General features: G+C 46.0%; 5 protein-coding genes, 1 long non-coding RNA gene and 1 other non-coding gene across 8 annotated transcripts; 4 read left to right on the top strand and 3 right to left on the bottom strand.

Annotated features, from left to right (window-relative positions):
* Positions 1-42,778: 42,778 nt before the first annotated feature.
* On the top strand, positions 42,779-69,457 carry Rnf149 (ring finger protein 149). Its single transcript, XM_032900987.1, is given in 8 exon segments — positions 42,779-43,464; positions 55,978-56,228; positions 57,216-57,284; positions 60,479-60,521; positions 60,524-60,560; positions 62,848-62,944; positions 65,324-65,516; positions 68,501-69,457. Coding segments are annotated over 8 exon segments (1,182 nt in total). The 5' UTR covers positions 42,779-43,016; the 3' UTR covers positions 68,545-69,457.
* A 458-nt stretch (positions 69,458-69,915) lies between these two features.
* Positions 69,916-73,401, top strand: LOC116899319. Its single transcript, XR_004387703.1, has 2 exons — positions 69,916-71,750; positions 73,326-73,401. It is a non-coding gene; the product is annotated as an uncharacterized LOC116899319 (long non-coding RNA).
* Positions 71,822-71,936, top strand: LOC116899906. Its single transcript, XR_004387878.1, has one exon. It is a non-coding gene; the product is annotated as a small nucleolar RNA SNORD89 (small nucleolar RNA).
* A 2,300-nt stretch (positions 73,402-75,701) lies between the features above and the next one.
* On the bottom strand, positions 75,702-85,645 carry Cnot11 (CCR4-NOT transcription complex subunit 11). Its single transcript, XM_032900986.1, has 7 exons — positions 85,022-85,645; positions 83,893-84,057; positions 83,085-83,237; positions 80,316-80,518; positions 78,130-78,332; positions 76,108-76,204; positions 75,702-76,029 (listed from the first exon to the last, which is right to left on the bottom strand). The coding sequence occupies exons 1-7, from the start codon at positions 85,512-85,514 to the stop codon at positions 75,832-75,834; spliced, it is 1,512 nt and encodes a 503-aa protein (XP_032756877.1). The 5' UTR covers positions 85,515-85,645; the 3' UTR covers positions 75,702-75,831.
* Positions 85,646-141,119: 55,474 nt separating this feature from the next.
* On the top strand, positions 141,120-248,721 carry Tbc1d8 (TBC1 domain family member 8). 2 transcript variants are annotated; one of them, XM_032900985.1, is made up of 20 exons: positions 141,120-141,426; positions 195,740-195,850; positions 213,777-213,895; positions 215,130-215,358; positions 216,229-216,469; positions 225,456-225,663; positions 227,571-227,768; positions 228,679-228,852; positions 230,232-230,382; positions 233,824-234,038; positions 234,750-234,867; positions 238,357-238,642; positions 239,492-239,621; positions 239,759-239,857; positions 240,399-240,467; positions 244,020-244,260; positions 244,535-244,600; positions 246,703-246,792; positions 246,940-247,037; positions 247,781-248,721. In XM_032900985.1, the coding sequence occupies exons 1-20, from the start codon at positions 141,300-141,302 to the stop codon at positions 248,216-248,218; spliced, it is 3,408 nt and encodes a 1,135-aa protein (XP_032756876.1). In that variant the 5' UTR covers positions 141,120-141,299; the 3' UTR covers positions 248,219-248,721. The 2 variants fall into 2 exon arrangements, with proteins under 2 accessions (XP_032756876.1, XP_032756875.1); XM_032900984.1 differs by having other exon boundaries at positions 195,740-195,895.
* Positions 248,722-248,946: 225 nt separating this feature from the next.
* On the bottom strand, positions 248,947-252,986 carry Rpl31 (ribosomal protein L31). The gene is made up of 5 exons (XM_032900983.1): positions 252,881-252,986; positions 252,596-252,702; positions 250,459-250,584; positions 249,512-249,624; positions 248,947-249,308 (listed from the first exon to the last, which is right to left on the bottom strand). The coding sequence occupies exons 2-5, from the start codon at positions 252,700-252,702 to the stop codon at positions 249,277-249,279; spliced, it is 378 nt and encodes a 125-aa protein (XP_032756874.1). The 5' UTR covers positions 252,881-252,986; the 3' UTR covers positions 248,947-249,276.
* Positions 252,987-257,919: 4,933 nt separating this feature from the next.
* Npas2 (neuronal PAS domain protein 2) lies at positions 257,920-443,485 on the bottom strand. The gene is made up of 21 exons (XM_032900982.1): positions 443,209-443,485; positions 368,315-368,368; positions 335,188-335,336; positions 330,033-330,124; positions 321,443-321,532; positions 309,176-309,296; positions 308,076-308,189; positions 298,108-298,226; positions 297,298-297,380; positions 296,487-296,593; positions 294,252-294,399; positions 291,800-291,884; positions 289,112-289,253; positions 288,425-288,534; positions 287,056-287,157; positions 284,876-285,022; positions 277,322-277,522; positions 274,729-274,919; positions 274,004-274,096; positions 261,116-261,290; positions 257,920-259,340 (listed from the first exon to the last, which is right to left on the bottom strand). Exons 2-21 carry the CDS (start codon positions 368,344-368,346, stop codon positions 259,188-259,190), a joined length of 2,454 nt encoding a protein of 817 aa, XP_032756873.1. The 5' UTR covers positions 368,347-368,368; positions 443,209-443,485; the 3' UTR covers positions 257,920-259,187.
* Between the last annotated feature and the right edge of the window lie 133,231 nt (positions 443,486-576,716).

Below are 576,716 nucleotides of genomic sequence, written 5' to 3'. Positions count from 1 at the left end.
TTATCAGAATTACAAGAAATGAAATCTGAACTGCCTGGACAGCAACAACAGTGTTGAAAGTTAATGGGCTTGAATCAGATGCTCCGTCTTCAGGAAAATTTGTTTCAGCAAATCTCCAGGAATTTACAATGAATTAAAATGTGTAGTTTTAGACATAAAATTAGAAGCTTTAGACATAGCAATAAGTCAAGAAAAAGAAATTAAAAGCATACAGATTGGAAAGAAAGGAATAAAAGTCTCCTTATTTACAATGACATGATTAACTACATAGAAAATTGCACACAATCTACATTTTTAAAGCCAGCAGAAGCTGGAGAGACAGTTCAGCTGTTAACAGCTCTGGTTGTTCTTCCAAATGATCCAGGTTCAATTCCCAGCACCCACATGGCAACTCACAACTGGCTGTAACTCCAGTTCCAGGGGATCTGGAACCTTTGCACAGACACCCATGCAGACAAAACACTAATACACATAAAATTAATAAATAAATAATATTTTTTAAAAGGAGAGACCCTGCCTCACACACACACACACACACACACACACACACACACACACACACACACAAGTCAGGAACAGCCTTTAGCAAATGTGATTGAACGTGTGGACACTCGTCGTGAACCCTGGGCTAACCTCAGACTTTACATAAAAACTAAGAAGAGCTCACACTTGTAAACATAAGAAAGTGAAACTATAAGGCTGTAAAAAGAACTAGAAAACTTTTGGAGCAAGGGCCTGGCAGAGTGTTTCTTGTACTTTATAAAACACCAAAGCATAACCTATAAAAGGAAATTTTGATTAAGTTATAACTCATTAAATTTTAAAGGGTTGGCTATGCAAAGGACTTTCCTAAGAGGACAAAAGACAGGTGATGGTGACAGAAGATCTGCAGACAAGTACTAATGTTAAGAGTATACACAAATTGGAGCAAAGGTATGAAGGAAGCAGATAGTGATACACTGCTGCGGGGAACATCAAATAGAACTAGAAAACCATTTGACTGTTTCCTAAAACACTAAATAATGCACCTGCCTACCAACCAGAAATAAGAAACTGGTCCCAGAGAAATGAAAACTTACCACTCACACGAAGACTTACATATGATGGGGTCAGCAAGACGGTCACTCTTGGAATCCACTGGATGTCCTTTAATCCTTTGATCTGGTGTCTAGCAATACAAACTGTGGCATTATCTATACCATAGAATAGCGCTCAGCAATATAAAGGAGCTAATTACTGACACAAGCAGCTTTGGTGACTCTGTGGAAGATTATGCAAGCCATAGAAGTGTTCATATCATATAGTTCCATCCATGGAACATTCCCAATGGGATCTTTAAGAATGAAGACTTTTCAGAAAGGAGGTCACAGAGTGTGAGTGAACCTTACCGTGAGTGGATAATGATGGATCCTTATGGTGATGGAGGTACCCATACCTTGACCTAAATCATTATTAAACTGGAAACTGGGTAAGACGAATACAGGATCTCTTTGTGTTGTTCTTAAAACTGCATCTGCATCTTTAATTACCTACAGCATCTACAGTTACCTCAGAGGGAAGTATTTAATGGGAAGACTCAAGTAAGACATTGCATGCATCTCGCCTGTGAGACCCTAACTGAGATGAACTGTTCCATATCAAAATGTAGCAGAGAAGATACAAGATGAACTGTTACGAAAGTGTAGCAGAGAGGAGACAAGATGAACTGTTCCATATCAAAATGTAGCAGAGAGGAGACATGTCCCTTGTTAATCACTAATATTTGCAGGAGCCTTGTAACTCTTCTTTTCAAAGTTTTCTAAATGTATTCAAGTTAATGCTGAACACAAATGACTAAGAACCTGGCAGGACTTGGAGTACAGCTCAGCCGAGCCTTTGCTTAGCATGAAGCATGGGCGTAACCCCAGCACCATGAAAATGAAAATTGCATAGATGTGCCTGCATGTGCCGTACAAATTTTCTATAAGAGAGTTTCTTCAAGTTTCTGGCATACACATGTTGAGTATATATAAGCAATCAAGTCTGAAAATAAGGTTTTCTCGTTGTATTCCCAGTAATCATCCTCTAATTCGGGCAGAGGATAGCCTTCGCTAATGTATTTGCTGTGACTTGCCACAACCATGAAGCTAACACATAGAGTGAGATTCTGCTGCTCCTGGTGCCCACATACCTTCGTGCATATTGACTCTTGGTGACCATGTTCTTTTAGGATTGAAATGTGTTCTGAAGTTGTCCCCAAAAGTCTTGTATTTCACTGTTAATAACATAACTGTCACTAGTGAAGTATTTCTTGATGGCAGACTTCTCTAGGATAACCTATTGATGTTCATTCGATTGTGGTCGCGAGTCACTTATGGGAAACTTACTTGTGGTTTGTCTGTCTTGAGTAAGGCATGTGGAGCACAAAGTCCATCTTCACACCAGCTTTGTCTGTTTCATCAAAGACCAATTCATTCCTAGTACAGCTTCTGTGCTTGACTATGCTATCCTAACTATACTGTGTGGTTTACATAGTCTTTTTTACGTACTATTATAAAGCATTGTTAGGTTCTTAAAAAGAGCAGAGGCTACTGCAGTACCTCTGCTGGAAACCTATCCAACAGAAAGAAAAGACTGTGCAGGCGACTCCACTTGTACTTCTCTGCTGAGACTGATCTTGCTGCCTTGCCCAGGCTGGTCCCGAAACCCTAGGCTCAAGCAATCCTCCAGCATCGCCAGAACTCAAGTGCTTTGCCATCGATCATGGCTGCTGTGACTTTATGAGGCTCTGCATTGTGGGAACTTTATTTGCTGACCTAGAAATCCTGTTGTAAATTCCAGCCCGACTGTGGCAGGACTGCAAGGGGCCCTGTTCCTGAGGAGATGCTGTTGACAACTGGGGAGGGAGAATCATTCTTCAGGCGTGTGGCTGCTGGCTGCACCCACGGTCTGGCATATATGGGCAGCATAAATGGGCTTAGTGGGGTTTTCTTTTAACTAAAAGGCATAAAATTGAAAGGTAGACTTGGAAGTCGAAATCCCAGGGGAGCTGAGGGGGAAATTGGGGTGGTGGGGTATGATGATATTCCTTTGTAAACGCATACTAAATTGTCAAAGAATAAAAATATATAAATAAAAAGAAATGCTGTTGTAGCCACACTTTAGGTTTCCCAGTCTTAAAGTAGTTACCAGTTGTGTTGGTTTAATATTGTGTGTACATATACTATATATAGACATGTTTGTATATGAACATGTTTATATATGTACATGTGCATATAAGTGTGCATGCATGTGTGTGCATTTACAGGCCTGAAGACAATGCTTGCCACCTCAATTTTTTTTAAAGATTTATTTATTATATATAAGTACACTGTAGCTGTCTTCAGACACACCAGAAGAGGGCATCAGATCTCATTACAGATGGCTATGAGCCACCATGTGGTTACTGGGAATTGAACTCAGGACCTCTGGAAGAGCAGTCAGTGCTCTTAACCACTGAGCCATCTCTCCAGTCCACCACCTTAATTTTTAAAGGGTGTATGTGTGTGTGTGTTTACATGTGTTTGTGTTTGTGTGTATGTGTGTGTATGGGTGTGTGTGTGACTGTATGTATGTGTGACTATGTGTGTATGTATGTGTGTGAGTGTGTGTGTATATGTATGTGTGCATGTATGGGTATGTGTGTGTATGTGTATGTGTGTGTATGTATGTGTATATATGTGACTGTATATGTATGTGTGCATATATATGTGCATGTGTGTTTATGTGTATATGTGTGTGTGTGGGTGCACACATACACAGATCGAAGGAGGACATCGTGTGTCCCACTCTATTCCTCTTTACCTTATTCCCCTGAGACAGGGTCTCTCACTGAACCACAGCTTGACTGGCAGCTAAGTGACCCTCCTACCTTTACTTTCTACAGAATGAAGTTACAGGTATGCTGAGTATGGCCATGCCTGGATTTTTACATGGGTGCTGGGGATTTAAACTCAGGTCATGTGTGTGCCTAACAGGCACTTACACTGGCTGAGCCACTACCTCAGCTTCCTCCACTTTGTTTTTAAGACAAGGTCTCTCATTAACCCTAGTGCTTACTGAGTTGGCTGGACTGGTTGTTACCCAGAGAACTCCAGGATCTGCCTGTCTTCCTTCTTCCAGTACTGGGCTTATAGGAACTCAGATTCTCATGTTTGTGTGCTAGGCACTCTCCAGACTGGGCCGACTCCCTAGACCCTGCATTTGCTAAATTGTTTGCTTTTGTTTGCCTTTTGTCTTTTTGACACACTGTTTCCCTGACTGTCCTGAAACTCACTCTGTAGACCAGGCTGGCCTCAAACTCATAGAGATCCACCGGCCCCTCCTTCCAAGTGCTGGGATTAAAGTTATGTGCTACCATCTTCTAGCATATTTACTGTTTTTAATACGGTTGTTATCCCTACAGACCAGAACTAGGAAAAGGTCTTTTTTTTTTTAGATATATTTATTTATTTTATTTTATTAGTGAGTACACTGTAGCTTCAGACACACCAGAAGAGGGCATCAGATCTCATTACAGATGGTTGTGAGCCACCATGTGGTTGCTGGGGATTGAACTCAGGACCTCTGGAAGAGCAGTCAGTGCTCTTAACCACTGAGCCATTTCTCCAGTCCGGAAAAGGTCTTATATATAGGTTTTATACATGGAAAAAAAAGACAGCAAAATTCCTACAAGAACGTGGAGCGCCCATGAGAATGCTCTATCTTGGGAGCTTCACCTGAGGCTTTCAGTAACTCTCCTTAGGCTAACAAACTCCAACTCACCCCAGAGTGGAACGTGGGTCTTCCTGCAACGAGGTTGGGAAATGCTACACCCCCACCACAGTCCTCAATCCCTCGCCCACATCTTGGACTGTAAGTTGATGTCATTATGCAGGTGAAGGCAGGTACAGGATAGAACGAGACCTGTCCTTGGATGAGAAGGAAGGATGGGCAAGAGAAAAGTTTTAGAGAGGAGGAGACCAGATCAAGAGGAGAGAGAGAAGCTGAGAGAACATGGAAGCAGATGTTAAGATTTCTCTCTACACATTTACAGCTTGTTATGACTATTCTTAAGGGATGGATGTGTACAGGATTTTGTATGTCTAGATGAACAAATTATATCTTATCTAGGTGGGAGGTTTATATCCTTATCAATTTGTTGTAAGTTAACTGTGTGGATCTATTGTACATTGAGCATCTAACATATAAATCTGGTTGTTGGGTCCCGGTTTGTTGAGTCATGACTTAACTGGGTTGTTGAGAGTGTGAGCAGAGTCTGTGACTGGAAGCCGGGCTAGGCTATAGAATGCTTGGAGCTGCTAGGCTATCGAATACTTCAGGCTGGCATGGCATGGGGCCATACTAGCCCACAGAAGGCAATGTGTGTATCAGGTGTGGTAACAACCATAGGGAACAGCCAAGGGAACAGTCCGTGAAACGGGCTGACAAAGAAGCAATAGCACTTGGATCCACGCTGAACAGGAACTCGAGGGAATGATAATGTGCTTTTTTAATTATACTGCAACATTGGAGCAGGCTATCTCCCTCTGACTGTAAGCCCAGACTCTTCCTCTTCCTACTCAAGCAGCCCTTGCTTTCCTGCTGCCTGAGCAAAGAGGCTCTTCACGATACTTGCCCAATACAACTATTCAGAAGGGTTCGGGGAGCAGAACAGGTCTACCATGGAGAACAAGTCAATGACCCTACCCTCGAGACACTGCATTTTATAAACCCGAAGTAAGTCTGGGACATCAAACTCCATCAATTCAGCCAGCATCCTCAGCCTCTGCTGTTGCCAGACTAACCCCAAAACACACTGCCATCCTCAGACAACGTCTGTATTTATCTCTGTGCTGACTCTCTGTGTGTTTACCCATTACAAGGACTGGCTCTGTGTGTAGGCAAAGCAAAGGTCGTTATATGACAGGTGGGAGCAGGGATAGGAGCTAAAGGGTAGATGGGGCGGGGGGAGTTATGGGAGACTTCTGGCTGCCCCTATGGTTGACCTTGAACTCACGGTGCAGAAGAAGATCACTTTGAATATCTGACCCTTCCACCTTTGAGCATCCTTCCACCTAGACATGAGATTTATAGGCACGATCAACCACATCCAGGTTTGTGCCCTGCTAGTGTCTGAACCTAGGGCTTCATGCATGCAACATAAATATTCTACCAACCAACATAAATATTCTACAGCCTAGCTACGTCTCCTGACCCAAGAATATTAATTTTTAAAGAACAAAAAAACCTACCAGGACCTATTATTTTGAACTGAGTTCCTATATTGAGCCCCAAAAGACCAGGGTAAAAATTAAGATGGAGTCACAATTACTAGAGTTTTACACCACCATGCCAAAACCAGGCCACTAATACAACCTTCCAAGGAGTCAGGCTTAAGGGATATTCTGGTTTTAAAGGAACCGTAACCCATGGGTTCATGGTCTGAACACTTGGTCCGAAGCCATTGATGCAATTTACAGAGGTAAAACGTTTGGGGTGGGTGTTGATATTCTGGCTAAGCTCCACCCCCACAGCTACCTGGGAACAGCCAGCTATGCTATGCTCCACCCCACGGTTGCCTGGCAACAGGCAGCTGTGCCTGACACTATGAAAGGGGCCGATTGCCCCCTCTTCTCTCTCTTACTCCTCTCTTGCTCTTCTCTGCCCTTCCTTGTCCCTTCACTCCCCATCTCCCCCCACCTCCCTCTGCGTGCCCATGGGCGGCCTCCTTTACTCCTCCCCTCTTCTACTCTTTTCCCATTAAACCTCTCTATGTGGAACCGTGTTGGCTTGGTGTGGTCTGTCGGGACGCAAGCGGAGATTTTAACCCTAACAGTGGGGCCTAGCTGCAGAAGTCCCAATTGCTAGGGGTGACCTCTGAAGGTCATTGCTGCCCCTCACTCCTGCCTGGTTCTCTGCTTCTTGTTCTGCTGTAAGGAGAACGGCTTGGACACCGCACCCTACCTTGAACTGACTACTCCGCCTTGCCTTCACCACCACTCTGATCTGAAACTGTGAACTACAATCAGTTTTTCTTCCTGTAAGGTATCCTCACCAGATCTTTCGGTCACAGCTGCACAAACGTGACCAAGCAGAGGAGAGATCAGAAAGACTGGTTTCAATGGATGGGATACGGTGACAAAAATAACCTGGTGTGTAACAGTCATATCTTTTGTCATTAGTGTTATCCTGACTCTGCAAGCTGGAAACACTATTTAGCATCTTGCTTCCCCCCACCCCCACCCCGGAGCTGAGAACCAAACCCAGGGCCACTGAACTAAATCCCTGACTCCAGCATCTTGCTTCTTGTTTGTGCTTCCCTGGGTGCTGTTATCTGAAAAACCCTCCTCTTCCTCCTTCCTCCTCCTCCTCCTCTTCCTCCTCCTCCTCTTCTTATTCCTCCTCCTCCTCCTCTCCTTTCTCCTCCTCTCCTTCCTCCCCCTCCTCCTCCTCTCAGCCCACTAGGACACCTACTCTGGTCAATAGTATCTTCCCCCATTCTAGAATCTTAAAATTGGCTTGGAGATGGAGTTGACTTCGATTCCTTGCTTCTCCTCCTTACAAGTGTGAGCGGTTAGTTTTTACCTCAGTTTCTCCCCACTTAGAATGATATTATTCCCAAGCCTACTTGCCTCATCATAAGGGCTATAGTGTGCTGGCTGTGCCCCGACATCCCCAGTTTTTCCGCATCCCACCGAAGCCATTTGTCTACTGTCGGATCCCCCTGGCAAGAACCGGAGGTATCTGAGAAGGAATGATTTCACCTCTTGCTCTGACCTTCCTTACCTGCTCCACGTCTCACGGTAGTCTCTTCATCTCCTGGACATTTCTAGATAAGCAGGACCTCTGGGAGTTTCTAACAAACTTGAAGTTTCCAAACTTGGGAATTTTGTAGGACCAGAGAGGCAAAGAATTAGTGCGCCCCCTGGTGACTGACCAGGGGAACTTTACTTTCAGTCTTTCGTCCTTGGAGCAAATATTAAACCCCATCTTTACTTCCCCCATGCTTTGGGGAGTCCAATAAGGATGGAGGTGGGTCCTGCTCCCCCCTCCTGGAATTGCTCTCCTCTCTTCTTCAATATCCTCATCGCAGCTACGGAAGCCCCCGCCTGGCCGTCCAAGGTCCAAATGCAGGCTGTAGGAACAGCTACTTCTAGAAGATGAGGCCCAGCAGAACAGAGAAGCCTTGATGAGCTGTGCTTACTCGGGCCTTGTGTGTACCGGAGGCCAGCATTACACCGACTGACTGATCGTTAGGTCGTTAGGATTGCTACAGTCTAGAGAATATCTGAGACCAGGCTCTACAGAAGCAGGTTGTCCTTTAATCAGAACAAGGAAGGACAGAGGCCACTCCTGGGGAGTGGAGATGGTGTTCTAAGAAGTCCGGTGAGGGGTCTTGGAGTTTTATAGGACAGAAAAAGGGAACTTCTGTGGTTGGAGATTGCATCTGTAGCTCTGTTCCCCTGCAGTCTCTAGGTTGTAAATGAGGATGACTTTGCTCTTCTTATCAAGAGCTCACTGGGTCCTAACTTCCTGCAGAAGATGCTATTTTTGTGTTAACTTACCTGTCCTGGAGTTTCTCAGCTCACCAGAGGCTTTTGGGTTGTTAGGCCTTTAGCTGCATCAGCACCAGATGTTTTTAACACCTGGAAGAAGTTGCGCAGCTCTTTGCATTGGCTTCCAAATGTATGGCCCCAGACACAACTGTGTCCAACAATGTAGCCATTGCCACCCGAGTCAGAGAGCGTTTCTCTCGGTGGCCCTGCAGAGAGACTGCAGTGACTTCCACAAATGGGCAAGGCCAGCTCACTGGCCACAGCTCCCTTCAGTAAGGCAAAACGGAGCTTTTCTCCATTTTCCCGAGAAACCAGTAAAGAGAGTTAATGACCAAATTTCCCAAACCAGTTTCAGCTGTTGTGATACTTCCCTTCTGCCTCCTGCCTTAGACCTTACGCTCCTACAAAGGAACCAGAGGTAACCTGGTCTTACCCTGTTGGACCATCTCCAGGTCCCAGCCTTCCAAAAGGAACAGCGCTGAGCCCCGCCAAACCACTTCTTGTTTCTGTTTTCTTCAGCACTTTGCAGTCTATAAAGTAAGCCTCCAGTACCTGGTTCACCGGAAACTGACTGCATTTGATAGAATTGAGAGTTGTCAGATTCTAGAAACACAAACGAGGGATGAAGATGGAGATCTTTAAACTAAAAGTAGTGTCGTCTTTTGGCAACCTTTGAGGCCAAAATTCTAGACTTTTAAAAACTTTTATTTTTAGAACTTATTCTTTTTTTTTTTTAAGATTTATTTATTTTATGTATACAAGTACACTGTAGCTGTCTTCAGACCAGAAGAGGGCATCGGATCCCTTTACAGATGGTTGTGAGCCACCATGTGGTTGCTGGGAATTGAACTCAGGACCTCTGGAAGAGCAGTCGGTGCTCTTAACCACTGAGCCATCTCTCCAGCCCTAGAACTTATTCTTAAATTGTTTGTGTGTGCGTGTGTGTATTAATCCTTTTTATTGCTTGCCCTATAGTGCCCTATATTTTGCAAAGTACCTGGTGGATATCCCTTATAAAGGCTCTCTCTCTCCAGACACTTTTATTGAAAGAGGAATAATTAGCTCTGAGTAAGAAGGAGTCTTCCCTGTCATGAATCAGGCCAGCATAAAAGCAACAGGCAGCTCCAGCTGTGAGAGTGACTGGAAATCATAATCCTCTCAAGGTCACTGTGCAGCTGCTTGAGGTCACACAAAAGCCATTTGGAGCCATTTCGCTTTCTGAAGATGGGGGAAACTTCCTCCTCACATTCTAATGCGTCAGAAACGTCTCCAACCAACTTGGCAAGAATGAAATGCTTCACCTATGCCTGGGGGTTCTGAGTCTTTGATCCGGAAGTTTTCCCACACAGGATGAGCTCCAGATGAGCTCCTACACAACCCTAACAGTCGTCCTGCTTCTCAGGCCCAGGCACAGTCTTACATCTGGCTTGTAGGTGAGACTCTCACAGGAGGCCTGTTTACCTTAAGGCAGTGGTTCTCAGTCTTCCTCAAGGGGCCTGAGACACCTTTGGAAAACTTCTATTTCCAAAAATACTTATATTATAACCCATATAAGTAGCAAAATTACTGTTAGGAAGTGGAAACGGAATAACTTTATGGCTGGGGCGGGGGAGTCACTACAACAACACGAAGGTTGCAGCATTAGGAAAGTTAAGAGCCACCGCCTTAAGGGCATCGAACGTAGCCCAGTTTAATTTTTACCCACATGCCTCTTTTCCCCAAAGAACATCCTAACCTATTTCTGGTAGCCTGCCCAGTAGTTCCACTGATCCATGCTCTCCTGATTTAAAGTGCCCTGTGGCATTTCGCTATGTCAGCACAGTGACCCCACAAGTCCAACACCATAGCCGGGGCAAATCCACCCTGCTCCCTAGTCCCCAGAGGAGCTAATGACCCACACAGCTGTGATGAGAACGCACATGGATCTTAAAAGCAGAGCGAATGGCTGGGGCAGCCGTGCCTTTAATCTCAGCAATGGGGAAGCAGGTGCAGGTGGATATCTGGGAGTTTAAGACCAGCCTGGGATACATAGTGAGACCCTGTCTCAAAAAAGGAAAACAGGAAGTGGGAGGAAGAGGAGGAGGAAGAGGAAGAAGAAGAGGAGGAGATCTAGAAGAGGTTGTTTACCTAAATTCGAAAACAGACAAATAGACCGAGTCTTTATTTTCCAACAGGGAATGCAGCCAAATGACCCATAATCCAGACCCGGTGGTCTATTCCTCCTCAGGAGACCGTGATAGCTAAATGCTTTACATCACTGATGGAGCTAACGTTCCAGGCCTTCTTGCGTGGCCATGAGACAGTCTTTAGTGATTGATTTAATACCATCAAAAGTTTGGGAATGCCCCACAATGACAATTTCCGATTTCTCTGCTTAGGTAATAGACTGGATTCCATTGCTTTAGTTATCTGCTGCCCTGATCCAGATTACCTACACACACACCCCAAATTAGGTACTTAAAACAACACACATAAGCCCGGCATGGCAGTATATGCCTGTAGTCCTAGCTCTCAGAAGGCAGAGGCAGGAGGATGGCAGGTTGAGGCAAGTATAATGAAAGACTGTCTCAAATGACCAGGAACAAGCAAAAGTCCACCACTATCTCACTTAACTTCAGAGACTGGGAACGTTACCTGTGTGGATGGCACTGGCTTTGGACAGCTCACTCCTGCTCCTCAAGATCCGACGCCCTCTCTTGCCTCCTCATGTGCACCAACACACACACATTAACACATTTGAAAAGTAGAACCAGATACAATATCACATGCCTGTAGTATCAGCTCCTGGGAGGCAGGGAAATCACATGAGCCCGGGAGTCTGAGATCAGTCTAGGCAGCATAGTGTGACTTAGCTCTTAAAAATAGACGAAGAGGGATTTTGAGCGTAAATCAATGGAAGAGCATGGGAAGAATAAATAGTGTATACATATCTGCCTACCCATGGGATGAATAAATATTGTTTAAGTGTTCATCTAACCAAGCAATCTACAGAGTCAATGCAGTCCCTGTGACAATATCAAAAGCCGAGCTATTTTTAAAAAATGTGAAAATTATTGTAGAGACACCTATAATAGAAACCACTCGCTGTTATTGTAACCAAAGGAAAACTGTCACCAAGGAAAACTGTATTTGTATTCATGTGTGACAGACGTTCGGAAGACCTCCCTCAGAGTCAAAATAGGATCCACTGTGCCAAGGGTGGCGGCAGCGAAAAAGACACGAGGAGACATGAGGGAGGGTTTGTTCACATGAGCTGCCGAGAGTAGCCATCTGGAGAGGCTGGGCCAGAAGCACCTCTGAACAGAGGACACCGCAGCCTCCTACAAGGCCCTGTGCACACGAACGGGCCAACCTTAGACTGACACCACGCCACGAATCCAAGCATTCAAGACACCCGATGTAATCCTTCCTGTCTTTTAAAACTTCCCTTTGCCTTAGCCTTGGAACACACAAGGGCTCACGTGGCACAGACCCGTGCACGTGCGCTTGCACACACACACACACACACACACACACTCACGCCACGCAGCACGACATGCACACACACACATGCTGCTTGTCTCTCTTTTTTTTTTTTTTTTTTTTTTTTTTTTTTTGCCCATAATTTAGTTACCTTATTCCAAATTTGTAGTAACACATAACATTTGTACATTAACCTTCGCTCCAATCTCTCTTAATCTTAAGTGTGTACTCACATATTTTAAAGTGCTCGACATCAGCTAGTGACATTTCCGGTCTCTTCTTCAGAGGGCAATTAGTTACTGGTCTCTGTGATGAACCTGACAAAACAGAAAAAGGGAAGGAAGAGGGAGGGAGGGAAGAAGGAGAGCAAGGAAGGAGGAAGAAAGGGAGGGAGGGAGGGAGGGAGGGAGGGAGGGAGGGTTTATTTCAGTTGTAGGTCCAGAGGACATGATCCCTCATGTGGTGGTAAGAGAATGTGGCTGGTTATATTAACTCCACAGTCAAGAGGCTGGGAAAGATGGCCACTGATGCTCCCCTAGCTCTCTCCCTTTTATACTAAGAGGGACCCAGCCCATGAGTGGCACTGCTGATTTTTATGGTGGAGTCTTCCAACCTCAGTTAGCTTAACCCAGACACTTGTTTCCTTGAGGATTCTCGATCCTGTGAGATTGATAATCAAGAGTGATTACCACAAGGAGAGATACTAATCTCCCCTTAGCGGACGCCTCTGGTTGACGGCAGAGTTGGATAAAGTATTGCAGGCTGAAAGTATGTCCTGCAGGGCATGCTATAAAGTCATGTGTTTAGAAAAAGATAGAGGCTATGTCCCCGGTTTCGGCACAAATGTTGTGTTGATAAAAGGATAAAGAGGTGGGGGGGGTTCCTATGGAGGTCTGAGGAAAGGGGGAGCCTCAGCGGGCCCATGCAGAGACATCCCTTCCCCATGAGGGACCAGTCACAGATGTATAGAATAGAATAGAGTTTATTCAGGACATGGGGAGGGGCGTTAAGAGAATAGTAGGGCAGAGAAAGGCAGAGAGAAAGAGAGAAGCGGAGTAGAAGAGTAGAGGCCCGCCATGAGCACGTAAGAGAAGGGGGAGGGGAATGGGGAGAGAAGGAACAAAGAGGAAAGAGGGCGAGAGCAAGAAGGAAAGAGGGAACAAGAGGGAACAAGAGAGGGAAGAGGGAGCAAGCAGCCCCTTTTATAGTGTCAGGCACGCTTGACTGTTGCCAGGTAACTGGGGGGGGGGAGCTTAGATCGCGCTTTCCTTCATTGTTTTTGGAAATGACGACTCTTGTTACTTTGCTGGTATCCTGTTTATATTTCCTGTAGCTGTGGTTAAATATCATAATTTATTGGAGAGGGGCTTTATTTTAGCTCACAGCTCCTGGTCACAGTCCACCATGGCAGGGACGTAAAGGTGGCTTGAGCCGGAAGCAGCGGATCACACCCACAGTCAAGAACAGAAAGAGAATAAATGCGCGTGTGCTTGCCTGTGTTGGTTCTCTCTTTCCTCTTCACTCATTTTAGGGTCCAGCCCACGGCTTGCTACTATCAACATTCAGAGTGCGCCTTCCCACCTCAGCTAAGAAAGGAAATCCTTCACAGGTGCCCACGGGCCAACAAAACCTAGACAATTCCCCATAGAGGCTTTTCCCAGGCAACTCGAAATCGTACCAAGTAACCAAACAAAAGTCACTACCATAGTTGGTTTTTGGTTTGGTTTGGTTTTTAAGACTATTTGACATTTTTACCTGTAGGGAACTTTGAAGGGTTTTCTTTTTCTCTTTGGCTACTAAACCTAATAGTTTTCTTTTTTCTTTTTTTAAAAAGATTTATTCATTTATTATATATAAGTACACTGTAGCTGTCTTCAGATACACCAGAAGAGGGCATCGGATCTCTTTACAGATGGCTGTGAGCCACCATGTGGTTTCTGGGAATTGAACTCAGGACCTCTGGAAGAGAACTCAGGACCTCTGGAAGAGTAGTCGGTGCCCTTAACCACTGAGCCATCTCTCCAGCCCCCTAATAGTTTTCTTAACTTATGTCACAGAGTTGATGTTTTTGTAGGTCAATTTTTCCAGTACTTGGTGTAGCCATTGCTTTTCCATCGACACAACCACAGTACTATGGGAAACAACTTAAGAGAGAAAAAGAAAAAAATTGTTTTTTGGTCCGAGGTGTCCTAACAGCTCAGTTCACTGAAGTGCGTGAAGGCTGTCCACATCTTGGTAGACCGGTAAACAGACAGTGGGGGCAGGAATGGGAGAAAAAAAATCTTCAAAAGCCCACCCTCGGGGTTGGGGATTTAGCTCAGTGGTAGAGTGCTTGCCTAGGAAGCGCAAGGCCCTGGGTTCGGTCCCCAGCTCTGACAAAAGAACAAAAAAAAAAAAAAAAAAAGCCCACCCTCAATGACCTACTTCTACTTGCCAGACATCACTTGTTAAAGATTCCAGAGCCTTCTAAATTAGCGCTGTCATCAGCTGGAGGCCAAGCATCGAAATATACACCTGTGGGAGCATTTCAGCATCAAACCATTACACCCCGGTGTCGTTCACCCCTGAGATGGGTTTGGGGGCATTTCAGTGTCACACCACAACACCCGGAGTGTCCTTCACCCCTGAGATTTGTTTTCCTGTCTTCCTGTTCTTCCTGTCAGTCATCAGGTTAATGTGCAAATTCTGTGACTAAGCAGTTGCCCTTCCTGAACCAATAAACATGAAGTCTTTGGACTGAGTTATCAAACTGAATGCTAAATGCTAAAAATAGCAAATTCAAACAAGCTTCTGTTCATCCTCCACTATGTTTTATAATTCTTTTTGAAAAACGGTTACAATAATAATGTGTAATAGTCACATATGTTTTGCAATATATTTTCAGTAATAAATTATAACAGTAATGTCAGGTTGGCGTTAGCTTAAATTATCCAAGATCGTTTGATTAATCGGTTGACTAATTCTATCTTACTTTTTTTTTTTTCTTTTTTTCGGAGTTGGGGACCGAGAGTAAACAGATGTAAACGATTGCGGACATCCCTCCTGATCACTCAGGGAGAGGAACAGAGAGGAGGGCGGGCCATATGTTAGGGTTTAGCCTCTGTGTTGGTTGATTGACAATCTGCTAGGCTCCTTCTGGGGACCAAGGCTTGCAGGGCAGGAGGTGGGCAGGTAGAGCTCCATACCCCAGTCCCCCTTCTCCCCACCCCATCTCTCTTTCTTCCTCCCTCCCTCTCTCTCTCTCCCCCTCCCTCCTCCCCTCTCTCTAATACACTTAAGACCTAAGCATATTTATGTCAAGTGTTCAAGAAGACCCTAGTCTGGACCTAAGACTCCCCACATCCACCCACCTGTCTGTCACTCATCCCTCCATCTTTAACTCTGGGACAAGTAGAAGAGAGTAACAAAACAGCCTGTCTGAAAACCCTGTGCCCTTGAGAGCAGTGGAAGGTGACACAGTGCCAACAGACATCATATTATTTCTTACAATGTGATATTTTATATCTCATGGTGTAAAAATAACTACCGTGATGTAGAGAGGCCTGAAGCTTTGCCATGGGGAGCTCAGCCAGACAGAGAAAGCTCCGTGTGGAATGCCCCTGTCTGCCTCAGCTTCCTCAGTCAGTTTCAGTGCTGTGAACCCTAGATTTGATGATGTCATCTCTGTTGAAATTTGTTTCGTTTTGTTCTTTGGAAGTTTTAGCTGAGGAGACACTCTGCTTGGCATGAGACTCACAATTGGGGGCTCCAACCCGCTGCCTTGGCGGGGGGGGGTGTGTGTGTGAGGGGGTGGGGAGGTGATTTCCACAATGTCCTCAAGTTGTTTGGGACACATGGATTTGATGATGTTACCCTATCTAGCTACCTTCTTACCTACCAAACTCTTATTATTTATTCTTATACTTTGGCCTGCTCTATAATCAATAACCTCACTCATTCTAAACTACAAATAGGGTTAGGGTTATTGTAGATAAGTCCCCACACCATACAGGTCATCTGGCTTCAAGAATAGACAGCTATGAGCCAAAAAACGTGGGCCCCTTCTCAGAGCTGGACAAAGAGAATTCTCTTCTGAAGCTCCTATGAAAACCTCACGGTTATGTTCAGACCTCAACTTTAACTCGTGGAGAATTTATTTACCGTTCTGACACTGCCACCCCTACATCTTCAAGATAATATATGTGTGAGGTCTTAGGTCATTGAGCTCCGGGTATTTTCATACAGGAAGAGGAAGCTAGTACAATACATAATGATGATACATTTGTTCACAGGGCAAACAAGAGAAGGCTAAAAGTTACTGTTACAAATCTGATCCCCTCTGAGTTCTTTTTGTTGAAGGCTCACTCCTGAGCTGACAGAGCTACTGGGAGCTGCTGGAGGTCAGAACCTAATTGAGTCAGTCATTAGGGTATGTGATGAGCTCTCTCTCCCCCCTCTCCCCTCTCCCCTCTCTCCCTCTCTCCCTCTCCCCTCTCCCCCTCTCTCCCTCTCCCCCCCTCCCCCTCCCCCCTCTCCCCTCCCCTCCCCTCCCTTTCTCACTTCTCATCTTCTCTCTTCTCTCCTTTCCGGCCACTGTGAGGTGGGTGACTTTGCTCTCACACATGTTCACCCCATCCATGCCTTGAAGTCAAGAGGTCACAGGCCCAAACCTTGAGCCAAATGAAACTTTCCTCCTCCTCAGTTACCCAGGGGGTTTCTCACAGTAACTGGAAGCTGACTAAGGCAGAACCCAATCTAAAACAAACCTCAGTTTACATGAATTAGAAACACTTTGCTCCACTCAATCAAATCAGGTGGCTCTGGGAGATTTTTTTTTTTAAAGCAAGTGTAATTGAACAATACGTGTTCGTTCTTTATGGCAAAGACCTAAGTACTGAAAATGGGTTGAAAAGGAATGAAGACAGAAAGGTGCCCCCTTACCAACATACAACTTTTCTCACCAAAATTCACTATTAAGGAAATAAGACTTTGGACTTTAAGAAAATTAGGATATTTGAAACTTTAGATTGAGACTAGAGCTAAGCTATACTAAACAGAAGATATATTCTGCCAGTGCACATCCAGTCCAATGTCCAAACAAACGTAAAAATGGTTGTCTTCATACCTATAAGCATTAGAAGATGCTCACCAACAGGCCAGGGGGGTCGGTCGTAGTTGAGTGAGAGGCCTTGCTTGGAATGTGCATGGCCCTGAGTCCAAACCCCAGCTCTGTAAACAAACAACATTTGTAATTCCAGAAAATATATTTTAAAGTTTGTAGTGCATTATTTATTTACGGGGGGTGGGGTGGCGTGTGCATGCCACCATGCTCGTGGAAGTCAAAAGGCAACTTGCTGGAGGTGTGGGTCCAGTAATCAAATTCAGGTTATCAAGCTCTGCGGCAAGTCCTTTACCCACTAAGCCTTCTCGCCATCCCCGAAAAATCCTGGACGCCGGGCCTGCGTCTTCTGATTCTGAACGGAGAACAAATGTGATTCACACAGACACAAACATCATGGGAAAATTCACACCGGGCAGGACTCAGATCTGTTTGTATTCACACTGCACGGTCTCATTATAATTCCCTTTAATCAATCACCGCCCGCGAGCGGCTCCATGAAAGCCATGAAAATTTTGAAGTTAGTCCCTTTTTCTTAAGTTCTCATAAGGAAGTATCTTGAGACGTCCGTGCCTTTTTTTTTTTAATAGTTGGGCGTTTTCAGTCTTTTGATGTAGTTAATAGCTAGTAGGAGTCGCCCCCGGCTTGTTATACGATTAAAATTCATGAACTTCACTGAGGATAAAAACTGCCTAAGATCTGAGAAGTCTTTTTAACTGGCTCTCAGCAGAAAGATAAGCTGAAACAGACAGTGAGCTCTCTCGTAGATACCCTTGAATCAAGGTGAAATCATGGCCTCCTGCTCCGGCAAAATGCACCTCACCTCACAGGAAATAAGGGATAGTTGACGCTGAAGCCTAACAGACGTGGCCATAACCTGGAAGCTCAGATTAATTCAGGTTGCCCCAGATACCTTGTTCCAACATGCAAATGGTTTTTATAGTCACAGAACAAAAGAAAGTCATGAATGAAAGTGCTTCTAAATACACAGCGTGTGGGCGGTCACAGCGAGCTTAGCTGTAAATTTCAGATGCTGTCCCTGGGTTGTCAGTCTTAGCATCGGTATTGGGGGAACTCATGGATGGGGTCTGTTCATACATTTTAAAAGCGTTTCCCTGAGAGTCAGGGGGTGTTAGGTAAGATGGAGGTGGGCATCAAATAACCAGTGAGGGAGCTAAAGGAAGTCTAAAATAATTTAGCTCTGGATCTACAACATTCCAACTCTTTACAGTTCCAAAGTTCTAATCTGCCCCTTCATCCTTCTAGAATCTTTAGCACAGCTTTTCTTTTCTTTTCTCTTCTTTTCTTTTCTTTTCTTTTCTTCTAGGAACTTCAGTTCACACAAAATATTCATTGTAAAACAAGGATGCTTGATTTTTTTTTAAAAATTAAAGCAAAATCCTCCAAAACAGAGATTTAACCAGGTTAAATCACATATTCAACCATACCATATAGCTAAACGATCTCTCTTTTTTTTTTAATTTCATCTTCACAGATGTTTAAGCATAGTATAGTGACCAAATATTAATAATACATGAACCTATAAAGACTGCAATTGTTCTAGTTAAGAGGCCCAAATATCAAACACTATCCGTCCCAACTCTTTGTCTTTTCTGATGCCAACAGAGACTTCCAAATCCTGTCAGTGGAAGTCAGCAAAGATCAAAGGGCCTTAATGCTGCCTCCGAGGAAAGAGCAGACTCTTTGCACATTTTAATAAACCTGGAATGTGCGGTGACCTGCAGGGCGGATCATGTTCCCCAGGCTCTCTCCGAGACACTGCAGTCAAAACACCCAGACTACCTCTGATAGGCAAGGATGTCGCTCACCGGTCGCACTGATGACACACTGGCTTGTGTTTTTCCGGTGCCATGCAATTTAATCTGGTTATGTTCTCAATCAATTAGCGACATCAAATATCAGACTCTGGTATCTGGAAAGGCTCTAGACTTAGTTTATCGTCTTCTCTTCTCCTCTAGGGTCTGGCTCACCACCAGCCCCTCTTTGGATCTTGCTCTGTAGGCCAGGCTGGCTTCTCTCACAGACATCCACCTGTCTCTGCCTCCAGGGTGCTGGGATTAAAGGCATGAGCCACCACTGCCCAGCACCACCGTCTGGGAACCAGTGCCTCTCACTAGCAAAAGTTAGCAGGAGGAGGTCAGATGGCAAAAGGTAGTGACCTCCTCGCTCTCACACTGAAGGGGGCTCTCAAGTTTAGTCTTACAGTACCACACGGAGCAGAGGTACTGTGCATTAGAGAGACAGCTGGCCTCTAATTGGTCCAGTCCACCCCTTGATTGTTCAGCACCCATCCCTTTTAATAACGTCTAAATATCCCTTCCCCAGCAAGGCTCATTGCTGCTCCTCTTACAATGCAATTATGCTTTTTGCAAGTGGCCAAACCTTCACTCCGTAAAGCCTCATTCCTTGACGGTCTCTCTTTTTTTTTTTTTTTCTTGATTCCTATAATCTTTCACTGTGTTTCACTAAGAGATAGCCAAACTCCCTTTGCGCAGTATAAGACCCTTTCTTCTAGGTCATCAGGCACCCCCCAGTCTTTTGGTTTCAAAGACCTGAAGACCCTGACTGTCAAATGATAGGTCTCCTGTAATAAAACTGTCTATCAGGTGAAGGGTCAGCCCTTCTGGGAATAGCACTGTCTTTGGAACTAATCATCGGCGTCTGGTTTTGGGACTTCTAAGCCACAGTAGTTGCAGTAGCTAATACTGTGTGTGTCTGTGTGTCTGTATACATGTGTCTGTGTGTGTCTATATGTCTGTGTGTGTCTGTGTCTGTGTGTGTGTGTCTGTGTCTTTGTGTGTCTATATGTCTGTGTGTGTCTGTGTCTGTGTGTGTGTGTGTCTGTGTCTTTGTGTGTCTGTGTGTCTCTGTGTGTCTATGTCTGTGTGTCTATGTCTGTGTGTCTGTGTCTGTGTATGTTTATGTGTCTGTGTGTCTATATGTCTGTGTGTGTCTGTGTGTGTGTCTGTGTCTGTATGTGTCTCTGTGTGTCTGTGTGTCTCTGTGTGTCTGCCTATGTGTGTTTCTATGTGTCTGTGTCTGTGTGTGTGTCTGTGTGTCTCTGTGTGTCTACCTATGTGTGTTTCTATGTGTCTGTGTCTGTTTGTGTGTCTGTGTGTGTGTGTGTGTGTGTGTGTGTGTACATGCACACGTGTGTGGAGGAAGTGCTGTGAACTCCACATCTCACCTGCATCCTCCATCCATTGTGCAAAGACAGGGAGCATCAGCCCACAGCACAGGACATCCTGTCCAGTCTCGGTGTGGTCCTCGTCTGCTGAAGTTCCTCTCTGGTGACTATTTATAGAAGCAACATATCTCCACCACAAATGTTATCTGACCAGGAGAACCACCCACACATTACTTCCTGGGACTCTGCATTGTACGTTCCAGACCCCTGACTGGGTAGCCAACCTTTCAGTCCTGCCTACAGACAGCACAAATGGTCTCCTCATCTGTCTCCCCATCTAAGAGGTTAGGCCCAGGGTGACCTTTCCGGTTGCCTTTCAGACATGCTCTGCAACTGTGTCTTCGGTGCGGTGCCAGTGTATAACAGATTCAGTTGCCCTCTTTCCCCCAAGGACCAGTTGTGGAAAACTCCTGGTGGATCTAAGATACACAAGCTGCAGCAAACCATCTCACGAGCTCAAGACTCGGCTTCACCTGAATCCTGAGAAGATAAATGACACTTGGTTGTCACACAAGCACTTTTGCATAATTTTTGGTACCATAAGAAAGAGGAAACAGAAAAAATGTGACAGATTGAGAAATGCTGTGTTTATATCAGCTGGGCAAAAATTAAATAAATAGCTAGCTCAGGAATGTAGTTAAGATACCGACAGACTACCTGGGAAGCGACAGGAACACAGGCGGGCACAAAGAAATGCAGAAGATACCCGTCTAGACCGGGAGAGATACGGAGTTGCTGTTCCTCATACCACTCTGAACACACCATGAACCCCTTAGTTCCCTCATCTGTTCTGGTATTAGCTTGCCCACTTGATACCAGGCAGAATGTAAATTCAACAATAAACAGATCTCCATGGCTTCCTGGGGACTCTGTCATTTGCTGTCCATGAGACCTCGACTAAACCACTCATGTCTTTAGCCTATAAGTTCCTCACCTGGGAGAGGGAACAACAGAGCGTTTACTTCACCAGGATGATTGGAAGCTAAGTGAATGAATATACACACATACAGACACACATACACACAGACACACACAGACCCACACACAAACACACATAAATACACACACAGGCACACATAGACACACACCCCCAGAGACACACAGAGATACACATACAGACACACATATAGATACACACAAACACACAGACATACAGACACACACACAGACACACAGAGATACACACACATAACAGATACACACAAACACATACAGATACACACACGGAAACACACAGATACTCACAGAGACACAAAAACACACATACACAGGTATACACAGATACACACAGAAACACACACAGGCACACACAGATACACACAAACACATACAGACACACACAGATATACACACAGAAACATACAGACACACACAGATACACACAGAGACACACAGAAACACAGAAACATACACAAGGACATACACACACACACACACACACACACACACACACTTAGAATAGGCTCTGACACATACAAAACACAGAGGAAAAAGTTCTTTTCTTCCTTTCTTCCTTTCCTTTTGATAGCACCATATTCTGTAGCCCGGGCTGACCTGGTACTTACTATGTAGCCCAGACAGGAACCAAACTTGCCTCACTTTCCCATCTTGGAGATTATAGATATGAGTCGCCATGCCCAGCTGAGGAAATGCTATTCTTACATTCTATTTCCTACCTACATCTCAGAGAGAAAGAGAGGGACAGAGAGAGACAGAGACAGAGACAGAGACAGAGACATGGAGAGAGAGACATGTGTGAGACAGAGTTTGTGTGTGTGAGTGTATGCGAGAGAGAATATGTGTGTGTGAGAGAGACAAAGTGTGTTTGTATGTGAGAGTGTATGTGTATATGTGTGTGTGAGAGTTTGTGTGTGTGTGTGTGTGTGTGTGAAAGAGAGAGAGAGAGAGAGAGAGAGAGAGAGAGAGAGAGAGATTGGTTTTAAGGGGCAAGCAGCAGCTGCAGACACCCAGCGGACCACTGGCATCATTGTTGCCAGTACAGAACCTGAGCCCGGGAAGTGCCCAGGCCCCACACATCACAAGGTGTAAGGGAAAAAGCCAGAGGCTTAATCTAAGGATAAGATCAGCCCTTGAGGAGGGTGTTTGGAGATCCCCGCATGGCGCTGCTGAGTCAGACAAAGCTGACTCTGTGTCTCAACCCTGCTACTTCCTAATTGTGAAACCCTGGGCAAGAGATCTTTACTCACAAAGAGGAGGACCATGGTGACCATGAGACACCCAGTCTAGACACACAAACATAAGGTCCATGAGATGTGATCAATGGCCCATGGTCTCCTGGGCCCTGAAAGGGATGCTCTGTGCAAAAGTATTGATTTTTAAAGGCATATGCCCATCAACTGCGAGTGTTCCCATAATACCTAAAATCGCAGTCATTTTCTCTTCTCCATTTCTCTGCTTCCCAGCTTCAGGTGCACTGTGCTCAGCTGCCTCATACCCCCACCGTACCGCAACCACACAAGAAGTTCGCCATGGTGTTACACACTCGAAAGTGGAAGTGGGAGGATCCCTGGAGCTTGCCTAGCCTAACCAAAAACTCCTCGGACCCAGTAAGAGAGCCCACATCAAAAGACAAGGGGGGTGATACCAGAGAAGCAAATCCTGACCACTGGCTGCCATGGGCACACCATGGCAGGATGTATGCGTGTAAACCTACACTGCCACCTACATGAAAACACACCCAAGTACATACCATGGTGGGTCTTGGAAATAGAATAATGAATGCTGTCTGAACCAATTCTTCACTTTCACTAATAATGTAAAACACACAGGTGACTGCTTGCATTGACTCCCCTCTATTCTCTATTTGGCCCTGTGTCTCACTTTGGCAGTCTGCCAACTGATTTCACCACACACTCTTGGGTTTTTGATTCACAAAGGCCTTTGGTAGGCTTCAGAAATGTGCTTGCCCACTTCTAGCAGACTCTTCAGTTCATTCCTAACAAGTGTGCCAACCTTTTCCTTTATTTCCAACTCTGCCCCCTCCCTGTTTCTCATGACTGTTTCCTACCCTCTTGAGAAGGGCAGAACACCTGCCAAGAATGTATCTAGCTTCTTGCCATTGCTACAAAACTCCTTACATTTGTATCCTTCCCCTGAATAATGGAAGGTGTCTTCCTCCGAAGATCCCTTCTCTACACTGATCTTAACTTCTCAACTTGTTTTTGCAGACTTGCTGCCTCAACTACATCCTCTAGCCTGCAGCTCCTGTCTTCCCTTGTTCCCCTGTTTCCTTGGGGTCGGCCCATGATCAGTCCCTGCTCCAAGAAAGAATGTTTCCTTCAATCCTATAGTTTAGAATTTCCCATCAAGGGTCTTCTCAAATAACCTGGGTGACTAAAGCTTAGTGGTCCTAATGTCCTAGCCAGCAGCTACGTATGACAAGGTTCGCCATTGTCTTCCATACCTATCCCTCTGTGGGTGTCATGATCTTTGGGGGGTCTTCATCCCTAAATCTCTGTCAATCATTTTAACTGGGTCCTTCTCCATTCTCTGATCTCCACTCCATCCCCACCATACCTCCAGGGTTCTCCCTGATGAACAGCTTTTTCTTTCTCCAGTAGCTTGTTTCTGAGCTCCCTAGCCATCTCCACATGGTTGGCTGCCCAGAGCCCGTGTCTCTCTAGAGCGTTGACCTACTTTATCTATGCTCATTTTTACTTGGATGTCTTGCCAAGTACCTCAAGCATGAGCCAAGCCAAAATCATTATCTTCCCATCCAACTGGTTCTTCGCGCTGACTTTCCCCGCTTGGCTTTGTACCGTCATCCTTCCAAACACCCTTTCTTTCCCTTGTTCATGCGTGAGCAGTTTTCAAATCCTACACACGCTCCCCCTATGGAGGCTTTGCATGTTGCATTGTTTTCAGATCCACCTCAGTCCCTCCCAACAGCGAGCATCTCACTCAGGTTCCTTCTCTTCAGATGGCTTCTTAGTGATACAAAGTTACTTTAAAATCACAGTTGACACATGCCATCCTCTGGTCCATTGATGTCAGTACATTCCTGTTGTCCTCCAGTTGAAGACGAGCTTCATGTATAGAATCTAAGTTCAATCTAGTCTGCCCTCAAACCCTTCATTGACTTCTCTCTGCTATGTTTTAACCTGTATGTCGTATCTCCATTTAAACCTGTTTCCTGGTCTCCAACTACAACCTCTATTCTCACACCTTTGCTTAGGTTGTGTTTACCTCAAATACCATTCCTGTTTGCCCGTACACATCATCAAAACACCAAACAGCAGCATTTCCAGCTTTGTTCACCTTCACAGCTTCCGGGAAGCAGCACCTGCTTTCCCTTTGGGAAGTTTCCTCTGTGTGGTGCTTCTTACTGTCCTGTCCTGAGCTCAGCTTACCCAGAAACAAGAGAAACATGAACGTCTTATCTTTGTCACCACAGCCTGCAAGCAGGCCTATGCCAGACTTCTCTCTGTGTCTCCTGAGTCAATGCTTCCTAAAGACAAAGGCCAGAGCACGCACGCACAACCTCCTACTCACAGCTGAGCCTGCGGGTCTTCTCCTGGCAATACTTTATGAGCACAGGAAATGACAGGTTGATTGACGTCTTTAGGTTGATTGACATCTAGGACAAGTTGCTTATCTCACAGCAGAACAGTAACAAGCAGGTCACTGAACAGCACCCTGAGCACAGGCCACGTTTTTAAGCAGATTGACTCAGCACACAATAGCTTTCAGTAGATTTTTCTGGACACTGGAGTTTTTTTGTTTTTGTTGTTGTTGTTGTTGTTGTTGTTTTTGTTGTTGTTTTGTTTTGTTTTAGAGCATTTTTAGGCTCACAGTAAGCAGACAGTACAGAGAGTTCCTAGCTGCCCTGCCCTGGCATATGAACAGCCTCTCCCACTAATAAATTCCCCCATCAGTGTGGTACATGTTCTACAGGCCCTGCACTTGGCTTTCCCTACTGAGACATCTTTTATTTACCCAAAGTCAATAGTTTATGTTTGAGGAGAAAGCAGATGACTGGATCAGTAAAATGCCTGCCACGAAGGCACTAGAACCTGAATTCAGATCCCAAGAACCCACACAAAAGGTTTGGCATAGTAGAGCATGCGTGTAACCCCAGTCTTGGGCTGATGGACAGAGGCTGGTGGCAGAGGTGTGGAGAGAGATGGATGAGGCGGGCTGGTCCCGGAAGATCCCGGTGATGAGCTTCTCAGTGAGACACCCTGTTTCAAAAGAGTTGGAGGGCAATGTAAGAAAGCCACCTGATGCTCACCTCAGACCTCCACATGCACATACACAAATGAACACGCATATCCCATACACACACATGGACATACCATACACATATACAATGCAACAAAAACATGGAGATACACACACACACACACACACACACACACAAAAAGTAGTTTGGGAAATTTATAAATGAGACAACTCATTCCTAATTAATCAATGTATCAAGTAAAACTTTTTAAAGGAAAATTAGAAAATACCTAACAGGGAGAGGGGGAGGGGCTATGGGAGAGGAGGAAAGGGGGATAATATTTGAAATGTCAATACATAAAATATCCAAGAAAAATAAAATTATTTTTTAAAAAAAGAAAGAAAGGAAGGAAGGAAGGAAGGAAGGAAGGAAGGAAGGAAGAAAATACCTAGCAATGAACAGGGTATGGTGGCAGGTGTCTGTCATCCCAACCCTTGGGAGGTAGAGTCAGGAAGATCCTGATTCAATAGCATCCACTCCTATGTATCAAGTTCAAGGCTAGCCTGGGTACATAACTTGTTGTGTCAAAAAAAAAACAAAAACAAAAACAAAAAACAAAAAAACAAACCAGCAGAAAGAAAATACAATGAATCAAATGGTGAGAGGAAATTGTTACAATGAAAGCAGTACTTAATGAGAAACAACTTTTATCTTTAAGAATATGGAAGATCTGGGTGCGGTGGTACAGACTTTTGATCCCAGCACTTAAGATGCAGAGGTAGGCACATCCAGTTAGTCCCAGGACTTGGCAGGCAGAGGCAAGCGGACCTCTGAGTTAGAGGCGAGACTGGTCTACAGAAGGAGTTCCAGGACAACCAGGGAGCTACACAGAGAAACTTGTCTTGAAAAAAATTAAAAAGGAAAATCACCTACAATAAAAATAAGTGAGTTAGAGGAGAGAAAACCCATGAAAACAGGAGATAAACCAACCTTTGCCTACCCTGACAGAATGAGGAGATTCAAATCATTAAATCATCACTGAAAGGGTTGTCATTACCAAGCCTATAGGACTAAAAAAGGGTTTTAAGGGGGCTAGGGATTTAGCTCAGTGGTAGAGCGCTTACCTAGGAAGCGCAAGGCCCTGGGTTCGGTCCCCAGCTCCGAAAAAAAAAAAAAACCAAAAAAAAAAAAAAAAGGGGGTTTTAAGGGACAGCAAGAGTAATTATGTGGCAATAAATGATATATCCAAGTGGAACAAAGTCTTAGAAGTACAATTTTAACAGATTTACACAATGGCGATATATGTATCTGCCTGGTCTTAGACATGTGTTCCCAAGAGTGTAAGTGAAGATGTGTTAGGTGGGCTAGAGAGATGGCTCAGTGGTTAAGAGCACTGCCTGCTCTTCCAGAGGTCCTGAGTTCAATTCCCAGCAACCACATGGTGGCTCACAACCATCTGTAATGAGATCTGAAGCCCTTTCCTGGTGTGTCTGAAGACAGCTACAGTTAAAAAAAAAAAAAAAAAAAAAGCGTGGGGTTTTCAATAGTGACTGGTGACAGGTGATGGTGGCTCTGCTTATCCTCCACGTGACTGCTCACTGACTTCCGTTGCTAAAGATGGCACTCTAGCACCACGCTGTCTCTTCCCCTCTGTCTCCCTCCTGGCTGTTGTGGAGGTTACAGCTTGCTCATTCTGCTGTGTTACTCAGACTCACGAAACTATCCTTGGACTTAAGACAACATTTTTTAAAAAGTTATTAAGTTGAATAAAAGAACTTTGCCTTTCGTTGGACAGTGGCCCGTGGTATGAGAACGATCGGATGCGTCTCTTATTCCAGGTCAGCCGTGCGGCTCGCAGACTTGAAGAGAAGCAAGTCTCCCACCACGGTGAGCATTGCACAAGGCTTTGCTACGCCAACCTATCATCAGTAAGTGACCTAGAGTGAGGAGCTGAAGAGTTTAACAGATTACAGCCCCTGTTTATGAGCTTCTAGCAACCCTTTCCAAACCTGCACCTTGACGGGTTACGTGGGATGCTACAACTTTGTCTCACCAGGATAAGGCAGTCTTTATTTACATCAGCGTCTCATTAAATACCCAGCCACAAAATTGACAAAATGTTCATGGGTCCACTTTGGGCCATTTGCTAGAGAATCTTATTTTCATGAGTAGAAGGTATTAGACGAATAAAAACCATAGAAACTAGGATGATTGGCTTCTGAATTCAAAGCTTGTGTCTCCAGCACACGTCAGAGTAGGTCTTGTAAGACCTGGTGCATGTGGGACATCAAGGTATAGCCTGAGTCTAACGACAAGTGATATGCTCTTGTTAGACCCAGCAGCAATGTCTTAAGAGAGCCCCTTCTGTTTGGCTGGTCCTGGACTGTTCGCTGTGGCTGCTGGAAATAGAGGAGGTGAAACTCATCCTAACAGAGGTATGCGGTGTGTGCAAAACACATCTTAATTCCAAAGTTGTTACAAAGAAGAAATCGTGATGACCTCAAAATTTGTACATCGCCCACCTGTTGATATGTTTGGAATATGTTGGGCCGAATAAACTGCGTTGCTAAGAACGAATTTCATCTACATTTTGTGTTTTCACGTAGCCACTAAAAACGTGTTACACATGCAGCCGTCCTGGACACCTGTGGTCTGGTCTTATCACAGACAGCACGGCCAGGCAAAGGAAAGACTTAGCGATATGGAGCCTCATGAAGAACTTATGCAGAGTGGGATCAGGGTTGATCACAATTTCCTTTTTCTTTCTCTTTTGTTTTTTTCTCCCTTTCCTTCTTTTGAGAGGATCTTTCTTTACCAATAGATAACCTTAAACTCTCTACATACCAGACTGGCCTTGAACTCACAGAGATCCTCCGACCTCTTCCTCCTGAGTGCTAGAACTAGAAGCAAACACCAGCACACCCAATTCTACATCATCTATCCTTTCCTTCCTTCTTTCCTTCCTTTTTTCTTTTTTTCTTCTTTCTTTTTGGTTTTTGTTTTGCTTTTCAAGTCAGGGTTTTTCTATGTAGCCCTGGCTGTACTGGATCTTGCTCTGTAAATGAGGCTGGCCTCAGTGTGTGTGAGTGTGCGTGTGTGTGAGTGTGTGTGTGTGTGTGTGTGTGTGTGTGTGTTATTATGAAAATAGTTGACCAGGCTTGGACCTGTGTAATTATAGTTTGATTCAGTTCCCTTAAAAGGATGTTTGAGGACGTCCCATTTCATGGCCTAATGACCAACATCGCCGAATTACCCCTTTCTGTGACTCAGTGCCACATTTATAAACTCTTTTATTAGCATTTATTCTAAACAGAGGCAGGAGCACTGAGGGCCTTTACTTACCTTACCCTATATTAAAGTGTAGGCTGGAACTACCATGGAGCTGGACTCCAGTCTCAGAGTGAGTCCTCTCAATTCTCGGGGCCAGCCTAGACTGTCTGGTTTGTGTATAACTCTGTGGAAGTTCAGCATTCTCTCCTAACAGTGCCACAGAAGTCGGAGGGTCAGAATCTTTGACCAGTTCACTGTGTGACAGCCTAAAACACGGGACTTTTGGACTCACAGGTGCCCTTTGCTCCCTCTTCTGCCCTCCCCCCAATACACATTTACACAGCCTGAACAGAGCTGGAGAGATTTCTAGCACTACCAATCTAGATTCAATTAGGTTCGTTATATTCTGTTGGGGGTGGGGAGAATTAAATGTTTCTAAAAATGAAACTAAGCTCGGAGAAATTTTATTCAGAGTAGAACTGGCATCCCAAACACTTAACAGTTAACAATTACATGATGGGGGCTGGAGAGGTGGCTCAGTGGTTAAGAGCACTGACTGCTCTTCCAGAGGTCCTGAGTTCAATTCCCAGCAACCACATGGTGGCTCACAACCATCTGTAAAGGGATCTGGTGCCCTCTTCTAGTGTTGTCTGAAGACCATGACAGTGTACTCACATGCATAAAACAAACAAAAAACAATTACATCACTGAAGTCCCTTTTCGTAATGGGCTGAGGAGGGTGATTGTGGTTTTCTGTTGTAATAAGTACCCATTCATTTATCACTGTTTCTTGGAGCATACAAATCATCCTCATTTTCTCAAATCATACTCACCCTTTTCTTCCTCAAAAAAATTGTTTTCTTAATAGATATAAAGTCTACATATAAATGTGATGGGGCATTTTATTAGTAGGACCCAAGTTTGTAATTCTAAACTGTTGATATGAACTCTGAAATACAAGCTTGCTCTCCCTGAGCCCATATCTTCCTACAAGCAGTCCAACCAGCTCTGGGGTGAGGCGTCATTTTGCCTGAGGAACTTTTGTAGAGCAGACAGCACAGACTCCTTTGGAAGGAGGAGGGCAGAGTGGCAGATCCTCCCAGGAACAGGGAGTTAATGAGCCCTGCCCCCACTTAGAACTCACAGGAGGAGATCTCAGAGCCTTCTAACAAGTTCTTCAAGTAAGGCATGTGCACAGTGAGGTGTGGAGCTACGGGACTAGAAGAAAGGCTCCGGAGAGCTGAGCCTTGGAAAAAAGAAAGGGGAGAAATCAGCCCACGGGACTTGCAAAGCTCAGGGCCACTTTGTGAGGAGAGACGATGGGCCTTGTGGGATGCCTAGCCTAGCGATCTACCACCTAATTGCATCCCTAACCAGAAACATATTCAAATCAATGCGTAATATAGAGAGTGAGGGGTACTGGGATTCCTGGTCCATCAAAATCATTCCCTGTCCCTATCCCCAAAGCTAACTAGGAGACCCTTCTCAGACCCCATCCTGGTCTCTAGACCCCATCATACCCAATCATCTTTCTGGGGCTTGGGGCTACCTGAGACATCCACTGTAGCATGCAGCCACAAGCCAGTTCGTTTTCATTTAAAACACCATCGCCGCTTGAAGACAAAAAGAATCAGAAGGTATTTGCGTACCCGATACTATAGACTAAAATTCTTCCTCCAGCACACAGAGGATAAAGACAACAAAGGCTGTTGAGATGGCTAGGCATGGGGGCCGAGGAGAAGAAGACACATCCCCAAAGCCTGACAACCTGAGTTGTCAGTAAGAAAGAAGTAAACTATTCCTTGTACCTTTGATAGCGATGACCATCTTCCATTCCTATGGAAGCGGCTGGATTCCCTACCATAACATCCTTTCCCACCTACAGCTAGAATGAAGTTCTCATCCAGCTACATCCAGCTTGGCTTGGAATTTAAAGTAAACCCACTCTGAAATCCTTCCAGAACCTGCTGATTCATCTTTACTGTACCCTGAATTCCGTGGCATCTCAAGAAGAAGGAAGCAGGGAGAAGGTGGGGAGGGGCTATTTTGGCACTATAATTAAAGTCTCTGGTGGGCATAAAATAATGTTTCTGCCTGGAGCTGTAGTTTGGTGGTCTAGAACTTCCATAGAAGGCACGAGGCCCAGGGGTCAATCCCCGATACAGGGGAAAACAATATTAAAAGTGAACTAAGGGGGCTGGAGAGATGGCTGTTCCAGAGGACCCAGGTTCAATTCCCAGCACCCACACGCCAGCTCGCCTGTCTGTAATTCCAGTTCCAGGGTATCTGACACCCTCACACAAATATACATGCACACCCTCACAAAACACAAAAGCACATGAAATAAAAATAAATAACTTTTTAAAAGTGAGTTAAATTTCTAGTCACAGCTTTAACAACTGGCACTCTCAGAGGAGGGATAATAAATCCCAGCTAATATAGGTGATCTTCCTGCCTCAGTCTCCCAAGCAGGTGGGCTGAATGAAAGTCAGTGTAAAAACTATGATGACTGTGTTCATGTCTTTCACAGGTCTGTATCATTTTTATTATTATTATTTATTTTATGCATGTGAGTATGCTATCTGTGGTCTTCAGACACAACCAGAAAAAGGCATCAACTCCCACAACAGATGGTTGTGAGCCACCACTATTTTACTGAGTTACTGTTTTCTTCGCTCTGACAAAAATGCCTGACAAAGACGGCTTAAGGGAGAAACGTTTGTTTTGACTCACACTTTGAAAGGACAGTCCATCATGGTGAGGTGACCGACTTGAAGAAGATGGCCACATCACATCTGCAGACAGGAAGGAGAACATAAGGGGAATGTTGATCCTCAGCTCGCTTTCCCCTTTTTTTTCAGTCCAGAATCCTAGCTCATGGGGGTGCGGCCCACATCCAGGGTGAGCCTTTTCTCTTCAATTAAACTTCTCTAGAAAACCCTCATGGACACAGCTAGAAGTGTGTCCATGGTGATCCTGAGTCCAGCAAACTTGACAAAGCAGATTAGCCATTGCAAGTTCCACACAATGTCAACTTGGAATCCGAATACTTCACTGAAAATCACAACATTCTATCCCCATGTAGGCTCCTGGTCATCTCGTAACTCATAGTATACCCACCCTACCGTCAGGAGTTCACAGAATCTGCAATTTCATCAACAATATTCAAGAGCCTAAAGTCAAGATAGGGAAGGACGTTACATACTCATTAAAGGGAAATCCACCAAGAGAAGTTTCAATTCGATGTATAAACTAAACATAAGGTCACCCAAGTCTATAAGAGAAACATTGCTACAGCTAAGATCACAGATTGACTTTAATACACTAATAAGGCTTGTCTTCAGACAGAGAAAGACTGAAGTTAAACAACATCAAACAGACACAACATATAGCTATACAACATTATTAAATATTAAAAAATGAACTTTCTTCTCAACAGCCCGTGGAACTTTCTCCAAAATTGAGCACACATTATGGAACAAAGCTAGACTCAACAGACGTTAAGACAAAGTAATATCCTCCGTTCTGTCTGATCACTGTGGACTAAAGCTGGATACAAACAGCAGTATACACAGCAGAAACTACACACTCGTGAAAGCTGGTCAATTTCACAGTGAAAATTGGATCAAGAAGGAAATGTTTTTAAAAAAAATGAAAAAGTCTTAGCATTGAATGAAAGCAAAAACAAGACTTACCCGAACCTATTGAACAAGATGAACAAAGGCAGTTCTAAGACAGACACAAGTCTAAAGCAAGTAACACTAAGTGCTTACATCAGAAAACTGGAGAGAGGTCTGAAGAGATGGCTCAGCCTTTAAGAGCACTGACTGCTCTTCCAGAGGTCCTGAGTTCAATTCCCAGCAACCACATGGTGGCTCACAACCATCTGTAATGAGATCCGATGCCCTCTTCTGGTGTGTCTGAAGACAGCTACAGTGTACTTATATACATAAAATAAGTAAATCTTTTTTAAAAAAGAAAGAAGACTGAAGGGACCTTGTTTTAATAACTAAATGACACACTTGAAAGTGCTAGAAAATGGGGGTGAAATACACCCCCCAAAAAAGATTAAATTGAAATAAATAACCAAACTCAGGGCTGAAATCAATGAAATAGAAACAAACAAACAAAAAAAATCAGTGAAACAAAAAGTTATTGGGCTTGTTTGTCGGTTGTTTGTTTTCAGAAAATTAATAAGATTGGCAAAACTTTAGCCAAATTAACTAAAAGCAAAGAGAGAAAACCCAAATTAATAAAATTAGAGATGAGAAAGGAGACATCACAACAGATACTGCGGAGATGCAGAGAATTATAAAAATGTACTTCTGCATTTTACCAAGCTGGAAACCAAAAACAACTTGGGTGGATTTCTTTTTTTTTCTTTTTCTTTTTCTTTTTCTTTTTTCTTTTTTTCGGAGCTGGGGACCGAACCCAGGGCCTTGCGCTTGCTAGGCAAGCGCTCTACCACTGAGCTAAATCCCCAACCCCTGGATTTCTTGACGTATACAACCTACCAAAGTTAAATCAAAATAAACTGTCCAAACCAATGTTTCTCAACCGGTGGGCCAAGATCCTTTTGTGGTTACATATCACATATACTGCATATCAGGTGTTTACATTATAATTAATAATGGTAGCAAAATTGTAGTTATGAAGTAGCAATAAAATAATTTTGGGGGTGGGAGATGACCATAATATAGGCTGTATTAAAGGAAAAGTTAAGTTAAGAACTACTGATTTAGGGGTTGGGGATTTGGCTCAGTGGTAGAGTGCTTGCCTAGGAAGCGCAAGGCCCTGGGTTCGGTCCCCAGCTCTGAAAAAAAAAATTAAAAAAAAAAAAAGAACTACTGATTTAAATAAACCTATTCCCGCAATGAAATAGAAGTACTATCTAAAACTCTACTCCTCCTCCCCTCAAAAAAGCTGAAGACCAGATGGATCTAACACAGAATGGATTCTGTCTGACTTTCAAAGATGTTTGTCAATATTCCTCAAATTATTCTACAAAATAGAAATTGAAGAACATTTCCTAATACTTACTGTGCTGTGTGTGTGTGTGTGTGTGTGTGTGTTTTCAAAACAGAGTTTCTCTGCATAGCCCTAGCTGCTCAGAAACTCATTCTGTAGACCAAGCTTACCTCAAACTCACAGAGATATGCCTGCCTCTCCCTGTGTGCCACGACCACCTGGCTTCCTGATTCTTTTTATAAAGCCACCAGTACTCTGTTACCAAAACTACACAAAGATGACCCCAAGAGAAAACTCTATATCAATATCCCTTACGAACAGAGAAATAAACATTATCAATAAAATGCTCTCAAACCAAATTCAAGAACACATAAAAAGATTATCCATCTAAACAGGGATGGCTTTCATTCCAGAGGTAAGGGGATGGCTCAATAAAGCTCATCTACCACAGAAACAGTGAGGGAGACCAGGAGGTTACAAATAGGAAAGGAAGAAGTCAATGTATGCTTGTTTGCAGAGGATAGAATTTTATACATTTAAGTCTCCACCCAAAAACTTCTACAGCTGACAAACACTTTCAGCAAAATAGAAGGATATAAAACAAACACACGGAAACTGAGAAAGAAATCAGGGAAACAGTACCTTTTAAAATTTTCTTTTCTTTTTTTTCGGAGCTGGGGACGGAACCCAGGCCTTGCACTTGCTACCACTGAGCTAAATCCCCAACCCTGAAACAGTACCTTTTACAACGGCCTCAAACAATTGTCTTGGGATAACTTGAACCAAGCAAATAAAAGACTTGTGGGGCAGAACTTTACACATCGAGGGAAGAAATTGAAGAGGACACCAGAATATGGAAAGACCCCATACTCGTGGATCAGTCCTATCTACAGATCCAATCTCGATGCCCATAAAAATTCCACCAACACAATTCTTTTGAAAATTGAAAAAAAAAAAACCTTCAACAATATAAAAACAGACAAAAAAAAAAAAACCAGTAGGGTTAAAATAATCAGGAATAAAGAGACTTCTGAATAGATCACCAGGTTACAAGTTGTATTATAGAGTTAGTAATAACAACGACATGGTGTGGGCATAAAGACAGATGTGTTGACTAATGGAAGAGAATTGAAGACCCGGGCATCATTCCATACACCTCCACAGACCTGATTTTTGACAGAGAAGCCAAAAATACCCATTGTAGAAAAGGTAGCATCTTTAACAAATGGTTCTAGTTAGACTAAAGGCTTCATGTAGAAGAACGTAAATAGATCCATATTTATCACATTGCACAACACTCAAGTCCAAATGGATCAAGGACCCCAACGTAAGGACAACCTAAATCCCATAGAAGAGAAAGCGGGAATGGGCTTGACCTCATCCTCACAAGAAATGACTTTCTGAATAGGAAGTCGCACGGGCACCCAGAGCAACAGTTAATAAATGGGACCTCATCTACAGACTTCTGTACAGCGAAGGACACCAACGTTCAAACGAAGAGCAGTGTACGGAATGGGGGAAAAACTTTACCAGTTTCATGTCTGACAGAGGGTTGGTGTCCAGAATACACAAAGAAACCAAAAACGAACAGCAAGAAAACCAGTAACCCAGTTTAAAACCTGTTTTAAAGAGAGGCTTAGAACGGAAACAGAGTTCTCGAAAGAAGAAACCCACTTTGGGTGAGAAGCACTTTTAAAATGCTCTACATCCTTAGCCAGCAGGAAAATGCAAACTAAGACTACATCTCGAGTTCCTCTTACTCCACTCTGAAGGGCCAAAGTCGGTAAAAGCAAATGAGGGCAAACGTTGAATAGGATTCCGGGGGTGGGGGGAGGGGTAGGGGGTATGACACGGGTCGGTTTCTGCCAGATGTGCAAGCTGGCACAGCCACTGAGGAATTAGTGCGGACATTCCTCAGGAAACTGTAAAAATGTCTACCTCATTAGGCATGTGCACAAAGGCCATCGGGCCTTAATATACACACTTGTCTAGCCGTGTACACTACTGCTCTGTTCATAATAGCCAGAAATTGGAAACAGTTTAAAGGTGTTCAATTGTTTAATGGATAGCAAGAATGGGGTACGTTTACATGATGGGATAATATTCCGCTTTTAAGAAAAATGAAAAAAAAAAAGAAAAAAAAAGAAAAATGAAATTTGGAAGTAAAGGAATCTACCTAGGAACACTTATTCTGGGTCAGGTAACCGAAACCCAAGAGACAAACATTGTATGTTTTCTTTTATAGGTGAGTGTTAGCGTTTGAGCTTTAGATGTGTGTGTTTCGATCTTGGTAACCACAGAGGTTAGGTGTAGTGGCTTGGCCTAATGCTGCTGTATTCTAATGCTAACCCGGGTCCCCCAAGACTGTTTGCCTCAAAGATGAGAGATCCACAACCTCAGACACTGAGGGACCCTAGACCTAGTTAATTCTGATTGGTGAATAAAGATGCCAGCAGCCAATAGCTGGGAAGAAGAGACAGGTGGGTTTGAGCTTTCAAGGGCTAGGTGAGAGGAGAGCAGAGCGAAACTGCCATGGAAGAGGGGAAGAACCTGCAGAGGGAGGAGAACCGAAATGGGATAGCTGAGTCATAAAAATGGGGCCATGTGGGCTGGCCAATTGGAGCTAAGAGCATCACAGATAAACGTAGTAAGAAATAATGAGGTTATCTGTAGGAACATGGATTCTAACAGCATAGAGGGTAGGCAGCTGCCCTGTTATTATGTTGCCAAAGGTATATTAAAATATAAAGGCTGTGTGTCTGTCCGTCGTCTTTCACCTCAGAATATAAATACTCAAAGGTGGGAAGAAACCTGGCACTGAGATTTTTTTTAAAAATATTGTTTTACTACAAGTAGCTGTCTGATTAGGGACAGGGAGAAGGGAATCTTCCAAGGAAGAGGAACTAGAATATAGTGTTATAAAGAGACAAAAGGAAACTAAAGTAGGAGGAGCAATTGGGGCAGGAGATGGAACAGTACAGTAGCAGGATCATGGAGAGAGAAAACCAACACTGAGAGCCTTTTGAATAGCCACACGGAAACCCACTACTGTGTAAGTATCCAGATACACACACACACACACACACACACACACACACACACACACACACACACACACACACGAAAGAAAATTAAATGAAGTCACCATATAATAGGGGAAGACACTGCCCCAACTGGAAATTATTTTTTTCTTTTCTTTTTTCTTTTTTCTTTTTTTTTGGAGCTGGGGACGGAACCCAGGGCCTTGCGCATGCGAGGCAAGCGCTCTACCACTGAGCTAAATCCCCAACCCCGGAAATTATTTTTAAGATATATTTATTTACTTTATGTACATGAGTACACTGTAACTGTCTTCAGACACATCAGAAGAGGGCCTCAGATCGTATTACAGATGGTTATATACCACCATGTGGTTGCTGGGATTTGAACTCAGGACCTCTAGAAAAGTAGTCAGTGCTCTTAACCGCTGAGCCATCTCTCCTGCACAGCTTCAAATCATCTTAACCCCTCCAGTTCTGTGCTTCATGTAGCACCCACAGCCTCTCTCTTAGTGCACCCCACTTAGGTCCTATAGACTTTTTTTTTTCACCCGACATCCACGTTCTTGACATTCCCAGCACCTCAGAATTCTGTTGCAGCTTGGACTCCATCTTCCTGCCTTAAGCCTATCAGGACATCCTTGCCGGAACCATTCCAGCACATAGCACATGGTCTTGTCCCATTGGCCTTCTGAACCTTGGTGTAAGCAACTATAACCCTCTTCCTTTGTATGTTGCTTGCCTACGAAACAAATACAACAGAGATAACATTGCCCAGATGTGCTACCAGCTTGACATGTAACCCGCCCTACCCCTTGGATCACGACTGCTGTGCCTCCCTGGCTTGCCCTGGGGAAACACATTACTAGGTAAACATTTCGGAGCAGGGGAGTGCTATGGTGACTACCTAGATACAGACTCTCCGATAAGTCATTTCTCTGCCGGTGAGGTGAGCCAATTCAAGCCAAATAAAAGTACATAGACGCAGGTTTATTGGGAACTGCTCTCGGGCAGGTTCTCTGGTCCCAAGGAACAAGGCCAGAGAAGTTGCTTTGGGGAGGGAGACAAAGGGGGGTAGGAAAAGAAAGAGTGTGTGCGCAAAAGGAAGAGAAGCAGAGGTAGGGGGCGGAGGGACCAAAGTGTCTGGATTATACAGAAAAAAAGCCTCTTGGGGAGGGCAAGTCCAGGCCCTGGGGTGGGAAGTTCAGAGTAGAGAACGTGCATGCCAAGTAGGGACTGAGGGATGCTGGGAGAACCTGGAGGCCGGTCCACTTCCGTCTGTTAAATATGCACCTCCGCTGTTTGTCCTGGGTCTGAATCCCAACACTCTTCTTTCTACTAATCTACATGTTCTCAAGTTGGAGCCTTTGATGATGGATGGGAGAATTCCATCCCAAGGGAGAATGTGGGTTTCTTTTGAATATTGCTAATCTCATTACCAAGTACGGTAATGTCTGCAACCTCCTGGTCCACCCCTTCTAATCTCTCACGAGCTTTTCCTCACCAAACTGCATACTTTTTATATCGCTCTGCGCTCACCGTAGAACTGAATAAAAACAGCGAGTAGCGACGTGGCACCACGGCGTGACTGCTTCACCTTCTTGGAAACTTCTTCCACCAAACATTAGTCTGTTGCTTTTGAGTCCGGCATAAATATAAACTTAAAGGGATGGAAAGAAGGAAGCCAAACTGTTTGTTGGGGTAGAACACAAACGGCCTCTAGCCCAGGTCCTGAGAGCCTTTGTTCCCCCAGAAGGTGACTTTTCTCTGAAGTCCCACAAGCCTGGCCGGTGAAGCTCAGCTTACAGAATTCCAGAGATTCTGTTTTTTTGTTTTGTTTTCTTTTTTGTTGTTTTTTGGTTTTTTTGTTTGTTTGTTTGTTTGTTTTCCAAACTCTTCCACATTCCTCTCTCAAAAGTTTCAAAGACTGTCAGTCCACAAGGTCAGGTTAATCACGATAACCACACTTCTGGTACCACTTTTCTTTTTTTTTTTTTTTTTTTTTTTTTTTTTTTTTTCGGAGCTGGGGACCGAACCCAGGGCCTTGCGCTTCCTAGGCAAGCGCTCTACCCCCCAGCTAAATCCCCAACCCCACCACTTTTCTGTAACATATTCTTTCCTTGTTGCTGTGACAAAAGGCCCAAGCCTATGAAATATAATGTGGTGGCTGGTGGGGTGTGGGGAGGGGACTTGGCGGGCCCATGTCAAGGTGCTCCCCTGAGAAAATCAGGCTGTGCCACAGACCTGTATGAAGGAGGCTTATTTAGAGGAAGGGGAGGAGGGTAGAGGCAGAGGTGAGCAGAGCCATGAGGGCAACGAATGAGGGAACAGAGAACAGAAAGAGGAACATATAGGAAAAGAGAGAGAGAGGTGGGGAAGGAGGGAAGGAGAACGAGGGTACAGAGGGGGAGGGAGATGGAAGGGGGAGGAGGAGGGGAGGGAGAGGAAGAAGAGGGTGGGAGAGAGAGAAAGGGAGAAGAGGGAGAGGAGAGAGAGAGGGAAGAGAGGGGGAGGCGGAGAGGGATGAGGGAAAGAGGAAGAGAGAGAGAGACTGATGGGGAGCAGTCTTTTTATATGATGCCACCACACTTGGTGGCAGCAGGTGCTGGTGACAGGCAATGACATAAGCTATTGCTAGGTCCCTGGGAGAAGCCTAGAGGAATCTCTGTAAGGGCTTACTTCTGCTCACAATTTGAGGGTACAGTTTGTTTTATATATATGGGAAGTAATAATGTTAGTTGTATGGGGCAGCTAGTCACACCGCACCTGCAGACAGGAAGCTGAGAAAGAGTCATTTTATTTTTCCGCTTGCTTTCTCTCTTTTTAATTCATTTTAGGATCCTAGTCCATGGGGTGGTACCACTCACATTCAGTTAAACCACTACCTTCAGTTAAACCTTTCTGGAAACACGTCATAGACCTACCCAGAGGTGTGTCTGCACGGTGACTCCAAAACCAATCAACTTAACAAAACGTAACAATCATTGAGTACGTATTAAAAGTTTTATAAAAATTATATAACGTTTGTCATGTCCTTCAGGGTGATGTAACAGAAGAGAGAGGAAGTAGGTGTCAACCTAGAGTTGACAGCCATGAGCTGGGGGTCATTCTTGAATCTAAGTTAGGAGCGTGGAGAGATTCATTCTGTCTGAGATTCATTCTACTCTGAGAACTATTTGAGTATTCCCATACTAAGAAAGATTTAAAGGCAATGATCTCTCTGTTCTTTCTCTTCAAAAAACAATTGTTGAGGTTAAGTCCTGTCAGCTCTTCTGTAGAAGGGGACTTGAAGTGGTGTGTGAAGTTGGGATACAAGAAGGTCTCAGAAGTTCGAGCCAGTGGTAGCATATAACAGCAGGGAAGCCAGCTGGGCTTGGTTAATGATCAAAAAAAAAATCCGGGGTTGGGGATTTAGCTCAGTGGTAGAGCGCTTGCCTAGGAAGCGCAAGGCCCTGGGTTCGGTCCCCAGCTCCGAAAAAAAAGAACCAAAAAAAAAAAAAAAAAAAGTAAAAATCCAACAGGAGGTTGTGATGCATGTCTCTAATCCCTGCACTTAAGGCAGAGGCAGAGGCAGAGGCAGGCAGATCTTTCCGAGTTCAAGGCCAACTTGGTCTAAAAAGTGTGTTCCAGGACAGCCTGAGTTACACTGGGAAACCCTGCTGGGGGTTCAGGAGTTGGCAGGGGGAAAAAAAAGAAAAGGAGAGGAAGGGAGAAGGAAGAAAGAAGACAAACAGTAAAAACCAAGAAGTTGTGCAGGGCCCAAGAACTCAATAGCATCACGGGCTGCCTCATTAGTCTGTTGGACTACTCTGAGCAAGTGTTTAATTAATCATGAGTTCTGTGCTGCCGGATAGTAAAAAACCACTTTATTCATATAACAAGCTCAACACACTGCTAGCTGAAGTAGGCATGTGAAAAAAGCAACCAAGAAATCCTGGCGCTCATGAAGGCCCCAAACCCTATTTGGAAATCAGTATTGGCGGCATGAAATTAATGTGTGTAGGTATTGTGCACAAGTGACATGGGAGACAGAGCTTCTGTTAGCCTATGCTCAGCCAAGATAGGTTTTACAGAAGAAATAGCTGAGGGGTTAAATTTTTAAGACCAATGTGTTTGCCAGGACAAGAGGCAGAAGGAAGAGATCATTTCAGGAAGAAGGAAATAATGTGTCAGACAGCAAGAAACCACAGAGATATGTTCTGGGAACTCTGAGTATATGCATTGCTGAAGCGGCATGCCAGGGCTTCTAGGGATGGTTCCTCAGGCCAAAACACACCATCTTATTCTGGGTCTAAAGCGTGGGAAAGGCCTTAATGTGGAAGTCCTATTGGCCTTTAAAAGCTTAATACTGAGGCTGGGAGGATGGTCAGTGGTTAAGAACCTAGGATCAATTCTAGCCACCCATATGATATGGTAGCTTGCAATGTTCTGTAACTCTAGTTTCAGGGATATTCAAGGGGCACCAAACATACATGGTGCACAGGCATACATGCAGGCAAAACACTCATATACATGCATATATATGTATATAATAAAAATAAATCAATTATTTTAGTAATAGGAGTGGGAGAAGAGGTTTGACTTGAAAGCCACTCCTAGGAACTCGGGCTGCGTCTCACACCACAGATGCAATCCAAAAAAAAAAAAAGAGAGAGAGAAATAGGTCCAACCTAAAGCATATAAACAGCAACAACCTACTTCCTGTAATGATAGACCCTTGTGCAAAGAAGGAAGACTAGTGAGTCAGTCAGAAATCAAAACCCTAAACTCCATTTCTAGCTCCTTCACGGTTTGCTTGGCGGGAATAAAGAGACAAATGAAATATGATTTCACGAATCACACAGCTTATTGTCATACAAAGGGAACTTTTGCCTTCTGCTCACACTGATTAAAGAGGGGAAACAACATGAACGGACTTCACAGGGAACATGGTCCGTAGATGTGGCACGACCACACAGTGAGTAGGTTTTGAAATCATGAGTTCAGTTGCTCCATTGGGATAGAAGCGGGCCTCTGCTGAAAAGTCCAGTGTAATTAAAGACTTTGGTGTACCTTTATAGAAGTGGTTCTCGGGAGAAACTGGTTTGACCAATACAGTAGAGATCTGTAAGGTGACCTGAGGCCTCTCAGATGTAGAGGATAACGTAAGTCAGGCTTAGGGATGAGTTTAAGGTGTGTCACAGCATATGCCTGTGTGTGTATGTCTTCAGAATAGTGCCTAACAATGTACAGCTATGCTATTAGCTCTTAAGTGTCCACTTCTTAGGTTTAAATATATTTTGATACTCGGTGGCTCATATATGAATTAGTATTTTAAATGTATTTCGATCTTTGGTAACTCATGTGTGTGATGTCTCCTCAGCGCTAAGGAGAGATCTCCTATGTTTATTGGGGTCTAGTAAGACTTCATATTCTTCAAAGGAAATACCTTTCAAGATCTACCAGAGCATCTCAAACCTCAGTTCTATCCAAGTTTTAACCGGAGCAAAGAGTTATACATGCATTTAACTATGTTTAGTGTGTTCAGGATCTTTTAATGGTAGACAGCAAGTATCCACCCACTATGTTATCGTACGAATATCTATCTGCCGGCATTTATTTCCAAACAAGTCCTTTTCCCTTTTTCTCTTTTGGTTAACGTAGCACCTTGGTCTTCGTCCAAACAGAGGCCTACACCTTATACATAAACTAAGGAAAAGGATCGAAGCGAACCATTGAGAAAAGAGCAAAGAAGTATCAAATCTATTTCAAAGTTGGTAACAAAAGACATCCGGACAACTTGACTTTTTTTTTTATTTAAGTGGTTTAGGCAGCTAGGCCTTTCCCCCGTGCCTTGCACAGCGAACTCCACCCTCTGAGAGCTTTTACACAACCGCAGTCCCACGCTTGCCGGCCCGGAGCGCACAAACTTCCCCAGACTTGGGGACTCGGAGTGGGGTTGCACAACACACAGCTGCATCTGCAAGCTTCAGCTCTGCCGCCCACATCCCTGAGGCACAGACCCTCGCGCACGCGCACTCCTCAAGCCCGCGGGCAGGTCCCCACCCCTTCCGTTGCCACGCCCCAACCACGCCCCTCCAGGTACGCGTGCGCCGCGGGCCCGCCCCCGCCGCGCTCGGCGGTGCTCGGCGGTCTCTCGCGAGCTGCGGTCGCCTCTTCAGAGCAGCAGGCCGGCTGGAGCGAGCGGTCTCTCTCTCTTCCTCGCGCTCTTCCTCAGCGGCCCGGCCGGGCGGCCATGGCGGCGCGGCGGCGGCCCGCGGCTGGCGTGGGAGCCCGGGACGCGCTCGCGGTGCTTGCGCTGGCCTTGTGTGCTCCCGGGGTGGGCGGCGGGGCACTCGAGTGGTACTCGGCCACGGTGAGCATTGAGTACGTGGACCCGCAGTCGAACCTGACGGTGTGGAGCGTGACCGAGAGCGGCCGCTTCGGCGACAGCTCGCTCAGGGAGGAGAGGCAGGGCCTGGTGGGCGTCCCGCGCGCTCCCGCGGATGCGGAGGGCTGCGCGCCCGACACGCGCTTCGTGGCGCCCGGCGCCCTCGGCAACGCGCCCTGGGTGGCGCTGGTGGCGCGAGGCGGCTGCACCTTCAAGGACAAGGTGCTGGCGGCGGCGCGGAGGAACGCCTCGGCCGTGGTGGTCTACAACCAGGAGCGCTACGGGAACGCCACCGAGCCCATGTCCCACGCGGGTGAGCAGGCCGGGCTCTGGGCCGCCGTCCGCGGCCGGGGCGAGCCCGGTGGTTTTCCGGGTGGTGTGGAGAGGGAAGTGCGTGCACACGCTGGGTCGGAGCTTCACCTCGGGTGGGTGCGAAAGCACGGAAGGGCCCTCGGCTGGGGAGGAGCAGACACACCGGAGGAAAGTCCTACCGAGTGCTGTAAGTCTCCGGATTGCGGATCACGGGTCGCTTAGAAAGGTCGGCTCACCGTCTCCCAAAGTTGGTTGAGTGGTGAGTGTGTAGGAGCGGACCGCTAGCGCACGCCAGGCTCGCATTGTCTCCTCACCAACCTAAAGCGATGGTTTCGTGGCTCCTCGTTGTGGTGTCTTCTCTCGACCAGGCGTACCTGAGTGTTTTCCAAACCCTGGATCGGAAAACCTGGGTTCTTTTTGCTGTAGTTTCTCTCACGACTCATGTAGGGTGATCGCGCTCGCTAATTGTTTGGACAGTTCTGCGTTCAGATGAAATCTTGTTACTGTTTTCATTGAAGGAAAGTAAGGCCTTGCTACCTCTTTCAGGAGGCCGCTCCTAAACACGCTGTTCCGGGGACAGACAGGGATGAGTTGGCAAAATGTCATCCTTGGGACAGAGTTCTCTCCGGGGACCCAGGATTTGATTCTTTCTTTTGTGCCTTCTAAGATCACATTAGCTTTAAGGCATCACACGGTTGACTCATTCTGAATTTCCTGTGATTACGGTTTTTAAGTTTCTGCTGCTAGCTAAAACATCCTTTTTCCTGACCTGCATTTTTGTTGTCGTTCTGTTTTGGTGTGTATGCAACACAGTTTATGAAGACAGAAAAGTGACATTGGATTTGACTGTTTTTATACACGGTTGGGAATGATGGTCCTTTGATGGCAAGGAAGTGAGCTACACTTACAGACCAACTCATTTTTTCAAGGTCGCCTCCAGATTAGGAGAGAAATGGGTATGCGTTGCAGCAGCATAGTAGGGTGGAGTAGAAGGTAAGGAGCATTTGAAATAGCGTGAAAGTAATCTGCTAGAATGGAGAGATGCCCAAAGAAGTTGGGTATCTTTGAAAACACAAGAGTTGGTTGGCTGTGGACCACAGTGCTGGATGAGAATGCTACAGTCCCTGAGGTGGTGTTGAGTCAGGCAGTTAGTCCTGTGATTGCCAATCAGTCTAATTGTCACTGTCCACACACCCTCTTTCCACAAGGCTCACGAGGGATCCTAGAATTCCAGGTACATGTTCCCGAGTTCAGTTCTGTCAGGGAAGAGAAGGCCTGTGTGCTGCAGCTGACTCCTTGACGTTGAGTGTGTACATGTAGATGTAGTGTAGATGTGTGTACACACATAGCTAATGTAGACGGTTTTCTTTTCAATGACAGGCTCATCATCCTACAATTTTCTAACTCTACTCTTCTGCATTTTTTGATAATGACCTTGACATCCTCCCAAGCAGACACCTCTTGTTCTAAACGTGCCTCAGCAATCTTTTCCTGTTTACATTGTTGACATATAATTTATCTGGGCCCAGGAAAACACCTCAATCATGTTAATTAGACTCTTCCTGTAGAAGAGGGACACTTCTTTCCCCATTATCTGCCTCCTTCCTAGCTTTTTTAGCATTATAATAATTCTGTGGGTTTTTGTTTTTTTTTTTTTTTGAGGATTATCACCTTTTGGATAATGTGTGAAAGCACTCATGCAAGTAACTGAATCTTCCTGAGGGCCTTTTAAGTTAGATTCCTAAGGAAACATACTCAAAGGTGTTCTAAAACTTGGTCAAGTTTACTTGGTGACCTATAGGATGTTTAGTTACATTCCTGTCTTCCCACGTTCTGGAAGTTTTCCCCACAGTTGTAACAACCAGAAATGCTGTGAGATTTAACCAGAACTTAACGCAGCAACAAAATTATCTAGCATTTTGAACCACTGACCCACAAGAAAATGAATTTGGTAGCAGTGTGATTGATAAGCAGGAAAAGCTGGAAATAAAGTTAGACTCTTGGTCTTCAGCTGTAGACACTGCAGAGATGGAAAAGTTAGCTCTCATAAAACTTAGTCCATTTGGGTATTAGGTATTGATAATCCGGCACTTTGAGAAGAATTAAGAAGATGTGAGAAGCCTGCCTTGACAGACCTTATTTAAATTTGGATGAAGGGTTTTTTTTTTTAATTTTATTTTTTTTTTAATTTTTTTAGAGCCACTGAGGCTGTTCAGACTTAGGTTGGTTTCCTCTGTTTAGTCAGAATCTAGCTGAAGCCATGAAAACCCACTGATTGAGCTGTTCTTAGTGCTGATGTGTAACACTGGTTTTCTATAAAACAGGTAGAAGTGTGCTTCTGAAATTGAATACTGATAACCTTCCTAAGTTGTGGGGAGAAGTTTTCCAGTTCTTCAGAAACTCATTGCTTTTCTCATTGGAATCTAGCGCTAGATAGCTTTTAAATTTTAAATCATTACTGAAATTGAGGATTTTAAAGAATCAGTACCTTAAGATCATACTATCAAACCAGCAGTAAGGACTACAGTTATACCTTACATTCTAACTTTAGCAGACTTAGGTTTAAAAACATTGTACCTGCTTGTTGGAAATGCCTAAGACAAGTGTCTGCCTGTCATGGTTTATGGTCTGTCAGTAGTGATAAATATAGATAGCTTGACAGGCCAGAAAAGTTTATACTGAACTGATACAGGCACGGGTGATTAGAAGGCCTATGGAGTGGCTGGGTGTTGGTGCTGAAGATAAGTTGTAGAAATTATCTTGAGCAAGATAGGTGAAAGAAGATAAAAGCCAAGTCTTTAAAGTCTTAGAGTTGGCCTTACTGTAATTCTTTTAGGTTAGTAAGTACGGCGCTCCTCCAGCTGAAATTTTGGCATGACTTTTTAGGAATGACATTTTACGTCCTTGAATGTTATTTGATAAGTGCTAAAATAATTGGCAGAATGGTGGAGAAAGGGCTTGAATTGCAATAAGTCAAGGGTGTTTCAGAGATATAGAAGAATATGCAACTTAGCCAGCCCATGAGTGGTCCTGCAGACATTCAGAAAAAGCTGGTAATGGTAAGGTCACATTACAAACCTTAAAGACCACTCAGGTCTCTTAACACCACTGAAAATGGCCCCAGTATTGCAGTGATGAGAAGAAGAAGACTTTTAATTAAAATTTCACTGTGACTAGTTCCAAGATCTTAGCTTTAGAAAAAAGAAAAAGAAACAACCAACCTTAGAGAAGCCATATATTAAAGAGATAATCATTTGTACCAGAAGTGCATATTAAATGGTTTTTCATGCATAGATAATCAGTTATTGATTATGTGTAATACTGTGCTCTCAAATGATCTACAACTTAACATTCAAATTTAAAATGTGTCTGGGTAAATGTTCGGAATACTAGGAAGTTATGTGTATGTGTGGTGGGTGGGCTTAGGACTTGTGTGTAGCAGAAGTAGTGTTGCAAAAGGCTAAAAGGTCTGAAACAAACTCACGTGGAAAGCTGCAAGAGTTCACTCAGTAAAGAGTGTTCTGCACTATTTACAAGAAATCCATTTTGTGGGAGGAGGTGGAGGTAAAGTGTTTGTTGTTTTGTGTTGTTTACTTGTGATGGGGTCTGGATAAATAGTTCACCAGGCTTCCTGCCAAAGAGCAAGTGCCCTTAACCACAGAGCCATCTCTACAAATCTGTTTCCCTCCCAAACCCCCAAGTTTTTGACAAAACCAAACTATTTATAATTATGTAGTGTCCTGTTGTGAATGTGTCCTCCTCATTCTCCTGGCCCAACCATCCAAAATTTTCTATTTTGTATAACAAGACACTTAATTCCAGATTATTCCCTCTTCCGTAATTCCTCTTGCTAGGTTGTTTCAGTTGTAGTCCTGGAAGATAAACCAGTTTCTCAAATCCACTCATTCATAAAGAAACCTTCCATGGGCCATCCCTGCAGGATGCCTCAAAAACCTGACTAATTGAACAGGTAAGTACTTGTCGAGTGAGGAGAGACCTATAAAGAAATTAGCCAAGGTGTGTGGAAGGAGGCCTGTCTGAAGCTGGGGAGACAGGTGACTAACAGTGAGTATTGCTTTTGCAGAGGTCCCCAGTCCAGTTCCCAGCTCTATATCAGATGACTCACAGTGCCTGTAATTCCAGCTCCAGGGAATCTGAGTCCTTCCTCTGGCCTCCTTGGGTACCTCACTTGAATGCATGTGTGTTTACTCAACACACAATTTTAAAAATTGATGACAGTGTCTACAGGTAGAGCAGGAGTCACTGTAGAGGTTAAACTGAGTTTGTGTGACAGACACCTTGGTTTTGTTGAGGATTCTCCAGGGGAATAGAAGTTGCTAGAATGTGGCAGTTTATAAAAAAGAAAACCTGAAAGTTTAGGAGATTCTTTTACTGGAACCTTAAGGTCAATTATTGCTGCTAAATTAGTTTTCTCCACCAGAAATTTAACCTACTACTTTAAATATTTCAGTAGTTCTTATCTTCTTCAAGACAATACTGAAGTAGACTTTAGTTTCCTTGGGAAGAAAAATGTTACATTCCTATGTCTTGATAGTAAAATTTAAAGTTATTGTACAAGTGCAAATCCTATACCGGTGTGTTTGTTTAGTTTGTGACAAGGTAGCAAGGGGAGCTTAAAAATTTGAGAAGGAAACGGTTACATTTTATTTTCAGCATAGGAAAACTTGAAATTCTGTTATTACTAATTTGGCCTGCTAAAAATGCTGTTCTATATCTGTTACTCAACAAGGTTTATGATGACCAGGTGTTCAGTCAGCATAAGACAGAAATAAAACAGAACCTCCCCCCCCCCAACCGGGGGTGGGGTGGTGTGTCTGCCTCAGGTAAGGTGTAGAGATTACTTTGTGGTTGAGATTGTGCAAGATGACCTTTTTAGGTCAAGCAAGAATGATAACAATAAGCCCTGGGGAAGAAAAAGAATTCCAAAGGCTTGTTTCTTCTGTTTCAGGTCTCTGTGCCTTCTGTGAAGAAATTCACCTGTTTAACTGAGATTTTTCTCTCTTGTACCATTGTAGGCACAATTGTACAAAAATTACCTGAGCAGATTAGTTCTTTGGGATTGGACCAGAGAGCCAGTGTGTGAGGAGAGGAAGTAGAGTTTTAGTCATCTGGTAGATGTGCTTGGTGTCCCTTAGCTTATGCCTGAACTCCCTCCAGAGCTAGCACTTTCCTACCCTTCTGCCTTGCTGCTCGTTCAGCTGCCTGCCCCACTTTGAGAATTTTTCTGGGTATATCGATCATGCTGGCTTTGAGAACTCCACTGCCTCAGCTTCCTGAGCATCTGTGATTACAGCTGCTGGGGCACCAAAATGTTTGTGAAAGGGGAGTCCATCACAGAGTAGAAAAGGTCGCCATGACTTTTACCAATTTACAGTGGGTCCTGGAAGCAGCCTTGCTGTCGGAACTGTTTCACAAGGAGCCAGCCCCAGTCCTAATTACTGCCTCTACAGGCCACAGCTTTAAAAAATACTATATTTTTTCACTCAGTGAGCTAAATGTGCTGTTTTCTCATCTTGGTTAACTTTTCTTCTTCCTTCAACAAGATGGCCTTTTAAAATTTTTTTTTAAATATTTATTTATTATGTATGCATCATACAGCTTTCTGTCTGCATGTGTGCCTGCAGGCCAGAAGAGGGCATCAGATCCCAGTACAGTTGTGAGCCACCATGTGGTTGCTGGGAATTGAACTCATGACATCTGGAAGAGCAGTCAATGCTCTTAACCTCTGAGCCATCTCTCCAGCTCTGGCCTGTTTTTCTAGTAACTGGCTGTCTCAAATATAATTTTTTTTAAGGATCTATTTTCTCTTATTTGGGTTCCTTTTCTGCATGCTGTATTGTGACACTATGTATGCAGTACCCACAGAAGCTGGAAGAGGGCATTGAATCTCCTGAAACCATAGTTATATGGATGGCTGTGCGTTCCATGTGGGTGCTAAGATTTGAACCTGGGTCCTCTGAAACAAGAGCCAGTGTTCTTAACGACTGATTCACCTCTGTAGTCCCTCAAATATAATTCTAAAATGTTTTTCCTTTCCTTCGGTTGGTAAAACTTTTTCTATTCTTGAAGATAAAATGTAAATGTGCCTCTCTCAAAATGTAAGATTTCCCTCTACTCTGAACAAGATTATCCCTCATATCTTTAGTTCTTTGTGTTCTGATTGCTTGGTAATAATAAGTGGTAATCCAAAGAAGAATGATCATCAAACTAATTTCAAACAAACAAACAAACAAACTGGTAAACACTCTCAGAGAAGAGTTTGTCCAGGAATGCATACCGTCCTTCTGTCAGTGCACGAGATGAAATTTGAACACAAGTTTGGCTCTGCAGCTTCACACCCTGTGGTGAAGATTCAGGGAATGAATGCTGACTTGGACTTGAGTTTCCTGACCCTGAGAACCAGCATTTCCAGGTGGTGTGTAACACTGAATAACTCCCTGAAGGTTTCTGAGGAGGCCTAGCTGTAGATTGCCAACGTAGCAGCTTTCTCCTTTAAGTGAAATGTTCAGTAATAGAGGTTGTTCACACTCACACACACTCACACTCACCCCTCCACCCACATCGTCACAATATGAATGTGATGACATTGGTATCACTTAGTAATTATAGAATAGAAGCCATTTGGGGTTCTATATGAAAGTTTTAAACGAGATTGCAGCATTGTGCCATTGTTTCTGTTGAAATGTTCTACAAGCTTCTTTTTTATTAAAAAGGGTTTTAGCAGCCTAGGTCATGGTGGTGATGGCATGCACTGGTCTACAGGGCAGCCAATACTGTTAACACAGAGAAACCCTGTCTTCAAAAACAACAAAAAAGGCTTCTTGTACCCTGTAGTAGCTTGTACCCTGTAGTAATTTTAGGTGTGTTACAGCCATATCCTAGTTGCTGTACAAGTTTCTGGAGTGCGGAACACTCATTTTCCTAGAGATAGTACTTGCTTCCAGGTATGTCTTCCCAATGACAACAGGGACATTAACGCTGAGGAAACTAGAATTTCCTTTCATTAGGCTCAGACTGGTTCTAGTATCAGCTTGCAGACAGAGGCCACCTTAGAAGGTACCTTTCTGGCATTTCAGTAACAAAGCTCCTGCGTGCAGCTAAGATCACAGTGGAAATGCTGTGGACTATATGTCTCACTGAGATCACATAGTCTGTGCTCTGTTTTCACCAGATGAATGAAAAAGAGAGAGAACATGATGCTCAAGGTGTGGTTGAGGAAAAGGTTTATTGTAGATGTGAGGGAGAGCACAGCCTGACTGAATTGGGTGATGAGAGAGATGGGAGAGTGAGAGCAAAGAGGGCAGAGGAAGCCCCGGAGCGAACCAGGAGACTAAGAGGACCAAGAAGACCTGAACTACAGTGCTAGGCTTTATAAGAAGAGGAGCTAGGGGAAGGGGAGCAAGCCTCAGGCTAGAGAGGTCCTGGGTAGGGATGGGGTATGCCAGCCCAGGTGACAGAACAGGTACTGATGAGTAGGGGAGACTACTTTGATATGTTAAATAGCCACTTCAGCCATTTGTCCCAAGTTTCTTTGAGGCCAAACACAGTACACTATTTATCATAGGACTTTCTGCTCTGCAGAGTGAGACTGCCCCATCCAGAAGCTTCTAACTCATCTTAGAGCTACAGCCTTCGACTATTCAGTAACCTTCTGTGGGTCCTCTGTGGTATAATTAAGGAAGTCCTTGGAGATTTTAAAGTCTAGCATGCCATCCACACTTTACCTGTTGCTTTTTCTCCTGAGCATTGTCAGAGCTACTGCTTCACCCTGTGCACATATGTACTCTGTACAGCCCTGTCATTTTGATGGACACTTAGATTGTTACAGCAGGCCCTTGGTGGGGGGGAGGGGAAATTGGCAGATCAAGGAGAGACAAGTCAAGGGAAAAAAATTGGCAAATCAAAGATTTGTTTCATATGTGCAGCAACTGAACAATTCCCCTCATTTACATATGTCCATCGGGCTGGAGAGATGGCTCAGCGGTTAAGAGCACTGACTGCTCTTCCAGAGGTCCTGAGTTCAAATCCCAGCAACCACATGGTGGCTCACGACCATCTGTAATGAGATCTGATACCCTTTTCTGGTGTCTGAAGACAGTGACAGTGTACTTACATACATAAAGTAAATAAATAAAATATTAAAAAAAAAAAAACATATGTCCATCAGTGTTAGCATGTTTCTCCCAGGAAAGATCGGATTTTTTTTTCAGATTTATTTACTTGTTTTATGTAAGTACACTGACTTCAGACACACCAGGAGAGGGCTTCAGATCTCATTACGGATGGTTGTGAGCCACCATGTGGTTGTTGGGAATTGAACTTAGGACCTCTGGAAGAGCAGTCAGTGCTCTTAACACCACTGAGGCATCTCTCTAGCCCAGATCTGATTTTTTAAAAAGAACTATTTTTTATTTTTATGTGTGTATATTTGTGCTTGCTCCAGTTTGGGCACCATGTGTGTACAAGTGCCCACAGAGGCCAGAGGGCATCAGATTCCCTAGAAGTAGAGTTGCAGTAACTCGGATGAGTACAAAGCAGTGAGTGCGCTTTTCTGCTGAGTCATCTCACCTAGTCCCCAAGGTGGATTGTCTGAAACCTGTTAAACCGAGGATAGAGCTAGAGGAAGATTTTCGAGAAGCATTACTGCAAGTATGGACGAAAAAGCTTTTTGTAATACTGAAAGTTGTACCTCCAAGTGGTCTCAGGAGTGATATTTGGGGAGTCCAGTTAAATATTTTTGCACCATTTAACCTACACCACAGCTCTGTTGCTGCTTACCAGGGAAATGATGTTTATGCTGTCCCCAAACCTAGGCTTCTGAATTCTTTTATCCCTATCAGTATGACCATTAGAAAAGCACAGCCTTGTGCTGGTGTTGTCTGCAGCACAGTCAGGGAGGGAGCCTAAGTGTATTGAAATGTGGGCACAGTTAACAGCCAGACTTGGCAGGGCTCTGTTGGCCCAAGCTGGAGACATCCAGTGACATCCAAAAGACCTGATGGCTTGCTTTAGATCTCTTTGTCTTACCCAACTTTTGTTACTGGGGATGGAAACTGGGGTCTCAGGCATGCTGAGGAGTTCATCCCATTCACACAGCATGAAATAAACACATTTTTAGGAAGGTGCTTGGGTTTAAATTCTGCCTCTCCCAGGCACACATGTACCATTGAGGTATCCCTAGCCCCTTAGACACTAGTCCTGTCTGTCCTTTTCACTTAGGTTGGTTTAACATCAGCTCGTTCAAAACTATCTGAAGGAGACAGTTCAGTAGACTCGTTGGTATGGACAAGTGGGTGTAAATTCTTGTCCTGGTCTTGAAGGTAGAAGTCAGCCTTCTGCCTATAAGTGAGCACTCAGGCTCAACCATCCCCCCAATCCCCATCCGACCCTAAACTTTAGGATTGATAGTGGTAAGTACAGTTATACTCCACAATTCGTGTCACCTTATTGTGCTTTTTCTATGCTTGAAACTTTGAGGAAGGGATAGTGAAAAATTCACAGGGAGCTTTTTTTTTGGGGGGGGGAGACATAATTCATATTTAATTCTAGCATTTTCAGGAGTCAGACAGGAGAAATTCCAGGCCCACTATGAAAAAAGAAAAAAAAAGAGGAGCCTCATGCCTTTATGTAACACATTATCTTAAAGGGGGAAGGGATAAAAAGGCTGCCTTTGTATTTGTCCTCTCTGCATGTCCAGTCACTATCCTGAACACTCTCAAATACCTGATTTTATTCGTGTTGGATTGTCTTACTGACGCAGGGGCTGATCTCATTGAAAGATTCTGGAGTCTGAAATTATCAGGACATCTGTGAAGGTACCTTGTTTTGACAATAAGAATCCTTTGTCTCTTAACAAATTTTTTTTTTTTTAATTGCTGAAGGAGCTGTAGAGACAGCTTCAGGACATTTGGCTACTCTTTCAGAGGACCCGTATTTGGTTATCTTTGATTCCCAGCACTCTTGTGGCAACTTACAATTGTTTGTAACCCCAGTTATAGGGCATCTGACACCCTGCTTGGCCTCCATAATCACCAGGCATACATGTGGTATACGAACTTGCATGCAGACAAAACACTAAGGTAGTTCATACCTACCCCGCCACCTCCCCACCTCCCTCCCTACCCCATCTTTCTAATCCCCCTTGCACACACACAGGGTATACAAACATGCTGACTTGTGCATCTTGGCAGTAGAATATCTGAAACTTAGATTTTTGCTGGCTTACAGATAGCTGAAGCATGTTTTCATATATTTAAAACTCACTTACCAGGAGTTGACTGCTGATGGATGGACCCAGGATTCCTTCAGGTGATGAAATGGAATGGAATTATATTGTGGTACTTACCAGTCTTTAAGCCACTGAATTGTGCTGTAAAGCTGGTGGGTTGTTTGTTTGTTTGGTGTAGTGTCTGAATTATTTTCTCAGTAAAACAACCATTTTTAAAACTTAGCCTTTTTTGAGAATTAACACAAAGTTCTTTCTGTTATTAAAAATTACTTTGTTGTACGTAATATCTATTCTTCTCAAGTTGGCCATTTGTTACTTTAACCTTGACTTTGAAAAAATATTTTTTTTCCTACCGTCAGCTATTCCTCCCCTCTCCCATGCCCATCACAGATATTTCAGAACCTCTAGATAGATTTTTTTTTAAAAAAAATATTTATTATGTATTCATTATACAGCTTTCTGCCTGCCTATATGCCTGCAGGCTAGAAGAGGGCATTAGATCCCATTACAGATGGTTGCGAGCCACCATGTGGTTGCTGGGAATTGAACTCAGGACCTCTAGAAGAGCAGTCAGTACTCTTTAACCTCTAAGCCATCTCTCCAGCCTCTCTAGATAGATTTTTATAAATGATTTTTTTCTTTAATAGCATATATCGTAATTCTCTTCTTCTAGTCTATATATTTCTTTTTAAAACACATTGCATTTTTTTTTAAAGCTTTATTTATTCCATGTATGTGATTACACTGTCCCTGTCTTTGGACAGACCATAAGAGGGCATCGGATCCCATTACAGATGGTTGTGAGCAACCATGTGGTTGCTGGGAATTTAACTCAGGTCCTTTGGAAGAACAGTCAGTGCTATTAACCACTGAGCCATCTCTCCAGCCCCACATCTGCATTTTTGATTTAGCAATTTATTTTGATATGCATTGTGAGAAAAACATGCAGATTTTCCCCCAATATAATATCCATTTGCCTTCATCTGGTTTTTAAAAATAGTCCATTTTCCTTATTGATCTGTTATCACTTTTTATGTGCTTTTTTGTGTATTTGTGTTTGTTTCTGGGCCTTCTGTCCTATCCCATTCTGTGGGCATCTTTATCTGCTACCATCATGCTGTTTTAATGCTTCCCCTGAAAAGACTCATCCAGGGTGCATTGTTTAAAAAGTATCTCTGATCCCTTCTTAGCCCCTATGTGACTTTAGAGGAAGGTTTTGGGTTTTTTTTGTTTTTTTGTTTTTTTTAATTTATTTGTTGATACATTGTGGTTGCTGTGTTTATAGCTAGAGTCACAATAAACTAAAGACTTCTGCTTCTTTTCTCTCGGGTCAGCTCTTGTCTGCAAAGGAGTGTTAAGTAGTAGTGAGCACAAGTTAGGTGGGGTAGTGCACACCTTTAATCCCAACTCTTGGGACAGAGGCAGGTGGATTTCCATGAGTTCTAGGCCAGCCTGGCTTACAGAGTAAGTTCTGGGCCAGCCTGGTCTATATAGAGTGAGTTCCAGGTCAGCCTGGTCTACATAGTGAGCCACTGGCCCCGGGAAAAAATGGTAGTGATCACAGAAGAGTCCTCACAGTCATCGTCACCCCCCCCCCACCCCCCCACCCCACCCCTACCCCCACCCCCCCCGCCTTCCCCTGTGCAGCCCTGGCTGTCCTAGATCTCACTCTATATAGACATATTCCCTAAGTCTGATGGGCATGTTTGCAACAATTTTCATTCATGTTCGTAAGTAAAATTAATCCACGTGATTCTTTTGCTCCTTATTACTGTGTTTGATTTTATAATCTTTAGGTGTCTTTCTAGTTCTGGAGTTCAGCAAGTACTCTACCGTTTGGGCCGGGGTCTCGCCGTGTAGTCGGGCTGGCTGGCCTTCACTGACTGTGTGGTCCAGGCTTAGCTTTAAAGCTGAGAGTCTTCTGTTTTCACCCCTGGATTAGACTTTGACCACATTCCTGGAAGTGTCCTTTTCTTATTTTTCATTAGCTGTGGAACAGTTTAAACACAACTATACTCTGTGCTTCTTAAAGGTCTGATGATAGACCCATCTGTAAATCTTCACGGCGTCATGGGTTTGGGGAGAACAACTAACCCATAGTGACTTCCTCACTTCAGTCAGCCTGGGTTCTCTTTTGGGGTCAGTTGTGGCACTTGATGTGTTTCTGAAGACTGTTTGTTTTTCTTAATGATTTCAAATGTGTGCGTTGACGAGCGTGCCCTTGTCTTTACCTAACTCTCTTCTCTGTTCATTTCTTCTGTGCAGGAACAGGCAGCATAGTCGTCATCATGATTAGCTACCCAAAAGGACGGGAGATTTCTGATCTGGTGCAAAAAGGAATTCCAGTGAAAATGAGCATAGAGATTGGTAGTCGTCATATGCAGGAGTTCATCAGCGGTCAGTCTGTGGTGTTTGTGGCCATTGCCTTCATCACGATGATGATTATCTCATTAGCATGGCTAATATTCTATTATATACAGCGTTTCCTATATACTGGCTCACAGTTTGGAAGTCAGGTAGCTATGGATAACTTCATTTTGATTTCTAAATGATAACTCATAAATACAGTCTATATACTACTTGAAGTGACATTTAACCACACTAATTTCAGTTTACTTATTGAAGTCCTATGACTTTGATAAAACTTTGAATTGGGTTACTTTTTGAACATTGGGTTTCTGTGGGTACTTGTACCCTCTGTCTTTATGTAGACAGAGGGGACTAGCAAAAGGGCATGTGACAGCATGAACAGGTATGGCCCTATTTTCTGCTCGGCATAGGGCTGAGGGCTGCTTTGTGTTCACTGCAGGGGCCTACAGGCAGCCTATGTGAAGGCGGGCCGTTTCTCTGTAACAGCACAAAGAGCCAGAGGGTTCTGGTGGCACACTAGGCACAACATGGTTCCTGGCCTAATAACTAGGCAGAACTCTTTCCTCTTGGGCACCATTGGTGGGAATGGATGGTACCTTCTTTCTGGGCATTGGTACCTTCTCGCCAATATTTAAGTGTAGGAATTGTTTCCTGGAACTTGAAAAAGTGTGGCTAAATTCATGATTAGAGTGCTAGAGTCCCCTACTATTTCAGTGTCACAAATACACAAAGGCAAGGATGCTCTTTTTCAGATAAGGAATTAAAGCAACTATTCGTGGGCCGGGGTACAGCCCTGTGGTAGGGTACTTGCTTAGCATTTGTGAGGCCCTAGATGTAATCTTACTATCGCACATTAGCTAGTAAATAAATAAATATATTCTTAGCTGGGCCTGGTAGCTTAGGCCTATAATCCTGGGTTGCTTCGAGATCAAGGTCAGTCAGAGCTTTAAAGTGAAGCATAATAATAATAATAATAATAATAATAATAATAATAATAATAATAAAGTAGCTTATAAGTTTATATGGCTCTTTTATGTGTTAAAAGTTAATTTTTTTTCTAAGCTATTTTCATGTGTTGTAGTGTGTAGGTTACTTTAAAAGGACTATTTAATAATACTGTTTTCCTCCCCAAGAATCATAGAAAGGAAACTAAGAAGGTTATTGGCCAGCTTCCACTACACACTGTGAAGCATGGAGAGAAGGTAATCAATCTTTGCCTGTGCTTGTCTGTTCAGACTGGAGGATGATCATGTGTTTGAGAAGTATTTTCTCCTCAGGCTGCTGTTCAGCAGTAACACGCTGTGCTTTTCAGACCTCCTTCCTGTATGTGTCTCACATCTTAAGGAGAGTTGACAGAGTGTAATGAGTGAAGGGCTGTTGTGGCAGCCCTGAGTTACATGTAGTGAAAGTCCTGTAGACCAAGGCGAAGACTGTAAAGATGCTATGCATTTAAAAAGTTTGCACCGGAGTCCTGTAAACACATTCTGTTCAATCTGAATCTGTGTGCAGTATTTCCAAGCCCCTCAGTTCCTGCGAGGACATACTGAACATCTCTAAAGGAGAGAAAGGAGATTTTTAAAACTACACCTTTGGGGTTGGGGATTTGGCTCAGTGGTAGAGCGCTTGCCTAGCAAGCACAAGGCCCTGGGTTCGGTCCCCAGCTCCGAAAAAAAAAAAAAAAAAAAACTACACCTTTAAAAAGGAGCCATTCTGACCTGCTCAGTTAGAGACTGAAGCAGTTAGGGAGCGGCAGAGCCTGGTCCCTGAGGACAGACCCATAGCAGAAACTTAGGGTCTCCTGCAGTGCCATGCTGCCGTGTATGTGGGCTGCCTCAGGTGCTCCCATACTACTCATTGCTCTCAGTCTATTCACCCTCCAGTCTTCACTTCCCTTCATGAAAGGAAGACTAGGGGAAGAAACTACTTCATCTCTTCCTCTGCTTACATAAAGGATTTTTCTTAAAAGACATTACATTTTAGACCTTTTGAGTTTAAGAAAATTGAAATCTGTTATTAATGGCTTCTGTGGTATATTTAGGATTAAGATATGCTTTGGGTTATTCCTTCCCCAATATCGTCGTTTTTTTGAGATAGGATTTCTCTGTGTATCCTGCCTGTCCTGGAAGTCGATCTATAGACCAGGCTGGCCCGATCTCATACAGATCTGCCTGCCTCTGCCTCCCAAGTGCTGGGAGTAAAAACGTGCGCTTCCACACCCAGCCCCCAATAACTTTTACATTGTAACATAATGAAGTTTTAATAGTTGATGCAAAGTACTGATTTTTTTCTCTGCAAATCAGCAAGTGAGTTTCCAGTTAATAATGCAGAATATGTGTAGAATAATTTTTCATAGGAACTAATAGAAAAGACTCTTCTAGTAATTTATAAATTAGATGCTGATCTTAGGCTATGAGAATTGAGTTCTAAAAATTTACTTGTTCTTCAATTCATTTGCAGGAAGAAAATCAGTACTTTGTACAAACTCTTAAAAGTACTGTACTGGCTGCTGTTTTCTCACCACCTTAGCAGGAACTCTCATACCTTAACATGTGAAAAGACAGATTCATATGTGTAACTAACTGAGCCAAGCCCTTGAACATACAAGTAGATTGATACTATACCCAAAATTGGGAGCATTTCTATACTGTGAACTGACATAGGATTATTGTTTGCAGTCAGCATCTTACCCAGTCCTGAAGACAAGTGATTATTTTTTAATTTTTTTGTAGATTTACTTAAAATGTATAAGCTTGTAAATTATTAAAGAATTTTAAAATGGCTTCTTGTATAATATATGATATATAAGTGAAAGTATTTTGTCACAACATATATTTTTTAAAGAAAGATTTCTTTATTTTATTTATGTGTGGAAGTATACTGTCACTCTCTTCAGACACACCAAAAGAGGGCATTGGATCCCTTTACAGATAGTTGTGAGTTACCATGTGATTGCTGGGAATTGAACTCAGGATCTATGAAAGAGCCTGCAACATAATTTAAGGGGCTGGAGAGATGGTTCAGTGGTCCAGAGTGCTGACTGCTCTTGCAGAGGGCCTGGCTTTTGGGATAGGATTTCTCTGTGTATCCTGCCTGTTCTGGAAGTCGATCCGTAGACCAGGCTGGCCTGATCTCATACAGATCTGCCTGCCTCTGCTCCCCTAACTGCCTGGGCCTCTGAAGAGCTCCTGCTTCTGGCCTGTAAGGTGTCATACATGCACATGTGTGCATAAACTCATGCAGGGGTACCATATATAAAAATAATAACTAAATGTTTTTATAAAATGACACAAGTTTCAAATGCTGTTATAAAGTTAATTTTAATGGTCGCTGATAATGGTATATACATACAAAATCTGGTTTTTACTGCTTCCTCATTAATTGTTACAGGTGGCTAAGGGTATGTTTAAATAATAACTCAGGGGTAGTGGGGCTGTGTTTTATAATATGAGTTGACAAACATTGCAGCCTCAGAAGTACATGATGTTTGAGGTTCTGAGTCCCTGTCACAGAACCTCAGCTTGTCCCAGCTCCACTGACCGTGCTGACTCACAGAAAGCCTAAGGCCTGTAGAAGTGTTACCAACTCTCCCACCCTACTGCCAGCAATGTCTGTTTCTTTGTTCATTTTTTAGGCAAAGGTGTTAACTCATTCTAACTGGGGATGAGGTGTTAACAATAATGAAGTAAAATTTCAGATGTGTAGCTATTGTACTTTCCCCAGGTTGTAACTGTTCTTCAGGGATACAATTTCTTTTTAAATAACTTCAGAAGCCAAATAAACAGCTAATATGAACATTCATTCTCATTATGTTTTAGACTTGATAATGTTTCTTTTTTCCCATCATAGCAGGTGTGGCTAGAATGTAGTCAGCTTGGTAGAGCGTTATCTAGAATGTAGTCAGCTTGGTAGAGTGTTATCTAGAATGTAGTTCGCTTGGTAGAGTGTTATCTAGCATTGATGAGGCCCTAAATCCAGTGTCCGGCTCCATAGAAACTGGATCTGGTGACTCCTGAGTGTAACCCAGATTTCTGGAAAATGGAGGCAAAAGATCAAGGTCACTGTTGGCTACACCATGAGCCTGAGGCCAGCCTGGGAACAAGACCTCTAAAAACAGTGATGTGCATTTCTGTAGCCCTAAATCATCTAATATTTCTTCAGACACCTACTATAGAAAACGCTATTAATGCCCGGATTAAGCAGACAGTGGTTTTCTTTCCCCTTTTTCATTCAGGTTCTTCAAATAACTGCTTGATAGTTGGTAAGGAGAAAATATGTTTTAGGTTCATGTTGTTCCCAGATAGAGTAGGATCTGTTGTTTTAGTCAGTTTCATTTTTTTCTAACTTTTGTTGCTCTATGTGTAATGTGTGTGTACATGTGACTCTCCCTCTCTCTCCAGGAATCGATGTTGATGCTGAGAATTGTGCAGTGTGTATTGAAACTGTAAAGTCAAAGATGTTATCAGAATCCTGCCATGCAAGTATGAATAACTTTTTCCCACTAAAATATTGAAAATCACTTGACAAGTTTCACTGTTCTAACAGAGTTAGTTCCATGTTCTTGGACAGGAAGTTCTTGTGATCTTGGATTACTTCATCTTTCATACTGTCTTCAGAGGCTTGTTGGTGACCACTAAGAGCTGCTGTGCGTCTTTGTCTTGCACTGGCTTTTAGTCTTACCAAGGCTTGCTTAGACCCCTTTACACACCCAGTAATGCAGAGCACATGCTAGCTGGAGAGAAGCAAGAACATTTGTCTGAGAGCCTTCAAGTGACTGACCCAGAAGCGGGCTCAGACCACAACAGTTTGCCCTTGCTTATACACTGGGTGTGGGTTCCTTTCAAAGCTGTATGAGTATCCTCCCTTTACTGAGGTTTCAGTAGCACAGGTGCACTTAAAACTGGGAAGTAGCCATTTTGTTTTTAATAATCCACTACTTCAATTGACTTAAATTTTGTTTTAAAAAAATTGTTGATTAGCCAGGAGGTGGTACACTCACCTTTAATCCCAACACTTGGGAGACAGATGCAGGAGAATCTCTGAATTAGAGGCTACTCTGATCTACAGAGTGAGTTCCAGATAGCCAAGGCTGCATGGAGAAACCCTGTCTCAAAAACACATCCCCCATCAAAGAATTGCTAATTAGCAAAAAGGGCCTGTTTTATGTATAGAAATTAGATTTTTTTTAACAGAGGTCTAATAAACGTCAATTATACTTTATGTATTTTAGAATCAAGTTAAAAAGTACTCGTATTAGCTTTTTTTAAAAAAATATTTTACTTTTTAGTAGATTGAATTCTTGATACCTCTGTTAAGGAAATAAAATGAGTACCACAATAATAACAGATCCCTGAGGGGTGTGTGGCTAAAGTCTGTCGTATTTATACATGATCAGCACAGTAATGAATGAGGTCATATAGGCTGATCGTGTAATGCACACGAGTGAGCATTGAAAGTAGAGCTTTAGGCTGGCTTTAAAACAGGCCTTTCCCACTTCAGAGTGATGCTCAGGATTGCATAGAAGAGAGGCGGGGCTACACGCTGACTGCGCACTGAGCTTGCAGGTGACCTTTGCAGATGTGTTCGGGGTGCACACTCCTTGCTCTCCTTATTGGGGATTTTATTTTGTTTACTTCTCTCCATCCCCCAACAAAACTGAACTTTCTTTCTTGGTTTTGGACAATTTCTTCTGGGTCAGTGAATTTTAATTTGTGGTTGAGTGACAAACTGGACTAAGGTTTTCACAAGTAAGGATTACTATTTTTAGTGGTGCTGGCAGCTTTTTGTTTAAAGAAAGTCTTCAGAGAGTAATAGTAACGATAGCATATGTCGACACTGAACAGCTCATGGTGTAGGTGTAGAGACTGGGAAACACATAGCTCCTTGTGGTCCTGCTGTCTAGTCACCCAGCTGGTGTTAGAGCCCTGCCTGTCTGGTTTCAAAGCCTGGAGTTCACACATTATGTGGGAGGGGCAGGAAATCAAGATAAACCAACAAGAAAAGAAAGTGCCTTTCTGGTAGCACAGAGATTTATTCAAGAGGAGGCTTATAAAATGTGTAAGTGGAAATAACCGAATTTTTTGCCACTCAGATGGTTAGTATGTATTACCACTTGAGTCACTTAGACTTGAAGAAGATACTGTCAGTTTGGGATTAGATTATTACTGATACCTTATTATGGGCTTTACTAGCCTAAATGGTTTATAAATACTCTACTAAGGCACATAAAAATGATTGGGCATTGTAGTACATAACAGAATCCTAGCACTTGGGAAGCAGAGATAGAGGATTCTGAGTTCAAGGCAATCCTGAACTACTAGTACATTCGAGGCAAGCTTGAGTAACATAGCAAGACCCTAATCTTAAAACCATAGACACTGGCGCACATACACACACACACACACACGTCTTAGTATGTGGTGGAAATGGATCCAACATATTTTTGTTTAATAAAGAGCTTTCAATTTACACACACACACATACACACATACACACACACACACGTACACACGTCTTAGTATGTGGTGGAAATGGACCCAACATATTTTTGTTTAATAAAGAGCTTTCAATTTTTAAAAAAATTCACTACTAAGTCCAAAATTTAAGTGGAACATATACTAGAAAATAACTTAGTCAAGAGGGTAGACTTCAATGTTGATGTACGGTTGGCTCACTTTAATAGAGGGTATGTTGGTAAAATGCGTTATTTCCTTTATAAGATATGCAACCATTTATTTTAAGACATTAACACATACTTAATTTTTTTAGGCATATTTTTCATAGAATATGCATTGACCCATGGCTTTTGGATCACCGAACGTGTCCAATGTGTAAACTTGATGTCATCAAAGCCCTGGGATATTGGGTTTGTTACGTTTTTGTTTATATTCAATCTCTACCCCAGTTCTTCCGAGTATCTCACTTTTATTACTGACCAGAGGCAAGGCAAACAGATGAAATGTTCCTTCTGATATCCTTACTGTTATTTAGAGACGTTTTCAGTATTAAAAATGAATTTGTAGAGTAGTCCATATAAATCAGTTAATTGATTAGTTTATGACAGAATAATAGAACATATGAATGTGTTCACCAATTTGTAACTACAAGTATAGTTCTGTATACTCTAGTATCATCTGTGTGTGTGTGTTTGCTTGGGTATGCATGAGTTTATGCATGTGTGCAGACGCTTGTGTGTTTGCTTTTATGTAAAGTGAACCATAGATTGTATGAAATAGAGGTGTCTCCTGTACCTTCTGGCTTCAGAGACACATTTTAGATATACCCAATCATTTCTGAAATCTGCTTTCACTGTTTCTGGGCTCCACAGTTTTTTGTTTGTTTTTTAGACTCGAATAGACTCTATTACGCCTTAAAATACCAGTAATAAAATCATAGTGTATTTTAACTAACAATGAAGGACTAGGAATGTAGCCCAGGGTGCTTGAAGACCTTGTCTCTTGTTACCTAGCTGTGGCCCCCTGGGGAGAAAATGTTTCACCCAAGGACTACAGCCTCATCCTGCTTTGTCCTGAAATGTGTCTTCCTTATAGAACTCCTAAACTTCTTTTATTGGCAACTTTAATCCACTGTCCCTTTAGCCTGGGGTGGCATACCTCCCTCATTGCCTTATTAGTTCTTGTCCTTCTACTGTAGAAACTGTAGTTCTACAAGAGGCTGAGCCTTTGTGGTTCAGAATTTTAAATGAGAAAATACAGAGCTTCATGAATTGTTTTCTTACATTCCCTTCCTTAGATACACTGTAAGCTTATGCTAAGTTGTCTCTGTCAGTGATTCTAAACCAGCCTTTCCGCCCTTGACATTTGTGTGAGACCAATCAATCTCTGTTCTCAGCTGAGCAAAGACTCACATTCTCATACATTTTGTTCAGAGAATGTAGGCCCAGGTTGAATTATTTTCTTACTAGAATACAGAGAATGAGTATGTGCCATACTTTGTGAAGAAGGGCACTTTGCAACTTCAGCGCTAAGGGTGTGTCTCAGTTTTAGAGGGTCCATTTCTCTATCACCCATAGAGTCCCCAGTGACCCTTACACAGACTTTAAGGCAGTTTAAGGTTTGCAACCATGTCTACTACATTCACTGGGGAAAACCCGATCAGACAAATGCTGTCTAGGATGTTAAGTTGAGCTTGGCTCAGTGATAAATAAGCTAGAGCAAGGATGCTTGGGGCTTTCACCTTCAGATCACTGGGGCCAGTACATATCCGGAGATGCAGCATAGCAAGGGAACATGGTAGATGCCATCCGGGTTAGAAAAAAAGATTTTATACTGCCTGTTAGACATGGAGAAATGGAGGCATGTATTCTAGTGGGGCTGCTGAGGGACTGTCACCTCAGTACATAGGAGGTGGGTAGTGCGTGCTCAGGGATGTGAACTCGGTGGGGCTTAGTGGAGAATTAGGTTTGGTAACTTTGTTAGAAACAACTTGGGATGAGGCTAAACAGGAGTTGGCATTGTGACATTACAACAGGAAGTTTTGCTTGATGTGTCTAGGATGTCTAGTTACTGGTGAGGAGGAGGGGGTGGTTTCAAAATGCTCCTAGAACAGAGCAGAGACTTCTGAGTGCCTGTGAACCCCACGCTCACAGCCTACAAGCCCTTAGTCACTTTCCAGCAGTTTCTTCCACCCACGTGCATCTGTGGCTCTTAGGTTAACCATAAAGAATGTCTGAGACACCCACCCACTGGTGTTGAGGCTTACTGGAGTGTGACTAAAGGAGTCTCTGGCCATGCTTTCATTATCTTCCTTCAGTGCAACAAAGAGTGGGGGAGTTGGAGACAAACCACAGTCGAGAAACTACATAAGGAAGGATGCAGAACAGGCTTTTAAAACAAAGATCTGAAGCCTTCAGCCGCTCAGAGCCCGATTGTCTCTGACACCCCAGTGCTGTGCTATAAAATACCCAGGGCTGTCACTGGGGCTGAGGGAGCAGCAGTGAGGCTGTACAGGTTCACAAACTCCACAAGAAGATAGTTTCAGGTAGTAGCAACTTTGTTTAAATAATTTAAAAGGTGAGATACAACTTCCACCAAGTAGGGAAACTCTTTAGAGGAAAACAAAAACCAAGCTTTATAGATTGTAGGAAGCTGCCTGGCTGGACACAGGGGTGCTCCCACCAGGTTCCCTGTAGAGAGTCAAGGATATCTCACATGAATTTACCAGCAAAATGACCCCTCACTGTTCATGTCACTGAGAAAGCCATTGCCTTTTTCTGCCTCTCAAGGGGGACCCTGAAGATGCACAGGACCTACCCATCCCAGAAGCTGCCCCAGGAAGTGTTTCTGTTGGGAATCTGAGTGTGACAGTCCAAGATGAGGAGAGGAGTGAAAGCAACCTTCCATCATCTTCCTCAAGCGAGTTTGGGCCACACCGCCCTTGTCTTAAAGAAGATGCAGAGGAGGACACAGCATTGCTAGGTATGTGACTGCAGGTGTGAAGCTGTGATGCTACCAGTAATGGAGTGAGATGGAAAGCAGGGAATATTAAAGCATGAGTGAAAACCACAGTCCCACACTTAGAGATGCCGTTTAAACCCTTTGGTGCATATATTCTCAGGAATGGGGGAATACCCCACACATGCTGTTTGGTACACTGTTCTATTTTTTCCCCCACTCCCTAGACTGTTCTTTTAATGTATCATTTGATAGATAAATTTTTATGACCATGTTGTGTTTAAGTTTTTAAATTTTTTTTTTTTAGTTGCTCAATTCATGTTTCTGGTGGTCTCTGTAGTCTCATTGTATTGTGTAGCATGTGTGGGGCATAGTCTGCTTGCTGCTGCTTCTCAGCTCAACAGCTTTTTCTTACTAATTCTTAGTTCAAGCTCGTTACTTTTCTGATGCCATGACAAAACGCCATGACCAAGGCACCTTAGAAGGAAACATTTACTGGAGCTCACTGCTCCAGAAGGCTAGAGTCCATGCTCTTCACTGTGGGGAGTGTGGCAGCAGGAAGGCATGACTGGAGCAGTAGCTAAGAGCTCACAGCTTATCTACAGTGAGAAGGAAGGACGGACAGACAGATAAGCAGACTGGGCCTGCTGTATAGTCTTGAAACCGCAACCCCTCGTCCCCAGTGTCGTCCCTCCAGTAAGGCCACACCACTAGTCCTTCCCAAACACACAGTCCCAAAGGCAGGGGACTAAGGGAGGGAGTAGGTGAGCCTGTGGGGCCATTCTTATTCAGACACTAGACTCTCGTAGAAATGCTTTTTTTTTAATTGTAGTGGGCCCAAGTGAAGCCTAGGGCTTTGGGCTTGCCTGACAAGATGTACCTCTAGCCCTTTCTTAGAACCTTTAAAATTTAATGTGGAAAGTACAAGACCTTTGCCATATATTTTGTTTCCGCTCCCTCACTTTCTTTATTTCTTCTTTGTGTTGATTTTCTTGGCTGTATTTCCAGGGCCTAACTTCTGTATCCTTAGTCTCTCTGTACTTATTCTGTCTTCTAGTCTCTTCTGGCTTTTATGGCATACTAAATAGGAAAGTCTTTTTCTTGGTTGGTTATGGTTCATTAGAGAATTATTGACCTATGTTTTGGTAATATTTGTGCCCCCCCCCCCAATTCCTTCTTGAAACTGTGTCTTATGTATACCAGGCTAGCCTCAAATTCCCTGGATAGCTGAAGATGACCTTGAACTTTTTGATCCTCTGATCCTACTTCCCAAATTCGAGGTTACAGGCATGCATTATCACATTGGTTTCATGCAGTGCTTGAGATCAAACTCAGGGCCATGTGCATACTAAGCAGGCACTCTACCAACTGAGCTATATTCCCATATCAACCCCTTTTTAATTAATTTATTCACTCACTTATTTATTTATTGAAATGCCCATGTATGTCATCATGTAAGTCAGAGGATAATTTTGAGTAGGTCCCAGGGATAAAACTCGGGTCGTCAGAATTGGCAGCAAGAAACTTTACCCTCTGAACCATCTTGCTGCTGGCCCCCTCTTCTGTATTCTTTAAAGATTAATTATGAAGCTATTTTGAGCCTGGTGTGATAGTGCATGCCTTTAATCCCGGCACTTTAGAGGCAGAGGCAGGAAGATCTTTTGAGTTTGAAGCTAGCCTGGTCTATATAGGGAGTCCAGACTAGCCAGGGCTACATAGTAAGACCATCTCTCTAAACAAAAGAGAGGATGCAGAGATGGCTCTGTGGTTAAGAGCACTAGGTGCTCTTCCAGAGGGCCTGAGATCCATTCCATTACTAGCACTTACATGGTGATTCACAACTATCTGTAACTCTAGTTCCTGGGAATTTGATAGCCTCTTGGCCTCTACAGGTGACAGGCATACATATGGTATACATACCTGTATACATAAAATAAAAATTAGAAGAAGAAATTCCCACCAGCATTTTTATTAGAATTAAAATAATCTGTAGATAAATTTATAGATAAAATAATCTATAGATTATTTTAATTGAGAGTAACTGATGCTTCTAATTTTGAATTTGGCTATCCTGAAAAAAGTTTCCAAAACAGTAAGATTAAAATTGAGTCAGATTGTCTTTTAAAATGTTTTGGAAAACTTACAGGAATGGTTAGAATTTTGGGTTTTATTGTGTATGTCAGGAGGCTGGGCTGCACGTGTGTGTGCAGGTGCAAGTGCAGTGTGCACATGTGTGTGCAAGTCAGAGGTCAAACTCAAGCTTCAGTCTTCAAGGCATTGTCCACTCTATTTTTTGAGACAAAATCTCCGACTAGCCTGGGGCTTGCCTAGTAAAGCTAGGTTGACTGGCTGGGGAGTCTCCCGGATCCATCCTGCTCCACTTTGTTAGCTCTGGGATCATGAGCACACACTATTACACCCAGCTTTTCTTATGAGTGTTCTGGAGATGGAGCTGAGGTAGAAGACACATTATGAGCTTCCTGGAACTTAAGTTTTAAACCAATACTAGAGGAAAGGGAGTGTGTTATGGTGGCTCTAGGGAATGAATTGCACAGATCATAAAGCTGGGGCTTGATCTCACCCGTCTCTGGCTGGCCAACCACATTACAGAACAACATAGTCAGCATAGCAAGGAATGTTGCATTTATGAATCCTTTTAAGTCAAAGTGCACATATACTACTGTGATTTAAGTCCAGAAAGAAACTAAATTTCTTTTCTCAAGAACATGACCCCACTTGAGAAGTATGAACAGAGAGGTCCTTTGAAGGCAGTCACCAGATGAATGTTGGCTCAGATAACACTAGAAAAGCCTGTCTGTTATACTTACTGAATGAAAGGATATCTCTGTATTTCTCTTACTAGCTGTGTTTGAAATGGGTTATCATCTTTACATGTAGGTTTTATTTAAATGTTTCTATAATTTGTTTCTTGAGTCATTTTTTCCACATGTGTAACAGGCTGGACAGACAACTGACTGACCTAGGGTGCTTTTGATGCTTTGTTGTAGGAGCCGGCAGGAGTGACCCTCAGCATGGAGGATCCATCTGCTAGTGCCGTCTTCACTGACAGCCTCACCGACAGAGCCTTGGCTTGAATACAGGACACTCAGTTTTCACTCTAGGGCATAGTTTGTACACTTGAAAACAGTGGATTCTATTTTACTTTACCTTTCAGATTCAGGTTTGATATACAAAGGGCTGAGATATTTTATTCCTAAAAGACTTTAATTAGCCTTCATCTATTTATCTACTAAAGTATGACGTCTATCATAAATTTTGTTGTATCAAATTGTCACAGAGGTATGTGGAGGGGTTGTTTCTGAGAACTAGACTAGCTTCTGTGGTACTATAAAACAAGATTCCTTTTCTCGGGCCTTTTAGACAAAGCTCACTCAGTTGAATTGTGAAATGTAGTTCCTTATTGATCACATGAACTTTCCATGAAGCAGACTCTAGAACCTGAAAAGTGAGAAATCTTGCCATGGGCAGTGGTACACACCTGCAAACTCAGGAGGCCGAGGCAAGAGGATCTTGACTTCAAGCCTACCCTGGGCTACGTAGCAAGACTGCTACGTAAGGGGAGAGAGAAATCAGCTGTCTTGTACTATATTGTCTATAGAGACTTTAGAACCATGCATACCTTTTTATTATGTGGGATTGTGAAAAGAACACTAGATGATTTTATGATTTGCATTTTTACCTTTATTGCCTAATTTCTTTTCACACTTGGAAAGAGAAGGGAATTTATCCATGTTTTTCTAACTGGCAAAAATGCCATATTGCATGTTAAAAAGCATTAAAATAGTGATTCATTAAGAAAATCAAGTAGGCATACTGTAATGTCTCTAAATGATTAGTATATTTTGGTGGATTTAATCTTTACAATTAAAAATATGTAATTAAAAGTTTGATCTTGTTGTTAAACTAAAATAACATTTTCCTAATGAGATTTTAAGCCGATTCAATACTGTGACCTTTTGTCCTTCTTTCCCGTTTGATGTTCCCACAGGTGACGTCTTTGAGGACTGTTGTCTGAGTTCTATATAGCGCTTAGATACACACTTCATAAACTAGGAGTCTTTTGTTATTGATTCTAAACTTGTGTTGTATGTCTACTTTGTAGACAAAAATAAATGCTTACTGACAAAAATTTTTCTATGTAACAAATTTTATTTAGCATAGTCAGCCCCAACATTCAGCACAAAAATTTTACAGAGGATAGAAAGTGCATTAATAAAAGCTAGTCTTGGGCCAGAGAGATGGCTCAGTGGTTAAGAGCACTGAATGTTCTTCCAGAGGTTCAGAGTTCAATTCCCAGCAACCACGTGGTGGCTCACAACCATCTGTAATGGGATCTGATACCCTCTTCTGGTGTGTCTGAAGACTGCTACAGCGATATATATATATATATATATAAATCTTAAAAAGAAAAAAATCTAGTCTTTACGCAAAGGAAAATATGTTCTTGATCGAAATATTTTACACTTCAGTGATAAACTGAGAATGCTTTTTCTTTAAGTTTATTTTACGTATATGGGCACTTTGTCTGTGTGTACATTTGTGAGTCATCTAAATACCATTAAATGCCATTAGCCAGGGGTGGCCAGAAGAGGGTATGTATCAGATCTGCTGGCACTGGAGTTACGGAGGTTTGTGAACTGCCTTGTGGGTACTAGGTATTGAACCTGAATTCTCTAGGCTAGCCACTGAACTATCTCTCCAGCCCAAAAGAGAATGCTTTAAGAAGTTGGTTTCTGGCTGACAGCAGAAGTCAGTAGAGGTCACTGACCCATGGTCTGTCTTGCCCTTTGCATTAATGCCCTCAGCTAGAACTGCCTCCAGGACAGGAGACAGACATGAGTCAGGAACACAGGTCTGTCACTCTGCCTGTGAAAGCTTCTGCCAAGTAAAAGATGTGTGCCATGGAGTTAGGAAGAACTTCATAATCATTCTCAGATCTATTTTCCATCTTCTCCAGGGCAAAACTTAGTCCTTTGTCTTTCTTCACAAGTTCTGTTTCTATGTCAGCTACTTTTTGGTTTAAATGGGACCATTCCTTGTAGTTTCCAGTACTCTGTTCTGGTGGTTCTTTGTTTCAAGGCATTGAGCCTTGACTAGCTGTGATCCATTTTTTCCATCTGCCATCTTTTTGTCACTGACTACTTAGGGCTGCTCAGATTGTGTCCTCACTGATTGTTCCGTCTCCTCTGGGACCAATAGTAGTTACGGGAGCCTTGAAAGGGTACTGAGAACTTGAGGCAGTATATGGAGCACCTGGTGTAAGGATAACCAGTGTAACTACTGGGGTTTGAGAGGGAGGTATCCAGACACATATAAAGAGGTTCCATTCTGCACACATAGCATATGGGAGGTCTTTAGTGGGTTGGTTCCCTGGAACAGCCATCATTAAAAAAGCAGGTCCAGTACAACTTTGAGGTTTTTGTGTAGAGTAATAAGGGCAGTTTCATGGTGTGTGTCTCTATTTGTGTGGACAGCATCTCTTAGAGCTGGTTCTGAGACATCACCATGGTACCCATATACAGTCTTCACAGGCAGAGAAAGCATCAGCATCAAGGGCTTGTCTCCAGGAAATTGCAGAAGGTATCCCAACTGGAAGCCAGCACCAAGAAAATACTACTTTAAAGGCTAAGTTTATCCTTAGAGCCCTTCTTAAGACATAATATTTGATAAAGTGTCTTACCAAGCTGTTTTTCTCCAGTTTGATTTTTAGCTGCTCCATAGTAAAATACATTGTGAGTTTTACTGAAAGAAATGTACAACCAGATGACTATAATCAGCTGTTGATGTAGAAAATCATACTTTGAGCACTTTTTGGAGAGTCTCAAAGTTGGCTTTATATAAGTTAGCACCAAACCTGTGTTCAGTGCAAGTAGGAAAGCATGAATTTGGCATGTTAGTGCTTTGTATTTTTAAGACATAACAGGGAAAATGCTGTAACCATTCTAACAGCCGATGAAGCTTGCTTTTACAAAGGATCTTGTGATAGAGCAAGGTAAGATGGTTTTAATCATTTAGTCATTACAGAAAAAAAATTTTTTAAGGCAGGATCTGTTTAATCTGAGTTTGAACTCACCATCCTTGTGCCTCAGCCTTCCCAGTGGTGAGATCACTTCTGACTAAATGGTGATGTGAAGATTGGAGGTTGTTTGCTGTGGTTCCCGCTTTCTTGGCTTTCGCCCAGCAGTACTGACTTTAGTTCTCCCAGCAGAGAACTGGAACAGTCACCACACTCTACAGGTAATTGTCTGTCACATGCTTGATTAACTGGGATCTTGAACCTTTCTTCCCACTGACTGCTTCCCAAGGCTGCTGAGGAATGATGACAATAAAAGGCCGAATTGCAGTGTCTCCATCAACAGTTTGCTCTCCGTGTGGGCACACGATGACAAAACCTCCTGAAGCGAGTCACTGTCTGACCTCAGTAGTGCCAGTGTGGAAGCTTCCTGCCTGTGCTGAACTTCCCAAGTGTGGGGTGGGGGTGGGGTGGGGGTGGCAGGAAAGCCTTCCTATGCTAAGAAAAACAATCAGGGTCTTAGATTAGCTACGCTGACCAAGCAGTGTCAGTGTAACTTTAGAACACTTATCAAATCAAGGACTGCTAGAATTGTAAACGCAACAGTAGCCCTTCTAGAACAAGATATCTAAATTTGGCAGCAATTTCCTTGGAGAAAGTTGATGTTGTTTGCGCAAGAAAGGACGAAGTTTAATCAGTGTGTATCTATTATTATCGAGAACTTGAGGACATTTAGACAAAAGCAGTTTTACAGATCAGGAAAACACTGTTTCACTATGTCTGTCCTAAGCACCAGATGTGGGCCTGAAGTAAAATCAATGCAGTAGGTCTGGAGAGATGGCTCAGAGGATAAGAGCACTGTCTGCTCTTCCAGAGGTCCTGAGTTCAATCCCCAGCAACCACATGGTGGCTCACAACCATCTGTAATGGGATTCTGGTATGTCAGTGACAGGATGTTCATATACATTAAATAAATAAATCTTTAAAAAAAAAAATCAATGCAGTAAAATACAATGTTGTGCTTTTATGATTCAACACATTAGAAAAGCTACCTTTGCCTTTTCCAGCTCAGTCTTGCCTCTAAAACCAGAAACATTGGTCAACATTTCATTTCCAAAAATAGTATTTGCATCACTCATTATAGTGAGGTCTCTGCCATGAACCCACTTGCCTCCTCCTATAGCAAAGTGTAGAACAAAACCATGAGTTGAAGTTATGAGGAACAGAGAAGTCCATTTTCTGTGGGCCCATTTTAGTTACAAATCTCAAGCTTTAGTAAATCTTGGATTATGCCTAATATAGACGATAGTAACAAGAAAAAAAACAGAATGAAATCAGCAGTAAGCAGTTGCTAAGATTTGATGAACATGGTAAATGTTTTTCTTAATTACTAATTTCTCAGATACCCTTTGTTACCAAGAGCTATTCAAAATGTTACATAGATTGTAAGACTCAGAAACACAACTAATTACTATAGAAATGTTACCTAAAATATATAAAGCTTGCTACCTAAAGTGTAAGTAGAACATACCCTATAGACTAAGTGGTCTTCTGTACATTGCTTTATTAAGTCAGTAATAAGTGCTGTTGAGAATTATTTAAGTGGTTGTATTTTTGGTATTTTAAAAAGTTGTACTCTTTTGGGGTTGGGGATTTAGCTCAGTGGTAGAGCGCTTGCTAGCAAACGAAGGCCCTGGTTGTCCCCAGCTCCGAAAAAAAAGAAAAGAAAAAAAAAAAAGAATAATAAAAAAAAGTTGTACTCTTAAAATGTTACTGATTAGTGTTCTTTCCTTGAACAGGTGATTTGAAGACAAGTTGGATTAAAAACTTTGAAGTTACCTAACCTATATTAAACTCATTCAATTATACTTAAAAGTTGATTGTAGTTATTCAGTCTCAAGAATACATAACTCATTGCCCAGGTTGCTTCTAACTTCCTGGATCCAAACAGTCGGACTGTAGCTGGGACGACTACAGGACCGCACCAGTGTGCAGTGTACATACCTTTGTCTTTTACACATGCTAAACCAGCAGCCATCTGGTGGCATTATAAACTTGATTTATGTACGTAATGTTCACCAAGCACAGCTTCTCTTCATTTTCCTAGTGAACAAGACTGTGATCTTGTCCTTCCTCATTATTTGAGACATTTGTTTGGGATTTTTTTTTTTTTTTTTTGGTTCTTTTTTTCGGAGCTGGGGACCGAACCCAGGGCCTTGCGCTTCCTAGGCAAGCGCCTACCACTGAGCTAAATCCCCAACCCCTGTTTGGGATTTCAAAATCAAGAGAGGACTTGCAATTTTCCCCTCTGCGCCACAGCAGCTTGTTTTTCGATACACAGAAGTCTGAAAGCTTGAGTTGCTTGTGCCTTTTGCTGTAGCTTTCACTGCAAGGATCCCTTCCCAGCTCATGCCTGGGGTGGGGAGCTGGCAATTGCATTTTCTAAACTGAGCAAACATAATGAATTACCATCTCCTAGTTGTAAACTTAATGAGGTGACAGGCTTTATGGACAAATACATGTTAAAGCTTTAGGGGTTTTTGTTCATGGATCCCAGTTGTGTCCTTGTTGGCTGCAGGGTAAAGGTATTTTACTATACTCACAGACATCTTGACCGGATACTTGTCATCTACGAAATAGACACTCAAGAGCCATACAACCAAGTTCTACAAATAAATGCACACATAGACCCTTCCCCTAAATAAGAAACCGTCATTTTTTTTCCTTTTTCCTTTATTTACATTCCAGCCATTGCCCCTCCCAAGCCCCCCTCCCACAGTTCCTCATCCCATTCCTCCCCAAGAGGTTCCACCCCTGAGTCCCGGCCAGGCCTCCCCACTCCCTGGAGTCTCAGGTTTCTCAAGGTTAGGTACATCTACTACTGAGGCCAGACCAGGCAGTCCAATGCTGTGTATGTGCTGCCTGGTTAGTGGCTCAGTCTCTGGGATCTCCCTGGGGTCTGGGTTAGTTGAGAGTCCTGGTCTTCCTATGAGTTTATCCTCCCCTTCAGCTCCTTCAATCCTTCCCGATTCAACCATAGGTGTCCCCAATTGCAATCCAATGGTTGGGAGTAATTATCTGCATCTGTCTACTATCATTTTAATTAGGTTTTCGATTTGTGCTGGGCTGCAGCCATACCTAACCTGTGCTATAGGACAGACATGCCTATCTGCTGTAGAGCTGTTGCCTACAGTGAGTCTTTGAAACTTGTCATTCTAAAACAGTGGTTTGGTCATGGGCTGTTTTACACCCAGTGCCATCTGCAAAATCATGGTGGCCACTTTGGGGCATTGAGAGAAGTCAGCTGTTTAGTTCAGAGGGGGGCTCAAGGCTCATTTCTACCTGTTCCTTCTCCACTGTTGTAATTGTACAATAAAACAAAATCAAAGCTTGGCTTCCTTTAACTCTTGACAGATGTAGGACGAATTATGTACCCATAAATCAGTTCTAGAGATACCTCCCGAAAACTAATTTTTCATAATTTCTTTAAATAAAAAGATATGTCAGGCAACATATAAAAATAAAAAGGCTGGATTTGGTGGTAAACACCTTTAATCACAGCATGCAAAGGCAGAAGGATCTGATTTCCAGGCCAGCCTGTTCTACACAGTGAGCTCCAGGATTACACAGAGGACCCTGTCTTAATTAAGGCACCACTGTCCCAAGTACTGACTGAACTCTACCTCCTCACCAAATAGCATCTGAGGTACACACTTCTGGTGTGACAGCTCCTATTTGTCTTTAAGACCACAAAAACCACGCCCATCTCAGACTGGTTAAGAAAGGAGAACAAATGCCAGCCATCAGCCTGGGAGAAGGTCCCGCCTGAGATGCCCATGTGGTCACTGGGGCAAGAATCCTGTTGTCAGGAAGTGTGCGCCCTCCTTTGTCACCCTGCTTCACCGTAAATTCCCAGCATCTTCGCTCTTACGAGCATGCTTCACACTAGAAGCTACAAAAGCAAATTCCTGGTTTTTCAGAAACCTACAGTGTTTTCTAAAAGAAACAGGTACTGTGTTTGAAATTCAAGAGAAACATCTGCACCTCCTTTCTTGCAGTAACTATTATAGAGTAACTATTCTTCATGTGGATTGTCATCAGCAAGACAGCCAAAAGATACATTTCACCAAGTTCTTACCAAAATCATCCATGGGAAACATCTAGGAAAAAGGAAATTTTGCTTTAAGTAAATAAAGTGTCATTTATATTTCTTAGATAAAGCAAGCAATCCACTCAAGAATTACAACAGTTTAAAAACCAATCCAAATACAGTTGAGCGATAGAAGGGGCAGTTCTGCTGAGGTATTATTTTGATACTTTGGTCTCAGAAGGGGTTTCCCCAGTGTCCAGTGTCTTAAGCAGCCGGAATAGGCCTGCAGCTTCCCGTATCCTGCTGAATTCAATGCAGAAGGCCTGCACTTCTATAAACAAGTCCTGCACGTTAATAATTTTGTTACGGATCAAAGACTGGAGAAATACACACACAAGACGCACCAAGCGATTCTGGAAAAGAAAAAGGAATGAGTTTAGAAACTTGTATTCTTGGCAGATGATAATGTTATAAACATTTATACTACTCACCTGCATATATTTATCCTTAATTTGTTCACAAGTAGAAATGCAATTGGATATGTATAGGTGAATAAATTCAGGAGGTAGGTCCACAGCTGTAGTTAATCTGTTTCACAAAAGAAAAGTTGAGCTGTTAACTGTTTGCTAATATGGAGAAACTGTAATCATGAAGCCCACATTTCCCTGTGGTCATCTAATAATTTATCTGACCCAGTTCTCTAGTTTTAAACCTAAGAGCCATGGCCATTTAAATGTCTGATGCTTCTATGAAGTCTGTATCATGAATTACACTCTGTAATGGTCCTTTAAGCAATGAGTATCCTATCCCTGAGTACGCCTGGCTGAATCACTGTCAGTCACGGTCTCTCCCTTCTAAGCCTCAAATCACCTCAGCAGTACAAGCACTATGAGAGGCAGTGTGTGTCTGAGGTGAAGTATAGACTAAACAGAACAACCTATAATCAGACTAACATGGGGCTTTGGAGCAGTAACAGGAGCCTGGCAAAGCCTTGAGAGGTTACTTAGCTGATAATGGAACAAAAGGCCTTCCTGAGAGCTGAGCAAGGCAAGCAGGCTTGGAGCTGCCATTACACAGAAACAGCAGCTACGTGACAAGACAAGCTTAGTCCATAAAGCCAAGAGAGGTCTTCCCAAATGAGAAGTGAAGCATAAGAAATGGAGTCAGGCTTGCCTAGCAAGCACAAGGCCCTGGGTTCGGTCCCCAGCTCCAAAAAAAAAAAAAAAAAAAAAAAAAAAAAACGAGTCAGGTTCAGCCCAAGAAACATCACAACTCTTCTAAATTCTAAATCTATACATCCTTAAGCCTAAGGCACTGAAGTACTTTAAGAAAGCTACAACCAGCCGCTACGTCCACAGAGATTAGTGTTGTGCATCAGCAAGGCTGCTTGATCCTTGGACTTAATAAATATGAAGGAGCTAGGAAACAAGCAAAGATGGGACTTGACTGACAGGTAGAGGCAGTAGCACAGGAATGCCGGGAGGGAGAATCCATGAACTCTGATTGCTCCATCTAACGGCAGAACCTAGCCAAATGCAAACATAGCAACTGCATCTATAGTAGAGGAGGGCCCAGCAAGGAGAGGTGGAAGCAAGCAGCAAGCTCTGCACAAGTAGCCAGGCAGTCTGCCAGTGATGGTCTTACCAAGCTTCCCTTCCTCTCCCAGCCCTCTCCTGTGCAGAGCTATCAGCCCAGCTACTGTCACCAGGTGACCAGCACATTCCTTAGTTCAAGGTTGAAACAACTGCCAACTTATATATGGATGCTCAAAATGTAATCTGATTCACACCCATGATTCCAGCATTCAGAGAATGAGGCAGACGAACTGCTATGAACTTGAAGCTACCAGGATACTATAAGATCCTATCTCCAAAAAAAAGAAAAAAGAAAAAAACTACCTCAGAAAATTAATACCCCATCCACTTCACTGCATTTAGTTCACAATTTACCTAAACTAATTATATCTATAAGGAAAATAAAAGACAAAAACTATACAGAACACACCAACAGGGAAGGGACTGTATTCTTTCCTTGATGTTCATTGAGCAAAATCAAGAAAGAACTGGGAAACTGGGTATGCCAGTCCAGATCTTTGATTCCAGCGCTTGGGGGTTGGAGGCAAGTGGATCTCCATGAATCTGAGGCCAGCCTGGCCTACAAATTGAGTTCTAGGACAGTCAGGGTTATACAGAGACTGTCTCAAACAACAAAGCTGGGAGAATACTAGTAACCACATGACAGCATGCCTAGAGGTCCAGTTCTAAGACCCACACATGCATGCCGCCACTGCTGGCTGTCAAGGAACATAAAACCTGAATCTCTAAGACAGTAAAGTAAATTCAACAACTGAGTTCTTACAAATTGAGATTAAATTAAATGCAGTGAACACTAAGGACTAGCTCAGGGTAACAGAATCAGAAAAGGAAAGAGACACTACTACAGCTTTTCAAACCTCTGGGTAATCTGACGAGGTACTGTATACCTACCAGCTCCGGCGGAACATGAGCACTTACCGATTCACAACTTCCATTGAATGTAAGGACATGTCCATATTGACCAGGACCGAGAAATACTCGGTGATCTGGCTTGACTGCATTAGTTTCAGCAGCATTTCTATAGCGACTAATGGGTTGTTTTCCACTAGGTCTGGAAGTTTTGCTGGAGTAAGGCCAATGTGATAAACAAGTTTGGGATCTTTTTCCAACTCACCCAGGAGCTAAAAACAAAACGAAACAAAAAAACACAAGTTGAAAGGTTCTTGGGTCATATTAGACAACTTTCCTGCATACAAACAGAAGTGTTTATACATAAATTACAACTATCTTTGTATTTGTTAAATTTCTTCCCTCAAAGCCAATGTTTACTATGTCTCCATATATTTTCAGTGATACTTATCTATCTATATTTTTTTTCAGTGATTTGCAATGATACAAAAATAAAGGACAATTAAAAAATCCATAGTCCTCCTTCCTCTAGACATTGACAACTTGGTTTTGTCTGGTAGTATACAATTTTTTTTTTCTTTTCTTTTTTTCAGAGCTGGGGACCGAACCCAGGGCCTTGTGCTTGGTAGCAAGCGCTCTACCACTGAGCCAAATCCCCAACCCTGGTAGTATACAATTTAACAATAGTGTCATTCTTAGAAATTTTAATTATCAACTTCTCCCAAAACACACACACCAAGTTGAGTGTACTGGCACACAGTAATACAAGCACGGAGACAGGAGGCAGGTAGCCTGGGATACAATAAGTTCAAGGATATCTGAGGTATATAGGCAGACCTTTTCTCCATTTAAAAAAAAAAAAAAAAAGCTGGAATAATTGAGAACAAGAGCCATGCCCTGTCTTACCGAAACGCCCCAGAGAGGGACAGAACAGGCAACACTTCTGTCTTCCACCTGCAGTACTTCACAGCTCAAAACACACCCATGCTTTGCAAATCCAAGAGATGGGAAAACATTTTTTTCTCTGTCCAAATATGTACTTTTTCTCTTTTAAAAATCCATTTACTTTGAGGCTGGCTTTGAGCTCCTCGTCCCGTGGAGCCTGGCCTGTAAGTGCTGAGTCTCAGTCTCTGCCTCCCACGTGCTGGGGTTGCAGGCACGCATCACACCCATCCCTTCTAACTCTCTATCTCCTTTTACCTACTTGTGTATTCAACACTGGACCGTTTCATGATCACCTAAGAGCAACAGACTACAACTGTTATCAGATCACTTAAAAATATTTGGGGGGAGGCCAGGACATAGTTCAGTGGTCAGGAGCACTGCTACTCCCTAGAGGACCAGGGTTTGGTTCCCAGCACTCACATGGAGGCTCACAGTATCCCTAAGTCCGGTTCCAGAGGATGGTGCCCTCTTCTGGCATCTGTGGACACTGCATGCACATGGTACACAGATATACATGCAGACAAAGCACCCATACATATAAAACAAAGTTTTTTAAAAATCTGTACTTTAGGGGCTGGGGAGTGGCTCAGTGGTTGAGAGCACCGACTGCTCTTCCAGAGGTCTTGAGTTCAATTCCCAGCAACCACATGGTGGCTCACAACCATCTGTAATGGGATCTAATGCCCTCTTCTCGTGTCTGAAGACAGCAAGTACTCATGTATAAAAAATAAATAAATCTTTAAAAAAAAAAATCTGTACTTTAAATAAAAAACTAGCTTGGAGGTAAGTGTGTCTTCCTACCAGTTCTAACTTGAAAGTGTGAAAATCTAACAAAGTCTACAACCACCTGGTGTCTTTGCTCTGCTTCCTCAGGGGATCCATCTAGTTGTAACTTGGGTAGCAGGAAAGATAACCTCAGTCTACCATTAAACACTGTAGCTAACGTCTAGAGCATTCCCTGAACCTCCTTTTTTATAAAACACTAGTAACCCCATACACCATCCAGAGTCACTGTCCAGCCTGATGCAGTAATGCAGATGATGTGCCCGACTGAACAGTGTCCGACTGACACTCGCCCTCTCCTACCTCTCTCTGAGACAAAATGGAAGAGTCTAGACATTTTTAGTCATTAGACCTCTTGTCTCAGCGGAGCAAAACTGCCAAACAAGGAAAGGTCAAAACACAGCGGCTGGGATTGTGAAGACCTCTGATGCTCCTGCTGGTTCACATCAACAACTGACTGCCCACTTACTACTTCCTGGGAAGAAAACTGTGATGAGCACAGATGGGACAGTGTAATCCATACATACCTGTGTTTGTTGGGGAGAGGACAGAGGGCTTTTGAAGGCTTTCGCCATGATCCTCTTGATCTCCACACCAGTGCTATTCTTCACACACATTGACCTGTCCCATTGAATGGCATGCTCGGGTTCTGTAGGATTGAGCCAGGCCAGTTCATCCTCACATATGTGGAGAGGTGGTGGTGGGCGGATGAACTCTGGCCGAAAATGACCTATAATGAGAGTAATACAAGACTATCAGCAAGCTAACATTTACACACACCCTATATGCATTTAATCAAGTATAAGAATGCCTTTAACAAGGACACATTATAAAACATGCTTCAAATAGTAATAACATAAGATCAGAGTTCTGCTCAAATTATAACCAACACACACACACACACACACCAGCATGATGCCAGATACCAAATCTGTTTTTTAGAAAGAAGAAACCATAAGCATGAATTAAGTTTTGTTTTTTTTTTTTTTTTTTTTGGAGCTGGGGACCAACCCAGAGCCTTGCGCTTGCTAGGCAAGTGCTCTACCACTGAGCTAAATCCCCAACCCCATGAATTAAGTTTTAATGCAAGCATATCCACTTAGGCTGAGGACGCAGATGTCAACTTGGCTGATGATTTTGATTGTTATCTTAAAGTCTCATTATGTCCCTGTCTGTCCTGGGATTCACTATGTAGACCAGGCTACCCTCAAACTCACAGAGATCTGCCTGCCTCTGCTTCCCAAGTGCTGGGACTAAAGGTATTGTCACCATACCTAACATAAAATTAAAATTTTATGAGCCCCCCCAACCCCCTTTCTTTCTTTTTTTGGCCCCTAGGGTCTCAGAATGCTATACATCGTGCTTGGGGCTATCCCCACAACTCAAGGTTGATGTGTAACTCATCAGTACTTCTGAACTAACATTGTCCTTCACTCAGTAGCTACACAATGAGAAGCCAGAAGGAAAAGCTAACGCCTCATCCGACAACACCTGAACACACAGCTTGCCCCGGTGGTGTATTATGTTCTTATATATTAACACCTGCAGCCTAACTCCAGTGACCCACAGTGCTATACACAAACAACCACGTACAATAAGACAACTTTACTATAAATCTCAGTATTTAACACGATAGACACCCAGTCCTCTATCCAGCTGTGCATCCTGCCTGCCTGCTAAGCCCCACAAAAGGCCCAGGAGATAAGAACTTCGTAATTTCCACTACACTGGGGTACAAGAACTCCCTCTCCCTGTTTGATTTTACCCAGTCCCATCACAGCCTTCCAGAGAGCATTTTCCACATAGGACAGAAGGTAGTTCATTGTATTATGGATCCCACTATCAGCCAAAGTGGAGATCTGGCTTGTTCCTGGCAAAGGATCACCAAGCCAATTATCTCCAGGGTCCCCTCACCAGCATCACCAGAGTGAATTCCTGTTACCTCTCCTCACAAAGAGCCTTCAGCACAAGGAAGTACTTCTCCTGAGAGGTAGGGATGCTGAGGTGCAGCTATGCTCAGTTATGCACATAGCTGACCAATGGTCCATGCAATCAAACCCAGAGGCAGGTGGATCTCTGAGCTCCAGGCCAGAGTAAGTTATAGGATAGCCAGGGCTACTTAGAGAAATCCTGTACAAACCAAACCACCACGTAACTGGAGACAGGCTTGTAATGAGCTGAAACTGCAAACAGTAAACCCTCTTATGCCACAGAGATTACACCGAATGGAAGTCACATTTGACGTAAGCTTCAAAATCCTGGACGTCCTGTGACCAGGGGATGATGCTCTACCCCCTGTGCAGAATGTCTTCATCACTCAAACCACCCAGATGGTACCCATGGGTTTCTGTTTGGTTTGGTTGGTTTCCAGGGAAAGCAGAGTAAGGACTGTCAGCTATGGTCAGACAGACAGACGGAGATGGTAAGACTACTAGGTATAAAAGGACCTCCACTGGACACACGTAAGGGAGACTCATCTCGGGGGCTGGAGACATGGCTGACCTGTGGTGTCCTTTCCTTTTACACAAACGCTCCTGGGTTTGAACCCAAACACTGTAAACAAACAAAGCCAGACTTGGCCATCTCAGTCACCATAGCACTTGGGAGACAGAAGTATGAGGACCAGGACTTTAAGGTCACCCTCAGGGGGTTGGGGATTTGGCTCAGTGGTAGAGCACTTGCCTAGGAAGCGCAAGGTCCTGGGTTTGGTCCCCAGCCCCGGAAAAAAAAAAAAAAAAAAAAAAGAGTAAAGGTCATCCTCAGCTACATAGAAATTTTTAAGGCTACTCTACAGTACATAAGAAAGACTATTTCGAGGTTGGGGATTTAGCTCAGTGGTAGAGCGCTTGCCTAGGAAGCGCAAGGCCCTGGGTTCGGTCCCCAGCTGTGAAAAAAATAAAAAAAAAAAAAGAACCAAAAAAAAAAAAAAGACTATTTCATTAAAACAAGAACATTCACTTTTGTAAAATCTGAACTTCTATCTGCAGGCAGGCATATATGTATACACGTATGTATGTATACAGGTGTATATGTGTGTGTATGTATGCATATATGTATGTGTACACACACACATATATGTATATCAAACAAGTAATAAACATCCTAGTGTAGAACTAGTGGCTGGTGTTTGCTATACTCTAGATGGCAAGGCAGGAAGTCTGTTATCAGTGAGCACAGATACTACAAAACCCTCAGAACTCCAGAACGCTGCTAGCCTGTAAACCTGAGAACATAAAGCCGGCTCACACACACACACACACACCTACTTTCAGTAGGTGGTCTGGACAGACACCTACTTTCGATGGGCGGCTTGGGTCCGCTGACTAAAGACTCTGTGATCCGAGAGGCAACTGAGCTGTCAAACGCAGAGTTAGAGGAGTCCGGGTCCGGGTCACTGAGGATGCTTGGGAAGCTAGCTTTGCTCTGGGTTGGCAGCTCAGACTGACGCTCTGGAACAGATTCAGACAAGGAGCATTTAAAGCACTTAAGCTACACCTGTGATCCATACCGGGAAGGTAGACACAAAGATCAAGCATCCAAGGCCAGCCCTGGCATTTGAAACTGGGGGCAGGGAGAGGGGAGAGAGAACATTTTAAAACTGAGAACACCATGAACAGAATGGGTACAAAGTAAATATCTTTAACTCCTATAAACCAAACAATAATAATAGTAAAATAACCCCAAAAGAAAAGATGGAGGGAGGTGGATGGACGGCAGGGAGGTGTGAGGCTGAGGCCGGGTTGGGGTCAGATGCACACAGAATAAGGAAACGGAAAGGAGAGTGAAGGAGGGTACTAGGATACAAAGGTGTAATCAGGGCAGGAGCCGTCAGCCAGCAAGAGCTCAGTTAGAGGCCAGCATGGGCTGCACAGCACATTTCAGGACAGCCAAGGCTACACAAAGAAACCCACCAGGTCTCAAAACAAACAAACAAAGGGGGGGGGGGGTTGACAAGGCAGGGAGGCCAGGGCAGGATGGGAGAGGATCAAACAAAAACAAGCAAAAGTGTAAATTATATATATATTAAAAAAAATCTTAATTTTCTTTTTAAGTAGAGAATCTCAAGGACCAATAAGAATGTCCCAGTCGCTGGCCCTTCCTTACCTGCCAGGGCTAACTGAAGGCCACTAATATCCACAGACTGCCCCATGTTTCCGACATCCATGAGCGCAATCTGGCGAGGTGTCTTTTTGAACAGCTCCCTCGGGGGTGCCAGCATGAGCTGGGAAAGAAAGAACTTTTCTGGCGGAGTTATAGGAGGCAGAAACCCTGCAAACAAAAATACATGCCGATTTCTCCACAAAGGCTACTTTTAAATTTTCAAAACTTAACTTTAACAGTTAACTTGACACTTAGCTGTTTCCTGTTCGCCACACTGTGAGCCATTTCTATGAACTAAATGTAACTGAGTTCCAGCTAATCGAATATGTACATTTAGTATACTCATATTAGTCCATAAACAAATATATCACTTGAGACAATGTGGATCTATGGAAACGTCAGTGAAACTTGTGGTTATCAAATACTTTGAGTCCTGCAAAGGCTAAAAACTACAATATGGTAGCATTCTGAAATGCTTTCTGAAATGCAGCCTGTGACCAGAGTCCTGGGCTAGGCTCGTAGTATAGAGGAAGTGACCCTGGGTTCCATCCTCGGTACATAAGTTAGGGGAGCATCCTCAGATGTAAACCTGTGCCCGATCTTTGCAATGCTGCAATAGTAAACATTCCACAGTATTGCCCGGGACACATACTTGCATCTTGGAACGGTTAATTAGAAACAACTTCATCCTCTGCTCCCATGACATTACAGCAGACAAAGGAAGAAGGGAGGCGGCTGCAAAGACTTTAGATGTTGTATAATGCGGATCTCAACCTGCCACTTCTTCAGGTTCTTAATATCGACTTCTTTACTCAGAGGCTTTAAAGAGGGGGTGGACTCTGCCATTGGCTGTAACTCCGCATACCTCAGGACCTTACCTGAATGAACCGTATCTGATATACTTAAAATAAGTCCAGACCATCGGTGGGCTTGTACGATGCGTTGGCTTTTTCGATTGGGAGGGATCATCTGGGGTGCAGTGAGTTTGAAAAGAAGCTTGCAACTTCTGACTACCCACCCCCATTTTAGTGGAACAAAGTATGGAAAGGGAGGGAGGATCGATCCTCTCTGAGGAAGCCGAATATGTTCCCAGCCGACGAGCTCCCACAGAACAGCTGGCTGCGGGTCGTACCTGAGAGCGGGGGCCGATCGGGCTCCTGTCCGCCCCGGGCTGGCGGCGCCGGGTTGAGCAGGTGCGCGAAGCTGGCCGCGAACGGGTTGGCGGCGAGCGGCTCGGTGCGGTACATCTCCCAGAGAAGGTAGAGCGCCGTGAGGCGCTGCGCGGCGCTGGGCAGCAGGTCCGGCTGCTGCAGCAGCATCACCAGCACCGAGCCCAGGCGGAAGTGGTCGGCCTTGCTAAAGTAGTGGTGGAAGGCGGTGGACAGGCCCTCGAAGGTGCTGCCGCCGCCTGCCTCTTCCGAGATGATGCTCAGCAGGCTCGAGAGCTCCTTCGGGGTCAGGCTCATCCTGCCCGCGGGGCCTCCACTCCCTGACCCGGGGCCACCTGCTCCGCCTCGGCCTCCGCTCGAGCCCGCCGGGCCGCTCCGGAACGCCGCCTCCCGCGCCCCTCTGGGATCCGCTGAGAGAAGCCGGCCAGACGCCGTGCTCGCCCCGCCACCGGGCATCAACCTCGCCCGCCTATCCTGCTTCCCGGCCGAAAGGCCCTGGCGCCGGCTCGCTGCGTCCCCCGCGGCCGTAAAGCGCACCCTTCTGCGACAGCGTCGCAAACAAAACAGCGCGTAAGTAAGGCGAGCGGAACGGAGAAACAGCGCAGAGCCCGGCCAAGCCGAGGTTCCGGGGACGCGAGTGGGCGGGGCAATGTGCCCGGAAGTGGGCGGGGCGCCGCGGAGGGCGGGGCCGCGTGGACTCAGTAATGTAAACTGTGGTAAACTGTGGTTAAAGCCCCATGGGAGCGATCCTAGAGTGGCGGGTGGCGCCAAGCCATCCCAGTCGATCGTGCCTAAGTTATAATTTGAAAAATAGGTCTATCTTGTCCGATATAACATCCTTGATGGCTCATGGTGAGATTACCGGCACCAAGAAGGTAGAGGCAGACGAACCCCTGTGAGTTTGAGGCCAGCTTGGTGGTCTACACTGACAGACCCTGTCTCAATCAATAAGAAAGAAACAAAAATCCGAGAAAGTGTCTCAAGAAATACTCGTTTTCAAAGTCGTTTGTAGTACTTCATTTTCCTTAGCCTGCCCTAGGGCTCTTTTTCTGGCCACCTTGGCTGAATACTGGAAAACCCTGGAAACTTACATTACAGATGGCTGTGAGCCCCTATGTGGTTGCTGGGATTTAAACTCAGAACCCCTGGAAGAGCAGTCAATGATCTTAACCGCTGAGCCATCTCTCTAGCCCCGGGAAACTTCTTTATGTACCAACCTCTTGGTCCAGGTCCCAGACACCACTGCCTGCTCCCCACTCCCATGCTCCGGGTGGTGACTAGTACCCACTCTAGAATTACAGAAACCAATAGAATGTCATCAGCATCACCTGCTAGCTACCCTGTGCTAAAAATGGCAAACAGTTCAAGAATTTTCTATTTACCGGCTAAAATCCTCAAGGAAATTTTGAGGAACGGGTGTTGAGTATGGCGAATTGTTTAGTTTGCCGTTAAACCTGTGGAGGGATTCTGCCAATGAACGTTGCAATCAGCAGAAAATATAACTTGGCAAATGATTCAAAATACCTCTATTATTATTATTAATCAACTACGTTCTCTTTGAGCCCTTTTACATTGTATGCTCTATGACAACTACTCTACAATACTAAAACCCACTCAAGCTAGTTATTGTTGTAACTTATTATTAATTAGTAACTTAAATGTTGGTATAGTATGGGTGCTTCAAGATGTTTGGAGGTATTTGAGCACAGCAATACTAGCCCCAAATAGAGCTGATTTTCATCAAGGTTAACACGGTACCAAGAGCTTCTTTATGTTTCCAATCAGTTTGTTTCTAGGACTTCTATGCTATCCCCACAAACAGAGCACATTTTCACAGTAGAAGCTGACTTCCTCTCCCTTCCTGAGGCTGCAAGTCTGGAGTTATCAGCTCTGCAGTTCACCTCTGAAGCCTCAAGGGGAGAATCCTTCCTAGTCTTGTTCTAGCTTCTGGCATTTATCCAAAGCCCCTGATCCCCCTTAGGTTAAAGCGTCTTTTGTCAGGTGCCCTTAATTGTTATTAAGTTTCAAACCAACTGCAGGTTAACATATCAAAGCTGACCTGGCTGCTGGCTTTCCCCAGCATCCCTCGGTTCCTCCCTAACTGGACATGGCTGGCATACCCCCTCTCTACCGTGAACTCCCCTTCCAGCAGGCTCTTCCCTATAGGATCCAGACATTTTGATTACCAGTTCCTTTGTCCCTTTAGACTCCTGACTGCTGCACATGGTCTCCCCCTCTCCCCACAAGGTCCAGCTCAGTCTAGTCATGTCCACTCTGGACGTCCCTGCCTCTACCTGCACTCTACCTTTTATCTACAATAAACTTTCTCCCCACAATACCTGGGAGCAGTCATGTCCTCTCCTTTTTATTTCTTTCCTTCAGTCATGTCTCCTCTAAGTTTCTCTGTGGCCTTCTGCTATGGAAGACTGTGCTGTCAGCACCATGTGGTTGTTGCTGTTGGAGCAGCTGGAATTACCCTTGCAAGGGGGCCGGGTAGGCTGATGAGCTCATCCAGCTTAAGGATAACCTTTGCTCATGAGTCTCCACTACAGCACATTGCAGTGACGGCCAACTGAGCCACAGACCCTAACTCCTCCTTTCTGACTGCAACTGGTATTTTATTGTTGTCCTTACTACTTCCTTATTACTTTATTTGTTATGTGTGTGGTGCTTTGCCTTCATGCACGGCTGGATACCACATACATGCAGCACCAATGGAGACCAGAAGAGGGCGTCAAATCCCCTAGAATTAGAGTTAGACAGTTGTATGCCTCCATGTGGGTGCTGGGGATTGAACTGGGGTCCTAGGAAGAGCAGCCAGTGCTCTTAGCCTGTAAGCCATCTCTTTGGAAAAGATGCCTATTCATCTTTTTTTTGGGGGGGGGCGGGGGGGTCCTACTGGAGAGCCCACACCAGTATGGAAGACACCTAACTCTGCTGGAAAACAAAAAAGAAACAAAACAAAACAAAACAAAACAAAACAAAAAACAAAACAAAACAAAACAAAAAAAAAACCCATTTATTCCTCCAAGAAAAGATGTCTTCTTAGTACATTTTCTATTGAATGCCACAGACTGGAATTTGATTATAAACTTCCCACACACACCCCACACACACCCAAAAATGGGTTGTGTTTTAAAAGGTTGGTACCGAGCTGATGGCAGTGTTTGGGCAATTCTGACATCTTTAGCTTTAGGGGGAGCCTAGCTAGAAGAAGCAAACCAGCAGTGGTAAGAATATTCATCCTTGACTCTTTCCTGTCTGCTCTTCTGCCTCCTGCCCGCCATGATGCCAAGGGCTCTGCTCTATCCAGCCCTCCTTGCCCTGATGGAATGGCGCATGTGAAACCATGAGTCTTTGCTCCCCTAAGTTGTTCTCTCAGGTGCTTTGATCTGTGAAGGTCACTGATATCGTGAGTAATGTTTTTTTTTTTTTTTTTTGGTCAATGTTGTTAATTTAATTTTCTAAAGCAATTAACTTTATGTGTATTAATTTTATATGTATTCTGTAGGTTGATGTCTATATGCAGGTGAGGGCTGGCACCAGTTAGGTCAAAGCCATGATTGGAAAAAAAAAAAAAAAAAATTAAATGGGGGGACAAAGTTTTTGTAAGGCAGAAGAGAAGGAGAGGGAGGAGGAGAGACAAGATGGAGACGGAGAAGGATGTCCCAGATCCAGATGGTAGCTGGGATGGATTTCTGTAGGCAAATTTATCTTCTCTAGGTGGGTGGTTTATATCCTTATAATTGGTTGTGAGTTTATCGTGTGGATGTATTGTGGATTGAGAATTTAACATAGAAATTTGATTGTTGGGTTGCAGTTTGTTGAGCCTTGATTTTAATGGGTCGTTGGGAGTTTATAACATAACTGTGTAAGGGACAGATGTTGGGAATGTGAACAGAGCAGCGGCAGAGGGTGAGAGGGTAGCTGCCACTAGGACCGGGGTGTGGATGCTAGAAATGTGAACAGAGCCCACAGTAAGAGAGCTGCGAGATAGGCGGTCTCTGTATGAAACTGTTGTGGCAGCCACCTGCCTGGGTCAGAGAGTACTTGGGGACAGCATGGAACCACTGAAATAAATCAGTGCTCGTTCCAATGACCTGCTGGAGCCAGAACTAGTGAGAGCGCAACCGCAAGGGTACGCGTGGGAACTGGTTCCGCCATGTTTTATTTTTACCACAACAGTATTCTGTCTACATGTATATCTGCATACTAAGTGCATGTCTGATGCCTGAAGAGGGCAGAAGCAGGTGTCCGATCTACATGGAAGAAGAGTACAAATTCTTAAAATATTTCCTCTGACACACCATAGCACCCATGTGCCCACAAACGTACACACACACACACACACACACACACACACACACACACAAAATAAAACTTAAAGAAATAGATCCCCACTCTATATGGCAATGCTATATTAAAGAATAGCTATTAGTGTTGTTGGCCCAGGAGTGGTCCTGGTTCAATCAGAAAAGTTTTGGTCTCCTGTTTTTGCAGCTTGAGTTTGGTAGTGTTCTTCTCTTTCTGTTGCATGGAACAGTCGGGGAAGCATTTGTATTAACTGGCTACCTGAAAGAGAGCCATCTACTCCAAGAGAGGTCTGGCTAGGAGGCTGGAATTTAATCCTGAACGAGGGCCAAACTCTCACCCATTGATCCACAGAGCAAACATGGCAACCAAAAGGAATGAGGAACTTTCATCTCAATCAATCTTTCACAGGCGTCTAAAGGGAGAAGTGGGTTCTGGTGTTGCTAACACAGAACAGCACACAGAGCTCAGTCAGATCTTCCCTACACCCACAAGTTGCTGCCAACATAGTGGGGGATGGGGGAGGCAGGAGAGTTGTTGCTCTCAACACATTGCTACAGCTTATAGCAAATGGTCTTAGACCTGATTACACACCAGAGCGGGGGAGGAGGGAGGGAGGAAGGGAGAAAGACAGGGAGGAAAGGAGGGAGGGAGGGAGAGACCCACTGCTTTTGTAACCATTTGCAACAGTCAGTATAGTCTAATTAGCTTTCCAAGCAGCGTGAGGCTAAGAAGCGGCGTCAGGATCCACAGCGCCCCCTTGTGGGCGACACTCATACCAAGTCCTGAAAGCAGTGTGCGCTCAGACATCGGTAGCCGGCCTGGCACACCATGCTCCTTGAGTGGCAGCCCGAATCGGGATCATAGTGTTCCTGTATACTGCTTTGATGGGAGAAGTAAGACTTTAGCATCCCCATCTCTAGACCTACTTTGGCTTGCACTCTCAGGTCAGGGTGACATCATGGGACACTGTCAGGGCAGCTGAGGGACCAGAGGGTCTTCTGTCACCCTGTCAGCAGCAGGTACATGCTTTCAGAGGACAACCTCCCAGGGTGACACCTTCCACGTCCCTCCGTGGGCAGCAGCAACTATAGCCTACAGTACAGAACAGCAGTGAGTTTATCGGAGTAACTATGCTGGACAAGTTGGGTTTTCAGGACAACTGTAGCGTTTGCTGGGACTCACGCTCCTTAGGGGAAGACACCTTAGCACCTTAGCCCTGGCTGGATGGGGAGAGCGCTCAGAGATCTCTCTCTGGATCTTACACAACAGCCACTCCGTTTAAAATGCAAAAGGGTTGGGGATTTAGCTCAGTGGTAGAGCGCTTGCCTAGCAAGTGCAAGGTCCTCAGCTCCGAAAAAAAAAAGAAAAAAAAAATGTGGCAATACCCTTGCTCGTTTGCTGGCGTCTTGTGAGAGGGGATTGTGGAGGCCTTCCTAACTTTGAATTCACCTCGTAGCCAAGATTCGCCTTGAACATTCTCTCTTCTTACCTCTAGTTTCTAAGAGCTGAGACTCACAGGCGTGCTACCCTACACCAATTTTAGGCAGTGCTGAGAACCCAGGGCTTTGTGTGTTAGACAAGAACTCTGCCAACTGAGCTACCTCCCTAGCCCTGTTCCTTCTTTGTTTTCCAGAGGGCTCGGCCCCTGCAGCCATCTTGAAAGTCCCCTACTTCACACTGAAATAGTATCTCCCTAAAGGTCTGAGGTAGAAGATAGTTGAGTTGGAGATGCTGGAGGTAGAGCGAGAGATAGGTCTGACCAACCCTAAAGACTTCACATAAGGGAGCATCTTGGTGACAGCAAATCTGTGCCCTGGCTTCCGGGTTGTAGCCACACATGTGATAAGTTCTCAGGCAATTATGCACACTCATTGTGGCTTTGCGGGTTTCCTAGTTGTCACTCTATGGTGCGCTTCTAGAAGATGTTACCATTGAGAAGAGTGGGAGAAGTGTAGTCTACACATTATCCCCTAACTTCCATTAAATTTGGGATTATTTGAAAATAAACACTAAAACAATCTGGAAACATTACTCCTCCTCCCTAGAAACAATCAAATAAGTACATATATTAGTATTATGTGACTGCGCCTGTGTGTTTGTTGTCAAGGAAGACAAAATGAAGTGGCCATGCTGTGGGGCACTTGAATCCAGGCTGGAGGCCATTGTTAGTCAGGACTGACACATCCACAGCTGAACTTTTAAACTGGGCCAAACCACAGTTTCCTGAAACATTGTTTCCCAGCCTCTGCTGACTTTCTGAATTACAGGGCTCTTCCCCAAACCACCCAGAGACTACACACACCCATCCCCTTACTTACCAATGGCTTAACTGTTGCCACTCGGATTATGATCTCTACAGTAAGTGAATTAGGTAATTAGCAACCCCACCCCATGGGGTTTAATACGGCTCCCATTGTATAAAACCACAGAGAACACTCTCTCTCTCTCTCTCTCTCTCTCTCTTGCTCTGTATATGTTTTCTGCCTATATGCCTGCCCGTGCCCCATGTGTCTACTCCCTGCAGAGGCCAGAAGGGGGTGTGGATCCCCTGGAACTGCAGTTACGGATGTCAGTAAATGTTAAACCACTAAATGGGTGCCGGGAATCAAACTCAGATCCTCGGCAGTGCTCTTTTTTTTTTTTTTTTTTTTTGGTTCTTTTTTTTTCCAGAGCTGGGGACCCGAACCCAGGGCCTTGCGCTTCCCTAGGTAAGCGCTCTACCACTGAGCTAAATCCCCAGCCCCTCGGGAGTGCTCTTAACCTCTGAGCCACCTTTCCAGTGCTAAGATGTGCATCCTGGTGCGTGCGCAGTTGGAGATCATAATCCGAGCAAGAAAGCAGATAGGGATGTTTCTGTGCACGCTTGGCTTCTTTTCCCAAGAAACATTGTTTAGTTGCAGCCGGAAGAGAGAACACTTCAAAGGTGCACTGGTAAAAGACTTTCTCTATGGGCTCCAGCCCCACTCAGCAGTTAGGGCATCGGCTCCAGTGTGAACTGCATTTTCCTGGAAGAGTCACATCTGTGTTGAAGATTCTACAGACTGATTAGAACCTCGCGGCCATATGGGACTGTTGTAGGCAGTCAAGATTATCTCAGGCTATCTTTTGCTCCTAAAATAGCTATTTATTACCCGCTTCTGTGTCTGATCTAACATCCTCCTCACTTTTAGATAACACACCCGCAATGTCCTGCTAAGCTCAATGTGCCTCCCGGAAGCAAAGACTAGGGGTGGTACCAGACAGCGCCTGCAACTTAGCTCCAGGGCTTCTCCACTTTGCCTTAAACTGCCTACGTGAAATGCATACCGAAGTGTTTCCTTTTGATTCGGTTTTGAAGTTTTAGGGATTGAATCCAGGGCCTTGAGCATGCTAGGTAATGCTCTACCCCTGAGCCACACATGAAGCACTGTATTGGTCAATGTGTTGCCTGTGTCTGCCTTCTGTTCTGAGACTATAACTGTATCAGAACATAACATTCAGGCCCGTCTAAATCCATATTCTTAGAACGCTCAAGTTTAGCTTGAAATAGACTACTGTTTGTTTGTTTTTGTTTTTTGAGACGGGGGTCTCATTCTGTAGCCCAGGCTAGCCTCTTGCATGCTATGTTCCACCATACCCAGCTTTAAAGGATCTCTTATTTCGCTTTGGAGCAAGAGCTGTGTTTGTTTTAATGCCAGCATATCTGGCTGTTTTCTTGGTAAAACTGTTCTGACTGGGGGTGAGATGGAGTTTTACTGTGGCTTAGATTTCTCTGGTAGCTGAAGATATTGAATGTTTCCATGTGTTTCATGTGATGACCATTTGCGTTCTTTTAAAAATCATTTAATTTATTTTCTCAGGTAGTGATTGATTGGGCTATTTGTTCTTGGGATGTTTCATTTTTTTCATCTGTTACACTTTCTGGCTACAATCCCCCACTGGATGAATAGCTGACACATTCTGTGGGGTCTCCTCCCTCTGCTCTTGCTCCCTTTGATGTGAGGAGCCTTTTCTTTCCCTCAGACCCATTTATCAGCCATTGCTGTTGTTCCTCCAGCTGTTGGAAGGCCGGACAAAAGATTGTCTCTGCTTCCATCAGGAAATGTTTTGCCCTGGCCTTTGACGGATTCGAACTTGTCTCCATACAAGGGTAAATTAGGGTAATTTATCCCCATTCCTGCTCAGGTGGGCATTGGTCCTCGCATCATTTCTTCACGTGTTCCGAGCACTGTTGCTGAGAATCTGATGATTCTCTCTGTTTTCAGACCTTCTACTCTAGTCCATGGATCTGTATGATCAATACATTCCCAAGACTGCCTTACAATCAATACATTTCCAAGACTGCTTCCGTCCAAACCTGTCACCAAATAAGGCCTGTTTTTCATCCACTCCCCCACCACCGGCCTGCTAATCCCACAAACTTCAAGTTTTACAGAAGGAAAACTCATCCAGAACACTCCATTCCTTAGGAGGTGGGAGCTGGGAACCTTAAATCTGCCCCCAGAGGGATAAATTTTGGGGGTTTCTGGGATAAAGAAACAGGGTGTTTCCATAAAACCAAATATTAAAAAAATACACTTCTGAAAAATTCTAAAAATATTATCTTATAAAGCAGTGTTTACTAGACTTTTACAAAGGTGTATCATGTCAGAGCCAGGCGGTGATGGCACACACCTTTAGGAGCACTTGGGAGACAGAGACAGGCAGAGGCAGAGGCAGAGGCAGAGGCAGAGGCAGAGGCAGAGGCAGAGGCAGAGGCAGATGGATCTCCGAGGGTAACCTGGTCTGTATAGCAAGTTCTGGGGCTACGCAGAGAAACCCTGTATCAACAAACAAGCAAACAAGGAATGACCTGAGGAGCTTTTTGGAGAAAACACCCCAAGATTATTATATCAGAGTGGAGGGGGCCCAGGGTTGGTTAGGTTGGTGTTTCCAAGGTCTATATGCGTGTTCTCACCACTAGATGGCAGTAGAAAATGGTCCAATGTCGCCAACCTATTAAGGCCAACGACAAATTCATTATTTCTCTTTTATTTTGAAATTGGGCAAAATTATCAACTGCCACTGATGGCTGTATGGCCACTGCCAACACGCAAAGCTGACCCCACAACCACTCCCAACACCCACGCCCTTTCCTGGTGGCCCAGAACACAAATCGAGGAGATGCTTTTGAATAAAGTTTAGTCCTTCCCAACCCCTTTCCTTAAACTTTAAGGGATACAAAACGTAACGATGGACAATGGTAAGTGTCTCCAGGTGAGAACCAGGAGCTTACTACGCACTGTGCTCGCGTGGGCATGCCCCCTCGGGCTTCTCTTCCTTCCTAACTCCCTTCCTTCTGAGAATCATCAAACTCCGGCTTCCCTTAGGAGCCTGAGCTGACAGCACAGATGGCCAAAAACGCCATGGCTTGGGAGACTTAGCCACACCGGTCTCTCTGGTACTAACTAGTCCCTATTCAAAATAATAAATATGTGAATTGTAAAATGGAAACCTATGCCAGGCGCGGTGGGGCACACCTTTAATCCCAGCACTCTAGGGGTAGAGCTCTGTGAATTCGAGGCCATCCTGGTCTATGTAGCAAGTTATAGGCTTATAGGCTAGCCAGGGCTACACAGTGAGACCCTGTATTAAAAAAAAAAAGTCTGGTGGGAGAGGCTGGCTAAATCTCCTTTCCTGATTAATGCTGGAGGACCTGAAGTGGAAACCCGGGGACTCAAGTCAGCATGGCCACTTGAGTGCCACTGTTCAGGATAAAGCTAATTTAATTATTACAGCTCCTCAGATAATAGAGCTTGGAGTTAACAGTTCAGTAGAGAAGCCTGCTTCACAACCTAGCATGCTCAAGTTACATAAAGCTCAATAACGTTGCCTTCGGAAAAATATTGGAGGAATTCCGTTAACCTTAACTATTCTCCTGAAACTGAGGAAGGTCATGAGCATTTCTGTGTTCCTTCCCACAAGTGTTGGCATCTCAAATTCCCTTCTTAAGAAATGTCAACTTCGGGGTTGGGGATTTAGCTCAGTGGTAGAGCGCTTGCCTAGGAAGCGCAAGGCCTTGGGTTCGATCCCCAGCTCCGAAAAAAAAAAGGAAAAAAAAAAAAAAAAAAAGAAATGTCAACTTCCCAAATGTCTTAGTTAGGGTTTTGCTGCTGTGAACAGACACCATGACCAAGGCAACTCTTTTTTTGTTTTGTTTTTTTAAGATTTATTTATTTCACGTATGTGGGTACACTGTCGCTGTCTCCAGACACACCAGAAGAGGGCATCGGATGCCCACTACAGATGGTTGTGAGCCACCATGTGGTTGCTGGGAATTGTACTCAGGACCTCTGGAAGAGCAGACAGTGCTCTTAACCGATGAGCCATCTCTCCAGCCAGAAGACAACTCTTATAAGGACAGCATTTAATTGGGGCTGGCTTACAGGTTCAGAGGTTCAGTCCATTATCAAGGAAGGAGCATGGCAGCATCCAGGCAGGTATGGAGCAGGAGGAGTTGAGAATTCTACATCTTCATCTGAAGGCTGCTAGGAGAAGACTAACTTCAGGCAGCTACTGTGAGGGTCTTAAACCCACACCCACAGTGACACACCTACTCCAACAAGGCCACACCCACTCCAACAAGGCCACACCTCCTGATAGTGCCATCCCTGGGCCAAGCCATGACACCAAATATGTTCCCACGCCCATGTCACAAATCCATATGCTCACATAGCCTTAATTAAAACTCCAACAATCTGGATTATAAAACACCATCTTTTCTCTTAAAACAACAACAACAGCAAAACACCCCAAATGCCCAGCTTAATTTTAGCCCCCAGGAGGCTGAGGCAGGAAAGTAGGCAGTTTGAGGCCAAGCTAGCTACACAGTATAAAGTTTTGCCTCAGTAAACAAACAAAGGGTTTAATTAGATCCCTTGATCCTGTGGCTTGGGAGCCAACTCTATTCTAGGGCCCGAGGACAAGAGGCCAGGCTAACTCAGCCTCTGTTAACTGCCTACTTGTGCACACCTCCCCTTGGAGCTGCCAAGTGAAATACTTGGCAGATGTAGTGTTTTGCTTTTAAAAACTCTTTAGCCTAAATGGTCAGGGCTACACTTGGGTCTCAAATAACTGAGTGTAGGCCCAGCCAGATAAAATAAAGACTTGATTGGCTATAAACTGTGTCAGACTGGCCATATCTGGTGGGCTCCCTATAACAAAAGAGAAGTATGAATCCCACTGTGTGGTGTGCCTATTCACACAGGCTTCTATGTTTCATATATGCCCCTCCCCGTTGCCATAATTTTATGAAATGTTCTCAGACCCCCCCTGTCCCATGTTTTGAGGACCACCTGTCACATAAGTGGGGTGCGGAGTTGTCCACCTGAAGAGTCATGTCAATCCTTGAAACTGCTAGGTTCTGAAGCATTTTGAATTTCAGATTTTTGGACTGGGGCTGTTTCACAGGTAAGACGGAGCAGGATAATATCAAGTGCCTGGTAGTCGCCTCGGAGGGCAGGCACAGAAGTGCTGTAGCCTCTCTGGCTTTGCCTCTAGGGAAGCCTTCGTTCCTTCCCACAGGAATGTGTGGCGCTCTGGCTGCTCCATTAGGAGGGAGGAGAGCCTGGAGAATGGTGCTCCGCTTTGATGCTTGTTTCCCTGGAGAGATCTGTGATGGGTCTGAGGCATCCAGATGAATCCTGGTCAGAGGGAGGGTACCGGATCACAGATGAGAGACGCCTGATTAACCGGTCTCAACCCCAGCAGCAACCAGAGGAGCAGGAGCATTTGGGTCCCAGTATGCAGAGGGTAGGCAACACTGGCAATGTAGTGCACCCCAGTTCAAATTTGGGGAGCACACATCGCTCATGCTGAGCACTAGGCTTGCCTCACACCTGCCCTGGAGGAACAGGATGCACACACAGCTCAGCATCCATTTCTTCTGATCTTACTGTACCACAATTCCCAGAACAGAAAGCAGAGACCTGCCTCACAGTGCACCCCAGTTGCTAAGCAGAAACCCTCCATCAGTGTCTGTGAACCTCGTGAGGTGTAAATCGAATGGGGTCTTTCCCAGGATGTACCACACGTAAAATTCTATTTTCTTATGTGGCAGTTATGTTTGATGTGAAGTCAAAAGTGGATGTCTCTTTGGGGTTAAACCTTCCTGGGATATTTCATGTGGGCTGAGAATTTATCAGGGAAAGACAGAATTAAATTGCATTATCCTACCAAAGCAGGGGGCTTTACTCCTTTCTTCTTTGCTACCAGAAAGAAGAAATTCTTCAGATATACCATAACAACTATGAAAGATGAATTTAAGTGAGCAGGATGGCATGGACTGCAATCCCAGCTACTCGAAAGGCCAAGTCAGGAGTATGAGTTTGAGTTTGAGTTTGAGATGGATTAATTATATTTGTGTGTGACTAAGAAAATCCGACCTCTGGGGTCAGTTTCTCCTCTTCTGCTCTCTTGGGCTGTAGTCTGAGGTGGAAGTTTGTTTTTCTGAGCAATATTGTCAGAGTGATGAGGATGTTTGGTGAGGTCAACATGCAAGGCTCAGAGTTCCTGGAGCTGAAAGCTCCTTCTTGGCTCTCTATGTTGTCTTTCCATCTACCTTGAATAGCCCCAGGCTTCTCTGGAATGAAGGCTTCATAACCTACTGTCGCACGAGGTGGATCAGGGTGGTGTCTTTATTTGTGGCTGGTGTCTCAGTTAGGGTTACTATTGCTGTGATGAAATACCACAATCAAAGTAATGGGGAGGAAAGGGTTTATTTGGCTCATACCTCCTGGAGGCAGGAGCTGATGCAGATTCCATGAAGGGCTGCTGCTTACTGGCTTGTTCAGCCTGCATTCATAGAACCCAGGACTAGGGGTGGCCCCACCCACAATGGACTTGGCCCTTCCCCACCAATCACTAATTAAGAAAATGCTCTACAGTCTTGTGCACAGCCCATTTTATGGATGCCTTTCCTCAGTTGAGGCTTCCTCCTCTCAGATGACTCTAGCTTGTGTCCAGTTGACATAAACCAGCCAGCAAAATGGGATAGTGAGCTCCTACAGAGAAAGGTGAGGTGGGGGTGGTGTTTCCGGGTTTTATAACTGCCTTGGAATCCTCAGTGAGTGGGGAGCAAGGGAGAACTGGACAGATCTTGGTTCTGAATCCTCTTTGGCTTCTCTCAAAAAATGCTCAGCACATTAAAGCTGCACATACTGAAAGCTATGCCTAGAATGGGGAGCAATTTGTGAACTTTCTGTGAGAGAAGAGAGAAGCATATGGAAGGTCTTCACCCCATCTCCCCAGGCAGAGTGTTTCTTCTGTAGAAATCAAGTGCCTCCCACAGATCAGAACCCCAGTGTGTTCCCAACCCTCCTCCCCCTCTTCTCTTAGGAGATGAAGCACATGGTACCCCACCCCTACCCCCCACTGTCCCTGTCATCATCTTTGAAATTTTCTCCTGCATTAGCTGGATCACCACTTATATAATGATCACGTAGCAAAAATACAATTTTTTTTCTGAAAATCTTTGAGACTTAAATACCTTGCACCTGAGTTCTTCAGAGCAGCTCAGCGATTGAAAGCCAGAACTGCACTTTTAGTTACAGCTCCAGTTGGCTTGGGCTATGGTTTGCATGTGTGGTGCTATCAAGAAACAGAGATGGAGCCCACTGAGAACACGTTCCCTGGATGAAAGCAGTTCCGGGACCCTGATTAAGTTCTGTAGAGATGGGTTATAAAGGATCAAGCCCAGACCAGTGGATTTTCTCACCTGTGTTCCCATGACTTCAGCTTCCTGGTGCCTCAATGAATGCCAAGGGCTGCTTACTAGGAATGGGTGGTACATTCTAGAAGAGACCAACAGGAAGCCTTCAAGTCATTAGGAGTGTGCCGTGAAGGGACTGTGAGACCCTGGTTTCCTCATATTCTCCTTCTTGCTTCTCAGCCATGGAGAGGGGATGGTAGTGTACATTGGTATGTTCCTACAGCGCCAGGCTATCCTGAACAAACCTGTAAACAAGAAGGCCAACTGAGCACAGATTAGAATCTTTTTTTTTTTCTTTTTCTTTTTTTTTTTTTTTTTTTTTTTTTTCGGGGCTGGGGACCAAACCCAGGGCCTTGCCCTTGCTAGGCAAGCGCTTTACCCCTGAGCTAAATCCCCAACCCTAGAATCTTAAAAAATATGAATCAAAGCAATCCCTTCTCTCTCTCTCTCTCTCTCTCTCTCTCTCTCTCTCTCTCTCTCTCTCTTATTTTATGTACATGATTGTCTTAGGGTTTCATTGCTGTGGAAGGAGACCATGACCAAGGTATCTCTCATAAAAGCAAACATTTAATCGGGGTTGGCTTAGAGTGTCAAAGGTTTAGTCCATTATCATCATGGCGGGAAGCATGGCAACATCCAGGCAGACATGGTGCTGGAAAAGGAGCTGAGAGTTCAACATCTTGATCCGAAGCCAGCCGTGAGGAGATTGTTTGCTGCAGGAAGCCGGGAGAAGCTCCACTAGGTGGAGCTTGAACATAGGACCTTAAAGCCCACCTACCAGGTGGCACACTTCCTCCAACAAGGCCACATCTATTCCAACAAGGCCACACCTCCTAAAAGTGCCACCTCTCATGGGCCAAGCATATTCAAACCACCACAGTGAGTGTTTTACCTATGTGTATGTCCATGTGCATGCACAGCCTATGGAGACTAGAAGAGGGTGTTTGGATCCCCTGGAACTGGAGTTACAGATGGTTGTGAGCTGCCATGTAGGTTCTCTTAACAACTGCCAGCCATCTATCTCTCCAACCTCCTTTTTTCTTCTTTATGAGTTGGTTGTCATAGGTTTTTGTTATGGTGACAGAAAGCTAACTACCTTAGGTGGTCACCAACACGAAGCCACTTCTAATGCCATGATCTTGAGTCTCCAGAACTAGGGACAAATACACCTCCCTTTCAATAACATAGTCCTCTCTCTGTCTCTGTCTTTCTGTGTGTGTGTGTGTGTGTGTGTGTGTGTGTGTGTGTGTGCGCGCGCGCGCGCGCACACACGCACGTGCGTGCATGCGCACTTGTGTGTCTATCTGTCTGTGTCTACATATGTGTCTGTGTCTGTCTTGGTCTGTCTGTATGATTAACAGGTTGTAGCAACCTCCACTGTGTAAAAGACAGAAAGTTCCAGGAGCTTATGGGAGAACAGTAGGGCTTGTATAACGAGAACAGAGACAATGGAAAGAGTAATAATGATTGATGAATATCAAATTACTTCAGGTTTTTTTTTTTTTTAAGGGTAAAGCAAAGGACTTCCATATTAGGCTGACTTGGGTAAACAGGAATCTCCAGTTTTCTGGAAAACTGATTATTTTTTTTCTTTTATTGAAAATAGTTTTTTTTATACAATATATTCTGATTATGGTTTCTCCCCTCCCCCAACTCCTGCTAGCCCCCCACCCCCCACCCCATCCTTATCCAGATCCACACCTTTTCTGTCTCTCCTCAGGAAACAAACAGGGATCAAAGAATAATAACATAATAAAATGAGACAAAGAAAAAAGCAAAAAAAAGAAAAAAGAAAGAAAAGAAAATCAAAATATGGAAAACAAAAACAAAAACAACCAAACAAGAAAAAGAAAAGAACCAAAGAAAAATCACAGGAAACGCACACAGACACAGGGACACACATATTCACATGGTCAGGGACACAGAGACACACATGTTCAGATGGTCAGGAATCCTATAAACATTCAAGCCAGAAGCTATAATGGGTACAAAAGTATCTGTACAACAACAACAATATACTCTGACTTAATGAGACAAAAAACAAAGTCACCAAAGGTGTCACTGAGTTTGCTTTCTGTTGGCATGCAGCCTACTCCGAAGCATAGTGTGTTTCCCCAGTGAGATTCCTTTGGAGAAAACACATTTTTTCTCGTGCAGATGGCTGTCAATTTGAAATTGCTTCTGGGTTAAAGATGGGGGAATCTGTCCACTTCTTTCAACTCCAGGATCCAGTCTGGTGCAGACCCATGCAGGTTCTGTGCGTCCTGCCTCTGTCTGTGAGTTCCTGTGTGTCAGCCCTGTTGTGTCTAGAAAGCCTTGACTCCCTGGTATCCTCCATCCCCTCTGGCTCCTACACTCTTTCTGCCTCTTCTTCTGCAGTTTCCTGACCCCTGAGGGGAGGGACTTGATGGTGACATCCATTTAAGGCTGAGTGTTCCAAGGTCACTCGATCTGAGTATTGTCTGTCTGTGGGTCTCTGTATTTATTTCCATCTGCTGCAGGAGGGCGCTTCTCTGGTGATGGCTGGGCACCGTGTAATCTATGAATGTAGCAGAATGTTACTAGGAGTCATTTTATTACTATGTTTCTTTAGCAGAGTAATGGTATTTGGATTTCCCCTGTGTCCCCTGACCTATCTAGTCTCCCATGCTTGGTCGCCCAAGCAGCATTGGGTATGAATTTCTATCTCATGGAGTAAGCTTTAAATCTAATCATAGAGTGGTTAGTCACTTTCACAAGCTTTGTGACACAATTGCACCAGCACATCTTGCAGGCAGGTCACTCTTGTATAGTAAAGGGTTTGTACCTGGTAAGCCTGCTGCTTATCTTTTTTCCTTTTGGTAGCATTCAGAGTACTTGCCCACGAACATTCATCCTTAGAGGCAAAGGCTCTAGGTAGGCCCAGCTCAACTTCTTTGTGTTCAATGAACTGTGTTAAGTGTTGCTTTATTGCCAGTTTATGGGGAGTCTTGGCCACAGCCTGGGTTGTTTGGAGGTTCCCACAGGACCCCTTTGGCCAATAACTCGATTAGATATAACCCATTCCCAGGACTGGATGCTTCATTTGGTGACAAGGGATGTCCAATTGGGGCTCCTTATCCCCCATTACTTGACAATTGCATTTGGATCTCCTTCATGTTGTATACATTATAGGAAGCTTCCACTGTTTTAGGGTTCCATATCTCAAATGACCCTTAGTCTTAGAGCTGTCCCTCCCCACATTCCCTTCCCTGTCCCTCTCTTGTCTCCCTGTCCCTGTCTGATCCTCTCATCTCAGTACCCCACTCTTTTATCCCCGTCCCATCCCACCCCACCCCAGTCCCATTCTGCACCCTCCTACTACTTTGTCTAAATAATGGTGTCCTTTTCTGCATAGAAACTATTTGGGAAAACCAATCTATTTGGGGATCTGCTTCCTTGACAGTTCAACTCGATGGGGTGGAAGTTAGCACAAGCAGCTCCATGTTGGCTTGGTCTGACATGATGGGGCTCAGCACAAGGGCTCGGTCTACAACAATGGCTTCCCCTAGCTTCTGATGTTCATCTCCTGGGTAACAAGAAATCGGGTGCTGAAAATACTGGCAGCCAGCCAGCAGGGAACAGCTCCTATCCTGGATCATGCTCTCTTCTGGAGGATCTTGAAAGTGATGTTAGCGTAGCTCCTGGAGGAAGGGGGTTGGGGGTGGGGGGCATGACTTATGCAGGGTTAAGTGCCTTCATGCCTGCCTAGATGCTATGATCTGGCCCTACATTGGGGCAGCTCTGTTGACAGCCACCTTTGGCAGGCAGAACCCAGGTCACCTGCAGCTACAGCTTAGTTGGCAGGAGCCTATTGGAGAGGCATATGGGCCTCAGGCAAGCAGGCTGAACTTGTGCCTGGCTGGCCCAGGCTCATTTCAGACTGGCAGACCTTTCCAAGTCCTCTGGTTCCAGGCACACACATGGTCCTTTCTATTTTTATCTCTTCATTCCCCTCCTCTCTCTTTTTGCCACACCATGCCCAATAGCAGGCGCCACGTTAGCTAATCCCACTTGATGCGCAAAGGCTTTAAATACACTATAATGAAACATAGTAGCAATCAGGTGCTCCCAGTGGGTATAATGAAACATAATAGCAATCAGGTGCTCTCAGCCCAGAGCGATCGATTTTCCTGTGTAAAATATTAACATCTTTCAGTGCTATTTGCAGATGTCATTAGAGCACAGATCACTTGCCATCTCCTGAGTTACCAACCGCATAAAGATCTATGTATCTTTCTGGGAAAACATCAAGATTTACCACTAGCATTACCTTTCCCTCTGTATTTTTACTACATGTCCAGACAGTGAACGATAGTAATATATTCAGACTGGACCCGTGACTACATCGGCTGTTTCCATTTTTCTGGGTTCTGATTGGCCCCTGGGTGCACAAAGTCCCACTTTTACATTCCTGTCTCACTGACCCGATTTTCAGTGGTCAGTTAGAGTCATGCCCTCTCGCTCCCCTCTGATTCTGTCTTGGTTGAGACTGTGTCCATGTTGCCTCCTGAGTTGTTTCAGGCCCTTGCTAGCAAGGCAAGCACAATGTTGGCAAAAGTGATGTTCTTCTTGGTATCACTGAGATTTCCAGCTTCAATGGACTGTTCTAACTTTTCCATGTGACTTCTGTGGATGTGTATGCCAGTCCTGGAGCCATCTAAACATCTACCCAATTGTGCATCTCAACCCCTTTCCTGCTGAAAGACCACAGTGCATCCAGAAAGAGGGCCCACTAATCCATCCTAGGCAGGTAGCTTAGTTAGAGTCTTAGTTATGGTCTCTGTTGCTGTGTTGAAACACCATAACCAAGAACAGCTCAGGGAGGAAAGGGTTTATTTGAGCTTATACATCCTCATCAGAGTCTATCATTGAAGGAAGTCAGGTCAGGAACTCAAACAGGGGAGGAGCTGACACAGAAGCCATGGAGGGGTGCTGCTCACTTGCCTTGCTTCTCACAGCTTACTCAACCGTTTTTTTTTTTTTTTCTTTTTCTTTTTTTCGGAGCTGGGGACCGAACCCAGGGCCTTGCGTTTGCCAGGCAAGCGCTCTACCACTGAGCTAAATCCCCAACCCCTGTTTTTCTATTTTTAATAAAAAAATGAAATTCATGACCAAGTCCTCAGGGGTGTCCCAACCCTCAAGGGCTGGTTTATCCTCCATCAATCAATATAATTAGGAAAATGTCCTACAGGCCTGCCTATAGCCCGATCTTATTCTTTGTAGAGAATTTTAAATCCAGCAACATGGCTGCTCTGGCAAGGGATCATATCCAAAGAACTTCTAGGTCTGTGTGATCTGGCTGGAATATAGACATGCCCCAGGACACATCTTTAATCCATATAATGAAGGTAAAGTTGTAGAAGGAAGCAGCCATGTTTGAAAGTGATGTCTAATTGAGGGACAGACAAAGTGATGAATCAGATAAAGACTTGATAGAATGAGTCAGATATAGAATATGCCCAACTCTCATGAAAACAGCACCTAATGAGAGGTTACTCTAGAGCGGCATAGGAGAAAAAGGTGGTGTGGTATTTGTGAGGCAGTTTTACCAGGACAGTTTTACAGAGACAGGGTGCAAAGAGAGCAAACTAGACACAGATAAACTAACTTGGCATATATGTTTGTAGATTTTAGGCTTAAAAATGATGTAGGATCAGAAGCTAGACAGAACGAACCAAAGAATAAGAAGAAGCCAGAAGATTAGAACAAATCGCCAAAGTTAGTATGAAGCCAGGCACAGCAATTTAGTCAGACGCTGAGAGGAGTCAGATTGAATCAGTCACTTGGAAGATTAGATTGTATGGAGGCTAGAAGCTCCCAGGCCTGGGGATAGTTAGAACAGAGAAGGAAATGCTCTAGTCTCAGCCCAAACTATGCATCTGCACAACCTGCTAGGACCTAGGTAAACATTAAGGCCTAGATGGAATGTTAAGGCCTAGGTAACGTGTTAAGGCCTAGGTGACTGTTACCTGGCTAGCCTGCCATTAAAAGGAAACCTTTTTATATGTTTCTGCTGTTACTAGGAAGCTTTCTAGTGCCAGGATTGATTACATAGTCTGTTATGGTCTGTGTCCTTGGAAACCAGTCCCAATAGAAGTCAGTTAGAGGCCCACAGTAAGCTTGGACCCACACCAACCACCCAGCAGCACATCCTGTGTTTGTTTGTGTATGGACTTTTATGGTATAAGGTACCCCTGGGGTGGACCCCAACAAAAGAGACACCTGCACCCATATAAGAAGCTACTTTGAGTAGTGGTCAAGTAAAGTTTAAGTTCCCAAGACCTCCCTGGAAACTGACGTCCTACTTGGCAGAAAGAGACATGCATGTAGGTAACTGACATCCTGGTTGACATGTTAAGACATGAACATTAGACAAGGCAAGTCCTCTGTCACAGTTGAATATCCCAACCAATGGGAGCAAGATAAGTGTACAACAAAGACACGTTCCTAAGGAAATCCCCTATCCCTAAGGAAATCCCCTATCCCTATATCCTGATTGGTGGACTAACTTGGCATATATGTTTGTAGACTTTAGGCTTAAAAATCCTGTAGGATCTCAGAGTCATGGTTCAGTTCCCGAATCTGGACCATGGCCCTGGTCAACCAGTCCTGGGGCGTATGCTCAATAAGCCATCCTTGTCTGACTGAAGTCAGTGCTCCTGTGGTTTGTGAGGCAACTCCTGGACCCTACCACTGTATCTTTGGCTGTCCTGGAACTCACAGAGATCCCCTGCCTCTGCCTCTCAAGTTCTGAGACAAAAGGTATTTGTCACCATGCCCAGCATTTAGGCTTCTTAACTGAGATTCCCCTCCACTCAGGTGACTCAGCTCTTGTCAAGTTGACATAAAAACTATGCATTGCAGCAGGAAATATCACCAATTGGAATGTTATCAAGTCCAGTTACCAAGCACCCCAGCTTAGTACCAAAGATTATGATAATGTCTGTCACCTTTCCTGTGTGGTGGCAAGATTGGAAGCTGCCAGTGCCAAGCCAAGTTGCTAGCTGAGGGCAAGGTCCCAGTTCAGGATTTGAAGTATGGTTCCTGTTGAATTAATATCTCCTTTGCGCCATACAGAAGAAGAAAATCAAATGCGGAAACACTGCAATTTGGGGACAATCCCAGCAGAATAGTGTGTGGGGGGGAGGTCTGGTTGTAGAGGCAAATACAGCTGCCACCTTAAAGGGAGTGAGACTAAGCTAGCCTCCAGCCCCCTGCCATGACTCTGTCTGGGAAACGTGTTTTCCGGTTGCCCTAAATAGCATGCTCGGTGTGAAAACAGTTCCATGAAGTTTTCATAGTTATGAAACAAACAGGAGTTGTAAGTCAAAGCATTGTCTTTCAAATACATTGGCAGGGGTGGGATTGGGGTGGGGGTAATGGGGCCAGTGGTATGCAGCAAACAGAAAACCTGTAACAGGTCTCAGAGGCTAGAAATGAAATTCTTTGGGTTGTTTGTTTGTTTGTTTGTTTGATGGATGGACGGATGCATGGATGGAAACTATTACTCTACTGAGTTGACACTTTCTAAAAGGTGTCACTTCACAGACACAAAGATGTCAGATCACACAGAGCTGGCAAGGAACAGCTAGTAACAGACCAGAGACAGCCCAGGATAATTTGGCTTTGGATCTGCAGCATTCCAACTCTCCACAATCACAATATTCTAATCAGTTGATTGACCTCATAGACTCTTTAACAAAAGCATAGACTTCTTTTCCTCTGGAAACTTTGATTCATATGGTCTAGCCCCAAAGCCCTCCCCATCTGAGATCCTTCATTCTTTCTCTCCCTTACTGGTCTACTGAGAGTGTACATGGACTGGGGGAATAGTCATATGAGGGGGAAAGGCCCACAAACTCACTGGATCCTAAAGAGGATGTGGAAGGACTGGGCTCTTGTGCTGTAACATAGTCTGTGCTTCCTAACCAATCCCGCAATCAGTCACACTAATACCTCCCCAACCTAATCAAGCACACGCTGATTCAGAAGTTGTAAGCTCCTCTTTTGCAATAATGTACTGACGGAATCATGTGTGAAACTTGGTTTACATTTATTTGTTTGTTTGTTTGTTCATTTGAGACAGAAAACCTGGATTCATAATTCAAGCTGATCCGTGTGTGGTGACACGCACCCTTAGTCCCAGCAATCAGAAGGCAGAGGCAGGAGGATCTCTGAGTTGGAGGCCAGCCTGGCCTACAGAGCGAGTTCCAGTACAGCCAGGGCTACACAGAGAAACCCTGTAAACCACCACAGTGTCTCTAGGGGATCGGCAGGGCTGGGCCGTGCTGAGCTGAACCCAACGTTCACGGGAAAGGCACAGTGAAGTTCCGCCGTCTTCTGAAGTCTCTCTGACCTTTTGTGCTCCCCCGAAGGGCTGACCCTGATCTCCAAGGTTCTTCTTCCCCTCATGACTAAGCTCATACATCTGTCCAGCCTTCCAGCGGGAAGGTTCCAAATCAGCGGTCTACCTGCCCCTGGGAACTTTTCTCCTTTCATTTGCCTCGGGCATTGCTCAGGCATGGGCAGTTTCACTCTTGCAACAGCCAGAATAAACCACTTTCTTCACTGCCGGCCCCTCGGCCCAGAAAGGCACATTGTAAATCCTTTACTTTGAACATGAGGAGCTGTATCTTTTTTTATTATAGATAGGCTCTTTATAGTCCTGTGGAATAGGATCTTTATGCTCTACCAAGGAAGTCCAAAGGGCCAGGGAGGTGACTGAACACTTGGAGCATCTGTTTCTCCTGTAGAGGGCTCAGATTTGGTTCACAGCATCCACATGGTGGCTCACACATGGTGGCTCACACATGGTTGTAACTCTAGTCCCAGGGGATTCGGTGCCCTCTTCTGACCTCTGCAGGTGCCAGTCATGCATGTGCTTCATGTACATGTAGGGAAAAAAATAACATGCATACACCTAAAATAAACACTAAGGGTGGGAGAGATGGCTCAGCGGTCAAGAGCACTGGCTGCTCTTCCACAGGTCCTGAGTTCAATTCCCAGCAACCACATGGTGGCTCACAACCATCTGTTATGGGATCTGGTGCCCTCTTCTGGTGTGTCTGAAGATAGTTACAGTGTGCTCCTATACACAAAATAAATAAATAAATATTTTTTAAAATGTTAAAAAAAAAAAAGAGCTGAAAAATAGCCAAATGTGGCTGTGTAAGTCTAGAATCCCAGCTCTTGGGAGGTCAAGGCAAGAGTATCATTCTTGGCTACACAGTGAATTCAAAACCAGTCTGGGTTAACTCAAGATCAGTCTGGGTTACATGAAACCCTGCCTCTTAAAAACAAACAACCAAACAGGAGGGAAAAAAGGCCACCACCAACAAAAACAATGTTAAAGTTTTAGCCACTTATGTCTCTTGCCCATACTATAAACTTGAGAAGCTGAGGCAGGAGAGTCACTGTGGTTTAGAGGTTGACCTGGGCTATAGAACAAACTCTGAGATAGTTTGAGCTACAGAGTGAGTTTCATCTCGGGGAAAAATTGCAAAAGAAAAAAAAATCAATCATTTAAAAAGTGTCAAACGATTAGTCCAGAGTTGCCTACATCAGCTGTCTCGAAGTCAGTGTAGAAGTAGACTTTGAAGAGAAGCATTAATCCCCTGTGGGGAGAAACCAAGGAAGTTTGGCTTGTTTGCTCCGGGCAAACCTTTCCCACAGGACTGTCGTTTAACTTCTAGGGTAATGGCCCTTGTTCACGGGACAGAGTTGTGTTTCTCCCTTCCCAGAGGCCTCTGAAGCAGGACTGGAGAGAAGGCTCAGCACATGAAAGTCAATGCTGCACTTCCGGATTTCAGTTCCCAACACCCATGCCAGCTCACAACCACCTATGGCCTCCCCAGTCTCCATGGACATGCGTCCTTTCACATATATATTGTTTCAGTCAGGGTTTCTTATTCCTGCACAAACATCATGAACAAGAAGCAAGTTGGGTAGAAAAGGGTTTATTCAGCTTACACTTCCATGTTGCTGTTCCTCACCAAAGGAAGTCAGGACTGGAACTCAAGCAGGTCAGGAAGCAGGAGCTGATGCAGAGGCCATGAAGGGATGTTTCTTACTGGCTTGCTTCCCCTGGCTTGCTCAGCCTGCTCTTTTATAGAACCCAAGACCACCAGCCCAGGGAAGGCACCACCCACAATGGGCTGGGTCCTCCCACCTTGACCACTAGTTGAGAAAATGCCTTACAGCTGGATCTCATGGAGGCATTTCCTCAACCGAGGCTTCTTTTAATGTGATAACTCCAGCTTGTGTCAAGTTGACACACAGAACCAACCAGTATACATATATACATAAATACAAATAATAATAGATTTTTAAAAAAATGTTAGGGGATATATACGTTTTAGTTAGGGTTTTACCGCTGTGAACAGACACCATGACCAAGGTAACTCTTATAAGGACAACATTTAATTGGGGCTGGCTTACAGGTTCAGAGGTTCAGTCCATTATCATCATGGTGGGAACATGACAGCATCCAGGCAGACATGGTGCAGGAGGAGCTGAGAGTTCTACATCTTCCTCTGAGGGCTGCTAGCAGAATACTGACTTCCAGGCAACTAGGATGAGGGTCTTAAAGCCCCTGTCCCCAATGACACACCCACTCTAACAAGGTCACATCTCCTAATAGTGCTACTCCCTGGACCAACCATATACAAACCATCACAATAAATATTACATACCAGACTGTGAGACTTCGTTTTCTACTGTCACGTGTGACTTCTAGCTTATTTAATGCCACAGCACCGTCTGCTTGTCTCGTGTTTCATCAGAGTAGAAATCACAGATGGAAATAACCTGAGACGTTCAGTATCCAATAGTGCACCATCTTCTCAGCGAGGACGCTGAGCAGCTCCAGGCCCTAGTCCATTAATGAGCTGCTCTGAGGCTGCCTTCAGCCCTCCCTACCCCTCTCCCCGTCATCCCCACCTCCCAGCTCCTCAGTGGCTTGGCCATCAGATTGCCAGGGATGGTTTTGATTTCCGCCATGCTGGACCGTGGAGGTTTTAAGAGTACTACAGTGTTGCCTGCACAAGGCAGACCCAGTTTTAGCCCGGAGCGAAGTGTTGGTTGCTTCATCCAACAAGCTACTGACTAGATCTAGACGATACTCAGGAGCTGGAGTTCCAAACTTGGATTCTCAGGCTTCTGTGGTAAACTGTCAGAGACATCCACTCGGCCCCGGGATGACTTACAGCTTCAGGTGTGTTGTGGTTTGTTTGTTTTGGCTTTTTGAAACAAACTCTTATCTCGGTCTCTCGATTACTGAGATTACAGGCATGTACCACAAAGGCTGGCTGCTTTCTGCAGCCAATTAACAGACCAGCCAGCTGTCGAAGGAAGAAGAGGACCAAGAGGCCGGGATTCCTGTCTTAACACAAGTAACAAATCCTATTCAACCAGGATTAAGCGGAAGGGGAGAATACAAGAGCTTGATGTGCCTTAGAATTTGGAGCTGGACAAAGACAGATGTCAGAGTATACCGTTGAAGAAGACACCCCAGGTTTGTATGAAGGCAGAGCTACAGTACATGGGGGGCCAAGACTAGATACATGGTCTGTCCTGGCAGAGTCTGAAGGATGGAGGGACGGCAGACCTGAATACTTTTGTGTAGGTCTGGGTCTCTCTCCGCCACATTGTGAGGTCCGAGTTGAACCTCTTCCAGGATCTCTTGAATGAGACTCACTGAGGCAGTGATTGATGCAATAGCAAGAGGAGTTTAATTCCGACATGTCAGGGTCCTCCCACTTCAAGGGGAGACGACCCCAAGAAGACTCTGACAGGGAATTATATACCTTACAAACAATTGGAGCAGAATTCAAACAATTGGTAACTACGCAGGGTATTATTTATGGGGCAAAGTGACCTCCAAGTTGACTCGTGATCAGTGGGCCGTTTTAGACTTTCCAGGGGGGATGGTTGGGGGTCAGGAGAAGGTCAGTTGGGAGTCACAGGTAGCTTTGTTTGACATTTTGGTTTGCAGTTGCTCTGGGAACTAACTACTCCCTGGAAGGGAGGGGTGTTTGTGCTTGGAGGTTTTCGGTGGAACTTTCCCACTGGCCTTAGATTGACTCCAACTCTGGCTCTTTCAACATGACACAAGGTACTGTCAAGCAGTTGACAACCCACACAGAACGCCATTTTGCAATTTTTTTTTTTTTTAATTCTTTTTTTCGGAGCTGGGGACCGAACCCAGGGCCTTGCGCTTCCTAGGCAAGCACTCTACCACTGAGCCAAATCCCCAACCCCCATTTTGCAATTTTAAAGAGTGCCAAAGATGCTATAATCTGCTATCAGAGTAACTATAACGACTATTAATTGAGTTGTCGATGTATACCTCAGTGGTAGATCGCTTGCCTAGAAGAAATGGGGTCCCTGGGTTCCATCCTCCCTTAACAGAAATGAAATTACTAAGATTTTATTTTTGCCATTCTTCTATTTATATTTTTAAAAAAATTAATGTGCGTGGCTAATGAGTGGAACATTGTAGGGGTCAGAGGGCAGCTTTCAGAAGGTTTTTATCTACTACATGGGTCACGGGAATCAAACACGTCATCAGTCTTGGTGGCAAGCATCCTTACTCACTAATCTGACTTCCTAGCCCTCCCCTCCATATTTTGAGACCAATAAAAACTTCTTTTCAGCCATGCAAATACTTTTGAGAATCTGTATAAGATCCAGGATTGCTCTCAGTTCTGTCCTGGGACCCAGGGCTCCTGAAACCTCAGCTTCTCCATTGTGCCAGTTTCCCCCGTCAAAGAGCCAGTTGAGCCCAGTCCAGGGATGACATCTGATGAGCAGCTCTGATAGAGGGTCAGGTAGGAACTCGAGCCGCCTTGGGGACAGCCTGCGAATCTCTAAGCAGACACACATTCTCCATTAGAGGACCCGGAGGAGGCCGACTTCAGCAAAAATCATTACAAGACGCTGATTCTGCGCTTGTCTCTAGTCTGCTGTGCAGGGTTGGTGGGGGAAGCAGGCCAGTATAGTTTTCCTCTAAAACAGAACGGAGCAGTAGGCATGGGGCAGTAAGACAACCCCATGCTTAACCTTGAGCTGGCCGTGAAACTCAACATCTAAGACTTTCAAGAGACAGGAGGGAGAAGAGTCCTGGTGACCGCAGCTGTCTCAAGGTTATCAAGTGGGATAGGAGTTCAGGGGCCCTTAGGAGTAAATCAGAGTGCAGGGGCTGGAAGCTGAGCATTAGAGTCTCCCCAGAAGATTTAACCAATCTCCCTGTGTGGGTTCGATATGTCTGTCTGTCTGTCTGTCCCTCTGTGGGTTGGTGTGCATTTGCTCATGTGTACATACATCTCTGTGTGTATGTACCTGGTATACTTGTTCATGTGTATGTAAGTAGGTAGGTGCACATATGTGTGTATGAGTCTGTACTTGTTCCTTTGTATGTAAATAGGTGTGTGTGTGTGTGTGTGTGTGTGTGTGTGTGTGTGTGTGTGTGTGTGTGTGTGTTTAGGACAGAAGTCCAAGGCAAGTATCTTCCTCACTCTCTGCCTTATTTTTTCTTTAACTTTTACTATAGTAAAAGTTTAACTTTTTTTTACTATAGTAAAAGTAGGGGTATCTTGCCAGCACATGTGTGTACCATGTATGCACTTGGTACCCAAAGAAGTCAGAAGAAGGCACCATATCCCTTTGAATTGGAGTTAGAACCAGTTGTGAGCTGCCATGTGGGTTCTGGGAACTGAACCCAGGTCCAGTGCTCTTAACTGCTGAGCCGTCTCCTTAGCCTTCCCACCTTTTTGTTTTGTTTTGTTTTGTTTTTTGGAGACAGCATTTCTGACCTCCCCTGAGGCTCATCTATTTGGCTAGACCATCTCTCCAAGGAACTCCAGGGCTCTCCTATCTCAGCTTCCCCAGTGCTGAGATTACAGCTGCCTGATGCCCTATTTGGCTAGGGTGCTCCTGCTCTGAACTCAGGCCCTCATGCTGGAAAAGTTGATATCTGTCTGAGCTCCACCCCCACAGCTACCTGGCAACAGGCAGGTATGCTCCACCCCACAGTTGCCTGGCAACAGCCAGCTGTGCCTGACACTGTATAAGGGACTGCTTGCCCCCTCCTCATTCTCTTTTTGCTCTTCCCTTCTCTGTTCTCTTGCCTTTTTCCCTCTTTGTCCCTGTCCCTTCTCTCCCCACCCCATCCCCTTTCCCTCCACGTACCCTTGGCCAGCCTTTCCTCTCTCCTTCTACTCTTCTCTCATTAAACCTTTCCACGTGGAACCATGTTGGTTTGACGTGCTTTGTCCGGGAAGTGAGCTGGGATTTAAACCCCAACAGGAACAAGAGTTTACCATAAGCCACCTCTCCAGCCCTCCGGTTTGAGAATTTTAACACACTTGACAGCACTGTGTAGCTAGGCATCTCCCTATGTCTAGTCCCAAGTGGGCTGGGTTTGAACATCTCCTGTAAGGAGGCCCCAGCTGCCATGAGGAGAAATATAGGCTGTGGAGTTGCCAAGGGGTTGAGACACACATACAGTGAAAGAACAGATGGGAAGACTGAGAGAGTGTTTTGAAGCCTGGTTTAGGGGTTGAACAGGAGTTCCCCCCCCTCGCCCCGCCCCCTGCCGGTCTGGAACAGCAGCAGTTACCTTCCGGCTTTCCCTGGCTACCAAACAGCATTTTAAAATTCCGAGTAACGTTCACTTTAAAAATATTTCCATATTAATGACAGGTTATTTATTTTCATTTTAATTATTTAATTTAAATATTTATTTTATTTATAAATTTATTTTATCGATATATAAATATAATTTAGTTTATTTAATTAGTTACATTATTAATTAAAATTAATTTTATGCGTGTGGATGTTTTACCTTCATGGATGTCTGTGTGCCATGTGCCTCCATGTGCCTGGGTGCCTGCTGCAGGCCAGAAGAGGGCGTCAGACATCCTCTTAATGGGAGTCCTCTGGAAGAGCAGAGAATGCTCTTAACCACTGGCCTACCTCTCTAGCCCTTCACGTTTATTTTCCAATTGTCATAGGATCATTGTACATATTTGGACTAGGGAGATAGTTCAGCACAGAGGGCTTCCCTAATATGTACAAAGTACCACAAAATAGTGAAAAGAAAATCATACTACTTTTGTGGTTCTCTGGGATAACTTGACATATGTATACAATATTTAAAGATGTATTTATTTATTTCATGTATATGAGTAGACTGTTGCTGTCTTCAGACACATCAAAAGAGGACAGCATCCAATCCCATTACAAATGGTTGTGAGTCACCATGTGGTTGCTGGGAATTGAACTTAGGACCTCTGGAAGAGCAGTCAGTGCTCTTAGCCGCTGAGCCATCTCTCCAACCCAATGTATACAATATTTAATGATCAAATAATTTCTGTGTCCCAAAGAAGCATTCAGTAGTTCTGTGTACTGGGAGTCTCTACATTCTTCTTAGCTTGACATTCAAAGTAACATTTCTATTCTGTCACTGTTGGCTATCCAGTAACTCGATAGGCAGACCAGGCTGACCCTTCAAGAGTCACAGAGATCTTCCTGCCTTGGTCTCCTGAGTATTGGGCATAACTACATGCGTTTGCCATCACACCTGGCCTGGGTATCATTTCTAAACGATGTGCTAACACTGGTAGCTTTGAACATGTGTTTTCCCTCCACAGTGGTGGAACTCAGGCTTGCAGAGTTGAGCTGCTCTTTTTCTGGGTATTTCTGGGTATTTGGGTATTTTGGGCAGTTGAAGCACCAGGTTTGGGAGGAGGGGTGGCCTAAGGGCAGTTTCACATCACAAACGATTCTCAATTCTCGATATTATTAAGCAGAAATGGGGGGGGGAGTGGGGGAGGCAGAAAGGGGAGAGGGAGACCAGAAAGGACCCTTCAGGTAATGGGAAAACTGTCCGCTTGTCACAACAAGCTGTCCGCTCTGTTTGTTCTTCTCCAGATCCTTGCCAGTAAGCCTTTGCTACGGTAAAGTAAAGCACCAGAAACCAGAGCAAGCCCCAGGCAGGATGGCTCACAACATCTCCCCTTTTATGTAGAAAGAGAGACAACAGGTCTCAGTTCCCCTCAGTCACCACAGAACTGCCGAGTGACTTTGGCAAGTCAATAGCTCATGACACTGTGCTACTCTGAGGATGTGGGAATGTGAGCTGAGAAAAAAATCTCAGCTGCCATATCCAGCCTGTTCAGTGCCAGACACGGAGTGTGAGGGCAGGCTTGACAGCGGATGCTCCCAAGAGTGGGAGGTAACGTCTTGCTAGGAAAGCCCCCATCTGGGAAACAACCCATGTTTCCAAGCTTCCCTGAGATCAGAGTGCCCTTTTTTCTCTATTTCTCAGAGTATACAAGGACCTGAGGGAACTGAGGCCAGAGAGAGGAAGTAAAGTCACCCCATACAGGAACTGGGACCCAGGGCTCCTTAGTTCCCACACGGAGTTCTCCTCTTTGTATGTCCTTTGTCCCTTGAATTATTGTGCACTTGAGCTGACAGAAGAGACGTCAGCACTGAAGGAAACACAGAGCTGGGCCAGAGCCAGAACTTTCAAGGTTTTCAGACGGCGTCAGATGGGAAAGGCAAGAGGTCAAGGAAGCCAAGGTCATGGTTGTTCCGTTGATGATTCTCGGTGAAACCCCTGGCCTGGCAGTCAGGAGCAGTAACCAGAACACAGGCCTATCTCCAGCACCTGCATGGCTGTGCAGCCAGATGGCACAGCTATAGGACATTGAGGAAAGCAGTTTTCCAGTCGCATAAATCCTGGGACGAGTAGGACTCTGGAAGGTATAGGGACGGTAAAGGGCTGAGGCTGGCACAAGTGTACGTAGCAAGAGGAACAGATATATGAAGGTAACGAAGCAGGGGCCTGGGAAGGCGTGTGCAAGGCTCTGCCTCCCAGTGTGATTTGAACACAGAACGTGGATCCCAGAAAGTTGTGGGGGTGGGCAGAGCCAGGCAAGGGGTAGCCTCCTTGCTATGCAGGTGAGAGATCCAGGCTCTGCCATCTAGGTAGGTGGTTCAGGTAAAACATGGTGAGAGTCTTGAGCCACATGGTAAGTGATGGTTGAAAGAGAAGGCTGAGATATTGAGCAGGAGAGAGGGACTGGGAAGATGGCACAGTGGTTTAAACCATGTACTCGCCATGCAGAGGACCCAAGTTCGGTTCCTAGCACCCACACAACTGCCTGCAACTCCAGGGGATCCCATACCCTCCTCTGGAATTCAGAGGCTCCTGCACTTACACAGGCCCAGCCCCAAATACGTACACGCAGAATTAAAAATAAAATAAATCTTTCAAAAAAGAAATACGGGGTAAGCAAGTCGGAGGTTAACTGGGTGTCAGTGACTTGATGGAGCGTGAACCTTGGTGGCGTAAAGTGAGGTGCTGCTTCTATGAGGGCCTTGGGGGGATCACACAAAAGAGGGTGGGGAGCAACACTGCCAACAGCCCTACCAGAATGCCATTTATGAGATAGTCAGGAAGAAAAGTCCCCCAGATGATGCTAACTGACTTCAGACAGAATTCAGAATGCCGGTCACAGGAGAGTTGGAAATGTCCTTGGCTCTCGATCCACTGACTCACAGGATGATGCTAGGGAAAGTCCTGAATCTAACCTAGAGTATTCTGTGGGGTGGAGGAAGTTTTGTTTTCCCTTATTTTTTGGCCTTTCCTAATGATAGGGTTTGGGGATCTATTTGGGTGACAAAAAATGACATTTAGTGACAACCATGGGATACATCTAGATGTTACATGGTTTACATGTAACATGGGTTACATCTAGATGTTGTTGCATGATTTACATGTAACGTGTGTTACATCTAGTTGTTACAGGGTTCACGTGCAACATGGGTTACATCTAGATGTTGTTACATGGTTTACATACAACATGAGTTACATCTAGATATTGTTGCCAATCACACATTATCCTGAGGGTGGGTGACACCTGACAGTTTGGTCTGACATGATTAAGAAGTGGCTTAAGTTTGCCAGGTGTGGGGGCTCACTCCTGTGATCTCAGCACCTGCAAGGCAGATGCAGGCAACCAGGAAGGAGTTCAAGGTCAGCCACAGGTATGTACCATGTCTGAGGGTGGTCCCAGTTACAGTGTGAGATACCTCTCATTTATAGTAACACCTAAAACTGGGCCTAAAGCAAAATAAAACCCTTAAAAGAGTTGGCCTTCGTTGGGGATTTAGCTCAGTGGTAGAGCGCGTGCCTAGCAAGCACAAGGGCCTGGGTTCGGTCCCCAGCTCCGAAAAAAAAAAAAAAAAGAGTTGGCCTTCATGTATCCAGTGGGTTGGAGGGGTAACTATTTTTCTTCTTTCTCTTTGTTAGGGCGTTTTGTTATTTCTGTGTTCTTGATGTATACAGGGACCAGGAAAAGCAAGGTTGGAGAAAGTCAGTTCTGGATACAAGTGTACACTGGCAACGAAAAAATGGGAATGAAATCTGGATAAGACTTTCCCATGCTCTTCTACCTGCAAACTGCTCTGACCTTTGGGTTACCATCAGAGCAGGTGTCTGTGTGCCGTATCTGGTTCCCTGTAACCCCCTCTCTTCCTCATCAGATACTCTCAACCCTTTTCTCTAGGAGCTAATAATGTAGAAATCAGAGCAGAGAGGCATATAGTCCGGGCTGAAAAGATCCTAAGGTTTTCTAACCTCACACCAAAGGTAACTACTACTTAACACTAATGCCTTAAGCAAAATGAATCCACCTCCCTTTCCAGACCTTGGCCATCTTAGACAGCAAGCTCTTTCACTTAGGGCTGTAAATGCCTGAGGAGAGATGTCTTCAAGAGACAGACATGGAGGTGTGCCATGTGGCTGGCCCTTTCTCTGCCTCTGCAGAGATCACTTTTGCTCATAATTAAAAAGCATCAGGAAAATCTAATTTGGATGCAAATCCCAGAATACCCTTGAGCTCAGCCCGTTTGTTTCCCTATTTAGGCAATTTTCTATGTTTTTATTCTTTCTTTCAAAGAACATGCGTAGGCTATCCCATGCTGGATATGAGACACACGGTAGTATGTCTCTTCTGGCAGCCATGAAGCCGACAGCAGCAACAGTTGCCCTAGCCTTTGTATTCCATTTCCCTGCTCCGTGTTCACCTTAGAGAGGCTGGCTAGAGCGCGCTTCGCCGTGTCATGCATATCTGTATGGAAGCCAGCAGCCGCTGCCCAATCACCTGATCTAGCCTTTATTTGACCAGTTTAAAATGGGGAGAGAAGGTTCACATGAAAATGAAAATCACCTGAGTATGTGATCCACTCCTAGTTGGGGCAGCCCCTCTGGAGAAAGCAGAATTAACATCAGAATACAAACAGCATCAGGGCAACCCACAACAAATTTCTTTTGAAACAATGTTCCCATAAACACACAGCAAACAGTGTGGTTCCATTCCGAAGGGCTGGAGAGCTGGCTCCGATGTTAAGAGCGTGTAATACTGTAGGGCTCGTGAGAGGTGGAGGGCCAGGAGGATCATGAGTTGTGGCCAGCATGGATATATGGGGAGACCTGGCCTCAAAAGGCTTTTTAACTAAAAATTAAAAGCACCTGTGCTTCAAAAGCCACCACCGAGAAACTGGTAGGAAAGAAGGAAGGTGGTGGGCAGAGAGAAGAAAGCATAGCTCACAGCCCATCAGAGAAGGTTCTTTTTGCAGCAGATGGGAGCCACTGTGGAGACCCATGCAGTATCCAATGCAGAAAATAAGCAGCTCTGAGAACCCAGATGTTTCCCACTGGGACAGCATCGGAAGAGAGGGGCAGAGAGATTGTAAGAGCCAGGATGCTTGCTGTGGGGTGGTCTCTTCTAGACGTGACGAGGGTGCTGTACCCGTCAAACCTCAACAATGCGGTTGCCCGAGTGAAACCTGCACAGTGACCATTCCAGCACGGATGGGGGAAATCCCGCCCCTAGGTGAAGACTTAGAGCCCATCAGTTAATGCATGCTAAGGGAGGGAGAATCAGTTTTCTCCAGGGATGAGCCCCCCGATAAGTTACCTAATCCCAAGGAGCCAGCTCTAAACACAGATGCACAGGAGCCAGACTGAGTGGATACGGCAGGTTAATGAAAAGATAAGTAATTGTAGAGAGAATGGGAGGGAACAGGTTGGGCAAAGTGAAGCAGAAATGGGAGTGAGGTAGATGCAGTGCGTTCATGAATGACGGGGGTGGGGCATTGTAAATTAAAATGAGAAAGTAAAAATAAAAAGAGAAAGAGACTCGGGAGGAAAGAACCTTCAGCGGGAGATGACTTTGGGGCATTGGACGTCTGATACGGGACTTAGACAGTGCTACAGTCTAGATATTTGTCCCTCCCTCACTCGTGTTGAAAATTTGATCCTGTTATTGACATGTTACTCTGGGGAAGTCCGGGATTATATGAGGTCATCGGCGTAGGGCCCCTGATGGCATTAGTAACTTTATACAAAGAGAAGGAATCTGATATACTTATCCGGTCCTGGCATGTGACGTCCTCTGCCGTGTTCTGATTTGGAATGAGGTCATCATCAGAGGCCGAGCAGAGCTGACCAGAGCTGGGGCAGTGCTGGGGCAGTGCTGGGGCAGAGCTGGGGCAGTGCTGGGGCAGTGCTGGGGCAGTGCTGGGGCAGTGCTGGGGCAGAGCTGGGGCAGTGCTGGGGCAGTGCTGGGGCAGAGCTGGGGCAGTGCTGGGGCAGTGCTGGGGCAGTGCTGGGGCAGTGCTGGGGCAGAGCTGGGGCTGGGGCAGTGCTGGGGCAGTGCTGGGGCAGTGCTGGGCAGTTCTGGGACAGTGCTGGGGCAGTGCTGGGGCAGTGCTGGGGCAGTGCTGGGGCAGTGCTGGGGCAGAGCTGGGGCAGTGCTGGGGCAGAGCTGGGGCAGTGCTGGGGCAGAGCTGGGGCAGTGCTGGGGGGCAGTGCTGGGGCAGTGCTGGGCAGTTCTGGGACAGTGCTGGGGCAGTGCTGGGCAGTTCTGGGACAGTGCTGGGGCAGTGCTGCTGGGACAGTGCTGGGGCAGTGCTGGGAAAGTGCTGGGACAGTGCTGGGGCAGAGCTGGGCAGTGCTGGGACAGTGCTGGGGCAGTGCTGGGGCAGTACTGGGGGACAGTGCTGGGGCAGTGCTGGGGCAGTGCTGGGGCAGTGCTGGGGCAGTGCTGGGGCAGAGCTGGGGCAGTGCTGGGGCAGTGCTGGGGCAGAGCTGCTGGGACAGTGCTGGGGCAGTGCTGGGGCAGTGCTGGGACAGTGCTGGGGCAGAACTGGGCAGTGCTGGGACAGTGCTGGGGCAGAGCTGGGGCAGTGCTGGGACAGTTCTGGGGCAGTGCTGGGGCAGAGCTGGGACAGTGCTGGGACAGTGCTGGGGCAGAGCTGGGGCAGAGCTGGGGCAGAGCTGGGGCAGTGCTGGGACAGTGCTGGGGCAGTGCTGGGACAGTGCTGGGACAGTTCTGGGGCAGTGCTGGGGCAGAGTTGGGACAGTGCTGGGGCAGTGCTGGGGCAGGCCTCCTGAACTGTACAACTCCTAGCTGTGTGTGTCAAGTGAGTTTATGCTCTTGACAAGTTACCTGGCCTTATGCTCTGTCACAGCTACAGAAACAGACCGAGGCAGAACTACGCTGTCTTCAGGTTTGTAAGATAAAGCCTTCAGATCCAAAGAAAGCTATAGCTGGAGACAGGGCCTTTTCAAAACGTAGTTAAGGGGAGGCTTTTTGCCTAGAATAGGGCCCCTGGTAGGTTGACCATGATGCAGTGGATGGCCTCACACAAATAGGACTCCATGGGTTGAGGGGGGAGGAAGAGAAGGAGAGAAGGTAAGAGAGAGAGAGAGAGAGAGAGAGAGAGAGAGAGAGAGAGAGAGAGAGAGAACATAATGTTGGGGTGGGGTGATAGGGGTGGATTTGAGAGGAATTAGAGGGGAGATTGAGAAGTAAATATAATAAAATACATTGTATGCATGTATCCTCAAAGGATCAACTATTATATTAAACACATTAGGAAGGTCATTAGGTTAAATGGAACCCCAAAGGTGGGCTCGAGTGGAGAGAATTGGTGCCCTTGTAAGAAGAGGAAGAGATACCAAGGACATGTATGAGGGAAGGTCATGTGAGACAGAACCTGTGTGACATGTGCTAGCCTAGGAGAGAGGACTCAGGGGAAATGATTCCTACCAGTCCTTGATTGTGTACTCCAACCCAGGACTGTGAGGAATCTGATGTCCATTGTCTTCTGCGCCCTTTCCTTTGTGTTTTGTTGAAGTAGCTTGAGCAGAGTGACTTAGACTTGCACCCAGGATGTGTAGGAAATGACTGCAACTCAATAATAAGGTGGCAGGGCTGGGAGATGGTTCAGGCAATGACCGTCTCAAAAAAAAAAAAAAAGTAGCTGGAAGAAGACATCCAATATTGACCTCTGCATTCTACAGTGGACACACACATGTGCATGCACAGTCACAACACACACATAACACACAGAACATCTGCATGTGCATACACACAGACCAATGTCGTCTTTTTTTTTTTAATGAGAATATTTTCAGTGTGTCAATACGGTGAGCCACCTTTTATCTTGTCCATTAGGTTACAATACTTTAGAAAAATCTCAGGTGGCTGAAATTGTTTGTTAGATTTTCTTTCCTGGTCTTTCTTCCACCTCCTTGTATAATGTGTTCTGATGATGTCCATCCCCACCATCCTTGCCAGCAGGAGGCGCTCTTCCCCGATAGTCTGCCTTCCACAAGCCAGGGGTCAAGAGAAGTGCTGGCCTCTGGGGTCCCCGTCCATTGCTCATTTCCCGTGGTTGTAAGCAAGGCTGCCACGCCTTTCTGCAGGGATTATACCACGCCATATTGACCTTGAGAGAACCCCCATTCAGAAGCACGGAAAACATGCAAGATAATGTGCGTTTGAGACGGGCCACAGACATGCGAGCATTTCACTGTGCTGAGCGGAGCACTTTCTGAGGTTTCACCACCTGGGATTGTGTTCCCTTTAGGTTCAGGGTTGAAGTCCCAGTGTACCCCAGCAGGTGGCTGACTTTGGAGAAAGAACTTTTGAAAGGTAATTAAAGTTGTGGTGGCTTGAACTAGAAAACTCTGTCATAGGCTTACGTATTTGAATACCTGGTACCCAGTTCTTTTTGGAACCATAAGCCCCAAATTCTTCCTTCTGTAAACTGCCTTGGCCATGGTGTTTCATCATAGCTGTCGAAATGTAACAGATGCAGAGGTCCAATGAAGAAAGCGTTGGTCGCAACACTGAGATAAGAGGATCCATTCTCCTCTTTGTAATGCCCTAAAATGTGTTTTCAATATCCCTCTAGATCCTGTATGGTCTTTTAAAAAAGTTGCATCTAGCAAAGCAATACTCAATTTTATAAGACACATTGTTGTTTCTCGTATTTTATCTTTCTTTACACATATGTGGGGGGGGCATATCTGTCTGTCATGCATGTGTGTGTATCTGTGTGCGCACGTATGTGCAGAAGCCAGAAGAGGGCAGGGGATTCTTGGGAGCTGGAGTTATGAGTGGCCGTGCGTGAGCTGTCTGATGTAGATGCTGGGAGCCCAGCCCCAGTCCTTCTGCAAGGCCAACGAGCGCCCTTAGCCATAGAGCCATCTCTTCTAATTCTAACATCCAGGTTTTAAAAACACCTTTGGCCTTGCTATGCAGCCAAAGCTGGCTTCAAACTTGTGATTCTCCTGCCTCAGCACACCATGTTGGTATCACAGATGCGAGCCACCATTGCTTGCTCTTTGTTCTTCAGACTTTTGACACAAAGTAAGAGCTGCTCGTCCAGAGGCAAGCTGTCTTACTTCCTTGTCCTTTTGCCTTTTCTACTTTTCTCCTCGATCTTAGCTCAGAGGCAGAGAGGTCGTCCTCTGTTCTCACATGTTATGCTCTTGTTACTGATTCCAAGCTTTCGGGGATCCGGGGTATGATGCTGCTGACTTTTTGTTACTCTCCGTGAAGATCTACTTTATATTATTTTCCTGATGCTAAGGATTGAACTCAGGGCTGTGGTCTGAGCCGCATGCTCTACCCCCGAGCAACACGCAGCTCCAAGACTTAGCTTGTCTTGTCTCCTTTCCTAACTACACAGCGATGCCTCCATTCCTCTACTAACAGATGTCATGATGCTTAGGCAAAAACTAACATTGGGGCTGGAGAGATGGCTCAGTGGTTAAGAGCACTGACTGCTCTTCTAGAGGTCCTGAGTTCAATTCCCAGCAACCACATGGTGGCTCACAACCATCTGTAATGGGATCCGATGCACTCTTCTGGCTTGTAGTCACATGTACAGGCAGAACACTGTACACTGTATACATAATAAACAAATAAATCTTAAAAAAAAAAAACAAAACCCTAACTTTCAATGACTCAGGGTTTTTGTTTGAATTACTACTGTTCTTAGACAAGCCATGTTTGCCTTTAAGGACTTCAGTTCTTTCCCTGTAGAGCTTTGTTTTTGACATTCAAATCTTGCCATCTAAAGTTTTGCTTCATCTGTGCTGTCGACATAAATCCTTCCCCCAGTTCTGTTTCAAGCTATCAAGTTCCTCCAGCCTCATCCCTGACAATCTGAAAACCTCTGTTGTGTCTGGAAGATACCGTTTCCTTAGAGTCACCCATCCCCTCTGGCTCTGACAGTCTTTCCAACTCCTCTTACATACAGTTTCCTGAATCCTGAGGGGAGGAGTTTGATGAAGATATCCTAGTTAGGACCGAGCAGTCCAAAATCTCTCACTGTCTGTGAACTGTTCAGTTGTGGAGTCTGTGTTATTTCCATCTATTTCCAGAAGAAGTCTCTCTGATGAGGACTGAGGGAGGCACTGTCTAAGGGTGTAGCAGTTTATCATTAGGACTCATGTGACTGCTATGTTCCTTTAGTGGAATAATGGAATTAGGTTCTTCTCTAGGCCAGCGACATATCTAGTCTTAGGTTATTAGGTCAATGACCTATCTAGTCTTAGGTTATTAGGTCAATGACCTATCTAGTCTTAGGTTATTAGGTCAATGACCTATCTAGTCTAGGTTATTAGGCACAGGACCTATCTAGTCTTAGGTTATTAGGTTAATGACCTATCCAGTCTTAGGTAATTAGTCTCATGACCTAGATAGTCTCAGGTTATTGGCTACTTTTTTAGTGTCAGATGTGAGTTATACCCATGGAGTGGGCCTTAAGTCTAACCATGCAGTGGTTGGTTACTCCATAATATTCGTGCCACTGTTGCATGATTATTGTATCTTGCAGGCTAGCTTCTGTTGTGTGTTGCCGGGTTAATCCATAATTTGGTGAGACCGATGATTGCTTTTCTTCAGAAGCAGCCTGCAGAGGAACGTTTAGTACCATGAATGATAGTCAGTAGGGGTGAAGTTTCAGATTAGGCACCAGGTCAACTTAGTGTTTAATGACATATGTAAGTGTTGTCTCCAGCAATAAGGATTTACCATCAGGTTATAGTAGTAGCCTAGGATGTTTGAGGGTTCCTATGAGGCCCTCTATGGGAATGTTTACTCTACTTACTGCGTGTTGGAAGTATGTAGCATGTATTTTTTATTTCCAAGGGAGGGTCTCACAACTAAGAGGTTGTCTTGAGTCTCAGAAGAGACTTTTGATTTTGGAACAGTTATTGTGACTGTTAAAAACCATAGGGGGCTGGGAAGCCGGCACAGAAGTTAAGAGTACTGGCTGTTCTTCCAAAGGACCCAGATTCAATTTCCAGCACCTGCATGGTGGCTTATAACCGTCTATAGCTCCATTTCCAGGGGGTCTAATACCTTCTGGTCTCCATGGGTATTATACACATGTAGTGCGTGCATGTGCACACACGCACGCACGCGCGCGCACACACACACACACACACACACACTCACATATAGGCAAAACATCATATATAAAAGTAATAAAATTAAATAGTAATCACAATGAACTACAAGTACTTTTGAAGTTGGAGCAAACATATCTTTCATTATGAGACAGCTGTGAGGCTATGAGTGCCAGGGGCAGAGTGTTATAGTTTGATTGGGAAATGGGCCTCATGGCTCATGTATTTGAATGCTTGGTTGCCAGCTGGAAACAGGCTTTGAGGTGGAAGTGGAACCCTGGGGCACTTGGAGGCAGACATTGAGGTTTCTTAGTGTGGTTCAGTTCTTGTTCTCTCTGATTTCTGACTGGGTGCAATGTGGCCAGAAGTCTGACTCTACTGTGCCTTCCCACACTGATGGGCTTGTATCCTTTCTAATTGTAAGCCCAAGCAAATTCCTTTCAGTTGCTTCTCATGCATTCTGTCACAGTATCGAGGAAAAGTGCTACCTCAGTTAGGTATAGAATTTTTTAAATTAAAATTATTTTGGCATTTACCCCAAGAGTACACAACTGAATGTAGTGCCAGTCTTAGTCATCACTTGGATACAACTGTGAATCACGTGGAAGAGAGTCTCAATGGGGGACTGCCTAGGCCATGCCGGTCTGTGGGCATTCCTGTACAGAATATTTCTTCTTTATGTTAATCGAGGCGGTGTTTTTTTTAAAGATTTATTTATTTGTTTTATGTATATGAGCACACTACCACTGTCTTCAGACACCTCAGAACGGGGCATCAGATCCTGTCACAGATGGTTGTGAGCCACTATGTGGGTTCTGGGAATTGAACTCAGGACCTCTGGAAGAGCAGCCAGTGCTCTTAACCACTGAGCCATCTCTCCAGCCCTGGGCATTCTTCTGATGCTTCATCTTTGTCTGTAACCTTTTTGTTCTCTCAGAATCACATTTCTAGCATGGGTTTTGTTAACTCCTGTGATGATGTCTCTTGGCCTGGGTCTATTTTTATTCAAGAGGGTATGCATTTCAGACTGAGTCTGTAAGTCTGTCATTCCAATTGGGACCTTGCAATGTGCAGAGACTCCTGTCCCCCAGTTCTGGGTAAGTATTTGTTTTGTGTTTTTAGATTTTTCTCTGTTTTTTTTTTCTTTACAAATTCTAATTTGTTAGACAGCCAGCTCTTTAGTCGGATACTCTGTCTTTTCTGTGTTATCTGTATTTGCTTTTCTAGTGTTTGTTTGGTTCTTTCTGCCTCCTGGGAAGATAACCTCAACTTCAACCCGAACTTTTCACTGTTGCATTTTCTTTTTACACTTCAGCGTCTTCCTTATTTTCTTTCCCCATTTTTAAAAATAGCTCATGCTCTCGTGTGGTGGTGCAATGTTTTATTCTCTGAACACTTTCTATATGGATTTTTTTTTTTTAAAGTTTCGATTTTGTTTTCTTGAAATGGAGTCTACCAGGCCTGTCTTATTCCTCTGCCTCAGCCTCCTGATTACCTGGAGCCATGGCCCTGTGTCACCACCCTCAGATTTCATTATAGATTTTTTTTTAAACTTGTCACCTGCTTCCTGTCTTATATCTGGCTTTATTTTTTTATGGTGTTTGTAAGAGTCTCTTGTGTCCTGTGGCATTTTCCCAAGTGTGCTGAAATACTCTGTGGTCCACTCATATTTTAGAATGGCAGTAGATCCGGGCAGCCTATGCTCGAAGTGGGGACAAGAAGCTGAGCTGTCCTGTTCAGAGGAGCTCTGTATGTCGATATGTTTGGGTGGGTTTTCACCACCAAGGCATTTTCTCGCCTTTCCTAATTATGGGTGTGGGGAAAGCCCCTTCGCCTGTCCCCTAAAGCTTCTGATAATGTTCCTAATTTCCATTTTTGTCCCCACCCCGGCCTGAGAGGAAAGTGGAGGCTTTCAGAGCTGACAGTGGAGACTGCTTAGCTCCATGACCTTCTGAACCTTTCCTTCTCCGTTTGCGATATTCCTTTCTTTTTTTTTTTCCATTAATTTATTTATTCACTTTACGTCCCCATCGCAGCCCCCTCCCTCCTCTCCTCCTAGTCTCGCCCTCCCACCCACTTCCCTGCTGGGGGAAAGGCATCCAAAGGCAGGCGCACAGAGTCTGAGTCAGAGCCAGCCCCCACTCCAATGGTTTGGGGAACCCACATAAACAGCAGGCTGCACATCTGTTACATATGTGTAGGTGGCCTAGGCCCAGTCCACACACGCTCTTGGGTTGGTGGTTCAGTCTCTGTGAGCTGCCATGGGCCCGGTTAGTTGGCGCCGTGGGTCTCCTTGTGGTGCCCTTGACCTGTCTGGCTCCCTCAATTCTCCCCCCACCTCTTCCAGAAGACTCCCCAAGCTCTGCCCGGCGTTCGGCTGTGGGTCTCTGCGTCTGTTTCCACCCACTGCTGGATGAAGTCTCTCAGGTAACAGTTGTGTTAGACTCCTGTCTGTAAGCCTAGCAGAGTATCATTAATAGCGTCAGGAATTGGCTTTTTCCCATGGGATAGGTTTTAGACTGGGGCAGGCATTGGTTGGCCATTCCCTCCACCTCTGCTCCACCTTTACTCCCCGCACATCTTGTAGGCAGGGCAAATTTTGGGTAGAAGGTTTTGCGGGTGGGTCGATGTCCCCCTTTCTCTACTAGAAGTCCTGCCTGGCTATAGGAGTAGCCACTTCAGGCTCCATAACCCCTCCCCCAGCTGTTATCTCCGTCTTGTCCCAGAGATGCCCCCCCATTTCCCTTCTCTCTCCTGGCCCTCTCACTCTGACCCCAAACCCCCTGCTCTCCCTACATCCGATCCCACCCACCTCTATTCCCTTCCCCACCTCCTCTCCCACCCAGTTCCCTCTGTCCCTCCACTTCTGATGTCTATTTTAATTCCTTTCTGAGTGAGATCCAAGCGCCCTTCCTTGGACCCTCCTTGTTATTTAGCTTCTTTGGGTTTGTGGGTTGTAGCACGGATATGAATTACTTCATGGTTAATATCCACTTATAAGTGAGCACATGCCACTTACGTACTTTCTAAAATAAAATGTACTCTCTAGGTCTGGGTTACTTTCCATATTCTAGTTCTCAACCTATGGGTCTCAACCCCTCTGGGGGTCAGCTGATCTTCTCCCAGGGGTCACATATCAGACATTTTCCTTATAATTCACAACAGTAGCAGAGTCACAGTTATGAAATAGCAATGAAAATAATCCTTTGGCTGCAGGTCGCCACAACGTGAGGAACTGTGCTAAAGGGTCACGGCATTAGGAAGGTCGAGGACCACTGCCAAGTGATCAAGAGATTCAGGAGACAGGCCGTGGACAGGACGTATGAAGCGTATAGTGTTGTACGGCCATCTTTTCCCTACAGGTAGGGGGAGCGTGCACTAAGCTGTACAGTATGGCAATAGTAACCAGCAGATTATCACCACACACGGTGAATCCTCCACAGGTGATGCTTTTAGAGGCCCAGAGCATAGTAGGTCTATTCATGCTGGCAACACCAGTCATGTGACTGATGCAGTATGCCAACACCTGGTCTGTATCATGGGTAAGAGGGATGCTCCCACTCTTTATTACCTTGCAAGCCACTACCATACATGCAGTCTGTGTTCACTGAGGTGCCACTGTGTAGACATGACTAATTTACACTGACATCTAGGGCTGAGGATGGAGTGGAACATCCATCTAAGCACAGCAGACCCACGTGTCAGATGACCGCAGAGACAAGAAGCCCCAGAGTCCATAGACATCTTTCTTTTTCTTTCTTTCTTTCTTTCTTTCTTTCTTTCTTTCTTTCGAGGTAGGGGGTTTCTCTGTGTAGTCCTTTCTGGAGCTCACTTTGTGACCAGTCAAGCCTCAAACCCAGAGATCCTCCTGCTTCTGTCTCCCAAGTGTTGGGGTTAATGGTGCGCACCATGATGCCTGACTGGACTTATTTTTAATTTAAAGAAGTTTGGCATGGTGCTGGGCCAGGTAAGTGCTCGCCCACAGGACTCGATCTGCAGTCCTGTGAGGATCTTCTGTTTTATTTTGTTTTTGAAGACAGATTTTGTAATCCAGCCCTGGCTGGTCTCAAACTTGTGGCGATATTCTTGCCTCAGCCTCTTGAGTGAGTGTGTGTGTGTGTGTGTGTGTGTGTGTCTCCATGTGTGTGGAGGTATGCATGCATGTGGATGTATGTTCATGTGGAAGACATTGATTACTCTACCATTTTATTCAATGGAGAGGGTCTTTCTTTTTTTAATTTATTCATTTATTATAATAAGTACACTATAGCTGTCTTCAGATACACCAGAAGAGGGAATTGGATCTCTTTACAGATGGTTGTGAGCCACCATGTGGTTGCTGGGAATTGAACTCAGGACCTCTGGAAGAGTAGTCGGGTGCTCTTAACCGCTGAGCCATCTCTCCAGCCCCGGAGAGGGTCTTTCAATCAAACCCACTGCTCACTGCCACTGTGTCTGGTCCCGTGCTCACTGCCAGCTTGCTAGGCAGCTTGCTCTGGGAATCCTGTCCCCGTCTTCTGAGGCTGGGATTGCAGGTGCGCTGCCACACACACCTGGCATCTCTGTGGGTTCTAGGGGATCCGACCTCAGTCCTCACGCTTGCACGGCAAGTTGTTTAAACATTGAGCCATCCCCACAGTTTCTTGAAGATCTTTTTAATTGATTAGAATTGTTCTCTTTGTAGAACCAGTCCTGGCACTGTAATCCAGGACTTGGGAGGTAGAGGTAGAGCTGAAGGTCGCTCTTGGTCACCGTGTGGGTTCGAGATCAGCCTGGATGCTGCGGTGTGAAGGATCTCATCTCCTGCCACAGAGACCGTTGCTTAGCTGATGTTTATTCTCCATTTGCCTGATGGCGAGGGATGGAACCAGCCTAGATGTCAACAGTATCTACAAGATATCAACAAGGAGGCGGAGGCAGGCAGATCTTGGAGAGTTTGAGAGCTCAGAGTCTGGTCTGAGTGAGTTCAGGACAGCCAGGGCTACAGAGAAAAACCTGTCTAGAGAAACCAGAAACTCAAACAAACAAAACAAAGAAGGAGGGGGAGGAGGAGGAGGAGGAGGAGGAGGAGGAGAGAAAGAAAGAAGCAAACAAAAGAAAAACCCCAAACCAAAAAACTGAGAGTGAGAGGACTGGGCATGGCGGCGGAGCTTATATTTAATCTCAGCACTTGGGAGGCCAAAGCAAGTAGCTAGCTATAAGTTCAAGGCCAGCCTGGTCTACCTAGAAAACTTCAGATCAGGGGTTGGAGATTTAGCTCAGTGGTAGAGCGCTTGCCTAGAAAGCACAAGGCCCTGGGTTAGGTCCTCAGCTCCGGGGAAAAAAAGAAAGAAAAACAAAACAAAACAAAACTTCAGATCAGCCAAGGATACACAGTGATACATTGTCTCAAAACAAGACAAATGATAAATAATACTTTGTATGTTAAATTTCAAAATTAGAAATTAAAAACAAAAAAACCAGAAAAACCGCTCTCAGTCTGCTTAAGAAGATTTACCTAGCCCTCTGGGCTGAGGGCGGGCTCTGCAGATGAGCACTCCACCGTCGTGCTCTAAGTTCCAGCTTCAGTCCCATCACAAGCCCCAATTTAACTCTCCAGAGAACCAGAATGCAGATTTGTATCTTCTGTACATCAATAGCCAATGAGAGCCTGTCCAAGGTGTTGTTCTTTGGCCTAGTGCTCTTGTGTGAATATGAGGGTCCTCTCTTTCATTTTATTTATTTTTTAATTTTATTTTTACTGGATATTTTATGTATTTACATTTCAAATGTTATCCCTTTCCCCCCTTTCCCATCCCCCACTCCCACCTCAATGCCCTGGGGTTCCCATACACTGGGGAAACGAGCCTTCACAGGACTGCGATCTGGTTCTGTTGTCCACACCGAGTGAGAACATTTAGGGCCCGCAGAACGAGATGTGTGTGTGTGTGTGTGTGTGTGTGTGTGTGTGTGTGTGTGTGTGTGTGTGAGGCGTGGTAACTACCATCTAGGGGACTTCTCCTCCTATTGATACCTCTTTCATTTTATAAGAAAATGAAACCAACTGGTTTTACAATGAGGAAATCGTTTGGTAGAGGATGCGGCTCGCCTGCTCCTAGAACTGTGCTTTTCTCTCACATGTGTACAGATTCAGTTTACACGTACAATTCCTGAGACAGGGTCTCACTATCGAGCCCCGGCTGGCCCCGGCCTCAACCTCCCCAGTGTGTGGGATCGAAGATTTTACTATACCCCAGATTTTAATTATTTATTGATTGATTGACTGATTGATTGATTTGGTAAGTATGGGGATGCCAAGAGCTATTCCCCCCTGCTCTCCTTTCTTTGGTGCCTTTCTCCTAAACCTTATCTCTCACAGTGGAGCTGCATAGCTAGGAAAGAGACCCAGCGTGTACCTTGTTGGACGCATGTAACCTGGCAACGCTTCTCAGGCGAGCACAGAGATGGGAAAAGGCAAGCACGTTGTGGTAAACATTAAAAAGGGACGCTTTCTATCAGTTCCTGTGAGCCAGACCCGCTCACTCAGGCTGCTACTTTGCCGCAAGCTACCCTCTCCTATCTGTCTCCCTTTTAGCAGCCCTCACCATGAGGTCCCCTAGGTGGTAGTTACGATGACACACACACACACACACACACACACACACACACACACACACACACACACACATATCTTGTTCTGTAGGCCCTGAATGTTCTCACTCCGTGCGGGCAACAAAACCAGATCCGCAAGCTCCAACTGCCTTTCAGCTGTTTCTTTCTTTTCTTTTTCTTTTTTTTTTTTTAAAGATTTATTTCTTATATATAAGTACACTGTAGCTGTCTTCAGACACACCAGAAGAGGGCATCAGATCTCATTACAGATGGTTGTGAGCTACCATGTGGTTGCTGGGATTTGAACTCAGCACTTCTGGAAGAGCAGTCAGTGCTCTTAACCACTGAGCCATCTCTCCAGCCCTCAGCCATTTCTTTCACACTCTGTCCTCTTTAGCCCGATAGAATCAAAGTCCCAGAAACTTGTAATTTAGAAATTAGATTTATATATTAAATACTCAATCCACAACTCATCCACACAATAAATTCACTGCCAATCGATAACGATATAAACTGCTCACCTAGACAAGACAAAATGGATCTAGCTCACCTAAATCTGAACCATCCTCCTCCATAGACTCCATCTTGAGCTCTTGGTTCTCCTCCTCCCTCCTTCTTAGATGTTTTCTCCGCCTACCCTTCCTTCTCATCCAATGATAGGCTTCGCCTTATCCTGGCCCCGCCTTGCTGCATAACGACATCATCCTACACAGCAGAGGAAGATAAGCTCCCATTCATCCCAGAGTCATCAGATCACGGTCCCTGCAAAGGGATGGTAGGGACCATCTCTCTCCCTGCACCAGATGAGGTCCTTTTCAGTGACGGGCTTCACCAGCCCCGAAGCACTAAAGCCAAATTTACCTTAACGTTCCGTATGTGACATATACGTGAGCTACATGGTTTTAATCTGCATCCTTGAGACAGTGCAGAGAACCCCACCTGGGATTATGTATATGCACACTCCAGGCCTGGTTAGGGAATAGACATTGGGGCCCTGCTCTTGGTGGTGACTTGGTGTAGATGGGTCATTATTTATGAGCTGCCAACCTCTTTTCCTGGATGCTGACCTCTACCTATTCTTGGACGAATGCTAGGGGCATTGCAGTCCTCTTCAGCATAGAGGGTAGAGGTGAGCCATGCCATGCCAGACTAGGGCGCTGAGAACAGGAGCTCATTACAACAGCTCCTTTCAGTAGGAGTGCACAGGACAAGCCTGTAGTGAGTGAGTGACCTTGGCCACCTTGTTTCAGCCACAGGACACTGCGGTAAGAGTCTCATTTACCCAGATGGAGAAACTGAAATTATCCGAGGGTAAAGCACTTGCCTGTGGTTACACAGTGGGGACTAGAGGAAGCAGCTGTTTGGATCCAGAGCTGGCCTCTTCAAGGCTATGCTGATAACATGTTAGGAATGTTTTGGGTTCCAAAGAAAGAGACCACCATTTCAGGGGAAGTGTCTGGACAAGACAAACTTTACTCTTGACCCAGTTAAAAGGATGTGCTAGGAAGGGCAAGTTCCTGAGGTTACAAGAAGCATGGTTGGTTTTCATGTGAACTTAGGTGGGCCCTTTCCCTTTTCCCTATTGTCTGGGGTCCCCGCTCAGCTCATAGTTTTAATTTAACTGGCCAGTCTGAAAAGAACTGGTACACAGGACAAGAAAGAAGGGAGAAAGGGTCCCAGCTCCAGGCCATCAAATTCCTAGAATTCAGCAGTGGGCCTTTGTATATAAATAAAGGTTTTACAAGGTGGTGGGGTTAAGACATTTATATAGAAGTCTTACAAGGTGTGTGTGTGTGTGTGTGTGTGTGTGTGTGTGTGTGTGTGTGTGAACATGAATATTTAAATTCATTGTCTGAAACACAAATTTTATAGTATTTGATAGGAAAGACTCTAATTTGATGTTTCTTATAATGGTGATGGTGGTGGCGGCAGCTTTTTCGTTTACTGGGAGTTTCTCTGAGGGAAAAAAACCATAACACTGTCCTGTCTGGTGAATTCTGAACCCATGGTCAAATGCATATTAATAAAAAGGTGCGGATCTGGGACCCAGCCACACCGGGGAGTATGTTCTGCCTGTCTGCTGTGGAACGAAGCCATGTCCTAAGCTTTGATGTGCTCATCTGTAAACTGGGCCTCACTTCCTTTCCCTTTGAATTTCATCACAAGAAGTTAAGGAGATACAGTGTTGGTCGGAGTTCTCAAGAGCCTCGAGAGGAGCAGAGCTGCTAGAATGAGTGGCTCACAGGCTGTGGTCCAGCTAATGAAAGGAGGAACATGAAGAAAAGTCCAACTCGACAAAAAGAACTCGAAAGCAGTTCTCTGGATTTAATGGTTTCAGGGTATCGGAAATTACATATCACAGTAAAGCTAAAAGCTCAGTGTCCCACTCCAAACAACCAGATTTAGTAACTAATTAGCAACAAATGCAAGTGTGCAGATAACGTAAGTGGCAGGTCTAGCAAGGACTGACAGGTGTTAATTATGGGGTCTGAGATGGCTCGGGTGGCAAAGTGGCTGATGCACAGGATGAGGCCTGAACTTGGTCCCAGGCACCCAGGTAGAAGTTAGGTTTGATGGGACTCTTCTCAAGTCCTAGCTCTTGGGAAGAGCAGAGGCAGATGACCCTGAAGTTTGCTGGCCTATCAGCAGTAGGCAGTCTCTGGGTTCAGTGAGAGACTCTGCTACAAAACGCAAGGGGAGGTATGCTGTTCCGTGCCTTTTATCCAGGCCCTAGGGAGGCAGAGGCAGATGGCTCTATAATCTACATAGTGAAATCCAGGACAGGCAGGGCTACATAGAGAGACCGCCTCTCTCTCTCAGATTTTTTTTTTTTTTTTTTTTTTTCGAGCTGGGGGACCAACCCAGGGCCTTATGCTTGCTAGGCAAGTGCTCTACCACTGAGCTAAATCCCCAACCCCTCAGATTTATTTCTTATATATAGGTACACTGTCACTGTCTTCAGACACACCAAAAGAGATCCCATTACAGATGATTGTGAGCCACCATGTGGTTGCTGGGAATTGAACTCAGGACCTCTGGAAGAGCAGTCAGTGCTCTTAAGCACTGAGCCATCTCTCTAGCCCGAGAGACTGTTTCTCAATAAACAAAATAAACAAATGAAGAACAGTTGAGGAAGTCATTTAACATTGATCTCTGGCTTCCATATAGGATACACACATACACTCATACATACATACATACATACATACATACATACACACACACATACGCACACACATACACACATGCACACACATACACACATGCACACACACACTCACATACATTCACACACACATGCTCTTTCACACACATACACATGCACACACACATACATTCACACACACAACACATACTCTCATACATTCACATACACATACACACGCTTTCTCTCACATACACACATGCATATACACATGCACACATACACTTCTTTTAAGTTAATTGTGAATGGAAACTAGAAATGTCTTAATTTGCGGCGGGGGCTTGGCCTAACATTCCCAGAATTTTTGTTTTTGACTTGTGTCTCTTCATTTTCCTCCTCTGTGTGTGTAAAGGGAAGGACCTGGGGCAAGAGAGGATGTTCAGAGACAGCTGGCAGGAGGTTGGGCCCCTCTGACAGAGACCTGAACCAGGAATGTGACCTAGGACAGAGAGCAACGGCCCAGAGCCTTTAATCAGAGGGATGGGCTTGGAGCGTCATTTCCTCTCTGTCCTTGAGAAGAGATTAGGGTTTTCTGTCATTGTTACAGTTAGTACTTAAAAACTCAATGTGTATACATGTGAGTGTATGTGCATGTATATATGTGTGTGTGCATGCCTGTGTGCGTGTGTGAGCATGAGTGTGAGTGCATGTATGTGTACATGCATGTGAGCATGTGTATGTGCATATCTGTGTATGTATGTGAGTGAGTGTGAGTGTGCATATTTGTGTGTTAATGCATGTGTGTGCATGTGTGTGATGTGTGTGATGCATGTATGCATGTATATGGAGTGTGTGTTTGTGCATATGTATGTGCATGTGTGTGTGTGAGTGAGTGTGAGTGTATGTCACATGCACATGATTACCCACAAAGTCAGAATTGACTGTCAGATCCCTCCCAGCTCCAGTCAACAGGCGGCTGTGAGGCAGATGATATAGGACCTTCAGAAGGACCACAGGGACTCTTAACTGCCGTCCCATCTTTCCATCTCCCCACTCTTCCTTTTAAAGTAAGTAGCTTAATTGTACAGATGTGTGGGGCCCAGTGTGTTATTTTCATGTGTACAGTGTGCAATGGACAGGTCAGGGAAAGTAACAAGTCCCCTCCATACACTCCTTTTCAAAACTCCTTTTCAAAACATTTTTTAAAAATTATTTTGCTTGTGTGCTTAAATACATGTATGTGTGAGTATTTGCACATGGATATGGAAGCTGGACCCTGATGTCAGGTGTCTTCCTTAATTGCCCGATAGCTTTTAAAATGGTTAATTCTTTTTCTTAAAGGGTTATTTATCTTTCCAGCCCCTCTGCTTTAGGTTTTTTGACACAAGGTCTCTTGCTGAGCTTGGAGCTCTCTAAGTTGGTTAGACTGGCAGCCCGCATGTCCTAGAGCCCTTCCCATGCCTGTCTCCCCAGGGCTGTAGTTATAAGTATGTGCCATTGGATTTTCTTCTTTTTTTAAAAAAAATATATTTTTATATAAGCACACTGTAGCTGTTTTCAGACACACCAGAAGAGGGCATCAGATCTCATTACAGATGGTTGTGAGCCACCATGTGGTTGCTGGGGTTTGAACTCAGGACCTCTGGAAGGGCAGTCAGTGCTCTTAACTGCTGAGCCATCTCTCCAGCCCACCACTAGGAGATCAAGCTCAGCTCTCATGCTTATACAGTAAATAGTTGACTGACTCTCCCAAGTGTTTTAAGCTCTTGGTTCTAAAGAGATTTCGGCATGTGCATGCATATTCATATACATTTCCCCAAACTCTTTCATTGCTTTGATAGATCATATATATATCAACATAATAATCATGAGTATGGGGGTTGGGGATTTAGCTCAGTGGTAGAGCGCTTGCCTAGGAAGCGCAAGGCCCTGGGTTCGGTCCCCAGCTCCGAAAAAAAGAACCAAAAAAAAAAAAAAATAATCATGAGTATGTAAATATTTATAAATATTGCTGACTCCAATTTTGTAATTCATCCTTGGTCTAACACTCTACTCATACATGACTTTCAACTTCTTCCCAATACATATGGGGAGGGTTTTCCAACTCTGAGGTATACTGTGTAATTCTGCTTCCATTCTCAAACTGACCTTGGCTTCTTCTCCCGGGGAGACTCTCCTTTGAGATCCTGGAGTCAACATACCTACGTGGGGGTAGGTTCTAAGCAAAAGCTGCAGTGACTCTCAGGTTTCCCTGTAATTGGAAGCTGGGACAGGAGACTTGGCTCTGAGGAATTGGCTTTGTCTTTGTCAGTCCAAATGTTTCCAAAATATATCAATTGCCTTATACCTTCCCGATCAGTGTCCTGTTCTTAGCAAAGGAACTTGCTGAGGTTAAATGGGAACCTCTGTCCCTGTTCTGTAACCCACACAGTTATATTTAGGATCATAGCAAGAGTCGGCCTATCCTGTGGCCACACAGATAAAAGCTTCTTTGAATTTTACTAAATTTGTACCTTGAGATGGGAAATTAATACTTCATGCTTGTTCTTTTCTCTTTCTCTCTCTCTCTCTTTCTTTCTTACTTTTTTCTTTGTTTCTTTCTTTGTTTGTTTCTTTTTTTCTCTTTTGCTCTTCAGAGCAGTCAGAACAGCCATCTCATTGTACAATCTTTGTAATCACCATTGTTGCCATAGCAACCACCTTTAGCAGCAAGAGCCCCCAAGCCTTGTCTTTACCCACCTCTCACACCACCACCAGGGCTACTTGGAGTAATCCTACTGCTGGTGAACGGCATGGGTTACTAACATTCTTGTATCCCCTGTGCACAGTTAGAAGAGTAACTCAGTCAGACTTCTTTGTCAATAAATTGTTTCCCAAGGTCATTCCTGGTATCAGGCTGGGTCCTGTGCAGAACCAGAATCTATCTTAGAGTGGTTGGAAGCAATTTGATGCTACACAGATGTGGTCAAGATCAAAAAAGCAACCAGTCTTTTGCGGGGATGAGGCTTACAAAGGACCACAAACCAGACTGTTTAAGTAGAAGACTCACTGTCTCTCAGTTCTGTGTGTGGAAGCCTAGAATCAAGTGTCACTGGGGTTGGTAGCTTCTTAGGATGCTGCAGGCTCTCTCTGAGCTCCTGCATACTGCAACGACATTTCTCTATCAGCACATGCTATTCTCTGCTTGTCTGCCCCAACTTCCTCCTTTCATCAGGATCCTACTCACTCTACTAACATCTACCTTAATAACCTTTAATAACCTCATCTGACGAATTACATCTGCATGGATTCTATTTCCAAGTAAGTCACAGTCTGGGGTTCTGGGGGATGGTTAAAGTTCCAACCTAGACATTTCGAGGGGTACAATCCAACCCATGATAACACCATGAAGGGTTGATTAGCACCCAGAGGTGGCTGACAGGACGATATTGTGTGAGCCTGTGCTGTGTCTTCTTCACCATTCCCCCTGGATCTTCTCTCTTGTTCTGGGTCTGGAAGGCCAAGCTTCACAGAGTGTCCCTTGAGTGTTTCTGCCTTCTATTGGCTCCTCTCTGACAAAGGCGGTGGTGAAAGGCAAAGGCAGGAGCCTCAGAGATGGGAGGAGAGATAAGCCAGAGGAGCTTCTCTGTGCTCCCTTCGAGTAAAGTAAAAAATATTTTAAATCACGTGTGGCTCTGTGGGTTTGATCATGTGAGTGCAGGCCAGTAGAGGCTGTTGGATCTCTAGAGCTGTCTGAGTGCTGGGAACCAGACTGCAGGAATAGTAGTCCTGCTTCTAACCACCGAGCCAACTTTCCAGCCCCCACTTCTCTCGCTCTTAACATGTGATGGGGAAACACTTAATAGTTACGACATAAGTGACTATAGATGGGTCTGGAAATTTTAGATCCACCAAGAACCGGTGATATTCACTGGATGTGTGTAGCAGGTCTGGTCTGTTTTTGCTGCTATCACAGAATATCACAGAGTGAATAATTTATAAAGAATAGAAATGTACCTCACAGTTCTGGAGGCCAAGGTATCCAGGAGCCTGTAGGCTTGACTTTGTGGCAAGCCCATGTGTATTTTTTTTTTTTAAGCTCTAGTCTAGTAAAAGGTGTTCTCTAGAGCTTTCTCAGCCCATTTCTCCAGCACCTGAACATTCAATTTGTGCATCCCCGTGTCCTCAGCCCACTTCAATTTTCCCATCTGTGAATCTTTAGGGCAGGTGTATAACAGTTTGCACCATGGTTAAAATATCCCTTCCTACAGGGAAGCTCCTTAAGCAGGAAGGTAAACAAATAGCTTCAGGAAGTCCCTGAAACTGTCTAGAGTCACTAGCTGCTCCCCCACTGCCCCCCACCTCTTCCTGCTAGAGTAACAATAAAAGCCAAGAGTCCCTTTTAGATGCAATAGAGCAAGGCTGCAAAGAAAACTCTTAAGACAGAACCCATGCCCGGAAGAAATAGAAACCAGCCCATCTGCCTGGAAGAGGGTTAGACCAACTGAGGTCCCTAGAAAGGATACTCTCCTGCCCTCAGGCTGTGTACTGTGCTTCTGGTTCCCTATACTGTCACCTATACTGGGGTGATGTCTTTGAGTCATTTCTGGTCTTGTAAGTAACCCCAAGAAAACTCATTGGTTCACCAAGTTGGACTTTGGTGGCGTCCACACTTTGATCTGTCATGGGATTGGTATCTGGGATGAATGGACGGGTGTGTTGTATCTTCCCAGGAAAAGTCTTGTTACACAAAAGCACTAATTTCCAATCTACCTCTGTGGTTCTAGCCTGCAGTGTTTCTGAGACCGAAGGGCGCCTGTGAATGTTTTGTGAAGGAATCTTTTCCAGCCATCCATCCCCTGACTCTGGTGTGGCTCTGTGCCTTCGATGGCTTAGAGACTTCCTCTGTTTTCTTCAGAAGATGGTTATCTGTGGCTGGCTAGTATACCATTCTCTCTCTCTCTCTCTCTCTCTCTCTCTCTCTCACACACACACACACACACACACACACACACACACACACACACACACACACACACACACACTTTCTCTTTTGGTCTGCAGAGAAATGGGTTTGTTCCATGGTGACATTAGTATAGAACGTAGCTCTAAAACTTGCTTGTCTTCCCCACCACTGTCCTCCCTCTCCCCCCTCCCCTCTGACTAACTTTGCTTTTTACAGGGCTCCTGTCTGGGATCTGACCAGAGTTCCTGGTCCTCCCTGGGGACAGCTTCTACTAGTCCTGTCCTACTTAACAACCACATTTTGTCCTTTTGTCAAAACCCAGGGACTAAGGAAACCTTTCCCCTCCCTTTGGCTAAGATATTGGATCTAACTGCCTCCCCACAGAGAACACTTGGATCCCTTTCCCTCGTCCTTTTCAAGGTCTACTAACACAGCTAACACATATCTCTGTCTCTACAGCCTAGAAGGAATATTTATTTAAAACCCCGAGTCCACATGCCCCACAGCTTCTTCTCGTTACTATTACCTGATCCCCATGTTCTAGTGTTTTTTTTTTTTTTATTTTTTTATTTCTGTGGAGATGACCCACAGGGGTGAGTCTCACAGTGGTACCTGCTAGCTCCTATGCCTCTGAGGGACATTCAGTGTTCAGTGTGGTCTGCTGCTTGCCTCAGGTTCCTATGTCTCTACCTCTCCTATAGCTCAGTTGGATCCTTACGAAAGCGTGGGGAAATATCCTGTAAGAGAAATAGTAAGTGGGGGCTGTCAAAATGATTGCTGCCAAGCCTAATGACCTGAGTTTGGATCCCCCAGGGTCCGCATAAATGGAGGCCAAGAACTGACTCCCGAAAGTTGTCTTCTGACGTCCGCGTGCCAAAACTGTCTCTCTTGACCACCCCTCCCCCACAAAAAATGTAATAAAGAATAAATGTAAATGCTTGAATCGACAGAAAGCAATTTATCTGACCCTGTCCTCACTGTATACATGGACTACAATATGTAGCATTCCGTATGCACGGTTATTATATGTTCATTAAAGAAACAAAAAGAGCGCAGTATTTTTAAAAAACCCAGATACAATGGTCTCCAATTTTCAGCGTTAGCTTTTGGTTATTTGAAACTCGAACACACTCGAATTTACTAGCTTTTGGTTATTTGAAACTCGAGTTTACTAGCGTGCATTGTGCTCTCCAAGGTTAACATTCTGGGTTGGGCAACCTACAGTTTGGATAACAAGAGGTCTTTTCCCCCTAGATCCTTCCTCTAGCTATTAAACCAGGAGCGTGGAGACGACTCGCGCAGTTACTCGCTTCCTCCCGGGAAGGAGGGGATTCGAGACTCGGCGCGTCCCGGAACGGAGGGAGGAGACCTGGCAGGGGCTTCGATTTCCTCCCGCCACTCCGGAACCCTGGCGGGGAGCCGCAGGGACTAGGAAACCAGGGAGGCGCCAAGGGAGCCTCGGGGAGGGCGGAGGGCGTGGTTTCAGGGGTAGGCGGGACCGCGGCGGGTGGGCGGGGCCTAGCCGGGGCGGGGCCACGGCGGGCAGCGCGGGGTGATCCCGGCGAGCTGTGGTCTCGGCGCTCCGGGGCTAGGCAGGCGCTCCCGCTGCTGTCTCTGCGCGCAGCCCCCGTCTCCTCCTTCCAAGTGGGCTCGGCCCGGTGCGGCCGGCGGCTGGGGCGATGTGAACCGGGTCCCGCGGGCGCGGCAGGCTCGCCGCGATGTGGCTCAAGCCCGAGGAGGTGCTGCTCAAGAACGCGCTGAAGCTCTGGGTGACCCAGAAGAGCAGCTGCTACTTCGTCTTGCAGCGGCGCCGCGGGCACGGCGAGGGGGGCGGCCGCCTCACCGGTAAGGGGCGCGCGCGGCGGCCCAGCCCGGCCTCTGTCCCTACCGCCGGGCTGTGTCGCAGGTGGTGTCTCGGTGGCAGCCGACGAGGCCAGGACCGGCCCTGCCTATGGCTTGTTTTCCTTTCTTCTGCGTTTCTCACGAGAGCTCCGGTCGGGCTTGGAGCTCAGGGACCCACGGGCCGGGAGAGGCAGGTGCATCTGTGTGACCTGGCTCGCGAACGCTGAAGACACAGCTTCTAGAGCTTGTCCCAAGGCAGCGAGATCGAGGCGCCCTAGGGCCCCGCCAGGTGACAGAAGGGTGCGCCCAGGCAGGCCCGGACTTGGCCATCTGGACGCAGCTGTGGCTCCAGGTGGTGTTGCAGCTGCGGACTTAAGGCCAGATCGTGGTGAGGCTCTAGAGATCCAGGACTTTCTGGCTGAGGAGGCGGGGGCTGTCTTTCCGAGGGGAAACTGAGGCACTGCAATTGAGTAGCGAAGTTAAGCATGCTGGTTTTGCTTCTCCATTCAATGTCTCCTGAGGAACGATAGGACAAAAATACGATAGGCTTTGAAGTTGCCCCCAAACAAGGCATTTTCCCCTTCTAAAAGTTAAAGCTGTTAGAGATTGGGATCAGTTTGCGATGTTAGCTAGAGCACCTGCTCAGTCAGGGAAGGGGAATTGTGTTGTTTTTGCCTGGGGGGGGGGTCGGAATGATTTCTTTGGATAAGGAGCTCTGGTAAAAGGGACCTTAGATGATGGTCCTTTCATAACTTTCTACTGAACGGCGCTGAGGGGTCAAAGGACCTAAACTGTACGCTCAGGTTAACTGAAGGCGACTATCTGCACCTGGGCTAGTCTGGAGAAGGTCCTTTGGGAGTAGTCTGATTGGAGAAATGAGGAATATGCTCCTACCTGAAATCATGTATTTTAGCTTCAGGGAAAACTAGTAGGTGTGGGATGGGTTCGGGGTCCATGATGACAACTAAGACTTTCCTGAGACCTCAGGAGTGGGTAGGAGATGGCAGGGTTCTGGTTGACAAGGTTAGTAGACAGTGGGGGTGGGGTGGGTGGGTGGGTTCTGGGCAGCTGGGTGGCCATGAGCCCCCTCCCCGCCCCAAACAGCAGGGACAACTTGCACAACAGGTGGGCTTCATAGTTGGAAGTTACGGTAGTAGGAAGGAGGCTGACGAACCTTTTGTGAGACCCTGGGCAGCACCGTGGAGTTTAATGTTGGACTGGAGAACAAGAACTTGGGTAGCAGAGGCCAAGAGGCTGGAGAGGGCTGTGTCCGTACAACACTGGGGACAGTGGTTAATTTATGGTGGATTAAGTAGAATATCTGGTGTATTAGTCCTCTGTTGCAGAGGGTGATTGTAGGACAGGAGACTTGTAAACTGGGAAGTAGGGAAACAATTTGTTCCCCAGACACTTTCGCTGCCACCCACCCGCTCCATTTACTGACCCTCTGGGGTGTTTGATGAGCTTACTGCCTTGGGGAGGAATCAGTGGGGCAGGTGAGTAAGGGCCTGCAGTCTTCAGACTACTCTCCATCTAGCAGGATCCAGGTGCCAGTCAGCAGAGGGCAGAGCTGCCAATCAGCTTTGCGTGACCTTTGGAGAGTTTATGACTCAGATGTACAGAGTTCATTTGTAATGAGTTCAGAGCGATGTGGACTCCATCCTCCTGTAGGTCTTGTGTTGTGATACCCAGGGCTTTGGACTTCTCAGGCGTTTCCTTTGTCTCTATCTTGTGAATATGTGGAGACGTCTCTCTTCTCTTGGAGACACAGGTTACAATGTATAACCCAGGCTGGCCTCAAATTCCTGTTCCTGCTGCCATAGCTTCTGGAGGACTGGGATTACAAGCACATGCCACCAGGCATAAAGAGAAATGGAAATAAAGAGAAAGTCTACTGAGAGAAGATACTTTGTTTTTTAGAGATCTAGAATCTCTTGCTGATTGTGCCGGGGTGAGATGCCCTTTGCAGTGTGACTCTTGACCTTTGAGCATTTATCGAGCAACCCAGACCTAGTGTATTCCTTTGAGCTTGTCTTCACTCAGCCTCCCAGGAATGCTGGACAATCAGGAGTGATGTACCACCCAGCAGCTCTGGTCTGGCAGTTGTTGAGAAACATAGAATTGCAATGGGCAGATTTTAGCAATGTGAGGGCCTGTGGGCTCTATTTAAAGGGAATAATGAGGCTAAAATGATGAGAGTTGAAGCTGGTTCTACAGTTCTTTTTGCAGAGAAGCCAGGAGATTGACTAACAGGTCTGAGATAAAGGAGAGAGCACAGTAATCTTTTCCTCATATTGTTATGCTAAATTTGTTATTAGATAGTAGGAGTTTAGGCATACAAAAGTCCAAAGGTTAAAATAATTTGGATTGCCCATTTTCACAAACACAAACTTTTGTCTGAGGGTTATAATTTACCCTTCTGCATGCTTGTGCACACTCACTCTCACTGTCTCTCTCTCTCTCTCTCTCTCTCTCTCTCTCTCTCCCTCTCCCTCCCTCTCCCTCTCCCTCTCCTCCCCCCCTCCCCTCTTCCCTCCCCTCCCTCTTCCTCTTTCCCCATGGCTCCATTTTTTCTCCCTAAATTTCTGATTCTCTGACTTGGTTTTCACTTTTCTACTGCTGTGACAAAACACCAGCTGATCAAGAAACCATTTATTAAGGGCTTGTTGTTTCAGAGGCTGAATCTATGACCATCATGGTGGGGGAGCAGGCAGGCAAACATGAGGCAGGCATGGTGCTGGAGCAGTGGCTGAGAGCTCTCACCATGAGCTAACTACCAGAGGTCCAGAGGTGGAGAGAGAGAGAGAGAGAGAGAGAGAGAGAGAGAGAGAGAGAGAGAGAGAGAGAGAAAGAGAGAGAGATAGAGACAGACAGAGAGAGAGATAGAGACAGAGACAGACAGAGACAGAGAGACAGAGAGAGACAGAGACAGAAAGACAGAGACAGAGAGACAGAGACAGAAAGACAGAGAGAGACAGAGAGAGAGAAAGAAAACTGGGAATGGCTTAAGCTTTTGAAACCTCAAAGCCCACCTCCAGTTAGACGCCTTTTCACCACCTAATCCTTCCCAAACAGTTCCACCAACTGGCGACCAAGTATTCAGATATGAGACTGTGGGGGCCATTTTCATTCAAACCACATTTTTCTCATGTAATACTCATGTTTTTCCTTTCTTAAATTTTTTTTTTATTTTATATGCATTGATGTTTGACCAGCATGTATGCCTGTGTGAGGGTGTTGGGTCCCCTGGAACTGGAGTTACTGACTGCTGTAAACCGCTGTGTGGGTGCTGGGAATTGAACCTGGGTCTTCAGGAAGAATAGCTCCTCACCACTGAGCTTTCTCTCCAGCCCCTGAGATGTTTTTCTCAATTAAATTGCCTGTTTATAAGGGTAGGCATTTGACCTTTGATGGTGCTTGGTTCACGATGTAGTCTCAGTGAACATTGTAAGAGGAATAGGTGGAAGAAAACATGTATGTATGAGGCTTCTCTTTGGGGTGCAAGTTGAGTTCAGCCAGCGTCGTGACCAAGGCTATTGGACAGAAGCATCCCCTGCCTCTTCTGGGCTTCCTGTTTACCTGTCAGCTGACCACTGTGGGACGCTGCGATTGGTGGATAGACCGACATTGTACTCCTCCTCTTTATCCTCTTCTGCCTCCTTTATTTTTGGAGCCCCTGCTTTGGGGGACAGGGGGAGGGACCACGGCACTGACTTCTCAGGTAGTCAGCAAGTGTGGGTACCTTTACCACCTCTTGGGACCCATTTTTCTTTGAGAGGAGAGGTGGCTGGAGTATGAAATCCTGGCTCTGGGAACTTCTGGGTGGCTGCCACCCACGTCAGGGTCAGGTTAGAACACGGTGAGATATTTCCAAAGCTGTGCAGGCAGAAGCAGTTTTGCCGCCCTGGGAAGGACGTCAATGTAGGCAGTGTTCACTTGGATACAGTCTACAGCCCATGAGAATATTGCGTATGAAAGTTCAGTTCAGCCTAGGAGAACAAAGAGCCAGCAAGGGAGCACGTGGGAGAGGCAGTGGACAGAGAGAGCATCCAGCATCTCCACAGCCTCCCCCCCCCCGGTTTCTCCGAAACACTTAAAGCCGTAGGGATGAATGTAACTCTAAAGCTCAGGCATCCTAGACAAGATCTCCTTGCCTCAAAGACTTGACTTCTCAGCGTTTAGTTCTGTGCATTCCTCTATACCCTTACAGCTGTTTTCTTTTTTTTTTTTTTTTTTTTTTTTCGGAACTGGGGACCGAACCCAGGGCCTTGCGCTTCCTAGGCAAGCGCTCTACCACTGAGCTAAATCCCCAACCACGTACAGCTGTTTTTTTTTTTTTTTTTTTTTTTTTTTTTTGGAGCTGGGGACCAACCCAGGGCCTTATGCTTTGCTAGGCAAGCGCTCTACCACTGAGCTAAATCCCCAACCCCTACAGCTGTTTTCTTAAAGAGCCTGGTTGTTATAAACACACGACTTGACTAAGGTATTGATGTTTTCTGATTTGCAGAGTGCTGACCGTAGCCCCTGTCCACGTTACTGCATCTGTGATTATCTAAAGAGGATCAGGGAAGGGAGTAGGGAAGAGTGGAAAATAATGGATGATATCGGCTTTGGGGTCGGAATTAAGTCAGCTGGGTACCAGTGTGGGGCAGGAGGCCTGAGCTTTGTGCAGTCTTTGGAGCCAGAGTTGTAACTGTGTTACAAGGGTTAAAGCTGGATGCTGTTGAAGTTGCTTTGGAAGATTAGAAGTGGTTCGGTGCCATCCGCACAAGGATCCCCAGGAAAGTATTAGAATTAAGCTGGATAATTAATTACTCTTCCTCATGCTCTGCTCCTAGTAGGTTGGAAGGGGGGGGGGAAGAAGTAACATTAAAAGAAAGGAATGATGTGAGTGAAGGCTTCTGAGAATAAATGTGCGAAGAAGTTTGTCTGTTATGAGATATGGGCCTGGCCTGGGACTGTAGCCCAAGCTGGTCCAGATCTAGAAACAGTCTTCCCGCCTCGGCCTCCCAAGGGCTAGAATTACCAGCCTGAGCCATCACGCCTGGCTTCCTAAATGCCATTTAAGAATCAACACATTAAAATCAATGCTGGGAAGCATATTGCCCACTGCCAATGGAAAGGCTTTTTGCAGCCTGTGGGATTATACACGTTAATCCCCATGCCAGAGGGAGTGAGGCATCCTGCCATCATTAGGATGTTGGAGGATAGTCTGAAGATACCCCTGGCTAAGTTGTGAATTGTATGCAACCTTGACTAGAGTAAAACCTTGCCTCAAAAATAAATAAATAAAACAAAAGCAAAAACAAAACCCAAATCAAACCAACAACAGTAAAGAAGGAAAAAGATCACATACGAAGAACTATGCCCTAGATCCTTCTGTGGATTGTGTTGGCAATTCGGATATGAATGAAGTCAGAGTATGCTGTTGTGGGGTTTTTTTGTTTGTTTGTTTGTTTTGTTTTGCTTTGTTTTGCTTTGTTGGCTACTATCATGGCTAGTTTTAATTCTCAACTTAAAATTACTGAGCTTAATTCACAACTGAAAATTACCTGGGAAAGAGTCTTTTTTTTTTTTTTAAGATCTATTTTATTATTTTTCGTGTAACGAATGTTTTACCTGTATGTATGTCCACATACCACATATTTGCTTGGTACCAGAAAAGATGGTAAGCCTCCACGTGGGTGCTGGGAGTCAAGTCTGAGTCCTTTATAAGTACTAGTGCTCTTAACTGCTGAACCAACTCTTTAGCCTCTGGAAGAAGGTCTTACTGAGGGATTGCTTAGATCAGGCCTATGGGCTGCATGTGAGGGCTGTTGTTGTTTGTTTGTTTGTAATACTTGGTTAATTGAGGTTGGAAGGACCACCCTGAATGTGAGTGACATTGTTTTTTTTTTTTTTTTTTCTTTTTTTTTTTTCTGGAGCTGGAGACTGAATCCAGGGCCTTGTGCTTGCTAGGCAAGCACTCTACCACTGAGCTAAATCCCCAACCCCGAGTGACATTGTTTTGAGGGTGGGACTCTTTTTTTTTTTTTTTAAAACTTATTCACTTCACATTCTGCTCATTGCTCCCCTTCCAGTCACCCCCTCCTACAGTCCTTCCCCTCCACCCTCCCTTCTTCTCTGAGCCACCCCCCCCCCACACACACCTCACCACCCTGGTACACCAAGTCTCCACTAGGCTAGGCACATCATCTCGCAGCTGATAGGGCCAGGTGAGGCAACTCAGCTGGAAAGAACATATCCCACATATAGGCTTTTGGGATAGCCCCCACTCCAGCTGTTTGGGACCCACATGAAGACCAAGCTGCATATCTGCTACATGTGTGTGGGAGGCCAGCCCATGTTTGTTCCTTGGTTGGTGATTCAGGCTCTGAGAGCCCTAAGGATCCAGGTTAGTTGACTCTGTTGCTCTTCCTGTGGAGTTCCTATTCCCTTCAGGGCTGCAATCCTTCCTCCTGTTCTTCTATAAGAGTCCCCAAGCTCCATCCACTGTTTGGCTGTGGATGTCTGTGTCTGTCTGAGTCAGCTGCTGGGTGTAACCTCTCAGAGGACAGCCATGCTAGACTCCTATCTGCAGATATAACAGAGTATCATTAATAGACATTGGTGCTTGCCCTTGGGATGGATGGGTCTCAAGTTGGGCCGAGTAATGGTTGGTCTTTCCCTCAGTCTCTGCTCCATCCCCAATCCCTGCATTTCTTGTGGACAGGATAAATTTTGGGTTGAAAGTTTTATGGGTGGATTGGTGTCCCTATAGCTCTACTGGGGTTCCTGCATGGCTACAGGAGGTAGCCTCTTCAGGTTCCATATCCCCAATGCTGTGAAGCATAGTTAAGGTCACCCCCATTGATTCTTGGGAGCCTCCCTTATCCCAGGTCTCTGTTTCCTACTGGAAATGCTCACCACCTCCTCACCCCTAATCAGTTGGAGATTCTCATTTATTTTCATGGCCATCTGGCCATCTCTTCTTCCCTACATCTGATCCTGAACACCCCCCCCATTCCCCTTCCTATCCCCTCTCCCTCCTAGTTCCCTCCCCCCATCTGCCTCTTATGACTTTTATTCCCCCCTTTTAAGTGAGATTCAAGCATCTTCTTTAGTTTCTTTGGGTCTGTGGAGTAAGCATGGGTATCCTGTATTTTTGGCTACTATCCAATTATAAATGAGTTCATACCATGCATGCCCTTTTGGGACTGGGTTACATCACTCAGGATGATATTCTCAAGTTCCATCCATTTGGAGGGCAAGACCTTTACTGGTAGAAGTCTGCAAAAGAGAGAACTAAGAATAAATGAACATTCATGCATTTATTTTTCTCTCCGCTCTTAATTGTGGATGTGGATGTGGATGCAGTGGCCCTAATGTGTCTATGGTGATGGACTATAACCTACAACTGTGAAGCCAGGGAAACCTTCCCAAGCTGTTTTTTGTCAGTCTGTTTTATCAAAGCACAGAAATGAAACTCGGGTAGCAGGCATGTCTGGTATTGCCTGGGCACCCATTCAGGTAACTTGATTTGTTGGTGATTTTTGTTTCCACCAACAAGGAGGAGGATCTTCTGAGCAGGGCAGTCTGCTGCACTGTGTCGGGGTCTCCACATTGCTTTGGAGTCTGACTGCTTTGGTCTTGTTTCCCCAAAATACCATTAAGAAAGAAAGCATAAATAGAGTAGTTTGAATTGGGTGTACAAATCTGGAAAATGACAGGAACAAAATAATGGGTATAATCCCTGGGGCTAATAAACCATTAACAGAAAACTTGGTGGTTTCCAAGAATTGCCCTTAGTGAGTGCACAGTAAGAGCAGAGATGATCAAAGTCATTCTTGGTATCCGCCCTCAGAGCATAGAAGGGGAACAGTGCAGCCTGTGGTTTGGGCAGTGAGAATCCAGGCACTGGAAACTCCCAAGGACCAGCAAGTGTGAGCTGAATACCTCTTAGCTTTGAGAGGATGAATTTCACAGTGGGGAAGGACTAGGATTGTATGTTCTTGACCTTGCGTTTTAAGATCATTGAGGAAGGGAGGAAAGTACTGAAAATTAAAGTAGCAAATACCACAGATAACAGTTTACTGACTCAGGTTTCCCCCACTTGTGTACACTGTTCATCAAATGTATCCAAATGTAACCTGAGTAGGTATTCCTTGTTCTGTGTTGTGGGCGGTTCCCCTTTGCTAAGTCCTGGGCCATCTCCACCTCCTGCTGTTTCATACAAGACCCAGGCAGTATTCTCTGCCTCTGTCTTTCCTGACTGTCCCCACTGGCTCACGCAGCGGGCCACACGCATCTCCTCTTCCCTTCTTAGTGACTCTTCTTGTCACCCTGAATTCCATTTCCTGGAAGTGTAGGGCACACTGCCCCTTGCCTGCTGAGAAGTTGGGCCCTCTGCACTTCTTGAACATTTGTTTTTCCCCTGTGTTACTTCTCAGCTCCTGGTGGCTTTATCTGCTGCCTACAGTCAACTAGAGCATGACTGGTAGCAGGGGATGGGGGTGGGGTGGGGTGGGGGAGTCCTGTCCCTCTGCAGTACTCTCTATCTGGCCGGAGTGGTTCTTGCCATTGGAACATGTTTAGCAGATATTTGTTGAGTGAATGAACATCCAGGTGGATCCGAGATGGGAGCCTGTGAGCTTCACCTTGGAAGTGGAAATTCTGCGTGTTTTGAACATTGGAATGAGTAGCAGAACATTGTTTCTCACGTCTCATGCGAGTGTGGGGGGCTGGAGGGCAGGGCTGTTGAGTGTTGGTGGTGCAGGCTGTTGGTCTCCCATAGGTAACCTTACAGAAGTGATTCCACTCTGGGCCAGACAAAGCTTCCAGCTTGGTAGCAGCCGGTTAACTGAGCCCTGTGACCCTGTGACCTCCAGCTGTTAACTCAGTGCTGTGACCCCCCCCACTCCACCCCCCCACCCCCCCCTGTCACTTGTTTTTCTGACTGCTTCGGGGTCCTATCAGACTACTGGATTTTTATCTCTTTTCTTAAGAGATCTGCTTTTCACAAAGGAGAGAAAAATTAACAAAAGAAACATCCTTACCATCCTTAAGAAGACGAGTGTCATGCATCTTTCTGAGTGTGGGATCAGTGCAAGGTCCCGAGTGCGATGCCAGCATAGAGAATAAGCCACAGAGCCAACCCTGAGTGCTGACTTCTGGTTAGCAAAAGTCTGTTGCTTCCCTCGCCCTCTCCTGAGTTAACCATTGTCCTGAATTCTTGCTTTCCTTTATCGTTTTACTCTTTTTTTTTTTTTTTGAAGCTGGGAACCGAACCCAGGGCCTTGTGCTCGCTAGGCAAGTGCTCTACCACTGAGCTAAATCCCCAACCCCTCCTTTATCGTTTTAGCAGGCTTAGGTCTGTCCCTATGCAATGCATGTTTCATTCTGTATAATTTTGTAAGCGTGTAATGGGAATTGTGCTTTATCCAAGGCTTATATTGTTTTCAGCAGCTTGGTTACCCATTTCCCTCAACAAGACATCCAATCATGGTGTGTACAGCAAGAGTACTCTCATTTTCACGCATTCGAGGCCGCCCATTGGATGACTATTTCTATCTCCCTCCCTGCTGGTTGCTATTTGAATTAGTTGTTGTTTTTACTATTGTACATATTATTGCTGTGAACATTTATTCCTCTAAAGGATTATTTTGTTCCGAGACTGTGAGTGTTTTGCCTGAATGTGCGTGTGCGTGTGTGTGTGTGTGTGTGTGTGTGTGTGTGTGTGTGTGTGTGTGTGAGTGTAATCCATGTGTGCAGTGGCCTAGGGAGGTCAGAAGTGGGTATCAGATCCCTGGGAACTGAAAGCAGATAGTTGTGAGCCGCCATGTGGGTGCTGGGAACAGAACCCTGGTCCTTAACCACTGAGGCACCTCTTCAGCCCCCTGCGATCTTTGTACAGTGTTCCTACGTGTGAGAGTTCACATAGAGACTATATCTGTGAGTGGGGAAACAACTTGATAAATGTCATATTGGCTGCTAAAGGTTCTGTCCAAAGTAAAACATGTTCCTTTTACTTTGTGCTCTTGGTCATGTGATATGCTGAAATTATTGTGTGGTTGGGATGTGCCGGGCAGGTGGCCTGTGGCCAGTGAGAGGCAGCTGAATCCTCCCTGGCTAAGAGCTGACAGCTAGCATCTACACTAAGAATTAGAGAGGCTCAGTGAGGTGCGACAGGTTGGTAATCAAGGATGAGGGAGGCAGAGATAGGATGATTGAGAGGTCAGGGCTAGCCTGGGCTACTTGGTGAGATTCCATTAGCAACAAGAACATCCCAAACTGCCATGGATCTGGTGTAGCAGGAGAGCCCTTGAATACTGTGTACAAAGTCCTGGGTTTGATTCCTGACACTAAAAATAAGAAAAAAGAAAGTTCACGTAGTACTGTGGGCATGGTCTTGGAGAGACAAAGGGGAGTACAAAGGAGGAATCAGAAGAGGTTGTTCTCTGGGGAAGGAAGGGGGGATAAGGTAGCAGGGGAGTAAGGGAGAGTAGGGGAGGGGAGGAGTGTCAGGTGAGAGTGAGATGACTTTTGTGTCATCCACATGAGCTTCTCCAGGGTTAGTGCTTCTTTATGTACACTCATAGCTTTCATTAAACTGAGCAGAAGCTAAAACTTGGGAGAGCTTGGTAAGTTTCTGCCTGGCACCTCTGTGTGGGTGTGGGGGGATCAAGAAACTGATGGGACAGTGTCCTGCCCTTGCCTCAGAAGGCCTTGTGGTCGGTTCCGTGTCCCTTCAATGGGCTGTGTTTAGCTTCCCAATGTCTAGCATGTACGGGGTGGGTTCCACACAGGCTTACACCTGTGCTCAGAAATGAGCTAACCTCGTCAGATATTTTCATTTAAACTTAAAAAGATAATCCACTCTAGATTTTATTTTTCTCCCTCTAGAGAGGAAAGTGGTTTAGATTTACGCTCTCTGTGCCTCCTCCAGTCTCTGAGAGGTGACTCTGTCACATGACTTGCTTCTTCTAGGGTCTCAGGTTCTTGTAAAGCAATAGTAGCAGTTACTATAAAACAACCCAAACAATGTTTGCACTGCAGAAGATTCAATGTATGAAACCATTTTGTTTTCCATATATGCTGGCAAAGTCAGGCTAATTACTCACAATCAGAGAAGAAGAAATTTCCAGACATTAAATCACAAGGCTACAGATGCTGGCAGACACAGGGGTACAGGAGATGAAATCAACAAAGTACTGCGGGTCGGAGCCCGGTGGACTGGGGCTCAGTACCTGTGATCTCAGCTGAGACCTGCAGGCTGTGTGAGATGGGGTCAAAGGTCGAAGAAAGTACCCAGGAGACATGGGAACAGTATGTGCAAAGGGCCTGAGGCCATGTGGAGTCTGTTAAACTCGAGATTCCTGGGAGCTGCTCAGTCAGCCCTTGTAGTAGAGAAAACAGTTAAGAACCAAGGAGTAGCCAGAGGCATAGAAGAAAGTCAGCAAATGTATTTTCCTTGAAACTGAAGGGGAAGTCTTTGTGAGCAGGGAGGAGGGAATCCAGTCTGCTCACAGTAGGGAGAAGGCTGGCAAGACATGGGCAGGGGGCTCTGTCATGTGGTTTGGAACAGACTGAAGCCCACTAGTCTTTGGGAAACAGGGAGGGCACTGAGGGTAGTTAATGAGTGTGTCTGAAATACTTATTTTTCTTTTCTGATTAAAGTTTATTATTTGTGGATACACAGTATCTGTGGAATGCCAAGTCTCTGGGTGTGGTGAACCAGGGAAAGAGATGCCAGGCCTTAGATGGGCTAGGGCAAGATTTGAGTAGTCAGGGGGCAGGTGAGACATCCACACCAGGGGCCTTAGGTACCGTTTCTCAAGGAAGTCTTGCTTTTGAAATCAAGCCAAGAGTTCTGTACAGAGGAGATTCAGACCCTGTGAGCAACTTCCTATACGCAATAAACACACTGGTATCTCTCCTTGGCCCGAGCTCCTAACACGCCTATAATTTCGTGTGACTGGGAGTCAGGAGCATGTTTTGTTCCAATGATTGCCCTCTGACCCGGGGTTCCCGGCTCAGGATCTTAATCCTTTGAGATTTCCTAGTGATGGGGGGCATCCTTTGTTCTAATGAAGCAACTGGACCAACCGCGATCAGAAGCTTAGAATTCTTGGCTCTTGCCCCATGCTCCTGGGAAGGGAAGAGGGATCAAACCAACAACTGATCCTACTCGATGAGACTTTCGTAAACATGCCTAAATTATAGTTCCAGGAGTCGGAGCTGGGGAGCAGACCATGTTGCCAGCAAGAAGAGTGCGCCCCAACCTCACAGAGAGTACAGCTTTGTGGGCTTGGAATCTTCTGGACCTCATCCTAGGACGCTCCTTTATCTGTTTACTTACCAGTATCCTCTATCATAATGAGTTCCGGAGTGCTGCAGGCTGTTCAAATGACTGATCAAAGTCGAGGAGGGAGCCACGGTGATTCCTGGCTTATAGCTGATTGGTCAGAAGAGGTCCAGGTGACAACCTGGCCGTTGACATCTGAGGTGGGTCAGTCCTAGAGGATGGCACCGTTAACTGCTGGGAGGTGCCTGAGTTCTGGTGTAATGTTGGGCATCCAGTTGGTCGGTAGGGAGCTGGAGAATCAGCTCACCTAGGAAGAATCCACGCTTACTTGGTGTGGGAGCCGTTATGGACAGGAGAACTCAAAGAATTAACCCGTCAAAATGGGACCCAAGGATATTGGCTTAGCACTAGACAGACACTGCATCACCGGGAGTGAGGGATGCTTTGAGAAGAGCTTAAAACTTGGGGAACATGGGTTGAGGTTATAACTCGGTGGCGAAGTGTACCAGAGGCTCTGGATGCCTTTTTGGCTGCCTCGTCTGGGATAGGTAGGTTGAGGGTAGCCATCTTCCCTGGCCTTCCTGTGCACTCAGGTTTTATGTCTCAGCATCACAGATGTAGTTTTTAAATTAATAATAATAATAATAATAATAATAATAATAATAATAATATAACCAGGACTTAAGCAATGCAATTTATTTTTGTAAGGAAACTATAGGTTGGTTATCAAGTCTGTGACTCACACGAACTGACCTGGCGGCTTGGTTCTCTTGAAATGCTTGGGCCCTGTGATGAAACACATGACACGTGCCTCCCAGCAGGAAGAGACTTACTTGCTTTTGGCTGATGATTTCTGCGTTTTCAATCCACATCTGCTGGCCCTACTGCTTCTGGGCCTCACATGAGGATTCACACCAAGGCTGGGAACATGTGATGGGACAGGCAATTTGCCTCACATGGCCAGAAAGGAAGAGAGGAGCCCAGGAAAAGGGCAGCCATTAGGGGTACTCTCGAAGGGCCCTATTTTATCCACCTCTTAAGATTTCCAGAACCCATTGACAGACCATCAGCAGCTGAGGACCAAGGGACACTTCATAACTGCCTTATAACAATTATTGGGTATTTCAGAGGCTTTTGAATATGTCTGTGGTTTGTTGGCCAGGCAGGGATGCAGAGAACTTTGTCTATAGAATGCTGGGTATTCTTCTGACCGGGTTTGCCTCGTGAGGAGTAGTTTAGAGAAGGTCTCCTGGACCTTTTCCACAAGAAGTGGTATTTGAACGACAGGAACACTTCAACTGTGAACACAGTTCAACCTCAGAGAGAAGTCGTGGGAGGCACCAAACTGAAGTGGCCTCCGGGCTATGCTGATGTTTTGTTGTTAGAGTTACGTGTAAAACCTGACTGAGTGTAAAACCTTGCTCTCTGAATCTGTAGCTTGAGATTGATCTCCCCCGTGCAGGATCCAGCGGCAACAATATCTGGCCGGCGGGAAGGGTCAGGTTAGGCGTTAGTAAATATAGCGTCTCCAGACTCTGCCTGTGGACCACACCTTCAATCTGCAGCCTCTCTCCTTAAGAAAAGGACATTTGAACAGGTTTCAGAACAGATAAGGCTTAATGCCTACGGGTTAAAGGCCGGCTCGTGTGGGATTACGTTGCCTAATCAACCTTCGAGATGAAGGTTGCTTGAGGTGAAGACAGCCATTAGAAACAGCCGACCACCTGTGCCGTGGGGAGTCCTTGGTGATGGCGCCTTGCTCTCTCCCTGTGACAGACAGGTCATGCTAACTGTGTTGTTGTTGGTCCGTGTGTGGTGGCCCACACAGATTGCTGAATCTGATAAGTCAAATTCGAGATGCTAAGTCAGCTTCACGGCCAGAGGCCAGCGTGTTACCTGTGGTTTGCTGTATTGACCGGGGAAGGGTCGTTAGGCAGGGACCGCGGTATATTGACGGCGGTGTATGTTACTGAAGCAACGGTGCTGATTTCTGCCCTTTGGAAGGGCTTGTAACCACAGGTCTGTACGACGTGGATGCTGTTTCCCCTTGAGCCTTTTGCCCATCTTCATTTATCCAAACAAAACATTGAGATTCAGGGAAGAAAAGAGCTGGGAAGCCTCTGCAGTGGTCGTGCATCTCGTGGCACAAGTCCATTTCCTAGTTTGAATCTTAACTTCTCTATAACACGGAGAGCCAGGTGTGAGCATTTTCTACGAAAACCAGAAGCTAAGTTAAACTCTGCTAGGTGAATGTAATTCACTGAGGGTAAGTAGGGACTCAGTCTGGGCACCTGCAGTGGGCTGAACAGGCCAAGCCAATGTGTTGTTTAATTGCAATAACAGCATTCCATGCAGGAGAACCTGCTGTTCCTTAACCGCGAGGCAGCCAGTTGACTAGCTGATTGACTAAACGGTAGCTGATCCAGGAACTTTCTGTGCCTGGCTTCTGTTTCTCGGAGCCTGATCTTGTTCTAGAAACCGTAGCTGTCTAGTTTGAGCATTGTTTGATTGGTCTAAGGCACTCATAGCTTTGGCATAGTGGGTGAGCTATGAAGCAGCAATCCTGTTCTTCGCGCCCCCACCCCGAACCCCCACCCTGGGAACCAGATCATCAGCATAGGTGCCTCACAGGGCATTGCACTGATGCTTGTAGGTCTAGGCAAGTTCTTCCCGGCTCAGTGGATTTATGGTTTGAACTCTGTGAGTTTGATACATGCTTCAGTCTGGCCTGGAGTTAGAAGGTGTGACAGAAATCAGACAGAATCCAAGGTGTCTAAGTCAGACAGAAATGGAACTGGGCTCAGTAGGACAGAGTTGGGTCATAGAAGCCCTTACTGGTCTGACTGGTTATCCCTCCATAACACCCCCCCTTCCCAAACCCCAACCCAAACTGAAGTGAGTTCTGCTAATGGGTTAGGCTCCTGGGAGGCAAGGGGTTGGGGTCCTCTAGACCCTGGGAGTCTGGGACTCTGCCTTTCCTTGTTCTGTCAGAGTTAGTCCATACTGCTGAGAGCTCGCACTGTGGGAGTGCTAGGGAGGGCATATGACCCTTTTGGGGTTTGTGATGCTTGGGTTAGAAAGAAACTGGACTTGGCCTAGGGTCTGGCGTATCTCCATCTGGAACTATAGCCATGTTTTATGTCTAAGAATTCCCAGAGCCTATAGCTCTATCTTGAGGAAATAATAAACTTTACCAGAAATCACAGTGACCACAGTTACGGGGTTCTGCTTTGGATAAAATCATCTTATTTATAGAGTACATTAGAGAAGGAAGACTTGGAATCCACAAGACAATGATGGAATGTGTTAATACCACCCTTGAGACAGAATCTGTCTCAAGGACAGAACGGCCTCTAACTGGTCCTTTCCAGTTCTGGGATGTATGGAGCTTTAAACTTGCACTTCCATTGAGTGGGGTGTGAGGTGCGAGGGAGCCAGAGTATGGAGGTCGGAGACAACTTTCCGGACTCCGCTATTTACTTCCAGTATGTGAGTGCTGCGTTATAGAACTCAGACTGTGAAGCTGCAGCTAAGTGGAGGGCGTTCGTAGATGTGGAGTCCTTAGATCAGCGGGATCTGCTGCCTTGAACAGTTTTATGCCGTAGCCCAGATCTTTGGCCTAGAGTCGTAAAGGATCCTGGTTGGAAGGTGTGCTGTCTCCCTTGGATTCAGTTACAAGAGCAGAGGCAGCGGAGACCCTGCCGGCTTCTGTAGTTTTCACACCAGTACTCCCTCTGCACCAGCAGCCCAGGGAAGATGGAGTCAATGAAAGGTTTTATATCGGACGCAAGGACAGCTCTCTGCAGCCTCACGGTTGACTGTTTTTGTCTTCGCTTCCTCCTGAAGGCTTCTCTCAGGGAGTGGTGTTAGGTCTGAGATCTGATCTACAACAATCCCCAGGCAGCTCAGTCAACGGAAGGGCAAGGAGAGAGTGAGGCAGAGCTCCTTCACTGAAGGCTGAGTGGGCAGGAGGGTTTGTAAGGTGGGCTGCCTGGTTGTGGTGGTTTGTATATGCTCTATACTAACAGTGGAGTGGCACTGTTAGGAGGTGTGGCCCTGTTGGAGTAGGTGTGTCACTGAGTGTATGGGTTATAAGACCCTCACCCTAGGGCTGGAGAGATGGCTCAGCGGTTGAGAGCACTGACTGCTCTTTCAGACGTCCTGAGTTCAATTCGCAGCAATGGTGGCTCATGACCATTGCAATGGAATCCGATGCCCTCTTCTAGGGTGTGTCTGAAGACAGCTGCAGTGTACTCATATAAATAGAAATAAATAAGTCTTCAAAGTCCGTAAACAACAGCAAAAAAGACCCTCTCATCCTAGCTGCCTGGAAGTCAGTATTCTGCTAGCAGCTTTCAGATGAAGATGTAGAACTCTCAGCTCCTCCCGCACCATGCCTGCCTGGATGCTGCCATGTTCCCACCTTGATGATATTGGACTGAACCTCTGAACCCTTAAGCCAGCCCCAATTAAATGTTGTCCTTATAAGAGTTGCCTTGGTCATGGGGTCTGTTCACAGCAGTAAAACCCTAACTATGACACTGGTCTAGGTGAAGTGTCTGCTGAGACAAGACTTAGTCCTTGGATCACTTGGAGGGTCACTCCCAGCTAAGTCTTTGTCGGATCTGCCTCTTGTTGGAGCGGACTTCTCCTGGCAGTTTGTTGTTTTTTAGTACTCTGAATTTTTAATCAGTATAGATACCCCAAAAGAATATATTTCGGGGTGGTAGTTTTGAACAGCTCACTTTAAGCACCTCAAGCATGTTTAAGATGAATGTAAATTTGTCGTGCTTGTCACAGCTTTGGGAATATTGCGCTTGTGGTATGTCTGGCAGTGTGGTGTAATGTTCAGAGACAAGTATCTGTGAAATGCCTGAGTCTTTTTGAAGGAAGTTAAACCACCAAAGCTTATGACAGATTTCAACAGGATCTGACTGGTGAGAGCCCCAGTGCCTTTAATGATTGGCCTGGACTGCCAGAGGCTGCTCTGAAAAAGAGCCCTTTGCTGCTTCAGTGGGAAATGTGGGCTCTAACTGGGAAGCATCAGCATTGAGCAGATGCTCAGCCATCTATGTAACACCGTGTACAGCGGCACTGGGAAATCATGACAGGGTGGATGTATGTAGCTCCTCCCCTCAGGGGAGCCATAGGAGAAACAAATGCAGGCACTGCCACCCATGCACACCTGCAAGAAAGTGACGGCTTGAGCTGGGCGTCCCTTGTCGGGATTGTTGTTCTGCTTAATGCAGACTGGCGAGCTGCTCCCTGTTGGGTCTGACTGCTCACCTTGGTTGTGCAAAGTGTGGGAAAGGAAGGTGCACCTGGGTCTGTGGGTAGACAGGAGGAAAACTGTTTGCTGAGGAAACGTTTCCAAGGATCTCCGGAAGTGATTGGTGTTCATTTGCCTCCCGATGTTGTGAAACCACTCAAAATAACTTCCTTAGGCCTCTAGAGGTTAAGGTTCCTAGGAATTGACTTTTGACAAACAGCTAAGGGTTAAAACTGGAAACTGTTCCTGCATGGCGTTCCCTTGGTGGCTGAGGCTGCAAGATAAAACTATGCGAAATTAGAATTTGGCTGCTTTTGTTGAAGCCTGACTTGCTGGCCTGTTGCTCTGGTCACAATGGGACTCTGGTTTGTTTCTTATCATCTGTTAAAGAGGGGAGACTTTTACTTTGTTTCCTGTTGAAATCTTGTTGCAATCCTTTTTTTTTTTTCCTTTTTTTCCCGGAGCTGGGGACCGAACCCAGGGCCTTGCCTTGCGCGCTAGGCAAGCGCTCTACCGCTGAGCTAAATCCCCAACCTTTCTTTTTTAATTTAACTTTTCAATTCACTTTAGGCGGGATCGCTGCCCCACCCCTCCTGCTCGCCCCTCCCACAATCCCTTCTGTCTCCCTCTCCCCTTTTCCTCTGAGAAGGTGGAATTCTTGAATGACAGAGGCTTCGAGTGCCCCGAGTGCCCCAAGTGCCCGTAGTCTTATTTGATCAAGGATTTCCCCCTTTCTTTCTTTCTTTCTTTCTTTCTTTCTTTCTTTCTTTCTTTCTTTCTTTCTTTCTTTCTTTCTTTCTTTTTCTTTCTGTAATCCAGTCTCATCTCGACCAGGGTGACCTTGAGGTCCTGAGCCTCTTGACAGACATCTCCCAAGTGCTGACTACAGGAGCAGGGAGCTGTCACTTGCCATGCCTGACTTGATGCCTTTTTGTTGGGAGACCATGCTTGTGGCCTGGATCCCTGCGTTGGCCGAGCTGACTGAGTCTGGTCTTAGCGACAGCAATGGACCTTTGTTGGTATGGAGTTTAACTAGGTTGGAACTGATGGCCTGACTGATTAAGCTGTACCAGTCAAGTAGTTTTCCATGCTTTACTTCATTTTTCTGTCCGTATGGTCCATATTGTTGGTCGGAGTTCTCAGAGCTTGTTGTAGTCTGATAAGCGCCTTCCCCCACCATTTGCAAATTGTTTTTGCCTTGCCTTGCTCAGCACTCTTCAAGCAAGTGGTCCCTCTGAGGGGTTTTTCCTTTAGCAATTTACATAATAGTATACTTGCTTTCTTTGAATTAGACTGTACAGGAGCTCTGGACTTTTATTTATAGTCTTTACAAAGCAAAGCTTGTGTTGATGCCTGAATCTTCTCTTTTTATTTTTAATTTAATTTATTGTTTTTTACTTAATTACTTTATGTCATTTCATATTTCACTGCTGCCCCACCCCTCTCCTGGTCACAATCCCACAATCCTTTGCCCCCATACCCTCCTCTTCTGAACAGGTAGGGCTCCCCCTGGGTACCCCTCCCACCCTGGCATTTCTTTTTTTTTTTTTTTTTCTTTTCTTTTTTTTTTTTTCGGAGCTGGGGCCCGAACCCAGGGCCTTGCAAGCGCTCTACCACTGAGCTAAATCCCCAACCCCAACCCTGGCACTTCAAGTCTCTGTGAGGCTAGGCTCATCCTCTCCCACTGAGGCCAGACAGGGCAGCCCAGCTAGAAGAACGTATCCACGTACAGGCAACAGCTTCCGGGACAGCTCCTGCTCCAGTTGTTCAGGATTCACATGAAGACCAAGCTGCACATCTGCAACATATGTGTGGGGAGGCCTACGTCCAGCCCATGTATGTTCTTTGGTTGGTGGTTCAGACTCTGAAACCCCAAGAGTCCAGATGCCTGAGTCTTCTAAGACTCCAGACCAAAGTCCCTATAAAAAAGTGTCTATTTATACCAGAGAAACTGAGAAGGCACTTGTGTTGAAGGGTAATCCGGTTGCCAGAGGCTGATAGGCTCACTCAGAGAGGTCATCACCCAGGAACTGTTTGCAACACACGTGCCAACATTCTGTAGGCACACGTGCACCTCCCTGGAGATCTTTATTTAGAATCGGAACTGAGCAAGTTAGAAGCCCTCTTGTCGTAAACTTCAGAGAGGTTGCTTTTTTAAAGTCTGGAACATCTTACTAAAATTTATCTTCTCCAGGTAAAACGTGAAAGGATTTAATGTGGACCTGGAAGTCTTCATCTATTCATATAGTTTCTTTAAGTAGATCAAAACTTGAATCATAGTGTCTTTGACTGATAAAAAGACGGGGGTGGGGGACATCTTGGAAGTGCCAAAGTCATAAAAGACAAAGGGGCCTAGGGTCATGGTGTACATGTGGTTAATCAACCTTAGAATGGATACTGTAGGAGAGGGGAGTGTTATGAAGGGAACGACCGCCTGTTCAGCTGGATGAGAACAGAATATGAACTACAGGTGGGCACCCTGTAGTTCCAGCCTTCAGGGGGCAGATGCAGGAGAACTTTGAATCTGAGTCCAGAGTGAGACCATCTTAAAGACAAAACAGAAGATGGGGGTATTTATTTTTTCCGCTTGGATTGAAATGGTTTTGTATGTGTGTGTGTGTGTTTGCTTGTTTGTTTTTGGTTTTGCCTCAGAAAATATGTTTATTAAAACCTTCCTTTCCTTAGGAAGATTTTTCACCAGAAAAGTGACTTTGAGACTGAACCTGCTGTTATCGAAACACTGAGCCTTGTCACATGGGAGCTGTGATTTCAAGGGTTCTAGGGGTCCTGGGTGGGTGGCCCATTTTGTGTATGTTCCTGTGACGATTCCCTGCTCAGTCATGTGACTTCAGTGTAGGGACGTCTTATTACCATCTGTGTCTATATGGAGTGGCATTAGTAAGATGTTGTCATTGCAAAAGCAGGAAGACCTTAGAATAGGCTGTTTGGCTGGTACTTACTACTGGGCCCCTGTGTACCTGGCTCTTTTCCATGCAGTTAGGTGTCGAGTAGGTGAAACCTGCTCTCTTCTAGGGCAGCCCTCAGGTGGGGCTTGCATAGTGGGCTTGAATGTCTTTTTATTTAGGTACGTTTAACTAAAATATCTGGTGTCTTTATCCTATATCAAGATATTGGCTATTTGAAATACTTTCTGTTGAGAACACAAACTATATAACAAATTTAGTCGGAGGCACCTGGACCTCTGCCCTTTGACTTTCTGGCTCTCTTCTACCTTAGGTGTTTGGCTTCTGGCCTGTGGCAAAGCACTCGGAACTGGAAAGAGCAGCTCTGCCCCCTGGAAGGCTTGCTCAGCAGAGACCGAGGACTGTGGAGCATGTGTGTCCATAGCTGGAGTGTGGTTCAGATGCCTGCCCCATGACCTCAGCCCTCCTAAGCCTGGTAGAGCTTTGGCACAGCTACTCCAGTGGATGGATGCCTACCCTCTTCCCCTGTTCCCCCTACTCGTGTTCAGCAGCTCAGCGGCCTCCTTGAGGAACCATGGATAAAAGGAACTCATATTCCTGTTCAAAAATAGCCCTGACAGCTGCGGGTTCCAGTCTCCGGATTACGAGGACAGCACCTGTCCCTTGTTGCCGCAGCTCCAGGTCGCCATGCTCCACAAGAGTCAGGGCGAGTCCTCCCTAGAGCTGGGGGTGGAGGTTCTGCTTCATGTAGATCAGAGAATGTGGAAGAAGATTAGCAACCTATCTGGGGCAGAGATGGGCTCCCTGGGTTGTTACTTACCTGAGGCTAGCTATTTCCAACAAAAAAAGGGAAGCGTGTTAACGGCAGGTTCCCATGGTGGTCACATGTCTGAGTGAGTTAGAGATGTGGTTGTAATGTGTTTTCTGTTTTACTTTTTGGACAGAACACAAGGCATTGTCCTGTTCCCCTAAGATGCCTTAAATCCACTCGGTAGCCTTGAACTTGTGATTCTCCTGCTTCAGTTCCCTAAGTGCTGTCATTAAAGATCTGTACCACTGCACCGGCTTGTAATGGTTCAATGCATATAAAATATATTACTGCCAAAAACAAAACCAAACAAACAAACCCACCGGTCATTTGGTTTACTCTCTAAACCGTTAGAGTGAGAAGTTGAATGGCACTTAGTACACTCATGATGGACAGCCATGCCTGCTATCTGCCTCAGAACTCCCATCTCCACATGGAAATACCACCCATTCCCACTCGCTCCCCGCCACCGCCAGCTCACACAGCCACCAGTCCCCTTCCTGCCTCTGTGGATCTGAGTATCCTGGGTCTTCTCCTCGAGTGGAATCATACAGCACGTATTCCTTTGTATCCATCTCATGACATTTAGCACGCTATCTTCAAGTGTCCCAAGGACTGTATGCGTAAGGCTGATCCTCCAGTGTGAGCACACAACCACCTTTTATCTGTCATCGAGGGACCTTGAGTTGCTTTCCCCTCCTGACTACTTAGAAGTAGACTTCTGGGGAGGTGAGTTTCTAGACGGTACAAGCATCTGTAGGTCCCTGTTCCCAACTTTTTCTAGTGATGTCCTAAAAGTGGAATTGCTGCCCATGTGTCACTTAAATTCCAAGACGCCTTTGACTTTCCCTACTGACGTCATTGAGGGAATAAAGAAATGGCTTAGTGTTTGCAGTTTATTAGTCTTGTGGTGGGGTTTTCTGTGCTTCGTTCTGAGTGGGATGCTGCAAGTTAATTTGACTTTGGAGTCTATTCCCCCACGCATCCTCAGCTCTAGCTATCTGTATGTAAAAGACTGCCATTAGGAGAAAGAGTAGGATTTTCAGGAGGCAGGGAGAGGGATCTTGTTTCTGTTATCTGGATGTCCTCAGGCCTCAGTTTTCTCTCCTGTGAAATGGAACCAATGACACAGAACCAGCAATCAGTGTGAGTAATTGGGAGAGTGGATCTGAGCTACATGGGGCAGTGCCTAACAGCCTGGTGCTTAGTCATTAGCGTGCTGGATCCTGTCACTAGGGAGTGTTGGGGGTGGTATGTTGTCCTCACCTCGCCTGGTATAAGTCTTGGGGCAAGGATGACTTTGTACTTCTGAAGTGGGCTTGGGGGGGGAGGGTAGAACTCAACTGGATTTGGGTTCTCCAGTAAGCACTTCCCTTCCACCCCATTTCTTGAGACTCGGGTCCTTACCTGTGAGAGGCTGGGGCTCTCATCTCCCTGGCTCCCCAATTCCTTCATCTACTAGGAGCTCTATTCCTCTCTGTAGGTGGCAGATAGGTCCCACAGGGATGTGAAAGAGGTGGGAGAAGGAATCTCTGACATTCCAACATGCCCTTCCTCCAGGTCATGATTTCCTGTTAGCAGTTTAGTGCCAAGTCTCTGTAGCCTAGGATTCCAGTGTCTACCTCTTGGGCTTCAACTCCCAAGGCCCTGTATCCACACCAAGCTGGGCATGAGCCCAGACTACAGAAGAAGGCAGAAAAAGGCTTTAGCCACCGCCGACTATTGAACTCGCTTTTTCCTTGTGGTTCTTGGGATTGATCCTAGGGTCTAACCCATGCTAGGCTAGTGCTCTAAGGCGGAGCCTACACTCTCTACATAGCTTTGGCTACCAAGCCGGCTATGGAGACCAGGTTGGTCTCTGCCCTTCTTTGTCCTGGGACTACAGGTGTGTGTTACAGCTCCCAGCTTAGCCCTAGCTTTTTGAGACAAAAGTCTCACTATGTAGCAATGGCTGGCCTGGAATTTGGCTGTGTAGCTCGGTTGGACTTAAACTCATGGTTATCTTCCCATCTCAGCCTCAGGTCACCAAAGTGACAGTGCATTTAGGTGCTCCCAGCCTGTAGGCTGTACATGTTATTAGTATGCAATCATGAGAAGCATCTCAGCTCTTCTAGGCTATTCCATGCTATTGTTAAGTATTAAAAAAAAAGACAGGAAGCCGTGTAACATATGTTATCGCTGATCTCGTGGTTTAGGGGCTGGCCAACTTTCTTTAGAACAAAAATAAAGGTTTTAGAAATCGGCAGTACTGTAATGGGACCGTCCGTACTGTGCTGTGTGGAACTTGCTCCGCAAGAGGCTTCTGACCATGTGCGTGTGAATGTCTTTGTGTATTTTCTCAAGTTCTTGACTGTGCAAGGGCTTCATAAATCTGTCAGACTGGTATTCAGAGTGGTGCAGAAGTCATGGAAAATGTGATTTTTCCACGGTTTCTCCTTACAGGCTCATCTTGTGTCCTTTTGGGAGGGAGGGGCTGTGGGGAGCGGCTTCAGGAATGTGGGGCTGTGTTGCCACAATCTGAATTTTGGATGCAGTGTGCAGTGGATTCTGTAGGTGCTGCTTCTGCTGGGTAACCCTTGTTGGCCAGAGGGACGAGACGCTGTCTAGAGGAGAGGCCGGAAGGCCGCCCGATTGTCTGCATAGCTGCATTTGTCATGGGAGACTACTTTTTATTTTTATTCTTATTTTTATAAGCATAAAAATTTCAGTTTGCTCAGAGGTTTGCTTCTGAGTATCCTGAACCTTGGTGCTCTTGGGTTGTCTGTGAGATAGTTGGTCTCAGGGAGACTTCCTTCTGGGCCTCTGACCCCCTCTTCTGGGAATGCATGCTTCCAGCACTGAGCTGTCCTTAACTGGTGGCAGCATTTCCCCAGCTTCACAAGTAACAACCGAGTTAGTGCCTCCCGTGCCACACCAGCCCTGGGCTATGGCTCAAAACAGGGATTCAGTGTCCTCAGCATGGGAAGGGGGAAGCCAACTTGAGTCTGATCCCCAAGCCAGGCCGGTCCTCTGCTGATGGAGGGAACTAGCCTCAGTTACATCCTTTAACCCCCTTGTCAAGTCACATCTCTTCCTTCAGCCACTGACCATACGCTGAATGACCATGAAATGTTTCCTTACATTGAAAGGGTTTACAGCAATAGTCTGGGTTGGGGGGACCTGCCAAAAAGAGGAGCAGTGGTGCTCCTCTTGTTCAGCTTCATCACATAGTTTCTGTGGGTATGTTCACGTGTGCATAGGCGTGAGTTTGTATTTATGACTTCAGTGTGCAAACATGTGAAAGAAGGGGAAGGAGGGAGGGGAGGGGGGAGAGTATGTGTGTGCATATGTGCCTATATGTAATGTGTATATGTATGTGTGTATATGTGTGTGTCTATGTGTATGTATCTGTGTGCATATGTGGTCTGTGTATGTGTGTATATATGTGTGTATGTATGCATGTGTGCCTATGTATACATGTGTATATTGCATGTATATATATGTATGTATGTATGTGTGTGTATCTGTATGTGTATATGTGTCTGTTGTGCATGTATGTGTATATGTATCTGTGTGTCTGTGCATGTATGTATGTAGGTGTAAGTGTGTGTGTGTGTGTGTGTGTGTGTGTGTGTGTGTGTGTGTGTCAGAATCAATTTGGATGTTACTTCTCAGGAGCTGTCCGCCTTGTGTTTGAGGTAGGGTTTCTCCCTGGAACATGGGACTTCCTGATTAGGCCAGCCAGGATGCCCATGGAAGTCTTGTTTTTATCGCCCCAACACTGGGATTATAAGCACACTTTGCGTTGCCTGGCCTTTTATGTGAGATTTGAGGTCCTCAGGTTTATGTAGCAAGAACTTTACTGATGTGAGTCATGTTTCAAGCCCCAAGAGAAGCTTCTAGGAAGATTTTTCTCTTACAGACTGAGGTGTCAAATGGACTTGAGACACTTTTTGGTGAACTAGACAAACATTGATGTTACAATTATGTCAAGATTGCAAGTGCCTCACAGTGCAACTGCTGCTTGCTTGTGAAGTAGTGCTTTTGCCTCTGGAACTTGTCCTGTAAACCAAGCTGGCCTCAGACTTAGAGATCTGTGTGTGTATGTGTGTGTTTATGTGTGTGTGTATGTATGTGTATGTGAATGTGTATGAATATGCATATATTCTGCACACCAGTGTCATGTGGCTGCCCCACCTGCTGCCATCCAGTATTACATGCAGCAGATAGCAACATACATGTAAATATCTCTGCTATGGCGAACCACATTTTAAATGTTGACCAAGACTCAGAACCATAGTGACAGACCTTGCAGTTTTCTGGGGAATACAAGTGTGTCTGCAGGGAGGGGGAAGGGGAGGGCCTACTGCTTTAAAGTTAAGTCTTGTAACAGTTAAAATCCTGACTAGTCCAGGAGTGTTTGTGGTTACAGTATTTATGGCTCTGGTTTATGGCAATGGCTGCTGTCTTTGGGAGGGAGCCATGACAGTTGCCAAGATGGGATTACATAGATACATTGTTCTCAGTCCTGCCTGCATGTTGCTCTTTATTTATTCCCCTCCCTCTTTCCTTCCCCTTACTTCTTGACATAGTTACAATGTCTCCCTGGCTGCTCTGGAACTTGTCCTGTAAACCAATCTGGCCTCAGACTTAGAGATCTGCTTACCTCTCGCTCTTAGGTGTGTACCACCATGATGCCTGGCTACTCAATACTTTTTATCTTTTATTTATTTGTTGATGTATGGATGTGTGTGTTTATGTGTGTATATTTATATATGTGAGTGTGTGTATATATGAGTATGTGTGTATGTATGTGAGGGTATATATGTGCATATGTGTGTATATGTGTATGTGAGTGTTTGTATGTATGTGTTTATGTGTGTGTGGATATATGTGTATGTGAATGTGTATGAATATGCATATATGTGTGTATGTGTGTGTATGTGGTATATACATGTGTATATATGTGGTATGTGTGTACATGTATGTGTATGTGTGTTTATGTGTATATATGTGAATGTTTGTATGTTTATGTGTGTATATGTGTATATGAGTGTGTGTGTTATATCATCCCTACTCTACACTTCAATATTTTCTAACACATCTCATTCCCACACTTCATGTTCAGTTAGTGTCTCTTCCTGCAGCATTGGTCTCCTTAGCTTGATCCTGACGAGGTGACCATAGCTGTAAGTGTGTGAGTGCAGTGGCCACACCATGTCAACAATCAGTGTTGCACAGTTCCCCTTCTTGTCCTCTGGCCCCCACCCCGTCTTCCATAGTGTCCCTGAGCCTGGCACTGGGTGGGCTGGTTGATCTCGGTCTCCCAGTTAAAGGCAAAGACACGGTAGTCACTTACTCCCAGCTCCTTGAGTGTCTCGAATCTCTGTATTAACTGTGGTCTGTTTCAGAGAGACGCTTCTCTGGCCGAGGTTGACAGCCTTGCTAATCTGTGGGTGTAAAAATACGTAGACGGTGTTGCCACCTAAATGGAAACAATATATCCACATAGAAAACCAGCAAAACAGTTAGTATTAGGTCCCTCTAGGACCCATGACCTCCTGGACCATGGGCTTTTGACCAGGCTTACAACACAAGGCCTGGCTCTCTCTTTGTAGAGGAGGCATCAAATCTACCCAGAATACAGTTGGTTTCTCCCATAACCTTCATCCATTCTTGACCAGTGGTCAGGTCAGAATTACGACTCTCAGGGTTGGTTGGTAGTTCTTTGAGACAAGATCTTACTGTAAAGCCCAATCTGGCCTTAAAGTGAGGTGATCCTTGTGCCCCACCTGTAAGCATCAGGATTGGCATAATTTAATTCTTAAATTGGAAGATAAGAGCCAGGGCTGTCAGTCTTCCCTCTCCCCGAGGATTTCAGTGGAGTTAATACGTGCTGCGTCACAGCAGAGGGAGACACATTTTCTTCCGTGGTGGAGCAACTGGTAAGGTCATCTACATCCATGTGGACTGCCCTGTGAAACTTATTGATTCATTAAAAAAAGCAAAACCAGACATGAGAGTAGATGAGGACTAGTTGGTAAGAAAAAGAGAATCAGAGGAAGTGGGGGTGAAGAGTCTACAGAAGGTTATAGGGCAGAGGTGAGTGAGGGGGGACTAGAGAAGGTTACAGGGTAGGGGTGAGTGAGGGGGGACTAGAGAAGGTTACAGGGCAGAGGTGAGTGAGGGGGGACTAGAGAAGGTTACAGGGTAGGGGTGAGTGAGGGGGGACTAGAGAAGGTTACAGGGCAGGGATAGACTAGAAGGTTACAGGGCAGGGATGAGTCGGGGGGGACTAGAGAAGGGTACAGAGCAGGGGTGAATATGATCAAAATAATATTAAATACATGTAGGAAAATGTCATAAAATCTATTATGTATAATTGGTATAAATTAATAAAAACATCAACAAACACAAGCCAGGCAGTGGCACATACCGTGGTGCTCTGAAGTGGAGGCAGGTGATTGATTACCCATGAGTTCAAGGCCAGCCTGGTTTATGTGCTCAACTCCAGGCCAGTCAGAGATACACAGTGATATTTTTGTGTACTGATACTTACTTGACCGATTTCATAAATGAATGGCAAGTACAGGTGGCCAGAAAAATATAGCAGAAAGATCTTAACTCTAGAGTTCATGTTCTTTTTCTTAAAAATGACATCTTGTGTCTCCCAGGCTGGTCTTAACTTGCCGTGTAGCTGATGGTGACCTTGAACTTCTGATCCTTCTATATCTACCTTCTAAGTTCTTGAGTTATGCCTGTCTAGCACCACACCCATTTCATGTGGGGCTAGGCATGGAACCCAGGGCTTTGTGCACACTGGGCCAGCATTCCAGCTGAACTATATCGGTTGCTTGAGCTCATGTTTTTACACGGAATTTGACAACTGTGCCCATGTAATTTCATGGGACTAAGGAGTATGGAGGTCTTCTGGGGACATCCGACCCCTTGCCTTAGGTGACTGGCGTAATCTCTGGGGAATGTGAATTGACCCCTTAGAAGCTGCCCGTCTAAGTGCTGTGGTTAAGGGGCTGCTTTGGGGGTAGTTTTTCTGGACCAGCCAGCTCCTACTCGGTTTGTACTGTATGACCTTGCTTACAGAACCTTCCTGAACTTTGGAGATTGAGCCTGGCCCACTTCAGAGCAGAGGCGGTGGTGTGTGGAGGAGCTTGTAGCCTATGTGGTATGTGACGGGTGTTAGCTAATGATGGAGTGGAAGGAGTGTGGCTTACATCCAGGTGGGCATGGCAGGTGACAGTGTCAGAAAGGCTGGAGGAAGACCTTGCTCTTTTTTCTCTGTTCAAGGCCCCTTGAAATTCTTTTTTCCCCTCCAAAGTTCTGTGGGTAACCTTGAATACATTCCACTAGGCAGGTTGGAGACTTTCTCTGTGGTCTTTTAGGTTGTTCAGTGTCCTGGTGTAAGTCAGCTCTGGTATTAATGTGCTACTGGACTTCAAAAGGGTCAGGGAAAAAACAGACTAGAATTGGGTCAGAAGGCAGTTGCTGGGAACGCTCACTAAGCCTGCCCCAACTTCGCAAGTCCTAACTCAGAAAGCCTGACTATTCCTTTTCCTGCCCTCCATCTCTTTTTTGGATACCCATTGGCATCCTAAGCGTGTTTCCCTTGATACCTGGACTTTCCACCATTTCCTCCCCACATTATCCCCCCCTCCCCCCTCCCTCACAGCTGCTCACAGCCCTCTGTGGATGCTGACACTGCCCGCTTTCTTGCTTTCCCATCTCCCTGCTCCCCCTCTGCGTCCCTCCCCCTAGCAGCCGTGGGGATTACAGCTCTCCTGCCCTGTTCCCCCCAGCCTCCTCCCTTTCAAAACGTTCCTCAAGCTTGAAGGAAGGAAATGAAAAAAAGAAAGAAGGAAAAAGAAGTCGTGGAAAACTCAGGTTCTGCAACGGTTCCTGAGCATTTCAGCATGAGTTAGGGTTAAAGTGTGATTGTCTCATTCCTGTGTCCTTCCAGGCTTGCGAGTGTGCATAAACCTTCCTGTGTGCCCTCTTTCTCAAGGTCCCCGTGACTGTGAGGGAGCTGTTGTTAGCCTTGGCTTAACATGTATGGTCAGCCTCATGTATGGTCAGCTTCATGTATGGTTAGCCTCATGTATGGTCCTTGGCCTTTCTGACCTACTGTGTGAGTCTGTTCCCCCCTCGTTCTTACTGAGGCCAGCTGTCCTGCATTTCTTGAGGGCGAGGATTAGGCTTTCCATCCTTTCTAATCCTGGATGTAGTTGGCTTACCTGGTTCCTATGTTCTCTGAGGCAGACTTTTTTGCAGATAGTTTTGACTGATCCCCAAGGTCCCCTCTTGGTTGTAGGGAACAATAGGGTACAGGGTAGTAGACCTAGTGTTTCTCAGTCTCACCCATACAGGCCACCTCCTGCTGTCAGGAACTGTTCTAGGCCACACCCCACACCAGGCCATACCCATTTCCAGAGCCCTCCTGAGGTGGCCTGAGGTGTGAGGGGCTCCCAGGGAGGCTGAGCAGCAAGGTACCCCATCCCCAGTGTGCTCGACAGAGAGGAGAGGTTTGTCACACTGGTGCCTTCACCCTAAATACTCAGCTCCTCTTTGCCCCCATCCCACACTGATGTTCCCTCCTATCCCTGACATCCAGGGGTTGAGCAAAGGAAGCCAACTCAACTGAGGGATAGGGAGGCCTGAGTCCGCAGCTGTCTCTAGCTCAGTTGCTTCTCTGCCTGCAATATGGGAACGAGGCACCTTCCAGTCCATCATCCTGTCTTATCTGCTTCTCACATGACCAGCGAGAAGGACTGCTGTTTTCCTAAGGCAGATAAAATCGTGTTCGGAGGCCAGGTGCAGATCTGCCTCACTTCTGAGGTGTGAGTACCAGAGGGATGAGCCCTGGTGTCCAGGGAAACACAGCAACAGGTCAATAGCCTCAGGGACAAGAGGGCAGGTCCTAGGACAGTGGTACTGGGTCTTGACTGCAGGGCAAATCCCCAGTGCCTTGGGATATTTCCCATGACAGAACAGTAGGCAGAAGTCAAGAACCTCCCCAGTGGAGGGACCAGGGGTCATCGAAAGATCCAGGAGCCTGGCCAAAGGCTTCATGAGGCTTCATGTGGGGTGTGTACAGAGGTAGCGTTGAATGATCTAGGGATGGATGCTGAGGACGCGTACCAGCAGTCACTCCTCACTCTCTGCAAAGAACTAGCTGAGAAGACAGCTGGCCAGGGCCCTAGACCAGAGGTGCTGGGGCTGGTGTATTGCCAGGTACCAGTGAGAGCCTCACATGTTGAACCCCATGCTCACTAGTTCTGGCCTGAAGGATGGTGGTGGTGATGGGCCTGGTGTTGGCTCTTCTGGGAATTTGAGGACATCAGCTGGTATGTGAGGGCAGTGACAAAAAGCAACCTGCCCAATCCAGAAAGAGAAGCTTCCTTAAAACCTACCACGGCCTTAGAATGTGGCTTTCTCCCTGAATGAGTCCTTTATTGCCTTGTAGATTATAAAGTCAAGAAGACAGATACAGAGTAATGTAAATGGCTACTCTATAGAAACAGCTTTTGAAATCCTCCTCGACTCCAGACAGATGGGCTAATAAGCGAGGTGGTTAATCTAGTCTTTTTCCTTTTTCTTCTTTGCTTCTAGTGGCGCTAGAAGTGCGTGCTGTGAAGTATTTCCCCACCAAGCTCCAACCGGATCATAGAAGGTTTAGAGACAGAGGTGCTCCAGCACTTAAAACTCACTGTCTACATGGAGCTTGGCCCTGCACTGAGCAGTTTGTCTATTTCTGTGGACTGCCCTAACACAGGACCACAAACTGGGTGGCTTGGGACAATAGGGCTGAGGCTCTAGAGGGTTGGTCTAGATGTGTAAAACTGGGAAGCAGGTAAGACTATACACCATATAAACCAAGAGAGATATCCCCCTCAGTTCTTCTTGCCTCTGGCGGCTGCTGACAGCACCTGGAAGTCCTCACACTGACATAGTTCCTGTTCTCATCCCCATGCGGCATTCTTTCTGGGTGTCTGTCTTCCCATGAGGACACCAGTCATATGGGACTAAAGGACCACCTTATTCCAACATGTCCTCAAATAGCATTGAGTCCTTTTCTCCCATTTATTATGCTAAGGATGGAACCTAAGGGCCTCATTCACACTAGGCAAGCTTCCTAACACTCAAGCATAGCCCCACCTCTCACGATGTTTTCTTTCTTTTAACACTGACTCACATTGCTTCTATGTAACAAGTTTTAAATGCACATCGGTAGGTATAGGGCTACAATGTATCTTGGGGTGGGGGAGGGAACACAACTTAACCTGCAGCAGATGGGAGATGAGCCAGGCAGATCTCTATGCTGGCGTGGCCTCCACTGGATACACAGGATGGAAGGAGGTGAGTGTGCATATCAAAGCCACACAGCTAGACACGGACAGGATCTGATTTTGAACCCAAGACTTTGTAGCTCAAGAACAATACATGTCTCAAGACTGACAGGGGTCCTTTTGGGGGAATCTTTGGGACGGAATCCATAGATCTCAGTCCTTTTCAGAGTCCTGGAGTTATAACGCACACCTCTGCAAGAAACCATTCTACTCAGGAACCACTTTGCTATGTCCTGCTTTTCTTGAAATAAATATCACCCATGATGAAAAGGGAGTGTGGAAAATACCCAGTTAGTTTAATTGGTTGAAGGCGTTAGATGGGACGGACGTCTCTCTTCAGTATACGTCTAGATGTACTGGTTGCTCTAACAAGCTGCCCTTCGCTCTGATGTGATAAAGAGAAGCCTTGGCTGTCATTCTCACTGGATGATTACCTGTGCTTCCGGTGGCTTCTCTAGCACATAAGGACCCAGACCATAAGAGCCAGTGATGAGGTGGCTTGGCTCCCCTATGAGCACTGTGCTGCAGAGTCCTTATCAGGGTCTCTATCAGTAAGTGCTGAACATGCGCTTGTCTCAGATTCGGATCTGAGGCTGAAGGCTGCAGCAGGCAACACAGTGCAAGCTCTGAATCCCCAGTAGGAAACTCGCTGTAATAACGAGCCGGCCATCCATCTGAGGAAGTAAATTGCCCCTGCTGGGGCTCTGCCACTCAGTCTTAATAATTTTAATTGGATGAGAATTTTTTCTAATCACCAACTCCACATTTACTGCTCTCCATGAGTTCTCTGCCTGCAGATGTTGGTGGAAGTCATCTTAGGGGACGAAAAGGCTGACTTTCCTAGAGATGAGTCAGGTGACCTCTGTCCCTATGGTGGATACATAGATGGTCATGGAGACACAGGGAAACTGTCACTCTGCTGGCTCTCTTTGTATGTGCCTAAGCTCATACAAAGTGATAGTGGCCTTCTTGGGACCCAAAAGTAGCAACAGATTCTGTAACTTGTGTGCACTGACAGCATCTTAAAGACCAGTTGCAACAGTGTCACCTCCTGAGAGAAGTCAGACGTTGGTGATGGTTTTCCTGTTTGATTTCTAATGACCACTGAGTGGAACCGTTCATTATGGGGAGGCAACGTGCTCTTCCTCTCATCTTGCCCTGCTCTACTTTCTGGAGTTAATGGTTGTTTAAATGGCCGTCTGTATAACCGTGCAGAGAGCTCGCAGCATCTCAGGGGATGCATTCCGTTCTGTGGGGACTTTACTGTATGCTTTCTCCTCAAACAGAGCAACTATTTTTAACCTGCATGATACATTTAGTGACTGAAACCTGTATCTCTGCCTAGTCCAAGATAAGATTAGCAGGGCTCCGTAACAGAGCCACGAGACCGTCGCCGTGCTACAGGTCCCTGCAGGAGCCACGGGAGACAGATGGCAGCTTTGAGTAATCCCATTTTAGGGTTGTAGTGGACACACTCCAGCTCCTTAGCATATGGAAAACAGCTTCCAAATGAGCTCACGGGACTTGGCTTTGAACTTCTCTTACTCAGAAGGTTTGTTGAACAAATGTGTTTTGAGGGCATATCAGGAACCAGGCACAGTAGGGCTGGGCTCAAATAGAGGATAACAGTCTTACCTCTTGCTTTTGTTCCCCCACATATGTGCGCTTAGGAAAACACCTGCTCATTAGTGGCAGAAAACTAGATTTAATTTGATGTCTGTAGGCATTGTGTAGCCAAAGGGAAGTGTTGGTGTGAAAGTCAGATCATGGGGGTTGTTGTGAAGGTTGTAAACAGTTACCCCTGGTGCCGAGGTATGCTCAGCTTGGCACCTTTGGTATACCAGTGGAACCCAGTCTGGCCTCAGAGAAGTCCTGGCACACAGTGGATGAACAGCAGATACTTGTTTCAAATATTAATGGTGAGCCACTGTCTTGATGTACATGCGGTCTGGTAAACATCAGCCTCTTTCCCTTTGAGATCTATTTGTGGCATGCAGGCTCCCACGTGCTGAGACGCCACAGAACTGACATCATCCCCTGATCTTTTGCCTTTTGTATTGATTTCCATTTTGTAAAGGAGACTCTGTTACCTTCTTCATTTTTGATGATTATTAAGTTCCTCGAAGCTCCATCTCCGGCTTTTAGTTTGGAACGGGGACCATTAAACAAAATTGGATCACAAGGGTTGTGGCTCTGGCGGGGTGGGATGCTACCAGCGCGGCAGGATAGTATTTGTGCTTAGTTCTGCCCGGTAGGCTGACTGTGCACTGTGTCCTGTAAGTCCTGTTGGACAAGTTTAGCAGCCTTTCTGCAAATGTCTCTGAGTAGGAAATGGAAACTCTTTGTTTTCATGTTCAGTCTTGTGTGCAGACAGTTTGCGTGTTTCCTATCTTTTGGTTGTGCATGGTGTGTATGCATAATCCTTTGTGCATGCGTGTGCATGTGCGTATGCCAGAGGTCTACGTCACACATCCTTTGGGGATATGGTCTTACACTGAAACTGAAGCTCACCAATTGGTCAGAGTCAGTACAAGGGTCTTACACAGAGCACTCACCCAGTGCTAGGATTATGGGCAGACCCCTCCTCCAAGTGCTAGAATTATGAACATACCTTCTTTACCACCCCAGTGCTAGGGTTATGGACATATCACCAAGTCCAGTTTTATTATAATCGAAACCCAAGCCCTCACACTTGCACAGACAGCCCTTCATTGGCTGAGCCATATCCCTAGCGCTTGTTAACCTGTTTCCAATCCCCAGTCTCTCCTGACTGTCAAGACAGGAAGTCATCTTAGCCTGTCAGTAAGATAGATTATCTTAGCAGCCAAGACGGAAGTTGCTACTAGCAGGGCAGACCAAAACTCAACCTTATTTTCTTAGGTGGGATTTCAGGAAAAATACTTTTTTGGAACCCATTCTCTTTGTGATTTTGGTGTAGAACAATGACTGTTAAACATGTTACAATAGAATATTGAGAGGTGTGTGTGTGTGTGTGTGTGTGTGTGTGTGTGTGTGTACACGCACACGTGTGCAGGGAAGGTTTCACTAAGGGTTCTTGGCTCTTTTGAAGCAGCAAACATTGATAAGAAGATACCACTGTGGTGACCCCATGTAGCAATAAGATATACATATTTAAGACATAGTTTTGCCTAGGCTTCATGGATTAGGGTATGGGCTCGCTTAGTCTTGGATTGGGGGTGCTGGTCACTCATGGAGGAAGTTAGGAGTTAAAATGGAAGTCAGGGAAACATCTTAATGCTTAATGGGTGATGGGAACATCAGGAGTGCTGATAGTCAGAGCAGGTAGGGACAAGCGAGAACTGTTCTTGAGGGTCTTGGGAAGAGTTGTGCGTAGTCCTGCTTTTCCTTGGGCTGGGCAGGGAAGCGGTGGCAAATACTTGTCTATCCCGGATGCCTCTGGCATCTGGTGCTTCATTAGAAGGTTCTGTTAGAGTTTAAAGCTAAGTTCTCTGTCAGGTCTCGATTGTTTCTTCATCTCACCAGGCCCGTGGCACTCTACTCTTAGACAAGTAACGATTTTGTGACAAGAAATTAACTATTTTCTGCTCTCACAACACCAGAATGTGGCTTAGATCAGGCAAGGGCCGTGTGGATAGAAACGCTGGAAGGATTCAGAGAATTGCATGCTCCGTATCTGTGGTCACGGCCTCAACAGTCCCCATGCTTGGACCGCCCATCCGGTGGTATCCTACGGAGGATGCTCACAGTCGATGCTTTTTGAGCATTACATCATCCTGCTCAGCGGGCCAGGACAACAACACCCCTGCATTTACTGTGAGGGAAAGCAGAGGGCTTGGACTCCATCCAAGGTTATTTACAGACTACACACAGGGAGACGCCAGGGTCAGCTGCATGAATTCAGACTCAGAGCTTGTTCCCGAACGTTTCCAATTCCTCACGTGTAGATGTGTGGATCAGGCAAAGCTTACGTTTACGTTTGAGTTCAGATATTCTGATTGTTGGAGTCTCCTGCCCGTGCTTTCTACGCATAAACTGACCATGATGCTTGTCTTGAAATGCATCGTCCTGTATGTAGTATTGAGCAATGTAAACTCACATTGAATTTCCTCAGCTTTAGGCTGCAAAACAAGCTCTGTTCTCAGCTGAAGCGATGTTTTGAGTAGGGAAGACTATTTCAGAAGCTTTTACCTGCTCTTTAATTTAGTGGCTATAAAGAATGCGTGCAGTGTATGTCGCCTTGCTGTGTGTATGATGGCCCCCACCCTATTATCCCCCCCTTTATTTCCTGAGAAAGCTGACTATTGCAGAGATGTTAGTCTAATTTATCTGGGTCGTGCTAAGCAGTTGGCTGGCCACACCCCTGATGCCTTTGCCTTGTTGCTCTTCAGGGCACACATGCACACATACTTTCAGGGCACACATGCACACACACATACTCTAGGGCACACATGCACACATACTCTCAGGGCACACAGGCACACATACTCTCAGGGCACACATGCACACATACACACACAGGCACACATACTCTAGGGCACACAGGCACACACACATACTCTAGGGCACACAGACACACATCCTCCAGTATTTCAGGCTGTGGCTTCTCCATCCTCCTCCAGCAGCTGTAACAGGTGCACTATACCATCCCCTTAGTTATGAGAGATGAGCTCATTTGTGGCCATTGCTGGGATGTTGGGTGTGATTGGTTACCACCTGGTGGCTTTGCCTGATTAGTCTGCTGCTGTCAATGAACAAAACGCTGTCCCTCTTGGTTTAGGGGAGACTTGGCTTGGAAAATAAAGGTTCCACATCCAAAGGGATGTGGTGTTATATAGAACACTTTTGGAAAAGGGCTCAAAGTTCAGAGTTTGGGTGTGTGCTGTCACTCAGAGGAGGAAGGATCCTCACATTAAAAAGCCTAATCTTGGGGTTGGGGATTTAGCTCAGTGGTAGAGCTCTTGCCTAACAAGCATAAGGCCCTGGGTTCGGTCCCCAGCTCTGAAAAAAAAAAAAAAAAAAGCCTAATCTTTCCCCCAATACTTTGGTCAGTTAGTTATGAGAAAGTACTTTTGGGGGTCGGGGGGCCTGTGAGATCTTTTTCTTTGTTTTGGTTTTTTGAGACATTATTTCTCTGTCTAGCCCTGGCTGTCCTAGAACTCACTCTGTAGACCAGGCTCTTCTCAAACTCACAGAGATCTGCCTGCCTCTGCCTCCCGAGTGCTGGGATTAAAGGCATACGCCACCACTACCTGGCCGCCTATGGGATCTTTTTGGTTATTTGTGACTAATGAATTTAATATTCTTTCCCTTTCTCATGGTGTGTATGCATGTTAGGCCTTGAACCCAGGACCCTATGCATGAAGAGAAGTGGCTACCCCCAGCTCACCCGGTCCTTAAGTTTTCTTTTCTTCTATGCCCTCAAACACAGCCCCCAGCCACAACAGCCAAACCAAACAGCCTAATGGGAAGAGAGACCCAGCTTGGGTTCCTCCCACGGTGGTGTAGTGCCCAATGAATATACTTTGATGGTTGATGTATAAGGATAGAAATCTCTTCACTCAGGTTAGGGTTGTGAGGATAGGTTTTCTCATCATGAGAATGCTCAGATGGTGTCCTGAGCCCAAGCCATTAGAGACACACTTTGTTTAATACAAAGGAAAAAAAGAAAAAAGAAAAACCCACTTAAAAATAAGACTTCAGGCTTTATTGAAATGCTTTGTAGGGAAGTGGGGACAGGGGGTGGTGAATGTCTCCATTAAAAAAGTGGGGGGTTGTCTCACTGTGGGGTTAATTTTGGTAAGAGCAAAGAACAGTGCCTGTGTTAAATTCAAGGCCCAACAACGAGATAGTGAAAACTACAAAGTTATGGGATGGTTTCTCCTCATGTCCCTGTTGGTCTCGTGTCCTCTGAAGCCCGATCCCGGAGCACTCAGATCCAGCAGGGATCAAAGGATGATGGCACCCTCACATCTGAGCAAGTTCCTAGTAAGCCCCTCCGCGGGCTCTCATTATACAAGTTGTCATCCGACATCTCTCTCAGCCAGAGCTGTTATTCTAAGAGCCTAAAAATAGGAGTGTTTTGCTCACTGGAATGCCAGGAGGATTTTCCCCGTTGCAGTGCCAGACGAGCCATTTGGAGCCTCTGCTGAGGGGGGAAACCAGACTGTACCCCACAAGCTGCCCTGCGGTCCCCTGAAGAACAGTCGTTAACTTGTGCATATTAGTTTTAGGTGGTAGATTGTTATCTCTATTTTTGTTGTCATCATTGTTGTTGTTCTTATGTATCTATATGTGGGTTTGTGCACATGCGTGCAGGCGAAAGAGGCCAGAGTGTTGGGAGTCTCCAGGAGCGGGGTTCCTGATAATTGGCAGTCACCTGGTGTGGGCACTGGGGACCAAACTCTGGTACTGTCTAAACCAGAGGACTCTCCAACTCCTTTATGCATTGTTTTTTAAAAAAACAGAATCTCAAGTATTCCATGATTCCATGCTGGCCGTGCAGGCTGGTTCTGTGTGTCAACTTGACACGAGCTGGAGTTATCACATTACAAGGAGCCTCAGTTGAGGAAATGCCTCCATGAGATCCAGCTGTAAGGCATTTTCTCAACTAGTGATCAAAACGGGGGAGGACCCAACCCGTTGTAGGTGGTACAGTACCTGGGCTGGTGGTCTCGGGTTCTATGAGAGAGCAAGCTGAGCAAGCCAGGGGGAGCAAGCCAGTAAGAAACATCCCTCCATGGCCTCTGCATCAGCTCCTGCTTCCTGACCTGCTTGAGTTCCTGTCCTGACTTCCTTTGGTGATGAACAGCAACGTGGCAGTGTAAGCTGAATAAACCCTTTCCTTCCCAACTTGCTTCTTGGTCATGATGTTTGTGCGGGAATAGAAACCCCAACTAAGACACTGGCCTTGAACTCTTGACCCTCTTGCCTCCACTGTGTAAGTTCTGGGATTGCAGATGTGTGCCGCCATATATGGTGCCTTGTCTTTAAACAGTCTGTGCCTGCCAGGATAGAACATGAGTCCAGGAGTCAGGCCCAGGCCCAGGCCCCTGTCATTTCCTCAGCTGCTTCATCTCATTCATAAAATGGTGCCTTTGAGGGCTGGATGGCAAACACACCACATATAGGGTGTTGGTGTTCTAAGGTCACTGCGTGTGCACACCGCTGTCAGGGGCTGTGTGTGAGAGACAGTGTGTAAGACATTGGTGTTCTAAGGTCACTGTGTGTGCACACTGCTATCAAGATCTGTGTGTGGTGTTCTAAGGTCACTGCGTGTGCACACCGATGTCGGGCTGTGTGTGAGAGACAGTGTGTAAGATGTTGTGTTCTAAGGTCACTGTGTGTGCACACTGCTATCAGGATCTGTGTGTGGTGTTCTAAGGTCACTGCGTGTGCACACCGATGTCGGGCTGTGTGTGAGAGACAGTGTGTAAGATGTTGTGTTCTAAGGTCACTGTGTGTGCACACTGCTATCAGGATCTGTGTGTGGTGTTCTATCAGGATCTGTGTGTGGTGTGTTCTAAGGTCACTGTGTGTGCACACTGCTATCAGGATCTGTGTGTGGTGTTCTAAGGTCACTGTGTGTGCACACCGATGTCGGGCTGTGTGTGAGAGACAGTGTGTAAGATGTTGTGTTCTAAGGTCACTGTGTGTGCACACTGCTATCAGGATCTGTGTGTGGTGTTCTAAGGTCACTGTGTGTGCACACCAATGTCGGGCTGTGTGTGAGAGACAGTGTGTAAGATGTTGTGTTCTAAGGTCACTGTGTGTGCACACTGCTATCAGGATCTGTGTGTGGTGTTCTAAGGTCACTGTGTGTGCACACACTTGGTGAACAAGGTTCATACAGCCAAAGCTGGTATGCGTGAGGATCTGGGAGCAACCAGGACTGGGGTACAGAATTCAGCCTTTGAGTGCAATCAGCACCAGACCAACCTCTTACATTGAGTTTATAGAAATCTTCCTCTTGCGCCTTTGAGAGTATCCTTTTGCCATCCAGACTCTTAAAAATTAGCCCACTGAAGAAAAACTTTCTAATTTGTCCTTTCAGAGCCTCATTTCTCTGTGCTGGCTTTACTGTGTCTCCTTTGCATCTTCTCAGTGGTTTGGTCCCATAGACGTTTGGAGGTTCCATGCAGAGCACTCTGACTGGCTGGCTGACTACTCCTGCTTTGGCCATGAGTTTCAACTGGCTCCAGCCATATTTATGACATTTCTTAATGTCCATTGACTGACCCGAGTTTCCTTATCATGTTTAGAACAGCTGAAGATTTGCTGAAACAGTTGGCATGGTAGCCCAGAGCTCCTGATACTGAAATCGCAGTTTCCCCTGTGGCTAGTGGTACAGTATGCCTGTTGCTTATGAACTGACGCTGAACAATGGCGCCAGCCTTTGGCTGTGTTAAGTTAAATGGTAAAGGTTGCAGATGAGCTGACCCTAAATACAGGCAGCTAATTAACCCTGGCAGCCTGCTGTAGTCACAAGATTGCTGTCTTTGAAGTTGAGGATAGAAAGCAGGGCCTTGGCAGGTGAAGTAAGTGGTGTGATTCCACACAGAACTGACGCGGAACCCTGAGGGAGAAACACTCTCACGACGGTGGGAGGTTCAGAAGAGGTCCTTGCTAGCCTCACACCACAAGCCAAATAAGTGAATGGCTTCAGAGACTAGAGGGGCAACAAATGTGTTCTTACCTGAAGCCTCCAGAGCTCCTGTTGACACAGATCTGAGCACCGTGCGACCTGTTAGGTCTCTGTTCTATGCAACTGTGATAGTAAGGTTGTTGGTATTTCCCTAGGCCTTTTCTGTTTGAAAATCCCATTCAGGGTAACATTAGGCTTCCTGAACCTTTCCTGGCTTTTGGTGACCTTGATAGCCATGCAGCTGACTGGTTATGTGTTCTTGGAATATCCTTCAGGTGGGATTTGTGTAATGTTTTTCTCATAGCACATAGACTGAATGATTGGTGCTAGGGCAGAAGACCACGAGGCCAGATGCCATGCTATCTCTTCATAGAGGTGGTTTACACAGACAGCATGATGTCACTGATGACATCACCGATGATGTCAGGTGAGGCAGAGCTTGTCATGTTTCTCAACTATAGGGTTGTCCTACTTTCCATATTGGTGAATGTGTGTGAGCATGTGTGTTGGGTGTGTGTATGAGTGAATGTGTGTGTATGCATGTGTGTGAGCATGTGTGTGTGTGAATATGTATATGTGGTATGTATATGTGTGTATGTGTGTGTGTGAGCCTGTGTGTATGTATATGAGTATGTATGTGAGTGTGTGTGTGATTGTATGTGTGTGAGTGAGTATGTGTGAGTGTGTATGAGTGAATGTGTATGTATGTATGTGTGTGAGAGTGTGTGAATGTATGAGCATGTATGTGATGTGTGTATGTGTGTGAGTGTGTGTGTATATACATGTGTGTGAGTTAGAGTGTGAATGTGTATGTATGTGGTGTGTGTGTATGAGTATGTGTATATATGTGTGTGTGAGTGTATGTGTATGGGTGAGTATGTATGTGGTGTGTGTGTGTGTATATATGTATGTGTCTGAGTGTGTGTATATATGTGTGTGTGAGTGTGTATGTGGGGTGTGTGTGTGTGTGTTTAGTGCTTCCATAGTGCCTGACACTACAGGATACTCCAGGCTCATCTTGACTATCCACTGCTATAGTTCCAGAAGGAACATTTTCTCCATTCTTGGGCACAGACCCAATTATTTTGGTAACAGCTTATTTATTATATTGGAGAGAGGTCCCAGAAACCAGACCAGGGAACTGCGTGTCTGCTCACCAATTCTGAATCTAGGGGATACGTGCACACATACTAACACTTGTATGTGCACATATCCAGACATTGCTTTAAGAACATATGGTGATCTGGCCTGCAATTTACTGCACAAGGTGAGCTGACCTTGAACTGCGACAATGTGGCAATCCTGCACCACCATCCCAAGCCCTACAATTATAGGAGAATGTCACCATGCTCAGTGTTGTATTTCTCTAAGCAGCCATGTCAGTGTTCTGCAGAGGTGAAGCCGCTGGGAAGATGTTTGCACACATACACACAACACACACACGGTTATGCATTATGCAATGACGGGGTGTGTTGTAAGAGATACACTGCTGCTGCTGATCTGTGACACTGGTGCATACTCACATGCTTGGGCACTGTTACCATTTGTGTACATACAGTGGATGCCGTAGCTTATTGCTCTCAGGCTACAAACAGGCTACTGTCCTGGAAACTACATGTAGCTGTAACAAAATGGCCTCTGTCTTTATATGTTTAGATGTGTTTCAGCATGTTTAAATATGTTTAGGCGTGCTTCAACATGTCTAAATGTCAAAAAGGGCACAAAGAAACAGGATGAGTGTTCTACCTGTATAGGGCACTTGCAGTGGGTGGGACGTGCGGTGCTAACATCTGCTTTGGAGGCGTTGTGTGACACTGTCCCTGGGAGATATCAACAACTGCCTACCCACCCCTGGCAGGGAACCCATAACAGACAGAAGAGTAAGGATCCCACCACAGTCCAACTTAGTGAGCCAGTGAGTTTTACGGTGATGTTATTTACAGAAATAGGGGTGAGGGGGTCACCTATGGGAGCAGAAATGACTCAAGGACAGCCGCATCACCAGAGGCCCACCCTGCATGAGTGACAGCTCGTGGAGGCTAGAAACCTTGGGCTCACCGCAGGCAGCTCAGCAGGGTGGGGAGTTGGTCTGAGACCCATCTAGGCTGCTGGGCTGGGCTTGTCTGTGAGTGTCCCTCAGCTTGTGTAAGCTTGGTAAGGGAGGGGCCTGGTGAATGTGGTCAGTTTCAGGGACTTTCTGAAGCCCAGTTGTTCACTTTGTGAGTTTAAGGTGCTTCCTAGCCTGATGGATTATTTTTTATTTGACATCATCATCATCATCATCATCATCATTATTATTACTACTACTATTATTTACATGATGGATTATTGATGATGATGATGTTGGTGATGATGATGATGATGACGACGACGACGATGATGACAGATTGTTTCAGCTCACTTTAGAGCAGCAGTTCTTAACCTTCCCAACGCTATGACCCTCTAATACAGTTCATCATTCTGTGGCGACCCCCCCAACCATAAAACTATTTTGTTGCTATTTCAGTAATCTTGCTACAGTTATGGATTGTAGTATAATAATTTGTATTTTCCAATGGTCTTAGGTAACCCCTGTGAAAGGGTCATTTGACCCCCAAAAGGGTTGGTACCCACAGGTTGAGAAATACTTTAGAACTTCCTGTGTCTTAAGGAAGTTCCTCCAAAATGGGGCAGTTTTACTCTTGGAGGGAACTGCTACATAACAGGGCAGTCGGTGAGTAGGCTGGGAGCTTGCGTGACAAGCCCCGAGAAGTTCGCCACTGTGGTTCCGAGGCATGCTGTGTGTGGGCCGTGCCAAGTCTACACTGAAATATTTCCTTTTTTCAAGGACAATTGTCATAGTTCACGGTGCTAGTTTTGTTGTTTGATTGGCTTGCTTTGCTTCATAAACAAAAACTTTTGTAGTGGTACTTGGCTTAAAACACATCGCTTAACCTTAGCCTGTAAGCTTTTCTATATCCCAAGTTTTATATTTATAAAGAGAGAGTTTTATGATATATGTTTTATAGTAACATAAAATCATAACAACAAGACCATTAACTTTCATTAACACAGCCTGTTGTCCGGGAAGGACTTCAGGGAAGTACACAGAACACTGTCACCTGAGTTACATGTGTATGCACATGTGAGTGTATATGTGTGTATTCAATAAATATATAGTGGCTTCTTTCTTTTTTTTTAAGATTTATTTATTTATTATATATGAGTACACTGTAGCTGTTCAGACACACCAGAAGAGGGCATCAGATCTCATTACAGATGGTTATGAGCCACCATGTGATTGCTGGGATTTGAACTCAGGACCTTTGGAAGAGCAGTCAGTACTCTTAACCACCGAGCCATCTCTCCAGCCCCTATAGTGGCTTCTTATCACTTAAAATTCTATTTTATGGGCTGGGATTCGATGCACTCTTTTGGTGTGTCTGAAGATAGCTACAGTGTGCTTATATATAGTAAAATAAATAAATCTAAAATAAATTCTATTTTACACATGTATATATGTATTAATATATGTGCACTCATGAGAGTGAATGTGTATGTATGTGTGTGTGTGTGTGTGCATGCATATGTTTGTGCTTGTGGGAGTGCAGGTGGTAGCCAGAGAAAAGTGTTGGATCCTCTGGTACTAGAGATAGAGGCTGAGGTGAGCTCTGTGGTGTGGTTGCTGGAACTGAACTTGTGTCCTCTGCAAGAGGACCTGCTCTTAGCTGCTGAGTCATCTTTCCAGCTCTAACAGTGGGCCCTTTCTGACTCTCTCCTGGAAGACTCACCTGAGGCTCTTACTACATACCCATGGAACAATACATGTATACATACATACATACATACATACATACATACATACATACATGCAGGCATACATACATATATACTTCATGGAGCACATACATACATGCGTACATACATACATGTAGGCATATATACATATATACCCCATGGAGCACATACATATGTACATGCATGCATGCATGCATGCATACCCCATGGAGCAATACATGCATGCATACATATATACATACATGCAGGCATACATACATATATACTCCATGGAGCACATACATACATGCGTGCATACATACATGCATACATACCCCATGGAGCAATACATGCATACATACATACATGCATATATACATATATACCCCATGGAGCACATACATACATACATACATACATACATGCCCCATGGAGCACATATATGCATATATACATAATGCATACATGCATTGTTTGTGTTTCTTCTCCATTTATTTCCAACTACAGTCCTTTTTGCTCACCTAGTGAGTTGGTTCACAAGTCTCTTGTACAGTTAGTTAGATCATTGTTTCTTAAAAACCAGTGAGAATTGGTCACAGCCGGGGCAGTCTACGTGTTCTGTATTTTCTGCTGGAACCTGTATGGTTTACGCCTCATGCTTCAGACTGTAATAGGCCTATTGTGTTCATTTTTGTGAATGGTGTAAAGTCTGTTGTCTGTGTTAATTCTTTCAGTTAAGCACCAGTTGCTGAAGGCTCTTTTCCCACTAACTGACCTTTGCTCCCTGTCAAAGGTCAAATGGATGATTGACGGAATCTGTGAGATCTGTCCCTCCCTTGGCTTGTGTGGTACTCGATCATCAAACAACTGTGAATCATCTTGAGTCTCCTGTAGATCTTTGCTTTTTCCTTCCAATGTTACAGTGTTACTGGAATGTTTCCTTCCAATCAGTTGTCAGTGTTTATAAATAGCCTGCTGGGCTTTTTTCTGGTGTCGAATTACATCTACAGCTGAAATTGGGAGGTACCACTGCCGTAATAGCATAGAATCTGCTACAATTTATATCTCTTTGCTCTCCCTCAGCACTTTGCAGCTTTACCCACAAGGATCTGTGCATAGTGGTCCTGCTTGCGCCTGACCTTTTTCTATCACCCAGAGCGGCTTGTTTAGTTTTCATTTCCCCTCAGAGCCTCCCTATTCATTCCTGGCACACAGTAGGCAGCTATTGCCATAGGTGATATGTGGTGTCTTGCTAGGACTACACTTTGGGTTATATTAGTTCCCTAAGATATGGTGGATGTTGTTGAGCAAACATGTCATCTGTGAACTAGGTTTTATTTTCTCTTCTCTCTCTGACACATTTTATTTCCTTTTATGTCTTGCTGCGTCGGCTAGGATTTTCGGTATGATGTTGGTGGGTGTGGTGTGAGAAAGCGTCCTTGCCACATTTTTCATTTTTCGTAGGAACATGTTCCGGTTTCTTACCACTGAGCTGGATAACTGTTAGTATGAGAGAGATTTCCAAGTTACAGAGATTCGGAAGTCCTAGGTGGTTGGGATTCTTTTTTTATTTAAATCAATCATGAAGAAGTGTTAGATTTTTTTTTCAGATACTTTTTCTGTACCAATTGACACAAGAACTTTACCCTGATGATATATATTTTCTAATATATGTATCAAGTGAGTCGCCGTTGCCCATGGAGTTCAAGTCATTTTGTTCAATCATTGGCCTTGGCTTTCTGTTTATTTGTTTTGTTAATGAGTTTTGTGCGGGTGATAGGGCAGCTTTCTCTTTCTTGGTAGTTTTATTGATTTGGTTGTTTCAGGAATACAAAGTTCACTGTCACAGCAGAATGCTCTACCCGAGTATTTACTGAAGGAGGTCGTAGAGAAGGTCATCAATGCCCCTTATGGTCCAACAGTATTTATTGGTGAGCACATCTGAGCTGCGCAGTTTTTCAGACCTTGGGCTGCTGACTTCTTTACTAGATACAGGTTTGTTCAAATGCTGCATCCATCTCTCCTTATTTATGAGTTTCGGTGGTTCATTTCCTGAAAGGATCATGTCGTTTCGTGTAAGTTGTTGAATTTAGAGGCATAAGATTATTTACAGCTATCTTTTATAGTTATTAACTCTAACCCCTCCCTCCCAGGAGGGTCTCAATGCCTTCAATGCCTCCCTTAGCCACACAAGACTTTGATCCTCCTCCGCCTGTAGAGAGCGTTGGGATTATTCAGGTTTGCAACCTCATACCCAGATGTGCCATGCTGGGGATCAGAACCCAGGCCTTTATCAGGCTGGACAGACATGGCTGTGCCCCCACCCGCCGCCTTTAGAATAATGGTAACTTGTCTTTTTCTTTTTTTTCCCCCCTGGATCTAAGTGAGGCTCTGACAATTTTTAGTGATCTTTTACTGTTCTTTTCTCCCCTGTCTTTTAGTTTTTATTGATTTTCTCTCTGATATATTTTTGCATCAGGATCAGATTGCTCTTTCATTTCCTAGCGTACTGGCTTAGGTTATTGATTTCAGGTCTTTGTACTGTCCTAATGTATGCGCCTGATGTTGCAATTTCTCTCTAAGCGGTGCTTCTGCTAATCTTACGCACTGGTCTGGTTTGTAAAACTTCACTTCTACATGTAGTTAAAATATTTAAGAAGTTCTCTTGAGGGTTTTTATTTGACCTGTGTTATTTGAAGTGGTTTAATTTCTAAATTTTGGGGGAATTTCCCAGCTTGCTCTCTGTTGCTCGGCGTCTGGTTTAATTCCGTTGCCGCCCAAGGGTGTGATTGCATGCTCTCGATTCCTTTCAGATAGCGTTGCTGTTAGGTCCTTGGTACAGGAAATTGGACACTGTGAACCGGAGATGCACTGGCTGTGCTGACTAAGGATTCGATAAGCACAGATTAGATCCAGTGACTGATGCTACTTCAGGAGGCCCTGGGCTCACTGGCTGTGCACAAGCTTGCTCTGCCAGCTACTAGAAGATAGGTGTTGAAGTCGCTGACTAGGATACAGGTCTCATCTCTTTTCCCCATAGTTTATCACTTTTGCCAAAAGTATGTAGATGTCCCATCAGGTATGTGCGTGTTGATGGCTACTGTATGGTCCTGCAGAATCTGCCCCGTTAGCATTTCCGTAATGCCTCTCTTTAGCCCTGATAGTGTTTCTATTATGAAATGTGTTCTGTCTGAACAGAGGACCTCTGGTCCTCTTCCTTCCCATCCCTTTTCTCAAACAGAATTCTCCACTCACACAAATACACGCACACACACACACACACACACACACACACACACTCGCGTGCATGCACACATACATGTACATGCACACACATATATAGATGCACACATAGACACACACACATGCATACCCACATACTCAGGTACATAGCATACATAGACACACATACCTATGCACATGCACACACACATAATACACTCACACATAGACACACATTTACATATACACACATATGCACACATACACATGCACACTCGCACACACAGGCACAGGCACATACACACTCACACACATGCATATACACAGGTACCCGCATACACACACACAGGCACACACATGCGTACTTGCACACACATATACTTAGATCTGGCAGATGAAGGAGAAATCCTCAGGTTCAGCTTTCTGAGTCTGGCTTGCTTTGCTCAGTGATCTTGGGTTCCATCCACTCTGTAAATGGCAAGGTTCTGTTGTTTATGTTTTTGCTTGTTTGCTTTCATGACAGGGTTTCTCTGTGTAGCCCTGGCTATCCTGGAACTCACTCTGTAGGCCAGGCTGGCCTCGAACTCACAGGGATTCACCTGCTGGGATTAAAGGCGAGCACTATCACCACTTGGCTCCTCGTGGCTTTTTGCATCACTTTTAGCCGGTGTATTTAGACCCAAACCATGTAAAGTCGTAAATTGATTTTATGGCTAAATAAAACTTTATTTTGTTTATATGCCACATTTTGAAATCCACTCTCCTGTTGATGAACGTGTCTTGCCTGGTGTGCATAGTGCATTAGTAACCATTAAGTGGGATGTGGTGGCACACAGCCCATACCTCAGTACCGGGGAGGTAGAAGGAAGAGAATTGTGGGCTTAAGGTCATTCTGGGCAAATACAGTGAATTTGGAGTGAGCATGGGCCACATGAGACCAACCCTATCTTAAAATGAAAATAAAATAAAATTGGGTGTTCAGGTACTATTTTCTTTTAACCTTATTCCGTATGAGTTTTTTTTTTTAAAGATTTATTTTTTAAAAGATTTATTTTATTTACATGACTACACTGTAGCTGTCTTCAGCCACACTGAAGAGGGCATCAGATCCTCCATGCGAGGTGAGCCACCATGTGGTTACTGGAGATTGAACTCAGGACCTTTGAAAGGGCAGTCAGTGTTCTTAACCACTGAGCCATCTCTCCAGCCCTAAGTATGAGTCTTAATGTTAGTTGCTTATAACACAGATTTGTCATTAAAAAAAAATATACTCTGGAGGAAAAAAAAAAGAAAAGACACTTTTAGTTGATGTATTTCGACAAAATCCATGTAAAATCATAAGTCAATGTACTAGAGGTAATTTCTAACATGTTTTTCACTGCCTACTACTTATTATCCTATTTCAAACCCCTTTCTGATTTTATCTGGATGCCATATATGAGCCCATTTATTCGATTTTCTCACTAACTTCTTTTCTTCGGCAAAGTCTAGTTTTTGATCCACAGGTGTCTCTCTTTCCCTGAAGAAATCTTGCGGGTTGGTTATCTGGGAATCAATTTCCTGATTTTTGTTTAAAGACAGCATTTCTCTTTTAGGATATAAATATAAAAAATGTATTATTTTATGTGTGTGAGTGTTTTGCTTGCCTACATGCAAGTGCACCTCGTGTTTGCAGTGCTCCCAGAGGCCAGAAGAGGTCGCCAGATCTCCCTGGGACTTGAGTTGCAGATGGCCGTGAGCCTCCAAGTGAGTGCTGGGAGCTGAACTTGGGTCCTCTGGAAGAGCAGCAATTCCTTTACTGCTGATCCATCCTTTCAGCCCCCTCCAGGATTAAAAAGAGGAGTTTAATATTATTACTGATTTTCCAGACTGAATCTTGCTATGCACTCCGGCTGGTCTTTAGTGTGTTTTCTCCTGCCTAAGCCCAAGTGCCGAGTTCTCTCCGTTTTAAGGTCGGTTTTGCTGGGTGTAGATTTGAGGGCTGGTGGTGTTTTTTATTTTTTTTTTCCCCATGAGCTTGTTGTGTCCCTGCCAGATCGGATTAACAGGCACGCACTGCCTTGTGCAGTTCTTTCAGTTTTGAAGGAGATAATCTGTCTGGGTATGGATTTGTGGGTTGGCTTTTAAATCCCTTCTTAGAGTTTTTCTCTCTCTACTTAAATGTACAGTGCTCTTGCCTTCCTGCTAGAAGGGATGACCTGTTACATACAGTTATTATAAACTCCCTGTCTATAACATACTCTGTAGCATTTCTGTATCTCACTGCATTGTGGTTTAATCTCCCAGATGGTTTTACTTCTTGTCTACCGACAGACATTGTTTTTTTTTAATATATATATATATATATATATATATATATATATATATATATATATATATGCTGTCTTCAGACACACCAGAAGCGGGCATTGGATCCCATTACAGATGGTTGTGAGCCACCATGTGGTTGCTGGGAATTGAACTCAGGACCTCTAGGAGAGCAGTCACTGCTCTTAACCACCGAGCCATCTCTCCAGTCACCCAACAGGCATTGTTGTACAAGCCAATCATACCGCACTGGGTACTAGGAGCCAAGGGGGCAATCATCTAGTTGCATTTGGAACCCTGTTTCAGACTTGACTATAGCTGTGTCTACCATAAATATATACTCTATACCATGCCACCACAGGAATGTGATACCAGGGCTTTCGACTCTCTCAGGCACCCTTTGCCTCTGAGCTCCTTTAAGGGTTTTGCAGTTGGTCTGAATCAGTGTCCTTCTCTCTTATCCACCGTCACCAGACTAGGAACCTTGGGCAGTTGGTCATTAACCAGGAAGGTGATCATTCCAATAAATCACAGACATGATGGGCCTGTGGCCTTCATATGTGTTCCTTGGTCATTCTCTCCTTGCCTTTGGGGACAGAAAAGCCAGGAAATGTCGGTCCCAGATAGTAGCTCTTCTGTAGCTTGAATAAGGCACTGGCCACTCCTCCGTGGAACTATGGGGTTTTGGTGGAGAATTCCCAGCGGCCATTGCAAATCCTTACTCTTCACCTTCCCAGCCTGGTTGGTGCCTGACGTTAAAGGTCGTGCAGGTTAGGGGTTTCCTTAAGACTGCATAGTCTTGGGATTTTTCTTTCACGCACTCAGACCACACTCAGTGGTTTACCAGAGTCACTGTTCAGTTGTCCTTCAGTTAATGGCGTCAGACCAGGGAACTCTAGGGCACCTGGGACTGGATTCTTCTGGCGTTTCTAGATTTCAGGGTCGTGGTCTGACCTGTGACCTCAGTTCTTTGGTGAGTTGAGGAAAAGTCCCCACTCCCAAGCTGCTCGGGTGTCCTCTTGTATGGAAGGGATAACTTCCAGGATCCACGAGGGTGGAAATCCCCCTGTGGCTTTCTCCACCTTCCCCTAGCTGAAGAGGCTGGGTCCATGTAAGACATCCTGACCTTTCAAAAGCACCTGAATCTTACAGAGGGAATAACCACTCTTTCCAGTCGAAAGAACCCCTGCAGGGGCTGGAGAGATGGCTCAATGGTTAAGAGCACTGACTGCTCTTCCAGAGGTCCTGAGTTCAAATCCCAGCAACCACACGGTGGCTCACAGCCATCTGTAATGGAATCCGATGACCTTTTCTGGTGTGTCTGAGACAGCTTCAGTGGACTCATATATAATAAATAAATAATTAAAAAATATCCCTGCTTTTTTTGTGGCTACTGAGTTGCTCCCCATCTCTCCTCCATTCTTATTTCTGTGGTTCTCCTTGAGTTCCTCAGGAGGCTGGGACGATGGCTTAGTGGTAAGTGCTTGCCTGACATGAACACAGTATCAGATACTGTGAACACAAACTCCAGCACTGCCAGTCAAACAAAGAATGAAGCTTACCATGGGTTCTAGATCATCCTTGGAAATGCCAAGGGTATGGGCTGGTTGGGCAGGCGGGACATTTGGACCCTTTCCAATTTTCCTCAGCTTCTCTGTCCCCCCCCCCCGACACATTGCTCGACAAATGTGTCCTCTCAGTAGCCTTTTGCAAACACGCCTTTAGCCCTCCCGCTTAGCAGCTGCGAATTCAGTTTGCTATCGGGAGAGGCCCTGTCCCAGAAGACAGCTGCTCAGGCACCTGGAATATGGGAGCACCCAGGAAGGAGGCACGATTTCCAAGTAGCCAGAGTAGTACAGGGCATAACGGCCTGTGCCCTTTATCCTTCTCCTGAGGTCATTGTGCTGGGCAGAGCAAGGAGCTCATAGGATTGTTGGAGGCTGGATTGTGTAAGAAGAGGGCACCTGCCTGGGAGGTTATCTTGTTTGCAACAAGACTGATCGATAGATAGGCTACCAGTCACGAACCAGGCTGGGTGAGGCTTGTCTGTAATCCTTACTCAGAAGGCTGAGGCAGGGAAATGGTTACTTAGGGGGCTAGACTGAGCTTGCTCCAAAGGGTTCTCTCAGTGTCGTGTTTGATGTAGTTGCAGGTTGCAAAGTTTGTGGAAAGAATACTGATGTGTAGTAGATTGTAATAGGAAGTACTAGTATAAAGCTCATCAATTATATAGTATATGTATGTGTACATGTGTATGTGTGTACGTGTATGAATAAAAATGTAAATGTTAAATGTATATATAGATGTGTACATACATATATGTGCCCATATTATGTAAATATACGTATACCTATGCACACGTTTGTGTGTACACAGTCATCTAGGTACGTACATAGATATATACATAGATATATTTGTTTGTTTTCTTTTTTTAAGCTTTATTATATATGAGTACACTGTAGTTGTCTTCAGACACACCAGAAGAGGGCATCGGATCTCATTACAGATGGTTGTGAGCTACTGAACACAATAGCCAGTGATCTTTCCAAACTGTCAAGGGTGTGAAAGTCAGAGTTCCCAGATGCCCCAGAAAGTGGCTAAATCCGTCACGGGTCCTCTGAACCCGTTACAGAGGCTAGAACAGCTAGGTCCCCACATCTGAGGGTTGGACTTGGGTTTGGTTTTTCTCCTTCTATAATGATGTAGCTGATCTAGGAATTCACTTGGAGCTTGAGTTTGAATCTTCCCCTGGGGTATGTGCTGCAATCCTCATGGATATTAGGTAGTGGCAGGCCCCTACAGCGTCCAGTCGTCCCCAAGGTCATGAGTGGTGCTCTCCTGCAGATTGTGCTGCTGAGCCCAATGTGAAGTGGTTGTATAGTCAGTAAGAACCTCCCCTAGGCTGGTTCCCATGTGGGGATGGACGAGTAGGTGGGAGCAGATGCAATTGTCCGCCTTCAGCACAGGGCACGTCCTTCACAGCGGAAAAACAGTCCCTCCTTTGTACTGTGTATGTGTATGTATGTATATACCATGTATGCATGCATATATGTATACATTGCACATATGTGTATACATATGTATATCCATGTATGTGTTTATATCGTGTTTGTATATATGTATCATGTATATGTGTATGCATCACCTATATATCTATATGTGTATGTGTGTATATATACATATAGGTGTATACACACATACACACATGTACCACATATATGCTCACATATGCATACACATGTACATGTGTGTGCACCCCACAGTCTGTGAAGAGTTTGATGGGTTTTCCCCTCTCAGCGTGTTTCTCGAGCAGGTAGAAGTATCACTCAGTATTTGGGATGAGGCTCATGATAAAGCAGTAACGAGAACATTACATACACAGTGCCTTTTATGGTCCAGGCAACACTTGAAGTAACAGACATGTCCACTCATGTAATTCTCTCAATTATTCTTACAAGGTAGTTATTCCATTTCATATAAGGAGACCAGCTACACACAAGTTCAAGCAACTTTAGGTCACAAAGCTTGAAATGATAGTACCAGGTTTGAATGAAGATCTGACCTGAGGGGCGCTACTCTTGTTTCCCAGGTTTTGGTGGCATAGCTGATGCCTGTAGACGTCAGATGTTGGGGGGAATTGGTGGGCTGTCTCTCATGAGAATAGAGGAGCTGCTGTGGTAAGACGTCATGACCAAGGCAACTTATCAAAGTATTTATTAGGGGCTTATAGTTCTAGGGGTTAGAGTTCATGACCATCAGAGCTGGGAACAGGGCAGCAGGCAGTCAGGTATGGTGTTAGAGAGGTAGCTGAGAACTTCCATCCATATCTACAAGTAGGAGGCAAAGAGAACTAACAGGGAATGATGTATGCTTTTGGAACTTCAAAGCTCATCCCCAGTCAAAGCCACACCCTCTAATCCTTCCCAAACAGTTCTGCCAACATGACCAAGTATTCAAACCTGTAGGGGCTGTGGAAAGACTTTGGAACTTTGGGTGAGAGGGGCCACCATTCAAAGCTGTTCTGTGAGCTGTTCTGTGGGAGGTAGGAAGATAAAGAATGTTGACAGACATGCGGAGGGTGGAGGCCTAGCTCATGAAGTTTGAGGGAAGCAAAGACTCTATCAGGCCTTTTATGTGGGAAGTCTGTGGTGTCAGGTCACCTGGAACTGAAGAACTGTCTGTGATTAACAAGTGACCAGAGCCCTAAAGTGAAACCTTTGCTTTGCTGGGACACTGGGGTCAGCTGGGGCTGAGTTATTACCAGAAATTAAGAGGCCAGGATCATGGAGGTGAAATCTTCTGAGAAGTGTTTCCTGAGAGTCACACACAGATGCTGTGTTGCAGTCCTGTATGAAGTGAAGTGGGTCATGGAGAGCAGTGGAGGCTTGGCACAATGGAGAGCCCAGGAGAGGGTAACAGTGAAGACGAAGCCAGTGGGCAGTGGGCAGTGGGCAGTGGGCTTCCATGACCTCATCAGCTCCTGCCTCCAGGTCCCTCCATGGCCTCTGCATCAGCTCCTGTGTCCAGGTCCCTGCTCTGCTTTGAGTTCCTGTCCTGACTTCCTTCAGTGATGAACTGTGATGTGAAGTATAAGCCAGAAAGCCCTTTCCTCCCCAGGTGCTTTGATCGTGGTATTTTGTCACAGCAGTAGTAACTGTCCTCTTAAAGGGACCATTCTCATTCAAACCCCCACAGGTCCAAGCATGGAGTAGGTGGTTGTGTGCTGGCCGCCTGGCCTGTTCTGCCCTGGACTCACCAGTTTCCTTTCTCCTATCTCTCTTCAGGTCGCCTTGTGGGTGCTCTGGACGCGGTGCTGGATTCCAGCGCACGGGTTGCTCCATTTCGGATTCTGCTTCAAGTTCCCGGGTCCCAGGTGTATTCTCCCATAGCATGTGGTGAGTTACTGAATGGATCAGACATTTACTGGGCCATAGCCACTGGTGAGTTCTGTTACAGTTGGAATGTTCCAGAAGCATGCCGAGTGTCTGCATGTCCATGGTGTTTGAAAGGTAACGCCTCTGGAGCTCCTTAGCAGTTCTCGCTTCCACTCACACCGACCTCCCTCATCCTCTTCCTCCTCTTCATCTGCACCTACTTCTCCACCCCTCCTGTTTTCGGCTTGTTTTCCTCATCCTTCACGTCTCTGTCTCACTTCTAACCATCAAAAGTACTTAAAGGCTGAGCGTTTGGGCATGCCGGGTTTTGAGTGGCGTCTCAGAGCGCTGGTATTGCTCCATATGAATTGAGCTATATTCTTTGTGATCTTCTCTCTGACGTACGTGTGTGCCCAGGTATGTACGCCCAGTGCGGTGACATGAGGGCACAGTCTGAGGGCTGCAGTGATTTGAACAAGGAATGAATACACAAAAAGTGCAGCTGCTCTGCCAAGTGCTGGGAAATTTAGACCTCACCATATCCCCACCAAGGTCCTGTTCTTCCCGGAAGTGCCACCTGGTGTTGCACTGAGCCCCTAGGGTCCTCCAGGATGGAACTGTCACATTCAAAGAAGCACTTTATCAACAAAGCCTAATGTCTGCTGATTTTATGCGAGTAACACGTGCTCTCTCTTATTTACGAAATAAGAAAATACCACCGAAGACTCTCTGTTTGAACACTGGATTCCACATTAATCTTCTGTCTCTATGCATGCACATGGCTGTAATACTTTTAGCTTTGCATTGGGTACAGTAAACTTTTCTCACTGCCTCTTGTTCACCAGTCCTATTGGACTTTTCCCCTGGAAAAGGCAGAAGTTTGATGAAACATCTCATTCCCACCCACCACCTCATCTAACCGCTGTGAACATCTGGGCACACTCTTGTCTGCCATTTTCTTTTCTAACTAGGGCAGATCTCTCCAATTAAAACTGATTTATAAAGAAAGCACCTTTCAACTACAGAAAGAAGGTAACTGTTGCCTCTAACCACCCTAAGTACCTTCTGGTTACACAAGGTGGACATCTTTCTGAATAGCTTTCTAGTGGGTCAGAGAAGGGTAGCTACAAAGGTGGAAACATGTAATTCTTTAACACCAAGTTATCTGACAGTGCCCTTTTATAAGGAAAGTGTTACATTTAGCTAGTTCCCATGGAAACAAAGAAACTAAAGAGGAACAAAAATTGTTAAATTTCAAATGTTTAACACTGGAGATTTTTTTTTTTTTAAAGGTTCCTGCAAGGTTGAGGCCAGGGACTTTGTCTATCGGTATGAAGTTAGAGTTGTAGTGTGTGAAATACACAATTTCAGTTCTAACAATGTTCTCTGTTACCTTATGGGAAAAGAGTACTAGCATATTCTCTCTTCTGCTTCCCGACTTCTCATTAAAAAGAACTATTGATATGATAGCACTCATCCCATTCAGACCCAAAAATGATGTTTTTCATAATAATTCTTGAAGTGTGTATATTGGTATGGGTGTGATTCTTTATATAGTACGTACAGAGGCCAGAGGCTCACGCCAGATGTCTTCCCTTCCTCTTGAAGCTTGGTGTCTCACTGACTCCGAACCTCTCTGACCTGCCCATCTCTGCCTGTCCTATCCCAGCCGTGAGGCTGCGAGCTCTGCTGTACTTCAGCCTTTGTACAGCAATCTGAATGCAAGGCCTCCTGGTGCACAGCCAGGATTTACCACCTGCTGAGCCCCCTCTCTCTCTCCAGGTTCTGTGTTTTCTGTTATTGTTTGTCACAGTTCCTTATGCAGATTTAATACTTACTTAGGTATGACTTTTCCCTTCCTCGAACCTTTATTTGGGTTCTTCCTCCCCCCCCCCCATTTTCTTTCTTTTTACTAAGTAGTCCTGCTGGTCTGGGACTCTGTGTAGATCAGACTGATCTTGAGCTCACAGGTCAGCTTGCCTTTGCCTGTTCCTATGATGCTGCTGCTCACTGTGTAGCTGCGTAGATTTCCATTTTCACCCAAGTAATGTATCCTGGATGTCTTGGTCTCTGAGGGTTTTCACACTTGCGAATGTCTGCCTTGGGCTTTCGGATTTGAGGTAGCAAGTCCAAATGTAGTCATCGGCCACTCTAGACTTGGAGGCTGCTGTCTTCTAGTGTTTTATGTGACAACACAGATTTCTGCTTGTCTCATCGCCCAGGCCCTACTTGTGCATCATGTGCTTTTCAAGCACGCAAGCCTGCTTTTATCACTGGGCTAGGATAATTTGACTAGAATCTGTTACTCTCTGAGCTCAGCGGGTTAACCATTTTTAAACTCACTGCTCTTGCTGTCTGCACAGTGACTTTTCTTTTACTCATTGTGGGACTCTTTTGCTATAATCCCATGCATGAATTTTGTTTTTAAATTCTTTCCCCCTGGTGTTTATTGCATATTGGGTAGCTACTGTTGGTGTTTTGTTTCTGTTTGTTTCTCTTTATCTTTTTAGGTCTGGTTGAGTTCCTTAGTCTTTCTTGAGTTAATTCAGTTTTTGGCAATATATTCTAAACCTTGCTTTCAACTGATGATTTAGTTGTTATTGTTGGTTTGTTTTTTGTTTTTGTTTTTGTTTGTTTGGTTGGTTGGTTTTGGTCAGATTTTGATCAGTAGTTCAAGGTCTCCAATCTCCTTTTTCATTTCTTCTGCTTCAGCTCCTCTGAGAGTTCTCATGCTCTTGCTTTGTCCTTGGAGCGGGAAGCATTTGTGAGGAAATACTTCCCTTTCTTCCTGGGGTGTTCCATTTCTTCTAAGGCACTCTCTGTGTCTGGAACTATCTGTCTCCATCTGGCCATGTTTCGTGATGTCCAGTACTGGTCTAGATCTCACCCAAGCTTGGGTACCATCACCTCAGGTGCTCCGTTGGCATTAGCATGCTGTGACTTTACGCTTGGGTTTATGGGAACAGAGCAAAGAAGACCGACATTCTGCTAGACAGGACTGGGGATGAGTAGCTTCATCTTTGCTCATGGTCATCCATGAGTACCTCCCACCTGCCCTAAACCTTATCTAAGTTACATCTAGTCCCTGCTAAACACCCCTGACCACCCGCCTGCAGTGGTCACTCTATATCTCACATGGCCGGCCAACTCTTCTCCCTCTTAAGCATGGCGAACTCTCCTCTCCTCCCTTCTGTCTGTCTGCTTGTCTCCAGGGACCCAGAAGTCCCGCCTATCCCTTCTGCCCAGCAATTGGCCCATGGCTTCTTTACTGACAGATCAATTGGAAACAGGACCTCAGCATCAGAACTGCCCCTACAGAAGTCTTCTTGTTCCCTCCCTGATAAGCCAGGTGTGCTGCCCATTTCTATGCCAACTGGACACAGCAGGGTTGTCTGAGAGGAGGCAGCCTGGTTGAGAAAAAAGCCCCCATAAGATTGAGCGATTGGCAAACATGTAAGACATATTCTTAATCAGGGATTGATGAGGGGAGGATCCTGCCCATTATGGGTGGAGTCATCTCTGGGATGGTGGTCCTGGGTTCTATAAGAAAGCAGGCTGAGCAGGCTGTGGGAAGCAACCAGTAAACATCATCCCTCCGTGGCCTCTGCATCAGCTCCTGCCTCCAGGTTCCTTCCCTGTTTGAGTTCCTGTCCCAACTTCCCTCAGTGATGGACTTGATAAGCCAAATAAATCCTTTCTTTTCCAACTAACTTTTGGTCGTGGCGTTTACCACAGTGATAGGAACTCTAAGACACTTGGACCCAGGTCATCTGGGGCAGGCTGTGGGACCCCTCATTAAACAGGTAGAGCTCAGAGGCAGGCCACATTAAGAAAATGTTTTGCTGGGCTTTGTGACATAGGCCTGTAATCTCAGCTGTTCAGGAGTTGAAGCCAGAAGATTGCAAGTTCAAGGCCTGCCTGGGCAAGTAGATAGACCGTGCCTCAAAATACAAAGTCAGATTCTCACACTGGGCTATCTATACCTTCAAAAAGATAGGGGAGTAAACATGGGGCTAAGTGGGAACAGGAAGGGGGTCAGTAATTGTGGGGAAAGGGTTAAGGGAGGGTGGGGGTGGGTATTTTCAAAATATGTTATGCACATCTATGAGAATGTAAGGAAACAAACTCAAACTGAAAAGGGCCTGGGCATGTAACTTGGTGTGCAATACTTGGCTAGCGTGCCTGAAGCTGTAGGTGCACTAAGATAGAAAACAATCTGTTATCGCAACCTTTTATTTTGGTGGGAAGGAAGCTAACCCAGGTCCTCACACATGTGAAGCCAGCATCATACCACTGAGCTGCGTTCCCACCTGGGCTCTGCCTGTACAGGTGTGCTTCAGCTGCATTCCCACCTGGGCTCTGCCTGTACAGGTGTGCTTCAGCTGCATTCCCACCTGGGCTCTGCCTGTACAGGTGTGCTTCAGCTGCATTCCCACCTGGGCTCTGCCTATACAAGTGTGCTTCAGCTACATTGTTTCTAGGCACCAGAGCTGATCTTCAGAGTTGTCGTTATTCCAAGCCACTTTACACTCTTTCTCCACGTGCCTTTGGCTACCACCATTCTATTTTCGGTCTCAGAGTCTGACTTCATCTCATTTGTGGAGTCATGCACGCTCTGCCCTTTAGATACTGGGTTCTTAAATCTCATTGGTGGAGTCATGCATACTCCACCCTTTTGGGGGAGGGGACTAGCTTCTCGTACCTCATTGGTGGAATCGTGAACATTCCAGACTGGCTTGTAATGTCTTCTTGGTTTATTAATGATGACACGTGTGTCAGAATTTCCTTTTTTGGGTGGGATGGTAATCCAGTTTCTGGAGGCTTTCTTTTTGGAATTGTTCATCTAACCATTGGCACTGCATAAATGAGGACAGTAATGAGGGCAGAATCCCAGAAGCTAATCTCCAGTCAAGTGGAAAACAGGTTAGACCAGTGTTTCTTGACCTTCTTATGCTGCGACCCTTGAATACAGTTCCTCATGTTGGGACTTCCAACCGTAAAATTGTTTCACTGATACATCATAACCAATTCTGCTACTGAATCACGATGTATATATCTGAGATGCAGGGTATCTCATATACCTCAAAGGGGTCACAGCCCACAGGCTGAGAACCTCTGGGTTAAATAAACTGTCTGGATCCTGCTGAATGGATTCCTATGCTGTGTTGAGTACTGGGTCCTATAAGGATGAGGCTTCCCTACCACTGCAGTGTCTGGTGCTCTTAGTCTTGTCCTGTACTCGAGACAGACAGGTCCTCCAGGCTGCCCTCCATGATGGCTGTTCCTAGTCCCACGTGACACATCCCGGCAATCCTCAGTGGTGTACAACGATATCTCTAAATTACTGCCGTGAGCTTCTTAGTCATCATCATGGCCTGGAATGCTAGCTGGGTCATTTGTTGTCCACATTCGATCTCAGGAAGCACAAAAAAGCATAGGGAAGAGTGGTTGGGCTCTGAGGTATTTGCTTGGAATCATTCCAAAAATCAGATTGCTTATGCAATATGTTGACGCCTCCATTATTGTCAGCCGAGGCCTGGGGGTGTCTTTCCCAGTGCCTGATAGAAGACATCCTTAAGTCATAGTGAGAAGCAGCAGAGCGCCCCTCTTATGCATTGGAACCTTACACAGAGGACTTTTCCACAGTGCTCACGCCTTCCCGGGCATTAGTTTGTACTTTCATATCTGCATAAGTTCAGAGTCTCTCCCCTTGCTTTCCAGTTCTGCCTCTATGGGGTTGAATTAAATAAAGGAGGAGGGAGAGCCAGGGGCACGCTTTCCATGTTCCCGTACAGCTGGGTGGGAGAGGGTGCGTATACTGAGTCATGATGTCTGCAGGTTCTGTACCTGCAGATTCAACCAAAATGGGTAATATGTATAAATATGTTATGTGTTATGCAGTTATATAATGATTATACACACACACACACACACACACACACACACACACACACACACACACACACATATATATATATATCCCATGCTTCTGTACTGGCCACTGACAGACTTCTTGGTATTCCATGAAGAATATGCCATGGGAATTCTGTATCATTTACTCTGTATCAGACAGGGTAAGGAATCTGGAGATGACTTAAGGGATTCAGGAGGAGTGTGTAAGTTACCTGCAAATACCATGCTACCTTCAATAGGAACCTGAGCTGTCTCGGACTCTGGTGTCTTTGGGAGGCCCTGGATCCAGCAGACATACGGGCCCAGTCCCTTGATGGACCCGGGGGGACTGTTGTACTTTGGAGAATACTTAGTTAAGGGTTTAGATTTGGAAAATGAAAACAGACATGCTTTGAAACCTTCAAAGGTCACGACAGGAAAGGGGAAACATTTGCTAATCAAAACGCAGCACGTTGTCTGTTTTTAAAAGTTAGGGGCCATGGAGCTAATTCTCTCCAGTAATCCCTCTACTCTCCCCCATTCGATTCCCTTAGCAGCGCACAGTGGCAGCGTACCCTACTCTGGAGGTGAGAAGATACAGAACCCTGGAAGCTGGCCACTTGCCAGGGTCACACCAGGCGCGCCAGGGTGCTAGCACGCAGCTTAGCTGCAGGCTCTGACAGAATGTCCTCTCAGTGTTCCTTCTCACGCACGGTCTCTTCTCCGTGCCCTTGACCGTGGCTGGCGTTTTGCTCCCTGGTATTCTGCCTCACTGTTTGCTTTGTCTTTGTGGAGTGGATTCTGTTAAGGAGGAAATGTTCCCTGGTGGACCAGATTAGTGTCTCTTGAACTTTGTACCGAGGTGGCAGAGGACGTGCCAGCCTGTTTTCCCCGAGCAGAGGACTTGCAGGGTGCTTCAAGGAACATCTGGGAGGCAGCCCAGCAGGGGGTGGGGGGAGTGTGAGTTTTCTGGGTTTACACTCCAAGGTCAGGATTGTTACACTTGTTCTCAGTGGCTTGGCATTTCCTTGGAACAACACTAGCTGGAATTTTCCACATGGGCTTCACCTTTAGAAGTGGGAGAGTGTTGCCAATTAATGTTTCTTCCCTGTCATGGACATTCTGGCAATTGGCCTGTCAATGTATTTTTTTTAAAGTAATTCTGTTCATGTACAAATAATTTCCATCGAAGAACATGTTCTGCCCTTTGTAACATGTGTTGCTGATAGGAATTTTAAAAGAAAGTGAAGGCTAAAACCAGCTTTTAGGTCTAGTGCATTTTGAGGCTAAAAGTAAGATTAAAAATCTCTTTCGAGTTGAGTTGGCACATGCCTGTAGTCTAGCTACATAAGAGACTGAGTCAGGAGGATCATTTGATCCCATAAATTTGAGACCAGCCTGGACTATATAAGGAGAACAAACAGAAGCAAATTAAAAATTGAATCCTAAAATCAAAGGTTACCTGACCGGCAGTGTAGATCATGGCTTGTCAACAGAGACCACCTGAAGGGGGCTCTTCAAAAATACCTGAGTTAATTCTCTTTTATAATAGGAGAGGTGGTGAGCTGGAGAGATGGCTCAGGGTTAAGAGCATTGACTGCTCTTCCAGAGGTCCTGAGTTCAATTCCCAGCAACCACATGGTGGCTCACAACCATCTGTAATGGGATCCGATGCCCTCTTCCGGTGTGTCTGAAGATAGCGACAGTGTACTCACATTTATTAAAATAAATAAATTAAAAAAAATAAAAACAGTAGCAAGTTTACAGTTATGAAGTATTAATGAAGTAATTTTAAGGTTGGGGTTCCCACAGCCCGAGGAACTGTGTTAAAGGGTCCCAGCATTAGGAAGGCTGAATTCTAGTATGGCTGAATTCCTCGGGACTGGCAAGGATCTTGCTTTAAAAACTACAAGTTGAGTACCATTAGTCTGAAATACCTGGATTTTTTTTTTTTTTTTTTTTTTTTTTTTTGGTTCTTTTTTGAGCTGGGGATCGAACCCAGGGCCTGCGCTTCCTAGGTAAGCGCTCTACCTGAGCTAAATCCCCAGCCCTGGATTTTTTTTTCTTTATTTTGAATATTTGCATATACATTATGAAATACTGTAGGGATGGAACCCATATCAGAACATAGAATGTCTCATCTATACCATGCACACTTAACTCAAAGGTAACCACGTGCAATCTTTTAATATCATTTTGTCCATGAAATATGTTTCAAGGTGTAGAATTTGCTGCTTGTGCCATGATGTGTGCCCCCTCCCCCCCCAAAGCTTCTGATTTAGGAGTTTTTGAGTTGGTAATGCTCAGCCCGTAATATAATCAGCGAACTTAGACAACTCTGTGCCCTGTTTTCTGGCCCTGACTTTACTTCTGAATCTACCCACCTCATTCATGCGTGGGGGTCACTTGTGCCTGTTTTTATTTTTTCACTAGGAAGAGATTTGCATTTTTTCCATTATAGAATTTTTCATTAAATTTCATGCTTAACGTCTTCATTATAAAATTTCATTTTTTTTTAGCAGTTAAGTTTGTTCTTTGACCTTTTCATACACGTATAAAATGTGTTCTGATTACTCTCTCTCTCATCTCTCTGTCAACCCAGGTTCCCTGCCCCACATCGGTCTTCATTCTGTTTTGCAACTCAGAGTTTAACAGGGATTGGCTATGTGACGATGTATTTAGTTTTTCATTGGAGCTTACTTATTGGCTGTGTGTCTGTGTGACCCTATGTTTGGTTATTCATTGGAGCTTGCTAGGCTCACCAGTGGGACTCCCTCCCTCCCAGAATCTTTGGGTAGCCCATGATTCAGCAGGGAGAGGTAGGGCCCCACGGAACCCAAGATCCTCCCCAAACATAACGAACAGAGCTAGCATTGTGCAGGTCCAGTGCAGGTATCCGCAGCTGGCGTGCGTGCGTGCGTGCGTGCGTGCGTGCGTGATTGCAATGGTTCTCATACCCAGAAAGGAGCATTCTACTGCCCTCTCCCTGTCTACTGGCCTGTGCTTTACCGCACTCTTCAGTGGTGTTCCCTGAGCCTCGGAGGGTCCTGGCGTAAGTGTTGTTCAGGGCTGAGTACTCGCCCCGGCACACGCTCTTAGCACTTTGTGCAGCCACTGCTGTTGGCAGTACAGAGGTGGCGTCGTCTTTTGGTGTAGACTTTTAGAAGGCTGATTGATGCTGTCCATTTAACTCAACAGCAGGAGTAACGTCACCCCTAGGCCCATGACCGCCCCAGCCATATACATTTTTGATCGTTTACAATACCATACATAGGTCCTCTTCTATTTAAAAAAAAAAAAAGGCTTTTAAAAATATTTATTTTACTCTCTTTACTCTCTCTCTCTCTCTCTCTCTCTCTCTCTCTCTCTGTGTGTGTGTGTGTGTGTATATGTGTATGTGTCACTTGCTCACTGGGTGTGCAGTAGCCCTTGGAGACCAGTAGAGGTATCGGCTCCCCTGGAACCGGAGTTAACATGTTTGTGAGCCACCACATGGGAGCTGGGAGCTGGATTCTCTGCAAGAGCAGTAAACCTTGAGCCATCCCTCTACCCCCATTAAAGATTCTGAAAAGTAGAAAACCCTGAGGACTGTGATAATGTCCTGTGGTCACCTCATCAGGATTAGGGGGTTGCCCGGCTCGCTTTAGTTGTCTCCAAGGTTGGTTTGTTTGTTTCCTACCCTGAAGTAGTTTTTTTTTTTTTTTTTTTTTTTGGGTTCTTTTTTTTTGGGAGCTGGGGACTGAACCCAGGGCCTTGTGCTTCCTAGGCAAGTGCTCTACCACTGAGCTAAATCCCCAACCCCTGAAGTAGTTTTTAAAAAATTCTAGGGAGCTGGAGAGATGGCTCAGCGGTTAAGAGCACCGACTGCTCTTCCAGGGGTTCTGAGTTCAATTCCCAGCAACCACATGGTGACTCACAACCATCTGTAATGGGATCTGATGCCCTCTTCTGGTGTGTCTGAAGACAGCTACAGGGTACTCATATTAATAAATAAATCCTTAAAAAAAAGAAAAGAAAAAGAAAAAAGGAAAAAAGAAAATTCTAAAAGATCCTAGAAGTTGTTAATATTTCACCCCACAATACATTCAAATAAAAATCTCTCAAAGATTGGTCATTCATGTCACTCTAGTGCTATTCCTGAAATAGAAGTTAACTGGGACCTGTTGATGTCGTTTGAACTCAGTCTTGGTTTTCCTGCTTGCTTTGTAGCTGTGGCATTTCTCTGTGTAGCCCTGGCTGTCCTGTGACTCACTTTGTAGGACGCACTGGCCTCAAACTCAGAGATCTGTCTGAGAGTGGGATTAAAGGAGTGGTGGTCCAGCTCCTAAAATATTTGATTCCATCCAGCATATCTGTTTCAGTGATCGTATTCGTTTAGTCGTTGCAGACCCTGGAGAGGCCTCCCTCTGCCCTCTGAGCGTCTGGTCACCTTGATCTGTGATAGCCACTTCTACCCTGTGCTTGCCTGTTGTCCATTGTCTCCTGTGGCTTCTGGTTCCTGTCTCTGCCTCCTGCTGTGGCTTCCAGTTCCTGAGATTGACTGTCTGCTTTCACTTATTACAGATATCTTTAGGATTTATTTATGTGCCCAAGTAATCTATCTGCATGTATGCATGCATGCCAGAAGGTGTCGGATTCCATTACAGATGGTTGAAGAGCCGCCATGTGGTTGCTAGGAATTGAACTCGGGACCTCTGGAAGAACAGCCAGTGCTCTTAACCACTGAGCCATCTCTCCAGCCCCCAATCGTAATATTTTTAATGATTCATTTCTTCTGAGGGAAAAGGATAAGAGACTTCTACTTAGAGGTGAATTAAAATAGGGAAATCCAATGGATGACAATGATGTTCTTGTGAGGACAGTTACTTTAGACTTAGAGATTAGGTCTGATAGTGTCTGCTTTCAGGATCTGGGTTTTTCAGAAAGAAGTGTTTATTTCTTTTGGTCCACCAGTGTCCTCTTATTTGCTATTTATTTGTTAGGGTTTTTAAATTCTTAAAACTTTTCCTCTTTTAAAAGACAAATCGCATATAGTTCAGTCTGACCCTGAAGCCCCATGAAGCCAACACAGTCAGCTTCATCTGTCACCTTCACACAACTTAGAGGCCCTCGGGAAGATGGAAGCTCAGCTCAGGTAGCCTCCATCAGACTGGCCACCATCAGATTAGGCTCTGTCAAAATGGCTGCCTGTGGGCATGTTGGTGAGACATTTTCCTAATTGTTAATGGTTGTAGAAGGGCCTAGCTTTTTACCTGGTGGGCAGTGTATGCTGGGTGCTTTGTGCCTGCCTCATTCTGCATTAGAATGCTCGGTGAGTGACAGGAGAGACCCTGCCCCTTGCCTGCCACACCTTTCTGGCCCCTCTGTAGTCGACAGTAGATGGTTAGTTAGTGTGTGGCCAGTAGAGAAATGTTTTGCTAGTTCATAGGCCCAGATCTGAACTATGAACACAGAGCGCCCGTTTCATAGTACACTAGCATTTAGAAGCCTGGAAAAGATACTGAATCCAGTCAAGTGTTTATTATGCAGAGGGAAACAGTTACTTTTTTAAAAACCGAAGCTTAGGCCCAGTTATTTATGGCTGTGTCCGTGTAGAAGCTGGAGGTGTGGACAATGAGGTGCTTGTTTTACTTCGTGACGCTGTCCCCCCGCCCCCCGCCCCCAGAGGAAAGGCAGGGAGAATAGCTATCCTCAGCTGCTCCGACCTCATCCGCTGGGATGTCCCAGGAGACTGAGGCCCTCAGAGTCACACCCATGGGCTGTGGATTGGCTTCTTTCTTTTTTACTTTGTGTCTAGAAATACCTACCTTGTGACATTTGTATGGAGTGAGTTTAAAGATACAGCATGCCTTACTAAGTGTGTAACATAATGCCGGGCATTTAAAATGGCCCCAGTCAGCCATCTCTGCCGGCCCCCATGAAGACTTGGTTATTCCTGAGTCCACAGTTGCTGTTGTCTGGTCTTTGATTAGGTTTCTAACACTGAATCTTTAAGCCTGATTTTCTTTTCTTTTCTTTTTTTTATTTGCTGTTTTCTTTATTTACATTTCAAATGTTATCCCCTTTCCTGGTTTCCGGTCCATAAATCTGCTATCCCATGCTCCTTCCCCCTACTTCTATGAGGGTGCTCCCCCACCTACCCACTTCCTTCCACCCACCTCCCTGCCCTGGCATTCCCCTACACTGGGGCACTGAGCCTTCCTAGGACCAAGGACCTCTCCTCCCATTGATGCCTGACAAGGTCCATCCTCTGCTACATATGCAGCTGGAGCCATGGGTCCCTCCATGTGTACTCTTGGGATAGTGGTTTAGTCCCTGGGAGCTCTGGGGATTCTGGTTGGTTGATATTGTTGTTCTTCCTATGGGGTTGCAAACCCCTTCAGCTCCTTCAGCTCCTTCAGTCCTTCCTCTAACTCCTCCATTGGGGACCTCATTCTAAGTCCAGTGGTTTAAGTCTGACTTTTCACCCTGGACTTTTAGTTTTCTTAGAAAATGAAAAAGTCTATTTCTACAAAATGAGAGGCTTCAGTAAAGCCGTGTAATTTTGCCGTTTGCCGACGTTACCGTCCACAGCTGCAGTTCAGTCAGTTACAGCTGCTGTGACAAAGTCTTATCCACTTGACTGGGGCCTTGAACAATAGGATTTTATTTTCTTTCTGTTCCAGAGGCTGCACATCCATGGTTATGGCACAACCAAGTTCTTTCCAATAGGCCTTCTCCTTGGCTTGCACATCCTTCTTGCTGTATCCTCCCATGGTCGTTCTTTGGTAGACAAGCATGTGTCTTAGGTGTGTGACACCGGTCCTGTTGGGTCGGCAGCCTCACTCTATGCTCTGATTAATCTATTGGTCCTGAAAAACTGTTTCTTGAAATATACAGTCTTGGCATATGGGTGCCAACGTATGGATTTGGGGAAGATACATTCAGGCACTGACATCAGGTCTCTGTTGTGTTGGAAGGATAGAACAGGAAGGATGGAATACTTCCCCCCACATTTGCTAATTATGCCAGAAGTGTTCAAACCATGGTCCGTGGGCTGTGCATCTAGGAACATGGTCCATGCAAAAAAATAAACTTAAAACACTGAGGGGTTTTGTGTGCGTGTGACTTTTTGTTGATAACTCAATTACATTTTTAAAAAATGTATTTGTATTTCTATAGGTGCATTCTTATTCCAGGGTGTGTGGGTGATAGAGTTCTCTCCTTCCATGACATAGATTCCAGGGACTAAATAAAGTTGTTAGGCTTAGCAGCAAGCTCCTGTGCCCACTGAGCCAACTTGGCAGCCTCTCACTGCACGGTTCTCAAGTATGAACTTGTGAAGGAGGACCTCAGCGTTACATAGGTTGGCCTCAACAATGGATGGAAGACTTTCTTATTTTCTCTTTAGCTTTCTCAACAGTATCATGCAAGGCAGTGACTTTCAAACTGAACGTGACTCAAAGACAGAAATGTATTTACGCGTGTGTAGAACTCACCCTCTGATTCGGTGGTTGCTCTTCCTGGGAGGCGTGCAGTCTGTTTTAAATTGTTTTAAGCTGGTTCCAGGCAGACTCCTTTGACTTCCTGGGAACCATTGCCACAGTGTAGCTCTGAGCTGCTGTGTGACACACACTGAGGTGACTTTCATTCTCAGGCATCTAGGGTCACGGAAGTACACCAGCTGGCTGCTCTGGGGTACTCACGGAGCCTACCCTGAGGCGTCTCTGCAGAGGAAATTCAGTTTGGAGAGTTTCCCTGCCACTTGGCAACTTTTGTAGGAAACAGACCCTGGGGTGGAAACAGTTCCTCATGTTGATTGTCTTTGCTGGAGAGGCAGGCAGGCCAGCTGTGGTTCCATTGACTGTGGCCCAGAGATAGTTCTGTGTATTCATTTTTTTTTTGGTTCTTTTTTTCGGAGCTGGGGACCGAACCCAGGGCCTTGCGCTTCCTAGGCAAGCGCTCTATCACTGAGTTAAATCCCCAACCCCTGTGTATTCATTTTTTTAGTTGTGTTTTTTTTTCCTTCTTATGAACATTGTATAAAAGCATTTTATAAGAAGTAAAACTCTAGTTTTTTTTTTTTTTTTTTTTTTTTGAGACATTGTTTCTCTATATATCCCTGGCTGTCCTGGAACTCACATGTAGACCAGGTTGGCCTTGAACTCACAGAGATCTACCTGCAGTGCCAGGATTAAAGGCATGTGCACCACGTCTGACTCTCTCAAGTGCATGTTTTTAAAGTATTTTTTTATTTTAATTGTATGAGCGTTGTGCTTGCATTGCATTTATGACTGTGTGCCACATGTGTACCTGGGGTTCACAGAGGTTGCAGGAGGGAGTCAGATCCCTTGGGACTGGGGTTATAGGCAGCCATTTTGTGGATGCTGGGAATTGAACCTAGGTCCTCTGGAAGAACACCTACTGCTCTTAACCCCTGGGCTATCTGTACAGCTCCTGTCTCGAGTCTTAATTCCACGGTGATATATTGGGATTGGGACTTGACTACCGTTTTATTCTTGGTAAACAGTTGAAGCTGTTTGTAATTAAGTTGTCGGTTCTGGTAGCCCTGATGGGAGACTAATGAACACCTGTATCCCAGGGGATGGAGAGGTGGCTCTGCAGTCGGGAACAAGTACTGCTCTTGCAAAGGAGCTGCATAGGGTTCCCAGCAACCATGCCGGGTGGCTCACAGCTGCGTCCAGTTTCAGCTTTAGGGGTTCAAACACCTTCTGTGCTCCATGGTCAGCTGCACTCACTGTGCACATGCCCCACCCCATACATAATAGAAAATATGTATGATTTACATACGTAGGTATGTGTGTGATTTGATATTTAAAACAAACAGATAAAACACCACCTGTGTCCTGGAAACTGGGAAGAAGGGATTTCCGGGAGAGTCTGAGCTCCTGCTGAGAGCGGACAACTCTTTCTGTGCTGCCTTAGCGAGCCCTAGACTGCAGGGACTATGTAGGGGGCATTAAAGAGTCTTGCTGTCTTCTGTGCGAAGACCCCCGGTGCCGTGCAAGGTTGGTTTGCCCTTAGTTTGAAATGTGACCCAGTACAAATATTTGCACTTCCATTTCCCTTTTTGTTTTCATTACAGGTCAGTCACTCCCCTCCCTCCCTCCCTCCCTCCCTCCCTCCCTGTTCCCTGTTCCCTGTTTTGTTTTTTACAAATGAGGAAGTATATTTGAAGAACCATCACCAGAGTACTGAGTACTGAAAGCTGATAGAGACTGGTCCTCTTCAGCCTGGCCTCCTTTTGTTTGCTTAGTGACCTGGTTGGTTTTATTATGAAGGTAAATAAAGCCTGCCCTCTCCAGTTCTGAGAGTGCTCACAGGCTGTGGTAGAACCAGCTTTGTAAAGTGAGCTCCAAGTGCCATCTGTGTTACCCTGATGTCACTGGGGGTGTGGTGGGGAGGGAAGCACAGGTAAGAGAGGCAGGAAGACCACCTGAGCTGTGTCAGTCTTGGATGTGGCACAGCCAGCCAGATGCTCAGTGTCTGAGTTCAGGACAGAAGACAGAGAAAGCAGGCACAGAGACAGATGAGCATGTGGAGATTGGCCTTGGGTGGGCTTGATTTTGTTTTAAAATGAGCTTTTCCTGTCTGGAGAGATGTGCAGGAAGGGCCTCTCACTCCGGGACTAACTCCTGCTAAGACCCAATGGACCTTCTGGGAGGTGCAACTGGAGGGAAGTGAAGGTCATGGGTCTTGAGCTTAGGTACAGAAACCAACCTGCTAGCCTGTGGAGAGAGGCAAGGGGAGGAGAGTGTGGCTGCTCCCCTTGCTGGGGAAAGGCGGAGTCAGAGGACATAGGTATGCTTGTCTGGGTGACAGATAAAAAGGGATTGGGTACTTTGTGTTAGCTGGCTTTCCATTTTCCTTAGTGAAACAGTCTCTTGGATACTTTCCTGTTTCTCCCCTGACTCAGAAAGCAGCCTAATCTAACACGCAGTCTCCATTTCCATGGGCCAAACCATAAGCCCCTGCAGGCTGAGCCCTCTGCTACTTCATTGCTTGCAGTGGGAGTGTTTTGGATTCTTTTGGCTTTCAGAATACTTGTATTGGATTGGGAGCCTTGGTCTGCGCATGAAGTCCACTACCTTCTCCTATAACCTGCATCCTTTTATTTTAACATTGTATTTTAAAACTTGTGTGTGAAAAAAGTCCGTAGATTTGAGACATCAGGCGCTCAGGCAGGTGTGGGATTTTACGCTGTGACAGCGTGCTCCGATTCAGACGTGGAGATCTCAGGTTAGAGGTTTCAAAGGAGGGACAGTAACATGTGTTTCCAAGATTTTTTCGTGTTCATTTGACCAAGCCAGCTCAGTCAGTCAACAGTTTCTCTAAGGCAGGAGTGAGGATTAAAAAGAAAAAGCCAATAAAAGCAACATTGTAGCATGACCCCAGCCAGTTCTGAGGCTGAGGCGGGTTTATTTTTTCCTAGTCTACTTTTATACCATTTTCATTACATGCAGATATTAAGATCAGTTCTAGGTTAAGGAACAAACAAGGCCCTGTGATCACTGTTTCTAGGGGCTCATCAGGATGACCAAGATACCTGAGCCTACTTCCCTGTCCTAGCCCAAAGTCATATTCTTGCCTGAAGCCTACTTTGTGCTAGCCCAGAATCAGATTCCTGCCTGAGCCAACTTCCCTGTCCTGGCCCAAAGTCAGCTTTCTTGGAGCGGCCCCAAAAGCTCTCCATGTGCATTTACACTCACATGGGCATGCGAGTAACACAGAGAGAAAGGAAACACACTTTTAAGCAAAACACACCTATTTTGGGATGAATGGTGACTCTGGTGACCCTCCCAGCCTCTCACTTGCTCTGGGTGACCCTGAAATACCCGTCAGTAGCTTTAGTTTCTCTGGGTTTAGTCTTGTCCCATTTTGGAAATGTGACTGAAAAACTTTTCTGGTCAGAGACTGTGCCAGTGTGCGAGCATCACTAGAGGCTGGACATAGTTCCCATGTCCGGTGCCTATCGTCCAATGCAGATGAATAGAGGGCTCCTTGAGAAAAAACAAAGATGATGGACTTGACTATGCCTTAGTTAACAGTGGTGCGTAACACTTTGGTAGGACAGTGAGCATTTCAATTGTCTTTTAAAGAAATCAAGGTTGGGGATTTAGCTCAGTGGTAGAGCGCTTGCCTAGCAAGCGCAAGGCCCTGGGTTCGGTCCCCAGCGCCGAAAAAAGAAAAAAAAAAAAAAACACTCAAAGAAACCAACCGGCAGATTGCCTATGATATAATGCTTGTGTGTGTGTGCGTGCTTTATTTTAAGATAATATGCACTGTAGGAACTCTTTCTGTAGGCATTTGAGGCCTATTGCTGTGAATGGCACAAAACCATCTGTAGACAGATGATTCCATCTGTAGACAGCTGATTTCTGAGACTGCCCCTGGCTGCGTCAAACTCTGCTGCTCCCAGGTGGTGACATTCCCGTATGATCAACAGGGCTTCGTAACAGGCTCTTGCACCGTGAACTCTTCAGCCTCTGTGACCTGTTGGCAGTGAGTCTGCTGTCTGGGGCATGTTCTGTGATGGGATCCCTGTGCAATTACCAACATCTCTGTCACCGTGTGGAGGCAGAGAAGCAGTGGACATTGCCAAAGCAGGCAAGATGGCCACAGCACACTGAAGGGTGACCCTTCCAGTCACCTGGGCTGCCTTATGGCCGTAGGATCAGTGCCTGTAGGTGCCTAGAGGCAGGAGGAGACTCTGGTTTTAAGGAAGGGAGCCTGTTCTACAGCAGACTCACTGCCCATAAAGTAAAATACACATAGACTTATATATGGCAGGAGTTGGAAAATGAGTTCATGTTTTAGAAATTCCTTCTTGGGGCTGGAGAGATGGCTCAATGGTTAAGAGCACTGACTGCTCTTCCAGAGGTCCTGAGTTCAATTCCCAGCAACCACATGGTGGCTCACAACCATCTGTAATGGGATCGGATGCCCTCTTCTGGTGTGTCTGAAGACAGCTACAGTGTACTTATGTATAATAAATAAATCTTAAAAAGAGAAATTCCTTCCTTTCCCTGATGTGTTTCTGTCTGTCCAAATCCAGGTGCAACGTTGGAGGAAATCAACCGGCACTGGGACTGGCTGGAGCAGAACCTGCTGCACACCTTGTCAGTCTTCGACAACAAAGATGACATCGCCAGCTTTGTCAAAGGGAAGGTGAAGGTAGGCTGGGCTTTAACGCTTCTCCCCACCTGCCGCTTCCCTCCCCACCCCTGAGCTCTGCTACACTCACTTTGGTTGCAGTTTTTTTTACACTTTGGCTACATTTTCTGTGTTACATAAAACAAAGGGAATTCACTTAGTAAAGAGCGGCCTCTGTTTTACTTCTGACTGGCCCTTCCTCTCTCCCTCCCTGTTGGTCACAGCTTCTGACCTGGCCCAGGGAGGCCGCACTTGTACAAATGGAGCTCCTAGGCAGCCTTTAGGTAGTTGGACAGGACAGAGTCTTGAGCTCAAAGTATCCCCTATGCAAAAGCAGAATAGGTGGGGCCAACATTTAGATTCTCAATACTTTGGTGCTAACTACTTTAAAACGCCTGTCTCTTAGCCAGATGTGGAGGTGCACTCCTGTGATCTCAGTGCCGGGGAGGCTGAGGCTGGAGGGTCCCAAGGTGGAGGCTAGCATGGGCTACAGAGTTAGAAGCTTGCCTGGGATACAGGAGACACTGTCAAAGACAATCACCACCACCACCACCACCACCACAAAACAGAGTAGTGTAGCCCCTAGGAGGCAAGGCTGGTGTGGAGGAGTCTGACGGTTAATGTGGACATTTATCCTCCCCTCTTTGCTGACCAAATGTGAAGGATACTTTCCTGTCAAGTCTGGACGTTTGGCTACCACCCAGTTTCTTCCTCAGCCGTGCCTATGCACAGGCAGTAAAGCACCTGGCCCCTGTATGTGCCTCACTAAAAGCCTTCCTGGGCAACAGCAAACTGGATATTCATTTCATACAAAATGGCCCCAAAATTCTTAATCATTATCTTATGGTTCATAATGTCAAGAGAAATTTGTAAAATTAAAACATGATGAAGTTAAAAATCAATTTGCTAATAAGCTAATTGTGTGTGTGTGTTTGTGTGTGTGTGTGTGTGTGTGTGTGTGTGTGTGTGTGTGTGTGTAGGGGGGAATCAAACTCAGATTCTCAGGCTTAGCTGCAAGCGCCTTTACTCACTGAGCCATCTTGATGGCCCTTTATCAACATTTTGAACCTGACAGGAAAGACGTTTTTAAAGTATTAATGTTCAACTCAAAAGTTCGAAAATGAGGTTGGGTTCTTACATCCTTTGGGTCAGTTTATCCTCTTGCTATTGCCCACCTGTCCTTCCCACTTCCTGTCTTCTTCCCTTCAGTCTAACTTTTGTCTGTCTGGTTAAGTGGCATCTTTCTGTGCCTCAGGCTCTGATCGCTGAGGAGACCAGCAGCAGACTGGCAGAGCAGGAGGAGGAGCCTGAGAAGTTCCGAGAAGCCCTGGTGAAGTTCGAGGCCAGGTTCAACTTCCCCGAGGCAGAGAAGCTGGTCACCTACTACTCTTGCTGCTGCTGGAAGGGCCGGGTGCCCCGCCAGGGCTGGCTGTACCTCAGTATCAACCACCTCTGCTTCTATTCCTTCTTCCTGGGCAAGGAACGTAAGTGTGGCCAAGAGCCTTCTGGTCCTGAATTCACAGATACATTCAACCCTGGGGCGGGGGTCGTGCTTAACATCGCTTCTGAGAGACGCTGTGAATGGGAGTATTTTCACAGTGTGCTTGATCCATTATATAGGCTTCTCCTCCAAGGGGGCTTGACTTAGGGAGGGCCTGTGTACTCCCTTAAACATTTATTTCTGGGTAACTCAAGGAGCAACGGCCAAGTCTTTGGTAGTGTAGATGCTTTGAAAATGCAGTATGTTAGCGGTGAGTGTGTGTGTGTGTGTGTGTGTGTGTGTGTGTGTGTGTGTGTGTGTGTGTGAGAGAGAGAGAGAGAGAGAGAGAGAGAGAGAGAGAGAGAGAGACTTTGTGTGATAGCACAGAAGCAGCTAACAAACATCCTGTCAAAGATGGCGCCCACGGTACCTTTTAAAATTATCAGAGGCCAGAAGACAGTATTGCAAAGCCATCAGATAGAAATGGTTTGGATGTGTTTTAGCTACTCAATTCAGAGAGGGATGATTTTTGTGATATTTGTTAATGATTGTACGGCTGTGTGAGTATTCTTGAGAGAGTGTGTGCGTAGCTAATTTGGTGTCCCAGGACGACGTTCCCTGGGGAACATGGGGACATGGGGGTATGCAGGAGCTAACAGCTTGGGAAGCATCACACAAATCTGTGTGAAGCCACTGTACTGAGGCTGTGTGTTCCCCAGCAGCCACCCACCCCATGGTCCGAGACTAGTCTCCCTGCCCTGGCTCAAAAGACATTTTTAGTTTTGCTATGAGAGAGCTTTGACCACTGTCTGCCTCTTGATTCAAGTTTGCTCCCATTTGATGGTCGATGCCCATTTACCGTTCTCTCTTACAGTTAAACTTGTCATCCCCTGGGTCGACATCCAGAAGTTGGAGCGAACATCCAATGTCTTTCTCACGGACACCATCCGGATCACTACACAGAATAAGGAGCGAGACTTCTCCACGTTTCTGAACCTGGACGAGGTCTTTAAGATCATGGAGCAGCTGGCAGATGTCACGCTCCGGAGGCTGCTGGACAACGAGGTCTTTGATCTGGACCCTGACCTGCAGGAGCCTAGTCAGATCACCAAGAGGTAGGGCTTCGGCACCCAGGGGACCCTCAGTTGCTCAGGGGACCTGTGCCTGTCTCATCCTTCATAGGCATGAGCTTTTGACAGCCTTAGGTATATGGTTCCTCTACATCTCCCTAAACCATTGGCTCCAGGATCTCTGTGGGCATCCGACACACAGCTGTGCATGGCCCTGCTATGAAACACCGTAGCCTTTTCATATGGCTGATTCGGAAGCCGAGATGCTGTGTGGCATCTCTAGAGAACTGATCCTAATACAGCATCAATGCCATGTAAATAATTGTCATACTGTACTGTCTAGGGAAGAACACTGAGGAAAAGTGTGTGCATTTGGTACAGAGGGGGACATTTTTTCAATATTTGATTGATGGCTGCTGACTCCACGGATACAGAGCCTGCACACACTGAGGACAGATGTGCCAATGCATGTCTCAGTGGTGGTGACACTCACATTTGTCCCCGTGATCAATCTTTTCCTTCTTTATTGTATTCTTAGGTTGTGTTTTTGAGTGTGTGTGCTGCACACACATTACTGCGTGAACATGGAGGTCAAAGGACCACTTGAGAGAGAGTTAATTCTCTCTTCCACCCCATGGGTCCCTGGGATCAAATCGTGTGGTCAGAATGTCTATACCCACCAAGTCATCTGGTGGGTTCATCTCTGTGGCTAATCTTGGCAGGCAGAAGTGGAAATGGTGACTGTCATTATGCCTCCTCTCCTCTGTGTGGTAGATGTGGCTGTCTGGATCGAGGCCCCATTTTACTTCAAATATTTCAGCACATAGTGTGGGCATCCTCATGGTACAAGCTGGTTATTCACTTTATCAGTGAACATGAAGACCTTTATTTTTAAAAAGACTTATTTATTTTATGTATATGAGTACACTGTAGCTGTCTTCAGACACACTAGAAGAGGGCATCAGATCCCATTACAGATGGTTGTGAGCCACCATGTGGTTGCTGGGAATTAAACTCAGGACCTCTGGGAGAGCAGTTAGTGCTCTTTACCGCTGAACCAAGACATTTTATTTTTAATGGCGCTGAGCATTCACCTCGGTGCATGCTGGCTAGGGATGTGCTCTGTCACCAAGCCAGTCCTCTTGTCAGGTTGCGTCCTCTGGGGCGGGGTGGGTATCAGGACAGCTGGACTATTTTGATTCCTTTACCTATGGAGCCCACAGTCTTTGGGTTTATTTAGTTTGACTACACCTGACAGGTTTTGCGGTGACCTTGTGAGGTAGTTCTTTAGGTTGTTGCTCTAAACAAGTTCAGCTTCATCACCTGAAGCTCAGAGCCTGATTGAGCCTGATTGGTTTGGGGCTTTGCGGATCTTGGCAGGTAAGTGTGGCAAAGGTCAAAAGGTGACCATTGAGAAACAGGAGCTTGCTGTACGGCCTGGTTAGGAGTTCTTTATGTGGTTATGGACCCACTTCCTATAGTCTGGATGCTTCATTTTCATAGCGAACTGCATGCAGCAAACTGTAAGTGTGCACACAGTAGCTTTAGTTGTGCTCATGTCCCATCCGGTTGCCACCATTGTCCCCCTGCAGAACGATTCTGCTACCCACATTCATCCCCTGCTGATCTCTAACTGCCCCAGCTGCCCGCTCTGCTCTGGGAAGCTGGGCAGGTCCCTTATTAAGGTAAATTCTTGAGCTGTGCATTTGCAGAAGACTCATTCCACTTAATGTCTTCAAGGTTCAGCCATCTGTGGGATGGGCGTGTGTGTGTACACGTGTGCATCAGAGGACAACTTTAGGTGTGGCATTTTTCAGGAACACCATCTGGCTTTGTGTGTGAGACAGGCTCTCACCGCCCTGGAGCTCGTCAGGAGGGCTAGGCTGGTTTGATAGGGAGCCTCAGGGACCTAGCAGTGGGTGGTAAGGGTGTGTCACCATGCCCAGCTGCTTAATGTGGGTTCTGAGGATCTGTCTCAGTTCACCATGCTTTCACACCAAGCTCCTTAGGACTGAACCTCACCCCATCCTTCTCAGACTTCACTGCAGGACTAAGTCATGTCCTCTCACCTGCTGGTGATTACCCTAGGCCATGGCTTACTGGGCCATGTCTCTGCCTCTTGGGTTTCTTTCTCTCTCTCTCTCTCTCTCTCTCTCTCTCCCTCCCTTCCTTCCTTCCTTCCTTCCTTCCTTTCTTTCTTTCTTTCTCTCTTTTTTTTGTGTGTGTGGTTGTTTGTTGTTGTTTTAGTTTTCTGTTTTAATATTCCTATCCATCTTCCTTTCGGCTGAAGACATAGAAGCTATGGTTTTTCCTGAGAGCCTGGTACTGTGGTGCCAGTTTCCTTGGCATTGCTATCAGCTTTCTCTCATGATGCAGGCTGAGCACACAGGACCTGAAAAAAATACGTGAAGGCCCTGAAATCCAGCGTTAGAGCATGGGGAGGGTGGAACGCCAGGTTAGCAATGTTCAACCCATAACATCCATGCAAATATCCCTTTTAAAAGACACAAAAATTTGTCATACTCTGTCCCAGTCATTTTACATAGAGAACACTCGGTCTGTATTAAGTTTCTTCAAAACTCCACAGGCTAATGTTGGGCGATAGAACGTTTTTAAAGAAAGTGAAGATGGGTTATTTCTCACACAGCCGTCTTCTCCAGACATTCTGGGGAGGCGCTCTGTAAGTGGGGGTGTGCTCAGGGAGACTCCCCATCGCTTCTTGCTGTATGCATCGTTTTAGACTCATCATTGTTAGGAGCGAGGCACTAACCCTAACTGTTCTTTTGGGGGTGACATTCCAGGTACTTTCATATGATTTGAGTTGCCTCTGATGAGGGGAGAAGTTTCTTTCTTTTTTTTTTTTTTTTTAAAGATTTATTTATTTACTATATATAAGTACACTGTAGCTGTTTTCAGACACACCAGAAGAGGGCATCGGATCTCCTTACAGATGGTTGTGAACCACCATGTGGTTGCTGGGATTTAAACCCAGGACCTCTGAAAGAGCAGTCGGTGCTCTTAACCACTGAGTCATCTCTCCAGCCCCCCCCCCTTTTTTTCCTTTTCTTTTTTTTTCGGAGCTGGGGACGGAACCCAGGGCCTTGGGCTCGCTAGGCAAGTGCTTTACCGCTGAGCTAAATCCCCAACGCCCGAGAAGTTTCTTGTGAGAAAAATGTGCCCCTCTCTTTCTCTCCTCTCCTCTCCTCTCCTTCCCTCCCCCTTCCCCCCCCATCTGTCCCCCTCAGAGCTGTTTTCCCATTTGCTGATGCCCAGCCTCAGGTGTTTGCTTGCTACCCCTCCCCTACAGTCTTTACAGCCACCTAGGAGAAAAGAGCGAAAAAGAGAACAGAGCTCAAAAAGAGCAAACCGTGCTTCCATCCACGTAGCCTCTGAAAATCTACCAGGGGCCTGGCTCAGTGGGTAAGAGAACTGTCTGCTCTTCCAGAGGTTCAATTCCCAGCAACCACATGGTGGCTCACGACCATCTGTACTGGGATCTGATGCCCTCCCTCTTCTGGTGTGTCTGAAGACAGTTGCAATGTACCATACATTATATAAATAAATAACTCTTTAAAAATGAAGAGCTGTGTTGGCAGAGCCCTGAAAATGACATGATTTGGGAATTGAATGAATAGTCCTTGCAAGCTGCCGGGCAAGGCTTGCTTTTGTTGTCTGTCCACTCTATGCCCTGCGCACGCGCTGGGCAGCCTTCCTGGTGTGCGTTAGTGTTGCTGGACAGAGTCTGAGAGTCTCCTAGGAGATGAGCCTCTGGGCCTGCCTGCTGGGTCATTGTGAAGAGCTAGGGTGGGGAGACACAGGATGGCGCTTTCTCTCGCTGTGACCCTGGACTGTGTAAGGTGGAGAGAGCTGCTTTAGCAGTGCCAGCGTTGACAGCAGTCATTCACATCCAGGGCTCCGAGTATCTCCACGTCCTCCTGCTCCCCCAACCTGGCACCACTAGAGGGAAGAGAAGGGAGCAGAGGAATGTGGGGATGGCCAGCAGGTGAATGTCCAAGGCTGGACCCAGGGCCCGAACAGGCTCTGGTCTCCAGCAGCATTCCTACCTGTCCAGTACCTGGAAAGGGACTTTCTCTCCCAGAGAAAGGTCTAGTTGCCTGCCCCTGGACTGGTTCCCATCAGGAACTTTTGTCATGGAGACCAGGCCTGTGGGTATAAACAGGTAATGACTCAGGCCCCTTGGCACCCTGCCTAGAGGCAGATTTTAAAGTTTAGGAAAACAGTCTCCCCAGCTCAGAGCCAGACTAGCTGGAATACCTGATTCCCAGCCCCCAGCTCTCTCCTTGATCCATTCTCACTTCCCTTCCCAGATGACTGCTTTCCAGTGGTGACCCCTAGAGTCAAAGGCCTAGGTTACAGAGTATCCGTTTACCTGTTAGTCACCTCAGAGCTATGGTCCTTCCACTGGGTGCTTGGCAGAGAGGAGGGGATGGCCTAGCCTGCCTGGTGCAAAGAGGACCTGGATCCCATATCCTCAGCAGAGCCCTGGAGGTAGGGCCATGTTGGAGAGGGAGGATGCTGCCTGGGCCGTAGGAGTGCATTGGATAAGCTGATCTGAAATTCCCAAACAAAAAATGTTTATCCCAAAGTTAGGGTGTGGTCAGAATTCCAACCAGTTTGTATAGAGGGAGGTCAGGGGAGCCTGGAGAGGCAATGAAGGGCGAGCCTCTTCCGGTCTCCTGCAGGTTGACTACTGGGATGATTACTTTTCTCCTCGTAGTTGCTAGGCTGTGTCTCCTCAGTGGCCAGCCCCTGCTTCTGCCCTTCTATCTCTACAGACCTCTTCAGCCTCAGCCCACCTAGCCAGTCCCTTCTGCTGCTCTTCTCCCTTGGCCCCATCAGAGTGCCCACTTCTCATCGTCTGATCAGAGCAAGCCCTGTGCTGGGAACAGGAAGACTGCAAGGAGCGTGTCAGTCCCACTGGGCAAGAATAAGACAAGGACCACAAATTTTGAGCCAAATGTGAAGCAAGCTTTATTAAATACCTGGCCAGGTCTCTTGGGATGCCTAGCGTATGTACCCAGTTTACACTAGTGTTAGGAGCTTATAAACCCACAAAGCTAAGTACTTCCTGCCTGCGTTCAGTCAGGTGGAAGCATACATCCTGATGTGCTTACACACCTATGTGTGATCAAACACACCTCATGTGCAACTGATGCAACCACAATTGTTTATGGACACAGCATGAACAGCTCCCGGCATTTCAGGGAGCTTTCTGTCTTTGAGCAAGTAGGAGTCACAGGTTAGAGCAGTGGCTCTCAACCTTCCTAATGCTGCTACCCTTCATGTTGTGGTGACCCCCCAACCATAACATTATTCTCATTGCTACTTCATAGCTATAATTTTGCCTCTGTTATGAATCATAATGTAAATGTATCTGTGTTTTCCCAATGATCTTGGCCAACTGCTGTGAAAGGTCATTCAACAACTCCACAGGTTGAGAACCGCTGGGTTAGCGACATATTTGTCTTATAGATCTCTTAAGCACAGTGAGTTAAACTTAAAACATAATGTTAGCTGTTACAAAAGAGGCATCTTTCAAGGGAAGAACCGCCGCCCCTCACCTTCCCACCTCCACAGACTCTGGGCTGCTCCAGGAGGCACCACGACCAAGCCCTGCTCTCTTGAGAGCCTGTGTGGATGGTTTTCTCAGAAGCCACCTTTGCGGAAGTGTGCTGACTCCTCACCTGGACCCACAGCTGAGTAGATGCAGGAGGAGAGCCTAACCTATGCCTTCTCTTTTGTCTGAACTTGGGTTGAAGGTGCAGGGATTAGGTGGTGTTCGGGACAGCCCCTCACAAGACAGAGGGCCCTGCCCACAGGAAGGGCCATTATACCTGAGGCAGAGGCTGCTCTCTAGAGTAAAAATAGTCACCTTCTAGCTGGCAATACCCTCATCCCCTTCAGCTTCAAGAACTTCTTTCCAGTGACCTGCAGGATGAGAACTGGGGGAAGGTGGGAGAGGTCACTCCTTCCTGCCCCAGGCCTCCCTTCTCCATAAGCTGGAGCTCATGGTAGTACTCTGAAGATGGACTTGGGGGTCACTGGACCCCCTTATCTGTTCCTCTTTGCAGCGTGGATGTCTTGAATAATCTGCCTTTCACCATCCCTTGTGTCTTAGGGTTTCATTGCTGTGAAGAGACACCATGACCATGGCAACTCTAAGGACATCGTTTAATTGGGGTTGACTTACAGCTCAGAGGTGCAGTCCATTGTCATCATGGTGGAGAATCAAGGCAGCATCCAGGCAGCAGAAGTGAACAGGCTCAGCTGCTTCTCTGAGGGCTGCTCCTGTCAGACTACTACTGCTTTTTTCTGTAATGGGCATGTCGGGGTGGGAGGTTGAATTTAGCTTTTTGGTCCACGGATGCCCAAGCTCTGGCCTTGACAGTTCTGGCTATGTTCTTGGTGAACACACATTTGGAAAGGGACTCTTCTATGTGGACGGGGACACCGAGGAAAAGCGGCATCTGCCCTTGGAGCCCTGTTCCTATGTTGTTAATCTTTGCATTTCCCAGACACATAGGAGTGCCCTGTTGAGGCAAGCTGACAGCGTAGGACCCACTGTGACCTTTCTGAACCCAGGTGGAACAAGTCACGATCAGTCAGGTGTCCAGGTGTCCTATATTGGATATGGCTATATGGCTATATGGCTATATGGCTATATGGCTAGAGATCTTGACTGCTGAGCTAAGGAAGGAGCTAGGCTGGCCCAGCCTGTCACTCAGCCAGAGCTTGTGGCAGCTGCTGATACCCAGCTGCATCCTGTGTGGCCTGAGTAAGCAGATGAGGTGAGAGTTGGTTGGGCTGTCAGCTCAGATGCAGCTCTCCTGTACAGGATTCCAGAGGAGGGTTGCTGGGGGAAGAGAGAGGGGGAGAAATCTGGTTTTGGCACATGTGTCTGATCCAGGGAGGGGCATCTAGTCCAGACTAAGTAAATTCTGGGTTTGTGGGGAAAGTAATACATTCTTTGGCTCTAAATTTTGGGGATTAAGTTTCTAAGTTCCTGAAGTGTTAGGAATGGAAGCTAACTTTAATAAAGGTGTGCATGGAGACTAGATCTAGAACCTTCTGGTTTGCATCTCCTGCTACTGGGGCAGTGTCCACCCTTACAGGTGCTTCTTCAGAGGCTGTTAGCCTGAGCTGGCTGTTGTGTCCCAAGTATTAGCTCGTGACTGCTGTGTGCTGGCCTGTCTGTAGAAGGAAGGATTGGGAGGCCCCATGGTGGCCCTACTGTTAAGGTCCAGATTCTAGCTCTCCTTACCCTCACAGCTGGAATGCACACAAACCTTAGGCTAACAGACCCCCTCCTTCCCTGATGCCAGCCAGGAATCCGAGATAGCCTAAATCCCAGGCTGTGCTATGGTCATGTGGTACAGCACCTCCTCCCTCCTCTAAAGGGAGGGGCCCCTTACTCGCCCTGTTGGCCTACACTGTCTTCAAAGTCTCCACCATACTGCCGTCTGTCTGTCTGTCTGTCTGTCTGTCTGTGGCATTAAGGCTTCTTTACTAAATCTCACCAAAAAAAGACAGTCCTCCTTAGTGTCACTTGAGTCACTCGAGTTTGGGGTTTACCCCAAACCTTTCATCTGAGAAGGAAGTGGCCAAACACTCCCTGCCTGAGAGGATGGGCTAATGATGACCCTCACACGGAGCTGGCTTCTTACTACACAGGACCCTGTTGATGTCTAAGCTGTCCTGGAATAATGTAAAGATTTGTCAGCTGGACTCAGGCTGCGGTCTCTGTGTCTGGCCCCATACTCAGCATATTTAAGCTTCATCCACACTGCCACATGTATCAGTGCCTTTCTCCTGCCTTGTGGCTGAGTAGTCTCCATCTAATTAAAGGGACATGCCACATTTTATTTAGCTGTTCATGAGTTGATGGATATCTGGGCCAGTTTTGTTATTATTAGCATTAACATTAGCATGTGATTTGTTAGCAGACCCTTGTTTGTGGGTCCCCAGGAGTAGAATTTCTGGGTAAATGGTGACCTGCAGGACCCTTCAGAGAGACTGGTTTCCTACAGAAACCACATCATTTTACAGGCCTGCCAGAAGTGTGCAAAAGCTCCGATTCCCCAGATCCTGGGCAGCACTCAGTGTCTTAGGGTTTTATTGCTGTGAAGAGGCACCATGACCAAGGCAACTCTTACAATGGAAAACATTTCATTGGGGCTGACTTACAGGTTCAGAGGTTCAGTCCATTATCATCATGGCAGGAAGCATGGCAGCCCAGGCAGACATGGTGTAGGAGAAGGAGATGAGAGTTCTACATCTTGATCCTCAGGCAGCAGAGGGAGACTGTGTCCACACTGGGCATAGTTTGAGCATATGAGACGGCAAAGCCTACCCTCACAGTGACACACTTCCTCTAGCAGACCACACCTATTCCAACAAAGTCACACCTTCTAAAATGCCACTCCCTATGGGCCAAGTATTCAAACACATGAGTCCATGGGGCCATTCCTATTCAAACCACCATACTTAAAAGAGTAACCTGACTTTTTGATATTTACATTTTAATGCCATTTGGGAGTCATACCAAACAAGTCAGGCATGCTTATTTCTTTTAAGATGTATGATGTATGGGTGCCTTGCCTGCACATGGATGTCTATGCACCACATATGTGCTTTGTGCTTGCAGGGGCCATAAGAGGGCACTGGATCCTTCCTGGAACTAGAATTACAGACAAGTGTGAGGCACCATGGGGGTACTAGGAATGGAACCTGGGTGCTCTGGAAGAGCAGCCTATGCTTTTAACCTGTGGGCTTTCTGTCCAGCCCCCAGGAATGTACATCCTGATTCCTGAGATTGTGCAGTTATTTCTGTGTGGGCTCAGTATGCTCTGCTTGCTCCAGTGATTGGCAGTGAACTTGGAGCCTGGAGACTGACTGGGAAATGCAGCCTGTCTGCACGCCCTTGCTGTCCGGCTGGACCAGTTGGGCGTTGAGGTATTTTTCTCTATGAGCGCGTATGTTCACTCCCCTTCTCTTCCCTATCGCTCCCCAGGGACCTGGAGGCCAGAGCGCAGAATGAGTTCTTCCGGGCTTTCTTCAGGCTGCCAAGGAAGGAGAAGCTGCATGCTGTGGTAGACTGTTCCCTCTGGACACCCTTCAGTCGCTGCCACACGGCCGGGAGGATATTCTCCTCTGACAGCTACATCTGCTTTGCCAGCAGAGAGGATGGCTGCTGTCATGTTGTGCTTCCCCTGAGAGAGGTAGCTCTCACCCATGCTGCCTGCTTTGTGCTCCTGAAGCTCACCCTTTGCCATCTGGGCCCTGAGTCTGTTTTATGTTGCTCAGACAAAACACTCGAGGCCAGATAAACTTATGAAGAGAAGAGGTTTAGCTCACAAGAGAATGGTGCTATGTTAGGGCTTGGAACTGGTCAAGGCCTTATCAGAAAAGGGTGATGCAGTGGCTGGAGATACCACATGGTCAAACAGAGAGCAGAGGCCAGTCCCGTTGCTGTTTGCGGTGACCTAATTTCTGACAACTAACTGAGGTCTCCTGAGAACTGTATTAGTCCTTTCTGAGGGAAACGTTCCCAGTGGCCCAACCACACCAACTAGGCCCCACCACCAGTAACCCCAGCTCCACTTACTCCAGCCTCACAGGGACTATGCTTCTTGCTGGTGAGCCTCTGGGGTCCCGTGGAAATCCTATCAAACACAGCCTCTCTGCTGCTGCTGTGACGGGGCAGGGCTTTATCCTGAAGGCGGCCCTCTGGCTTTGTGAGGAGCGGGACCTGAGTCGCTCACTCCTAGGATGGCCGTGGCTCTTCTGGTGGTGCCTTAGCTGCCCAGAAGGGCTGGGTAAAGAGAGCATTCCATCCTCCTCTTCCTCATTGGTGAAGAGTGTGCTGGGGAATTAGAGCTCTCCAAGATCTCTCAGGAATGAGTTCTCTCCTCTCACCTTCCCCCAAGAGAGAAGCAACCTGTAAAAAGTGTCACCTGGAGAAACCAAATGGCAAATTCCTTGGTTCACGCACACTCCTAAAACTTTGGCTTAAAAACTTTAAGTATGAGTTGGGTCCCTTCTTCCTGTAAAATTTCATAATTCTGGAGGTAAGAGGCAACATGAGCTTCTGTCCGGATATGGAGTTCAGTCCTTTGGTTTCAGGCACCTTAGCACCAGGACCCTGACCCCGGGGACCACGGGAGTCTGGCTGCTTGTGTGCCTGTCCTGAACATGATTGCTAAAAGGCTCAGCTCCTCACCCCGGTGATCTCTGATCTCCATGTTGTTATTCTGCAGCTGACGTGCTATAAACAGGCAGCTATGAAAGCCAAGTCAGGTGCAGTCCCAGCTCTTGGGAGGCAGGGGCAGGCAGATTTCTATGAACTCAAGGCCAGCCTGGTCTACACAGTCAGTTCCAGACCCACTAGAGCTACATAGCAAAATCTTGTCTTCAAAAAGAAAAGTAAGCAATCCTGAACATGCATAACACAATTTATTCTCTTAACCACTGTTAGGTGTGCATTTCAGTGGCACCAAGTGTGTTCACAGTGTTACACAGACATCCTCGCTATCCTCTCCAGGGCGTCCATCTTCCCAACTTGAGACTCTGTCCCACTTAAGAGACTAAAGCTTTATGAATTTGGCTACTCAGGGTAGCTTGAGCAGATGGAGTCATATAGCATTCTTACTTTGTTTTGTTTTTAAGTGTGTGTGTGCATGCACATACATGTGAATGCAGTTGCCTCTAGAGGCCAGGAGATAGAGAGCATTGGCGACTCTGGAGTTGAAGTTACAGGCAGTTGTGAACCACTGGGAACTGAACTGGGGTTCTGGGCAAGAGCAGTGTTTGCCCCTGGCTGCCGAGCCACCTTTCCAGCCCGGCTAGGGCTAGTTATCTTTTATACGAGTGGCTTAGTCTGTGTATCACAGTGCCCTCAGGCTTTATCTAGGCTACAGTGTTTCTTTGGAGGCTGATTGCTACTTTGTGATCTGTTTGCTTAGCCACTCACCCTGTGAACAGAGCCTTGGGCTGCTGCCCCCTTGTGGCGATGACAGGTAATGCTGCCCAGGCCATTTTCCTGCTTTTGCAGAGCTCTGTCTGGATGTGGGTGTGATCGCACACCTGCGAGGCTCCTGTCTTGACTTTGTGTGTCTCTCTGTTTCAGGTAGTCAGCATTGAGAAGATGGAAGACACGAGCCTGCTGCCCAACCCCATCATTGTGAGCATCCGCAGCAAGATGGCCTTCCAGTTCATTGAGCTCAAGGACAGAGAAAACTTGGTAGAGGGCCTGCTGTTGAGACTGAAGCAGGTCCATGCCAACCACCCTGTGCATTATGAGACCTCACCAAGTGATGATGACATGGTAGGAGCCTTTACAGGGACAGCCTTCTGTGACACTTCTTGACCTCCGGGGATGGCCATGGTCTCCAAAGGGAGTGTTTAGAAAGACGGGCTGTGTGTGTGTGTGTGTGTGTGTGTGTGTGTGTGAGAGAGAGAGAGAGAGAGAGAGAGAGAGAGAGAGAGAGAGAGAGAGAGAGAGAGCGCGCACAAAAATATGCTGGAGACAGTCGGGCTGTGCATTAGTGTGACGTTACTTCTGATGGCTCTGGTGTTGAGTTGGGGGCTGCCTGGAGCAGAAGGGGGGGCCATGGGGGAATCACCTGCACCTTGGAAGGTTGACCAGGTGTCTCTGCATACTGCCTGGGTTGGAGAAGATGTGGCATCCCCATCTCCAGGTTAGAGGAGCAACGGGACCTTCATATACCTTGAAGCAGGCATCGATCGAGTTTTCAGGGTTGCTGGGGCTGATGCTCAGGGTGACTGTGATCTGATAGGAGAGAGAGAGTTTCTCATCCTAACACTGGAGAGATAGATACAGGAATGTACTTGGGTTTGCTGGGACATCATTAGCCGTGACTTCCATTAGGAAACTTGTTTTAATCTTTAAACTTCCATGTGTGTGTAATGAGTATATATGTACGCGTATATGTGGCCATATGTGCGTACATATGCATGCACTGGTGGCTGTAGGAATCATCCTGATCATTCATCCACCCGTTTGTTGAGCCAGCGTCTCCCGGTCAGACTCAGTGTACTGTCATGGTTACTCTTCCTAGCCGGCTTGCCCTGGGATCCCATCTCTGTCACACGAACCTGGCAATAAACGCAGGTTCTAGATACTCAGACTCTGGTCCCACACTTGGTTGGGGCCCTGTGTTTTGACTTTTAACTGACGCACAGTGCTGTCTACGCCTCTTCTCTTTAACTTGCAGGCTTCACCTGTGTTTTACTCAACAAGCATCTGCACCGACAAGTTTGGGGATCTTGAGATGGTGTCTTCTCAAAGTAGTGAAGAGAGAGAGAAGGAGAAGAGCCCCCTGCCACACCCCGAGCCCCTGACTGCCGACTTCCAGCAGTCTGGCAGCCAGAGTCCTGACTCCCGCTTGGTGAGTGAGATGCCCTGGAGCAGCAGCTCTGGGGAGTGGCCTGGCCTAGGTGGCTTAGGTGACTCTGAGTATCCATTGCTTCTCTTCCCTCTTCTTGTCCCAGACACCATAGGGAGGTGGCTCTTCTGCCCAGGGGACAGAGCTGCCCCTCTAGGTTTCTGGGTGTGCAATGAGTCTTCTGCCAGCCAGGCCTTCTGTGCATGCCTTTCTCATGGGGTTTTCTTTGCCCCTCGCTGTACCTGAAATTTACATTTTGCCCAGAGTGGCAGAATCCTGGAATCCATCTGTCTCTGCTGCCCCCCCCTTCCCGCCCCTGGACCACAACACTGAAATTCCTGGGTTTTTACCTGTGTGCTGGAGAGTCAAACTCAAGTCTTCATGTTTGCATTGCAAGCCCTCCTTAACCACAGACCCATTTCCCCAGGTCCTGTTGTTGCTTAATTCATAGTTGTTCTTTTTTAATAGGGAGGTAGGGGTCATATATAGTTGATAAATAGATTAAGAATGGGACTCTGGCTGGCAGGCAGGAAACCATGCTGCAGCCACAGGCCCAGGAGGTGGCCTTGGGCACTATAAACAAGCACTGCTTCCTAGATACCAGCCTTTAAAATCCAGACCAAATCTTCTTAATCGCTTTTACACAATGTGTTCAGCCATTCCTTGTCCGAATGACAAAAATGCTGGGTCTAGGGATATGTTACTCACGTTATTGAACAGTAATTATTACAAATAGTTTTTAATATCTTATAAAAGGCCCGGCGAACTATTCCTGACATAGGAAGTTTTAAAGGACTTTTAGAGAAGTAAATGTCCCCTCGTTCCTGACAGTGAGGGTGCGGGTTGGTGAGGAGGCTCAGTAGTTCAAGCACTTGTTCTTGCAGAGACCCCATCGTGGTTCATAACTTCCCCTAACTCCAGTCCCAGGGCATCCACACCTCCTCTGACCTCTGTGAGCACCAGGCATACACATGATGCATGTAGGCAAAAACACTTAGAAAAAATAAAATTTTTTTTAATAAATTGAAAATGTTTTTTTCCAGGTTTCAGTGTTCCTACTTTCTGTCAGGAAAAGAGGCATTACCCCAAATTCTCAATTGCACCCATCTCTCACATGCAGTCTGAACTGCTCCTGTCCTTGGTGGACGTGCCCTTGTTATGAACGGTGACTGTGTTCGCACAGACGTCTCCGCTAGGCTCCTTGGGGCTCAGTGCTGTTTGTCTGCATCCTGTATGCTTGGCAGCAGCTCACGCGTGTTCTGTGTGTGAAGTCTCTTTATCCCTGCTCTTCCTGTTGGTCCCCAATAAACAGAGACATTCTTTACCCTGTTACTGATTGTCCATGGGCTTCTTGTCATGTTAACAAACATCTCCATTTCCAGTCCCGGGAGCAGATAAAAATCAGTCTGTGGAACGACCACTTTGCAGAGTACGGCAGGACCGTGTGCATGTTCCGCACTGAAAAGATCCGGAAGCTGGTGGCCATGGGGATTCCCGAGTCTTTACGTGGAAGGCTGTGGCTGCTTTTCTCAGGTAGGTTTTGGTGTGTTTACACTTTGTAATCTTTGGAATAGACTCCGGAATGGCCTTCCTGTGAGCAGCACGTAGTCCTCCCTTTGTGGCTGCTGGGTGCTAGCTTAAGAGTCTTACAACAGTGTTTCCTGAGGCATGGGCTGTGGTGAGTGACTTTAGAAGCAGGAGCAGGCTTCTCCCCACCCACCAGGGATGATTTTGTCCTGTTAGGCCCAGGTGCCAGGCCAACAGAGGGCCCTGCCCTCTGTGGTGACTGACCCCTGTCAGGTGCTGTGGGCACATGGCTAGGAGCTGCTTCCCCATATGAGCCTGCTCTGCTGTGGGCACTGGTGAGGATCCAAAAGGCTGTGCCTGGGTACCATTCTGTCCCCGTTCACCCTTTCTGGGTGTCTGTCTTGGTTACTCCTCTGTTGCTGTGAAGAGACTCCATAGCCATCAGTTCAGTAAATTCCATTGGCTTGCTCCATGGCCATCATGGTGAGGTGCAGAGCAGCAGGAAGGCAAGCATGCGACTGGGGCAGCAGCTCAGAGCTCACATGTAATCTGCAGGCTACAGACAGTATACTGCACCTGGTGTGGGCTTTTGGAACCTCAGAGCCAACCCTAGTGACGTGACACACCTCCTGACACGGTCACACCCACTCTGACATGGCCATATCCCCTCTGTCATGGCCACACCTCCTAATCTTTTCTAACCGGTTCACCAAATATGTGAGCCTATGGGGGCCATTCTCATTTGAACCACTACACTGGGGCTAGAACCTTCCCTGGCCTTTCTTCACAGACGCCCTTGCTAGTGACCCCACTCCCACCCCCACATTATCTCTTTTCTCCCTCTTACATCAATTTGGTCCTGCCCCTTTCCTGTCCAAGAATCCTGCCCACATATCTTATGCTTAGCAGCAACTGCACAGCCCTGGCCTAGGCCAGCTTAGCCATGCTCCTTCAAGCTCCTCCTACTAGTGCCTGGCCCGTGACTGGGCAGGCACCCATCCTCCTGCTTCCCAGGGTGTAATAGTAACTTATTCACCTGCTCTAATTGTCATCTCCAAGGCTCACTGCCTCCTTCTGCTAGCCTAGGTCTAGTCCTGGAAGCTTCTAGCTCCATACAATCTAATCTAGGCCTAGGATGTTTTCAGCCTCTGAGACTTGCTGCTGAATAAACTCACTCTTTTTAGCTCTTTCTAAATTCTGGCTGGCTGGTCAACTCAGCTGTTCTGGCTTGAACTTCTCTCCAAACTGATTCAGTCTGGCTTCTCTGGGCTTCTCCTGAGTTGCTCTACTTGGCCTCATACTAACTCTGGTTACTTGTTTTAATCTGTTGGCTCCTTCTCATTCTCTGGCTCATTCTGCCTTTACCTGTGTCTAGCTTGGTCTCTCTTCAATCTGCCTCTTTACAGCTGTCCTGCTAACACTGCTTCCTCCTCCTCCTCCTGCTCTGCTCTCTCTTAAGTAACCTCTTTTCACTCTGTTCTCCTGAGAGTTAGGCAGATCCTATTCTGTCAGATCTCTCTGTTTGATCATGTTGCCTCTCAACTGCAAGCACAGCTGCTTCCTTCTACAAACTAACTTTACCTCCGTTGTTTGGGGTTATAGGTGTGTACCTAAGGGGTTAAACATCTGGACCTGAGCTTTCCTTTACCTTAAACTTGCTCTGTCCCTAGGCTGGCCTTGAACTCAGAGATCTGCTTGCCTCTCTCCGTTGGGATTAATGGTGTGTCTGTATTCCAGCAGATCACACAGACCTAGAAGGTCTTTGGATGTGATCTATTTCCAGAGCAGCCATGTTCTGAATTAAAATTTCTCTACACCCGCGTCTTCAGCAGCTGCCTGTCAGACACACACCATGGTGGCCCCACCTTTAAAACTTCTTGTGTGGGGCTGTTATGTTTCACACGGGATACAGGAATGGATAGGGCCGTTAGCTCATGAGGGACTGTCTGCTGGTGCTAGGGTTTGCCGTAGTGTTGAAGCAGCTGTCAGCCACCAGCTCATTACATGTGACAAACGCCTCATGACATGATTGCCACTGTGCTGGTGGGATGACAGTGCTCGCTGAAGAGGGGAGTTGAGGCACAGGACTGTTTTAGTCCTATTTAGAATTTAAAACCTTGCCTAACCTTGTTAGAATGGTATCCAGTTCTGCTCTCTCTCCCCTCGGAGGCCACCTTGTGTGTTCTGGGGCAGATCCCTGAGTAGGCAAATTCCTCATACCCACTGGTCATTTGCCTTTCGGCACCTGCCTGGTTGACGCCTGGCCTTGAGTCTGGGGTGGTGGCTAGCCTCCTCTAGGTTGTCCCTCTGGGGTGGTGGCTAGCCTCCTCTGGGTTGTCCCTGCTGGCTGCTGTGAGCTACTTGCCAGTGCTTTGCTAGCCTTAATCTGGGTTGTGCTTTCTCGTGCTCTTTGCACAGGGATAGTGACAATTTCTTGTTGAATTAACACAGGACAGTTGTATGTGGACTTGCTGCGGTGAATATTAAAAAACAAAAACAAAAACTGGTAACCTTTTAACCCTAGCTAGTGTGGATACCCATAGAGGCACATGGCACTTGGTTCCCTTTTGACCCGCTCTAGTGCTCGTACCTGTGGGGCTGCACGGCAAGTATGCTCAGGCGGTCCAAGAAGTGCTCCAGCATGGCACCTTGCCACACTGGTCTCTAGAGTCAGTTCCAGCACCCGTGGGGCTGCATGGAAGTAACCATAATTTATCTCTGGTTTTGTCTCTCCCAGCTGCTCTCTGCTAACTGTGGACTCTCTGGTCCCAGCTACCTGGCAAAAATCAAGACTTAACAAACTGCAACCCAACAATCAAATTTACATGTTAAATTCTCAATCCACAATGCATCCACACAATAAACCACAACCAATTGATAAGGATATAAACCGCCCACCTAGATAAGATAAATTTGCCTACAGAAATCCACCCCTTAAGAAATATACATAACTACATTGGCAACTCAAGACCACCCAGATCTGGGTCCTCCTTCTCCGCCTCCATCTTGATTCTCCCTCTCCTTCCCCTTCTCTCCTGCCTTACAAAAGCTTTGTTCCTGCCTCATTTTTTTACTGTCCAATCATGGCCTTGACCTAACTTGGGCCAGCCGTCACCTTCATATTGGACTTGTGTGTATCTGGGCAGTGCAGTTTTAAAAGCATTAATAACACAGCTGCTTCAGGTGCGTCTGGGAACACAGGTGCTCAGTGTGATGTGCTTTGTTACACAGCTGCACTCTGCCGGGTTTGTGGAGGGACCTTTGCCCTTGCTGGATAACATTAATTTTAAAAGAGCTACTTTCTTTCTTGTTGCTATTTTTGGGTCAGTCTGCCTGATAGTAGCCAGGCCTCAGAATGTCTTATGACAGTTATTGACACATTCCTCACCTGTCATGACATCATCATGATAGCCGTGTTCTTTTGAAATGTTGCTCTCCACTCCTCAGATGCTGTGACGGACCTGGCCTCACACCCTGGGTACTATGGGAATCTGGTGGAGCAGTCGTTAGGACGCTGCTGCCTGGTGACAGAGGAGATAGAGAGGGACCTGCACCGCTCTCTGCCTGAGCACCCTGCCTTCCAGAATGAAACTGGTATTGCTGCCTTGAGGCGGGTGCTGACAGCTTATGCTCACCGGAACCCCAAGATTGGATACTGCCAGGTGAAGTGGCATGAGTGGAGCCATGAGGATTCTGTTTTGTGTGTGCGATGGTCACCCCAGGCTTCTGCTCTGTTTCTGGCCGTCTAGACAAGCACCGTTCCCAGAATTGATATTCCAAAGTGCCTGGTCAAACAGGCTGATCATCTGGGAAGGGGGCTTTGGGGACGGATGCACACTGGAGGTGGAGTGGGATAACTAATTAGCCTTGAGACTGTTGCAGAGATCATAGGGTTGATGTGGCAGTGCACTCACGGAGAAAAGAGTGCTTTGGGGCAGTCACTTTCCTATTGGAATTGAGAAAGAGGTCTGCAAGCCATCTAAGTGGGAGGGTGCAGCTAGCAAGTGCCACATAATCCAGGGATTCAAACAACAACCCAGAAGGAGACTGAGTTAGAAGCCCTGACATTTGCAAATATAAGATTTAATTTTCTGGTAATCAACAGAGCCAGTGGGCAGTCAAAGTATATGCGTGTATCTCTGCTTTCCGAATGTATAGGAAATAGCTGGATTGATCCAAGCCTGAAGCTGTCTTCCAGCTAACCACGATGTAGACCAACTCAAGACCACTCTGCTTCTCCTGTCATGCTTAGGGAAGCTCTACCCTTTCGTAGTTCAAACCCAGGGCGTTTTGTGTGCATGCTGTGGATGTTCGTGTGGTATTATGTAGCCTGGGCACTAATGGTCCCCTTTCTGCCCCTCCATGCAATGCAGTCCATGAACATCCTGACCTCTGTGTTGCTGCTGTACGCCAAGGAGGAGGAAGCCTTCTGGCTGCTGGTTGCTGTGTGTGAGCGGATGCTGCCTGATTACTTCAACCATCGGGTGATCGGTAAACTGCCTCCCTCCTCCTCCTCCTCCTCCTCTTTCTCCTCTTTTTCTTACTCCTCCCATCCTCTTCTCATCCCTTGTTCCCTCCTCCTCCTCCATAGCTGGGGAGTGGTTCCTAAGCCTGGGGAGGACAGTCATTGTTATCCCGCTCATAACTTACCTCTGCTTTCCTCAGTCAAGTCTGCAACACACACACACACACACACACACACACCACACACCACACCACACCACACCCCACACCCCACACCACACACCACACCACACACCTACCTTTTAACTCAAGGAAATCCTCTTTTGTCATACAGGGAAATCCTCTCTTGTCATACAGGGAAATCCTCTCTTGTCATACTAACAAAGTAAAATCAGTAACTCCATGGATTGAAAAACCAGTGGATTGAAATAAATAGCTGATCTACAAGAGGGAAGGGAAAGTCCCCAGGTCGAGGAACACATCAGTGTAAAACATCAGGGACTGCATGGGTGCTGTGGCCTGGACAGGGAGAGGCAGTGCCCTCACAGAAGAAGACAGTGATAAAGCTTTCTTTGGGTTTATGTTGGTCCACTTTTTGTTACTTGGTGCTGGTCACATAAAAGACAGGTTGGTTGGCTCTGTTTTGAAGGTTCGAAGGGTCCAGCACTGCACAGAGAAGGTCAGGTGCGGGCTCCACAGTAGGGATGCACGTTGGAGCATGCACTCCCATTTCCAACTGGGAAGCAGAGTTAGGTGAAACATCCTTGCTCCTTTTCTTGCAGCCTTTGTGGGAGAACTGTCTTGTCCCCCTAAACCTGAGCACCTCTCCTACATCAAGGTGGACGATACTCTCAGGGGTACTTCTTAGTGATCCAGATGAGGCATCAAAGTGGTTTAAAGTTAGGGGAGCGGGGTGGGGTGTGCACACTTTGAATCCTAGTACTTGGGAGGCAGAGGCAGGAGGATTTCTGTGAGTTTGAGTTCAGCCTAGTCTGGACAGTGAGTTCCAAGCCAGCCAGAGCTATACCAGAGAGACCCTGCATTGAAAAAACTAAATAAATCTAACAAAATTAAGGTGGCTGGGCAGGCCAGTGGCCTTGTGGGTAAATGTACTGTGTTTTGGCATTGTGAACCGAGAGCGCTGACTCAGAATGTTGTTCTCTCACCTCCATGCATGCCCTCCACCACCTGCCTCTGCCTCTGCCTGTCTGTCTCTCTCATGCAATACATACAGACACACACACGTGTACATGAATAAATATAACTTAAAAGAGAAAGAAATTACGGTGTTAGTATAGGAACAAACAAACAAAAAAAAAAAACAAAAAAAACCAGGGAGATAGAGAATTTGGCGCCTGTCTGGCTGCAGGCCCTAATCGGGAAGCTGATTCTGTTGAAGACTGTTTTCTAAGAACTGAAGGATTTAGCTCAGTGGTAGAGCTCTTGCCTAGGAAGCGCAAGGCCCTGGGTTCGGTCCCCAGCTCCGAAAAAAAGAATCAAAAAAAAAAAAAAAAAAAAAGAACTGAAGGCTCCGTCAGCTTGTAGGAGTAAAACGTGGGATGGGAATGTGCGTGCTCAGGCTGTGTGTTATTTTGTATATGTGTGTGCCCTTTTTGGGCACCTGGCTCTCTCCTTTGCCCAAGTGGGCAGTGAGCAGCTGGCTTACTTCCCGTTTCACTTTGTTTTATGGGAGGAGTGTAGAATATTAAGAAGTGAGTTGTGGGGTTGGGGATTTAGCTCAGTGGTAGAGCGCTTGCCTAGGAAGCGCAAGGCCCTGGGTTCGGTCCCCAGCTCCAAAAAAAGAACCAAAAAAAAAAAAAAAAAAAAAAAGTGAGTTGTGGTATCACCAGAAGAAGCATTGTAAAGCCATTGGTTGCTAAATATTGCTATGAGACAGTTTGCGGTGACCGTGTGTGTGAGTGTGTGTGTGTGTGTGTGTGTGTGTGTGTGTGTGTGTGTGTGTGCATGTTGTATGCGTGTGACTGCTGTGCTGTGAGAAAAGAATGCACAGTTTAGAGCATACCCCTCACTACAGGTCACTTTGCTGCCTGTAGCTGGTTTCTGTCACCTACATTGATGTTGGCCTGCTCTGGAAGGACGTGTTTTGTGTCTGGCTTCCTTCATACACTGTCTGTGGCAAGCATCTGCCCTGGTGTATATAGGTAGTTTGCTCTGCTGTGTTGTAGACCTAGGTCCTTAGGTTGACTTGTTGCTGTGTTAGTCAATGTTCTTGGAGGAATAGAACTGACAGAGTGATGTATATTAGGGGACCCATTAGACTGGCTTACAGGATACAGTCTGACTAAGAGTGTTTAACAGTGGAGAGGCAGAGAATCCAGTGGTTTCTGGGTACATGAAGCCTGATGTCTAACATTCCCCATTTTCCCCTGAAGACCTGAAGGACTGTTGGATTGCTGCTGGTCCTCAGATGTCATTAGAGACACCAGCGAAGGAACACTATAGTAGGGGAGTGATAAGGGAAGGAACCTGTCAGCAAGAGGGAGGGTGAGCAGGGAAAGGCAGTGTTCCCTTCTTCCATCCAGCCTTAATCTAACCACAGATAGAGTGGGCCTCATGGGATCTTGACTGCTTCCCACTGAACTGGTTCCAGATGAGATTCTGGTGGACTTCAGTTTGAGCCCATGAAATAAAGTTCAGTGAATATTCATGTCATTCTCTCCATGTTTCCCTAGGAGGACTGTGGGTACAGGGTTAGAGGAACGGCGTTAGGTAGTAAGACGACACCAGTCTTACCGAGTGGATGCGACTGGGTCACTTAGTATTTTGTTGCAGCAGTGTGCGAGCCTCAGCTTGTTCCGAGTCCTTGCTAATACCCGGAATTGTCCTTTTCCTATCTGTCCTGTGGCTTTAAGTGTGCATGTCACAGACAACTCACCGTTTTGAACATGTTTCTCTGTGTTTACTGCTATCTGAAGGCCAGCTTTGGGTTATTTACAAAGGAAACTGGTTGTTAGCTTCTTACAAAGCTGCGGGAGTTGTTTGCTTCAGGTTTGAGAGTGCCAGGGAGATGTGCTGCCAAAGTTTTCTCTAGTTATGCTCATCTTTGCATTCTGTTGCTGGTTTCTTTTGAAGAAAGGATTGTTTTTTTTTTTTTTTTTTTTTTTTTTTTTTTAGACAGGGCTTCTTTGGATAGCCACAAATATCCTGGGACTCAGCTCTGTACACTAACTAGGATGGCCTCGAGTTCACGGAGATCCACCTGCCTCTGCCTCTGCCTCCCAAGTGCTGGGACTAAAGATGTACACCATCTCCACCCATCAAAGAATGGAATTCTTGATGGGGTTGGAGCCCCTTTCCCCACTGATTAAACAAACACTGGTTTTCAGAAAGGCTGTCTTTGTATTGAATTGCTGTGGTCAGAGTCAAGAGTCTGAATTAAGCCCATTTCTAGACTCCAGTTCCTATTTCATGACACTATTTAGAGCAAGCTTATTTTTGGCCCTCTGCTAGAAAGCATGAGTCTTCCCCACAGAGGCTTCCTGCTCTCTTCGGCAGGGGCTCAGGTGGACCAGTCTGTGTTTGAGGAGCTCATCAAGGAGCACCTTCCAGAGTTGGCCGAGCACATGAGCGACCTGTCGGCCTTGGCGTCCATCTCTCTCTCCTGGTTCCTGACTCTGTTCCTCAGTATCATGCCTCTGGAGAGTGCCGTGAACGTCGTCGATTGCTTCTTCTACGATGGGATCAAGGCCATCTTCCAGCTGGGGCTGGCTGTGCTAGAAGCCAACGCAGAGGAACTGTGCAGTAGCAAAGATGACGGACAGGCCCTGATGATCCTCAGCAGGTGGGCGCTGGCTGCTGCCTCCTGTGGGTCATGGGGGAGTGGAGTAGGTCGCAGCTGGGGAAGACCACAGAGGGAGGCCACAGTGTGTGTGCCACATCTGTGGAAGCTTTCTGTTCCACATTGCTCCTTGGCACCTGTCATCGTGTGGTCTCTCCAGAATGAGTCTGTCCTGTGGCACCACAACTGGGTTACAGAGGTGGCCATTTTCTCTCTTTCTGGCAAATGAGAGTTCAGGAAGAATGGGGCCCTAAATACTTTTGTCTTCTAAGAAGATCTTAGATGGAATCACCATGGTGCTGAACAGGACTGAGGACCAGAAATGCTGGCTCATGCACGGGTAGCCAAGTAGAAGTGTCAAGTACTACATATAAAGCAATGGTTCTCAACCCGTGGGTCTTGACCCTTTTGGGATTGCATATCAGGTATACTGTGCATCAAGTGTTTAAGATTCAGAACAGTAGCAATAAAATAATTTGGCTGGGGGGTGGTCACCATGACATGAGGAACTATATTAGAGGGGCCACAGTATTGGGGAGGTTGAGAACCACTGGTATAGCAATAAGTAAGCTAGAGTGACCAAAAAAAAAAAAAAAAAAAAGACACCAGCTGGATGCTTAAAACCATATAGACACAGTTTATGATGACTTTACTGGAGTCTCAAGGCTTAGCAATGCCCAGGTCTACAAGCCTAACTTTAGTAGTGCTTCCTGCTTCTGCTGGGGAGACCATGATATTTGATGCCTTGTCCTGCTCTGAGTGTTAAGAGTGGGACAGTATGCTGGAATTTCATGTGCACAGTGTCCTCCCCTTAAGGGTAGATGTGGGTTTTAACTGTGGGGGTGTGCTCAGGTTTCTAGATCACATTAAGAATGAAGACAGCCCGGGGCCCCCCATTGGCAGCCACCATGCCTTTTTCTCTGATGATCAGGAGCCCTGTCCTGTGACCGACATTGCTGACCTGATCCGGGACTCCTATGAGGTACAGGAGCCCCTTTTCCATCCTCCAAGGTCCCTTCCTAGTTGGGAGCGAAAGTGTGCCTGGGATATGGACGCGGAGGAGGGTTTCTGGCTGCTTCCTGTTAGCTCCGGACTCAGCAGGCCCCTGTGTCTATGCAGAAATTTGGAAACCAGTCTGTGGAGCAGATTGAGCATCTACGCTGCAAGCACAGGATCAGGGTCCTGCAAGGCCATGAGGACACCACCAAGCAGAACGTGGTGAGCAGGACACCTCCACGGGGCTCATGGGATAGAGCTGACTGTGAGGCCCTCACTGGTCATAAAACCTGGGAAGAGGTGCTTCCTTCTCTCTGCCCTCTGAACTAAAAGCCTAGTAGCCACAATGTTACATAGAAACAATGAGTTTTCAAGAGTCAAATGGTGAGCAGCTAACTACTGCGAGCCTCGGTCTCCATGGTTATAAGACAGGGATAACGCCTAAGGTTTAGTAGGAGATGGAGTACGGGCTATAAAAATTGGGCAGATGGCCTGCAGTAAGCGTTGTCATTCAGAAGCAGCTGTCAACCTGGAGTCTCAGCAGCGACTTCACCTCCATTAGAGCTTAATTGGCTGGCTCAGAACACTGCAAATTAGAAGGGAAGACAAAACACCTTAACCTGAATCTTGTGAGAGTTCATTCTACTGAGACAAGGGTGCTGCATGTCCCCCACTAGGAGGGAGAGTCCCACCCTTCTCTGATTGTGCAGGGTAGGGGTGTAGGCCTTGCTCTTACTCCATCACTGTTAATTCTTTCCCTAAGCTCCGTGTCGTTATCCCAGAAGTCTCCATTCTTCCTGAGGACCTCGAGGAACTCTATGACTTATTCAAGGTAGGAAATCTAGGAGGAAGTCCTGGGTCTTGAGCTAGGTCCTAGCACACAGGGCCCGGCTGGCCTGCGGGTGGGCCTGTGCTGCCTTCTAAGGGCTCGTAGTTGCCCAAGGGGGCCTGCCACATTCTTTCTCTGGTAGCAGAAGCTAGAGCTAGCCTGTCTACTTGAACTTGAAAATCCCCTCCTTAATACTCTGTCAACGGGTTAGTGTCTCTTGTATGTGTGTCAAGCTTCTCTGAGTCCAGCTTCAGGCTGACACGTGAAGGGAGCTGGCATGATCTCAGGACAGCCCAGCAGGGCTTGTGTAGGCCCTCTACCCAAGCAGCTGGGCACTGGTGGAGAGGTATTTGCTGCGCTCTGGTCTGATGTTCACCACTCTGCAATGTACTTGTGAGCATGGGTTCCAGGTCCAGAGTAGAGACAGTGACTACTCTGAAATGGTGTTTACCTGTGTCTGCCCCTCAGCGTGCACTAGCTGTTATACACACTTTCCATTGTGTAGTTGGTCTGTAGCTGCTCCATGTATTTTCCCATGGTGACATCAACTCTTCCTTATGCTGTATAATCATCACTATTATTGTTGTTGGGGTACAATGTCTTCTGGTTGGCTTTTTAGGGCACTGCACTTTGTTTTTTGAATAGGCATCTCACTAAGTTGCAAAGGTAGCTTCTTGCTTGTGATGCTTCTATGTGTCAAGTAGCTGGGATTACAGGCATGCACCACTAACTGGGCACAGTTAGCCTTTAAATTTTTATTTAATCTCTCACCCTAACAGTTTATCAATAATACCTCTTGCATGTGTGCTGACCCAGAGTCCAGTGTATTTTTAACTAGTAATATCATAGCAAACTACGGAGCCCTGTGGTTTTTTAAATTTTTATTTATGTTTGTGAGTACAGTGTAGCTGTCCTCAGACACACCAGAAGAGGGCATTGAATCCCATTACAGATGGTTGTGAGCCACCATGTGATTGCTGGGAATTGAACTCAGGACCTCTGGAAGAACAGTCAGTACCCTTAACCACTGAGCCATCTCTCCAGCCTGAGAACCCTGTTTTATTTATTTATTTTTTTCTTTTTTTCAGAGCTGGAAACCGAACCCAGGGCCTTGCGCTTGCTAGGCAAGTGCTCTACCACTGAGCTAAATCCCCAACCCTGAACCCTGTTTTATTTTAAGCTGGCAATAGCAAACTAGATTTTTAATCCTTGAGTGCGCATGCGCGTGCCTCACTGTGTTTCCCTGCCTGGCCCAGAACTGAGATATTCACCTGCCTTTGCCTCCCAAGCACTGAACTTAGCTTTTGCGTAGCGGGGCGCATTGTCTTCTGGTTGAGTGTTAGGTACATCTCTCAGCCTTTGGATGAGAAGCACACAGGAATCCCCTCACCCTGACTTATAATTACTCAGTAGGTTCACCAGAGTATGCTTTCCTCGGTTTACCTCCTCCTTTCCTAGGACTCACCAGCCTGCTCTCTCGCTGACTGCTGTAAATATTCTTTTAATTAAAGAGGAGGCAGGATGGCCTCGTAGTGGAAAAACCAAATCAAACCACGGCAAGAGACTAGCAAATAACTCAGTGGGTAAAATGCTTGCCCCCAAGCGCCACAAGCCGAGTTCAGTCCTCAGAAACCCATAGTGGAAGTAGAGACCTATATCCACAATGTTCTCTGACTCTATGTGTGTGCGTGTGCACGCACGCACGCACGCACGCACGCGCACACACACACACACACACACAAAGTGGGGGTGTGCCCTTGGGATGTAGCCAGCCAGTAGTAGAATGCGTGCCATGTTATGTAGTTTTACTTCTGTTGCTATGACAGAATATCCTGACCAAAACAACACTGCTTAGCTTATAATTCCAGGTTAAAGTCCATTATTTTAGGGAGGTCAAGGTAAACTCAACCAGCTAGTCATATCACAGCCACAATCAAGAGCCAAGGGAGTAACTGCACCCTTGAGTCTTTGCTTGCTGCTAGCTTTCTCTTAGGTTTTTCAGGATCCTGTATCTAGGAAATGTTACCCACAATGCATTGGGTCTTCTACATCAATTAACAACCAAGACACCCTCACTCCCTGGACTTGCCCACCATAAGCCAACTTTGTCTAGGAAATTCCCCCACTAAGTTTCTCCCCAGGTGATTCTGGATTGTGTTGACATTAAAAATTAACCAGCACACCTTGCATGGGCAGGTCCTGCCACATAGAAAGAGGAGGTGAATGATGACTAGTCCTTGATAACATCTCTTTTATTACTCAAGAAGTCCTTTGAATTTCTGAGCCCAGACTTGTGATGTCTCATTCTCTCCCCAGTTGAGACCATGGACACGCTCACCCGAATGATCAGCTAAATTTTTTTTTTTTTTGGAGCTGAGGACCGAACCCAGGGCCTTGCAATTGCTAGGCAAGCGCTCTACCACTGAGCTAAATCCCCAACCCCGATCAGCTAAATTCTTACATTGTGCTGGGTGATTATGCCCTAGAGCACTTGAGCTCTTACTTCACTTCCTTCCATGGTCTGCATTAAGACATAAAATCATACCTATTTTCTCATCATCAAAGAAAAATTTGTAAGCAAAAATTGGCAGTGACCTGCCCACCCTGTTGCTGCTGTGGCCTTTCCTTGTACAGTAATTGGTGCCAATGCAGTGAAGTGAGTCTCCCTCTTAGGTCTGCCTGTGGATACACAGAAGTGTACACGGTGTAGACATTCAGGTGCCCCTTTTGTAATGCAGAATGTGGACTGTTGGAATGACTATGACACTAGCACTGGCCTTCTGTAGTGCCGGTGCTTGGTCTGACCTATTAAAGGCAGCATCAGTTTTTGCCGAATGAGATTTTGTATGTGAAGGTTTTATCGAGACACTAGACTTCTTTCAACAAAGGGGCAAGTTCTGATTGTTTTAGCTTATTAATTCCTAGGACTTGAATGCACTACTTCTTTAAAATTTAAAGTTGTTAATATACAGAAACAACTCAGAAAATAAAAACTGCACTAGGAAGTCTGGCTTCTGTATCTGCACTGTGAACCTCTGTTATCCTAACTGGTAGCCTACTAGCTATTACCACTAGCTCCTTCCAAGTTCTGTATATCTGGGTATCCTTTCTGAAGCTCAACCGTTTTTAGTGAAAATAATAATTATCTTCATAATTAAAACTATGTCAACTGAATCACGCATCTAAAACTGGATAAAATGATAAATTTTGTGTCACGATTTTATCACAAAGAATAAATTTTTAAAAATTGTAAAACCTTCATAATGAAAACAAAATTCACATGGACAAGGTTAAGAAGGAAACACGTCCACATGGCCATTAGTGTAGCCGTCCTCCTGTTGAAGGATGTCTGTCTTTATTTCAGCATTACTGGCTTTGGGGTTAAGGGTTGACAGTTTTTTCATGTCTGCAAACAGCCTGCCACTCAATAAGCAGCACTTTTGGGGGCAAAATGGCCACATGAGAGAGCAGTAGGGGCCTCCGCTTTAATTGTGTACAACCTCCCAAGGCATCAATGGTCCTGTGTGACACAGCTTTTCTCTCTCATACTTTAAGAGAGCACACATGATGAGCTGTTACTGGGAGCACCACAGGCCCATGGCCCTGCGCCATGATCCCAGCAGGCCCTATGCTGAACAGTACCGCATCGATGCCTGCCAGTTTGCACACCTATTCCAGTTGGTATCGCCATGGACCTGCGGGGCCCATACAGAGATCCTTGCTGAGAGGATCTTCAGGCTTCTGGATGACAACATGGACCAGCTCATCGAGTTCAAAGCCTTCGTAAGCTGTCTAGGTATGACTAGACTTAGACTGTGTCTCCCTTCAGTGAGCTGACTGGGCATTCATCTGTGAAAAGATGAGGGCAGGCAGATCCATACAATAGATGCTTATAATTAGCCTGCTTGAAATCATGTGGTTTCCAGTTTGCTCTGCAGGCTCCTGCCTGAGTTACCCTTAAAGTCCGTCAGGAATGGGAGGTATTTAAGGTGTGGTCCTGGTTTGCTGTGTGCATAAAACAAAACAATCTTTGGGATTCACCTTCACCCACTTCCTCTTAAACCCTGCAGACATTATGTACAATGGAGAGATGAATGAGAAGATTAAGCTGCTCTACAGGCTTCACATCCCCCCAGGTAAGAAAGTCAGTCAGGCTGTGCTCCAACCCAAGTCCATCTCCATGCATGCTGTCCACCGCACTGCTCTTTCTAGATTTTTCTCCTTGTGGAGATTGTTTTCCCAGCACCGTTTGTTAAGGACTGTGCTTTTCCTCCTGGGGCTTCTCCTTTGTTAAAGATTGGTAGGGTACAGTTGTGCTGACTCATTTTTATTATAGCTTACTGCATTTGCGCCTGGCTTTTGAGGGGTGGGGAGACTGGAGCTTCTGTGTAGTCCTGATTTCCCTGGAACTCAGGTATTTACCTGCCTCTGCCTCTGCCTCTGCCTCCCAAGGGCTAGGGCTCTAGGGACCTCCCTCCCTCCCTCCACTGTTATTAGGCTCATTTTGAGACTGTGGCTCTGTAGAGAATGAGATCAGGTATTATGATGCATTTATCATTGAAGCATTGATTGACACTAATTGAAATATGTAGGTTTCAGTAATAGACATTTTAACCAATTCTGTCAGCAAATACTTCTAGGACATAGAATTTTATTTTTTGACTTCATTTTTTGACATCTTGAAACAGCTCTTCTCTGATCTATTTTGAATTCTAAACACTTAGGTTTAGGAAAACTGCCTAAACTCCATGAGTAGACTCTAATTGTCTTTATCTTGCTCGTCTTTAGGTTCTTAGGTTTTGGTTGCTTGGTCACACTGTGATGGTCACACAGTATATGGGCATTTTGTCCACATGTAAGCCTGTGTTCTGTGTGCCTGGTCCTTGGCAGAGGCCAGGGGTATCCAGTCTCTTGGGACTGGAGTTACTTGTGAGCTCCCATGTGAGCATTCGGACTAGAACCCGAGTCCTCTCAGTTTTTCCTGACGTTGAATATAGCATTCCCTCTTGGTCACATCTAATGCTTTTGAACTGTGGTGGTGGGTGGTTTGAGTCTTTTTCATTTCCAACATTTTCTGAAACACATAGCTGCTCGTGGGCACAGGCACACACAGTTCAGAGGACATAGGTGTCCATTCTTAGATTTCACCATTTCGAAGGAGGTTGGGGGAAGGTCTGTTTTATACAGAGGTGTGCTGGCTGGTCTGTGAGCTTTGGGGATTCTGTTTTATAACCCATCTCATAGGATGGAGATTACAGATGTGCAACACAGCCAGCTTCTACACGAGTAAGGATTTGAACTTGGGTTCTCATGCTTACAAAGCAAGCATGTTTGTCTAGCCTCCTTTGCTTTTCCAAATTATAATTTCCTCACTTTTCAACCACACTGCTGACCTTTTTTTTGTTACTGGCCTTTCTCAGGACATAGAGTGAATTAACCAGTTTGTGTGCTTAAGTCACTGACCACTTTTAGCCAGAAATAGTGAAGCATGTAGAATTTTAAACAGCATATTACACATAAAAGGCTTCACTATCCATTCCCATACATGGGTATCATATGTATGTAATACTCCCCCGTTCCTGTTGACGTCTTCTTCTGGCCACTCAGTGATCACGGCTGCAGTTTTATCGATAGGAGCAAGACTATGAAGAAAATGTTTCTCCTGTCCCCAGCAACCACTAACTGCCCAGATTCTCAGGAAGGAGCAGGATGAGTGTACAATGTCTGGCCTGACCAGATAAAGCCTAACACCACAGACTGCAGAACAGAACGGCAATGCTGTACATTGTGTTATATAAAATTAACTTAGGGTAGATGTGGAAGTAAGATGGATACAAGGCATAGGGGAAGATGGAAGAAAAGCAGTTTAACAGGAGCAAGGGGAACATAGGCGAGCCAGGGAGACTGTTTCTAAGAGGAAGGTAAGAGCAAGAACAAGGCCTGCCAGAGACAGGTGGGCTTCCACAGACAGCCAGGCCATGGGAAACATCATCCCAACCACTCACTCACACTATCTAAATACAGTAATGATGTGTCACTGTAAATTCAAGGAGGTTCGTTACAGCATTAGCTGTTTTCCAGGCCCACATCAGCAGTGTCTGTGTATGAATTTGCTATGTATGTCTATAAAGCACTTACCGCACAGGTACTCATTTTACAAGATTGGGCTCTGATGACTTAGACTTTTGTTCTTGCTTCTTTAATGAGATGTATCCAATTTAAGTATTTTTCCTTTAAGCACTCACTGAAAATGACAGAGACAGCCAGTCGCCATTGAAGAATCCTCTGCTGTCAACTTCAAGACCCCTGGTATTGGGCAGGCCCAATGGTGAGCATGCTGTCACTACTGCTTCCTAGCAGCCTCCTCTCCCTCACCATTCAGTCCATGGACAGTGCTGCTTGATGGGCTTAGTGTGGGGTCCCGTTCCCTCACTATCCTATTTCATAGAATTTACTGTTACTTCCCTTCATCAAGGTGACACAATCGATTATCAGAAACAACTGAAACAGATGATTAAGGATTTAGCCAAAGAAAAGGATAAAATGGAGAAAGAGTTGCCCAAAATGAGTCAGGTAAGGACTGCTCTTACACCTTGACCTCCCACAACAGTGCTGTGTTCCAGTCACCTCTATACAACAGGAGGCTGCAGATAACAAGGCGGCCTTCCACACGCCCAATCTCTTTAGTCTGGTTTCTTGCTAATCTGAGAAATGCGGGCTTAAAGTTAGGTGTGCTCCTGTGAGAGACTGCAGTGACTTTCCTGTGCCATGTACGGAGACTTCAACAGGTAGGTGTCCCTCTCTACCTTACTTCAAGTCTGACTGAACAGGAAGCCAGGTAGGCAGTTCCTGGTCTTCACAGTCTTTCACATATGTAATAGTCACCCAGAGCTATCTGCACTATTTGTTTTTAAAATAACAAGATCCTGTCAAGTATCAGCCTACTTTTGCCACATAAAAGTTTTAGATGTTTCACCCAAACCCCCTAACATTATAGCTCCACTCCACCTACCTGTCTTAAGTTCTGGGCTTCAAGGTATGTGCTACACCCCAGTATTGATTACTAGCAGAGTACACACATTCTATGAGCTGATACATCACTGATCAACGTTAGCACAGAAACCCCCTTGATCAAAATGCTTAGAATAAAAGTACCTTTCCAAATGCTGCTCAACTGTCACCCAGTGTTTTTTACTGGAGAGGCAGGAAGACCTCAGATTACAGCAGTCTCAGAACTGAGTTCCTATGCACTTTTCTGACAGTATATCATACCTCCATCCTCATGCTGTTGTCTATGGCTTTTTTTTAATTTCTAGAGAGAATTTATCCAGTTCTGCAAAACTCTGTACAGTATGTTCCATGAGGATCCAGAGGAAAATGATCTGTATCAAGCCATCGCCACAGTAACCACTCTGCTGCTGCAGATCGGAGAAGTGGGCCAGCGAGGTAGCAGCTCAGGAAGCTGCTCCCAAGAATGTGAGGAGCCGCAGGCCTCCGCTCCTCCTGAACAGGACTCAGTTTTTGCTGAGGCTGGGAAGAGTCCCCAGGCCTTCCCTGAGACGGAAGGGGACTGGACTGTGTCCCTTGAACACATCTTGGCATCCCTTCTCACTGAGCAGTCACTGGTGAATTTTTTTGAAAAGCCACTCAACATTAAATCCAAACTTGAAAATGCCAAGCTCAATCAGTACAGTCTCAAAGCAATGGACATGAGCCACCCATCACAGCCAGAGCTGAAGCTGAATAGCCCGTAAGCTGTCAGAACACTGGAGCCGACCACACCAAAGCAAGGACTACCAGCCTACAACCAGGGACCTCCACAAGCTGAGTCTGATAACCAACCTGTCACTGCTGGGGGAGCGCTGCAGGTCTCACACATTTCTATTTATTCTCAAGGACAGTGGTGGAAAGAATGCCCTGTTTACACTGTGACTATCAATTTGCTGAAACCAGTGTTTGTTTGTGATCCTGGTATGAGTCTGTCCTTTGATGAAGAAAAGGATGATACCACAACCAAGAGACATCAACCCCAGGCTCATTTGTCCCACTGGTCAAAAACAAGCTCACCTCTAAGATCCCAAAACCATTGCCTGCACAATTGTATTTGGCTTTTTTTGCACTAATTTTGTTTCAATGCTGGTAATTGAAACCATTTAATATATCTCGAATTCACTTTATATGCCCTTCCAAAAACATGTACAAACCATGCCTTCAATGTTGGCCCCCAAGGTTTTTAATAAAAATCGTTCTTTTTGTACTGATGCTTTCAAAATGCCATCTTAAGGAAACACAGCACATTCCAGCAATGAAATAGACTGGCTGGCAAAGATGACTGGAAAGCCAGGGCCGACAACTCTGGTTCAATTCCTGGGACCCACACAACAAATTAATTCAGCACATTCAAGTTATAACCTCAATCTTTACCTCATAATCTTAGGCTCATACATAACACCTCAGCTTTGTAGTTAAAGCCACAAACATACACAGTGGCACACATTTAATTGCAACACCAGGGAGGAAAAGGCAGGTCAATTCTGAGTTCCAGGCCAACCTAGTCTACAGAACAAGCAGCACCACCAGAGAAACCCCTCAAAAACAAACAAAAACACCCCACAACCCCAACTAATACACTGACTTCTGTGAAAAGAATGTTTCACATACTTCCAATTTCCTGTGTGTCCAGAACAGAGCTTCTCAGATTAATTTCCAACAAAATAACCCTTAGACCTAAAAATTCCACTTATGGGGCAGACAACAAAAAGAAAAAGCAAAACCTGGAGGCAGTTCTGTAACTTTATTTGACATTCAGCAGTTAGTTCTCATCCACATTGACCGTCTGTAGATCTGGAAGGAAGATTAACAGCCAGTCAGCACCCACTCATCCCACCCCAGGCTGAGGACACTGCACCACCCACTGCCTGAGCCCTCCATAGAAGCCGCTTTACTATCTTCCCACAGCAAGGCAGTTGTTAAGGAAGGTCTGATAATTCTGTCTGCCGCCCACCTCTTCACTGGACACGGTAAAGTTGGAACACTATGAGACTTACTTTTGAATGTGGTAACAGGCACGTAAGTTACCAATGTGTAGAGCTTGTTTGGTGAATCCTCATCCTCATTACGCTTTCTGGACAAACGTACTCGGATGCGGTACGGAACATTCCTAAGAAAGAACGTGTTGCTAAGGTCAACACTTCTGTCAGAAACAAGGCAGTGGCATTCATATCTATCCCTGTTCCCAATGTTCTGATGAACACCCTCTGTGACCTTGAAAAATACACCCAGCTAAGTGAGCAACAGGCTGGTCTCAGGATGCACGCCTGTTGGGAGGTCAAGGCCACAGATAATAACCAATTGTTCTTAAGCAGAAAACGACTATCATCAGATATGGCCATTAACTCACATAAAAAGTACACACAGCCACTCCCCCCACCCTGCCTCAGAAGCAACCCAGCTGCCTTCTTCCTTCATCTGTGGACATGCTAGGTGCTCATTTAGGCCCCAGATCTGTACAAACTTCTCCATGTTCTTGTGACACCACTCACCTTACCTCAAGGCAGATACTGCAGTTCATTGTTGTACAATCTAATACACCCCAAGCCATATCCCTACGACAGCAGTTGCAAGGTTCCCCGCTGCACACCCTCCATCTTTCTACTCCACTTTCAAGAGGACCTCCCAAGCCCAGTTAACTCACTTTCGCATTATAGGTGACGACATACATCAGCCCTTCTGGGCAGCAGGGACGGACTCCTCCCCTCAGGGAGGCCAGCACCTCAGGCTCCCAATCACCGCTTTCTCCCACACCCAACACAGCTCCTTCAAATCTCACCAGGCTCTAACACTGCAGTCTCCCTTACAGCAGAGGGATTACATTAGCCTGTCCTCTGTTCCAGTAGCTTTTCTATGCCAACTGGTAACTGAACCATCAGACTTGTCACAGTCCTATATAAGGAATTGGACGGGCTGCCATCACTGCACCAAATAACTTCAGTACCTTATTCCTTTGGCCCAGACGGCTTTATTGAGCCTGGTGTCTATGCGCACATCTGGAGTTCCCATCTCCTTCATGGCAAATTTCCGAATTTCTTTGAGTGCCCGAGGAGCACGCTTCTTGAAGCCCCTAAAGTTCAGAACACAAGCATATAAAAATTAATCATAAATTACACATGTAAGTGGCATGGCAACGTAAAACCTTTAAGACTAGTTAAGGGAACCCTTTCACTAAGCATGACATGCCCAGCAACTAGCATCAGTACTTAAGATGTTGGGGTAAAATTCTGAGCATCCTACAATCCAAGTGTCCCACTCACTTTCCCAGAGTATCAGTCATCAACTTGGCCTACTCTCACAGAAACCCTGAATGTCGGGGTATTTCTCTCTGGGGAGCAGAGATGATCCAGCGGTTAAAAATATGTATGTTCTTGGGGCTGGGGATTTAGCTCAGTGGTAGAGCGCTTACCTAGGGAAGCGCATAAGGCCCTGGGTTCGGTCCCCAGCTCCGAAAAAAAACCAAAAAAAAAAAAAAAAAAAAAAAATGTATGTTCTTGCAGAGGACCCAGGTTTGGCGCCCAGAACCAATATGGATCATATAAGCATTCAGGCAAAACACTCGTACAAAGACAACATTCTGTGGAACCGAGGCAGCCACTCTCTTATGAATTACATAGCTAGGATACACGATGGGGGCTATCAAAACAACAACAACAACAACAACAAAAACCCCAAACCAAATCTTATAGGGCACGGTGGTGCACATCAATAATCCCCAAACTGGAGGGTGGGCGGGAAGACCTCAAATCCTAAAACCAATCTACAGAGATCTTATTTAAAAACCCAATAAAAACAAACAAACAAACAAACAAACAAACCCACCCCCTCAGGTCTGCCTACACCTGGTTAAGTCCACTTCAAGTGAGGCAGAGAAAAAACCAACCGATTTCTCTCTTCTACCCACCACCAACCTGTCTACTGCTCAGACAACCCACTTCACATCTATCTTGTACCAACCGTTACCCAGCTTGTGCAAGCAACCAATCCCGTGGTTACAAGGACCAAGGGTGCACCAGTAAAGAGAAGGAACACTGAACAACTTCAATATCATGGTTAGGAAATGGAAAAAAGCTGCTACCACTGCCATCAATTAAAGAGAAAGGGCTGCAATCAGTCAGTCAGTGGTTTTCAGAGGGCAGAGATTGAGCACTGGGCTGAAGTACCCTGAATGAAACTGGGGAGGCCAGGTGTGGAACACGGTTCACCACACAACTGGGATCAGGAAATTACCAAGGATGGAGGAGCTTGGAGATTCTCACATAGGGCCTTTTCAACAAAATTATACCCATCCACAGCCCACATCATTTCTACAATGCTCTAATCAAGGCTTAAGTAGCTTTCACTGTGAGCACCTCCCCAACACACACACACACACACACACACACACACACACACACACACACACACACACACACACACAGTAGGCACCAAAAACCATCTCAACTCAAAATCTTGTCACCTCCCTTTCATAAACTTGGAGCACAGAATATGTACTCTCTCCTAGTCCTAAACAGCGCTTGACAATGCTCAATACACCCCAACCATAAAACAAGGAACGTGGCCCTCCACAAGCAGCACCCATCCTGGGCAAGGACCTCACGCAGGACACAATGTGCAGACACACGTTTCAACACGGTAAAATCTGCCCCAAAAGACTGAACAATCGTGTCCAAGAAATTCAACTCTACAGGCTGGAATGTGAACACAAACAGAACGTGTGCAAAAGGAATAAGGCAACGAAATTTACTCTCCGTAGCTGCCACCTTATAAACCCACGCTCCTTAGCATTTCTAGCTCCAGTATTACAATTCGCCCCGAATTAGCACGGATGTGCATGGTCAGAGGAGGAAGAAAACAATCCTATTTCACACCTGAGGACGAGCAGGGAGTAACCGGCTGCTTTTCTGCAGCATGGAGTCACTGAGGGTTTCCTTTTGCAAACTTTCACCTGTCCAGATTACACACCAGACAGGAATAAAACCGCGTGCTCTCTTGAGCACCGAGTCTGTAAGCAAGGCTCTTAGAGTGACAGCCCAGAGCCGGAAGGGGGTCGCAGGCCACACTGACCGCCCGGTACTCACACTCCATGGATGCGCTTGTGAATGTTGATGGTGTATTCTCGGGTCACCACCTCGTTGATGGCAGAACGGCCCTTCTTCTTCTCGCCACCCTTCTTTGCGGGAGCCATCTAAACGCAGACGACAGGGAGGTTTAAGCAGACAGTGGGAAAGTCTGGGCTAAGGTGACCTCGGCAGGCCGTTCTCCCACCGCCCCGGACCGCAGAGAAATCCCACCGAGCTTGCCCGCCCCGCGCCCGGAGCGGATGGAGCCGGATTTCAGAGCCACGACCCCGCAACCATACTCACTCTGCCGGGCCCAAGTTGGAAAGGAAGGGCGCGAGGGATTGTGGGATGGAAAGTCGCGTAGCCGTACAACTTCCGGGTCACGGGGCGGCAGGGAGGAAGAGGTGTGGTGAGGGGGAAGTTAAGGGTTAGGCTGTGACGTAAATACGGTGCGCGTCGGGGCGGAGCGAGCAGCATGGGCGGGGCAGAGCCGGGACTGGGGCGGGGGCGGGGCCGGGGGCGGGGCGGGGCGGGGCCGGGGAGAGCTTGACAGTCTTCACGTAGTCTGCCTTGAAAATGGAAGTGCCTGTAGGATTTAGATCCGAACCTGAGCAGGGTTTCAGAGAGACGGCCCGGAGAGAAGACGCTCGTTAGCTCTTCGCGTTCACTGGTTCACTCAGTCTACATTTATTAAATCTATTAGGTAGTGTGCTTAGCGGAAGGTCCCGGGAATGACTGAGACCACAACCAAAGAACTTATTTTCCAAGTCGAAAATGCCCCACGGAAATGCCAGGCACTTTCGTAGGGGGAAAAGAAATCTCAGAATCTAAACATGTCCGAAACCCCTGTCTATTGGGGTTTCAGCAATGGGCAAGTTTCAGGATCTCACAGACAAGAAGATAGGCACGCAGACATTCCACGATCTCACAAGGAACCTGGGTCTCTCTACTTCCTTAGGCTAAGGGATGCTGTGCATACGGATACCCCAAAGGCAGGACTTGGGGCAGACATGCAAGCGTTCTCTCTCTCTCTCTCTCTCTCTCTCTCTCTCTCTCTCTCTCTCTCTCTCTCTCTCTCTCTTTCTCTCTCATAAAATAATGTCCATCCACAGTCACGTATGGTGGTACATGTCTATTTTCCCAGAACTTTGTAGGCTGAGTCAGGTGATCAGGAGTTCAAGGTATCCTTGACTACAGTGGGCTAAACACACTTTACACTGTCTGATGACTTCTCCCATGGGGCTAGGAGGAAAGGAGAGGACAGGCTGTGTTCCAGTTCTTAGTGGAGTACAAACCAGAAGGGGTTCAAGGGAGTGCTGGTTGGTACAGGGTTGAGCTCAGAAAATTCCAACGCGATCTCCCAAGCAGAGCCACTCAAAAGTATTTTAAAAGGAATTCAGAAGCCATACACTCAGGAGGCAGAGAGAAGATACTAAGTTAGGACTGGGCCTATTCTGGACTACGATAGCCTTGGTTGGCTACACAAGGAGACTAGATCCAAAAGTAGGGGGAGAGGGAGGGAAGAGGGGAGGGAAGAGGGGAGGGAGAATAGAGACTGAAGTGGGGAGAGGGAAGAGGGGATAAAGAGAATATGAAAATATGAGTTTGGGATTTTGAGCAAGGCCACAAATAGTGGACCAGAGAATGATGCAGACAGTATTTGAAATGAAAACCAGTAGTTCAAAGGTAACTTTCCATGAGATGGCCGTTTTGGAGAGAGATGATAACTGAAAAGAACCACACAATGTATGACCTGTTAGATAGGCAAAGTCAATGTGATTCGGTGACTTTTTTTTTTTTTAATAAAGGAGGCAGGATCTTAGTCTCGCAATGCCAATGCTCTCACTGGGTAGGCTGACACCCAGGATGCTGGCCTTGAACTCTCAAGCACAATCCTGCCCCAGCCTCCCAAGCTACTGGGATTACAGGCGCGCACCACCACGCCCGGCCGATTCGGTGACTTTTGTGTGAGTCTTTTATAAGCGGGATATATTCTCAGGGCCGTGCCATGGATCATCTTCCTTGCTCGGCAGACACAGTAGCGTGTGCACACCTATGTGCTTTAGCCTGCGACAAACTTAGGCTGTCTCTCATATGTGTCTTCATCCCCCAGTGACTGCTGTGCATTGCATGGCTGTGCAGACTTTCAGCTCTGTCCCATCAGAAGGAGCCAGCGATAGGAACGGAAGAAGCACTATTCATTACCCAACACCACTTTGCAGACTTGCCCTAAGCACCAGATTTTAACCTTCAATGCTTTGTGTTAAGTAAAAGAATATAAGAAGGGAAGTTGATTGCATACATGATTGTGTGCAGGGTGGGAGATCAATAGTCATGCCCCTGATGTTCTAGAAAGAAATTGGAATCTGTTTGTGGATAGGCTAACAAGAGTTAAGAGGAGCCCACTAGTCAGAGTGTGCTGACTTGAGCAAGAAATAATAATTAGTCATGGTTAATAAATAATGGTTAATTAGAAAAGCTGAGTTTTTAAAAGGCTGTGAGTTCATGACTTTATGCTAAAAGTAAAACATGAATAATTTAAGGAGTCAATAAACTAGACGTGCCTGTCCATCAATGATTAGGCTAAAATTCAAAATCAAAAAAACCTCCCCTGTCTCATTTCTAATGAGTGTTTCCACAGAAAAGCAAGGCTATTTATCTGCATAGTATGAATTTCTTCTGACCACTAACAACATTTCTCTAGATTACTCAAATTAGATTTTTTTTTCAGTATATTAGTGGTTGACTTTGAGAGCTTCAGGGTACAACATGAACAAAAATTAAAGTCATTTTATCTCACTAAATTTTTACTAGGACATTTTGGCAAGAGTGCAAAAGTCATGACTAGGACACGGTTTACCTAGCCGGGTGTGGTGGCATACACTTTTAATCCCAGAGTGGGAGGCAGAGGCAGGAGGATCTCTGTGAGTTCCAGACCAGTCTGCTCTATATAGGGAGCTTCCGGCCAGTCAGAGCTACACAGTGAGACCTTATCTAACGATGACAACAATGCTGTTTGTACAAGCACCATTTTAGTTGTTAGAGACAGAAGATGCTACAGTGTTAGTCAGTTTGTAGTATCTTAAACCAAGGGCACATTTAATCTTGATTCTTGAGCCACGACACTTTATACTTTTCCAGACAGGAAGGTCATAGCTTTTCTGGAACAAAGACGTGGTTGCAAAATGGCCTTTTAATGAGCAAAGTTAATGAAGAGGTCAGCCACTACAATTCCCATGATGCACGCATTTAGTGGAAAATTACACAATAATAGTTTTTCAAGTTAACCCAAATTCTGAACATGTGCAAAATTCAGGCAGAGCTAAATTAAATTAGGAGCACAACCTACTCCACCCTCTTTTAATGGCTTCCAGATAGACAACCTTAGGATAATGAATACACTGTGCCCATTAACAATCTTGTTCCACTTAGGAGTCTAACCATCAATTAAAGTATGACTGCCATTAAACTATAAATTCGTTTCCAGAACAACCCAATCTCTAACCCTTAGACGATGTTAGGGTAAAATAAAAAATATGGGTCAGATTCCATACAGACTTTGTGCCTTAAAAACACGGTTCGTTTCAAGTTCTTTCAAAAAGTAAATGCTCCTCTCAGTGGGTGGAAAATATTTCCTGCCCACCCCACCCCCACCCTCAGGTATAGAGCCACCAAGAGTACATATCTACAACAGTGTCACAGTCTTCAAACTTGATCCTAGCTAGAGAACCAAGAAGGAGCCGTCGTCATTTTACAGAAGAGGGCAGAAGTACAGACCTAGCTATTTTAATAGAGCCCTGGAAGGAACTTAGCTCCATGCAGCTCATCTGTGTGTTTCCTACACCATGAGCTCCTAAAGCAGGTAGTTTTCAGAGGTGGCTTAGCATCCATCTGCGTGGAGCTCCGTGCACACAACCTTCTCCAAACCAAGTGGCTAGTCAATCCTTATAACTTCAAGTGACTCCCTAGCAACCTCTCGGTGACTCCCCTTTTGTGGTCGAACTTGCTGGAATGTATATCTTGGTGAGCCCAAACCAGCCTGGGATGGTTTTCAGTACACATGCAGTGAGGTGTCCTGTGTCCATTGAGTGAACTTTCAGGGGAACGTCTCCTATTTACCATCCTATGCCTGTCATGAATGGACATGCACATGATTAAAGTCAGACGTGTCCTGATGAAGAACAGGTTGAGTGAACGAAGGGTTATATAACCCAAGCCCATCAAAGGAAACACAAAATCACTCACATCTCATCCTTGGCAATTAACCCCTCCCTCCTCCTGGGCCCATAAAAGGAAGCTTTGCAAAATAACCCAGGACAATCTTGCTTGGAGCTGCCGCTCTCTCATAGCAATGCATCCAGTCTGTCAGTTTACTCTGTTTTTGACTAAGATCCCTGCTAATTCATTACTTGTGTGTACTTCTTCAATTCTTTGATCAAGAGAACAAGAACTTGGAAACACTCAGTCTAGACCACCAGGACCACTGGAGCACCCTTGTCTTAGCATACTGGACCTCATGAACAAGATGGTTGCATCTGATCCGAGACCTTGGACATCCTGCTGTGCTACGAACATGTGCACATATCACACACAATCATACCTACCTTGCTGGCACCATTGGTCTTCACGTTGGTAGTGAGAGCCCATCAGATCTGTCCTGATTGAGTGCAATTGCAAGCAATGAATGGGTGCTTTGGTGGAGAATGCCCCACCATTTCTACAGGTTACTTATGTTCACAAGATTGAGCTGTTCCTGGCAACTTTTTCCTGTTATTATTTTGTTATTTCTTCGGTGAAACGTTGTTTTTCTGTCACAAGCTTTAAGCCTTAGGGAACCGGCAGATGATGCAGCCCCAAAAAAACCTCCATTCCAGTACTGGTTATTGTTTAGCTTCTTTCTGCTACACTGAGGTTTGGGTCTTGCATGGCCCCCCAAAGGTGCACATAATTGAAACCCTGGACCTCAGCTACTGGGTGTAGCCGGATAGCACGTGGGGCCTAATGAAATAAAGTTAGGCTATTAGCAGTGTCCCTTTATTGGGACCCTAGCTCCTTACTCTTTCTTTGCTTCCTGACCATATTGAGGTGAGCAGTCCTGTTGAGCCATGAACTCATTCTATGATGTTTGAGGCTGTTACAGGCCCAGAGAGCAACAGTGCCACGTGACCATGTGAAGTCTCTGGAACTCCGAGCCCGTTTCTGGGATGTTCTCCACTTCACTTACTGCATAACGGCAACAAAAAACAGACTAAGAACTTTACCCAAAGCTTTCAACAGCTCGAGAATTTTAAGGTTTCCCAGTAAAGAGATAGATGAGTGGATGTACAACATGGGACAAAGGAAATTGTACAAACTTGTTAATTTATTACAAAATGTTTCACTCACAGAAAAACACAAGGAAACCTTTATACTTTCATATTTGTGAATGGAACTGGTATCTCAGATACAAAATAATTTACACATAATCCATACAATTTTATTTTTTTATAGAAATAGGTCATTATTACAACAGCTGTACAATTCACTACACTTCCTCTTATAATTACATAAAATCTTCTCTTTAGAAACACCTCGACGTAACAAAACACAAAGAAAAAAAAAGCAAAGTGCATTCTGAAAAGGAAAATCCGATCTTCGGAATCATCAGGGAAGATATACCGGAAGTCATGGTGGCCTGCCTCACTAGGAAGGCCATCACATGCCTGGTTTCCTGGGAGATTCGGCCTGCGGAGTACCCCTGCTTGTGGGCCCTCTTCCCTCAGAGTCTAAGATGTCTCTCGGGAATTCGGAATCATTGTGAGATTGTGCTTTGCTGAATCCACTTTTGTAGTTACTATCAGCGAAGTTAACAGGAAGAGTCCAGTGTTCTATTTAGGAAGGAAAACACCCCTGTAGGGCCTGGTGCCCGAGAGCCTCAGTCCGCTAGGGTTTAGGCCAAGGGTGTGGATCTGTAGCTTCATTAATAACAGGCTTCGCTATCTGATTGGTGGGACTGTTTCTGTTATTGTGTATTCCCAATGAAGCCATGGGACCTTATTATTAAAACAAACAAACGAATGAACAAACAAAAACCCCCGAAAGTGCCTGTTATTTCCCTTGTGCACAGGTGTGCAAATTAAAACAAAAACAACCATTTAAAAATAATGAAAAATAATCTCTTTATACTCTCTCCAAAGACCTTTAACTTAGTCCTTGACTGTAAAGGAAAGACCATCAAGAGAGTGAAGGCCCGCGAGGGCTTGGGACCTGTGTCAGTCGGTAGAGTACTTGGAGCGCTCTCCCCTGGAGGCAGCGAGAGGTATCACCTCTGCAAATAGACCAGGAAGCAGTGCCCATACAGGGCACTTGGTTCCTGTCTGTATGGCTGTAGCGGATGCCCGAGAGGCCCAGGGCAAGGAAATCATGGCCAATAATCCTGTTCTTTCCCCATTCTGCAAATGCCACACTTCAGACATGTTACCATCAGGAGTTCTGAAATGTATACAGGGTGCGCCAAAGTCACACAACCGCTTCTTCCCATCTCCCACGGCCAACCCCGTTTTCCATTGGTTAAAGCTGTTTGCTTCTGGACTCCAGTGTCAGGGCACTACCAGGATGGCTGCTGGAGACCTTAGGACTCTGACAGCCGGCTGACCCTGCGGGAAGGGCGTGGGGGTTGCGGCTGTGTAGGCTGTGTGGCTGCATAGCCCAGAGGTGCTGGCTGCTGGGAGAATGTGGAGAGAAGGAGCGAGTCCGGCTGCTCACTGTGCAGAGATGTTGGTGCCTGTACGCAGGAAAGAGCAGGAAAAGGGTTGTGTGACTGGCCCGTCCCTCCACTCTTAAAGTCACTTTAGTACCTTTTGGGTTTGCAGCAGATGCTGCCAGATTCTGGGACTCCCTCTTCAGACGGCTAGGCAGTGGTACATGCGTGCTGGTCTATGCATGCCTGTGTGCATGATAGAGGAAACCCACGTTTTCGGACATCATGCTTGTGCGTCAACTCTAGGTGGGGAGGAAGAGGGGGGACTCCTTCTGGGCTAACGGGCTTGGGGCTGAAACTGAGTTGGAGGCGCACAGTCTAAGTGAAGTCCTCTGTGTTTGTGGATGGTAGAGCCTGAGGCCCACGTAGATTATGGGCGGGGAAGAATCTGCACGCACGCGCATGCCCTTTAGAGTAGCTCCTTGGTCCTGTGTCTAGTACAAATACTGCCATTTTCCAGAACCTGGAAGGAAACTTTCCTCATTGGAAATGCAAAAGCTTCAACCAGTCAGTGTGACTACGGAAGTTTCACTCTTATTTTCCACTCTTGCCTACAATAAATGTCCCACTCCAGTAATCTAGTAATCATGCCACCATATCTATCCCGCCTTATGCTGGACTGTCTGCCTAAAACAACCATCCTTTCATCTCTTCTCTTCCACCCGAACTCAGTATTTTCTTGATGGTCAGGTTCTGCCAGAAATGCCTTTGCGTCTTCCTCCAGGAAGGAAGGTTTCTCCACCGATCTCTCTGTGGACCACCAGGGCCGGAGCGCACACTGCTGCGCAGCCCACCTCCCCGCATGCGCGCTGAGACCACAAGGACACCATGGTGGCTGAAGCACTCTAGAATCTCTACTTTCCAGCTTGAACGCAGCGGGTGTTCGCAAACTGCGGCTGCTGAAGACACATCGAGACCTCTCCTGTACTCACACCCATCTCTCTCTCTCTGTCTCATCGCTTGCCATGCCAGATCACTTCCCTGTCCTGAGTGGGGACTGACAAGATCCACAAGGCCAAAGTCAGAGTGCGACACCCACAGTGGGTGTGGCCAGGGAGACTTGAGGATTATACCGCAGAAGGTTTAACACCTTTGGAATCAAACGGCACCCTAGATCTTTAAGGATGCTGATTCTCTCCATCTCCGTCCCACCCTTCTCAAGACATTTCAGGCACTGCGTGCTGTCTTTTGGCTTTAGAGATGCCCTGCACGGTAGGTGGGTGGTCCTGTGAGACTAGGGAAAGCCTCACAAGGCAGGATAAAGGATGAGCTAGGAGAATACCCTGGACAGGTGTGAGGCAGAATAGAGCCCTGTGAGAGCCCCTGGAGAGGTGTCCCATATCTGAATCCCCAGGTCACTGACACCCACCCTTCCTCTTTCTTGTGTGCTTGATAATCCAGTGAAGTAATTTCTGCTTTCTGAATGATGTCTCTGTGAACGGCGCCTCCAGTTTCCATGTAGAGTCTCTGCTTCACACATTAATTTACTAGAGGGGCTGGATGGATCTTTAACTAGATGTGTTTTAATTTTATACTTCTGTGCACTAAAAAGTTTGACAAAAGCACTCATTAGTTTTTGACTTTCCTTCAGTTGAAGGCCTGAGCGTATCAAGATGTGGATCTGATAAAAAATTATTTTTAAATAGATATTTTCAGTATACCGCCATATGAAATGTCCTGTTCATACTGTGCATTAAGTGTTAAAAGGAACCAAATATAAGCTTTTCTGAGGTTGCTCTCTCTACTGGGGAAGAAAATGCCTATAAAAGTCAAATGTAGTACGTACAATGCGTACCTACCTGTAGATAGGGTGGTGGCTGCTGTTGTACCTGTGTTGGTTGCAGGGGTGATGGCCGGGATGCGGGGAAGCTGGGATGGAGCACGGCCTGCCCCATCAACAGGACCGGGGTGGAGGCGCTGCTGCTGGTGGGGTGGGAGTCAGGACTTGGAAACGTCACTTGGCTCTGTGCATATCTGTTTGGTTTCAAATAAAAACAGATCCTCTGAGAAAGATGCCTAGTACAGTACTACAGGGGCTGGAGAGAGGAATCAGTGGTTAAGAGTCCTGGTTGCTCTTCCAGAGGACCTGGGTTTGGTTCTCAGAACCCGCATGGTGGCTCACTGCCTGCAACTCCAATTCCAGGAGATCTAACAACCTCTTCTTCTTCTTCTTCTTCTTCTTCTTCTTCTTCTTCTTCTTCTTCTTCTTCTTCTTCTTCTTCTTCTTCTTCTTCTTCTTCTTCCTCCTCCTCCTCCTCCTCTTCCTCCTCCTCCTCCTCCTCCTCCTCCTCTTCTCCTTCTCCTTCTCCTTCTTCTTCTTCCTTTTTTTAAAAGATTTATTTATTTCATGTATGTGAGTACACTGTCACTGTCTTCAGACACACCAGACGGGGGCATCAGATCCCATTACAGATGGTTGTGAGCCACCATGTGGTTGCTGGGAATTGAACTCAGGACCTCTGGAAGAGCACTCAATGCTCTTAACCACTGAGCCACCTTGACAGCCCCCCTGAGCAGTCCTTTCCATCCAATGGAGAGATTCAAAGGCCAGTGAGCACATACATTTGTAACTAGTCAACAGGAGGATGCCAATTGGCGCTGAAGTGAGCTGACACTTCACACCATTATGACGAAGAAACTATACTGTACAGTTACTGACACACACAATAAGATGGGTCGACCTTAAAGGGAAAAAAGCCCTTGTTAGTTAGGATGTGGAAAAATGGAAGGTTTTGTGTGTTGCCGTTGTGAATGTAAGATGGTACAGCCATTCCGGAAATGATTATGGAGGTTCCTCAAAAAATTAACACAGGATTTCCGGGTAAGATGTCAGACTAAAAGCTGTCTTCACGTGACCTGGTGAGGGCGCTGAGTCAGAACTTGATAATATAACCTACCTCTAAGAAGGAGCTTTAAAAATTCACAGACAGTGATGGGACAGCTGAAGAATGTAGGGAAAGTGGCAGGAGACATTGAAAACTAAGACATTGAGGTACATTTACACAATGGAGTACCACTCAGCTATTAAAAACAATGACCTCATGAAATTCATAGGCAAATGGATGGAACTAGAAAATATCACCCTGAGTGAGGTAACCCAAACACACACAAAAATAATACACCTGGTATGCACTTAAGTGGATATTAGCCCAAAAGCTCGGATTACCCAAGATACAATCCACAGACCACATGGAGCTCAAAAAGAAGGATGACCAAAGTGTGGATGCTTCAGTCCTTCTTAGAAGGGGGAACAAAAATATTCACAGGAGGAAATAAAGAGACAAAGTTTAGAACAGAGATTGAAGGAAAGGTCATCCAGAGACTGCCCTCTACATAGATCCAGTCCATATACATACAGCCACCAAACCCAGACATTATTGCTGATGCCAAGAAGTACAAGCTGACAGGAACCTGACATAGCTGTCTCCTGAGAGGCTCTGCCAGAGCCTGACAAATACAGAGGCAAATGCTCGAAGCCAACCATTGAACTGAAAACGGGGTCCCCATTGGAAGAATTAGAGAAAGGATTGAAGGAGCTGAAGGGGTTTGCAACCCCATAAGAACAACAATATCAACCAACCAGAGCTCCCAGGCACTAAACCACTACCCAAAGACTATACATGGACAGACCCATGGCTGCAGCTGCATATGTAGCAGAGGATGGCCTTGTTAGACACCAATGGGAGGAGAAGCCCTTGGTCCTGCCAAGGCTGAACCCACTAGTATAGGGTAAAAGTCAGGGTGGGGCGGTGGGAAGGGGTGGGTGGGTGGATGGGTGGGGAAATACCCTCATAGAAGCAGGGGGGGATGGGTTAGGGGGTTTACGGATGGGAAACCGGGAAAGGGGATAACATTTGAAATGCAAATTAAAAATATCTAGTAAAAAAATGAAAGAAAACAAAGACACTGAAAACTAAGAATGTGGGGGAAGTAACAGTGACATTGAAACCTAAGCCAAGACGAAACAGCAGGGCTCTGTGGTAGACCATGGGGAAGCAGAAACCCCATTCAAAAGTTGGTAATGGAGGCTGCCCTGGAAGGAGACTGCAAATCCTACCCTTGGCACAAGTCCACGGCTCTCACGAGCCCCAGATCCAGGTACAAGTTCTGGTGAGACTGTGATTCCTCCAGTGGATGAGTCAGCAGTGAAGAGGACGTCCATCTTGTCAATCCGTATGACTCAGAGAGCAACGGCTGGGTCCCATCTTGACAGGGAATTTACTGCTTAAAACTTAAAACTTAAAACGGGAAATCTATAAGTCACGGAGCCCAAATTTAACCTCCCACAGTCCCCGGGCCAGAGAGACATCGGGAAGGCAGTTACAGAGAGCAAGAGAGGCCAGACGCTGAGGAGCTGAGATGGCTAGGTGGCCAGAGACTCAGGGTCTGGCTCAGACAGTGAAGAGTGCAGGGCACATCTCATCTACCGAAAAGTACGGAGCCAGCTACGTGCCGTTTGCTGCTGGAGAAACCAAAATTCCACAGCTGAGGTGGAATCCTTGATGTCTACAGCTGTGTCATTTGCTTGGAGAGCTCTCAGGGCTATGGTCCATCTCCTAATTCTTATTGTACTTGGGAGACACTCCTCCCCAGTAGAACAGGAGCCACCCACAGAGGTACAATCTGGAAAGTTCTTGGGGAGGGCGCAAAGCTAGGTAGTGTAGATAGCAGAGGCCCTCCCCGCTTACTCCCGCCCTCCCCACATCCTGTATGCACAGAAGAGAAATTTCTAAAGTGCACCCGCCTTGGTGGACATTGGAACTTGTTACAGAGCTCAGTGACACACAAGCTATAATACCTCTGCCTCCATGCACATGTGTACACATTAGCGGTTTCCTGTTTCTGAGGACCCAGAAAGAAGGTCCCCTCCCTCCCTGTCTGCTCCCCCTCCCCTTCTCTTTTGCTTTTTAAAAATTGATTCAGGGTGGATTTTTTATTCGTTCACTTTATATCCCAAGAGATGGCCTCCCTCTCCTCCCAGTCACCCTTCCCATGGCTCCTCCCCCGACTGCCCGCTCCACGCCACTTCTCATTCACCTCCTTTACTTAACCTGGTTGCCCTCTGTTTTCTCCATGCCCCTCCCCGTCTCCTTTCTTTATCTCATTCATTTACTATTTTCGTTGCTGAAAATATTTTTAACTTCAGAAAACATTCTATTTTTGTTTTGTAAAATTTTGTTTTATGTTTGGAGACGTATTAGTGGGATTAACTGATTTTAAAACCTTCTGTAGTCTGGTGATATTGCTGTTCTAGGAGTGGGTTTTCTCCTCTTTAAGTCACACAGGGATTGGACCCTTAAGAGTGAGCTTCCTGGGGCCAGAGAGGTGGTCAGTGGCTAACAAAGCTGTTTTTCTAGAGGATCCAAGTTCAGTTTCCAGCATCCACATCTGAGGGGATCAGCTGCCTGAAATTCGGGCTTCAAGGAACGTAATAAGTCTTCTGGCCTCTGCAGGCACCTGCACATATATAATACATGTGTGTGTACACAGAAACAATGTATGGAGAGATAGCGCAGCATTGCTGCTCTTCCAGAGGATATGGGTTTGATTCTGAGCACCTACATGGTGACTCACAACCATCTATAACTCTAGTTCTAGGGGACCTGACTCCCTCTTCTGGGCTCCCTAGGCAGCAGACACGAACATGGTGCACAGGTATACGTGCAGGCAAAACACTCATGTACATAAAACTGAAAACAAAAAAGAAAGTAATTTTAAAAAGAGCAGGCTGTTTATTTTTATTATTTATCATATCATTTAATTTAATATTATTTGATATATGACATATTTATATTTTAATATATAATTATATATTATATTATCACATATAATATATGATACATAATCATTGTGTAAATATATATTTAATAAATAATATAATATTATATATTAAGTAATACAATTTAATTATTTTAGTATATTTTATGTTATATATTATATAATGTACAATTAATAAAATATTTCAATATTTTAATATATTTATATACAATATTATATACATTACTTAATATATAATATGATAATTATATTATTATATAATTATAATATAATATATAAATTATAATATGTTATTATTAAGAAATATTATGGTATTTATTATTATCCTCTTGCTCTAAATAAAGCCAGAAAAGATCTACATCCCAGGAATTCACAGTGTAATAACATGAAAAAGCAGGACAAGACTTACACAAAGAACAGTTGCTCCACTCTTCCTGGAGGCTCATCACTTAGAAAGTTTGCAACACACAAAGGCACATCCTACTGAATTAAAGGCTACTGAAGTAAGTAAAATGCCAGACAGAGAATTCAAGAGTTGTCTAGCTAAAACTGAAAAGTTAAAAAATTCCAAAGAAAAGACAGACAGACAGATGGGTTCAGTTTAGGGTCTGGGCAGGAAAGCCAGCAACACGCAGGAAAGAGTCAGTGAAACAGACTCACCACCATATTGAAGGACAATTTATCAAGGAAATTGAGATTTTGAGAAAACAAAGTTGAAAATGAGTCAAATGAGAAATGTAGTCAGGTGTGTAACGGAGGCGCTGGACCAGGGGGAGGAAACATGGTCCGGGTGGAGGACAGGGTTGGGAAGATACTCATTTAAACTTCACTCGAGCTGAGGCCAAGCCCTGGTGTCCATAAGCTCTGGGGAGTGACTGTCAGACCAAGCCTAGGAATCCAGGGCAGACGGGGCTGAGACAAATAGTACAGACCTGGAGAATCCAGTTTGTGGGATTGTAGCAGAAAAGTTCCCAAATCTAAATAGAGAAATAGATACTGGAGCACAGGGGTCATGACCTACAGGGAGACATGAGCGGAAAAGAACCTTTCTCTGAAACAATGTAGCCAAGTCATTGAAAAGAAAGAGCAAAGGAACAGTTGAAATGTGAAAACGCCATCTTATACCAGAATTTCTCACACCTCCCCAGACCTTCAAGGCCAGGAAAGCACAGGACAAAATCCTTAAGCTAAATATCTCACAACTGAATTCCTGAATTCAGCCAATCCATCTTTTTCCATTGATGGATAGTTAAGGCCATTTCAAGGTAAAGACAAACTCGGGAGATTCATGACTACTGTACTAGGGCTGGAGAGATGGCTCAACGGTTAACAGCACTGACTGCTCTTCCAGAGGTCCTGAGTTTAATTCCCAGCAACCACATGGTGGCTCACAACCATCTGTAATGGGATCTGATGTCCTCTTCTGGTGTGTCTGAAGACAGCTACAGTGTACTCATGTACATGATATAAATAAATAAATCTTAAAAAAATACTGAGGAGGATATGACTACTGTGCTGGTTTGAATTCTATTGCTATGATAAAATACACTGACCAAAAGCAACAAAGAGGAGAAAGGATTTATCAGTTGATAATTCCAGGTTATAGTCCAACACTTAAGGGGGACAAGCGGCCAGAGCTTGGGACAGCTGGTCACAGAACATCCATAGTGCAGACCAGAAAACAGCTAGTCACAGCACAGCCACAGCTCAGAGTGCAAGGAAATAAGTGCATGTCCATTTAACTGCATGCTTGCTGTGCTGAACTGGGTTTTTCTACTCTCATGTAGTTCGGGATTCCCTTAAGAAGACCCAGAGTGGGCATGGTCTTCTCACATCAATTAATATAATTAAGACGGTCTCCCACAAACATGCCCCCAGGCCAACCCAAGGTAGACAATTCCTCATTGAGACAATTTTCTAAGGTTATTTTAGGATGCGTCAAAGGGATACTTAAAGCCAGCCATCACAACGTCAAAGCCAGCACTACAAAAGAGAATGAAGGGATGCTGGCAGGAAGGCAGACAGACAGACAGACAGACTTATTCACAAGAGCAAATGGAAGGATAGATGTTTTTGAGGGGAGCGGATGAATACAGGAGTGTTGAGAAGGAGTCCATCGGGGTTGGGGATTTAGCTCAGCGGTAGAGCGCTTGCCTAGCGAGCGCAAGGCTCTGGGTTCGGTCCCCAGCTCCGAAAAAAAGGAGTCCATCATGTTCTCCAAAGCAAATCAGCAAAACTTAAGAGAAGAACAAACAGTGATCCAACCAATGAGAAACAACCGAGATTCCAGGAATTACTAAACAAACATCTCTCAAGAACAACCTTTAGGTAAACGGTCTCGACTCACCACCAGTAATGAGATATGGATTAGCTGCTTTGGGGGAAAAGAACCCACCTTGTTGTCAATTCCAAGAAATATAGCTCTCTAGCCAAGACATGCATGGACTAAGCGTGGAAGGGGATTGATCTGGCGAGCGTGGGAAGGCTGAAAACAAGCTGCTCCTCTGATAGTGGATGGTCTTCCAATCCAAATTAGAAGGAATAAAAAAGGTCGCGGTGTATTAACAAAGGGAGCAATTTATTAAGAAGACATAATGATCATAAATGGATACACCAAGTGCTCATTGTCATAAAACAAACACTGGTGGGCATTAAAGGTTGGCTGTGTCCTCATGCGGGAATAGTGGGTGACTTCAATACTTCAGTTCTGTCTTCAGATAGGTCATTTAGACTAAAAACCAATTAAACCACACAGGCTGGAGAGATAGATCAGAAGCTGACAGCGTTGGCTGCTGTTCCAGAGGCCCCTAGTTAGGTTCCCAGCACCCACGAGCGCCTCGCAAATGCAAATGCCTGCTACTCCAGATCAAGGAATTCAGGGGATCCGATGCCCTCTTCTGGCCTCTGCAGGCACTGTGGACAGGTGGGATGCATCATCACTGACACCACACATCACACACACACACACACACACACACACACACACACACACACACACACACACACACACACACACACACACACACACACACACACACACACACACACACACACACACACACACACACACACACACACACACACACACACACCATGGGCTGCTTGTGGTGGCATAAGCTTCTAACCACAGCACAGATCTTAAGAGTTCTGGGCCATTCAGGGCTACGTAATGAGACCCAGCCCAAAACAAATGAGCAAGTACACAAAGCCCACACCACCATGTTGTAGATAAAATATGTTATCCAACATTCATGGTGTTCACGTATCTCTCTGAAGCTTATGGAACCTTTAAAACAGAACACATTAGAGGCCCTCAAGCAAGTCCTGACAAAAGCCAAATAATTAGAACGATTTCCAGTATTTAAAAGACCATGAGGGAAAACCTAGCAACCGATAGCAACAGAAGCTCTGGGAATGACAAATACTTGGAGACTGAATGAAGTACTCACGAATGATTGGTGGTTGGGTTGCCGAAGAAAGGAGAGGGGAAACATTCTAGAGTCAAATGAAAATAAAAGCACAACTAACTAATCTTTGGGGTACAGGCAAAGTCATTCTAAGAAGGAAGTTTATGGCCATGAGCGATGACATTAAAAATCCAGAGATTTCAAGTAAATATCCTAATGATGCACCTCAATGTCTTAGAAAAACAAGAGCACGCCAAAATCTGAGGCAGGAGGTAATCAAGATTAGGACAGAACCTCATGCAATGGAGACCGAAAGAACCTAGGACTGTTCGACACAAAGTGGGCTCTTTAAAATGATGAACAAGATTGGAGAGAGAGAGAGAGAGAGAAATCCATCAAGTTAGAGATGAAAGGGATGTTGAAATAGACTTCAATTAAATCCAGAGTCTCATGCTTACAATCCTAGAAAAATCTAGAAGAAATGGATAGATTACTACAGACATATGGCCCACCAAAATTAAATCAAGGGTATATAAACAACATAGATAAATCCACAGCCATCAACAAGACCGAAGCAATAACTAACAGCATCCTAATGAAAACAATCCTAGGACCAAGAGTATTCATTGCTGACTTCTACCAGTCTTTAGAGAAGGGCAGACAGTTATACTCCTCAAACTGTTCCATATGAATACGGAAGGAAGGAACACCATTCTGAGTTCAGTCTAGGAAGTCATATTACCTGATGCTAAAACCAGATCTCTCTATCTGTCTCTGTCTCTGTCTGTCTGTCTGTCTGTCTGTCTCTCACACACACACTCTCTCTCATACACACACGGGGGGGGAGGGAGAGGGAGAGAGGCACAGATAGACAAAGAACTGTGGGTTAATTGTTCTGATAAATACAGATCATATATTCTCAATGAGATCCTTGTTAACTGATTTGGGAACACATTAAGAAGATCATATACTGGGGTTAGGGATTTAGCTCAGTGGTAGAGCACTTGCCTAGCAAGCACAAGGCCCTGGGTTCGGTCCCCAGCTCTGAAAAAAAGAAAAAAGAAAAAAAAAAAAAAGAAGATCATATACCATGACCAAGAGTGGTTCAACTTAGGAAAAATCAATGAATGTAATACAATATACAAGTACACTAGAGGACAAAAATTACATGATCTTTTTAATATAGATAAAAAGGCCTTTGAGAAAGTTCAATATTACTTCATGAAGGAATAGTCCTTCATGAAGAAGTTAGGAATTAAAAGCTTATAGCGTAATTTAATAAAGGGTCTATATGGCAAGCCTACAGCCAATATAATAGTGTACAGGAAGAATGGAAAGGATTTCCCCCCAAATAAGGAACGAGACAAGGGTTAACCCTCTCAGCACTCTTATTCAACCAAGTATTTGAAGTCCTGCTGGGGAAATAAGAAAAGTTAAAGGGACATAAATAGGAACACTGAAGTGTAATTATGTGCAGATGATGCCATCATATAAAGATTTACCAGGAAAGTCTCAGATCTAAGGAATACGTTAGGCAAAGTAGGAGACAAAATCAACAAACAAAATTGAGCACATTTTCTACATGCCAAGAATGCATTTGTCAACAAAGAAATCAGAGAATCCCATTCATAACTTTAAAATGCTAACATAAAATAATTTTAAATCATTAAAAATTACTAGTGATAAAGCTAATCAAGAAGCTGAGCGACATCTACATTGGAAAATTTAAGACACTGAAGAAAGAAATTGAGCAAGGTACTAGAATAAAAGAAGAAACCCTCCCACACTCATGGGAAAGTTAACATTGTTATGTTGGTCATATTATTAGAACTGATCTACAGATTCAACACAATTGCCATAAAAATTCCAGTATTGTCCTTGGAAATAGAAACAACACCCAAAAATATGAAACACAAAAGACCCCACATAGCCAAAGTAGTCCCTATTGGGAGAGCCATCATGGAGGCACCACAAAACCTGACGTCAAATTACACTTATAGTGCCATAGTAACAAAAAGCAGCATTTTACTGGCACAGAAACGTGTGGAGCAATGGAAATGTAGGAGACAGATATAAACACACAATCAAGCCAACTAAATCTTCAACAAATGTGTCACAAACTATGCACTGGACAAAGGGTAGCATCTTTAAAACACAGTTTCTGGCAAAACTAGATTTTTTTTCACAAGTAGAGGAAGGAACTAGATCCATATCCTTCATCTGGAGTCAAATCAATTAAAAACTGATCAAAGATCATAAGCACCAGCAACAGAACCCTGGATACTGGAGGGAAACACCTAATGACACAGGCATAAACAATACCATCTGAAAGAGACTGTAGGACCTCAGGAAATAACTCCAAAAAGAGATAAATGGGATTGCAGGATCCCAAAACGCTTCTATGCTGAAACTACTTGGGGGGAGTGGACATGAACCAGCAAGAGGGTGTGGATGCAGGACAGGCCAGGGAAGTAGGAGGAGGAAGAAGTGCACACATATGTAAGGAAATTTCCCAACATGTTCCATTAATTTATATGTCAACTAAAAAAAAATCAAGACACTGGTATGGTGGAACATAATACCACCTAGCATTGACACAGGCTAGGAGGGAGACCAGAAGCCACCAAGGGGCAAACAAGGCACATAGATAGTCAAAATCCCGGAAAGGCAGAGAGAAGGATGGTGACTTTCAGGAGTTGGGGGTTGGGGCTGCAGCTAGTGTATGCTTTCAGTCTAAGGAGATAAAGAGCTCTGGAAATTAATGGCTGCACAGCACCTCAGATGCACTGGATACCTAAATGGTTACAATGGCAGATGCTACGTATTATGTATCAATGACAAATGTTACATTATGTATATTTTATTATAATAGCAGTAATAACACTCAAAATTAATATGAAACACAAAAGACCCCACATAGCCAAAGTAGTCCCTATTGGGAGAGCCAATAACAAGATGTTGGTGACCATAGTGTGATGGTTTGTGTATGATCGGCCCTGGAGGTGGTTCTGATAGAAGGTGTGGCCCTGTTGGAATAGGTGTGGCCTTGATGGAGTAGGTGTGTCACTGTGGGTTTGGGCTTTAAAAACCTCATCCTGGCTTCCTGGAAGTCAGTATTCTGCTAGCAGCCTTCAGATGAAAATGTAGAACTCTCAGCTCCTCCTGCACCATGCCTGCCTGGATGCTGCCATGCTCCTGCCTTGGTGATAATGGACTGAACCTCTGAAACTGTAAGCTAGCCCCAATTAAATGTTGTTCTTATATGAGTTGCCTTGGTCATGGTGTCTGTTCATAGCAGTATGACCTTAATTAACTAAGACAGACGGTCTTTATGGGAAGGTCTGGAAGAACAGGATGATGTTCAAAGACACTACAGGGAATTCCCTTCTGGGTTAGACTTTTAGCAATGACATTTCCCAATATGAGGTCATCTGTAACAGTCTTTGGGGTTTCCAGACTTCCCCTACAGAGACCTCTGTGTGTATATGAGAGGCAGATCTTGATATCCCCTGGAGAACAGAACTGTTAGATCATGTCTGGAAGAGACAGTAGGGTAGCAATGATTGGTTTGACCAAAAATGGCAGTCACAGCTGCTGGTGGGGAAAACATTGCGGGTTTTACCTCATTCATGGCAGGGTCAACCATCTCTGGAAACTGAGGTAATGAGCATCTTTCTTTCCATTTACTTGGAGCATTTAGGAAGAACAAGCAAAACTCAAAACCAAAATCCAAACCCGCCTGCCTAATTGAGAACAGAAGCAAGGAATTTGAAAGACGGCTTTCTACAGGATTCAAGGCCATGCCTGCTCCCACACACGGGCGAAAGGAGGGACGCCAAGGATTAAGAGGGGGTTGGGGATTTAGCTCAGCGGTAGAGCGCTTGCCTAGGAAGCGCAAGGCCCTGGGTTCAGTCCCCAGCTCTGAAAAAAAGAAAAAGGAAGAAGAAGAAAAAAAAGAGGGCAGAGACGACAGAGAAAGTTTTCTATAGGCTGAAGGGAGACCCCAGACAGGGCCAACAAGTTGTTGAAGATTCAGAGCCAAGGGAGTTTATGCTCTGGAGCCATCAGGCCCCTGGCTTTGCCGTAGATAATGTATGGCCTTCTGGACCTAATTGATCTTAAAGCCCCGACTCCCCACTGATTGAAGGGAAGAAGGGAAGCTATAGCATTTTTATTGGGAGAAAAGGAAATCATCGTAAGGACACCCACAAGCTTCGGAAACTGCTCAGTTACCCTATTACGGGCTGCTGCAGAAAGCAGAGAACGAATTCCCAGGGACAATCCTGGGAGGCTTTGAATAGCATGCTTCATTGGCTAGTGCTGTCCAGAAAACCTCTGGACTCAGATTCAAACAGTGTTTACACAAATAAAGGCATGTGATAGCCTCCCTTCTAAAGGCTGGGTGCAGTAGAATATACTCTATACCCCAGCATGCTAAGGTCAAGGCAAGAGAAGCCTGTCTTGAAAGAGGAGGGAAATAGGAACCCAGACCCCCCTCCCCACCCCTTTTTGTAAAGCCTCCTTTCTAGCAGCATTTAAATCATTTGTCCCATGTCCCCAGTGACCCTGGTGCGATACTAGCTAAACAGCTGAGCAAATCTGCCCCTCAGTATGGATAGGAGGAAGAGAGACTGGGAGATGAGACTGGAGGAAGAGAGACTCTGGCTGGAGTGTGTTCCCCAAAGCCCACATGTTGAATGGAAACCTCACACACAAGCTTCTTGTTTATGGTAGTTTTAGGTGGGGCTTTGGAAGGAATTGGGACTGGATGAGGTCATTAGGGTGGTGCCTTCATGAGGACATTAATGACTTTATAAGAATAGGAGAACTCAGTCAGAACACTGGCTCTCTCTGCCCCCAAGTCCTGAGGCAGCACGCAGGACCTCACCAGATGCCAGACAGCACCATCTGCCTGGCCTTCCCATTATCCAGAACCAGGGGGCGGATAAGACCTTCATAGATTCCCCTGCCTGTGATGTTCACTTATAACAACAGAAAATGCCCTGGGCCAGAAATGTGGGCGGAGGCTGTAGCTCAGAGAGGGGAGGGAGGTCTTATTTGTTGCTTCTCCTGGGCTTGGGTTTCAGTGCCAGAGGCAGGGAAGTCAGTGCATCTTAAGTGCCTGTTGAAGGGAGAGAGCCCCCAAGGCAGTCGAAGGGGTTTGTCTACTCAGACGTTAGCTCAGATGAAGGCTTTGGAATGTGTATTTTTCAAAAAAGCTCAAAGATGACCGCAACCTGTGGTCATAATCTCCTTCAGCTGCTGTTTGGAGTGCGGAAGAGTAGAAGCCAGGTTTGATCTATTTACATGGCGGCCAGTGAAGGGAATGCTTGGGGAAGCGCCTCTGGAGGCTTGGTCCCATTTTCTGTAGAATATCCACAGCAAACCTGACAGCGTGGAGTACTACTGTCAGGGCCATCAGCCCCTGGAGCATGACTTTAAGAAAAGGAAGAAACCAGGATCAGACTATTCTACTCAGGTGTCCGTCCCACTCCCACCTACTTGACTTGCCGTCCAGTCCTGCTGACTTCTGAGGGCTGCCTGGCATCACAAGACCCAGGCATCATAGGCTGGATGGGTTGGCTCAGCAACAGCCTTTGGGCAGAGAAAGAGGGGGAAAAAAAAGGACATTATAGTAGGCATTTGAGATGGTCAGTTTTTACTGTCATCTTGACGAAATCTAGAATCACCCGGAAGATGGTCTCAATGAGGGACTGTCTGTACTGTGTTGGCCTGTGGGCATATCTTGGAGGGAGACTGTCTTAATCACTGCAGGAAGGGCCAGCCCACTGCGGGCAGCACCATTCTCTAGGCTGGGCACTTGAAATGTGTAAGAGTGGCGTAATCAAACAGAGCACAGGCAAGGAGAGTGAGCTTGGATGCCCGCACTTCTCTTTGTTCTTGACTGGAAATATAACGTGACTCGATATTTGAAGTTCCTGCCTTAATGAACTGTAACCTGAAATCGTATGCTGAATAAAGCTCCTTCCTCACCAAATTTCCTGCTTTTATTATGGAAACATAAATGAAACTAGAACAGTGCCCCTCAAAGGCAAGAGAGCCACACGATGGGTCACATCCGTGAACGTTAGGATCCCAAGGTTTTCCCTGCTGCCTCCTGAGCGGAGATCGACTGGGGAGCCTTGGAAGTTTGCTGTGCAGAGAGGAGAGATGAAAGGAAAGGGCAAATGACCTCTTTCTGACCTCTCAACAGCCCGGCTTCATACCTGAGCTGCCGATCATGGCCGAAGTCAGGGCTGGGCTGGCACTGGCTGGCGTCCTGAGGGGTGGGAGCGACAGTGGTGAGGCTCAGGCCTGGTGGGAGCACGGACGCCGTGCTGCTGAACTGGGACGGCAGGCTGCTCAGCGAACGGCTGCCGGCAGGCAGCAGCTGGGAGCTTCTTATTGGTTTTGGACCCTGGAACATGAGAGAGAGAGAGAGAGAGAGAGAGAGAGAGAGAGAGAGAGAGAGAGAGAGAGAGAGAGACAGAGAGACAGAGAGACAGAGAGAGACAGAGAGAGAGAGAGACAGAGAGAGTCAGAGAGACAGAGACAGAGAGAGACAGAGACACACAGAGTCAGAGAGAGACAGAGACAGAGAGAGACAGAGACACACAGAGTCAGAGAGAGACAGAGAGACAGAGACAGAGAGAGACAGAGAAACATAGAGAGAGATAGAGGTAGAGAGAGACAGAGAAAGAAGACAGTCAATTCATACTGTCTAGGAAACCTCATAGAATTCCCATCTGCTGATTCTTGCCTCTCCTCTAAGTTAGGACCCACCAACTGTGCAGTGAACTGTTTCTATTTTGAATAACTTCCCCATCGGATTGTAAGCACCTTGAAGATTCTTAAAATTTCATGGGCAGTGCTAGGCTCTCAGCAGAACTGAACCATTCATTGAACTGGGGTTATTTCTTTTCCTCACAACTTTTACTTCAGAAGCAAAGAGTTCTTTGCTGTTTCTGCTCTTCGCTGGGCCTGTCTGCCTCAGGACCTTTGCACACGCCGATCAATCTTTGTGCCATGCTCTTCCACTTGATGCTGACCCAGTTGACTTTCGACACCCATGGTAGGTTTTGCTGAGATACATTGCTCTCTGGGAGACCTCTTCGGCTCATCTTAAACCTTCAACTCATCTGTGTGCCATTCCCACGCCACCCTCTGACACTCTCTGATGTGCACACATTTTTCTCTGTTCTCCCCATTGGAGCTGAGGGTTTCCTTTCTCATTCACAGTTCTCTCAGTGCTGGCCATGCAGTGAGCCTTCAGCAAATATCTGCTGACTCAAATAATGAGTGAACGAGGGGGCGGCCTGGCCCTGATTCTCTGTTTCTGTCTGTGACACTGGTCATTCCTATGACACCTCAAGGCTTTTGGTATCTGTATAAACTCTGCCTCAGCATTTGCTTTTCCAGAACCCCCTAGGCTATTCCCAGCCATCAAATATTTGTTTTGTTTTAATGACCCTGTCAAATTAAAAGGCTGTGTTTTTAGGCAAAACTCTTAATTTGTATAAAGATGAATAAAGCTTCCCTCTACATGGATTTGTCATTTCAATAACCAATAAGAGTATTTGGAAAATATCACATGGATATTGATCATACATGACTATTCTCAGTGTGCCTAGATAACTATTTACCTGCAGTATTGGGCATTACAAGTCTTCTAGGGGGCTAGAGAGATGGCTCAGTATTTAAGAGCACTGGCTGCTCTTCCAGAGGTCCCCAGGTTCCGTTCCCAACACTCACAAGGTGGCTCACAACCACCAGGAAATCTGTGTCCAATTCCCAGCACTTGCAACCCTTGTAAATCCTTGTCCAGGGGATCTGATACCCTTTCATGGCTTCTGTGGGCACTAGGCACATAGCGCACAGATATACATGCAGGTAAAACACTCATCTGCATAAAATTAAACAAACAAAAATCTAAAATGAATTAAAATATTAAGGGGTTTGGAGTATAGCACCATGGTACAGTGCTCCCACGGCAAGTGAGAAGTCCACAGTCTGTTCCCCAGCATCACTAAATGAACAAGTGAATGAGTTATATAGGAGCACGCACGTCTTGTGTAAATGCCATACCATTTCAAAGGACTGGAGGCTCCAAGAGTGGGTTCACACCATCCCCTGAGGATCTGGAGGCTGCCTTTACCTATCTGTCCACTAGGTGGCCCAGTTCCCGGATTCTGTACTGATAAGCACAGTGAGGTCTACAACACCCCTCTTTCGCTGTTGCTCCCAGGGAACAGATACCAGAGCCCTAGGAGCCTTGTGACTGCGAAGGCTGCTGGAGAGGCAGCCATCTGCCCGCCCGCTGTGGTGCCATCTCCCAGAAGCAGGGGCTTAGGACTTTACTCTGCTCCATTCAAGTTTCGTTTACCATTAGTAACCTGGTCAAGCTGTCCCTGGTGGTTTGTACTGAGTGGCAATGGCTGCTAGAGAAGATTTGTGCAGGTTGTCCCGGGGCAAGGAACAATGAACAGGGTTCATTCACATGGCCACAGTGAAAGGCCGCAGGCGTGTGGACCGCAGGCGCGTGGGACGGTAGGCGCGTGGGACCGTAGGCGCGTGGGACCGTATAACCATCAGCGCCGCTTCTCCCAGTACAAAATGCAGGAGACTACAACTTGAACCTTCAGAATGGCTTTACAATAATAGTTAAACAAAGAGACCCACCACTGGACTCTTTCTCTAGCCTGGAGAAGGGCATTTACGTTTCCAGAATTTGCCAGAGCCAAGTACATGTTAGCTGTGAGAGCGTGTCTGCCCTAACGAGAGCGGCAGGAAGTGGACAGGCAGTGGAAGGGGGCATGATACCTGGGCGGACATCACATTCAGAGATTCTCTGAGCAGGTGCTGGTTTGTGACTTGGGTGGACGTGATCTGCCCCGGCAGTGGAGTGTTGACCACAAGCGGGGGCTGAGACGGTGCAGATGGCCTTTGCTGCAGTGGCTGCTGAGCCGCCGGTCTCTGGGCACCGCTGAAGCTCAGAGACACGGCTGGAGGCTGCAGAAACATCTACGGGCAGAAGAGAAATGCCTGTGAAATAAGGACCATTGTGGTCTTCATCCCAGGGATGAGGGAAAACTCCCGGAATCCTAAAACACTCCTAAAAACAATTCCCCTGACTTAGCATCAGAGGGCGCGAGGGTGCCTATGTTGCTGCCTGCATGGGCTAGCATACTAGATCTAGTGGCTGGGCCAGAGAGACATTGTCTCTGCCTTACTGAGGGTCACAGCTAGGCGACTTCAATCTGACCAAAGAGTCTTACATCTAGGCTCTTTTTGCACGGACCGATATTAACCGGAAGTTGGAGTTGACTCATCTGTGTCATTTTAGAAGGGAGAGGAGACCTGTCTTAGGAACAGAATGACCTGTATTCTAAGGGTGGCGTGGCATGGCGTGGCTCGTGTTATGCTCAGAGAAGGACTGGGTCTTATGCCCAAGCTGGAATCTCTGCCCAGGGACCAGGGTTTGCTCCCACAGGCCTCTTAGGCATTTTCGACCCAGGGCTGAGAGGAGATGGGACAGCCCTGTTTCCAGCGAGGAAGGGACTTAGCCTTCCAGGTAGAAAAATAAGAGCGGAATGATGTGTCACCCACATGCCTTCAAGTCACACTTGTTTTATAATCACGATTCGTTACATAAGCTGCCTTAGACAGTGAAGGCTGTGACACCTTATTAGTTTAAGAAGATGCCGAAGCACTTGAGAGGATTCTGGTTTAGTTCAAACAGTTTGTACCACACGAGGTTGATCCTCACGTCTGGGTTTTTTTCCCCCCATCTCTAGACTCATCCTGCCTCAGATCAAAATGGCTTGGGAGAGAATTCCTCCTGTGCCGAGCCAACCATATTGTCTTCTGTCAATATTTCCTAAACGTATGTGTTATAATAAGTACTTACATAGCACGTACACTGTCGGAGGTTTACAGACCATCTAGGGATGATTAAAAGCAGAGGTGCCCAACCTTTTCGCTTATCTGGGTCACACTGGACAAAAATGAATTGTCTTAGGTCATGTAAAGGTGTCTAATAATGGTGGCCTGTTATTTTGTGTGACAGGGGGATGGGATGTTGTCATCTATAGAGGTCAAAAACCATGCAGTCAAGTTACAATCCACCCCAACACAACACTGTATTGACCTTGAGGATTCACAGTGTGGGCTGTGGATTGGACATGATTGGCTTAAAGAACACAGGGGGTCCGGGTGTGCAATGCCATGTTGTATTATAAAAAGGTCTTAAGTTCTGTATATTTTAGTATCTGGGGATTCTGTAATCATTCTCATTGGACGCTGAAGGGCTGCTAAATCTCATTTCAAACAGTTGTTTAAGTGCTTAGACATGCTTTTGGTTTTGCTTTGTTTTTTTTACTTTTAAGTTTTCTGTATTGAGTACACAGGGTGTCTGAAATGTTACCCTGGTATTGGCTTTGGGAGTTAATGTGGACTGTTCACGGTTTGTTCAGTTTATAAACTCACTGGCTGTAGCTTAAATAGAGGACACCCCGAGTGAAAGCAGTGCTGTTTTAAGACCCGATTAGAGTTGCAAGTAAAAAAAAAAAATATGATTTACAAATTGAGTCTAAATGTTGAAGGGACAAACTTTAATAATCTAAGTAATAACCAAACGCATGCAAATATTTCTTTTAGCGAAAACTCTTGGGCATTGAAAATATGCGCTGCTAACCTCTGTCCTGGTGCCTGCTGTCCGTGGCCCATTCTGAGCTGCGCAGTCTTTAGGGAGGGAGGCTCTGCCTTTGAACTGGGGCAGCACAGCCGTGTGCCCACCTGAAAAGGGCAGGCTCATTTTCCCTGAGTGCCACAGGAGATGTGGAAAGGATGGGGGTGAACTTTACTGGGAGGATCACCCAGAGATGAGCTCGCCCCATGTTCCAGTCATAGATAAAGCTGGTGGTTCCAAGGCCAGCAGGGGGCTGTGTTGTGGGGTTTAGACTGGATAGCCCATTTGTCACAAAGACCTTTCATATCTCATCCTGACCCAGAAACCAGCAGGTGTGAAATGAAAGCTCTTGAGTAGTTTAGAGCAGCGGTTCTCAACCTGTGGGCCGTAACCCCTCCACTGCGGTCACCCAAGACCATTGGAAAGCACAGATATTTACATTAAGATTTATATCAGCAACAAAATTACTGTTACGAAGTAGCAATGAAATAATTTTATGGCTGGGGGTCATCACAACATGAGGAATTGTTATTAAAGGGTCATAGCATTAGGGGGGTTGAGAACACTTCTTTAGAGGCTAAAGGAATTTTTTGGTCTTTATTAAAACTATTTTATTATTTTAATTATGCGTTTGTGTCTCTGTGTCTTTGCGTGGGAATGCAGGTGCCCATCGAGGGCGGGAGTTGTCGGATCCCCTGAAGTTGGGGTTATAGGTGGTTTTGAGCTGCCTGACATGGGTGCTGGGAACTGAGCTTGGGTCCTGTGGAAGAGAAGCAAATGCTCTTAACTGCTGAGCCATCTCTCCTGTACCCCATGCCTTTTATTCGAGTCAGAGTCTTACTATGCAGCCCTAGCTGGCCTAGAAACGGTTATGCCGGCCAGGCTGGCCTTGAACTCACAGAGACCTGCCTACCTCTGCCTCCCAAATGCTTAGATTGCAGAGGTGTGGGAATAAGCCTAGAAAGAAGAATTTCTGGGTGCCCGTCACTTCAGATTCAGCTGTCTCTTCTCGTAAGCTTTCGGAGTAGTACGTGGGTTAAACAATACCTCGTAGCTTCAGCAAAAGCCTCACGCTCAAGCCTGATGGCTGCATTCCATTGGGCAGGATATCGCTTGCTTGGTCAGATTAATGCAAGGTTCACTGTGACAGGCCTTATCATCTGCCTCAAAGAAGACACGCTGGATTCCAAATGCAGTCCCATACATTGAGAATAATCTTGGTCAATATTGGTAACTTTCCCAATGATTTGGTTCTCCCGTTCATATGATATCGACTGTGCCAGTTAGGGTTACTATTGTTATGATAACGCACCATGGCCCAAAGCAAGCCTGCATGGTCCCTTTAACCCAAGCCATAAACTGTTACGGAGGCTGCACCTTCACCGATGGCCTCTCCTGGCCTCTCACAGTGTCAAGCCTCAGCTGCTCATCATGACCTCTTCATGCCTTTAAAACCAGTCCCAACTGGGTGACTCTTAAATTACCAAATTCAGTTGCCAGTGTGAGGTACAACCTTGGCCACTTCTGGAACAAGCTTGTGTATGCGTGTGTCTCTCAGGAAACACTTCCCAGAGGATTTCACCTCACTGACGCTGCTGCTCTCTTCCTAACTGCCGCTAATTCTTCAGCTCCAGCTGACCAGACACCACAGACTCTCCACACAAAAGGCTCCGTACAGTCCTTGCTTCTCCCTGAAACCTCACAAGTCAGGCCTCCACCCTCCGCATGTCTCTCAACATTCTTATCTTGGGAGCTCCCGCAGAACATCAGATCAAGCTTTGAAGACTCAATGACTTTTCTAACCCCAAATTCCAAAGTCCTCCCACGATCCTTCCAAAAAACACATGGTCAGCTCTGTCACGGCAATACCCCACTATCCTCCTACCGGTTTCTATCTTAGTTAGGGTTAGTATTGCTGCGATGAAACACCGACCGAAAGGAAGCTGGGGTGAGGGTTTTTATTTGACATATACATCTACATCACTGTTCATCACTGAAGTGAGTCAGGACAGAAACTCAAACAGAATAGGAAGTCGGAGGCTGGAGTTGATGCAGCGGTCATGGAGGGATGCTGCTTACTGCCTTGCTCCTCATGGCTTGCCCAGCCTTCATTCTTATAGAACCCAGGGCTACCAGCCTAGGAGTAGCCCCAAGGATAAGGGGCTAGACCTCCCCCATCAATCACTAATTAAAGAAGGCTTGCCTACAGCCTGATATTATGGAGGCATTTTCTCAACTGAGGTTCTCTCCTTTCAGATGACTTTGGTTTGTGTCAAGTTAATATAAAACTCTCCAGCACAGAGACATGGACAGTGCCTACCTCAGGAAGTCAGTGCATACTAAGTAGGTGAGATCCAGCAAACCTGGAATGAATGCTACATTGTTACATTATTCATAAAGCGGGTGAAAGAGCTCTTCCTCTTTGTGCTTAAAGAGATCTGCTAAAGGAGCCAATGGAAAAGCACAGAAACAAATGAGAGAATGAAACTTCTTGCTCAAACTGTCTCTGTTCCTGTCATGGAGCTAAGGGTTTGGTATGTTATGCTGTCCCATTTGCGTATGTCCTTCAAGGAATAAAAAACCTGTTCTCTCTATCTTCCGGTTCTCCCAGGGCTTCAGCAAGTGAGGTATCCGTATTTGGACAGTTAGCAAGCTGGCTGTTTGGCTAGAATGATGGACGTCTCAAAGAGCCAATCAAGGAACATGCTATTTGCAGTGTTGCAGGTGTCCTTAGAGGCATTCCTCTGAATAACCAGCAGAGGGCGCACACGCTCAAAAAAGCACGAGGCCACTTTCTCTTGACTGGAGGGCCTCAGCCCAGCTTGGAGGATGTGCATCTTTCACTTTCACCTGGGAGCAAACATCAAATATCCCAGAGAACTTCCTCCTAACCTACTTTTAAAAGAACTCACTAGCACACGCTTCAGTTCTGAACCAATGAAGTAAGCCCGTGAACTGCGGTAAACAACGCTGGCTGAGTGGGGTGGTGGGGGTGGGGTCCTGGTTTGCATCTGGGCATACAAGTCTGTACCTCTGTTTTACTAATAGCAAAGGATTTCTTGGACTTCTCAAAAGCCAACCTCAAAAGGTTATAGGGAACACGCAAAAAAGAAAACAAGATGGTTCCTCGAAACAAGAAAAGTATGTTAGAAGAAATAGACCCCACTTTTTATATGCATACTTTTTCACTCTACCTGCCAACCTTACAAATCATTGTCGTTATAGGACGTATAGAAGTCATTAATACGGAGACACTACAAAAACATCCTGTACGATATGGTGTCATCTCCAGGCTTCAGCAGCGGCTAATTGCCATTCATTATCTCTTGTCTTTCCTCTCTGGTGGTGCTGGTGGGGAAGGGCTGGCTGGGGGTGGGGGCCTGGAGGAGCGCTGGGGGGAGTCTAGAGAAATTTTCATTTGATTATTTTTACAGTTGAATCCGTTTTTTTCCCCCCCAAAAACGAGGATCACATTTTGGTAGGAGTTTTAGGATGTATTTAAGTCTTGTGGAAAACAAGAAGCCAGGCTGCGGGGAGGAGATGTTCTCTGGTTTGATTGTCTGTGCTCTTCGTGTTCTTTCTGGAAAATTCCACAGTGGAGATAAGTGCAGAGGAATAAAGACAGAAGAGGCTTGGCATCTGCAGGGGAGGTGTGCACCAGGGGGGCTAGCATCCACAGGGGCGCTGTGCACCCAAGGGTGTGGCATCTATGAGGCAGCTGTACAACAAGGACTTGGAATCCACTGGGGAGAGGTACACTGAGGGCTTGGTTTCTACAAAGAAGACACACACTGAGGAGACCACTTTCTCTTGACCTGAGGGCCTCCGCACAGCGTGGCTTGTGTTTACCTTTCGCCTTTCCCCAGGAGCAAGCATCAAATATCCCAAGGGAACTTCCTCCTAACCTAATTTTAAAAGAACTCACTAGCACACGCTAAGGCGTGGGTTCTGCAAGGGAGGTGTCACTGGGGGGCTCGGCTCCCACTCGGGGCTGTGTGTACTGGAGATTCTGTGTCGAGTAGGGATGTGAGCACTGAAAGCCTGGCTTCGCAGGGAGGTGTGCAAACTGAAAGGCTTGCTTAGCCACAGAGAGGCACAAACTGCAGGGCCTGGTATGGACAAGGTAGGAGGGACACTCGAACACTTGACTTCCACAGGGAAGGCACACACTGGGGGGCTGTGCTTCCATGGCCCGTTGAAGAACTCAGATGGGTATGTACTTCAGCATACATCTATGTGTTAGGGGTTCACAAAATGTACTCCTGATGGGGGAAAAGAGCATATTCTTTACGACTGGGAGCAAAAGCGATAGCGTTATTGCCTGTCATTTTAAAATCTCGCTCTGATGTGGCGCAGGCAGGAAGTAGAAAGCTTTGGCACTCTGGAGGATGTTCAGACGCCTACCTTGCTTTTTAGCACTTTCTGCTTCACCCCCCCTTCCCGTTAGTATAAAAAAGTCCATTAAAGTAATCGAAACGAGACAAGTTCGAGGCTACCCACTGGGTTACGGATCTGTGAGGAAAAAAAATCGCACTTTGGGAGGAGTGGTAAGAAGGGGCATTTTGTGAATTTGTGACGTTTGGAGGCTGTGGTTTTAATTTCCTGTGACTGCTACAGCTTCTACCTGTGTCCGTGCAGGGGACTCACAGCAACAGGGAGAGGGGCAGACGGACTTTAGTAGAGTTTGCTGAGCAATGCTCACCGGAATAAAAAGGGATGCCTGCCTGGGCTTCAGCACGGGGTGCCTTAGATTGTCCCATCTAGCAAGAGTCTAACAGAGGCAGGGAGGACAGGCTCAGCAGGTGACACCGAGGTCCCCTGCACCTCCCAGCAGAGCTGGGCAGAATGCTGGGGAGAGGGCTCTGGGGTCACCCAATGAAACCAAACTGTCCTATGTAAGTCTCGTCATGCAGTGGCTCTCAGTTTGCAGCATGGTGCATCTGTCACAGGTGCCACTGGATGCTCAGGGAGTCCGTGTGGAGGGGGATGGTTGGGTGGCAGGGACAGTCCTGTGGCTATTTTCTTGAGGTGTCTTTTCTGCTCCCCCTGTCTTGCCTAGGGTGGCTACACATGCTTAGGGCTCTCAGGGCAGACTTGAGGTTGACTGCAGTGACATCTGCATAAGACTGGGCACAAATGATACACTCATAAAGTCAAACGGTCCTGAAGTAAAATATGTAAAACTCCAGGGGTTGGGGAATCCATGTGACATACATATCCTTGATATAGATTCAGTAAATACGACCCTGGCAAAAGCCCAACCCCCAGACACATGACTCTTAAGAATCCTAGAATGCATCTGGGTTCATGGTGTATCCCACTGCTGTCAGACATAGAATGTTCTCACTCAGTTCTACCAATGGGTGGGGCAGGGAGGTGACAGCCCAGCTTCCTCTGTTGGGTCCTTGGGTTGCAGAGCAGGGATAGTTCCATGAAAGGAAGTTTGGGAGGGACAGTAAACAGAAATGTCCCTATGGAAGTGGCAGGTAAGGAAGAGGGACACTGTAGGAATTTCAAGCTTGGCACCGAGTGGATTTGTTTCATGTGATCTGTCTCTAGGAGTGTCTGCATACTTCCTAAGCATACTGGGTTCTGTGAGGCAGTTCACAGGGACTTGTGGGTAAAATCCTGACTGGACAGGAGTGGATTCTAAGGAGAACAGAGGCCACCCTGCGCAGGCACATTACCTGGACGCTGGAGTCCTGGACCAGGCAGAGTTGTTCCTGGATCTTGTGAAGCTCTTCCTGTTGCCACCGAATGTTGGCCTGCAGGATCCGCGTCCTCTGCTCCAACTGGTCTTTTATGGTCTGGAACATGCTAAATTGTGCTGAAAACTTAAAAAAAAAATCAAATCAAAGAGTTATTTCAGTCTGGGACGATTCCTTGCCAACATTTAGATCTGTCTTAAATACCTCTTTCCTACTCCTTGGCCACTGTTCTCAGGATCTCTGAGAAACCACTGTTGAGCTCTTAAGTGACAAGGTGTCTAGCCAGTGTTCCTTGTGCTAATGATGACAGCAAGTCCCTCTGTCACCCTAAATTGGAACCTGGTGTTCTCCTAGTGGGCCTGGATCTATCAAGGTCTTCATACCCTCCCCTTCCCCCTGGCTTATTGTCTGCCTCTCAGGCTGAAGCAGCACAGAAATATGGGGAAGGACACAGTTGCTTCCTGATGTTTGCATCAAGAATGACACTGGCCGAGAGTGCCCTGTAACATGAAGCATCCGTTATATGATAATGTCTTAAAGAATACAATAGGTGGGGCTGGAGAGCTGGCTCTGCACTAACAGCACCTGATGCTCTTGCAGAGGACGCTGGTTCAGTTCCCAGCACCTAGGTGGTGGCTCACAACTGTCTCTTAACTTCGCCTTTAAGAGATCTGATAGTCTGTGGCCTCTGTGGGCGCTTGCATACACGTGGTGCACAAAGACACATGAATACACATGCATGCAAAAAAAGAAAAAAAACCTTAAAGAAATGCAGTTGTTATCAGGTATAGCCCATACTACAGACCAAGAACAGTTATTATTAAGTAAACTTCAAGACATGAAAAAAATTAGTATTTCTTACCACTAGGTATTATGAACATGATGTTTTTTGTTTTGTTTTGTTTTTTTGTAGACACAAGGCCCAGAAGTGAAAGGGATTTCTTGTGTCATTGGATTGAAAAAATCACTAATTTTCTACCAAATGTGTCTCAAGGACTTGAGAAGGAAAACCACTATTCTGATTCCTTCCCCCATGAGGATAAAGATGGACTATTTTAATTAGGAGACCAGATGAACAGCTTTCGTATCACTGCTCAAGCCAGACGCTAGCAAGAAGCATATGCTAGCACACGTCTTTCTTATTCCAGGAAAGCATCAGAGACCACTTCTACGAGGGCATATGTTCCAAAATGTTCCCATCAGCCATCTCAGTTCTGCACAGAGAGAGACAGACAGAGAGAGAGAGAGAGAGAGAGAGAGAGAGAGAGCGCCAAACGTTGAGAAGATGAGGTACTGCTGGTGAACAGCCATCTGGGATCCAGGTATCACTTGGGGTCAGAGATTGGGACGATGCCAAAGGCACATGGAGGAGCTGAAGTCAGAGCTCTGGGCTCAGCAGCGGATACAAGTGAATCTGTGCCAGCCTTCCCATGACCAGAGTGGATGGCCCAATGCTCAGCCTCTTGTCCATGCCAGGCCAGCGGGCCTTACGTGGCTCTCCTCTAAAATGCACATTTGAGTCTTCTTTTTCTATTATCCACTCATCTACCAATTTCCTAGCCACTCTTCAGGGCCAACTCAAGGAGTACCTCCCTCCCCTAGGAAGTGGCCCCGCAAGGGTGGTTTCTCTGGTTGTCTGCCCGCTTCTCCCTTCGACTCTGCAAACTACAAGTGAGGGCCGTGCTACCAGCATCCCTGCATTCCCAGTGTCTCGCTCCTGAACTGACCCAAACAAGAACCCACAGAGTTTTGTTGAAACTAGTCAGGAATCACTCAGCAGAGCTGTGAGGCACTCTTCTTCTTCTTCTTCTTCTTTTTTTTAAAGGAACGTGATATTTTTAATAATGGATTAATAGCTTCTAGATCCTTTCCTAAAATTTGGAGTTAACATGAAATGAAAGGAATACTGACAAATACAGTGATAGACAAAGATAACTGTGAAGATGAACGTCAGACACTGGGCAAAGAATAGGAAGTGGGAGAAGACCCGAGAGGCTGTTGAGGACAGGGATGATACATTGTTACATGTCTTATGTAGACTTTGCCGTAAAATCCCCCACCTAGGGCCTTAATTGATACACACATGTGCAATACACAGCAGTGTGGGAAGATTCAGAAGCTCAGAGGACATCTGTCCCTCTGTCCTGCTTCTGACTTACCTGTGTCACCGGAGCAGGTGGACTCTGCAGGACCGTCTGAGGCAGGGTCTGAGGCAGGAGCTGCTTGGCAAGGTCACAGGATGATGAGGAAAGCAGAGGAGCCTGGGGAGAGAATAGGACTTTTGTTAAACAACCACTTCTGAGCTGCTCTGTGCTCTGCCCTCTGCAGGTTGGGTGTTCCAGCTGCAAGTCATAGGATGAAGACTTTCAGAAAGTTTAAGACCTCTGTTTCCTGGCTGCATTGACTCCTATGCAAGACCCATAGTTAAGAGAGACTTGTGGCTGGTGTGAGATACATGCGGTTCCTGAGCCCGTTTCAGGTGCTCCGAGAGTGCACGATTCCTACCACTATGTGTGTTAGGCAAGGCCACTGCTGTCTGCCTGTGCTTGGCAGTTCCTTTTCCCTTTTGCTGCCCCATGCTAAACAGACTCCATCCTCAGGACCAAGGTACCCATTCTGAGGATGATGTCATTGGGCGTTTCCCGATCATTTGGGTGGATGCTGGGAAACAGCTCACAGAAATAAGAGAGAGGACACCTGCTAGTTTCACGGGCTGCTAAGTGTTTTCAGGAGATTAGTAAGAACACTCTTCTGAAGTTATCCTCATAGGTGCCTAGTCCCTGGAGACTACAAAAGGCACTTTGCATAGAAAGCATCACCCAGGATAGCAACGTGGGGCAGGGGCAGCAAGGAAGTTTGCTGTGAGAAATGCCAGGTGCAGCTTCTTTTTTTTTTCGGAGCTGGGGACCAAACCCAGGGCCTTGTGCTTGCTAGGCAAGCGCTCTACCACTGAGCTAAATCCCCAACCCCCAGGTGCAGCTTCATCTGCCAGGTGCTCACGTGGCTTCTTCAACTTGTGTCCCCTGCACATCTGGGGAAGACAGAAGCCCAGCAGGCCACCATCCATGACAAAATATGGTCTGTTGACTTCGTGTACAGGGCCATCACTCCATGGTGTTATGGAGAGGTTTGACATACATCCACATCGGTAGCCTGACACCCATCTTCACAGCCAAACATGGAATGAGATTTAAGCAGTAGGGCACCCAGAGGCTCAGGAGACACAAACCCTCATGACTGAAGCACCACATTCTAGTCTTAAAAATCACTTCAATTTTGTATTCTGCAAGTACACATCCATGCTCATCTTGTGGTAAAATGTCTGAAATTAGTTGCTAAGCAAATGTCGAGACTTCATGACCCCTGCCTGCAATCCCACTCTTCCTGCCCATCATATGGTCCCCTCTATCCCCAAGTAAAACCCATTCCCTGGAAAGACTCAGTGCACTCCCATGGCTCAGTCAGCCCACATCACAAGGCAGGAGCCCCTCCCTGTCCCTGCGGAGAAGATGGGGATCCCACACATACCGGCATTGTGGCTGCCTGGCTGAGTCCCTGCACTGGTAACTCCTGGGGTAGGGTAGCTGATCTTGGCAAAGCTGTGGTGCTGTTCTCAGCCATCAGCTTGGTTGGAGTGGCTGGAAGAAAACAAGAGATGGTTTTACTGACTCACAAATACTTCCCACCTACCTCAGCAAAAGAAAGGACAAAGGCCTGAGGTTGAGATCTCTTACCCAGGTTAAGCCAAACAGTGAACACTCAACCAGGAAGCAGGCGGGGGGCATGCAAGTCACCCTGATGCTCCGTTTCTATCATTTGGTCCGACCACCACCCTGATCAAACACCTCACCTATCCTGAGTGCCGCCCACTTCTTAATGCTGAGGACACAGACAGGGAACAGTGTGCTGGCTAGCTCTTATGTTGACTTTACAGGCTAGAGTCACTTTAGAAGAGGGAACAACGCTGGAGAAAATATTCCCGCCAGATTGCTTTGAGTTCCTGCCCTGACTTCCCTGGACGACACACTACAACCGTAATAGGAAGTAAATCCTCTCCTCCCCAGTTGCTTTTTTGGCCATGGTGCTTTTGTTTTGTTTTACACTCTGTGCATTCTGGGTACAGGTGGCCTGACCCAACTCAGTCTGGGACTTTGTGTGGCTCTGTGCCCCTGGGCTGATGGCCCCCATGCTCACCCATCCAGGCAGGGTACTCACAGGTGGGTTCTGACATGGCTGTGTGTGAGGACTTGTGGGAACTCCTTGAAGATGCTGATGGCGAAGGACTGCTGGTAAGACCTGAGGCGCCCATGTCAAGTGCATTAAAATGTGGCTGAGGCTCTAGGCTTGAGTCCTTTTCCTGAAACACACATATGTGCACGTGAACACACACACATACATACACGTCTGCATGTGAGCGCGCACACACACACACACACACACACACACACACACACCTCCCTCAGCATTAAGATTCCATGAATGAAAGAAAATTGTAACTTTAGTTTGGGTATGTAGAAGAATTTGAAGAAATTGGGAGAAATGCTCTATCTATTCTAAATACATTTGGGTGGAGTAGATACTTGTGTGCTGTAACATCACTGAGAGGCTCATGTCTTACAAACCACATTTATCTGTCCCTTCTCTCTCTTTTTATTTTGATTTTTTATATTCTCCTCACCACTGACTGTGCATTCTGTTTGTTCCTCAAAACAGTTATCTCATTGCCCAGAGTTTTGGTTATCTGAAAAGAGAGATCAGAACGCAGTAAGGCCATGATCAGCGCTGGCTCAATAACAAGGCCAATGAGACACACGCCATGGGGCCATCCCAAGGCTCTTCCTGTATTGCATCTCACACTTGCTCTCTGCATGGGTAAAGAGCCTGCGGTCTCTCATCATTCGATATCTGACTCTTGACTGGTCCTGACTTCCGAGTCATGTCTACTCCAAACAAGATATGACAGGAGAAAAGAGCATCTTTGGTAGACAGGCTCCAAACCTTCCTGGCTCAAGAATCATAGTATGCAAATAGGTTATGCTATTATTTTTTAAGCTGAAGACCACCATGTAATGACCACTGACTTGGGATTCAGCTTCACATATATGAGCCCAAGTGTAGGCCTGACTTTTGGATTCTGTTGCTACCATGGTGTGTGTGTGTGTGTGTGTGTGTGTGTGTGTATGTATGTATGTGTGTGTGTACACTTGTGTATGTGTGTGTGTATATGCTTGTGTGTGTGTGCACATGTGCACTTGTAAAGAGGACTGAGGTGACTGATATTTGACCTACAATCCTTTCTGTCAAACAGAATAGCAGGGTGTGCCTGTATGTGTGGTGGGAAATGTCATTTGCTTAGTGACAATCTCCTTAGAAAAGGCTGGTCCAAGGGTCACTGCACCATACCGCAGTGAGTTGCATGTTCCTGCTCAGCAGAGGAAGCAGCCCCAGGAGTGAGTGTGCACACCGAGGGGCTTTCACAGACATTGCTAGCACGGAATATCATCTCTAACAATGGAATCTGCATTTCACAGACATGTCAGTCAGCAGAACATTAAATGTCCCCCAAACAAGATCACCACAGACTGAGAAGCAACATCATAGAGGTTTCACTTCAAAGGGAGTTGTTAACCTTTTCACACAGAAACCCGAGAGATGAATTTCTGATTGGCCATTGGGTATATATTACACTGCTCTATGCTTGATGTATGGCGTGTCTAACAACCTGTCTAACGCTAGCAGAATTCCATTCTCTGACCCGATACGTGGAGTGTGATGTGGGAAGCAGACACTCCCCTAAGCGGTGGCAGCCCACCAGGTGAGGATGTGGGGGGAAGGCTCACAGAGGTCAGGTGAGTCTCTGCAGACGAGGCTCTCTGATCTTCGAAGGAGATTTCTCCTTCCTCCCAATTTCATCCACAGGGATGACAGGTTTTTCTTATTGATCAGACAGGCTGTCAGGCTGCTGCAAAGCCTTTGGGCAGATCCCCAAATCTAGATTGCTGGACACCCTAGAACTTGAATGACTCTGCTTCCAAGCATTCGCCTACCTTTCAACAAACCCCACAATTGAGGAAAAGAAATCCTCATTTCATAGATTGATGGGCAGCGTTTGCTCTCCTGAAAGAACAGGGGCTCGGTTTCTTAGCCTAGGACACTCTTAGCTTTCTTGTATTCCATCTTCTAGTGTTTCTGCTTGCTGGATAAATGGCCTTTGAGGCCTGAGGCTCTGACCTTCACTGTTCCTTGACACTGTGTGAGGAAAAGTCTGGACAGATGGGAGCAGGGAACTCTGGGTAGGGGAAGGAAGGAGGGGATGGGATTGGTGGACAGAAGGATCGTCTTTACATCGGCATTCTGATGCGACTGTGGCTATTAACTAAAATCTTGTGACACTGAGTTGGAAACATGGAGCGCCCTCCTGGCACCACAAGACAAAATCAAAGCCAGTAAGCTCAGGAGGAGCAGGCTAATACTTGGAAGCAATATAGCAAGGCTCAGTTGAAGAGAGGGACGTAGGCCTTGGACTGTCCCACACTCTAGTGGGGGATGGGGTTCCTCTCCGGCACTTCACCTGTGGCTTTTTACAGCCATCACTGGAAGGCTGGGAAATTGCCAAGCCATTCCTCGAATCCAGAGGCTGTTTCTGAGCCAGCGTTTTACAGGCCTGTGCTTGGGTACCCATGCTTCCATGCTCCTCAGAGGGAGGAAGAGAGCACGCAGTACCCTCCTCATAGGACCATGGTGGAAGCTAAATGAGCAGACACCCACAAGCCATCGGGAGAGCTGTGGGTCTCCAGTGAGCCTAGAAGAGATGAACGCATTCTAGCCAGCCTGGTATCTGTCAGAAAAACCCATGAGAGGTACCAGTGCTTAGCCCTTCCCTCTGGGCAGAGATGGACTCACCTTCAGTGCAGAGGGGTGCATGGTCTCTGTGGGTGGATCTTCCAGAGCCAGCTCCTGTCTCCTTTCCACTCGGACATCTGCGTAACTGCTCAGAAGAGAGACACCACTGTGGAGGCTCACTGGGACACATGGGGCTCCCTACACAAAACCTACTCGTAGAATGTGTGGCACAAAGAAGCCCACCTGTGACCTGCTCAGAGGATCAAGTTTCGTTCCTGCCTAACTGCCTCACGAAGATTCTAATAGTATATTCCAGATATTTCCATTTCTGGGCTGCTTTTATTTCTCTCTCTGCTGTTCTCTGTCCCTTCATTCCCCAAAATCTCCAGATACGGTAGCTTATATAGTAGATATATAGTTTATTTGTTGATAAGCTTCCACTTGTAGAGAATTAAAAATTGTGCTCCAAACTTGTTCATTATGAACAGTATATATGGACGTATCTCTAAAGAGACAAACCTAGCCAGTTCCAGGCCACTGCTGAATCTAGGGACCCTTTTTGTTCACTGTAGATAACTCTGTGGTGGAGCTGCAGGATTAGGAGGGGACTGGGATGAGACACTGGGGTGTCTGATCCCTTATTATTTACTGTTTACTTCCCATGCTCTCCTAGACCTAGCTTCTTCCTATGACTGGGGAGGTGGAGGAGAGAGCAGGGTGTCATGCACCTTTTCCTAGGGACTGAGAAGTCCACTGGAAAAGACATAGCCTGAGAGGCTATGGGTGAGTACTGGCCACAAAGCCGCAGGTCACTGGCTGAGGAAGCCCAAGAGAATGGGTTGGGAGTACAAGATTGAGTCTGAGCATGGGCGCATTCTGTGATAAAATAAGATCAATGGCTGAGAAAGGCCAGTGCTTCCCTATTCTCCTCATACTAATACACATACATGTGCACAGGTGTGAGCCCATCTTCATATGTGTCACATACACACATATATATACATATACACACATGTACACACATATACATAATATACACATACACATACACATACATATATACACATATACATATTCACATACACACATATGCATGTATGTATACATATAAGCATAAACACATATACACATATACACATACACATATACATATACACACATACACACATACATATATACATACATATATACATACATACACATGTATATACATATGCATACATATATGCATACACACATACACACAAACATATACATATATAGCATATACACATATGCACACATACATATATACATATATACATATACACATATACACATATATATACACATATACATATACACATTATACATGCATACATACATCTGTATATACACATATACATATACAGATACTTACATATATATGCACATACACATGCACACACACATATATATCATCTCTCTGTAGATGCTCAGGTCCCTAACATAAAACGGGGCAGCATTTACACATCGCCCTCTTGCAGACTCACACCGTTGATAGTTTCCTCCTAACACACAGTGCAATGTAAATGCTTTGCACATAGCTGGTATACTGTGCTCTTTATGAACAGTGAGAAGAAAAAGTGCTTATATATCTTTAATATGAAAATAATTTAAAATATTTTCCATCAGTGATTAGCCATATATAGATGTAAAATCCACTTGATAAAGTGGTGGGATATTTATTATTTTATTAGATTTTTTTTCAGAGACAAGGTCTCACCCTTTAGCCCAGGTTGGCCTCAAACTTGATATCCTCCTGACTCAGTTTCCTCATGCTAGAGTAATAGGAGCATGCCACTGCGCTGGGCACAAAGTCTATCTTCTAAACCAGCCTCTGACCAACTTGTTTTCTTGGTGTTTGTGTGCTGGGAATGGAGGGGGAATGACCACTTCCCTTTACCTCTGAGGGTTGGGAACCCTCCCAGGTTACATCTATGCTTTGCTGGATAGATTATTATCCTTTGACTCTCTGTTTATCTGCCCTGAACTGTGGCTCCCTAAGGCTGCTAGGGACTAGTTTCCTAGAGGCAGCCAGCTGTTCTCTTAATGCTACCTAGTTGCCAGCAGGGTTTTTTTTTTTTTTTTTTTTTTTTAGTTAAAGAAAAAAAAAAAAGTATGCGTTTGAGTTATTTGGTGGCAACATTTTAATTTTCCTCTCAAAAACAGCAACAAGGAAAAGCTGGGGGTTGGATAGGGATGAGGGAAAAATATGTAAGTAGGTCACTGAAGCAGGAAACTTAGTAAGTAATATCCTGGCAGCTTTCAAAGGGCCTTGACTGAAAGCTCACAGGAAGTCCCAGGCCTGGAGGAGAGTGGGTGTGTACCTGGGCAGGGGCTGAGTTCTGCCTATCCAGCTTGCTGCAGATGCCAGCCAGAGTCTCTCCTCTCATACAGGGCATACTTAAGGTGGTCCCTGGCCCTTCCCTAGGCCTGGGGGAGCCTTGCCCACCCTCCCAGGCACCTCCCAGAGGCCCAGGCTGCTCAGTACCTGACCACCGAGTGTGTGCACACGATGAACTCGGGCTTGGAGTTCCATTGGTGGTAGGTGATGTAGTAGTGGGTTTGCAACCAAATCCACTGCTGTCCTTTGGTTAGAAACCGGTAACAACACGACTTCCCTTTGCCAAACTGCATCACTAGGATGAGAAACAGCAGACTATATGTAACGTGCGCTAATGTAAAAGTAGTCACTTTCCCCCAAGTAGTTACTTTTCTCCCAAGACTTTCGACTAAAATCTAGACGTTGCAGGAGGCAGCACAAATATTGCTTATTTTCCTGGTCGCATTGTACTTCAAGTGACGGTTATCATGCTATCTGATGCTCTTGGGGGTTGTGGGGTCCTAGGGGTTGAGTTTGGGGCCTCTCACGCTTATTAGGCAAGTGCTTTAACTTAGTCATACTCAAACAGAAGGATTCTGAATACGACAATCCGTCTGTTACCAAATGCAGAGGCTTAAAGAGTTCTTCACAAAATGGCACACTAGGATAGATTTTTTCCTCCAGCTATAGGCTTAAATAAAAGGAAGCCCTGGTTTCTTGGGACTCATCTTCCTGCTGGAGGTATGATGCCTTTGGCACTTCAAGAGCTGAGCAGGGGAGAGAGCATCCAGACGCTGGGAGAAGTGGACCCAAAATAGACCTGATGACTAGCTACGGATGGACAGACTCTCCTGCTGTCATCCACAGTTGAGTCTCAGCCTACACCGCTTTTAGAACAGAGTCTGGCATGGACGCCTACAGTCTAGGTCTTCCCTGCAGCTGCACAACTGCCCAGAGGCCTTGGAGTTTTGTCTGCAGATGGCTCCTTGGGGGGTGAGGGCTGGTTATCCAGGACAGAACGCATGCCAGTGGTTTATTAGCTCATGTGAGGCAGAAAGATGAATTATGGATCCGAGGAAGAAGACCAATTTGGATTTTATTACCGCAGTGCTCGCAATTTAGCATCTTGTAATGAAAACAGTGGTGAGGAATCTTACCTAGGGAAGTGGAGCTAACAAAGGGAACCATGGCCTCAAAAATGCAGTTCTGAGCAGGGAGGGCTGGCAGAATGGACGTGTGCGCTCTACAAAGCAAGCACATCTTCTGTGCTAGCAGCGTCAGAGGCAGCCAGGGGTTTAAAGCAGACATGCTTCTCATATCTGAATGTGCATACCAACCGAGTTGGAGGGGCTGTGAAAATGGATTTTCCCCTCCCTGATCCCTGATGGTGGGAGCCCGAGAGTCTACAGCTGTAGCTAATCTGGTGCTTATGCCGCTGGCCTAAGCTACATTTTGAGAATGTTAAGAGAAGGGGTGAAGGTTAAGGTGAACTTTACATCCTAACAGATCTTAGCTGCAGTTCCAGCATGCTCCTCCGTCAACAAGGACAGCACAGAGAAGAAAGTCCAAACAGCTCCTAAAGGTAAGGCATCTACAGAATGGACCATGGACCATTTATCAGAATTGATGTTATGGAAACTGTTTTTACTCAAAGCTGAGCATTGGTGCCGAAAATATGCCTCCGAGTGGTTGTTTCTTCTTGTGAATGAGAACTGGAAAAGCTTGTAATTCTTGCTTTCCCAGGGAATGGGGCAGACCCTAAATGCTTCCTAGAGTGCTTCCCTCTTCTGTGGCACAGAGCTTTCTCCGACTTTTCCTTCAGCGCTGGAGGGGCCCTCTGATCTCCTCAAGAACCTCCACATACCCCTTCTGTACTGGACTCCGCCCCAGAGGGCAGCCATGAGATAGATGCTGGCTGCAGTTAGGAGCATCTTTTGAGTGAATGTCCAAAAGAACTTTTACCGGGAAACTCAAGCTACAAAGCCACTGCCTGGAGAATGTTATATTTGAGGAGGACAGGAGATGAACCTTAGCCTTGTAGTCAGCCGCCAGTGTCTGACTGGCAACTCAAGAACAGGCAGGGCATTTGATATTTTGTCTTTCAAGTGCATTCTACAGCCTAAAAGAAAGTCTAGCCCCCATCTTAATTTTTTAATTAGGATTAATAAGCATGACTTTCTGGATGATCATGGGATGTTGCTGGGGATTTGGGCAATATCAATTCCAAGTTGGAGCCATAGGGCTCAGTGTAGGAAAGAATCCCATTAGCCCCTTATAATTACTGCATGGGACACCATGCCTGAGCCACCCTGGCAAGCAGGCTCCCAGAGGCACAGAATCCTGCCGTTGGGCTCTTGAGAAGCAAAAACAAAGCTCCTGGTTGGGCTGGTGAGTGGTACTCACAGTGCTGGTGGCACCTGGCCAGGAGCTCCAGGTCATCAATGTGGTAGTAGTCGTAGCCTGAGGTGCCAAGTACTTCAAAGGGCAGGTATCCTATGATTGGAGGGGCTCTGCGGGGAGACACGGGGAACTCTTCACGCACAACTCACAAGCTGGTTGTAACACTCAGTTGGCTTGCTTAGTTGTTTCCACGGAGGCCTCATTTATCAAGAACCAGAGGGGGCAGAGAAACAGCAATGTAACAATGTAACAACAGTTAGGGCCAGAGCCTGCATTTATAAAGAAACCATTTGTTTCAGCATCTAAGCACTTTATTCCTTGGGATAACCTGGCCCGGGTGGTAATAAGAACGTCTAGAACTGAAGAATTTAAAACAGCTGGAGACTGATCCAGCCCAATGCCCCAAATTAAAGGGTGGGGAAGGGTGGTTGCTTGTTCATCAGCTGGGAACGATGCTGTGGAGGAAAGATGAAGAATTGGGCTTAAGGATCAAAGGGCAGTGAAGGAAATTAAGAGAATTTCTCTCCCCACTTTTTTTTCCAATTGGGAAATAGAAACTGTCTAAATTGGGACCATCCCAAAGGCATCTTGGGACTAAGGCATCACTGTGAACACGGGACATGACCACAAGTGGGGCAGGCACAAGGATGTCAGGGTATCGACCTTCCCCTCAGCTGGGAACAACGGTTTGTACTGCCAAGGAGGCCTTCCTTGTTATGGACCAGGCTGGACTTTATTCTCCCAAGCGGAGCCTGGCTCATGCAAACAGCACTTGAAGAGGACCCAACTCAAATATGTTTTTCTTCTCACAAACCTGTGATCCAGAAATAAAAATTTCCATTCCAAGCTATGCCTCGAAGTGAATTCCTCTAAAGGTTCGTCAGCTACACACATTTCCTGTGTTGGAAAAGGAGGAGGAGGAGGAAGAAGAAGGAACAAAAAGGCAGAACATTGCTGGGGTGCCAGATGCTCACCCTAGGTTGGTTCATAAGGAACGAACGAGCGATGGGTAACAAGTTAAAATTGTTCTGAGACAGTCTTCAAATAGTGCTGCACCAAAATTTGTCATGTGCGGCTAATTTCCCTATTAGCTCATCCTCAATTCTTTTCACAAATTGGGGAAAGAACCTAGGAGCCAAACAGTGCCCCGCCCCTCCCCCTTCCCGTTATCTGGAATCGTGGAAAGCATGTGGAGATGGCTTTTCATCTGAATCTGAATTACTAATTTAATTCCCTCCACATTTGTACCAGTGATGTGAGTTGGGACCACAAAAGGGAAATACAATCAATGCTCTGTTTTTTGGTTTGTTTGTTTGTTTGTTTGTTTGTTTTTTTGACTCACAGCTGAGCCACACCTACTCCGCGCATAACGGTAGTGCAACCACTCGAAGCCTGCAGTTAGCCACCAACCTCTCCGTGGACCTATCAGCAATAGGTGCTTCCTTCAAACCAAACAACCCGCAGGACCCCTGGGCTGGGGCTGGGGCCACGGGGGCAGGCACAGAAACTAGACATTTAGAGTTTCTTAAACTAATTTTAAAAACTAACTTCACTGCAGTTTTATTCCCTTCCAAGGTGACATCGGTGGTCTAGGTCCCCCATGACGTCACTGTCAGGGACTTGCCTTTAAGAACTGTGGTGTTGCCAGGCGCACCGTGGCGATGAAGCAGACCTCCTTCCCCAGGGGCACTCGGCAGGGTCTTGAAAGGGTGTTGTCAAAGCCATTACAGGAGGGGCTAGGCACTGAGAGGAGGAAGACACACAGGTTAGCCCTGCCTTGTGACACTAGCTAACCCTTACCCGACACTTCCTGCTTTTGGGTATTTTTGTATCCTAACTTGCTCTGTTTTTACAACAACCCTATGATCAAGGTACGCCTGCTATTCTCACGGCACAGACAAGGAAACAGAGGCACTTGTTTTAGGCCATCTTCCTAGAGGCTGAACTGGGAATCTGGTCCATGGCAGTAGCCACTATACCTTCTCTTCTACAAGCTCTTTGAGATTTCCTTCTTGTGTTGGGGAACTGCTCTATAACGCAGGGCCTCCTTCTACAGCGGTGGTTCTAACCTTTGGAATGCTGCCGACCCTTTCATACAGTTCTTCATGTTGTGGTGACCCCTGAACCATAAAATTATTTCGTCGTTACTTCGTAACTGTAATCTTGCTGCTGTTATGAGTCGTAACGTAAATATCTGATATGCGGGAGATTTTTTGTGCAATCCTTGTGAAAGGGTTGTTTGACACAGGTTGAGAACTGCCGGTCTATTGGGGGGGGGTCTAGACAGTTTGCCTCTGCTGATGTTCTAAGGGTAAATTTCACGGTCCGACTGTTTCCATTACAGTTTTTTTTTTTTCCCATGAGGAAAAAAAACCCGATGTCTTCTCAAGCATGAAGGGATCTCTCTGTCTCAAACCTCATCTTAGGGAGTCTGGGATGAGAGAAGTGCTGGCTGGGCCTCTGAGGAGGTATCTGTGGGACGTAGGTAGTTATGGCTTGGAACTTGGATGCCCTACAAATACCTGTGTGGTAAAGCCTGAGTTTCCAGTTTGGCACCACCTGGAAGTGGTCAAACCTCTGAGAGGTGGCACTTAGTAGGTCTTTCTTGGCTCCTGGGGGTCTACCTTTTATCCATGCTGTCTCTTTCCCAGCCACGTATTAAGCAACTCTGGGGAAACTGAGGCCTGAAAAAAATCACTCAGAGGGAAGCTAACGGAGTGAGTGCCCTACTGGTCTTTGTCTGAGCCCAGGTTCTCAGGGGTTAAAGGGCTTGGGTTTAAATTCATGGCCACCAATGTGTCTACACTGGGCTCCCAGAGCGCCCGAAAGGTACCACTCAGCATCAGTGGAGTCCCTTCCTGGAGGCAACCAGACCTTTCTTCAGGGTGACTGTGGAGAACTAAGTGACATTCTGGGCCAGGAAAAAAAAAACAAACTATTATCTTGACTGAATTTGGCAAAGAAAGAACCCAGTTAAATATGAAAATAACCAAGTTGGCGAATCCACAGAATCCGCAAATTCCAACGTCTGGCTGGCTCCTCTAGAACCTCTGGTTTGGCTACTTGGGCCCTGTCCAGATCACATAATTTAGGCATGGGTACTTTCCAGAACTCCACTAGCTAACCATAAGCCAGGGCCAAGGATCTCCAGAACAGAGGACCATACAACCTTTTCTTTAAAAATTATGACCGGTTACAGTTAGCTCTTTACAACGGAGACTTCGGAATCTGCAAAACAGACCAACTATGGATCCCATCTATTTGAAAACATCTGGAAGAAGCCACTAGATATTTATTGAACACACACACACACACACACACACACACACACACACACACACACACACACACACCTTTTCAACATCATAGTCTCCTAAGGAATTCAGTAAAAACGTAGCATTTACATTGTGCTAGGCATTGTAAGTAAACTAGAGATAATTTAAAATATATGGGGTTGTGTGGGTGCTATGGAAATACCACACCCCTTTTACACAAGGGACCCAACCAGCCATGGGTCTTGGCATGTCTGAGGGCCTGGGAACCCCCCCCAGTGGACAGCGACGGAGACCATTCAACCTGTGCTTTCTGTACTCCCAGATTTCGGTATTATTATGCTTTCCAATTTAACCAAAAGCATATGGGCCATCGGAAAACCCAAGGCATTTAAAATGAAATCTGCAGGATTATAGTTTAGCTTTCCAATCACTTTTTTTTTTTTTTTGGTTTTCTATATTTATAGGTTTGTAAATGATTCTATAATGTGGTCTGCTCTCCACTAACATGAATAAATTCACCTTACCAAACATGTTCCCCGAATTCACTCACATAAATACTAATAAATGTGTCTAAACACGAACATGAGGGGAATGAAGTGGCAAATAGTGATCTCGAGAGAGTTCACAGCTGTCGTGAGCTGGCCCGCCCGAGACTGTTGTAAGCTCATTGTGTGGGGTGAGCCAAGAGATTTATCAAGGGCAAGGAAAACAATCCCACATAAGGGAAGGTCTGCAGACGTGAACATCTGTGTAATAAAAAAAAAGACATTAAAAATTTCCCAGATGTGAAATACTCTCTGCTCGAATCGAAGAGACATTACCCTGCTGGATAATTACCTCATAAAAGTCTCTTGACGCTTTTCGGAATACTGAGACCTCGGAGGCAAATTTCCAAGGACCCGCTAGGGACTTAAGAAGGAGGGGTCCTTCTTCACCCTCTACGGATACACCTGGTTTGAGCCACCCCTTGGCTGCCGAGCCCACGTGCTGCCAGCAAGGGCCTTCTCCCTGATTTCCTGTGGAAAGGGAGCAGAAGGGGAAGTGGGAAACCCCCACCTAAGGCTTGCTCGAGAGCGGCGGAGACTGGCGTGGTGGTTGTTCAGTGGGATTTTGCAGACTTTCCACTTGTCCTGGCTACCTTCCAACAGTTTTATCTGCACTTTTATAACTTCGAAGGCTTCAAAGGTGAAAATCTGACCCTTACCCCTACCCTGGTCAATCCTTACCAAGGGACATTACTGGTAGCCTGAACCTGGGCCCCAAACTGAGTGTCTGCTTTTCCAAACAAGTTTGGCCCACCCAAAGCCTGAGGCATCTGCGGACCTGATCCATGGTGATAGAAAAATCAGGGTGAATGTTTTAATAGAGGCAAAGAGGGGTTAGAGGTCAAGAGGAAGACCTTGCAGAGGAAGCAAGGAGAGGAAGCTCCCTTCCACACGGCTGGTGAAATGTGAAATGACTTCTTACTTGCAGGGTGGGACTCTCGCATGTTCCAGAGGCAACACGCATGCGCACGCTGCACCCTGGGCCTTCACAGTCATATTTAGCGCTTAGAAAATAACTCTTTGGCACTTCAGATCTCGAGGTAGTTTAAAACCCTTTAATTAAGGATTCAATTACCTATTTCAATTTAAATAATTGGAAGAACACATCTAATTATACAACTGGCTTCCTCACGTCTCGGAAGGATTTGCCACCAACCGTCAGCCTAGCCCTGTTTTCTCTGCTCGGCCACGCTCATGGTATAGAGGAATATCTCCCTCTTCCTCGCGCCCCCCACCCCCCATTTTCCTTCTAGAGGCTGCTTATTCAAAATCAATGCTATCCTTGCCAGAGGCTGGGGAAGCAAGCCTTTTCCACACGGAGCAAGGTCTTGCTCTCCATCCCCAGGGCTGCACAGGGGTCCTACACCCAGCAGGTCCTCGGGTCTTATGGATGACCCCCTCAGGGAGGGCTTCTGTTCCACACCCAACCTGAGCTTAGGGCTCAGTTCAAGAAGGAACATTCTGGTCTTTGCCAGTAACTGGGACCCTACGGTCGATTGTCCTTTACAGTTCCCCCCTCTGCCACTGTCGGAGGGTTCTGGAAGTCACTGGCATTCAGGCTAGCTCACTACCCTACCTACTGAAGGGTGAACACTGCTCCAAAGGTGGTCTGGGCAAGACAGTGGCTGGGAATTCCATGCTCTTTTACTATCAAGGGTTGACAAACAGTGGGAGTGTCTAACAGGGGCCCCTGCCTGGTGAGATGCAGGGTGACGTGGCCTTGGGTCTTCAGACTTAAATGTTTGGTGCAAAGGTTCTCCAGCTCTGAGCTTTGCTAAGATAGTTACCTATTAGTTAAGATAAGGACACAAGGTAAGTTATATTGGACATGCGGCTTGGGGATCTCAGGCGGTGGGGAACTTATCTCATGGGGTTTAGGAATGGAGGGAAGGATGAGAAAGATCCCGACTGTGTCCCACTCGGCTAGCAGCTCAGTCATCTCAGCTAAATACTCCTCAGAGGAGCTGCTGATTTTGCTCTTTGGGAAGTCTGTAAGAAAGCACACGACCAGTCCACGCAGGATGTAAGAGCTAGCTTTCTAGCAGGCGTTTCTTGAAACAAATGATGGACAGCTAGGAAGTTGTGGCTTAGCAGTCAGTGATGAGATTTGCTCAGCAGGAGGAAGTTCTCAACCCCCTAAGTTTGACAGGTAAACTACACACGTATGGTTTGGAGCCACGGAGAGGAAAATACTTTCTAGTCCATTCATGGGGCGCCGTCTCCCACTCATGAAGTGCTGAGCGGTTCCAGGCTCCATGTTTTCTTCTTTGCAGCGCGCTTTATTGGGTAAGTTCTGAACAGCCAGATATCAACGTTCTTGGGAGACAGCCGCATGCTTGCTCTGCCACATCCTGGCCCGAGCACCGCCTACGTGGCTCACATAATGCTTGGCTCTTTTCTTATTTCTGCCAGGTTGCTTAGCGGAAAGACAAGTAACATAAGACTTCCATGAGGAGCTAGGTTGGCAGTTGGCTGAACTGAAAAAAAAAATCGCTCTGAAGGGAAACTGTATGTCTTACTTAAATCCTTTCTACTTCCTGGCATTCACGGAGATTTTTCAAGGGGCCAGGGGACTTCGGCAATGGAGTTAGGACTTCCTTCTTGGGGGTTAGTGTGGGAAAGGGGTAAGTTCTTCATATGCTGAGGAAGGTGAACTTCCTCTTGCAGCCCTCATCCTGTCTGGATATTTTTTGATGTGCTTTCTGTTCAAATTGTAGACCACCTTGCACATGAAGTTTCTCAGCCCCCAGGTGGGAGTGAGCAGAAAGATGTAGTTGATAAATGTGTGCCTGTTCCTTCCAGCTCCATTGTAATATGGACCTGAGATGATGGTGTGGGACCACGGTCTTGGGCAATAGCTTCTTATTCACCGCTATCTGAACCTCGCTGCTGTCTAATCTGAGAGCTGACCACCACGGAGGGAGGACTTGCTGCTGCCTGGCTGAGTAGAGGACAAGCTTTGCTTCTAGCTCTGAGAGGCCAGTGTACTGGCCGTGTAAGAGGCCAGTGTACTTCCGTATAAGAGATTTCCAACCCCCTGCCTCTGTATTCAGGGAGCTCTGGTGTGCCTGCCCGTGTCTTGATCTCTCATACCAAGACATCATTAATTAGCACCGGGGAGAAACAGAATACAAAGGCAACAACCTCAAAGGCAGGCAACCTACAGAGATCCCAAGGAACACACAGACCCAAGGGTTAGAAACTGAAAGGCCTCGGCTTCTGCCAACGCTTCAATCTGGAGCTGTGGTTAGAGGCAACTAGGTAAAATGAGGGCAAGGAAACTTTTATACTCTGGTGTGTGGTTTCTGGAAAGCCCAGGGAGGAATGTTTGCTGAGGGTGACCTATTTGGAACCGGACCAGTGACTTTTGAAACGCTGTGTTTTGGATTTCAGCCGGGTGCACATTTAAGTCCAAGTCTGTGGGAGGACCCAATAATGGACGGCTTTCTTCTTGCTGTGAAACAACCTGTCAGGAGTAGAACCCGTGAGCGAGCTACCAGGAGTAGAACCCACTCCTTCTGGGCCCCTTAAAGCAAAGACGTTCATCGTGTTCTGGACGCTTCTCTAGCTGTTGTTTTCCTGCTCATATAGCAAAGGGGGAGTGGATGTGGTGCGCTCGGGTACCTGGAGCTTAAGACGATCTTCCTGATCACGCATTCAATTAGAAGAGTGAAAATATGGGGCAGTGTGTTTGTCCAAAGGAAGAATCTCTCCTCACCTCTCTTTGTAGAAGACATCTGTTACATGACAGACATAGTCTTTTTATTCCAGTGATGCTCTGGAAATGATCGACGCGCAGAGCAGAGGAAGACAGGGCTGCTCTGGAGAGTGACCACCTCACTGCTCTTGGCCAGCCAGGGTCCTTGGTGGTGGTGGGGCATATGCTCACCTAGCTCAGTCTGACTCCTTCAGGAGCCCTTGCCAGACAGGTCAGAAACGTTTCTAAAATGACTAATCCCTTGTCCCATTTCCCAGCACACATTTCTTCACATGTTAAAAACACATGGCATAAAGAAGTGCTGTGTTTTATATCTTCTTCCTGGGGACCAATGGCCACCTCTCCTAAGGAGTGACCACCATGTGCAAACATTAAGGAGAGGGGAAATTCCATTTTGCTCAAGTCTTTGGTAAACTGCTGGTGTTTAACTCCCATGAGAAAGCATCATCTCAGCCGCAAGGACAAAGGTATTCCTCTCTCTGTCTGTCTGTCTGTCTCTCTCTGTCTGTCTGTCTGTGTCTGTGTCTGTGTCTGTCTGTCTGTCTGTCTGTCTGTCTGTCTGTCTGTCTCTCTCTCTCTCTCTCTCTCTCTCTCTCTCTCTGCCTTCCTTCCTACTGCTTCCATCCCATCCCCGTGGCAAAGGTCAGGAGGCTAGGGAAATCTCAAAGTGTTATTCAGAATCAACGAGAAAGCAGACTGGATCCTCATGTACAAACCCCGAGGGTCTCCAAAAGCTTTCACTGACTTAGCATTATCCTCCCATAGGGGGTGGGGTGGGGAGGGTCTGCGCATGCTCAGAAGGAATCCCCGGGCCCAGTGCATGCTGCCGGAGCACTCCATCACCGACCTATATCCTAGCCCTTACTTTTTAGGTTGACACCTCTCAGTTATACCATAGTAAGGAGGAAGCAGGTGCTGTTTCACGTACGTTGTGCAATATTCAAACCAGGGCAAGCGTTCGTACCTCCTCAAACACTGATCATTTCTTTGCGGTGAGAGAAGACTTAAGGTCCTCTCTTCTAGAGCTTTAAATGAGCAGTACATCAAGGTTATCTCTAGTCACACTGCTGTGGTGGAAAGGGACATTAGAATTATGCCTCTCGGCTAACCGTAGTCACCTATGCATGTCGCTTCTGTCTTTTGCGTTCAGGCCTAGCCATCAAGCACACTTGGGGAATCTTGTCCCGATCTTGCCTTTCTAACTTCAGTGCATATAAGATGCTTTAGAGGGAGACTATGTTCTTGCTTTCAACATTCCTGCTTTGGGTGCTTCCTGTTTACAGCAGCAACAGTTTAAAAAAAAACAGTTAAAAAAAAGTCACGCATGACTTCCACACATTCCTTCAAGCAAGCCAACGCTGTCTCAGCTTGTAGTGAAAATAAAGCCTTGCTATATAAAATAAATAAATAATTAATTAAAATTAAAAAACACAACTCAGGTAAGAATGAAGCCCGCCCACGTCCTTCAAGCCTTCTAAGATGTGATATATAACGGGATGATTTAAAGCGCTGTCTGAAAGCTTTTTAGTCAGAGAAATACAAGTTCACTGGGGTGTGGGTGTGTGTGTGGCGGACACAGGACTACTGCTCACCAGCCAATCTCAGGTTGTTCTTTGAACTGAGCATGCGCACTGCTGACTGGGTGCAGCAGTCGCCTAGTTTTCAGTCTGAGAGCCAGGGCGTCTTTCCCTCTGTGCCTATGGCCACTTAGGATATTCTGCGGTTGAAGCAACTGGCGTTAAGGCCAATGTTTCGGATATTGTATATGGAGCACCGTTAAGTATAGTTTACCACCTAACCTTTTCTCTTTTTTGTGTCGGGGGCCAAACATGCTGCTGAGATACATTCCGGTCCCCAACTGCATTGAAATATACGCTGAAGTAGTGCCAAGCGCATCTGTACACTAACACGGCCATCCATCTCTAGATCTCTGTCTTCAAATGGAAACTGATACCCACTCAGCAAGTCCCCGCTGGTCCCTCCCCCAGCCTGTGACAGACAACCTTCACTTTATCCTTATGAATTTAATTATAATAGGGGCCTCATCTGAGTGGACCCACACAGTGTTTGCCCTTTGATGGCAGGTTTATTGTACTTACCATAATACTTCTCAAAGCTCTCCTTTGTGGAGCGAATGGCAGAATTTCCCTCCTTTTACAGACTGTGACAACCCACTGTAAGGATAGTATACACTTTGAATCTGCTCGCCCACTGAAGAACAACGGGGCTGCTTCTAACTTTTGGATGGGCTCGTGAATGTGCTCAAGTTCCTCTTCAATCCCTGTAGTCGTTCCTTTGGGTGTGTCCTAAGAAGTGGGGTGACTGGATCCTACAATAGTTAGGTTTAAGCACATTTTAAGTCCACCTGGAATAGCCCCTTATAGTCAACAATAAAGCTGACTGGAAGGAGCACTATTAATCTCTAGGAAATGATAAGATAATGAACTCTCGAAACTTGAGACTCCTACAGGTGGAATCCCTCCCAGGCCTTTCTAACTGCATGGTCCTGGGCCTTGGGTCGTTTGAACTAGCATCTTTGAACCAGGCCTAAGAATTTACATTTTAACAAGCTGCCCCATCTAGCTGTTCTGGGGTTGGCATGGTATTGGCTTTCCTACCAGATGTCAACTTCTTCAGTCGGGCAGCCTGCTGCCTACCACTTACTTCTGTGCAATGGGGCTCCTTAACTTTGTCTCATGAAGTTTGACCAAGCCTTTCAGGTCAGCCAGATCAGACATGGTCAGGCCTTGGCTTCATTTGGACTTAGGGGCCCCTCCTCCATGCCCCATGGTCAAAGCCACATGGATTCCTGGATGGACTGGTTCTCTGAAGGGCCAAGTCAGCCATGGAGGCTACTGTCCAGGCAAAATCCCTGGACAAGGGCCTGAAAATCACTCTGGCAGGTTCACTCTACTTAGCATCTCCTCAAAGCCTTTTAAACGAAGCGTGTGTGTTTATTCAAATACCATGCAGCCAAGGAGGAGAGAAAAAATCCCAGTTAGCCTCAGCACTAGGATGTGGTGCTCTGACATTGGCTTGCTCCATTGAAACCTAGGATTAATCTGGCTGGGGTTAACAGCTCCAGGTGGGTCCTGAGTCAAACAGTAGTGAGGAAGAACGAGGCAGAAGTTCGAGCTGTTCTCCTGTTCCCTGTACCTCCCACAGGCTCTCCTCCTCTCTGCAGCTCAGCATCCCACTCTGCTTTCTCCTGATATCATTCCCTCCCTTCCTCTCCTCCCCCAGTCCCCATCACCACCTTCTGCTTTTTTTTTTCTGTTTTATGAAATATTAGCTTTTCTGTTTTGTGTGGAGTTTGAGGGCCACGGCAAATAAGGAAACAGGCCTTTCAGTGCCTGGCCCAGAAGGAACCTGGCTTTGAAATTTCTGGCATTAGAGCTGCATTCCTGTTCACCGTGGGTCACAAGTAAGAATGGGTGTTTAAGTATAGGTCAGAGCTCATGTCTCTGCAGTTAGAGGTTGGGCAGCTAGTCGTCTTGGCAGTTTCTGAAAATCAAACTGACTTCTGTGTGATAATTTCTCCAATGCAGATTCCTGGCTCTCGGTAAAACAGCCTCCTTACTAAGTGTGCACAGGGGCCATATCGAGTGAAGACCCATGAGCTTGACCTGTCAAATCAGGCTTGCAGCAGACTGTACAGGAGAGACAAACATGCAGGGGGCAAAAGGGGGAGGGAATATCTGGGTGTTACAGCACAGGTCTGTGGCAGAGTCTGCAGGCCAAGCCTGTTCTTTATTAACTGTAAACTATTTCTCAGTGCACAGGATTATCCCACTAGTTTGAAAACAAACGGGTTTCATACAGTTCGGGGGTGCGTGTGCACAGTGGCACAAGATGCATTCTTGAATGTGAGAGGACACTGGTGATCACACACACACACACACACACACACACACACACACACACACACACACACTCTGTTGGCCCCAGAAACAGGGAAAATCCAAACGCAGACATGAAATAATCCTTAAGACTTCCGGCGCATGCTTGCATGATAAAAGACACCATTGAAAGAAATGAGAGGATTAAAGCTTACCATTGTTGTAAGAGCGAAAATTTCCTACAAATTTTATGTATTCGTAAGTTGGAAATTCCTTTGGGTTCAAGCTGCCTCTGAGAAGATGGCAATAAAACTCTAAATCGTTGTCAGCTGGGCCGTTAGAGGGAGGAGAGAGAAAGGGAGAGGAAGGTTACACAGCCTCCACACTAAACAAGTTGTGCTTGTATGATTTACTCCACGCGTGGCCTGCGTGGTTCTCTCCGTACGACGGACTGTTAGACCTGGCTCCTAACCCTTGCAGCTCCAGGCCGCTCTCTCTGTAGCTCATCCATATTCCGTAGCCTATAGTTGGACCCAATTAGTCAATCTGCTCACAGATGTCTGTGGTTGGTCATGTCGGCATCCATTAGTTCCGGTTGTTTTCACATGGCGTACTAAAATAAAGCTGCTCGCATACAGCCGCTCTCTTTAATTTAATCTTTTTTTTTTTCTGCTTTGCTTTGAAGGAGAATCAGATGTAGGACGGGACCAATTATACATGGAAATGGACTGAAGCTTGAGCAAATGCGAGCGTCTTTGCTACCGCCTGCAACTGCGTGTGCTTCGTCAAGTGGCGGGTGGTGAGCACGCACTGAGGCCCACCTTCTATCTAGGTTGCCAAATATTTTGATATAAATCGCAAACTTCCATAAAATCGGCCATGTACATAAATAACCGGAAGACAGCCACAGGAGGACAGAATATGGATTTCCGACCTAATTATTCAATTAGCGGTTGATTATCTGCTGCCACGGAAACTTTACGTTGCAGTGCTCCCTGAGATCAGCAGAGTGCTCTCTGGTTTATCACCCACATGTAAAAAGGTTTCTCTTGTCATACATGCGGAACATGTTATTATTCCAAAGCTATACTTTTAACTTTTCCGCATAAAAGCTAAAATGTCGTACGTGCGCCAAGTTCCAGTTTTAGCTTCAACTTAAAATATACCTCAAAGGATCTTGGAAATGTTCTGAGTCACGAGGTAAATTATTCTTAAAATTAGTCCTCCCTTCTTAATTCATTCTGACCTCCTTTCCCCAGCTAGTGCGAAATTCTTGTCTTTAGATCCAATAACAACACCAGGAGGGCGGACTTACATTTTAGGAATTCTGGGGAGGGGGAATCCGTCACAAGCATATGGGAGGAAAGGATTTTATAAACTTCGGAATGTTCTTGTTCTGGAAGGAAATTTAACAAGTTCTGATCCATGACATCCGACTGCAAGAGAAAATAAAGAGAAAAAGACGCACGCTCGACTGGGTGAACTTCAGAGCGGAGGCAGAGCCTCAGAATTCTGGATCTGTGAAGACCCTTCATGGACTCCTCCTCTGTACCCTAGAATTGCAAAGTGAAAGGTTTTACAGGGGTTGGGGCTGTGGCTCAGCGAGAGAGTGCTTGCTTAGAATGCACAAGGTCCTGAACTTAATCAGCTAAAAATATATTAACAAGTAAAAGTCCCAAAGATGCCTATAAATGACCCAGGGGACCAGGAGATGGAAGAAGCAGAGTGGCCAAAGGGTTGGTTGGGAGGCTGTCGTCTACTGGACATGGCGACGGCCATTGTACTCACGAACTCACACCAGCTGGGTTTATCTCCCTAAGACCTGTGAGGCCACGCTTCCCTGAGGAGTTCTTGTCATTAATGGTTGCCTGGGGAGGGGGGAGTCATTTGCATAGCCACTGGTAAGTTGCCCATGAGCCTTTAAATAACACCTTTGCTCATAGGGTCAACCTTGATTAAACTCATTGGGTCATACCAAAAGAAGACAGAAAAGTCATGAAAGTGAAGGAGGGGGGCATATTGGATAGAAGAAAAGGCTCCAGGGGACTGGGGGCAGTGGGACGAGAGGGGTAATGGGAGGTGAAAATGACCAGAATACATTGTATACCAAACTGTTGTATAATAAAACCACTAAAGGGTTTTCAGATGCTCGTCAGTATCCCTAGGGGATTGTTTAGGGCTCTCCTGTGGACACCAAAATCCATGGGATAGCATTTTCACAGGACCTGGACTCAGGTCATCTCTAGTAGCTGATGCTTGAGCATCAATGCCTGAGCAATATGTTTGTATGTATGTATGTATGTATGTATGTATGTATGTATGTATGTATGTATGTTTGTATGTATATATGATGTGTATATACATACACATATGCATATACACAGAGCCATATCAGCTAGAAACTAATGATGTGGAAAAGGTGTGTTCACACAATCAGGATGGGCAGTGTTTTATTTCAAATATTTCCAACTTGCAGCCGGTTGTGTCCATGGGCACGAGGGTGAGGACTCTGCAGTGGCTCACACGCATGTGTGCTTCTGTCTGTGGGCTTAGGGAAAAAAGCTCGAGTATTAAGTCTGACATATATACAAAGAACCAACTTCTCTCCTGCCTTGGTGAGTCCTGTTTGCCAATACTCCTGTCTTCTGGCTAGAGACAGGGAGGGAAACATGGAGCCCTGGGAGGAGGTCAGTCACTTATGTAAATGGCCATAAAGAGAACTTGGAGTTCTCTGGGCCTTTAGGCTGGCAAAACGCAGCTCTTTATTTCTCACAGGCCCCTCACTGATGGAGTTGCAACTTCCCTAACCTCCCCCCACCCCCAACCCCCAGTGCTTAGACAGTGGGGATACAAAACGAATACTACATACAGTCTAGACACAACTGAGCCCCATGGAACTTCCAGTGATGTGACCAGAAGCAGGGATAGTCTTGATCCATGACAGACAGCACCAGCCAACATAGATGCTGAACGAGGTGGTCGCTGTGGCTGAGGCCCAGCAGTTTGACCAGACAGGCGTTCATCACAGCAATACAAACTCTAAGACAGGAGTTCGCAGTGAAGACAGGAAACCTGCGCGACCTGCCGCCCTCCTCATTTCCGCTTAGTAAACACGTCCAGTCCTGTGTCTTTCATACCATTTATGTGGCTCCTCAAGCTCAAATCCCCACCAGCGTTCTTTCAAGCACACAGGCCATGAACCACTCCGATTACCCAGACCACATAGTCATAGGGCTTAATCCAGACATCTTAATCCTATCCTGCCCTCTTCACTCCTAGGGTCTTCATCTCTACAAATGGTACTGCCGACTGGTCACCAGCTCACTAGGTGCACCCCACAGGTAGGAAGCATTCAGTTCCTTGTCTCCCCCTGAAACCTTCGCCACCACACCCAGATGCTCTCTGTCTTAGAGTTTGTAGTGCTGTGACGAAAACACCATGACCAAAATCAAGCTGGAGAGGAGGAGAGGAGACGGTTTTCTTTTTTCTTTTTTTGGCTTGCACTTCCACATCACTGTTGATCATAGGAGAAAGTCAGGGCAGGAACTTGAACAGGGCAGGCCCTGGGAGGCAGGAGCTGAAGCAGAGGCCATGGAGGGCTGCTGTTCCCTGGCTTACTCCCCTTGGCTTGTTCAACCTGCTTCCTTATAGAACCCAGGACCACCTGCCCAGGGGTGGCCCCACCCCAGAGTGAGCTGAGCCCTTTCCATAAATCAATAATCAAGAAAATGCTCTCTCACATCTGCCTACAGGCCAGTCTGATAGAGGCATTTTCTCAACTGAGGTTCCTCTTCCCAGATAACTCTGGCCAACAACAACAACAACAATGACAAAACCCAACCAACCAGGACAGTGTCTGTGGGCTTCTAGGTTTCATTCACTGTAATTCTCATTACATTTCTTCTGTATATATATAATAAATTATAATTATCTATATCTATATTTTACTCCTGTCCACCTTAATCTCTCACTTGAAAAATGACGTGAACACAATGGGGGCTTCCCACCCTAATGCTGGTCCTTATCCAGTTGACCTCCCTAGCAGCCAGAAGGGGCCCTAGTTCATATCAGCCATCACATCTTTATAACTGGCCATGAATTTGCCCTGCCCTAGGAACAGAGGCTCGACTACCCACGTTTCTTAGCTGTGGGCACTTTGCCTGCCCCCCAGTCTCAGCACTAAGCAATCTCCTAGCATTCTGTCCTCCCATCTGTTGGGTTCCTCTGGCCTGGCCATCCTGCATGATTCTTTGTGAAAGATGAGCAGTTGAGCTCTGAAGTTCCAGACTGTGGACAAACTTGCAGCCTCCCTCTTGACCATGCCCTCCTTAACTACTCCCCTGTACCCCACCTCTGATTGCTGCTATGTCACCCTGTTGCTGCTGGTTTACGGCCTGAGGACAGCCCCTCTGCTGGGTCATCAGTACTGCTCTATGTCACGGCAAGGCTTACAGGAGTCCCAGATTCCAGATTCTTGACACAAACTCGAGTGTCCTAGGATGCTGATCCAAGGTCCATGTAAGTGTTCCTGACTTAACGATCAAACAGCTTGTGGATGGCTTCACCAGGACAGCACCCTGTTATCGGCCCAAGAGCATCTTGCAATTTAAAGAGATCCCACTAACAATCTGGAGGGTGGGACACCAAAAATAAAAAAATAAAAAAAATCAGGTTAGAGATGCTCAGGCTGTGAACAGAAGTCAGGAAGGGAACAGGAGAGGGACAGCGGCCCAGACACTTAATTCACTGCTAAACTCCAGCTAGTACTCTTGAGGGCTCCTGGATGTCATACTCCCTCCTCCTGGAGCCAGCATCTTGCTGACTGGCTGGGGAGTAGGAAAGGAAGGGCTTAGGTGGCTTACACTGGTGGGCTCAGTTCTCACCTCTATGGACAGACTCTGCTGACAACGCTAGCAGCCCAGGGCATCGTTTCTGTTTGCCTTTCCCCATCTTCCCTCTGGTGATCGTGACTTTATTTTAAACCAATTCCTGCTAGCACTTTTCACATATGACTAATGCTCACACACCACAGTAGCCTTTCTTCTCAAAGGTATTTCTGACTCTTCAAAACCCCAAAGTCACTCCATAGTCATTTCTTTAAGGGTTTCATCTCAGTCCCTCCCCCCAGGGTGGGTGTGGCAGAGTGAAGAGAGAGGCCCTTTGGCTTAAGTCCTTATGTGGAGGAACGATGGTTAGAAGGCTGCTGAGGTGGGGGTGGGGCACAAAGATGGATGTCTGTGCAGAACAGAGATGAATGGCTAGGGGTAGGCTAAGTGGGGTACGCGGAGGTTCTGAGGTTCTGGTTGGTTGATACCTAAGAGCTCAGTGCTGCTCTTAGATCTTACCTGCATTTGCTACCTGTTTTACTGTGATGCCATTTTCAAGGGCTAAAGACTGCCACCAACGGGGATAATTTGACAATTGAAACCCCAGTGCTGACGGAAGAGGGAATTACAGCTGCAGGTGAACTGTTGTTAAAACAACTGCAATCGCAGAGGGGAAGGAGGGACCACGCCCTTTGCAGTCTGAATGATCCTCAGGAGCATCCCTTACTGTGGGAGGCAGGAGGTAGGAGGGGCTCTCGCCCACTGTTGATAGACACTGGGCTAACTATCCAGGAGTTAGCCCCACTTGGGACTTTCCTGGGAAGGCCTCCCCTGAGCTCCACAGTGTGTTGTTCTCAGGTCTCTCTTTGCTCAACCTCGTCTCAGGATGAGCTGAGACTTCCGTGAACCCATGAAACCCCTCATGCTTGATGGTAACATTAGTTCAATAGCATCCGGTCAAGAGTGGTGAGCCTGTACACAAAGCAGCTTCAAGATGGCTGGGGTCTGGTCTGCAAGCGAACCGGGTGGAGATCAGCTCTAGAATGTTCCTGAAGGGCCGTGGCAGTCCCAGTGAATCTATGTACTGGTTACAGGGAAAGGGAACGGTCTGAGAGGTCCCAGGGTCGTATCATATTGTGAAGAGAAGCCAACAGGCTCAGGGAAACCCTAAAGACCTTGACCTAGGCGAAGGAAACAGCCAACTAGAGACGTGTGGGACACTCAGATTTAGCTGAGACTCGAATCAAGCTCACGCCAGACAGTCAAGCTCCCAGAAGACAGGAATTCCCTTTGACCACAGTTCAGTAAAAGAACAACTAAATATTAAAACACAAACACAAAGGAAGGATACCTCTGTTCACCAAGATATCCTAAAGATGGAGAAAGGCAAGCCACACAGAAAGACTGTGATTACGATTTAGCCGCCTATGCTAAAACGGCCCCAGACTGAGGCTCGATGTTCAGTCTTGGCATTTGGAAGTCTAGACAGGCCTAACTGCGAGCTCCTCTTGTTAACAGACCAGACACAGCTCCTGTTCGTTCCTGAGTGGAGGATTTGGCACCATCCCCTGCAGTTAGAATTATGCAAAGGAGCTCACTAGGATCTGGTCGCATGTCCTCTTCTCTTTACCACGAAGCCAGTCTCCTTCTGACCATACACTCCTTCCTCTGTATAAGAGGAGGGCGAGTGACCCTCATGCCTTTAGGGTGCAGTGTTCTCTTCCCCTGGGTTCTGAGCATGTGTGACTCATGTCCTGTTGCCAACCTCTTCCATCTAGTGTCAGGTGTCACCTGTTGTGTTCAGACATTGTCACTATACCAGGATGGAGTGAACAACAGGTGATTGAAACATGCTCCCTGAGGACCAGTCTCCAGACCATGAAGAGAGGGCCTGCCACACACTATAGAGAAAGTCTGTCTATGCCCCGGGTTCCAGGGGTCTAACTTAGGTCATCAGGCTTGTGTGGCGAGCACTGTGACCTGCTGGGTCACCTCATCCACTTCATGTCTGCTCCTAAGGTCCCACTTATATAAAGACGAACAAAACAAACAAACAAACACAAAGAAAAAACCCCAGCACAACCCTGAACCAAAAGTCCAAAGTCGGAAACTTTGTCATTCCCTCGAGATTAAAAAAATGATCTTATGTCTATGCGTTTTCCCTCTGCTCATATGTCTGTGCACCAGATGTGTGCAGTGCCCACCGAGGCCAGCAAAAGACACTGGGTCTCCTAGAACTAGAATAACAGACGGTTGTGAGCTGCCATGTGGGTGCTGGGCACAGAGTCCAGGTCCTCTGGAAGAGCAGCCGGTGCTCTGGACTACTGAGTTGTATCGCTAGCCCCGAATTGGAAACATTGAGGAAAATACTGTGGAACATTGTGTAACACATGGAGTGACTTAAAAGGCTTTCCTCAGGCTATGCATGCCAGGTGTGTATGAGGCATAGATCCGAGTCCCTTCTCGAGGTATTTCATTATGCAAATACAGAGGCATAAGAAAATTTATGCAAATGAAAAAATGTTGGCAGGGGAGGGGAGCTATCACACATGGAAACACTGTTCCATACATTTAGGGTATGGGATTCTTAACCTCTACTTAAATTATAGCTCAGCAAACAATTCAGCTTTAATAAAACTGCAAAGAAGAACAAGTGAGCAGTTATTTTCAAACTTAGGAAGACAGTTGTTTCTGGGCAGAGGTGGGGCATGGTGAGAGAGCAGCAGATGGGCCTCCTGGGGTCTCAGGTCTGTTCTGGCTCCTATCCTCCATGATGAATGGCTTACCTGCACTTTCATGCCCACTTAGTCATTAGTTTAAATATCTATCTATCTATCTATCTATCTATCTATCTATCTATCTATCTATCTATCCATCCATCTATCTATCTATCTATCTATAGATATATAATGATATATATGAACATAATATATATGTGTTGTTTTATATATCATACACACATGCATACATATATACATACATACACGCATGTGCCTATGCACATAAACACACACACACACACACACACACACACACACACTCGTGCACACTTACTTTGGAGTGATTAACTTCATGTTGCAATCATGTGTGTTAATGAGGCTCTGCCTTGGAACCTTCTGCAGACATGGCCTGAAGGTAGGCATTTCCTGCAGGTGAGCTGAAGGGGAGCATTTCCTGGAGAGCCTGCTGGCCTTGACCTTGATGTTGTATTTTACAGTAAGATAAGCCAGAGGCTGTTCCCTTCCTTTTATGTGATTGACTTTCCTACCGTGAGCCTCAGGGGAATGTGCCCACACATTTCAGGATATGTTGTTCTTAACAGAGCTCTCACCTGGAGAACTAACTCACATGGAAGTGTTTTTCAGCCTATAGATGTTTTTAAATCTTCGCTTATTTTTTGAAGCGGGGAACTGAGATATGTTTACCTTTCCCTCTTCTGAGGTGTGCCCACCGTGACTAGCTCTGTGTATGCAATCGCTCCCATGGAGCAAGCTCATTTATGAAGCTGGTGTCTTGTTCATAAACAGAGACAGCGCCATGCTCAGGGCTGGGGAAGTATGACCTAGTGCTTCAGGCAAACACCACATTTGCAAACAAACCTGAAAGGGGAACCAGGCTGATAGCTTAAAAAAAAAAAATCCAAACAGGAACCCACATGATGCTGGCCCGGCTCTGCCATAGCCCACTGTTTCCCAGTTTTGTCCTTTGTGTACAGTTTCCCAAGGTTTCTCCTGAAAGTCTGCCATCCCATTGCAGAAGCTCCCTTTATACCTGGGTTTCCAGAGATATGTGCACGTGTACACACACACACACACACACACACACACACACACACACACACACACACACACGACACCACACATACACACATACCACATACACTGACACACACAGATACAAAGACACACATGTGCACATGCACACAAATATGCAAACACACAAACACAGACACATGCACATAAGACACCACACATACACACATACCACACATATACTGACACACATAGATATACACACAGACACACACATGTACTTGCATGCACACACATACACACATGCACACAGACATACATACATGCACACACACTGATGCACACACATACACATACACATGCACACATGCACAAAGACAGATACACACGGATACACACATGCATACACACACCACACACACAAATGTACAGGTGCACATGCACACACATGCAAATACACACATACACACACCCTTCCATCTCTGCTTCAAAAGCCTCTGTTCATTCTAGACACCAAGAAAGGCCAACTATGTTGACAGCAACACCACTAAAATGTTCACCTAAAGGCTTTGTTTCTTTCTTTTTCCTTTGATTCTCTCTTTCCACCATACTGACAAGAACATGTTCTCCCATGCTTCATCAGGAAATCTCTGTGTGAGAATCTATCAGGAACTCTAACCCACGAAGGAGCAGGAAACAGAGCTTTAAGCTCACCCACTCTTGGGAAAAATTCTGGTGGTTTTCTTCTCCGTCTCAGCCAAAGAGGTGACTTTAGGATTTGACCTTGGCCTGGCAAGGCTCTGCTGTTGGGAACTGTGATTCCTGTCCCTGTCCCAATTGTCCCAGCCAGCCATGCTTCTTCTCAATGTCCACCTCTGAAGATTGACACTCACCACAACCTGAGGAATTGGCACCTTTTTCTGTCCTCTGGAGAGCTCTGAGTAGTTGCTAAATACCTGGCTCTGGAGCCATCACCCAGTTCACACCACGGTCACTACCCTGGGTGACTGGAGCCACGGCCCAAGTTCACCTCACAGTCACACCCTGGCTCTCTGGGGCCATTGCCCCCAGTTCACACAATAGTAACAACCCTGGCTGTCTGGGGCTATCGCCACCAGTTCACACCACAATCACAACCCTGGCTGTCTGGAGCCACAGCCCCAGTTCACACCGCAGTCACACCCCTGGCTGTCTGGAGCCATCACCCCACTTCACACAGCAGTTTCACCTCTGTATGGAGCCATCACTGCAGTCAGATCTCTGACTTTCTGGAGTCATCCCTCCATTTCACACCACAGACTTTCTGGAGTCATCCCTCCACTTCACACCACAGTCACACCTCTGACTTTCTGGAGTCATCCCTCCACTTCACACCACAGTCACACCTCTGACTTTCTGGAGTCATCCCTCCACTTCACACCACAGTCACACCTCTGACTTTCTGGAGTCATCCCTCCACTTCACACCACAGTCACACCTCTGACTTTCTGGAGTCATCCCTCCACTTCACACCACAGTTACACCTCTGACTTTCTGGAGTCATCCCTCCACTTCACACCACAGTTACACCTCTGACTTTCTGGAGTCATCCCTCCACTTCACACCACAGTCACACCTCTGACTTTCTGGAGCTATCTCTCCAGTCCACACCACAGTCACACCTTTGGAGGAAACCACCACAGTCACACCTCTGAATTTTTGGAGTCATCGCCAGTTCACACCACAGTCATACGCCTGGATGCCTGCATACTTGACCTCTCTGCCCTGCTGTTTCTCTTCTGTACTCAAGGGTATTGACCTTCATGGTATTGCTGTAAGGATCAGTAAGGACAGCAAGAGACTGTTCCAAACGCTTTACGGATAACGATACCCAGAAACTTGGCACACAGCAGTGGGCGCTCAGTAAGTGTGTACTCCTGGCAGTCGAGCAGGTAGAAGTTGTCAGACTGAAATGCCGAAGAAAGGCCACCACCACAGGGCCTGGATGCTCTGTACACAGATCCTGCTCTTGTGCCAGGAAGTAGGGGAATTAAAGACAAATTAACCAAAAGAATTCACAAGCTGCAACCCCAAACTTCGGCACTAGGAACACACTAGAGTAGCTTGGGCCCAACATGGTGGCACCTGTTTCCACCCCTGTTCTGCCCTCACTGGCTGGGTCCCCAGGCTTTCCTCAAGTGTAAGTTGGAAGCAATAGAGGAATGATTTCGAGAAGAAACAGCTAAATGCTGATGGGACAAACAAAATTCCTGCTCTTAAAAGTCCTTGTCTGCCCCACTTATAAACGAAGACGCCTGGAAAGCCAGAGAACAAAAGCTAACTGCAAATCTGTAAGACCTCTCATGCAGGGGCTCAGCCCTACTGGGGCTTCACTGTGTGTGTCAAGGTGTAAGTCTAGTCTACAGATGGCTGCCTAGTAACCGCACACAAGGGTCTGGCATGACCGAGTAAGGGTGAAGCCATCCCTGGCCCTTCCAGTCACAACACGATTTTGCAAGGGGGACCTGAATGGCTCCAAAATTTCGAGCTGGGAAAATTACTTCCTAAGTTCCCTCTGCCACATATAGCAACTGGGTCATCAGATACTCATGAGAGCGTAAAGCAGAAGAGAGTTTACCCAAACAGCTCTGGGCTCTGGCCCTCCTTCCCAGCCTGAAAGCAGGTCAGACTTGTTTGGTTTTGGTCAGGGTCCATTGCTGCACACTCTTTTCCACTCTCCCCAAAGAGACACCTTATCTCCCCTTCTCCTTGGCTATCCTTAGGTGAGCCCCAAGAAGCCATGACGAAGGAAGCACAACCACTTCTGCACTGTCACCATCCTCCGGACTGAGACAGAGACCAAGGTGTGGGTGCACCTTGGCATCCTTTGAGACCAGAATTAGCCTCTTCCAACAGCTGTCCCAAGAAGAGACACCCACATGCCTATCCTACTCTGGCATCAGGGAACCGTGATACCCATGATGCCACGGGACAGGTACCCACCCGGAAAGGTCAAAGGTGCCTTTCAGACCTAAGATGCTGGGACAGCAGAAGAACCCAGGTAGAGGGATAGTTGTGTAAGGATACTGACCATCTGCAAAAACAATGGGCTAGGAGATGGCCTTCGAAGGAACTAATAGGCCAGGGGGATGTAGAGGAAACCCCGAGCCACCAGCAGAGTAGGGCTTTTCACCACAAGGCAGGCAGAAGCTGCTCAGGGAGAAAGGTCATGCTGCCTCCTTGTGGCAAAGACCTTCCCCTAATGAGGAGATTTCAGGGGACCAATCAGTGGGCGAGGAGTAGGCAGGACTTCCGGGTTGGAGGGGAGAAGAGAAACAGAGGAGGAAGACAGAGGAAGAGAAGGGTGACCCTGATCTGTGTGACTTTAAATAGCCACAGGTAGGGGCTGGAGAGATGGCTCAGCGGTTAAGAGCACTGACTGCTCTTCCGGAGGTCCTGAGTTCAGTTCCCAGCCACCACATGGTGGCTCACAACCATCTGTAATGAAATCCGATGCCCTCTTCTGGTGTGGCTGAAGACAGCTACGGTGTACTCATAGACATGAAATAAATAAATCTTTAAAAAGAAAAAAGCCACAGATGGCTATGGATATCTTATAAGGGGTGGATAATAACAGGACAATTTGTCTTATCTAGGTGGGCGGTTTACCTCAATATCAATTGGCTCTGACTTCATTGTGTGGACCTTTTGTGTGTTGAGAATTTACTGATGTAAATCTGATTGATAAATTACAAGCCTCTAGAGTTTTGATTTTACCGGTTACAGAGATTTGTGACAGCTAACGGCGAGATGCTCGGTTGATACGTGGAGCTAGTGTGGCAGCGACTGGCCAAGAGAACTTAGCCAATCCAGTTGAGGTGTTTCAAGAGCTCTGGGCCAGAGACTCTGCCAAGTTTGGCTGACCGAGATGGGAACACCCCGCTGGTGCCATGTGGCCCGCTGGTGCTGGCGCTACCGTGAGATGGTGTTCCTTTTTTTTATATTAATATTATTTCCCAGTATACCTCCTGACCTGGCACTGCTGTGAAGAGAGGACTATAGTTTTTCTAGCATCACGCTGGCCCAGGATTTCTTTTGGCTTAATCTGGGGCAAGGTGTTACCTGCCTTGTCATGTAACCTTCTGAACGAAAGGGTTAGGAGTGGGGTGGCTGGTTCTGCTAGACTGATTAGGGGGACCGAGAAGAGAGGATGTTTATCCATCACTAACAAGCATTGCTCCTAGTGGAGCTGACATTTCGGGCCAATAAGAGGAGGGCAAGAAATGGGTTGCTGGGCAAAGGCTTGCCTTTTCCTGAAGGGTGGGCCTTTTCCTAGCCTGGTGCTGACCTGCAAGTGACTTTATATTGAGCTAGGAGTCATGGAGAGTTATAGAGAGGATGGAGGGAAAAGGCAGAAGAAAAGAAGGATTGAAGAGAAGTAGAAGGGACAGAGGGGCTTACAGCCATCCCACACCGGAGCACCCATGGGCACAAATCTGGCCCTCTCCTCCCTACCTGGCCCTTCTCATTCCCCAAGGCCCTCACAACACTGGTCCAACCGTGTCCTGCTACAGTGTTTCAATTCCCAGAAAGCACCACCGCTGTGAAACATTCGGTGTGATTAGTGTTACAACCTACTTGCAATCTCATAAACGTCTCAAGCAAGCTCCAAACCATATTCTGCAATGGCCATCTGTTTCCCCTTCCTTAATCAGCTCTCAGTTGACCAGGGACATCTGCTGTCTTCTGAGCTCTCTAACAGCACCGAGAAACTCACGTGAGTGAGTCCCATCCCGACTTCGGCCCTGGCCCCGATGAGGTCACGGCTCCTTGCCTGTTTCAGCCTTCTCCGGCCCCTCATCTGCTGAGGACCTGGAGTTTGGCCTGGTTTGGTTCTGCAGAACTTGGGACACTTAAGTCTCCATGCACCTTCTCCTCACACATAGCTCCCCATACGTGCAGCACCTCTGTAAGCTGCCCAGGAAATCTGAAAGCATGCACAAGGCGGCTGTAGCGGAAACTCACCGGTAAATGTCCGAGGAGAGGCGTGATGCTGTCGGACACATAAATGATGCTGCCATCCGTTGTCACCACAATGACGAAGCCATCTAACGCCTAGGGGAAATGCAACATTTGAGAACTTCTTAGAGATGCTTTTATGAAGGAGCCCGAAACTAAAGCAGAGGATCCATTTTTTTTCCTTACGACACCGACTTTGTTTTGTAATCCTTAGACCATTTCCATGAATAACATCACAGCGCTTTCCTGACTTACACACAGGATGACTCTGCACACAATTTGTTCAGCTCAGCCCAAGCGCTTGCAAAAGCACTGTGGGCTCAGCGACTAAGTTGACCTGTTGGTATCATAAAATGAAGTGCAGCCGTGGAAGTTGCTTAAGCAGGTTTAATGGCAGGCATGAGACTACGATGAATCAGAAGTGCCACCATTACTACTCAAAGGCATCCGCGGCAGCATGCTACAATTCTACAGGCCCTGGCCCCAAGATCACTGTGAGCTCAGGAGTAAATGTTGACTGCGAGATATAGAGAAAGAGATGTTTTACATAGAGAAACATGTGCCCCCAGGCCAAAGCAGACCTCTGTAGGAAGGGGAGGGATGACTGAGTGTATGAGGGCCTGAGTGAGTGTGTACGGTTGACGGAGAAAGGCAAAGCCTTGCCTTCTAATCCACGGGCAGATGGTGACAGTGTGTGTAGAAAATGTCTGCTGTAGCCACAGCTCCACCCTCAATGGGTGTTCAAGGCCCCAAGACAGCTCCCCTACAGAGACTGCTCTTACCGAGATTAGCTAACCCCGCCCCCACTCAACTGTATATAAAAATGGCGAGCTATGGCTTCTCCATCAGAGAGCCCAGCCCAGGCAATCCCAGCTTTTCTGTCCACGTGTCTCTGTGTGTACCTTTTCTTCATTCCTTTGCTGGCCCAGTCAGGTCCATGGCTGGAGCCTGGGTGGACATGGCAGACCTCCACCCAGATCCACTACCACATTGAAGATAGGGGGATCGTATGTAGCACTCGAGTGAAGGCTGTGCAGTTCTTTGCTCACACATTCAGTTCCTTCTAGCCATAGAAGGAATCATCTACGTTGGGGTGCTGTGGTGGTATTGGGCTATAATCCTAGTACTTGGGAGGCTGAGGCACCAGGATAGTGAAACTTGCTTCTGATCCTACCCCTCTCCGAAAGGAACACTCACTGAGTTCTACAAGGCTGGGTGGGAGGGCGGGGTTTGTAACTAACTCACCTACGCACAAGGGTTTCCAAATGTCTAAAAATCGCATGCATGCAAAAGGGCCTATACCCTCCGGTGGGCGTCCTGCCTCGGCTGTGAGTGGATAAACGTGGACCGTACTCTTTCACTGGGTCGAGCCTCCTGAGGTCCAGATTTTAGATGTACTGAGATTCGACTGTGGGTGCTCCTAATGCTTTCAACAACCCATTTCTAAAATTCCGCCTACCGAAGTCATTCAGCAAAGAAGGGGGTCGCACTGGCAACTGGCTACCGGGGGGAGCCTGGTGAGACAGAGTGAATGGAAACAAGGCCCACCTCCCTAGAACATAAATCATTGAAGGAATGCTACCTAGGCTCAGGTGGACGCCTACGGGAAGCTTGCTACTGCCGTCACAATGACCGAGTCTTGGACCAGCATCTTTTCCAAATCTGTCTCTCATTTTTCCGAGTGGGTGATCAGGGCTTCGAAGGGTTTGGAAACATCCTGCATGCCTTTTCCTAGATCCTCCCGAGGTGCTCCTGAGAATCTGCTCCCATAAAGGGGTGTTCCTTCTGTGCAGTCAGTTGGACGTGCCTAGGTGTGGGGCAGCAGAGCCAGGACAGGGCACCGAGTGTGCATGTGGCTGTGTTTACCCTCACCCCTTCGGGGCTCTTTGCTCTGAACTTAGTGGTTTAAGTGTGATGTGCCGTGGGGATTTTCTTTTCTGGCCTTTTTTGTTGTGTGCGTTGTGTGTATCTGGATGGGTATATCTTTCCTAAGTTTCAGAAAGTTTTCCTCTATGATTTCTGTCAAAGCTTTGGCCTGCCATTGACTTCTCCCTTATCTATGCCTGTAATCGAAAGGTTTAGTTTCCCACGGTGTCCTTCATTCCCTGCACCTGTCTTTCCTGTGCTTTAACTTCTTTTTTCCCATATCTTTGCTCATGTGCTGTATTTCCTTTATCTTCAAGTTCAGCTATTCTGCCCTCTCTTTGATCCGTTCTACTTGCGAGACGTTCCCACGAGCTTCTTATTGGGTTGCCTGGTTTTTCCATTCCGTCTTCGTTTCAGCTTTACCTCCCTTCAATGGTTCTTTCTCTTTATTGAATTCAGTTTTCAGATCCTGGGGGTGTCTCCACCTTTCCACGCAGCCTTGTGCTTGTGTCTCCTCGGGCGTCACTCAGGGTAGAAAATTCTAAGTTTCCCGAACTGTTGCTTTGTGCCTAACGCTCCTTGGGTTCTCTGATGGAGTTAAACATCGCTCTTTTATGCTCTCTGTCCTCTGGGTTCACGCAGGAGGCTGCCACCGGAGGCTCTGGGTTCACCATGGAGATTCATCAGAGGATATTGTAGGGGACTGGTTGCATCCGAGGTGGGACTTACTGCCTTCATCTTTCGTGCTGTTCCTGTTTTTGGAATGAGACCTGGACATGCCAATTTCTTTTATTGATTGTGTCAATCTGGCGTGGACATAACAGGCCGGGGGCTGGACCTTGAAGTTGGATGTGATGCCAGTAAGATGGAGTTAGGTGGACACAAGAGGCTGGGCTTGTATGCAGGATTCGGGTCACGTGACCACTCTTTACACCCCCACCCTCCACCACCTTATTTGTTTTATTGATGTGAAGGCATTCTGAGTAGGGTGAGGCAGAATCTCAAATAACTTTTAATTTGCATTTCCTTGATGGCCAAGGATGTTTAAGACCTTAAGAAATGTTAAGACCTTAAGACCTTATGTTTCTTCTTTTGAAAACTGTTTGTTGATTGACACGATCTTTTTTTGTTGTTGTTGTTTGATTTCCATAATTCTTTATGTATTAGACTTTAACCTCCTGCCCGAGGGGCAGCTGATAGAGGACTTTCCCCATCCTGTAGGCTCTGTGCTTGCTTTGCGGATAGCTCCTTCAGCCTGCAGAAGCTTTTAAATTTCATGTCCTCTCACTTATAAGTGCTTAAGGATGTTTCTCATGCTGGTGGCCTGGTTTCAGGAGCTCTTGCCTCTGCCTCGATCTCCAGACCTTTCCTCTAGCGTTTCATGTCTTTCAAAAGGTCTCTGGTTCACATTGAATCGATTTTTGTACAGCCCATCTCTCTTTCTTTTTTTTTTGGTTCTTTTTTTCGGAGCTGGGGACCGAACCCAGGGCCTTGCGCTTCCTAGGCAAGCGCTCTACCACTGAGCCAAATCCCCAACCCCAGTACAGCCCATCTCTTAAGGGAATCGCATCCTTTCAAGTTACCTCAACCTTGGGGTCCCCGGCAATGTCTGTGGACATTTTGGGGCTGTCGCTACTGGAGTCTGATGTAGTATAAAGCGAGTAGAGGCAGGGGATGCTGAAAAATGCCCCACAGCACACAGGGCATCAAAGAAAGGTTAAGTGTTACATGCCTGGCATGCTGACACTGAGATACTCTGGCTCAGAATCATGAGTTAAGAAAAAGCGAAGCTGAGTGAGTGACTTCAACCCACCAACTATTCTTTTTTTTTCCCTTTTTTAAAAACTTGGATATTTTATTTATTTACATTTCAAATGTTATCCCCTTTCCTGGTTTCCCCTCTGCAAATCCCCTATCCCATCCCTCCTAACCCTGCTTCTATGAGGGTGCTCCTCTACTCACCCACCCACTCCTGCCTCACTGCCCTGGTGTTCTCCTACACTGGGGCATTGAACCTCCACAGGACCAAGGGCCTCCCCTCCCACCGATGCCAGATAAGATCCCTTCAGCTCCTTCAGTCCTTCCCCTAACTCCTCCACTGGGGTCCCTGTGATCAATCAGTCCGATGGCTGCTCACCAACTATCCTTATAAATTACTTTCCTTTTTAAATTTTAAATGTATTTTGTCAATGCGACCTCAACTCCATGGCTTGGGTCATGTGACCCAAGTGAGAGGCAAGCACTCTACCACTGAGCCACAGCCCTAGTCCTAAACTAGATTTATTTTAACTGGTATAAGGAAACATAACATTGGGCCTGTCCGTGGGGTATCATGGGACATTTGATTTGTGTGTAGGGGGTGTGATATTTAGGTCAGATTAGAGCTATCTGCCTCTAAAACCTTTAGCATTTCCTTATGGGGAAGACATTTTAGATCTTTCTATCCACTTTTTGTAACCCATGGCACGCGGTTGTACTGTAGTCAGCTTTCAGTGCTATAGTACCCCCAAACTTCTTGCTTCCAGCTCATCTTAAATTAGAACCTATCCAGCAGTCTTGCCTCACCCCAAGCCCTTGTGTCTCCAGCCTTTGATAACCGCACCCTCCACCAGACTCTCCTCAGCGCTCCCGTAGGTGAGTCTCTAAGGTGCAGGGCAGCGTCATTACGTCAGCAGGGCCTCTTTGGAAACAGATGGAAGGCTAGGGGAAGCAGAAGTTGAGCAACCTGTCTTTCTTTCTTTCTATTTATTTGTTTTTGTACAGCGAGCCCATGTCCTTCTTGGGTCTGGCAAGCACGTGGGTGTCACAAAACTGAAGACACTCATCCGTGTGAGATGCCCTTCACTTGCTCCCTGGCACTATTCCAAAGCATAGAAGACCCACATTGAGTCTCTGTGCTAGAAACACTTGCCACAGCTCTGGAAATCCCACAGTGTGGGATGTGACAGAACCACCATGCGCCCCTATCCATGGAGGGAGGGGATTTCCACAAGTCCCAGAGACTTCCCCTTACTACATGTTACAGAGACACAAAACCTCCCTGACCTACACGCTCCTAATTTTGATGGAACATTCTATGTGTTCTCTGGGACAGACTTCTGAAAAGAGAAAAGACTTCTGAAGCTTTCTGAAAAGCATGCAGAAAGACCTTGAGTTTCCCAAACTCCGGGCAGCAAGAGCTCTCTCTCTCTCTCAGGGGCTGGGGAGATAGCTTACCAGGTTCAAGCACTTGTTTCTGCAGAGAACCTGGGTTTGGTTCCCAGTACCCAGACAGTGGCTTACAACTGTCTGTCACTCCAGTTCTAAGGTATCCAGTGTCCTTTTCTGACACCTATAGGCACCAGTCACCCATGTGATGCCTAGACATACATGCAGGCAAAAACACGTGGACACATAAAAATAAAAGAGTTATATCTTTTTTTTTTTCTTTTTGGAGCTGGGGACCGAACCCAGGGCCTTGCGCTTGCTAGGCAAGTACTCTACCACTGAGCTAAATCCCCAACCCCAAGATATATCTTTTTAAACAAAGAAAGTTTCCTTCTTTCTGAGTCATTTCTCCAAGAGCTTTGGTCGGTCTTCCTCTTGGTCACCTTTCTTCTTTTATTCTTCACAACAGTGTTAGTCCTGAAGTCCGGTTTTGTGCCCCTTTGACCAATGGTAGAAGAAGAGGGGGTTCATGTTCAGAGTCACTAGCGATTCTCTGGGGCACAGAGCTTCCCAGCCAGCCTGTGTCTTCATTGAAATGGAAGGACTCTTCTGGCTACAAAGACATGAATCCTGGAAGGGCATTGTCTTAGTTAGGGTTTTACTGCTGTGAACAGACACCATGACCAAGGCAAGCCATATAAAGGACATTTAATTGGGGCTGGCTTACAGGTTTAAAGATTCAGTCTATTATCATCAAGGTGAGGCATGGCAGCGTCCAGGCAGGCAATGGTGCCTGAGGAACTGAGAGTTCTACATCACGTTTTGAAGGCAGCTATTGGAAGACTGGTTTCCAGACAGCTACTGGAGGAGGGTCTTAAAGCCCATGCCCACAGTGAGACACTTCCTCCAACAAGGCCACACCTCCTCCAAGAAGGCCACACCCCTTTAGCAAGGCCACACCCTCTCCAACAAAGGCCACACCCCCTCCAACAAGGCCACACCTCCCAATAGTGCGGCTCCCTGGGTGGAACAATTAGAAACCATCACAGGCACGCTCTCTGAAAGAGGCGGATGCAGAATAGGGATGGAACAAACACTAGGAATAAGTTGCTCTGTGAAAACTCGTGAGTCGTCTGAGGGGCCACATTGTGGGGCTTGGATCACCAGAGGGGAGAAAGGAGAAGGACCTGCTGACTCAGCCCCCAGTCTGTGTCTACTGAAGGGCAACAGGTTGGGAGACAAGCTCAGCAGAGCCAGAGCCAAGCCCTAGTTGGCAGCCCTCCAGCTTAGAGCTGCCTTCCGTGGATATGGACCAGGGCTGGATGGAAGGAGGGTTCCAGACCCAAGCTGTGTGTTTTGTCTTACCCCCTCTCCTCTTCAAGGACAGTACCATGGAGATTAACTTCATAGGGTTTTTAATATAGTTCTGATTGCTAGTCCTTTCTTCCAGACATAAATTTATCAACATTTTAAAAACTTCATAGAAACCTTATTCTGTGAAATTCTTTAGGTGCTTTGAAACTTGCTGGATAAAGCAAAAAAGGTTGTGCTAGCAGGCTCTTAAAAAGTGGCTGGTTCCAGAGGGTTCTATGTTTTTAACTCCTTCCCCATTGGAGTTAAAAAGACGAATTGATGCCTGTAAGGCAGCATAATGATACAACAAATTAACATTATATTTCATAAGCCGCTTTAAATTTAACGTACTTAAAATACACTGCTTCTGCAGAAAGTTCTGTATTTTCTTTAAATATAGTTCCCATGTAGAGTTAAGTAGCTTTCATCTGCTGCAAATGTTCATTAATGCATTTATGTTTCATAATATTTAGACATCTTTATTCTGGCATTTTCTTATTCCAGTACTTTCTGTCTTCTGCATAGTTAATCTATGGAGATTGAAGTTTACATCAGTCTTATGTAGGTACACAGATGAGCTATAGAAAGACTTATCCTAGGAAGCCACTCTCTGAAGCCTCAGCTGGGAGCCAGCCGTTCCCGGTCCTGCCGAGCTTCCCTTTGTGGGCCTTTTCTGTCTCAGTTCTCTGTCAAGTCACATAGGAGCGGTCAGTCCTCATGGCCTTAGGCATGCTCCTGCAGTAAACTCCCCAAGTCTGGATTTGGCATACCTGCTAGGGCTTTGTAGAGATTTGGCCTGTCCTGAGGACGTTCACCCATATGGAAACGTTCCAAGGGCACTGATGGAGGGTATTAGCTCATTAGCAGCCTTCCTTCCCCCAGCCCCCAACTCAGTCCTCGGGGGAAAGGAACACGCCATCTTAGCACAGAAAAAGGGCATGGTTGGGTGGGAGGCCCAGGTCACTGTGGCTGACACCCGCATAACGTTCATGTATGGTGAGCTCAGGCTTAGAGTATAGTTTTCAAAGATCTGTTTCCAAATGTGAGTCCACGAGGGAGAAAACTGCAACCTCTGTATTCTAAAGAGGGGCTTCTGTCCATGACGCTCTTCTATTCCCTGCCTCCCCTCTGGCTACTTCCGTCACTTACCCCTGGTTCATTTTTCTATGCCCTTTGTTGGGAGGCCAAAGATGGGACCTGTCCTACAGTCACTGAGGGAACAGATAGCACTCCACCACTTCCAGCTCAGGAACTCTGGCTTAGGTAGCCCAGCTCAGTAGTCAAAGCATAAACGATAGCAGGCAGAGAGAACCACGGGCCAGCATCTGTTCTGAGACTTACTTCCAGGGCCATGAGCAGCCGCTTCCTTTGGGCACGAGAGCTAACAGGAACACGCAGCTACGTTTTAATTTCTAACTTGCTAACTCTTGCTAAACTCTTTAACCTATTAAGTACACGTGTGGGTGAAAATATGTGAACATCTGTGTATGTGATTGCATATGCCTGCTGCAGTGCGTGTGTGTGTCTTCACAGATGAGTACATGAATGTGAGTACATACATGTTCATATGTGAGTGAATGTTCACGTGTGTGTGTATGTACGTGCACATGTGAGTGCATGAGCACTTGTGCACGTAAGTATATGTGCATGTGCATGATCACACGTGCATGTGTGTGAAGCCATTCACTTTGATTTTTGGTTTGAGACAGGGTTTCTCTTTTGTCCCGGGGCTTACCACATAGATGAGGCTGGAAGGCTAGGCAGCCACAGATCTGCCTGTCTCTCCCCTCAAGCGCTGGACTTGTGGATGTGTGTCACCATGCGTGCATTCTTAAAAATGTGGGTTCTGGGGACTACATCAAGCCTTCATGCCTGTGACACAAGCGCTTTACTGACTGAGCTGTTTCCTCATTTTGTTCTTTGTTTTTGATTGCTGCTGCTGCTGCTGCTGCTGTTGCTGCTGCTGCTGCTGCTGCTGTTTTCAGAAAGGCCCCGTGCCTCCTACACTGGTCTTAAACTTGCTGTGTGGCAGAGCAGGGCCTTGACCTTCTGGTTCTTCAGCCTCAGCCTCTGGAGTACCAGGATTACAGGAGTGAGCCCACCATGACTGGTTTCATGTGGGGCTGGGGATTGGAACCCAGGGCGCTGTGTGCGCTCTGCACATGCCCAGACAATCCGTCCCCCACTCTACCCCAGCCTTATTAGGCTAACTTGAAGAAGTGTGCTTTACCTCCAACATCAGCTGGGTGAATTCTTCGTTACTGAGGAATGAAGGCTTCCAGTCCTGCTGGATGTCACAGATTTCTGTTTGTGCTGAGACTTCTAAAATAAAAACAAACCAGAAACAGAAGAGAAGTGTGCATGAGGCTTCATATTCCAGGCATTCTGGAATTATTTTGTGTAAATCTTTAGTTAAAGAAAGCAAGGGGGGCTGGAGAGATGGCTCAGCAGTCAAGATCACTGTCTGCTCTTCCAGAGGTCCTGAGTTCAATTCCCAGCAACCACATGGTGGCTCACAACCATCTGTAATGAGATCTGGTGCCCTCTTCTGGTGTGTCTGAAGATAGTGACAATGTACTCATATACATAAAATGAATAAATCTTAAAAAAAAACCAAACAAACAGAAAGCAAGGGACAGGTTCTCCTCAATTTCCAAACTCCAAGGACTGTGGATATGATAGGTTGAGCAACATTTTTGATGCTGTCACAGCCTCTAAGGAGGCCGTGGAGAAGAGACGATCCACAAAGAGAGTACCTAGGTCTAGCAGCAAAGCTACCTCGAGGCAGCTGCACCCTCAAGGGAAGGGACAAAGGCTGACCTGGTAGTATCTTCTCAAGCTGTGTGTGGTTGAAGCAAAGTGGAATCTGGGATTCTCATAGTTTCAAGGGCTGAAGGTGGAGCTCACAGGTAGAGTGTGAGCTTCCTGCTTTTATGTGTCCTCCAGGGTTCTATTCAAAGCACTTCCAAACAACAATAACATTCCAGACATACCTTAGGCTTACAGTAAACAGGTCCACCGGTTCATTTCCCAGGGAGTTCAATCCCCACCCTCTCCATCATTCCTGAGCAACAACTGCTACGGAGATGCTCATCATTATCCCTTAAAATGGTGCCTCTGTGCGGTGCAGGTCTCGCTGCATTAGGGTGGTGCTGGACTACCCTACCACTACACCCTGAGCCCCCTGAGTTACCTTTGAGACCTGAATTTACTTTTCTTAAAACTTTGATGGTTGTCATTATTAGTCTATAGTTTACCTGCTCTCTTTTGCGATCATGACATTAAGGTATCGCTCATGTTTGACAATCGTGAGGGACTCTTTAAATATCCTTTCTGCACTTAGAAATCTTGTTTTATTATTAAAATTACCTCACTGTTACCATAGACACTGTAAACGTGATAGCATATGTTTTTTTCTTATTTATCCTCTATCTCTTTTCAAGAATTTACTTATGTATGTGAGTTCACTGTAGTTGTATTCAGACACACCAGAGGAGGGCATCAGATCCCATCACAGATGGTTGTGAGCCACCATGTCGTTGCTGGGATTTGAACTCAGGACCTCTGGAAGAGCAGTCAGTGCTCTTAACCACTGAGCTATCTCTCTATCCCATCCCTTATCCTCTATCTTAAACTAACATTTCCCCCACCCATGTTAAGAAAAATTTAAGAATATACCTATTTATACCTTAGGTTAAAACTAAATCCATTGAACAACTTCCCGAAGAAAGTTGATCCTTCTGGCAGAGAACCTGCCCATTGTACTTGGGACAGTCTTCAGGGCTTTCTTCCCAGCATCCTTTATTTTCAGTGCTAAGCTTTGGACCCAGGACCCCACACATGCCGGGCACTCATTGCCAGTAAGCAACACTCCAAGCCCTATGCCCATGATTTTGGCAATGTCTCTCATGGAGAGGGCAGAGAAAGAGAGTGAACCCTCTATTTGAATGAGTCTGAATGGATTCAGAGGTTACATGTGAAGAAAGAGGATGTGAAGTGCCAATTTATGCTTGAGACTAGACCTTGACTCCTCCCCTTATCATGTGTGTCCCTCAGGGGAAGAGTCTGAAAGAACATGTTGCTGTTATTATTAGACAAAACTGCGCTGTCCAACATTTATTTTAACTGTCTTAGGGCTAAGACAGTTAGGGCTAACACCATCACTAAAAAGCAAGCCGGGGAGGAAAGGGTTAATTCTGCTTACACTTCCATATCACTGTTCATCACTGAAGGAAGTCAGGACAGGAACTCAAGCAGGGCAAGAACCTGGAGGCGGAGGCCATGGAGGAGTGCTGCTTACTGGTTTGCTCCTCATGGCTTACTCAGCCTTCTTTCTTATAGAATGCAGGACCACCAGCCTAGGGATGACTCCACCCACAATGGGCTGGCCACCACCTGTCAATCACTAGTTAAGAAAATGCCCTACAGTCAGATCTCATGGAGGTGTTTTCTGAACTGAGGTTCCCTGAGTGACTGATAAGGAAGGATCAGAGCACTGTGGTTGCCCCATCCCTGGGTTCTTAGAAAGCAGGCTGAGCGAGCCACGAGGAGCAAGCAAGCCACAGAGAGCAAGCCAGTAAGCAGCACGCCCCCATGGCCTCTGCATCAGCTCCTGCCTCCAGGTTCCTGCCCTGCTTGAGTTCCTGTCCTGACTTCCTTCCGTGATGAACAATGTTGTGTAAGTGTAAAACCTTTCTTGCCCAACTTGCTTTATGTGATGGCATTTCATCACAGCAAGAGAAACTCTACCCAGTGATTGCCTTACAAGCACAAGCACCAGAGTTTCACACACACAAACACACACACACACACACACACACACACACACACCCGCAACACACACATACACATACTGCAACACACACACATACACACATACACACACGCACACTGCAACACACACACATACACACATACACACATATACCACAATACACACACAGACCACATATACACTCACACACATCTCACACACATACATACATACATATCACACAAACACAGACCACCAACACACTCACATATACTCACATCCATCCATCTCTCTCTCTCTCTCTCTCTCTCTCTCTCTCTCTCTCTCTCACACACACACACTCTCTCTCTCTCTCTCTCTCTCTCTCTCTCTCTCTCTCTCTCTCTCTCTCTCATGGGCATGGCAGTGTGTATGTTTGTGATTCCAGCACTGGGGAGCCAGGCCTAGATCCATCCTCAGGACTTGTTTGGTCAGCCTGCCTAGCTACTTGACAGGTTCCAGGCCAGTGAGGGACTCTGCAAACGAGTTGCAAAGACTCTGAATAATGAGACCTGAGATTGTTCTCTGGCCTGGACATGATGCACACACATACACATACACTTGCATGCCTGCACACATATGCGCACATGCACGAGTGCATACCCTGACAAATTAGGACTCGATTTTGAGGTGGCATAAGGAGGCTCCCACACACTTTGGGGGAGCCACTCCCAAAGATTCTGCTCTATCCATCTGTGGAGTGGGTTTAATTCCAGCTCCTTAGGTGGTTTCTCCTGGACAGTCAAGGCTGAGAAGCGATGATCTGAGTGGATACACTAACTCAGAGCTACAGTGCAGTCATGACAGATGATTGTCCAGGAGCACCCCCAGGCATTACACCTTACAGAGACTGGTAGAAGGCCACTTAAGATCAGCACTCGAGACAGGCTGCTGGGTTTAAAGTCCGTGTCTTCCTGGCTGTCTGATTCAGGTCAATTAACCTCTCATGCTTCTTCTACGCCTGAGTAAGACCAGAGTCTTTCTCAGAAGTAAGGTGCTGTTGTGAAGTCTAGGACATGGAAGGGAAGGGTAGCTTTCTGGGAACCCTGCATGAATGCAGAGAGAAACTCACCATTCCTTCTGTGACCTGTGCTTGTGGATTCACCTTACTTGGGAGACATGTGAAGTGGCTGAATTGGTTTTATCCCTCTAAGCCATAATTTGGTGCGAGCACCCTATTTCTGCATGAAACTCACTGTGCAGCTTTACCCTTTCTTCCAAATATGGGTTCTCAGAGACCTGTGTGAGTCTGCAGATACTCTGACTGCATGTAGAGGGAGGCGGGCCTCTGCTTGGGAAAAGGCGAGGCCAGAGAGGCGCTCCTGGTGTCAGGAAGCGGTGCTGCTGCAGCTGCAGATCAGGCCTTCCTGGGCCAGATAACTCCTCGGTGGACAGAGAGTAGCATAAATGTCACGCCGATGAACTTGATCTCAGCTGTCCTATTTAACAGCTGTCCTGCTTCTGTGGCACTGACCTAGTTTGAGTGATTTGCACAAAATATCTTGGCAATCAAACCAACCTGCTATTTCACTTGGCTTAAAAAAAAAAGTTACTTAGGAAATAGAAGCACTCCGATTAAATTATCAGGGTGATGTCTAGTGCAACTCTGCTTGTGTGGTCCTCTCCCCGGCTCTTAACAGAAGCAATCAACACATTCTTTACCCTCTCTCATAGCATCTGCAAGATAGAAGACAGCTCGTCACCCAGTCCTCAATGGAATAGGGAGAGAATAACACGTAAAAACATGTAAAATATAAGGACCCTTTCTCAGCTCCCCGTAAAGCCCTCTGCCATGATGCCATCTTGTCCAGGACCATGTCCAGAGAAAAAGCCATCTTTGAGGATTCTCAGAGCTATAATTATGCCCTCAGTGATTTGGACTCTCCTGATTTCATTCTGTTTGATGTCATAGTTAAGGTGGAAAAAAAAAAGGATCCCTGCTTTCAACAGTTCTCTGGCTTTTTCATTATTTATTTATTTTTGCCAATTTTGCTCTTGGATACTGTTCAAAGTGATTGGCATTGTAGGTGCACGACTGCACATAGGGGGTAAAAACACCGGAGAGAGGACAGTCTGAGGGAGACAGGCGGTCCTGAATGCTGTCATAGGGTAACGTCATCGAGTGACAGGACAGTATCTGCCAGTGGCGGGGGAGGAGGACCATGAATGAACTGCATGATTCCAACTGACTAAGATCCCCAAGGAGGGACACAGCTTCAAGTGTGCAGTCAGAACAGATGTCACATTTGGGGAAAGACAGAAAGGGGGAGGTCCTGGATGGGTTCCAGGGATGTATGACAAAGACAAACCTGTGGCGGGTGCCATCCATGCAGGCTGCGGGCCACCTGTGCAGGCTGCGGGCTCTCCAGGTGCCCCTCAGACTGATTAAGCATTTTGGGGTATGACTGTCTTCTCCCCAGCCTGCTAGATGTAGGGCTTTTTGGGCAGGTCCAGAGCCTCTGGAGGAGAGCCCATGAGGGTTGTGGGTGTCCTTGCTGATGACAGGCTCACGGGGACTGCCTGCCTGATAAACTCATCACCCGTGGAAGGGAAGGGAAGGGTGGGATGGAGACAGCAGGAGCGCAGCCTTTACCATTGTGTTTCTGCAGAAACCCGATGACCTTCTCCAGCACAGTTGTTTTGTCCAGTTTCCGAGTGTTGCCTGGGAGCATGGAGCTGAGCTCTTTGATGAGAACATTGAACTGGTCCCGACGCTTCTTCTCAGACTTGTTTCGAGAGGCTCTGGAAATACACAAGGCACAGGTAACTAGAACATCCCACCTCCCGTAGGCTTTGTCACGCCGCAGAGGTGGCTTCTCTCTCGAGTGTGTTCTGGGGTGCGGTCTCCGGAGAGCACCAGATCAAAAGAGGTCTCTTGTGGAGGTAACGCTGGCCACATTTCAAAGCTGAGTAATGGGGCGAGAAACATGTTTTGCTAGACGGTTGGCCACAAAGACAGACAGCATTAATAATAAGCAAGGTCTGACTCACATACAAAACCTTACACAGCTTAGCGCCATTGCCAGACACTGCCTCTCCAACCTTGTAGAGCTTTAGGCTCTGAGGAGAACATTGCACGCTGTTTACCTAGATTTGTTCTTAGAGCCCCTGGGGAGGCTCCTCCAATTCTTTCTCCTCCAGCCCAGAGCATCTAGCCTTATGCCGCCCATGAGGTGTGGTGGGGGGTTCCTGGCTGTAGCACTCTCTCATGCATACATCCTGGCCCTTGCCCCAAGAACCATCATCCTGTGAGAGCGGTGATGGTGTCTCAGCACAGACTGTGAGCCATGCAGATGTAGAGCGACATGTGACAGCTGCCATCCTATTTGTCAAGCAGCTGTGAGCACGGAAAACAGATCTCTCACAATTCAGCACAACACAGGAGAAACTCAGAGGGCACATCGCCAAGTCGAAGAAACTGGCCAGGTACCCCTCTCCCCTCAGCTATGTGACATTGTGGAAAAGGAGAAGCTACCGAAGCAGTAAAGCCACCATGGCTTGCCGTGGGCACTGCACAGAGAGCGTTGAGGGCAGTGACATCCCTGTGCCTGGGTCCACCATGGCAGGAGCATGCCACATGCCTCTGCCAAACACATAGAACATGCGGCACCAAGAGGGAACCATAATATAAACCGGAGGAGATCATGACACGCCAAGGAGTCTCATCAACTGTAACGGGTGTTCCACTTAGCGGGGACGTGCACAGCAAGGAGATCTGTGTGTATGTGGGACAGGGACTGCATGGGCAACCTTTATACCTCCCACTCACGTATTCTGTGAAGCCTGCTCTCCCAAGGACAACCTACACTGGCTGTCTGTAGAGGAAATGGAAGCGAGGCTGCTCAGGTGGAGCCTCTGAGGATCCCCAGACTTTGAAGGAATTACAACAGGAGATCTGGGCTTTGGTGCTACCCTGACAAGAGCAATAAGGAATACGTGATACAGCCGCTCCCCAAATTCTCAGGAAGCCACCGAACTATGGAGTCTGATCCCGGATGACACTCCTTCATCAGCAATCCCCTGTATCACTAGAGAGATGGCTCAGCAGTTCAGGGCACCGGCTCATCTTCCTGCAGGCCCAGTTTTGATTCCCAGCACCCACACAGCAACTCACAACCGCTTGTAACTCTAGTCCCAGGAGATCTGATACGGTCTCCTGGCCCTGTGGGTACCAGGGACATAAGCAGTGCACAGAGATACATGTGAAAAATAGCCACACACATAAAAAAAGAATTGGAAACTCCTGGCAACCTACTCTGAGGTGATCCATGGCCAGGAAAGCTGTCCCACCCTTCCCAAGCACACTCACGATGAACTTTTTACAGAGAGCCAACTCACTGATGGGAACAGAAACCACATACACATGGTCTGCCTGCGGGTCCACGTACCCCAGCACCTGAGGAGTCATGGTGTCTAGGCTATTGGTCAATGTGTGGTCAAGACAGAAGTCTCTGGTGGACAGTGGCTCACCTCTCTTGGGGCAAGCATTCAACCACACTGGTTGCCAACGTTCCCCTAAAGAGCCCCTCACATAAGCATAAGAGCACACCCCAAGTAGACACTACCCCAGCTGTAGTTGTTCTGTTCGCTTCAAGCGTCCACATCACCTCAACACCCACTTATAGTCTGGCTACCCCGGTTCTGTCTCCAGTTGGGCTGTTTCCTGACCATATCTTAGAGATTCTCCGAAGCTCACCTCAACCGCAAAATCTCCCTGGCTTTTCTAAGGGACTTTTTGTCCTTCTGAAGCCTCCCTCCTTCTCGCCTGTTCTTGGGTTTTGGGATTAAGGGATTCCAGGAAAGGTCTCATTTCTGACCAGGCCACCCTTCTTGTCACAGACCAGTGGCAGGCGTGGTGAGATGCGGGGGTTCTTCATTGCTAGCTCAGGGTAAAAGGCCCCAGTGTTCAAACGCATGAGATAGGGGGAAAAAAAAGGAACCTCTCCCACTCTCTGCCTGGCTGCTCTGTGTTATAAATCATTTTTAGCCCAGATTTTAAAGAGCGACCTGTAACCTCCTCAGCCAAAAAAAGGCTCTGCCCTTGTCCCAGTTTGCCGTTATAAATTATTGGCGAGCTGATAACTCGTTATCGCTCTGTTCTTGTCTTCACTGGGTGTGATGGCGGCGGACGTGGCCCGGCGAAGGATCCGATAGAGGCTTTATCATTAGCGTCGGGAACACAAGCTTGTTTCTGTTGGCCTCCGCCTGGGATGCATCGTGGTGCACGCTGGGAATCGGTCAATGTCAGCTGGATCTGCAGCTCCGAGGCAAGAGGAAGCCAAGAGCCTGGGATGACCTTGTTTCCAGTAACGAGCACTGCTCATGCTAAGAATCCGGAACAACAGGTCGAATGACACCGGGACGCTTGGCCTCTGGGACTTTAAAAGGCATCATTTGCATGCCATGAAATACATGCATTTAAAAGTATGCTGTTTGGTGAAGTTTTGTAATTGTTGTCTGCCACCAACATGTGAGAGGCAAGGGCTTGTCTTGGAGGATTTTCCCCAAGCCTCCTGTTTTTGTCTTCTCCCAAACGCAGCCTCTTAGTTTGGCGTTTTCTCGAATTCCTGTAAATGGAATGGTAGAGAGCCTTGGACCGCCATTTAGCACAGCTTTGAGACTTCACCACATCGAGGCGCAGACTGACAGTTCAACCTGCTCATGGGTATTCCGTCTTATAGATATGTCACATTTAGGATATCTACAGTTTTGCTGATCTATGAATTGGGAGTATAGAGGTGGCTCGGTGAGTAGACACCTGCGGTTACTCCTGGTGACCCAAGTTTGATCCCTGAGACCCAATGAGGGAGTGGAGAGCTGACTTGCACAAGTTCTCCTCCGACCTCCATGCATGTGCAGACTCACATATGTTGTAATAATACACACAACTTGTCTCATGGTTTTACTGCTGTGAACAGACACTGTGACCAAGGCATCTCTCAACATTCAATTGGGGCTGGCTTACAGGTACAGAGGTTCAGTCCAGTATCACCAAGGCAGGAACATGGCAGCATCCAGGCAGGCATGGTGCAGGAGGAGCTGAGAGTTCTACATCTTCATCTGATGGCTGCTAGCAGAAGACTGACTTCCAGGCAGCTAGGAGGAGGGTCTGAAAGCCCACACCCACAGTGACTCACCCACTCCAACAAGGCCACACCTACTCCAACAAGGACACACCCACTCCAACAAGGACACACCCACTCCAACAAGGACACACCCACTCCAACAAGGACACACCTTCTAATAGTGCCACTCCCTGGACCAAGCAGATACAAACCATCACACAATAATAATAATAAAATAATAATCAAAGAACACTGTCCAGGCTGTACATTAGCACTGTGCACCTGTAATGCCAGCACTCAGGAGACTCAGCTAGATGAGTTTCAGGTCAGCCTGGGTTTCAGAGCAAGAAACAATCTCAAAACACCAAAACAAAATAACCTCAGGCAGACAGACAGATGGATGAACAGAAGGACAGACAGACAAAGCAAGCAAATCAACATATACGAATAGATGGTTTAGTAGGTAAAGAACTTGCTATGCAAGTGTGGGGTTGGACCTCCAGCACCCACATAAACCTTGGACAGCATGACGCTCCCTCTCTGTAATCTCAAACTCAGGGGATGGAGTTGGGGGATCCCTGGAGCAAGCTGGGGTAGCCTATTGACCAGCTTTCGATTCAAGTGAGAGATCCTGTCTCATCCTGTCTCAGAATAGGGCACAGAGAAGGCACCTGATATCAACCTCGGGCCTCCACGAGGAACGCACGCATGCACGCACGCACGCACGCACCCAAGCCAGGAAACACGCATGCATGCGCACATGTCCCCTAGCCCCACCTTCCCAATGTAGCAGAAACAACAGAGTCTAAACAATACACTCTGATCATCCATATACAAGACTAGGATTCATTCTCTTGGGCAAATGCAGGGGCACAGAGCTGCTGAGTTATTTGACAGACACATTCACTGAGACACCACCATATTGCCAGGTGAAGTTGGCTCCGGCTGTTTTCCATCTCACCAGGAACAGATGAGAGTCCCACTTGCCACCGTCTTTACCAACACTTGGGAGTGTCAAGCTTCTATCACGGTTGTATAATTTGGTTGTGGCTTGTGTTTGCCTTTTCCTGGTGACCGGTGACACTGAGCATCTTTCTGTATGCTGTATGCCACTCGTGTGTCTGCTTTAGGAGGGCGTCTATTCAGTTCTGCCTTTATAAACAATTGTGTCACCTTACTGAGGTACTGAGGGAGGGTGAGAGGGATCCAGAGACAGCAGATAGGAGGACACAGCAAATGTCTCTGTATTAACACACACCCTTAGGAACCACCATCTTTGAATTTTGAATGCAGGTCCCTGGATACCTTTTGTGAAATGCCCATCATTGGACATCTTGGGGATTTTGAGTATGGCTGCCTATGCTCATCTGCGGGGTACTTCCTTACACACAGTTGCATGCTGCATGATGTTTCCATTAACAACAGACACATGCAACAGCGGGCATGGAAGAGCTCAATAGAGCAGGAACATTGCAGTTGCCTTTTGATCTTACATCATGGTTCAATTATATGATTATGATGACATTGGTGTTTACACACCTGCTGTGCACCCAGTCATCTCCAAGCACAGAACATACAACTACATGTGGGAAATAATATTGGTGAAAACCATAACTGGTGATGACACTGGTTTGTGTGTTCACTGCATTTTACATGACCATAGAGGCACACACCCCTACTTCTGAAAGTGCGTTGGCGAAAGCAGTGCACGTTACATCAGGAGTAATAGCTTCACACTGTTTCTTGGTGATATTGTTTTCTCTTGTGCTTGATTCAACCCCATGTTGTTTTGTTTATTGTAATTCTAAGGGTAATAGAATATGACACACATACACACAAACACACAGACACAGACACAGACACATGCATATACATACACATAGAAATATACACACAAACATATACACAGACACACATGCACACACACACATACAGATACACATACAGACATAGACACACAGACACACATATACACACAGATATATACAGACAGTTACATAGACAAACAGATGCACAGACAGACAGACACACACACACACTCACCACAACATTGGGTGTGCAGTAGGACATGTCATCTGAGTTTGTATGGTTTAGTCAGAGACAGAAATCACCATATAATTCATTTCTCGGAACCTATTTCTGCCAATAAGTGGGGGCGGCCACGTGGTTTTCACCCTTGCTATGGTCCTGTGAGGTAGGTACCATTCTTATTCATTTTCCAGATAAAGAACCAAAGAGAAACTGTGCAACTTATCACCCTCACACAGCAGCACAGGGGCAATGCAGGCTGGCTTAGGCATCACTTCTGCCCTTTGCTGTAGCTCTCCCATATCATGTGGATCGTCTTCTAAGACGTCACATGCCCAGTATTCCAGGAGCCTAGAGTCGAGAGTGACTAATGCTGATGGCTTGATTTTCAATTATACCACAGGAATGAAACACACACCCTCAGGAAACAGCACCTCACAAGTCTCTGATTCCCTTTGAGACGGGACATCGTAGAACACCAAGAGCTGAGTGGGACTCCAGCCCTGTCTCCTCAAGGGGTAGTCTTTCCATGGCCGCAGTCAATTGGAGTTGCTGTTCAACCAGCGTTTCTGTGTTCTCCTTTCCCTGCCCTGGGCGTCAGTCAGGCTTGGACATGGAAGTGTAGGCACAAATAGCAAGGGGGCTGTTCCTAGTCAGAGACTCAAGGTCCCTTCAGAACTGCTGGGTCCTGACAATGAGCCGGAGGAGTGAGGCAATGAATGCTTCGCTCATCCCGAGCCCTGGATTGAGAACACTTAGTGACAAGAGCCTCAGTATGACAGTATGAAGCCTGTGGAGAGATGGTTAGGCCTTAGGAGAGGTGGTGGCACTCTTAGAAAGTGGGGACGAATGAGAGAGTATTAGTCTGCCACCCTGGGAAAAGATTAAAACTAATGCCTTGTGGGAGTGGATTAGTCGGTTGTTATGACGCAAGTTTGTTTTCTTAATTTACCCTTGTTCTGTGTGTCTCTCTCATCATGGTTCTCTCTCTCCTCTGCTCTCCCTCCCTCTCTTCCTGTCTATCATGTGAACTCACTCACTCACCATGAAGTCCTCACCGGAAGCTGATGTGTTACCATCATGCTCTCGGAATTCAGGGTTCAGAAGCCAAAGGACCCTTTTTTTTTTTTTTTTTTTTTTTTAAAGACTCTTCTGCCAGACATTTTGTTGTAAAAGCCAAAATGCACAGAGACTGCTCCTAAAGGGTCCTCTTATGCTTCTGACATGAGAGAGACAAGGGTTCTCCAGACCTTAGCACTTAGAAACAGGAAATAGTATCACCCCACCATGTAATGAGGAAGAGGCGAAAAGATAGTCTTCACTTGTGACTCCAAGGAGGATTTATACTTAGTGGAGAAGGGATATGTCCGGGTTGTTGCCAGTGTGATCCAGTCTGGGAACCCAGGCAAATGTACACCCGTGTCTACCCAGCTTGTGCAGTACAGGAATGGATTTAAGTTCAGGTTTGATGTGTATTGGGAAGGATTTTGCAGTCTTCACCAAGAAGGGAAACACCATACCCAGCCCCTTCCTATTAAACTGGGATCAGCCATGAAGAAGAAGGTATTGATGAAGTCGGCCCCGTGGCCTACCTGGAATGTTCAGACACAGGAACCTGAGTTCTGAGTTAGCCACTGAGTTGCCCTGAGTTAGCCACTGAGGCAAAGTTCATCTTTAAACAGTCTGCCTCACACATTGAGGAAGAAGTAATGAGGCTTCATGAAAATAGCAGTGATTAGCGTTTGATCCCGCAGATAGAGAATCTAGGGGTTCCAGAGCTGCAAGTGGTGTGGCTATAATACGGGGTTGGCTGATAGACGAAAGATTTCTGTTCTAGAGAGCACTGTTGACTGTTTTTAGTCTCAAGCTTATGGGTGATACAGAACGGAACCTCCAATCCAAAAGATGTCCAGATGGCCAATACCTTTACAGAGGGCACAAAGTCAGACTAGCACTCCTGTGCCGATTGCCAGGCCTGATAGGAATCAGCAGACATCAAACTTACCCACGGTTATAAGGTAAAGACCAGGGAGGCTCCCCTTGACTAGACCATCTCAAGACCAAGACAGCTAGGAATGGAAGAAAGCGATGTAACTATTATCACATATTACTGAAGAAAAGGCCACGAGGTGCCCACCTGGGCAGTAGAAGTTTGTGTGTGTGGGAGACCTCACCCAGAATTCCAGGCTGATGCTGGGCCAGGTTCAGGATATAGCTGTTAGCCTGTGCAGAAAAACCGATATGAAGAGAAGAATCAAGGGAGCCGAGTGGTTTGCCCTAAAAGAGCCCGAGAAACTGATTCTGTTTTGGGGACCTAGAAGGCGTGTTTACCACAACTGTAGCCACTTCAAGGTGTGCAAGAAAGAGAGCGCACAGCTGGAAAGCACCATAGCCCAGGGCAGGTTGTTGAGGTCTCTGATGTGTCCCATCTGGCCTCAGAGCATCACAGCATAAGGAGGCTTTTGCTGATTGCCAAGGAGAATTGGGGACCTGCTTCAGGCAATGGGGTAGCGCCTGGTGCATTATGGGATGGGGTCATCAGGTTCTGGGATGAGTCTGGCTACTTCTCTGCTAAGCGGAATGAAGCAGTGTCCATCCGTCGAGCTGTATTGCAAATACCAGAGGGTTACGGAGACCCTGACCGCTGCTCGTGATTTGTGTCTGAGGCGATGACCCTCACCTTCCAGCTTAGTTCTGTAGGAAAAGTTCACCTTGGCACCTGGGTTTGCTCTAGGAACCGTGATCGGGAGCAGGAGGAGTGTGAGGCCCCTGAGCAGGAAGAGAGGACTCCCCGTGGAGACATTCCAAAGGACTCAAAGGGTAGGCAGCACAAGAAAATTCACCAGCAGCAGGAGGTGCTGAAGACTGTGTTATCCCCTCCCAAGCTCATAACCTTTTGAAGTGGCCATCAGACCTCCCACTGAAGAACTCATGTGGAGACCTGCCCACCCTTCTACTGGCAGTGACCAAGAATGTTCTGAGAAGAATCCATTCTACACGAGCTCTCACAACAACCAATAAAGGCTCCTAGCTGGGTCCCCAAACCTTCTGCCCTGATGCCCCAACTAGAGGCCAGCACCTTCAGTTCCAGCCACCTGAGGTACCCCACTCCCAACCTAAAAATCCTTCTGTCAAGTCTGTACCCTGGCCCACTCCTTTAGTGCAGACCATCACTGTTTATACTCTTCAACTCCAAGGGCCTTCAGGGGAAGAGGATGCAGAGTTAAGAGAGCTCCAAAAGACAAAGGGTGGCTGTGACCAGGGAGTGGTATACAGACCTTGTCATAGCCATGCAGGTGGTGGGAATATATGGTACCATAGAAAATAAAGTCTAATGACATGTCCACAACCACTGGGTGGAAGAAACCAGTGATGGATGATGTTTGGTTGATAAAGGCACTTCCGGAGTGCCAGAGGCCTGAGAGGCAGAGGAGGGGCGAAGGAAGAAGACTCCATGGTGTGCCAGCATTGTTGTAGCTCCACATCTCCGACTAACATCTCCACAGGAGCCCGATTCCACCACCTGATACCACCACCCGATACCACCGCCTCAGGCATTATGAACACTGTGCTCTAGCTTCCTTATCACTGCTTACAACATTCCTAACTCGAGTTTTCCCCATATTGTGTGTGTGTGTGTGTGTGTGTGTGTGTGTTTTGAAGAATACTTGAAGTCATACGAGGTAGGGCACCAGAATCTGCCCCATCTGCCAGAGCTGTGCCAAACTGCTGGCCAAGGCTTAGAAGGAGGACCTGTCCACACTCCAGATAAGGCAGTGAGATGAGCTGAGGACTGGGATCCCGGCACTCCTGCAAAAGGGCAGGAGGAATCTGTGGTTCCAACTTAGGCTCACTCAGTGTCCAGACCAGAGGGCTTAGGAAACGCTTTAGCGGCCCAGCCAGACCAAACTTGATTCTGTCCCTTGTGCTGCTATTTCCACGTGTATAACTAGTTTTGGGAATCCTCCAAGCCGTAAAATGAAGATCCAGCCATCTTGGCAGAACATTTGGACGAGTCAGAGACAAGGTGCTGGGTTAGGCAAGTAGACACCGTGAGAAGACCAGGAAAAGGCAGGAGAAATTCAACTCGGTGGGAGGGAGAGGAGGAGTGCAGAGGCCCTCTGCAAAGGCCACACCAGTGTCTCCATTTTTCTCTAGTGTCAGCCCTAGCACCTGTGGTGGGGCTTTCAGGCTTCAGGGGTTTCTAGAAGAAGGGGTCTTTCTCTGTCCAGTCTCCTCTGCCTAAGTGTCCTAGTCACAGTTCCGTTGCTAGGAAGAGACACCATGACCTCAACAACTCTTATAAAAGAAAGCATTTAACTGGGGCTGGCTTACAGTTTCAGAGGTTGTCTATCATCAACATGGTGGGGACCATGGGGGGCAAGTGTGGTCCTAGAGCAGGAGTTGAGAGTCACATCCTGATCCACAGGCCGGAAGAGAGAAACTCTTAGAAAACCCAGGTAAGAGTTTTTACAAACCTCAAAGCCCACGTCCAGGGACACACTTCCTCCAACATGGCCACCCTTCCTAATCCGTCTAATCCCATTCAGGAGTTCCACTCTCTTGTGAGTAAGCATCCAAATATATAAGCCTATGACGGCTGTTTGTTTGTTTTTCACATTACCACAGCAAGGTTAATGCTGTTGGTAGAATTCTTTTAAAATTTTGGTCTTGAAGGTAACATCTAGAAATATACCTTTTTCGTATATTTCTTCACGTGCTCAGTATGGAAGAGTTTGACCCCAAACTCTCTCATCCGCCCCACACCTTTAATCTGGCAAGCTCTGTCCTGCTCCCCACAACTACACTGAGGGTCTCCAACGTCCGATGGCCTGGCGTGGCTTCCCCTTACACTGGTGTGAAGGTGACACACATTCCCTAGAAGCTGATCTTTGAACTTTGGATTTCAACCTTTTCTTAGCTGGTGACAGGTGGCAAGATCCTAGGTTACGATATGGCTGTGAGGCACAGTTCTGTCGGCCACGACGGGAAGCAACTGGTGGCCTAGAATATCCTAGGTGGCCAAGCTGAGATGTTTTGTCGGCCCGGCATGCTGCGGGCATTTCAGGATTCCTACTTTAGCAGATTTTGCAGACTGTAATCCCACTGTAAGGTGACAGACATCTATAATCTTAGATGGTAAGTATTTTCATGCAGCTTGTTACAACAGGAGGGGGATTAGGATGGCCCAGAAACCTAGCCATCTGCATTCTAAATATCTATCTCTATATCCAGAGGTAAGTGTGGCTCCCATCCCTCATCAAAGAAGCTTCCCTTTACACCAGATGGAGACCATTCAGAAAAACTCAGCCGATCAACACACAAGGGAGAACTAACCATGGGGCGCACAACGCAAATCGCTTCATACACAACACGGCCTACACGTAAAGCTAAGAGCAATGCAGGGAAGTGGGGTATAATGGCTTTAAGAGTCAGAGGACCAGGGAGTCTGCTGTGAGTTTGTGCCTTCCCGCGACAATGCACTCGTAAAATTCAACAACACAGCGTCCTAAAGGAGACAGGGACGATGGGAATACCAGCTGATGTGCCAGTGCAGATGGGAAAATACCATGGAGCCACCGCTAGATGAAGAACCACTGGCAGCTAACTCCCAAGAGACTGAAATTCAGTCTTCCCAGGGATGAGCTCCCTGGTTGGTTATCCAATATCAGACAGCCATCCCTGAAATCATAGGCTACACGAAACGGTGAACGGACACAGCCGGTTGTATTTCTTTATGTGTATTTAGAGTGTGTATGTGTGTGTGTGTGTGTGTGTGTGTGTGTGTGTGTGTGTGTGTAATAATTAAAGAAGAGAAGACTGTGAATTTGAGAGGGAGGATGGAGATGAAGGGGAGAGATATGTAATTATGTTTTGATCAAATATCAAGATATTAATATTTAAACTTTAGGTGTATATCTTCAGAAGCCAGAGAGGGTATCAGATCCTTCGGAGCTATACAGGCAGTTGGGAGCCCCCAAGTGCAGGACCAGGGAGCAGAACTTGGGACCTCTGGAAGAGCGGCAAGCACTCATGGCCACTGAGTGATTTCTCCAAACTCAGCCTGCTATTTCTTTGAACTAACTTGGCTCCTTCTGCCAGGCACAACGCCTTTCAGAGTCATCGGAGTTGTGTCCCTGTCTTGGTCCTTCTTGTTGCCAAGTAATTCTCTACAGTATGAACGAACAACACAGCTGGTTTTTCTACCCACTGAGGGATTCCAGGCTAAGTCATTATGGGTTACAGAGTGGACACAAAAACTTGTTTCTAGTTCTTAAGTGACACTTTCAGTTCTCTGAAGTAAATAATGCAGGAGCAGGAGGGTTGGCTCTTAGCGAAGGTGTGTGTTCACCTTTATAAACAACTGTCAACCCCTTCTCCAAAGTGGCTCCCTCCCACCAGCGATGTACAGACGAGACATTGGTTCTGCTTCCACCAGGGATTTAGGGCTCCCAGCTCTCCTAAGAATGCACCATTGTGCTTTATCGGGGTTCTGATTTGCATTAGTATACTGCATAATGATATGGTACATTTATCTTGTGTGTGTGTGTGTGTGTGTGTGTGTGTGTGTGTGTGTGTCCCAGCACACCTGTGGAGATCAAAGGACAAATCTGTGGACTGGATTCTTTCCTGCCATCTGTAGGTAGTTCCCAGGGAGGCTTGTGGGCGGAGCCTTACCCACAGAGCCACCCCACTGGCCTAGTCCTGTTCACCTTTTATTTGCATTGCTTACTCCTTGCTGCTACGTTATGTTCTGGGTACAAGTTCTTTGGAAAATATGGGATTTGCCAGTGTTCCAAGCCATAGCTCTCTCCTCTCCTCTCCTCTCCTCTCCTCTACTCTCCCCTCCCCTCCTCTCCTCTCCTCTCCCCCCTCCTCCCCCCCCTCCTCACCCCCTCTCTCTCCCTCCTCTCTCTTCTCCTCTTCTCCCCCCCCCCCCTCCCCCCCCCTCCTCCCCTCCCCTCCCCTCCCCCCTCCCCTCCCTCCCCCCCCCCTCCCCCCCCTTCTCCTCCTCTCCCCTCCTCCCCTCCCCTCCCCTTCCTCTCCTCCCTCCCCTTCTCCTCTCCTCTCCTCCCTCCCCCTCATTCCCCCCTTCCCCAGCCTTCCTCCTGCACCCTCCTCCCTTCCCTTCCCTTTGGCTTGTGCTTTTGGTGCTGGACTCAAGGTCATACAACTTTTTCTTAGAGTTTCATGTGTTTTCCATTTCAATTTATGGTCTAATTTTGAGTTAAACATTGATCTATGTTTCATGAAAAAATTGTTCAATTTCATTACATCAATTGTATGATGATGTGGGTTTTCTGTGTATTAAGGCAAAAGATTGTACTCAGTCATTTGTAATACTAAACAGCCTTGCATTCCTTAGATAAATTATACTTGATTGTGACTTTACCACACCCGGACACACACACATACACACACAGAAACAGAGACAGACAGAGAGGCAGAGAGAGACAGAGACAGACAGAGACAGAGACAGAGAGAGGAGAATTACCAGTGCTGTGTTTGACTTGTGGTCTTTGGAGAGACAAGGTCTCATCATACAGTCCAGGTCAGTCTCACACACACATGATCCTCCTACCTCAGCTCCTGAGTGCTGAGGTTACAGGTACGCGCTACCACACCCAGCTGGCTCACCAACATTTACCTTCTTTGTTGAGACAGGGTCTCTCTGTCTAGCCCTGGCTATCCTGGAACTCCCTCTGTAGACCAGGCTGGACTTGAACACAGAGATCCACCTGCCTCTGCTTCCCTCGTGCTGGGACTAAAGGTGTGCACTACCACATTTTTTTTTTTTTTAAGTTGAAGAATGTCTGTCTGAATTCACAAAGGACATGGTCTCTGGTTTATTTTCTCATCTGCTCAATGGGTAATGCTGCCCTCATAAGCTGGAACGTGTTTCCTCCTCTTTCCGTTTCTGCAGTACACCGCACACAGGGGGAGGGATTTCTTCCTCCGATCTGTGGCAGAATTCAGAATTCATCAATTAAACCATCTGGATCTGAGATTTTATAGTTTCCATTTGTAACTTCAAATCAATGTACCAGCCATCTCTCCTGGGTCCCTTATCAACCGTGAGAGTCTGGTTTGTGGTTATTAAATTACTGCCCCATCTCATCTGAATGTACACGGACACAGTTGGCCACAGAACTTCCTTATGACCTTTTTAATGTCAAAAAGCTGTGTAGCGGTGTGTCTGCTCGTGTTCTTGTTTACTGGCGATTCGTGTCTCAGTCTCAGTGCCAAGTTGCTTGAGTCTTTAGAAAAATAAATCTCCTCTCTGCTTAGCCAACTTCTCTGTCTTCTTGCTTATTTGTTTTATTTTCAACTTTGGGGATTTATGCTTTTCTTCCCTTTAATGATAAGGACTTACTCTATAGACCTGGAAGGCCTAGAACTCACTACGGGATCAGGTTGAACCCCCAGAAATCGGTTTTCCTAATCCTTCCCAGTGCTGCAATGGAAAGCATGAGCCGTCATGGCCGGCTGTGCTTATCCTATGACTTTATTTTGTTCTTCTAGTTCTCTTCTTATCTCTTTCTCACCCCTTTATTCCCCACCCCTGCTCTCTGCTCTCTGTGTGCACAGGGCAGAAATCAACACCAAGAATCTCCCTTAATTGTCCTCCTCCTGATCTTTTGAGAGGAAGCCTCTCGATGACCTGGGAGCTCATTGGTTTAGACAGGCTGGTTGGCCAGTGAGATGCAGGGAGCCACCTACTTTGGCCCCTGACCCCTAGCGATGGGTACCATGGGTGCTAGGGTCAGGGATCTGAACTCATGTTTGTACAGTAGGCACTTTTCTAACTGAGACACTTCCCAGCTCTCGTGTCTGCTTTTCTTTATATAAAAATGGGTGTGTGCGCGCGTGTGTGTGCCTGTCTGTCTGAATATAAATTTGAGTGTGTGTGTGTAGCACCCAAGGTGGTCAGAAGATCCCCCGGATTAGAGTTACGAGCAGTCGTGAGCACGCTGATGTGGGTCCTGGGAACTGAGCTTAGGTCCTCCCTCTGCAATGGCAGCATCTTAACGGATGGGTCATCTTTCCAGGCCCCACTTTCATGGTGGGAGCTAGGCTGTGGCTCCCACGTTCTCTTTTTTCTAATGCGGATATCCAATGTTGCAGGGTCCTCTCTGGGCACTCCTGCAGCTACAGCACACAGCCCCTGAAATGCATTTTCAATCTCATTCAGTCAACAGGGTCTTCAATGCTCCTTAAAACATCCTTTTTGATCCGTGGGTTCCTTGGAAGTTTGTTTTCTAGGGATTATCTTTCCTGAAAAAATTTCTGATTCTAATTTAAGTTTGCTTCATTTGGATTTCTCTACACTTGTTTTATGAAGCAACATTTGGTCTCTCTTGGTACATGTTCAATAGGTACTTGAGACATCGGGCTCCGATACTGCTGTGTGGGGTGTTCTAGAAATGTCAATCAGCTTAGCTCTTCGACATCTCCACTGCCTTTCAGCTCACTGGCTCGTGACTGAGAACAGCCCAGCGAAGCCTCCCGTTAGGTTCTTTAGTTTGTGCTGCATAGGCTTGGAGGCTCTTGCTTTTCAGTGTGTATCGATACACACTGTACAGCAACAACGGAATTGTTGTCTTTTCTTGGTGAACTGATTCTTTATCTCTACGTATTGTCACTGTGTCTCCCCGGTGATATTTTGTGTGCTAACATATACTTTGCTATTCCTTTGCTAATTCTTTAACATTACTGTCTGTGTCATATATATAAGTTTCTATTTTACTTCTAACCTACTTATAGGATCAGGTTTGCAGTAAGTGTCATGTGACAGCATGTAGTTGGGTTTTTTTTTTTTTCCCCATTCTGCTTGATGGTAAGACCTAATTACTGAAGACGTCACATGCTTTGGACATGGGACTTGGAGAAATCAAGCTGGTACTGACCTGGAAGCTTTATCCCTGGTGATTAGAGTTCATGCTACCAGGAGTGAAGAGAAGCTATCCACCGTCTTACAGAGTTGTGAACTCTGGGAGCTACACGGTAACAACAACCCAGCAAGACATGCCTATGGGTGCAGCAGGGTCCTGAGTATTACCCGGGTAACCAAACACTCCTTAATTGCTCTCCTCCTTATCTTATGAGGAAACTCATGCTTGGTACTGAAAATTTGACCAGAAGTCCAGCTGGGGAGCTCACAGTCTCCAGGGGTGACCTCTTTGCTTTGATTTTGCTAAAAGGACACTGCATCAAGCTGTCTTCTAAATACGTATCTCTACAGCCATAGACTTCTGCAGCTTTCTGTCTGTCCTCAGAGCGTGTCTCTGCACCGTGGGCGCGTAATATAAAGATCCACAACAGGTCCAAGTGCAGAGGATTAGTGTCGGGGGCGTGATCAGGCATGGATGGAACATCTGTATCACAGCCCTTGAGTCAGGGCTCAGGAAACATTGCAGAAGAGGAGGCAGGAAGGCTGGGAGAGCCAGAGGAAGCACAGCCGCAAGTACTCGCTGGTGTCAATTGCGGGAGGGGCACAGGAGCAGCAAACCCTAGGCGAGGAGCTGTTAATAGTTGATGACTGCTCGGTAAAGAGAGTTAGCGCTCTTTAGGGATATTGTGCTGGGCAGTTTTATGTCAACTCGACACAAGCTAAAGTCATCTGGAAGGAAGGAAGGAACCTCAATAAAGAAATGCTTCCAGAAAATGGGGTTGTAAGCAAGCCTGTAGGGCATTTTATTAAGTTAGTGATCAACGGCGGAAGCCCAGCCCATTGTGGGCGGGGCCTTCCCTGGGCAGTTGGTTCCCAGTTCCCTAAGAAAGCAGGCCGAGCAAGCCAGTAAGCAGTAGCCCTCCAAGTCTTCAGGTTCCTGCCCTGTTTTGAGTTCTTGTCCTGACTTCTTCCAATGATGGACGGCTATATAGAAGTGTAAGCCAAAAAAAAAAAAAACCCTTTCCTCCTCAAATTGCTCTTTGGAGATGGTGTTTCACTGAAGCAATAGAAACTCTAAGACAAGTACGATCCCTGGTAGGCTGACCCATGCTCCAGAAGATGCACCCGCACACATGCATATATGGGCATCATTAGCTGGATGCAATGGGTTATAAAAATATCATGAGGACATGAAGCAGGAAAGGGGACATGGGGGAGGGGCAGGAAGAATTGGGGGAATGGGGCTGAATATGAGGAAAAGTGTACACATTGTGTGAAATTATTAAAGACTATATAAAACATGATGATGATGATGATGATGATGATGATGATGGTGATGATGATGATGAAGTGGACCTGGAGAGATAGGTCAGTGGTTCAGAGAGTGTATGGGTGTAGCAGAGCGAGTTTGGTCTCCAGTGTCCATGTATTCAGGCAGCCCACAAATGCCTGTAACTCCTGCACCAGAGCCTCTGATGCCTCTGCCCTCCACCAGCACTTGCGCTCTGTGCACATACCAGACACAGACACATACACCTAGTTAGAAATAAATAAATCTAAAAAAAACTCCCACTATGACAATCTGTGTCATATTTAGATAATTTATATTTAATGTATTTGTGCCTGTGTGCATGTGTGTGCCCTCACCTCCCTCCCCCCTTGCATGTATGTGCGAGCTTGTGTTTAAGATATCATTCTACGGCGAGCAAACTTGAGCCTTGGGACCACAGGTAAGACTAACTTATCTGCTGCAAGTGACTTGCCTGGTGGAATCGGGACAACAGAGGCAGAATCCCTCTAGGACCAGGCACGTCCTGTGTTTACCGGAAGTCCCACACCCGCGGATCCCGGCCCGCAGCAGCTCTCTGCTCCCAGAACCCGTGGGAGAGATACCTTACCGCCTGGTCAGGTGGGCACTCCTGAGGCTGCAGAGCAGAAGAGACCACCAACACTGCCCACCCCTGCCCACATCCCTGACCCAAGAGGAAACTGTATAAGGCCTCTGGGCTCCCGTGGGAGAGGGCCCAGGTGAGGCAGGAGCCCTGCCTGAGACACCGCCCGGAACCTGAAGGAAACAGACCGGATAAACAGTTCTCTGCACCCAAATCCCGTGGGAGGGAGAGCTAAACCTTCAGAGAGGGCAGACACGCCTGCGAAACCAGAAGAGACTGCTCTCTGCACACATTACTGATTCAGAGGAAAACACGGAGGCCATCTGGAACCCTGGTGCACGGAGGCCCCCGGAAGAGGCGGAGATCTTCCTGGTTGCTGCCATCATGGAGAGCCCGTGGGCAGAACCCAGCGAGCCGAACTTGAGCCTCGGGACCACAGGTAAGACTAACTTATCTGCTGCAAGTGACCTGCCTGGTGAACTCAAGGCACAGGTCCACAAGAACAGCTGAAAACCTGTAGAAAGGAAAAACTACAGGCCAGAAAGCAGAACACTCTGTCCCCATAACTGACTGAAAGAGAGGAAAACAGGTCTACAGCACTCCTGACACACAGGCCTATAGGACAGTTTAGCCACTGTCAGAAATAGCAGAACAAAGTAACACTAGAGATAATTTGATGGCGAGAGGCAAGCGCAGGAACCCAAGCAACAGAAACCAAGACTACATGGCACCATCGGAGCCCAATTCTCCCATCAAAACAAACATGGAATATCCAAACACACCAGAAAAGCAAGATCTAGATTCAAAATCATATATGACCATGATGCTGGAGAACTTCAAGAAAGACATGATGAACTACCTTAGAGAACAAGTAGAAGCCTACAGAGAGGAATCGAAAAAATGCCTGAAAGAATTCCAGGAAAACATAAATAAACAAGTAGAAGCCCATAGAGAGGAGACACAAAAATCCCTGAAAGAATTCCAGGAAAACACAATCAAACAGTGGAAGGAATTAAAAATGGAAATAGAAGCAATCAAGAAAGAACACATGGAAACAACCCTGGATATAGAAAACCAAAAGAAGAGACAAGGAGCTGTAGATACAAGCTTTACCAACAGAATACAAGAGATGGAAGAGAGAATCTCAGGAGCAGAAGATTCCATAGAAATCATTGACTCAACTGTCAAAGATAATGTAAAGCGGAAAAAGCTACTGGTCCAAAACATACAGGAAATCCAGGACTCAATGAGAAGATCAAACCTAAGGATAATAGGTATAGAAGAGAGTGAAGACTCCCAGCTCAAAGGACCAGTACATATCTTCAACAAAATCATAGAAGAAAACTTCCCTAACCTAAAGAAAGAGATGCCCATAAACATACAAGAAGCCTACAAAACTCCACATAGATTGGACCAGAAAAGAAACTCCTCCCGTCACATAATAGTCAAAACACCAAATGCACAAAATAGAGAAAGAATATTAAAAGCTGTAAGGGAAAAGGTCAAGTAACATATAAAGGCAGACCTATCAGAATCACACCAGACTTTTCGCCAGAAACTATGAAGGCCAGAAGATCCTGGACTGATGTCATTCAGACCTAAGAGAACACAAATGCCAGCCCAGGCTACTGTATCCTGCAAAACTCTCAATTAACATAGATGGAGAAACCAAGATATTCCATGACAAAACCAAATTTACACAATATCTTTCTACAAATCCAGCGCTACAAAGGATAATAAATGGTAAAGCCCAACATAAGGAGGCAAGCTATACCCAAGAAGAGGCAAGAAACTAATCGTCTTGGCAACAAAACAAAGAGAAGAAAAGCACACAAACATAACACATCCAAGTATGAATATAACAGGAAGCAATAATCACTATTCCTTAATATCTCTCAACATCAATGGCCTCAACTCCCCAATAAAAAGACATAGATTAACAAACTGGATACGCAACGAGGACCCTGCATTCTGCTGCCTACAGGAAACACACCTCAGAGACAAAGACAGACACTACCTCAGAGTGAAAGGCTGGAAAACAACTTTCCAGGCAAATGGTTGGAAGAAGCAAGCTGGAGTAGCCATTCTAATATCAAATAAAGTCAATTTTCAACTAAAAGTCATCAAAAAAGATAAGGAAGGACACTTTATATTTATCAAAGGAAAAATCCACCAAGATGAACTCTCAATCCTAAATATCTATGCCCCAAATACAAGGGCACCTACATACGTAAAAGAAACCTTACTAAAGCTCAAAACACACATTGCACCTCACACAATAATAGTAGGAGACTTCAACACCCCACTCTCATCAATGGACAGATCATGGAAACAGAAATTAAACAGAGACGTAGACAGACTAAGAGAAGTCATGAGCCAAATGGACTTAACGGATATTTATAGAACGTTTCTACCCTAATGCAAAAGGATATACCTTCTTCTCAGCTCCTCATGGTACTTTCTCCAAAATTGACCATATAATTGGTCAAAAAACGGGCCTCAACAGGTACAGAAAGATAGAAATAATCCCATGCATGCTATCGGACCACCACGGCCTAAAACTGGTCTTCAATAACAATAATGGAAGAATGCCCACATATACGTGGGAAATTGAACAATGCTCTACTCAATGATAACCTGGTCAAGGAAGAAATAAAGAAAGAAATTAAAAACTTTTTAGAATTTAATGAAAATGAAGGTACAACATACCCAAACTTATGGGACACAATGAAAGCTGTGCTAAGAGGAAAACTCATAGCGCTTGAGTGCCTGCAGAAAAGAAACAGGAAAGAGCATATGTCAGCAGCTTGACAGCACACCTAAAAAGCTCTAGAACAAAAAAAGAAGCAAATACACCCAGGAGGAGTAGAAGGCAGGAAATAATCAAACTCAGAGCTGAAATCAACCAAGTAGAAACAAAAAGGACCATAGAAAGAATCAACAGAACCAAAAGTTGGTTCTTTGAGAAAAATCAACAAGATAGATAAACCCTTAGCCAGACTAATGAGAGGACACAGAGAGCGTGTCCAAATTAACAAAATCAGAAATGAAAAGGGAGACATAACTACAGATTCAGAGGAAATTCAAAAAATCATCAGATCTTACTATAAAAGCTTATACTCAACAAAACTTGAAAATCTGCAGGAAATGGACAATTTCCTAGACAGATACCAGGTACCGAAGTTAAATCAGGAACAGATAAACCAGTTAAACAACCCCATAACTCCTAAGGAAATAGAAGAAGTCATTAAAGGTCTCCCAACCAAAAAGAGCCCAGGTCCAGACGGGTTTAGTGCAGAATTCTATCAGACCTTCATAGAAGACCTCGTACCAATATTATTCAAACTATTCCACAAAATTGAAACAGATGGAGAACTACCGAACTCCTTCTATGAAGCCACAATTACTCTTATGCCTAAACCACACAAAGACCCAACAAAGAAAGAGAACTTCAGACCAATTTCCCTTATGAACACTGACGCAAAAATACTCAACAAAATTCTGGCAAACCGAATCCAAGAGCACATCAAAACAATCATCCACCATGATCAAGTAGGCTTCATCCCAGGCATGCAGGGATGGTTTAATATACGGAAAACCATCAACGTGATCCATTATATAAACAAACTGAAAGAACAAAACCACATGATCCTTTCATTAGATGCTGAGAAAGCATTTGACAAAATTCAACACCCCTTCATGATAAAAGTCCTGGAAAGAATAGGAATCCAAGGCCCATACCTAAATATAGTAAAAGCCATATACAGCAAACCAGTTGCTAACATTAAACTAAATGGAGAGAAACTTGAAGCAATCCCACTAAAATCAGGGACTAGACAAGGCTGCCCACTCTCTCCCTACTTGTTCAATATAGTTCTTGAAGTTCTAGCCAGAGCAATCAGACAACAAAAAGGAGGTCAAGGGATACAGATCGAAAAGAAGAAGTCAAAATATCACTATTTGCAGATGATATGATAGTATATTTAAGTGATCCCAAAAGTTCCACCAGAGAACTACTAAAGCTGATAAACAACTTCAGCAAAGTGGCTGGGTATAAAATTAACTCAAATAAATCAGTAGCCTTCCTCTACACAAAAAAGAGAAACAAGCCGAGAAAAGAAATTAGGGAAACGACACCCTTCATAATAGACCCAAATAATATAAAGTACCTCGGTGTGACTTTAACCAAGCAAGTAAAAGATTTGTACAACAAGAACTTCAAGACTCTGAAGAAAGAAATTGAAGAAGACCTCAGAAGATGGAAAGATCTCCCATGCTCATGGATTGGCAGGATTAATATAGTAAAAATGGCCATTTTACCAAAAGCGATCTACAGATTCAATGCAATCCCCATCAAAATACCAATCCAATTCTTCAAAGAGTTAGACAGAACAATTTGCAAATTCATCTGGAATAACAAAAAACCCAGGATAGCTAAAACTATCCTCAACAATAAAAGGACTCCAGGGGGAATCGCTATCCCTGAACTCAAGCAGTATTACAGAGCAATAGTGATAAAAACTGCATGGTATTGGTACAGAGACAGACAGATAGACCAATGGAATAGAATTGAAGACCCAGAAATGAACCCACACACCTATGGTCACTTGATTTTTTGACAAAGGAGCCCAAACCATCCAATGGAAAAAAGATAGCATTTTCAGCAAATGGTGCTGGTTCAACTGGAGGTCAACATGTAGAAGAATGCAGATCGATCCATGCTTATCACCCTGTACAAAGCTTAAGTCCAAGTGGATCAAGGACCTCCACATCAAACCAGACACACTCAAACTAATAGAAGAAAAACTAGGGAAGCATCTGGAACACATGGGCACTGGAAAAAATTTCCTGAACAAAACACCAATGGCTTATGCTCTAAGATCAAGAATCGACAAATGGGATCTCATAAAACTACAAAGCTTCTGTAAGGCAAAGGATACTGTGGTCAGGACAAAACGGCAACCAACAGATTGGGAAAAGATCTTTACCAATCCTACAACAGATAGAGGCCTTATATCCAAAATATACAAAGAACTCAAAAAGTTAGACCGCAGGGAGATAAATAACCCTATTAAAAAATGGGGTTCAGAGCTAAACAAAGAATTCACAGCTGAGGAATGCCGAATGGCTGAGAAACACCTAAAGAAATGTTCAACATCTTTAGTCATCAGGGAAATGCAAATCAAAACAACCCTGAGATTTCACCTCACACCAGTGAGAATGGCTAAGATCAAAAACTCAGGTGACAGCAAATGCTGGCGAGGATGTGGAGAAAGAGGAACACTCCTCCATTGTTGGTGGGGTTGCAGACTGGTACAACCATTCTGGAAATCAGTCTGGAGGTTTCTCAGAAAATTGGACATTGAACTGCCTGAGGATCCAGCTATATCTCTCTTGGGCATATACCCAAAAGATGCCCCAACATACAAAAAAGACACGTGCTCCACTATGTTCATCGCAGCCTTATTTATAATAGCCAGAAGCTGGAAAGAACCCAGATGCCCTTCAACAGAGGAATGGATACAGAAAATGTGGTACATCTACACAATGGAATATTACTCAGCTATCAAAAACAACGACTTTATGAAATTAAGTGAGGCAAATGGTTGGACCTGGAAAATATCATCCTGAGTGAGCTAACCCAATCACAGAAAGACATACATGGTATGCACTCACTGATAAGTGGCTATTAGCCCAAATGCTTGAATTACCCTAGTTGCCTAGAACAAATGAAACTCAAGACGGATGATCAAAATGTGAAGGCTTCACTCCTTCTTTAAAAGGGGAACAAGAATACCCTTGGCAGGGAAGAGAGAGGCAAAGATTAAAACAGAGACTGAAGGAACACCCATTCAGAGCCTGCCCCACATGTGGCCCATACTTATAGAGCCACCCAATTAGACAAGATGGATGAAGCAAAGAAGTGCAGACCGACAGGAGCCGGATGTAGATAGCTCCTGAGAGACACAGCCAGAATACAGCAAATACAGAGGCGAATGCCAGCAGCAAACCACTGAACTGAGAACGGGACCCCGTTGAAGGAATCAGAGAATGAACTGGAAGAGCTTGAAGGGGCTTGAGACCCCATATGTACAACAATGCCAAGCAACCAGAGCTTCCAGGGACTAAGCCACTACCTAAAGACTATACATGGACTGACCCTGGACTCTGACCTCGTGGGTAGCAATGAATATCCTAGTAAGAGCACCAGTGGAAGGGGAAGCCCTGGGTCCTGCTAAGACTGAACCCCCAGTGAACTAGACTGTCGGGGGAGGGCGGCAATGGGGGAGGGTGGGGAGGGGAACACCCATAAGGAGGGGGAGGGAAGGATGTTTGCCGGAAACCGGGAAAGGGAATAACACTTTCAAATGTACATAAGAAATACTCAAGTTAATAAAAAAAAAAAAAAAAAAAAAAAAAAGATATCATTCTACAACCTGCTTTCTGTTTGTTCACTCATTCTTTTTGGTTGTTGTTCCTGCTAGTCTTTTCTGTCTTCTTTTGGATTATAAAACTTTTTTTTTTTAGCATTTTACAGTTAATTCATCTGACTTTCCTTCATATTTCTTTGTAACACGTGTAGCAAAAACTCTGGGGACTGTACAATAGAAATGTACCTTTTCAGCACCTGTGTAGTGTGTGTACAATTTTACTCCATGTGTTGCTCTTTGTTGCTTTCTCAGTTTACAGTGTATCTGTAGTGTATCTTTATGTACTCTGCGGACTGATGCTGAGTGCCAATAAGCTAGGAGACTGTGTTGCTTTAATGTGTCAGACATCATCCCGTGTCTCCGGTCAGCTGCCATTTCCATCCTCTATCCCCCCCCCCCCACTTGTCTCTGTCTAACAATATCCCTTCCTGTTGGCCATTCTTTAGCAGCTCTTCCCTGGTGGGTCTCTTGAGAACCTGGTCTCCTTTCTTGGACATTTTCATTTTCATTGGATGTAGCATTTGGGATTAACAATTTAATTGACATTTAAAACACGTTTCTGTGATTTCTGGTGAGAATTCCACACCACTTTTCAGATCAGCCCCACGTGGCTAGTCTTGGATTCCAGGTGTAGATCTATCGCGAAGCTATGATGTGAGAGTCTATGGGGTGCCATCAAGCTTGGGGAACAACAAGCCCAGAAACTTACAGCCAAATTTAGGGTCATTTTACTCCTTCCAAGAGCTCTGCCCATTCATTCTTTTGCTTAAAACGTTGGCTCCTTGCTTATTCTACTCTGCCTCAGACCTCCTACACTGGCGTCTGTATTTGGGGCCAAGCAGTAGGGAAACAGAGAGGGTGAGAAAACCATCAGGGTTCCAGCCATCCGACAGCTCCTCTGACTGGAAAGAAGAGGCTCCTGTTTGTCAGCACCCTGTGCATTCCCATAGCTCCTGCTACTACTGAGGCTGCCACAGCAGACGAATGCCTTCAGGGTGGGAAGAAGTGGGTTAAGAACAGGATAGCTCAGGATTATCTCACTGCACCTGAGCATCAGGAAACCCTGTTGTGTTAGAAAGCCTCTCTGTTCCCGGAACCTGCTTCTGGACTGGGTCTGCCTCGAATCTAGGACAGGAAAAACTGGAGGGCAAACAAAGCTGAACCAAATGCTGGGACTTCCAAAAGAGCTACCTCCTCGCTCCGGCATGCCAATTGCTCTCTGCAGACCTTAAAGAGCTGGCCCATGCGTTTGACCAGGTTCAATTGTGATGGGTGTGAGGGACACCAGAGAAGAATTGACTAAGCCTCACCAGAATCAACAACCCACAACACATTTTTATAAAAAGAGTCTATAAAAGACCCATGGGAAGCAAAGGGTTGGAGCAGAGACTTGGTGAGCCTGGCACTGGGGAGTCTGAAGGCCTTCTTGAAGGGGTGACTTGGTCAGTAGTTATGGGAGACTCTCAGGAAACACATTTCTGGTGGCATTTGCACTAAGAGATGGGCAGGTAAGCCAAGCGTTCCTGTCTTTCCATGCCAGTTCTGTGACAATCTGGTTTGAGGTAACGTTGATAATACATCCCTAGTAAGCAGTCATGATAAAGCATCTACGAACACGCAAGTTCCCTGGATGTATAACCTCGGATCTAAGTTAGGCTTAGACCCTTGAGGTGTGTGGCATGGCTTCAATCCCTTATATTTTGGGGTCTTTGTGCAGGGACATAGGAAGAATAGTTAATGCTAAGCTAGATAGATGGTGACACACACCTTTGATCTGACCATTTGGGAGGTGGTGGTTACCTAACGAGTCTGAGGAAGCCAGCCTGTGCTACATGAGACCCTTTCCTCAAAAAGAATAAAATAAATAGCAAGAATAGTTAATTTCTAAAATATATACGCATTGATGTGTTTTAATATCTTGGATACCTTCCAAGACTAAACTTTTGCAGACCTCACGGATGAGTTAATAATATGCCCTGAGATCATCCAAGACGATGTACTTAATCCGTTGCCCACTGTGTACTCAGCCTATTTAAGTCTAACCTGCCTTTAAGAGAGCAATGTAATCAACCTTACTGTGCCTTGGATTTCCTGTGCAATCAGCTTTCACAAGCTGAGCTAATGTACAGCTTTCATCTTAAATTAGCTACCCTTCCACACCCCTGACCCAGAATAATTTATATGTGCCGCTGTGTGTTGTGGTAATAACTCGCTTAATGCAGCCAACAGGTTAAAAGCAACTTTAAACAAAACAGATGCCCCATAAATGTTAAGGGCAACATGTGGATATAGGTTGATAACGTCTGTTTGTAGTTTTGAGAGTAACTCTGGGTCAGTTGGGATTAGTAAAGTAACTTCTTTCCTTGTAAAAATCTTCTGATGCCTTTTGGAAAGCAAAAGTCCTCATTCATCTCCTGTTCTATGCTTCATGTACCATTCAACAAACAAATACAGCACAAAGCCATTTGTTAAGGACAGGCAACCCAGGCTTACGCTGACAGGCAAAAGGGACATTAGGAATACACAACAGGCCATGCAGATGGGCCAGAACCACAAATCAGTCAGACAGAAGATACAGGAAAAATTAAAATGTGTGCCTCCTCTTGGTAAACTATTCCAAGATATCTGTCTCTCTCCCCCCTCCCGCCCTCCCCTTTTCTCCCCTTCCTTCTTCCTCCCCAGCTTCCATTCCTTAGTGGATATCAACACACTTACCCTTCAAGATCCATCTATAGTGGGATATCCTGCCACACTTTACCTGTCTAAGAGCTTCCTCCCTCAAGAGCAGGCCTCCCAGACACAAGTTCTATAAGCTAAGGAAACTAAACCGGCATAGGAAGCATTGGGAACAGACTCAGCTCTCTTTTCTAGGCTCCACAGACCCTGAAATCGGGGGAGGGGCATGGGGTGTGTGTGGGTTACAGCTGCAGGAGGAGAGTTATTTATTTATTTATTTATTTATTTATTTATTTATTTTAGAATTGAAAGATATATTCCAGGACAGCCATGGCTACAGAGAAATCAGGAAAGAGAGTAAAAAAAAAGGAAAGATATCAATTAGGTATTTGCAGGCAACACCCAAAGACAGATGGAGCTGGACATGTGAGGCTCCCAGGCATGAAATAAATTTGAAACATCCCTCACATGAATACTGCCCTGTCCGTGAGAGATGGGCTTTCTGGAAGAGTGAACTGAACATGTTGATCTGTATTAACAAAAACCTGGTGCACAGTCCTGCTAAAACCAGAGCAAATACTAGGGAAGACTTGACGCTAAATGCACTCGAACATTCAATACGGCCATCTGAGGCTTGGCGGGGTTTGGCTTAGTGGGTAAAGTTGCTGTGCAAACACAGGGACTTGAGTCTGGGTCCACAGCACCCACATAAAAGTCAGTGAACATTTGTGAACATGTGGAGAGGGGAGACAGGAGGATGTCTGGGACTTGCTGGTCAGAGAGCTCTAGGTTCAGTGAGAGACCTTGCCTCATAAAGTAAGATAGAAAGCAACAAGAAAAACATCCATTGCTAACCTCTGGCCTCCGTATACAAGCAACCACATGTGTGCACACGACAAATGCATACCCACATGATGACTGTGTACATGTACCTAGATAAAGTCTAAAGGCAGCCGTCAAAGTAGTGGCATTATAAGGGGTCTTTAGATATTTTGATATTTTTCAAAGGCTATTTTTATAGCGTTCATATACACAGAAAGGGTTGCAATTAAGTCAATGTATCTGCTGCTAAGACAATGTGGGTCAAAGGGCCTTTAGTTGGAGTTATTTATGGAGAGAGGAGGGTGCATGGGCAGAACAGCTAATTTTGTGTTCTGCTGTAATTTTTCCCCTAGGTTAAGATTTAATGGAAGAATTGTAGGTAAATGAATTTCAATTCTTGGTTGCTAGAGGACGTTTTAGCATCTTTTATGGCATGGCCTAAACTTGTTTTGGGAAGTATTTCCGGAGAGTACTCCCCCAAACACATTGTGGGTAACTCAAACAGAAAGAAAGGCCCGCTAAGGTCGGTGTGGTTCCCATGACTTGCTGCCCTGGGCCCTGTGACAGACACACACTGCATTCTGTAACTCAGGCTGTATTCTTTTGGAGAGAGATTTGGGGGAGGAGGGGCATCACTCAGCTCATAGGCTTAAGAAGTTTGTGGAAGAAAATGTTATCTGGGTTTTAGGGCAGAGTCCATGTGCGGCAAGATAGGTCGGGTTGGAGCCACCTGCGGTGACGTTTGAGAATTCACTATGACTTCTCTGCAGGTTTGGCTGGCAATCTGGAGTGGCTTCGGGGCCATTTCTCCCCTCCTGAGGTGGTACAGGGATATCTTTCCTCTTAACCACCATTTTCAGAAATATCGTCTGGGTCCCGACGGGAAGCCGGCCTAATTTCATAGTGACTCTTAGTTAACACTCAAACAGGCCTCATTTAACTGGGCTCTGGTCCTTAGCAGCTTGTCACTAGAGTCCTGAAGGGAATGGCCTTGCCCAAAGAAAGATGCTCTGTTCAAGAAGGTGGACTTCTGGCCACCCTTGATTAGTTGGCTGTTCATTGAGTTCACCGAGCTTGCTTTTAAATAAATTATTCTTTACCTCAGATGCCCCAGAGAGATTCTGGGTTTCCCGGAGCCAAGACAGCCCCAGGTTTACAAACCATTCAGGTCCACATTTCTGATGACAGTCCTCTTTAGTCAAAAGAACAGAACCCAGCAAGGTAGGAGATGAAAGACCCCAGACGAGGGAGCCCCCCTTTCCACTCGGCTGTTACTGGGCCACGGGAAGAATTAGCATTCTGCCTGCAAGCACAGCTCCACTTTTCCCTTTGTTTTGAGGACAGAATCACTCATCTGGAAATTACAGGGTAATATTAATGAATCCCGTGTCCTGTTACCGCCCTGTTCTTGCGATGCCTGCTGCTGCCGCTGCCTTAATCACCATCCAAATAAACAGAGGAACCCTCGACAATGGCTTACTGTCATTTTTTTTAACCCACGATGGAACTTATGGTCATATACATAAAACCAAGCCCAAAGCCTAGGATAGGGAATCACAGCAAAATTAGCATCGGAGGTCCAACTGGAGCAACTGCACAGAGCTCAGGGCTGGGCTCTTGCGTTCTGCACGATGCCTGCAGGCTGACACTCTGCAAGCACGGGTGGACCCCGAGTCTTCCATGCTGGCTGCAACCATCGCCCGTGAGACTTTCCATCCAGACCTATGTTAATTATGGCCAACGGAATCATATAAATGGAACAAGATCAGCCTGAGCAAAAGCAGTTGGCGAGAAGGCCGAGCTCACACATCTGGTTGCTCTCCTGGCTTTGCCTCACACACTGTGGGCTCTGCTTTCTCCTTTATGTCTGTTGCCATGATTGCTCCCCGCCAGGTGCCCTCTGAAGGGAGGATAACGCTGTGTGCCTTCTGCCCTGACATTCAGTTGCTTACTGTATTACTCAGGTAATGAAAACGAGAAGGTTTGTCTTAGGGTTTTACTGCTGTGAGCAGACACCGTGACCAAGGCAAGTCTTATAAAGACACCATTTAATAGGGGCTGGCTTACAGGTTCAGGGGTTTAGTCGATTATCACAAAGGTGAGAAACATGGCAGCATCCAGGGAGGCATGATGCTGGGGAAGGAGCTGAGGGTTCTACATCTTGTTCCAAGGGCGACCTGGAGAAAACTGTCTTCCAGGCAGCTAGGAGGAGGGTCTCAAAGACTACCCCCGGTGACACACTTCCTCTAACAAGGAATACATCCTGATAGTGCCACTCTTTGGACCAAGCAAGCATTCAAACCCAGGAGTCTATGGGGGCCAACCTATTCAAACCACTACATGGTGTTAGTCATTGGGCCACATCTTCTCTTCCACATGGGAAGTGAGAAGAAGCAGCACACCAGGGAATGGCTGACCCTTTCCCTCACACATGGCTACCTTGGTGCTGTGTCCAGTTTGAATGCTTTCCCCTTGCCCAAATCATACTGAGACTAAGGTCTAGGGTCAAAGAAGAAACAAGAGTTCAGCTCACATTTCAGATCCAAAGATCCCTCTCCTGAGAACCCTGAACCAGCAGCTAATCTTTCCGGACATTCTTGATTTTCTTGAATAAGATGCAGCAAAGCCATATCCCTCTCCCACTCTGCTCACCTCAACTAAATGCCTGGGCTTATAGAAACAACTTTCTAGCCAAATGGCAAGAGGAGACCACTTATTTCTTCAATACCAGGACAGAGGATGAAGGGAAAATTCAGTGTTCCTTAGCAGCAAGTGAAGCAAACCAGTTGTATGACACAGAAAAGCTGTAGAATCTTGGGTGCTCTGAGCAAAGTAACAGCCAGAACTTACTGCCCCAGTCCCCTGAGCACAAAGCAAAGGGAAGGAGCAGCTTCTACTTATGAGTATGGGGAGGGGTCAGGGGTATTGAGATTTGATCCCCCTGGCTACTGGTGGGCAGTCTCAGGACCTAGGGTTTCTCTACTGTAAAGTAAGAACAGTAATAGCCCACTTTACAGGGATTCCAGGAGAATGAGAGATGATCTGTAGGTCAAGTGCTCAGATTTGCCAAGGGACCCACACACCTCAGCTGTCTCATTGGCACCATGGATGCTGAGCTGTGCATATACACACTGAGTACCTGCGACTGTCTCAGAATTAGGCTGTGACTGTTGGCAACCCATTTCACAGGATGTGAACCTGAGGTTAAAAGTGGTTTAGTGGCCTGTCTAAGGATACACACACACACACACACACACACACACGCATGTGCGCAGATGTACATGTACACAAGACAAAATGGTAAAGTGGGAACTTCATTATCTGGGGACCTCACATCCCTCAACCACACCCCTTTTCTTTGGACCTTTTGAATACAAAGGTTACATTTTAACTCTTCCCTAAAGAAGGAGAGGGTCCGGAACAGGGGATAGATACTTAACAACCGCTGGATTTACACGGAAATTCAGAGTGAAATTCAGAGAGTGGAGTCACATCCTTTTCAGAGTATGTGAGCCTTCAGTCAACCCGAAGGCATCATGCAGTCTCCAAAGCTCTGAAAGCCTCAAGTCACGTAAAGTAAGGTTTTGTCTTTGTTTTGTGACCAGGAGGACTGTGATCTCCAGCTAACAAGCATTCCTAATCTCCCAAGAATATCTTGTGAACGAAGAAATCCTTCCAGGGCCTCCAGGTGGGCTAAAGAAATGACTTCCCGCCTTGCTGCCCCCAAATCTGCAAAACTAGAGGTTTTGAAACGTGTGCCAAGACGTCTAGTTAGTTTGTTATTCCCCTACTCCTTAGGAAGGCTCCCGAAAATATGCCCTGAGAGAGATGGGCTATATGTCATGCTGCAGGTGAGAACAGCCACATGGGATCGCACAGACCGCTATCCAGTACCTAGCTCACCTGCAGGAGCCCAAACAGCAAAGCCCTCCAGAGGAAGAGCGGAAAGCCAGCCTGTCTGCGAGATAAGCCTGCCCATGGGAGAACGGGCAAGAGTGTGCACAGCCAGTCTGGTTGAGGGTAGCCGGTCTTCACTAATTGGTGGGTTCTTCTTTTTCCCACCCTTTATTCCCCTCCTCATTCCATTCCACCCCCCAATCACTAGATAGAAGGGAAAGAAAGATGGAAGGAAAAGAGAGAGAGAGAGAGAGAGAGAGAGAGAGAGAGAGAGAGAGAGAGAGAGATCCCCAAATCTAATTTCTTTCCTTTTGTTTTTCTTTGAGCATGACTGTATCAAACCACAACCAGCAGGCCAGAACGACCAGCAACCACCCGTCTGGCCTATGAAACCCCTAGCATTAATATAACCCTCCGAAATATTCCCCGAAGTCCCACAATTGCAGAAACTATCTCCAGTTGGCAAACCCAAGCCTCTGCTAGAGCACAGGGCAAATCACAGAACCCTGAATTCCAGAATTGCCACCACAGTCGAGTTGATTCCTGCTGGTTTGAGGGACACAAGCAGACTTTGCCAACCTTACAGCTTGTGACTTAAGGATTGGGAAGCATTTCCAGAGGGAGGCTGTGCTTCCCAGGACCAAAGGGCCTAGAGCTTGTTGCTTCAGAATAAACTCAAGAGTTACGGGCCTCCTTGGTGACTGCTTTTGCAGATGTTTGTGCTTGTGGAAGAGTGGAAAGAAATGTAAAGTCACCTCATGTGTGCGAGACTTAGGTTCTTCCCTGAGTCCTGGCTTCAAGACACATAACGTAAGATTGAAGGTGACACTGGCCAGCCACTTCCTACTGCTCACTCCGCACTGCATCTAAGCTGCCAGCTAACGCACTGACCTTTCGCTAATATAAATACAAAGAGAAGTTAAAACAGCATGGACTCCCTTATTCTTGAAGATTCAGACTGAACAACTTTGAGAATGGCTTTTACCTCATGGGAGAGTTGCAGTAGAGGTGGGCACCACAATGGGTGATCTCTGGGGACTCAACTGTTTGCAAATCAATCTCGAGGCTCTATGGAGGGAAGTGGGCATGTTCTTCAGCTCCATGAGTCCATGAGGGGTCTACAGTAGAGGGCAGAGTACCTGCCCCATACGGTGTAGAAATGAGATCAGAGGGGAAAGGCTTGTCTGTGGGTCTGTAACGAATGTTCCCCTGATAGCATCCTGCTTCTCTCTGCTGCTGCACTGTCTGCAGTGAGCCCAATCGCTCGTCACCTATGTGTGCATCCCGAGGGGACCGAGTTCTCTTCCTCACCCTTGCTTTCTTAGTTCACCTAGTTTTGCATGCCAATCGTGCACTGGGGTGGGTTGTGTCACATCGATGGACACTTTTGACCTTCGACCCCAGCTTCATGACTACCTTGAACGCAATAGGTATTTGGTGAACACCCAGAAAGGAATAGAGGTAGGCAGGGCTGTAGGTGCTTCAACGTCACAGCTACCAGGCTAGTAAATCCTGACTATTCAACCGTGGTACAAGGAGTTGCAGTACCGCTGCTTCACAGATGAAGAAACTGAGCTGATGTGAAGACAGTGTTCAGCAACTGCTCACTTAGCCACAGTTGAATGTGGACAGAGTAATAGTATGGTAACAATAATGCGCTTGCTGTCCCGCGCTCCCCCCCCCCCCGACACCACCACCAGGGCTTGAACATAGGCTGGTGCAGTTCCCATAAGCCTGCCTTGCTGAACAGCACCTATCCTATAAAAGCAGAAACTGGAGGCCTCTGAATAAAGACCATTGTCAACTGGGTAACCCATAGGCACACTAAAAGCATAGACTTCTTGGCAGGTCTTACACAATGACAACGTCACTGGTGAGGTGCGAATGTTAAAAACCATTGTGAAACATTTCAGGGGGAGAGTGTGTAGCCATACCCCACAGTTGCCCGTCATGCTGAGTTTAAGAGAGCGTAAGTGTCACGTGCTCCGTGTGGTGGGCGGGGACGGTTCCCACTTACCTCTTTGCTCTATCCTTCTCATCTTCGTCCATTAGAGTTTCTATGCAGTTTTGCCTGGTAAACAAAACAGAAAAAAAAGAACCTGTTGGTTGCGGCCTGCTTCTAGATCTTTCTTACAGGTCCTGATGGTTGTCACTACTTTGGTCTTAATCAAATATACACCCCTCAACCCAGTGATTCTGGACCTTACAGGCTACAAGCCGCCTGCCGCGTGCCCAAAACGTACTGAGGACTCCAGAGTGTTCTTGTCTCTGTGAGTTTAAACAGACATGTTTTGATTCAAGCATTCATGCCATTAGGGGTCAGGAACAGGCATGTCTAACCTTCTGACAGGGCAGCACGCTGTTGGAACAACCCTCTTTGAGACTGCACAATCAAATGAAATTGCAATAAACTCTCAGGATGGTGCTGGGGAGATGGCTCAAGCACTTATCATGCAAGTGTGAGGATCTGAGTTTGGATTTCTAGCATTCACAAGCATGGTAGTGTGTCTCCAAACACCAACACTGGGGAGTGCAAGGAAGTGAACCCTAGGGACTCATTCGATAGCCAGTCTAGCTGAAACAGTGAGCTCTAGGTTCAATGAGGGACAGGAAGGTGGCAGGAAGGTGGATAACAATAGAGGAAAGATATATCAATCTCTGCCTCCAAATGTGCCTAATAGGCACATCCACCCATCCACGTAACACACACACACGCACCACACCTCATAATGTCTCAGGTATTTTTTTATGAATTTTGTATTAGACCACATTGACAGATGCCTGTGAGTTGAAAGGTGAGTGTATTTGGTATTACCAGAGTGATGGGTCATCAGGTGTTGAAGTAACTTCATGAAAAATCCATTGTAGTCTTGGGGTATGTCTTTTTTTTTTTTTTTAAAGCAAACAACCATTATTTTTCAAAACCAGATGGAAGTGTCTCCTGGTTCCATGGAATTGTTCCAGGGTCCCTTTCCATGAAACCGTGTCTCCATCTCAAACCAGACACTAGCAAGCTCCTCTTGTGGGATGCTCATGATGTCCCAGGAATGCTGCACTTGACTCTGTCCATCCCAAGACACAAACCCTCTCTCTAACATGTGACCAGGAGACTCAGCCCCAAAGAAGTGTGACCATAGTCCTTCCCTTACAGCTCATGGATGTAGAAGATTACACAACAGTCCAGGAATGTTCGTGTAGTTCCCAAGTCCCCAGGGCCTAGCTCGCCACTTGGAAATTCTACTCTTTAGGCCATGGGTTCAGTGTCTCTCAGGGACAAATGATGCAGTTCCCCTTTCGACCCTTGGACAGCCCTGGGTTTCTCCACAGGGCAGCACATGTCCTTGGTTTCTTCTACCACACACCACTATCCTGCCTGCTTGGCTTCACCAACAGTTAAGGAGAGTCTCAGGAATCTCATACCAGAGCCCACTGGGGGACTAGACGCAGATGGTGGCAGTGTCTGGGACGGCAAAGGTGCTGAGCTAGGGAGGGGACAGTGGGGATGACGAATCGGCCCCAGGCTCACCCTTATCGTGTGCTCCTCACCAGACATCTAAACTCCACAACACTTGGCAAGTGCACCAGCAGCTACTCTGCTTCTTTCAAGTCTTCCATGAAGTTTTCACTGAGGTGCTTTTGTCTTGTGACCTTGCTTGTCTACATGCACAAGCACATACCTGACCCAGAGAAGAGGCAAGGAACTCTGCAGCCATGGCGGCTTATCCTCATGGTCCTATCAGGCGGTTTTAGGGGTAGACCCATGAGGGACTCCATGTCTCACCTGAGGTTCACACCACATGAGCACATGCTTCACACCTGCTTCACACCTGCTTCACACCTGCCTCACACCTGCTTCACACCTGCTTCACACCTGCTTCACACCTGCACATGTGTGCATTCGACACTCTCCAGACAGACTCTGCTCAAGGCGTGATGGAAGGTACTGGGGGAAATATACTCAGTGATGTCCTACCTGGGTTCTGTCCTGTGAAAGGCGGTGGCAGTGGGGAGTGTCTAGGGTAGGCATGAGCGTCCACTAAGCTGTATCTACAGAACTCCTGTATATACAGGAGGGATGGGACACCTATGGTCCCATCTAGTACCCTAAGGTACTAGATCCTAACCGCATGATGCACCACAAACTAGGCATCCAATGGCAACTAAATGATGGTTCCATTTCTGAATTTATAGCCATTTAAATCCACAAAGCCCCAGTGACTTGTGCTCTTTTCTTCTTCCTCCCCTCCCTCCCAAGTCCCTGCTACCAGTCTTCTGGGTAGTGAAGCCTGGCCAGCCAAACTGCTCCCCTTGAAAAGCAACGTCTGCTCAGGAATCTTAGTGGACCTCCTGTTCCAAAGGCTTTGCCATCTCTGTCACTTTCCATGTCTCTCCTATGTATTACTTTCTTACTATAAAAACTGCGGTGAAGTACACACAATGAGTCATGGCATTCTGAGCATTTGTGAGCGAACTGTAGTGGCTTCATGTTTGTTCGCGCTGTCATGCAACCACCTCCACCATCCATCAGCAAAACTCCAGTCCTCCTCAAAACTAACATCGATATTGCCATTCCCCACTGACCCCAGTTCCAAGCCAAAATCACTCTACTTTCTGGCCCCATGAATCTGCCAACTATAGATACTAAAGTATTATTGTTCTTTGTGTCAGCATCTTGGTCCTTTTAAAGGCTGAATATTGCCACACCATAGCTGTAGCTCATATTGTTACACTGTAGCTATGGTACACCTCGTTCATCTGCTCACCTGTCAATGCACACTTGGATTTCGTCAAAGGACTAATAGGAACTTGGGAAGAAGAAAAAAAAGCCTTAGAAGTTTGCATTAAAGAGATAAAGGAGGGATACAGTTGGTTTATTCAGCTACATCATCTCCAAGGAGGGGAATTTTGAGCAGCAGTTTCCCTCAAGACCATAGAAAGACTGTGAGGAGAAAATGGCCAGGAGAAGGAAGAATCTGTTTGGAAGTAAAGAGAATTCTATGTGGAGCTGGAGAAGTGCCTATTGGTGATATTAACCATCAGAGCAGAACACAGAAGGAAGCAAAGGACTCCAAATAACCAGAGTCATGAGGTGTGGGAAGCAGGGACTTCACTTCACAGATGACAGATCGTGCCACTAGGATACTTAGAGGAGAACTTACTTATAAAGAGGCTATTCTCAAAGGCACACAGGCAAAAGGGAACCAAGTCAGATGGTGTAGCCACCAGGGTTGGCAACAGTAAAGGTAAGAACAAGAGGAAAATGTTTTCCAAACAGAGAAGGAACAGGGCACACATTGGAAGCAGCCTTTGACAGACAAAGGGTCAGACCAAGAAGGGAACTTAAGGAGTGAGGTCATTCTTGCCCTGTCTCCTGAAGAAAAACTACAAGGAGGCATGGCTATTGTATCAGCTGAAGAAGGACACAGGTCTCGCTGTCTTCAGGAGAGAAAGTCTCAGTAGGAGAATAGAACAGTTGTCAGGCTGTAAACATCTGAAGGGAGACAGATAAATGGCTGTTTCCTGTATGCACTATCCACATCCACACTCAGAGCAGGAGGGCAGGCTTTGCCATTTCTCTTGGGGTCCTAGACATGGCCATGCTCAGGTCAACAACACACACTGTGGCCATGCTCAAGTCAACAGCACACACTATGGCCATGTTCATGCCAACTGCACACATCATGTCAACTGCATGCACTATGGCCATCCTCATGTCAACACATACTATGGCCATATGTCAACTACGGCCATGCTCATGTCAACTGCACACACCAAGGCCATGCTCATGTCAACTGCACACACTACGGCCAGGCTCATGTCAACTGCACACACTATGGCCATTCTCATGTCAACAGCACACACTATGGCCATCCTCGTGTCAACAACATACATTACGGCCATGCTCATGTCAACTGCACACACTAAGGCCAGGCTCATGTCAACTGCACACATTCACTCATGTGCACTTGGGGAGGAAGATCCAGAGGTCAAGTGGTCTCCCCTAGCATTATGTTGTTACTATGACTCATCCTGTGGATGGATGTCTTAATAATAAGGCTAAGGTACTTACTAACTTATTTTTAATTGCTTTATTTAGTCTCAGTCTCCACTTCCCCACCCCGTGTGTGTGTGTGTGTGTGTGTGTGTGTGAGTGTGTGAGTGTGTGAGTGTGTGTGAGTGTGTGAGTGTGTGTGAGTGTGTGTGAGTGTGTGTGAGTGTGTGTGTGTGTGTGTGTGTACCACAACGCCCATGTGGAGGTCAGAGAATACATTTGAGGAGTTGGTTCTCTCCTTCTACCGTGTGAGTCTTGGTTGTCAGATTTGGTGACAAACGCCATCAGAGATCAATGAAGTAACTTTTAATTTCACACATTGACACCAAGTCCCTGATTTTGTGCTAAGTGGTAAGCTTGCTCGATGCCTGGGTACTTCAGTTCTAGTTCTTTGAACTGGAAGTACCTGCTTCTACCGCTTCTTGTGTTGGCACAAAGCGCTTTCCCCCCAACATCTGCTTCCACATTTGCCATCGTCTGCTTCTTGACCATGTTTTTACCTGGACTGAAGGGCTCAGGGGCTATCTTTTTCTTTCAGACCATGTTTCTCTAGTGATCAATGACATTCAACATTCTTCCAAATACCTGCCAATTGGCCGTTTGTCCTGTTTGAGGACTGGAGAAGGACATTATCTTAAGTGGCATAAGCCAGACTCGGAAAGAAGGGCATGTGAGCTCAGTCATATGTGGGATCTAAAATAGTTAATGGCAGAGCAGCAGCAAGTGGCGGGTTCTGTCCTACATCCAAGGGAAAGGCAGTCAGCCGCCCAGCTGGAGCTCGGGCTCTGCCTCTGCTAATGTGATCTCACGCACAGCACGTGTGAAGAAGCCCCAGCCCTAGTTTCCCATCTGTGAAGTGGAGACGGCAGCAGGGTCTCCCTTTCTGTGCTTAGTAGGTGAGATTAGCGAATCTACAAGAAACCCCAGCATAGTCCCTGGCACCAACAAAGCCTTAAAACTACAGTCACTCTTATGCCCAGTATCAGTAATGATCTTAGAGGGTTAGCAGTGGGAAGTAGGGCCACGGATGAGGGGGTCCTTGGGAGAAGGAATATTGCCTTCACCTATCAATGGTATGTGTGTATTGTGTGTACATATGCTCACACACAGTCAACAATGTACACACACACACACACACACACATACACACACACACAGAGAAATGGAGGAGAGGCTCTACTTATGATAGCAGGGTCACACCACAGGCTGTCAGGAGGCTAGGAAGGAGTAGGAGCTGGAATAGAACTCGTGAGGAAGCAATAAACAGGGGCAGAGATGACTGAAGATGTCTTTTACACAGAGAGGCTCCAAATAACATTTATATGACCCAGGTGAAACTTCCGCCCTGAGGACTCTGGAACATTCTTTCTCACAGCCACTTATCTATTACCCGGTTGATTGGAGCTTTGGCTCTGAATCGTTGGGGACTGGTAAAGGAGAGTTTTCTGGTGCCACACACATTTGCCTTTGGAGCTCACAGTGAGGCAGCAGTGAGGCAAGAGTGCACAGTGAGACAGACAGGTGACAGGGTCTGCCCGAGGCTAGCAGCTGATGTTTGGGTCTCCAGAAGAGACCAAATGCAGTGTGTGAGTAAAATTAAGGAGATGTGGAGTCTTTGAATTAGGTAGCTTGTTAGATATAACCAGGGACTGATTTCTGACCAAAAGAATGATGCAGGCCCTAGGTGAGCTCCTGAGAGTCTGGACTGCTTAGAAGGTCATTAGGTTACTAAATAGACTGTGGCTTTCTGGTAAAAAACAGATACAAGTGTACTCTCCCTTAAGAGTTAGTCTAAATCAACTACCCAGTAAAGCTTTCTAGTTCTGGATTCTCTTATTTTTAAGTTTTAAGTTCTTTTTATTGATGGCAGACCAAGAGCGTGCATGAGTTTTTTTGGTGCTCAAGCTCAGGAGGACAGCTGGGTTTGTGTTTGCATTGGTTTTGTTTTTGTTATTTATGTCTTCATTCTTCTCTCATATATTACACCCTGATCTTAGTTTCCCCTCCCTTTCCTCCTCCCAGTCCCCTCCACACCTGCTCTCTCCTCCAGATCTACCCCTCCTTCATTTTCCACCAGAAAAGAGCAGGCCTCCAAAGGACATCACTGGAACATGATATAACAAACCACAAATAGCAGTAGGCACTAACCCTCATATCAAGACTAGATGAGGCAAGCCAGGAGGAAGAAAAGAGTCCCAAAAACAGGCAAAGAGTGAGAGACCGCCCGGCTCCCACTTAAATCCCACAAGTACATCAAGCTACACAACTATAACATATGTGCAGAGGACCCAGCTCAGACCCAGACAGGCTCCCCGATGGTTGGTTTAGTCTCTGTGAGACTCTATGAGCCTTGCTCAGTTGATTCTGCGGGCTGTGTGTTCCTGTGTCCTTCATTCTTCTGGCTTCCATGATAGTTGAGATCCTTGAGGATTAGCCTAAAGCCTGCCTAAAATTAGAACAATACAATGATCTCTATCTACCATTACTGCCCTGTTAGACAGCTCCTCACTGGCCACTCTCTCACCCTGAGAGGGCCCCTCTGCACTGTGTAATAGACCATGTTTGTGCTGTAAACTACTCTGTTCATCTCATCCAATAATAGAGACCACAGGGACTGGCAGCCAGGAGGAGGCAACTGAGATTCTAGTAATACGTGAAGTCTCCCACCTTCTGAGAGCCAAGAGATCGAAATTAGTGATAAGAATTTTCTGTAAAGACTGCCTAACACAAAGACAATGTCCCTTCTTCTAATAGAGTATGCTCAGGTAAAGATATTAAAATAGCAGTAAAACCATACCTATGACTGAAACATATATGACCTTTGGGCTTAACCTGTTCCTCCCAGTCATAAACCTACAATTCCCTGAGAATCTCACAAACAAGGTTATGAACTTTATTTACAGTCAAAGCACATCATGTCCCCTTGTGACCCAGAACAGAAAGGATTCCTTCAACCTTTGTGATCAAGGACTTTTCTTGTCAGCCTAAAACCCTGTCCAAGTCACAGGCTTGTGATCTTATTTATCAGAACAAGTCACAGGCCTGTGATCTTATTAAAACAAGAGAAAAAAGAGTTTCCTTATAAACCCTTTAAAACAAAGCCGCTGGAACAGTATTTTTTTTTAAATTAAAGCTAGGGTGGGTTCCTGGTAAATAGTTTAGGAGCAGACCCTATAGTCTGTGTAACTGCTCAACACTCATTGCCATGTAAAACCAGGCATCGAACACATATACATTAGGAACACGGCTGTGTTCCAATAAAACTTCATCTACTAAAATAGGCTGAGGGTCAAGCAGTGTGTGCCCGTGTTATTACTAGAGCCATCTCTGTAGGCCCCATGGATCACTCTGTGTCCTCATGAGCGTTCCGTGAAATGACTACCATCAGCCTACTGTGTTGTGAGGCCAATGTTTTCACAAAATAAAACCATGATGATGTTTTCAAATTGGCTGAGAGGTGGTTTGAATCACAGGTCCCAAGTTAGCTGGAAAAACCCAATTCTCCTCCCCACCACACCAGCAGAACCTGGTGGATTAAGTTCGAGAAGAGGAAGAAAAACAAAACACTGGAAACAAGAGCAAGTTGAAATCAAAACAGGCTCCACTAAGCACACGCATCTCCCCGCTGGCTGGGTTTATCTCTCGTGAACATTCTGTCCTGTCAGGAGGCCCCAGTGAGGGCCTCCTGTCTCCAGTGAGCATCTGTACCTTGTACACGGGAGACTGGCAGTGATTTTTTTCTCATTATTTTTTTCTGTTATAAACAGGCCTTGAAGGGCAGGTGCTAATGAACTGGGGATGTGCCCCTTCATCATTTGGGGAAACTAGGAAGTTACTTCCCCCTTGCGATTCTTCCTCTCCAGGCAATCCATCTTTGGGTTACCAGTGATTCATTCACTGGGGATGGGGGGCTGCAGGGAGGGAAGTAGTTTTTTTTTTTTCTAAAGGAAATGAGCAGTAAAAACCAGAGAGGCAGCAGCTGCCACCACAATCCCCAGCTTCCTTTCAGTTACGGAATTCTCATGTTCTGGCACATTCCCCAACTGGGGACGAGCCAGGCTGACAGATTCGATCTCAACTCTGGTCCAGTCCCGCACTGGCCGCAAGAAGCCACCTCTCAGGAGCTTTTCCTGTGGCTTCATAGAGAGTCCAGGCTGAGCCTATGGCCAGACCCCTGAGAGCTCCCATGACCACCAGAATCTCTGCCCCAAGTGTCTACGAGGCCAAGGCTGGGGCTTCATCTGCCTTTTGTGACTCCGGTTTTTCTTTTATAGTTGCCTTCTTCCAAGGGCACAGTGATTCATTGTTCAGGGAAACAATGACATAGCCCGTGAAGGAATGAATGGAGAAAGTTAGAAAATGGGTTATTAAGTCAACTTACAATGACATCTTTGGTCAGACAAGAGTTTCCAACCTACAAATGGTTGCAGTATCCGGGCAGAAGGGCCGTTGTGACAGTTCCTGGGTTCCTGTAACCTTTGTCACCTACTTCTCCGTCCCTGAAGAGTCCCTCTAGGGGGCCCCTTTTATGAAGATTTCAAGCCACACTGTGGTCTGTCTTGAGTGACAGTATGTGGCCAGGGTGTGGACAATGGATGCCTAGGGAAATCAGTAAGAGGGGCAGGAGGCTTGTGACTCACCCCTGCGGCTGAGTCACACACAGCCTTTGTTGGGAGTCACTGCCAAAGACAAAGCCAAAGGATCTGCAAGTGGTGTGGGGCTCTGTTTCTCTCTCCAGGTAACTGTGCTCCAGAAGATCCCTTTGTGTCTGGGAAACTTCATCCAAATTGTGTGTAAGGCTTCAAAGAGGACAAAAGAGAACCAAGATGTCTTTGGGCACAAGAAATCAAACTAGTTTGGACAGTGGGGTACTGCGTTTGGGGCTTAATATCAGGGTTTCCAGTAACATTTAACCGAGATGCGGGACGTTTCGCGTAAACGTCTGGCTGGCAGAGGCAGTAGAGTTAGCATGGGCGTGAGCTGGATTTAGGATCCAGTGTCTTCAACCTCTCCCCTTCTGGTCTGGTGGTGGCTTTCACTGGCTCCTGGGTATGATGATTTCATCAGTAACTGATGTGACTACAACTTGTCTTCCAGTCAAGAGGACGCACCATTAGGATCCTCTCCTCTTCTACAGGACCATGGCTAGAAACAGGACAAAGCCTTCTAGAACACAGGCTTCCAGTCCAGGTCTATCTGACACCACACACTAAGATAGACAGAGCACCAGTAGTTAGCACTGGCTGCCTCCTCTCCTCCTCCCCTCCTCCTCCTCCTCCTCCTTCCTCCTCCTCTTCCTCCCCTCCTCCTCTTCCTCTTCCCTCCTCCTCCTCTTTCTTCCCTCCTCCTCCTCTCTCCTCCTCCTCCTCCCTCCCCTCTTCCCCTCCCTTCCTCCTCTTCTTCCTCCTCCTCCCCCCTCCTCCTCTTCCTCCCCCTTCCTCCCCCTCCTCCTCCTCCTCTTCTTCTTCCTCCTCTTTCTCCCTCCTCCTCCTTCCTCCTTCTCCCTCCTCCCTCCTTCTCCTCCTCCTTCCTCCCTCTTTCCTTCTTCCTCCTTCCTTCCTTCTTTCCTTCCCCCCCCCCCTCCTTCCTCCTCCTCCTCCCCTTCTTCCTCCTCCTCCTCCTCTTTCTTTCCTCCTCCCTCTTTCCTCCTCCTCCTCCCTCTTCCCTCCTTCCTTCTCCTCCTCCCTCCTCCTCCTCCTCCTCCTCCTCTTCTTCCCTCCTCTGCACCTTTTATTTCTTTCATTTAGAGTTTAAGTAGAATGACTTGTCTGCCTGGAAACTGCCCACTGCCACAGATAATACCAGGCGTGAGCAGAGCTCACAGGTGACAGGTAGCATCTGAGGGGATTGTTGAAGACAGCATCAGCAGCAAGAGGCTTTCTTTCTTCATGTGACCGTGATTTGTTGTACTTCCTTTAAAAACGGTATCTGTGAGGTTAAATCTCCCTGTGTTTCCTCAGTTGGCTCTAGTACAGTTCCACTGAGAGCATGAAGGGGCGGCTGGCACAGTTTTGCCTAAGGTCCTGGTCATGAAACAACAGGATGTGTCGGGGACTCTTGGGTCACTTTGTGTGGCTAGCTTGCCTCTTGGTCTGCTGTTCTGAAGGAATTGAAATTGCACCTAGAGTCCCCTCCGGATGGCCTCAAGGCTCTACCCCCTCACAAGGTCCTTCTTACGTGGGCCTGCACGGTTTAGTGCAGTGGTGCATCTAGGCTAGGAACCAGCTATGCCTATCCTGCGCCTTTCCTAACCACAGAAAAAGGCCATTTTTGCTATGCTTCCCTACAGCCAAGAGTGAAGTAGCTAGGTTCCTGTTAGCTCATGGCTAGGCAGGGCAGAGGCCCAGCATGCCCTGTGAGGGTTTACAGCAGGACAGAGGCCTGTTTCCTCCCCGCGTCCCCTCCATGTGTATATGTACAAGTGCTCTTGGCCATGTGTATACAGAGGAGGCCAGAGGTCAAAGTCAGGAGTCTTTATTATTCTCCACTTTATTTTGACTTTTTAAAAATTTTGATTTTATTTTTTTAAGGGTTCTTTTTTTAATGTCTAAAATTATTTATTGTCAATAATTTTTTTATTTAGAGGGTTTGATTCCTTTGCTGTCCATCCAGGTCATCTGAAAATAGCCCTTTCTCAAAGGTCATCCAGTTGTGCTTTTCAGCCCCCTTTTAAAATCTGTCCTTCGTTTAAAGACACAGTCATTGACAACTTCTATGTTCTTAACCAGAAGATTTGAGGATTTCTTCAATTTACTTTAGAGACCCTTCTTCAATTAGCTTTATAAACCATTTTAAGGTAGGCTTCACTTGTGATACCCAACATCTCTGAAGAGTCTTCCCATAGCCATTCCTGGAGACATATGACTTTATTAAAAACTACAGTTAAAGGTTACTCCAACTTAACAGCTGTAGCCAGTTCTGTCAGAATTAATTGACTTTCTTTTTAAGTGTGTGTGTGTGTGTGTGTGTGTGTGTGTGTGCGCGTGTGTGTGTGTATACGCGCACACGTGTGTATGCTTTGCAAGTGTATACACCACAGCATGCACATGGAGGCCGGAGGGGTAACTTTTGGGAGTTAGCTCTCTCCTTCCACTATGGGTCGTAGGGATTGAGCCCAGGCTGTTAGCCTTAGGCAAGCAAGTGTTTTTCTTGCTGAACCACCTCCTTGTCCTTCCAGCTTCCTGTGAGGCAGGATCTCTCACTGAACCTGGAGCTAAATGACTGGCTAGGCTGTCTGGCCAGCAAGCTGTGGGGCTCTACCTATCTCTGGCCCCTGGCCCTCAGATGCCATGGTTCTAGACGTGTACCAGTGACCCTGCCCGTTCAGGTCTTCAGACTTGAGAGAATGCACTTTGATTACAAATCCATCTCTTAGCCCTAGTGGGCTTCAGAACCAGAAGTCTTAGGCCCAGGACGCCCTTCTCGAAGCTTGTGGCTATATATGAATGTAGGAGCTGGTGAGACCAGCTCTGGCTTATGGGTTTCTTACACATCAGCTTACTTAACTGTAGCCATCGGATCCTGACTCTAATCTATCCGGAACAACTAAGAAGCGATGCCCCAGGCCCTCGAATGGCAATCGGACAGAATTTGGGCTAGAAGTAGAAGCAGCAAGTGTGCGTGTGTGGAGTAGAGGAGGGATATGATATACATCAATCAATACAGCCCCATTGTTCAGGTGACACAGACCATGTTGTAGCACCCAGAGCCCTGATGGACAAGCTGTCAATCTTCGGAGCAGCGCTCCCATCATCCTCTGCTCGGTCTCTGTCTCTGGCACCTCTATTCCTCCCTTTCCTTGGCTTTAGACACTCAAGACCCTTTTATGTGGTGGCTCAAGGACAGGATGGTTCCCACGCCTAGGAGGCTCAACGAGCAGTTGAGGTTCATAGTGCTCAGGGAAGGTGTCCGCCATGGGCTGTGCACGCTAGTGGCTTACATGTGGAAATCTGTCTTTTAAAACCTTCGGGGAGAGCCCAGTGTTGGCTCCCAGCAAGAATGGGTCCTAGGCAGCTGGGGCACAGGGTGAACGTGGGGTAAGGGGTGGGGCCCTGTGTTCCAGCCACCCTGGGGTGCCAGGTGTAGTCCTTTAGAGATGACACACAGATTCAGACACCCCAAAGACAGCCGTCTGCACTGGTTGGGAGGCAACTTACTCTGCCTGGTGCCTCTGAACAAGGCCAGGCAGGCTTAGCCTGCTGTGGGAAAACAGCAAAAGTGGGGCAGCATAAAAGCCCTGCTCATCCTGGAAGAAAGGCCTGTCCCAGGCCTGGCATGAGCAACTTGGGGTGGCCTCTAGGTGGCAGACAGAGGACCCGTTGAAGAGCACAGGAAAGAGTTTTTAAGGAGATCTGATTCCTTCATGTGGACACCTGCACCCCACAGGACACACACACACACACACACACACACACACACACACACACACACACACACACACACACACACGCCCTTTAGCTTAGACAAACATATACATGTAACTAAAAAATAAAAATAAAAACAAGTGTTTAAAACAAAAGGTGAAACTAAACTACAGGAAAACAGCTCAGATCGCAGGCTCCACTAAAGCTCTGTTTGTCACTAAAGACAAACTGGCCCCTTTACCGGCACAGGGTTCTACACTTTACGTGGACTACTGGGAAGTCAATGCTGCCTCCCAGGTCTCCAGCTTCCTCTGCTGTCCTCTCTCTGACAACCAACCCAGAGGTTACTGGAATAAATGCTGCTGCCCAGGGGTGGGAACTGATTTTGTTAAAGGTTGCCAGGACTGGAGGGAACAGAGACCTCATGAGGGAGGGGTCTGGGCCCTCTCCTGTTCTCATAGCTGCACTGGGCTGCAGCATATAGACAAAAAGGTCTGGCCAAGGCTGTAACTCAGTGGTAGGACATTTGCCTGCTGACAAGGCCCTGGGTTGGATTCCCAGCACTGCAAGTAAATATATAGAAAGGCCTCCTCTGGCCTTTTCTGTCTAGAAGAAGTGGGACAAAGTACCAAAGAGTGAAGGAAATTGATCAGAGGCCAAGTGGCTTAGTTAGGGTTTTACTACTGGGAGCAGAAACCATGACCAAAGCAACTCTTATAAGGACAACATTTAATTGGGGTTGGCTTACAGGTTCAAAAATTCAGTCCATTATCATCAAGGTGGAAGCATGGCAGCATCCAGGCAGGCATGGTGCAGGAGGAGCTAAGATTTCTACAATTTCATCTGAAGGCTGCTAGCAGAATACTGACTTCCAGGCAACTAGGACTAGGGTCTCAAAGCTCAGGTACACAGTGACACACCTACTCCAACAAGGCCACACCTACTCCAACAAGGCCACACCTACTCCAACAAGGCCACACCTACTCCAACAAGGCCACACCTACTCCAACAAGGCTGCACCTACTCCAACAAGGCCGCACCTACTCCAACAAGGTCACACCTCCAAATAGTGCCATTTACTGGGCCAAGTGTATTCAAACCACCACACCAGGTGAGCGGACCTACTTCCAGGAATAGGAGTTTGGAGTCAAGTAGTCCCAGAAGGGCCTAGTACACACCTGCAGCATGGCTAGGACTCATATTTCCCCAAGAGAAGACTGGAGTGTCACCCTCAGCAAACGGGGCAAAGGAGATTGAGTCTAGGGGGAGATTGATTGAGAGAGAGAGAGAGCGAGCTCAGAGCAAACTGACAGCAGACATGTTTGTAAGAGACTTTTCTAATGTAGGACATGGTTTTCTCTGAATTTTATTGCGTGCAGATGCATTGGTGAAGATTCCTTTTCCATCATCCCTTGGGAAACATTCAACTGGAAATATCCAGGACTTTGGGAGTATCCTCCCAACCTCTTTTAGGAAATTATCTTATGCAAACAATTCCTTTGACTTTTTTTTTTTCTTTTTTTTTTTGAGCTGGGGACTGAACCCAGGGCCTTGCACTTCCTAAAGCGCTCTACCACTGAGCTAAATCCCCAGCCCGACTTTTTTTTTTTTAAGAACTAAAGGCCACAGTATGTCTCTCCTTCCTTCCTTCCTTCCTTCCTTCCTTCCTTCCTTCCTTCCTTCCTCCCTCCCTCCCTCCCTCCTCCCCTCCCTCCCTTCCTTCCTCCAGCCTTTCCTTCTAACTCCTTCCCTTGACCTGCCCTTGTGAATGTGTTTAGCAGATGATAAGTGGCCTGGGCACCGACAGAGAGGCCAGGATTCACGTTTCAGGAGGCAATGACTTGGGGATTATCCCCTGTTCAAATGATGCCACTCCTGGCTGCTGGCCATCTGAGTGGCCTGAGGTAAGTTACTAACTCTTTCTGCTCCATCTCCTGCCTGCATGGGGGCCGTGAAACTCAAGGACACAATCACTCAGGGGCATCTAGAATGTAAAGCTAGCTAAGGGTGGGTGACATTTTTGGCATGACAGTTCCCAAGGGTGTTCATATGGCCTTCCTAAAACCAATGAAAAACCAATTCCTGACCAGCCACAGTTACCTTACTTCTTTTTTACATTTTTTACTTTATTATCATTTTTTGGATATTTTATGTATGTACATTCCAAACTTTATCCCCTTTCCCCCTCTTCTATAACCCTTCCCCTCCCCCTGCTTCTATGAGGATGCTCCCCCACCCACTCCTACCCCTCCCCACTCCCTGCCCTGGCATTCTCCTACACTGGGGCATCAAGCCTTCACAGGACCAAGGGCGTTTTCTCCTACTGATGCCAGACAATGCCATCCTCTGCTACGTTTGCAGCTGGAGCCATAGGTCCCTCCATGTGTACTCATTGGTTGGTGATTTAGTCCCTGGGAGCTCTTGGGGGGGTCTGGTTGGTTGATATTGTTGTTCTTCCTATGATGTTGCAAACCCCTTCAGCTCCTTCAGTCTTTTCTCTAACTCCTTCATTGGGGTCCCCTTGTTCAGTCCAATGGTTGGCTGCAGCCATCCTCATCTGTATCATTAGGGCTCTGGCAAAGCCTCTCAGGAGACACCCATACCTTACTTCTAAACTTCCAAGACAGTTGTCCCCAGCCACTGGGAAGCCTGCAAAGTGAGTCCTTTTGAATGTACCTTGCTGTCACAGGGTTGCTAGCCCAGGGAAGTCAGCTGGCACACAAGCAGTTTCCTGAAGAGCCTTGGTAAACGTTTCTCTGGGCTGAATCACACTTTGAATGTGTGAGTGGCTCGGAGCCACTAGCTGGGGGAGCTCCGAGTCCCACCCACCCTCACTAATGAGCCTTCTGCCGTGCAAAATCCCTTAGTGCTAATTAGTCTGCTTAACAAAGTAGCACACACCTGGTCTCCAGGCAACAAGGGAGAGGCACATTCTCTTTTCTGTTTTTGTTTTTGATTTTTTTTTTTCAAACTTGGAGGAAATTGATATAGAATGAGAGGAGATGTTTTGAATTGCTATCTTTTTTTTTAATCTTAAGAAAGACTCTTTCAAATATTCCTAGCTATGTTATAAGACATCAAGCGTGAACTGCTGTTAGAACTGGAGATAAAACACCATTCCTATCTGCCACTACAGGCATTTAATGCATTGAAAGAATGATTGTGTTCTCTCAAATGATGCTGCATTTACCGAGTTACCTAAGTTCCAGGAGCAGCCCAGTGTGTCAAAGGACCATTCCCTTATCTCTGCCTAGAAAATGATGGACCACCAAGTCCATGGGAAGCACCCAGGTTCTTTAGGACAGGCAAAACTCTCTCTGATGTTATAAAAAAACCACAGAACGAAATTTCAGTTTTCACAAACCCGCTTGAAAGAAAAATAAACTGGAAAATAAATACAATACTTGATGTCTGGCTTGACCCAAGCCAGTAATTTTTCATTGTTTGGGGAAGAAACGTCAGTAGGCACACGTTGTAACTCATTCATTCGGTTAAGAAGAAAGAGGCAAGGGATGCTAAGGCTAATTCTTTATTAAGTAGTTACATCCTCTCTCCCTCACCACCGTATGTGCATTACATTTTCATACAGAGTTTACGTCTTCCCTAAACCCTTCTAGAAACACGGAGTGTTTTGTATGTCAGAATGAAGACTGTCTTCACCATCTGTCAGAGTCGATTGACATTTGGTTTCATGGTCATCAGTACTGCTTTCTCTCTTCTCCACCTCACCTCACCCCCTCGTGTTTTCATGTGTGAGTCTTCCTTCTCTCGGTTTGAATTGTTTACTTTGCTGAGATACACAAACCAAGCTGGGATGATCCTACTCTGGCTTCCGATGAGGACTACCGCCTTCGCTTTCAACTTTGAAAGCTTTTGGAGGGCACAGAAAGATTGATTACCACGTTTACCATCCTGATCACAAGGGAGACCTCAAGAAAGTCTACAAACGCATTGCTGGGCAACAATAAGAGTCATCTTATGGCAAGGCCAAGACTCCAAGAGGCAAGAAGAAAGAAGAAGGTCAGCATCTGTGATGTTGGGGTGCACAGAGTGACTCTGTGGTGCACAGCATGACTCTGGGGGTGCACATTGTGATGTTGGAGTGCACAGAGTGACTCAAGAGGTACACAGAGTGACTCAGGTATGCAGTGCGATGTTGGGGTGCACAGAGTGACACTGGGGTGCACTGTGCAATGTTGGGGTGCATAGAATGACACTGGGGTGCACAACATGACGCTGGGGTGCACAGTGTGATACTGGGGTGCACAGTGTGATTCTGGAGTGCATGGCATGACACTGGGGTGCACAGTTGCATACTCCTCCACTGGCTGCCTATGTTCTTGATTACAGAAAACAAACTAACCTCATCTCCTAAGGACACAATTCTCTGATGAGTTTCTACATGCCCTTAACTTCTTATATGGCGTGATCAAGAGAAGAAGATTATACATTATAGTACATAAAAAAAAAAGACAAAACCAAACCAAACAAAAGAATGTAGGTTGCATTCAGACAAAGAGAAAGGAATTGAACTCAGGACGACAAAAGAGTATACATAAATGAGGGGTTTTATATGCAGCAAGCAGTGTGCAAAGTGCTCCCTTGGATATGTAGTTATGATAGTTAAGAAAACCCAGAGTGTAGAATCAGGGGCAAGGTCTCTCAAACTCCTGTCCTTGGAGGACTCCTAAGGAGGACGGTGAGAAGGGAGTCCAAGGTGCTCCCACAGAAGTGGGTACTGTTCCTGTCTCTCATTTCTTTCCACAAATGCACAAAGGCTTCAGGCCTATGTGCCTCTCCCCATCCCCCCACCCCCCAGGGTGAAAGGGACGGAAGTCAGTGGTGAGGTACAATCTACCATAGAAGATTTGATTCGTGTGCTTATGACATCTCTGAGCAGTGTCAGGGGAATTATGGGCATCCTGTGAACTGTTTCCTTGGTTCAGTGCAATAGGAAGTAGCTTCTGTAAACTGTAACATACTGTAAATGCTGTTGGTGTGGGTGCACATTGGTGCGGCCCCAGTGAAAATCAGTGGAAATAGAAGTCTCTCGAAACACTTAGGCTAGTCATGTGAACCGCCTACACTACTCCTGGGCATATAAATCAGGGCAGCAAAGAGACACCCACTGTTCACAATAGCAGAAGGATGAGAGCAGCTTGGAGGTCTATCAACAGGTGAGTGGTAAGGTCCATGGTATACACACAATGAAGTCTCATTCAGCCTTAACGAAGGAAAGCTTGTATCCAGGTAAGTGGGTGTAACCGGAGATGATTGTGTTAAGTGAAATGGGCCAGACCCAAAATGAGGAACACGACATCCATTCTCATATATGGAGTCTGCACGAAAAGCCAAAGACACGTGGAGTGTTTGTAAACTGGAAGATAGATGAGAGGGCAGGGAAACGAGGGTGTGAGGCACACGTGGTGAGAATCCCTGACACACATGGATTGAAAATGCTGCCACAAAGCCCGTTACTCTAGACAGTGAAGATACACTAATAAAAGTGAATACGTAAAGCCCGGTAGAAATGAGGTCCTGTCATTATTTGAAGGAGGTCATTTAGCTCATGCTAAGGCTAGAATAACTTGTACAAGTTACTATACCTAACAGGAATTCACCTAACAGGAAGCAGAATGAAGAGGTTAGGAACCCTTGGGAGCAGCTCAGAGCTGTCGGTAGGTACTAACCCCTCTTAACAAACCTTAATGTCCAGGAGCACCTGACTTTCCATGTTCCTGCAACTAGCAGTGGCTGACACACCTCTCTGCCAGTGACACGGTTCCCACCCTCTGTCAGCTGCTGGAAGGGACTAGGCTGCAAACCTGTTTTGACCCAGAAACCCTGCCCGCACCATCTACAACCGAGTTTGCCAATGTCCTGATATAAATCCAGATACCGATGACAGCCTCTGTCCAGGACTTTCGTTCTTAGGATTGGGGTCGATTCAAAAAACAAGCTAATCCTTTTGCTATGGTTTTTCTATTAAAAGCTGCTGTGTTGGAAGCTGGGAGCTCAGAGTGTTGGTGTGGCGGAGTCTTTAGGAGGCGGAGCCTAGGGAGAGGAGGCTGAGTCACTTGGTGAGTTAGTTATCCCTTAGGAGGAGTAAGTGGAAGCTTTGTGACTTGAGTAGTTGTTCTTGTGAGAGCCTGGTTCTCCAGTCCCTCCCTTATGTCCTGTCTGCTTTATCATGTGATAGCTTATGGACGCATGAGTACCATTGTGACATCATCCACCCCCACCCTCAGTGGGGGCTGAACCTGTCTCTGAAACTGCGAGCTACATAAACCTTTTTTGTTAATATATTACCGTGACTCAGGTAGTATAAACAGTCCAGTGGCCATGAAGGGAATTAAACAGCTGGATTTGCCAGTGTCCTGCTGCTATGATCTCTCAAAGCAAATGCTTTCTCTAGTCAATTAGATTCAATGCCATGGAGACTCTGGTGTTCCAGGGGATGGAAGCTACATTTCTAAGTACAGAACAGGGATCTGAAGAAATTTCCTGATGAATTTGGTCAATTTATTTTCCCTACACAGAAAGGCAAACCTCTATTCTCAAGACTATCTGATTTCATGCCAATTTAGCCTCTGAAAACAAATATGGGTAAAGGGAGCTGGTTCCTGTTCCCTCCCTGTGAGGGAGAACAGGGCTTGGGAACATTTTGAAAGACTCCAGCATTTTATTCAGAGATAGTACATTGGGCCTCACTCCTTTCCCTATGCCTCTGTGTGTGTGTGTGTGTGTGTGTGTGTGTGTGTGTGTGTGTGTGTACCTATGCCCCTGTATTTATCTCTGTGTGTGCCTCTGTGTGTGCTTTTGTATGTGTGTGTGCCTTGATATGTATGTGTGTGCCTCTGTGTGTATCTCTGTGCATGTGTATGTGTGTATTGTGTGTTTCTCTTTGTATGTGCATGTGTGTGTGCCTCTGTGTGTCTATATTTGTATGTGTGCCTTTGTGTTTGTGTGTATGTGTATCTGTATGTGTGCACATGTGCCTTGTGTATGTCTATGTGTGTATATGTATTCTGTGTTCCTCTCTGTGTGTACATGCATGTGTGTATATATATATATGTCTACTTCTGTATGTATATGCATGTGTGAGTGTTCCTTTGTGTGTGTGTCTATGTCTCTCTGTGTATGTGCATGTGTTTGTGTACACATGTGTACCCATGAGAGAGAATGTTAGGCAGCATTATGGATGGCTGTGTCACTCCACACCAAGTGACCCGACTGATTCACCCATCTTTCAGTCCCAAGTTGTTTTTCTCTTTGAAGGAAAGGAACAGCCAATGAGAATATGCATGGCACACTGTGAGGACCATGTGTCATTAAACACCAAGGCTGGATGTCATCTTTGCCCTACCTCTGCAGTTCAGCCTGGGAAGGTCCCTTCAGCGGTGTACAGGTGTGAACATCAGTGGGGCGTGAGGACACAAGAACCCCCATCTCTCCCTCTGCAAGTTCATAGTGCTGGACGTTGTGGCATTGTACCAAAGAGCCAGGCATCCGAGGCTGAGGAAGTAGAAGAAGCAGGCACCGCTCTTGCAGAAGACACAAGTTTGGTTCCCAGCACTCAGGGAGCAGACACCTAAAATTGGGTAACTAAGCCATTCCTCAGGCCAGTGGCGTGAACACCCCTGGCTAGAGCTTGGGTTTGGTTGGTTGCTTGCTTTTTAACGTTGCCCAGGGCATTGGTGGCTGTGGAAGGTGGCACAGCCTCTACTCTAGCAGTATTGCCATCAGCATCCCGCTGTGCTCCCTGGGTTCCCCAAGACACAGGAAGCTGCTTAGCCACTTTCACCAGCCACCTCCTGTGATCTGATCCTTGTACTTCGTAGAAACTTCTTGTTGAGACAAAATACCATAGCCCTCCCTTCCTGGGGCATCTGCACCGCATAGAATGGCAGCTCAGATTATAACGTTTTGATTGGGGTTAACATTCACCATCTTAAAATGTCCTATTTAGGACCATCTGCAGCATTCACAATGTGACCCAAAGCCAGCTTACTCTTGTTTCAAACATCTCTGCATCACTCCAGGGAAACTTCGTATCACCCCAGAGAAAGCCCTATATCCATTTATAAGCACCTCCCCATCCCCATCCCACCACCTTTCTGACTCTCAATGTGCTATGTCCCATATAAAGAACCACGTGGTATGTGACCTGTTGTCATGAGCTTGTCCTGTAGCATCGTTGTACAGAGGTCATCCATGTTGGAGACTGTGTCAGAATTCCTTCTCTTTTTAGAGAGTGACTGATCTAGCCCATGGAGAGACCACATTTTGTTTTTCCGTCCCGTTTTGCTCTTATGAACAGAGCTTCTAGGAATATGGGTGCATATGGTTTTATGTGGGCCCCAGTTTCCATCTCTCTTGGGGTAAATGAAGGAGTAGAGTCTCTGGGTCATGCGGCAACTCTACGGTTTGAGGAACTACTGTTCCCCGCATTGGTTGTGGGGTTTACGCCAGCAATGTCTGAGTATTCTCACCAATACTTAGTTGCCATTAAAAACACTCTTCTGTTCAAGCCACTGTAGGTAGGGCTACCGCTACAGATCCTGGAACAGAATGACCTCGGGACCCCTCCTCCAGGCCCTCGGTCTCAAGCTTAACATATTTCCTTGTTCCTCCTGTCTCCAGCGTTAAGGATCCTCTGACACATGCTCATTAGAAGCACTCAGTGGTGGGGCTGGCTGGGCTGTACCGGATCCCAGCTATTCCCAGCCTTTGGCTACAGCTTAGCGGCTTCTGCCAAGGTGGCTACTTAGACCACTGTGAACTCTCTACAGGTTGAAATTGAAACCAACCAACCAACCAACCAACCAACCAACCAACCAACCAAGTGACCAACTTTGGCGAGTTCAACGAAGTCATGGAGAATGTTAATACTGGTGGGTGCCCAGAGCAGCCAGGTCTCCCTGGGTTTGAGAGAACGAATGGGTTCCCAGGTTGGGGAGGGGAACAGGAGGCTCCCGAGTGGCAGGAGTCATGAGAGAAAAGTGGGGGTGGAGGGTTGGGGTGGGGGAGATGACAACAGAGAAGCTGATTCGAAGGCAGTCTGGCCACCATCGGTTTGCAATAGGCATCTTCCAATAACGGCCTCAAGTTTACAGAGTCCAAGTAAGGGTAGTGCCTTAGTCAGTGTTCTGTTGCTGTGAGGAGACACCATGACCAAGGCAACTCTTATAAAGAAAAGCATTCATGGCTTAGAGGTTTAGTCCACGGTCCTCATGGGTAGCATGGTAGCACACAAGCAGACATGGTGCTAGAGAAGTAGCCGAGAGTTCCATATCTGCATCCAGGGGAGCAGAAAGAGAAAGACTCTGGCCCCTGGAATGGGCTTTTGAAATCCTGGTGATACACTTCTTCCAACAAGGCCATGCCTCCTAATCCTTTCAAAAAGTGCCATTCCCTGGTGTCCAAGTGTTCAAATCTGTGAGCCTCTAGGGGCCACTCTTACTCAAACCATGACAGGTGGAGATGATACACTGTCCTACACACAGCCAAGCACGCCCATTTCTTCTTAGGTTTAGTGACTCTGGTCACCCTCACCTATTGCAACGTTGAAAGATTTGTGGTTTCTCTTTTCCTAGACAGATATCGTGTCTATAGATGTAGGAAAACAGCAACCTGACTATGAAATTGTAAACATTTACATTTTACCAGGGAACTATAGACACTCTGCAACTGGCACTTCCTCTTCTGGACACATTCTGCCCAAAGGAGATGAAAATGCAGATGTACACACACACACACACACACACACACACACACACTCATATACACACTCATACACACCACACATACACACACACTCACTGACATATTTGCTCACACATACTTAAACTCACTCATACACACTCACACATACTCATACACATCACACACACACACACACACCAAACACACTCACATACTCATATACCATACAAGCACACTCACGTACTCATACTCACACTCACATACCATACAAATACACTCACACACACATGTATACACTCACATACCATATACACACACTCATACACATACTCACATACTCACACTCACTCACACATACACACACATTCACACACTCACACACCATATACATACATACACTCATACACAGACACTCACATACTCATACACATTTCATACACAAACTCACATACTCATATACACACTCATACACGCTCATACACATCACACACACTCACAGTGGAATATTATTCGGCTATAAAAAAGAGATCCCACAATTTGCTACAACATGGAAAGACCAAGAGAATATTGTGGTAAGCAAAGGAAGCAAGACACAGAAATAAACATTGCATGGTTGTAATTACTTGTGGGAATTATTCTGAAAATGGTGTGTGTGTCAAATCTAAGGGAATAAAAGCTTGGTTATCAGAGTTTTGGGGAAATGGGCACACACAGTTCAAAAAAGACAGGGAATGTGTAAAAATTCAAAAGGTCCTAACATTTGACATGAACAGTTGGTGAAATCATATCTCATACAATTTTTTATCCTAAAGAAGTTGATTTTAACTGCTTTTGTCACACAGAGGAAATAACTCTGTGAGGTGACGGCTCTGTCAGTGTGCCTTACAATAGCGATGTTTTCCTTTCTACGTGTCTCACATCATGCCATAAATGCTAAGCACACACAATAAAACATCATTAAACCATATCAAAAGAGCAAATTATCCCTCTCAATAACATATGCCCCAGGGACTTTTATTACTGCGTTATCAAGAAAACATTTTGAAAGCATTTCATCAAATACTTCGTGGTATTAAAATATCAACGGTGAACATTTAAACCCAGGGTATAGTACACCAGCTTTAATGAACTTCAGACAAGCAGGCCTTGCTCCCTTAGAGTTCATTATCAATGAGAATCTACCAAACTGGCATCTGTGAACTTGCAAACAAACAAGGAAGTTACCTCTATTGGCTGGCAGAGAACCGGAAGCAGAGAACCGGAAGCAGAGAACCGGAAGCACACATTCTGAGCCCAGCGTGACCTTCAAGGCCGTCTCAGCTGGTACCAAACCAAATACTTATTCAGAAGAGCAAACACAGCACCCAATCTTTTCTTCTTTCATCTTTCTACCCTGTGGCTCTGTGTGTGCGTCTGTCTGTCTGTTTGTCTGTCTGTGTCTCTGTGTATTTGTATCTCTGTGTATGCGTCCGTGTCTTTGTCTTTGTGTGTCTCTGTGTCTCTCTGTGTGTCTCTGTGTCTCTTTATGTATGTCTGTGTTATGTCTCTGTGTCTCTGTGTGTATGTCCTTAGCAAACATTACAAAGACCAACTGTTAACCATCTAGGTTTAGGGTTCTGTCTACAACATGCCCATTCTGTGTCTGGGAGCCAAGTTTCCATCACCTTGGCATCAGTCCCATGGTGTATTGCTCCTCTGATCTGGGGGTTCCTTGCTGAACCTCTAGACTAGCCCTCTAGTTGCTCCTTCCCCCTCTCCAGCTCCCTCCTAGCATCTGAAGCCAGTTGACTATGGCTTCTGGCTTCTAGAGGCTGTCTGGTCACAGGGAGTGTCCTAGCTGCTGCCAAAGAACCTTCTCTACAGGCGCCTGGTGACTTTCATCTCATCAGGTTTTGCAATCAAAGGCGCTATCAAGAAGACTTCCAAGATACAGCACGCTGGGCTCAGCTGTATCATGCACAGCGCCCCGTTGTAAACTGTGATAGCATTCCCAGCACTTGCTCTTTCACAATTCAGCCATGCTGACAGTTTGGTTTTTGTTTCACTTGGTCTCTGGTATGCTTCTAAGACAGTCCGTGGGCTGAAACCACAAGGTTGGTGGACTGAATATGATCAGGCAGCCAGGAAGCCTGTGCCAAGGTTCACATCCTATTGGATTCCCTGTGATGTTAATCAGGGGGCAAAAGCATTGTGGATGTAGGGTGTACGAAATGGGCATGCTAATACTCATAGGATGACTTCAAACCAGGACGCTCTCCCTGAACATCTCACGTCTACTGAGACCGACCGAGAGGAGAGGAAGCTGTATGGTCCTGTGTGGCTAAGTTGGAAGGGATACAAATCTTTCTCTAAATCCACTGTTGTAGAATTTTCTTTCATTTTACCAATTTGGATGTTCCAGTTCCCATTTGGATCTCACACCACCTTGTCTGTCTCAGTAGGTAGGTGGTGCAGCCCTTACCTCTCAACGGTCTAGAGGAGCAGTTCTCAACCTGTTGGCCATTGTCCCTTTGCGGGGGTGGGGTGGCATCAAGTAACCCTTTGGCTGGGGTCACCTAAAACCATCTTGTAAATCAGTATGTATACTACACTTCATAGCAGGAGCACAATTACAGCTACGAAATAGAAGTGAAAATAATTTTATGGTTGGGAGTCACCACAGCATGAGGAACTGTATTAAAGGGTGTCAGCGTTAGGAAGGTTGAGAACCACTGGGCTAGGGGCATCTAAATTAATTGGATCCATGAAGGTGGATGTCTGATGCAACACCAAACCTTTCAGCTCTACCCATTTTCTGTCCTTTCTCAGATCTTAGCGGGTCACCTGCCTCTCTGGCAGCTATAGGTCCTGTTCCTCACAGGACGCCTGCCCTGAATACCTAGGGGCAAGATGATGTCGCTTCCACATATCTGCAGTAAGAAGTAGTTGTTCTCCCTGCTTGCCTTGGAGGCTCAGCGCGGTGGATCCAGTTTCACGTTTTGCTGTGTTGTCCAGAGTGGTGAGATGGCCGAAGAGATAGATTTCCAACCCAAGCTCCTGATAGCGCGTGCACCAGCTAACGAGCAGCTAGGATTCATGAGGTTCCCCTCCCCACCAACCGCACGTGACGTCCACCGTGAAGCACTTTATGGACAATAGCAGATGGAAAGTCAGTGCCTAAGGCTGTGGTTCCCACTTCTGGCTGAGTAGTTACATGGAGAACAACGATTTAGTCTGTTTTCTGTTTCTAATATCCAAGACCTGGTAATTTATGAAGAATAGACGTTTATTTGATTCATGGTTGGGGAGACTAGGAAGCTTAGAATATCGGGCCAATGCTTTCCAGGCATCTGATGAAGCCTTTCTTCTTGAATCCTACTGTGGTAGAGGGCATTGCCCAGTAAGACATAGGACATGGTATAAGTTTAGGTCTTTCTTGTCTAACAAAGCCACAAATGGCACCAACAAAGCTTTGCTTTCATTCCACACCTTTAAGAAGCCCCATCTCTGGGTTCCATTGGTCTACAGACTTGAAGATGAACTCTCCAACTTACAAGCTTTGGGAGCCGCATTCAGCTTATAGCAGTAGCTAAGACTCAGGTTCCTGGGTCCTTCAGGGTGGGTGAAGATCGTGGCATGCAGCTGCATCGGAAAGGGCTGGAGGGTGAAGTCTGAAAGGGAGAGGTAGATCCTTGACTTCGTGTTCTCCTGAAGACCTCTTAGGTTTCAGAGAGCAGCATCCCATGAGGGTAGGAGTATAGGCCGCCTGCCCAGAAGGCATAGGGTAAGACCACCGCTCAGCTTCCTCATCTCACTGCCGCAGTCCCACAAAGCAATCATAGTGTTTGCTTCAGGACTGAGCACTGCCCTCTCCACCTTAAAGGAAGGCTGCAGAGTCAACCTATAGTTCCCCTGTGTCATTCTAAGGGCCAGGTATGGGGAAGAGAGGAACAGAATCTATGAAGGCTGTGGGTTGCCCCAGAGTAGATCTCAGCACCCGAAGATTGTGGCCTCTGTGGCAGGCCTGTTCATACAGAAGCAAACAGAAAAGTTCGTCATGGCCAATGAGGAGAAAGGCCAGTGAGTTGATCCGCTGCCACATAGTGGGGTAACAGGATCCATGGCTTTTGACACTAAAAATAACATAAGAGGCCTCATTTTGGAGGGACACTGCACGTGGTTTTAACCTGTGCCCACAGTCTTTCCATACTGGCATCATGTGGCTTGAAATTTGCGTTCTGTGATACTTGATTCCATGTGGGTGTCGCCCCCTCTCCGTGCTTCCTCGTTTGTCTTATTTCAGGGGAAGAACAGCCCTGGGAAACCTTTTATGCAATGAGCTGTTGTTCTTCATTCAAGGCAGTAAAATGTACAAGCTGCTTAATCTGTATGAGAGACCAGGTGACTGGAAAATTCCAGAAGCTTTAAGTCTTTGTTAAAAATGCCAAAGTAAACGACCTTCGCTCTACAAAACTAACAGAAGGCAGCCCTGCCCATTCCTTTCAAGCCCCAGCAGGCACTGCTTCCAGAAGCCACACAAGGTAGCAGCCTGCTGAGGATCGCTCTTAGCTATTACTGCCCTGTTCTCAGTCTACTTGGACGCTGAGTACTGGACCACCTTCATACTCACATCAGCACCATCCTCAGAGTGCACGTGTGTGCTAAAGCCTTAAAAACCAGGTTACTTATTTAATATGTGCTGTGTTTGTGTGTGTGTGTACTACAGTCACACATGGTGTATGCATACACCATGTGTGTGCATGAGTATGCATATGTGCACATGCATGTGTATGCATGCATGTGTGCACATGTGTGCCTGTGTGTGCATGTGTATGTGTGTGTATGTGTGTATGCATGTGTGTGTGCATGCATGCATGTGTGTATGTGTGTGCGCATGTGTGTGCATGTGCGTGCATCTGTTCATGCAAGCATACTATCTCATGTATGTGTGCATGTGTGTGCATGTGTGTGCATCTGTTCATGCAAGCATACTATCTCATGTATGTGTGCATGTGTGTGCATGCATATATGCATGTTTGTGTATGTGTGCCAGCACGTGTGTGCATGTTTATGTGCACTCATAAAATACATAAAGAAAAACTGTGCTGAACCACTAAGAAAAGCGACAACAAACCCTAGCATGAAAAGAAATGTCTGGCTTATCTCACACTGGTGTATGAAGGAACATGACAATTCATTAGGATCACAGTCACCAAGCATCAGAGACCCAATGGAAGACCATTCACAGCTACAGAAAAAGAAGCAGTTTTCAATAAGAGTAACAAATATTGACCATCTAAAAAGTAGCCTTTTGATCTTTAAAGCAAAGAATTTGGAGAAACCATGACAAACCCTTTCTAGTTGGTAAGAGACCAAATATTTCATCAGCTATAAAATAAATTGAGCTGCAAAGGCCTGTCTTTAGAACGATATGTCTCATGCCAACGAAGAGAATGCACACTGTCTATTCCAATTACACTCAGACCCCCCCCCAGAAAATAAAGAACTAGAAAATAAATACCACTGAAGCTCAACATCCAAACTAGCCATTGCTGTGATCCCTCCAGAACATTAAATATATTTTGCCCACAATTTTGCATGGTTCACTCCTGGCTGAAGTGTCAGCAGAATTGGAACGATGATCTTTGCTTTTCTAGGGATAGCTCTATGTCTGGAATATAGTCACGTGTGGTAGATACTTCTGGAAAACCAGATGAAGATGTGAGGATGCTATACTCTGTTCTCTTGCTCCTCCTTGTCCTGTGACACGGGAGTAGTTACTGGAATTCTGTGCCCAGGTCTATTGGGCAAGGGAGCTATCGAGTCAAACCGCGTAAGTTCAGTCATGTATTCTGGAAAGAGAGCACTCCACATTTACATGGCTTTCCAGTACTCCACATGCCAGCTCCCTGCTGTCTGAAACTGGTGGACAAAGAGATGTCCTTCAGACAAACCTGAGCCTGCTGTTGGGAGCAAAGCCTTTTGGGAAAAGTAAGAGGGAGGGTAAAGGGAAAATGACTGGGTCTAGACAAGAATGGGTCTGTCAACTGTCAAGCATGAATGGAGGATGGATTTAGGGGACCCTACCCCCTCATGCTGAACTGTTTGTTTCCAATAGATTTAGGGAGAGGGGAAGTCGTGGCTTTTAGTTATGAATCCACCGGTCACCCCACCGGACGCCAACATACAGTTCTAATCCAGTGGACATACAGTTAAAGTAACTGAGTCATTACACAAAACTGATCGTCAGGAATCTGGAAAGACTCTGGCGGAGGAAGGAAAAGGGGGTTGCATAGAGATGGGGGGAAATGAAAGGGTAGGTGGAGTGACCAGAACGCATTGTATTATCAAAGAACTAATTTAATTAAGTAGAAGAAAGAAAGGAAGAAAGAAAGAAAGAAAGAAAGAAAGGAAGGAAGAAAGGAAGAAAGAAAGAAATGCACCAAGCTCTCTTCTGCAGCATTTTCCCTACAGACATGAAAATGAAAACATGCCACATGCAAGTGTCTCATGGGTAGCTCATTTCCCCAGCACCGTCTGAGGAGAAATAGAAGATGGGTGAAGATTCTCCAAGTGGGTTGATTGCTCTGTTTTCCTCACCTCTGGTCTTAAATCCTCCATCTCAACACTCAGTTTCAGTTTTTCATCTTCAATCACGGCACAGCTAGGGCTTAGCAAAGAACATGATCAGCACCAAGGGCCATCCCAGGAAAGTGGCTTGTATTCTCCAAGCACAAAAGGAGAGTGGAGAACGAATACTCAAGAAGGCTACTCAAGAAGGCGTGGAGGCTCACACAGGGTAACCAGCCCAAGAGCTGGGTCTCAGGCTGGAGCTCAAGTCGGTGCATGGGCTTCTGGCCAAGTGCTTAGGACAGCTAACAGTTGTAGCCGGAGGCCATTCAAGCTCTTCTATTCCAGGGTCACCTTCCTGACAGTTTGGTCCAAACAGAAATAGCTTTATTTCTAAGTCAGCCGTCATCCCTGATGGAAGCCTGGGTGGATGGTTCAGGTGACATCATCAGACACACGAAATCGTTCCTATTTTTTTTTCTTTTTTTCGGAGCTGGGGACCGAACCCAGGGCCTTGCACTTGCTAGGCAAGTGCTCTACCACTGAGCTAAATCCCCAACCCCTCGTTCCTATTTCAAATTCTTCCCTGAGATGGGTCTAACGGTTGATCCTCATTGTACTGGAGCTACCTTCTTAGCTCATCAGGTTACCCAACAGAGTCGAAGATGTTCGCAGTCACAGGTCATGGGAGCCACGAGTTCTGAGTCACCCAAGGAGCAACTGTGCATGGGAAACGTCAGCCTAGCAACAAGCAGATGCTAAGTGGGGACTTAGTGTTAGACTAAGCAGAGGGACAGAGGCTGGGTCCTTAGTTCAGAGAGAAGGTTGATCTTCTGCCTAAAGCATCGGTTTAAGCAGGTAGAGTGCATATTCTCCTACAGACTCCAGTTATCTTGGCACAAAGAGCAGATGTTTCATTGGTTCAGAGTTCTTACACCTAAGGATTTCCTGGTTCAAATAACGATTATGTCTGCGGTTTCCAGGACGTGGTCCGGGTCACCGGTGATCACGATTGCAGCCTGTGAAGTCGAAACCCGCCTCTCCTTTTCTGATTTAGTTCCACAACAACACCGAGATTAGTTTTCATTTTGAATCTCACTTTTCTCACGGATGTGCAGGGGAGTTCCCAGGGGTTACAGATGTGTGATATTTGCCTCTGAGAAGCCAGACACTAAAGAGTTTTATAAAAATCAAAGCAACACCATCCTAAGTTATATTGCTTTGGGGAACAGTTGTTTTTGTTGCTAAATGCATTTATTCCTTTAAAAAGAATAAACAAACATTCAAAACCTTTCTCACTTTGAATTTCCATTTTGGCAACTTTCCCCAGAGAGGATTCTCAATATTTTTTATTTATTTTGCTCTTCCCCTCTCCTCCTCTCTCTTACTCCCTCCTTCCTTCCCTGCCTCTTCCCCCTTTTACAGAGAATCTCACTACACAGCCCAGGCTGGCCTTGAACTTGCAATCCCCCTGCCTCAGCTTTCTTAGCATAGAGATATGGTTCTCTCACAACTTTTTAAGATGTCCGGGGTGCTTCTGCTTCAGCCTTTCACTCTTAAATCCTTCCTTTCAAACCAGTGCACAGGGAACATAAACCATTTCAGAAACTTTGAGGCCAGGACTTGGAAGATGGTTCAGCCGTTTAGAGCTTTCTCCAGAGGACCTAAGCTCAAGTCTCAGTAACTACATGGAAGCCGCTCACAACCATCTGCAATGCCAGTCTCCAGGGGATCCAATTCCCTCTCCTGGCTTCCATGGACACCACATGCACACCTACAACGCATAGACATACATGCAACAAAACCACCTGCGCACACAAAGTACATACATAATACATTTAGAAATCAAGCCCGTGCAACTATTACATTACATTTTGTTGTTAGATGTGTGGGCCATAGGGAAGTGACAGCCATCGTTTGTTTAATGGCATTTTCCTTGTGCCTCAGAAATGGCTCCCTAGTTTCGGAGCCAGGCATGTTCTATGTGTCCCAAATTAGGGCTCTCGTGGTGCTATTTATTCCAAAGACTTGTTGGCTGATCAAATGGAACTCGACTTGGAACAGTTGCGATTAAACGTTGCAGCGGCTTCATTTGCAGCCTCTTAGGAAGCAAGGAATCTCATTATATGACACTATTTTAGAAGCTATCGGGACATTTTTGAGCAATTTGGATATACTCCTAATATTTTATCTCACTAGACTGCCGAGGCTTGGGAGTTAAGTTAATTGAGCACGTGACTGATACAATAACACACAATGTTGCTCTGACATTCAGATGAGCCCTCTTTCTCATACCCACGCATCAACAAGCCAAGGACAAGAAAGAAAAGGCTTTCCATATATGCTCTGAGCTACTTGTCATTTCTGAAGAGCTCTGATTCCAACTCACAGTAATCTAAACCTGGGGTTCTCAACCATCCTAATGCTGTGACCCTTCAATACAGTTCCTCATCTTGTGGTGACCCCCAAGCATAAAATTATTTCATTGCTGCTTCATAACTGTAATTTTGCTACTTCCATGAATAATAATGTAAATATCTATGTTTTCCAATGGTCTCAAGTGACCCCTGTAAAAGGGTCATTCAACCCCACAAAGGTGTCATGACCCACAGGTTGAGAAACACTGATCTTACCCCACTGACTTCTTACCGAGACTCTAGCTACTGGTGTGTTGGTCACAGTACCCCGCTTCTCTCCAGACTGCAAGCATTCTCACAGCTCTGTGGTGTTATGATTCTGATCCTAAATGACTCACAAATGCCTCACTTTCCATGTATGCTATGGAGAGGTAGGGCCCAGCAGAAGGACTTTGTCTTTAACGGGTGGTTTAGTAAGAGCTCAAAGGACTCGTGGAGAACATGCTATCAAAGATGTGTATGGGACCTTGGTCTCTTTTTCTGTTGCATCCTGGCCATGAGGTGAGTGTCTTTACTCTGATGAGCTGTATCACCAAAGGACCCAAAGCAATGGGAATCACCAATTCCTGGCTGAAACCTCCAGACCTGAAAATAATAAACCCTCTCTTTATAAGTGATTATCTCGGGCATTTGTAACAGTGACATAAGGCAGAAGACGACCAGTCTCAATGGGGTAAGAAATGTTTTTGTTCATACTTGTGTAAAATTGTCTCCAGCTCAGAACCGGCAATGTATCAGATTAACACTCGTTCTCAGCCGAGTGTTTACATTATAGGGGATACTACGTATCAGATTAACAGGGCTCTGAGCTGAGTGTTTACATTATAGGGGATACTACGTATCAGATTAACAGGGCTCTGAACTGAGTGTTTACATTATGGCGGATACTATGGAACCCTGCTAATGCATCAGCCATCACGTTACCAGATAGGATCCAGGGAGTTCCGTATACATCAAATATATAACAGGATCCATTAGAGCTCACAGATGGAAAAGACTAAAATAAAAATGATGGAAATGACAAAGAGATAAAAATATTGGCACAAAAACATTTCCTCGCCATTGTGTGAAATTGGTCTAGCAGTATTTAAACATGCAACTCGTCAGCATCTATAATTTCCCATCCCAGTGCTTAGATAGTAGGACAAAAAATGGAAACACTATTTAAAGTCATTCACATATCATCCTGACCCATTAAAGGCATTTCCGCAGCAGAAGTTACTGATGGGTTTCGTATACTGAGAAAAGCAAACAGTGCATCAAACACAGGGTACAGTGTGTGGGTAGTACAGCCAGATAGGAGTTTCTTCACTTGCCAGTTTCTCCATCTCCCTCCCCTTCCTCCTCCCCTCCTCCCCTCCCCTCCTCCTTTTCCTCTCTCTCTTCCCCTCCTCGCACCTCTCAATACAATCAGTAGTTGAGCAAAGGGCTCCTGAGTAGCCACATAGGGTGCTCACCAGACCATCTGACCACCCGACCACCAAACTGTGGGGAAGCCTGATTTGGCAGTTTTGCTCACCTTTTGGACCATGAGTGGCAGACATCATGACTTAAGTGCTCATGGTGAGTGTTCACTCTCTTGTTTAGGGGGACATGCCATTTCCAAGGAGGCTTTTAGAAGTACCAGATCCCCGAGCAACTGGGATCTGCCATCATTTTGCCCCTCCAAGCACCACTACACTGCTCTGCGTGGGCTGTGCTCCCTGATAGAGAAGTGAACCCAAGACCTTGCTCACTGCAGAGGGCTCTACACAAGCTGTTACGCATGTTGCCAACAAGTAAGGTAAGCAGGGTCCTAAAGAGCTGATGCTTCTAGACGAGGACAGAAGCTGGAGGTACACACAGTGAGTCCGTACAGGGAAGATCTCATTGGTAGTGACTGTCACCTGCACCTTTCCACATAAGGCCTTGTTTCAAACAAGCGCAAGGCTCAAAAGCCTCTGCATGTGGTAAGTGTTGGGTAGGGTTGTCAAAACCTATGTGCAGCTCACTCCCAGCCACGGTCATACATGGAAGCAGTCCTGGCTTCTCACTGGCTTTTGTCTAAGCACCTCACACTGTATGGGTACGGTCTGAGGCAGTCCATGATTTAAAATAAAAATGAAGCCAAGGGGCATCAAACACTCCCATTGTAGATCAGCATCAAGAACGGACTCTTAAAAACAACCCGATTAGCATCAGCTGTTTCTGATTTAGAAGGAAAAGTAACCCAGTAAACATCACCCAAAATGCCAAAACAAACAAATCTGCATTCACCGAGAGGACACAACCGGAAGTGTGAAAGCCAAAGGTCTCTTTTTTAGTCTGAGAAGCGCGTCTTGTGACCGAACCACTACGTGTTTATGAATTATGTATTGACCCAGTAGCGGTTCTGGCTTTGGTCCTTGGGTATTTGTCCATTTTCTGGTGTCATAGCAAAATACCCCCATCTGGATGGTTTATAAAGATAAGAGATTTACTCAGCTGAGTTTGGGAATCTGAAAGTCCAAGGTTAGGTGACCCCATCTGTTCAGCATCTAATGAATCATCCCCAACTGGGCCTCGGTATGGATGACGAACAGAAAATGGATCATTTGTGAGCATACGGAACTAAACATGTGAAGTAACTGTTTAAAAAACAACCGACTCTTGGAAGAGCTGAGTCTCTCCTTGAGACTATCATAGATTCCCTCCAAGGACAATGTCACCCTGACCCAAGCACCTTCCACTACATGCAACTCCTAAAGGTTCTACAACAACAACATTGCCATACTGTGGTCAAGCACACGACACCTTTGTGGGGCACATTCTAAACATATTCAAGTTATAGCATCTTCCTGTTGGTCCACTGGGTTGTGAAAATGCTGTGTTGGTAGAATTAGTCATGGACTTTAATCAATACTCTGGTTTTTCAAAAAAATTATATTTAATGTATAGTGGTTGACAACAGAACACTGTTTGGAGATTTTTAGGAAATAATTTGTTAAATGTATTTATTTTATTGTCTGGTTGTTACTGCTTGCCTGTTTACACGTATGTAGGGGGTACCACATGCATGTGTGGTGTCCATGGAGGTCAGAAAAGGCTGTTGAATATCCCGGAACTGAAGAACTGGAGTTAGGGATGGTTGTGAGCTAGCCTGTGGGTGCTAGGAATTGAACCCAGGTCCTCTGCCACAGTAGCAAATGCCCTTTGTTGAGTCGTCTCTTCAGCTCACTGAAGACTCTTTTAAAAATGTATGCGTATGTCTTCGTGTGTTTGTGCATATGAATGCAGTGCTCATGGGAGCCAGAAGGGGGTGTCAGATCTCCCGGAGCTGGGGTTACCAAACTGCTCTGAGCCACCTGATGTAGGTGCTGGAAACAGAGCTCAGGTCCTCTGGAAAAACAGTCAGTGCTCTTTACCACTGAGCCTTCCTTCCAGCCTTTGGCATATTTTACTTTTTAAAGATTTATATTTATTTTCATTGTGTGGTTATGAGTGGTTTTACCCACCTATATGTCTGTGTACCATGTACATGTAGTGCCTTCTGTAGTTACAGAAGGTTGAGAGCCACCATGTAGGTGCTGGGAATCAAACATAGGTCCTCTGGAAGATCAGTAAGTGCTCTTAGTTGCTGAGCCATCTCTCTGGACACCCCACAGTCTTATTTCAATAACTCCGCTAATTTTTAATCGTGCTATGTATCTTTGACAGCAAACAGTTTTAACGCCACATATGAATACACATATGCATATGCATTACATGTTCCTAGCACCTGCATAGACCACTGAACCCACATATGAAGTGTGACAAACACAGCTCGATGCCTTCCCTGGTGTACTGGAGTTAGGGAACCATGAGATGCTATAAGAAACGAATCTATTTATATTCCTCTTTCCTGATAAACACATCAAGGGCTACAGCCAGAATATAGACCCTGGGGCTTGAAAATCTGCTGCGAAAATACCAAGCACTTGCCAAGAACTGAATAGAGAAAGCAAGGCAGAGCACACTTGGCAGCACTTGCTATTCAGGCGGACCTGCTCTGAAACCTGGGGGCAAGAAGGCTTGGTCCTTCACAAGAAACAGAAGTCCAAGTTCCTGTGCCCACTGCCCCTCCCATCACAGCTTCACTACCTTCAAGGTTCACAGGCCCAAACTAGAAGTTTGAATCACTCCCGTCAAAACCTCTCCTTCATTCTCCGAATATCTTGTCTCCACCCCTCCCCCTACTGCCACAGCCCACCCATTACGGCCCTGCTGGTTCTAGCTTTCTATCCACCTTACACACATCTACATTTTTTTCCAGCCCTGCCTTCCGTCCTGTACTCCATCCAAGCTTTCCTGGCCTCCTCCTTTCCTGGTTTCCAGAAAACAACCCCTCAAAGGCAGCAACAGTCAAATATTTGAAATGCCAACCGGGCTTAGCTCTCCAGCTCAGCATCCTCAGGTACACAACTCTTTACTGAAAGGAACCAGGCAGACTCTAGGGCTGGGGCGGGGACAGGTTAGAAAAAGACCCAATAGGTTCAAGGTGCAACACCGATGAATCAGAAGTTGGCTGAGAGGATTCTTACTGGCCAAGGAAGGGGCGATCCGAGCATCAAAGTTGTAAACATAGCGTACGAAGAACACAGGTATTCATCCATACATAGTGGTTTAAATAAGTGGATGGATGGATGGATGGATGGATGGATGGATGGATGGATGGATGGATCGATGGGTGGATGGATGGATGGGTGGATGGATGGGTGGATGGCTGGCTGGCTATGACAGACATCGACTCCTTCTTCAAGTGGACTTCCAGTTTATGATACACATAGGAAAGAAGATGGGATTAGAAATTCACCATTGGGCAACCACGAGAGTACTGATGCTTCAAATAAAAAGTATCGATGAATATTAGCTAATAAGGCCAATTGAGAAGCAGTTTCTTTATATAGCCTTTGAAGTATCTCACACAAGACATTTATTCATTAGAAGAGGGCTTCCACAGGGAAACTCAGCAGATACATTTTTAGTCCAGTGAACAAAGTTATTTCTCCTGGCCAGGGGACAAGTCATGGTCTTCGAATTCACTACAGCCTTCTGATATTCCTGCCACAAGCACTTTAATCTACTCTAACCCATTGGTGCACAACAGACAAACCCCAAACAAAAGCCACCCTATGGAACAATGACTTGTTACTCTTCCAACTCTCTGGGTCATGAAACACCAGGGGTGATTTGGTAAATCCTAGATTGGAAAGACTAAAGCCAAGACAACTGAATACAAGGTAGATGCTGGATGTTGGATCTACTAGAGACACAATGGGACACACAATGGAACATCCCGTTGGGGTCAGAGGTCCGAAGGAAATCCTGTCCTAATTTAGTTTCCCCGTTGTGAAGACCACACACACACACACACACACACACACACACACACACACAGAGGCTAGTTCCCTGTCCTCAGGCCCTATCAGTGGGATTTACCATAGATGGTTTAATGAAAATCAGTGACATTGATGGGGACAGAAACCGTAAGGTAGATGTGATCCCACACAACAGGGTGGGGTGGGGTTCCCAGTGGAGATTAGAAGGGAGTTGGTTGTCCTGTTCTTGGTTCCTCAAACACGAAAGGATTCAGAACAAAAAAACGTTCAGACTGAGCAGCTGACCTTGGCCACTGCCCCAAAACATCTCTGGCACAAATCACTTCAGGGAACACCAGACTCCCATAGCTCAACCATCCCTTAGGTCACATTTTTTTTTTTAAAGCATATGCATGTATGTGTCTGTATGAGGTTTGTGTACATGAGAGCAGGTAACATTACAGACCAGAAGAGGGAGTCAGATCCCCTAGAGCTAGACCTACAGTCTGTTGGGAGCTGCCCAACGTGGGTGCTGGGAACTGAACTCAGACCCTCCGGAGGAGCTCAAAACCAGTGACTTGTCCCTTCAGCCCTTGTGAAGATTATACACACAGTTTATTCTGCCAGGAAAAGTCCACCTGCCCCGCTCCACCACTCAGGTCTCAGCTTAAATGTTACTTCCTCTGCCCTCGACTAGATCATGTTTCTCACCACGGGTAACGGTATACACTTGTCCATTTGATGTTCCCTCTTCCCCACCAGCTGATAAGCCATGGGTTCTCAACCTGTGGATCGTGACCTCTTGTGGGCATTACATATCAGGTCATTACATTAAAATTTGTAACAGCAAAATTACAATTATTAAAGTAGCAATGAGCTATATGTTTATGTCGTGGTGAAACATAAGGGCCTCGGCATTAAGAAGGTCGAGAAGCGGCGGAGAGCTCTGGGCTCTGCTTGCTTCCCCCATTTTCATTCTCCAGATCCAAGGCCCAATTGCTCTCACCTGCAGAGAGGCGACTGGCTTTCTATTCTTAGCGGGTATTCTTTCCGTGTAAATAAATTGATGTTATTATTTGATTCTTAATATCTGCTTTTCCCCAAGACCTTGATCTTGCAATTTGACAGTTTTTTTTTTATGGAGTATGTAAGTGTTTTGGGGAGATCTTCACAGAGATGAGGGTTGCTATATTTAAACCCAAGTATGACTGCAGAATGAGCACGGGCAACGTGTGGAGCGATGGCCCTTAATGACTTAAGCAACCGATGCCAGTAACTAGGGCTATTTTCATAGTGCAGGGAAGATGATTTTTAGAAAGTGGAGTAGGGAGTAATTAATTTCACATAATAGTCACACTGGGACCTATTGTGAGCTCTGACATTAATGATGTATTTCTTTTCTGTAATTAATTTTTATGCTCAGTCCTGGGAGCCCTCCGCCGACTCCTTCAGAACAGCTCCCCACTCAATGCTCCCAGCTCTCTGGGCCCCATCTACCACAGGGTACTCTCTTTAAAGATAGAGGACACACAGACAACAGAAATACATACCCACCCAGCCAGATTTTAGTCCGACCAACGCTTTCCCTGCTCAGAAAGTCATTACCGTAATTAACACGAGCAAGCGGTGCAGCTTGGAACCGCCGAGCTCCTCCCGGTAGCTGCTGAGAGTGGAAGCAGAAGACCGAGGGAGAGGAGCCGTATTTGGGGAAGACAAGGGCAAGAGAACTTTATTTCCTTTAGGGGCGCCTGCTGTGCTTTTAAGTGTGGGCAGCATTGTGAACAGAAGGGCGGGCTGAGTCAGATGGCCTGAGGCTTTTATGGTAAGACAGTTCTAAGGATGGCAAAGGCTTCTTCTCTCAGCTGTCACCAAGTAACTCATGACAATTTTGTCTTGTCTGTGAGCACAGTTCTGGAGAAGATTTGTGTAGGGCAGAGTCCGGGGGTCCCAGATGTGGGCTGGTGGCTCACCAAGTAAATGTGCCTAGGGTTCCTGGTAGCATCCATGGACATAGGGCCCAGTGGTCACTGGATTCAACACCCACAGCTCTTCTGGGAACTTTAGGGCCTTTTGTGTCAGATTATAAGTGCTGGCTCCTTGAACTAAGCTGGGAGCAGAGTTTGTATTTGTGTGTGTGTGTGTGTGTGTGTGTGTGTGCATGCGCACATGTGCAAGGTATGTGTGTATGTATGTATGTGTGTTATGCATGTGTGTTTGTATGCATGTGTGTATGTGTGAATGTGTGTGCACACATATGCACATGGTATGTGTATATGTATGAATGTGTGTAATATGTGTGTTTGTAGGCGTGCATATGTTTGTGTGTGTGTGTGTATGTGTGTGCACACACATGCATGTATGTGCATTCTAGGTTCTGTTCCTCTAGAGCAGTGGTCCTCAACCTGTGCAGTTACATGTCAGATATTTACATTACTATTCATAGTAGTAGCAAAATTACATTTATGGATTTGTTGATGGCAACAAAATAATCTTATGGTTGGGAGTCACCACCACATGAGGAACTGTATTAAAAGGTCACAGAGTTAGGAAGGTTGAGACCCGCTGGCCTAGAGGAAGCTGACTAATGCTGAGGGAGGGCTGACTTCACTCTCTAGGTCTAGTGTGCAAACAAACTGATGAATACCGTGTGCGTCATGTGTTTTAAAACTCACACTGGGAATTGGGGTGTCGTTCATTGGTACAGTGTTTGCCTAGCATGAATGAGGCTTGGAATTCCAACGTGTGCACCAAAACTATAACCACAGAACAATAACAACAAACCCCCGTATAATCTTTTTCTTTTCTTTAAATTTTTATACATGCATGTATATGACGTGTGTATAAGTGTTTAGATATGTTTGTGTGAGCACAGCATATGTGTAGCAGTCAGGGGACAACCTTGTGCATCTGTCCTCCCCCTTCCCCTCGTGTGAGACAGGGACTCTTTGCTGCTGTAGGTGAGGGTAGCCCTGCCCACAGACCTCCAGGCTTCCTGCTGTCTTGGTCTCTGGTCTCACCATAATGGAGTTGGGATTATAGCCACACACTACGATGTCTGGCTCTATGTGGGCTCTGGGCATCTGAGCTCAGATCTTCACACTTACAAGGTGTGTGAGTTACTTTTCTGTTGCTGTGGTAAATAATCATGATCGGAAGCAACTCGTAGAAGGAAGAGTTGATTTTGAGTTGATGGTTAAAGGGGAGACTAAGGCATCATGGGCATGGCCTTGGGTGTCAGGAGCAGCAAGCCAAGAGATTACAACATCAACCACAAAAACAAGCAGAGTGAACTGGAAGGAGAGGCATGGTTCTAACCACTCAAATCCCAACCCCCAGAGGTACTTCCTCCAGCAAGCCCCCATCCTAAGCGTTCTGTAAGCACCCCCAACAGTGCACCAGCGGAGGACCAAGTGTTCCAATATGTGAACCTGTGAAGGACATAGATCATCCAAACCACCAGGCGAGGCAAGGGCTTTATGCACCAAGTCCTCTTTTTTTTTTTTTTTTTTTTACATTCTTGAAGAAAGTGATATCTTAGAGCCGGTTCTCCAGCCTGCCTATAACCAATGGCTGACTACACCTTGGGGCAAAATGTCTATTCTTCAATGAAGAGGGGCTCTCTGGGTCCTCAGATACAGGGGAAGCTCAGGCTCTACCTCACAAAATAAACATGAGTGCCATGTTTATCAGCCACTAAGTGACCTGGTGACATTGCCCTAGTTTCATTTCCGTGGCTGTAATAAAATATTCTGACGAGAAGCAACTTAGGAGAGGAAAGGGTTTATCTCAGCTTCTATGTTACCGGACCATTCCTGCGGGAAGGCTAGGCAGACACTCAGAGGCAGGCCTGTGATCCCATACAGTACTACTGCCAACCAAGGCGCTCACTTCACAGCCAAGGAAACACTGTTAAGAACTGGAGGCAGGCAGGGTGCTGCCTGCTCAGGAGCCTCACAGGCTGGGTTTGTACTCAGCTAGCTTTCTTCACAGCTCAGGACCACCTGCTGAGGGATGGCACCACCCACAGTGGGCTAGGCACGCCTATGTCAACTGCCAATCCAGACACTCTACCACAGACATGCCTACAGGCTAATCTGGTCTAGACAATTCTCTCAGATGTCTCTATGCTCTGTCAAACTACCAGTCAAAGCTAATTAGGGCAGTTACCAAAGGAAAATTGAATCCCGGAGTGAAACATGAACACAGAAGTACATCTTTAGCAGAAACTGGCATAGAAATACACTTGCTAGAGCAGTGGTCTTCAACTTTCCTAATGCTGCGACCCTTCAATACTGTTCCTTATGTTGTGGTGACCTGTCCCCCTCCAACCATAAAATTATTTTTGTTGCTACTTCATAACTATAATTGAACTATGGTTACGAATCATGATGTAAATATCTTTGTTTCCTGATGGTCTTAGGCAATCCTGTAAATGGGTCTTCCAACCCCAAAGGAGTTGTGACCCACAGTCGAGAACCACTGCTCTGGAGTTTATAAGCCAATTGTTCAGAGCTCCCATCTACCACCAGGAAGACCAGGCAGCTGATTTCACTCTTTAAACCAATGGCCTTTCAATATCAGAACTCTCTAAACAAAGACTTTTTCTAATGGTTACCAGTCTCTGTAGTGGTCTGCTCTGGCCAGACCCTCCTCGATGAGCAGAGCCCAGTAGTTGTATCCCAGGGTAGCCAATGCACTGATTGTCCCCTGGGCTGCTTCTATTCATGGCAGTGTTTTATGAGAAGATAATGAGGTGCTTAGCTGCATGTCCCTGTCACACATGTGGAGAAGCATTTACCGAAAATGTGTGTGTGTGTGTGTGTGTGTGTGTGTGTGTGTGTGTGTGTGAAGGCATGACATTTCAAGTTGTGCTTGGACATCCTGTTCATCCTCTCTTATTCCACCTCTAGAGATCTATGTCCAGCTTCACCAGAAGTTTGTCCCTGCCACTCTAGACCTCAGACCTATCCAGAACCTTCTTCTACCTACTCTAAAATTGTGACTGGGGGGTTGGGGATTTAGCTCAGTGGTAGAGCGCTTGCCTAGGAAGCGCAAGGCCCTGGGTTCGATCCCCAGCTCCGAAAAAAAAAATAAAATTGTGACTGGCCCGTGAGTCTGGGAGGAAGAGCAAGGTGTCTGACTGCCAAGCACATCCACACCTCTCCTCCTATGTGGTTACCTCTCTTGGCCACAGCTCAGGTTTGACCCACGCCCATAGTGGTTTTGCCAAACATAGCTTCCCACCAAATCTGTGTTCTTTTTGTGTTGTTTCTCATTTTGTAGAAGCATTCAGATCCTGGTTATGTAGCTTTCATTATGTATTATTACAGCCAACTGCCTAAAGACGTCAACTGGAAAAAACAAATTCAACTTCAGGTCGTCAATAGTCCCATGAGAAAGATGATTTCCTATTTTTCTCCCCCACCCCGAGTCCTCACTAATTTATCTCAAATAAGGTCTATCTGAAAAGCATTTGATTATTCATCAATGAATGCATCAAAAGTGGCACCCTGGCAGGTGAGAAGAGAGGACAGAGACAGGTAACTCCCACCTTGCCTTCTCAGAGGGCAGCATTATGTCACAGGAAAGACTCCTACTATAGTGACACCTACTATAGGTCTGTAGAGTTCCTAAGAAGGCAAGTTCATCCCCTTTCTATTTTGATTTTGTCTTCTCTTAACCTGCAGAGTCCTGGAAAATCTCATCGGTTTTCATTGATTAAACAGGAGCTTTACTTCTAATCCATCTAATCTAGATACATTTCGGAAAACCTAAGCAAACTTGTTTGGAGGGGCACAGGTGACTGAGAGCAGGGGTTCCCTTTATGAGAGCCCAATTAACGACGCTTGTCCCAACGACAATTTCCCCCATTGGTGCTAAGTTCTTCCGAGTCTCTTCATTCTAGGAAGTGGCCTTTCCTGGGAGAGATCTGGGGAACCCTGGCTTAGAGTCACTGACTGGTCATGTGTGAGGAGAAGCAGCAACAGGCAGTTCATTGGCTCCACTAGGTTGGGGAACAAGCTGGTTCCCTACAGTATTGCCAGCATCCAGCACCATGGCACATGCCATCGACTGGAGCAGTGCCATGGATGAAGGGATGGATAGACAGACAGAAGGATGAGTGGATGAAGGAATGGATAGACAGACTGAAGAAGGATGGATGGATGGATGGATGGATGGATGGATGGATGAAACAGGTATGGCACCTATGAAGGGCTTCTCATTTTCATTAAGATCTGAAGAGCTTCCTCACATCTGTGCTGCAGGCTAAATTCGTGATAGGTTTACAAGGAGGGGAAAATAACAAAACACCTGTAAGGACCAAGAGAGGGAGGGGGAAGGAGAAGGGAAAGGGAGGGGGAGGGGGAAGGGGGGAGGGGAGAGGGACCAAAAGAGGGATAAACAAAGAGAGACGGAGAGAGAGACAGACAGACAGGGAGACACACACAGGGAGACAGGGAGAGAGACACACAGAGAAATTCTGAATGCTAGTGGTTTTAACTGAACCGTATAAATCTCAGCAAAGGGACACAGCAATGAGATCCCATTCGTTGTGATGTCTTTCAGACACCATATTCCTCCTGAATCTGAGGTAATTCCAGTGATTACCTCAAGAGATAGACTAAATGAGTTAGGAAACTTTTCTCTCAGAACCACGTAGGGGAAAACAATGATTCTGGTTCCTGGAACCCTCCAACGCTCAAACAGGGAACCCATGCTGCAATCTTTGGATAATTCAGAGAAAATGAAAGGATATGACCCAGTTGGATGGGAAGCTTACCCACAAAAATGTATGTTGCCATATCAATATCTCTAATAGAGACATGAACAGTCTAGAAAAAAATGCTATCCAGAGAAATGTAATGCAAAGCACACATATAATTCAAAGCATCTAGAAGTGGGCCAGCAGGATGGCTTCATGGGTAGAGATGCCTGTAGGGGGAGCCAAGAATGTCCAGCCCCTGGATTCCACAAAGCATCAGAGACAAGAAACTCCCAAGAGCAGCTGGAGAGATGGCTCAGTGGTTAAGAGCACTGACTGCTCTTCCAGAGGTCCTGAGTTCAAATCCCAACAACCACATGGTGGCTCACAACCATCTGTAATGGGATCTGATGCCCTCTTCTGGTGTTCATGAAGACAGCTACAGGGTACTCATATATAAGAAATAAATAAACCTTAAAAAAAGAAACTCCCAAGAGTTACTTACCCTCACATCCACATCCATGCTATGGCCCTGATGCACATGCACTCACATGAAGATAAAATAAAAGAAGGAAGAATCTAGAAGCCACATTTTTAAGATATGGTATAGGTCGATGTAATTTTGCTCACATATTCAATTTTAATCAACGCATCAAAAATGTCATCAATCCAACACATGATAAACATGAAACATGTTATTAGGATACTTTGTATTTTCTTTCCTACCGAATCCTTGAAATTCAATGTCTATTTTATATTTATGATTTATCTTAAGCAGAGCTCACATCTCTATGGTTCAGTAGCTGCCCCTTTGTGTGTGGGGGCTTGGTTAATTTGGTTGATGCCTGTTTAGTTACTTTAGGTTTCTATGACAGTTTGAATGAGACTGTCATTCCTAGGGTGTCTGCCACCTCATCCCCAGGATGGTCACCTGACCCTGGCCTCCCAAACACCATTTATCCCATAGCAGTAGCCCAAGAGAAACTAGGACATGTGACCAGGAAAGTAAAACAGACTCCTGCCCTGGGACAGGAGGAGGGGTGGTGGGGGTTTCTAGGATGTCACTCTGGGTTCCTCCTTATCATGAGTAGTGACCATCTCGGGATGGGGCCACCAAGAGACAAACTGTCACTTAGGATGTCCTTGAGCCAATCACCTCATAGACAAGCTATGGAATTAAAGCCAAGCCTGTTCTTGACCCCACAGTCGAGGGGAAGGTACTCAGAGAATTCCAATAATCACGAATGTCAGAGAGATAAAGAAACAAAACACAGTAGCCCCATCCCCTGAGGCCCCAGTTTAGGTTTCTCTAGCTACCGGATCCATTTTTCCTTCTCTGCTCACACCTGTAGACCAATCTGAGTTGGGTTTCAGCTATTTCTCTTGTATAGAGACTCACTTCCCCCTACCCCAACCCCAACACACACCATTGCCTACACCCTGCGAGAGAGGCAATGTGCCAAGCCTCAGAGGAAATACCGGGGGCACTCAACAGGAAGGGCATCTTCTAAGTTCTACTAATCAGGGATCTCCTGTCCCCGCCCAGGTCACCGTGTCTTCCTGCCTTGTTCTGTGGACAGACATACACCAGGGAGTCAAGTGGCTCCGTCTTCTGCTGAAGCCTGCAGCTCCTTGATGCCCTCCAAGCTCGAGAAGCAAACTGGGGCAGACTTTGCCTTTCTTCCAGGCTCTAAGTGGCCTCTTTGTCACTACATACATTCTGAAACACCAACATCCCAAATCCATCTAGCACAAACGGAGAGGTTCTAGACCCATGGCTATACACACAAGTCTGTCAGCTCTGTCCTCTACATAGATGAGGTTTCCCTCTACAATCAGTTTCCACATCTGCCCAAAGAACTGTCACTCAGGGATTCCTGAGCCACCAGTAGACACCCTGTGGAAGTAGAGCAAGGTCTGGCCTCAGCCATGTCATGAGCGGTATACTCAAAGAATTCTGCTGCCTGCATGTGTAGAAAGAAGCTTACTGTGGGATTTTACTCAGGCACAAAGTGCATTTCTTCCTTCAGTGTAGGCGATCTTCTCTCCCAAACAAGATCCTGGCAGAGTCAGGCTTCTGTCTTCACGGACCTGGCACCATATTCTCCCTTCACTGCAGCAACAATGGCAGGGGCATGGAATCTTAAATGGCCCTGCTGAGAACCCAAGGGGTGCACATGGAGACCCTTTACTCTGTGTTATATGGGAGACAGAGTTTACAAGGCTGGTCATTAAAATCCATGACTTGAATGATCGATTCCTGCCCCTCCCCTGAAAAGCCCAGTGCTCATGACTGCTCCTGTCTTAAAGGGTACCCAAAGATAATGAGTGAGCTCATATTAGATACTTAGTGGCTTTTGAGAAAACCCACCCAACCCTCCTGTCCCAGAACAATGCCAACCTCTCTGTGCCAATCTCTGCTCAGGGAGAGACTTGAGAACCGCTTAGCTGCCTGTCTCTAGGTGTTCCTGTGAGGATGCTTCTAGAAGGCAGTATGTGGCTGAGGATGACCTAGAACCCCAAATCCTCCTGCCTCTGCCTCCCAAGCACGAGGAGCACACATGAACATCGCCACACCCAAATTTCTCTTTATAGAGTACAGGAGCATAACTGGGTTTATTGGTCTTTGTGACTTCTTGTTCTGCTACTCTTAGGAAGTTCTTTTTTATTCTTAGAGTCTCACAAATGTTTCTCTCTATTTATTTCTGTGTTTCAAAAGAGAAAGAATGTCACAAAGACTGGTCTGAGACTATGTTGTACTATGAGAATGTAAATTGGTATTTGTCTTTTGAAGAGTCTTTTCCATGAATATTAGTAGCACCTTTCCCCCAGCAGCTTCTTGGCTCCTTCAGCCTGTCAACGTTTTAGAGACAAGGATACCTTTGTGTGTGTGCGCGTGTGTGTGCGTGTGTGCGTGTGTGTGTTTCTATGTGTGTATATGTGTATATATGTGTATGTGTGTGTCCGTGTGTGTGTGCACATGAGTGTGTGTTTCTATGTGTGCATGTGTGTGTATATATGTGTGTGTATCTGTGTGTGTGTCTATGTGTGTGTGTGTGCATGTGTATGTATGCATGTGTGTGTGTGCGTGTGTGTGTCTATGTGCATGTGTGTGTATCTGTGTGTGTATGTGTGTGTGTCTATGTGTGTGTGTGCATGTGTGCATGTGTGTGTGTGTGTGTGTGTGTGTGTATGTTGCCATTCTTATGCCTCTCATTACCTACCCCTCCACCAAGCTTTCAAACCTTCTTTGATACAAATTCTGGCTCTAAGAAACTGCTGGTCCCAAACCTCCCACAACCAAGTCTTTGAGCAAAGAAAGGAATTTGATAATTTCAGTGTCTTACATAGATGGTTAAGGAATGCACTATGGTTTCCTGTGAACATGGTAGAATCCTGCTTGCCACTTTGTAATGTTGTGATCAGGATATAGTTAAAGACGAAGACACACCAGGGGCCATATACCTAGAGTTCCTCCCCTCTGTGAGGAAACTTGGAGTCTGAGGAGGTGAAGGCAAACGTCCAGATTCTTATTGCTGGTGAGGGGCTGAGCTGGAACACCACAGCCTGCCTGTTTGTCCCACTCTGGTCTGTGGTCTGCAGGACAGAGTTCTACTTAAGACACTAGTTAGGGCTTAGTTATTCATATTCAGACATTACTTCCCAAAGCCAGCATGTCAGCTCCCATCATGAAGCAGATACGACAGTTCACTTTAAGTTTCCATACCATTCACAGCACCACAGAAGGGATGTTCCCAGGGAACCACTTGAGAAAGACAACCGATCCCTCCTCACCGCCAGCCAGTGTGGACACCCCGGAACACCTGCTGTGGTATGCTATTTCCCTTCTAATTGGAACATTTCCTCCATTAGGGAAGGGAACCTTCATGACCGGCCAAGAGGAGAGCTTTGTACCCCAAGAGCTGCCTGCAGACCAACAGGGTGGCGGCATTCATGAGTGACTCCCACTATGCCGATGTGGGATCTTCCCTGATGAAGGTGCTTTGGGGTCATCCTTGGTCCTTTTCAGTAACCCCTCACCCACACTCCTGTTAGTAACCCCAACAAAATCTCACTGGCTTACCAAAAGGGACTTCAGTCCAGTGGTTACTTCGGGCTGCCGTTGGTTGCCTTTCTGGGCAAGTAAACATCTGTGTCCCCCGTGGAAAATCTTCCCCAACATACCTTTGAACAGGGAAACCTGTACTCCTGACAGGAACCAAGATAAAGTTGGTTGAGGTGACCCTGTAGCCACTCCCCTGAGTGGACAGTCCTCTTGACCACCACAGGATGCACCCCAAGATATAGGACTTGAGGAACAGAGCACAGCAGGACTCAGAGAAACCGGGAATCCGTAGCAACAACCTTTTTCCCAGAAGAGAGATTGAACTTGCTCAGTCTAGAGAGGGGCTTCTATATGAGAAGCTTGCTGGTTATGTGAATACTGAAACTGAACTAATTTCCATCTGCATGCCTGTGCATTCATTGACGGGACACAGCTCCACTTGCTGTTTTCTGCAAATAGCTCTGAGGATCTCACCCATTAAAGCTGAAAATGTCACTGCTTCAGCATATGCTGGCGTTTGTGTGTTCTGGTCTTCAAAGGGGGCTTTTGAAGGAACTGGGGTTAGTCTTAACTGGCTCGGCAGTTAAGGGTTCTTGCTGCTCTTCCAATGGACCCAGATTCAGTCCCTAGTACCCAAAGGTTGTAAATCACTTGGACTCCAACTCTGGATGCAACATCCTCTTCTGACCTCTATGGGTACTGCCTGTATGTGGTACATAGGCATACATGCAGGCAAAACACCCATACACATAACTCAAAAACAAATAAATCCTTGGAAGGGGGGGTAGGAGGTTTTTGATTGACAAAATGACCCCTTTATATAGTGAGCTGGGATAACTCATGACAGCTGTAGGGGGAGCAGGCCTCTTAAAAACTCCCTTTCACCATCCATTCTCAGCTTTTAAAATCCTCTTTGGATGCCAGAGAGGTTAAAACCCCAGTTCTGATCCAGGTCCTGCCCTTTCCGTAGGAATTTCCAATGACCCCACCCTCCTAACCTTAGTGCCTGTAGTTGTAGAACATTATGTACACGGTGCCCGAAACCTTAAAGAACAAAACCCTGATAACATTGAGGAAACATTATCAGGGCAGAGCAGAGATGGTAGAGTTGACTTATGTGACAGCTGTACCATCCAAGGCCTACCCACACTGCCAGCCCTGGCTTCGGCGAAGGGGAAGGTCCACTCCAGGACTCATTAGAGTTAACAGTATGGCCATGCCAGGATTCTTCATGGTCCCTTCCCTTTCCTTTCTGTTTTCTCTGCGCCTTTCTCTACTCTTGTAACTTCCTTATGCCTCAACAAAACTGAGGTCACTGAAACGACTACTGAATGAATGTACAGAAAAAACAATGCAAACAAACTCCATCAAATCCTCTAAGCTTGTTAACTCTCTTGCCTGTTGCTAAAGCGTTCCGATTACTCTTCAGGTCAACCTAGAACATGAACTTGTCTTTGAATCTCACTAACATCACACCCTGTTGAAACCCCTCCCCAACCCCAACTCCGCGCCTCCTGCCCCATGAGCTGGTAAACTTAAAAAGACTTTGTTTTCATATTTACGTATCCGTTCCATCCTATTGGGATGGAATGGCCGCTCTATTTATTTCTGTCACTGTACCCACTCTTAAAGGGTAGCTCTGTGGCATCAAACACTGCGCCTTAGAGAGAGAAGAGCAAGGTAAGAAGAGAGCCTTATATTATTTTTATCAGTGTCATTCTCCCTGTCCTTTTCCTCATTGTCGACTGTAGCTTTCTGGATAAATCAGAAGCAACTGTGTCAGCACCCCGTCCAGGTCAAATTTCCCAAGAGAACACAATGGCCGTTATTATCTTTTATGTCGCAAAAGCTTGAAGGGTTCTCAGATAAAATTATATGCAACAAATGTTTCATTCCCTTTCCAAGTGTGCATTTTGAGGGGGAAAACAAGAGAGAAAGCAAATGCCCCAGCAGCATGCACACAGAACATTCTCCGGTCAAAGCAGGCTTACAGCGGATGACGGATGGCCTTGGTTTAATGAGGTCAGATTTTCTGTGTGATCGTACACAAATGGCTGAACCTTTCCGGCCCTCACATTGTAGCATAGTATGAATGTCCCCTCAAACACTCATATTGGAATTGTACTGCCACTGTAACGGCAGTAATCAGGGGTGCTGGGAGGGTGTCAGGAGGCCACCCCCCCTTATCACAATAGCAAGTTTCTGATTAAAGAGTGAGTCCAGCCAGCCCCTCTGTCTCGGTGCTCACCTACACTCTGTCTTCCATCACGGGATGAAGATAAATGGTAACATCCTGCCTTAGATTTGCCAACCTCAAGAATTATTACCCAGGACAAATCTCTATCATTTATCATCTACCTGAATGTTTAGAATTCTGCTGTGCAACAGAAAGTAGACCGAGATAGTCTGTAAGTTATAAAGAGAGGACAGCGCCTTGGAGCCAATGGTTAATAGGTTCAATGCATTTCCAACGGTAAATGGCACAGATATGCTTTTCGCTAAATGATATATGTACTTCCAAGACATTTCAGGTGAATGGCCTGCAGATAAAATTCGTAGTTCACGCTACAGAATCTCAAAGTGATTTATTCTTAGAACTCATAAAAATGTTTTAAATAACTTAAGGACTCAGATAATTGTTCTTTCGGTGACAAAAATAAATACTCTTTTTTTAACTTAAAAAAAAGGCTTATTGTTATTCTTGGTAGTCAATGGCACAAGAGTCGTTATTAGGAGGGAAAAAAATCTTGACAGCTTTGAGTTAACTCCTACACACAGCGGATGTCATTTAATTTAAAAGTACAAACACACACAAAGGCAGAAGATATGTCTTTTTAAAACCATCCCCTCTTCAGAAATTGCAGATGTCTTTCAAAACCCTGCACAATATTTTTTTAGTTTATTTATAGAACTTAAGTAGTTTAGACACATTTTATGTAAAACTTACTGCCTTGAACTAAAAACTTTTTCCCCACATATTCTAGAAAAGTAAAAGATTCCATTGCCTCTCTTAGTAATCAGACATGTTTCCTCTGAGGAGTTGTCTGTGAATGTCAGAACCAAACCACACAAACAGGAAGACCTAGCAGGGGCTTCCAGCTACAGAGGACACCAAGTGGCCTGGAAGTCACAATGCTATGGTGTCCTACAACTGCCAAGAGTGTGTAGCCAAACCTGTGATGCGGCCTTTAGATTCAATCCCTGAATCCGAGGGCAGGGAAACACGGCATCGAGCTTCCTAGGATGGCACAGGAAGTCCTTGCCCCAGAAATTCTAGAATTGTTTGAATGACCTACTCTTGATAGAAAGCCCTTCTGCTACAGTGAGGACCAGAGTGAGGCTGAGAGCCAGTGTGTGATGGGCAGAACCCTGGAGTGAGCTGATCCCGCCCACAGAGAAGCAGCTCTCTGGCACCCACTCTGAGTGGCGCCCATTCTGGAAAACAGTCAGGTGCATGGAGCATTCACACCAGGCGGGGTTGGTAGGCTCCATGCTCAAGTGCATAGCCACCCAGGGCTAACATCAGCAGGCCATGGCCCAGGTCAGACCAGTGACTACCCGTAGGCTGGGCACTGGACACCACTTAGTGAGTTTTCTGACGGCTGGTCTTCATGACTGGGAGCACCGGGCGGCTCCCACACCAAGTGAGCTGGGCCTACGTATTCCCAGATAGTGTTCTGCTGGTGCTAAAAGATTGCAGGATCACACATAAAATCAGAAGTCTCACCATGAGCTACAGGATCTAGACCCCACTGTGTCAGACTTGTGGATGTCAGATCACTATCTAACAATAACCTTGGAAGCCCCAAATAGCCAGGACTTGACAAGGAGCAAGATGACCGATGAGTTGGATTGTGTTCCTGTTTCCAATTTGGGAAAAAAAAAAAAACCAAGCGTGTACGCCCAACTCACCGCACAGCTGGCTCCTTTTAGCCCCATTCCAGCTCTAATGGGCTCTTCTGTGCCAGTCATTTCCACTCAGGGAGCACACCGAAACCTTTCCTTTCTTTCACTATAAACTTTCCTCCTATCTCTCTCTGGTACTGAGCCAGCCAGCGTGTGGGTGTGGATGGTGGCCAGCTCCGTTCCGGAAGTGAGGGGTAATAAGTCTCCTGCCCTTCTCACTTGGGAGTCTTCCTCTATTCCAACAGGACAAGGTCTCTCGCGTCTTCCTAACTCTCACCTCTTTATCTGCTTTTCTATCCAAGGCTCTGAGGGCAATTCGACAAATTCCAAAAGCTTCTTTTCTCTGTGAGGTGGGGTGAGCGACCCACTTGGAAATTGTTAGGAGTGAACAGGCCCTGAGGTAGAATCAGAACAACTGGAAGTGCTCCATGGGTGCCGGAGGGCAGGCTATCAACTGGCAAGGTTCTAGCTGAGCCAAATTGCCACCATCTTCATGAGGTCAGTGGTGCCTCTTTGTGAGAACCCATCTCTTTTGTTCTGGTTCTGGGGACTGCCCACATCCCCTCCTAGAAGGAGGTGTAGACAGGGTGCTGAACCCACATCTAAGCATCCAGCTGCCTCCCTCAGACATGTGTTTGCAATTCTGCCCTAATTGCATGCAGCCTCAGGGTCTCTGGGAAGGGCTAGTGGATACAGGGTAGGGAAGACTAGGGAAAGGGGGTGTCACCTATACAGCTTATTGGGAAGGCATCATCTATGTTGGGTGAAAACTTGCCAGTTTAACTGCTCTGGAGGTCACCTGTTACTGCCGGTTCTGTATAAGCCAAATAAATCCACTGGTGTCCCTGTTGAACGGTGATAGATTCGTAATTTGTTTCATCATCAGGACGTTAAGAGCGGTTGGTGAATGCTGTTCACGTATCCCCTAAGTAAGGAATCCTTGAGGAAGTAAAGGGGGGCTGCTAATACTAGCCTTGTCCCTTACTACTGCAGTTTTTACTACCGTGTCCCTCAGCGTCTTCGACCAGCAGGGAAGGTATTTCCCCATAATCATGGGCAACCTCAGCACATCTGGAGGTTGAATAAGCAAAGGTGAGCATTCATATCTTGAAACAAGTCTCATGTAGCTCAGGTTGGCCCCAAACTTGCCACTTAGCTGAGGATGACCTTGGACAGGAAGCACGATCCTCCTGCCTCCACCTCTCAAGCGTTTTGATTACGGGCGTGTGCCAACGCGCCTGGTTCATCACACCCAGGGGATTAGACCCAGGACTTTGTGTTTCTTGGGCAAGCATCCTATTCATTGAGTTACATCTCAAGGGATGGATGGTGGTGGGGAGCTGTAGAGAGGATAATAGCAGGTTACAGATGATATGAACAGGAAATTTAAAAAATAGGGAGGAGAGCCTTAGTTGGGGATAAGATAAAGAGGTATATAAAAGGGTAGAGAAGAAGGGATTTGAAAACCACTAAGAACGCTTGATATATGAATCTATTAAATGAGATTATACCCCTTGGGAAGATAATATCCCCCCTCCCCAACCCACAGACTATTAACAAAACTCCAGTACTAGGCACGAGAAACCAAGTTGTTGGTCTACAGAGTCTAAGAGACCCTCAGAACAATAGAATTTGTTGCTATTGACCCTGTTGCCTCTCAGAAGTTTAAGATAAGTCCCTAATGCTAAAGACACAATAGATGCTGGACAGAGGACTCTAAGGATCGGAGTGGAACTCATTGGAAAGCCTCCTCCGGAGGACTAGCTGAAGTTGATGTATGAGCTGCTACAGGAGGAAAGTAATAGATAATGCTGGCCACCTATGACCAGAATGGCAAGGAATCCCTAAAGGTGCAAGTGTGGACTTAACGTTTGAGTGTTACCAACGTCCATCTAATTGGACTCAAGGCTCTCTGAACAGGAGAGCAATCATTTTTGGCACTATAAAACTAGCTAACTATTCACGCCCGGTGAGATCATGAATCATAAGAGGAAGAACCTTCTACCGCCATTTCCCTAAGCCAGCGTCTATCCTAACTGCGTTCTAAGTTCTCATCCATAGGTCTCCAGGGAAGTGTGATCCCCATCCCTCATCCACAAATGCTTCTGTTTGCCGTAGCAGGAGAGCACTAACGAGAGTCACAGCCAGTTAAAAGGCGGAGAACAGTGCCATTGGGCTGCCCAGATTCAAGTGACATATCTACAATACAACTCCTGAACCTAAGATTCGGGAAACATCCCGGAAAGGGGGAAAGATCGGAAGAGCCAGAGGAACAGGAAGGCTGCTGTGAGACTGTGCTCTTGAACTACAACAGTGAAGCTACCCTCACGAAATCTCAACAGCAGGACTCAAACAAGACCCGAACAATCCCAGTGTTAGTTGACATCCCAGCAACAGACAGGGAAGCCTTGAAGGGGCCCCTCCTAGATGAAGAGCTACAGAAAATTAAGGACAGATGAGAGATGGAAAATGAGTCTCTGCCAGGAACGCCCCCTCCCCACATTGGTTGTTGATCCAGCATCTAACAGGGCCCCCGATTGGTTGGTTATCTAGCATCTAACGGGGCCTCCTATTGGTTGGTTATCCAGCATCTTCAGGCGAGCCCTAGAAAAGTATGTATGCAGACAACAGTGAATGGACTCAGCAGTTTGCAGTTCTACGCTGGTTGGTTCATGTGTACAGAGAATGCAACAACAGGGTTAAAGAGGAGGTTGTGAATATGGAGGGCGGGTAGGCATGGGAGGAGAGGGAAGATGGAGCCAGAGGGGAGATGTGATATGATTATATTTTGATTTTTTAAAATGGAAAACTTTTAGGGTTGGGGATTTAGCTCAGTGGTAGAGCGCTTGCCTACCAAGCGCAAGGCCCTGGGTTCGGTCCCCAGCTCTGAAAAAAAAAAGAAAAAAAAATGGAAAACTTTTGAGTATCATATGCATCTACTTAATTTATTTCTCTTAAAACTGATATTCCAAGTACGAAATATGTATTTCGAAAGAATCATCAAAACGCTTGCTAGTCATAGCGCCGAACTCTTGGAATATCCCAGATAAGGGTCCTGCTGAAGTCTGAATGGGACCTCAGAGCTCGTGAGTGACTTAACTCTGCATAAAGCAGTGTTAGGAAGTAGGTCACTCTGTATTAGTCGAGCAGTGCATTTCTGATTTTAAAAATTAAGAAAGATGAATGTGGCTTCCTTGTCCTCACCCTTCTTCCTTCTGCCATGGGATTATGTACTACCGAGGTCCTCAGTATACTGGACTCCCTAACCACTATGATTAAGAGACAAATACTTTTCGGTTTATTACAAATTACCCAGTCCCAGGTAGTCTGTTTCAGTGGTAGGAAATGGCCTAATGCAGGTTTGGACATGAGCACTGAAGCCCTTTAGGATCTCATTCCACACTTAGCACTGTGCACAGCACCATAAGAATGCTGCCCATGCGAGGTAGTTAAATTACATGATCATGTTTGGGGCCAATGCCAACCATATGTTAGCAGGGTCAGCATTGACTAAAATATCATCAGATTGGGCAAGGTTATGGGCAATTGACAGTTGATAGGACCCTGAGATTCTGTGCATTGTGGACTACCCTAGCTGGCCAGGTGTCCCTCTCAACCCATCATTTCTGTGTTTCTGTTTACTTATCTCCTCTCCTGTGAGTATCAAGCCACTGGCATCCTCTATTTCTGTCTCCTGGGTGACCACAGGACCAAGGACATGAGGTCTGGACTTCCTCAGCTTAGGATTGAATTATCTGGCAATCATGTCCCAGTTTCCAACCTATCTGGACCACTAACTGAAGTGGCACAGAGCAGAAGCTTGAGAAGACGGTTCGAGCAGACATCTTACATCCTCTCGTCCCCATTCCTGATCTTGACAGGCCGGTCAATGTCACGTTTTTCTTCCAAGGACATGAAACACAAGGCTTTCACAGTCAAGAGAAAGCTCATATCAACACGGATTTGGAAAGCACTTCAGTCTAAACTATTCTCTCTTTTGTTCGATATAAATGTTAAGAAACAACAACAACAATAAGATAGCCCAATTGCAAAACTCAGTACACAGCACAAGCTATCTTGAAACACTCAAAGCATACAGGAAAACAAAACAAAACAGAACCAAAACCTTCAAACACAAGCCTTTTTCTCTAAGACTGAGAGAGCACCCTCACATAATGAAAGCTCTGGTTACCTCTCTATGGAGGTATGTGCTTGGCCACCCCCAAAACAAATAATAAACTAAATTGTTGTTCATGACCTCATTTTAAGAGGTGTGTGTGTGTGTGTGTGTGTGTGTGTGGTGTGTGTGTAACAGCGGGAGTGAGGTAGCCAATGACTAAAACTTGAACAAAGTAGAGACTTTGGACTCTGATCAGAAAAACATTTCCAGATGAGGCTGGCCTACATGGAATGACAGGAGAGAGACACCGGCATTGCCCATCCCTCTCAGAAACAGCTTAGGGCCCAGTCATCTAATCCAACTGTAGGTTTCTATAAAAGGATCTAGGTGGAATGTATACTAAAAAAAATGGGCTGAGAGTCTCTGTTGGAAGAAGAAACAGGCCACAGGGAAACTCATGGTCAGCAACATTGATTCACTGTAGACAATTGGGGATTAGGTATATGGATCATTTCCTAAACACTCCAGAGGCAACCCCAAGGTCTGCCTACACCACCTCAGAGAATCTTCAGAAGACCACGAGGAACTAGGCCTAGGCCTGATAATTACACCCATTTTGCAGAACAGGGAAGGACTCATCATATGTAAGCAACTTTCCAAGGTACATATCTGGCAAGAAGTAGACCTGAGATTTAACCTCAGGCAACTGGCTCCAAATCCTGCTTGCGCCATGACTGCGCGCGCGCACACACGCGCACACACACACACACACACACACACACACACACACACACACACACACACACACTGGGCTTACAGTGTCCGGCATGGAAACAGATTCAGAACATCAGCTGCTCTTTCCCATTGGTCCATGCGACCATCTTGGTGGATATGTTTCCAGTGTCCCTGTTTCACAACTAAGGGACTTGTGACTTTACAGACTCCCATGTTCTCTGAGACATGTGAATGTAAAAGCCAGTCCCCAAAGCCATGAGAACTCCAGGTCGTGTATTTTCAGACAGCCTGTGGGAAGGGTTGGGGACATAAGGTACTCAGAGTGTGCAGCGGCAGCCCACAGAAGGCAGTATCAGAGGCTGTTCAGGAACTTTAGAAGACTTGATATCTGCAAAGGAAGACAACAGTCCGGTGGGTGGTAGAGAGATACAGAAGTTGGCGACCTTACAACAGAAATATACATCCTCTGATGGAATAGATGTGCAGAGGGGGTCTATATAACCCCTGAGGGTGGAATCTGGTCCCTCCGGGAAGGCAGGTGAGGGCAGAAGTAAGCATGTTCGAGGTAGAGGTCACACCCAGGCAAAGGCTCAGAAGCCTGAGAAGGAGCTAAATGCCAGCAATACTTTCTGTTCACATAAAACACCCAGCACAAGCCCCCTCCAACCCTACCCCCAGCCACAGATGAGAAGGGCTCTCATGCTTAACATGTGCTGATTAGGGGCTACTCTTACATGGCCCTAAACTCCATTAAAAGAAAGGATGGTATAATTTGAGTAAACAGGAGCTCTTATAAGTGCCGTTTGCAGAGTCGGTCTACAGAAGCTGAGCATACGTGTTCTTTAAAAGATGCTCGAGTCTTTTAAATTGACACAATAATAATTGTACCTAGGCAGGACACAATGTGGTACTCTAAGTTGCAGATCATAGCCACTAGAATGACGATCAATGCCCAATCCCCAAACACATTTCTTTATGTTACAAACATTCAAAAATCCTCCATGTTGGCATTTCTGGAATAGTCCGTCAACTTGTGTCAATCACAATTACCCTCCTGTGCAGGACATCAGAGGTCATCCTTCCTGTCATACTTCTCTACCCACCTCCTTGCCACCTCCTGGCCTTTGCTAATCCCTGTTCTCCTCTATGACATCACCTTTTTAACCTCCACATACAGGCCTATGCAGTGCTGTCTTTCTGTAGTCACAAACATGTAACTAATAGGGAACAAAGGGTGTGCCTAACACACTAGGTGTCCATCTTTAACAAAAACAAAGAAGACCACTAGGCAGGTCTCGGAAATAATCTGCACCCAAATATTAATATTCATCTCTAAACTGTAGTCATAATTTTATTATATATCATAACCACCTCTGTAAAACAGAGGAGTAAAATACCCATCAGCCTTAACTTTTCAGCCAACACTTTTCAAAGCGAGCCTACCCTCATTATGTCATTTGATCATGCCAAGTGGAAGGTGGCCTGTCTACAGTCCACTGAGTCCCTGCCAACCATGTAATTATAGCTCTCTCCACTTATCAAAGAAGCTTCTTTTTGCAGCAGATAGAGGCTGCTATGGAGACCCACAGCTGGCCAAAGTGTAAAGAAGAAGCGATTAGGGTTACCCAGTGCAGCCGAGACATCTACAGCATAAAACCCCTATACCCAAAGGTCAGGAAACTGCAGAATAAAGGGCAGAAAGCCTGTCATGGTGAGAGGACCAGGATGCCTGCTTCAGGGTAGTATCTTTTAGATGGAGAGGATGCTAAACTCATGAAATTGAAACAATATGCTTGTCTAAACACAACCTGCATAATGACCATACAGGTCGGTGTGCCAACATGCATGGGGAGGGGCATCTCACAAGTCCTCACCCATAGATGAAGAACTACGGACAACCCCTGGCTGTGGGTGGAAGGGAGAACTATTTTGTCCAGGAATGAGCCTCCAACAGTGTGTCAGATCCCAAGGGGTCAGCCCTATAGTGATGTGTAATGTAAGACACACTGAATGAACTCAGGCTGGCTGGTTGGCTGGCTGGCTGGATGGATGGATAGATGATGCTGGCTGGATGATGGATGGATGATGAATGGATGATGGATGGATGATGGATGGATGGATGGACAGATGATGGATGGATGTATGGATGATGGATGTATGGATGTATGGATGGATGATGGATGGATGGATGGATAGATGATGGATGTATGGATGATGGATAGATGGATGATGGATGGATGTATGGATGATGGATGGATGGATAGATGGATGATGGATGGATGGATGATGGATAGATGGATGATGGATGGATGTATGGATGATGGATGGATGGATGATGATGGGATGATGGATGATGGATGGATGGATGATGGATGGATGGATGATGGATGGATGATTGGATGTATGGATGGATGGATGATGGATGGGTGGATGATGGATGGATGGATGATGGATGGATGATGGATGGACACACAGGTGAGATGGATGGACACACAGGTGAGATGGATGGACACACAGGTGAGATGCATGGATGCACAGGTGGGTGGATGAGTGGGTGGATGGATAGGTAGATGGATGGAGTTGGAGGAGAAGAGGAGGGATGGAAATAATGTAAATATAGTATATCAAAATCTCAAACAAAATAAAAATAAATCCAAATAGTTCAGAGTCAAACAGAAGCAAAGAGAAGCTGGTTCTTGCTATCCCAAGAGCTTTTAAGAACTAGATAACTCCCCAAGACTAAAAATTGTTGGAGACCAGTGAGTGGCAGCTGAAGGCTCTGACCTGAGTTTAGTCCCTGGGACCCACATGATGGAAAGAGAAGTGACCAAACTGTTCTCTGGCCTTCACAGGCACAGGTGCACACATGCGCATCAAACACATCTTTCTTCTTCATCCTCTCTTCTCAGGAGGAGCCCTGTTTTCCTCTTTTTGGCCCAAAGAAGACAAAGGGACTCACTTAAAGAAAGTTCAGCTTAACTTCAGTCACGTAGGAAAGTAACTCCAGACATAGCTGCAACTTTCTTCGATACTTATAAAAAAGCACACTGCAAATAAAGACGCAGCGCTTATCTAAAAACCAGAACCGTAGCCAGGTGTAACAGAGTGAGCTGTGACAGCAGAGGTGACTCTCAAGAGTACAGCATGGACATACACTGGGGCTCAAGGTTCTAAATCCATTCCGCGAATCCAAATGAGTTCAGGTCTTTGCTTTTTCTGCAACATTCTTCTCAGGGCATTACAATTTACCCTAGAATGTCAGAAAATTCTAGAGTGTGTCTTAGTCCTGTACCACCCAGATGCCTGAGAGCAGCCTAACTCACTTAGAAATAGCAAAGGAGTGTGGTCACCAGTAAAGCTGCACAGGGGGTGTGCAAAGGTGTTCTTGATCCATTATTTATCTTGGGGGAAAAAAAATCCTATTGCAGGACTAAGCAACACCTTTTGTTTCCCAAGTCACCGATTCTCTCATACCCTTTATGCAATCCTGTGGCATTTCTGACTGAATACTCCCCTCTCTGGAAAAGCTGAAGAGGAACACTCCATGTGAGTCTAGTTTACCTCTTTCCCCTGGCAACTGTGGCTCAGAGGGCCACTTTGAATGTGGACATAGCTGTTGTACTGTGAATGAGGGAGGTGCTGATGCCAAGATGCGGAACTGGTTAGGAAGCATTCACTTGGTACAGGCACCCCTCATGCTATGACATACATCTCTAACATCCTCAAAGGCCCTGTATTGAAAGCTGTATTGGAGCTAGCAGTGGACTCTTAAAGAGGTAGGGCCTAGTGGGAGAAAGTTGGACTTTTCCTGAAGAGGACTATGGAATTCCTGTTTTTCTCTTGTTTTTCTGGTCATGAGATGAAAAACCAGCCCCATTACATGATTCCACCATGTATCACAGTAAGTCCCTAAACAGGGCAATCAGTCATGGACTAAAACCTTCAGAACTGAGCCAAAATAAACTTTTTCTATTTATTGTCTGTCTTAGAGGTTTTTTTAATAGTAAAAGCAAGTTGGAAAACACACTTGACATGCATTACTGAAACTCTGGGGTACTCTCGAATCATTAACTCAACACATTGTTTCATGGTTTACTCTTAAAAACTCAATCTGTATCACACCATTGGTCTACAAAGCAACTTTTGTCTACTCTTTTTTTTTCTTTCTTTCTATCTATCTATCTATCTATCTATCTATCTATCTATCTATCTATCTATCTATCTACTTATGTAGATATCTATATATATATGTATCTATGTATATATAAGTATCTATCCATGTATATATTTATCATCTATGTAGCTATGAATCTATCTGTATGTATGTATATATCTATGTATCTATCATCTATGTATCTATGTCTGTATGTATGTATGCAAGTATGTTTGTATGTATGTATCCATTCATTTATCTTTCTGCAGTGCTGGGACCAAATCTATGGGCTTCATAAATGCTAGATATGTGTTCCACTATTGAGCCATATCCTTCACTCGGCTTGTCACTCTTTTTATGTGACACCTTTCCTTAATTAATTTGATTGTTGGTTTCCTAGAGTTTTGCAAACAATATATGAAAGCATTCTTGTTTTGGGCCTTTTCACGTGCAGCCTGAAATAATTCAGACAGATGTCACTAAAGAATTCTGAAGGAAAAAAATAGGGATTTCTTGGGCTCCTTCTAAGGAGGGGCTGAGTGGCTAACTTAGACTCTTTGTTAAGCGAGATTGCAGGGCTAAACTTCATGTTCTGTGTGCCTATGGATGTCAGTCATAAGACAAGACAAGTTATCTCGATGCTTACAGATTTTGTTTTCAAAAATGGCAGTGGCAAAAAGGTTGATAAATACAGAACAGATCTAAACGGAGTCCCTGATGCTCCCAGACAGGAAGGTGTACCTCTGTCTACAGCTGTCAAACTGTCAGAGGGGAAAGAGGGCAGGAATGTCCTCTCCTACCCTTAGCAAAATAAGCAGACCTCCTCGGCAGCATTCCTCCAGACTTAAATTAGGAAATAACCTGGAAAGTTAACCTGAAAATAACCTGGCACTGGAGAGATGGCTAAGTGGGTAAGAGTGCTTACTGCTCTTTCAGAGCACCAGCGTTCAATTCCCAGCACCCTTGTCAGCTGGGAGTGAGGCTCATAACTGCCTGATACCCCAGTTCCAGGAGATCTGACCCCTTCTTTGGATCGTCATCTGCAGTCCCATGTAACATCCCTGCACAGACACATAGACACACATAAATTATTTAAAAAAATTCAGTCTCTGAAAATTCTGTTATCGAAAGGCCAATAAAGCTTTGGTTATATTTCCCTTTGTATTACACTGAGTGCACTGTGGTTTGCATTCACGTGGGAGGGGTGTGTTTCACCACAACCCAAACGACTTTTAGAAGACACTTCTAGCAAGTTCTCCACAGTTGTCTAGGCACCTGGGATACATACAGTCCAGGTGAAAGGTTTGTTTATGTGTCCTAGTGAGGGTTTTACTGCTGGGAGCAGACACCGTGACCAAGGCAACTCTTGTAAGGACAACATTTAATTGGGGCCTGGCTTACAGGTTCAGAGGTTCAGTCCATTATCATCAAGGTGGGGGAGTATGACAGCATCCAGGCAGGCATGGTGCAAGAAGAGCTGAGAGTGCTATATCTTGTTCTGAAGGCAAACAGGAGAAGACTGTCTCCCAGGCAGCTAGTACAAGGGTCTTAAAGCCCATGCAATGACACACCCACTCCAACAAGGCCGCACCTCCTAATGGTGCCATGCTCTGGGTCAAACACATAAAAACCACCACAACAAACATGGTACCTGAGGTAGCTCCTATTTTTTTTCCCCAGTGACTTTGCAGCTGAGCCTGGCTGAAGGAAGTTGTATCTGACTCTGGGAAAATGAGGAGTGACAGAATGGACGTCCTGATTTAACAGAGAAACGATTCGAAAAGCAGGTTAGCTACTCAAAGACAGCAAGAAACAGAATAATGGTTGTGCCCTAAAAAGGTTTTCCTGCGAGCAGTCGCTCTCTTTTGTACCCTTTCCCACACGGCCTCCTCCTCCTCCTCAGGGTTGAATGGCATACGGACACCAAATTGCCCACCCCCGGCGTGCGCAATCACCACGCACTTGAAAAAGTGCTTAAGCTGAAGAAGGTTGTACTTTCAATGCTTGATTCGTTCTAGACGCAGTCTCTATCTTCTTGGAGGTGGCATTTCAGAAAAAAAAAAAAGTGAATAAACCCTGGTTATTCTATTTTTGGTCCCTTTTTAATAAAGGGCTACGTTCAAGCTGTGACTCTACTGCAGTGAGTCATCTCACTTCTGGGGCCTCAACACTGCCCCCAAGAGACTGTCACAGAGTCAAAGGACAGTGTGTGGAGGTGATGACAGCCACCTCTCCACGGGCCCCGCCTCTCCCTGGTGATACCTGGAGCTAAGGATAGTCTACTGGGATCACTGTTAAAGGACGAATGATAAGGAGACGCCCACATAACATGCAGGTACCAACCCTTGGCTAACCCTGCTCTGCCATGAACCTGAGGACTCCTGAAAGTTGTTAAGATAAACTCTAGCTGGACAGGAGAATACATCCTGGTGTCTTATTACACATAGCGGTGATGAGGAATTCTTTCTTGAAAGTGCATGTGTGTGTGTGTGTGTGTGTGTGTGTGTGTGTGTGTGTGTGTGTGTGTGTATATCCACAGTAGAGGATGTCCGGTCCCCTGGAGCTGGAGTTGGTTGTGAGCCACCCCATGTGAGTGCTGTCCCTTTGCCAGAGCAGTGGGCACTCTTAACCACTGAGCCATCTCTCCAGTCTTGGGAAAACACCTAATCTCCTATACAGCTAGAAGAGAGGATTTTGGATGTTCTCCTCGCAAGGAGAAGTGTTTGAGATGATGGGTAAGCTCTTCCCAGAGCTGACCACACACCATATATAGATGTATTGGGGGAGGGGGGGACACACTGTATCCCCAAAGGATGTACAATCATCTGACAGGTTTTAAAGTTAAAAAAAAAAAAGCACCAGGACCAAAAGCAACCTGGGAAGAAGAGGTTAATGTGCCTTACACTTCCAGGTAATAGTTCATCGCTGAAGCTGAATGAGGGTATGACAGGAGCTCAAGGCTTGAACCAAAGCAGAAACCATGGAGCAACGCTACCTACTGGCTCGCTCTCAAGCTCCTGGTAAGCTACTTACCCTTCTTACGAGGCCCAGGCCTACCTGCCCGGGAATGCTGCTGCCCACTAGCCTGGGCCCTCCTTCATCAATCAAGAAAATGCTTCACAGATACAACTGCAGGCCCATCCAACTGAGGTAATTCTTCAGTTGTGAATCCATCTGCCCAGGTGTGTCAGGTTGGTAACGGAACTGGCTGGGACCGTGAAAGTAAATATTTACTGTTTACACAGACATGGGGTATAGGTTGGTTTTTGTTTTTTTTGTTTTGTTTTGTTTTTTTTTTTTTAATTCACTTGGGAAGTTGGATGCCAACAACTGATCGCCAGGAGTGTCTCTGAGTGAGTGTGAAAATTCCAGAGCCAGCCTTGCCCTAGTTTCTCCCCGTTCTCCCTGGTCTGCAGAACTCTTTGCCTTCCTTATCGAAGTAGACTCTTGTCAGAGCACAGATTGTGGCGAGCGTGTGGAGAGATAAGGGGACACAGGGCAAAGTCGGCCTTTCTGTCTACAGCTTGTCCTTCCCAGGGCTCCTGGGTGGTACAGGAGTTGGCTGTAGCTGGAGAAGTCCCATCATTTCTGTGGACTGGCTGGAAGCAGAGCCAGAGAAGCCCCTGATTCTCCAGGTGAAGAAGCTTCCTTGGGTCTGGGTGGAGGCAGGATAGCCACCCAGCAGGCCTAGTGCCACCTACAAGCTCCAGTTTCAGGGTTAGCACCTTTGGCCTTGTTCCCCTCTGATTTCTACTTGAGAAACAGGAGCTGCATGACTAGGTGATGACTGGGATCTTTTTCTTCTACCTCAGACCACCATATTAGCCAGACTTCTGTTATCACTGAAAGTGGGCTTAGTTTTGCTCTTCGGAGAATTCTGGCACAGGAAAGAAACCGTGAGACCCCTCAGGGTGGGAGGAACTCAGACTCAGCAACTCAGGCCAACCTTCTTTGGAAAAAAAAAATTCAAGTTCACATAAAGTAATCCAGGTTAGGTTTGTCACACATAAACAGTCCCACACAACCGATAAAACTCAGAACCCAGGGGAACTCCCAGAGGTTATTTGATTTGGATGGCAATCTCAGGCACAAGAGGCTATCACTGTACTTTGTTCTTACAGACGGGAAGAACCTTGGAAAGCAAACAGGGCGACCTCAAACAACGGCCAAGGCATCCTGCCTGTTTCATTTCTACTGCAACTCTTTCACTTTCTCCCATTTCGATAGCTTTCGAGAGAACACCGAGCTACGTTTCCCTTTGAATTGTGTGTGCATACAGTGTGCAGAGTCTAGGGAAGAAAACAAAACCAAACAAGAGCCTCACTGAAGAAGACATTTTGAGGCTGGTGTGTTCTCCCCACCCTGTGTGCAGGCGTCTGAGGCTCCGGCCATAACAGCAATAAAACAACACTACTCCTTGTTTTCCTGGAACTCCATAGTCAGCATCCTGTGCTTTTGATTTTCAGCTTCTCCTGTTTTTATTTCCTTCTTATGCATGTAAAAAAAAAGATTCTTAGGTATATGGGACTTGCCAAGGTTATTTGGTCAAAGCAATGGGGTCAAGGAGGGAAAGCTTTTAGTTATGGGCCACAAGCTGTCCCCATCAAGCCATACAAAAGCACGACTGACCCATTCTACAGTAGAAGCTATGATTGAAAGCAAGGTCATAGGTCAATGCTGACATGCCCAAGGACAAGAAGAATGTTTTTATGGGCATCTAATTGAAGCATGGACACTAGAGATATCAGAGAACACAGAGAACATCAGAGCCAGAGAGATGGTTCAGTGGGCAAAGGGACTTGCCACCAAGCTTGACGACCTGAAATCCCAGAAACCTACACGGTAGGAGAGAAACAACTATTGCAAAGTGTCCCCTGCCCCGCACCTTCAAGCTGTGGTGTCCTAGGAGAGGAAACAGCAGAGCCTCTTTTGCTCTTGGATCTGCTCTATCTTGAGTGTTTAGCGATGTCCTTAGTCACAAGTTTAAATGATGGAGGGGTGTGTGTGTGTGTGTGTGTGTGTGTGTGTGTGTGTGTGTGTGTGTGTGTGTGTGTATGCTGGGCAGCTGCCTAACCTCCATGCTGTTAGCATCTCCTTCTCAGCCATAACCCGAGTTATTACTTACAAGGCTTCACCTGGGCTGCTCTCAGCTCCAGCCACCCTCGGTGCCATGTTCTCTTGGTCCAGAGGCCATGGTACACTCCTTGCTTCTCTATCCCATGGTGGCTCTTCTCTCGCCTGCCCACTCTTCTAAGGCATGGCGGCTCCCTCTCTGCCCCTTCCGCATGGTCCCAAGCCTGGGAAACCTCAACCTCGCCTATGTCTCTTCTCCCCAGTTATTGGCTGCTGGCATCTTTATTTACCAATCAGAATTAACTGGGGTCAGGGCCCCTCAGATCTTCCATGCAGACTCCCCCATGTAAACAGTTTTGGGGGACCCAAATCAACATTAGAATAAAATCAGCATTAGACCAAACCCACCACACACACACACACACACACACACACACACACACACACACACACAGAGAGAGAGAGAGAGAGAGAGAGAGAGAGAGAGAGAGAAATAAATAAGTGTGATAAAGATATAAAAAGAAAAGTCAGTACATCCTAGTGAGACCACCTCAAGAGGCAACAGAGGAGGCTGAAGACTGTCATTAGTGGTGACACAAGACACAGGGGAAGGCTGAGGCAGGAGACTGTCCACAGCAAGTGGAGGTCACCCGATGGTCACATTGAACAGCTACTGTGTGAACACGTATTGTCGGAGTGAGAAACACAAGAACAGTTCCCTTTCTAAGTGTTAGCATGGTTGCTTCTTCAGTGGGCTTTCCTTACTTCCTAGGTTTCAGGCAGCAGAGGGTAAAGCATCCACGTCTGAAGCTGGCAGGCAGTGAGCTTCGGGTAGGGGGAAATGCTCCTGCTGTTCTAAGCATAGAGCCCAAAAGAGGAAAACCGCTGGAGCAGGGGTTCTCGACCCGTGGGTCTCGACCCATCTCACAGGGTTGGATACAGATATCCCGCATCTCAGACATAGATACTACGATTCACAACGGGAGCAGAATGGCAGTTGCGAAGTCGCAGTGAAATAATTTTACAGTAGGAGGCCACCACAGCATGGTGAGGAACTGTGTTAAAGGGTCATGGCACCATGGGTTAAGAACTGATGCCCTACAGCATCCATATGGCGGCAGGTGATTGTTGCTGACCCTCCACATACAGTCTGCTCCTCATGTCCTCCAGTTCCACCTCAACCACAGACTGGAGACACTTGGGGAAATGTCTTCTCGGCTAAACATGGAGTCGTTTGTTTGTTGCTATGACCTAACAGTGTGTCGTTGACCTGCACAGCAGTTACGTGATCATACGGAGGATGAGTGCCGCACACGTGATTTGAAGGACACAGGTGAATGTGTGTAGGCTGCATGCAAACATTACATCAGTTCGTATAAGAAACTTGCGCATGCTCAGATTTGGGTACCTGCATGAGTTCTGGATCTGCCCCCAACCCCCAAGTCCCAAGGGCACCAGGGATCACTGTATGTCAATCAACATACATCAGAACACATGTGGTGTAAGCCAAACATGTCACCTTGCTGCCTAGAACACTGTCATCTGTGTAGACCATGAAAACTTCCTTGGGCTTGTGCAGTATGGAATGGCAGAAAAACCAGTAATGCTGAGGCCAGGATAACATGCAGACCTATTAGGTGAGTGTAGGGGCAGGCCAGGATAACATGCAGACCTACTAGGTGAGTGTTGGGGCAGATTTCTACAGAAACTGGTGGTTAAGGATGACTACCAAACTGGCCCCAAATGGGAAGGTAGAGCAAGTGCTGTTTGCCCATAGAAGAGTCAATGTGAGGGTTTTCTGTCATTCCCCTGAGGGGACAGCTGCTGTCTGGTAGGGGCCAGTTAATTCTTCTCTCCAACACTGAGTTCCATGATTCCTAGACATGGTGGCATACACCTGTCTCTTGCCATTCAAGGCCAGCCTGGGCTACACTGTGAGTGTGAGGTCAGCCAAAGCTATACAAAAGAAGACTATCTCAAGCAACAGTAACAACAACCACTACAGAAAGCCTATGTTCTTGTCCTCAAGAGGTCCTGGAGGCACAGGATACCCTCACACCCACCCAGAGCTCAAGCTGTGCAGCAGAAGTCAAATGGGCATGTGTGGAAGAAACTCCTGATCCGAGAAGCTGCATATTGGGTCCAACAGTGTCACTGAAGCTCTTCAGAGAGAAGAGCTCTACAGGGAGCCACTCAGAGGGAGGAGCAGGACCTGTGGATCTGGGCCCTGAGAGTCCAGCATGCAGAAAAGCGAATGAACGTGAAAGAACAGGCTGGTGTGTGACAAAGGGGAAATCCAGAAATGGAATGAGCAGTGGTGGAGAGGGGGCAAATTATACCATAGTCACTTGGTCTCTCAAGCCCAGTTTCTAGACAGTCCCCACACCATACACATAATCTCCAAAAGGGAGGCTGAGAGCAAGTGTTTTGTGCCCGTTAATTAGCCTGGTGCACGGCAGGGAAGAATTGTGCAGTTCAGGAGTGAGAGTAGAACAGTGAACCTCTGTGAGGACAGACCAGGCGACCCAAAGCCACTTCACCACGACTCTCCACATGAAAGGTTGAGATTTGGCAGAGGCGAAGGGACCCAAGCCCCAGAAGCAGCTCAGACATGTCTTCCTGGTCTCGAACAAAGTTCAGTTTGTCCCAAGCCAGTAGCAAAGCGAAGCTCACATCTGTATGAGACGACAAACCGCATAGCTGGCTTGAAGGAACAGAAGACAGCTACACAGTGGCCATGCTCTTTGCTCTGAGTGAATTTCTTCCACTGGCCGTTGCTAAGAAGGCAGAGGGGCTATAGAAGCAACAGATTCCCAATCACAGATCTGTAGTCATCACAGGAGCTGAGTCCAGAGCTACAGCCTCATTCTCACCTCCACCACAAACACAGCCCCAACCTTGGGTTCAACACTGTTCCTCTTATTCCTATTAGATCTTGGTCTCCAGGGAAACAGGCCTCCTTGGCAGGGTCTATGAATGGCACTGCTGTGTCTTTTAGAGACTGTGGTGGTTTGAATGAGAATGGCCCCCATATGATCATGTGTTTAAAGACTTGGTCCCCCATTGGTGGAACTATTTGGGAAGAACTATTTGGGGATGTCATCTTATTGGAAAAGGTGTGTCACTGGGGGCGGGCTCTGAGGTTTTAAAAGACTCCATTCCCAGTGTGCTCTCTGCTTCTTGCTTGCAAATCAAGATGTGAACTCTCAGCTAGGCTGGCAGCCACACATTTGCTCTGCCTTCATGGACTCCAGCCCTCTAAAACCATAAGCCCAAATCAATCACTTTGTTTTTATAAGTTTCCATAGTCACAGTGTCTTTCACAGCCATCGAAAATTATACAGAGACAGAACATAAAAGCATTAATGTGGTATTCACAATGACTGGTAGGGTCAGGGAAGAAGTTGACCTGTCTTCCCCTGCCTTCCCTCTAGCATAACTCCTCAAACACACCTCTCCAGCTCCAAGTGAGCCCGTCCTGTCCCAGATGCTATCAACAAGAGGCTGATCTGAACTCTTTACCTGAGAAGAACTATGATGATGCCCACATCCCAGATGTACCTCCATCTTGCAAAACAACGGGAAATGGACATCATCTACTTCCAAAGCTGAAAACATGTACAATGGCTGGGATGCTCAGTGAAAGAGCAAGAGTTGGGGCCAATCTGGGGCCAGTGGGAAAATTCCCACCACAAACCTCTGAGCACAAAGACCCCTCCCTTCCAGGGAGGAAAAAAAGCTGTTTAGTTCCTGGAACAGCTACAAGCCACACTGTCAGACAAAGCTACCTAACTCCCAACTAGAAATCCTGAACGGTACACTGAGTCCATCCAAAAGTTGTTTTGCTCCACCAAATGTACATAGTACCCTGCCTAGTTACCATTGTACAAATTCTGCCCCAATTGTTTGAGTCTGCCCCAATTGTATGCATAACTCCCTGCTAAAGTCTACTCAGGGTCATCTCCCCTTGAAGCGGGATGACCCCAACATGTCGGAATGATTAAACTCTTCTTGCTTTTGCATCGATCACCGCCTCTGTGAGTCTCATTTCAGGAGGTCCCAGTAGAGGTTCAATTTGGACCTCACATCACTACATCCAGAAGCCCACATCCTTCAACGCTTGATCATCACCTATTGAGAAAGTAGAATTTTTAAGAGGTGGGCCCGGAGGAAGGAAATACTTGCTGGCTGAGGGTGTGCCTCCCTCGCCCATTTTCTTTTTACTACCTGGCTCTGGTGAGATGAACAGAATCTTCTTTCACAATCTGCCTTGTTTATGAACCTGAAAGCAATGGAGCCAGGTGACCTCTGAAACATGAGTGAAAAAAAAAATAAACCTCTCCTCCTTTTAACTAGTTTGTCTCGGGTGTTTTGTAATAGTGTCAGAAAACTGACATAACACAAGACCAGATGAAGGTTTCTATGTGACACTGAATGCTCAGTTGATTGGTACAGAAGACTCACAGATGCACTTCAGCCCCACCCAGAGAGCCAGGAACAAGATGCTGAGTTTTAAATAAGACTAGCCAGCCAGAAATAAGGAAGGAAAAAAACACTCACTGTTTGCACACCAGAAGTGTAGGTATTGATAAAACTGATGGGAAATGGAGATGTCCTTACTCCTTGGTCATCTCCAAGCTTCCTGTCTCATCTGCCATGCTACTACAGATGGTCCAGTGACCATTTTATTCACATCAGTATACTTGGAATTCATGCAATAATCCTGATGGCACACCCAGGGAGCTTACAGATATTTTTCATTAGGAAGGCATCTCCGTGAGTGTGGCCTGTTTCCCCCCGGAGAAAGAACTTCTCTATTTGTCTTTCCCTTTCCCTACTCTATCAGGAGACAGCATATGCCACTGCTGCCGAGAACGAGTACCTCTCTGCCTACTGCCTTTCCCTGAAGGTAATCAGTATTCCTTATGCAGTTCCTCCATGGTCCATCCCATTTTCTTTCCTGTCTTCTCTGGTGGAAGTGGAAAACATCAAAGAATCCAACAACCCTCATTGAGGCTGTGTCTCATGAGGGCACAAAATATCAGCACATGACAACTGAACCTTCGGAAAACTCAGTTTAGAGTGCATCCTACTACTAGACGGGGACCCAAGGTTCCCTGAAGCAATAAAGCTTTGCTGAAGTGCATAGGGGCACAGCTGGGCCTGGTGGCACATGCCTTTGTCCCCAGCACTCTGCAGACAGAGGCAAGTGGATCTCTATGAGATCCAGGCCAGCCAGAGCTACATACCCAGACTGAGGCCCTGAAAGTGTCTTCCCATGGGGTTTTCTTGAAAACACCAGCGATCCACTAGCACCTCTTTCTAGGAATTTCCCAAGAGTACTACAAGGTTAGTCACTTTGACTGAATCTTCACAGACAGCCTCAGTTTCTAAGATTTCCCTTTTGCACCTTTACACACAAGGGAAACACTTCCGCAGTCAGTGCACACCATGCCCCATTCCTTAATTTGCATTTCCCCCAGGCACAGGTAGAAATAAACTCCACACACAGGAACAGGCACAGAAGAGATCTGAAGGTCCGGTGATACAGAGCATAGTGGAGACACACTGACAAGACCGCCAAGCCGACAGAGACCAGCAGCACGGGCACCACTGTTAGTCACCAATTAGATTGCATCTACCAACGTCCCAAAGAAATGCACCTTTTACTCCGAAACCCTTTCCCCTGAAATTCCTGACCCACAAAAACCATGAAATATCGATAAACTGATACAGGTCGGATAAAACATGTCGTTTTGGCCACAAAGAATGATACTATATGGTTCTTAACGCCGATGTGAGTGATGGCTTAAAAAATAAAGCTGTCTGCGCCACACGGTTGCTTTTTAAAATGTGCAGTAACATCTATACAATGAGCTCTGTTCTCAAGTACATGCCTATGTGTTTAAATGCACAAAATGAGTAGCAAGAGTGGGCTCCATGGCTGACTAGTTCCTCTTGAAAGGGGCTGGGGATTACAGGCACTCAGACTGATTTTAGCTACTACCCAGAGGAAACCTAACTGGACCTGCCACATACAGAAGTCAGGGTTTAAGAGTGGATCTCCTGGGGGAAACTCCCCTACAGAATGCTCAGTCTTCACCTCTGCACTCTACCCAGTGACCCACCTACCCAGTGACCCATGGTTACTTAGCTAACAGGCACTTCCCCAGAGAGTCCTGTGGAGAGAATCCTTACCTCTTCTTAAGAGCTAGGGACAGTTTCCCAGAAGCCTCTAAGCAACCCCACCTTATATTTTATTGGCAAGCACAGGGCCCATTGCTCACTTGGAGCCAATCACTGTGAAGTGCTACAGGCCCACTGGTATTCCGCTCCTCAGTCAGGTTGGGGAGAGTCAACTCCTGTGAAAAGCCAGGTTCCTTTCCAGTCAAAACTTGGGAAATGGTGGCCAGCCATCCACCCGGGTGCGGGAGGGACGAGGTGGGGGGGGTAGCTCCTCCTGGAGGCAGGGCAGTTTAAAAGAACCAGTGTTCTCTCTTCCTCATCTCTGGTTGCTACATGTAGTCTCTTCTATACGTTGTATCTTCTGGCCCATTGTTTAGCACACCCTCAGTAAGCATGTGCTGAAGAGGTTAAGTGTATCCCAGAGCCTGCTTGTGTGTAGCACTGAAGCTTCTGAACTAGACTTCTTCCTGTGACGGCCCCACCCCTAACCCCCAGCGACTCACTGCATTCCGATTGCGGGTCCCCTTCCACCTCTCCATACACACTGTTTATTTCACACCAGAATAAAAGAGAAACTCTTCATTCTTGTTCTGAATCACCAAATGGAGCTAGACACTCTGACCTGCAGACACTCAAGTGACCTCTAGGGAAATCCGGCTAAGAAATGACTCTTTTCGCCCAACACAGCCCCGGCCCTCAATCCAAAAAAAAAAAAAAAAAAAAAAAAAAAGTCAAGTGAGAAACAGCAGGGCCTTAGCTAAAGATTGCGTGGAAAATGTCTCCATTACATGCTTGTGTTCAATAAATGTTTCCCTGTGTACTTCGGTATTATTAATCACCGTCTGACTTGACACAGGATTACTCATAGTTAAGTACCCCATGAGCACTCAGAAACATCTAACCTTTGGATAGTGATTAGCGACAACTCAGCTTGTCTTCCATACCTATTTACTGAGCATCTAGAGACGAGAGGAAAAGATTTGGAGGTGACAGTCCTCAACCTGTCTTTGCTATTCTTTGCTACAAATAGCATGAGGCCAGTGGGGGGGGGGCAGGGGGGGGGCGGGGAGGAGGATATGCTAATGAAATGATCCTGTGAGCCAATGCGGCTTCAAGTACCATTTTCACTATGTAAATGTGAAACTCCATTATACACTTGCCATGATGAAGCCAATTAAACTGTTAAGAGTAAAGCAGCCAAGAGTACTGACTCACTAGGCTATTTTCAACCCCTTCACAATTTGACCTCTGCTGGGGTAGACCGTGCAGTGTGCGGGGAATCAGCCAGAACAACCGGTGGAAAGTTCACAGGTGGCTCTTGGCATCCAGGTCAAAGCACGCGTGTTCTTGTTTTAAAAATCCACGATGATTTAGCCCTTTGGCTTCTGAGGATTTAATATAAGCAAAATTCTGGATATATTTATATATATATGGATTGTATGATACACACACACACACAGAGAGAGAGAGAGAGAGAGAGAGAGAGAGAGAGAGAGAGAGAGAGAGAGAGAGCAAAACCCATGTATTAATTTAACCTGAAGAAATTCAACACCATTGGCTCTTGCACTGGAGAAATAGCTACTTTTATAGGTTACCAAGACCTAAGAAAGAAGCTCCCCGAAGATGGATTTAAATTGTGATTTGTTTTTACTGGTTTCACTGTTTGCTTGCTTGTTTGTTTTTTTCATCATGAAACAGCTAGAAATATTAAGCAGAGACCAAATTGTTACAAACAACTAAGTACGTTCTTTTTAAAAAACATAATTTTCTATATAAAGGTCATCTCTTCAGTTCACATAAACATCTATTCTACCAGGAAAACTTCCTTTTAACGCACTAATTGTAAATGTCTCACTCCATTCTCTGGGCATGTCTAATTCTTGGGCGTGTGTATGTAACATTTTATTAATAACGTACTTTCTTTAGGGTATATCCTCTCCCACTCCTCAAGATGGAACTCTAGGGAGTTGTTGGAATAAAACACTTTTTTTTCACGTCTGCACAGTGGGATGACCTGCAAATAGAGGTATGGGTTTCTGAGGGGAAATGGAAAAAAAAAAAAAAAAAAAGAAGAAGAAGACTGCTGGGAAATGCCAATTCTTCAACTGGCTCATATTTGTCTGTACAAAAATTTTTGCTTTGCAAAATAGTGGCCCAGATCGCAATATCTCTTTTAAAAACAGAATTGTATTTATTTAGGGGTTATTTAAAAAAAAAGATTGGAGGTTATTTCTGGCAACATTTTCCTTCAGAGAAATTTTAGCAGCAGGAAGGAAGATCAAGCCAGTATTTGCTCTTGAGTGTGAAGGGTGCCTTCCAGGGCTGGCTGTTTTTCATGCGAGCCACAATTAGTTGGCCAGTTCGCTGGATGGGGACTTCACCGTGGGAGAGAGACATGAAGGTGTTGACAGAGCTGAGTCCTGCCAGGAACTGCTTCAGGACTAACTACCTGGAAAGTCCAAATGGGAAATCTCTCCCATTAAAGAAAACCCTATTAAGGATAACAGAGTCCTAATGATTGAGACAGACTAGCAGTCTCTGCCGACTCAGTTAATAACTACTCAATATTCACCTGTAAAGAAGCAAGCTAACCGTGAACACGGGCGGATCCTAGCGCAGTGGGTAGCGAAAAAAGCCTAAGGTGGGGCTTCTAGGACCCTTGCAACACCTGTTGAGCGCTACAGCCTACAACTTTAGGAACTAAAGGCTCCCGGGTTTAACCTTAGGAGTTTCTAGAGTCCCTGGAAATGCGCGTGTATACTTAAGGTTTCCATCTTGCTTCGTCAACAAAACTGGTTACTAATTATTTATGAACCACAGAGCTGAAAACAAACTTTCTTACCTTAAGCAGTTAAGGAGAGGCGGGCAGAGGGAAGAGGCTGGCTTTGAATTGAGCCTCTTGGTACCTGTCCCTGCCCTCTGCTTTCCACCCTAAGTCGCTTTTTAGAAAAGTCAAGGGTGCACCCCTCCTCTACTTGGGGAGGGGGCACACCTCCCACTAAAACAGTGCTCTAGCATCCAACCCGGGGAGTCCCAGGAGCTGTCTAAGCACAAAGATCCGGCTTTCAATCCGGCCCTAAGCCAAGTCAGACCCAGGAACGCAGTGACACCAGGGCCACGGCCCGGCAACCACACTCGCTAGGCGTCCCGGGCTTCCAAGGTTCAGGATGCACGCGGTGGAGCTCTGGAAGGGCTGCGGGCAATCTTCAAAGATTCTGTCCGGGTACGCAGCACTCATCTAGCACCCTCCGAGGACCCCCGAATCCCGAGGTTCGGGGTGCCTAGTCCTCTCCCTTGGTGAGTGGCTCCGGGAGCCCACCGTCGGTCTGGCTGCAGCGGTCGACAGGATCCGATGCCTGGGGCGGCAGGACCTGAAGTGCGCAGGACTCACCTCCCTGTGCCCCAACCCCCGGGTGCTTGCGCTGCGCAGCCTCGCGCGGTGTCGCGCCCAAGCGTCCCTCCCTGCCCCGCGCGTCCCCAGTGCTAGCGAGCAGGTGACCAGAGCCGCGAGCCACGCGCACGTATTCCCACCCGAGATCGCGCGTCCCCAGGCGCGGTGGCCTCTTACCTCCGAGCGGGCCGGGGCGGCCCCGCCAGGCCGGGCACCAACTGGGCCGGGGAGACGCGCCTCCCGCCGCCGCGGGGAGCCGGGCGGCAGGCGGGCTCAGGGAGCTTCTCCCGGGCGGCGGCGGGAGGCGCTGCTCTCGCCGCTGCCGCCGGGGTCTCGGGGCTCCGCGGCCGCTGCGCGGGTCCCTCGGGTCCTGCGGGAAAGCCCGCCGCTCGCGCCGCAAACTCTTGGGCGCGCAGAGCCGGGGACCGCTGCCGCCTCCCCGCCCCGCTGCCGCCTCCTCCTCCTTCTCCTCCCTCTCCTCCTCCTCCCGCTCCCCTTCCTCCTCCTCCTCTTCTTCCTCCTAAGCCTCGAGGCTCCCGCGGCTACCCGCTCCCCCCCACACACCCCAGGGTCCAAACCCAGTGTGAGCCGTGCACTCGGAGCTTGCCGCAGGGACGCGGACCCTGCGACCCCCGGCGACTCTCCGCGGTGCAGACACCCGTGCGTCCCCAGGGCCTCTGCGAGTCCTACGAGGCTGCTTGGGTGGTGGTAGGGAGATCGAAGTGGGGGTCCGGCCAATATGGTCCGGACTGGGCGCGGTGGAAGAGGGGAGGTTGTGCTTAGCGCAGACCTGGGAAAAGGACCGGGGTCCCGCTAAAGTTGTCACTGGCGGCGGGGGTTGGGGACGGGTAGCAAAGAATCCCGTGCCCCGGCTTAATGGAACCATCGAAGTACCCACTGCAACTGTGCTGTCACTGAGTGGGGATGTTTGCTAGAACGTGACTGTCTCATCCCCCTTGCCCACGCCGACCTCTAAGGGCAGGCCTATACGCTTCCGTGACTCAGGCCACTGGGGACATGGGTGAGTGAGGGGACACCAGGTGAGACGAGGGGTCCTGGGACGTGAGACAGAACGCTGTTCGTGGAAGACAGCAGCGGTTGCTAGGGAGGAATAGTCGGCGCCTCCTCTGGGGCGAGCTTAGCTTGTCCGGAAAATGGGTCAAGGATGGGCAAGAACCCGCTAAATGTCCCCTTGTAACCCTAGGGCTGCAGGTCGGGGGCTGCGGCCAGGAGGCGCCCTCGGAGCAGCGCTGGGCCTCTCCCTCCCCGCCCCCACTGCCCTCTCTCCTTTTGCACCAGTGCAGGAAATGTTCCACTGACCTACATATTTTTCCAAACATACGTGACCTTTTTTTTTTTTTCCTGTGGGAGGAGACAGGCGAGAATCCAAGAAAAAGAGAAGCTGTAGAGAGCGGCGTGCGCAAGAGCACAGAGAGCCTTTTTACCAAGCTTCTGCAAAACCCTAGCCAAGACAGATGTGCAGACAGGGTCCAGGGAACCAGGGCCGGCTGTTAGACACACTGAGGGGGTTCTGAGCGTGAATGGGGTGATGGGGGAGCCTGCTAGCCCTGCGGAAGAGCTCAAAGGTGGCGTGTTTCACCCAAACCCACAACAACCCTGCACTCCGTGGCGGAGATCATGGCAGGCAGGCACCTGCTTGACCAGCCCAAAGAGGGGAGCCACGTTCCCCGCACTAGGCACACAAAGGTCCCCGGCTCCCTGACACCGCTGGGGTTCAATTCCTGGGGCACGGCTCTGTCTTGGCAGCTCTCCCTGGTCCTTCTAGATCTCACATTCCAGCAAGTGGTCTCAACAAGGAAAGCGCTCCCACTGGCTCCTGGTTCTCTCTCTCTCTCTCTCTCTCTCTCTCTCTCTCTCTCTCTCTCTCTCTCTCTCTCCTCCCCCCCCCCCCCCCCCCCCAGGGTTCTCTAGAGCTCCTGAGGCTTTAGTCCCATGAGCTAGCCCGATGGTGTTCAAGGCCTGGATTTCTCCTCTCCAGTGCAAACCGGGCCAGCACCAGAGGCTCCTTATTTGGACCTGCAACCCTACACACCGTCAATTAGATGAAAAACACTCACGGAGAACTCCCTCCCTCCCCAACCCCCAGAGTAAAGTAGGTCATTCTCTTTATTTCCCATTTGTATTATTTTTGTCTAATTCTCCTTCTGAAGAAAAAAAAAAAAAAAAGCACACACAGAACTCTGAGCCTCCTACAAACCCTGAAGTTCTCGGGCTCGATTGCTTCTGACTTCAAGGTTTTTGAGGAAAGAGAAGGCTGACTGACTGACCCCTTGTTAGTTTGGAGTTCCCTTTCCAACTAGAGGGGGGGAGTATTTTATTTTTCTTTACTTTTCTCTCTGTCCTCACGTCCTTTTCTTTTAGGAAAGCAAGCTTTAACTGTGCCTTTAAACAGTGGCTATGACTAATATCCAGTAGAGATGAAATTGTGTTTCTAACCGGATTTAATGAAGAAGTTAAAGCTCTCTCTCTCTCTCTCTCTCTCTCTCTCTCTCTCTCTCCTTTCTTTCTTTCTTTTTTTTTAAACTTTCTTTGAAAGAGATTCCAACTCCCTCTGGGGACTTGAAAACCCATTGGGATACCTTTTATTGACAAGGCCTAATGACACAGGGCTGTAGTATAACAAGTATTTTCGCAGTCTGTTCTTATTGGCTGTGAGGAGTCTTCCTGATTTTTATTCCTGCTTGTTATGGAGATGGTGTGGATGCTGTGGTGATATTTATCCCAAGCCTCACCCCATCTCCGGTGTTTCTTCCCACCCAGGAGGATCTCTGAATGGAGAACAGAGTCCTCAAACAAATGTGCTTCCCCTCCCATTGCAAAGGAGAACCTCCTGCTCTTTCTGTGTGTTCGACAGCACACTTCCTTCCAGAGCCCTGTGAGAAACACTGAGAGGGTTCGTGTGCACAGGAGGTTTACAATCTGAGAGATAAACATGACCTACATAGGGTGAGTGACTGGGCGGTTCAAAGGAGGAACTTGGAATGGGCTTCTTGGAGGAGGTGGCTGAGCCCTAGGGACTTTGCATCCACAAGATAGCAAAGTCAGGCTAGATCATCATGACGTACACATTACTTAAAGTGTGTGGCACTGATCAAACTGCATTGCTGGGTGTGGAAATTCTCATGTGGTCCCAGTCATTAACCCTTTAAAAGAGTTCGCTTTTGTTGATGGGGTCTTTCAATGGTCCCCAAGCGATTTCAAGAAATCAAAATGTATGGAGGATGAAATTTTTCATTAATTACCAACATTTCACAATATAAAGAAAAAGTCATCCGACAATTCCATTGGCTCTAACTGCGTGTCAAATCTGTGGCATATCCCAGTTACAAATACCCATATAATTAACTTCTTGGCATAGGGATTGGGTGGCTATTGGTGTCTGCTTTTGGTGACATGTGGGAGAGGTGGTGTGGGCTACTACAGGAATTACAGCACTAGTCTACAGTATCACAGTATCAAATGGAATCGTCCCACTCTTCTAAAAATGAACAAACAAACAAACAAAAACAAAACAAAACCATCAACCCTGTCCACCCCTCCCCATGCACTAGGCTTTTTCATTCCTTCCGTGGATTGACCTTTCCCAGAATTCCATGTGGTCGCTACAATACAGTGTGCGAGTCTTTTCAGTCCGGCTCTGTCATCTACTCAGCTGCATTTAAGTTTCATCCGTGTCCTTTTCACTTCTTTTTTAGCACCAAATGACGTTCTATTGTCTAGACAGGACAGTGTTTTAGATGAAATCTCAGAAAATAATGTTTGCGTTAATGAAAGGTGACATTTATCTAATATTATGCATCAGGCATTCACATTACCTCAGTTCATCTTTAGGAGGAACCCCATAAAATAGTAATTTATGGTTTCTAGCAGCCGGATAGGGTCTCTGACTTTGAGCAGCTCAAGGTCTCTCAGGCCACCTTGACTCGGGTGACTGTGTTTGTCTGGGCTGCTCCCACCCCACCCAACACACACACCTGTCAGTTGGTGCACAGAGACACCCATCTTTCCTTCTGCGTGAAGACTTTGCTGGCTGGTGCAGAGAGACGAAGCACCGCCAGCCACGTTACCTCAAGCGTCTCTTCTGCTCTCTCCGTTGTGCGTGTTGGTTATTGATTCTTCGGCACAGTCGTTTTCTTCAGGCATGTCTTTTTATTTACATGTGTGGGCATGTGCATAACATCCCTTTGTGTGGATATGCTATATGTGGGAAGATGACTTTGCTCTACAGGCTGCTGTGAGCTGCCTTATGTGGGTGCTGGGAACCCAACTCTAGTCTTCTCGAACAGCACCAGGCGCTTTTAGCCATCTAGCCAGCGCCAGATCAATTATGTCTTGTTTTTGTTTTTATGCGACAGGGTCTCACTATGTAGACCCCTCCTGGCTGGCCTGGAACTTGCTCTATAGACCAGACTTGCCTTGAACTCACAGAGATCCACCTGCCTCTGCCTCTGAAACGCTGAGGTTATAGGCATATATATCACCACTTCCGGCTTCTTGACTCCATTTCTAAAGAGCTGTGTTCCAAGTGCTTGAAACAGAACGTTAGAACATTTGGGGTTGCCCAGGGAGTCACACTTGGTCCAGATGATAATCTTTTGAAGGAAATAAAGTCCATGGATCAGTGGGTACAGGGCAGGCTGGCATCTCACGGCACTGTTTGGATGTTGGCAATAGGCTGACATGTGATCTTCAAACCCACTCCAGGTCTCAGCTGGGAATGGATGCAAGTTCCTCTCTATAGGGTCCTTGAGTACGGCTCAAGACTCCTTCTCTTGCTCCCAGAATAAGGGACCAGAATAGGACAATTCAAGGAAGGTGCTTGGTTGAGCTGTAACTCACAGGTCATGGATATATCCTTTCTCACTAGCAAGATAGGAACTGTGAGTGCTCTGAGAATCCTTTAATCCCTCCCACCCACAGAGTAAGCGAACTGCCGCCCCGGTGAGCCTGTGGAATGTGGGCGGGGCATGTGGAATGTGGGCGAGGCTTTCAGTCTGTGTGGGAAATAGAAGGAGGCCAAATGTTTGTGTACAGGGTGCTGAGGTAAGGGCAGCAAACGTGGGTGAACTGTGAAGGGGACAGAAGGGCAGGAGGTGGTGTTAGCTCCTGTAATTAGCAGAGAACCACAGAAGAATCAGAGCTCAAGTGCAGCCATAGGAGGGTCGATCCTCTCTGTTCAGGGAGGCTTCCGCTTTTGCTAGGGTTGGTGGAGGCCCAGACAAGCTGCTGAGACATGCACTTCTCTAACAAGCACTAGGAGCACCTTTAGGAACAGAGAAAGAGCTGTGCTGACTTTCAAAGGGCCGTTGTCTTAGCTGTTCCCATCCATGTTCCATTTACCTTAGCCGTAAAGAGGTGATTCTGATGTCTTTCCACACAGGTGCTTGGAAGAGCATGTGCAACATACACACACAGGGACACATACACATGCACACACATACACACATACACACATATACTTGTACACACATATATACACACAAGGACACTCACATTCACATACATGCACACACATACATGCACACACATGCATATACACATGCACACATGCACACACAGGGGCACACACATGCACACACAGGGACAGACACACACATATACACACAAGGAGACACACATGTACACACATGCACAGACACACATACACACACAAAGACACATACACATGCACATTCATATACACACACACATACACATATGCACACACATGTACACACACGTGCACACACACAAGGACACATACATACATGTGCACATGCATATACACACGTGCACACATGCACACACATGTACACACATATACGCACATGTGCTCACATAATACACCCCCTACACATGCACATACACACTTAGGCAAATGGCTATTTCCCAGTGTGGTTTGCACGTCTGCCTTGTTCAGCCCTTCTGACTTTGGTGCAACGCTGAACAGTTACGTTTCTCCACTGACAATTGCAGAATCTACCATGTACTTATCCAGGAAGAACACCTAGTGATACGAAATTCATTACGCATAGTTCACTTGAAGTGGAAGGCTAATTATAGAAAAAATGTTCTCTGAGGAGCTATTTATAGACCCTCCCCAGTAGGCAGCAGACGGCGCACTTCCTGTATGGGTATGCATTATTTGATCAACATGCTTTGTTGAAGACTTTGGTGAGAAAGACGCTTTTCTCAATGGCTTCAGTTGAGCGCTGGTGTTGACAGTGAACGTAAGCCCATGATGTCGCGGCTGTTTCTGATGCACCTATGCTCGGCTTTCCCAATGTCTTCCTCTCCAGATCCCTGAAGAGTCTACAGATGTTTCAAGCAACAAGGCTCCACTGTGGTTTTATACCCCTTTCCTTTGTACATTGGTGAGATCCAGGTGGCTGCAGCATCCTGGGCTGGGACGGATTACCTGAGCTTTATTTAAAGACTTTGTGCTTAGAAATGAAAGATGTCAGCAGACAGTGCTTGGTCTTCTTGACCGGAAGCATAGTTCTCAAAGCATGTTCCTTGAAATATCAGAAGCATCCCCTGGGCATTTGTTGCAAAGGTGAATTTACGAGCCTCATTGTCCCTGATTCGCCGTCTGGGGCAAACTATATCAATCAGCCTCCTTTTGTAGCTGGTTGTTCTGCTCCTGTGGTTTGAGCTGCTTGGGCAACTTGTGCATGGCCACAGTTAGTAGAGTCACATGCCTTTGTTGAGTTAACTTTTTTTTTTTTCTTTTTTTGACAACTGCTTTCTGAGGGCAGTTTTTGTTTTGTTTTAGACAGAATCTTGCTATGTACTTTGGCTGGTCTGAAGCTCACTATGCTTACCAGGCTGGCATCAACACAGAAAAGCCCCTGTCTCTGCTTCCTGAGTGCTGGGATTCATGGTGCACGTCCCCCTTTAAAAATGTTCCTACAGGGCAGGCATTAGATTGGAGGACCAGAGGGTTTCAGTTCCTTGTAGTCTGAGTATTCTGCTATTATGTTGGCTTAGGGACACACAATCGGGAGATTGATGGTAATTTTAACATGTCACCTCGTCCAGTCCCCTCTTCCCAGTTCCGAATTCATTTTCTCCCCTCCTCTCTACATCTGGTACTCACCTCTTCATTGCTCACTCACACCTCCCTGTGGAAATGAAGTGTTCTAAGGCATTCTCCTGTCTCTGACTTGTCCAGCAATCTGTCAGGACATTCGGCCAAGCACGTATACATCAGAGCATCGATGGGGTCTTCAGGCTGTAATTTTCCCATAGCGAAACGGGTCAGAGAGGGATCCCACGCAAGGATGGAGATGTAACTCAGTGGCCCAGCTCTCGCTGAGCATGGTGTGTGGCTCTGGGCTTGATCCTGATTAGCATGGTGTTAAGGGGGTGATTGGCCACAGTGACGTCAATGATCGCGCGAATCAGATTCAGTGGGTCCCACCTGAACCCACAGGAGCTGGTGGTCTAAAAGAAATCATCTGGGCTGTCAAGCCAAGAAATAGACATCTGTAACTGAAGTAACACAACGATATCAGTATAGCGTATGGGTGACTGGCAGGAGTAAAGCATCAAGGGATTACAGTGCAAGCCCAGACATAAATATTTATATAAATGTTTATATTATGTATAAATATTTATGTTATAGATCCTGGCTTTTCAATGAGAAAATTATTATTATCATTTTTTTAAAAGAGTAATGCTGGAACAAGTGTACATGAACGCACAGAAGGCTGAAGTGGAGCCCTACCTTACACCATTTAACAAGTCAGCATGGACTGCACGCCCTCATGTAGACGATCAAAAACATGAAAAAAAATGCATCTCTAAGGCCTTGCCTTTGTCAAAGGACTTTTAGTTATAACATTTCTCCCTCCCCTCAATCCCATAGACAACAACCACCACAAAGCTAGACATCTTTAGGTATGAAGACTGTGGAAATACCATTGCAAAATGTAGCAAGACAGAACACAGAATGGGAGAGACTGTTTTCAGCCAGTAGTAAACAGTCACCCTTAATCATAGAGTCCCTGGTGACCAGCGGATGCCGGGACCCCTGGACCTCGTACATCATCAAACCTTCCATTCACTCTAGGTTTTCCCAGATGTTCTTATGATAAAGCTTAAAGGTTATATTGAGTGCAATAAGAGATGAATAAAAGCTGATAATAGAATGGGTAGAATTAAAAGAATTACTATAAGACAAAGTTATCTCAAATTTAAGAGTTATTTATTTTTGGTAGTTTTTATTTAGTATTTTCAGGCCAGTTGACCACTGGAACCAAAAGTACAGAGAGCAAAGCCATGGCTGGATAAGGGGGTTTTTGTATCTGGAACATAAAAGAACTCCTACAGCTAAGGAATAAAGGACAAATAAGCCACTTAAAATGAGTGAAGGCCTGAATGGACTTTTCCCCCAAAGAGATGCACACTGGACCTGTAAACGAACAGTAAGTCATTTGATATCATGAGTCACTAAGGATATGCAAGCTAAAACCACAATGAAATTCCATTTCATACTCATTAGTTTGGCTGTTGTGATAGTTTTCTAACAAACACTTGAGAGGAACAGTTTAGAGGGAAGAAATGTTTGATTGGCTCCAGTTTCAAGGCTTCAGTTCATGGCTGCTTGGATCCATTGCTTTGGGCTTGAGGTAAGGCTGAATATCATGATGGTAGGACCTCGTAATGGCTGTTCACCTCTGAACTCCCAGGAAGGAGAGAGGGAGAAAAGAGAGAGAGGCGCAGAGAGACAGAGACAGGGAGACAGAGGGACAGAGAAACAGAGACAGAGGCGGAGAGACAGAGAAATAGAGACAGAGACAGAGGGGCAGAGGTAGAGAGAGACAGGGAGGCAGAGACAGAGAGACAAGGAGACAGAGGGGCAGAGACAGAAAGAGACAGGGAAACAGAGAGACAGAGACAGGCAGGGACAGGGAGACAGAGACAGAAAGAGAGACAGAGACAGAAGGGCAGAGACATAGAGAGACAGGGAGACAGAGACAGAGAGAGACGGAGAGGGACAGAGAGGGACAGAGAGGAGCAAGTTATGTTTCCATAGTATGTCCCAAGTGACCCACACCTACTTCCCCCAACTAAGTCTCAATTTCTCTACTTACCGACACCTCCTGACAGACTCATTACCACCACCAAAGGGTTAACCCAGTGATGACATCACAGCCTCAGGATCCACTCACCCCTTCAATGCCTGGTTCCATCAGCCAGGGACCAAGTCTTCAATACATGAGCCTCTTGGAGAACACTCCGTCTCCAAACCACAACAGCTATAATTTAGAAAAGAAACAAAATGCAAATAACATGCACTGCTAGAAAATTCGAGAGCCAGAACCTTCGTAGGCTGCTGGTGTGGACGGAAGATGGCGCGGGCACCGTCTGAAAGCACTTGGGCAGTTCTCTCAGAAGACACACACAGAGTTGCCACAGAACCTGTCGGTTCAGTGCGTAAGGATACACCCAGGAGAGGTGGAAGAGCGTGCGTGTGCACGAATGCTCACAGCAGCGTTCCTTATTAGAACTCCAACCCGGAAACCACTCCTGTGTCACCTGAGTGGATAAGCACAACCGTGGGATTACTTACACAACGGAATGTCATTTGGCCATAATAGGAGCAGTGTCCCGACACAGAGTGCACCGGGAATGAACCACGAGACAAGTATTCCAGGTGAAAGAAGGTAGTCCCAAGGACCAAGAAGTCTGTTGATGTGAATGGCCGATACAAGTAAAGCTAGAAACAGAGCGAATTTCTTCTGGGGACCAGACTGCTTGGCATTTAATGGGATAAAGGGTATAACATCTGAGTTAGATGCCATCAAGGTTGTGTAACGGTAGTTACAGGGAAAACCAATCAGCGTATACTTTAAATGGGTAATTATATGGTAAGTGAATTATGTCTGAATGTAATTATCAAAAAATGAGAGAAAAATGAGCAGTCTACTTGTCTGGTTCTTTCTAATTAAAGGTTCATCATTGTGCTTCCTGTATACAACCTGACCTTGGACCTGCTCCCCTAGGACGGCCCTTTCTTTGGCTATTACTTCCCACCACCACATCAGTGAGCAGCCTTCTAGGGATCTACCTTCAGCCCATTGCTCCGGTCCTCCTCTCTTGGAAGACTCCATTACCACCATTCTCTTCTGAAGCCTGTCTCTCCAGTCTACACCTCTGTCCCCGACACCTTCTCTTAGCTCTGTGCCCACTTTCTCAGCTACCTGCCATCTCTGTTGGAAGTCTCCACCTTAGTATCTGTCACACTAACCTGATTCATCCTTTCCTCCGTTCTGCCCCATCTCATTCTCCAAACCGCAACAGACCTATTATTAATGATGTTTTTGGTTTTGTTTTTTTTCCCCGCCTAGTGATACAGTCTTGGAAGATGTACCTTGCCTTTGAATATCTTTTCCAACCCCATCCATCACCTCCTGGCTTTCGGCTCAGTAGTTCTGTCCTGGGAAGTTCTTATTTACTAGTCTCTCCCTTACGCTTCCTGCCACTTCTCTTTTTTGGAGCTCAGTCTTAATTTAGAATATTCCACCCAGAGCCTTGTTTTGGTCACACAACTAGCTGTACAATATGAATCATGAAGAATGAAAAGAAGTGTTACAACTGGAGTTGAGGGGCCATGGGGCTTCACAATTTCCTGGTGGAGGTCCACAAGAAGTTATGCAGAAGCTGAAAGCCGAGGGCTGGAGAGAAGCCTGAGGATGGATGGGCAGGTCCTCTGGGAGAAACAGATGCTCACACCCCTGGCAGCAGGTTTCAAAAGGGTTTCAAAAGCTCCACAACCAGGCCTGGTATTGTCCAGTGTATGACGGCTCTCCAAACTGGAGGTGACACACTGACACGTTTTTGTACCAACTGGTAAATTGCTATCCTCCCAAGCCCTCTGGCTGTCCCCAGCCATCGTAGTACCCTGAACCACCCCTCAGAAACGTCCACGCACAACCCTGAGAACCGCGGAGTCTTGTGAGTGACGTCTGACTCATGGCTCTGACTCTGCAGCCCATACTAACTTCTGTGCTTTTCAAGGGTTACCGAACCAAGTTTCCCCTCTCTGGTGCCAGGGTTTGTCTTGACTTGACATTTTCCTAGGTAGCTGGCAGTAGCCCACATGGACACTCCCAACTCCACATTTTAGTACATGCTTTTCCTTCCTTTCCAATCTGACGGATTATTTTTCCTGTCTCTGGAGATCTTGATCATGTACTGTAACAGAGAGAGAGAGAGAGAGAGAGAGAGAGAGAGAGAGAGAGAGAGAGAGAGAGAGAGAATGTGTGTATGTGTTTATATGTATTACAGGAGTGAGAGGGTATTACCCCTCCCCTCCCCTCCCCCTCTCTAAACAATAATAGTAGTAGTAATACTAAAACCTTATCAGAAATGTCAACCTTTAGGCCCTGGGTCATAAGAGATAGTTGCACATATATGTGTCTACAGGAAAGCATAACTCCTGGAGCTGGAGTTACAGGTGGTTGTGAGCTATACCATATGTGTGCTAGGAACGAAATGTGTTCTCTGAACCAGCATTAAGCACACTGAGTGCTGAACCATCAAAAACATTGCTCTTTGATGTAGAAACAAACTAAGATCTGCTCCCAGGAGATGCCTTAAGTACCTTCCTAGCTACTCTATCTACTGATCTGGTCAGCGCCTGCAGCCTCACAGCACCTGTGTTGTACAGTGTACGGGTCAGGGGCTGCCTTTAGCCTTCAGAGCCCATTGTTTGACTGTCGAAAATTCCCGTGTCCTAACCTGGGCAGGCGGTGGGGTGGGGATTTACCACACCGATTGATCTGGGCCTATTACACCTTATGCTCAAATGTCACTTGAGCTGTAAGCTGTGAAGCTGATATAAAGCTCATAGCTTGAGGTTGATGTCTTCCTGTTTGGCCACTAAGGAAGCAGAAGCCCAGGTAGACCAATAGGCCTACGTCCCCAGTGTCCACTCTATCCTTGGCATGGACGATGAGCTATAGAAAACGAACTATAGGTGATTTACAATGTATGCAGCCTTTCCCAGTTCCCGTCTCATTTCTTTGGCGATGACGTCCCACGTCTGTTCCCACAGATCTTCTTCCTTCCTTTCTCCTGAAGCCCTGGATTTGGAAGTCTTGGCGACTCGGTCCATCTGCTCCCCCTAGCCTGTGATGCTACCGCAGCGCCATCCCTCTTGACTGTTTGATGGTGTGCCAGCCCAGCCCTTGTGTGGTTGCTTCAGATTTGGTCCTGTTGGGGTTTTAACAGAGGCAAACACGTTAGAAATTCTATAGATGGCAAATAAATGACTCGAGAATCCCCTGAAGAAGTGCTCAAATCCTGCTTTTTGTTCTGGAGCAAAGAAAGGCGTGATGGAGTGGGGGCGGGGCACAGTGGGTCTAGGGGTCATTCGAGGACTGTCATGTAGGATCCAAAGGCCAGTAGTAATGCTAGATATCTTACTCCATAGAGACACTGCTTATTCAGCAACCCATTGTATCTCCTGCTGACCCTTGATACTTACCTGTGTTATTATGCACTCCCTTTTCCTCCAGAGGAGAAGGTATAGTAAAACCTTATCAGTGGCCAAGAAATCCTATTAACCTTTTGAGAAACTACTGTGTTACCTTAAGTAAACCAATATGCTAATCAGAGCTCCAGCATTCAGCTGTGGGAATTAGACTTGGGTCTGGGGATCCAACAAAGCCACGGGAACTTCAGCAGCCACCCGGAAGAAGATGCAGAGGGGTGGGAAGAAGGGTAACTTTACAGGGTGATCCAGGATGGGGTAGTCGATTTTATCTGAGGCAAGTGTAGTTGGAGGTCTTCTCTCTTTGGAAACCCCTCCCTCAGTGGCTTTTTCATGCCTTTGTTACCCAGAATTCCCAAACCTGTTTCCCTCATAGTTGCATTCATAGCCCTGCAAGGGAAGAACAGGGACAGTTTGTTCACCTTCTCTGAGGAGAAATGTCTCATGGTGTGGTTCAGTGGCGTTTCCTCACTAGATCTGGGGTAGCTGAGAGGGCAGGCAGGAGCTATCTGCAAATGTAGATAGGGGTGTAGAGCGAAAACAAGGCAGCCTTTTATAATGAACTTTGAGCTGGGGACATAGCTCAGGGGGCAGGAGTGCTTGCTGCACACGAGGCCCAGGTTCAAATCCCAGCGCCCATGTAAAAGGCTGGGTCTAGCAGGGACCATGCCTCAGTATTGTGCAGACAAAGAAAGAGGCAGGATCCTTGGGGCTTTCTGGCTGCTGGCCTAGTCCCAAGCAAGTTCCCAGAGAGACCCTGTCACAGACAATGGGGAGGGTAAAGGGAACAGAACACTGGACATCCTCTGTGATGGTTTGTATATGCTAGCCCAGGGAGTGGCACTTTTGGAGGTGTGGCCTTTTTGGAAGAAGTGTGGCCTTGTTGGAGGAGGTGTGGCCTTGTTGGAGGAGGTGTGGCTTTGTTGGAGGAGGTGTGGCCTTGTTGGAGGAGGTGTGGCCTTGTTGGAGGAGGTGTGGCCTTGTTGGAGGAGGTGTGGCCTTGTTGGAGGAGGTGTTGCCTCATTGGAGGAGGTGTGGCCTTGTTAGAGAAGGTGTGGACTTGTTGGAGAAGGTGTGGACTTGTTGGAGAAGGTGTGGACTTGTTGGAGAAGGTGTGGCCTTGTTGGAGGAGGTGTGGTCTTGTTGGAGGAGGTGTGGCTCTTTTGGAGTAGTTGTGGCTCTGTTGGAGTAGTTCTGTCACTGTACTTGTGGGCTTTAAGACCCTCATCCTAGCTGCCTGGAAGCCAGTCGTTTCCTAGCAGCCTTCAGATGAAAATGTAGAAACCCTCAGCTCCTCCTGCACCACGCCTGTCTGGACACTGTCATGCTCCCACCTTGATGTTAATGGACTGAACCTCTGAACCTGTGAGCTATCCCCAATTAAATGTTGTCTTTGTAAGAGTTGCCTTGGTCATGGTGTCTGTTCATAGCAGTAAAACCCTAAGATATCCATCCCCCTTTAACCTGTATGCCCCTGCTTGGGTTACACTTATCAGCACAAGCACAAATGCATGAACACACACACACACACACACACACACACACACACACACACACACACACACACACACACACACACAGAGAGAGAGAGAGAGAGAGAGAGAGAGAGAGAGAGAGAGAACCAACTTTGACTTAAAACTTGGCTCACACACTCATGACTGCCCGTGCCTCCTACTCCCCGACTCCCCAACGGTCCATTCCGGAAGGTTTAAATAGCCCTGGGAAGTAGTAGCTGTCAGATTCAAGGGCAGGGCTGTCTCCCACCATGCTTCTGAAGAAGGAAGCTGTATTTCTAGCTGAGCAGAGGCCCCACGTGAACGACCTGCAAGGCGTGGGAGCGGAGAGCCTGGGCTCTCAGGACTTTTTTTATTTCGCACATCTTTGTCTGCAATTAGCCCTTCAAGCTTTCTGAGAACGTGAATGCCTCCCCCCATTAATGGGCGGGCTGTTCTCACCCCTATGGGAGGAAAAATTACCCACCAAATGTGTGTAATTGATTTTTTTTTTTTGAGAGTTAAAAACATGGCAGCGATTTCCTGCCTCCGACACAGACATGTTGATAACTTTTCCATATGGTAGTTTTCTGTGACGATTGTTTGTGGCTTGGCAATGCTTAATATTAAATTCCTAGCAGTAAGCAGAATTCTATCCAGTTTTAAATGCATAAGACCAATTCAGTTTTCAGAGACATCATTATTTATTCATATTGTAAGAGTATCTGCAGCCAGGACTGTGGCTGGAGTGTTTGCGTCTCCTGAAATTCTTTATAAAAAAAAAAAAAAAAAAAAACTTTTTTTTTTTTTTAATTAAGACGTAATGGCTAAAGCTGGGCCTGGCGCTGTATGTCGGAGGCAGAAGCAGGAGGATCATACCTTTAAGACCAGCCTGAGCTACATGAAACGCTGTCCCACAAAACTAAAGCACCAAGTAGGACATGTGCAGTAACTATACGCATGGCTACTGTGTAGCGTGAGATTGGCATTTACGTTCAAGTCCTCATTCACCGGCCAGCTCTTTTGAGGGTGATTTGGTCTGGGGAATAGAGCTCATGTGAGGGGCCATTATGCAACTATAGACAGATCTCAAGGAGATCTTGTCCTTTCCGCCACACGAAGTTGCAGAGGGAAAAGGCTGTGTATGAACTCGGAAGTGAGCCCTCATTGGAAACGGAGCCATTATCCTCACCCTGGACTTGTAGCCTCCAGTACCGCGAGAGTAACTTTCTGTTGTTTATAAGCCAGCTGGCATATGGCCTTTTGTTATAGCAACTGGAAAAAGACCCAGAAGCCCCCAGTGCTGCTGCTGTCTCTCTTGTGCCCCTGCGGGGCTTGAGGCTCACGGGAGACCTGGGGTGTATGCCCACAGGCGCGCCCAAGAGGCATCCTGCTCATGGTTCAGAGTCTCAGGCTTCACATTTCCCCAAGTTGCCTTTTCCAAATCCAATAACATTCTGTGCGTCAGCGTTGCCAGGGCAGATGCAGCCAGGCCCAGGATAGAAACCTTTCTTCCACGCAGAAATGACTCTCAGGCAAGCAGGCCTGCTTCTCTGCCCGACAACAGGCTGTCTCACACAACTGAACATTTCAAAATGCCTTTTCCTAAAAATACCAAAGACACTTGCAAAACCCACTTCGTATCACTTATCTTTGCCCCGGTGGGTGGTATTTGCAGTAGCAGAAATCACATTTATGCACGAAGCCGAAATGGAGACGACGACGACGATGATTCCTAAGAACGGCATGAGCTCTGGAGTTTGCCCAAATGTGCGAGATGTCTGACATGGAGGCGCATCGCAGCCAGAGAGTTCCAGGACGTCCCTGTGAAATCGTGAATTCTCGTCGGTGAATTTACCAAGGTCAAGCCTGCATTACCTCAGTGCCTCCTGTGAAAAGAAATGAAAAACAGCCTTTGGGCGCTCTGTTTCTACAAACCTCCTACCTCAGTGACTTCTTTCCTGCTTGCCTTTAAATGAATTAATTCTTTTTGATTTGGGGAGGTCATATGAGTTAATGTTTATCGTTGCTGTGGCCAAATGCCTGACAGAAGCAGCTGAAGGAGAACTTATTTTGTTCATGGTTTTAGAGGACTCAGCCCATGGGGTAGGTTGGGGTGGGGGGCACCACAGGGGTGATGGGGCGGGGCTTAGCGCAGCAGCTCTGGTTTGTAGCACTGAAAGCAAGCAAACAGGAAGTGTCGGGATTTAATTGGATTTCTTTTTCCGCCCTTTTTACTCTGTCTGGGCCCCCAGCTTGTTCGAGATGGTCCCACCCACATCCAGAAATGAGTCTTTCTCCTGTGGTAAATTCTTTCTGGGTATACTTTCACAGACATCCAGAGCTGTGCCTCACCGAGCTCCTAGGTGATGCTGAAGTTGAGTAAGATAATGGCGTGGGTTAGTCACTACAAGGGCTCCGTGAAGTATTAATTCTAATTATTTGCAATGGATATTAGTTATCCCATAATATACTAACCTACAGGTGCTAAGTAGAAAGTCACTTTGTAAAAGCCACTTCACAGAAACCTTTCTACAGTGGTTCTCTGGGAAAGGGCTTTTGTGGCAGCACCAAGGGGCGCTTACTCAACCTCATGGCCATGCAGATTGTGCAGGGTGCTAGGTGTTCTGCTGAGACAGAGATTCCTGAAGGATGGGCTGCAACTTCAGAGTCGCTGGAAATGTCGAGAAAAGGGACAGCGATAAGCTCACAGGAGGGATGTCCAAAGTTAAACCGTAGTCACTCTGCCAAGAGAGCTGCCATTTTGCTCCTGTGTGGGACTGTGCCCTCTCTCCATGTCGTTCAGCTCAGAATCCTGGTGTTTGTATCTGATCAGTCTTCTCCAGTCTTGTCCTGAACCCTACTTGCTAAGACCTGTGACGTGTAAGCTTGTGTTTCCCAGCTCATTACATTACTTTAGGACAAGATGGTGATGGAGGTTAAAGAGGTTCACCCCTAGCAGCCACCATGTACTAACAGACTCAGGACAGCACCAGCCACAAGGGATGGTAGAAGGGAGTGAAGGAACTACATGCTCTGGGGACATGAAGTCCATCTTTCATTTGATTTGAAAGCATGTGGCTCCTGGCTTAGAGAGTCCAGCATGAGAGAAGGACATTATGGTGATTTGAATCTGGCTTTCATGCGCTCATGCATTAGAATGTTTGTTCTCCAGTTAGTGAAACTATTTAGGAAGGATTAGGATGTGAGGCCTTCTTGTAGGAGGTGTGGCCTTGAAGGAGGTATGGCCTTGTTGGAGGAGGTGTGGCCTTAGAGGAGGTGTGATCTTGCTGGAAGAGGATGGCCTTGTTGGAGGAAGAGTGATCTTGTTGGAAGAGGTGAGGCATTGTTGGAGATGTGGGCTTGTTGGAGGAGACGTGGCCTTGTTGGAGGAAGAGTGACCTTGTTGGAAGAGGTGAGGCATTGTTGGAGATGTGGCCCTGTTGGAGTAGGTATGGTCTTGTTGGAGAAAGTATATCATTCTGAGGTTTCAAAAGCCCTCGTGGAGTTCAATCTCACCCTATCCCTGCTGTCTGTGGATTGTGATGTGAAGCTCTCAGCTATTGCTCCAGCACCATGCCTGTCTGCTTCTCACTGTGATGATCATGGACTAGCACACTAAAACTGTAAACAAACCCCCCAGTTAAGTGTTTTCTTTATCAGAGCTGCCTTGGTCATGGTGTCTCTTCCCAGCAACAGTAACTAAGATAGGAGTGTATAAAGTTGAAGGTCAGAGAAGTTTAATGAGTTCTGTGGAACTGCACAGAGGTTCCATTGCCCAACCTGGTCATGTGACCTTAAACACAAGGTTCTTCCCCCACACCTCATTCTATTGGCACAACGGGGTCATAAGAGATAGCTCAGCAATTAACAGCAGTTGAGCATTCTGGCTGCTCCAACCTGAGGCCCCCAGTTCAGACGGCAGCACCCAAGTCCAGTGGCTCACAATGCCTGTAATTCTAGCTCCTAGGTATCTGACTCCTTCTGCTGGCCTCTAAGGGCACTAGCACACACATATGTACACACACACACACACACACACACACACACACACACACATTTAATTTCAAGATACAGACAACAGTAGAAGCAGCTGGGAGGTTCAGTACTGGATAATGGATATTAATGTGGGTGTGTATGTATATGTGTGTATGTGTATGTATATGTGTATATGTGTGTGTATATGTGTATGTGTGTATGTGTGTATGGACATATGTGTGTGTGTATGTGTATATGGGTGTTATGTGTGTATGTGTATGTGTGTGTAAGAGTGTGTGTGTATGTGTGAGTGCATGTGAAAGAGCTCATGAAGATTTAGTTAATTTTGCATAAACATTTATGGTAATTCCTGTGCAGTACATGGCAAGAGGAAACTACATTTTATTAAAAAATAACATTGTTATTACTATTGTTATTGTGTGTATGGTATGTGTGTGTGTGTGTGTGTGTGTGTGTGTGTGTGTGACCTTGTGTGACCAGAAACTGAACTGTAACAATGCCGGGATTTGCCCACCTCCCTCAGTGCAGGTGGGAGGGCAGATCGGAAGGAGAAAATTATGCTCAAGCCTTGGGCTTGGTGTGAAGTGCTTCCTGGTCACTGGGCACTGATCCTCCAAATCTCTCCACCTCGAGACTAGGACACACTGTTTTCTCCCAGGCTTCAGGGGAGTCGTTACGGGCCATGACTTACAGGAGCTCCGGGGTATGAGGCAAGCTAGAAGCATGGTCAGAAGAACTGTATGTGTTGCAGTTGCAGGGAGCCTGAAAAGTCAGGTTCTCTGAAGAGGCCAGGCTGGGTAAGGTGAGGTATTTAAAGCTCTGGAGCCAAAGAGAGCAGCATCCACTGGGTTGGTTTTCCAGGACTGCGAGGATGATGACCACAAAGTGGGTGGCTCACAGTCACAAAAATCTATTCTCTTGAGTTCCCCAATCCAGGTGTCAAAGAGAAATAGATAATGCAAAACTAGCAGACTTGGACACTGGGCATAGATGCCGCCCTCAGCAGCAGCAGCAGCAGCAGCAGCAGCAGCAGCAGCAGCAGCAGCAGCAGCAGCAGCAGCAGCAGCAGCAGCAGCTACAAACTTGAGGGCTGGAACTGCAGGGCTCTAATTACTGCCGGGAGGAGTGGGACATGAACCATGTGTGGCCTTGCTATGACATCCTCGAAGGTCATGGATCGATGACTATCAGATCGTGGCTCCCGGAGCTCTGATTCCAACAAGATTAATACAAAATGGGAGGCTTTCTGGTTAAGATCAGAGATGGGTGCTTCCCCCTCCTGTAAAAACTGATGCAAAGGAGGCCTGTCAATCACTTTGGCAAGACACGACTCTCGAGAAAAGCAGATTACATTGAGAATTTAGAAATAGCACCAAGTCTGCCTCAAATACAGACCAACGTGGTAAGGCTCACAGCCATAGTCCTTATTGACTTGGTGAGAGTGTGCAGTAAACTCCATGCTGCCTTGGGTGTCCCATCTGAATTCTCTTAATGACAAGCACAAGGACCAGGAAGCTGAAATCGAGAAGACGATCCCAGAGCCGCTGGTATCCATGTTGTCTTTTTCTAATTGGAAATCGGCATCTCTGGAAATCTCCGGCATTCTATTGGCTTGTAGATACATCCTCCCATCTCTACCTCTGTGGCATAGGCCCTTCTATCTGGGGGTGTGGTGGGGGGAAGGGGCTCTATACCCATCTTCCTCTCCCTTCTCTCAAAAGCAACCAAGTCCTGGAACTGGAGAGATGTCTGAAGAGCACTGGCCGCTCTTGCAGAGGACCAGGTTTGCCTCCTAGCCACACAGTGGCTCACAACTGCTTGTGGCTTCGGTTCCAGAGGATCTGATGCCTCCTTGGGGCTTCCACAGGCACCAGGCATGCGCACAGAGCACAGGCATGCGCACAGAGCACAGACAAACAGGCAGGACAAACACCGTACACATAATGAAATCTGAGAAGCAAATCTTAAGCAACAAAAAAGGACACTAGTGCTCCCTGAGGACCCCAACCCAGAAGGAGCTCTGTCAGAGAACATCTGAAATCAGTGTTTCCAAACAAGGTTCCTCCGTGGTCCTGGGATTAGGACTTAAGTCTATGTGTTGCTAGGGGTAAACTCAACCTCAGAAACAATGGAAGCCCTTTATCACTGTTCCAGACTAATGGGTGGCAAATTCAAACCATGGTGGAGATTTTGAATAAAGAAAGAAAACAAAAAACTATCCTGCGGGTCTACATTAAGCTCAGGTATGAGTGAGGAGATTGAAGTAATTGAAAAACGATAAGTTCTGGTTTGTGACCCATGTATAAAGCTCACCATCCACGACACCATACTTGTCCACCCAGGGAAGTAAATACAGTGCTGTGAAAGAATAGCTTGCTAGCAAAACCGTCCTTCCTACTTGACCTTGAATAGAAAACAAAACAGCAGCAAGAAATCTGTCTCTGACATGGGGTCTTACACCTAAAATTATTCACTACGCTGAACAAAGCCTCCCCCTCCCATTCTTGGGTTGGTCATTCAGCTTCTTCAGCAGACTAATGCATAAACAATCATTCCAGTTTAAGTGACTTATTTTATGATTTCCCCTTAGGGGACTAATTTTTTAATTTCTTTCTTTATTTCTTTCTTTCTTTTGTTATTTTGTTTGTTTTTTGTTTTTTGTTTTGTTTTTCAAGACAAGGTTTCTCCACGTTGCCCTGGCTGGCCTGGACTCACTCTGTAGACTGAACTGACCTACCTCTTAAGTGTTGTGGTTAAAGGAGTGTGCCGCCACCACCCGGCTAATTTCTAATTTTTTTCCTTCAATGGAGATTCTGATTTCTGATTTCAGATCTTTTTTATTTGAAAGAGGGAGTCGAAGCACTCTGTTTACTCAAATAGATAGCATTCTTTCTTTAAAAAATATATTTTTTAAATTTTTAAGTGTGTGTGTGTGTGTGTGTGTGTGTGTGTGTGTGTGAATTTTATGCACGTGTGAGCATAGTGCCCTCAGAGGCCAAAAGGGGACAGTGGATGCCTGGAGCTGGAGTTACAGACAATTGTAAGACACTTGGCATGAGTCCTGGGAAACAAACTTGGAACCTCTAGAAGGGTAGCAGTGCTCTTAACTCTGAGCGCATTTCCAGTCGAAGATAACCACCTCCTCCTCCTCCTCCTCCTCCTCTTCCTCCTCCTCTTCCTCCTCCTCCTCTTCCTCTTCCTCCTCCTCTTCTTATTCTTCCTTCTCCTCTTCCTCTTCCCCCTCTTCTTCCTCCTCTTCTTACTCTTCCTCCTCCTCTTTCTCTTCTTCTTCCTCCTCCTCTTCTTCTTCTTCCTCCTCCTCCTCTTTTTCCTCCTCTTCTTTCTTTTCCTCCTTCTCCTCCTCCTCCTTTTCTTCTTCTCCTTTTTCAAAAGGAGGACCATCCATCTAGAAGATATATTTTGAGACCAGCGGTGAGACTCTAGGATAGACTGCAGGCTGACTGAAGGGAACAAGAGGAAATAAAAATGAGCCAGGTTTGGGTTCATGGACAGGAGATGTTTCATAGACGCTGGATGGATAAATGGACACTAAGGGGAGACCAAGGTTGCCCTAGCAGGAGTGAAGTTAGCGAGAGAAATTGGCTGGAGTGGAAGTAGAAGGTCTGGGCTTATTATAGAGACATCGAACTTAAGTCCCCGGAAAAAAGTGCACAGAAGTGGACAAACAGATGTGGAGGAGAGAGTAAAGTTCCCGTGGGACCCTGGTCCAAGAGGTGTCTTCCTGGATGAGATTTGAGCTAATGAGAAGTGAAAAGACACTACACACAGGACAAAAGAAGGCATCTCAGAAGAAGTCACAGAGGCGAGATAGGGGGCAGTAGGAAGGGTCGGGGATGGGTGGGGGGCTTCATCCACCCAAGCAGAATCCTCTTAACTTACCTATCTCTCAGCACTGTTAAAATAACAATTAAATTTCAACATGGGTCTTAGAGGGCATAATTAAACCCTTGCGCAGTTCACATGCACCAAGGCAGTGGGTGACAAGGGCCAGAAGAGAAGCAGGGGATGACACAGCATAAAGGGTTGGTCTTGTGTGAACTGTATCTTGGTGTCATGACAGCCCAGTGAAGAGTACTCTAGTCCAGACCAGACACAGGGCCTAATGAGGGATATGGCTTGGAAATGGACTTACCTATCATTTCTGCTTCTCCATTAGCCCTTGCTACCCACTGCCTTAGACCATTCGAGCCATGCATGGGTTTAATTGTCCCTGCTCAGACTCCTGTTGAAGTTTAAGTCCTGCAAGAGCAGGGTTCCATGAAGACTCATAGGCAAGTATCATTGGGCAGCATGGGCTGGGCAGCTTGCAAGGATGGGAAATGGTGTCCTGTTGGAAAATGAGGAAGTTAAAACTCTTGCCAGTGTTGGGAATAAATCAGAGTAGAACAGCCTTAAGGTTTTTAGGAATCAGCTCTGTGCCTCCTATGTTTGCTATGTGGTACCAGCTGGGAGTCGGTCACCTGTGTAAATCAGTCACTGTGGCTTCATCCTGGTCGGCAGGGTCAAATCAGGGTCAGCAGGGTTGCCCCTGAGCCTAGGGCAGGTTAAACGAAGAATTTGAGTAGCACAGGAGAAGAACAGGGTTGATGGGCCTTGAGGCCCAGAAGATCCACTCTAGGAAGACAGAAAATGAGAAGCCAACTGTAGCCCAAAACGGAGAAGGAAGAGTTAGTGTACTCTTAGCCAGTCTCCAACCTAACCTGTCCCAGCTGACAGCTCATGACATTCCTTGTGAGGGGTGTGGTATCTGAAAGTCAGGCCAGGGAGATGAGGACTCTAGAAAGCACAGCTCAGCCACCTGCTAGTGTAGGGATCATCTTTGCCTCATCGTGGATGCTTGGTTCTATGCTTGCCTTATAATCCTGCCCTGGTATATCTATTAATGGATTCATCCAATATTACTAGAGTGCCAAGCACAGCTCCAGATCCACCAAATGGTACACTTGGAAGTGGCTAAAATGGGAATGGAGATATGACCCAGCAGTTAGGAGTGCTTGCTGCTTTCAGAGAACCAGAGTTCAGTTCCCAGCTCCCACTCTCGATGGCCCCCAATCATGTCTAACTCCTAGCACTGATGAGGTCCAGAACAGTCTAGGCTACATAGGAAGACCTCACCTCAAAACAAGAGCAAAAGAAAATAAAAAAGAAATAGAGAATGGAAAAGTAGGTTAAGATAGTAAATTTCACATTTTATGTATTTTACTAGGACTTCAAGAAAAATGGAAATACACAAAACTAGTTTTTGAATTACTTGGGTGTACGCATTTCTCCCCAGCACCAGATTTCTATAACAAACGAGGGCATTTTTAAAATGATATTTTTGAGCATTGCAAACAGCCCAAGAACTCACTCTCCAATGTAGATTGGGGAGAATGATAAAACAGTTGAATCTGGTACAGAGGAGCAAGGGAAGATATGAATACACCAGACCAAGGCTGTTCCCTTACCGCGTGCTGTGAGGATGCGAAGTTAATGCCTTACCGTTCCCAACACTGTATCATTGCTTAAGTTCACAGTTACCATGTCATAACACAGTTCTTTCTTGTCCCTGCGTAGCCTGTGGATAGTTTCAAACAATGGGGTGAGTTTGAGCAGCTCATGCAATCCCTTTGTGGGCTCGATGAACTTGGATACTAGGGCCCCTCCCTTGATGAAGTTTGGGTCTCCTTTCACGGTTGAAGTGACAGTTCTGGAGTTTTGGTTTCTTCGAAAAACACAGACGTGTTATAAGAGTGTTAATTAACCCTGGGTGTGCGGTATGGGGCTGCTTCAGATCCTTCACAGCAGCTGATTATGATTTGCCTCATGCTCTAGCAGGGACACAATTTTGCAAGCAGCAGATAGTTTCTGCGATTGTGTGATATGTGGAATTCTGGGAACTTTTCGGAGGCTAGGGCCCTGGGAGGCGTGGTGGGTGGGTGGTTGGCTGATGTTGGTCAAGGTCTCTTAAGTAGTTATGTGCAAAGAAGAAACAAGAAGAAGAAATTAGATATCCTGATGGCAAAGATCAAACTTGCCTCAAGGAACCCGATGTCCCTAATCAGCGGGAAGTAGTTTAAGGATAACGTCACCCTCTTTCTTCTCTATCTTTTTTCTCTCCTAACTAGTGTCAGGGGGTTGAAAGGGTGGAAGAAAGAAGAACCCACGAAGTTGCAAACGCTGGCAACACACAGTCAAGGTTTTTGATGAAACCCCGTGAGGGTAGAAATGTTTTCCAGTTTTACTCTTCAATATGGTCGCTAGTGAGTCCTAATAAGTGAATATGGAATTTTACTTCAACTTCAATCGGAACAGCCACATGACTAATGGCTTCCATCCTGGACAGAGTCTTGACTCAGAGAGGGTATGCCAAAGTAGTACCTGCCTTCTGGTGAGGGCTAGAAATCTCTACGTGGCTGTCACTTATTACTTCTCCTGCAGCGAGTCCTGGCTTCCTTTTTAGAAACACTGCTTGATTAATGATGTGGGGTGGAGGCTGAGCAGGGACAGCAGAGACTGGGGCCATCCTTGGAAAGCAGGTTCCCCAGGAGGACCAAGCACCAAGCCTCTCTGAACAACTTCTAAATCAGCGTTCTCTGCTTAGCAGGGACATGCTGAGTCGTCATGGTCTTTGGATGTTTCCGGAACTGAGTTAGCTCTTCTCCTAGACTGGTCTTGGAGAGAACTGACCAGGGGGAGAGGTAAAGCATTGACTGCAAGTCCTCACTCCTCCCAAGGTCGTTTTTCTTGTGCCTATAACAGAAAACACTAGAACGGAGCAACAGCCAATGGAATACCCAGTCCACTAACAGAGACCTTACCGGGTGGCTGGTGGTTTGTAAGGAAAAGGTCTTCTCTCCTCATCCGGATTTAGTCAACCCCTAAGTGCTACTCAGTCTCCCTTCTGTCCTTCATCATGCCCTACCGTCATCCCCGTCACTTCTAGAACACGAGAAAGGATCCGATTTCCTGACCATCCATGCCAGGCCTCATGAATTGCTTAGACCGAACACAGCCCTTAAAGAGCTTACAAGTACAGACAGAAACGCAAGATGCAGGCCTGGCTTGGCACATGAATCCAATCCTGAGAATGTATATATAAAGTATCTAGTGTCCTTAAGATAATTCATGGCTTACATCTTAAATAGAATACAGAAGAGAATAAGGATTTAAAAAAATGCATGTGTATGTGTACATATGTTGCATGTACATATATACATATTTAGGCTTACATATTTTATAAAGCACACATGTGTGGGCCAGACAATATAGAAATAGAAACTCGATACAGCACAAATGAAAGATTCAAGGCGTTTGCTGTTCTTTTTCCTCATAAAGTAACTCCAGACTGTGTTTTCTTGGTTCCGTCTACAAAGCTGAAGAGACACAAGCCGGCCTGGAACTCCAGCTACTTGGGAGGTTGAAGCAGGAAGGTAACAGGTCCTAGGCCTGTCTGGGCTACAGAGTGAACGCGGGGCCAATCTGGATGAATAGTGAGGCCTTGGCTAAAAGCAAAAGCTGGACCGAAGGCTGGGAATAGCTCGGCGGCCAGGTGTTTCCTTAGCACCTGGAAGGTTCTAGGTTTATTTCCATTCTTGGAAAAAAAAAACAAGAGGGAAACAATAAAAGAAAAGAAGAAATGTACCTGCACATGTTAGTATTCGGGATCCTGTGCAGATATCATTTATGGGGATACAAACACACAAGCATAAAGACTTATTTTTTTCCCCATAAAGTGATCTTGGGGATTTTTACCTTCTGCACAGGACAGTCTTCTTCTTTGTCCTGAATGCTCTGTGCTCATCCTATGATGTGACATACTGAAGTGTGCCCTTCAAAAATGACACGTCTCTACCGCTTCAGACCGCCATGTTATCTGGAGAGAACATGTTTGCACAGGGAAGCACATTCCAGCAGAACAGGGGACATTTATCCCCAAAGATGGCCTCATATATAAGAGAGAATGTGGGAAGAGTGAGAGACGCATGTGAGGGGAGATGGTAAGAAGAACCTAGGGCAGAGGGAAGCATTTACAGGTCAAGGGGAAACGTCAGAATAAACTGTGGTGACACAAGAAGTCTCTTGCTTCTGTCACTCAGCCTGTGGCCCTTTGTTGTGACAGCCTGAGCAGACCTAAGCAGATGGTGCATTGCAATGTACTCTGCCAATCCCTTTGATTTCAAGAGTACCTCAATGCATCAGCATCACTGCTTCTAGCAGGCTCTTCTCTGGATGGTTACGCTTGTCTGTGTAGTTTCCAGGTAGGAGGGTCTGTGTTTGGACCCAGCCGGCCTGTGAAGGGCCTCCCTGTAAACGAGGCAGGCAGATGTAGATGCTCATCCAGATTCCCCATCTCATAGCGAGGCTGGCCATCAAGAGAGTCAGGCACCATTATCGATAATCTCTTGTTCACAAGTGAAGTTCCACTAGAATTAGCCTGAAGCAAACCAACTCCGAAGGTGGCTGTCGTAGGATTTGAAAGAGAGATGCAACTCAGGTACACCTACCTGGACAAGGGACCCAGACACCGTCCGGCAGCTCTGCTTCTGACTTCTGGCCTGTCCCTCCCTGAATATTTGATCAATTCTCCTCTTTCAGAGGTCAGCTTCCTCTCGCTGTTGAAGGCTTCTGATGAGTTCCACCTGGGCGCTGGGCTCCTGTCTGCACTCACACCCTGATTGCTGCCTCATGGCAACTTGGAGAATCATTTGGATGATGGGAGTGGGCTGGTATTGAGGTTCAGGAGGGGCCCTGTCATTGTAAAAATGGTGGCCAGAAGATAGCCTATCTGGGGCTACTAATTGTTCATGATTGAGAATGTTCTAGAAGAGGTTGAAGTTGAGTGCTGGGTCATGTGAGGAAAACCAAAGGTTTCATGACCTTCATGGAAAAAGCTCTGCTCATATGGACCATGCAGAAGACCCCACACCCAAGCAGGAACACTTGACAGGTGAAGGCCACCGAGCATGAATCATCTGCAGTCAGGGACATCGACAGCAGTCAAACAAGGCTGGGTTTCATCTGCTTGAAAGGTGTGTGGCTGCAGCAGCTGCTTGGAGTTTGCCAAGAGATGTACCAGTTAGGAGACGTTGCTGGCATGAACTTAGGGAGTAACCAGACCTGCACTTAAAGTTATTGAGAAAAATACCTTGGGTCACGTGTATTCCGGGATGTTATGCACTTGAAATTAATCATCCGTACCCAGCCCTGAGCCTGTTTAATTACGGTCCCCTCCCATAGTGCCTCTTTTAAAATTTGACCTCCTTTTTGCTTGCAATTCAGATTCAGCAAAAACATCAACTCAGGTTTTCTGATTGGGAGAGGCCTTCAGAATACCCTTGATGCCTGGGGAAATGCCATTTGTATGTGAGGCCCATCCCAACTCTGGTACTCAGCTTGCAAACCAAAGGAAACCCCCAGGTGTAAACAGGTCCCTGGTTCTCTGGTGACATCATGGCAGCCAGACACCCTTGATGCGTGCGTTTGGAGATAAGCGTTGGTGTTCATGTTTAGTTCTAGCAGGGAGGTACCCAATGTAGGCTTTTGGTTTTCCAAGTCTTAGTATCCTTGCTTGCCTGGTATTGTATTTGGAGAGTCGGTGCCCTCGGAGAGCTGTGTTCAGGCAAAGCTGGGCCCTTCATTTGTGCCATCGAAATGAACTTCAGGGGCTGGAGAGATGGTTCAGTGGCTAAGAGCACTGACTGCTCTTCTGGAGGTCCTGAGTTCAATTCCTAGCAACCACTCAGTGACTCGCAACCATCTGTAACAGGATCTGATGCCCTCTTCTGGTGTGTCTGAAGATTGCAATAGTGTACTCACATAAAATAAACAAATCTTTAAAAAAAAAAACCTCACATACATACAATAAATAAATCTTTAAAAAAAGAAGAAACAAATTTCAGAGTGAGCCACTATGAAGTAAAATCATGTTTATTAGGAAAGACACAATATGTGCATGCTTTCAAATTAAGTGCAGACACTGACACACACAGAGACAGACAGACAGACACACAGACACACAGACTTTTAAGTATCTCTAGCTGTAAGTCCTATGTGTTACATCTTTCAAAGGTTATCACCTACAATCAGACTTAAATTTTAAGCAAAGTATAAAAGTTAAGTAAAACTTTTTAAAAGGTTTAAGAACAAACTGACTGACTTACTCTTTCAAAGCATTTTCTTCGGTAAAAGCAATTGTGATGTAGTTTACGAAGTGCGCTCTTTAGATTTATAATGGGACAGGAGTGCCAAAACACAGAGGTCACTTGCGTTCTTCAAACTCAGTGTGTTACCTTTGTTGGGTGTCACATGCCTGGGCTAGAGATTAGCGTTAGATGTCTTCTATTGCTTTCTGCCATTTATTTTATTATTTTTTTGAGACAGGTTTCTCATTGAACACAGAGCTTGCTGACTTGGCTAGACTGGTGAGCCAGCAGGCTCTGGAATATTTGTGTCTCTGCCTCCCCAGTGCTGGGATTACAGCTGCTCCCTGTGTGTCTGGCTTTCTTCTGTGGGCTCTGGGGAATTAACTTGGGTTTTCAGGTTTGCTTGGCAAGTACTTTACTAACTGAGCCATTCCCCTAGACCCCATTTTTTTTTAAACAGGAGAGATAGATAATCCAGGTACAATGTGGTTGATAGCTGTCAAGTCTATCCCTTCGGCATTGGGTTTGGGGGGCAAACAACAGGGAAGCTGGAGGCCATCCTAGGCTACATAGCAGAGACCTTGTCTCAAAGCCCAAACCTAAAACCACAAACAAGAAGCATGCACTTGCATGGGGTGTGTTTTCAACAGTAGCACATCCCATTTTCTTTGTTAGGGATTTGAAATAGGCCACGCAGGCCAACTAACTGAAATGTGAGTCAGATCAACAAATCCAAGAAACACCAACCTTCACTCTACTGAAAGCGATCTTTAGAGCCACAGCCAAAGGGCTGGAAGCCACAAGCCACATAGACCCTTGGGTCCAGCCCCAACTACCTCTCAATTCCTCCTTCCTTGGCTTTTCTTGAGGGAAGTCACTCTCTATTCCCACCTCTTCAAGGCCCTCCACGGTGTTGGTGTCCTCTGTTTTAAGGTCCGTTAACTGTACCATTTATTCTCAACAAAAGACTAAACATTTTAACAAACTTGGAAATAGACGGGAATCCTTTATGATAGGGTGATGAGGAAGGGTCTCTCTCTGCAGACAGATCAGGAGCTGTAAAGGGGCAGTCACAGGAAGATGGGGAACAGGGTCCCCAGGAAGTGAACAAAAGGCTGAAGGAGGGAATATCTTCAGCAGGGAGGTCAAAGTGAGGAAGGTTGATGGGAGGTCACAGAAGTAGGTAAGGCTGCTATAGGCCCTGTAGTCTTGGGTTTTACTCATATATTTTATTATAAAACATGATGAATGGACTTTGCATGGGTTTTAAGTTGGGGCAACATACATATAACATATATTTTAACACTTAGCCATTTTTGATGCACAGTTTAGTGGCATTAAGCACATCTACCCTGACATGCAGCCATCGCCACCCTCAGACTCTACAGTTGTTTTGCTCTTTCCCAACCCAAACTCTGTTCCTGACAAACCCAGATTCCTGATCTCTCTCCCCTCAGTCCTCGGAACCAATGTTGTGCTCCCATCTCTGCAAAGTAGATTGTTCTAGACACTGCATGTGAGTGTCGTATCTTTTCGAGGTTGGTTTGCTTCGTGTAGGCCTGTGTCTTCAGGGCTCATCTGCACTGTAGTGTGTTTGAAATTCTCCTTCGGGTGAATCATACAACTATGTGCATATGCCAAGTTGGCTGCTGCCGTTGTTTCTGAGATAGGATCGCATGATGCACCTCAGGCTAGTCTGGAACCTGCTGCTTAGCCTAACACGGTATCAAACTCTTTTCTGCCCCAGGCCCCTGAGTCCTGAGACTTAAGGCCCTGTGACACCTTGCCCAGCTTGTTCACTTACCTTTGGATGGAGTCTTGGGTTATCCCTCCTTTGGGCTGTTGTTAGCATGATGAACATAATTGTCAGAGACCTTGATTTTAGGTTTTTTGAATATCTAGGAGTGTATTTAGAGAATGGTGTGGTCAGTCTAGTTTTAATTGTTTGAGAAAGCACCCCACTGTTTCCATTGTATCACCTTGTGTTTATACAACTGTGCACAGGGGGCCAGATTCTCTGTGGTTTCCAAATCTGATCCTTTATTCTTCATAAAGGTTAATTAGTTTTTTTTTTATTTATGTGTAAGTGTCACTGTGCTCCTCTATGACTTCTGCTTCAGCTCCTGCCTCTAGGTTCCTGCCTTGAGTTTCCGTCTTGCTTCCCCTCAGTAGACTGTGACCTGGGCTGTGTAAGCTAACCAAACCCTTTCCTACCTTTTCGTCATGTTTTTTAATCAGAGTGCTAGACAGCCCAGCCCAGCCCTTATGAGTTCGTATATGCCACATGCATGTACATGTCCTTGGAAGTCAGAAGAAAATATCAGATTCTCTGGGACTGTGGCTACAGCGAGTTGTGTGCTGCTAGATGTTGGTTGAAGGAACCGAACTCCTGTCAAGAACGAGAAGTGGGAGCATATGTGTTCTTAACTGATGAGCCATCTCTCCAGTCCCCTGTTCTTTTCTTGTATGGAGAATGACAAGCAGGATAGGAAGTCTGGGGTCAATTAGGAGACAAAGAGATGTCAATAATGGATAATGGGAAAAATGTGTGGAGAGACACTTCTTTGTCAAATCATGTGCCCTCTGTGTCGAGAGGCATGAATATAGCCTCTCAATATCTCTGGGCCGATAAGGATGCCTTCCATCATGGGTAGGATTGTGTGGCCTTGGTGGTGGGAACATGAGAGTCGAATGTGGAGATTAACAGCACGCGTGTAAGAGGGGGCAAGGTCAGATGTAAGGGAGGGAAGGCAGGGGATTACCTCTTCCGGATGAGGAGTAAGAGGTGGTGCCAGAAAACTCAAGCTCACAGCATGTCCTGTGGAAGCTGGAGGGAGTCAGAGGAGCATAGACAGGCAAAGGAAGCAAGGGCAAGCTTGGGGAGACAACCACCCCTTGTTCCTGGAAGATGCTGTGAGAAGAAAGGTGGGAAGGCACTGGGCGAGTGTCCAGTAGGAACAATGGGAGAAAGGGGAGGACCCAGGGGCTCCATAAAATACTCAACCTGGTGTCCATTTGGTGGCCCATAGCCTTAGGCCTCCCTCTCCCATCCCGAAGGTCTAAAGCCGTTGCCTTGCCTTCCTCCATGGCTTGGTATTCTGTCTTTCCCAGTGATTCATTTCTTGGATGATGCCTACTGGGTTTGGACACAACCCTCATGACCACCAGCACCCCCATTAGAGAAGCTAGGGTCACGGAGGGCTGTTAGAAGCAGTAGCTGCCCAGACTGTGCCCAAGCTCTGCTGCCCTCCCAGAATCCTCCTCAGCACGCTCAGCATTCCAGTCTGAAGTCACTGGCCCTAGAACCACACAGCCCGCAGGACACAGCTGCAGGACACAGCTGCAGGCAGGTGGCATAGAGTTGAGCCATGAGAGCCACTGGGGGTTGGGGGGCTTGGATCAGCCCTCACAGTGAGAGCTCTGGGGAAGCAGAGGGAATCAACAGATTGGTGGTGGATGTGGGTGTGAGGGAGGCAGGAGAGTCAAGAGGGAGGGCAGAGATCCCTGAGGGAAGACTCAAGAGAGTCCTGCTGCTTCTCCACACCCTAAAGGACGGAGGCTTGGGTAGGGGCTGAGCCATCAGCTCCTTGGATGATTGGAGAGCATCCAACAGCAACCCAATTATCTATTCATCTTGTTCAGGTTTCTGATGTTTTACTGAAAAACAAATAGTAGAAAGAAGGAGAAAATCGGGGGTGGGGGGGAGAGGAGAAAGGGAAGCAATCGAGGAAGGGAGGGAGGAAGGGGAGGGAAGGAGAGGGGGGAAGTTGTCCACTGTTTCTGAGATCCTGGACAGTTATGGCAAAAGTGAGCTGGACATTGCTCTCCCCATCCTGAGCTAAGGGAAGTCCTTCCCAAAGTTTGGTTCCAGCAATGTCTGGGACAGGAAGTGGGTCTCTTGGGGAAAGGGTCAGCCTGGGACGAGGGTGGGAGGTTGATGCTAGAAACTCAGAATCTTCAGGGCTGTGGAGGATGTAAGAACTGGACTTGTGAAGGGACAAGGGCAAGGTAGGCAGGCTAGGCTCCTCCTGGCCTAGTCAGGGAGGCCAGACTCATAGAATCAGCCTGGCCTCATAGAATAAAAGGTGCTGCAAAAGGAGGATGCTTCAGACAGGTTCATTTGGAGAAGGCGATTACTCAGTGTTTAAAAATTATGAAAAGTGTGTGTGTGTGTGTGTGTGTGTGTGTGTGTGTGTGTGTGTGTGTGTGTGTCTCCGTCCCTTATGTAGGCCAGGCTAGTGTGGGTCTCCTCTTTCCCAGAGTGGTAGGATCCCAAGGCCAGGACCGCCATACCACCCAGCCTTACTTAATACTGTTTGAAGAATAAAATGATGGTTTTGGCCTTAGACACTGTGGACTCACACAGGAGAAAACACCTTCACTGTCAACTCTGAATAATTTAAGAAGATGCCCCCTGCCCCTGGCTTAGCATTGTCTTACCTGGTGGAACTAAAGCCGTATTCTGGGGCATCTCATCTGGGGATGCTGGCTTGCTGATGGTCTGGTTATTTCTCTTCACCCATTTAGCTTCAGAATTCTTTTACTTATGACAATGACATCGGCACTTGAGAAACATGAATCTCCCAAGATAGGTTTTGGCTAGAGGGCAAGGAAGCATGCGTGGGAAGCCCTCTGAAAGCAATCTATTAATACCCCATGATCCATGTCTTGAAGGAACTGTGTTATTGTGATGGCTTGCATAACTATACCCTGTCACAGAGCTACTATTGGGCTCTCTAAATCATGTTCCAAGACCTTACCTTACACGTAGAGCTTATAAATGTTTCTCCCTTCATTAGTTGAGTTTTGAACTGCCCCTGTTCCTATCAGTGGCCTCTTGGGTTCAATATTGTGCAACTAAGAGAGAGGAAAAAATATCAAAGTATTTAAGCCTTCAAACTCATTTCCTCTCCTGGCTCTGACTGGGAAATGCCAGCTCAGATCAGGTAGAGCCAGCAGAAACATGGAGTTCTTTCCCCTGGGGATCTGTCCTGCCAGGCTCTGAAACCAGGAGGGCTGTGGGGAGACTAAGCAACAACTGCTTCCAGGTGGACAGGTTTTGGGGCGCACAGATATGCAGGAACGGTTGCAGAATAAGATGGTCATTGGGGACAAAGGAGGTACCTAGGGGAGTTGAGGGGGACACTGGGCCAGGCTGAATCCACCTGAAAGGAACTGACCCAGGGTGAGTCCTTAGAGTGAAAAGCCAGGAGACAAGATCGGGGAGGTGTGAGGGGGGAAGAGGGATGCGAAGATGGAGGGGAGTCACAGGAGAGAGTCTGGAGCATCCCACGCCATCCTTGGAGGTGTATGGACACTGTCCTCAGTTAAATGGTTGCTAGACTTCTGATTGGTTGGTTTATTGATTCTTCTTCTTCTTCTTCTTCTTCTTCTTCTTCTTCTTCTTCTTCTTCTTCTTCTTCTTCTTCTTCTTCTTCTTCTTCTTCTTCTTCTTCTTCTTCTTTCTTCACCACCTCCACCACCTCCTCCTCTTCCTCCTCCTCCTCCACCACCACCACCTCCTCCTCTTCCTCCTCCTCCTCTTCCTCCTCCTCCTCCTCTACCACTACCACCTCCATCACCACCACCTCCACCACCACCTCCTCTTCCTCCTCCTCCTCCTCCTCCTCCTCCTCCTCCTCCTCATCCTCCTCCTCCTCCTTCTCCTCCTCCTGCTCCTCCTAAGTGTGGCTAAACTCTGGAAGGATGCTGTGGTTTGAATATCTCCCCCAAAGTTCATATTTTAAAGACAGTCCCCAATGCACCAGAGTCGAACGGAAGAGCTTTAAGAATGAGTTTGTCTGGGGAGGTGGTGAAGGGGAGGATTAGTTCCCCATATCCATGAACAAGGCCAGGCATGACAGTAGGTACCTGTTACATCAGTGTCAAGAGGTAAAGGCCAGAGACCGCCCTTAGAAGATTTATCCAACCAGTAGCCCAGCCAAATTAGCAAACTCTGGGTTTAGTGAGATATTGTCTCAAAAAATAAGGTGGAGTGTGACTGTGGAAGACAGTTGGCCTCGATGTCTGGCCTTCCCACACACTCACAGGTGTGCTCGCTTGTATACACTCATACACACAACAGAGGCTAGGGCTTGGGTCGTGATGTAAGAGTCCTCTGTATTCTGGAAATGAGTTTGCTTTAAAAGTCAGTTAAGCCCCATTTGAGCTTCCATTTGCTCAGTTTGCCTTCTGCCATGCAAGAGGATCCTTGCCAGTCACAGGGGACCCTCAACCTTAGCCTTTCTAGCCTCCAGAAGTGTAAGGAATAAGACTTTGTTTGACCTGCGTGGCTCATGAGGCTGCAGCCATTGTGGGTATTATTCTGCCTCTTTGGAGAGCTATCTACATTCCCTGCTGTGTCCTTGGCCTCCTTCTGCTCTGGACCCCACAGCTAACACTTCCTGTCTGCTGGGACTCAGCTAAGGCAGAGCTCCTACCTCAGAGCCTTCCCTGAGCCCCTGAATAACTCACCTTACTTACTTGTGCATTTCCCTTATGTCGCTTGTTATGATTTGTGGGTGAAGGTCCCCAAATCAGGCCCACATTCGGAGTTCTTCTAGAAGGACTCACAGAACTTAGTATATAGTTGTAATCAGAGCTAAGATTCATGGCAGAGGCACAGGAAAGATATCTTGCTTTCCCACCAAGTCTAGAAAAGTCACTTGGGGCTTCCTGATGAGCTCTCCTTCTAGAGCCCACATATCCCCCAGCAATAAAAACACAACTGCATACATGATTCTTATCCCCAGAGAAGCCTTTTAGAGACTCAGTGTTCAACATTTTTATTGTAGTCTGGTGGCCTAGGCACCTGTCCCTGATGTTTTCCTAGACACCGCCCCCACCTTGACTAGGACAGGAGGTCAGCATTAATCTCACTGTAGGCATAGTCTGGGCACAGGGAGTGGTTAACTGTTGATTGAGCCTCTAAATGCCAAAGGGCCAGACAAAAAGTAGGCCTACCTGGCTGAGCCCAGGACTACTCCTTCCAAGTTGAGCTATGTGATTTGGACAAGCTATGTTACCTCTCTTGGCCTCATTCTTATATCTCTAACAAGTGGGAGCATGCTGTGGTAAATATTTAAAAGCTGTTCTATGCTCCTGGCGGGTGCGCACAGCTTTGCACCCACCCAAGAGTTCTGAATTCACAAATGAAAGACACACACACATAGTGTTATTTTTAATATGCCTTACTAGCTCAATGGCTGGGCTTCTCCCTACCTCCGTGTGGCTAACCCACTTTCCCCTCCGATATTCCTGAGTTATACTTGCTAAATCTATATTTCATCTCTGCTACCCAAGACCCAATCAGGGGAGTGGCTCCTGGGACCAATTTCCTGGATTCTTACATGTCAGCAGGCCTTTAAGTCTGATCTCTCTGCTTCCCAATCATGGTGATTCTGCCCTTCTCCTGTTCTGCATTTCTTTCAGGAATCCTCAAAGCCCCACCTCTATATCCCTGCCCAGCCATTGGCTGTTGGCTCTTTATTGATCATTCAGAAAACCAACTGTTGGCAGGGACCTGCAGTAGAGGCACAGATCAAACCCCAACAGGTGCATGACAATTAAGACTGTTGACTTGGGGCCCCCTGTGCACAGGGACCCAGGAGAAGGAGGGGCAGACCCTTCTGGTTGCTGCCCTCACGGAGAGCTGAAAGCCAGCCCCGAGGAGCGACTTCAGGCCTGAGACCAGAGGTAAGACCAACTTTTCTGCTCCAAGTGACCCATCTGGTGGACTCAGGACGCAAAAAGGCAAAATTCCTCTGGGACTGGACACTTCTGGTTACTAGCTGGTGCCTGAACCTCGCTGATCCCGGCCCACAGCTCCCTGCTTCCAAACCCCGTGGGAGAGAGAGCTGATTGCCCAGACAGGTGGGCAATCCTGAGACTGCAGGGCAGGAGAGACTGCCACTTTTGCCCACCTTTGCCCACATCCCTGGCCCAAGAGGAAACTGTAGCGGGCCTCTGGGCACAGGAAGATAGGGGCAGTAAGCTGCAGGAGCCCTGTGGTCCAGACTGCGCCCAGATCTGAACAGAACCGGGCAAAAAGCTCCCTGTACCCAAATCCCATGGGAGGGAGAGTTAGACCTTCAGAGGGGCAGACATACCTGGGAAACCAGAGGAGACTACTCTCTGCCCACATTTCTGACTCTAGAGGAAAACACCTAGCACCATCTGGGCCCCCTGCACACAGGGACCCAGGAGAAGGAGGGGCAGGACCTTTTGGTACCTGCCCACAGGGATAGTTGAAAGCCAGTGGACAGGAACAACTACATACCTGAAAGAAGAACATTCTGTTCCCATAACTGGCTGAAAGAAAACAGGAAAACAGGTCTACAGCACTCCTGACACACAGGCCTATAGGATGGTCAAGCCACTGTCAGAAGTAGCAAAACAAGGTAACACCAGAGACAACCTGATGGTGAGAGGTAAGCGCAGGAACCCAAGCAACAGAAACCAAGACTACATGGCATCATCAGAGCCCAATTCTCCCACCAAAGCAAACACTGAATATCCAAACACACCAGAAAAGCAAGATCTAGATTTAAAATCACATTTGATTATGATGATGGAGGACTTTAAGAAAGGCATAAAAAAAAAAAAACTCCCTTAGAGAAATGCAGGAAAACACAAGTAAACAAGTAGAAACCCTTAGAGTGGAACCACAAAAATCCCTGAAAGAATTACAGGAAAACACAATCAAACAGGTGAAGGAATTGAAAATGGAAATAGAAACAATAAAGAAAGCACAAAGGGAGACAACCCTGGATATAAAAAACAAAGGAAGAGACAAGGAGCCGTAGATACAAGCATCACCAACAGAATACAAGAGATAGAAGAGAGAATCTCAGGAGCAGAAGATTCCATAGAAAGCATCGACACAACTGTCAAAGACAATGTAAAATGGAAAAAGCTACTGGACCAAAACATACAGGAAATCCAGGACATAATGAGAAGATCAAACCTGAGGATAATAGGTATAGAAGAGAGTAGAGACTCCCAACCCAAAGGACCAATAAATATCTTCAACTAAAGTCATAGAAGAAAACTTCCCTAACCTAAAGAAAGAGATGCCCATAAACATACAAGAAGCCTACAGAACTCCAAATAGATTGGACCAGAAAAGAAACTCTTCCCATCGCATAATAGTCAAAACACCAAATGCATAAAACAACGAATATTAAAAGCAGTAAGGGAAAAAGTCAAGTAACATATAAAGGCAGACCTATCAGAATTACACCAGACTTCTCACCAGAGACTATGAAAGCCAGAAGGTCCTGGACAGATGTCATACAGATCCTAAGAGAACACAAATGCCAGCCCAGGTTACTGTATCCAGCAAAACTCTCAATTAACATAGATGGAGAAACCAAGATATTCCATGACAAAACCAAATTTACACAATATCTTTCTACAAATCCAGCCCTATATACGATAATAAATGATAAAGCCCAACACAAGGAGGAAAGCTACACCCTAGAAAAAGCAAGAAACTAATCGTTTTGCAACAAAACAAAACAAAGAGAAAAGAAGCACACAACCATAATCTCACCTCCAAATATGAAGATAACAGGAAGCAACTAACACTATTCCTTAATATCTCTCAACATCAATGGTCTCAATTCCTCAATAAAAAGACACAGATTAACAAACTGGATACGTAATGGGGACCCAGCATTCTGCTGCCTACAGGAAACGCATCTCAGAGAAAGACAGACACTACCTCAGAGTAAAAGACTGGAAAATAACTTTCCAAGCAAATGGTCTGAAGAAGCAAGCTGGAGTAGCCATTCTAATATTGAATAAAATTGATTTTCAACCAAAAGTCATCAAAAAAGATAAGGAAGGACACTTCATATTCATCAAAGGAAAAATCCACCAAGATGAACTCTCAATCCTAAATATCTATGCTCCAAATACAAGGGCACCTACATACATAAAAGAAACCTTACTAAAGCTCAAAGCACATATTGCACCTCACACAATAATAGTAGGAGATTTCAATACCCCACTCTCATCAATGGACAGATCATGGAAACAGAAATTAAACAGAGACATAGACAGACTAATAGAAGTTATGAACCAAATGGACTTAACAGATATTTATAGAACATTCTATCCTAAAACAAAAGGATATACCTTCTTCTTACCACCTCATGATACTTTCTCCAAAATTGACCATATAATTGGGCACAAAACAGGCCTCAACAGATTCAGAAAGATAGAAATGATCTCATGCTTCCTGTCAGACCACCGCGGGCTAAAAAGCTGGTCTTCAATAACAATAAGGGAAGAACGCCCACATATACATGGAAGTTGAACAATGCTCTACTCAATGATAACCTGGTCAAGGAAGAAATAAAGAAAGAATAAAGACTTCTTAGAATTTAATAAAAATGAAGGTACAACATATCCAAACTTATGGGACACAATGAAAGCTATGCTAAGAGGAAAACTCTGAGTGTCTGCAGAAAGAAACAGGAGAGAGCATATATCAGCAGCTTGACAGCACATCTAAAAGCTCTAGAACAAAAAGAAGCAAATACACCCAGGAGGAGTATAAGGCAGGAAACAATCAAACTCAGAGCTGAAATCAACCAAGTAGAAACACAAAGGACCATAGAAAGAATCAACAGAACCAAAAGCTGGATACAGAATGGAAAGGAAGAAGTCAAAACATCACTATTTGCAGATGATATGATAGTATATTTAAGTGATCCCAAAAGTTCCACCAGAGAACTACTAAACCTGATAAACACCTTCAACAAAGTGGCTGGGTATAAAATTAACTCAAGTAAAACAGTAGCCTTCCTCTACACAAAAGAGAAACAAGCTGAGAAAGAAATTAGGGAAACGACACCTTTCATATTAGTCCCAAATAATATAAAGTACCTCGGAGTGACTTTAACCAAGCAAGTGAAAGATCTGTATGATAAGAACTTCAAGCCTCTGAAGAAAGAAATTGAAGAAAATCTCAGAAGATGGAAAGATCTCCCATGCTCATGGATTGGCAGGATTAATATAGTAATAATGGCCATTTTATCAAAAGCGATCTACAGATTCCATGCAATCCCCATCAAAATTCCAATCCAATTCTTTATAGAGTCAGACAGAACAATTTGCAAATTCATCTGGAAGAACAAAAAACCCAGGATGTCTAAAACTATCCTCAACAATAAAAGAACTTCCAGGGGAATCACTATCCCTGGACTCAAGCAGTATTACAGAGCAATAGTGATAAAAACTGTATGGTATTGAGACAGAGACAGGCAGATAGACCAGTGGAATAGAATTGAAGACCCAGAAATGAACCCGCACATCTATGGTCACTTGATTTTTGACAATGGAGTCAAAACCATCCAATGGAAAAAAGGTAGCATTTTCAGCAAATGGTGCTGGTTCAACTGGAGGTCAGCATGTAGAAGAATGCAGATCGATCCATGCTTATCACCCTGTACAAAGCTTAAGTCCAAGTGGATCAAGTACCTCCATAACAAATCTATACACTCAAACTAATAGAAGAAAAAGTGGGGAAGAATCTCGAACACATGGGCACTGGAGAAAATTTCCTGAACAAAACACCAATGGCTTATGATCTAAGATCAAGAATCGACAAACGGGATCTCATAAAACTACAAAGCTTCTGTAAGACAAAGGACACTGTTGTTAGGACAAAACGGCAACCAATAGATTGGGAAAAGAACTTTACCAATCCTACAACTGATAGAGGGCTTATATCCAAAATATACAAAGAATTCATGAAGTTAGACTACAGGGAGACAAATAACCCTATTAAAAATGGGGTTCAGAGCTAAACGATGAATTCACAGCTGAGGAATATTGAATGACTGAGAAACACCTAAAGAAATGTTCAACATCTTTAGTCATAAGGGAAATGCAAACAAAATAACCCTGAGATTCCACCTCACACCAGTCAGAATGGCTAAGATCAAAACCTCCAGTGACAGCAGATGCTGGCGAGGATGGGGAGAAAGAGGAACACTCCTCCATTGTTGGTGGGATTGCAGACTGGTACAACCATTCTGGAAATCAGTCTGTAGGTTCCTCAGAAAATTGGATATTGCACTACCTGAGGACCCAGTTATACCTCTCTTGGGCATATACCCAAAAGATGCTCCAACATATAACAAAGACACATGTTCCACTATGTTCATATAGCAGCCTTATTTATAGTAGCCAGAAGCTGGAAAGAACCCAGATGCCCTTCAACAGAGGAATGGATACAGAAAATATGGTACATCTACACAATGGAATATTACTCAGCTATCAAAAAGAATGACTTTATGAAATTCATAGGCAAATGGATGGAACTGGAAAAGATCATCCTGAGTGAGATAACCCAATCACAGAAAAACACACACGCTATGCACTCATTGATAAGTAGATATTAGCCCAAATGCTTGAATTACCCTAAATGCACAGAACACATGAAACTCAAGAAGGATGACCAAAGTGCAGATGCTTCACTCCATCTTTAAAAGGGGAACAAGAATACCCTTAGGAGGGGATAGGGAGGCAAAGTTTAGAACAGGGGCAGAAGGAACACCCATTCAGAGCCTGCCCCACATGTAGCCCATACATATACAGCCACCAAACTAGATAAAATGGATGAAGCAAAGAAGTGCAGGCTGACAGGAACCGAATGTAGATCTCTCCTGAGAGACACAGACAGAATACGGCAAATACATAGGCGAATGCCAGCAGCAAACCACTGAACTGAGTACGGGACCCCCGTTGAAGGAATCAGAGAAAGGACTGAAAGAGCTGAAGGGGCTTGAGGCCCCATATGAACAACAATGCCAACCAACCAGAGCTTCCAGGCACTAATCCACTACCCAAAGACTATACATGGACTGACACTGGGCTCTAACTCCATAGGTAGCAATGAATAGCCTAGTAAGGGCACCAGTGGAAGGGGAAGCCCTTGGTCCTGCCAAGGCTGGACCCCCAGTGAACCAGATTCTTGGGAGGAGGGTGGTAATGGGGGGAGGATAGGGAGGGGGACACCCATATAGAAGAGGAGGGGGAGGGGCTAGGAGGGTGTTGGCCTGGAAACTGGGAAAGGTAATAACATTTGAAATGTAAATAAAAAATACCCAATTTAATAAAGATGGGGGGAGGAGAGAAAAAAAGACTGTTGACTTAACAGGATCTAGAATCAACTAGGAGACAAGACTCTAATTATGTCTATGAGGGATTGTCTAGATTATCCTAATTGGGGTGGAACAACCCACGTCAACTGTGTGGCACTGTTTTATAGGCTAGGGTTGGAGTAGATAAAAAGAAAGTTCAATGCTGGCACCCATGCTTCTGCTTTCCAGGTGTGGGCTCTATGGGACAAGCTACTTCCAGATTCTCCACTTTCCTGCTGAGATGGATAGTACCCTTGAGCTACAAGCCCAGATCCTTCCTTCCTTCCCTAAGTTGCTTTGTCAGGGTGTTTTGCCAGAGCAAAAGACAAGCTATTGATGCAATGTGCTGACAGGAATCATTGTAGTTGCTGTGCGTGTTATTAGTTAATGCATCCTGGGAGAATGGGCCCAGCTTCGTGGGTGGCTAGGGCCATTGGTTATGGAGAATAGAAAGAAATGAACTGAATGATTGTTTTTGGAGGACGAGGAAAGAAAAGAAGGAAGAATATTGGTATTCTTGAGGTGAATGGCTGGGAGCAAAGGCATTCTTAGAGATACGGTTGTTGGGGTCGGGACAACAATGGCGTTGGTGAGACTGGAGCAGTCTTGCACAGATCTTGAGTGTTGACCATCTCCTCATTGGTCAACCATGAAGGCTTAGTCCCGACTTTTGAAAGGAGTAGGCGCTTGCTACCCACCTCAAGTGTGTGTTAGAGATACTGATTTTCCCTGCTCTGTGGACCTACCCATCTACCTCCTTCCAGGGGTGTCTACCCAACCTGGGCTCTGCTACTCAAGAGACTCTGCTCAGCTCCATGAACCCCCACCTTGGTTTCGTTGGTTGGATTGTACTAGGTAACTGCTGGTTGGATTGTACTAATTAACTACAGAACAGTTTAGGATAACTTAGATATAGGACTTTAGGTTGAAGGGATGAGCTAGACTTTGAGCTCACCTAGTTCACTGCTCTGGGGGATTGGGAATATGAAGGTGACATTGGCTTGACTATGGTTAAGAGCCCATGGGTAATGACCTCATATGACAGGCATGCACTTGAAGGAGGTCACATGATGTGTGGAAAGCAAAGAGCAAGAAGGGGCTGTCTTGTTCTTTTTATAGCAATTGCCTCTCGCCAAGAACAAACTCACGTGAAGGGACCAGCAGTCACCCCTTTTGAGGGTTCCCTCGATGACCTACATTCTTTCTATTAGACCCTTTATTTAGAGGTGGTACTATCTCTTCCATGATGGGTCTAAAGCCTCCAACACATGAACCCTGGGGGACAAGGCAGACCTTAGCAGGCTGTGGCATACAAGGTATGTAAGGAGAAAGATTCCAATCTGGAGGAGGGCTGGATGTCAGTGAGGGCAGTAGGAGTGATTTGGGGATGGAAGGAAGTCTTAGTAAATAAAAGTTATGAGCAACAAGGAATTCTGGTGCATAGGGCAGGAAAGGGCTTCGAAAGTGCCAAGGCCAAGAAGCAGAAGCCACAGGCAATCTGACCCTGTCATTTAGTGTGTGGTCATGTCTCTAACGTTTGGACTTGTCTATTAACTTCTCCCCATTCTAGCTTTGTGACCTCAGACAAGTCCCTTAACCACCTTAGAGTTGAGTTTCTTCTGTTGTCTAATAGGAGCCAGTGGTGATTTGGATGAGAATGTCCCCCACAGGCTTTGGCATTTGAACACTTGGTCCCCAGTTGGTGGCACTGCTTGGAGGTTGTGGGACTTTTAAGAAGTAAAGCCTTGCTTGAGGAAGTCCATCATGGGGGCAGGCTTCGAGTGTTGTCCTGCACCACTTCCTGTTTTCTCTCTGCTTCATGTTTGAGGTATAATCTCTTAGCGTTTTTGGTCCAATTGCCATGCCTGCCTGGTGGCACACCTCCCGTCATAATGAGCTCATCTCTCTGGACTGTAAGCTAATTTTCTTCCACATTGATTGCTTTTATTCATGGTGTTTTATCCCACTGTCAGGAAAATAGCTAAGGACTGACATTACCCAACCACCCTCTTAAGGTTTTGTGGGTGGGGTACTAATGTGACACGGACTTAGGCAGTTTTTGATGTACTCCCATGCCTAAGAATTTTAGCTAGTGTAGACTAGTTTCACAATGATTTGCTGTGCCCATCCAGATGGCTGTCTCTTCTGACCACATAAAGCAAAGTGCTCTGTGGCAGAAAATTTTCTCTCAAGGGGGATTCTTCCAGGGAGGTCACAGTTGCCAGCTCCAGCTTTTGGAGGTTTGGCCACCTTCTCTGTGTGAACTACGTGCAGATATGTGCAGATATGTGGCTATGTTTTCCTGACATCTGACACTCTCTCCTTCAAAGCATTCAGAACTGTTTCCATGTTTAGACCCTGTTAGAACACGCTCATTGATTTCCACAGTTGCTTGGTGAATTTTAATTTCTCACAGAGTCTAATTATTCATAGAGCATGCATGGTCCTTAGCAATGTGGTGAGAATAGAAGCCTGTTAATTTTCACAAAGCTCCTTATATGAGCGTGACAAGTGTCTATCTTCTATCGGGCCCTTCCCTTAGGGGAAAAAAAATGGAAGCTTTGAATGAATCCACCCATCAGGAAAAGCTCAGGAGTGATTCTTCTCAAACACGGGGACTGCCAAAGTTTGCACCCTTGTCTTGCTGTCCCTGTGGAGAAAGACATACCACCTGCCTCTATCCATTTGTGTCCCTGTCTACCGCCTCGGAGATGAGTCCCTCCATTATGGAGATGGTGAAGGTGACATTTCTTGTGATCACAGAGTTTGAGCTGACTTTAACAATAGATCTTACAAATGTGTCCAGAGAAATAAGACTTGGGGGGTTGCAGGAGCACACTTCCCCTCAGCCAGTTATGGCTTTCTGTGTTCTCACTACAGTTTCCACTCCAGTCTAGCAGAAGAGTGTTGAATACCAACCTTTGACAGGAACAAACGCTGTCTTTAAGTTGTAGAGAAATATCGGTGTTTGGAGAATGGTTCCCTCCCTCCCATCTGCGCTGCTTTCTGGTTAGAAAGCACCAGCCACTGCCTTGTCTCTCTTAGGATGCTGTGTCTGCTTCCTCCAAGTCTAGCTTAGTTTCTTCTCTACACTTCAACATCTTCTCTGAAGCTGAGAGCATTTATGAATTGGACCTGGGAAATTTGGGAATACAGAGAGTGGGAGAAATAATCTTCTCCATCAGGTAGGACCAATACTAAATGCTGGCCAGCCCTGAAAACATGCATATGTAGTCTAAACTGATTATATTTAGAAATATATATGCATGCATATATACATATATGCATGTGAGAACAATTAATGGAAAAGGAGGCCATGAATTTGGAAGAGAGGAAGGAGGGACGTATGAGGGCTCAGAGGGAGGAGAGGGAAGAGGAAATGGTGTAATTGCATTATAATCTCAAAAACAAAAGAAAAATGGAGGTGTGGAGAGTCGGTTTAGGGGCTGGGGGGTGTAGTGAGAGAGTTTGCCCAGCATGTGAGAAACCCTAGGCTTGATTCCCAGGACCAAGTAAAACTGGGTGTGGTGGTATGTGCCTATAATCCTAGCATTCCAGAGGTGGGAGAAAGAGTCAGGGGTTCAAGGCCATCTTTAGCTGCATAACCATTTGAGAGCAACCTGGGATACACAAAATCTAAACCAACAGCCTTGGATACACGAAGTCTTATCTAAGCAAAGAGCAAATAAATAAACAGACAAAAGCCAGGTTTGATGATTTCGTGAGGGGCTGTTCCTGGCTTCCTGTGATAGTCGGCCTTAGTTGGAGCCCATTGCACGGGTCCTGCCTTCCATGGCGCCTCTCCTGTTCATAGCCGTGAACCCTTTCAATCTCTCTCCTCAACTGGCTTCTCTCTCAGCAGCTACCATTCCTCCCTCCTGTGATGTCTTGAATACAGTTCGTCCCAAGCGTAAGGGTGGTGACAAACATCTAAGAAGAGCCTGGAGCTGGAAGGACGACTCTCATGCATATACAGTCTAAACAGGTTATATTTAGAAATATATGTGCATATACATCTATGCATGTGACAACAATGAAAAGAAAAAGAGGCCATGCATTTGAAAGAGTGTGAGGAGGGGTGTATGGAAAGGCTCGGAGGGAGGAAAGGAGCAGGAGACATGATGTAATTGTATTATTAAAATCTCAAAAACAAAAGAAGAGTGAGGGGTGGAGAGTTGGGGTGTGTGTGGGGGGTTCTCATGATTAGTTCTTGTAGAAGCTCTTTCGTGCCAATCTTACACCTTTAAATACTCAATAAGATGGAAAAGCTCTTTGGGATACACCCATTTTCAACTGAGGACTCAAGGCATCAGGGAAGTAACACTCAGAACAGCACAGTCTAGTTCAGAGCCTAAGGTTCATGTCTTTTAGCATAGAGCTCTTGTTGGCATTCTGTCTAAGCTCCACCCCCACAGCTACCTAGAGACAGCCAGGTATGCTCCGCCCCATGGTTGCCTGGCAACAGCCAGGTATGCTCTGCCCCACGGTTGCCTGGCAACAGCCAGCAATGCCTGACACTATATAAGGGGCTGCTTGGCCCCTCCTCGCTCTCTTGCTCTTCCTCTCTCCTCTTCTCTGCTCTCTTGCCCTCTCCCCTTTGTCCCTTCTCTCCCCATTCCTCACTCCTTTCCTCCATGTGCCCATGGCCAGCCTTTACTTCTGTCTTCTACTCTTCTCTCATTAAACCTCTCCACATGGAACCATGTTGGCTTGGTGTGGTCTGTCTGGACACTGGGCCGAGATTTCAACCCCAACAGCTCTTCCTTAATTTCCTTCAAGGTGGGAGATATGTGGGACCCAACATGTGATTCTCCGCTGGCTGGAGGGAGCCAAGGATAGGAATAAATGAAGGTCTACAGTTGGGGCTGGAGGATAAAACTTCAACTTAGATTCTCCCAGCAGTCACTATGTGATTTGTTGAAATAATATCCCCTTTGGGCCTTTATTCCTTCAGTTGAAATGTTTAGGAGAGCCAGTTCCAGGCCAGCCAAAGTTATACAGTGATATCCTACAGTAGATGAACACTGATGGTATCACATATCTGCTGGGAACAGAATGCCAGAGAACACATGGACGTCAGACTTATGCTGTTAGATTTAAGTTTAATACTATAAGTTTTTTCTTTTCTTTTTTTCCTCCATCTTTATTAACTTGGGTATTTCTTATTTACATTTCAATTGTTATTTCCTTTCCCAGTTTCCGGACCAACATCCCCTTAGCCCCTCCTTCTCCCCTTCTATACAGGTGTTCCCTTCCCCATCCTCCCCCCATTACTGCCCTCCCCCCAACAATCACGTTCACTGGGGGTTCAGTCTTGGCAGGACCAAGGGCTTCCCCTTCCACTGGTGCTCTTACTAGGCTATTCATTGCTACCTATGCAGTTGGAGCCCAGGGTCAGTCCCTGTATAGTCTTTGGGTAGTGGCTTAGTCCTGGAAAGTTTTTTTTCTTTTAATTGCTGTGTAAAATGTAAGTATTTGGTGGTTTGTATATGCTTAAGACAGGGAGTAGCACTATTAGGAGGTACGGCCTTGTTGGAGTGGGTGTGGCCTTGTTGGAGTGGGTGTGGCCTTGTTGGAGGAGGTGTGTGTGTGTGTGTGTGGGGGTTGATACCACACCAGCTCCACGAGTCTAAATTCCATGGCTGTCTGGGGTGCCCTGACACCGTACCTTTCTCTGAAACTCAGTTGAGTTAAGGTGTGAAGGAAAACAATCTTAGTTTAGAATCAACAGGTAATACAATCGCTGGGCAGAACAGCTAACATCCTAATTAGTAAGCCACACTAAATTAAATCCTCCAGTGGTGGACCCAGGATCCATTATCCAACCGGAAGCCTCTAGTTTGTTACATCTTGTACCCCAAAATCTTTTTTCCAAAAGACAGCAAGTCCCTTTTCTCCTCTCTTCCCTGCTCCAACCCGGAAGTCCCGCCTACTCCTTGCCTAGTGATTGGTCCCCTGAAACCTTTATTGATTAGGAGAAGGTCCTTGACACATAATGGAACCCTTAAAACCTATGTATGTGTGTATGTGTGTTTATGTGTGTGTATGTATGTGTATGTATGTGTATCTGTGAATGTTTGTGTGTGTGCATGTGTGTATATGTATGTGTCTGTATGTATGTTTGTGTCTGTATGTATGTGTGTTTATGTGTATGTGTGTTTATGTGTATGTGTGTGTATGTGTATATGTGTGTTTATGTGTGTATGCGAGTATGTGTGTTCGTGTGTGTTCGTGTGTGTGTGTGTGTGTGTGTGTGTGTGTAGTTATCTTTGTGTACATGTATATGTGATTCCTGTGGTGGCCAGAGTTCAATGTCAAGTATTTTCCTCTTTATATTTATTTTTGAATTACATTAAATTAAATTTGGTGTGGATATATAGGTGTTTTACATGCATGTATGTCTGTGCATCACATGTGTGCCTGGTGCATGAGGAGATGGAAGAGGAGGTCAGAAGCCCCTGGAACTGGTCTTACAGACAGTTCCATTATTTGGATGCTGGGAATGGAACCCAGGACCTTTGGAAGAGCACATTTTCTTAACCACTGAGCCATCTTTCCAGCTCCTTTCCACAATATTTTATGAGTCTGTGTCTCTCATTGAACCCAGAACTCGCCAATAAGTTTCAGAGATCCTCCTCCTGTCTCTGCCATTCTAGTGCTAGGATTCCAAATGTGTGCCAACACACCTGTGTGCGTGCCTGTATGTGTATGTATGTGTGTGTGCGTGTGCATGTGTGTATGTGTGTGTATGTGAGTATGTGAGTGTATGTGCACATGTGAGTGTATATGTTTGTTTGTGTGCTTGTGCATAGGTGTATGTGTGTGTTTGTGTGAGTATGTGTGTTTGTGTGTGTATATGAGTATGTGTGTATATGTGTGTATGTGCATATATGAGTGTGTATGTGTGTGTGCTTGTGCATATGTGTATGTGTTTATGTGTGTGTATATGTGTGTTTGTGTGTGCATGTGTGTATGTGTGTACTAATTTCAGTCTTCATGCTTGCACAACCCACACTTTATTTACTAAGCCTTCTCCTCATCTCTCTCAACTTCCTTTTTGTAGCTTTCTACATACATAAGGCCCTGGGTTCAATTCTCAATACTTAAATACACTTAGACGGGAAAACGGAGGTGAAGGTATGGAAAAACTCAGTCAGGAAAGTGCTTGATATGTGAGTACAAGGACCAGAGTTCAGTCTCTAGTGCCTACATTAAGAAAAAATAGCCAGACATGTAGTGTGTGCTTATAAATCCCAGTGCTGAGAAAGGGGACGAGAAGATCTGGAGGCTCACCAGTTAGTCAGCTAGTCTAGTTGGTGAACTTCAAGCCCCAGTGAGAGATCTGTCTTAAAAAAAATAAGGAATGATACCTGAAATTGACCTCTGGCTTTTGAATGCACACCTATGCACACACCTAAATACACACATATGGCCATATCAACATGTGCACACACACCTAAATTCACATATTCCTGAATCAACACACACACACATCTAAATACACAAGTTCCCAAACATACCAGCATGCATATAAACATCTAAGTACACACATGTACCCATACCAACATGTACATACACATCTAAATATACACTTCTATTCATACTAGCATGCATATACCTAAATATACAATGTACCATACCAACACACACATACCTAAATACACACATGTGTCCATATAGACACCTAAATATACACATGTATGTTGCAGTAAATATTTTAAAAAGGCTTAACCTTTTATCCAGTGCTGGCACCAGCACCATTGAGCCACATGGCACTTCGGGGAAATTTTATCTCAGCAGCTCCACTGCCTCCAAGTACCCTCTGACCCAGGCAGGCCATGAGCACCTAGAGTCAGTTCCAGAACTAGAGGGCCATATGCAACTAACCTAAACTCAGGGCTCTAGAAGTCCAGCAGCAGCTGGCCTATGGCAGCTCCCTGCCGTGGACTCGGCCCACACTCTCAGCAACCACACCCTGTAGTTAAGGTATAAACTCCCAACTACCTGGTGATATCAGGACTCAATAAGCTGTAATTATCAATCAGGTTTATATGTTAAATTCTCAATCTACAATACATCCACACAATAAACTCACAACCAATTGATAAGGATATAAACCGCCCACCTAGATAAGATAAATTTGCCTACAGAAATCCACCCCTTAAGAAATATGCATAACTACCTCGGCAACTCAAGACCACCGTCATCTGGGTCATCCTTCTCTGTCTCTGTCTTGAATCTCCCTCTTTCCTTTCTCTCCCACCTTACAAAAGCTTTGTCCCCGCCTTATTATTTACTGTCCAATCATGAGCTTCGACCTAACTTGTGCCAGCCCTCACCTGCATATAGACATCAACCTATACATGTACTCATAACAACATGCACAATGCATAAACACACCCAAATATGTACATGTGTTCATATCCATCCATCCATACTAAACATACACATGTGCCAATAGCAAAATACACACATGTACAAACACACCCATTCCAACATGCACAAATAAAACAAAACTAAAACTTGTAAAAGTCATTGTAAAGAACTATTGTGAATAACCCTACAGAAACACATTTGATAACCTGGAAGAAATGTATGGATTTCTAGAATCACGCCATCTAGTTGAATCATAATCAGAGAGGGCTTGAGGTACTGAACATGTCAGCTGAATGTTACTAAAGTTTCAAAGACCTAATACAATATTTCTTAAATTCTTAAAAATAGTAGAGCCTTCTGCCAGGATCATGTTCCACCATCTTTCTTGAGCATCCTGGGCCCCCCAGCTTAGGAGTGGTACCTGCCATCCACGGTGGGTGTGGGCCCTCCTATGACAATTAGCAATCATGAAAATGAGCCCATGGACCAAGCTGGTAGGGGCAATTCTTGAATTGAGGTCTCCCCATCCTGGGCATGTTACTGACAACCAAGATGATCCTCCATGATGGACATTCCAGCTTAGAAAGAAAAAGCATTTTTTTCTCTGCCCCCTTTCTTCTACTGTCCTGGACAGTTTTATGTCAAGTTGACACAAGTTTGAGTTATCCGAAAGGAGGGGACCTCAAGTGAGAGAATGCCTCCATGAGATCCAGCTGTCACATTCTCATAATTAAAGATTGATAGAGGAGGCCCGGTTCATTGTGGGTGGTGTCATCCCATGGGCTGGTGTCCTGCGTTCTACAAGAGAGCAGGCTGAGCAAGCCATGGTGAGCAAGGCAGCAAGCAGCATTCCTCCATGGCCTCTGCACCAGCTCCAAATTCCAGGTTCCTGCCCTGTGTGAGTTCCCGTCCTGACTTCCATTGATGATTAGCAGTGCTGTGGACATGTGAACCAAATGAACCCTCTCCTCCCTAAGTTTCTTGGCTCATGGTATTTCATCACAGCAACAGTAACTCTAAAAAGACATCTACTAAGCTCTCAAAGGCTTTGATGATCCTTGTGAGAGCAGATATACTTTGCTTATCAATTCAGATACTAATGTCTTTTGTAAATCTTCATGGACACGCCAGAAATAATCAATTATCTGAGCGTCAATTATCTTGACACATAACATCAGTCATCACGGTATCTAAGTGCCGCAAGCTCTAAAAATATGATTTGATTGATCTGGCTTTATTGTACCCAAGCCCACGTGGCTCTCTGTCACAGATCGGAAGGCTGCAGAGGGGTTTGCTGCTCATCTCCCAAGGAAAGGTGGGGTTTTCATGCCGCAGGGGTCTGACCCACCACACCGGGCAAGGTCTGAAGCGTGGCATGCGGAAAACTGCATAAGAGTAAAGAAGACAGCACAACGTCCATTTAATGTGATTCTCCCACAAAAACGAAAGTTACACATTCTGTCTGTGGAAAAAGATGGGAAAGAAGCACATTGCACCGTTTTTGGTGATTACTCTGGAAGCCGCTGCCATAGCTTCCTCTGTCTCTTATAGTCTCTTCTCTGGATTCGCCACATTTTCTATAGCAGGCAAATTATATATAAAAGATTAGCAAGCTGTGTGTGTCTATGTGTCTGTGTCTGTGTGTGTCTATGTATGCCTGTATGTGTATGTGTGCAGTGTGTGTATATGTGCATGCATGTCTGTGTGTGTAATGTATGTGTCTGTGTCTGTCTGTGTAGTGTATGTGTGTAGTGTGTGTAGTGTGTAGTGTGTGTGTGTGTCTATGCCCTTCTCTCTCTCTCTCTCTCTCTCTCTCTCTCTCTCTCTCTCTCTGTGTCTGTGTCTGTGTATGTATATAGTGTATGACTGTGCCTGGTCTCTCTCTCTCTCTCTCTCTCTCTCTCTCTCTCTCTCTCTGTGTGTGTGTGTGTGTGTGTGTGTTTTAAAAACTCTGAGTTCACTTCTTTCTGGGATGTGTGCCTGTCCTGTGTCTCCTTCAGAGCTTCTTCTCACAGGTAAAACAGGAGCCTAAGACATAGCCATTATTCACACAGATGTGATTGAATCTTGTAATCATTCTTCAAACTCTACGGAGAAAAACACTTTATAAAGTAAATTTGTACCCAACCCAGTTCAATTAATAGTTTGTTGTAAAGAAAATTGAATGGATTATGAAAATGTGGTCCATGTACACAATGGGATTTTATTTTGCAGGAAAGAAAAATGAAAAAAATGAAATTATAGATTTGCAGGGAAATAAATGAAACAGAACAATATTTTATCTTGTGATGTAATGCAGGCACAGAAAAACACGTACCACACATGTTTCAAGTATGACTCCCTCTTCAAATTGTTAGGTCTGTGTGTTAATGTTGGAGCAAACATCTGTAAAGCCAGGAACTGGAAAGGGACCATGTTGGGGCAGATGTTACAGGTAAGCGAGTAGAAGCAGAACATATGGTACAATACAACGTCAAGGGAAGAAATGCTGTGGTGGAAAGGGTTAATGGGGGTGGGAGTGGGGGATAGGAAAACGTGGCGGGAAGGGCTAACCAAAATTAAGGATGCCTGAAAAACACACCATGGAAACCCACCTACCACTTTGCAGACCAATTTAAAATGTAACTAAAGGAAAAGGACGAGTTAGATAGACACTGTACGAGTAGATGATGCTGCCCTCCAGAAGGTCATTAAACAAAAACTGTACTGTAAGGTGTGAGCTTCCTCACTATGAGTTATTGTTCAAGGGTTCCAGAGACCCTCCAAAACAAAACAGGACATTACCTTTGCTCCTGGTTGTTCTGATAGGTCAGTGTTGTCAGCTTGACAGGATCCTGAATCACCTAGAAGACAGGCCTTGGGAACAGCTGAGGTATTATCTGGCTATGCCTCTGACAGGCCTTGGAAATGCCTGAGGTATTATTTAGGTTAACTCTGTCTATGCCTGTGAGAGAATATCTTGATAGGCTAATTGATGTGGTAAGACCTACCCTGAATGAGGGTGGCACATTCCCTTGGCTTGATTCTTAGACTGAATGAACAGGAAGAAGCTAGTTGAGCTGTCTCTTGTCCTTGGTCTCTGCTTCTTGAATGTAGTCATATGTAACCGGCTCCTGATGCCCAAGACCGCCCTGCCATAATGATCTAGCTTCAAGCTGTGAACCAAAATAATCCCTTTCTCCTTAAAGTTGTTTTGGTCAGGGTATTTTTATTTTAATCACATCAACAGAAAAAGTGATTGAAACAATTGCCCGTAAGAACTAGACAGTAAGGCCTTGCTCCAGGACATGGAGAAATTAAGTTGTAATTGATCTGAAATCATCCTCTCTGCCAGCCAGCTTCATAGCACTTAAGCAAAATCGTCAATAGTCTTACCCAGCTTTGGACCCTGTGTGCTATATACCGACCAGCCAGGCAAGATGTGCCCGAGCGTAACAGTGGTGTGGTGGTTATAGGGGAAACCAGTTACTTTGAGATTGCATTTGAGGCCTGTTCCACAGGAGTGAGATCATGCGTAACACTGACAATCTAATCAGAAGCCCATAGTTAGGGAGGTCATAGGCCCCACCAGTGAGCTTATTACAGGTGTACTGCTAAATTATCATGTGGTCAAATTGCATTCTAAATATTTATATTTATACCCATATAATTGTGTTGCTCTTACCTTTGGTCAGAAAAGCTTCTTGCCATAGGTAGCAGTGATTACAGAGACTCCTTACAGGTCGAGGTGTTACGAGTAAGTGACTGTTGAAATCTCAGCCGTAAATGGAGCATTCTTATTGCTGCCTTCAAGGCTCAGGGAAGAGCATGAAAGAGGGTTTGGGGAAAATTTAAGAGTTGCATAATGGGGAAGTGTGCTATAAAATATCTTTGCACATGATGTGGTTGTTGCAGTCATAAACTCAAAGTGATGGTTATTGGTCCAAGACCTGAACAACACTAGACCCATCAGTCTTCAAGGAGAAAGAGAGGTTTAGAATACCCCTCCTCTCCCTGAAGAACTAGAGAAAGCTTCTGGTTTCTAGAGGAGGGGTAGAGTATACTTCTTAATGATATAGCCACTGGTAAGTTGTTCTCACTCAAGAAAATAATCCCCTCATGCGGTCCATGAAAGCAACCCTAATTAAATGTAATGGTGTGGTGGTTTGAATACACTTGGCCCATTGGGAAGTGGCACTAATTGGAAGGTGTGGCCTTGTTGAAGTGGGTGTGGCCCTGTTGGAGGAAGTTCCTCACTGTGGGGGGAGCTTTGAGGTATCCTCCTACGCTCATGCTCTGCCTAGTGTGGAGGAGAGACTGTTTCTTCCTGGCTGCCTGCAGATCAAAAAGTAGAACCCTCAGCCCCTTCTCCAGCACTATGTCTGCCTGCATGTTGTCGTGCTTCCCACCATGACGATAATGGACTGAACCTCTGAAACTGCAAGCCAGCCCCAATTAATCAGCCCTTTATAAGAGTTGCATTGGTCATGATGTCTCTTTACCCTAAGATAAATGGTCACACAAAATACATGAAAGTGGAAGAGGGACTTGTCTGAAAGATGAAATGACTTAGTGGGAATGGCAGAGGATCATGGGACATGGACTGATCAAAGTCCAGTATCTATGTATGAAATTGTGAACGGACAAAATAAAGATTGTTTCTAAACTTCCTTTTACTCATGGGGGATGTGTTTCAAAACTGAGCCCAGTGTGTCCTAATGGATTCTAGAACTCACTAAAACATATTATATATATATATATATATATATATATATATATATATATATATAATGGTTTTATGATCTTTTTTCTGTGTACACAGGTGTATGACAAAACATTACAGGAGTTAGATGCCCAGCATTGACAACAGTAACTGCCAGGAAAGTGGAATGATTATGACAATATACTATATCAATAGTTTTGTGATTGTGGTCTTTCTTGTTCATAACCTTCTAAAGAAGCTTCCCACTGTGTATCTCCACTTTACAGGGCACTGTGCCATAAAGTCATTTCAACCAGGTGCATATGCTACATTCAGTACATGCTACACTGTATCCCATCTCTTCCTTCTTACCCACTCCACGCCCGTTAGTCCCCTGTGTTCTGTAGGTAGTTTCAGTTTGACTTTTGTGTCATATACACAGTCCTGATTTTCTGTATCCATCAAAAATCTTGGAGCCAGAATGAAAGAACACACACAAAGCTTCTCTTTCCCAAACAAGCACTGTGCCATTATCTCAGTTGCTTGTTGATTTCCTTGCAAGTTAACAACTTTGTTCTTTGTAGCTGAAAAACATCCATTGTGCATATATACCACATTTGTTTTTCTTTCTTTCATTCTTGGCTCTCTTTCTTTGATGCTAGGAATTGAACCTAGGCCTCACGCATGCCCTACTGAGTCATAGCCTCATCTCCCACACATCACACTTTATTTATCCATTTTTTGTTGATACATACCTTGGTTGACTGCGTAGTTTAGCTTTTGTGAACAGTGTGACAACAACAGGCATTGATGTACAAACGACTCTGATGTGTTTACTTGGAGTCTTTCAGGCAAGTACCCAGGGGTGATAGATGCTGGTTCACGCTGTAGCTGCATTTAGCTTTTCAAGGAACTGTTTTCCACAGTGGCTGGACCATCAGTCTACATGCCCTCAACTGTGTATAGGAGTTCCTTTATGTCCACATTTCTGTCAGCATTTGTTGTTGTATTTCTGGATGACTGTCATTCTGACTGGGGTGGGGTGAATTCTCAGTGTAGTTTTAAGACTTGTTTAGTCTTATCTTCTTAATTGTGTGTGTGTGTGTGTGTGTGTGTGTGTGTGTGTGTGTGTGTGTGATGTTAAAAAGCACACCATATTGTACTTCTGATTCCTTACTATTTCTATGAATCCAATAGTAGAAACTTCATGATTGGATTGTTCTGAGAATTTAATGCTAAATTACTTATGTATGCATGTGTGTATGTATCAGTGTGTGTATGTGTGTGTGTATGTGTATGAGTGTGCATGGGGCGAGGCGCTGTGCCAGTGTCCACAGAGGCCAGAGTGTCAGATACCCCAGGGATCTAGAGCTATAGAATGCTCTGGACTGCTCAGCTACCTTACGATCTTCCTCAGTTTCATTTGCATTGTGCTAAAGTCTTCTGAGGTTGAATTTTTTTCTTATATTTATTGGCCATTTGTAGTTCATCTTTCAACTGTCTCCTCATTTCACTGACTCAATTGCATGGTCTCATTTGTTTTTTTTTATTTTTTTGTATACTCTAGATATTAATTCTCTATCATATTTACAGACAGCATAGATCTTTCTCTCATTCTGTAAATAGTCTCTCCAGTAGATTAATGATTTCTTTAGCTGGCTATATGGATTGTCCTTTTACATTCACTTGCATTCAATTGTTTGCATTATTTCCAGTATCCCACTGTCTTACACATAATACACTTACTTTTCTCATGATTCACCAGGAAGGCGAAGTCTACTTGATGAAATGAAGTAGATAAACAATAGGTTGAATTGGAGTATTAGCAAGGTTGACTAGAACACAGTTTACTGATACTCTGACAATTGATCTGATAATTATTATCCATACCTTCTCTGTAGCTGAGAAGGTAGAATGAACAATGTGAACCCTGGCAAGAGAGATGGCTCACTGAGCCAAGGGAGATGCAATATGGTTTTGCCATGCTACTCAAGATGGTGTGCAATGTATAACTTACAAACTGTTTAATTCTGGGGTTCCCCACTGAATAGTTTTCTACTATGATTGACCACAGATAATTGAAACCATACAAATGAAAACCATGACTAAGGCAGGCAAGCTGCTCATACTCTCCAGGCTGTCTGGGTCATGTTAAAATTACTGTTATAAGACACCAAAAACTTTTAGAGGAAACAGTTTGATGGGCGCTTACAGTTTCAGAGGATGAGTCCACAGGAGCATGGCATTTAGGCATCACGCTGGAGTAGAAGCTAAGAACGCACATCTGATCTGCAAGCCAAGCGCAAGCAGAAAGAGAGAAGGAGAGGAAGGGGGAGCAGGAGAGGGAGTGGGAGGGAGAGGGGAGAGGGAGAGACAGACGAGAGAGGAGACAGAGAAGAACAGATAAGAGACCGAGACAGACAGAAATAGATGAGAGAGAGGAAAGAGACAGAGAGAGACAGAGACAGAGAGACAGAAAGAGACAGATGAGAGAGGAGAGAGATAGAGAGGGATAGAGAGACAGAGACAGACGAGAGAAAGAGGGGAGACACTAACTGGAAATAACAAAAACTTTTGAAACCTCAAAGCCTACCTCCAGTAGGACACCTTCTCCAATAAGGCCACACCTCCTAATCCTTCCCAAACAGTTCCACCAACTGGGAACCAAGCATTCAGATAAGCCTGCATGGACTGTTTTCATTCCAACCACCATGCAGGCACTGCCCCACACGTTATAGGTCCACGTATATTAACTCAAGTTGTTCACAAAATGATCCCACTGAGGATACCACGTTCCTATTTTTCTGTGGAGGAAACTGAGGAACAGTGGGTTTGACCAGGAATTTGAGCCCTGCCAGTCTGGCTTCTGAGACCCCTCACCTTTGTACATGTGTATGCATTAGTGAATTTTGCACCTTATCTGATGTCAGCGTTGTGGGCTGAAGTGGCTGACGGCTTGTACCAGAAGACTGCAAAAGCTGTACCAGAAGTCTATAGAACTCTTTTAGCAGCAGTGGTGTCTTGAGCTCCATCTTCTTCACTTCTTTGTTGGGATTTCTAGAGCTCCATAGGACTACTTTTTAGGAATTCTTGATCAATTAAAGTGAACTCTGATTCATATGTGCCTCTCGTTCCTCTAACAGGGAATAAATTAGAGGCCCTGGCTACATCTTAGGAAAGTGCAGAGAAAACACTCCCTTGCTACATTTGGCAAATCGAATGTACAAATGAGCTCAAGTTCTTAGAAGAAAACTGGGTTCTTAGTGGCTGTCCCCATCATGCATCCGTGAGGACAATTGCAAATTAATTTAAGTGAATTGGAGAACATAAACACAAGAGAACATTTTCTGAAGATGGCTTCGTCGGGGTTTTAAATGGAAACTGGATGGAAGTCTATTTAAGTGACCAGTCCATTGAGCAGGCATCTTATTTGTATGCATGGGAAATCCAAGAAAATCATCCAGGATGCTGGCCAGGATGCTGCAGATGGGAGATGCTCATCACTGCTCCTTCTCTCTCCCTCAGCGGAAGACAAAGAGAAGACCAGAAGTGCCCTGTAGCTACTGACAGAATAGCTCCTGGTTGGTCACTTGATTTGAGTCTAGAAGGCTGACCAGGCAGCTGACTCTTCCCTCCAGCCCTACGTGGTCATGTCTGGTACAGGATGGGATGGGATCAAGGTCTTCACTAAATCTGATAATAAATGGTTCAAAATAACAAACATTCCTCAGATGCTTTAAATTGAGCTCAGGTTTTGTTCATAGTTAATGGAGCTGCACTCTGGGGTGGCAGGACAGAGAAGACAGTTACAGTCTCTATTTTGCTAGATTGGCAAGTCACGGGTGCTGCCCCAAGGAGAGTAGACTAGTGATCACAGTAGGACCCAGAACTGATGGTACAGAAATCTATTTGGATGAGGTTTTAATTGTCTAGGTGAGGAATAATGGGGATAAAATGTTATGAATCTATTATGTGCCCATCTGGACAATCTACTGGGTCCCTCAATGTGGTGGTTTGAATAAGAACCCTCCCCCAGAGTCATATGTTTGAATGCTTAGGGAGTGGCATTAAGAGATGTGTCTTTATTGGAGTAGGTGTAGCCCTGTTGGAGGAAGTGTGTCTCTGGGGTGAGCTTTGGGGTTCTAAATGCCCAAACCAGGCCCAGTGCCTCTTTCTCTTGAGACTGCCTGCCATCTGGATGTAGATCTACGAGCTACCTCTCCAGCACCTTTTCTGCCTGCATGCTGCCATGCTTCCCACCATGAAGACAATGGACTGAACCTCTGAACCGGAAGCCAGCCCTAATCGTAAGAGTTGTCCCACCTCTATTGTAGGCTCCTGGCTGGATCATGTGGACAGAGGTATGGTTAGGGCTGGCTGTGTGAGAGAGGTACTGAAGGAAGAAGAAGAAGAAGCAAAATGATTAAGTGCGGGTCCAAGCTTAATGAGGCAGGGGCATAGCCAGGAAAGGGGACATGGGTTCAAGCCTAAGCAGCAAGCACCCACGTTTGTCAAACCTTGTGATTAGCAGGAGGCTCTGCACGCGAGTTTCAGTGGGATGAATGCAGAGAGGATGCTGTTGAAATCAGCAGCTGACATGAAGTGCATTCTACTTTTGAGAGTTCAGATCAAGGGGAGAAACAGACACTTCACCCCAGTAAGAGCCTGCAGTTGTCACAGTGGTGGATGGTGAAGCCTGCAAGCTGGCAGAGGACTGAGGCAGAAGCCAGGGAGACCACATTTTTCTTTTGATTAGGTGAGCTGAGTGAACTTGGAACTCTGAAGGATGGAAGCCAATGCACTAAGAGATCTTTTAAACGACAGGGAGAAGTGACACTGAAGGCGGGCAGCTCCTGAGGGGATGTAATCAAGACTCTGTGGCAGGTCCTATGCTGGGTGCCTCATTAAGCGCCATTGTAAGAACATAAAGTAGATGTTTGCATTAGTCCCTGCTACAGGAGACCTGGGTAGCCATTTCTCTCTTCTTCCTTGCTACTCAGCTTTGCTCAGGGAAGCAGCGCGCACAGCTACAACTGTCACCTTGCCATAGACCTCAGCTCCCAAAGGTGCCACATGACCTATGTCTGTTGTATACTGACATCGATAGGGTGGGCAAAGATATTGTTTATCCTTCCCCCCTTGAAAATAAAACAACACACAACCCTACCCAAACCTGGAGTCAGCAGGCTCGTCCCTTTTATCCTTGGCTTGACCCTCTTTGAGGAGGGTGCACGGTTGAATCTTTGGTGGCATTGAGTGTAAATATCCTTTTATAAGAGGTGGGAGATCAGGAAGGGTTAAGGAACTTGGTCACTTGAAGAGCCATACTAGCCTTGGTGTCCCCGTCTCTCAACACCTTCTCAACTGAGAGTAAAACAACCCGCACACTGGCTACAGTCACAGAGCCAATCACAGGCCTCCTTTCCACTCTGTAATCTGCTTTGCTCCAGAGGAGGGGATGGACTGAGGTATTTAAACAGCTTTGCCAACATCGCCGCCACTCAAGGGCAGTCCATGGGCTAGCTGCATTAGCAGGAGCTTGCTGACATGTTGAGCCTGGTGCCCCACTGCGTTTCTACTGCATTAGCCTCTGGGTTATAAGACCTCTGATTGACATATGTAGTGAGATCTGACCAGGCTGGTCTGCATAACAAACAGTGGGTCCAGGACTCGATTTCTCTGTGTGTGAATACAAGTCTCAGACTTCTTATCTGAATTCAAAAGGAACAAGGTAACAGCACCCTTGCTACATACGGATGCTATGTTAGTCAACTTCCTTGTGCTTTAACAGGTCCTTGGATAAACAACTACTGCACAACACCATCCTCCAACCAAATGGGCACCATCTTCACGCACTCAGCTGTGTCTGCTCACACAAGGCCATTACAGCTGGGCCTTTGTCCTGTTGGCACTCTTCATTGCAAGAGAGCACTTGGAGAGTCTTTGAACCCTCACCTGAGTATCCAGTCCCCCTCACCAGACATTTATATGTCATTTTGCTCAAATTGCATGTGGCCACAGGGTCTCAAGAAGGAGGTAGAGTATATGGAGGTGGGGATCTATATAGCTGTGGTGAAGCCATCAACCAGTGCTGGATACTGGTTTTCCAGTGTAGGTGCTGTGAGGTCACCCATGTTCCTGTCAGGGACCCCTTACCCATGCTCTTTGATTTATCTCCACGAATGGAGCTGCGTCACTTCAGCAGTCTGCATTGAAGGAGGCACGGGTGGATGGCACAAAGGTCCATGGCAACACCCAGCCCCAGCCACGCCTTTTTACATTAGCGTCTTGCCAAGCGAGTGACTGAGAAGGAAAAGGAGTGAGCGGGTGAGCAGGGTCACTGCTTGCCTGTTCACTAATGCGCATGGTGGGGACTGCCGGCTGAATTCGGAACAAGCTAAGTGACAAGGCATTTCATGAAGAGAAGAACCTCAGGAAGACAGACTGGGCTTCTGGACCATCTCTGTCCTCTCATTATTAGGAAGGAATAAGCCGTGTAAGCCTAACACATCGTGGAGAACGAGGGGAGTGGGAAGTCTGCCAGAATCCTCTCTGTCAAACTGTCGGCTTGTTTGTTTGTTTGTAATGCAGGATCTCATGTACACCAGGCTGGCCCTGAGTTTGATGAGTAACTCAGAGTGACCCTTGACTTCTGGTCTTTCTCCTTCCCTCTCCTGGGAACTAGATCACAGGCATTTGCCACGACCATGGCTGACACCATGACAGAGGTCAAGCCGGTGAATGTTGAGTAAATATACTGACTGAACTGCACAGCCAGCCCCCATCTTCATTTTTATTTATACAGGGCTGGGGGAATCAAATCCACAGCTTCACATATGACAGGCAAGTGATGCTCCTCCTAAACTTCTATCTCCCCTCCACCCCCAAAAGGACCTTTTAGGATTTCAGTTCTTCTCCTTCTACTGTAAGAGATCCATATTGGTTCATTATACACGGCGGCCATAATAACACGAGTCTCCCAAAGCCATATTTAACATCCTGATGACTTCCGTTCTATTCACATATATATGTATATATATTATATATTATAGCTTTAATGACCAAATGGCGGATGGGTGCTCATGAACTGGAAGATACTGATTTAAAGCCCCAACGCTGCAGTGTTTTGGGGAACCATGGAAGACTTTGCTTCTCTCAGTCAGCATCGATGACACCTGGGCAATGGCTACTTTTCCTCTCTTGCTTCACTTCTGTCTGCTCATTAGAAGGTCAAAGGACAAGATATAGCCAACTGGGGACTTGCCCGTGGGGAGAGGCTGACAGACATGGCTGATTCCTAAAGGAAATCTGAAGTTAGGTTCATGGTGTTTGTGACTGAAATGTTTCAAATATAGGCTTTGCGATGGCTATTCCTGGTAGTCAACTTGACGACATCCAGAATGAACTACAATCCAGAAATAGAGGGCACACCTGTGATCCAGATCTTGAGGCTGGAAGACACATGCTTTTGATCCAGATCTTGAGGCATAGTGGCCATGAAAAGCTTAGGCCCAGCTAAGGTAGTACACACCTTTAATCCCAGGAGACAGAGGCGAGCAGCTCTTTGAGGTCAAGGCCAGCCTAGAACAGAGCAGGTTTCAAGTCCAGGCCCACCTTTTATCTGGGCCACACCTTCTGCTGGAGGCCTACATAAGGACAATGGAAGAAGGAAGATTCATTCTTTGACTGCTTGCCAGCGTGTCTGATGGAACCTATTTCTTCAGGATTCCAGCTTAGACAGAAGACCAGCCTCATGGGACTGAGCAACTACTAGATTGCTCACAGCTGCCCACTGTTGGGTTAGTTGGACTGCAGACTGTAAGTCATTCCAGTAAATCCCCTTAGTATGGAGAGATATTCTATAAGCTCCGTGACTCTAGAGAACCCTGACTAAAACAGACTTAAAAATAAATTTCAAAATCCACGTAAGATTTGGCGGAGATTCCCAGGATCCCTCACCTGCAACAGCAGAATTAAATCACAGATCCCAATTGTCATCAGAGAAGCTTCGCCCAGTGGCTGATGGAAACAGACGTGGAGACCCACAGCCGAATATTAGGCAGAGCTTGGGGAGTCCTGCCGAAGAGAAGGAAAGTTTGTAGGAGCCAGAGGGGTTGAGGACATCACAAGAAAATTGCCCACAGAATCAACTTAGCTGGGCTGCTAGGGACTCACAGGAACTGAAATGCTAAACAAGAAGCCTGCATGGGATGGACCTAGGCTCTCTGCACGTATGTAACAATTGTGCAGCTTGGTTTTCATGTAGGACTCCTAACAGGAGAGCGCGGCTGTCTCTGACCGTGTGGCCTGCCTTTGGGACCCTTTTCCCCCTACTAGGTTGCCCAGTCCAGCCTTAATAGGAGAAGAGGTGACTATTCTCACTGCAACTGGACATGCCATGGCTGGTTGGTCACCGCAGGAGGCCTGCCATTTTTTGAAGAGAAACAAGAGAAGGAGTGGATGGGGGAGGGGGTGGGAGAGAGAGGTGGGAGGAGAAACCGCAGCCCAGGATGTAAAAATAAATAAATAAAACCTCAATAATAAAGTTAAAAGAAGATTGAAAGCACCATACAGGAAATCCTAGAATGACCTCGAGTAGAACAATGAACAGTGCAGTGTTTACCTCAACAACATGACAGTGCTGTGCCCTTCCCTGGTTCTGCCCTGTGAGACTTTACCTACTTCCGTTTAGTTCATGGTAGGAAATATAACATACTACTTGCTGTGGTTAGCATGTTGAAATGCACCCCACAGGCCCATGGGTTTGAATACTGTTCCCCAGTTGGTGGCGCTGTTGTACAAGATGGCGGAACCCTCAGGAAGTAAATCCAGGCTGGAGGAAGTGGGTCGCGGGAGGCGGGCCCTGAGGTTTTGTAGTTCTTCCTAACTTCCTGTCCATTCTCTGCATCTGCAGACAGGTGTGGCCAACCACCTTGCACACTTGCCAAAATGCCTTCCCTGCAGTGACAGACTGTATTTCTTACTGAGCAAATTAAACCTTTACATTCTTAAGGGGCTTTAGTAAGAATTCTGCCACAGGAACAAGAAAAATTAGCAAATATACTCCTCGGTGATGTTCTCATTATATACTCAATGTGCTGTGTGTGGCTTATTGTCTAGCAGAGAAAGGAGATGTCATATTCATAATTAATTCTAATTTGGGGGACTTTAATTTCCATTTTTGTATCATCCTGGTTTACTCCTGCAAGATAGTATATTTATAAAGAGACCATTTTGATTCTTAAAACATCTGGTTTTGGAACAAAGGTCTAAAAACTATTGTGCTCTGAGTACTGTTTTCTCCAAATTCATGTGTTCAATCTGGATCACCGGGGAGATGGCATTGATTGGTGGGCAATATTGATTGGTGCATAGAATTAATTAGTGGATAGTATTAATTGGTGGGCAATATTGAATGGTGAATAGTATTGATTGCTGGATAGTATTAATTGGTGGGCAATATTGAATGGTGGGTAGTATTGATTAATGGATAGCATTAATTAGTAGATAGTAATGATTGGTGGATAGTATTAATTAGTGGATAGTATTGATTGGTAGGCATTATTGATTAGTGGATAGTATTGATTAGTGGATAGTATTGATTGGTGGGTAGTATTGATTGGTGGAATCTTGAGAGGGTGACTAGGTCATAAACATTCTGGTCTCTAAGTAGGATTAGTGGCTGTGATGGTTAATATTGGCTATCAACCTGACAGGATCTAGAAGCACCTAGAAGACAAGCCTCCAGGCACACCTGTGTGCATTATCTACTTTAGGTTAGCCCCTTGGCACACCTGTGGGGAGTTGCCTTGATTATGGTAAGACCCATAAAGGTTGATTTAAGATCCACAAGATGAGAAGACCCATCCTAATGTGGGTGGCATCACTTCTGTGGGCTGAGGACCTGAAAAAGGAAGAGAACAAGCTGAATGAATACCAGTGCCCAGTGCTCTCAGCTTCCTAGCTACTGATGCAAGGAGACCCGCCATTTCCAACTCCTGCTGACATCACTTCCTCGTCAAAGCCCTTTCTTTCTTTCTTTTTTTTAAAGATTTATTTATTTATTATATATAACTATACTGCAGCTGTCTTCAGACACACCAGAAGAGGGCATCAGATCTCATTACAGATGGTTGTGAGCCACCATGTGGTTGATGGGAATTGAACTCAGGACCTCTGGAAGAGCAGTCAGTGCTCTTAACCACTGAGCCATCTCTCCAGCCCCCGTCAGAGCCCTTTCTTAACGTGGCTTTTCCAGGGTATTTTACCACAACAGTAAGAAAATCAACTAACGCAGCACCCCTGTAAAAGAGGAGCAAGGGAGCCCTTCCCCTCCCCCCTCATGGAAGGTTCCAGAGAATGAGCCATCTATAAGCTGGGCCAACCCAGATACTGAATCTGCTTCTGTATTGGCCTTTAAAACTGAGAGAAATATCTGTTACTTATAAATGACCTCAGCTAAGATATTTTTGTCATAGCATCAGGACTGTGTTAAGATAATAACATCTATAACATCTCAACACTCATATCCCCTTCACTTATTCATTTCTTCTTTGGCATGTGCCTGAGTGACCACAGTTCCGCATACCCGTTGATTTAGGCTGTCTGGGAAGGTTATGGATAGGAGCTAAGATTAGCGATGAGGAGGCAGCCAAACACAACAGTGAGGAACAGCAGACTGGGAGGAGATGACAGTAAGGACAAAGACTCTGATACTTGGGTGTGGAGAGACAGAGTCAGTGCATCTGGAAGACAATGACCGGGGTTTGGGGAAAAGTAGTCACAAAGGAAATAGAGCATGGCCAAGGCCCAGAGGAGTCGTGACAACCACCAAACAAGGTTCAGTTCTTCTTTCACTTCCACTGGAAGTTACTGGAGAGCTTCACAAGGCTCTCTCCTGTGACTGTGTGGAGAATGGAGAGCAGACATATGCGAAAAAGTGTGGGAGGAGGTGTGGGAGGAGTGGGAGGAGGAGGTGTGGGAGGAGTGGGAGGAAGAGGTGTGAGAGAAGGAAGAGTGGGAGGAGAACTGTGGGAAGATTATGGGAGGAGGGGAGGAGGAGGTATGAGAGAAGTTATGGGGTGAATTGTGAATGACTCACTCTGAGGAAATATTTGCTTGAAAAGGTTTTCTCATTCATAGACAGAGGTATAGACATTTCTTTCCACATGGCTCTCCTGAAAACAGTGGCCGCCATATTTTGACTGAACGGCAGTGAGAGAGCATTCTGATGTTACTTGAGCTGCTGGGTCAGACACCTAAGCGACATTCTACATTGGTACTAATATCATGGTATAGTGAACCTTAGTTATTGCTTGTGCTGTGCTGAGTTTTCTGTTGGACTGGGGAGATGGCTGAGTCATTCAGAGTTTCCTGTCAGCCCTATTGAAACCACTGATGTTGTGGCTGTACACTGCACAGAGCAGGACTCAAAGGTTGTCCTCCCAGTGAATTCAGACTCTTCCAGAGCCACTTCGCCTTTGTAGCTAGGGTTTATAGCCCTTCTTTGTTCTTAATTAAGTCAGGTGTTCGACAGAGAGGGGCCTTTGACATCTCAGCCCCACAGCAGTTAAGCAAGTGGTAGCCATCCCAACGAGTGAGGCAGCAAATGGAACTGCCAGTTGTGGCAAGACAACCAGGATGTGGCACCATCGCCAGGACTCAGACTAGTAGAGAGGCCAGGATGATTCTTAATGAAAATGAAACAGTCTTGAATAACACAGTTCTTTCTATTTACTTCATGATAAGTCACCTCTCTGAATGTTTAAAAGGATTATTTTTACGTTTATGTGTGTATCTGTGTGAGGGTGTCTGTGGCAGACAGAGATGGTGTCGGATCCCCAGAGCTGGAATTACAGGTAGTCATGAGCTACCTGACATGAGGTGTGGGAACTGAACCCAGGTCCTATGCAAAGAGCATTAGTTGCTCTAAACCCACTGAGCATCTGATCTCTCCAGCTCTGAAACTTGGTGATTATCAGATAAAAAAATTCATCAAGGGATGGAATAGGTGATAAATGCAGCCCATATGGTGCTGCGAGAAGTCTTAGAAGTACTGAGAGATTAAAAAAACAAAAAACACGAAGTTCGTCTTTACACCAGGATTATCTACCGGAACCTGGTGTCCTGTTAAAACTACAATGTGTCCTATTTGAATAAGGCACACTGAAAACAGAAAAATTATAAATCACAACATGTCTTAGGGTTTTACAGCTGTGAACAGACACCATGGCCACAGCAACTCTTATAAAGACAACACGTAATTGGGGCTGTTACAGGTTCAGAGGTTCAGTCCATTATCATCATGGCGGGAAGCAGGGCAGCATCCAGACAGACATCGTGTGGGCAGAGCTGAGTTCAACAACTTCATCTGAAGGCTCCTAGTGGAAGACTGGCTTCCACGCGGCTGGGATTGGGGTATTAAAACCCACGTCCACAGTGACACACCCACTCCAACAAGGCCACGCCTTCTAATAGTGCCACTCCCTGGGCCAAGCACATGCAAGCCATAAATGAAGGCTGCTCCTGGGAGTAAAGCATGTAGTTTATTGAATGTTAACTCTCTCTCTCTCTCTCTCTCTCTCTCTCTCTCTCTCTCTCTCTCTCTCTCTCTGTGTGTGTGTGTGTGTGTGTGTGTGTAAATTTTGTTTGGTTTGTTGTAAAATCAATAGGAATCCTTGAATAAGTGAAGCTGTCAAAATATTTTGGATAAATTCCTAGGGTCAGTAGAAACGATGCGCCTCCTTCAGCTTCCTAAGAAACAGAAAATCACAGTGTACAGAAGGGTGTGAATGAGCGAATTAACCGGTGCAGGAGTCACCCCGAGGGACACATTCTGTGGGAATCCTGCTCCAAAGACTGAGTTGCATGAGACTGAATTTTGCTCACACACCAGACATAACCATTTCTCTTCAGGACAAACTGCTCCGGTGTCAGCCTTAAACATGACTCTTGTAGTTGCTGGGCTTTGGGTCATTTAAGACCTGCACATGAACACTCACTAAAACCTCTGAAAAGTGGAACTGCATGGGCCAGGTGGCCCCCATCTCTGGGTGGGGAAATGTTCATCCATTTCTGATTCTCTGGCAAATGACATAGTGGGAAAGAAAACCCCGAGGCCCAGAAGTCTGAGATGAAGGGGACTTCATTTTGAACAGGCCATGGCTGGAGCCTGAGGAGACGTCTCTGGGAAGCAGAGGAAATCCACACAGGCCTGGACCCAAGGGAGCTGTTGAACTGGCTTCAGAAGAGTTCTTTGACTGCAAAATAAGAATCAGTCCTGGCCTGGAAGGCTCAATTTGTGTGCGCTGTTCCTTAAAGTTGCTCAGGAATATGTGGAAGAGGGATTGTCCTCATAAGTTCTTGGATTCTAGTTCCCTGCAGATCCAATCCCTACCCTGCACCACCAGGCTGAAGGTAGCTTCTGCTCCGAGTAAGCTGGATGTTGAGATGAGCCTACTGTTATTTCCGTTGGATCTGTGGTGTTAGGGAGTACCTGTGATGCCTCAGAGCTTGGTGGGAGACGGCCCGTTGTGTGTCGCTTTCATTTTTGAACGTAACGTTTTGGGATATAGTCGCCGCCAGTCACTCTCTCCTGCTCTCACTTCTTTGTTTTGTGTCTGGTGCAGGTAGCCGTAGCTGTGACATGTTTACGGTCATGTGCAGCGAACAGCATGTCTTGGTTCTCCTCTCCACCCTCCCTCTCATCTGTGGTGTGTTCCCTTAGCTTTGGAAGGATCAATGTGGAGATGCTGTGTATTAGTCAGGGTTCTCTAGAGTCACAGAACCTAGAGAATGTATATGTTAAGGGAATTTGTTGTGATGACTTAGAGTCTGTCGTCCAACTAACCCAGCAATGGTCAGCTGTGAATGGAAGTCCAAGAATCTAGTAGTTGCTCAGTCCCACAAGGCTAGTTGTTTCTGCTGCTCTTCTGTAGAAGTGGGTTCCAAAAGATGTGCTGGCAAGTAAATGTGAGCAGGCGAGGAAGAGAGCATCTTCCTTCTTCCAACGTCCTTATGTAGGTCTCCACAGAAGGTGTGGTAAAGGTGTGTCACCATGCTGGGATCGGGGACTTGTTTTATCCCAGGCTGACCTTGAACTCAGAGATCTCCTTGTCACAGTCTCCTGGGATTCATAGCCACTATGCCTCAAGATCTCCACGCCAGATCCAGGTCAGAAACATATGTCTTCCAGCCTCAAGATCTGGATCACAAATGAGCCCTCCAATTCTGGATTGTGGTTCATTCCAGATATAGTCAAGTTGACAACAAGGAATAACCATTACATGCTGCTTGGGGCTGAGTTCTGAACAGGCACTTGTTTGCAACAGTTTGACTAGTTATGTGTGTGTGCTTTAATGGTTCTGAAAATGAAACATCACCAATCAAGGTTGAGAGCTGCATTAATCTGTGGGTATACACACACACACACACACACACACACACACACACACACACCATACACATACACACTATACATACACCATACACACACACACCCCATACACACACACACACCATATGCATACACACTACACATACACCATGCACACACACACACACCATACACACACACCATACACACACACACCATATATACACACACCATACTCACACACACACACGCACCATACACACATACATCATACACGCACACCACACACACCACACACATACACACCACACACACATATACACACATCGTATACACACACTTATACACACACCGTACACACACCATACACACATACACACACCATACACACACACATACACACATACACACACACCACACACATACACACATACACACACACCACACACATATACATATATACACATATATATAAATGCATATACACATATGCATATACATATCATATATTCTGGGATAGTAGACCGTGCAACCAGGGAGAAAACAGGTAAAGTCAGGCAGATTCAGAAACAATCCCCAGGCCATTCTCATAACTGAGAACAGTGGATGTTGACATCTACTCCTGACCAGGGTCCTGCCTTGGCACACGTGACCACAACACCCATTGAAAGGACTGTGACAATCGGTCACATACAGACAACACCTGAAGTCCTTCCACATGCAGATCCTAATCCCTAATATTCCAGACTGAGTCAATAGATAGCATCTGCCTCTAGATCCCACCCCACCCCCAAATGTTTATAAGGTCCTATCCACAAGGGTTAAAATGCGTGAGTTATTTCACTAAGGATCATCTGAGAGTACCTGTCTTATCGAGCTGTAAGACTCCAGAGAAGAGCTTTCTCTCCCGAAGCTTTCATCGCTGGACTTTGACCCGGCCCAACCAGCTGAGTACGTGCACTTGTCCTCAGCCACTTCCTGCTCAGTGGCCCTGATTTTGGCTCCTAGGTGCCTGCTGCATCTTGCTGCCTGCCAGGGACTCTGGGGCAGCAGTGGTAGCCTGCCTTGCTCTGGTTTCCCCCGGGGGGTGTGTGTGTACTATTTTGGTCATTCTGACCTTGCCGGAGTGCCAAGAGACCTTTCATTCCCAACAGGCTGAGCAAAAGATTCCATGCCAGCTGCACCCTGGTATGAAGAGCTATGCAAACCAGCAATATACGTACACCTGCACCTACACCTACAGTTACACCTACACCTACACTTACACCCACGGTTTTCACCCCACAGCTACACCCACAGCCACACCCACACCTACTATAGCTACAGCCACACCCACAGCTACACCCACATCTACACCCACACCTACCCACACCCACCTATACCAACACTCCACACCCACGGTTACACCCCACAGCTACACCCACACCCACACCCATTGCCACACCCACAGCCACACCCACACCTACTACAGCCACACCCACCACCCACACCATGGCTACACACCCACAGCTATGCTACACCTACAGCTACACCTACACCTATGGCTACACCTACAGCTAAACCTACAGCTACTACAGCTACGCTACACCTACAGATATACCTACAGCTACACCTACAACTATACCTACAGCTACACTTATAACTACACTAACAGCTACACCTATCTACACCTACACCTACACCTACCCATACCTATACATATACCTGAACCTAAACCTGTAACCATATCTATACTATACCCATACCTATACCTATACTATCCCTATACTATCCCTATACTCCCATCTCTCTTCCTCCATCTCTCTTCCCTCCCCCCACCATGTGTGTGTGTGTATGTGTGTGTGTGTGTGTGTGTGTGTGTGTGTGTGAGAGAGAGAGAGAGAGAGAGAGAGAGAGAGAGAGAGAGAGAGAGTTTGAGATAACATATCTGTTTGGCAAAACACCAGTTGTAAATCTCCCTATTCCAGTGCCAAGGCTAGTACTAGGCCTAGGATCCACTCAGCATACGCTGGGTCCCCCTAAACGGCTATGCCACTACTACATCACTGGACACATCTAACCTGGCAAATGAACATGGTACCATGCAGGGTCCACAGCTGGGTGAGACTACTGATGAATGTTCTCCTCTAGCAGATAGCACAGTACCCTCTAACATGGTGAACACACACCAGCAGGGAAGAATCTCCCAGACTAGTTTCAGCTTGACTTTTCCATATCCTATAAAGTGTGTGGTGTCTTCAGCAATAGGGTCTTACCAAAAGGTCACCTCTTGATGTCATGACTATTCTCATCATCCCCACCCTGACACATTGGGATATGGGAATGAGCATGGTGGTCCCTGGTACCTATCAGAGGATTGGCACTGCTGAACTCCTGAAAAGCAAGGCTCCCCTATGATAGCACAGTTATTTGTAGGCAGTCTAAGAGAAGAGTGTTGTACTGGCTGGTTTTGTGTGCCAACTTGGCACGAGCTGGAGTTATCACAGAGAAAGGAGCCTCAGTTGAGGAAATGCATCCATGAGACCGAGCAGTAAGGCATTTTCGAGAGGACCCAGTCCATTGTGGGTGGTGCCATTCCTGGGCTGGTGGTCCTGGATTCTATAAGAAAGCAAGCTGAGCAAGGCAGGGGAGCAAGCCAGTAAGTAGCACCCTTCCATGGCCTCTGCTTCAGCTCCTGCTTCCTAACCTGCTTGAGTTCCAGTCCTGACTTCATTTGGTGATGAACAGCAATGTGGAAGTGTAAGCTGTACAAACCCTTTCCTCCCCAACTTACTTCTTGGTCATGATGTTTGTGCAGGAATAGAAGCAGTAAGACAAGTGTTTTGATCAGCTCTTCTTAAACACATAGGAAAACAGTGAGCCCAGTGTTGGTTCCTCTGGTGTAATACTCATGTCTGTGTCACAGAGTTTACCTTGTGGTTCAGATGTGGTTTGACTGCACTCCCTGAAGATATACATGCTCCTGGTGGGGGCATTGCAGGGTCATGGAACAGTTCAGAGTGGAATCTAGTAGAGGAGGTTACCCAGAGGAATGAGCGGAGTTCTTGCAGAATCCTGACTTTTGCTGACAACCACAAGTTCTCAAACAAAAGTCACCCCTTGAGCATGCTCAGAACATGTTCTATGGAGGAGCTATAACACTGGCTTCCCATTTGATTTTTCTAAAAAGCACCTTCCCGATGAGATTATATTTTTTGTGTATTTCCATGGAGTCTAATTGTTGGCAGTGTAGTTGGTGGCTCTGAAATTCTTGCCAGATAACTCCAACATCTGATACATCTCATGTGAGCATCTGTTGATTGTCTTTAATCGCCCGAGATGAGCTTTTTCCGGTGTATGCCATCATGAGTAATATTTAGAGCCCGGGACATTTTGTCTATTGCGATAGGAGACTAGAGTTCCTATTTAAATCATCATCCTGTTTTGATTTTTGTACGTAGGTTCCGGCTGCTTCCAAAGACTTCCAACAATAGCTAAATGCTCGGCCATCTGTGGTATTTGGCTACTCGGTGTGACAGGTACTGATGGAGCTCACGTGGGTCCTGATAGGGCTCTGGGGGGTGAAGTGTCTCTCTGTGTGGGTGCCTTGGTTACTTTTTTGTTGCTCCAGTAGAATATTCTGGATCTATTTTGGAGGGTGTAGTCTATCATGGTGGGGAAGTCAAGGCTGCATGAACTCAAGGCTTCAGTTGGGTCGGTCACATTGCATATCCAACTAAGAAGAGAACTATGATGAACGACTGAGTTAAGTTCACTTATCCAGTTCAATCCCATCCCAGTGAATCATGCCACTCACAGTGGACCCATCTTCTTATTTCAACCTAATCTAGATATTCCTTCATACATGTACTAGCTGCTTGTCTCCCAGGTGATTCGAGACCCGGTTATATTGACAATTAAGGCTGATCATCACAGTGGAAGAAGAGAGCATCAATCCCAGAGAGAAAAAGGCTTCTTAGAGCACGTGCTTCCTGTGGAGTTCCACCTTCTGATCCCCTTCAGTTGCCTGGAAAGAGGCACGAGCATCGGGCCGCCGGAGAGGGAGTGGCTCCCTGGTCTAGGCTTTATATGGAACAGTCTCTCCTCCCAGTTTTACTCAATTGCTGGGAAGAGGTTTTGAGTTTTTAGTGGTAGCTGTCATGTATGAAGGGAGCCTCCCTTTAGCTTTGAGTTCTATCAAGGTGCTCTTTTTGTTGTGCTATAGATTAAAGGGCTCAAGGCAGTTAGAATGAGATATGGCCCCCGTTTGCTTACCTCATGCTATGTAAACAGTTGGTCTCCAGTTGGTGGTACTGTTTGGGAAGGTTACAGAACCTGTAAGAGATAGGGACTGGTTGGAGGAAATACATCACTGAAGACAGGCATAGAGGGTTTACAGCCCTGCCCACTTCCTGTCCTCTTTCTGCTTCCTGTGGGGATGAAAATGTGACCAGCCAGCTTCAGTCTCCTGCCCCATGTTTCCCCTAACTGTTGTCTTTCTTTCCTAAACTCAGTGAACAGAATACTATATCTCTGGAACTGTAAGCTAAAATAAACCCCCTTTCCCATAAGTCTCTTTTGGTTATGGCATTTTGTCACAGCAACAGAAATTAATCAACTCAGAAATCCATAGGAAAGTAGGTTCTGAGGCATACACATTTTTTATTGGATTTTTTAATTTACATTTCAGATGTCATCCCCTTTCCCAGTTTCCCATCCATAAACCCTCTATCTCATTCCCCCACCCCTTTCTTCTATGAGGGTGCTCTCCCACCCATTCACCTACCCCTTCCCACCTCCCCACCCTGACATTCCCGTACACTGGGATATTGAGCCTTGTCAGGACCAAGGACTTCTCTTCCCATTGATGGCCAACAAGGCCATCCTCTGCTACATATGCAGCTGGAGCCATGGGTCTGTCCATGTGTCCATGTCTTTGGATGGTGGTTTAGTCCCTGGGAGCTCTGGTTGGTTGGCATTGTCATTCTTATGGGGTCGCAAATCCCTTCAGCTCCTTCAATCCTTTCTCTAACTCCTCCACTGGGGACCCCATTCTCAGTTCAGTGGTTGGCTTCGAGGCATACACATTTTTGACCCTGAAAACTGAGCCCTGATTCTATCCTCCGGGACTGGGAGGATGGTCAGTACTCACGAAACATGTTGGGAGCATGACTATGTGAGCTGGGTCTGTCTGCCTGTGCCAAGTCTGTCCCTTACATGAGCCAAGAACCAAAGGGGCTTTTAGCATGATGAAGTTGGTGTTTGCCCATCGGTGCCCCTTAGACCTCACCCCTCACATACACCCTCTAAAGCAGCTCCTTTCCTGGTACTATGGTACCATTGTGTCTCTGATGATGAGCAACTTTCCATGGGAGAAAAGGCCAGAAGATCTAGTTAGAGCTGGGCTCAGTAATATGGACACTGGGCAGATAGTACTCTGAGCTAGCTATTGTAAACACAGAGGGGGCTAATATAGAGGAAAAAGTGAATTCCTCTATCCTGGACAGTTTTATGTCAGCTTGACATAAGCTGGAGTCACTGTAGAGGAGGGAGCCTCGACTGAGACTAGGCCTCTTTAAGATTGGTCTCTAGGTAAGCCTGTGGCATTTTCTTAATTACTGATTGCTGTGGGAGGACTGAGCCTATTGTAGATGGGTCTACTGGAACTGGTGGTTCTGGCTTCTATAAGAAAACAGGCTTAGCAAGCTATGGGGAGAAAGCCAGTAAGTAGCACCCTTCCGTGGTCTCCGTATCAGCTCCTCTGACTTCCTTTGATCATGAAAACACATCAAGTGTGAGACAAATAAACTCTTTCCTCCACAATTTGCTTTGGTCATGGTGTTTTATCACAGTTATAGTAACCCTAACTAGGACATCCACATTGTATTAAAGGGAAAGCCCTTGATTACTGATTCTTGCTTCCATGTCCATCTCTGTTATTGAAGTATTAGATCTGTGGATCAGTGGACTTTCAGACTTCTGCACCTGTGTCCTAGGGGTCAGATACACTTAGAGGGAGCAGGTAATGACGTCAGCCATCTGATTGGTCAATGTGAAGTGCGTTTGGTGCCATGTGAGCCACAAGGCTGTTCGATGATTTTGCCACACTCGTTTTGCCAAGAAAGCACAGACTGGCAGCAAAACGTGAACAAGTGTATTTTATGTGTCTTCTAAACAAACCTGCCTATACTAGCTTGTCATTCAAATGTGTTCCAACTGAGACATCTTACGTGGTTGACAGGGTGATGGAAGCCCCCTCCAGTCTCTCTCACAGCTACTATTGGAATGAATCACCTTGATTGGTGACATCCTTACATGGCATCTTGGAAGAGGAATTCACTTCCCAGACTCCTTTGCAGCTCTTGCTGGTCATGTGACTAGGTTTCAGCCAGTAGGGTGTGAGCAGAGATGAAAGGACATTTTGCAGGAAGGACACCCCCAACATTACCATCACTTTTCCCCGGGGCTTGATTGGTGCTGAGTGGTCATGGGAAATTCTAGACGAGGCAGACTTGGGAAGAGGGGAGCTGAGTCGTTGGCACTTGCTCAGAGTTCAGCCAAGCATCACTAAGCTGACGTAAGCCATACACACATGGAGCCACAACCTCATGTGTTGATAGTGACCGCAAAGTCCCTAGAAGGCAAAGCTGTGCACCTGCCTCTTGCCCTGTGCATCCTGCTGGCTTGAAAGCTCCATCTAGGCAGGAACTCTCTGAGCTGATTGTTACTGATGTTTCAATAATTTATGACAGTTCCGAGGATACCATCAGGGACTAAAGAACAACGCCTCTGTGCAAATCAGGCCTGTGGAAAATGGTGCCCCTCTACCACTTTTGAGATGGGAAAAATAAGCTTTAAATATTGGTCAGGTGGAGGCCAATGGAGACCATCAGAGACAGAGTGAGCACTGTCTGGACGGAAGATCTTCCCGCCCAGTCTTGTGTTCTGTCAGCTGGCAAGCACTCTAGACTGTGCTAGGCAGACATCGCCTGAGGCTAAAGAGACAAAGCATCATGGTTGTTGAGCACCTTTGATGCTGCTTTTAGGAATTTGGCATTTGTCACTGGGCTCGGACAAGGAAGTAGGCTCAGATAAGAATATCAGAAACAGTGACCACGGGGGCTTTGTTTACTGCTTTGCTGAATTATTACCTTATGCGATTTCCTTGGTAACTGCTTTACTTAAGTATTACCTTGTGTGATCCTTTGGCTTACGACTTTGCTGGATTACTATCTTGTGTGGTCATCTTGTTTGCTACTTCGCTTGATTACTTTGTCTTTGATCTGAGAGCTGACCATGTGTTTTTGGATGTACCTACAATGGTATAAAAGCAGGCTGGAGAAAAATAAACCTGCTTCTGCCTCAGCACTGGCTGGAGTCCCCTTGAGACCCAGTTGACTGACTGAGCTGGCTTGGTCACATGGTGAGTTATCCTTCTGTGGGCGAGCTAAGGGAAGAGAGATGATCATGTGTACACACAAGTTAGACCTCAACTCGGGCTGTCTTACGCAGCAGGGAAGCCCTCTGCAAAGGTACTGTGGAAGCCGAGTTCTGAAGGACAAAGAAGCAGCAGCCTGGTGAAGATCTGAGGAAGAACATTCCAGGCTGTGACACTTGGGATGCAAAGTCCCTGAAGCCGAGGGTCACTTGAAGCACAGGCAAGGACAGAAAAGGGGGCCCCAGAGGCAGGAGCTGTGTGAATTGGGGAAAAGGCTAGAGCAGGTGGGGATGATGCGCATTGCCTGAAGTGTGGGAAGGATGAGGGTGTGCCCTCAGGCTGACAGGATGGCATTGCCTATGACAGTCAGATATCAGTCCCTCTAACAAGCATCTGTCTCCTTCTGCCATCCTCAGATTCTCTCCCCACAAGAATACATGTTTCAGTCCACAAACACTCCCAAGGCACCAACGGAAGCCTCCGTAATTACATTTACCCTGAAAACCTGCGACTCTTATGTTGAGTGGGGGAAAACCCTTCAGATGCTGTTAAGGAATGGTTCTTGGGTATGTTCTCTCTTAGGCAAAACCAAAAGAACCATTGGGCAAAACAAACTGGTGGCTCAATTTCCTATAGCACAAAAGAAGTCTATATGTGGTCCACGCAGGAGTATTATGAGACTCTTAGGTTACCAAAAATGAGGTTCCTTCCGGTACATAATCTACCATCTCTAGTCTTTATGTTCTTGATCCAAGGAGGCTGCTGAAACTCCAACGAAATTTAATCATATGGATGTACCCAGCTATAAGGGGCCTACGAAGAAACAGTCTTTCAGATTAGCGATAGTGTGCTGTAGTAAATTCAGGCTTTATTATTAAAGAGAGAGGGATGGTTTCCTGCAGTCTCTGGACTGCAGGGAAGGTACTCCTTTCTATTCATAAAAGTCTGTATCCATTCTTCGGCTGAGAGACATCTAGGTTGTTTCCAGTTTCTGGCTATTAAGAATAAAGCTACTATGAACATGGTTGCCTAAGTGTCCCTGTGGTATGGTGGGGCATCTTTGGGGTAGTATATGCTCAAGTGTGATAGAGCTGGGCCTTGAGTTAGAATTATTCCAGTTTTCTGAGAAACTGACATATTGGTTTTCAGAGTGGTGGTACGAGTTTGCACTCCCACCAGCAATGGAGGGGTCTTCTCCTTGCTCCACATCCTCGCCAGCACGTGCTGTCTCTTGAGGTTTGGGTCTTAGCCATTCTGATGGGTGTGAGGTGGAATCTTAGAGGCTTCATTTTGATTTTCATTTCCCTGATGACTAAAGACTTTGAACATTTCTTTAAGTGCTTCTCGGTCATTTGAGATTCTTCTGTTGAGAATTCTTTACATAGCTCTGTACTCCATTTTTAATTGGGTTATTTGGGTTGTTGATGTCTAATTTCTTGAGTCCTTTATATATTTATGAATGGGTATTAGCCTTCTGTTGAATATAGGATCAGCGAAGATCCTTTTCCAATCTGTAGACAGTGGAATACTACTCGGCTATTAAAAACAAGGACATTATGAATTTTGCAGGCAAATGGACGGAACTACAAAGTGTCATCCCAAGTGAGGTAACCCAGACCCAAACAGACATGCAAGAAAAGGACCTAGTGTAACTGTTCTCTGAGAGGCCCCACACGACAGCCAATGGAAAGAGATGCAGAGACGCACAGCCAAACATTAGATGGAGCTCAGGGAGTCCTGTGGAAGAGCTAGGAGAAGGATTGAGGACTGAGGGACCTGACGATGACAGGGACTCCACAGGAAGACCAACAGAGTCAAATAACCTGCCCCGCTGGGGCTCCTAGAGATTAAACCACCAACCAAAGGCTGGACCTAGCCCCGCTGAAGATGTGCAGCTTGGTCTTCATGTGGGTCCCCAACAACTGGGGTGGGGCTCGTCCCTGAATCTGTTGCCTGCCTATGACTCTGGTTCCCCTGACTGGGCTGCCTTGTCCAGTCTCAGCAGGAGAGGTTGCACACATCTATCTAGTCCTGCAGTGACTTGATGTGCTGGAGGACAAGGGAGGCAGTGTCTTAGTTAGGGTTTTATTGCTGCAAAAAGACACCATGACCAACATGAGTTTTATAAAGGATAACATTTAACTGGGGCTGGCTTACAGGTTCAGAGGTTCAGTCCGTTATCATCAAGGCAGGAGCATGGCAGCATCCAGGCAGGCATGGTGCAGGAGGAGCTGAGTTCTACATCTTCACCCGAAGGAAGCCAGCAACAGACTGAGCATCCTCAGTCAGCTAGGAGGAGGGTCTCCAAGCCCACCCTTATAGTGACACACTTCCTCCAACAAGGCCACACCTTCCAATAGTGCCACTCTCTGGGCCAAGCATATGCAAACCATCACTGAGAGAGAATCTGTATGAGGGAGTACTGGGGGGGTGGGGAGGATGCTGGTATTGGAATGTAAAGTGAATAAATAAACTAATTAAAAAACATGATCAATAACAAAACAAAACTATTAGTTAAAAGCAAAAACTAAAAGGTCACCAGTTTAAGTTGTAAGTCCTCCTTGGACTGGCCAGGGAAAAGTCTTGCTCCATCTGGAGGTGGCAACCCTGGCCTGCAGTGACACAATCTCCAGTGGGGAATTCTGTGGAGATGGTGAAGCAGCATGGTTAGGTCTGACTAACCCCACGCAACAGGAGCAGAACTGTGTAAGGTTCCACTCAGTCCGTGAATATCCACTTACATCAACTGGGGAGACACTGGCCTCCAGGTTGGCCAGAGATCTGAGCTCACAGCCTTAAAGTTGCAGCAAGGGACCCACAGTGGAGGTGCACATTGTGACCCGTGCTGCAGGGGGAGACAGTCAGGTCAGAGAGAACCGTGGCTCAGCCACACAAACCCTGTCTAGGCACAGTAAGAGAGACAACTTTGGGAAACAGTCCCTTGAATGATCTTTTATAATTTACAGTTTCTGTGTGAGATATCTGATGCCCCTTCTGGTCTCCTTGGGTACTGCATGCACACGATGCAGTTGCACGCAAGCAGACTAAAACACTCATACCTATAAAATAAAAATAAAAAATAAAATACTTTTATATATTGCATAAAGTGGTCAGGAAATGGCTCTGTCAGTAAAGTGCTTGCTGAGGGACTAAAACCAGATTCTCAAAACTCAGACAAAAGCTAGCAGCCCCTGTCTATCACCTTAGTCCTGGAGGCCAAATAGATGGGAACAAATAGATCCTGGAGGCTCTCTGACTAGCTTGCCTATTCAAAACACTGAGATCCAGGTTCTTTATACACTCCTTTATATATTCACACACACGCACGCACGCACGCATGCACGCACACACACACACCCTAATAATAATTGTAGTAAGAGCACATAACATAAATAAATCCTAAGCATATAATTCATCACAGATAGCAATCGCTAATACGGTCTCTAGAACGTTCCATACTTAGCTAAAGGTCATGTGCACTGAGTGGCGTCTCTCAACTCCCACCCCTCAGTCCCTGGCACCCAGCACTCTATTATGTAAGTCCCGCTGCTTTAGAAATCTCCTGTGGATGGAGTCCCGCAGGGTTCCCGTGACTGGCTTTTTTGTTTCTTTCTAAAGCTGGCATAAACTCCTTGACCCTTAATGTGTCTCGGCACCTCCCTCCATTTTTAGGCTAGGTAATATTCCCTAGTGTGTTGTGCCAAGTTTTAATTTCTTTATTCATCTGCTGGTGGATAACCAGGAGGTTTCTACATCTTGGTTATTAGGAATCCTGTTCCAGGGATTGTGTTTGTGATGTGTATGTAATAGCTTGACGATCCTGATTTTAACTCTTTCCATGTTCATGTGTCTCTGTGTGTGGTGTGCATGCATGTCTGTATGTGTGGGGGTGCACATGCACGTCACTTTACCTGTGGAGGCCACGTTTGATTCTGAGGATCTTCCTCATCTGCTGCTCTTCTGCTTCAGTCATGGAAGCAATGTGGTGGTTTGAATGAGAATGGCTGCCACAGGCTTATGGACTCAAATACTTGGTCTGAAGTGGGTGGAACTGTTTGGGAAGGATCAGGAGGTGTGGTCTTGTTGGAAGACGTCACTGGAGGTGGACTTTGAGAGTTCAAAAGCCCACACCGGGCTCAGTTTACTCTCCCTTTCTCTGTCTCTTTTTATCTCCCCCTCTCTCTGTCTGTCTGTCTGTCTCTCTCTGTGTGTCTCTTTTGCTCTCTCCCTTTTTGTCTCTCTCTGTTTCTCTGTCTCTGTCTCTGTGTGTCTCTGTCTCTCTCTGTTTCTCCATCTCTCTCTGTTTCTCTTTCTCTTCCTCTGTCTCCCTCTTTTTCTGTCTCTTTCTCTCTCACTCTCTGTCTTTCTGTCTCACCATCTGTCTCTTTGTGTGTGTCTTTTTCTCTCTCCCTTTTTGACTGTTTCTCTCCCTCTCTGTGTGTCTGTTTCTGTCTCTGTCTCTCTCTGTCTCTGTGTATCTCTGTCTTTGTCTCTCTGTGTGTCTCTGTCTCTCTCTGCCTCATGCTTGTTGTCTCAGCATGTAAGCTCTAAGCTGCTGCTGCAGCAGTGCCATGCTTGTCTGCCTGCTGTCAGGCTCCCAGCCATGATGATCATGGACTCTAACCATCTGGATCTTTAGTCCCAAGTGAAACGCTTTCCTTTATAAGTTGCTCTGGCCATGGTGTTTGGTCACAACAATCTAAAGGTAGCTAAGACTTGCAGGGTCTCTCGGTCCAATCCAGAAGTAGTTGACAGAGCTAAACTCCATAGCACATTTGCCCTAGATCTCGGGTCTCTCCTACCTGGAAATTTTATAGGTTCTGAGAACACAAACTGTTCCTTATGCTTACAGAGAAAGGTTTGATCTCTGAGCTATCTCCTTTACCCCTGGCATTCTTGATTAAATATATAGATCATGTTTTAATTTCATGACTTAATTCTAGTTTTAATATTTTGGAGAGCTTCGTTTTTATTTTATGTGTAGGAATGTTTGCCTTCACACATGTCTGTGTACCACATGTATGCATGGTGTCTGCAGAGGCCAGAGGAGGGTATCCGATCTCCTGGAACTGGAGTTACAGAAAATTGTTGGGCTCCACGTGGGCACTGATACTTGAACCTGAGTTCTCTGTGCCAACTCTCCAGCCCTGCTTTAGATTTTTGGGGAGCAGACATGCTCTATCCCATAGTGGCTACACCTTTTCACCTTACCACTAATCATGTTTAATGGTTCCGATTTCTTCACACTCTTACATGCACATGCATGCATTTACACATGTGTGTGCCCATGTGCACACACAGGCATATACACATGCATATGCACATGCATGCATATGTACATGCATATGCACACACACTCTGCACACACATGCACATGTACATGCACATACACTCACACATGCACAGATGTGCACATGCTTGCACATATACAGATACTTATACACTGGCACATGCACAAACACACTTACATACACACTGGCACAGACACATGCACACACATGCATGCACATATACACATTCACACACACAAAGTCACACACACATATACACTGTCCCACACACGCATGCACACAGATGCACACTCACACACACATTCACATACATGCACACACATGCATACACTCTCACATTGGCACACACACACACACACACACACACACACACACACACGCACCCCAGACTATCCACCCTAATAGACATGAAGTAGTATTTCCCCATGGCTTCCATTTGTGCTCCCTTGGCCGCCAGTGCTGTTCAGCACCTTCACACAATCCTGCTGCATTGTTTGGATGTCTCCTTTGGAGAGAAGTCAAGTTCTGTTGTTTGTTTTCCTGTTCTGCTGTGCTGTACAGGTTCCTTGTATACTGTGGATGGCTTCTTGTCAGATAAATGGGAATAAAGATCTCCGTCTATTCTAAAGAATACACGTCGTCACTGTCCCTTTGCACTGCAGAAGCTTTTCCACTTTAGCTTGTGTGTTTGGTGTCAAGGTTTGGGCCTTTAATCACCAACCCATCTCTTCAGCCCTCAGAGCTACCTCACCTTTTAAAAAATTAATTTGAGGAACTTCTGCTCCCCTTGGCAGAGAGTCTTCTCTTTACTGGGGTTTTAGCCACATCCCACGGTCTTCCTGTTTTTCTTTACTTATTTTCCATTTTATTTATACAGTAAGTCTCACTGACGAGCTCTCCAGCACAGAGCAGATTCTGTGTTCCCAAGACGAAAACCACTTGGCTATGACGTGTTATTATTTTCATAATCAATAGGATTGGTTTTCTCAGATTCCCACAGGCATCTTGAATCATGTTTGGAGTGGAAACTTAAGGAATGTCGGTTGGCTGGTGGCAAGCACGTGAAGGACTGTGTCGTTAAGGTGGACACAGGTGTGAAAAGCTAAAGCCAACTCCCCAAGGGACATTTGATGAAGCAGACACAGGAGAGAGGATAGGCTAAGGCAAGCGTGTGAAGGGACTCATGATGGAGGATTCTTTGCTAATGACACGCAGGTACCGGTCCACCTCGCATTGCGTAGCTGAACTGAATTTGTTGGGATGCCACAGAGAGAAATGCACCTTAAAACCTCTGGTGGTGTGCTGCAGGGTCCTCGAGTCTTTGCTGATTTTTGCTTCCCTGGGAGAGGCTCAGCCAAGAATTCCTCCTGGGGCCCTCTAGGTCCCTCCTGTTGACTCGAGCAGAGGCTGAGGCCCAGCTGTCTCTGCTAGGTTGTGCCATTGCCATTGCTAACCCGACTCTACTGAACTGGACTGCCGGTGTATCTGTGAAGTATTTGCGAGTGGATCGAGCTGCTGCTGCCTGCTGACCTGTGAACTGAACCGCAGATTTCCTGACAACGCAGATGGGAGCTGCTTCAAAGAACCTTTCTAAACAGGTCCACTTACCTCGTATCCTTTCTTTCTCATTACCTCTGGTAGGAAGGTTCAAGCATTTAGGTATCATCATTAAAAATAGGATTTGAAAAAAATCAAAGCTACACATGTTCACAAAGGATACAGATTTGTAATTTCCTTCCCTTGTGTTGTCTTCATTGGGTTTCGGTGTCAGAATAATAGTGCTGGTTGGAACGGAGCCCGCCAAGAAGAGATTGTTCTTTCGCTTTAGTTCCGAAAACATTTAAGCAGGGTTGGTGGTGTTTCGTCCTCTCACCGATTCTGGAAGAAACTGTGAGGAGGTCACCTGAGCCTATAATTTTCCCGGTGAAGAGGCTGCAACTTTGAATCTAATTTCTTGCGTGTACAGAATGCTTCGGTTGTCTGTTGGCTTCTGAGATAATCTTGGTATTTGTGTTTTTCAGGGAATTTGTCCGAATTTACCGGCCTGGAGTTGCCCAAGTCGTGTCTGTGCCTCCAAGGCAGCTTATAATGTGCAGCAAGTTGTGCGTATTGGTGTGTAGTGCCCTAGAATTTTGATGTGTGCGGCATCATGCTACCGTGCAGGCAAAGCTTCCTTCTCAGTTCTTGCCCAGACAGGAGTGTTCCCTGGCCTTTCGGGAGCTGCAGGTGATGCCCCCTGGATCCCTGGATCATCTTGGGAGGCTCATTCCACAAGCTCGCTCACGCTTTGCATATTAGCCCTCGGTCCTCAGTGGGTGAGGAACCCACAGATTTCTTTGCTCCGAGTTCCTATCTGAAAGTCCGCTTTGTCAGCCTGTAGGTTGATGTCATTGTGCAGGCGAAGGCAGACATGAGAGAAAACAAGGCCTGTCATTGGACGAGAAGGAAGGGAGGCGGGAACAGTGGCAGAAAGGAGAGAGAGGCAACATGGAGGCACCAACTAGAGATAAATTATCCTTAGTTCCATATGGCTCTTCGATGCCGGAACTAACTCTAGGGACCAGCGTGGCAAGGAACGGCTCACGGACCGCCTGGGTCTGAGAGTACTTGGGGGCCGCATGGAACCACTGAGATAAAAGTACTCCACAGTGCCATGCGGCCCCACCAGTGTCAGCGCTAGCACGAGATACAAGGTTACCTTTTATTTAATATTTACCGCAACATCTGCCCTCGCCCTTCCCTCTCCTGCTTGCACCATCTGCATGCCCAGAGCTTCCGCCAGGTTGGCTTCACGTTCTGTTCTATATCCCTACTTAGGCCTGGTGCCTCTTTTCAGAGAGTTATCGGGTCAGTTACAGGATTCAACAACTGGCTTTCTAGACATCACTGACGCAGACTGCATGAAGCTCGGAGCATGAGCGCCATAGCTCCCTGTGTTTCCTCCAGGTTTTTCTGTTGTTTCGTGGGGCTGGATTCATGCAGTGACTGCTCCGCGGTTTTCAAAGCTGTAGGCTGGCACAAAACATTTTTATTGTTAAACATTCCTCTTTATCTTTGGTTATTTACCATGTTCATGGGTCCCATTCAAGCTTTCTTACAAAACAAAGAAAGAAAGAAGGAAAGAAAGAGAGAGAGAGAGAGAGAGAGAGAGAGAGAGAGAGAGAGAGAGAGAGAGAGAGAGAGAGAGAGAAAGGGAAAAGAAGAATCACTTTCACTTTCCGTCCCGTAGCTTTCGCTGTCTATTCTGGGTTTGAATGCCCCGCTCTCACACCTGGATATGTATGAGAAACCCCAGCTTCACCATTCTCAGAATGTTCGAGTTTAGGGAAAGACTTAGGCTGACCCCCTCTCAGCAGGTCCTTCTGTGACAAGGAAAGTTCCAGGAATGTTCTGTCGGACACAGTGGCCACTCAGCACTCCACATATGCCTCGGGTCAGAGAGGTATTACATTGATTTTTGTTCCATTTTCAGTCACTGTAAATAGCCCTGTGTGGTTAATGGATAGCATCAACTATCTGTTATATCTAGGTTGACTATGGACTATGGACATTTAGTATAATTTAATTTAATTTAATTAATGTGGTCAGGCTTAAGCTTGTCGTCTTGTTGGCTCTGTATTTTCATATCCAGCCCAGGGCTCCAAGGCCAGCACCTCCTACAAACAAAGAAAATTCGGTTTCTATTTCTACTTAGTTCACATGTCTTGTTTCTCCCGTAAATTTTTGATCTGTTTTCTTTTTTTTTTTTTTAATCTGTATCTATGTGTATATGTTAGGTAGTTCTGTGTCAACTTGCCACAAGCTAAAGTCATCTGAGAAGAGGGTATAACTCCATAATATTGGGCTGTAGGCCTATAGGACACCTTTTCAATTAATGGAGGAGGGTCCAGCTCATTGTGGGTGAGGCCATCCTTGGGCTGGTGGTCCTGGGTTCTATAAGAAAGCAGGCTGAGTCAGCCAAGAAGAGCAAGCCAGTAAGCAGCACCCCTCCGTGACCTCTGCATCAGCTCCTGCCTCCAGGTTCCTGTCCTGTTTGAGATCCTGTCCTGACTTCCTTCAGTGATAATCATCAATATAAAAGTGTAAGCCAAAGAAGCCCTTTCCTCCCCAACTTGCAGCTTGGTCATGGTGTTTTGTCACAGCCATACAAACCCTAACTACCACAGTGACTCAATCTCTCTCTCTCTCTCTCTCTCTCTCTCTCTCTCTCTCTCTGTGTGTGTGTGTGTGTGTGTGTGTGTGTGTGTGTGTGTGTGTGCCAGGTTTGTTGCAACCTCTAGACATGGACTCGATATTGTTGTGAGTCACCATGCCAGCACCGGGATTTGAACCTGGTCTTCTGCAAGAACAGCAGGTTCTCATAACTACAGAGCCATTTCTCTGAGTCAGACTTTTTATAAGATATGGGGGGGGGGAATACATTTCTTCATTTACCTTTCCCCTTCTTCTCTCTCCTCTTCCCTTTTGGGGTTGCATTTGTACACCCTAGATCACCTACAGTGCCTCAGATAATCACTCTGGTTCTAGAAGTCTTTTCTCCCTTTCTGGTATTTGAGGTAGGTTGTTATGTCTTCCTTAAAAGTCACATACATTTTCTTCTTCAGAACTTAGTCTTCTGTGGGTTTGTGTACCTGTTGATAGAGAGACTATGCAAAGTTACAGAGAAGGACACAGACGAGGCTTTGCAGACCTCAGGGGTCCATGAGTTATTCTGTGGGGCCTCACAGGAAATGTGGGAAATACAGTCCTTCCCCACCGTGAACAAGTGTTTTCCCAAGCCCCCCCACCCCCGCCTTGTGGGAGCTCAGTTCTCACCGATTGACCTTGAGTTTGGGCCCCTTCTCCAACAGTCTCCCAAGCTCTAGGAATGCAGCCTGGCCCCACCACACTCAAGTGTCTTCTTTTGTAGCACAAAGGGAACAGGCACCTTCCCATCTCTCTCAGGGGCTTCCTCTTACTCTTTTTAATTGGAAATATCTCTTGGTCCCCATGATGCAGCAGTTGGCAGTCCACCAGTTCCCTCTGTACTTCGGAGCTGTAGAGCTTGTCTGACCTGAAAGAGGAGGAAACCCGAGCTCTGTGAGGTGAAAATAGAAACTTCTTTCTCACCAAGTCTGTTGTGCCGTGTCCTTGGGATTTGAATGGGATTGACCATTGCCTTATGAGCTGAATTCCACTCAGTTCTGTTATAACAAAACTCCGGACCTTAGCACAACTGATTCCACGTTAGAGGCACACATTCTGACCTTAAAACCCAGCCCGCAGGCCTCAGCACCTGTCAACATGGGAACGAAGACAGATCCCAGTCTGTAGTTCTACGGAAGTCCTACCGCACTAACCTTTCCTTTTGCCTTATGTAGTTTGGCTTCTTGTGGAACTGTGAAAACCAGGATGTGGGTTTTGTGCATAGAAAACAAAGGGCTTCAAGGATCAGGGTTCCTCGTGCAATATCGATCATCTCTCACCTGTAAGAGTGTCTGTGTGATGGTGTCTGGTGGGCTTATCTTGGCAATACTAGGTTACATAGCTGAGTCCACGTTTGTCTCAGGATAAGGCAAAAATCAGTAGAATAGTCAATGTGAAAATCACTGGGACCTCTCTTCCGTCACGTGTAATTTTCTTTCGAGAAAATGGTAGAGTGCCAGGGCCAATGGCCTTCCAGAGAAAGGTTTGGTTTTTGTTTTTGTTTTTTTGTTGTTGTTGTTTTTGTTTTTTTTATTTATTTTATTTTTTTTTTTTTGCTGTTACTTTTCTAGTCTTTTTTAGCACCTGCATTAAGAGAACTCCATGCCTGAATTTATGTAAGGAAAAACTAAGCTCCATCGGTGAAGTTCGTTGTTAAAAATATGACAATACACAAACCCTCTTTGTCCTTCACCTTCCAGCCTTGCAGTGTGCCAATCGGGACACGCCAATTCAGCTCGGTCTCTGTCATCTCTTTTAAATTTGCCACTTAGGACAGCTAGAAAAGTGTGTCTTCCTTTGTCAGGAAATGACTTTGGTATTTTCAAGGAAATGAAATTGTGAAAAAAAATTGTTATTTTCCTTCCAACATCATTTCCATTGGAACAATTGTGAGCAAAATAAACATTGAATAAGTTCATTTGGGTGAGTAAGTTCATGAATGAATTATTTTAACACAATGGGCAACAAACTGGAAATTTTTATAATTTTTACCACATTTTTTGAAGAATAAATTAACTAATAACTTGGTGCTTGGGATTGCTAATCTTGGTTGTCAACTTGACTACAGCTAAAACCCAAGCAGCATATCCAAGAGGACTTTTCCTGACTGGATCACTTGAAGCGGGAAGACCGGCCCCAAGTCTGGGTCACGGCTTCTGGTGGCAGCCTAAGCCAAAGGACATAGAGAAGGAAGCTTTGCTGTTTGCCTGCTTGCCCTCACGCTCACTGGCAAGGTCATCTACCCTGCTGCTCGGGCATCCATTCGCTGGTATTAGACCCTACTTCCTCAGGAGTCCAATGTGGACTAAACGTCATCGGCTCCTAGGAGTCCTCTGGGACTCCAGCTTCAGACTGGGACAGCTGAGACATCCAGTCTCACGGGTTGAGCAGCTACCAGATTCTTGGCCTTTACATCACGAGACAGCCATTTTTGGAATACCCAGACGACAGCTGCTAGCCACGCCAGGAAATCACCTTTATAAATTTGATATTATACATATATTCATACTATCAGTTCTATTTCTTTAGAGAACCCTGACTAATATAATACCTATGAAAATTAAATGGCCAGTCGGCAAGACACAACCTAACAGAATCTGTCAGTTAGGGTAAAAATTAAGAAGGAGAACCAGGCTCCAATGGTGTGTGTGTGTGTGTGTGTGTGTGTGTGTGTGTGTGTGTGTGTGTGTCCAAATCATTTAACATTCTAAGTCATGGCTTCTCTTTTTTATATGATTATAGTATTATCTACCACATAGTTTTTTCCCAGTATCAACTATCCAACAGTACTTTATAAATCGCAAACTCTGCTGCTTTAGTTGAAAACCAGGTGTTCAAGAAAGCAAGGCTTGAGGACTACCACTGTCAGAGGGGATCTGGCAAGAGTCTCAATTCTCTAACAGGTGTATCCGACCTTCGATGTTGCCATACGATGCTGTCATTTACAGAACTCACCCCCATGAATTCAATTATTGCAGTCCAAGTGTAAAGAAAATTCCATGAACATGTAGAGTCCATCCTGTTGGACATGGTGTGTTATTTTCCTTTCACACATTCCTGGATCTGCAAATACATTTTTGCATTATATACACCTAGGTTCATGAGAGCTATTAGTCTGTGGGCTAAGTTTTTGGTATCGTCCTTACCTTGTTTTGTTAATAAATAGAAGTTTAGCTAAGACAGGTTTCTCCTCTCTCTCTCTCTCTCTCTCTCTCTCTCTCTCTCTCTCTCTCTCTCTCCCCTCTCTCTCTGTTTTGCTTTGCTCTCGGAAGAGGTCAGATACATTTAGTTTTATTTTCTACGTGCATAGTAGGACTTATCAGTGAAACTGTCCTGAACTGGGGATTTCTCCTCAGAGAGTTTTAAACTCTAAATCTAATTTAAAAAATAATTATAGGACTATCTGAGCCATCTCCATCATTGTGGGTGAGTTCTAATGGTTTTAATGAAGTCATTGTTTCATCTAAGATGAACTTTGGTTTGTAGATTTGTTCGTGATGGGTTTTTTAAAAGTCTTTCAAAAGGGTAGTACCTGTGGTAGGTTATTTTAAAAACACATTTCACAAGGTAGCATGCTCCATCCGTTTTTCTAGCTGCTTAGCCTGCTGATAACATCCTACGCTGTGCTCTTCACACTTTGTATCTTTCCAGGAACTGGAAACAATTTTTCAATAGGAAGAACACCAGTACCTTTCCTCTGTTATATATCTTGTTCCTGAAGGTTTTCTTGCTATGGAGGAAAGGAACATGAGCCTTTGAGTATGAGAGAGGTTAGGATCACTAGCTGACATGTGACAAGCTGAGGCCTATAAAATGAGACTTAATTCTAAAACAAGCACAGGGATGTGGGAAGTCCTTAAACAAGTACCAAGCACATGAACAGAACACAAAGAAAAGCAGGTGTGGTGGCTCATACCTGTTTGTAATCCAAGCACTGCTGTCCCAGTTTGCTTTCCATTGCTATGATAAACACCATGACTAAAAATAACTTAGAGAGGAGACAGTCTACTTCGTTTTATGATTGTAGCCTGAGTAATCTAGGGAAATGCAGATAAGATCTTGAAGCAGAAACCTAGGGAAGGTACTGCCCATAGTGGACTTCATCCTGCTGAATCAATTCACAACCAACAAAGGCCCCACAAACTCAACCACAGTGTATTCAGAAGAAGGCAGTTTCTCAACTGTGGTTCCTTCTTTCCCAAGTGTGTCAAGTTGAGAATCATGATTGGCCATCACAACTAGGGCAGCAAAGACAGGAGGATCTTCAGCAGGTTTGAGGCCACCCTGGTCTACGCAGTGAGTTAGAATAATGTTAGATGCCATTACACTGGCAGGCTGATATGAGGGTTCAGTAGACCAACAGAAGGGTGAGTTTCAATGGTGGGACAGGGCATTTGACGAGAAGGCCATCATCAGAGAGTGACTTTGAGTACAGGACTCTGGGGAAGCCCTCACAGGGATCTGTGAGACTGGCTGCCCACTTAAGTTTTTGCCTTGGGCTGGTTTCTCTCCACAATTTCCCCTCAGGCCTTTATGTGTCTCTTCATCCAATCAGATTTTACTTAAGGTAAGAGTTACTCAACCAAGTTATTTAGATATCCAGATTTAAAAGGTGCAGTGTTCACCAGGAATATGTAGATAATGACCTCTAGACTTCTTGGCTATCCAGTCCAGGAGCTGCATGTACACTGCCTTAATTACCCTTCTCCCAATTATCTTGTTTTCCTAGAATCCAGAAGTGGAATTCTCTGCAGCTGTGGGCCCTTCCTTCCTTTTCTCTATTTTTTTCAGCCCCTCCCCTCCTCCCTCCTCTAACCTTTCTTATAAGAATACCCCACCCTACCTGGTCCACAGCTGCCCCACCCTACCCACTACAGGGCTCTGATGAAGGTCCATGGGGAACAAAGTGGTGGCTTACTGATTTTACAGGGCACTGTAATATTCCCCAGGGTTTCAAGCTTCTTGCAACTATACATGTAGCAGCTGGTGGGACGCACTTTTGGAACAAGGACTTAGGGCAAGTTGCCTGAATGTACAGTTGTGAAGAAGCAGATGCAGAACAAGACAGGATCCTTGTCACTGGGAAGACATCCTTCTCTTGTCTCTCTGGGAGCTGGTGTACATGGCTTCAGACTTGTGTGTTATTGGAAGGAGAATGTGTGTGATATGCTTCAGCAGGTGATGGGCCAGCATGCTCTTCCCGTTGTCTCTGCTGTTTGCTCCTACCCTACTTATAAGAACACCCACACCCTACCTTGTCTTGTAGAGTTTGGGTGTGCCAGACCCCACAATCCTGAAAGGCACTTGTTTCACTCTCTTGGTACAGGATAGAGAGACGATAGATAGATAGATAGATAGATAGATAGATAGATAGATAGATAGATACATACATACATACATACATACATACATACATACGCAGATAGACAGATGATGGGTATATAGGCATATATAGGCATATATATACATATATAGATAGATAGACAGATGATAGATTGATAGGAAGATAGATGGATACATAGATAGATACATAGATACATTGATAGATAAGCGGATAAATAGACAGACAGGTGATAGATAGATAGATAGATAGATAGATAGATAGATAGATAGATATTGGCAGATAGATTATATAAACATATACATGATAGTGGTAGCTAATATGTACAGATATTATGGGGAAATATAATATATTCACACCCTACCGTTCTGGCTGTCTTGAGAGCCTCGACTAATACCCCGTGTGAGATGACTACAGAGCTGCTGGTACAGACAGAAACCAATGACATTCATGTGGAATTCCCTAGAGTTTGGTTGGAGAGTGATCTTCACATTTGGAAGAGACTTGTTATAGGGTACTTCTTTGTCATTCCTGTAGGGTTTTCTTTCTGTCTCAGGTCAACAGTGACAGTGCTGTGATGCGGATTCCAGCTGGAGGTGTGTCCACTCTAGCCTTAAAGACTCAACTACCTCAAAGGGTTGCTGATTTTCCCCTCCTCTTTCTCCAGGGAACACCATCAGTATCGTTTCCAGGGTTCTGGGGGACCCAATCAAAGCAGTTTTGGTGACTGCTGTTTGTCAAATTGTCATTTTCTAAGAAGAGGAGGCAGATGGTTCAGGATCAGTGGAGGTTGTAACCCTTGTCTGTCATCTGTAAAATGGGCATAGAAATGGCTGCCACTGTGATGATCTCTAAGGGTATCATGGGGGATGTACTTGAATTCTACCACTAAAGAGAAAAACAACCATGAGAATGCTTTTCTTCCTGAGTCTCTATCCCTTCTCCTTTCTGTCTTCTCTTGTTGCTCAAGGGAGAGAAAATATTTTCCCAGGTCTCAGTCAGCAGCCAGCAGCTGACAGGATGTCAGCATGAACTAAGACATGAGACCAGCGGCTGGGAATTCTCCCATTGCCTCCTCTGCACCCAGCTCCAAACTCCTAGCAGGCTATGGGGTGTGGGAACAGCCACACGGACACTGTAGATGAAAGCAAGGTTAACAAGAGGAAACATCCAAACACTGTAGGTTGGGATTGGGATGGTATTAAACCATAGATCCCTGAGAGGATTGGTGAGACGGCAACAGCTGCTTCCCATGAAAGTCACCAGAAGAGTTAACAGTGAAAAGTCCCTGGTAGGAAGTCAATATCTAGTCAGGCAGCAAGGAGAAACAGGGCAGACTATAGCGACCCATTGGATATAGTGATGGATGCTGTGATGCTTTGTATGTGCTTGACCCAGGGAGTGGCACTATTAGAAGGTGTGGCCCTCTTAGAGTAGGTATGGCCCCATTGAAGTAGTTGTGGTCCTGTTGGAGTAAGTGTGGTCTTATTGGAGTGGGTGTGTCCTTGTTGGAGTAAGTGTGGCCTTGTTGGAGTAGGTGTAGCCTTGTTGGAGTAGGTGTGGCCTTGTTGGAGTAGGTGTGGCCTTGTTGGAGTAGGTGTGGTCCTTTTAGAGTAGGTGTGGCCCTGTTGGAGTAGGTGTGGCCTTGTTGGAATATGTGTGGCCCTGTTGGAGTAGGTGTAGCCTTGTTGGAGTAGGTGTGGCCCTGTGGGTGTGGGCTTTAAGACCCTCATCCTAGCTGCAAGTCAATATTCTGCTAGCAGCCTTCAGAGGAAGATGTAGAACTCTCAACTCCTCCTGCACCATGCCTGCCTGGATGCTGCCATGTTCCCATCTTCATGATAAAGGACTAAACCTCTGAACCTGTAAGCCAGCCCAAATTAAATGTTGTCCTTTATAAGAGTAGCCTTGGTCATGGTATCTGTTCACAGCAATAAAACCCTAAGACAGATGCTATATTCGAATGCATCAAATAGGTCCAGATGATTCTGGCATAGCTCTTTCCCACAAGGCCCTGTTTCCTTATCCTCTCTTCTGTAGGCTGTCCTCTCTAAAACATTGCCAAAACCAAACACCGTGCTCTTTGGAAGTTTTTTCTACAGTAAAGATAGTGTAGGAGGTATGGTATACCCTCAGAGATCCTAAGGAACCAAGTGTGTTAGCAAACAGCATATTCCACACTATGTAGACACCTTGACAGTGGAGAGGGGAATCTACTAAAGTCATAGCCCAAACTACTCAAAGTAAACTTCAATGGGAGGTTTTGCAGCCGTTATACAAAAATACAGCCAGTTTTGTTGTTGTTAGTGGTGGTGGTGGTGGTAGTTTTTTGGGTTTTTGGTTGGATGGTTTTTGGGGTGTGTGTGTGTGTGTGTGTGTGTGTGTGTTGTGTGTGTGTTGACTTGGGAGCATTTCAGAATCTGATGGTGGAATAGGAACAGTATGAGACCTTCTACCTTAAAGAAAGGGTCTGCTCTATGCAAGTTTAGAAACTCTGTCCTTGAATGCTAAATTGTACCACATATGCCCCATTCAACAAGGCTCCAGTAGTTTCCCTAGGACATCAGTTTAGTGTTAATAGTGGAAGCAATAATTGTATCAGATACAAAGTGGGGTTCCTATTAATCCTTGCTAGTCTAACAGTACCCCTGAAATGCATGGAAATCCACCAAAAACCTCTTCCACTAGGTTCTTAACTAAGAACATTTTTGTTGGTTTTAACAAAATCTCCGTCATTCTATTGTACCAATGAAGTCTCACGAGCCAGATGCTGGGGTGAAAGCCTGCTAGTTCAGAGAGGCAGAAAAAGCACCCAGCTGACCTTCCTCCTCATCTGATATCCGAGCTGAAATTCCCTCTCTCACTCCACCTCAAAAATCTCCTTCAAACTCAGTGTTCTTCCCTTCTACATCCTGTGTGTCTTTCTATCCTTCCTGCTGACTCCCTCTTACTCTCTATGGTATGTTCTTAATAATCCAATATTCACTCCCAGTCAACTGGTTGCTTGCTCTGCCTCTTGACCTATAGTTGACTTTATTTAATCATGTTTTCAATAAACAGAAAGCTCTTTCTTGGATTAAAGGTGTGTGCTAAGGCTGAGCTACACCACAACTAAAAACAGGTTTTCCCAGTAAATTACACAATCTTGGGGGTTGGGGGGTCACAGTGTGACCAAATATCCTGCAACACATTTTGTTTTAAGAGAGTAGAGCAAAAGAAACTTAGAGTAGATTCCAGGGTTGTTTAAGTCAGAGCTCTCTCACAACACTGATGGTCCTCTCTGAAATAGGGTCCACATGAACTGTAATGATTCCCATTAGATCCCCATGGAAGACCAGGTGCCCTAGTGGGTTCCACTCTCCAGGAAGAACAGTGAGGACTGGATTGGGTAATAGGGAAGGTTTCCTCTCCTCCTCCCATGAACTGGGAAGAAATCATGCAGGATTGCCTTCGTTGCCTGTCAGAGGTAATGAAGAAACCCATCCCATAGGCTAGAAGGAAGCAGCAGTGGACAGTGACCAGAGAGGAGGAGCCATTCCTGAATCATAGAGAAAGGAGTGTCAGAGCTTACCGCTGTTCTTACCACAGGGAGCACCACATGCTCTCCTATCTGGAGAGCATTTCTATTGGCCAAAATGCCAGTCAGTGAAGAAGCTGCCATGTTCGGGGTAGGGTGCAGGGGGTGGGGTGGGGGTGGGGACTGGGATACAAGATAGCACTAGGATCATAGAGTTAATCAAATGCTCTCTGAATGGTGGGTTCCATGGGTATCCTGATTCCATTGCTAAGTTGAAGAGGAATCCAGTTCTGTGGAATTTCTTAGGAATGAAGAAGCCAGGCATTCCACAAATGGCCTTGGACCTCCCTCCTTCCCAAACTCTGCATTTGGGGGTACATTGCTCCTCTGCTGTTGTAGGCTAAATCAGATGCCTATGGTGAAGCTCAAGGGTCTTCCTGTGTACTGAAACAATAAATGAGAATGTAGGATCATAGAACAACAAACGTGTGAGATTTAAGAACAAAACCAAACCCTGGTGAGATCCATTCTAATGACAGCCTCTGCCTGTGGGAGATTTTTAGATGGCTGATCCTTGGTGACAAGTTCATTCTAAAAGTTCCCAAGTCTGCACCACCCGGGATGATGTTACTATCTGCCAACATCCCTAGACCAAGCTTGACACAATGACTTTTCTAGTTGAGTTGAAGACTTGTGAGTGTCATCCAAGAATTCCACTGGTCCCTAAGGCTCTCAACAGCTGCCTGCTGGCCTGTATCTATGGCTGCATTGGAGAAAAAAATGAACTCCGTGGGATCAGGTTTCACATTCAATTACGGTTGAAATTAGGAGCAGGAAGGAAGTTGGATATATTGAGCATCAACAATGAGCCAGGCACTATTCTAGGTTTTAAGAATATGGAACCTAAATTTGAATTTGAAACTTGATGAGGCGTTACTTAAAAATAGGACGGTGCAGATAGCTGATAATAAGGGTTACAGATGTTTCCGGAGACTCTGAGGACTGCGTCGGGCCTGGGGCTGATGTGGCGGTGGGCGAGGCCACTCTTTAGGAGCCCGTTGTTTTTGTCACTAAGGCACCATAAGGGCTGTTGTCCAGAGAGTCCAGACAAAGGACCTCTCGTCTGTTTTTAGACCGTGAAGACATTCACTACGCCGTTCTGAGGAACGTTCCCCTGCTGTGGAAACGGAGGGGCTGTTGGTAGATTTCTAAGGAGAGATTATTGTATTATCCTCTTTGCTTGTCCTACTCAGTGAGACCGGGATTCTTTTTCAGACACGTGTAGGATCATTCTTGTTGGGAGCTATGCATATGTATCTGTTTAATTTTAACTCCAGCTCTTCACCAAAAGGCGAGTTCATTTACTCAGAGCCTAGACAGAAGGCTTGCCCAGGCTCGACACCTTGCTTATTTGCTTCTTAAAGTCTCTTGGAAGAAAAGAACAGATTTTTGCATTTAGTTCCCTTTCTTATTTCTGGGGGGCTGGGGGAGGGATTAAATCCTAATTTTTAAATCCAACTGTCCTAATTGGAAAAGGTTCTCCGTCTACTCCATTGCAGTTTGTTTATCTCTGGTAATTGTCCAGTGTCCTCGGCCTCCACCCACACAGGACGCTGTCCAGCAATGCTCCGAATCTGTTCCAAAGTGGCTGGGAGACCCACAGTAGACAAGTTCCACGGAGCTCCAGGTGACACACTGGGACTTCCCACTCCCCTACCCCCCACCCCTGAGCTGTCCTGTCATGAGGACACAGTTCACACCATTTGTGTCTGTCCGCTCTAGGCTGTCCAGCTTCTCCCTGATGTCTCCATCAACTGTGTGTGGTTATAAGTCTAGGAATTTGTGGCTGTGAAATCTAACTCAGCAGGCAGCCAGGCAGGGTTCGAGTCATTTGCTGCCCCAGGCCAGCCAGGGCTGAAGACTTGCAAGATAAGAAGGCCCCGGTGTTGTTTGCTGTTGTGACAGAAATAACTTTAGAGCAGAATATTTTTTGTCAGCTTACGGTTTCAGATGGGTTTGGTCATGGACATCATGGCTGAGCTACTCAGTTCATGGTGGTGGAAGCATGTGTTGAGAGAGGGTGTTTACCTGAGGGTGGGCCAGGAATCAGGAAGTGGGTGGGAATACCAGACCACAAGGACCCCTTTTTCAATGACTAGCTAGGTCCTATCTCCTGTAGCATCTGAAATCTCTGAAAGTTGTGGTCCCAGTTGGGGACCAAGTGAACAGACTGTTAGCCAGGAAAGGACCTTTCAGATTCCAGCCATAACAAGCCTGAGACAGGCAGGGAGCTCAGAGTAAGAAAGGGCAGAAGCTTGAGTTGTATAGCCTAGTTAAAGGGCAGTGTTTCCCCACAAAACACAGTGATGTAGGTGATACAACCGTCGAGGACAGCCTCAGGAACTAGATGAAGAGGCCATCGAGATAACTGAAGGCAGCGAGTGCCAAAGTAGAAACTTCAGACCAGATATTTGGATGGAATTCATTTAAGCAAAGAAGAGTCATGTAACCAGAAGAGCCTCAGAGAGCCGGGCCAGTAGGCTGACAGGATGACGAGCTGAAAGGCAGAGCAAACTGATGTGAATGGAAAATCCACAGTAACAGCTAGTTTGGTGGGTTTTGATTGGTAAGGTCTCCAGTTACCTTCTATTGTTGATATTGGACATTGATATTTTGATGCAGAGATGCAGAGACTTAAGCATGGAGCCACCCAGCCTGCCAGCCCAGGGGGAAATGTTTGGATTCTTAGTCCAAGATGATGAAGGAGGACAATGAAGAACAGAGGTGACATACTACTGTCCCCTTGGGTGTGTTCTGGTTTGGTTTACAGTGGTGTGCGTGTGCGTGATAATCACGATGTTTTTAGATGATACATGAATTCTTTGCTCTAGCGTCCACTCCTGTCATGCCCTCACCAGCCTCTTCCTTGCTGCATGCGACCTTATTACCTGGTAAAACAGTGAGGAGGGGCAGAGAGGAGTGGGAAAGACCATAGGCCTGCTCAGGCTTTGACTATACCTCGCCAAAGCCTGGGGAAGAAGAGCTGAGGCTCAGCTGCCCAAGAGCTTCAGACTTGGAAATGATCGTGGAGGTGGTGCTCCTTTCTCCTCCTAAAACCACTCAAGGATATGGTTTTCATTAAAGCACAGAGGCATGTCATTTGTAGATACCCAAACGTGTGTGAACAAAAAGTTCACAGGAAGAGAGACCCAGGAGCAGGTGGACCTAGCTGCAGCAGACCGTAGAGTGAATAGAAGCGCCCTTTTGAGACAGGGAACTCCCTGTCCCTTTGTTTGTACTGGCTGGGCAAAGATTCATAAAGGTTGTGGGCCCAGGAGAGGACTCTTACACGCCTTTGATTCAGAGAGGTTGCCGCAGCCCGGCTCTGTAAAGAACACACAGTTTTTCTGAGAAAACCACTTGTTCCCTTGGAAACAGAAAGAGATATTTGGGGATTAAAAATTCCCGCGGGAAGTCCTCTTCTTGGTAGAAAGGGCTCAGTCCATACATCCTGTAAGTAATTTAAAAGACCAGACAGCCCGGAGACCAGCGTGTCCTAAAGCAGAGCTCGGTCAGTCACAGAAACAGAAGCACACACACTAGAAAAATATGCCCTGTTCCATCTTGGATGGGGAAGGATAGGAAAGCATCTCAACACAAGAACTTGACCTGTGACGGGAAACTACACAGTGCAGTTCGTGATGAAAATGAAAGATGAGGTAAGGGGAGGTGGTGAGAGAGGTCTCGGGGGAAAAGCAGAAGCACACGAGGGGTCAGAGTCGGTGCAGAAGGCACTGAGTGGGGTGAGGGAGGCAGAGGAGCATGGTGGAGGTTGGTGTAGATGGGTGAGAAATCTAGGGCAAGATCCAAGAAGCAAAGGAACCCAGCACTGGGACATCAGAGTCTCTGGGAAGCCGGGACAATAGATTGTGACACACAATCCATTCTAGGGCACAATTCAGAAACACTTCCCTACTTATCAGATGTTTATGTGCCTTTTACCAGGAAGGTTTGTCTTACACGGCTCCCACGTGAGGTGTGGTCTATAACATCGTTGGACCTATGGGTTGGTGCATCATTTGGAGAGTTGAGCGCAACCCATTTAAATCGTGCCCAAGGAGAACAAGACTCAGGGTAAACTCAGATTTCATCAAAACAGCATTCACTGAGAGAAGAGGACAGAGAAACATTTAGAAGATATTTAAGGAAAGTGCAAAGCAAGAATTTTATATCATCCAAGCTGTTCTACAATTATAAAGGCTATGGAAAAACACTGTGAACATACACGCACGCCCGGGGAGAAAAGCTTTGAGCATACGAGAGCTTGGAAAGTAAAGTTCTGAACCCTCCAGAAGGAACAACCAGAAAATGAACTTTGACCAACTGAGGATTGACTTAAGGAAACATTAGCCAAGAGTCTGACTATTAAAAAATAAGAAATTGTCTACGTTTAGGTACAAAGCTAACATAACTGGGTGACTAGAATTCATGACAACGTAAATATACTGTGTCCTGACAAGGTAGAAATAAGAGGACAAAAATTAGGGCGAGAGGTAACAGTGGCAGGAACTAGAGTAATTAATGCAGCAAGACAAGGGTTTGTAGGGGTATACATGGGTCCGTTTTCTAGTGCTGTAGCAAAATACCTGGAGCTAATTAAACTCTAGTGATTCAAGGACACTGTGTCTGAATCAACTTGGCTCTGCTGAAGCGCTCACAGTGACTGGCACGTGACCGCATGCATGAGAAGAGGAGATCAAGACTTGTCCAATCTTGCAACCTCCCACTGGGAGCCTCATCATCTAGAGGCACTTCAAGAACTCACAGCACCTGGAGGCCCAACTTCTAATATTCGAACAGTTGGGGGACAGACTGCATTCAAACCATAGCAGCATGCCAAGGATTGAAGTTCAAAGTAAAAAAAAAAAAAATCATAGCAGAGATAGAGGGGAGAGAAGGAATGTTACTTTTATGCTAAATATCAGGACTTAATTCTCTTCTTTCACCATCTGTCTCCCCACCCTTTCTTTCTTTTCCTTTCTTTTCTCATTTGATCTGGGAAAAGATTCTAAATGACTATACAGAGAATGAAATCATGTGACAGGTCTTAGATGCCCTCATCTACCACATCAAGTAATTTACACCGGTAGACCCATGAGGACAGACGACTTTCACGCCACATTGCAAAGCAACATTCAATTTGAATGGATTTTAAAGAGGCACAGATAAGGGGAGAGAATCACAAAGGGTGAACTCGGAAAGAATAGACGGGAGATCACAGAGCGAGAGAATGCTGTCTTTCAACCTGAGAAGAAAAAGAAAAAAGAAAAAGAAAGAAATCGGGGCAAAATAATGTGACAGTGAAGGCACTACAGTCGGTGCTGAAGGATAGATATTGCATAACAATGCTGTCAGGAAATGCGTCCACACGAAATCACACAGCGACAGCATCACAGGTAAGGGAAGCATCACAGGTATGGGAAGACATGGGGGTGTGAGGGCAGCAGGGAGCCTTCCAAATTTATGTCAGATTAAACCACAAAACTAAGCAGCTCCAAAAAATAAAATAAAATAATAAAAGCTAGTGTTTAATACATGTTGAAATCTATATACTGAATTTGCCCTCCTCCAAGGACTCATGGAGCATCAGTGAGCACTGACTATATAATTCCTATAATGAAAATTTTAACCAATTGATCGAAGCGGAAATAGTTAAGGAGGACCCTATGTTTATATTATGCTTACCCTCCACATTGACAGTAAATCAAGAGACAAAGAAAAGTTCCTTCTAACTAAAACATTTTAAAAAGAAGTAACTGTCTTGGACACTTGTTACATCAAAAGAGATTCTGTGGGAAACAAGGGCTTAAAAAAAAAATCTATGCAGCGGGGCCTGGAGAGCTGGCTCATGGGTTAACATGGTTTGCGGCTTGCTCTTCCAGAGGACTTGAGTTCAGCTCCCAGCACCTACCTAGGTACAGCTCACAAGGGTTGTAACTCTACTTCCAGGGGCCTGACACCCTCTTCTGGCTTCTGCGGGTACCTATATAGACTCACACAGATACAGACATATCAACAAAAAGAAAAGGCAATCTTTTAAAAAGAAGACTGAAAGTCAGTCCTACAGCATCGCTGACAGGAGAACACCCACTCTGAAGTGTTTGTGTCAGCACAATTGAAGGGATAATGAAAATTATTTTAAACATTGCCCTCAGTTTCTAAACTCATGGTTATTTTTAAAAACCCAACATCAACCTTCAACCTAAATATGTTGATTAAAGATTGATTTATTGAGGCATAATTGATATAGAGTTAGCTAGTCTGTTAACCTGTGACATCTGCGGTCTCCTGTATCACAGGACCAAGACAGTGAACACATTATGAATGCACGCGTCATATCCTCTAAGGTTTCCTTCATGTGTTTTTACAATTCCTCTCTCTCTCTTGCTATCTTAGTTAGGGTTCACTGCTGTGAACAGACACCATGACCAAGGCAACTCGTATAAAGGACAACATTTAATTGAGGCTGGCTTACAGGTTCAGAGGTTCAGTCCATTATCATCAAGGCGGGAACATGACAGCATCCAGGCAGGTATGAGAGTTCTACATCTTCATCTGAAGGCTGCTAGCAGAATACTAGCTTCCAGGCAGCTAGGATGGAGGTCTTAAAAGCCTTCACCCACAGTGGCATACTTACTCCAAGTCCACACCCACTCCAAGAAGGCCACACCCACCCTGACAGGGCCACACCTTCTAATGGTGCCCTTCCTGGGTGGAGCATATTCAAACCATAACACTTGCCTCTCCCAGCCTCTGACCTATTTCCTGTTTGCAGTTACAGAATTCTAAACACATAGAACCATTAAGTGTGTATCTTTGGCCTGGTCCCTTTCGTCCAGCACCAGTATTTCATGATTCATTGGCGATATTTACAGAGGTGATGGTATGGTGTCTGGGATGTACCTCAAAATTATCTAGATGTATGTATGGGTCAAAGCAGAGACGAGCTGTGAAGATGTAGCTCTGTTTGCACACACACAACTGTGAGGGGCTATAAGGTGGCCATCACCATACTGAAGATGGATTACGGGCACAAGATAGACTATTCTGACAAGTTATTTGAATGCTTTTCTTTTACTAAAAGAAAAGGGGGGTTATTTATATCTATTAGTATTAATTTGTGTGTGTATATATGTATGTGTATGTGTGTGTGTGTGTGTGTGTGTGTGTGTGCATGTGGGGGGGGGTATGTGGGTACACATGTGGATGTATGAGGTCAGAGGTGAACCTTGGATCTCTCTGCCTTGTGCTTTTTGAGACAGGGTCTCTCATTGGCCTGGAAGAGTATAGACTCGGCTGTCTGGGCATCGAGCGCCAGGGATCCACTGTCTCTACCTCCCAGGAGCCTGGCCCTTTTTTTTTTTTTTTTTCATGTGGTTTCTAGGTATTAAATTCAGGTCCCTGTGCTTTCATAGCAAGTGCTTTGCCAACTAAGGCGTCTTCCCAGGCATGTGAAGAAGGTTTAGAAAACTAACTTATGCTCACCTTGCTTTTCTTACACTGTTTTACATAATGTTCATATATGGCTTGCTTGATTTCTTCACTCTTACTTTTAAAAATAAGTTTCCTTCATCTTGTTCTTCGAGGATCTCAGTTCTGCCGGAGAGCAGGGGAGATGCTCTATCTGATTTAACCTTTTTTTTGGTTTTGTTTGGTTTTGTTTTTTTAAGGGACAGTTACAGAGCATCGTAGATGCTTGTGGCCAAGGGAACTACCTGGATTATTTTTGCATGGAAAATAATAGTCGGCGGGACCAGCTCCTGATGAGGATCCATGTTTCCCAGTAACCGAGGGACTGATTTGCAAACTTGGCAGTCTCCTTTCCCAGAGCAGGAAGTGCGCTGGAGGAGGAGGAATGTGGGCCACAGGGAGGGAAAGTAAGCACTGTGCTGCCCGTGAAATCTGGGGATTTGAACACAGCAAACACTAAACTGGGGTGTGTGCGTGTGTTATTTTCCCGTTAAAATATTACATCTTCAACCAGAGTACTCCGAATGCTCCTGATCTCTTCTGATAAAATATTACTTAGAATCAATAAACGCGAAGAAAACCTGAGCAAAAAAATGTGCTCAAACTTCCTTCAGTGCTAATGAGAAAGTTCCAGTCTCGGAGAGCTGGTCAGATCTTCTTTTCTACAATAGAATCTATGCCTGCTCTACTTCCCCCGAGAAAAGGGAACAGCGAAATCTGCTCCCCTGCTTAACGTGCACGAGACTTGGCTGTCCCTGCGTGGACGTGTGGAATGACTGCGGATGGTAGACTGCCACATTTGAAAACGCTCAAGAAATCTTGCCTTCCGGTGTTCTCTAGGGTGTCCTTGGCTCATCCAAAGCACAGAGGGACGGTAGCAGGAGGGAGGCAGAAGCACAGTGGAGCTTGACCTCTAAGAGTGCCTGCTCCCATGTTGGCCGATGACTCCTGGACATGGGGCCTGCCCTGCAGTGTGGTTGATACACCCAGTGATGTTCTACTGGAGAAAACTGATTTTTTCCCTTCCCCGGCAGACATGAATTGCAAGCAGCTTCCAGAGAGGGCCACCAACTCAACACGTGGGTGACTATGTGAACTGAGTGAAGAAGGCCAGCCGCCCTAGCCTCCTAATCACACATAGTGATATGTGTCTGAAGCTATCCAGAACATCCCAGCAACCTGACCCCTAGGGCCATGAGACACCCCAAAGAAGGCAGAAGAAAACTTCCAAGGCCTCCTCAGCTCACTGACTTGTGTGGAATGAAAAGGCCAAGGTTTCAAGCAGGTCTGCCACAGCCTTGCATGAACGAAAGTCGGCACTAAGGTCGTTGCGTGTATCTCTGCCTTTGGAAAGTCGGTGTACATTTTCCCAGGTGAACCACAGACTGGGAGGGCACCAGACTTCTATAGAAGCTATTCGCTCTCAGTACCAGGCTGGATTTTTTTTAAAATCTCTCTTGCTCATGAATTTCCTTGTGTAGGAACAGCTGTCTAACAGATGGCATAGACAAGGATGCCCAAAGGAAGGGGGACTCTGAAAAGCCTTTCAATAACGGATGTTAGTCTGGGTTGATGTGACTGTCCGGGGCTTCCCGGGATGACAGAACCCCACGACAGAGTCAGCCGCACCCTACTGAGTCCATCCTCTCCCTAGAACCTGCTGAGTCCAGGGCAGCGCTGCCGGAAGAGCAAAGGCAGGCCTAGGTGCGGTGGCTGCAGAGGAATTAGAAGTCTTGGTCCTGCAGTGAGCTCAGGGTGGGTCTAGGACATGTCGGCATTCAGATGCAGGGTTAGGGGATAGAGCTGCGGAGCAGATGAAGGGGGCTTTGCTTTAGTGGGGGCTGGGGATGCTTCACCATGTGGGCTTGGGCAGAAGCATATGCATAGTCACAGCAGGGCCCCAGCCACAGAAGGGAGAGCCAAAGCCAATGGAATGATTCCACAGAGGATCTGCCCTTCTGTGTTTTGCAAGCTTTGCCTCCTTAGATACTCCTCTCCGGAGTGAGTGAACTTGTTCTAGCTCACCGCAGCGGGTGCAAACAGACCCCACCCACCGTTTCCTGGGTGTGGGTGCTGTGGGCAGATGCCAGAGGGATTTTTAAAAGGAGCCGTGCTATTTAGGGCGTTGGGATCCGCTATCATGCCAAGGCAGCAATATGTCTGCCCATGAGAACTTCCCAGCATCCAGCAGAGGGATGCCATTTCCAGGGCTCACACTGAATCAATACGCCTCCCTGGCACATTCCTTCTGCGAAGTCACTCTGCGATCTCCCTTCCAATGAATTCCCATCTCAGGGCTGGGGCGTGCGCCTCATCTTCACGTGAGACACTTAGACCTCAGACAGATCCCTCCCTAAGTGTCTCTACCGTTAACGCTGAAGGTGGGCAGGGTAGGATGTTTTCACATCTGCAGGCGGGTGAGACATTTGCCAAGAAGGTTCTAGATCTGCGTTGTTCCTCTGGATCATGTGTTGAAAGAGAAAACTCAGGATGTAGGGCTTGGCTGGTGGAGCACATCAGCTCTGACCAGCGCAGAGACTCTGTGCTCATGGAGGTTCTGAGGGAAATGGGAGGTCATTCAGAGGAGAATGTGAAAGGTTATTTTTAGGAAATGGACAAGCAAAATGGTGTTCACAGACAAACTAGAATGGGCCTTCAATCATTCATATATATATGAAGAACTCAGAGGCAAAGCCCTATTTTCAGAGACTATTGTATGAGGTCAGGCCAGAGAAGAATGGAGTGCAACGCACTGCTCACAATGATTGCACGCTAAATAGGAGGATAACGAGGCCAAAAATAATCACTGTTTTCTGCCCTCCAAATTCAGGGTGCTCGAAACAGAGACTTCTGAAACACCACCTAGTCAAAGGCCCAGCACTTCCTTCCTGCCTTTCATCCAAGGACTCCTGCTGGATTACCTGTGCAGAGGGACAATTTGGCAGCATGGCAGCTCCAATCTCCTCCATGTTCCTTGCTCAGGGCCCCCGCTGTTTGACTGAAAGGCTCCAAACTTCAGTGTGCACAAGAACAGTGTGGTCAAATGCAGAGTCAGCTGCAGAGGGTCAGGTTCTGCTGGTCTAGGACTAAGGATCTGGATCTGGTTTCTCCCCGCAGGCCTGGCAACTATTTCCAAAGGGTTGGGTTGGCTTTTAGCCATGGACCTATAGTCTGTGCTCCCAAGTTGAGGGGTTTTGAGATTCTGGGAATCAGAAGGCGCCAGGCATAGGCTTGGGTGAGGCTAAGACATAAGAAGAAATAAGACCCTGCAGCCCAGAGTCCAGCTCTTTGGATGAGAGATGGACCTGAACACTGTGGCCATGGTCAGAGTTAAAACAGTGCTCAGTTAGAAAGAAAACTGCCTCTCCCTCACCTCCCTCTGAACCACAGCATAAAGAGCTTTCTGTCTTTCTCCTTCAGTCATGGCGTCTTAGCGTCTCTTCCTGTGCTGTGGTAAGACACCCTAAACAAAAAGGGCAGGGGTCCGTTCTGGCTTTCAGTCCAAAGTTAGAGTCCATCATAGTGGAGAGGTCACCACAGCAGGAACTTGAGGGAGTTCATCACCTGACAGCCATGATCAGGAATGCAGAGCAAAGAATGCTTCATGCCATATAGTCTAGGCCGCCAGCCCTGGGGATGAGTACCACCCACAATAGACAAAGTCATCTCGATTTGGTTAACCTAATCAAAACAATTTCCCCACAGGCATGGCCAGAATCTTGTCTCCCGAGTAATTCTAGATTCTATGGTACTAACAATGCTAAGCATGACATGTAGTAAAGGCATTGCTAAATGAAGATGTGTTTGTAAAATGCCTTATGCAGAGATGAGAGGCTTAGCCTGGGGCTGGGGAAAGATCCCAATGGATAGAGTCAGGCACCAAGACGCTGTGTGTGTTGTGGAGAGTGGGCTCAGTCGGGATTGGTCAGGGTCTTCCAGGCCGGGCAAAGGATACACAGGAACTGGTATCCATGCAGCGTAGAAGACACAGGAAGGAAGCAGCCACTGCCAGGCAGAGAATGCGCCGAAAGGGTAGATGAAAATATTTTCCCAGTATCGACATGCTAAGGCAGATCCGTGCCTTTCTCACATTGATGGCCATTGTCGGGAAGACCTGGTCCAGATTTACAAGGTCACTGTGTGATGGCCCTTCCATGACTCTGTAGAAGGACTCTAAATGATCTGTCCTATTGTGATTTTGCCCCAACAGCACCAAGCCTCCTTTCCCCCTCAATAACGGATCTCCTGGGATTGTCTGTTCTCTCTAGTCTTTACTCTCTGAGACTGCGAGAAGTGCAGATCACACCCATGTCTCTGCTGGGTAGGACCCAGACTCCCTACAGGATGATTTGGTGTATAATGATCAACAGAACTAGCTGTTCCTATTGTTATTTAGAGACCTGTCCAATAAAGAACGTGGAGATGGTGGCATGCGTTTCCCAGGACTTTTGGTGGCAAGGGACAGAGGTGCAGCCTAGAGTGGATATGGACTTCCACAATGGGAATGTCTCGAGATAGCGATGGCTCCTGATTTGACAGGATCCTCTGGGATCTTTTGTTTGGGCTTCTTCCCATTGGCTTCATTCTTAGGAAGACTTTATCTAGGAGGGGGCAAAGATGACCAAACTCTCTCCATCATCCCACAGAGACTCTCTCCAGAGGCAGGAGCACCCTGAGGAGGGTCACGAGGTCACAGACCTGTGCTGACGCAGCAGCTGACCTATCAGTTGCCCACAAAGGATGTGCTGTTAGCCGGGCTAAGCCGGTTCCATCTCTTGGCTGAGAGGAGCAGAGACAATCACGTGGAGTGGAAGAGAAGCCGAGACCAACATGTAGTAGTCTATCTGGAGACTAGAAAGATCGTGCCTGCAACCTATTTGGCCAACTTCCTTCATGGCACTTTGCACACGCATGTGCCTCAGGCACTTTCAGAAGAGTGCTGAGAGAACATCTTTAAAATGCCACCAACATCTTACAAGCTGTGTCCCCGAGAGGAGGGAGAGCATCCTGGCAAGGTGGGTGCCCACTCAGACTTGCCAGTCAGTTAGTGGAGCTGGGAGCTGGCTGTCAATACCCTAGCCCTAGAGGAATTTAACTCTTGGGATGGGGGGTGTACTGGCTGCAGTTATCACAGAGAAAGGAGCCTCCTTTGAGGAAATGCCTTCTTGAGATCCAGCTGTAAGGCATTTTCTCAGTTAGTGATCAAGGGTGGGAGGGCCCATTGTGGGTGGTGCCATCCCTGAGCTGGTGATCCTGGGTTCTATAAGAAAGCAAACTGAGCAAGCCAGGGGAAGCAAGCCAGTAACATCCCTCCATGGCCTCTGCATCAGCTCCTGCTTCCTGACCTGCTTGAGTTCCAGCCCTGACTTCTTTTGGTGATGAACAGCAATGTAGAAGTGTAAGCTGAACACTTTCCTCCCCAATTTGCTTGTTGGTCGTGATGTTTTGTGCAGAAATAGAAACCCTGACTAAGACAGGGGGTGAAGAAGAATTGAGGCGGGGGCGGGGGATTCTCTACACGACATATTTTCTCTGTGAATTATCATGTAGTATCTAGCCTAGCTGCTGGCACTGCCTTCAAGTCTGAGAGAAACTCTAACAATGTTCTTGTAGCCAGCAAAACAGGGATCTTCTCAAGAGAGGAAGGACACAGCCCAGTGTCCAGTGGACAGTTGTTTGTCCCATTCAGAATCTGCTAAATCTGCTAAAAGGTTTCCATTGGTGTGATAACTATCCTTCTAGATGCCTCCAGATGTGGAAGGGGCAGTCTTTCAAGTCCGAATAATATACCAAGGCTGAGCTGGGAAGCAGGGGTGCCTCATGCCCATGGCAGTCCTGCAAGCTGGACCGCTTCTAGTTACTGCTTGATTCTGGCCTCAGACTCCTATAGCCAGCTCCCAGCTCCACTTGACTGGCTAGCAAGTCTGAGTGGGCACCCACCTTGCCAGGATACTTTCCCTCCTCTCAGGGACACAGCTTGTCAGATGTTGGTGGCATTTTAAACATGTCCTCTCAGCACTCATCTGAAAGTGCCTGAGGCACATGCGTGTGCAAAGGGCTGAGAAGGAAGTTGCCATGTAAACTTGAAGCCTCAGGTAGGATTCTGAGCACCCACATAAATGAAGTCAGGCAAGGCAGCACCCTTGAAATCCCAGCACTTGGGAGATGGAAATCAGATCTGCCTGGAGCCGCCTGGAGCTGCTGTTCAACTCTAGGTTCAAAGGAGAGACCTCAGCACAGTGTGTGTGGAAGAGTGCAGTTGAGCAAATTGCCTCACCCCTTGGACCTCCACACCACACACTACACACTCATGCATGTGCACACACACAAGGATTGCACACATACATTTGCACAAAAGGCAAACTCGCCCCCATACAAACACACACACATACACACACACACATGCACATAATCACACGCACATACTCACACATACATACATATATATATAGAGAGAGACAGCAAGAGAGAGAGAGAGAGAGAGAGAGAGAGAGAGAGAGAGAGAGAGAGAGTTCTCTGAAAGAAAAGATAAGATCCAAGGTGGCTATTTCCTAACCCTCAGGAAGTACACACTGAGGTCGTATTATATTTTCGTTGTTGCCATCAAAGACTACTACAAATTGGGAATTTTATGAAGCAAAGAGGTTCCTTTGGCTCACAGCTTTGGAGGCTGAATATCCAAGCTAGGACAAACAAAGGTTAGCTTTCTGAGAGGCTGTTGGCTGTATTATTGGCAGGGCTGACATGTCATGTTAAGGGTGTGTACAAGAGGGGACTGATCACGTGATTAGACCAGAAGCTGGAGAGACCCAGAGGTTAAACTCTTCGTAGTACCTTGTTCTCGAGGTACTGCAAGATCACTCTGCAAGATAACTCACTCTGCAAGATCAGCATTGATTCCTTCCAAAGCGGGCACTAGAGAGTGACCTGTGATGTTGCTGTCTCCCACTGGGTCTCCTGTCTGAGAGGTTCTTCACTCACTGAGGTCAAACTGGAGAGCAAGCTTCCAACTGAGGAATCCCCAAGCGACAGTCACACCATCTCCAAATCATGGCAGAGTGGCGCCTGGGTAGGCATCTTAGGTATTGGTTTTGCCCACCCCTGTGGTGTGTTTCCCTTCCCCAGCCCTGTGGGTTAGCATGCACAGTTCCTCCTGGACATCTGTTATCTCTCGGGTACATTTTGTACTTTGATGATTTGGCCTTCCCCTCTGGCTCTGCCATCAACACTGAACTTTAATAGGACTGCAAACCCCACTTTAAAATCCACTTTCAGGCTTTCACTTTGTATATATATATATTATACCTAGCATGCCCATCTCCCTGTGAATAAATAAATCACACCCGGAGCAGGAGAGAATGAGTTTCTTTTGTTGCGGTGGTAGATCTTGCTGGAGGCGCTGCGACTTGTAACATGAATACATTTATTTCCACTTCCCTCCTGACAGCAAGGAGGGATCCAAACCACACCCTTCTCCACCCAGATGCACAGTGGGAATGCGGCCCTGAAAGGCTCACCTGCAAGCTGTCTGCCTGGCCTCTTGGTCCACAGTTTCCAAGGTGACTGACAGGGTGCTGCTGTCACGGGTTCTGTCCGTAACGGTGACAGAGAGAGGCAGTGCACAGAGGGTATAGTGAGCAAGCTGTTGATGAATGTGGAAGAAGGGTGTTGTACCACATACGGCTGGCAGGTGAGAAAGATGACATCCTGCCTCATGTTTACATCAGTTTAGGGATGACATTTAGTAGCAACGCAACATCTATCTACCTTAAGGAAAAGCACAGTATGGCTTGAAATTTTTTTAATTCATGATATTTTTCCCCCCAGAAGATTAGAATATTCTAATTATCTAGAAATCTCGCTCCGGGCTAACAAACCACATTGCTGATACCAGCACAAAATACCCCTGTAGCTCCAAACTGCCTACTCATTTAGGGGTTGGAAAGAGGAAGTGTGTGTGTGTGTGTGTGTGTGTGTGTGTGTGTGTGTGTGTGTGTGTCGCTGCAGGTGTGTGTCCATGCAGGTGTGTATATGGGGCATGCATATAGGTATAGGCACAGGCACATGTGTACTTGTGTAAGCCACAGTCCTCTCTCATTCTTGTTCTTTGAATAAACCAGCAGTGCCAGTCCCTGGGCAGGGGTTCCTAAACAGTGTAAGAGAAGAGAAAGCTACTGAAGGGAGCAAGGGAAGAAGGACTTGTATTATCCCTGTCCTTGACTGTGGACATGGTGTGTGACTAGTGGCTTGAGTTCCTACAGCAACGGAAGTGGCCTTCCCACATCCATCCTGCTGTTTGTCAGGGAAATTTTCTCCCCATGACAGAAATCAACCCAGGACAATTCCATTTTGAGACTCAGTTTGGGATAAAGACTGTGGAAGCGATGCTTGGTAGGAAGTTTGAAATCTGGTTTCTGACTTCTGAGATTAGACATTCTCAACATCCTGGAAGCTTTAAGAAAGAAGAGGCATCCATCAGCACAGTCAGGTGTTCCGTATGGAATTCTGGGAGGGCCGGTCCAAAGTGACTGGAGAAAAAGCAAGAGGAAATGACCTGGGGAGAGAGGAAGGTCTCGGGTACAAGAGGTTGCTAATTCCTTCTAGTCTTCTCTATCAGTGTTCTTCCCCACTCAGAAATCCCTGTAACTCATAGTCACGCAGAACCCCCTCACATGCCCACTCCCCTACCTCACCCCTCGCCCCCACCTCCCATCCCCCGTTCTTGTTGAAATGCCGAAGCTGAGAAGGCATCTTCATGGTCTCTCTCTTTTAAGGAGGAGATGAGACTGTCTCAAGATGAAGGGGCATGGCAAGGGCTGTCCATCCCACCGTTGGATGGGAAGCAAATCTATTAGAGCTAAGGTGAGAAGGCGATGAAATCCCTAGAAGAGAGTCCAGCGATGGGATAGAGGAGATGAGACCAAGGGATCGAGGTCACATCTGTATAAAGGCCAATTACATGGGTGGACAGAGCTGAGCTGGGGCCAAGTCAAGAGGAGTGGAGAAGCAGCAAGTCTGCGGGTGACACCAAAACCCAGGAGAAAGAAAGACCAAGGTAGAGCCAAGCAAGCGAGCAAGCAAGCAACAAACCTGAAGCTGTGGACTTATTTAAGAAGGAAGGGCATCCAAGATTGAGGTTGTGGTCCAAGGGGAATTCACAGGGGGTGGTGGCAGAGAAGCCATGTCCTACCAGGAAAGTCTGTCCTAAGCATTTTTTCAATATTGTATTTACTTTTTACTCTGTGTGTGTTCCTCTGTGTGTGTGTGTGTGTGTGTGTATTTGTGTGTCTGTGTCTGTGTCTGTGTGTGTGCCTCTGTGTGTCCCTGTGTGTCTGTGTGTGTGTGCTGTGTGTCTGCGTGTGTGTGTGTCTGTGTGTATTTGTGTGTCTGTGTGTGTGTCTGTGTGTGTGTGTATGTGTGTCTATGTGCCTGTATGTGTCTGTGTGACTGTGTGTGTGCCTGTGTGTGTGCGTGTGTGTGTGTGTGTGTGTGTGTGTGTGTTTGTGTGTCAGCAGGCATGCATTCTATGACACACATGTGCAGGTCAGAGGACAACTCTGTAAAGTCTGCTTTTTCCTGCCACTCTTATGTGGAGTCCAGGGATTGAACTCAGGTTGTCAGGCTTGTGTGGCTAGCACCTTTACCCACCGAACCATCCTGCTCTCCTCTATGCTGTATGGTTGGTTTTAATATCGACTTGCCACGAGCTAGAACCTCCTATGAGCAGAGCCTTAACAAAGGACTGTTCTGATTCCCTTGACTGACGTGGGAAGACCCACCCAGGTTGAGGCAGCAGCTGCTGCTAGCAGATCAGAGGAGCCCAGCAGGAGGAGGGTTATCTGCTGGGCTTGCCCTGGGCCTCTTCCCTCTTGGTTCTGAGGTGCTGAGTTGATTCCCATTTCTGCTGCTGATAGCAGAAGAGCACGTCTCCAAGTTTCCATTGTGGGCTAAATATCAGTTGCTTTGCAACTCTCTCTCTCTCTCTCTCTCTCTCTCTCTCTCTCTCTCTCTCTCTCTCTCTGTGTGTGTGTGTGTGTGTGTGTGTGTGTGTGTGTGTGTGTGTCTGTATGTCTGTGTGGCTGTGTCAAGGCTGGAACACGAAGCCTTGAGACTGAAAGCTGTTAGGTTCCCCCTCCCTGCCCGCCAAGTAGGAGAGAGCCGCTGTGGGACTACTCCAGCTGCAGAGGAACCCAGCCTCAAGGACCTAGCAACGGCACGCATCTGGGCCTCCTAGGTATGATGCCACCGTTCTTTCTATAGCCCTAGACCAGCAGTTCTTGACCTGTGTGCCGTGACCCCTCCAGCAAATCTCTATCTCCAAAAATATTTACATCACAATTCATAACGGTAGCAAGATAATTTTGTGGTTGGGGGTAGTCACCACAGAAGGAGGTACTGTATTAAAAAGTTGCAACATTAGGAAGGTACCACTGCCCTAGAGAACCTAAGGTACCACTCTAGTCTAGCGCTTAAATAGACCCCAAAGAGATTCCTCCTCCAAGAAGATGATATACGGTGTGGAGACCAATAAAGTGAGTAAGAGGGAGACAGCTTCTGTGCAACTGGAGGGGCAGAAGGCTACACAGTCATAGGAAACCAAGAACTAGCAGATTGGGTCCTGGTAAGGGAGGGCAGGTCCAGGACTGAGCATGGGGCTGATCAGATGAAGGTTGTCAGTAATAGAAGAGTCCAGCAAGGGAAGGCTGGATTACAGAGGGACCAATGGATGGGCAGCTGGTCATGGTCTGAAGAGGGACTCTTGGGATAAGGGACCCCTCTCCTAATGGAGGAAGGACTGGGTGCCAGAGAAAGGGTTGGAAACAGAGCTGGGTGGGGGTCTGAACCAATCATCGCTCCATACCAATGCTTCTAAAGTCTATAGAGTGGCCAGGAATCCAGCTTCAAAGCTACCCTCTGACAGAAGAACTGCTCTGATGCCTTTGATTGATGTGGAAAGCCTTTCTGAGGAGCCGGTTCTGCAAAGGCCTGGCACAGGCTGCCAGGCCTCAGCCTGAAGAGAAATAGCTCTGTGGAAATGGTAACTTTCAGGGGAGATCCTAGAAGGATATTTGAATCCATTACAGTGAATGATAGTTATCTGGAGCAAGTTGTAAAATTACCACAGATATCTACCAATACACAAGTAGCTTAGGTCTGTGTCTTAGTTAGGGTTTTACTGCTACAAAGAGACACCATGACCAATGCAACTCTTGTAAAAGAAAACATTTAATTGGGGGCTGGCTTACAGTTTCAGAGATTCAGTCCATTATCATCATGGTGGGAAGCATGGCAGCATCCAGGCAGATGTGGTGCTGGAGAAGCCAAGAATTTTTCAGATAGGAGAAGGGAGACTGTCTTCTGCAGGCAACCAGGAGCAGACTATCTCCTGCACTGGGTAGAACCTGAGCACAGGAGATCTCAAAGCTCACCTACGAAGTGACTCACTTCCTCCAAAAAGGTCATGCCTCCTAATAGTGTCACTCCCTATGGTCAAGCATTGAAACACATGATTGGGGTGAGGGTGGGGGATTCCTATTCAAACCACTACAGCCTGGTTGTCAGTAGGGCATTCCATTGGGCTTTCAGGCTGGCTAACTATAGACTAAGTGTGATGTGAAGGTAGGATTTCAGTCCAAGGTGCTACGTTGTATCCTTTATTGATGTTCTTTTTGTGGTGATACATTATTGCCACAATCTCCTCTGATCCTTCAGATGAGGTTTTTATTTTTCATCAGAGCCTATTTATACTAGTTGATTTAAAGTCATTGCCTAGGACTATAGAGATGGCTCAGCAGTCAAGAGCATGTGGTGTTCTTGCAGATGACCCAAGTTTGGTTCCCAACACCCAAGGCAAGTGACTCACAATGGCCTGTAACCCCAGTCCTAAGGGATCAGATAACTTCTTGACTTTATGGGTACCCATACTCACACATGTCCAAACCTGCACGTGCTTGTACACACACACACACACACACACACACACACACACACACACACACACACACACACACATGAAACAGAGACAGAGATCAATTTTGAAGTCTTAATAAATAACATAAAATGTTTATACTTTTGAGGCTGCTTTTATTTCTTAATGCAGATCATGTAATATTAACATATCCCTTAACAAATATGTATTTAATTAAATTTGCTTTTTAAGGATTTGTTTTATGAGTATGAGAGTTTTGCCTATATTATGAGTATATGTATATACCACATGAGTTAATGTCACTATATGGAGGTTATGAGGCAAATCAAGGTTTTCTATAGGAGCAGCAAGTGCTCTTAATGGACCCCACAGTGTCCTATTTCACTCTGCTGAAAATGTGCTATTTTGGGTAATTCTTTATACTAACTGAACGGTGACTCTGCACCCTGTTCTTTGAAAGCTGGTATTGTCATTTTTGCTTGTCTCTTCGATCATTTGTCTGGTGACTGAGCTGAGCCCACTCTGTGCTGGTTATTTCTTGTGCACTGTCACGCCTCTGTACTGACTACTTTATGTCAACTTGACACAGGCTGGAGTCATTCTGGAAGAAGGAACATCAGTTGAGAAGATGCCCATACCAGATTGACCTGTGGGCAAATCTGTGATACATTTGCATTCTCTTGATTGATGGCTGCTGTGGGAGGGCCCAACTCACTGTGGTTGGTGCCAACCCTAATGTAGTGGTCATTTGGTGCTATTAGAAAGTGAGCTGGTCAGGCAAACCATGAAGACAAGTCAGTAGGACACAGTATTTCTCCATGACTCTGCTTCAGTCCCTGTCCCTAGATTCTCTCTGTAGAGTTCTTGCCCTTGGTGATGGACTATAATCTGGAAGTATAATATGAAATAAACCCTTTCCTCCTTGAAATAATCTTGGACATGATATTTTATCACTATGGAAGAAACTCCAATGAAAGCAGCCTTTAACAGCATTGCTCCATAACCTCCCCCATCCCCCGCACCCTTATTTTAACCTTTTAGTCTATTTGGAACTTGTTCTGGATCACCAGATAGCCTGTGTTCCAGCCCTCTCAGCCTGGGAGATGGTCGCCTCTTTACTGTTGGCTTTGAGATTGATGTCATCGTTGACACAGAACATCCTGACTCAGATGGTCCATTTCTGATCACTGAGAGGGGTTACACGTAGAGCTCGCTTCCCAGAATACCAATGCTGTTATTTAACTGATGGTTCTGTTTTTCTACAAGTTTCTCTTGGGTAGAGAGGCATCTATCACTCAGCCAGTATTTTTACAGAGCTTATGATTGAGGTCAGAGTAAGGCCTTTAAACCTTGCAAGATGGACTTGTCCATGCCATGTCAGAAACATGGGTGAATACGTTGGTGACTGCCCAGAGATTCACAAGCTGTTCTTTGTTGACTGTAATTTGCCAAGTAATCCTGATTTTCCTGGGCAGCTGCTGCTGGCAATCACAAGTTCTTTAACTCTAGTTTAAGTTACTAATATTAATCCTCCGATCACACATTTTACATAGTCTCATGTGTGTGTGACTGTGTGTGTCTGTATATATGCATCTTTGTGTTTGTGTCACTGTATGTATGCTGCGTGTGTGTGTGTGTGTGTGTCTGTGTGTGTCTGTATATGTGCATCTGTATTTGTGTCTTTGTGTGTGTGTTTCTGTGTGTGAGCTGTGTGTTTATGTGTGTATATGTATGTGTCTGGGTGTGTCTGTATATGTGCATCTGTGTGTTTGTGTGTGTGCTACAGAGTGACTACAAATTATTAAAGAGGATATCTTAGTGTTCTATTGCTCTGAAGAGATACTAGGACCATGGCAAGTCTTATAAAGAAAGACACTTAATTGGGGACTGTGACAAATGTTGAGGATCAGCAGAGGCTTAGTCAAAACCCTGTGGATATCTGGGAACCATTTCCTCAATGCTTCATTAGTACAGGAACTGGGTGATCAGTGGGGTCACAGTGTTAGGGTTCATGAGAGAGTGTCCTGTTCTCCGGTGGTCTGCAGCTATTAGTAAATTCATGTGACTGGTTTCTCTGAGATAGTTACCCATGAGCCCATGCATTCCTGATCTGTTTTGATAAGTTTGTGCATGATGTTTTACTTCAGAAGTAAGTTGCCTATCAGTGTGTGTTCATGGATGGTACTGGATAGGTAGTGCAAGTTATACATATAAACAAAGTATAAGGTCAGTCTGCCTTTGTATGGGCACTCCAAATGGTATCTTGTACACAGAGTCACCCAGAACCACTGTTTCCCACAACTTAGGGTGGCAGCATCTCACAGTACCACCCAGGCCAATCTCCACAGCAGTTTTATGTGTGCTTCAGCTCACCATACACAGGCCCTGACTGTTTCCATGTGGGAGTGCCCCAGTGTAGACCTGTTGCTTTTCTGAACTCCCAAAGCTGGCTGTGACCTCAGGAGAGCCGTTGCTCTTGGCTATCTTTTGTTCTCTTTGTGGATTCATCTGGTCAGGAGGAGGTATACCACATTTGAGACATTTGTACCCCTCCTTTACCTCTTGGACTATTGAGACAATGGTCCTTGGGGAGTTGGACCTTCCTCAAGTTGGGAGGCAGTGTTAGGTTGTCTCTCCCCTTCCTCCCTTCCATACCTTCTTCCTAGCTCTGTGTTAGAAACAGTTAACTGTAAGAGCTTTATCCAGGCCTGCATCACCAAGAAGAGGAACCCCTCTCTCCCCAGAGCTCCATCTCATTCTGGGTAGGGCAGACTGCTAGATCACCACCATGCTTTACACACACACAGACAGACACACACAGAGACACCACACACAGGACGATGTAAAATGTGTGATCTGAGGGTTAATATTATTAACTTAGAATAAAGTTAAAGAACTTCTGATTGCCGGGGTGATTCGCTGTAAAGAATTCTTATGAATATGGAAGAAATCAAGTAATTTATTTTCCAGAGCCATGGAGCCTCACTTGGGCTAGCAACAGCACTGATTCTGTCTGGTCTCTTAAGACTTGCTGCTTCAAAAAGAAGGGCAAGTGTGGCTCAGATTTCCGTTTGCTCTTGAATCCTCATCATAATTAAGTGGTTAAGAGCAATGGTTGTTATAGGTTGGATGGGATGCAACCCTGGCAAGAGTCCCTCAACCTCTTCCATATCTTTGTGATAATCTGGGGAGGAGGCAGGTACAGTGGTCACCCCCTAATTTCCTTAACAAAACAGAGCCTAAAATATCATTGCCCCTGCCTGAAGTGAAGTTGGCAGATGGGACACCTCCCTGAACCAGAATCCTCTGGCTGGCATTCTGAAATGTTGCCCTTTGACCTTTGGACTCTTGAAGTGGACCAGACCCTACAGTTAGGTGCTTGATCTAAGGCCACAGCAATTACTGTTGCTGCTAAGGACAGGGCAAGTTCCAGTCCTATGACACCTTGTGTGGTTCTCTTTGTTGAAAGGACACCATCTCTGAGGGACTAAGTCTGGGAGTTGCTAGAGTGGGAGACCTCCCTCAGGGAACAGCATGGAGGTGAACTGAAGGTTGCTGTGAGGCTGTGCTGCAGAAAGTTAGCTGCCAGCAGGCCTGAGAGGCTGTCCAGGGTCATGCACCAGTACTTCTGCTTTGGTGTCAGACTAATTGAGCTTAGAATCCAAGCTAATTTTCAACCTGTAGGATTCAACCCAAATGACCCTTTGCCAGGGGTCATCAAAGCAAAAACCAAAACAAACAAACAAACAAAACCCACAGATATTTACACTACAATTTATAATAGCAGCAAAATTATACTTATGAAGTAGCAACAAATTTTATGGTTGGGGGGGTCACAACATGAGGAACTGTATTAAAGGGTTACCACACTATGAATGTTGAAAACCACTGGCTTAGATCCCCCTAACCCTCCTCCCCTTTAAAATGTTTGATTTCAAGTAAATTACTGACACTCCCTATACCATACAACTTCCTGTGAATTGGAGATATGCAAATGACTTACTATTAATCTTGGCCAATCCCATAATACCATAATACTCCCTCTGTAAGTTTCATTTTCTTCATGGCCCTTTAGATCCCCAGGGCCAATGGATATTGTCATGGCTCAGTGAGTCTTGCTCTGGCTTCTGGCTTCATTGTAGCTTCTGGGTCAGTTTCCTGTGCTGTCTCATCACGTAGGAGTTGGACTTACCATCTCACCAGCTCAGGAATCTGCATGGATACAGGAAAAGATGATAAGAGGCTGTAGTCATTGCATATGGTTGCCAATTTCTATGTAGCAAACATTTTTTCCCAACCTATTTTTAATAAGGGTTTGACTTTTTTCTCTAGCCCACCACCCAGCAGAGGTAGTGGAAGAGAAAAGTTATTAGGATATGGGAGAGCTGAACTTGTTCAGCAGTAGTTCTTTGGGGGTGAGCTCCATCTTCTTTGGCAACAGTTCAGTCCTATGGCAAACACTGAATACAACTCAGCAGCTGCAGACCAGTGCTCTCAGCAGGCAAATGCCACACATGAACTGATAGCTACAGTCCAGTCCTCTTGGTGGGCAGAAACAGGCATGGACATCAACCAGCTTGAAACGAGACTGAAGAAACTATAGGCTGCTGCAGGAGCTTCATGAGCAGTTCTTGGGTGAGTTTCTCTCAACGCTGGCATCGCCACAAGTTGAGCTCAACAATGCTATGTAAGGTGAACTAATACATGTGTTGTTAGTAAAGAAGAATATCAAGGTAGAGCAAACCAAACCAATGCTCAGTGCTTGTCTCCCATTGTCTGTGGGGTCATATTTATACTCCTTCATCAAGTGTCCTTTCATGTGTCTGCTATATCCCAACATCCAATGTTTTTAGGAAAACATTCTTTCATGTGTCAGCTTTAGCAAACCATCCTTTTACCTGTGTGCCCCAGCAAAACATCATTTGACATAACTTACTTTCCAAAGAAACTAGAAGTTTCCACTTCATTACTATCTATTGTTCTACTTCTCTTCTTTCAATATCAGTGCTGCTGATCTCTTACTGTGCAGGGTTGGTAGCATCTGTGGTTCAGGCATCCCCTAGGAGTTTTAGGATGTGTCTCTGATATATAACGGGCATCTTACTGACTGCACCTCTGCTGTTGACAGTCAGTGTGAGGCCGCTGTTCTGAATCACAGAAGTGTGGGCCGGAGCCCACATCCCAGGCACTGAAGATTCAGGACACAGGAGGTTGGAGAGATGACTCTTGCTCTTCAAGCATGAGGGACCTGAAGTAACACCCCAAAACACACACACACACACACACACACACACACACACACACACACACACACACACACACACACACAGGGGAGGGGGTATGCAGGACAGACATGGTCACTGCTTTCATAGAAAGTGGAGACATTAAGTAAGAAATGTAGTGAGTACGGTGAGACTTTTGACAGGAAGAGTATATGCTATGGATTTTATGGTCTGGGACCTCCTTCCCAGTCTGAGACCAGCATCCCTAAATCAAGGATGTGGGTGGGGAGATTTGATCAATACATTATACTTGATTCATGGGAAAAAAAATCTGGCTCCTTAGTAGGGAGCTCTCAGCCAGAGCCTGTGGGGGCTACATTCAGCAGGGGGTATGGAGGACAGGGGTCTCCAACAGCAGCCCTGGACCCAGATGGGGTTTCTATTCTCAGAAGTGTACAGACGCAGCATGGGCTGGTCTCACAGTAGCCCCCTTCTGTGAGGCTCGTGAGCATGGGCTGGTCTTGCAGCAGCACCCACCACGAGGCGCATGCTCTACACTTGCAAAGCTCTCTGTTTGTGGGTTTTCTATCGTTGCACACAAAGAAAAGGATCTTTTTGTTTATCAAGAATAAATAGCTCTTCGGAGTGATGAAACAGGCCCGATTGGCACTGCCGAGTGGGGTATGTAGGTCAGGACGTTCCTTGTTTGTGTTTCTTGGAGGCAGGTTGACGTTTCTCTTGTTTTGAAAAGACTCTCCAGAGAGCTTATTATCTAGGGGAGAGGTTGGTGGGCACCCTTCCAGGAAGTTCTGAGGGGGCATGCCAGGAGCTTGTGGGAGGGGAGCAGGCAGAAGTAGGGGTGCAAGTAGTGAGGGCAGTGGAAGCAGGGATGGAAAAAGCGATCAGATCAAATATAGTAGTCCCAGCCCCAGCCCACCACCTTGGATACAGCGGACTTTGATCACTGGAGAATGTGAGGCCAAAGGGGATTCTGAAGGCAAATGGCTCTTTAAATGGTACTTGTAACTAAAATGACAGAAGCCCTTGAATCCGGCTGGGACATGCCTTTGTAGTTATTTACAAATTATCGAAGTGGATTCAGCCCACATCTCCCAGGGCTGGCTCTGCGATCATCTAATGGTTCCATGGAGTGAACAGAAAAAGAAGAAACTACCAAAGACCCAGGCTTTGAGGTGGAATGAGTGACTGAGATGTCAGTTCAATATCCCCCGTTAATTCTTGAATCAACAGATCTGAAAAACTAACAAAAGAGGATGCTTGAGATTCTCCCCTATTCCTCAGTTTCAGTCGCTGTGATAAAACACCCAACGAAAGCAACTTTAAGAAGACGATTTATTTTACCTTCCAGTTGCAGAGTCTGTCATGAAAGGAGAGGCTGAGCCTGAAGCTAGCGGAAGACATTTTCATCCACACACAGGAAGCAGAGAAAGAGAACAGGAAGTGGGATGACGCTACTTCCGTAGCAAGGCTGTACCTCCAGAGGCTCCACAGGCTCTCCATGCAGTGCTATCAACTAGGGATCAAGTGTTTGAATACAAGAGATTATGATGGACATTTCTCATTGATGCCACCACAGCATGGAGGGTCATTACAAGAGCGCCAGGCATTAATAAGCCCCCGTTGAGTCTATGGCTACTGTCGTTCTCCTGTAGTTCTTGCCCTTCACCCGGATGTTTGGCTGTGGTTGCTATTGCCAACCGTATCTCCACCTCACCCCTTGCCAATAGCGATGTGAACCCGAGAGGCATAGTAGGGGACGTGGTTTAAATCTTCCATGTCCCTCAAAAGCTCACATTTCAAGGCTCCTGACGCAGTGCAATAGTGATCAGAGATGAAGTTTGGGGGAGGCAGTGGGGACCATGATGCTCTGACATTAAGAATACATTAATGTATTGGTGGATTTGTAGATTAACTGGTTTCAGAGAAGGGAGGTTCCCCCTTCTTGGCCAGCACGATGCAGCTTCACTGTATCGAGTACTCTGTGTCTTATCACATGCCCACCATGATGAGACTGAGCAAGTGGGGACTGGAGCCTCTAAACAGTGAGCCAAAGAACTCTTCCTCCTTTGGCATTGTTTCCCTCAAGCATTTTGTCATAGTGACGGGAGCTGGTCATGGTGATGGGAGCTGGGCAGCATGTGGCAGATGGTCAGTGGATCTTATCTAAGTAGGTCAACCTCTTAAAGGGTAACCAAGATGTGAGAAATGCAGCCTCCTCTGGGCCCGTGGTGACACCACCTTACATAAGCACCATTTCTATGCCCAGAAGAGAAACAAGGACTTTTGCACCCACAAAAATGCATTCCTAGCTCAAAGCCCAGAACCCCAACTGGTCTGGATAGGAATGTCTGAAGTACAGTGATAACTATCCTTAAAGCAACAGAGACTGATACTACAGGGTGGGAACCATGAGAGGGGGGCACTTTGCTGCTGGAGGAAACAGGAGTGAACGGGATTCAGGCTTGGATTTCTAAATTCCCAACAGCAAAATTTGTTTTGATTTACACGCTACAGCTTTTAACATCAGCCTTAGTTCTCCTGCCTGACCCAGAACATTTTGATTTACAAATTGGAAAATAAATGGGCTTTCACATCCTGGGACTGCCTTACAAACCGCTCCAATAAATTCTTCATCAGAGGCTCTCAGCTCTTAGCCACTTCCTCTCCATTTGGGCTGCTCTGTGAATTATGGGTGAATAAATCATGTTTTAGCAAGCCCCGCTGTGCAGATGCATTCTGTTCATCTGTCTCTCCTGGAAATAAGGCCTTGGGTGTTTTGTTAAATTTAGGCAAGAATTGTGTGGCCTGTTTGGCAAGCCGGGCATTCTTACTAGAATCCTCTCTTCCCTCACAATGCTGAAAACCCTTCTCAGAGGCCCAACTCCCACCTATCTCCCCACCCTTTGTGCTTGCGTGGGTCTATTCCATCTCTATGTTTCTGCAGCTGATGACACTCTCTGCAGCCCCAGCAGATACCCACTTTGCAATATTCCTGGGGGAGTGAATTCTACTTTGAGGGTTTTTTTCCTTTCCCTTCAGGCTCAGTGGATAGCCACCTGGATGTAGGCAGGATGCTTTCCCCTGTGTAACTTCCAAGACCCAAGCTTTTTGGTAGCTGGCAATGTAAGCACCAAGGTTCTGGAAGAATTGGGAGGGGGCAGAAGATCACTTTGAAAGGCATGCTTAGGGGTTGGGGATTTAGCTCAGTGGTAGAGCGCTTGCCTAGCAAGCGTAAGGCCCCGGGTTCGGTCCCCAACCCTGAAAAAAAGAAAAAGAAAAAAAAAAAAAAGAAAGGCATGCTTAGCCCCTGTCAGGATCTCCTCACTAGCCCGGCCCCACAGATTCAAAGTCAGTAAGCTGATCAGCCTCTGATATATGTAGAAAAGTAAAGTTCCTGGCTACACTGGACTGTCCGCATGTTAGTTACTTCTGTGAGGCTATGACCAAGAATGACAACAAGGAGGGAACATTTGTTTTGCTCCCAGTCTGAGAGGGTTCTGTGCACAGTTGCTTGGCCTCATGCACTTGGATATAATGTCACAGCAGTTAAAGTATATGGAAGAGGAGGAGGTTACTTAATCAAGGGCTAGAGGATGGGTGCTTGTGTGCACACTGGGAAACAAAGGAAGGAGAGGAGGGGACCTGATAGAACCTTCAAAGGTACAATCCCGGTGACCCATTACCCCCCAGTGAGGCTCTGCCTCCTAAAGTCTCTAGAACCTTCTGAAATAGCACCACCATCTAGGGACAGAGGGTTCAGCACAAGTGTTCATGTGCATGGGATGGAGGGCATTTCATTGTGTGCATGTGAGGGATCCGAGGGAGGGTTATTTCAGTATGTTCATGTGACAGAGGGCATTTCATATTCAAGCTGTAAAAATGTTATCTCCTGAGAACATGAGTCCGTTTTAGAGCCTCAGATTGATGAGTAGGACTGTCAAAGGAGTAGTGAGGTCATGCTTGAGTAGATGGGACACTTAATCTAATCTGACTGATGTCCTAAGAACGGGAGGAGAGATAGGAAGATGTGTACCGAGGAAAGAGGCTGTGGAGATTCACAGGGAAAGTGTTAAGAGGCAGAGATGGCAATGATGGAGCTAAACACCAGGGAACATGAGGGCTTGGTGTTAATTCCCATCAGCAAAATTGGTTAATTCCCAAAACCAGGAGAGCTTTCTGAGCTATGAGAGAATAGTTTGCTCTTGTCTTAGGGCAACAGTCAATTGCATGCTGTTGTGAAATCCTCAGGAAACAAACACAGTAGCGATTGAGAAGACAGGTGTGTGCTTACGGCTGTGGTTTTCATGGCAGACCCCACTGTGAAAGCTCCCATCCTACGTGGTCCCCTCCTTCCCAGGAGCTCCTGAGATGGTTGAGGAGACTGGATATTGACTAGGCTGGCATTCCACTAATGTTAGGTCTTAAATTTATTAGTGATTTGCAAAATATTTTGCTCACCTTTGTCACACACTCACACACACACACACACACACACACACACACGAAGCAAGGTATGGTGATGTACAACTGTCATTTCATTTCAGCACCTGTGAAGCCAAAATGGGAAGACCTCAAATTCAATGCCATCTAGGCTGTATGGCTAGCTAGACTCTCTCTGTCTGTCTATCATCTATTTATCTATCATATCAATCATCTATTTACCTATAATCTATTTATCAATTTATCTATCACATAACTATCAATTTATCTATCATCTATTATTTATTTTTCTATCATCCATCAACTTATCATCTATCATCTATCTATATCTATATGCATATCTATCTGAATGAATGACATTGAAATATAGAAACATTAGTGTAAAAAGAACACCGAACGTATTTATTTTGCATGTTATATCTAAGGAGATTTCTACACCTGCTTAACATATACGTTACTCAAAAGTACCCGGGAACCCCCATCTTGAAGTTATGTCGTTCAATTTCAACAACAGGTAGTTTTTAAAGTGTCATGTTCTCCACGATTTTATGAACCAGGCAAAAGCTCAGAGTCCATGTAGCCTGTCTGGGTGTATAGTATTGTGACCAAGCTAAAGTCATCTTCAGACAGCTTTAGTACCTTGGCCTGTAATGGTGGCTCCAGCCTGTTCTAGGTCACCTTGCCCAGCCTTTTTCTCATATGCTAAATGTTGAAACTTTATGGAAATAAAAGGTCAACCCTAAACCTCAATTTGTCCTCCACTCCTGCCTAGTGGGGAGATGTGAACAGATGTTGATTCACGTCCCCAGATAGGGCACGGAAAGCAGACCATGGACTGATTCCATCAAAGGGTAGCATGGTGACTCCTGGGTGGCATCACCCAAAAGCCCAGCCCAGACTGAGTTACATCCCATTAAAGCTGCATCCTGGAGCTTCTTGTTCAGCTTGTGGTCAGCTCCATGGAAGAGTCCTCTCTCCCTCAGTGAGTGATTGCAATGTATACAATCTTGAGAAGGGGCCTTTTAAGTCTTCTCATTTTCTGAGCCTCCTAGACAACTTAAAATTCACGAAATACTGCAACCTTGCAGGTCTCCTTAGTTTCGTTGGTCTTGTGAGCCTCTCCTCTCCCTCAGGAGGTGTATTTCAATTTGGAGGAAATAATTACCCAGCAGGGATTCTTTTAGAACAGCCTCCATAGTGACCACCTCTGTTGCAGTCCCTTGAGGCCATAGCACACTCCAGCTGTTTCTCTTTTCTGCCAGAAGCAGTTGGTTTCAGGGTCTCAGAACAGATTGGTAGCGGACACTGTGAGCTCTGCAGTCCTTTGAAAGTACCAACCTCCTATATTTCTCCTACAAAGAAAGTGCATTTGTGATACACTTTAAAGCTACAAAGTGTCCACATTCATTCTTATGTGAGGTGTGGAAGGAACTGCTGTTTTATTCCTTTTATTTAATTAATTTGTATCTCCTTAATCTCACCTTCTGCAAAAGGTACAGAACATAACCGAATTTTCATGGTTTGACAGATCTATCTCAGAATGCCACATCTCTCCCTCTTTGAGGGAGCCCTGTTTCCCAGGACAGAAAGTATGTAGATTGTGGGCTGAATGCTTGTGAAGATTGGAGGGGAGGAGGTTGGGGGAGGGGGGTCAGATCATGGAGGTAAGACTGTCATGAGTAGGGTAAGTACTGAAGTGAGACTCTAGAGGGCTCCCGCCCCCTCCCACTGTGTAAAACACAAGAAGAAGTTGCCTAAACTGGTCAATTTGGCACAGCTTAGAGTTATCTGAGAACAGCCTCAATCAAATAATTGCCTTGATCAAGTTGGCTTGTGGCCATGTCTGTGAGGGATTGTCTGGATTATTAATTGGTGTAAGGAAGGTGTAGACCATTGTGGGCATTACCATTCCCTAGGCTCAATAACAAAGCCGGCTAAGCATGAGCCAGTGAGGGAGCCAGAGAGTGTGCCCCCAGACAACTTTCCTGGATGTTTTCTGCTTCAACCTCCTGCTTGAGTATCTATCTGCCTTGACTTCCTTCAACCTAGACTGTGGCCTGAAAGTGCAACCGAAATAAATCCTTCCCTCCCCTAGGTTTCATCTGAATGTCTTATCACAGCAACTGAAAGAAAGCTAGAAAAGCATTATTTCCTATATTCTAGAAGTCATATGTACTCCGGCTCTTATTGACAATTTAAAGTTGGACTTGCTTGTTCCACAGCTTCCTGTAAATGAAACCACACAGGGCTTCTCTTTATTCACTCTGGTATCATACCCCGTTTTGAGATTCATGCATGTGGATAAGTACACTAGAAGTTTCTTTAGCTATTGGACAGCTTTGTTTGAATATTCCAGAATTTCTTCAGCCATTTAAAGGACATTTCAGTAGTTTCTGTTTTGATATCATGATAAACATGTACAGGCATCTATATGAGTCTTCATATGTGTCTTTTATTTTGATATAATATTCAGGGATGAAATTCACTAGTGGATAATTGAGACATTTACTTTTTATAAGAAATCACTGAAATGTTTTCCAAAGAAATTTCATTATTTTACACACGCATCCTTTGTGGTCATAGGGTTTTGAAGTAAAGTTATTAGTTACAAGTTTGGTTTTCCTTAGGTTAGGAGTTTTTAAATTTCTTTTAAATTCAGTTTAATAGTTATGTCTTTGAAGGAATCTTTCTCACATGTTGAAATATTGAAAACATCCGCATAATGTTTTACACTGTTCTCTTACTACCATTCTGTCTGTAAGGTTGGTAGTGATGGCTCCTCTCAGATTTCTAAGTCTGATATTTTGTCTCCATCTCTCCTTCTGTCAAGTAACCTGGCTATAAAGTTTAATATCATTGATTTCCTCTATTGTTTGCCTTTTCCTTTTTATTTTATTATCTTTTTTCTATTTTTTAAAATTTAAATCATTTTCCCCAACTTCTTCAAGCAGTATATTATATCCCTGGTTTTAATTTTATTTTTCTCACGTAAGCAATTGCTGTTACATATCTCTCTCTAAATAGTCATTCATCTTTTTAATTTGAAATACTTCTTTTGTTGCTGTGCCTGGTGCATGCATATGTGTTCACTTGTGTGGGTGGGCACACTCACTCATGTATGTACATGTCCAGGCCACAGGCCAACATTGTGTGTGTGTGTGTGTGTGTGTGTGTGTGTGTGTGTGTATCATGTATATAGGAGGTGTTTCAGAATGCGCAGAGGATAACTTTATGAAATTGGGTTTTTTCTTTCACCTTTACATGATTTCTGGGGATTGAATTCAGGTCTTCAGGCTTGGAGGACAGATGCCTTTACCCACTGAATCCCATCTCTGGCCCTCATTACCTGGGAAGATCATCTCTTGGTGAATCTGGAGCTCATAGTTTCAGCTAGACTAGCCAGCCAGCGAGCCCCTGAGATCCACCTGTCCCTGTGGCCCCAATCACTGAGGTTATCGATGCCCACTGCCATGCCTGCTTTCATGTTGGTGCCTGGGGTCTGGACTCGGGTACCCATGCTTCTGCAGCAGGCACTTTACTCACCCACTGTCTCTTCAGCCCCATGTTAACTCCTAATTGCCTTTCTCCCTTCACACACAGAACATAGCTTCATTTCCAAATATTTGTCTGGACATTTTTAGATATTTTATTATTAATCAGTATTTGAATTCTGTTGATGTCAGAGAGGGTGATTTATTCTTCTAATACTTTAAAAACCTATTGAGGCTTTTTACAAGTGGCTTATTACATTTTCCATCCATGTATTACTGATCCCTCTCTCTCCCTCCATCCCTCCTCCCTGCCTCCCTCCCTCCCTCCTTCCTTCTCTTTATGGCCACTTTATTTTAGCGCATCTTCCAGCAAAGGTACTCTGCCTGTGTGTCCTGAAAACAATGAGACCATGCAGCCCAGGACTGCAGCTGTGAGCCCAGCCTTTTCTTCTTTATTTTTCTGGGCTCTTTTGTCACAGTAATAGAGCTAACACGGATATACAGGTGGCCTTTGTAGATGTTTCAGCCCCTTTATCATCACAAAATGCACCTCCTTGTCCCTGACACCATTTCTCGATGTTAATCTTGACAAATTAATATAAGTGCTCAACTTTTCTAATAATTAGTGATGGCAGGATCTGTCTTTCCGCCTTCATTGGCTTTTAACTCTTCTGTGCCTTTATTTTTAAAGTGTGTGTCTAATAAGTATAATGTAAACGAATCTTTCCCTTGTATCCAGCCTGACAAGCTACTTTTAATTGAAATGTTTAGCCAATATCATGATTTGTTTTCTATTTCTTCATTTTATACCATCTGTTTGGTATTGCTTCTCCCCTTCCTTTCCTGTTTGGAATTAGTTAAACAGTGTTTGCTTTTCAGTTGTATCTCCTCTACTGCCCTTGAGGTTTTAGCAATTAACGTGAAGATTAATATGTGTGTGACCAGCAAGTGGTTCAAAGGTTAAGATGGTGTCATGCAAGTATAATAACCTGAGTTCGGTCTCCAAAACTCATATAAAAGTAAACGGAGAGAGCCAACACCTCTCCCTCTCATATATATATTCTCTCATATGTATATTTATATATTTATATCTCACAATCTATGGTTAATATTTACTTCATATAAACATGTGAGAATCTTCCATATTCCCTCTCTCTCTCTCTCTGTCTCTCTGTCTCTCTCTCTCTCTATATATATATGTATGTATGTATGTATATATATGTATATATGTGTGTGTATATATCTATCTATATATATGTATATATATCACAAGTCTATGGTTAATATTTGACTTCATACAAACATGTGAGAATCTTCCATATTTTCCTTTACATATTTGTACTACTTTTTTATACTTTAACTTCAAATTTATACAGTCCATAGCATATTTTCTTAATGTTTCTTAATTTTAAAAGCAAGCTGAATTGAAAGAAAGACACAGTTCTATGACAATCATTCCTCCTCTCTGTATTCATTTTATAGATGTTTGAGCTTCCATCTGGTTTAATTTTCCTTTAATTCTACTTATTTTCTTTCTATTAATTATTAATTCACTTTACATTCTGATTGCAGTTGCCCCTCTCTCCCTAATGTCCCCCAACAGTCCCCCCATCCCTACTCCCTCTGAGAAGGGGAAGCACACACACGCCCTTACCAAACCTCCCTGGCACATTAAGTCACTGCAGGATTAGGTATATCTTCTCCCACTGAGGCCAGACAAGGCAGCCCAGTTAGGAGAACAGGATCTACAGGCGGAGAGCAGAGTTGCAGACAATCCCCACTCCGGTTGCTGTGGGGACCCACATGAAGACCGAGTGCACAAGAGCTACACATGGGCCTCGGTCCAGACAATGCATGCCGTTTGCTTGGTAGTTCAGTCTCTGGGAGTCTCCCAGGGTCCCCCAGGGTTAGTTAACTCTGTTGGTTTTCTTGTGGAGTCTTTATCCCCTCTGGGTCCCTCAATCCTCCCCTTGACTCTTCCACTAGACTCCCTGAGCTCCGTCTAATGTTTGGCTGTGGGTCTCTGCATCTGTCCCATCAGCTGCTGGGTGGAGCCTCTCAGAGGACAGTTTTGCTAGGCTCCTGTCTGCAAGTGTAACAGAGCAGAGACTGAGTGAATGGACAGCCAATGACTGGCCCCACTTGAGACCCATCCCTTGGGCAAGAACCAATCCATGACCCTATTAATGCTATTAATGATACCCTTTAATTCTCTTAATCATGCGGTACATTGAATTTTTTTTTTTTTTTTTTTTAGCTTTCGAGTAGTTTGAAAACATCATATTTTTAACTTAACATTTTAAAGATATATTTCCGGTGTTCAGAAATTGTGCTGTGCTATACAAAGATGTGGCCCTTTTTATTTGGAATGCTCAGCATCTGCAGAACTTATTAGGGTTGGAGGGCTTGATAATGTTTCCTCAGCTTTGAAATTTTTTTTTGTCATTGTATTTCCGGCACTTTAATGAAATATTTCCTGTCTCTTCTAAAACTACAATCATCTCACATTAGTTTTTATAGTTGTTGCTCTTTGGAATATCATATTTATTTGCTTATTATACCCATATGATTGTTAGGACTCCTGAAAAAATGCATAATAGCTCTCTGAAGTTGTTTGTCTTATGAGTCCTCTCCTCTGTCACCTCTGCATCTCTGATGACCACTTTCCTCTTGGTATCAGGTGATGCTTCCCACTTTCCACCTGTCCATCGATTCTAGATCGTATGCTGTGCATTGTGAAGGTAATATTGTAGAGAGACTATAATCGCTTCCTTCGGGAGCCTTGAACATTACCTGGCAGGCAGGTAATCCCCCTGCAGCATAGGTTGGCTGCAGAATGACAGATTAGACTTTTCCAAGGTCTCCACAGGATACCTAAGATTCCCCCTACACCCCTAGTATGGTTTCTTCTCTAATTGAGAACTCCATGTTTCCCAGCGTAGGGTCATCTCTGGAATCCCCATTCACTTCTCAGCTCCCACTACTTGCTTGGTCTCTGCTGGACCTGTAGAATTTCCCTCAAGTGTTTAGATCTTAGAGTCTGTTCACTGCCTCAGGGACTCCCTGCACAAACTGCCGGTAAGCTTTTCCCTTTCTAATCAGCCTCTTCTTTGGAATCTTCCCTCTCAAATTCCAGCTATCTCATTGTAACAAAGTAACATTTTTCTTCTCTGAGTACACTAGTCTAAAGGTAGAAAAGGGGAACTTACCCATCCCTGGGGCACTGGGGCAGGTGTCCTGTACAAAGCACAGTTTACATCTGCTGAGATCATGGGTTCCTTAGTTCTTATTGAAGGAGTCCTGCTGTATGCTGTAAGAGTCCCCCATAAACAAAGATGGTGAGCGAGATGGGGCAATTTGGCTCCATAATTAGCAGCTGTTGAGCGCTCCCTTGTTGCCTTGGTTACCTCAAACAAAAGGATGATCAGTCAAACAGCCAGGTGGACTACACCAGTAACAGCTGTCCTGGAGACTTCTCAGACACCTTGAAAAAAAAAACTTTATAATAATTACTGAGGATCCACCCAGGTCTTAAAGTCACAGCCCCATCGAGGGTTTTTCAAACACTTTGTAGCAGACTTTTTGTTTTTCGTATAACAAGCCTCAGTGAACATGACCCTAGAACCGTTTCCAACAAGGCTAGAACATTAACTTTTGCCTGGTGGCCTAACAAGGCAACAGGTGTGATAGGTGCAGATACAAAGATACAAACCTCTATTAGCATGTGGTGTGGTCCTGTAATTGTTTCAAACACCCACGACTCTCACTACACAAGCACATCATTAAAGCTCTTAGGAACCCAGCTGGAGACCCTGGTATTGCAACATTGGGCCCCAAAAAAGGCTTCTTCTGTGTGGCCTTTCAAACTTGCCTACTTTTAGGAGTGCAGCACAGGCAGGGCTGGAAGCATGAGGGACACAGCGAGAAAGCCATAGCAGGGGTGGCAGACTGGAGTCATAGTCCGCTGGCAGCTGAAGATGATGAAACTGGATGATTGTGAATAGCCAGGGCACTGGAAGTAGGACAGAAGACCAAGCGTTTGTGCAGGGAGTATAGGAAGAACCAGGGAAGAGAAACTCCAGATTGCTGGCATTCTAGAGAGCTGTCAAGTCTTTAAGAAGTGTCTTAGACACCCGAGCCACCACATGCACACATGATTTCTTCGAAATCACATTCTCAGTTCTTTATGAAAAGGGGATAGTGACCCCCATCTTTTGAGGGGTTTGCAGGGCTCAAAGGGTCAGTGTTCAGGAGTATGCCTATGGAGAGGAGTGTTCTACCTCAGCTGTACTGAGGTGCTGAGGGCTGGAGCGGAGGTTGTACGCCCTCCTTCCCTCCCCTTCTCTCCCTATACATATGGCAAACGAGCTGTTGTTCACAAAGGCATTTTGAGGCGATGGCTCTTGGTGAGGCCCAGGTGTTACTATCTCAGCTCCATAAACATCTTTCTTCCTCTGGCCCTGTTCCCTTTTCCCATCTCAGGAACAGGTAAGTCTGTGATGTGACTGGGAACTGCTTGACTCTTCAGCAGCTGGAGATGTCCTAGGTAAGGCAGTGTTCAATCTGAGGAAAGGGGGCACTTCCTGCGGTTGGCTGTGCCATGCGAGAAGCACACCCATGCATGGCAGTATGATGGGAGAGGCCAGGTGCCTCCGAGGTGCTAACACAGGATTTACCTGAAGGAGCAGCTCAGCTGGGAGGAACCCAGCCCAGATCCCAAAGGATTAAGTCTGTCAGAAGCCCATGAGGATCTCCCTTGCTGGACTCACCATTCTCACAAGGTAGTTTTTCCAGCCTGGCAAGAATTCGTCTCAGGCTTTAGCTGCAAGAATCTGTTTTGTGTGTTGCTAAAACCCTATGCCATTCAACCAGTCATCCCAGGCTGTTGGAAAGTGGACACGTGGGACTTCCGGAGACTTTATACACTTCTGACTACTCAGGACCAAGCCAAGGAAAGGATCTTCATTTATATTAAATCTCTCTCTCTCTCTCTCTCTCTCTCTCTCTCTCTCTCTCTCTCTCTCTCTCCCCTCCCCCTCCCTCCTCTTGCCCTGCCCTCTGCCCTTCCCCCCTCCTCCCTCTCTCCCTGTCCCTCTCCCTCTCCTTCCCTTAATAGACACATACTCCTACTCCAACACCCACCACTCCCTTCCTCCCTATGACTGAGGTTAAGCCTGTCAACCAAGCCATCCTGAGGAATGGGGTGGCAAGTCAGTCACGGGGAGGATGGACTCACAGAATTCCATGTATTCAGGTCCCAAGGACCTTGCTTGGGCTGTGGTCTCTCATGACCCCCTGCCAATTCCCATTCCTTTTCCTCCAATGGGACTTTTGTCCATTCTCTTTCATAAATCTTTGTCTATTGCTATGACAACAGACCACCCTGACCTCTGTCTTTGTAAACCCTGTACTGTGTGTGCCTCAAGTCTGCACCCTGCAGATAGATACTTAGTTACTGACTCCATCAGAATATCTCTCTCTCTCTCTCTCTCTCTCTCTCTCTCTCTCTCTCTCACCCTCTCAACTTCAAGCACTTATGCTACCTTTGTTCTCCCATATTTTCCTGGATGGTGTTGGGCATACAGTGGGTGCTTAATAAACCACAGGTAGCTTGATGGTGTGGCTGACAGGCATATTTTAATGGGTTCAAAATACTGATATCCAATCAATGGCTTATCAGCCAGAGCTGATCAGTTTTACTCTTGATATTTGTACACCCCTGCAAAAGGGAAGAAAATAAAACATTCTTGAGTGAGAGAGGAAATTATTAAAATGGGAATAAAAATGACAAAAACATTAGTGGCTTTAAAAAAAAAGCAGATCCAGAAGAAATCAGCGTCAGGCAGGTTAAGGGATTTCCCACCCATTGCTCCTATCTCCAACCTCTGCCATTGCTGGAAGTTTCCAGCCCCTCAGGCAAAGTTCACTGGAGTCTAGCAACTTCCTGAGGTAACCCCATTCCACTCATGCATTTGAAGCATGGGAGTTTCCCAATAGTTCGCACTGCTTGCTAATTTGTAACTGGGCTCTGCGTTTTCTGATCCTCACTGACTGTTCTATGCCAATTAAAATGCTGTTTACTGAGCCAAGGGTCACTGCTCATAGCTCCACGTTTTCTCTTAGTGCTTGCTGTGTGCTGCACACCCTAGGTTAGAATTTTACTTTGTCTGGAGCCTGTGAAAGGAGCTGACTCTTACCTTGCCCCACCATTTGCCGACACTTCACAAAAGAATGGCTGCTGATTCTCGCAGCAGCCGTGCAAGGAGGATGATGTCCTTCTCCTTTCGTAGACATGGAAACTAATGTCTCTAAGAGGATCCTGAGAGCCAGGGGGAAGAAACAATGGGCTTGATACTCCTGCTAGAACCTTCTCCCTTCCTTTCAGAACCCCGACTCCAGGTCTGGGGAGATGTCTCAGCCAATAGAGAGCTTGTCACACAGGCATGGAGACCTGAGTTCAGGTATCCAGCGTCAGATAAAACGTTGTACAAGGCAGTATACATTTGCTACCCCAGTGAGGGAAAGAGGCCAGGGCTGGGGCTTAGGCTGAGTTGTGAGCTCCATGTTTGGTTAAAAA

This window comes from Rattus rattus, chromosome 4 (genome assembly GCF_011064425.1).
Source record: "Rattus rattus isolate New Zealand chromosome 4, Rrattus_CSIRO_v1, whole genome shotgun sequence".
In the NCBI taxonomy this organism is placed as follows: Eukaryota; Metazoa; Chordata; class Mammalia; order Rodentia; family Muridae; genus Rattus; species Rattus rattus.
The sequence above is the reverse complement of the archived record's forward strand: the minus strand, read 5'-3'. Positions and strand labels throughout refer to the sequence as shown.

Bases quoted from the DNA above. Each gene is read 5' to 3' on its own strand.
- Cnot11 (XM_032900986.1), bottom strand. From the start codon at position 85,514: ATGCCCGGTGGCGGGGCGAGCACGGCGTCTGGCCGGCTTCTCTCAGCG. The intron at 84,058-85,021 runs GTACGACCCGCA...TTTTGTTTGCAG, and splicing joins CGATCGGCCCCCGCTCTCAG to GGTTTCTGCCTCCTATAACT. The intron at 78,333-80,315 runs GTATGTATGGAT...TTTTGTTTTTAG, and splicing joins CCTCTCCCCAACAAACACAG to CTCCTGGGTGAGTTGGAAAA.
- Tbc1d8 (XM_032900984.1), top strand. From the start codon at position 141,300: ATGTGGCTCAAGCCCGAGGAGGTGCTGCTCAAGAACGCGCTGAAGCTC. The intron at 216,470-225,455 runs GTAGGGCTTCGG...ATCGCTCCCCAG, and splicing joins CCTAGTCAGATCACCAAGAG to GGACCTGGAGGCCAGAGCGC. The intron at 225,664-227,570 runs GTAGCTCTCACC...TCTCTGTTTCAG, and splicing joins TTGTGCTTCCCCTGAGAGAG to GTAGTCAGCATTGAGAAGAT.
- Rpl31 (XM_032900983.1), bottom strand. From the start codon at position 252,702: ATGGCTCCCGCAAAGAAGGGTGGCGAGAAGAAGAAGGGCCGTTCTGCC. The intron at 249,625-250,458 runs GTACTGAAGTTA...GTTCTTTCTTAG, and splicing joins GTCTGGGCCAAAGGAATAAG to GAATGTTCCGTACCGCATCC. The intron at 249,309-249,511 runs GTAAGTCTCATA...TCTTCCTTCCAG, and splicing joins GCCTGTTACCACATTCAAAA to ATCTACAGACGGTCAATGTG.
- Npas2 (XM_032900982.1), bottom strand. From the start codon at position 368,346: ATGGACGAAGATGAGAAGGATAGAGCAAAGAG. The intron at 298,227-308,075 runs GTAAGCTTTAAT...TCCTCCTCTCAG, and splicing joins TTTTCGCTCTTACAACAATG to TGCCTAGCCCCTCCTGTAAT. The intron at 294,400-296,486 runs GTGAGTACCACT...TTCTCATCCTAG, and splicing joins GGCCAGGTGCCACCAGCACT to TGATGCAGTTTGGCAAAGGG.